Source organism: Lissotriton helveticus, chromosome 8 (assembly GCF_964261635.1).
Source record: "Lissotriton helveticus chromosome 8, aLisHel1.1, whole genome shotgun sequence".
In the NCBI taxonomy this organism is placed as follows: domain Eukaryota; kingdom Metazoa; phylum Chordata; class Amphibia; order Caudata; family Salamandridae; genus Lissotriton; species Lissotriton helveticus.
In genome coordinates this window covers 1,406,864,364-1,407,384,471 of record NC_136069.1, presented here as the reverse complement: position 1 = coordinate 1,407,384,471, position 520,108 = coordinate 1,406,864,364, and the positions used below count along the sequence as shown (strand labels likewise).

At 44.5% G+C, this 520,108-nt stretch overlaps 1 protein-coding gene across 4 annotated transcripts; it reads right to left on the bottom strand.

Moving 5' to 3' along the window:
* Window positions 1-54,418: 54,418 nt before the first annotated feature.
* On the bottom strand, window positions 54,419-408,707 carry CHODL (chondrolectin). Of its 4 annotated transcripts, none has more exons than XM_078656213.1 (8): window positions 408,352-408,707; window positions 240,907-241,219; window positions 240,078-240,235; window positions 190,294-190,341; window positions 189,843-189,926; window positions 141,320-141,422; window positions 140,974-141,053; window positions 54,419-54,917 (listed from the first exon to the last, which is right to left on the bottom strand). In XM_078656213.1, exons 1-7 carry the CDS (start codon window positions 408,581-408,583, stop codon window positions 141,005-141,007), a joined length of 987 nt encoding a protein of 328 aa, XP_078512339.1. In that variant the 5' UTR covers window positions 408,584-408,707; the 3' UTR covers window positions 54,419-54,917; window positions 140,974-141,004. The 4 variants fall into 4 exon arrangements, with proteins under 4 accessions (XP_078512339.1, XP_078512338.1, XP_078512341.1 ...); XM_078656214.1 differs by having other exon boundaries at window positions 54,848-54,917; window positions 140,990-141,053; XM_078656212.1 differs by lacking the exon at window positions 140,974-141,053.
* Between the last annotated feature and the right edge of the window lie 111,401 nt (window positions 408,708-520,108).

Here is a 520,108-nt window from a genome sequence, read left to right as displayed (position 1 = left end):
AAATACGAAAACAAAGAGAAATTTAAGCATTCCTCCTCGTGCGTCATTCTAACGCCTGCTCGTGCATGGTGTTAGTTTTTGGCACTGCCACAGATTTACACCTCTTTGTAAATCTGGGGCAGCATAAAAAAATCAGTGAGTATTGTGGTGGAATGCCTACAGCAACACTCCTGTGCCAAAGAGGAGTGTGGCAGAAAGAGACATATTTACAAGGTGGCATTAGGCCACACTTAGTGGCTTAGCCCCGCTTTGTAAATATTGAAAATGGCGCTACGCCACCAGAGCCCAAAATAAAAGTGATGCTCCGGTGGTGATAGGGGCTCGTAAATATGCCCCATTGTGTCTTCACTTGTATTCTACAATTTTTTGTCAAACAATTTAGGGTTTGAGTGCTGACCGTGCTGACTGCATTTTAGGAATACCAGTATTCAAGCTACAACATTCTGGATGATTTGAAGGTTGTTCTGACTAACATTGTTTCTGCCCAGGTAAAGGGAGTTGCCTTAGTCAAGGCAAGAAATAATTGATCCTTGAATCACTGTCTTTCAGACCTTCATACAGAGCCATTTCAGCGTCTTCCTTAAAGCTCTAAGAAGGCCCAAGCAGCTGGCTTTACTTGGGATGTCATGGAAATATGTTCATCCAGAGTAATCCCCAATGTCTTGACTTCCAACTTGGGGGAAATATGTTCCCCTAGGGATGGAGGCCAGTTGGTTTGGACCCAGAGTGTTGGATTGTTACCAACTACCATGGCCTCTGTTTTATACCTGTTTAACTTTAGGCAGCTGGCTGCTATCCAGTTGGACACCTTCTCTAGACAACTATTACTTATTAAAGAGGTAGATCCTATTTAGGTGATATAAAGACAAAAATATGTGCATGGTCTTCATGACATACCATCATAAAACCAAAATAAGCAGATGATATTAGATTGAGAGCTGCTGTACAGATTAAAACATTGTAGGGCTCAAAGAGGAGCCCTGTGGTACCCACTTTTCAGCTGTTGATTTACAGAGAAGAAGGGCCCCTCACTAACCTGAAAGCTCAGTTTCTCCAAAGGTGATGCAAGTCATTTTAGGGCACTGCCTGTAATGCCAACTTCCTCCAAATAGTAGGGCAGGATAGAAAACCATATCAAATGCTGCTCTTAGATCAAGAAGAATCAGTGCAGCTGACCCACACCGGTCTAACGCCTTTTCAAGATCTTCTGTGACCATTATGAGGGTTGTTTCTGTACAACAGCCTGAGCTTAATCCTGTTTGGGTAGGATGAAGGATATTATTAGCTTCCAAGTATTCTCCAAGATGCCTATTTATCATCTTCTCTAAAACTTTACTGACTCCGGTAAGTAACAATATAGGTCTATAGTTTTCTAGCACCTCAGGGTGCAATGTAGGTTTCTTGAGTAGAGGGTGTTTGATGGTATGTTTCCCTCTCCAACACATGCATCTGGAACACTACATGTGTTCAGAGAAAAATGATAAATCTCTGTCAATGCAGAGAGCATCACCTGTCCCACTTTCACCAAAATGTCAATATTTTGAGTTGTATCTGTATAGAAGGTCCCTGTGGCTCAACATCTAAAATCAAAACTGACAATGTTATTGTCTCTAACAAAATACCAATTATATTAATAAAAATTACATGAATATTGCCTGGTTTCTAACTTTTAGAACAGCAGTGAAGTAACGCAATAAATGTAAAATAAAATAACACTGCGCAAATGCTTCTTTCATCTATCTGTATGCAATTCAGGAGATGAGCCAAAGCTTGGTTGATGCAATGCTCCCTGTTGGTAAAAATCAGCATAAGCATTGTTAACTGTGTGCAGAGGGTGTTTTCTCAAAGGCACTGTTCTTGTTTCAAATAAAGGCATTTTTCACAAAAAGTGCTGATTTTGATGCAAGAGGAGTGAGGCAGAGGCAGTGCCATATCTGTTCCGAGGTGTGGAGAAGGGTTTATAAATGGGATAATGTTTTGATGTTCTCATTCCCTGAAGAAAAGTGCTTTGCAAAGGATGGAATTGGGAATAAAATCGTGCCATGCGTTCTCTGCATATGATGTATTGCAAAGGTGACTCCACTTAATGTGGTCCAATATCTGCAATACATTAATTAGAAATGGGAAGGATATCTGGGCAGTGCATCACTGATCATGTGTTCATATATGCCTACTGGTAATTTGCAGGTAAGTGGGACTGTACAAAACAGCCCTCGAGACAAACGCATGCAAAAACTAGGGGGCATATTATCAAGGGAGTTTATCTCTGCTTTTTTGGCTTTAAAAGCCAAGAAAGCGGCGATAAAATAATCTCCCTATTACCTAGCTGTCGCTAACACCAGTTAGCGACAGCTAGTAGGAGATAGGGACCTTCTTGGGCCCCACTTTGCATGTCAGTGATATTTATCACTAATGACATGCAAAGTGGGCGTGCCAAGATGTTAGCGACTGGAAACAGTCGCTAACATCGCTATCTCCTATTACCAACTTTTGGAGATATTCACGCTAAGCGCGAATATCTCCAAAAGCTAACACCTGCCCTGAGCAGTTCTTAGCCATGTTATCCAATGGGAGGTGGATAACATGGCTAAGAGCATTAGCTCGGTAATGCATGAATATCGCTGACTTTTCAGCGATATTCATGCATTGCGGCCGTTTTTTATCGCATTTGCGATAAACCTTGGTAATACCAAGGTTTATCTGCGGTAAAAATCGCCGCAGCTCAGCGGTAAAATTTTGTCTCTAACCAAGCAATAGCGATAATTATCGCTATTGCTTGGTAATATGCCCCTAGGTTCTGTACTTAAACACCAGTTTTTTGCTGCATTTTGCAGTGCAGCCATTTTCTGGCAGAGTTATGCTTTCCCTACTTGTAAGGGACACCAGCCCTATTTAAAATGAAGCAGGTAATCGTTTGTTAACCTTTTGACTTCTGTGGACCACCACTGAATAATTACTCGAATCCGGGGACTCCCACTGAGTCGTTACTGGAAGCCGGGGACCTGGTCCTAAGCAATTTTCACATTTTGACCCTGAGAACAATCTAGAAATATACAGAAGCTAGACACATCAAACAAACTATTCAATTATAAAATATTGTATTTACATTCGCAAATAACTATTGGAAAATCTAATCTTTATTTTAATGGGACAGTTGGAGCTTTTATAAATGTGGGTTTTAGTCCTAAAAGGCAAACCAACTTTCTACACTTAGTATGTCGCTCTATATTGCCCCTAATGTATGCTCATAGCGAGTAGATGCCTCCATTGGTTTTGTCAAATTTCAGTTTTGCCACGGTGCAATAAATCTTTCCATGTAAATGCTTCACCTCCTGTAGTACAATGTAATAAGAGACGAAGAGATATATTCCTGATGTTGTTTCAGATCTGAGCTCGTTTGTGTGGTTTTGTGGACATTATTATTTGGAACAGAAAGATGTTTAGGTGCATTTAAATGTATACAAATTTAGAGATGGACTATGGACTTGTGGAACATTATTGATATGGCCACCATCCCCCCCCCCAAAAAAAATGAAATTGTTGTTTGCTTTAACTCTGTATTTTTGCATATATGTATGCTGGAAAGTTAATATATTCTAAAGAAGACCTTTTCACCATAGAGTGAGATGTATGAATACATGAAAATCATTTAATTGTTGTATTGTAGTTAAGGTGAATTAGAATAATTAAAATACATTCTTTCTTTCTACTCGTGATTTTCTTTCTGGTAAGTATCAGCACAATAAACAGAGTAAGAACCACTTTGAACAGTCTACACACATGCTTGTGTGGCTAAATGTTCTAATGCATCCACTTCAGAAACTTTATGTGACAATATGGTCATAGGTTTGAATCCCGGCGTGTATGCTATAAAACCCCTATTATTCAGATGCCCCAAAGGGTGATCGTGTGCCAAGTTACTATACTCTACATTTTGTTTCCGTTATTGAATCATGTAAACATTTTACAAAAACGTTTCTGACTCGGTTTATTGAGGACACAAGGAGTTAGAGGCATATTCACCAGAATAGTGGTGCAAGGCAGTGCACAGGGAACGGGCAGAAAGCACTGTATGTATCCAGTACGGTGCATTCCTGTCCTTTGCCCCTTTGCTGGTGCCATTTTGGCAGCCTAGCGCCAATGCAGGCAACCTTTCAACATGATGCAAGGGTGCCTATGTTGTGGGCAGGATTGTTTTTGTGCAGGAAGGGATACCTTCCTGCACAAAACCAATCCATAGAGACATTTTCCTCTTTCTATGAGTGCTTCTGCAGCACTCATAGAAAGAGGAAAAAAGAAAGAGAAATTAGGCATATCTTTTTGATGTATTTCCAGGTTTGGAAAATTTGGGAATGCATCAAAAAACATGGGATTTATGTGGGAGCACCCACTGCAATGCCCATGGAACGCCTTCCTAGCACAGAGTAAGCCAACTCTGCGATTTGCACTGAGTTATCTTACTCCAGATTTATGAAGCCATTCAAAGCCACGCAATGTGACTTTGAGCGGCTTCATAAATCTGACTTAGAGGCCTGCGTTATGCTTATAAACCTTTGTGTGGTGCAAACATGATGAAAGCCTTTCATAAATATGCCCCTTAATTCCATTCAACAGTGGTGTGTTATATAGTGACCTATTTATACAAGAGATTGTTATACCCAACTGACCAATGTGGATGCCATTGATTCCAGTTCACATTTTTGAATGCGTATGCGATAGGACCAATGTTTAAACTGTGTTTTATTACCAGAGCTACATAGCTCCATGTGAGCAAACAAAACAAGCACATCTGTAGCTCTAAATGTTGCTTTAGATGTGTTTGTTTTGGAAATGGGGGCCACAACTTGTATTTTGCAGCAGTTTCAAAACATAGTGGATGAAAAGCTATACACTTGACTGAAAGTTCTGACAGGAATTCAGGAAATAAATACATATTTGCAGCCTAGCAAAGTACCCTGTTCCAAATATATGTGCATTTAAGAATGATAAACCCAATAGAGGTTGTGGATGTATAATATAAAAATATTTGTGCTGTGCCACAAGCAGTGTTTGTTAGGGTGTTTGGCATCCCACTGCTTACTAACTCGTTCACTTTTTCTCTTTGCCATATGCTGGACATGGCCCTTTTTGCAGGGTTATCCCCAAACTTTTTGCATCCTCCTCCTATTTTTTTCCTGACCTGTTGTTGTTGGCTATAGGACTCAGGGCACTTTACCACTGCTGATCAGCGCTAAAGTGCATATGCTCCCTATGTAAATTGATATTGTGATTGATTCTCGCTGATTGGCATATTTGTTTTACCAGTAGGTCCCTAGTAAAGTGATCTGAGTGTGCCAGAGCTGGTAAGTCAAATACTACTAGTGGGCTTGCAGCACTGATTGTGCCACCCACATGATTAGCCCTGAATTGATGTCTCAGGCTTGCGACCACGGTGCCTGCGCGCAGTTTGTTAACTACCATGTCGACTTGGAAAGTGCACCCACTTGCCAGGCCCTAACCTTCCCTTTTCATATATATAGGGCCCCTCTATGGCAGGCCCAAGGTACTCCCCTGGGCTTGGTGCAGTGTATGTGAAAGGTAGGACATGTACTGGTGTGTGTAACATGTCCTGATAGTGAAATTCTGCCAATTTCGTTTTTCATTGTTGAAAGGCTATCTTGCCCAATAGGACAGATTGGGGAATGCTTTGTAACATTTTTACAGGCAAATCTTCCCATGGAGATAAGATTAAAAACATAGAGTTTAGTATCACTGAACTAAGGATTTAATAACACATCTTTTAGTAAAGAAGGTTTTTAAATTGTGTGTTTGAAAATAGCACTTTTTAGAAAGTGGCTATTTTTGTGTTCTACCTTCCTGTGTGCCTCTTCCTGGTTGTGGATTGACTGTCTAGATTTGAAGGGACAGGGGTTGGGAGGTTCAATGGTTTCAGGAGTCTGGATGAGTCAGCACTGAATATTTATATATTTTTTTATTTTGTGCAATTTGTATAGCGCACAACAACCCGGAGGTGTCTCGGCGATGAAAAGACAGTAGAGCAAACTGTTTGAATGAGTAATTACTGGTTGAAAAGCCAAGTTTTTACTAGCTTCCTAAATGTAAGAAGGGAGGGACTAGCCCTGATGTGAAGAGGGAGGGTGTTCCATAATTTTGCAGTAGCAACTGTAAAGCGTTTGTCTCCCCATGATGATTTCTTCGTACGTGGGACAGTTGAGAGACGGGCTAAGGAGGAGTGCAAGGATCTGTTAGGAGTGTACAGCCATAATGATCTTCTTAGGAACTCAGGTCCAGTGTTGTTAGTTGCCCTGTATGCGATACAGAGTGCCTTGAATTTAATTTGGTTCCTGACCGGCAACCAATGAAGTTAGCGTATAGTACGAGAGATAGATTTAAACTTGGGCGTGCCAGACAATATTCTGGCTGCTGAGTTTTGAACTAGTTGCAGCTTGTTCAAAACTTTCTCCTGGGCATTTAAGAAGAGGCCATTGCAATAATCGTTCTTAGACAAGACCAAGGTGCACATGAGGGTTTTTCCTGCGCTCAAAGCGAGAAAAGGAAGAAGTTTCCTACTCATTTTGAGGGTGAAAAAGGGTGAGGACACCACAGAGTTTGCATGGTGTATGAACGAAAACTTATCATCAAGCATCACTCCCAAATTCCTAACCTTAGTGACTGGTTGAGGAGGAGGTCCCAAATAGGCCTGATCTGCATTTGGTGTGGTGGGAGGAGTAGCATCTGTACCTGAATAGGGCTGTGCCTGCCTTCCACAATGCTGGCTGCATCCCCCTGTGGGGTATCTAGAGCCAAGGCTCACACTGACAGTGGGTGTTGTTGTGTACTTGCAGAGTCCCCCAGAACTCATTTGAACAGGAGAACAAAGACATTTTGGGGTATAGGTATTTGCCCCAAAACCCTAGACTTTAGATCATTCCTAGAATTCAAGAGGAACCTTTGCCAAGGAGAACAGCTGGAGAGACTGTGGAGAAGTACTGCCCTTGCTGTGTGTCTGGGGTTGTCCTGCAGTTGCTGTTTCTGCCAAGGAAAGGAGAAGGACTTTGCTGTGTGCTGTGTCCCCTGCTTGAAGGAGATCTCCAAGGGCCTGAAGTGAGCTGTCCTCCTCTGCAGAAGTCTCGGGGACACAAAGACTTCACCTCCCAGCTCCCCTGAACTCTACTGCTGTGAGTTCTAGCCTGCCAAGAAGTGCCTGTACCAGTTTTGGAACTCTGTGGGCTGTTGCTGCTGTTTGGGAGCTGGAAGAAAGAAGAAAAGTGAAGACCAGTCGGGGCACCTGTCACTGCCGCAAGAATCGATGCATCGAGGGATCGCGGCTGAAGAGGACCGACGCAGTGGCACTCGACCCCGCTGCATCGATTGCCGATGCATCCCGGATTTCCACACATAGTACCTGTGTGGCACGCTTTCCAGAGGCATCTCCTGCAAACCGGAACCGTCACGAAGAATAGACACATGACTCCCCATACAAACCGGATTCGACGCAACTCGTCCTCTGCGTGTCGCAGAACTGTAGCATTGCCTCCCCACGGTCTCAGAAGTGTTGCATCTCTCTGTTTTCTGACTCTGCAGCTGTTTGGCTTTTGGAACGTTGACGCATCTACAGGTACTTTGGTGAAATGTCACAGATCCATAGTTTTCTATGGTACAAATTCTTGAAACATTTTGAAAGTCAGATTTTTAACAGTGTATCTTGGATTATTGTCATTTTGGTCTTGTTTAGTTCACTGGTGTGGTGTCCATTGTGGTGTTTTCACTGTGTTTCTGTGAGTTTTGGTACAAATACTTAACACATTGCCTTTGGGATAAGGCTGTCTGCTCGTGCCAAGCTTCTGAGGGGGTTAGGAGGAGTTATCTAAAAAGTGTATCCCCCTTACCCTGTCTAGATCACCGCTGGTCCGCGCATCGCCGACCCGGAGATCGTCGCAACTCCAAAGATCGTCGCATCGGGCCTTTTGCGAGAGCAAACTTCCTACGGAACCTCAAATGGGGTTGGGGTCGCACACTACTCACACACCGGCGGTGTCGCCCCTAAGGACTCTGGTCAATGTAGTAAAGTGTTCGCGATGCATCATCTTTCGATCTTCTGCTATCTTCGCTGTCTTCGCCATCCCTGGACACGTGTTTCGAGGTATCACCCCTCGTCAGCAGGGATAGGCCGTGTACTGGGGTTGCCGATGGCTGCCAATATCTGCCAGGTATAGTACCACTCAGGCGAGTAGGTGCGGGATCCCAGGCTCGTCAGCCCACTGCTCACGGGAGCTTTAAAGTTACAAATGGGGGTGGGGTCGCACACTACTCACACACCGGCGGTGTCGCCCCTAAGGACTCTGGTCAATGTAGTAAAGTGTTCGCGATGCATCATCTTTCGATCTTCTGCTATCTTCGCTGTGTTTGCCATCCCTGGACACGTGTTTCGGGGTATCACCCCTCGTCAGCAGGGATAGGCCGTGTACTGGGGTTGCCGATGGCTGCCAATATCTGCCAGGTATAGTACCACTCAGGCACGTAGGTGCAGGATCCCAGGCTCGTCAGCCCACTGCTCACGGGAGCTTTAAAGTTACAAATGGGGGTGGGGTAGCACACTACTCACACACCGGCGGTGTCGCCCCTAAGGACTCTGGTCAATGTAGTAAAGTGTTCCCGATGCATCATCTTTCGATCTTCTGCTATCTTCGCTGTCTTCGCCATCCCTGGACATGTGTTTCAGGGTATCACCCCTCGTCAGCAGGGATAGGCCGTGTACTGGGGTTGCCGATGGCTGCCAATGTCTGCCAGGTATAGTACCACTCAGGCGCGTAGGTGCGGGATCCCAGGCTCGTCAGCCCACTGCTCACGGGAGCTTTAAAGTTACAAATGGGGGTGGGGTCGCACACTACTCACACACCGGCGGTGTTGCCCCTAAGGACTCTGGTCAATGTAGTAAAGTGTTCGCGATGCATCATCTTTCGATCTTCTGCTTTCTTCGCTGTCTTCGCCATCCCTGGACTCGTGTTTCGGGGTATCACCCCTCGTCAGCAGGGATAGGCCGTGTACTGGGGTTGCCGATGGCTGCCAATATCTGCCAGGTATAGTTCCACTCAGGCGCGTAGGTGCGGGATCCCAGCCTCGTCAGCCCACTGCTCACGGGAGCTTTAAAGTTACAAATGGGGGTGGGGTCGCACACTACTCACACACCGGCGGTGTCGCCCCTAAGGACTCTGGTCAATGTAGTAAAATGTTTGCGATGCATCATCTTTCGATCTTCTGCTATCTTCGCTGTCTTCGCCATCCCTGGACACGTGTTTCGGGGTATCACCCCTCGTCAGCAGGGATAGGCCGTGTACTGGGGTTGCCGATGGCTGCCAAAATCTGCCAGGTATAGTACCACTCAGGCGCGTAGGTGTGGGATCCCAGGCTCATCAGCCCACTGCTCACGGGAGCTTTAAAGTTACAAATGGGGGTGGGGTCGCACACTACTCACACACCGGCGGTGTCGCCCCTAAGGACTCTGGTCAATGTAGTAAAGTGTTCGCGATGCATCATCTTTCGATCTTCTGCTATCTTCGCTGTCTTCGCCATCCCTGAACACGTGTTTCGGGGTATCACCCCTCGTCAGCAGGGATAGGCCGTGTACTGGGGTTGCCGATGGCTGCCAAAATCTGCCAGGTATAGTACCACTCAGGCGCGTAGGTGCGGGATCCCAGGCTCGTCAGCCCACTGCTCACGGGAGCTTTAAAGTTACAAATGGGGGTGGGGTCGCACACTACTCACACACCGGCGGTGTCGCCCCTAAGGACTCTGGTCAATGTAGTAAAGTGTTCGCGATGCATCATCTTTCGATCTTCTGCTATCTTCGCTGTCTTCGCCATCCCTGGACACGTGTTTCGGGCTATCACCCCTCGTCAGCAGGGATAGGCCGTGTACTGGGGTTGCCGATGGCTGCCAATATCTGCCAGGTATAGTACCACTCAGGCGCGTAGGTGCGGGATCCCAGCCTCGTCAGCCCACTGCTCACGGGAGCTTTAAAGTTACTAATGGGGGTGGGGTCGCACACTACTCACACACCGGCGGTGTCGCCCCTAAGGACTCAGGTCAATGTAGTAAAGTGTTCGCGATGCATCATCTTTCGATGTTCTGCTATCTTCGCTGTCTTCGCCTTCCCTGGACACGTGTTTCGGGGTATCACCCCTAGTCAGCAGGGATAGGCCGTGTACTGGGGTTGCCGATGGCTGCCAATATCTGCCAGGTATAGTACCACTCAGGCGCGTAGGTGCGGGATCCCAGGCTCGTCAGCCCACTGCTCACGGGAGCTTTAAAGTTACAAATGGGGGTGGGGTCGCACACTACTCACACACCGGCGGTGTCGCCCCTAAGGACTCTGGTCAATGTAGTAAAGTGTTCGCGATGCATCATCTTTCGATCTTCTGCTATCTTCGCTGTCTTTGCCATCCCTGGACACGTGTTTCGGGGTATCACCCCTCGTCAGCAGGGATAGGCCGTGTACTGGGGTTGCTGATGGCTGCCAATATCTGCCAGGTATAGTACCACTCAGGCGCGTAGGTGCGGGATCCCAGGCTCGTCAGCCCATTGCTCATGGGAGCTTTAAAGTTACAAATGGGGGTGGGGTCGCACACTACTCACACACCAGCGGTGTCGCCCCTAAGGACTCTGGTCAATGTAGTAAAGTGTTCGCGATGCATCATCTTTCGATCTTCTGCTATCTTCGCTGTCTTCGCCATCCCTGGACACGTGTTTCGGGGTATCACCCCTCGTCAGCAGGGATAGGCCGTGTACTGGGGTTGCCGCTGGCTGCCAATACCTGCCAGGTATAGTACCACTCAGGCGCGTAGGTGCGGGATCCCAGCCTCGTCAGCCCACTGCTCACGGGAGCTTTAAAGTTACAAATGAGGGTGGGGTCGCACACTACTCACACACCGGCGGTGTCGCCCCCAAGGACTCTGGTCAATGTAGTAAAGTGTTCGCGATGCATCATCTTTCGATCTTCTGCTATCTTCGCTGTCTTCGCCATCCCTGGACACGTGTTTCGGGGTATCACCCCTCATCAGCAGGGATAGGCCGTGTACTGGGGTTGCCGATGGCTGCCAATATCTGCCAGGTATAGTACCACTCAGGCGCATAGGTGCGGGATCCCAGGCTCGTCAGCCCACTGCTCACGGGAGCTTTAAAGTTACAAATGGGGGTGGGGTCGCACACTACTCACACACCGGCGGTGTCGCCCCTAAGGACTTTGGTCAATGTAGTAAAATGTTCGTGATGCATCATCTTTCGATCTTCTGCTATCTTTGCTGTCTTCGCCATCCCTGGACACGTGTTTGGGGGTATCACCCCTCGTCAGCAGGGATAGGCCGTGTACTGGGGTTGCCGATGGCTGCCAATATCTGCCAGGTATAGTACCATTCAGGCACATAGGTGCGGGATCCCAGGCTCGTCAGCCCACTGCTCACGGGAGCTTTAAAGTTACAAATGGGGGTGGGGTCGCACACTACTCACACACCAGCGGTGTCGCCCCTAAGGACTCTGGTCAATGTAGTAAAGTGTTCGCGATGCATCATCTTTCGATCTTCTGCTATCTTCGCTGTCTTCGCCATCCCTGGACACGTGTTTCGGGGTATCAACCCTAGTCAGCAGGGATAGGCCGTGTACTGGGGTTGCCGATGGCTGGCAATATCTGCCAGGTATAGTACCACTCAGGCGCGTAGGTGCGGGATCCCAGGCTCGTCAGCCCACTGCTCACGGGAGCTTTAAAGTTACAAATGGGGGTGGGGTCGCACACTACTCACACACCGGCGGTGTCGCCCCTAAGGACTCTGGTCAATGTAGTAAAGTGTTCGCGATGCATCATCTTTCGATCTTCTGCTATCTTCACTGTCTTCGCCATCCCTGGACACGTGTTTCGGGGTATCACCCCTCGTCAGCAGGGATAGGCCGTGTACTGGGGTTGCCGATGGCTGCCAATATCTGCCAGGTATAGTACCACTCAGGCGCGTAGGTGCGGGATCCCAGCCTCGTCAGCCCACTGCTCACGGGAGCTTTAAAGTTACAAATGGGGGTGGGGTCGCACACTACTCACACACCGGCGGTGTCGCCCCTAAGGACTCTGGTCAATGTAGTAAAATGTTTGCGATGCATCATCTTTCGATCTTCTGCTATCTTCGCTGTCTTCGCCATCCCTGGACACGTGTTTGGGGGTATCACCCCTCGTCAGCAGGGATAGGCCGTGTACTGGGGTTGCCGATGGCTGCCAATATCTGCCAGGTATAGTACCACTCAGGCGCGTAGGTGCGGGATCCCAGGCTCGTCAGCCCACTGCTCACGGGAGCTTTAAAGTTACAAATGGGGGTAGGGTCGCACACTACTCACACACCGGCGGTGTCGCCCCTAAGGACTCTGGTCAATGTAGTAAAGTGTTTGCGATGCATCATCTTTCGATCTTCTGCTATCTTCGCTGTCTTCGCCATTCCTGGACACGTGTTTCGGGGTATCACCCCTAGTCAGCAGGGATAGGCCGTGTACTGGGGTTGCCGATGGCTGGCAATATCTGCCAGGTATAGTACCACTCAGGCGCATAGGTGCGGGATCCCAGGCTCGTCAGCCCACTGCTCACGGGAGCTTTAAAGTTACAAATGGGGGTGGGGTCGCACACTACTCACACACCGGCGGTGTCGCCCCTAAGGACTCTGGTCAATGTAGTAAAGTGTTCGCGATGCATCATCTTTCGATCTTCTGCTATCTTCGCTGTCTTCACGGAACCTCCGCACCGGAATCCATACAAGTGGCCTTCCTCCCCATACAGACCGGATTCGTCGCAACACCCCGCTGCTGCAGCGGGGCTGTCACAAACGCCTCCCCAGGGTCTCAGGAGCAACGCATCGCTTGTTTTCCACCGCACCAGCTTCTGCTTTTGGAACTTTGTCGCAACTAAAAGGTACTGTGAGTAAATGTGACGCAACTGTGAACTTTTCACGCATCTGTGGATTATTTTGTCGCCTCAAGAACTCTTTTGAAACCATATTCTTGAACTGTGTATGTTGGATTTTTGTTGTTTTGGTCTTGTTTAGTTTAGATTAAATACCTTTATTTTTCTAAACTGTTGTGGAGTCAGTTTGTGGTGTTTTCACTGTATTACTGTGAGTGTTGGTACAAATACTTTACACATTGCCTCTGGTTAGCCTAGACTGCTCGTGCCAAGCTACCTAGAGGGTGAGCAGGGGTTATCTCAGAGGGTTTCCTCATTACCCTGACTAGAAGCAAGGGTCCCTATTTGGAAAAAGGTACCTACCTCTGCCAACTAGAGACCTCCATTTCTAACACCATAATATTTTGCCCTCCTGTATTTTGGTGATTTGGGCCACTCGGGTGATCTGAAATGTCTGGAGGGAAATCACAACAGGCTGGATCCAGAGAATGGACCTCATAAAAGGTCCCATGACACATTTTGTTAGAAAATGTCAGCTTTTTCAAAAACTCACAGAATAAGGAACCTGACTTAGACCAACAAACATTAGGCCAACAGATCCCAATCAAATATGGTCAAGGGCTGGGGAAATGTATCCCAATCCAAAATAGCCATAGAATAGTAATAACAGACTCAGAAGCCAAAGATAACAATGGAATAAATCATGAGCCCTTACACCACCACCCGATTGAAACACTCTGGAAGCTTACTACAAAGGTACCCAACTGCTAGCAAATTAGAATTTTTCAACACAAGAAATCAACAATTCCATGACAAGGGTGGGCATTACCCGCATTCATCAATAAATCAGAGAGATAGTTTGTTAAGTTTAGGTTTTTATTTTAACTCCTCATTATGGCATAAGTTTTATGTTCTACCCTTTATGAGGTAAGGAGACGTTCCTAAATTAAGTGATCACTTGCGAGTGTGAAGTACGTGGCACTGATTTATTGGAGCAGCAATGTGCTGACTGATGTCCCCCCTTTCTATTTCTTGTCTCCTGCATTGCTGTTTATTCCTCATCCCTAATTTCCCTGAAGGTGTTTCCCTTTTGCTTTGCACTTACAAATCAAGTTCTTCCCACACAGGGCCTGCTTTAGGGCTGGTGGCGCCCTGTACAACAATATTTGTTGGCACCCCCAAATGACCACCTCTGCTATGGATTCCCTCACTAACACCTTTAAATAGTGCCCTTCAAGTCTCCATAACCACGGTCTCTCAGATGCTTTTAGTAGCCACTCATATCAATGTAGAGTGTCAGAGCATTTTACATCACACACACATTACACAGAGACAATCAATTATACGTGTGTAAATCAGTATAGAAAATGTTAGTTAAGACAGAGGACTACAAGGTGTAGGAGTTACATGGCAAGCAGTATAGTTTAATAGTGCTTGGTCTGGAGAAGTAGTGTGGTGTAAAGTGCTCTGACACCCTACCCTGGTATGAGTGGAGCTAGAAAACTAATTAAATGAATCTGGGAGTTGGAGAATGGTTATGGAGACTAGAAGGGCACTGTTAAAGAGTGGTTGTGAGGGAATCTGTGGCAGAGGTGGTCATTGGGGGCGCCAACAACCATTGTCACACTTGGCGCCACCAGAGTGATAACTGGCCCTGCTTAGGTGTGACTGGATGGTACATCCCTGACAGGATGGTTGAGAGGAGCTTGGCCCAGCCCCACTTACACTTCAATAGGCTGTGCCCTGCATATTCCCTATAGCTAATCTGGAGTCAGGGTCAGGAAGACAGAGCATATGTGCACTTCAAAGGCATACCTGTGTATAAATACAGAACCTCAGACATCAACTCTTCAGTACACTCCTGGACCTCTGGATACTCTGCCAGGAAGAAGGACTGATGTGCTGCAACAAGGACTGCTGATCCAAAGGAACTGATGCTCTAGTGTGCTGACCTCCTCCTTCCTCCCCTTTTGCCTGGGGAAGGAGAAGTAGACCATCTTGAACGCAGGACCCAGAGTGGCTCCAATGACTCATCTTCTGGTCTTCTGATCTGAGCCTCAGGGACATAAAAGTCTCCCCAACACACTAGACCAGCCCCTGGATTCAGCTTCAGCAAGTTCCTGACCCCCAAGCGTTGCATCTCAGGTCCTGAAACCTTGGTGTGGCTCATGGGTGCTGGAATCAAGCCTTTTGCAACCAGAAATGGGCCTGTTTACACTGAGACCACATCGCTCGCTCCACAAATCAGCACAAAGCTCCAGCAGCCAGACTCTTCACACTGTAGCATTGACCCCCTCACGAGGACTGCCATTGAGACGCTCTATCGACACCTGCCTGCAATGCCTGATGGCACCTTGTTCCTCGCAGGCCTCCACCACATGAACTGGACTCTTGGCACAAACTTGAGAAAGTAAACCTTCAGTGGGACTAAATTTGGGCTGTGTATGACTTGCGCTCTATTGTGTTTGGTCTGAACCTATGACCCCGTCCAGTTTCGCCAGATACCTGCATTTGGCGCTGTTAGAAATGGGGGTCTCTAATTGGCAGATGGATGTACCTTTATTCAAGTAGGGACCCATGCTTCTAGTCATGGTAAGGGGGATATACACATTAGATGACCCCTGCTCATCCCCTTGGATAGCTTGGCACGAGCAGAAATGCTTATCCAAAAAGAAATGTGTATAGAATTAGCTCTCAAAATACACAGTAATACAGTGAAAACACCACAAATGGACTACACACCAGTTTTGGAAGAAAAATAAATCTTTATCTAAATGAAACAAGACCAAAATGACAAAAAATAAAAAATTAAAAGTATTAAAATGTGACTAAAAAACAGTTATCTCAAAAATAAAGCAAAAGAAAATAAATAGCTCCATCTGGGACTATTACAATGTTGTGACAGGCAATAATCCAAAGTACGGCGCTGAACACGAGGAGTCACACAGAACCCCCAACGTACAGGTCCTTGGAAAACAAAGTATATTACAATGCACGGCGTCTGGAAGGTGAGGCGTTGGTGCCGAGGTTGAGGCCAGCTCCCTGGCTGCCACGGGGTAGGCGAGGCATTGTGTCCGAGAGGATGTGACAAAGGGTCAAGACTGGTTTGCATACGGCTGGGTCTAAACTGGTGTGGCCTGGTGAGCATGAGAACAAAAGATTTAACCCAGATCTCTTGACTGGGGATGAATGTATGATTGATTCAGCTTTACATCCTTCATTTGTTTTCATAGTACTTTATAAAAGTGGCAGTTTCAAACACACCATTTAAAAACTATCTCCCTAAAAAGATGTGTTATTAGCCTAAACTCCATTTCCTTATCTTGTCCCAATGGAAAGTTATACATGTAAGATGCTTCAAAGTAATTCCCATGTTAGACTATGGGACAAATAGCCTTTCAAATCTGAAAAATGATATACACTGTTTTTCACTATTAGGACATGTCACACACTCCAGTACATGTCCTAACTTTCACATACACTGCACCCTGCCCTTGGGGGGTACCTTTGGCCTACCGGAGGGGTGGCTTACAAGTGAGAAAATGGAAGGTTAGGGCCTGATAAGTGGGTGCACATGTCAGGTCAACACGGTGGTTTAAAACTGTGTGCAGGGGGGAGGAGCCATGCGCTGGTCCAAAATGGCTGCGTCAGAGCTCGGCTCCGTGAACCCCTTCCTCCTGCAGATAGATCCTGCTACTAATCCTGATCCCTGAACGTCCCGACCAACGGAGGAGCTGAAGCGATGCTCCCTGTGGTGTTTCTGGACCGTATCAGATGCTGGAGCCCGGAGAATCACCGTCTGATATCTGGCGGCCTACATGCCTCCTGAGCCGGGGGCTAAAGTGTGAGCTGTACCCGGCTGCGGTGTAGTCAAAAGCATGGCCGGAAACCGGAAGTCGCCCGTCCGGCCCCGAAACTGCTCCATAAATGGCCAGTGACCAGCGAAACTGCGTGGGCTCTCCGAGAGGCCGACTCTGCCCCGAGTGCGGCGTGCGCTCCGCGGTAACAATGGAGTGGGATGAGCTGGAGTGGGTGACTGCGCCCTCCGGCGGGGGCAGATGTCCGGCGGGGGCGGACATCTGCGGTGACCTCGGAGGACCACGAGACGGTGGAGAAAGCCCCCAGAGGCCGAGGAGACTGGGCTGATTTGACCCATGGGAGGAGGTCAGAAGACTGGTGAGCTGCGAATGTCGTGCTGGCAGAGCACCGGGGGTCCTGTGATTAAGTGGTGGTTGCGGGCAGAAGAGTGGCGGACGTTGGTGGAGGCACCTGGCTGCCAAGCAGTGAGGTGCGCTATGAAGGGCGGAGGGGTTGAGTGAGGCAGTCTGTCCCGAGCACTGGATTCTGGCAGAGGAGGCAGGGTGGAGCGGCGAGATTCACTGATGGTGGTGGCTGCGGGAGAGAGCATATATTATAGACACAGCGGAGCCAGAGGTAAGGCTCCTAAGCCTTCACACATAGCGCCCCGGACCTGAACGCAAGAAGCCTTGGGCGATTTAGATTGAGGTGAAATAACTGTGAAGACTGCGGTGTGAGGGGCCCAGTGTGCCTTCGTCTTTTACCCCCCGCAGTGTGGACTGTAAGAAGCAGCACAGAAGTGCTCCTGTGACTGGGGTTGTGGGCCCACATTGGGACAGAAAGGCCTTCGCTTGGTTGTGAGACCTGCACGGCCGCTGGTGTCACCGGGGTAACGATCGATGCCCCGCTCACTGACTGTGGAGCACGAAAGTGGGCTGGCCTGGCACTTGAATCGCCGCAGGACAGTCAGTGACCCGAAATAGCAGGAAAACATACGGAAGGACCTGAGAAACCAGACCCCAAGGAAATTGTTGTGACCAGTAAAGTGAAGCCGGGAGAGGCAGGCGCCCTAATGGCGACAAAGCCAGATGCAGATAAGGTCTTGACAAGATCCGGGATTGAAGCATATCGAATCCAACAAACTGGACCGCTACATGATGACTAAGGGCTCCCCGACTGACTCAAAGAGCGCCCAATCGACAGGGGGGACTCGCATGGCTCCCCCGCTGAACCAACGCTCACGGATGTCATGGCGGCCATTAATGGGGTCCAATCTTCCCTGGGGGAAAAAATGGAATTCTTGGACAATAAATTGGACACTGTCACGATCGAGGTAAACCTGATACGGGCAGATCTTACAAAGGCAAGTGAAAAAGTTAAATTGCTTGCTATTAAAACTGCTAGTTTGATTGATGATATGGCGTTGCTGAAGCAGGAAGTGCGCGAACACAAGACCTCTTGTGAGGAGACGGACCAGAAGCTCGATGAATACGAGGGAAGAGCCAGTCATAACGACATATGCATCCTTGGAGTGCCCGAAAAATCAGAAGGCCCGGCGCCGGATTTGTTCGTGGAAGATGTTGTCCTTAATCATCTCAAGCCCAAGGGCCTGAGCAACTTCTTTACCATTGAGTGTGCCCATAGGGTGCCAGGGGTAAGGTCCAGGCCTGGGGCACACCCTCGCCCGATGATGGCGAGAGTTCTGAACTTCGAGATAGGGAGGCGATCCTACAGGCGGCCCAAACGGGAGCCCCCCTGCGATACGAAAATGCAACGCTCTCCTTCTTCCCGGATTTTACTCAGATGGTGCAGAAACAAAGGCAAAGTTTCCTCCCGGTGAAGAAGAAACTCAGGGAGAAGGGACTGAGGTATGCCATTATGTTCCCGGCTCGGCTGCGAGTGGAACCCGAAGGGAAGGCCTGGTTTTTTGACAACCCGGAGGTGGCATCGGACTGGATAGACAGTAGGCTGTGGACTGCCCCAGAGTTCAGGGTTGTGCTTAGGGAGGTTTTGGGGGGGTGGGTCATTTGTTTTCCTCCTCGTAACTACCTTTAGTTAGTTAGTAGGCTGGGTACTGGGCGACAAGCACACTGCGAGTTGGGGATGGGCGTTATGCAGGGGTGCAGGGAGGAGGGGTGGGGGGCAGACGGAGGTGTTTGGTTTAGAGGTTTTTTCAATGTTGTTTTCTTGCTTTTCCTTTCTTTTGCATCAGGTGACAACGCTATGATTGCATTGTACCCATACCAGTTAAATGTCAAATGTTAGTCGGGGATAAAAGTGCTAAGCTGGAATTTGAACGGCCTGGGAGACAGAATGGAGAGAGGGATGGTTACCCAGTTGATTGGAAGGCACTCCCCGGACGTAGAGCTAATACAGGAGACCCATCTTTTTGGCAATCGTTGCATGGCCCTTCACAAAGGGGGCTATAAGTTAGTAGCACATGCTGGGTTCACCAAAGGGTCTAGGGTGGCTGGGGTCTTGGTGAAGAACTCTTTTCCCCTAAACATTCAAGCTACATGGTCTGACCAGAGAGGCCGCTATATTGGAGTATCAGGGCAGTGGGAAGGGAAGACAGTCACTTTCGTGTCCATATATGTCCCGCCCGGCCTTCAATCTGATACTTTCCGGGACTTGGGCGCTATCTTCCTAACTTTTCCTTTGGGCCTCCTAGTGCTGGGGGGAGACTTTAATGCGGTGGTGGACAGGGAGATAGACAGACACCCGGCCAGAGCGCTGAGACCGGCACAGAAGTGGCTTCCCGACTTCCTAGAAATGACGGGGCTTGTGGATGGTTGGAGGATACGTAACCCAACAGGGCTACACTATACACACGTGTCTGCCGCGTACCATAGCCTGTCTAGAATGGATTATATACTGGTACAGGCGGCCTAGGCTGCTGCGGTTAGGGAGGCGCGACACCTGGGGAGGGGGATCTCCGACCACTCTCCCATTTGGCTTCAGCTGGAGATTGGCCAATTTTCAGTGGGTAGGGTGGCTCCTATTAACGCATGGTATCTGAAGGACCCAGACACCAAGAAAGAGATCGTCAAGATAATGGAGAGATATTTCCAAGACAATAGGGGCTCAGTAGACTCGTCGCAGACTCTGTAGGAAGCATATAAGACCGTGATTCGGGGGGAGGTACTGTCATTGGTAGCAGGGAAGAAAAAGAAGCATCAGGTGGAAAGGGAAAGTTCGGAGGCGGAAGTGAGATAGTTGGAAGAGGAGGTAGCTAGGGCAGCGACTCCAGAGAGTATGCACCTCTTAAAATTGCAACAAGATGACTATAGAGGCCTCGCAAGAGACAAGGTCATAGCTCACAATGACGATACTCAGAGCAGAATATACGAGCATGGGGACAAAGGCGGTAAATTGATAGCGTGGCTCGAGAAGGGAGAGTGGGCATCGAGGCTGATGCCAGAACTGCAGGTAATGGATTCCATGATAGTCACCGACCAACAAGCAGTTGCGGTTGAGTTCTCTGAATATTATGGCGGGGGGTACACAGAGGAAGACAATAGTGCAATGATTAGGGATATCCAGATGCCTATGCTTTCGGACAAAAATCGGGAATATTTAGATTCCTCCCTCATGGATGAAGAGGTGGCGCAGGCCATCAGAGGGGTGCACTCCGGGAAGGCTACTGGCCCGAACGGAATTCCCATAGATCTGTAGCTATACATAGGTGGGCACAAGCTGATACGACAGAAACAGAGGATTTAGTAAGGCAGTCTAACTCTGAGAACATTCCCAGGGCCAGCTCTTTCTCAGTGACTACTTTATCGTACCCAGCCCAGACTGTGAGAGCGATGGTGATACCAGGCCAAAATTCTTTCAATTTAGGACACGAAAAGAACATATGACATAAATCCGCGACAAATTCCTGACATTTTGGACAGTATGCTTTTGTGTTGTTTGAGCTGGTAGCCCATTGAGATATTCGCTCATAATAAAGCATAAGGATTAATTTGATTTGCTGGAGTTTCAGATTAACTGAGGATACTGCCCAGTCTATTGTTTACAGAGATTCATTAATCTCCTCCTTAGTAATATTACAGGTAAAAATCTGACTTAATTTAGCCCCTATCTGTGTGCCGTCACTAACCTCCCCAATTAGTTTCTGGTAGGTTTTGCCAATGGCCCCTCATCTGGCAGCCCCAAAAAAAGCAGACAGAACCTCAGAAAAAGATCCAGATAGCTTCAGCTCTAATATACCTAAGCCTCGGATAAAATAATCCCTGATTTGCACGTACTTGAAGAAGCATTTTTGTGGCAGGCTGAATTCCTCTCTCAGAGACTGAAAGGATCGAAAACCCTGTCTGTTGTAGAGATGACCCAGCCGAGTCACGCCCTTACATTGCCATTCTTTTCCAACACGATCGTGAAATATACTCGGCAGTAGAGGATTCCCCCATAATACACTTCATTTATACATACCTTCAGTAATGCAGACACTGGGCTTATGCTTCTTTGATATACAAGACTTTAGCAGCTGCCTGTAATCGGTAAAGGTGCGGTTTTTACATGTTGCTCCCTCTTGCATATTAGAATTCAAGCTAGAGACGGTCGCGCGATCGCGTGAGTCCAAGATGGCCGCCGCAAAGTGAGCTCCTTCACTTTTTCGCCCGTTTTTAATTAAAAATGACGAATTGAAGTCAGCAAATTGCCGCAAATGAGGTCGCTGGGCAAGTTTTGGATTTACCTGCTGCCTGTGGTTCCTGCTCCCAGCTCTCTCACGAGGTATTGCCTGAAGTGTCTGTCAGGGGGGCAGAGATAACACCAGGAAAGGGCCTGGCTTGGGCCTAACCACTCCCACAGCCCTATTTAGCTGCTGCACCTGTTTTTCTTGAAGAAGAACTTAGTACTATTTTACTTCATATTCTCAAAAATGGAAAATAAACTTTCTGCTAACAATAAAGGAGACAGCAGGTTTCACCTCCTCCTTTAAAATCTAAAGTGGTGGAATCATCTGAACCTTCTCTGTCTTTAATTTTAGAAGAAATTCAAGCTCTTCGTGCTAATACTGATACTATTGCGACAGAAATTAAAACTGTGCGAAAAGAAATGGGCAGTTTGTCCATGAAAGCATCTGATAATTCAATTAAAATACAAGATAATAAATCCAAAATTGATGCTTTTACCCCGCTGGTGGCGAAAATCTCTCCTATGGGTACACATCTTCTGGACATGGAAAATCGTAATCGACAATATAATCTTCGCATATTTAAATTACCAGAAGAAGTTGAGGGGTCTAATTGCCGATTATATTTGGAAAGCCTGATTCCTGGTCTTTTAAATATCAAATTTCCAGAAAAATTTGAGGTTGATAAAGAACATAGAATTCCCTCTCATCGCAATCCTCAACATGCCAAACCCAGACAAGTGATATTTAAAGTTTTTCGCCATCATATCTTGGTTTTGATCAGGAAAGCTGCAAGAGACATTCCTACACTAATGGTTAATGGCAATAAAATCTTCATTCATCAAGACTTTGCTAAGGAAACGGTTGCATTGCGTAAGGAATCCTCTGACCTTCGCCCTCAGTTACACAGTCTTGGATACAAATATGGCCTTTTTGACCCATCTACAATGCGCATATGGAAAGACACTTTTTCAAAATCTTTTCATCGACCAGGAGACCTCAGACATTATCTTGATCTTCAAATGCAACACTCAATGGATACTCACGACCCTACTACTTGAGAATGTTTTTGCTGACCTCGTCATAAGTCATACTTCAATTTTGGGCTCCAACGGTTTTAGGCCATGCTTGTAAGGCGCGTGCGCATCTCACTGTTCATATTTATGTTTTTTGTTTGTCTTTTTTCAACCTATCCTTCATATTTCATACTCTTTAGAGCTACTTGCACTCTTTTATATGTTCTCATCTCAATCATCCTCGTCTTCTCTTTTTCTTCTTCCATTCTTTCGTTATGGCTAACGTTAAAGTAATTTCGTTAAATGTAAAAGGTTTGCGACATCCAGTTAAGCGTACTAAGATTTTAGATTATTTAGGTTGTTCCAAAGCTGATTTTTGTTTTCTTCAGGAAACTCATGTTGATGATAAAATATTAGATTACATGAAAAAGAAATGGGTTGATTGTATAGTTTCTTCTCCTGCTCTTGGTAAAAAAAATGGTGTAGCAATATTAATTGCAAAAAAGTCTCATTGCCAGATATTGACCAAATTTACTGATGCAGAAGGGAGGTACTTAATTGTTAAAGCTAAAGTTCATGATACTATTATTTCCTTAATAAATGTTTATGGTCCTACTGCGGATGAACCTAAGTTTTGGTCTAATCTTGCTACTGAGGTTCTTAAACTTGGAACTGTTCCTTTAATTGTAGCAGGTGATTTAAATGTTATCTCCGATCCTTTATAAACTGTCTCAAACAAAATTTCATACCTCTAAAGTTTATTTTGCTTTTTTCTTCAAACTACAAAGTTAGTCGATATTTGGCGCCTCCATTTCCCTACAGATAAAAATGTTACTTTCTTTTCTACTCCACACAATTCACACTCTAGAATTGATTATATTTTAGTTTCGCGACAACTTATTGCTTCTATTTCAAACCCTGAGATTGGAAATAATGATGTCTCTGACCATGCCATGATTTCTTGCATTTTGAATCCCCAAACAACATCCCATACACAATCTAGATGGAGAATGAATTCCAGCATTGCTCTTAACGACCGTAATAAACCAAAACTTTTATCTGCTATTTCAGATTACTTTCAATTGAATCCTGAAGGTTCCACTTCTTTGATTACTTGTTGGGATGCTTTTAAGGCATATATTAGAGGGGCTACTATTTCTATTATTATGGCTCATGAAAATAAGACTTTTAATGCGAATATTACGCGTTTGAATAAGCAAATAGCAAAATATGAATGACTATTTATCACCTCCAATGATTTAAAATATAGAGATACCTTACAAAAGTTGCGTTATGAGTTTAATACTATTCTTAGTAAAAGAGCTGGGGTCCAACTCTCCAAAGCCAAAGCTAAATTCAGTTTTAATGCAAATAAATCTGGTAGACTCTTAGCGAATTACCTTCGTATTAAAAAAGACAAAACACAAATTACTTCCATTCGTAGTCCTACTGGTAAAATTGCCATCTCACACATGGATATTGTCAATGAATTTTTAGAGTTCTACTCTACCTTAGATAATAAACCTGATTTTAACGATGATTCCCTGGTGGACGCCTTCCTATCCTCCTGTGATTTACCAAAACTTTCTCAATCAGATAAACATGGATTAGATTTACCCATCACATCAAACGAAATTTTGTCTGCTATAAAATCCCTCAAACCAAATAAATCTCCAGGTCCTGATGGTTTACCAGCAGAGTTATATAAAGAATTTCAATCCCAACTTTCACCCTTTTTACTTCAGCTATTTACTTTATTTACGTCTTCAGGAAATATGTCTGGTTCTTTTTCGGAAGCTTTAATTATTGTTCTTCCTAAACCGGACAAAGACCCCACTCTTGTTTCTAATTATCGTCCTATTTCTTTAATAAATCAGGATTGTAAATTATATGCAAAAATCTTGGCCTCACGTTTATCCCCAATATTAGATTCTATCATTCATTCTGATCAATCGGGATTTATGAAAAATAGATACTCAGCTAATAATACAAGAACATTATTACATGTCATTGAACAAGCACAAACATTCACTAGTCCCTCGGGTGTTATGGCTTTAGATGCCGAAAAAGCCTTTGACAAGCTTCATTGGCAATTTTTATTTCGTACCTTAATTTCTTTCAATTTTGGTGATAATTATATCTGTATGATCTCCGCCTTATATTCTACCCCTACAGCTAGATTATTTATTAATGGCCAAGTATCCACTCAATTTTCCCTTTATAGAGGTACACGTCAGGGATGTCCCCTTTCCCCACTTTTGTTTTTACTAGGTATTGAACCCTTTCTTACTTCTGTCAGACAATGCGACTCCATTAAAGGAATTAAGGTTAAAGATGTTGTGGTTAAAACTTTGGCATATGCTGACGATGTACTTTTGTTTATTAATGATCCCATATCTTCGTTTCCTTCCTTAATAGATATAATCTCTAAATATTCATTGGTGTCTGGATATAAATTAAATTCTAATAAAACTGAATTTTTTCCCTTAAATGTTTATTGTACGCCTGATATGATTCCCATGCGTGAAATTATTTGGCAGAAGAAAAAGTTAAAATATCTGGGCACTTTATTTTCTTCTTCCATTAAATCTACAATGACTTTAAATAGTGATTTTGTTTTAAATTATATTAAAGATAAAACGTCTAAGTGGTCTGCATTGCATCTTTCATGGTGGGGACGTATGGAATGCATTAAAATGAATATTGCTCCCAACATTTTTTACACTCTAACTATGATCCCCATTCAATTCCCATTAAAATTTTATAAAGATATTGATAAACTTCTTTCTAAATTTCTTTGGAATAATAAAGCAAAACGCATTTGTTATAAAAAACTAAAGATGTTGAAAAGTAATGCTGGTTTTGGCATTCCAGATTTTCTTCTGTATCATAAAGCGTTTATTATGAAACAAAGTGCTATTTGGTTTAACCATACCTTTGTGCATAATCCTCCCACGTGGTTCCTTATTGAAAAATCCATTGTGAATCCCTTTCCACTTACCACTTTACTTACCATGTCAAATAAATCCTCTTGTCTTCACAAATCTTGTATCATTAAATCCACTAAACTAATTTTTAATGATCTTGATTCTATTTTTGAATATCCCATGTCTAATACTGTTGATGTATCGCTATGGTGTAGTAATGTATTAAATTAAATAGACACGTTAGTTTTTGGTCCTCATGGATTAAAGCTGGGATTTTTTATCTTAAGGATGTTTATTCTAATAATACTTTTATATCCTTTCAAATGTTACAAACTACATTCAGTTTAGCTAATTCAGATTTTATTAAATATGAATATTTAACTAATTCTATCTTGGATTCATTCTCACAGGCTATTCCCTCTATTACTCATACTGATCTATCCACGTATATTCAAACTGTATCATCTACTCCTCATTGTGTTTCTATTTTATATAAAAAATTGTCTAACAATTTAGGCTCGAATATTAATATGCTTGCAGAGTTTTGGAACAATGAATTATCACTTTCATTATCCATTGATTTGTGGGAATCTATATGGATCTCCAATATATCTGGTTGGTTACCTGTTTCTCTGTTTCAAACTAATTCTTATATTTTATTTAATGGCTTATGGACACCACTACGATTATTTAATGCTAAATTCCTTCAATCTGATACTTGTTGGCATTGTAATTTGCACTCTGGTTCATTGCAACATAAGCTTTTTACTTGTCCGTTAATAACTAAATTCTGGACAGAGGTATGGGTCATTGTTCAAAAGATTCTTAATATTCAAGAAGACTTATCTTATAGTCTGTTAATTTGTAAATCTGTACTCTTGTCGCAAGATTTAGATGCAATTGAATGCAAACTGTTTAATTTCCTAATTTCAGCTGCGTTAAAATCTATTACCTTTTGTTGGAAAGATGCTTCAAAATTATCAATTCATGCATGGTGGTCCTGGGTTATTTTTACAAGAAGAGGTGCACAATTATCTTTATCTGGGGTTTGTCAAAATTCTATTTCTTATCATTTATTTTGGACTCCTATTGATGTTTATTTATCGCATTAATTATAATACTTGCTTCTTTTTATGATGCCAGATTGTTACATATATTGTTATTGTATAAGTAGCTCGGCTCATTATCTATTAATTATATGATATTATTTGTTCCCTTCCCCTCCTTTTCCTTTCTTAAGTTATTATTGCATAAGGATTTCTTCATATTTTGAATTGCGAATTTCATATATTTTTCTGTATGTCTTGTATATTGTTTCTTTTGCTGAAAATTTCAATAAAATATTTTGAACTTAAAAAAAAAAGAATTCAAGCTAGAATTGCAGAAAAGTAGGACCTCAACCTTGGATTGCTTGGTGCATGTTGTAAATGCCCTTGAAAAGGATAGCAACATGATGCCCATTGAGAGCTCTACCTGCACCTGTTACACTAATGACAACTGAGCCCTGAAATCTGAAGTACCTGGAGCATTACAAACACACAAAAGCAGAGAAGCACTGATTACCACCTCGGGACACATTTAAGGCAGCAACCCAGCTTACAAATGTAAATATAATCTGGTACATCTCTTGACTCCAGCCTTAATCTCTATTACCATATATCCGCAAATTGCCCACAACTCATTTAAAAGATCACACCCTCTCCTACTTTGTAAGTCATACCCCTGCAACTTAACAATACTTAATCTGCTTCACCACACTCCCACTAACCATCAGCATGAACTCACATACCCTTCTTTGCACTAATGAACACATTAACTCCTAATAAATAATCAGCCAAAAAGAAACTGGATGAAATGCACGTACAAAACTAATACCAATAACAAGAATAACGAATAACTAGCAATAAACAATTTCACTAGAATATCCTTGGTTTGTGAATCAGCATGCTGCCCAGTGTAAAGTGCTTCAATGCTTAGTCAAGGGTTGTAAGCATTATAGAAATACAATTACTGTACAATACAGTATCGCACCATCCTTTTTGTGATCTGATTTGAATCATCAAGTAGGAGATGCAGAAGCAGCCGCAAATATACCTTTTGCCTTGCTGTTTGTGTCATCTTGCCCTGCACAGGAATTCTGTGTGAATAAATCAAGGAAATGTATCATGAGGGTCAACTACAGCAATTTTGTGCCTGTCTCTTTTAAATTGCATCTTAACAAGTGCTCCTAAAATGAATGAAAAAGATCTAACAGGCATATCTCTATAAGTATACTGAAATTTTAGTGGGCAGAATTGACTCAGCAGCTGTGCTGATCAATATGTAACGAATAATGAATAGTGAAGCATTGAAGTTATTAAGCTTTTGTTTTTGGTAACAGCTGCAGATACCATAACATGTGGAAGGAAAGGGAAAATAACTACCATTTTTGACGCAAACGCTTTTACATCTTCCTTCTGACCCATGCGCACCTCTCTCATCCTTTTAGGGCTAGCTACAGTTTAAACTTTCTAGAAGACCTATTTTAATTAAAACATGCTCTACAAAACACACTACACAACTTACAAACGTGCATATAGAATGGAAAATGGGTTTGAGCCAACTTTATTCAGTGCTATGCTTGTTTTTGCTATTCCCCTTCATGTATTGGCTTGCTCGTGGTACATCACAGCGCGAACGCCGCCCATGACCACAGCAAGCGCAGGGAGGCGCTTATAAGGATTACAGGGTTCCCGCGTTGCGGGACGCGCGCGGGCAGCACCCGGCGAAACCTGGCCCCGTCCTTGCCCGTCACTGACCGGAGGTGGCTGGGCTGGGCCATCCCTCTTGACTTGGATTTCCGGGATTAAGGTGATTATATAGGATGGCTACAGCAAATGTCCCCGCTCGCATCTTTGGGAAACTTGCATGTGTGGCAAAACGGCCCTGTCTACAGCCAAATAGTCCCTCACCAACTTTGCCCACAGCTACTGACTTCAGAAGGCGATTGGGGCAGTCAACTCAGAAATCAAACTTACTGAAAGACGATTATCCATTACCCCTGACTTTCCTCCCTTGGTATCACCTACTCTAGCAAATGCTCTGAATTCCCCCGAACCTACTGTACATGAAAGTGCCCCTTTACATGATTCTGCGCAAATTCCGGCACTTAGTATAAAAACCAGTAGAGAGGGTACTGCTGCTGTGACTAGGAAAGCAAGGAAAAGAAAGCAGGGGAACAGTAGGGGTCTCAAGGCAAAAAGGCAGCGGGTGAGAATGCGAAGGCATACCAAATACATCCAGCTTAGAAAATCCCTTGGGTAATAAACATGCTCCCTTGTTAGCTCAACCTTATCCATCTTGGGCCCAAACATTGTTATCAAATCTTCTTACCCAATGTCGAACCATCGTGAAGGAAGAGTTTGCTCCTATTCTTGACTACATTTAAAGTTAGCAGCTAGCGTGGGTAAAGCACAGGTAATTTCCCTCCCAACAGAATGCCATCCCTAGTACATCATCTAGATGTCAAAATATGAGGCCCCAGATTTACCAGAATCCACCTGAGACCCGGCTAATTCAATCAAATGCAGAAACCATCCTGCCTCTAGACCAAGCTATTTGTAATAAGGCAGTATGTAATACTAAAGCTGTAGAAAAGAGTACTTCTGTACTAGAAGGGCAAGTTCAATTAGAACACCAGGGTCTGACAGAACTTAATCCTTATTTAGGGAGGGAGGCCCAAATGCAAAACCAGCGCACAGGGGCAAACCCCATTAGTAATGCTGTAATGGGCAACAAACCCAAAGAAGGCAATGGAGGTGGTGGCCTCTTATCGAGAGAAACTCAAATATTGTCCCTTCCAACCGTAAACTTACCCCCAGCGGCGGTCCATATGTAATTACTTTGGCTGGAGTCCCCGAACTTAAGCACGATCAGAAGGAATCACAGCTAGATCTCAGAAATAAGATCTTGTTTTGGATGGCAACACACAAACAATTTCCTTATAATAGGGCTGGTGAGATTCTGATGGTTCGGAGGGTGGCTTGGGTGGGTCCTACAAAAAAAACAATACAAGGGGACTGTGTGATTGTTCATTTTAAGTACCCAGAAGCTGTACGTAGATTAGTAACCCAACCTTTTGCCCCCCTGGAACAACAAACGGCCATCAGAGTGTTTACTCTGGATTTTTTTTATACCTCCTCCCGTAGTGTGGATGAAGCCTATACCGCCTTGGATTGCGGCAGATGGCGAATGCATTCTCATAAAATCCCTTCAACTCATTCACACTACTCTTCCTCCTTTAATATTTCGGTCTCAAATAGATTTGGGTTCTTGGAGGATGTAGATTGACTGGGAGGGCCCGAAGTCACTAAACATGATAAACTTTGATCATGGGCCCCCGATGCATCCTCTCATTCAAGTCTGGTCTATCAACATCTCACAGTGAATAGCAGGGCGGGACTAGACCTACAAAATTGGGATATTCCTCTTTGTGAGAAGTCCAATGGACCACTCGAAATTGGTGGATCTCCCCTACCGGTTGTCGACAAATCTATAGGGTTACACACTGAGAATAAATCTACCAGTGTTTGTGGAGGAAATAGTACTATTCTTCCCGCTGGCCCAGTCCCTGTGCATTCTGTCCCACCGGGGGGGGGATTCTTCCGCGGAGAATAAGTTCTGTCCTGGAATGTGGCAGGCTTATCTAATAAATTAGCTTTCCCCGACTGGGGGCTTTTTATAGACCAGTTTGATGTCTGCCTACTCCAGGAGACATGGGCAAGGGAAGAGATTGTAATGTTGGGCTTTGCGTCATATAATAACATGGTCTCTATAGGAGAAAGGGGTAGACCTTACGGGGGATTATCCATATTGGTAGCCTCGCATTTGGGTTGTACGGTGACACAATTAAATACTCCAACTATAGATCTTCAATGTGTCACACTTAAGTTCCCCTCTAAACTAAGGGTGACTTTTATTAATGTCCATTCTCGCCCTGTTAGGTTGGGGAAATAATCCCCTACTTTGGCCCTGCTGGATACTTTTATCTCCACTATCTCTGGTGAGAGTAGACTGATTATTGCGGGAGATTTTAATTATCAATACGAGCCCTTACCTGGCATTGGAAATTCATTTACCGAAGAAGAATATGAGCAATGGTCTATTCCAGAGCTTCAGATCGCTCCTACTAAGGTCTGGTCACCACTTGCTCTCCAATTGAATTCTATAACTATGGCTCATTCTTTGAGAGCCTGTAATTGACGAGCCCATTCAGATTGGGAAAGGAATGCCACGTTTAATCGCTTTGGTCAGTCCTCCCAGTTAGACTATATCTTGGTAGAGACAAGGACATGGTCATGGGTCATTGATTTTGAGATTTTTTTACCCCATGATAGTGACCATAATGCTCGGGTCTTAAATTTAAGACTTCCTGAGATAGGCATTGCCCCCCGGGAAAAAAACTAGTAAGGAAAGTGCATTGCTTTCTCTAATGATAGAAGAAGGCTTAAATGGCCTATTATAAAAATCCCCAGATAAAATGAGTGCCTTATATTTAGTTGTCCATAAGTTCTTTGTGTAGATAAGTGGTTTCATTGAGCACGGACAGGAAGTGATGCTAAATAAAATCTATAAATCACACGTGGGGCTGGTGGCTGATCTGGCAGACTTACTTAACCCAATAGTGACTAAATCCAGCTTGAACCAGAAGACCCAATTGTGGTTTGATCATAAGTGTAAGAAGGCAAAGTCTCTATTAATTGAGTCAATTAAAACCCCTGACAGGAGACAAATAAAACTCAGGAGGTAGGAGTATAAGCAGGTTATTACAGAGGCTAAACGGCTCTGGGAAAATGGTAAATGAGACTGTATAAAAAGTGCACTGGGGAATAGGAATACACGGGAATTCTGGGCAATAGTGAGAACTGGCAATGGATATGGTCAAGTGGCAGACGAGCCGATTATTGTGCCTGAGAAGTGGATGGAACATTTTGGGGCACTGCATTCGACCGAAGTGTTTTTTTCCATTTCACAGACAATCTCCCAGAAAGAATATATTGACTCTTCATATAGTCTTGAAAATGCTCCCACATTGCCCAGAATAAAAACTGATATAGGTACAATGATAACATTGTTGGAGGTGGAAGGTGCGATCAAAAGACTCCCGGCAGGCAAAGCACCTGGGCTAGATAAAATCCCCGGGTATCTCTTCAGGGATCAAACAGCAGTATGGACTTCATACTTCTGCCTGATGTTTAATGCTATACTCCAGGGCTCCCCTATACCTGAAACCTGGCTGGGGGCTGAGATTGTACCAGTGTTTGAAAAGGGCTCTCCATTAAACCCTGCAAACTATCGTCCAATTAGTTTGATCGACGTTAGTCAAAAACTTTTTGCGCGGATTATCCTCAATCGGCTCCAGACCTGGATGGAGTAATATGAGATATTGAGCCCATATCAAGGCGGATTTAGGGAAAAAACATCCACCATAGACCAACTTCTTAGATTGCAATTTTTGTATTGGAAAACAGTGAAAGTAGAGGGTGGCAGCCTCTACTTAATTTTTGTTGACCTTAAGACGGCTTTTGATTTGGTACCTCGGGACATCCTGTGGGTGGTATTGGAGGACATGGGGATCCCCACCTACCTCCTTGATGTTATCAGGAGACTTCACTTAAAAAATGTTGCCCAAGTTAGGAGTGGCAAAAGGGATGTTTTGACACCTACGTTCTCGGTCAATAGAGGAGTGGACAGGGGTGTGTGTTGGCCCCCACCCTTTTCTGTCTTTTCGTCAATGCCTTAATTGCCCACCTCATGGGGGGTCAAAGACATCGATGCCCCAAAAATAAGAAATGAACAGGTAGTGGCATTAATGTTTGCTGACAACACCCTTCTATTGTTAAAATCACCAATGGGAATACAGCGTGCCCTAGACAGCTTTGCCAGCTTTTGCAAGAAAAGGGGGTTGGAGATCAACACACAAAAGACAAAGTATATGATCTGTAATCCACCAAAGACCACTAGTCCCAACCCTTCTTTAAATGGCATCACTCTGGAAAGGGTAACTGTATTTGAATACTTGGGTGTCACCCTCACAGATAACATGGAGTGGGGTCCCCAGATTGCCAAGGTCAAACCTAGGTTGGTAGAGACTACGGGAGGTATCTTAAAATTGCATAGGGAATCCACCTCTAAACCTCCATTCTGGAAATCTACAAAGCACAAGCTAGGGGAGCTATATTATATGGGGAGGACCTCTGGGGACACTGCTCCCTGAATATATTCTTAAAGCAGAAAATCATTTCTTGAGATCTTTATTGGCTCTCCCTGTTAGTACTCCCCTTACCCCTTTGAGAATGGATTTAGGAATTAGACCACTAGATGAAGAAATTGGCCTACGCCCTTTATTATACTGGCGCAGACTGTGGGTAACCCCAGAATTGAAGCATTTTAGATCTGAAGTTAAAGAACTCATGGGACTTCCTGGTACTGAAAAACTCCAGTGGTTTGCTTATATAAAAAGTGAGAGTAAGAGGCTAGGAAATCAGGATCTCTGGAGCAACCCTGAAGTTGCCTGTGCAGAGATGTCATGTGCTGACTTGGTGAAATCCTATCGTAATCAACAGATGGCGGATATCACCAGTAACTCTTCGTTGGGTCTTTTAACCACAGAGTTTCTTAGTATTAAAGAGGAGTATAAATTAGAGCCATTTTTGGACTATATCTTACCTAGTGGAGCGAGGAAACTCTATGTACAATTTAGACACGGTACACTACCACTTAGGGTTTTTTCCCCATAAATGGTCCCATTCTAAGCTGCTAGAATGTCCAGCGTGTGATGTAAAGGAGGAGGCAGAGCCCCATGTTTTTTCTTCTGCCCATGTTATAAGTCTCTTAGGCAGCGTTTGTTTATCCAACTGTGTAGAAACTTAGGGTACAAACAGTATCATCAGACATTTAGAATATTAATATGTGATACCTCTACGCCTGTTGTATTTTCAGTTTCCCGTTTCTTACATGGTATGTGGTGCAGGCACTGGTCATTTATTAATAATACTTCTCACTGACACTTTTTTGCCTAGTCCATCCTGAGGTGTGATACAAGTGTTCCGTTTGCTAATTACTTGTACTCTTGTATCCTTTTTAACTTTTTAACCATGTTCTTAGTTTTTATGATATTTAATTGAATATTTGTATTCTAATGTTGATGTATATAGTCATAAATGCTGTTTACATGGATTGTATGGCTGTATCTTTTAATGTCCATGACTGAAATAAAGATTATTTGAAGTGAAGTATAAGTATACTGAAATTTTAGTGGGCAGAATTGGCTCAGCAGCTGTGCTGATCAATATTTAACGAATAATGAATAGTGAAGCATTGGAGTTTTTAAGCTTTTGTGACCTGACCTCGGGTCAGGTGACCTGACCTCGGGTCACTCCCCACGCCGCACGGCTCCTCCTGGGTGCCCGTGTCTCCCCGCTGCTGCCGCTGACCGAGGGTTCGCCGCCCCTGGTGAGTGCCACTCTCACTGTGCCTTGCATTGTTTCTTTCCCCACACTGTAATTTTGTCCCTGCCTTCTTTGTACTCTGTACTCATTCCTATTGTGCCTTGCATTGTTTCTTTCCCCATACTGTGGTTTTGTCTTTGCCTTCTTTGTGCTTGTACTCATTCTTGTTGTCTGCTCCAGGTGCTCCTTTTTCGCGCCACTGCCCTCCGTGCCCCCCCACCCCCGCTTCCCGCCGCTGCTTCCCTGCAGCCCTGCCCCCTTTGACTCGTGTCCCTCGCCCATTGGCCCCCCCGCTCCCGCCTCCCAGCTGCTCCTCCCTCCCACTTTGCCTTAGCCCAGCAAGCTACCAACTAGAGAACCCAACCAACTCCGCTGCATCCTCCTCAAAACCCGCTCCGCTCGCAAGCACGCTATCGAACTTTGGGACCTCCTAGACCCCACCGCCCTCGACGTCGCCTTCCTGACGTAGACCTGGCTGAACACCACCTCAGCACCAGACATCGCCATAGCCATCACACAGGGCTACAAGATCTCCCGCAGAGACCGCACCAACGGAGTGGGAGGGGGAATCGCCATCATCCACAAGGACATCCTCAGAGTCTTGACCAACACCGACGACACCCTCACCACCGCCGAGCACATCCACTTCCAGATCCACACCGACCCCAACACCGCCCTCAGAGGAACACTCATCTACAGACCTCCCGGACCATGACCACAGTTCAGCGACACCATCGCCGACCTCGCCAGCACCCACGCCCTTGCCTCTACGGACTACATCCTCCTTGGGGACCTTAACATTCCACCTCAAGAACAACAACGACGCCAACTCCACCGCCCTGATCGCCAACCTCGCCAACCTCGGACTCAAACAGCTCGTGACGACACCCACCCACGCTGCCGGACACACGCTGGACCCCATCTTCTACACAAGCCCCTACGTCTCCTTCAACCACACCACCGAACCCCACTGGACCGACCACAGATGCGTCCACTTCACCTTCAGGAAGCCCACCACACACCACCGCGCCCAACAGCTACCACGCCGCTGCTGGGGCAAGGTCACCAAGGACCAACTGACTACCACCCTCGCCCTGAGACCACCTGCCGACCCCACCAACCCAGACAGCACTGCGACCAACCTCAAACAATGGAGCAACGACTGTGCCAACACCCTCGCCCCTCTCAAGACCCCCACAACCAACCACACCACCAAGGAAGGCCGCCTTGTTCACCGAAGACCTTCGGATCTCCAAGCGCACCTGTCGGAAGTTGGAGAAGACATGGCTCCACGACCGAACACCAGACAGCCACACAGCCCACAAGAGCACCACCCGCAGACACCACCAACTCATCAGAACCGCCAAGAGGACGGCCTTCAAGGACTGCCTAGACAACAACGCACACAACACCAAAGAGCTCTTCAGCATCGGGAAAGAACTCTCCAACCCCAGCTCCAACACCAACGACATCCCACCATCACAAGACCTGTGCGACTCCCTGGCCACCTTCTTCCACCGCAAGATCGCCGACATTCACAACAGCTTCAACACCGCCAGCCCCGCACCAGCCACCAAGTCCACCACCCCTGCGACCACCACCCGCACCAGCCGCCTGACCACCTGGTCCCACGTCAGCGACGAAGACACCGTCAAAACCATGAACTCCATCCACTCTGGATCCCCATCCGACCCCTGCCCTCACCACGTCTTCAACAAAGCCAGCACAACCATCGCACCCCACCTCCGGAAAACAATCAACAGCTCCTTCGAGACAGCAACCTTCCCGGAAAGCTGGAAGCACGCCGAGATCAACGCCCTTCTGAAGAAGCCCAAGGCGGACCCCAAGGACCTCAAGAACTTCCGGCCCATCTCCCTGCTCCCGTTCCCGGCAAAAGTGACAGAGGAGATCGTCAACAAACAGCTAACCCGCTACCTCGAAGACAACAACATCCTGGACCCCTCCCAATCCGGTTTTTGCAGCAACCACAGCACCGAGACCGCCCTCATCGCCGCCACCGACGACATCAGGATCCTGATGGACAAGGGAGAAACAGCCGCCTGGACCTATCAGCAGCCTTTGACACAGTCTGCCACCGAACACTATCAGCACACCTCCGTGACGCCGGAATTCAAGAGAAGGCCCTGGCCTGGACAACATCCTTCCTCTCGGGCAGAACCCAGAGCGTCCGCCTCCCACCCTTCCGCTCAAAGACCACCGAGATCATCTGGGGCGTCCCACAGGGATCCTCCCTCAGCCCGACCCTGTTCAATATCTACATGGCACCGCTCGCCCACGTCGCACGACAACATAACCTCAACATCATCTCCTACACAGACGACACCCAGCTGATCATATCCCTCACCGAAGACCCCCACACCGCCAAAGCCAACCTCCACAGAGGAATGAAGGCCGTAGCCGACTGGATGAAGGACAGCAGACGGAAGCTGAATTCAGACAAGACGGAGGTCCTCATTCTCGGACCCACCCCATCAGCCTGGGACAACTCTTGGTGGCCCACATCACTAGGCTCAGCCCCGGAACCCACAGACCACGTACGCAACCTGGGGGTCATCTTCGACTCCACCCTCTCCATGACCAGGCAAGTCAACGCTGTCTCCGCGTCCTGCTTCAACACCCTCTGAATGCTCTGCAGAATCTTCAAATGGATCCGCCCCGACACAAGAAAAACTGTCACCCAGGCCCTCGTCACCAGCAGACTCGACTACGAAAACGCCCTCTACTCAGGAACAACAACCAAGCTCCTTAAAAGATTACAACGAATCCAGAACGCCTCAGCATGCCTTGACGTCCCCCGACGCAGCCACATCACACCCCACCTGAGAGGCCTGCACTGGCTCCCCGTCAACAAGAAGATCACCTTTAAACTCCTCACCCAAGCAAACAAAGCGCTACACAACACCGGCCCTACATACCTCAACAACCGACTCAGCTTCCACACCCCCACCCGAAGCCTCCGCTCAGCCAACCTCGCCCTCGCCTCAGTTCCTCGTATCCGGCAAGCCACCGCCGGTGGAATATCCTTCTCCTACCTCGCCGCCAAGACCTGGAACGCTCTCTCTACCAGCCTATGACAGACTCAGGACCTGCTGGCCTTCAGAAGACTTCTCAAGACCTGGCTCTTCAATCAGTAGCGGCCCCCCTCCCCCCCAGCGTCTTGAGACCCTCACGGGTATGTAGCGCGCTTTAGAAGTGCAGTGATTGATTTATTGATTTGTTTTTGGTAACAGCTGCAGATACCATAACATGCGGAAGGAAAGGGAAAATAAATACCATTTTTGACGCAAACACTTTTACATCTTCCTTCTGACTCATGTGCACCTCTCTCATCCTTTTAGGGCTAGCTACAGTTTAAACTTTCTAGAAGACCCATTTTCACTAAAACATGCTCCACAAAACACACTACACAACTCACAAATGTACATATACAATGGAAAACGGGTTTGAGCCAACTTTCTTCAGTGCTATGCTTGTTTTTGCTAGCCCCCTTCATGCATTGGCTTGCTCGTGGTACATCACATTTTGTGGCCAGTCAATGACATTTCTCACATCCATAAATGCCAAAATGAGCATAGTTCAAGGGAATAGAACTCGCCTTCAGCAGATGCAGATGAGATGTATGGAGGAGGCAAGATGGCGGATCAACGCCGTCTCTGAGATCTCCTGAGGCTATTGATTCAGTCTGCCTACGAGAAACACTATGAAATGGAGGATTCAAAACTATCTCCCACTTAATTACTTATTTTCATTCCACTCATCAAACGCTACGGTTTGTTAAGCGGTCAGCGGCGATACGGAGATACTGCCGCTGCCCGCGTCTCCCACAGGGGGACATCAGCAGGGCAGCCCCCTTACTGCCCATTAGTCGGAGCCCCCCCTCCGTCAGTCACGTAGAGGGGGAGGCTCGGGCAGTTCACCTGGCCCTCCCCCAGCTGGGTGCACCAGTGACGTGCATCCGGGGGAGGGCGCGTTGGGGGTCAGGCCGGGTACTTAGGCTCTGCCACCCAGCATGCGACCTCTTTGCCGGTCGTCTGCCCTCCTGGCTGCTCCTGTCCGGCCCTGTACCGGTCGTCCTGCGCCTGCCTGCCTCGCTGCACCCACCCTATCCTCGTACCCAGCAGCTTGGCAGGTGGCATACTGATTTGGATGTTCTAATGTTTTCTTTTGTGTTGCAGGCGGAGTTACAGGGCGATCTGGAGGCAGACTGGTACAGTAAGGGTACCTCTGCGGCAGACGGGTACAGTAAGGGTACCTCTGCCTGGCACAGTAAGGGTGCCTGAGCCAAAGACCTGGAGCCGCAGGGAGGTTCCGGGAAAACCGCGACGGCGCCCCGTTAGTCCTTCGGGCGGTTGGGGGCCTTACCAACCGGGGGTGTGCCATACCACGCTCCGCCCTGAAAAGGGGGGGGCGGGAGTATACGACATGATCACGTGATCCGTAAGGGGATCAGCAAAGGCTGCACTGTCCGGGCGTCGACCCACCGTGCCGGCTGGCTCATAAGGCGGGCGGGGCAGCGAGGGGCTGCCTGCCCTGGATCGCCCGTAAGATAACCCACAAAAACGTCATACTTTTTGTTGTATGAAAATAAACCTGTAGCAGTTCTTTACCCAAAACAATGTGTCCTGCGTAATCATTGTATGGGCAAGTGTGTAAAATGCAGGGGGGAGCGGATGACGGTGTGGGCACTAAGCGTTATGGACTCACAGACTCACGGGCTGGGAGATTCACCGCACTGAATTTATCGCGCTCAATGCAGGCCATTGTGTAGATTGGCTGCAGGCGCTTGCTGTCCACGCATGTGGCTGTGTGTTTAGCGGCTGAGCGCTGTTCTTTGAGCCTTTGTTTTATATCCATCCTGTGGCCACAGCCATATTCGATTTCTGAAGCACCCCGGATCATGGCTCCACCAAAATCTACAGCCAGAAGTACTCGGGCAGCTGATCGTCTGCCGGTGAGTGCCGCAGGGACCTTGGGGGGCAATCTGGCTGTGGGAGGTACGGTGGTTCGGAGGGAGGATTCCTCTAGCCATGTTACAGGACTCGGGAAGCTTGGGAAGCCGGTATAACGCTTCCTACAGTCAAGAAAGTCAACAGAGCTATTCTCTTCAGAGGCTGTTACTGATGCAAGTACTGGCAACAAATAGGCTGAAATGGTGAGTCATGCCATTTGTGAGCAACAAAATAATACGGAGCTCGTTTCGCTTGGCTTTAGCACAATAAACAACTTGTAGGAGCTGAATCAGTTTCAGGCTTCGTCTTTGGAAATGGATAGATCTAATGGAAGTGGAAAATCTGTCAGGAGTCCGGAGGCCACTTTGAGGGAGGTTTCTAATAGTTCTGTGAGCCACGGAGAAAGCTTGGACACTTCTTTAAAGAACGTGAATCAATCTGCATGGTTTGCTGGATCTGAATCTGATGCTGCCAATAAAAGGAAAAATGAGGTGTTATTTTCAGGTGGTATGTCAGGGGGACTAGGCCTGAAGGAATCGTCAACGCCCATTACTACATTAACCGAATTAGCATCTAAGTCTGTTTTTCTTAAAAATGGCGCAATAGAATCGAGGCTAGTAGGGGGCAATGTGAATAATGCAGACCGTAGTACTTCAGAACAGAATAATGGGCTATCTGAATACAACCCTCTTATTGTCTCTGAGGAAAATACTACCCACATCAATGATTTAATACAGGGCATCCATACTATCTTGTCTTCTAATGTTAGGATGCCCTCCATGGATCAAGTGCAAAAAAATGCATAAAGCCCCTTAGTAAAGCAAAACCGAATGGGGACAATGGAAGAGCAAACTCCACGCCCAGTGGGTGGCAGAAAGAAAAATTTCAAACCTAAAATGAAGGACGTGAAAAAGGTACTTAGGAGGTCGGACCAGGTATTCGGCAATGGGAGATCGACGCAATTAAAAATATGCATCAGCGGATCATAACATACGGCGGTGGGTCCAAGCAAAAGGTGGGGTCAAAACTCTGATATCAGGCTGTCGGATGTCGGCTTAGCGGATGATGTCTGCGGGGCACTCAGGCTGTCAGTGGCCGGGGTAGACGACATGGAATCTGGTCTGGAGGGGGCTCCAGGAGTGACGCCTGAAGAAACATGTTCTCATCAAACATCTCATATGCCACGTGCAGAAGATCTTCAAAGCAAAGAGGCTCAAGGAGGTGAAGCTCTGATGCTCTCATTGATTCTTCAAACCCTTAAAGACCAAAGAGAGGAAACGCGAGAGTCAGGGCAGATAATTACGATATCCAGCAGTCTCCGATAGAAGTAACATAAAAAGTTGGGACTTTGACAAATGAGATAACGGAATTACAGCATAGAGTAGTCAGCAAGGAAGAAGTGACTTCTAAAGTAACTGGCACAGTTAAGCAGCATGATGACTTGCTAGTGGCAATGCATCTCAAAATTGAAGACTTAGAGAATTGACCAGGGACTGAGTTCCCTATGCCTCAAGAATTGGGGGGAAGTGAATGGGGCCTTTTGGGAGGGTGGGGTGCACGGTGTGGGGGTGAGGGGAGGGGAGCACATGAGCCGATCAATTTACCAAATCAGCATGTACATCTTCATTTGAATAGAGAAACATTCACTGTGTCGGAATCGGCAATGCTTAAAATCTTTTTGAATTACGAGAATTATGCTATCAGTTCAGTGGATATACAGCCACCCAATATTGAAAATGGATCGGGATAAATTACGTTTATGCACTATTAATATCTGTGGGCCTAACGATCGTAAAAAAATGAATTTATTCGCCTAAATAATTAAGCACATGCAAATAGAGGTGCTATGAGTACAAGAAACACATATTTCTTGGTGCAATCGGAACTGGCTTAGAGATACTGGTCTTGATTTATTAGCATGCACTCACCAAGGCACCACTACTAGAGGGGTAGTAATTCTAGTGAAACACGGAGCTATTGTTTGTAAACATAAGGAGTACCAACTGGGACGCTGGGTGATTCTAGAAGCAGACATCAGAGGTTCCTCTTTAACAATTTTTTCCTTATATGGCTCAAATTTAGACGATCCAGAAACGTTGAACTTTATTAATACTGAATTAGCCACCTGGCCATCCCCGCTGGTGCTATGCGGCGATTTTAACATTCATTTAGACCACAGCTTTACCCTAGCTGGTGACATACCATACTCTAGCTGGAAGAATAAGACCTTTAAGGCTCTTCCGTGGTTAGTCAGAGAACATGGCTTAGTGGACGTATGGCACAGACACAGACCTGGAGAGGCAGGGTTTACCTTCTTTTCTGCACCACACACAAAACTGGTACGGCTGGATTATTTCTTTTGCTCACACCAACTAGCTGAAAATGTTGACATCAAATCATATCAGAGAATTATTTCTGTCCATAATCCGCTAATTATGGGGATATCATTACTCAGGCTCCCTAGGAACTTAAAGACATGAACATTTGATAAAAAAAACTCTTATTAGATGAAGCTTATTCGAAACATATGGTCAAATGGATTTCGGAATTCTTTTATATTAATAAGGGCACTGCTCCAGAAACCATTGTGTGGGATTCATTTAAAGCTGCTTTACGCTGTGAGACACTTAGTTTTTCACTGTATCACCAAAAGAAGGTTAAGGCAATGATTAAGCCCTGGATTGATGAATTGATGACTGCAGAGGTAAGGCTCATAAGGAAAATAAGTACTGCTCAAAATATTGATGAATGTCTAGACTTATTATCTGTCATTAAATCTAAAATACATTTATATTATGCCGAAGAGCTTGCTGCAAAGTATATACAGCACAGGTCAGACATTTATGAGCTAGGGGGAAATACCGGCAAATTACTGGCTAAACGCATTAAACAAAGAGTAGTGGCGAATAGTATAGGCAGGATTAAAGATTTGCAGGGTCAAATATTAGACACTCCATCAGAAATACTTTTTTTATCGTCAATTATATACTGCAGAAGCAGAAGCTACCATTGGAAGCATTACAGAATTTTTAAATGAAGTCAATATGGTGGAAGTTACACCTGAACAGTTTGAGGTTCTCAATACCCCAATTACCTGTGTTGAAATTGAGATAGCAATTTGCTTTCTAGTCTCGGGTAAAGCAGTCAGACTAGACGGGATCCCCCTCGAGTTCTTTAGGACATTTCGGTACACGTTGAGCCCTATGTTAACGTCATTATTTCAGCTTGCTCAACCGGGACAGACTACTAAATCATGGCAAAGGACTACAATTATAGTGTTTAAAAAAAAAGGGCAAACCAGAACTCAACCCAGCATCCTATAGGCCGATGACATTTATTATAGTAGATAGCAAGATCTATTTTAAAATAATTGCCTCTAGGCTATGTACAGTTATAACCCCTTTGGAATTCCTCAGACAACACAGGTTTATCCCGGGGAGGGATACAACAGACCATGTCAAAAGAGCAATTGCTCTCTTTGACTGGGCACAGGATCCCCGCTTGGGATGATCCTGTTAGACGCTGAAAAAGCATTTGGCAGGGTCTCCTGGCAGTTCCTCTGGTCTGTTTTACAATGTAAGGGATTTACTCCTGAATTTATGCAACCTGTTCAAGCTCTTTATATAACACCAGAAGCCGCTATTCGAATAGCAGGGCAAACCTTACAAGTATTTAATATTAGCAGAGAAACAAGAAAGTGTTGTCCCTGCTCCCCATTACTATTCTAAATATATATTGATCTCTTCTTAGAAAAACTTGAAGGGGAAATTAACAATGAGCCTGTATTAGTCAATAATACCAGCTATAAAACATTGGCTTATGCCGATGATATTGTGATTTTTACCAGCAATCCAAGACTAGTCTTTCCTCCTGTGGGAATTTGTGTCAAACAGTTTGGTGCAATATCCGGTTATAAATTAAATGTGGACAAAACACAATGTCTACATTCAGATAACTACCATCCATCTGACATTACAAATATTCCAGAGGCTACCTATTTGGGGGTTAGAATAACACCTGCTGTAGAACGTATTCCGGAACTTAATATATTACCTATCATTCACACTGTTAGCAACTCCTTGGAGAGATTAGACCATTTGCACTTATCATTGCACGGCCGATGTAATGTCATTAAAATGTCAATTTTTCCTAAATTTTTATATTTTTTCCAAACAATCCCATTAATATTCCCTACTTTTTGTTATACTAAAATTGAGCGGGTCTGTTTCAGATTCTTATGGGGCTACCGGAGGCCCAGAAGAGCAATTAAGTGGATGACTCTCTCTAGACTAAGGGGGGGATGGGGCAAGCCAAACTTTTTATTATACAACTGGGCAGCTTTACTGCAGCAGATGGAAATACTTGTGACTGGAAAAACAGCCAGATCAGATACTACCAGCCCCTCAATTTACGAGATGCTCATAGGAGAGCATGCTCGACAAAAGCTAGCTAAAATTTTGGAGCCAAGCTGTTACATGAAGACCAAATTCAAAACTATACAATCTGCCTATTTTGTATGATTCGAAAAAGATTTAAAATACCAAATATCAATGCATATACTCCTTTTTCCACAAGGGGTCTTATTCCAACAATATTTCAGGACAGAATTACATTTAGATGGGCTGATGCAGGGATCAAGGTTCTTGGGGATTTAGGTCAAGAAGGGGAATTGACATCATTTATACTTTTACAGGAAAAATGTGGTCTCCCTAGGAGGGATTTTTTTAAATTCCTACAAACTCGTAGTTTTCTATGCTACAAATGGAAAGGGGAAACCTGGTCCAATAACTATAATAGAAATGATGCACAGGCAACCACGGATTGGGGCAATTTACTAGGCATTATTGGCAAGTGCTAGATGGGAAAGGAAGCTAGGGAGAGAGGATATACATCTGGTAAAAACGCTCAAACTGGATAACTCTGCAATTTTTTCTGGCACCTTGAAATCACAGCATTTTATGTTGGTTTTCGATCTATATTACTGTCCTGCCAAAACCTCAAAGTAGGCCCACTTCCTGGGGAGCTCATGTAATAGATGCGGATTACATGAAGCTGATTATTTACATATGTTTTTTGCTTGCCCTGGTTTGAGAATTTTTTTTCAGGGTTTTAATCATTTTCTAAACCTGATTTTAGCCACACCTGTTACATTTACTCCTGAGCTGCTAATCCTTGGGGCTGAAGGGGACGAAGCAGGAGAACTCCATGGGAGGGCCGAGATTAGTTTTCTTTTCATTGCTATGTCAGTCACAAGACTATGTATAATCTCCCAGTGGATCAGTACAGACGCTCTACGTTTATTAATTGGATATCCAGGATACTAGAGCTATATAATTTAGAGCTTTCTGTTTATAAAAGGTGGGGATCAAAGAAACAAACTTGGGGGCTAAAACTCTGGTCCCCGATTACCATTTGGCTAGAGAAAACTGTGTAGTTCTAGATAATAATCTTTGTCTTCTATCTTTTAAAAAATGTGTCACCTTTTTGTTTTCTTCTCTCTATCTATTTGCACACTATATCAAAAATGCATAATTAATTTTTCTGTTCTTCAGAATGCATTGCTGACATGTAATTGAAGCTGTACCTCCTGCATAACATATTGCTTGGAAAAGAAAATGAACAAAAAAAAAACAGAAGTAACTCGGGCAGTTAATCGTCTGCCGGTGAGTGCCGCCGGGACTTTGGGGGGCAATCTGGCTGTGGGAGGTAGGGAGGTTCAGAAGGTGGATTCCTCTAGCCATGCTACAGGACTCGGGAAGCTTGGGAAGCCGGTATTACACTTCCTGCAGTCGAGGAAGTGAGCAGAGCTATTCTCTTCAGAGGCTGTTACTGAAGCAAGTACTGGCAACAAATTAGCTGCTATGGTGAGTCATGCCATTTGTGAGCAACAAAGTAATACGGAGCTCGTTTCCCTCGGCTTTAGCAAAATAAACAACCTGCAGAGCCTCATCAGTTTCAGCCTCAGTCTTTGGAAACAAATAGATCTAATGGAAGTGGAAATTCTGTCAGGTCTCCGGTGTCGACTTTGACGGAGGTTTCTAATAGTTCTGTGAGCCACGGGGAAAGCTTGGATACTTCTTTAAACAACATAGATCAATCTGCAGTGTTTGCTGAATCTGAGTCTGATGCTGCCAATAAAGGGAAGAATGAGGTGGTATTTTCAGATGGTATGTCAGGGGGACTAGGCCTGAAGGAATCGTTGATGCCCACTACTACATTAACGGAATTAGCATCTACGCCTGTTTTTCTTGAAGATGGCGCAATAGAATCGATGCTAGTAGGGGGCAATGTCAATAGTACAGACTGTGGTACTTCCGAACAGAATAACGGGTTATCTGAATACAACCCTCTTATTATCTCTGAGGAAAGTACTACCCCACTAATGATTCAATACAGAGAATGGGGACAGTTTCATTCACTTTCCGCATACAACATACGGTGACTCTTTGAATGATATAATGTTCACGTTCGACCTAGAATTTGTCAGTAGTCTGTGTTCACCCATGGTTCACCCATGTTTCCCTTCTGCCCTAATTTCAATGCTCGTGGTACATTTTCTACCATAGATCTTATTTTGTCTTCTTGTAGATATTCTTCATCTATTAAAAATTGTAAGACACATCTTCCCTCTAGGTGTAGATAACAGAGCACTAGCGCTAGAACACTATCCATAGATAATGTTGACAATATTGCCATGAGTAGGCAAAATGGATATGCACTTAAATGGGCTATTGTAGACACCAAGGAACTTATTCCAAAAATTGTTTTTCATTGTAAAAACATGTTCCTGTCATGCTTGGATGAAAACACACCCAGTCAAGAAATTAGGTAAAACTTTTTGGCTATCTCAAATTATATAAAGCAATCACTTTTTGTTGAAACTAAATGGTAAGATACTAATAATCAAGGTTGGTTTGATACCGAATGTACAAAGGCATATGCCAATATTAAACATTGTATACATGCCACAGTAAAAAATATTGACCACATTAGGGAGGCAAGACGAAATTATAAAACTGTACTTAAAGCTAGAAAGACTATTCTAAAACAAGATACATGGCGGGCCCTACACGATGCTGCTGAAAGTCGTGATTTCTCTTCTTTTTGGAAAGCGGTGAATGACCCTTTTCTAGTTAACAAGGAGTTGGCCGCCATGGAGATTGCCATCTCCGAACCAGAATGGATAAAACATTATTCAAACTTGTATAATATTCCGACTTTAGATGTGCATGGTACTATAGTGAACACGGAGGCTACAGTACAAGAATTAAGAATTAATTTTACACTCAATGAGATTACTGCAGCAATTAATTCTAGTTTGGGTGGCAAGGCCTCAGGGCCAGATGGCATTCTTGTGGACCTTTTCAAATCTAACCTAGCACTATGGGGGCCGCTATTAACTCAGGTTTTAAACGCATGTAATAAAAGTGCCTTTTTACCAACTTGGTACGAATCCACGATTGTGCCAATTTTTAAAAAGGAAGATAGGATGAACCCAGCTTGCTATCACCCAATTTCATTGTTAGATTATACAACTAAGATCATTATGCAGGTTTTATTAGAAAGAATGCAGGCCTGGGCAGAAGAACAAGATGTTATCAGTGATTTACAATATGGGTTTTGCAAGGGTCTGGGTACAGTTGGGCAGGATCTAAACCTGCATATTTTATTGGACAAGTATACAAGGGCAAAAAAGGGCAGACTAGTCATGACATTTGTGGATTTAACAGCAGCTTTCGACTGCGACATCCACGATAAGCTGTGGTTGATTTTAGAAGGATTAGGCGTGGATCTCTTGATAATTGCATTTTGAAGGAAGCTTTACTCTGGGGCTAAGGCTAAGGTCAGATATGGGAGAGGTGGAGAATGCACGAGCCTCTTTAGAATTGGGAGCGGGGTGCACCAAGGCTGCGTCCTTGCCCCACTTCTCTTCACATTATATATAAACAATTTAGAATCCATTTTAGTTAGAGAGTGCAGGGATTTACCGATGGCGGCAAAGCGACCTTTCCCTACACTCTTGTATGCAGACAATGTTGTTTTAATAGCTCGTACACCAGTTGGACTCCAAAGGGTTGTCAACTCATTTTCTGGCTTTATGTCGAATCTGGGACTTACATAAAACTGTTCCAAAACATATACAATCAATTGTGGGGTTGGGACGAACAAGAGGGTTAAAACTATATACATAGATGGAAGACCGATAGTGTGCACAAAAATATTTTCATACTTAGGGATACTATTTGATAGGACAGGATTATGGTCTGAGGCGGTAAAAACAAGACGCCTGTTGTTTGTTAAGGCACTAATGGCCTTATCAAATTTTAGTCGTAAATTAGGAAAGCGCCTCCTGGCAGAACTTCTACATATTTGCAAGGCCAAATGTGTGTCCATAGCTACTTACGGATCTGGCATATGGGGCTATGCAGACACCAACACCCTTCACATTGCGGAAAATATTTTTCTTAATTTTCTTCTGGCCCTACCACAAAGCACATTATTATATTTGCCACCTGGAACTAGGCATTCCATATTTGAAAGATACTATTAAGACCCAGCCTGTCCTTCTTTGGCTTAGAATTTGGTTGTCAGATGAAACCGGTTTTAACCGCTATATATTGGCAGATGCATTGAAGTCTGATGGTGTCAAATATATGGGATGGTTGGAGTATGTGAAAATGTTCCTCACAAAAATGGGACATCCAGAATATTTCACAAAGCCTTCTTCGATGTGCAGTATATCTAGGAAAGACCTTAAAGCCACCTGTATGGGTCTTCTGGGCGGAATTAGAGCCACAAATGAAATGAGAAAGCCCATGGCACAAGCCCACTGCTTAACCCTGCTGACTCCAACAATCCAGCTATACATATTTTTAATAGATCGATACTTTGACCATTTTTTGTTGACTCGTTTTAGATTGAATATTTTATTAAGATCCCTAAGTTTTCCCGTAATGAACGACTGGTCTAGAAATCTGTGTAAGTGTCCGTGCGATGACGTCTCATCACAATCAACTATCCATAATCATGTTTTTCTGTAAATACTACGTTACATTAAGAAAGAAATAGATTGTACCTGTTTTAAAGAATTTTGGTCTGAAACGCTGCCGACCAGCATTTTTAGCATTACAATTTTTAGAAAATGAATTTGTTATTGCATCTATTACTGCATTTCTTAAAAATGTTTTTAGTTGTCGGAAATACATGATAATGTGATATGTAAATGCACTTTGCTGGCAATGAAATTATTTTTTAACAAGTCTTTTATTGTGCTTTTATGGTTATTGTTTACTGTACCCGAATAAAGATATTTTGATTCAATACAGAGCATCCATACTATCTCGTCTTCTAATTTTGGGAGGCCCACCATGGATCAAGTACAAAAAACGGGATAATGCCCCTTAGTATGGCAAAACCCAATGGAGACAAGGGGATAGCAAACTCCACGCCCAGTAGTGGGTGTCAGAAAGAAAAATGTCAAACCTAAAACAATGAAGGACGTGAAAAAGGTAGTTAGCAGGTCGGACCAGTTGTTAGGCAATGGGAGATCGACGCAATTAAAAAATGCATCAGCGAATAGTTTCATATCGCGTTGGGTCCAAGCAAAAGGTGGGGTCAAAACTCTGATATCCAGGCTTTCGGATGTCGGCTTAGCGGATGATATCTGCAGGGCACTCAGGCTGTCAGTGGTCGCGAAAGACGACATGGAAGCATGTTCTCATCAAACATCTCATATGCCATGTGCGGAAGAAGATCTTCAAAGCTAAGAAGCTTATGGAGATGAAGCTCCAATGCTCTCATAGATTCTTCAAACCCTTAAAGAACAAAGAGAGGAAACACCAGAGCTTTTCGCTCAAGTCAGGGCGGATAATTATGATATCCAGCAGTCTCCGAAATAAGTAACATCAAAAGGTGGGTCTTTGACAAATGAGATAACGGAATTACAGCAAAGAGTAGTCATCACGGAAGAAGCTACTTCTAAAGTAACTAGCACAGTTAAGCAGCATGATGACTTGCTAGTGGCACTGCAACACAATCTAAAACTTTTTGGTAAACCAGAAGGGCAAGTAGGGTCAGACCCCAGAGCCTTCATAGTACAGATATTTCAGAGGGCTTTCTCAGATCTTGAGGACTGGGATTGGGACTGCCAGATACAAAGGGTTGCTTGACTGCCATTGGTGCAACGTAGACAAAATACTCGCTACCCGCGGCCCTTCCTGATTTATTTTGGAAATTTTCTGTTGCGACAAGCTGTTTCTCTGAAGGCTAGTCCTAGATCACCTGTGGCTGTTGAATCTTTTTCTATTTTTTTTCGCTCTGACTTCTACAAAGCAACGATGGATAGGCGATGGCAGCTCAGACAATTGATTGATCCATTAAAAGCTACTGGGGAGCAAGGATATTTGCAAGAACCCGCACGCCTGAAGACAGTATTGGGGCAATCATATTTTTTCCTGTCTGAATCAGAAGCAAAGGAAGCATTCCATAGATGGCAGAAAAGGGGGGTGGCATAAAGGTTGAGGATCTGGGACTGATCTTATGCTGAGGGGAACAAGCGTAAGGGGAAAGCTATTTAGCTGGATCTTCCTCTTTTCTGGTCGTATCCTAGGTGTATATTAACTTCATTTTGTAGTTATGTCAAAATGCTTTTTTTCTTTACTGTTTCTTTCCGCTCTCTAATTTCATAATTGATGAGGAGTGGGTAAGCCTCGGGAGCGATCGTGGAGCCCGGGTCTCAGTTAGCTGCCAATCCAGCGGCAGCTGTGGGAAGAGGATGATTCCTCCTTCTAGATGCAGGGGAGTGGATAAACCTCCTGGGGATGCAAGGGGCGTTAGTGGTTATGGGAGGGGGCAAAAAAAAAGAAAAGAAAAGGTCAATGTGAGGGTAGGGTAAAAAGGAATAAAAGCGATAATAGGGTAGATGAAAGGGGAGACAGCCATTACAACGCAGGCTTTACACCGCGCTACCATTACGATGCAGTCATCACAACGCAAGTCGTTACAACGACTTGCGCTGGATGGCGCTATATACTAAGGAATAGTATGGCTTACTATTCCAACACCTTCCCTACTGTTACGTAGGCTGGAGTTGGAGTTGGAATAGTAAATCATACTATTCCTGAATCAAGCTCCTCCAGCGCAAGTCGTTGTAACGACTTGCGTTGTGGTGGCTAAGTCATAATGGTAGCGCGGTATATAGCCCTCGTTGTAATGACATACATCCAGATGAAAGCTGTATTAAGCTAATTAAGTTAGAAATTAAAGGTGGCAGAGTATTATTGTCGACATGGATTGGTTAACATGTTTAGCATGGAATGTGGCCGGTTTGAATAGCAGGATTAAGAGTCAACTAGTTGCAGAAGAGCTAAAAATGTATAATCCTCAGATAATTATGTTAATGGAGACGCATCTCTCTTATAAGGATCGTGAATTGTTAAAACAACTAGGTTTTGAAGTGATAGTGTGTTCAGCACTAAGTGCCTCTATATGGGGGGGTCGCTGTACTAAGCATAAATGGTTTATGGGGGTAGTCTGTAAGACAATGTCTGATAAAAGTGGGAGATGGGCCATAGCACAGCTGATGATGAAGGGGAAGAAATACATATTTTGCTCACTGTATGGTCCTAATATAGACGATCCTACTAATATTGACGTAATAAGGGAAACATCCTTTACAACGCAACTTTTACCACGCAGTGTCTTTACGACGCAACTATTACAACGCAAACCATTACAATGCATTGCACTGGGGGGCGCTCTAGGATAGGGAATAGATTTAATTTACTATCCAACACCTTCCCTACTATCCACGGGGACTGGAGTTGGAATAGTAAATTAAACTATTCACTATCCAGCACCCCTAAGCGCTATGCGTTGTAAAGGCATGCATTGTAAAAACTGCGTTGTAAAGGCATGCGTGGTAAAAGCATGCGTTGTAATGTCATACATCCACGTAATAAATATTGAAATGCTAAACTGGGAGGGGCAACGGGTGGTGATGGGGGATTTTAACTGTATTATGGATTATGGGGTTGACACAACAAGACAAGGTGCATTTCATAGGATGCGAATGACATGGGGTGCAATCGGGGAATTGGGTCGGTTACAGGCCAATAGGGATGTGTGGAGAATGCTATACTCAAATACACCGGGCTATACGTATTATTCTGCTCCACACAAATTATATTCCCGAATAGATATGGCTTGGGCATCAGATCAAATCCTATGGTCGGCTGATAAGCCAAATCCATATGTGAATCAAGAGCTCTCCAGACATTACTAGAGATATTAGGGGTAAGATGAGCCTCATCCACCGAGATGTGTGCACTTCTTAAAAAAGAGACCCATGCCCACCTGCTCCCCCACTTATAGCGATCACGGGTGTGAAGCTTCCAACAATGTGTCTGGTTAGTGGTTAGAGTGCACGCAAGCATTACTAATAATTGCAGTTGCTGAACAAATCCACAAATATGCTGAAGACATTTCTCGTGCCCACTCAGGTTTACTTCTTCCCCCTTCTCCTACTACATATGCTGAAAGGGGCCACTCACTGTGAGCCTCTTGATGGCGTTGCCTACTTTGTGTGGCCCGACCCAACAGTTTCAAGAAAGAGCGTTCCTAATCTTGTAAAGGTAAAGCTTTATTGAAAAGGAAGCACTCGCATAAAAAAGAGAACATATCTGTTGCACTGAGGCAATAAATGGGAATTGTGCAACTTCAAATAGAAACTGGATGTTGCGGGGTTTACCACAAACAATACAGTCGCCATAAAACCTATAGGTTCGCAGCACCCTGCAGTCCCCTAAGAGGAATTTAACCAGTTGCTTCCTATCTCACAACTCGTAGAGCAGAATGCGAGTAAATCGTGAAAAACACAAGCTCTCTCTGGCACGCGGTCCCCACAAAGAGGTTAAAGCTCTCAGTTAATTAACAATAACTATTTCGCAAACCTTGAGAAATTGCACTTTTCTGCAGGAAAGTACACTTCCCTGCTTAGACTGCCTTTGGATAAGTGTTTTCATTAATGCCCCCCTGTAAAGAACATCCAAACCGCATAATACAACATCTTAGTGACTTGACTGACGGCCTTTCTGAAAAGCCCATCTTTTAACAGCCCCGCACCAAAATATATGGCTTGTTTGCTATTCATTGATTTACGGTCATAAAGGAAACTCCAATTACGTTTCTTAAGAGAAATGCATCCACTCAGCCCCGCTGAGATAAGTGCAAATGCTTGTATCCACAATCCTACAGACATCAAAAAACAGTCCAAATCATGCATAGAAGCACTGGAAGTCAACTTTTCACTGCCAGCAAAGGGAACAAACATTGGCAAAGCTAATAGCTCGCACCTATGTGAGATGTATTGGTGTTGTCAATGTTTTTTAGACAAGTTGTGCAGCATTGACCACTTGATATCGCTTTTTTAAAGTCATGTTGCACATCAACCCTCGCTGTTATGCAATATGTTAAAAAAAAAAAGGTGCAGGTGGGGCAAGCCACATCAGGGAGGTGCGGATGAGAGAGGAGCAACAATGGACAGCAGTAGGCAGAAAGTAACATGATGGAGGTGTGGGGGAGGTTGGGAGCATCAACAACTGGGGAAAAGCAACACGAGGGAGGTGCAGGTAGCAGGAATAATGGACAGTGGAAGGAGGGGGGAGCAAAACAAGTAGGTGCAGGGAACAGGAAGGGTGCACCAGATGCAGCAGAAACACAGAGAAGGGGACAGTGGGACTGAAAAGAAGTACCACACACAAGAGGAAGGGGGTAGAAATAATAGTACCTCATAACAGCATGAGCAGCAGCTGGGCACTAATTAACTTGAATCAATCTGTGCTTGGTCCATGCTTCACAGGAAGAAAAGAAAGTGACGCTTGGAATGGCTGATCAATTAGGAGTCAGCAAATGACAGGAAACCAACTAATGGTAAGCAATGGGCAGACATCAGCCCTTAATTGTAAACAATATCTCTTGCAAACGAGAATGCATGCAGTGCATGCACTGTTACAGGCCCGATATAAAAATGCACTGAGAGCACTCTAGTGAAGTACCAATTTTCTCAAGAAAGATGCAGGCACTTACAGCCATGTATAGAGATTATATGCTGCCTTCACAAGTTCAAGTATTCAGTGTTAGTGTGAGTAGACATCCGGGAGTAACCCGGAGAGCCCTGGATTTTAAAGGATTGTCCCAGCATCTTGACATTCTTTGTTTCGAGAAATACAAGTCCAGATTTTTGTTAGAAGCTCTGATAAACATGTATATTGTTCACAGTGTTGTGCAGGCTCATATTTGTACTGTGTATCTCAATTCACAGGGACAGAAGCTCACTTTTTTAAAGTGTTTCCTGCTGAAGGGCAGGAATTATTCACAGGTGAATCAGCCTCTGCGAAGCCCATCACACATGGCCGGGACCACCAGCCTGCCCCTGAACTCATCAGTGCATAGGGTGTGGGGTAATTTTTACCCATCAGAGATGTTTATACACACAACATCGGATTCTCACAGTCTTACGGAGGTGTAGGTACTCACAATTCTGCAGAGAGGTGAAGAAGCATTCAGACCTGCAAAAGTTACAGAATAAACTGTCTATTAAGAAAGCACTCGAAGATGTGCAGATACTCACAGCTCTGCAATGAGGTATGGGGGCATATTTGCAGTCCTGCAAGGGGGTGCAGGTTCTTAAATTGAAGCACAAATGAGCAGGAGTTCTAGAGAAAGTAGTAGATAGAGAGGGATGCTGGTGTTCCTAGCCCTGCAGTGATGCGCAGGACCTCCATGTATTGGTGAGTTGGGTACTTGCAATTCTGCGGAGAGGCTGTGTAATTGAGTTCTGCAGAAAGTGAGAGGTACTCACAATCAAGCGAAGAGGTGAATGGAGTAAAAGTCCTGGAGAGAAGTAAAGGAACTCACAGTTCTGCAAAGAGGTGCAGGACCTCACAATCCTGCCTAAAGGTGGAGGTACTCATAAACGCATAGAAAGGAGCAGGTACTCATAGCTCCATAAAGAAGTGAAGGGACTCACACTTGTAGTGCGAGGTCCGTGCACTCACTGCCCTGTATAGAAGCAGGGCCGGCTTTACACCAGTGCCACTGGTACGGCTGCACTGGACACTGACCAGTGGAGGGAGCGCTGTGACCGCTGGGGGGTGTGCTGTGTTTAGCAATATCTTATGATATGAGAGATGAGGGACATTTTTGCAGGTGGCAGTGAGAGAATCAGAGGAGGCGGTCATGGGACAAGGGGGACCCAAAAGTGATTGTCGCATCGGGTGCCATCAGCTCTAAAGCCAACCCTGTATACCCTGTATAAAAGTGTAGGTACTCTGAGACACTCAGAGAAGAGCAGATACCCAGTCGTGCAAAGAAGTACTGCAGTTTACAGCCCTTCGCAGAGGTGCAGGTGCTCATTGTCAGGCTTGATGAAAGTCACAAGAATGTGATCCACAATAAACAATCTACGACATAAAATATTCATGAGTGGCAGGAAACTAATTATAATATTTCACATGCATAAATCTTCTTGAATAATGCATAATTTTCTAGAATCATCCGTTTTAATGAACCAGAACAATTCTGAAAATATCAAGTAACCCTCACACATTTGAAATAAGAAGTCACAAAACGGAAAAACAGGCCAAATATTGTTATCAAATATTTATTCAAAGATAAATTATTTGTGCATATATCCATACCAGTGTGATTCACTGTACATCTGTCAAGTACAATACATGAAAACTGAAAAAAGTCAAAACGTTTCTCTACTTTGAGACACGTTACCAAGTCTGTCACATAAATTGTCCTGTTTCTTGCAAAGGTTGCTCATTTCGCACAATACTAATTTTTAAAGAAGTTAATTGGCAAGGCATTTTTCTAGATTGAACCAAGGCTAAACATTATATATAAAAAAGTATTTCAGCATAGACCTCATAAGGCAGCATTCAGTTGTTCATCTTGCTGTTATGCAGAGGTTAAGCCATTCCAAGCTGATCTTCTGAGACGACAGAAACAGATCCCAAAAGATTTGTTCCATGTTCAGTCAATTTAGAAAAAGAATTAAACTTCCATGCTCGTAGATGTCCTTGGAGTCTTCGAGATCCATAGTGTAGACTGAGTTGGGCTAGTTTTCGTTCTTTCTTTGCTGCAAGGAAGGAAAGAATATACATCCATCACTTGCAAAGAAAGGTAATACATTTCCAAGACCCTCCTAGATGTCAGAAGGTTTACATTTTAATGTTAACATGTGGCTCATGGGAGGAAAGGTATTGTGAAGAACCTTTATAAGTACTGAAGTTAATGTGTGCATCAATTCTGCTTGCTTTGAATCCTTACATGCCACAGTGGAAACCAGTGCGTGTTAGCTAAATTAACAATGCTCCATACTCATAACCTGACTTACTCAGTATGATATAGATAGTGAGGAAATTTTAAAAGCAAATTTGAAATTTAGTAAAAATTGTGGTCTAAAAATACACCGGCTGTATGAAAAATGCACATTTCACTTCCTTCTGCAAACATTACCATGTAACGTATTGCAAACATGTGTACAGGCAGCAATGCCTTTGTACTTTTACGATAAGCAAAAAAGATGCAAGTTTTTTTTCTAAAAGCGTTGGTGCAAATGCATACTGGCATAATTTCATGCTGGAAAATACTGCATAGCTCCGCAGTTCATAAGTGTAGTCTTAAAAATGTTATAACAATTTCATTGTCAAACATGGTGGCATATTTACAAGGGCTTATCGCCAACATAACATCACGGTTTATGGCGTTCTGGTGGTGATAAGCCCTTCGCCATATTTGCAAGGTGGCGTTGACGCTTCCTTGTAAATAAGGCCCATTTAATGCAGCACTTGGCGTGAAAGGGGCCGGTAATGGGTGTTGCGTAGGGCGATCCGCCGCAACAACCATTGCTTTGATGCTGCCCTCTATTGACAAGCGTAGAGTAAATAAGGGGCAGCGCTAAAAATCAGACAAGAAAAAACCTGGCCTTAACCTGGTGAAACGAGGAGACATTATTGATTTCTCCTCGTTTATGCTGTTTCTATGTGTGCTGCATTATGCAGCACACACAGAAATAGCAAATCGCTATTAGTGATTGTTCATGTGCAGGAAGGTTTTCACATGAAGAGTTGCAACTTCTATGTGTGCTGCACAAACCAGAACACATAGAAGTTACAAATCGCCATTATGGATTGTTTTTGTGCAGGAATGGACACTTTCCCACACATGAACAAGCATTCCCCGCAACGCAGACACCCTTGCACTATGGAGCAAGGGTGCCTGTGTTGGCGCTAGGCAGCTAGATTTAGTGCCAGCGCTAGGGGAAACCCATGGGTGCTGTGCATTCTTGTGAAGAGGGCCAGGGTCCTCGGTAAAAACCTAACCTGGACTCTGCAATCTTGTACTATACGACTTCTCACACCCCTCAGAATCTGTACGACTAGAAACGGAGGAAGGTCCTTCTCTTTCTGTGCACCAGCTCTTTGGACCAAACTACCTTTATATTTACGCACCATCACTGACCACAACTGTTTTCGTAAGAGTCTAAAGACTTAGCAGTTCGATAACTAACTGATTCCTCTACCTGAGTCGACCCAGGAGTTTTGTCCTCAAGTGCCATGAGACCTTTGGGTGATTTGTGCGCTAAATAAATGCCCCTGATTTGATTTGAATACGCCACATCCCTACGTGTTTAAATTGACAGAGTGCAGCGGTAGCAATTTCGGACCTACAGCTCACTCAGCCAAGTTATTCTAAATATGCCTGATAGTTTTTCTAAATACCAGTTGCATTTCAAAGGCACTAAGGATTGCACAGCAGTCAGGTGACCAGGACACAACGATTTTTGTCTCCGTGCATTTTCTACAGCGAATCAGAAAACTAACCTGAGTCAGACTATGTGCCTATGCTTCATTTGCATGACATCTCCTTGGCCATTACTGGGGTACCTCTACTTTCCAAATGCAAAAATGGTGATTTGCAATTTTGTGTTCATGCACATTTCCCTCCTTTGTTAGTTAAGAATATGCAATAAAAAACTTTACATGAGGATAAATTACTTAAAAAATTTTCACGGTCTGGTGCATTTACTTTATAAGAAAAAGATGCTTTTTTTCTTCGAGTATATATATCATCGTTATTCAGCGGCTGAGTTTGAGACATATTGGGGCATATTATCAAGAAAGGGCCTTACATTATCGCCGCTTTTATCGGCAGGAAACTGCCGATAAAGCGGCGATAATGGGCTTGATAATATGCTCTATGAATTCCAATCGAAGCCCATGTTAGATGTGAAGACATCTAACATGGGCTTCGATTGGAATTCATAGAGCATATTATCAAGCCCATTATTGCCGCTTTATCGGCAGTTTCAAGGGCGTTACATTATCGCCGCTTTTATCGGCAGGAAACTGCCGATAAAGCGGCGATAATGGGCTTGATAATATGCTCTATGAATTCCAATCGAAGCCCATGTTAGATGTGAAGACATCTAACATGGGCTTCGATTGGAATTCATAGAGCATATTATCAAGCCCATTATCGCCGCTTTATCGGCAGTTTCCTGCCGGCGTTACATTATCGCCGCTTTATCGGCAGTTTCCTGCCGATAAAAGCGGCGATAATGTAACGCCCTTACTTGATAATATGCCCCATTGTGCGGCCAAAAAGAAGGGACACTGCACATTTAAGAGACCGGTGCAGGAAGACACATGCTCCAATAGGTGCTAAAACTTGTCGACTTAAGGACCCAAGCTGATGAGCCCTTCATGAGAAACCAGCATTGAGAAAGCAATCAGCCGAATCGCGTGTGTCAAAGTATTTCAAGGACTGCGCACATTCATCTTTGTACTTACGTTCCACGTGGTTCAATAAACTCGCTGGTTGTGTATCTGAGCTGTGATGGGGAGCCCATTCTTGAAGTAGAATGGGGTTTGGATAAAAAAAAAAAAAAAAATATATATATATATATATATATATATATATATATATATATATATATATATATTCACTGAAAAAACCATAGGTTATAGACCATATATAGTTAGGAATTAGCATTTACAAAACCTTGAAAATTCACTGAAAAAACCATAGGTTATAGACCATATATAGTTAGGAATTAGCATTTAAAAAACCTTATTTTACTCACACAAAACCATTGAAATTCCATATATAGTTAGTTGCACTAACTATATATCGCGCACCCGCAATCCACTGCTGATCATGTCACATATTACATCATTCATGACATGGTCAGTGACATCACTGATGACATCACTGATGACATCTCAAATGACATCACTGATGACATCACTGATGACATCATCCAGTGACTGTGTGTTTCTGTAAAGTTTAAATATGTTTTAGATATTGAAGAATGAGTAGATGTATAACTGTCTGGACGAAGGATTTAGTAGGTGCATGACTGAATGTATGAGTGAGTGATTAAATGTGTCTCACTGAGTGCATGGGTTAGTGACTAAACTGTCTTAATTTGTGCATCATTATGTCTGTTGTTCTGTAAACTACTGCATGTGTTGATCAGTAGCTATATGATTAACTATATGGGTTATTGATTGATTGTCCAAGTATTTGTATGGGAGACTGAGTGTGTGTGTGGCTGGCTGGGAGGTGTGTGACTCTGTGCAGATCAATGTGTACTTGTATCAATGATTGTATAAGAAAGTAAGTATGTGTTACTATATGTTTGAAAATGTAAGGTGCTCTATGTTTAACTGTATAGACAAGAAAATGGAAGTGTGATTGATTCTTTACAGGACTGACTAGGTGTGTGAGTAACTCCATGGATGAGTGGCAGAGTGTGAGTGTCTGTATAGGTGTATGAGTGCATATGATAGTGTTGTAAAGATGAGTGATTGTATGTATGAATGATTGTATGGGTGAATGAGTGAATGTGTGTGTAGACGTAGGAATCAGTGAGTACGTATGTAGTAACTAGTATTGGTGTGTCAATGGTTTCAAAAATTATACTCTGTATTTAACACTGGGTGAAACAGAGGTTATATTAAAATGTGAGGAGATGCATTGTATTGTCACATGAATGATATCATCAGTGATGTGGTCATTGATGTCAAATGAGATGTCATCAGTGATGTCATCAGTGATGTCATTTGAGATGTCATCAGTGATGTCATCAGTGATGTCACTGACCATGTCATGAATGATGTAATATGTGACATGATCAGCAGTGGATTGCGGGTGCGCGATATATAGTTAGTGCAACTAACTATATATGGAATTTCAATGGTTTTGTGTGAGTAAAATAAGGTTTTTTAAATGCTAATTCCTAACTATATATGGTCTATAACCTATGGTTTTTTCAGTGAATTTTCAAGGTTTTGTAAATGCTAATTCCTAACTATATATGGTCTATAACCTATGGTTTTTTCAGTGAATTTCAATGGTTTTTTAATAGCAAATATCATAAGCTGTCGAATGTCAAGTACGTGGTAAGTGAAAACATTTTCGTGTTTATGCACACTGATCTGCTTTGAATGGTGCCCCCCCCCCTCATTTCTATTAGGAGTACTCTCTCTTTGCAGATAGTGAAAGGTAGTTAACGCAGGCCTTTGCCCCCGTTGTAATCCGTCGTGCCTGCTTCTCTCTCCATTTGATTGATTGTTATCCAAGTATTTACTGTTTTAGAATTAGTTCTCTTTGGTTCATTCTCTATTTACAAACAAACACAGAGTCGCAATACTCTGTTTAGTCTTTGCAGATAACGAAAAATCGTGTAAAAAAAAAGAAAAGGAATCGAGCAAAATCAGTAGGCCACTAATGGGATCTCTTTTTGACCTCGCTAAAATAGAAACATTAGGAACAACCCCTCATGACAAATACAAAACTAGTGAGATGAACTGAACTCCACACAATGATGGCTGCAAAACAGCTCGGCTCCGCCACCCACCCCGCCCAAAATAACGATAAAGAGCGGCTGCCATGATTGGTTGCGGAATGGCCACAACGGAGCTACGAAATGGTGCTGCTCTCATGCTAACCACAGCTTCGGTCTGAAACATCCAGAAACACTGTAGACTACCAATTCGATCAGTTCCGGTAGCGCCCCAATGTAACCCGGTAGAGAAGAACTAGCCCTCCCCTCTTTGACTGATGGTTCTTGTTGCCTGTCCCTTCTGTTGTCATTTAACAGAACTATTTAGCCTGCTGAAAGGGGTTGTGTTTCGACCGCTGGTTGGTGGAGACATTTTGACTATATTCTGGACCTGCGTTGTCGCGTAATGCGTCATATGACGCGCCGCGTTAGCGCATCCGGAAGTCATCCGGGGCGCACAGCGCGTAACGTAAGCATAACAAGTCATGTGACTTGTTAATAAAACTTTTCATTGGTTCATTTTACTTTTCTTATTCTAATGATGAAAGCCTTGGTCATATCACCTAAAAATTATGCTTTTAATTACTTCCGAACATTATTTTCTCTTAAATATATGTTATAATGTTCCAGGCTAATGTACTTTCCCGGAAATTTTACAACTGTCCTGCAAGTAAAATATATTCTTTTTTCGAGAAAAAGAGCGTTTCTTCGTCCCATGACGGAGCCGTTGAGCAAAAGAGGGTCGACCTGCTGTCTTAGTCGCCGATACGCCTGAATATGAGATTCTTATCGATCACTTTATGTTGCAGGAATAGAAAACACAACAGCCCTTGACCATTTATCTTTACTGCGTTCCTTCGTATTATACCTTTTACCCTTCATGTAATTGGTCTGCTTTATTTCACTTGCCTTTTAATGATTCTAAAACAGTGACTATTATTAAAAACTTTACCAATGTATACACTACTACCATGTTTTCTTTTAAAAACCTTTATTGTGAAAATTTCATTATACAAATACGAGCCTATAACCACGTGGGCCTGCCACGGAGCAAACTGTAATCGTATATGATGAATAGACATTTACACTGTAGAGGAACGTAACGGGCGGGCCATTAGGTTGCAAAAACTAAGGTGTCTAACAGTTACGGAATCGGTGGACGTACATTTTATAATTAAAATACGACAGGGCCAGTTACAATAAAATTATCTAGATATACATTTGCGGGCAAGTACCATGGGTGACGTTAATTCGAATTTTCAACAGTACAGTAATCAATAACACATCAGAACTTAATATCAATAGGGATGTCGAAATATTCAATCAATTCTCGTCCCCGCCCGCCATATGCTTCAAAACTGCATACGTATCTCGTGATTTCAAGGTTCTGCAACCAGTACACAACAAGGAGTTACGAGTCCCATTTATTCCGGCGCCATTTTGGGCGAGGACGGGCAGGTCCAGGATATAGTCAAAATGTCTCTACCAACCATCGACTATGATGATGTTCATATGCTGTATTTATTAGAGTAACACTCATCTGCCCACATGAAATTAATTTACCACAATCTAAACATGTCATTTTAATCTTTCCAAAGTTCTTCTAAATATTTGGGACCGTTTCCCTTGCCTCTGAAGCTCTCAGTGCCACTTCTTTGATGAATGTACTAGCAGGTCAGGGGTTCTCCTCCAAATCTCTCTTTTATGCAGCACTATAATTAATTGGTGCCACCTCTCCATATGACGATGCATGGTATAGTTACCACAACTATATTTTTTTTCGGTTCCTCTGGAGAGTTCATCGTGGCAGATGAAGCGTGTAACATACCGGGCATTTACCTTTTTTTGCATGTACAGGAAAGGAAAAAAAAATCGAGCGTCCGAGTTCTAAGGTGTCCCAGGGCCATTTTAGTGGACCAGGCCCAAATCCAAAGAACAGGCCGCCATTTTGAGAGTCCTCTTGCAGCCGCCTGTCGCTGTAGCATCAAGAGCGGCCGAAACTCAGCTGAATGGCAACTGAAACGGTAAAGGGGCGCCCCACTACATTTCAGCATTGTAGGATGACCACACCAGTACAGCAACTTGCTAGACATCACCTCGGTGCCATCCGGATCTCGGCGCCCCACTGCAGATGAAGTGCCTCTCAACTATGAAACCACCACGGTGACATCCGGATCTTGGCGCGTTGTGCTGCCTTCGGCCTATTCGCACATCGGTCCGCTACTGACGCCATCTCACAGGCTAATGGGGTGACCCACGCCGAGTTTCAGCATTGTAGGATGACCACACCAACTTGCTAGACATCACCTCGGTGCCATCCGAATCTTGGCATCTCAACGCCTAGTGGTATCTTCCATACAGAAAATATTGTTACGCTGCCTTTGGCCCCATTCGCACATCAGTCCGCAACTTAGACATCACCTCGATGCCATCCGGATCTTGGCATCTCAGCGCCTTGTGGTGTCAGTCAGAAAATATTGTTGCGCTGCCTTTGGCCCCATTCGCACATCAGTCCGCTACTGACACCATCTCACAGGCCAATAGGGCGCCCCACGCCGACTTTTACCATTGTACGATGGCCACACCAGTGGCACAACTTGCTAGACATCACCTCGGTGCCATCCGAATCTTGGCATCTCAACGCCTAGTGGTATCTTCCATACAGAAAATCTTGTTACGCTACCTTTGGCCCCATTCGCACATCGGTCCGCAACTTAGACATCACCTCGGTGCCATCCGGATCTTGGCATCTCAGCGCCTTGTGGTGTATTCTCTTCAGAAAATATTGTTGAGCTGCCTTTGGCCCCATTCGCACATCGGTCCGCAACTTACACATCACCTCGGTGCCATCCGGATCTTGGCATCTCAGCGCCTTGTGGTGTCTTCTACTCCGAAAATATAGTAGAAAATATTGTTGCGCTGCCTTTGGCCCCATTCACACATCAGTCCGCTACTGACACCATCTCACAGGCCAACAGGGCGCCCCACGCCGACTTTTACCATTGTACGATGGCCACACCAGTGCCACAACTTGCTAGACACCACCTCGGTGCCATCCGGATCTTGGCATCTCAGCGCCTTGTGGTGTCTTCAAATCAGAAAATATTGTTGCGCTGCCTTTGGCCCCATTCGCACATCGGTCCGCTACTGACGCCATCTCACAGGCCAACGGGGCGCCCCACGCCGACTTTCAGCATTGTAGGATGGCCACACCAGTGCGGCAACTTACTAGACACCACCTCGGTGCCATCCGGATCTTGGCGCGTTGTGCTTTCTTCGGCCTATTCGCACATCGGTCCGCTACAGACGCAAACTCACAGGCCAACGGGGCGCCCCACGCCGACTTTCAGCATTGTTGGATGGCCACACCAGTGCGGCAACTTACTAGACACCACCTCGGTGCCATCCGGATCTTGGCGCGTTGTGCTGCCTTCGGCCTATTCGCACATCGGTCCGCTACTGACGCCGCCTCACGTGCCAACGTATTTTCTCCTAATTTTACACCCTATGCCGCATAACAGGTCATGTGACTTGTTTATAAAACTTTTCATTGGTTCATTTTACTTTTGGTTTCCTAATGATGGAAGGCTTGATCATGTGACCTAAAAACAACACTTTTCATAGGATGAAAACTTTTTTTTTTCCCCCAAACGATGAAAGCCCCACCTTGTTTCTGGATGTTTCAGACTGAAGCTGGCGTCAGCATGAAAGCACCACCATCTCGTAGCTCAGTCGTGGTCATTCCGCAAGCAATCATGGCAGCCGCTCCCCACCAGAAGCCTGCAGGAGTCGGGGGCCCCCAAAACTTTTGATGAATTCTCAAGGCGGAGGGGACGCTTTCGAGAATGAGGTCCAAGACCTAGCAGACAAGCGTCCGATTTCCAAGGTGTCCCAGGGCCATTTCAGTGGACCAGGCCCAAAAAGGAAACAGCCTGCCACCATTTTGAGAGTCCTGTGACAGCCGCCTATCGCTGCACCGCAAGAGTGGGCGCAACTCAGCTGAATTGCGGCTTTTGACACAGTGGACCAAAAACGGACGGAATGGCAACTGAAACGGTAAAGGGGCGCCCCACTACAACAGACGAGACTCCACCTGGAGAGGCCCGTTCACGCCGCCTCCCCCGGGGCGCTCCACGCCGTTATTCGGAGCAGCATTGTAGGATACCAAAACCAGTGCGGCAACTTACTGGACATCACCTTGGTGCCATCGTTCTGCTGCCTTGGAACTATTCGCGCAACAGTTTGCTACTGATGACCCACCCCCCGCGACGCCCCATGCCGTTATTTGCTGGGTGGCAACTTACTAGACATCACTTTCGTGTCATCTAGATTTCGGCGCGTTCTGCTGCCTTGGAACTATTCGCACAACAGTTTGCTACTGATGACCCACCCCCCGCGACGCCCCACGCCGGAAATCTGGACGTTGTGCTGCGTTGGGACTATTCGCACAGCCGACCGCTACTTCGTTGTTTTTCCCTAAAAATGTTTATATGTTATTACTATTTTTGTTTTCTTGTATATATTTATAAATTATTAAAGTTTTATAATCTTACTACTTTGTCGGAGTGCTATATATTTTTAATGTGACACATAATTGTAAAAACTTTGATGTACAAAGAGTCATCCCTGGAATCTTCCGCTTCAGGCTCGGTCCCCTCCCCAATCACAATACAGGATGGTTTTCAGATAATAGCAACGCTTCTGCTGTGACGGATCTCATCGAGTGTGGGCCTTGATCTACTATAACTCCTTTGAAGAGGGGTGATTCTTTACAGCTGTGGCCATAAACTACATCTGCAGGGCTAGCTGATACCCTAGGACCAGCCTGGACAATCGGACACAGAGGAAAAGGAGTGTCAGAGGGTGTGGTAGTGAATAGGGCGAAAGGGAGGTGTCGGGCGGGCACAGGGTGTGATTCTCAGGGAACAGCAGCGCAGATGGGGGAGGTTTATTACCCATGCATAAGACAGAGAGCGGGGGTGACCACTGCCTGGGGGAGATGCTTGCGAGGGTGGGGAGCCATGCTAAGGATCGACAGCGTGCACAGAGTGGGTCTGGTCAAGGCATCTAAAATGGCTGCCGTGCACGACAAAAGTGTGGCATTTGAAAAAAGACAAGATGGCGCAGACAATGTTTTTCAACACTTCCTGATTTCCTTCGAATCGAACGTTAACAGACGTTGGGGCATATTACCAAAGTTAAGCGATATTTATCCCTAACGATGCTTAGCAACGATTTTTTTACCGTCAGAAATTATCGCAGATAAACCTTGCTATTATCAAGGTTTATCGGAAATACGATAAAAAACGACCGCAATGCATTAATATCGCTGAAAACTCAGCGATATCCATGCATTACCGAGCTAATGCTCTTAGCCATGTTATCCACCTCCCATTGGATAACATGGCTAAGAACTGCTCAGGGCAGGTGGTAGCTTTTAGAGATATTCGCCCTTATCTCGAATATTTCCAAAAGTTGATAATAGGAGATAGCGATGTTAGCGACTGTTTCCAGTCGCTAACATCTTGGCATGCCCACTTTGCATGTCATTAGTGATAAATATCACTCACATGCAAAGTGGGGCCCAAGATGGTCGCTATCTTCTACTAGCCGTCGCTAACTGGTGTTAGCAACAGCTAGGTAATACACATATAATTTTATCTCCGCGAAGCGGAGCGCTGTTACAGATATATATCTTGTTTCTGAACGTTAATTTCTCAAAATGCACTGAAGCACATATATTGAGACCTAGCAAAGGCACATCGGGCTACCAGTCCCTACAATTTTGCCAAGTTTCGTGCAAATCCATTCAGCTGTTCGATCCTACCGAGAGACAAGATGGCGGCCGCTACGGACTGTTTGGAATGTTTACAGACACCGGAGAGCCAATCAGCTTCGCTTCGCAAAGCTCCGTAACGGGAAAAGTACGCGAAGCGGTGCGCTGTTACAGATATATACCTTTTTTTGAACGTTAATTTCTCAAAATCCACTGGAGCACATATATTGAGATCTAGCAAAGGCACATCGGGCTACCAGTCCCTACAATTTTGCCAAGTTTCGTGCAAATCCATTCAGCTGTTCGATTATTATTATTTTAATTTTTTTTTGCCCCGCGGGGCCCTTTTAAAACCTCCACATCAAACCTAGGGGGTGAGCGACAATGTACTATGCCCCCTTATGGTCATTTGCCCCTTCGCTTTGGCCTCCTCTTGTCTCTCGATCCTACCGAGAGACAAGATGGCGGCCGCTACGGACTGTTTGGAATGTTGACAGACGCCGGAGAACCAATCAGCTTCGCTTCACAAAGCTCCGTTGCGCGAAAAGTCCGCGAACCAGAGCGCTGCCCGGTCCGCTGTTACTGATATATATCTTTTTTTAAACGTTAATTTCTCAAAATCCACTGGAGCACATATATTGAGACCTACAAAAGGCACATCGGGCTACCAGTCCCTACAATTTTGCCAAGTTTCGTGCAAATCCATTCAGCCGTTCGGGCTAAAAGTGAGGCCAACCGCCCTATGGAAATTAACATGGGAAAAACGCGTTTTGGGACCCCCCTTTTTTCTCAGCCCCCCCTTGACGGACCCCCCCCAAATTTTCAAGGGCTGCTCAGAAACAGAATGTGCCATTTTCCTGAAAATTTCAGCCAATTCCGTCCACAAACGCCAAAGTTATTAGACATAGAATTTTCAAAAAACCCATAGAGAAAAAATCCTAACTATATATACCTACTGGCGACCGCCAGTAGGTAATATATATATATATATATATATATATATTCACTGAAAAAACCATAGGTTTCAGGGACATTATGGTTAGTTGGACATTTCACTTGTGCAAAACCAGAGAAATTCCGCCGTTATAATTAGTTCAGCTAACTATAACTTGCGCCCCTGCAATGCACTGCTGATGATGTTATATATTACATCATTCATGACATGGTCAGTGACATGACTGATGACATCACTGTTTTAAAAAAAATCCTTATTGGGTGAGGGGGGGTGTTTGGCCCCTCTCCGAGGCCACTTCTGGCCCTGGGGACACCATCCCGCGGGGCCTGGCCCCTCTGTTGGGGTGGGGGGAGCCCCAATGTCCCAACGGTCCCGCCGGCTTCCCACCTCCTGCAAGAGCTGGTATTGCTTTTGGGCAAAGGGAGCTGCAAACATGCAGCTCCCCTTGCCCAAAAGCAATCTGCTTTGCTTCACTGAAACGAGCGCAGGATTTCCTGCTCTTGCTTCAATGAAGCAAAGCAGAGTTTGCTATGACAGGGCGGGAGCCGTAAGGCTCTCGCCCTGCCATAGCAAACAACAATATCCCGGGTGTGGGCACCCCAGGACATTGCAGGAGCCTGCCCTAGGGGGTAACCGACCCCAGGGCCATCAAGGGCCTCTAGAGGGGGCCACGCGGCCCTCCTCCCTCAATTTACATAGCCCCGGGGAGGTGGTGGTCCCCGGGGCCTGGGGGTCCGCTACAGACCCCTGCATTGAAATAAGTCTGTGCCCCGGGGAGTGGGGAGCTCTTTCCTCCAACCCATTAAAAAAAACAAATAGAGCCCAGGGGAGTTGGCGGTCCCCAGGGCTGGCGGAGAGGCTGCATAAATGTAAATGTGGGATACTTGTAAAGCGCACTGTTACTCTACCAGAGTGTCCTGGCGTTGTAGACCGCTGGGGAACCCGTCCTGGTTTTCCCCGTGGGATGCTCCCTTTCTGGGTATCTCCAGGGTGAAACCAGGCATCCCCGGCGTCTGTGGGGGGCCGTTGTAGAGATGAGGCAAGCTTAATGCCCAGAGTTACCGAGTGTGTTTCCTGGTTAGAGTAGGCACTGAGGCGAGAATTATCGAGTCCGTTGACCCTGGTCCAAGACCCTGCTGCGCGTGTCTCCCGCATCCAATTAAAAAAGACCCGGGGAGGTGGGGGTCCCCGGGGCCCCCGCAATTTCATTCTAGCATTGCCCCCGGGACCTGGCCCACCAGGGGGCCTTATTAAAATGAAGCGCAGGAGGCGCTCTTCATTTAAAAAAAAAATGTAAGCAGGATTTGCGACCCCACGCGAATTCTGCAGTTTAAAAAAAAATGCTTTTCTTGGCCCTGGGGCCTTGTTGGATGCAGCTCAATGGTTTGGGCTTGCTGGCATCTGGTGGGAAGGAAGTAGCAGAGGTCCGGAGGGGGGTGAAAGTTCGGAGGCAGTGTCGGCAGAACTGGCTATGGGTGGAGTTTGTCATAGACAGCTGGCTGTTGTTGTTTCCTCGGGAGTTGAGTGCATGTGTGGGTGCTGAATCATAGCAGTGGTGGGTCAGAGGACTGGGGTCCCTGGTGCTGGTTACGGACGGGCACAGACGAGCTTGCCTTTGGGGCGTCTTTGGCGCTCCAGCAGCACGGCCGCGCAGCAGCCACCACTATGTAGGGGTCAGGAAAGGGAGCGCAGCTGGGAGGCTGGAGAGGGAAAAGGCAGAGGGAGAGGGGCTGCGGGGGTAGCATCGGTGGGAAGGGAGTGAAACAACAGCAAATGGGAAGAAGAGTGAAAAAAATGGCTCAAATGGACAAATAGACAAAATGGACAAAGAGGCAAAGAAGAGACCAAATAGACATAAGGGCACAAAGAGAACAAATTGCAAAAAGGGGCACATAGAAGGCAGAAACTGCACTAACGAGGCACAAAAAGGGCACAGACAGAAAAAAGGCAGAAAGACAAGGCACACAAAAGGCAAAAAGACAAAGCAGAAAACCACAGAAAGGCTGGCTATGCAGACCAGCAGTAGAGTAAGGCTCTCCCATTGGACCACCAGGGATGAGACGCAGGCCGGAGCCTGCGGGTGGAGGAGTGCCTTGAACACCTACCTGGATCCAGAGAGGTGCTGGGGCAGCGGCGCACTGACGGAGCTGTGCAAGGGGAGATCAGTTTCCCTGACCAGGAGCCAGAGGGGTGTCCCACTTGTGGGACACCCCCGTGCCGCACGGCCACCAGCTGCTGCGTGTGCCCCCTCGCTCTGCCTAGCTGCCTCGCCGACGGCCTCGCGGCCGCTCTGCCTCTCCCCGTGTGTTAGTTTGTCAGTTTCCTTTTGTTTTGACCGTCACTTGTGCTTGTTTTGAATTGTCAGGATTTCTGTTTTGCTGTTTTGACCGCCATTTGTGCTTGCTTTTTTGTTGAGGTTTTTGTGTCTCTCCGCCTCTTGTGATCGTTTCTGACCCTCGTTCCCTGCCTCCTTTCCCGCCTTCCTCGCCGCGCTCCCTCCCCGCTTCCCGCCACCGCCATCAGCCCCGCCCCTTTCTCTTCTGTACCCTCCCCGCTCCCGCCTCCCAGCTGCTCCGCCCACCCGCGCACTTCGCCTTAAATGGCGACCGTGCGAACGCGCAGCGGTCACGCGCAGCGGGCGCGCCGATTGTGCGCCGAAGGCGCGCCAAAGGTAAGCCCGTCTGCGCCCGTCCGCGACCGGATCGCGACCAGCGCCAGGACCCCTGGCCCACGAAGATCCCGACCGACCCGCCTGACGTACTCCGCCGCCACCCTCACCGCTCTCAACACCGGCAGACTCCCATATTGCCATCAAGCCACTCCACGACGCACCCACGGACCTTTCAGCTGCCACGCCTGCAAGTTCGCCTGCATCCGGACCTGCCTCACACCAGCACCCGCCAAGTCGAACACCAGCAGCACCCACCTCAAGTGCATCTTGCTCAACACCCGCTCCGTCCACAGACACGCCATCGAACTCTGGAACCTCCTAGACGCCACAGCCCCTGACGTTGCCTTCCTCACGGAGACCTGGATGAACGCCTCTTCAGCACCCGACATCGCCATCGCCATCCCAGAGGGCTACAAGATCATCCGGAGGGACCGCAACGCCAACCAGATGGGAGGAGGCATCGCCATCATCCACAGGAACACCATCCGTCTCACGACCAGCACCGACAACACCCTGACCAGCGCGGAACACCTGCATTTCCAGATCCACACCAACCCGAACACCACCCTCAGAGGCACCCTGATCTACCGACCCCCTGGACCACGCACACATTTCAGCGAGGACATCGCCGACTTCGTCAGCCCGCATGCCCTCCCCTCCGCTGACTACATCCTCCTGGGAGACCTCAACTTCCATCTGGAAAACAACAACGACCGCAACACCAGCACCCTGCTCGACAACCTCGCCAACCTGGGACTCAAGCAACTGGTGTCCACCCCCACCCACCGCGCCGGACACACACTCGACGCAGTCTTCTCCTCCAGCAAAGACGTCAGCTTCAGCCACGCCACAGAGCTTCAATGGACGGACCACAGCTGCGTCCACTTCACCTTCAAGAGAACGACGACCCACCACCACCAGCAACAGACCGCCCGCAGAAGCTGGAACAAGATCACAGCAGACCAGCTCGCCACCTCCCTGAGCCAGCACCCTCCTGCCAGCTCAGCAGACCCCAGCCAGGCCGCCGACAACCTCACGAAGTGGATCAGCATCTGCGCGGACGAGCTCGCCCCTCTGAGGACCCCGCCTAGCAGACCCGGCAGCAAGAAGGCCCCATGGTTCACCGACGAACTCAAGAGCTCCAAGAAGAACTGCCGAGCCCTTGAGAAAGTCTGGAAAAGGGAACCGACACCGGACAACAGGACCTCCTTCAAACTCGCCACCCGGAAACACCACCAGCTGGTCCGCGCCGCCAAGAAAACAGCATTCAAGGACCGGCTGGACAACAACGCACACAACTGCAAGGAACTCTTCAACATCGTGAAAGAGCTTTCCAACCCCAGCGCAGGAAACAACGACATCACCCCATCGCAAGACCTCTGCAACTCCCTCGCTTCATACTTCCACAACAAGATCGCGGACATACACAACAGCTTCAACAACCAACCAACGCACACCATGACCGAACAACCACCCCCCACCACCACCCTCCACGCCTGGACCCCGATCAGCACCGAAGACACCATCCGCACGATGAACTCCATCCACTCCGGATCACCAACCGACCCCTGCCCTCACCACGTCTTCAACAAGGCCGACGCTGTCATCGCACCCCACCTGCGAGACATCATCAACACATCCTTCGACACCGCCACCTTCCCTGAGAGCTGGAAGCACGCCGAACTCAGCGCTCTACTAAAGAAACCAACAGCGGACCCCACCGACCTCAAGAATTACCGCCCCATCTCGCTCCTCCCGTTTCCAGCCAAAGTCATTGAGAAGAACGTCAACAAGCAGATGGCCGCCTTCCTCGAGACGAACGGATCCCTCGACCCCTCACAGTCCGGCTTCCGAGCCAATCACAGCACCGAGACCGCCCTCATCGCCGCCACCGATGACATCCGAACCCTGATGGACAATGGAGAAACAGCGGCCCTCATCCTCCTAGACCTCTCCGTGGCCTTCGACACGGTCTGCCACCGCACCCTAGTGCAGCGCCTCGACAACGCCGGAATCCAGGGGAAGGCACTGGAATGGATCATCTCCTTCCTCGACGGAAGAACACAGAGAGTCCGCCTACCACCGTACAAGTCAGAGGCCACCGAAGTCATCTGCGGCGTCCCCCAAGGATCCTCTCTGAGCCCCACCCTCTTCAACGTCTACATGAGCCCCCTCGCGGCCATCGTACGCAAACACAACCTCAGCATAATCTCCTACGCCGACGACACCCAGCTGATCCTCTCCCTGACCAACAACCCCGCCGCCGCCAGAGCCAACCTGCACGAAGGGATGAAAGAGGTAGCCGAGTGGATGACGACCAGCCGCCTGAAACTGAACTCGGACAAGACGGAGGTCCTCATCCTGGGTTCCTCACCCTCCGCCTGGGACGACTCCTGGTGGCCTCCCGCCCTGGGCACCGCACCCAAACCGACAGACCATGCACGCAACCTGGGCGTCATCCTGGACTCCTCCCTCTCCATGACCAGGCAAGTCAACAACGTCTCCTCGGCGTGCTTCAACATCCTACGCATGCTACGGAAGATCTTCTGGTGGATCCCCACCGAGACCAGGAAGACCGTCACCCAGGCCCTCGTCACCAGCCGGCTGGACTACGGCAACGCCCTCTACGCCGGTACCACCGCCAAGCTCCAGAAGAGACTCCAGCGGATCCAGAACGCCTCAGCCAGACTCATCCTCGACATCCCACGAACCAGCCACATCTCCGGACATCTGAGAGACCTTCACTGGCTCCCCGTCAACAAAAGAATCACGTTCCGCCTCCTCACCCACGCACACAAAGCCCTACACGACCAAGGCCCGAGCTACCTCAACAGCCGAGTCAACTTCTACGCTCCCAAACGCCACCTCCGATCAGCCAACCACGCCCTCGCCGCCGTCCCCCGCATCCGAAGAGCGACATCAGGAGGAAGGTCCTTCTCCTACCTGGCCGCCAAGACCTGGAACTCCCTCCCGACCGACCTGCGCCTGACCCAAGACCACCTCTCCTTCAGGAAGAAGCTGAAGACCTGGCTGTTCGAGCAGTAGCGGCACCCCCCCCCCAGCGCCTTGAGACCCTTCGGGTATGTAGCGCGCTTTATAAGTGTCACTGATTGATTGATTGATTGATAGAGGTCGTGCTGCTTAATCCTGCAGCAGAGGTATCAGCTTGTGGGTGTATTGCTGGTAGGCGTTGCACATAGTAATGTGTACTTAAATGCATATACTGACAGTATCCTGTATAAATGCAGTTTGCTTATAAAAGCTGTGCCTTTATTGAAATCTTTATTAAAATTAAAAAAATAAAAATCCTGCTGCAGAGGAATGGGTTGAAAATTCGTCCACTCATTTCTATGGGTAACAAATTACCAACATTTGCTTTAGGGAACATTAGGTCATTTTTAAGCTGCCCAAAACAGTTATTTAAACGTACGAAGAAAGTAAATGTAATATACACATTATATATAAGTCACTGCCCAAACGCAACCTAAGCACAAAACCATAACTCGATGCTCATATTTCTTTACATGGTGACACAAGCATGCAGAGGTTTAAATAGTAACAAAAAATAAGATCCACTCATGTATTCCCTTGGTAAAAACAACATAAACCACGTTCTTGACTAGCTTGTTTTTTTTTACTGTAGTCTATTTAATATTTTATACAGCAAAAGGCATAGCCAGCATTCTGTAGAAACTGCAGTCAACACATGAAGCAGAGGGTGTCTTGCTAAGATAGCATTATACAATTATGTGCAATTCAGCTATTTGTTCCCATCCAGTCTTGATAAAATGACTGCCAATGTTTTTCCATGTCCTATAGTATAGTTATATCCATTTTTAAGGAATAGGCAATAAAACGTTTACCTCTCTTCACGCATTATGTTTCTATCGTTTCACAATTATACTTTTCAAGAGTTCCTTATGTTTAACGTCATATTTGCTGCACTTAGCAACAGAGATCGCCGAACTTTATAATTTTGCTAGAGTATCTCTTACTTCCGTTTATTGCGTTCCCTTTCCTCTTTTTCCAATTTTTTTGTTTTGTACTGTGTAATGTTTCTACAATTCGGCTCTAGTTATACTTCTGCTGCAACTTACTACTTGTTTTTTGCAACTGTCTTTCAACGATGTTCTGTTTTATCTCCTGTTGGTATTAAATGTGGGCACTAAAGTAAATACAAGGAATCTGTTCCTCAACAATTTAATATCCTACAATCCCAGGTTTCTATAAATGGAGGTTCTATTTACATTCCTAAAGGAGTAGAGTTTCTAAACGGAATTATTTCTTGCTGGATTATTATTTGTAATTTTAATTGTTACCATAAAGAAATTAACTTTAAATGTGAATCTAAAAAAATTCAGTATCCTGGGATTCCGAAAGATTAAAACACATGTTCTGGAGGGGGCGTGGCTTGAACACCACACAAGATGGCGGCTTGACGGCGGAGCTCCATCGTCAGAACTCCGAAACCGGCTTGATAACCCCGGATTCATCGGTGACAGGCTCTTTACGCCGCTGAATTTCTTTGTGGGAATATGAGGTGAGCAATATAAGCTGCTCTATGACCTCCCACATCACCTTTATGCCCTGAATTTTACCTTGATTCCGCCCGTTTTTATCGCGGCCGCCATTTTGTTTTTTACTCATTCACGCCCGTGCCGATTTTTGTGAACACAATGCCTCAAAAATGGTTTTATGGCTGTAATATTGCCATTATCTACTTATTTCACATGTGAGTCCTTACTTTTGATGTCGCCTGTTATTTTTCACAATCTTTCCCTCTCTTCATGGTTTTAAGTGCCGCCATTTTGTCACTGGAGGAGGGCAGAGCTCTCACATCTTATGAATTACTTTTTAAGGATTTTTGCTGCACATTCGATACTTTTGAGGCTACAATCCTTTTTCTTGGACTCCGAGAGTTTTTGAGAGGTTTGTTTCCTTTCACATTATCTTTCCTCATCCTCTATGGGGAAATTGCCCAACCTTAAACTCTCTGCCTCTGTTCAATCTTGTACCTGCTCAGACTCTGATTCAATTCCCCCAGACATGGATGAAAACGCGTCTCAGAAGCCTGACTTGACACCCGGGGCAATTCCAATAACGAAGTCTTCGAGTAAGCTTCCACAATCTGCGTCAACAAAACGGCTCAAGAAGGATCCTCCTTCCCCAGGTGCTTCCTCGAATTCTGCTTCCATGGACCTTATTCTAGAGGAAATTCGTGCGTTGAAACCATTTATGACGGAAACCACAAAAACGTTACAATTTTTGCACGATAAATGGTCCTCTTTAGAATCTCGTGTTCTTCTTGTGGAACAACCGACAGAATCTCTTCAGACTTCGTGCTCTCGGATTACAACTCTGGAAAAATACATTTCACTCCTCAAGAGGCAGGTGGAGGATTTGGAAAATCAAAATCGCAGGAATAATCTCCGAATTTATGGATTTCCTGAACACACAGAAGGTTCAAATCCAACCGAGTTTTTTCAATCTCTTTTGCCAAAAATCCTGGATCTTCCTGCTTCTTCCGTTTTTAACATTCAACGAGCACATAGACTGGGCCCCAAAATCTCTACCAAACCCCGAGGTGTCATCATGCTGTTCCTACAATATACTGACCTTCTTTAGATTTTATCTGCAGACAAATCTAAAAAGCAGATTGTTTGGGAAGGTCATAGCCTATATCTCTCCCAAGATGTAGCTAAAGTAACAGCAGACCGCCGCAAGCAGTTTTTGGATATGCGCCCACAACTTCGTGCTCTTAATGCCAGGTTTGGCTTACTTCATCCTTGCCTCTTCAAGGTCACCTATAAAGATAAGACCACGACTTTTGAAGACCCTTGCGCTTTGCAAGAATTTCTCCGACAGCAAGGAACTGATGTCATGGACACTTCAAGAGTTGTTTAATTGTCACACTTAAATTTTTCCTTACTTAACTTTTATTTGTTGTATTCCTCTCCTGATATGTTCACCTTTTATGTGCTTATATGCTTCTGTCTTCATCCTCGTATTGTTACATAACGGAAAAGTTTTGTTCTTTTGATGATTCAATATCTCCTTTCCTTTTCTTTACAGGTGTGCCCTTTTCCTCTTTATCACAATGTTGCCCATTAGTCACGTAGTATGCTGTTCTTTTTCAGATGTTCGATGATGTTTTGTTCTCGTTGTTGAGGTCATCGTCCTCTGGCGTCGTCACCCCCGTTCTTCATTTTGTATCTGTAGGTATGATTTTCATTGTCTCTTTTTGTTCTATACTGTCTACTGTTTCTCAACCTCTTACTTTCCTCTTTACTCTCTCTCTTTTATTCTCTCTCTTTCTTCCTTCGACTTTGCTCACCTTAACAATTTCTCTTTTTTCTATATCAATGCTCTTACCTTTTTCGCTCCTATTTCTTCTCAATACTTTTCTCTTTTTTTGTCTAATGGTTTTTCCTCATATTACTTCTCTGTTTCAAATTCCGAGTTGTCACATGGAACGTTAAAGGATTAAATAACCCTATTAAAAGGCAACGGGTTTTATCCCATTTAGCTAGGCTTAAGGCAGATGTGGCCCTTCTCCAGGAGTCCCACCTCTCAGAAAATGTAGCCTTGAAACTTAAACATTGCTGGGTGGGTCATGTTTTTTATTCACCTGCTATAGGTAAGAAAAATGGAGTTGTGATATTATGTCACAAAAAGTTAAATGTTTCTCTTGTTTCCCAAGAATGTGATGTTGAGGGTCGTTGGGTGCTTGTTAAGTTAAATATAGACAAGATTCCTGTGGTTATTTTCAATATTTACGCACCTACTGGTAGTGATAAATTGTTTTGGCCTGCCATATCAGAAAAATTGGTTACAATTCCTGATGAATACATTATTTTTGGTGGTGATTGCAATCAAATTTTAGATCCTATTTTAGACTGAAATTCCAAAGTTAAGTTCTCCACTTCCAAATGCATTCTCAGTTTACTGCTTCTATTCACAACAATGCTTTAGTTGAAATTTGGAGACTGTGTAACCCCGACCTTCGAGAATATAGTTTTTATTCTTCCTCCCACCACTCACAATCCCGCATAGATTACCTTTTTCTCAGTAAATCCCTAGCTCAACTTACCCTTCATTCGGATATTGGATCCATTTTAATTTCAGATCACGCACCTGTCTTTGTGGATATTGACCTCATCTCCTTTTCCCCTCATCCTGGACGATGGAGGTTTAATAATTCTCTACTCCCTGACCCTTCTTTTTGCACTAAATTTAATATTTTGCTACTGAATTTTTTTAAATAATCAAATCCCTGACTCCCCTTTTGTGATGGTGTGGGATTCTTTTAATGCGGCTGCTAGAGGTTTTATTATTCATTTTTTTTTCTCAAAAGAAAAAGCAGTTAGAAACTCAATCGACTCAACTATTGGATAAAATAAAAAAACTTGAATATATCTACTATCAATCCAATACTGAGTTCTCCCTTAAAGATCTCATTGACGCTAAATTTACTTTTAATAAATTTACCACGACCGCTGCTTCAAACGCTTTATTGAAATGCAATTCTCGTTATTATGGCGGTCAAAATAAAATGGGGAAACTATTAGCCAACTATCTTAAAATACGGAAAGAAAGAATGAAAATTGAGTCTATTCAAAGTCCTGCTGGTATATCCTTATTCAAAGATAAAGATATTTTAAACAAATTTGTTTCTTTCTATAAAACCCTATATACTCCTGAAACCTGTACTGAATCGACCGATCTTCTCTCCTATTTCCGGAATGTTCCCTCACCTCCTTCTGCTCACGTGGACTTTCACTCCCTGGATTCTGATGTCCCTCTTACAGAAATCTCACACGCTGTTTCGTTATTAAGACATGGTAAGGCTCCTGACCCCAACGGCTTTACCATCGTATTCTATAGTCATTTAGCTTCTCTTCTCCTTCCAAAATTACTCATGTTATTTCTATCCTTTTCTGATTCAGGCTCTTCTCGCGGGACCTTTCAAGAGGCTCTGATTTGTTTGATTCCTAAAGATGATAAAGATCATACTTTATGCAAGAAATATCGCCCTATTTCGTTAGTGAACACAGATTATAACATTTTTGCCAACATTTTAGCCCTTAGGATGGATCCTCTCTTACCTGATTTAATTGGTTCAGAGCAGTCAGGCTTTGTTAAAGGCCGTCTTTCGTCAGATAACTCATGTGTCTTTTTCAATATTTTGAGCAAGGCTCCTTCACTATCTCATCCTTTGGCTGCCATCTCCCTAGATGCTGAAAAGGCATTTGATAGGATAGGCTGGGATTTTATGTTTCAAGCTCTTAAGTGGGCAGGCTTTCCCCCCAAATTTATCTCTTTTATCTCTTTACTTTATTCGAATCCTCAAGCATCAATTTTTGCAAATGGTATGGTTTCGGATTATTTTCCATTACAAAGAGGTGTTAGACAAGGATGTCCCTTGTCCCCTTTATTGTTTGTTTTAGCTTTAGAACCCTTTCTCACTAAAATTAGACAAGATGTTAATATTTCAGGTTTTCAGTTTGGCTCTCAACAAGTTAAACTGTCGGTTTACGCCGATGACATTCTTTTGTATTGTTCTGACCCACAATCTTCTCTTCCTTTCTTTTTGCAACAGGTATCCTCCTTTTCCAAGGTTTCTGGCTATCGTCTTAATGTCGATAAATGTGAAATTTTACCCTTGAATTCTCTTTGTCAAAAACACCTTTTTGAACATTCTGGTTTCTCTTGGCAACCATCAAAAAGTAAATACTTAGGAATTTGGTTTGCCCCTCTTTTATCTGATACTCTTAAAATCAATTTTGAACATATTTCTAAAAAACTAAATACAGCTATTACACGTTGGAATCCTCTCTTTCTTTCTTGGTGGGGTCGTCTCGATTCTATTAAAATGATGTTAGCGCCACTCATATTATACACTATTTCTATGATCCCTATTCACATTCAGTCTCATTACTTTAAGGCAATTGATTCTATTCTACTTAAATTTCTATGGAAAGGTAAACGCTCTCGTATTGCTATCGCTACCTTGAAGAAGGATAAGCCTAATGGGGGAATTAAATTCCCTGACTTTAAGATTTATCATAGAGCATTCTCCATGAAACAAGCTACACTGTGGCTTTCATCTGATCTTCCTTTTTATCCTCCCCTCTGGCTTAAATTAGAATCCTCCTTCCTTACTCCTTTTGAATTTCGTGAAATTTTATCCTTTACATCAAATATGGCTTCCCTTCGTAACCCCGTCATCTCTCACTCTCGTAAGCTTATTATTCCTTATTTTCCCTCCTTTTAACCATCTATTCATTCCAAGCATTTACAACCTATTTGGCATAATAAGCATCTTAAGATTCGGAATCGTTCCGTTTTCTGGAAGACTTGGTACTCTCACGGTCTGAAATGGATTTCCCAACTCATTTCTTCTAATCAACCCCTTTCCTTCCCTGATCTTCAATCACGATTTTCCTTACGTTCCTCTTCTCGCTCACAATATAATTCTCTTTGTCCTGTTCTCGCACAGTATCTTCAATAACTACCTACTACCAATGATATTCCCAAACAACTTCATCCCATTTCTTCTGCGCTGGATAATTCTCCAATTGCCTCTTTTATCTATAAATCAATTCAGTATGCAGTAGATAGAGTTAAATCCAGAGTGGAGTTGGCTTGGGAAAAAGATTTTTTGCAGGATTGGTCTATTCCCTTATGGGATAAATTTGGTTGAAAATTCATAAGACCTCTAGAGCTGCCAACACCACTCAAACCCTATTTTTCATTTATCATCGTATTTTATTTACTCCACTTATTTCATCGACCTTTTCATCAGATACCCCTCCCACTTGTTGGTCTTGTTCAAACCCTTCTGCTGATTTAAAACATATGTTATTTGAATGCCAATTCATTTTCCAGTTTTGGAGACTGGTATGGACTCAACTCCAAAAGATTTTTAAATTTCAATCCTCCTTCTCCATTATCAATATTTTTCTAGGCTCCCTTTCTTCTATTTACCCTCAATCCGCACAACATTACACACTGTTAGACCTCTTGATAGCTATTGCTTTTCATATCATTACCTCCAATTGGAAACAAGCGACCGACATCACCTTTCGTGCTTGGTGGAATGCGGTTTGTTTTCATCATAGACTTGACACTAATTTTGTCACTCCGATTTCCCTAGCAATCAAACGAGATCTTGTATGGCTCCCTCTAACCAATTATTTGTCCCTTGTTGCTTCCTCACCACCTTCTTCCCAAATTGAAACTGATGAGGTTCAAAAACCACTGTGATCCTTCCCAATGCCTTTTAATGCTTCTATTGACTATTTATTTATTATTAGTTTCAACTATCATGCTTACAATGTTTTCTCTTTTTTGTATTAATTGACTGACTTTGCCCTGTGTTTTTTCTTGCTGCTTAATGATATTTTATTTTGATTCCATTTAAATGAGATGTTTCATACAATTGTAACTTTTGATTGTTTCTTCACTTTCTGTCTTTGCTTCTTTATCTTTCAATAAACTCAAATTATTTTTTTTAAAACACACGTTCTGAATGTGAAACATTTTAGAAAGATTCTAATATAACATAAGGGGTTGCTTGACCTTTGCTTCTACATTTGTATCCCTGATCGCTTTAATTGGAATGGGGTGTGGCTTAGTTCTGTGACTTCCAGTAGCGGCCCATGGTGGGAGTGCTGCCGAGCACTGATGTGGGGTGGAGGAGGGGCAGGGTCGCGGGTAGTAAACTACGGATTACAGCCGATTAGAAGTAAGTAAACACAAATTAATAAAACAAATTTTGTTATGAGCGCTGCATCGCATTTGGCGATGCAGCGCGCATAACGAGATTCGTTTTATTCATTTATATGCTTACCTACCTTTAATCGGCCGTAATCCATAGTTTACTACCCCCACCCTGCCCCGCCCAACGTCAGTGCCCGGCAGTACTCCCACCACGGGCCACTACTGGTGACTTCACCTTATCAGATAAGTACCACTCCATTTTTAACAACATTATTTGGAAACATGACATAACAAAGGTGTTGGAGCGACATAAAAGCATAGGAAGTCAAACTTACTCATTATTCATTTCAGCTTTTAAAAACAACATGCATTCATACATGACCCCATCCACAACCCAGCTACCTCTCCTATCACATGTTGACTTTATACTTGTCTTTGACCCTGTACAGTGCTCCACTGCCTTTTGGCTAGATTCACAGAATAGAAATGCCATATACATACATACGCGGAAATGCAAAGCAGAATCAGTTACCAGGCTCTCCTCAGGACGCTTCTGCTTGTGTGTTATCTTTAATAACAAGACACTGAGTGATGAGTAACTGATGACAGCATATCCACAAGCTTTCAACAGAGATCAAACTTGTAAACACTCCCGTAATGCCGGAGGGCATAACATACCATTTCAGGATGATAGCCATTCTCTTTCAGTTTGGACCAGCCGCGGCCGGTAGTGGGAATACCGGCCGGGCGGTGACATGGGGAGGGGGCGGGGCAGGGTGGGGGGTAGTAATGTATGGATTACGGACTTTAAAAGGTAAGTAAACATAAAAATTAATAAAACGAATTTTGTTGCACACACTGCATCACCAAATGCGATGCAGTGTGTGCAACAAAATTTGTTTTAGTTATTTTTATGTTTACTTACCTTTTAAAGTCCGTAATCCATAGATTACTACCCCCCATCCTGCCCCTCCCCCTCCCCACGTCACCGCCCAGCCGGTACTCCCACTACCGGCCGCGGCTGGTTTGGACATACAAATATGGAATATGCTCTCAACCATATATTGTCCCATGAACCTCTGCCCTCAACCATATATCGTCCAATGAACCTTCTTTTGTATCTCTGACTAAATTGGCGTTCCGAAGCTAAAATATAGCCTGCTTCCTATTAAGACGGGGTTTGTATCTGAGGATATTTACAGTTTCTAGAAGGCGTTATTCACTGAATTCAGTGAGAAATATTCCAGTTTTGGTTTTATTCCTACCACTGCCTTTTAGGTTGAATGGCTGATGGCCCCACCAAAGTCACTGTTTAATACCATAGCTGTTTTTCAGTGTTAAATTAAATGTAGCCATGCATCCTTTGAATTCAAATACCTCGTTGTTGATGATAGGTCTCCCAAGAGAAGTGGAGATTACCCAGAGTTGTCCCTGAGTTCCCCATCCACGATATTAAGGGAAAGTCAAGATCACCAATAAGAGGCAACATCAGAGAGGTGAAAAGAAAGCCTGTTATCTTTACAGGCTGTAGAAAATGAAGCAGTGTAATGCATGTCGGTTCTAGCAAAGATTGCATGCATGGTAATGTTTATGTACCGCATTTAACAGATGATACAAATTCACAGGTTCTAGGCGGAGGTTAAAGTCCATTCAGGAGCGCCTCTAGCTATAAAGCCAGTATATGTTTTCCTCTGAGGACACCCTAGGACATTTGGCCACATCCACATGTGCTAAGATATTTTATTGCATCATTTTCAACGTATAGATAGAGACAACTCTCATGTATTGCTCATTCTTTGCTTCATCTTCTTTACAGAAGTAAAATGTTCACTAATGTTATTTCTGCAGTCCTGGACATTGTCACATAGCCTAAAATGTCACTCATTTTTCCCTGACGACAATTCCTTTTTTCCTTCGCGAGGAAGGTAATATTTTACTTTTTAGGGCTATTTCATATAACACTTCATGATTTTGTTTTTAGAGGTCTCTAACTGTCTTCAAATCCATTTTGCTTCTTGTTGGAGGAAAGTTTAAAAAAAAAACGTTTATAACTATACCATTTATGTCCCTAAGAACCATGTATGTTAAAAGTCAGTGTGGAAGATCCAAAAAGGAAGACACTTAAGGAACTGATCTTTTTGTAAGAGTGTGAGCTCAACCAAAGGGAAAAATGCTCTAAACTCCTAAACTTCTAAAATTGTACTTTTCCAAGTCTCTTGAGACAAGATTTAACATGAAGACAGATAGATGCCTTAGGTCTTGAAAATTAAACGAAGCATGCATTTATTTATTCCATAAAAATATTATTATAAAGGAATAGTCACTAGCCACGGGAATGATTTCTGTGGTGGGATCACAGATTCTATACTAAATCTGAATAGTGTGACTAAAGTTAATGGAATACTATAAAGCTGCTGGCCTCTAATAAACTGATGCAGGAATGTAGAACAGACTTAGTCACAAATATCCAGGGAGAATGTTCCATAGCAGTAGTATCTCCAGACTGCCAGGACAAGTCTCTTATCTGCAAGCAAGATCTCCCATCGTGAATGAAGTGTGGTATCTCAGTGCACCCACTCTCTTTTTTTGTGCTGCAGATCAGTTTGGACTGATAGATGAGAATTTACTTTGCTAGTGAAATTGAGCAATGAGAACATGAAAATGTTCTGCTCTTCTGGCACTGCCTGGTAGTGAAGTCAGGGAAATGCAGAGTAAGAAATTAGATTAACCTGATTTATCCATAGCCGTTTGCTCAAAACAAGTCTACTTGTCAAATCCAGGTGGATGATGGTTGCATGGAAAACCTCCACGGCCATTGAAACCACAAGAAGAGAGTTTGTAACTGTAAAGCAATCAGATTTTAAAGTAAAGGATGCCAATGCACCCAGTGCTGAAGATAATTCTCTTTAGATGTTAAGTGCTAATGAATATCAAATAATGGGAACAAGGAGTGAGATATCCACCATTTATAACTATGCATCACAGATACAGTTGACCCAAAGCTCTGGTCGTCCTGGATTTGAACACTGCAATGGCAAAGTAAGAATATCCGTTAATTAACTTGGAGAGGTAGCCTTGTTAATTCCAATTAAAGGACTATGTCCACGAGACATACTCTAGGAGTTGCTAAAAGGCTGCCACTCCAAGTTATCGCATTAATATATTCATAAAGTAATTGCACCCCATTCGGTAAGCTCAGTGTGTCCAAATTGTATTAAAAAAGAGTAGGCAGTTTAATTAAAGTATTTTCATTTGGAGTGTATGTGTGGGCTGGCGGGCTTATTTTGTTTTCTAAACTCGTAATTCCTCAACCTTCCTCTACACGGAAGCAGGAGGAGTAAATGCTCATTATTTACAGTATTTTCAGTCTAAACAACTACATGATGCAGCGGTCAAAATCAAGTAAAGAAAACGGGTTATCAGAGAAGATGTTGTTGAAAGCCTAGCTATTCCACTGAAGCAATGTGTTCCAATTGATGTGCCCCTATACTTTTAAGTAGTGCTACAGTTTCCCGATTAGAAATGTGTTTTTGGGAGTTGGCATGATGACTGCAGGGCCCGGCCTGGCACATAGTGGCAATAGGTATCACTGAAGTAATTTGTGCAGCTCTGTACACAACTTTGTGCAAAAAAACAGTTATTGTGAATTTTGTTGTAGATTTGACAGGCAAGTGAAGTAGCTCCTCTAATAAAGTGAGACCAGTGTTAACATTTTATCATCTTTGACTAATGATATCTGTGTGCTTTGTAGTAGTTGAACATTTTGAATCACTTTCTTGATTGAACCAGGTGTGAGACTATACTGAAGTTGATATCCCTGTAAAACAAGACTTGCAGGAATATCAAATACAGTATATAAATTGCAACCATACGGTTAAGGTAAGTATATGTAGGTAAGCATAGATTTGCTTTTCATAACTCCACTTCTTTGTAACTAAAAAATATATATCATATGGGTAAATAGATGTGGCGGTATGAACCCGTTAGCTGGTGATTACGATGCAGTGCATAAAGGCTCTGACCGGCGGTCGGAGGCTTCAGGGCTTCATCATAATTGACTGCTCGGTTTACTTTCCGACCACCGCGTTATAATGCTGGTGGTCAGAAACTAAACCTACTGGTCATTCTGGCTGGCTGCCAACGGGCTCAAGGAGCCCATCTGCCAGTCGGAACCGGTTTGTAATCCCAAAGGTCAGGCCTTTCCGCCCTTGGGTTTACGATGCACGTTTTGCAGCATGGTATTCATGTCGGCCTGTGCAACATGGAAATCCTGTCAGAAAGCGTGTTTGGGGGCCACCAATAGACCCCCCTTTGGTTGTACGGCCTCTGGTTGGGGCCAATAGGTGCCCCCTTTTGATCCCTGCACCCAAAGTGCCTGCCAAGGGCTGCAGGGATGAGATGCACTTCCCATTTCCCTTTGGGAGCATGCGTTACGGCCAGTTTATGGCTGTAATGCATGATCCCATATGGAAATGTAGGAAAGCGACTGAACTGTGTTCGATCGCATCGTATTTAGGCTGGTGGGACCACTGACCAGAGGTCGTCAGTCCCTACATTTATGCCTACCTATACATACATATTGTGATGGTATAATGGGAGTCAATTTTCTAGAGTCAGTATTTTTGCAGAACAATGAACAGTCTTTATATTGTGGTGGAACGCCCAACCATGACAAAATCATTTAAAGCAGCGTTTCCCAAACTGGGATTCGCGGACCCCCAGGGGTCCGTGACACATTGCCATGGGCGAATGTAGGCAGCAGTTTTAAAAGCACAGCATAATTAGCAGCTTTTGAGGAACAATAAAAGTGTCAAGATAATGCTAGTGATTAATGTACCTGCTGGGGAGAGAGGAGAGTTTTGTTCAGGGGCCGCTTTGACTTTACTAATGTAGCAGAGAGGGTTAATGTGCCTACTGCAAAGAAAGTGTAACATCCATTTTAAAAAGCAGTATTTTATGTGCATAGGTTCGTGATTACTGCTTTTGTCACAGAGATTCTTTTGTTACTGTGCACTTTCATAAGTGACAATCGTAATCTAGCAGAGGGACCTATAAACAGTCATCAAAGAGCTGCTTGCAAACTGCATGGTACCAGTTAGTAACTTATGTTTTTTCCCAGTCATTCTTTATCCTGATGCTGCTAAAAAGACTTATTTGGGTGGAAATACATTTTGAATGTTAAAGTCAGTGCTATGTTCTGACCCGTGAGTTTGTGCTTTACCAGACCAAGCACTCTTTAAAAATACTTACCAGTATGAATGACATGTGAATACTGCACCTTGTAGTCCCCTTTATCTTATGTAACATTTTCTATACACTGATTTACATATATGATTCATTGTCTCTATATGTGTGTGATGTAAAGTGCTCTGACATCCTACAATGGTATGAGAGATGCTATAAAACAAATGAAATACATGTGACAGAGGGGCTATTCCTTCAATATAAAATACTAAGTGCCAGATGTACGACCCGTTTTTATATGTGCAAGCGGGTTCGCGAACCCGTTTGTGCATGCAAAAACCTATTGGGCCATGTACACAGCCTATTTCGCGAGTCGTAATTTTTTTGCGACTCTCTAAATAGGTTTTGCAACTTGCTATTTTTAAGGGGCATTCCCTTCCAAATATCAAGTCTCAAAACCATGTACAAATGTTTTGTGACTGCAATTGCAGTCGCAAAACACTCGCAATTAACACCTAATTCAAGTAGATAGTAATGCATTCGCAAATGGGAAGGGGTCCCTAGGGACCCCTTCCCCTTTGCAAATGCATGCAAAATTATTTTTGAAGGGCAGGCAGTGGTCCAAAGGACCACTGCCTGCCCTTAAAAAATGAAACGAAAACGTTTCATTTTCTTTTTTTTTTAAACGCATGGAAAACGGGCTGCATTTAAAAAAAAAAACTGTTTATTCAAAAGCAGTCCCAAACATGGTGGTCTGCTAAGCCCAGCAGGCCACCATCCCTGGGAGGGCTGGCATTTCCAATGGGCTCGCAAATTGCGAGAGGCTCATTAATATTAGGCGACCCCATTGGGAATCCCAAACAGTGTTAAACACATTTCATTTAGCGACTCGCAATTTTACACTCGCAATGGGTCGTAATTGTGAGGTGCTAAATGAAATGGTCGTACAAATGGCCCCAAAATCCTTAGTACTTTGAGTGTTTGTTTTGTGTGCAGATGTGTGTTTTTTTTCGAATTACTGTTTTAATATTTGAAATTGAACTCATACAAATTGCTTGGGGGTCCCCGGCTTCCAGTGGTGACTCAATGGGGGTCCTCAGGAGTCAAAAGTTTGGGAACCACTGATCTAAAGGAGTAAATGAGCAAATTTAATCTATATGATAAGTCAAGAAATAGCCCTTTTCTGTGGTGGCATGAAGTGTAGTCTTCTGCTTAAACAAGTACCATAAAACAAGTCCAGTAACTTTACGAAGCATTTATTTTTATTTATTTATTTATTTGTTGCCATTTATAAAGCGCGACAAATACCTGCAGGCGTCTCGGCGCTAAAATATTTGCGTAAATACTGCTCAGTGTAGCTTGTATCATCCGGGTAACTTTCCAGGGGAGCAACTATTGATTAAACAACCAGGTTTTTAATTTCTTGCGGAACTTCAAAAGTGAAGGACTTCGTCTGATGTCCTGCGTCACGGTGTTCCATAGTTTAGGTGCCGCTATCAGAAAGCGACGATCACCCCAGGACACTGTTTTGGACCGGGGGATCACTAGCTGGTTAAGGTTAGAGGACCGAAGCTGTCTAAGGGGGTGATATGGCACCAGCTGGTCCATTAGAAATTGGGGACCTTGACTGTTTAAAGATTTGTACACTATACATAGCGATTTGAATTTGATCCTATTCTGGATCGTCAGCCAGTGTAGTCGTTTTATAGTTTCGGATATGGCCGTAAATTTCGGGATTCCTGAGAGTAGACGTGCTGCGGCGTTTTGTATTGACTGCAGCTTTCTTAAGACCCTGAGCTGAGTGTTTAAAAATAAACCATTACAGTAATCAAAGGCCGAAAGAACCAAGGAGCTAACCAGAGTTTTAATGGCGGTTGCTGGTAGAAACGGACTTATCTTTCTGATCATACGTAATTTATAGTGAGCTGTAGTTGCAACTTTATTCGCATGATCCATAAAAGTAAGGCTCACGTCAAAGGTGACTCCGAGGTTTCTGACCTTGGCTGCTGGAGTTGGGGTTGCTCCAAATGTGGATGGCCACCAAAGTGAGGACCAAGTTGGTAAAAGTGGACCAAAGATAACTACCTCGGTTTTTTCCGAGTTAAGTTTCAGGCAATTTGTTGCCATCCACTCTCCTATTTTCAGCAGTCCATTTTGGAAGCGTTGGGCCACCTGTCCAAATGATGACCGCAGCTTCAGTTTGCTAAAAATTCTCATATAAAGTTTATCTTTGCCTTTTCTCTTTCTCCTGAGGACATGTAAATATCTCTTTAAATTGGGGTTTCATTGAGTGGTGTAAAAAGAGAGCATTTGTTGTATACATAAGTAGAGGAAAAGGCTGGTACATCAATGCATGCTTTTTCATACCTAAAAGTTAATTGGCAGAAATGTGGGGACTCTTCAGGGTAGGACCTGAATGAATAGCTTTCGTGAGGGCTGGCGGAGTGGCACAGAAGAATGGGCTTCCATTTTGGATGAATTGCGTGGTAGCATTGATGAATCAGTCTGGGTTATGGACAACCACCATGTTATGTTCGGGCACAGATTTTCCAACCAACTCCAAACAAATCCGTCTTGGATCAAGGTTGCCACCAATTCCATGGAACATCCCACACTGACCTTCCCTGGTAATACTTTCCAACCTCCTGTTTTACAAAGAGGCAGAGACAGAACAAGAAGAAGAAGACAATCAAACCAAAAGGTGCCTTGGAGCCCCCCCTCCTGCTCAACATTGAAGGTGGAGCCACACTAAAGAACAATACATGACAATCAGTCATGCAGTGACCTAGTAGTGAACCTCAGTGAGAGAACATTTACATTTGCAGAACTGTAACTGACAAATGGGAATATAGGCTCTGCATCCATCAATTTTGGTGATAAGTTCACCATTCAGCCAAAATTAGCATCATTATCTATAAAGATTCCCCTCAAAATATTTGGTGGTTCCATTCCAAAAGGACGGGCTATGGAGAAGGAAGGTTAAATAAAAAATCACAGTTCAATCCTAGTCCTCCAGTTATCACAGTGGCAGTCAATATCAGGCAGTTTGCAGAATTCTGATCAAACTGGGCAAAGTCAGATGGACTGCTTTTTTAACCTCTCAAACAATGAGATGGATATTATCAGAAATCTCTCTAATGATGATAAGATGGTCATAAAACCAGCGGATAAAGGAAGAGCAATAGCTCTATGACAAACAGATTATATAAATGAGTATTTTCAAAGTCTTTATTTCGGTAAAAAAGATTTAACCATAAAAGACATCACAGAATAAACACAATAAAATATTAAAACCAACATAATACATGAATTACATAATACATAACGCTTCGCAGGGTGTTCAATAGAAATAATAGTAGTAGGGTATCTAAATAACTAATACTGTTCATTTTGGCGATGCGGCAGAGCATAAGATGTTCTGGGGTAGAAGTCAGTAAGACTCCAAACAGATATGGGCCCATCTCCTAACTGTGGCTGTTGAGATTGAAGGTATGAGACGACATGTTTGTTTCTAAATTTAACGAGTACCAGATCGCCCGCGATGTGTTTTGGGAGAGATCCTAACCAGCCCACCCTTCTGATGCTAAGTATGGTACCATCAATGCTGGATAGGAGAGGTCTATTTTTAGATAGCCAAAACACTACCTTGTTTCTTAAATCCTGGTTGTGTTTGTATTTCCCCCTTGGGACTTCTGGTGCACCCGAGAGGACGCACACAATGGGCGCAGCCTCTGGTGGCAAATGTAGATGATTGTTTTTTTGTAGCAGATTGTCACAATTGACCGCTATTCCCGTTTGAGGTATCATTTCTTTGTTTGGCTCTTTTCTAGGCTGAGAACTCAGTGGCTGCCTTCGAGTGGTTTATGTTTTTGCTATGCGGGGCTACTGATTGATTGTGGGTTGTTTGACTTTGTATGGTAGTATTAGGGGATTTTGTGGGGGCTGGACACGGTGGATGAGCGGGCCCTGCCTTAGTTCTTAAAAGTAGAGAATTAGCCTTAATTGCTTCCTCGACCCCCGAAAGCCTATCCCCTAGACTGGTCATTTTGTCAATTAACGGAGAGATTATTGACTTTATCATGTTTTCAAGCGAGGCCAGTAAGGAGGCATTGGTAGATACTTTAGATGTTACAATGCTAGGAGTGTTAGGGAGTGGGGAATTTATAGTTAGCGTATGTTGCTTGACCTGCCTCCCTGTTTGTCTAACCCCATCCCTCTTCCTTTTAGTAGAGGAAACCTGGGTAGCGACAGTGAGATGTGAGTTTACTATTGGGCCTGTTGCATGTGGTGTATCCTGTGAGATTTGGGTGAGTTGAAGTGAGCAGCTGGTCCTAGGGCTAGGCATTGCTATAGGGGAAATGGGAGCTCTAGATTGAAAATCTCCTGATTCCACAGGAGCATATGTGGATCTACACATATTGTTTAGTTCCTCCAGAAATGAAATGGCTTGAGTTGGATCAGTAGTCTGTGGGGACAAACACACACTCAGGGAACTATCCATAACTGGTGACCGCTCTATTCTCTCTAATTCGCGGGCAATAGGGCAATAGGGAGGACAGAGCTCTTAATATAATAGTCCATTGTTCCCCTGAGCGACTCACTCTGATTGAAGGATTCTCTAATGCCCCCCTTACAGTTCATAGCAAAGTGGCTTTTGATGGTGGACACTGGAGCAATATCCCCTCCCCAATGAAAAGTTTGCCAGTCCCGTTACTATGACACTTGGGAGAAACCTATATGACAGTAGTACTAGTCAAAAGGATGTCTGTACCTTCTGTCCTTTCCCCTCTTTTCTTAAATCAGTTCCAAGGGGGATGCCCCGGCCTGGCCTCCTCTGGCCTACGATGGCCTTAGATGGTCCCGCCCTTGTCCCGGGCTTCTCCCGGCGATGCCCGCGCGCGTCCCGCGACGCGGGGGAAGAGGCAGATTAAGTAGCGCCTCCTGGCGCGTTTCTGTTGCTGCGGTTGGCGGCTTCCGGCCGCTATGCAGGCTGGGAACTGTAGTCCCAGCTAGCCCCGGTGTCATAAGCCCTCCCCCGCACTGTGACCGCAGATAGGTGGCAAAGTCTTGCGGCGGCGGGGGGAGGGTGAGGGAGCAGGCAGCAGGACTTGCTCCTCGGACAATGGAATCCCCACGGAAGGCACGGAAGGCTGGTGAGGTGTCAATCAAGCAACCGACGTTGCTAGCAGGGTCCCCCGCTCCACCGGGGAAGAGGCAGATTAAGTAGCGCCTCCTGGCGCGTTTCTGTTGCTGCGGTTGGCGGCTTCCGGCCGCTATGCAGGCTGGGAACTGTAGTCCCAGCTAGCCCCGGTGTCAGAAGCCCTCCCCCGCACTGCGACCGCAGATAGGTGGCAAAGTCTTGCGGCGGCGGGGGGAGGGTGAGGGAGCAGGCAGCAGGACTTGCTCCTCGGACAATGGAATCTCCGCGGAAGGCACGGAAGGCAGGTGAGGTGTCAATCAAGCAACCGACGTTGCTGGAGTAACTACACCAACTAAATGTTTCAAGTTATTACCAGATGGTTACCAAATAACCTACGCCCACACTATCAACATAGATCAAAGTCTTATTGGAGGACACAACACACAATGATTGGTTAACCAAAAAAGCAAGATGTTCTGCATAATCCAGATAAAAGATATATTTTATGTCCTCCCAAGGTTCACAAACGACAACAACCAACCCTAGTAAGAACCAGTGTTTCGAGGATAGGGACTTAACTAGAACCTTCCTCCCAGTTTGTTGATTGGTTCTTGAGACACCTGATCACACCTCTGCCCTCCTATTTGAAGGATACCAACATAGTACGGGATCTGTTCGAAGACACATTTTATGACCTGACTAGACACTTTATCATTACCTTAGATGTTGAATCATTATATACCTGCATTCCACAAGATTAGACATTACAAACTGTTGAAACCAGACCAATTCATCATTTCCTGTGCTAAACTAGCAATGAAAGAACATTTCCTCCAATCTGAGGAGAAACTTTTCCTAAAAATAATTGGAACTTCTATGGGCAGTACATTTGCCCCCAGTATGGCAAATCTCTACATGCACCACTTTGAAACATTCTATATATATCTTGCCACTAACATTTTTCACCCACAGATTTCTCTGTGGAAACAATCTATAGATTATGTATTGATAATCTGGGAGGGAGAGGAAGACATGATTCCCTTTTTTATAGAATGGAGAAATTCCTGTAACACCCATTTAAAATTCTCCAGCCACCTAGCTGCACAGAGCTTCCTCTCCTCCACCTCATGTTATATTCAGAAGGAGTGAGATTGAAGTGACAATTATGCAGGAAACCGACCAACACAAAGTCACTCTTCCTGTATACTAGCACTTTTCATAGCCAAAAATCCCAACTAAATGACCAACTACTACAAAGAGAATGCACATGTAGTTTAGAGGAGAAAGCCAAGAAACGCGCAAAACATTCTGCGGGTTACTGTTACTTGAAACACACTCCAAGACTGCATCAGATGTGCATCAGATGTGTCTTAAAACATTTTCAAGTTATTCTAATGACATCAAGAACTGACATCATTCAAATTTAGGGCGAATTACACGTGCTACAGAGCTCTTTCCTGCTTTCAAACAGTGCAAGAATCTCAAAGAACAAAGAGATGTGTCTCTTTAAATGCACAAACTCTGTTCTAGTGTTCTCCCTATATCATGGACCATTTCCTTGTGGTTTCAGTGGCATCTGTAAATTTACAAACCAGGCCAACCAAATGGACTTAGTATTTCCATCCCTATTGAAGCTGAGGGAACTCATAAACTGCACCATTGAAGGTGTTGCTTCCATTATTGCTACCTTTGAGGAATTTGCATGTGGGCATTACTTTCAGAAAAAACAAAACTTGTATATTTGGTGGGCATTTAGGGCCAGATGTAGGACACCAAATACCGGTCAGTAACGGCCGATTTCGGCCGTTACCGACCGGCATTTGGTGTTTGAGATGTAGGGGGCCTTATATTTACAGAATCGGTATATTTACTGATTCGGTAAATTTACCGATTCTGTAAAATACCGAATCAGTAAATTTACCGAATCGGTAAATCCAGATGTAGGTGGCACTTCAAACAGTGCCAAAGGCCATTACCGATTCGTTATTTACCATGTAATACTATTGCATGGTAAATAACTAATTCCTGTGTACATGCACATCTGTGCATGTACACCTGTGCCATGTGGCACACATACATGCCCTTGTGTCACATGGCACACAAGCCAAAATCAGGGGTGCAGCAGGGTGTCAAAGTGACACCCTGTTCCCCTTGACAATTCGGTATTTTTACCGAATCGGTATTTACCGATTCGGTAATTGACATTGATTCCTATGGGCCTCAAGGGCCATAGGAATCAAAGGCAATTACCGAATCGGTAAATACCGATTCGGTAATTACTGAAACCTACCGATTCAGTAAAAAATACTGAATTTTTAGCTACATCTCATTTACCGAATCTAGAATACCGAGTCAGTAAAATTCGGTATTTTAGAGTCGGTAAATGATGATTACCTACATCGGGCCCCTAGTGTGTATGGAGAGACACGCATGAGTTGCACCTTCGCCCCCCTTCTGTACAGGCTGGTTGGGGGAAGTACTCTGCTGCATCGGCAGCCTGGTGGCTAGTCCAAAGGCCACATACTAGTAGAGACCTGACTTTGGGACAGAGGGCATTACGGGGAAGCTTAAGATGGGCCACTGCGGTAGGTCAGTTGGGCTGGGGTTCATCCTGTGTTTTGGTGGGGCATTAGGCCCGAGGTGATATGTAAACCTTACTAGTGTTACTGTGGTGCACTGGTAATTTAGGATGTATGCTTAACTAGAGTGGTGGTTTCTGCTTGGATTAGGCACATGACCTAGCCATCCAGAAATCCCATTTCTAACATTGGTATTCAGTGGTGAGGATAGGACTTGCGTTTGCGCAGTACCACAGTGACACCTGGTTGCACTACAAACGCTACAGTTTAGACTAATCACATGTTTGGTGATTCTTTCTCCTGATTTTTATTTCTCCTGAAAGTCTCACTTTTAATTGTGTTTTTGTGCTCTTCTAAATTTTGGGTGATACCCCTTAAGTTTAAGTCATGTCTTACCTCGGTGATCCAGCAATTGTGACGGTAAGTGCATTTAATGTAAGGATGTTGCATAGGTAAACTGTGAAGGACCTAAAGAGGTTCAGTCAGGATCTTGGGTATCGAGTAAGTAGGTCAGCCAGGAAGGTAGAACTGCGGGAGGCCGTGTTGACCTGTTGCATATGCAGAAAACAGGTAAGGGAGGAGTCTGGGAAAGAGAACCCTGAGATCAATGAGGTCTCTGAGAGGGAGGGTCTCCGACCAGCACCACAAGGGGGCAGTGGCCCTGGAGAGTTTGAGAAGAGGGAGAAAATGACAGGGCAGGGATGCCAGTAGATAGTGAGGACCCCGTGGAGAGGGAGTCCCCTGCTGAGTCCAGTGCCGGGATCAGTACCCCATCCCTTCCCCTGTCCCCAGAGGAGTGAGTGGATAGGAGGGAAGAAAGTGAGCATCACCTGGCTTTCGATAGGCTCAGGTTGGAGCTAGTGTAGCTGGGTGTGGAGGAGAAAAAGCTAGAGACTGGAGGGACTTAGAGCAGGACAGGATGGCAGAGGCAGAGAGGGTCTTCACCAGAGAAAAGCTAGTTCTTGGGGATATGTCCCCTGACTGTAGTTTGAGTGGTCTGGATTCACCAGTGAGGGTAGGGTCCAGTGGTGGCAGCAATAGAGAGTCCAGTGTAGGAAGTCCCACGTCCAGATTCCACAGCATGGTACCTAGTTCCGAAGAAGAGGGTGTTACACTTGAAGGGTATAGGTTGAGATTCAGGCCCAGTAGGAAACTGTCTCACCAGTCTTGGGGGGAATTTGTGGATGAATGTTGTGATGCACTGAAAGGTTGGGTGATGGGTAGCACGGCAAACAATTTTGAAGGGCTGTTCAGTCTGATTGTCAGAGAGCACATGTTCCATTGTTGTTTTACAGGGTTACGCCAACACCTGTTGGAGTGTGAGTTCTATGATCCCAGGGAGCTTGCACAGGAGGCAGACCTCTGGGTGAGTGCCAGAGGGTCTGGAAAGGCATTTGGAAGTGACCTTAAGGGGAGTGGCTCAGGTGTTTCCCAACCAAGAGTGGTGGGAAATGTTCTTAGTAGCCAAGATAGGGCCCGGTGTAGTCGGAGGGCTGTAGGGACTCAGGTCCTGTCTCCATGGAGAAGGAGTGAGAATGGGATGCACCCAAGGTGCTCGAAACCCAGTCTCAGGGCCTGGAGGGTTCCCTAAGGGAACACCAGGTGGGGAGCCAAGGCTGTATTGGTAGGCCATCCCTTGAGGGGATCTCCTAGTGTCAGGAGAACATGGAGTGCCTGTAAGCAGAGCTCCATCAGTTCTGGTGTCTGGCGGTGCCACTCCTGAGTGGAGGGTGCAGAAGTCCAGATGGAGGGGTGAGTTCAGGATGTAGTCCCTAGTGGGAGAACCAGTGGATCAGTGGCCAGCCATAAGGGTTGAGCCTCCTAGGAGTGATCATGGTGACACCACTTTTGTCCTGGGGGGTCTTTGTGCACTGTCAGGTGGACAGGGTTTGGGAGATCAGCACCAGGCAGACTGATACACAACACATGAGTTATGTGTTATCCATGGGGGGCATGCATGCGGCTGAAGAAGTCCTGGTGTGCCAGATGGGTACTCAGCCTCAGGGTTTAGTCCCTGGGTTGGGAAGACAGGTTCAGGAGGTTATGCCTAACCTGGAGGGAAGGACATCAGTAAGCAGTGTCCCCGCCGTTTTATCTTCTGGGAGTACCACTCCAGGTGGGAGGGTGCAGGAATCTGGAAGAGGGTGCAGAGGTAGGGAGTCCTTGCTTCTGACCCCAGTTCAACCGGAGGGTTTGGCCCTTAGGTTGGGAGGCCAGTTGCAGGGTGAAGATCCTGAACTGGTGGGAGAATTGTGAGGGAGGGCCGATTCCAGCATCCTGACAGTTTTTGTTCTGAGGGTGCCTCTCTCAGGATGAGAGTGTTGAACCCCAGAAGGAGCCTCACCCTTGACTCCTGATCAGCCTGAGGGTGCAGACCCAGGGTTGAGGGATAAGTGGCAGTGTAGGACTGCACTGATGAGAGGTAGAGTGGAGAATGGATACTATGTACCTGGGGCTACCGCCCCCCACTCTGTGAAATGGCAAGGACCAGACACATCTGGATGACCTAGGGCCTGGTCCTGGTCATGGCCAGCTAGGGAGTCTCAGTGGGGTAGCTTAGTTGGTCCTGGGAGCTTAGACAGAGGGAACCACATGGGTTCAGATTGGCGTAGAACTGGAGTGCGCCCCTGCAGTTGAGGGCCCGCGTCTGTGTTCTATCAACCAAGTATGAAAGCCCATCAAGGTATTGATTGGTCTACCCTTGCTTTGGGCTGGAAGGGGGTTTTGTTGGACTTGGCCCTTTTTGCAGGGTCATCCCTGAACATTTTTCCTTCCTACTGGTATTTTTCCTGACCTGGTGTTGGTGTTTTTAGGACTCTGGGCACTTTATCACTGCTGTTCAGTGTTAAAGTGCATGCGCTCTCTATGGTAAACGTGGTAAGATTGGTCTACACCTGTTTGGCGTATTTAATTTACCTACCAGTCCCTTGTAAAATAGTATCTCATATATCCGGGGCCAGTTAATTAAATGCTACTGGTAGGCTTGTGCCACCCACCAAAGTAGCCTTTCAAACCTGAAAGGCTGAAAGGCCATTGCAGGGCCTGTGCGCGCAGTTTACTATCGCTTAGACATGGCAAATGCAGTGGGTGCCACGTCTGTGACTCCCCTTTTACTACATATCAGTTCCCCCTAAGGTAGGTCCTAGCCCGCCCTGTGGGCAGGGTGTGCTGTAGGTAAAAGGTAGGACATATGCCGTACCTGTGTGGCATGTCTTGGTAGTGAACAAACAGCCATTTTGGTTTCTCACCACTGTGAGGCTGCCCTCTCATAGGAATGCTTTGGGGATTCCCTGATATATGCTTCAGTGGTAATTCCTGACATGAGAGGAGTAGAGTTGTCAAGTTTGGTATGTTTGGAATAGTAGGAATACATGCTGCAAAATGGTGTCCACAGATTTATTATGACTATTTTAGAAATGCCACTTTTAGAAGTGAGCATTTCTGTGTGCTATGTGTTTTTGTGCCTGCCTGCTGTGTATTGCATGTCTGGCTCTGGATTGGGGCTGGGGTGGTACAGTGGCTCCAGAGGGGCTGGGTGAGTCAGCACTAGGCTGAATAGGCCAATCTGCATTTGGAGTAGTGGGAGGAGTAGCACCTGACCCTGAAGAGGACTGTGGCTGCCTTCCACAATGCTGGCTACACCCCCCTCTGGTATGTCTGGGGCCAGAGCCTACACTAACAAAGGAGGTTGTTGTGCACTGTAAATAAAATAGTAAGTGCCCCAGAACTGTTTTAGACTGCGCACTTAGCCCTGTGCCAGGGGGAAAATAAATAACATAGGGTGAATACATATTGGGGAGAGGCATCCCCTTATTATCACTCGACCCTATCAATAAATGGACACAGGGGGCCATTGATCTTAATGCCCTCTGTATGGAATTTGGCTTACGGGCAACTAATGGCAGATCCAAATCTGATCCCAATGGGGCACACACCTTTAATAGGGCCGGTCACACCTCTCGGATCGATTACATTCTCAACTACAAGCTTTGGTCCTACCTGCTCGACATGGAGGTTTTAGCAACGGTTGATAGTGACCACAACCTTCTAGCATTGTCACTATCTTCCCCTTGGAGGGGCTCGAAGCTAAACCCTTCCCCTCACTTATGGAAGTCAACTCATGAAGTGTGCCCTTCGAACTGTGGAAGGAGGCTCAAATGGAACAAAGTTGCTGCGGACGAAGGGAAAATGTCCTTAGCAAACTCAATAATGTCCAAAGTCAAAGCAGGGCTTGACGCCTCGTGCACTGGTAATGTGGATGCTTTATTACTTTTTGTTGAAACAACCAAAGCTCTGGGAGAACTGTTTATTATTGCCCCAGCAGATGGGAGACGGAAGGGAAAAAGTATTCCAAAAAGTGGAGCATCCTGGTTCACCCCTGCCTGTCGCTCTGCAAAATGTGAACTTATCAGAGCAGTGAAATCCAAGGATGCTAACCTCATAAAACTTGCCAGGAAAAGATACCAGAAGGCATTATCTACGGCTAGGGTTGAGCACGAAACACAATTCTGGATCGACCTAAAAGAGGCGAGTTCCAGGAAAGACTCAAAGGGCTTTTGGGATCTGGTGAGACTGAAGACCAAACCGGATGCCTCCCTCTTGACTTGTAACATTACTGGGGAGGTGTGGTTTGCTCATTTCTTCCAGCTTTATTCCCAAACTGGGGGTTTTATGTCTAACCCCATGATTCAACTGCCCGGCGTTCGCTCCCACTTCAACAGCACAGTTCACATCGAGGCTGATCTTTTTACTACCAAGGAAGTTGAGGGGGCAATTAAATGTCTGGTTCCGAATAAGGCTGCTGGGCCCGACGGAATCCCAGGCGATTTATTGAGGGTCAACACACGAGAATGGAGCAGTCTAATTGCCGCACTTCTGAATGCTGCTCTGATGGGTGGAACACTCCCGGACTCATGGAAGGGAGCGGAGGTCGTCCCTATTTTTAAAAAAGGGTCCCGGGACGACCCCGCAAACTATCGCCCAATCAGTTTGCTTGATTCCACGCAGAAGATAGCGGGTAAAGTAGTTCTAGGAAGGATTCAGCAGTGGATGGAGGATGAAAATATCCTTTCGGACTACCAGGCGGGGTTCAGATCAGGCACGGGCACCATAGAGCAAACATTTCGGCTCTTAATGATTTTTTGGAAAGTGGTCGTCCTGGGTAAAAGCAGCCTGTACCTTGCGTTTATAGATCTACGCACCGCGTTTGATTTAGTCCCACGAGACCAACTGTGGCGTGTACTGGACACAATGGGCATTCCCCAGTACTTATTACACATGCTCATTCAACTACATGAGGACAATTTTGCTCAGATCAGGTGGGGAGACCAGGGCCAGAAAACATCTCGCATCCCTGTGAATCGGGGAGTCCGCCAGGGTTGTGTGCTTGCCCCCACTCTATTTTCCTTATATGTTAATGGAGTGGTGGAGCATCTTCTTAAACATCCTGCTGACGCACCTTCCCTGGCTGGTAGGAAAATTCCTACTCTCCTCTTCGCAGACGACACCCTCCTGATCTCAAAAACACCAGCAGGTCTGCAACGCCTACTCACCGGTTTTAAGGACTTTTGTGACGCAAGGGGTCTATCTATAAATGTCAGCAAAACCAAGTTTCTGGTAATGAACGCCCGGAAGAAATCTGTTACTCCACCTTCTCTGGATTCTGTCCCACTTGAAAGGGTAAAGGAGTTTGACTATTTGGGCATTCGCCTTAGTGATTCAATGAGCTGGCAACCTCACCAACAAAAGGCGTCGCTGGCCCATAAGAAGGTGGTAGGGGCACTTATGAAAGAGCAACGGGCCTCAGTTCTCAAACCCATTGGTCCTGTTTTGGACATCTACAGGGCAAGGGGGGTGAGTGCAGTTCTTTACGGATCCGAACTATGGGGCTTTCAGAACACAGACCTTTTGACCAGAGTGGAAAATAAATTTCACAGAGACCTTATGGGCCTGCCGCATAGCATTCCTGCCCTCCCAATCCTTTTAGACGCAGGTACTCGCCCAATAGGAGACCAGGCGAGGTTGCGCCCCCTTCTCCTTTGGGCACGCATCTGGAGGGTACCCGAAATATCTAGCTATGCTGATGGCCTAAAGGAACTGCTCTTAACACCAGGTTGGTCCAAAATCCGCTGGCTTAAGGAAGTTAAGCGTCTTCTTATTGATTTGGGTCTTGAGGATGCGTGGGCTAATAGATCTGCCCCGCCTAAACAGACACTTAAGACGCTGTATTGGTCATGGGTGACGAATACCAGGAATTGTAATTCCACCCTTTGCAGAACCTCTGTTGAATTCCTTTTGCTCAAGGATGTCCCCTACTACGAACCATATCTAGACCAGATTAGCAAATCTTGGGATAGGGCCTCTTGCCAGTGGGTAGTCTGATTGCCAGCTGGAGGACATCATTGCATTCATCTTTATTTTGTCCTTTTTGCAACAGCAGGCAAGAGTCTGTGCCCCACCTTCTTTTTGAGTGCCCAGCTTATATTGCCCCGCGTCGCACCTGGCTAAAGCCTTTGTGTAGGAGTCTCGGAACCAGATCTCATCTTGAGGCTCTACGTATTTTAAGATCTGACCCTCGCCCCTTGTTTGCTTTCTGTCTAGCTAAATTCTTGGCTTGGGCTTGGCGGATCAGATCTCTTAAGCTAATAGCAGTACACCATTAGTAAGTTGCACATCCTGTTCTAATGTCCATATTGGTTGCATGGAATTTATGAAATGTAATGATTTTATACTGTATTTATCTTCTTTTTTTAACTTATATATGTCTGTTTGTAATGCTTTTCAAGATATGTGCAATATATCGAAATAAAGCTTGTTTCAGTTCATATTGGGGCTGTGAGCCCTTGTAGGGGTGCTGGAGAAACCTTTGGTTACCTGCTGGAGCCGAAGGACTGCTGGGTGAAGAGGAGCTGCTGTGGGTCCCAGCTGCTGTCTCCTGGGGGTCCCTATGCACTGGGAGGCCTGTGCCGTGGCTCTGCCCCTCTGAACTAGGGACCTAGCGCCTCATGAGCGCTGCATTCTTTTTTGTCCCTTGGAGCCCGAGAAGGGGGCTCTGACTTCGCAGCTGGTAGGTTGCTGTTGCACCGTGACAGAAAAGCCAGAGACCAGGAGGCCAGGCGGCTGTTGCCTGGTTGTGGGCCGAGCTCCTGTTGTGATGAGGAGAGCCCAGTGTGCTTTTTAGGAGCCTGAGGAGGGGGCTTCAACTTTGCCCAGGAAGAGTGTGCGACAAGCACTTTGTCATTCTCTTTTCCTGAGCCCGAGAACAGGGCTCCAGCTCCGTTTGTTCCGAGTGATAAGAACAGAAGTCAGGTGAAGAGAGGTTGACCTGGGGCATGGCCGGTGGCTGGAAAGCAGAGCGTGGAGACCGGGCGGAAGCTAGGCAAGAGCTGAGCCTGGTTGAAGACATGGTCTGCACACGAAGGAGAGACGCCGCTGAGCCTGAATCCAGGCGGGAGCCTATACTGACTTTGTGGGTGCAAAAGGAGAAGACGGAGCCTCATAGGCTCACCCGACGCCGAGGAGAGACCGGGGCCTCGCGGGCTCCCTAATGTAATCCTCGATTTCCCAGTTACCTAAGGAGAAGCCCCGGTGAGTGGGGCCTGTACAAGCGCACTGTGGTGCCAGGGGTATGCTTACAGCTACACCACCAGATCGTGGGTAGCTGCAAATGAGGAGGAGAAGCCCCTGTGAGGGGGGCTCACAAAGGCACACTGTTGGTGCTGGCTTGTTTCACAGCTGTGCCACCGGATTTCAGGCAGCTGCAACGTTGGGGACATTTAGTGTCCATGGAGATACACGAGTGAGTTGAACCCTCACCCTCACTTCAGTACAGGCCTGTTGATGGCAGTACTCTGCTGTTTTGGCAGCCTGGTGGCTGGTCCAAGGGCCACATGCTAGCAGATCCTTGACTTTGGGACAGAGGGCATTACGGGGAGGCCCAAGATAAGCCCCCGAGGAAGGCCAGTCGGCCTGGAGTTCATCCTACATTTTGGTGGGGTATAAGGTCCTGAGGTGATGTGTAAACCTTACTAGTGTTACTGTGGTGCAATGGTAATTTAGGATGTATGCCTGACTAGAGCGGTGGTTTCTGCCTGGCTCAGGCGCATGCCGAATCCCATTTCTAACAGAATGGTCCGGAGGAAAGTAATTGCACCTTCCCAAGAGGGCACAATTCAGGCAGAAATATGTTAGCCTATCTCATTCGGTCAATTTGAGCCTTGCCCATGGGCTCATGTATGACCCCTCTGCACTTTTGTTATACATCTCCTAGAATATTTATATAGGGATCCCCTTCTATATCATGCCCTATGATGAGGATGTTTGTATCTCAAACTATCATATTTTCTTGACAGAGACAGCGAGAGATACAGAGACTCAATGAATCAAATTTGAGACAAACTGAAAATGCTTTCTTCTTTAAAACAGCAAAGAGTCTATCAAGACGGGAAAATGGGGAGTGATGATTGTAAGAATCTCCTCAAAGAGTTTATCAGTTCACCTAGTATTGAGGTGATGACTATGAATATTACCTAACATCTTCCCATTTTTGTATCACCCTAGATGTCTGGTATATATTGTGTGGAATATTAGGTGAGATATTTGGGTCTGTTCAGATTTAGTTGTCTCACAGGATAACAAAGGTAACTATAGAAGATTACCAGTTGTGAAAATTATAAGATTGCCAGCAATGGGTACAGTAGGAATTATATTGCTCTTCCAAGGTAACAGAGACAAATGCTTAAGAAAGAATTGGAGAGACACTAACGAGTATCTGAATAATTCAGGGAAGCCACTATGCAGAGTGGTAAAATGTAGAAATCATAAAAGGCAAACTATGGAAGATCTTAGAGGGTCAACTAATGTTGGAAAGATAATTACATTTGTTGAGATAGTTGAGCTTCCTTATAACTAGTTTGAAGTAGTGTGTTATTACCTTGCCAATTCACAGGGGCTTTTAAATGGCGCTACTAACCGTGAGGGTCTCAAGGCGCGGGGTGCAGTTCCAGGTCATCGGAAAAGCCAGGTCTTGAGGCTCTTCCTTAAGGTGTGCAGGGTAGGGGAACATCTGATGTTGACTGGGAGCTCGTTCCAGGCCTTGGCTGCGATGTAGGAGAAGGCTCTTCCACCTGCTCTGATTCTATGGATGCGCGGGGTCTCTGGTAGGGTGAGGTCGGCGGAGCAAATCCTTCTATTGGGTGCCTGGAAAGAGATTCCTTGGTTGAGGTAGATGGTTCCGATGTTGTGTAGGGATTTGTAGAAGTGGGTGAGTGACTTGAAAGTTACTCTCTTCTTGACGGGTAGCCAGTGGAGGTCTTGTGCTCATGTCGTGGGGTGCAGAGGACGAGTCTGGTGGTGGTGTTGTGGATGGTCTGGAGTTTGTGAAGCAGGGATATGTTGATTCCTGCGTAGAGGGCGTTTCCGTAGTCCTGTCTGCTAGTGATGAGTGCGTGGGTGACAGTCTTTATGGGTTCAAAGGGGACCCCCTTGAAAGTATGCATGTGTTAGCTAAATGCCTCTGGTTTGTTTTCGTTCTTTAACACAAACTTTATTGCATTTTTGTTATGGTAAACAGTAGACATGACAGCAGAATTGTGCCCATCATGTGAGCATATACAGTATAGTGCAGTCTGTAACACATTTCACATACTGTAGATTTTGGCCTTCAGGTTGACTCATGTCAGAGAATATACAATAGGAAACCAAGGACAACATTTAAGAAATTAAAACACCCACCCCACCCAGATCCCAAACCAAAATAGAACCCCAACGTGTCACCTGAGAGCCATAACTATGAAAATGAAGGGGGAAGTGTCAATGAGGGTGTAGTGCAATATATTCATGGACTTTGAGAATGTTGGTGGAGATAGACCTTTTACACACTTAATCCAACTAGGTATAATAACTTCTGGACCAATAGATAAAATGTCATTGTGAGCTTGAAACCCCTCTGGGATCTGGATCTTGTGCTTTAAAGCTCTCCAATAGCATATTCCATTCCAAAGAAATTGGTGATTTGCGGAGTCCCCTATATTCCTCCCACCTCAGAAAGGTCCCAGCGATTAAGTTCCTCCCGCCAATATGTTAATCTTTGGGCCATACAGGACTTCAAGCATCTGGTGAGAAGGCGCTTCATCAGTAATAGTGCCAAGTTTGTGAATCGCACCCTTACTTTGGAACCTCTAGGACTCATGAGCAATCACAGTATACAGCGCTCCATGGTATCCCATCTGGCCTGGCCTGTGACCTCACCTAGCACTATCGCTACTCCTGCCCAGAATTCTGATAATTGTGGGCAGGCCCATTGCATGTGGAGCATGTCCGCTCCCTCCACCCAGCAATAGAGGCATACCGAGGACGCAGCAGGGTTTATCACGTTGATTTTATGGTGTGTTAAGTATGCTCTGAGTAGAATGGCAAATTGCATACATTTAAATCTCGAACTGCAAGACACATTTTTAGGGTATCCCAGCAGACTCACCCATTCCTTGCCAGAGAGTGCTCTGGCTAAGTTAGTCTCCCACCTCTCCATCAGTGTTGTAAGTGGTGTCATAAGATGGTCTTGGAGGTCTTTATATAGCCATCACACCAGGTGTTGACCATTCCCCATTGTGTGCACTGCCCCCAGTAGCTCATGAGTCAATGGATCATGATCATCACCTGCCCAATGATTATGCACGTATCGCAGTAGGGCGGATTGAGTTAGGTAGACGGTGTCCGGGAGGTTGTGTGTGTGTATGAAATCTTTGTGTGTCATAAAAAGCTTTCTGTAAACAGGCCACCCACTGTGGTGATCCCTTCTCATTCCCAGGGTGCAAGCCTCTTACTCGTTAAGGTGCCTCAGGTGCTAGAGAGGCCTTGTAGAGGTATTTTGGGTGCATCAGGTGCCCAACCCGAGGAATAACTCATCACTATCTTCCAGTATGTCTGCGCAGTGTGTAATAGTAACATATGTGTGGGCATCATCAGGATGCCTGGGCACTGCAGATGGTGCAGCTGGCCGTGCTCTAATTGTTGTCGGAAGAACTTGCAGGATTTACAATTGGTACATTCACGAAATGGTATAGAAGGCGTAGCAACATCACCATTTTAGCAAGTGCCAGCCGTCCAGCCATGGACAGGGGCAGCATAGTCCAAAAGTCCACCTTTCATTTGAGCACTGCAATTGTGCATAAAAGGTAGCCTTCTAAAAAGTTGGTGCTATATCTGTATATATGAATCATGATGTACCGAAAGGTGAAAGGGGCTACTGGGATCATGTATTCCTCAAAGTACAGGGTGGGCTCTTCTTACGTGCCGACAAAGGAGGAGGCACAAGATTTTTCCACATTGATGCGGAGGCCAGAAAGGGTCCCACAGGTAGACAACAACTGGGCAATTTCTATCTGCACTTCTTGGATATCTTTGAAAAACAAGATCATGCTGCCTGCATATAGTGAAACTGTATGGACTGTGTTACCCACTGGAATCTCTCTATGTCCCGCTTCCTGTCTAATTCTATGTGCTATGGGTTCAATCGCAAATATGAACAGAAGGGGGGAATGAGGGCAACTCTGCCTGGTGCCTCGCCATACTTGGTAAGATTGGGACGAATGGGGACCTGTTCTAGCCAGAGCCGTGGGAGTAATATAGAGTATCTTGACCCATCGGATGTAGGCCTGAGGCATCCAGAATCGGGTCAAGGTGGAGAGCATGAATTCCCAGTCTAATGTACCAAACGCCTGTCGGATGTCCAATGAGAGACAACCAACATGAGGATAAAGGTCTCGCCTGTCATCCATGATCTGGAACAACTGCCTGATATTTAATGAGGCATTTTGGCACGGCATAAACCCACACTGAACAGTGTGTACTAAATAAATTCCTGTGGGGGCTTTCTGGATTTCAGTAAGGATGTGACCAGAGATTCTTTGATGGAGGAGTGAAGGAGGCATGTGTCTAGGGATGCAGTGTACAATTTATTTTACTGTGGGATCAGTTGAGCAGAGTAGGTAGAGTAGGACTCCACCTGGAGTAAATTGGATACTGGCGTTTTCTTACTTGCCAATTCCTTTGGGCCCCTCTAATTTAATTTGCCATAATAGGAGCAGAAAGGTCCTCCCTATCTGCAGCTTGCACCCTAGGAAGGCGCACCCCTGAATGAACCCCATCAGCCCTGGAGGGTGAGGAGAGGGGTGTGCAGAGGATCATTATGTGTAGTAATCCCAAAATGCTGTATTAATCTCAAGTTGTGTGACCACTGTTCCCTGGGATGGGGTCTCAACTGCTAGGATCGGTGAGGGTGAGAGGTCTGGACGTATTATACGGTTCAAGGGCATGCCTGATCTGCTAAATGCCTTTGATAAGTCCATCAACTAGGACTAATAGCATCTCAAGTGAGTCTCGTAGAAATGCACTCATTATACCTCTGGCAAAAATTGAAGACACAGTATAAGTCAAATTGTGGGAATTTACATGCCTGGAGTTGCTGATAGGTACACAGAATAAAGTAAATCCACTCTTTTCTTACATTAAAAATTACGTTTCCGATTATGTGGTGAATGGAAGCAGGTACACAAGAATCAAAGGGATCCCAATTATACCAATGAGAAGACCAGGACTGCCTAATGCAAAGTAGATAGGAAAGAGTTTGTACTAACAGAATAGAAAAACGTTGCCTTCAGGCTGAGTGCTCTCTCAACAAGTCTTTAATATTATATGAAAGAACAACTTTGGTGAATGACAAGCAAAAATAACAGCATGCCTTTCCTGACACGTTTCAAACTCAATGTTCTTTCTCAAAAGCAGCATGCATAGCAGCAATGTTCATTCTGTCGATTCTCCGATTTAAATTTCCCAATTAAGTACATACTGCCCATGTGGGCCTCTCAAACTGCATCACGGGAATTGGAGTCCAAATTACACCATAGTTGGTCGGAAATTAATGAACATGCTCTATTTTTAAATTGCATGTTTTTCTCGTAGCTCTCCGATATTCAGAAAACCAGATATTGTTCCAAAAATAACACCCCAATGGTTGCTCCAAATGTGGCTGCCTTTCTTCTGCACGCCACAGACTTGATACATCATGCAATGGTGCGCCTCCACGACCTGGCCGGCCGTATTAATCTCTCCCAAAAAGTTGCCTTCAGGCGGAGTGCACTCTCAACAAGTCTTTAATAATAATGCATATATGTGTATATATATATATATATATATTCACTGAAAAAACCATAGGTTATAGGCCATATATAGTTAGGAATTAGCATTTACAAAACCTTGAAAATTCACTGAAAAAACCATAGGTTATAGACCATATATAGTTAGGAATTAGCATTTACAAAACCTTATTTTACTCACACAAAACCATTGAAATTCCATATATAGTTAGTTGCACTAACTATATATCGCGCACCCGCAATCCACTGCTGATGATGTCACATATTACATCATTCATGACATGGTCAGTGACATCACTGATGACATCACTGATGACATCTCAAATGACATCACTGATGACATCACTGATGACATCATCCATTGACTGTGTGTTTCTGTAAAGTTTAAATATGTTTTACATATTGAAAAATGAGTAGATGTAGAAGTGCCTAAATAAAAGATTTAGTAGGTGCGTGAATGACTTTATGAATGAGTAAGTGATTAAATGTGTCTCACTGAGTGCATGGGTTAGTGACTAAACTGTCTTAATTTGTGCATCATTATGTCTGTTGTTCTGTAAAGTGCTGCATGTGTTGATCAGTAGCTATATGAGTAACTATATGGGTTATTGATTGATTGTCCAAGTATTTGTATGGGAGACTGAGTGTGTGTGTGGCTGGCTGGGAGATGTCTGACTCTGTGCAGATCAATGTGTTCTTGTATCAATGATTGTATAAGAGAGTAAGTATGTGTTAGTATATGTTTGAAAATGTAAGGTACTCTATGTTTAACTGTATAGATTAGAAAATGGAAGTGTGATTGATTCTTTACAGGACTGACTAGGTTTGTGAGTAACTCCATGGATCAGTGGCAGAGTGTGAGTGTCTGTATAGGTGTATGAGTGCATATGATAGTGTTGTAAAGATGAGGGATTGTATGTATGAATGATTGTATGGGTGAATCAGTGAATGTGTGTGTAGACGTAGGAATCAGTGAGTGCGTATGTAGTAACTAGTATTGGTGTGTCAATGGTTTAAAAAGTTATATTCTGTATTTAACACTGGGTGTAACAGAGGTTATATTAAAGTGTGAGGAGATGCATTGTATTGTCACATGAATGATATCATCAGTGATGTGACCATTGATGTCAAATGAGATGTCATCAGTGATGTCATTTGAGATGTCATCAGTGATGTCATCAGGGATGTCATTTGAGATGTTATCAGTGATGTCATTTGAGATGTCATCAGTGATGTCATCAGTGATGTCATTTGAGATGTCATCAGTGATGTCATCAGTGATGTCACTGACCATGTCATGAATGATGTAATATGTGACATCATCAGCAGTGGATTGCGGGTGCGCGATATATAGTTAGTGCAACTAACTATATATGGAATTTCAATGGTTTTGTGTGAGTAAAATAAGGTTTTGTAAATGCTAATTCCTAACTATATATGGTCTATAACCTATGGTTTTTTCAGTGAATTTTCAAGGTTTTGTAAATGCTAATTCCTAACTATATATGGTCTATAACCTATGGTTTTTTCAGTGAATTTCATAGGTTTTTTAATAGCAAATTTTTATAGTTTTTAAAAATAATAAATTTTAAATCGAATTTTATATTGTATCATTTTTTTTTTTATTCTTTTTGGTGCGCTCCCGGGGCGCGGACCAGTGAACGCACGGGTAAGCGCAATTTTGCGACGCGCCCCGGGGCGCGTACTGATGAGCGTCCCGATAGCGCTATTGCCGCGAACGAAAACAACATCGTGACGTATTGCGTAGCCGCCACGCCTTGCGTCATAAGCGCGTATCGCGTAGCCGCGAGATGCATCTTATGACGCACCGCGTAAGCGCACCCGGAAGCGCATACGATCGCGCAACGTAAACGCCCTGATGCGCTTACGAAACACGCCTCGGGACGCGCCCCGGGGCGCGTAGCGTAAGCGCGTCAAACCATGTGACTTTAAAATAACACTTTTCATTGGTTCATAACTTTTTTTTTTCCAAATTGTGTGAAACCCACCCATTTCTCTCACTATTGCTTTGTACTTGGAGAGAGCAAGAGCTGTTCTGTGTACTTTGTTCATCTCCTACTTTTCTGATCTACAGCAATGGCTGCAAGAGAGTCATCCAGCAGTGATTCCGACGGATTTTTAGATGAGGACCCTCCTCAGCAGAAGAAAAAAAAACATTTCATCTGGAAATTTTATGACATCCCTGAAGGGCAAAAAAAAGTCAACGCTCCAAAAGTAACCTGCAAAATATGTGGTAGTACTTTATCCAGAGGCAATCCTCTGAAAAAATATAGTTTTGGAAATGCTAATTTAATCAGGCATGTGAAAAGAAGACACCCTAACAACTTTGCCAGGGAGAGTGTCAGAGAGCTGGCACGGAATTTACCCACAGATGGCGGCAGCACCTCCACTGGTGGAGCAACACCTTCGGGACCACCCCGTGGAAGAATGGTCCCTAACATTCAGCCGGTGTTTGCAGGCATCAAATTTCTGTGCACAGAGTGTAACGAACTGCTCTGCTATGGGGAGCAGAGTGTTGAACTCATTGCCATGAAGAAACAGCAACACTGCTGCCCTGCCAGTCCCTAAATTTTCACATTTTTTTGCTCCTGTTGAGCAGTTTTGGAATCCCTGTTTTTGTTTTTCCCCTGACAAAAATCCCAAAAAAATATAAAATCGTTTTAAAAAGTCTAAAAAAATATAAAACAACAAAAACGAAAAAAAAGTTCTTTACAGAACTACCTCCAATTTATAAAAAAATGCAATTTTTAAAAAAAAAATAGTGTCATTTTTTATCTCCATGGTACGCTCCCCCGTACGCTCCCCGGTGCGCGTACCGGGCGCTCCCCCCGCGAAAATCGAATTTTTTTGAATTTTATTTTTTTTTACCCGCGGGACCCTTTTATGGCCCCCACATCAAACCTAGGGGGTCAGGGGGGCTCTACCCTGCCCCCTTTTGGTCATTTCCCCCTTTGATTTTTGCCACCTCTTGTGTCTCAATCCTACCGAGACACAAGATGGCGGCCGCTGCGGACTGTTTCGAATGTTTACAGACACCTGAGAACCAATCAGCTTGCCGTGCGCAAGTCGCGTGGCGCGCCCGGAGCGCTCCCAGGTACGCGCACTGGGGCGCGGCTCTAGATATATATCTTTTTTCAAACCTAATTTACTCAAAATTCACAGGAGCACATATCTTGAGACCTAGCAAAGGCACATCGGGCAAACAATATCTACAATTTTGCCAAGTTTCGTGGAAATCCATTCAGCCGTTCGGGCTAAAAGTGAGGCCAACCGCCCTATGGAAATTAACATGGGAAAAACACGTTTTGGGACCCCCCTTTTTTCTCAGCCCCCCCTTGACAAATCCCCCCCAAATTTTCAGTTGCTGATCAGAAACAAAATGTTCCATTTTCCTGAAAATTTCAGCCAATTCCGTCCACAAACGCCAAAGTTATTAGACATAGAATTTTCAAAAATCCCATAGAGAAAAAATCCTAACTATATATACCTACTGGCGACCGCCAGTAGGTAATATATATATATATATATATATATATATATATATATATATATATATATATATATATATGAAACTTAAAAAATATTAACAAATCAACCACAAATAGATAAATAAAATACAAAAATAATTAAATTAAAAAATCTATAAAATCAAAAAAGAGATATTTACTAAAAATATTATAAAAAATATATAAACAAATGATATAAAATTAAACAAATAAACAAATTATTATGATGATATATTTTAACAATTTTAAGGAAAGTATCAAAATCTGAAAATAATAGATATACTATTCTCAGTCCAGTTTATGCAATAGTAGTGAAAGTGTAGGCTTTCAGATGGGTTACATGTACAATTTCCACATGAGTCTGTGCAACAGGAGGGAAGCATGGGTTAAATGTACAATTTCCACATCAGTCTGTGCAACAGGAGGGAAGCACTGGACTTCGGAAGGGTAAGATTTATTACTCCAACTCCAGTCTGTACAACAGATGGGAAAGCTTTGGACTTCGATAGTGTAAAATGAACTATTCCCACTCCAGTCTGTGCATAAGTAGGGCAAGCATTGCACTTCATAAGGGTACAATTTACTATACCCACTCCAGTCTGTGCAAAAGTACAGAAAGCATTGGACTTTGGAAGGGTTATTTTTACTATTTCCACTCCAGTCTATGCAATAGTAGGGAAATACTTCACTTCAAACACATACCATATTTGAATAACCCTATTAATTTACAACAAATATAATACCCTTATGTAAACATTATTAATTAACCCAAATAAATTATATATGTAAAAATAAAAAAACAATAAACAATGACATGATTATTAAACAATTTAATAATTATCAATTTAAAAAGCTATATTTATGTATTACTTAATTAACACTACACCCCCACAAACTTAGCGGCTCACACCTAAAATGTAACTAAAATAAATGAGTATGTCACAATTAACATAATTAAGATCAATTCAATAATGAATGCATTAATATTTACTTGTTAATTATTACTTAATTAACTTCCCACCCTATAGCCCTACAAACCCAGCAGCTCGTGCCTAACATATAACTAAGAAGTATTGCCACCAATGTCAATAGCTGTCCATACAGAGTAACCTCCAACACCACAGAACGTTCCTCTGAATCAATCTGAGAGTACAGCACTATGTAAGGAACTCCTGGTGTCACCCATATCATAACTCCTCTGGGATACCAAGAGGATGTGGTACCATATGTCCCTCTGCGTCAACACCTACTCGCTTTCAAGAGTTCCTCAGTTGTTAAATGAGTCTCCCAGAGACATGCTAAATTTTTGTGGAGCAATCTTAGGCATGTGTGAATCTTAGACCTTTTTGTGTGTGTCCCCATACCCCAGACATTCTATGTGATTATTCAATAAGCCTCTAAAGCCATAGTACAATTAGGTCTACTCATGTTCCCATTTTTATGTTCACGCTCAATTACTACAGCTCGGCATCCATGGTTCATCCACTATATCAGACTCAATGAGGCTTGTTGTGTCAGATCCATGCATTGTCATAAAATGGAAATAATCTCCTCACATGAAAAGAAAACAAAAACTGATAACCACAACACACCCAATTTACTCCCTGCCCCAGACCGGCACATTAGCTTGTCCTGGTCAATCATGACACACATTAATCTTGCTGATGTATTACGTTCATTCGAAGCTGTGCAGATGCCCAAAACATCAGGTAGTTTACATACTCGTTATAAGTGTCCCATAGGCCATTACCTCATTGAAAACCCCTCCTGATCAATCAGTTTCTGGTTCAAGCACAGTTGATTCCCCACATTCACAAAGCAAGATCAGCATCTTCTCTTAAATAAACATATCAAATGATATGATGCAGTCTAAGTTAGATCGGCCAATCAGTGGCCATCGGAGTGATCTGTGGACCACTCTGCAGTTTCTTTGGACCATCTTGCAACTTGCATTTCTGGTACTTCTGCGTCTGAGTCTTGGGCATCTGATCCTGAATTCCCATTCTTTTCTATCTCGCCTTCAACGAGAGCTCTTTCTTTTGCTGCTTGTTGCCTCCTGGAAGAGCGATGACTTATTCTCCTTGTTGACCAGCCCCCTACCATCTCTTCAAAGTCTGGAGGAGCTATCTCCCCCTTAGACTCCAGCCAAGCCCAAGCTTCTCTTGGTGAAAGAAAGAAGAGAGCGTTGTCCCATTTATCACATTGAGCTTTCCCGATAACAGCGATGTGCACTTGATTGTGAGTTGCCTGAGCCGCTGTTTCACTGAAGAGAAGGAATCCCGCTGCTTTTGTACATCTGTTGTGTTGTCTGGAAATATTGCAATTGTGCTATTATCTTCGCTCCACTGGCCCTTAGCTCTGGAAATTTGAAGGATATTGCCTCCATCCTGTAAGTTAAATAGTCACACCTCTACCTGCCTCAGAGGCGTTCCCAGGGATAGCAGCCTGGTGGAAATCTGAACCACTCTCCATTGAAATGAAAGTTGAAGATTTGCCCCCGATACTGTATCTGCCAACCAGCGATTCATGTACAAATCCATACTCGGGCCTTCAACATTTTCAGGTAAACAAAAAGTTCTAATATTGCTACACCGTGAAAGACCTTTGCATCATCCCCCGTACCTCTATAAGACGACCTCTCCCGTAATTCTTTATTTTGTGCCTGCAACAAATCAATTTGAGGATTAATTGACACCAGCAATTTATTGGTGCTCACCCTTTTTGTAAGTTTATTGTGATCTTCTCTCAAAATCCCTACATCAATCATCAATGTGTCTAATTTGGGCTCCAGAAAGGTTTTTAAACCTAGCACAGCCATCAAAAGCTTCACTCATAGTGTGCTTGTGTAATGTCTGTTCCATGGAACTCATTACTATTGTGATAGATTTTGCTCCTTGACCTGATTTACTCACTTTTGGTTTTACCATGTTGACGATCGGTATCCTGAAGTGACAGGTACTGCAGAATCAAAGCCTGATCCAATAGAAGAATCCGACACCCACTTCGCCATGCTGAGCTGTGCATCTGTCTTGCCTGTAAATCACAGCAGCGCGACCTACTAAGTGTTCCACTGAAGGGCCGACCATACCTTCCGGGTCAGTTCACAGCGCTGACTACTTTACTCTCAGAGCACCAGGGTAGTCTATCTTCATAGACCCAAACCCAGCTTTGGCTTTTGGCTGTTCAGTCATTGCCATGTGACTCTTGCACTGATGCCCATGGGCTCTGTATGACCACTCAAGTGGCCTGGGCCTCACCGCTCACCAGCCAATCAGTGGATCTGTTGGGTTATCAGTGCCCCTGACTGCATGTGACTATTAATGTTGCGGTGGTGGATGCTTGAGAGTTGTATTGAGGGCCCCATTGATCTAATCCTCAACTTTCAAACTGTCCAGAGACGGTGTCTTATGGGTATCTTCCCTGATCGTTTCTTCCGAGTCGGCGTAACCTTAAGGAGGTCCCCACAGCCACTATCCACTATGTCGGGGAGTGCTGCAGTCCATTGCAGTAAGCATTGCAGCAGGTATATGAAGTTGGTGTGGCCCAGTGAGAGCCAGCAGTCACCCGGCTCCTGTTACACCAAGGCCTCTGTGCCTCCACTCCTCATTCAAGTGCAGGCCTTGCAACCTGTTTCTTCTCCGGTGGGGTTCTCTGCGTTCATCGCCTGCCAATAAGTTCCACAGCAATGCCGCAACCCCCGGGCCGAACTCGCATACCGACGGCACTGTACCAATCCAGGGCAGAGTTACAAATCCATCGAGGGCTGCACTCAGAGCTCAGTTCCAGCCCAAAACCAAACTCCTGCCCTGTTATTTCTTGCAGCATTGATGGCCTCGATCCACCCTACGTGGAGCTGGTTTTCTCTTTGGGGTTTCAATTAGAAGTCTCTGCTTTCATTTGTACAAGGTCCCCTGCCACCAACCTCATGGAGGGATTATTTCTCTGTAATCAAAAACATTTTTGTTGGTATGATGATGGAGTTCCTGCTTATGCGGCTGTCCTGGTCCCCATCTTGAACACCATTTGCTTTCATGTGCCTTTAAGGATTGCCATTGCCTGGATGGGCTGTTCATAAAGGACATGACAATTTGTGGACTGTTGCATTTTCATATTTGTGTTCCCTTATGAATTGATGATGGAGCATCTAGGAGTTGCTTGTAATTGAGAGTATATGTGTTCTTTGATGCTATACGTTGCTGGACCAATAGATTTTATTTTTAGGTTTATGGCTGTTTTGTTTAGGAAATTGGAGCTCTATGAGTGTCTTTGCCTATAATAAAGACACCGTGGAGTTCACTAATCACCCTTCCAGATTCACTTATTTTACTTTGCCGTCTGATAACAGGTTGCAGAAGTTTTTTTTTTTGTTAACAAAGTAAAGAAGTGTGCGACCATAGGCTTTCTTAAAGAATAATGCTTTTTTTATGCATGCTCTACTGCTATTGCTTTTGACAAAGTAAAGAGATGCACACATTGGATTTTATAAAAATGTTTATGTTTGGTTGCGAGTGCCACATTGTAATTATGTATTGTGCACTCCTTGAGGTTATGAATAAATTGTGGCACTTGGCTGCAGTGTGTCTCATGTTTTCAAAACTGTGTTCACACATTGTTCCTCAGAAGCATATGCTGATGAGAAATGCAATTATTAATGTTGCCTCTAGTGCCAAATTCCTGAATAATTAATACAATGGACTGAATACTGCTAAAGTGTATTACATTTGTTATCTTTATCTGGTGTTAAACATCCCAGTCCCATTAACTAGCCCTCAAAAGGTTTTGATCCATTTCTTTTGTTATATGAAACCATTTTGGTTTATTGTAACCTTTTTGACAAAATAAAGAAAAATACTGGCTTTCTGTGTTTGTTCCACTTCCACAACATTGTTGTTATTTTGCGATATGAATTCCTTGAGAATGTGCATAAATTGTGGTTCTTAGCAGCAGAGCATTCCATGTATTTGGAAATGTGTCTCAGTCAGCCATCTTTATTTGCCAGCATCATCTAATTTTTTGTCTTCACTGCAGATTGTTCTGATTAATATGCAGAGGTAGTGAGTTTAATAGGCTCCTTATTTCTTCTAGCCCATGCTTACAAGTAACAATTGAAGATTACGAGACAGAGGCAAATGAATGAACCATCCTGTTTTCAATTTTATTGCAGCGTTGGTTTATGTATTTAGAAATGTTTCTAAGCCTTGCACCATTACCTGGAAGTATGTGCTGAAGCAAAATGCTTTCATTAATGTGGATTTCCAAAATATTAAGATGCAAAGGCAGTGGGCTGAAAATGGCTAACGTGCAGCTTTTTTCTCAAAACCACTTTTATTGATTTTATGAAGCATAGCGCATGACAAATGCGTTATGAATTGCACATTATCGCCCATACTGTAGTACACTCAAAATTGACAGTGCGGTCTGTAAGATTAACATTAATTAAGCAAGCATAACTCAATGGGGGCCTAGGGGCAGTCAACAATAAGTGGCAGAGTTGGGACGTAGGTTTTTCATGAGAGTAGTGAAACCTTGAATCAAGGGTACCACATTACTACAGCAGATATACGGGCAGTGGTAGGGGTAGCTTACAAGATGGAGGGAAGGGCCTGTTTATATCTCATTACAAAACCGTTTTGGCAGAAGCCCTTCAAGGTAGGAGATCATCATTAGAATCAATGTTTTATGGACACGTACCAAGGCATCCAATAAATCAGCAATGGTGATCTGGTGGAGGCCACGTTTCTCCTCTCTGTGGCGGGCAATGACCAATTAGCATTTGACTAGGGCTGAAGGTCCCTATGCTAGGAGACAGAGAGGAGAGTCATTTAGGGGCATATTTACAAGGGCCTTATCTCTGCTTTTTTTTACTTTAAAAGCCAAAAAAGCAAAGATAATATTAGCGCCCTATCTACAAGGGGATGCTAACATGCAGTAGCGCGTGTTAGCACCCTTTTTCCAGACGCCTCGCTTTGCATCTCAAATGAGATGCAAAGTGGGCGTCACTGGGCAGTACAACCTGTAAAATATTGCTGATGTGCACATCACGATATTTACAAGGTGACCCACGCATCTTAGCCGACGTTAGGTTTGGGCGAAAACCGCAGGTTTTTTAAACAAGATCTGCCCCATTACCAGCATCATTTATAGAAATAGCAGCCTGAACTCAAGCTAGGAGTATAGTATTGCACCAACTACTCTCCATGTGGACATGTACTACCAGGTTTCTGCATACTGCTAACTTATTGGCATTGTTTCATGTCTTAGCAGGATTTGATATATTAAAACACGAACCATTCCTGTGTATAGTTAGAGGGTAAAGTGGTGAAGTGGCTTACATCTCTCCTGTTAGCTTTAAATCAGTTTAGAGGGAATCATGCATTACCCCTTTCCAGCATGCAAGGTGCCACATAGATACATTTTCACCTGCTCTTTGAAAGATGTATTTGAGACATTCAGAAATTGCTCAGACACTCACAACTATGAGAGTGATTGAAGTTTGGGCAGAAGTAGAGCAATCTGCCAGGTATCGGCTTCCAGACTCACAGGCTCTGTCACCTATTTAGGAGGCAAGGGAACCACTTGGGGGCATATTATCAAGGGGGTTTATCTCTGCTTTTTTGGCTTTAAAAGCCAAGAAAGCGGAGATAAAATTATCTCCATATTACCTAGCTGTCGCTAACACCAGTTAGCGACAGCTAGTAGGAGATAGCGACCATCTTGGGCCCCGCTTTGCATGTCAGTGATATTTATCACTAATGACATGCAAAGTGGGCGTGCCAAACTGTTAGCGACTGGAAACAGTCGCTAACATCGCTATCTCCTATTACCAACTTTTGGAGATATTCGCGCTAAGCGCGAATATCTCCAAAAGCTAACACCTGCCCCTGAGCAGTTCTTAGCCATGTTATCCAATGGTAGGTGGATAACATGGCTAAGAGCATTAGCTCGGTAATGCATGAATATCGCTGACTTCTCAGCGATATTCATGCATTTCGGCCGATTTTTATCGCTTAGGAGATAAACCTTGATAATATCAAGGCTCCTAAGCGATAAAAATCGCCGCAGCTCAGCGATAAAAATATCGCCGCTAAACCAACATAGCGATAATTATCGCTAGTTGTTGGTAATATGCCCCTTGGTTTTTACCTTGTGGGATTCAGGGGCAGTAACTCTTTGGAGTTAGACGATCTGCCATGGAGCAAGAGGCACTAAGGTGTCAGAGTAGTCACTATGCTGTGGGAAGGCTTCAAGGCGCTGTATATTGCCCTGTTTACAACTGCTATAAAAGGAAGCTTGGTAGAGAACAGAAAAAATGAAAGCTGACCCTCCATAAACTGGGAGAAAAATAGTAGGGTGCTAGTTTTTTCATGGGGATTTGGGGGCTTACAGCTACAATTAAAGCCTATCAGGCCTCCATTACGTGGCTCGGTGACTGGTTCAACAGGCATACATTTTCAACAACTCAACGCAGAACTTTAAATATGTTGAGCTGGCCTCCACAGACAAACTCGTCTGCATATTCAACACCTATAAAAATAATGTCCTAGTCCATTCTTTGTGACCTATCTTGGTGGCACATCAGATCATCCAAACATAAGTGTTTGTGGCAATACATTTTGGAAAGTTGACTTTACCTGCAGACTCACGTGGAAAGAAGAAGGCTCCTTTAGCTTAATGTCAGTTGACCCTTATCTCACATATCAAGCTATTTCCGCCTGATATTATTTCATAGCATACAGTCAAAGCCTTTATGTTGTCCCGCAGTGATGGATGAAGTTACCTGCTGGTTAGAGAGTCTAAATGGGTGATCATGCCTCTTGAGTTAACTATCAGTTCTGATGCATGATTAATGATATATGAATACACATCTTATGATTCTTGCGTGTGGCTGTGGTCTTGAACTATTGTCTTAATCTCTGTATGGATTTAGCAGATATAGGAAAAACCTTGCCCAAACCACACCGTCAAATGCAATCTGAATCCCCCAACTTGATGCCCATCTTATGGCCATTTGAGGGCGCATACCGATGATTGCCACATAATAGGTCCGTGAGCTGCAATAAAGGAGATTGTAGTTGACCTCTTTCAACCAAGATCGAAAGAGAATTTCTGATGTCTGATTTCATGGCTAGGAATTCCCAAAAATCTCTTTTGTTTATAATGGCTTTTTTGCAAATCAAGCTGCTCTGTAGTAGCGTATTTGATGAGCTACCTCTTTTTCTTGATTCCATTCTGATTTCACAGAGACCTGCTTCTTTGAGACAAATGAGATGCGAAAAAGTCTACAGAATATATTTTCAAAGTAGGGCAAGGTGAAGATTCTGTGGAGGAACAGACTACCTAACAACGAAAAACAACACTTAGGCCCAGACAACGCATCAGCTTCAGTAGCATTTACTAAGCCACGGAAAGCCACCTTGCGTGGCCCTGCATGGCATGTTAAATTCAGAGTAACACAAGGCAGTGCAAATCTCTGCCTTGAATTACTCTGCATTGGGAAGGTGTTTCATGAGTGGAGCGTGGGTGGAGCGTGGGTGTTCCCAGGCATTCAGACATGGATTTTGGCACACTCCCAGATTTACTTAGAGTAGTAAACCTGAAATGTGTCAAAATGCTATCCCTTCTCAACAGAGGCGTAACAAGGAGAAATATGTTTATTTCTCCTCGTTCTTTCCTCTTTCTACCTGTGCTTCATTCGGTTTTTGTGATGGAAGGTAGCCCTTTCTGCATATTAACAATCTTGCCTGTAATGCAGGCACCTTTGCACAAGGTAGTAGATATGGCACATTCCTTCTCTTTACTTGCAAGTTGTCTTGTTGCATTGCTTGTGTGACTTTTTAGAAAATCTAGGACTTAGAATCCAGAACAGACTTTTCTGCCCAAGACTATTGGCTAAGCATTGCACTAATGAGGAGCAACTGGTAAGCAGAGCTATTTTAGACACCATGGAACCTTGACAATATTGCTTCACCAATATTAAGTTCCATAGGATGCATCTGAATAAAGGTCTCATCCTTTTGGCCTATCTCTACTCCATATCTAACTATATACTTTCACAGTTAACCAACTAGTGGACTTGATCTTTGTGCATGCCTCTGTACATGTACTGAACCATTTGCTTTACTTAACTATGGTCCTTCCTTAGCAGACATTATTTTACACAATCTTTAAATGCTCATGTTTATTGTATGTTTAGGCCATTTAGTAGTCAGACAATTATGTTATTTTGGGCTCATTTAATTTGTTATTTGTATGTTTCCCTTCTATTACTTTCAACTGTTGGTAATTGTCTTGATTACTTAATTTACATAAAGAGATGGGAAGGAACATACCTGCTACCCAAAAGAAAGTAAAACGGACCCGTAGAACCTATTGTTCCCCTTTTGTATATGACTATGACAGCATGATTTTGGGAAGAACTTTATTTCAATGGCAATCTGTGCTTTCGCCTAATTTCTCTTTTGGGGAAACAAATATTTGCATGGGGTTGGAGACTTAGGGCCAGATGTAGGTCGCCCAATACCGATCGGTAACGGCCGAAATTACCAAATTTTGGCCGTTACCGACCGGTATTGTGCTTTTTAGATGTAGGTGGAATTTTTTTAGGATTCGGTATTTTACCGAATCGGTAATTTAAGGATTTGGTAAAATACCGAATTCTTAATATACCAATTCGCTAAATTACCGAATCCAGGAAGTAGGGAGCACTCAAGTTGCTGCATTCCCCTTAAGGATTCGTTATTTACCACCAACTATAAGTTGGTGGTAAATAATGAAAACCTTTGAAAAAGCATTTTTTTTTTACTTTTTCCAACAGTGCGATGTGGCAGACATACATGCCCTTAGGGCATGTATACACAAATGAGGGGTGCAACAGGGTGTCAAAGTGACACCCTGCCACCCTTCAATGTTTTCCCCTTGCCGAAACTTACCGATTCGGTAATTGCCGAAACTTACAGATTCGGTAATTTTTATTAAAAAATTACCAACATTCCATTTACCTATTCTTAAATACCGAATCGGTATGATTCAGTATTTAAGAATAGGTAAATTGAGATTACCTACATCTGGCCCTAAGAGCTTTGCAGTAATTATTGCACCTCCCTAATGTTTCCCCAGGTGAAAGTGTACAGTATGCCCAACTCAGAATGTTACTGTCGACTTGGATAGGGAAGACTCTTGACAGATGATCACCTCCATAATAACTGATCCACAGTGCATTATTTTTATAAGGCCAATAAATAATGTATCCACCACCTGCCCATTCGAAATGAGGCTGCATGAATGCATGAATGAATGTATGTACTTTCTACATGTGTAGATTTTCTTGTACTGCATGTGGCTGGAGAGAATGCTAACGCTGTCCATATGGTATGCTATCTATGCACAGAGCATACATGTAATTGCAGTAACGGTGGTAAACAGCAACAACTCATGTTTATTTGAAAACAGGCAGAAGAAATACCGAAACTGGCATCTTAACTCACCACAGAGAATTATTATTATTGTTGTTGTTGTTATGCATGCAACCATTGAACTAAACCAAGAAATTGATAGAAATATATTTAAGTAGGAGGATTACAGAATTACCTGACTAGAGAAAAGGGCCAGGGAATGTCAGTACAAACACAGTGCACTTTTATTGGTACTAGATCCTGAGGCGATGATGCACAATTCATCAAACCTCACACAACTTTATATTTGTAGTAGCTCTTCAATCTTATCTCCCAAACAAGTACTAATTTGCAGTGTATATATTATATCACAGATGACAACAGAATATCATCATAAATGGCATCCCTGGTGGCATCAAATATGACATTACCAATGACAACATGGATGCCATCCCTGATAATATCACGAAATCTGGACGTATGTATGACAATACGTATGATTGCACATGGCATCCTGGTTAGTAAAAAAGACTTCTTAGTTGCAAATCTTCTTCTCATGTTGCATCATTCTAAGCAATTTTCATCAAAATGTGTTGAGGCCCTGGGCTAGATTTTTGACTCACTTACCCACCTTAGCCCCCCACTGACCCCCCCCTTATCCACCAACCCCCCCTCTTCTTCTTACTTGGCCCCCTTTTCTCACATACCCTCTATCTCACCCCATTTATGCCCCTTCCATCATTCCTACTCCCCCTACCTCTCCCACTGTTTCTTTCCTCCCACCCTCCCCTCTTCCCTCCCCACCACCGTACATGCAGACCTTCGGATCTTCCTTCCATTGAGGGAGACCCCAAATTCGTACCTCTACACACTGGGCGCACCACTGGCCTCCACACCCATCCCCATTCTTCCTCCCTACACCCATCCCTATTCTCGCTCCCTACACCCACTCCGCAACCTCTTCCCTCCCACCCACACCCAGTTTTGGCACTTTTCCCTATAGCATGGGACTTGCAGTCTACCCCACCTTGCAACACAGCCAACTATCTTCCCCCACATCAAGGCTTGCTCTCTTCTCCTCAGCACCTGCACAGTGCATAAACCCTGGGCATCTACCACCTACCACCTTCCCTTGCCCCTTTCCCCTACCTCCTGAGACGACATTTCAAAAGGGCCGCCGCACACTGCTGGTGCTGGGTAGGTGTTAATGCCCACTGTACACCACGATTGGCTGAAAGCTGGGGAAGGATTAATCTCACCATGTACTCAGTCATTTTAAAGGTAAGCAAAGGCATAGGTAATGATAAGTCATTGTATTATATGGATATCATTCACAGGCCGGACTGCGAACAAAAACCGGCCCTGGCAAAGTACTCGGCCGCCCCCCCCTCCCTCAGGGGGGGTTAGGGGTGTGACCGCGCTCTTACCCAGGGCCGGTTTTCGGCCGATTGTGTTACAGGGCCGTGCTGCAAAAACGGCCCCCACCCATGCAGCCCACCGTGGGATTGCCCGGTGCCCGAAACGGACAGTCCGGGCCTGATTCACGTAGTGTATATGTTTGCTCAAAGAAAAGATGTCTGTACCTTTTATTGACATACATGCTATTAGTCAATTAGGAAGGCAGTTACTAAACGTAAGATCTGGTCAAAAGTTCATAAGTTAATAAACAATACAATTCACATGACAACAGGTATCCTAGATCAAATAGATCATGATGAATTGGCGAAGAACTGAAAACATAGTGAATACACTAAAAAACACTCTCTGAATTGAAATAATAAATATTACTGCAAAATATTATAATGATATTATATGATATCCAATTTACAGCATGTTGCAGTTAGTTATTAAGGTATTTCTGTGTAAGTACAAAAGTCACAAACATTAAATCTACATTCATTGCCAGAAGCGTGTCATTGTTTCAGATCATGATATTAATTTGACCCAGAGCATTCCTTTATAAAAACAATTTATGATCCTGTTATTTCTTTAATTAATTCATTTCTGTATATAGAATTAGTATGCAGCCACTACATTTGTCAGGATTAACTCAGATGATATTCTTTATACACTGGCCCTAGAGATCGCATTTCTTTGCACTATGGGTCGCCAGACACTTAGAAATCTACTGCCACAGTTATTACATATGAAGACTCATTGCGATGACAAGGTTGCCTTCCCTGAATGCAGGATTCTGTTGGGCACAAGTGGGAGGCCCTCATCCATAATTATTCTAAACCTGTGTTCCAGAGGGATGTACGTTGTTGCAACGCATGCTTTTACCACGCATGCCGTTACAACGCAAGTTTTACAACGCAAGCCATTACAACACATTGCTTTGGGGGGTGCTGGATAGTGAATAGTTTAATTTACTATTCCAACTCCAGTCCCCGTGGATAGTAGGGAAGGTGTTGGATAGTAAATTAAACTATTACTTATCCTAGAGCGCCCCCCAGTGCAATGTGTTGTAATGGTTTTCGTTGTAAAACCTGCGTTGTAAAAGCACTGCATGGTAAAAGTTGCGTGGTAAAGGATTTTTCCCGCTCCGGAGATACCTATGCATTGTACAAATAAAAATTGAACTTTTTTACGTATAAGATGTTAACTTGAGGGAGGATCCCATGAGATAAATCCCAAGATTATTACATGGAGGACATGACTCTCAGGTCAGGTGCTAAAATCCAAATATTTTTATTTATTATATTTTCACCAAATAATATGTCCAGGTTTTCATGATCAAAGAGTGGTAATGTATGCAGGATCATTTACTGTGAGCATTCTCTAATCATATAGCGGGAACTCAAAACATGGCAAGCTGGCCTGAAGCCAGCGTCTGCTGGGCTGGCACAGATGGAGCCTCATGATCTGCAGCTTTGTGGCAGGCATGCAAAGGGCTAAATTGAGCCTGGAATACTATTTCCGCCACAGTGCCTCAACATTGGGCCCTACCCATAGGAGAAATCCATAAATCAAGAAACATATAGCATGTGGCTTTGACGTGCAGTGCATTGGGGCTATAGGAAACCCTTTCACCAAAAAAGAAGCCCTTCGATAATGCACTGTGTATAATACACATGAACTATGAAATGTATTTCTTTAAAAACTCTAAAAATTATTGATACGTGTTGTAAAATAAAACAATTTTTCTGCATGTGTAAAACAAGAAGATTAATTGAGGACAGAGAAGGTGTGACCTGGCGTGGAATCACATAAAAATATCTGTGTTTCCTTAAACCACAGAAGAAAAGAGACTGTTTGGGATGATTATGAATGTGTGCCTAGTATGTGAGCTTGGTTAAATGTGTAGGTGTGTGTGTTACTGGGTATCGCCTGTGTATTTTATGTAAACATTTGTGTTATTTACAATCGATTGAAGTGTTTTTTTATTACTATAAATGTACTGACTAATGAATTTACAATGAAACATATTTATTTCTTTGAAAAAAATTTTTAAAAACGTTTTGTGATATAAAAAAATGAATAAACTATTGAAAAGTTAATTGAAGTAAGTCTTTGTCATATCTTGAAGGACTTTCGTTCTTGAAAAATGAGAACTATGTCATAAATTGTAAAGTATTTAGGCCACGAGGGAAGTTTAGCTTGTTGTATTGTTGTTTCCTCTCTTTTCCCTGGCCAGAAGTATTGAAGAGGGGGTCCCCTATTTTTGCTAGTGTTTCAACATTGGGCCCTACCCATAGGAGAAATCCATAAATCAAGAAACATATAGCATGTGGCTTTGAAGTGCAGTGCATTGGGGCTATAGGAAACCCTTTCACCAAAAAAGAAGCCCTTCGATAAGGTGATGCACTGTGTATAATACACATGAACTATGAGATGTATTTCTTTGAAAGCTCTAAAAATTATTGATACGTTTTGTAAAATAAAACAATTTTTCTGCATGTCTAAGACAAGAAGACTAATCGAGGACAGAGAAGGTGTGTCATAATTATAGCTACTACACCTTATTAGGCAACCATTTAATCAATTATATCGGGGGAAATCCCCTCTTGTATACCACAAACGTTACAATGCCACTCTTATGATGTCAATCATATTATCGTCTCAACTTATACTGAGCAAATAGTACCTCTGTTGTCCCATACCATTTCAAAAATAACTGTCAAAGTATTGGTGGTTAGCAACAGAAAAGCAGGTCATTATAAACATTTCCCCAATCGATTATCTGTAGCTACCTAACAAGCATATTCCAACTAACGAAGACAACCACTATGCCACACACTAAAAAAATCACATACAAAGATGACATGAATTTCCAAGTACCAAAATAATAAAATTGTGGTCTGTGCATTTTAGTCAAAGCTGAATTTTCTCTAAGTTCTCGATTAATACAGGGGCATAACACAGGACCGTGCAGCCCCTGCGCCACAGGAGGGTTCCCAACATTCAGGCTCTTCACATTGCTCCAAAGGCCTATAAATATCTGTCAGATATAGGGAAGCAGATGCCTCTTCCAACATTCCTTGGGGAGGAGCATATAATTTCCTTTATGCCATTGTTTCCAAACATTAGAGCCTTCCATTTTTAGCAATTAATGAAGGACTTTGTCTGGTGACATGCATCAGAGCTTTGCATGTAGTTCCTCTGGTACTAACTGGAATGAAGACCGTTTCCGTAATCCTTCCTGTAACAGCAAAGTATGTAGGGTGTTCAAGATAACTCAGTATTTTCTGAATTGAAGAACTATTGAAATAAATATGAAAGAACACATAATTTTGATTGAAAGGAAACTGCAGCTCTGTGAGCGTTCAAGTCCAGAAAGAGATTTGAAAAATGCTCCCTGAGCAACGCCCAAGGCCTCGGTGTGGGGAGGTGTATTCTGTTCCTCCGGCAGGATGAGGATGATCATTTGACTGGGGTCCAAGAACTTAATTTACTTCAATGGGGCCTCCCCTGTCACAGGCAGATGTCATATGACCGCTAGATTGGCCCCTTCCTTTATTTCCCCAGTCAGGCATGCACCAATCCCAGAGGGAAGGGGGCTTCCCCCAGAACTGGTATGAAGTGATAACAGAGGAGGGCTTACCCAGTTTCTTGGACACACATCTGGGGTGGGCACTCAGGCTCTGCAGAAGTGGGGAAGGGTTCACAATCTTGGATTTAGGCTGAGCAGGGCACTGTGGTATTGTTTGCAGTAGAGCACACAGGAAAGGCTGCAAAATGGGTACAGTAGCCCTGGGAACTTTCGAAACGAATATTTTGGGAGCAAATAGGAGTTGCCACCACCTGCAAGCTAATTTCAGCCATAAATGTGGCATCTCCATTACCCTGTTCAGAACACTACTGCACCCGCGGGAGGTCCAAAGAGGACTGAATCTGTGGTCTGAAGCATGAGAAACTTGAGGAAAGCCCTGAAGGACTGGCCTGCTCTTTTGTTCCCAGGACAAAAAGATGGACTCCAAGGGTAATAAAGGTGACATCCTGTTCAATCTACGGGGATACAACAAGCAACAAGACATCTTTCTAGATTCCCAGCTGACCATTTCAAATTGCCCCAGAACTAGACCCCGCTGTTTGCCCCTGCCAGAATGAGTCCTGACCCCCAAGTGCTGTTACAGATGTCCTGAAACCCTTGACTGTGTCTGGATGGACGTCTGCTACATTCCTAAAATCCTGAGACTTATAAATGTTTTGCCTCCAAAGGCCTCTGGAGCACCTGGACAAACCGGCCAACCCGATCTGATCATTGTGTGTTGTGGCTGGGCTAAAGATTCTGGCTCCCACCACTCTGAGCTTTTCCGCACCAGCAAATCTAATTCAGCTTGACCTCACAGAGATGATACCTGGCCTTGTGGAACCACTACTGCTACATAAGACAGCAGCCTTGTCCCGTTGGAGAAAACTGAGCTCCAAAAAGTGACTAAGTGTAAATAAAGACATCTTGACCTGGTGAATGTACCAAAAGCATCTGACCGGTGAGAGACCTTTCCTGGACACAAAATTTCAATTTCCGCCACTGATATTTCATGGCAAAAATCAGTAGCTTCACCTAGACTGCGTTTGATAACTATTCTAACTTATCCAGCCCTCCTCAGGCACAATCTGCTGCATTGCCCTGCTGAAGATTTTTTACTTCCACTTTTGAGACCAAGTCCCAAGGTACATTTTCCAACCAGGTCAAACCTGGTATCCCCTATCCGACCTGCGACCCACTGCAGTCAGCCTCAAATCACTCCTAGGTCCTGGTTTACAGTGTCCAGCTGACCACTGCTGGTGCTTAATGCTTTTCGAAACTATTTTAATAAAAAAAATTACAAATTCGTATTTCTGGTTTCCCTTATTGGATTTCTATCATAGATGTCATTGTATTTATTGAAATGTACTCGTTTTTTAAATTGGTTTGGGATTTTTCTTGCTTTGTGTTTACTGTTGTGACACAACATAAATACTCTACACATTGGCTCTAATTTAACCCTGCATTCTCTGTAACATAGCTACCAGGGGGTCGAGAGCTCAGGTTAATTTAGCGACTTTAGTGGTTCATCTTTACAAGTACTGTAGTTGTTGCTTAAGGTACATACTTACCCCACTCAGCTAACAACCCAGTTTCCTACAATTACATATATAGTTGGCATAACTTGTAAATGTTGAAGTTCTCTCAAAACTCAGTCTTCAACATTAACACATCCCTTTTATACATACAAGCGTGAATTTCAACCACCCCGGTTTGGTGCCCTAAAATCATGTTAAAATCTTACAAAGAACTTACTATTCACATATCTTAGCTCTAGGTGGCTATTTCTGCCACTGCTTAATGCAAGAATATGTTTAAAAGAATGAAACCTCAAACTTACTTCAATAGGATTCCTACAATAGTAATGAGGGAACAATGTGTGTTCTTCTGTCATCTTCTTAATGGCCCAATAATGTATTTAATCCTAAGCTAATTGGCCTGCATTATTCCCAATGCATATGTTATCCCATTAACAGATCTGGACATATACAGCTTAGAGAGTGTTACAGATAATGAGTTCAGCAATTGTCAACCTCTTACCATTACTGCAGCTAAATGTGACATTTCATGTGTGTCTACTTTGCATATTGCACAAACAAGTACAGAACACAACTAGTTTGAAAGGTAACAACAAAGTTTAATTTTCAACCATTGGTGATGACAATGTAATTATGGATTATGGGAGAATAGGATGTCCTTTACATTTCAAGACCTTTAATAAATAATAGTTTAATTTATTTCCTATCGGTGGTGTAGGTTCTGTTTTTTCATTCAGATGACTTGTTTTTAATATTATTCCGCTCATACTTTGATTGATGGTATTATACAATGACTCATGCTCTTTCTTTTTGTCTTTTTGTTCTGGATTAGTAACACACTTATCTGTGACTCTAATGTATGCCCTAGCAATACTCTCCATTTCATAGCTGTGTTCTTAAAGTCTTTCACTGTACATTTGAAGTGGCTATTCAAGTAATGACAAGCAGTGAAATTGCTATGAAGCACCAGCATTCTCATATCAGTATATTTCTATTCTCATGATGTTGGCGAGAACTAATAGCCTGGGTTTCCGTATTAGAGGCTGTTGGGTTTCTATGCAATTTAGATTTCAACATACCAACCAATATCGAAGACCATACTAGATATGTTTTGGTGAACCTTATTTTGATTTAATTATGTTTTTCTAGTTAATGAGTTTTAATGTGATTTACATGATGAATTTGTGCTTTTACGATCTGTCTATACATAGATCGAATAAAGATTTATATTGAATTGGATTGATTTAATTATAACATAAAAGTATTGCCAGAGTCCGCGATTATGTTAATTTCTGATTAAGAGGATGTTATTGATGTACCTTAACAATAATACACCCTCATTTTATAGGGCCAGGTCAATGTTCCAAACCCACTCTCTTTCCAACCATTCCAATACAATATTGGCATATGAAGGAGCAAAATTCACATAATGCAGTGCCTTTTTCTTAACAACAAAACCTACACTTGAAGTTAACCATATTGAGATGTAAGCAGAAGTCCACCATTACGAACACATTATTGGGCCAAAATAAATGTGCTGTGTACATGAAATCTGTGCACTTAGCCGTGCAAACTATTCAGACTAGTAGGCTATCTCAGAGCTAACAAGAGTGAAATTGTACCAGATGCCTCAGCTGCAAAATTATGTGTTCTGGAATCTTCTCTGTAAGAATGAGTTCTGATCAACATTTTAATTACGCCAGAATAATTTGATTATTTTTGTGTTATTCTTTTGATGTGAAATCAATTAACATTATGTGATTATGCCTGTTGGCATAGTAATGAGTAATTTGGCTCAATAAACCTACCACAGGTGCACATGAGCAGCACACCTAGCGAGTGCAAGGGGCTGCTGTTGATTGTGTTCTGTTGTATTTTTGCATCCTCGGGTCCATTTTGGACCTGAGAGTGCATTTTGTGCTATGAAAATAACCGTAAATTATTGGTTAAACTCCTGGTATAATTCAAAATAACCTTGCATAATTTTGCCTTAATTTTACATAATTACCCTACAGCTAAGTATGCAAGTTATACCCACCTTTGTTAGGAAGCCAATCTCAGACATGACAGTTTGTCCTGAAGGTGCCTTGAAAGTTTTGTGAATGTGTCTGCTTTTATTGTTGGTGTGCAATCTTCTTTCTAGGGGTGTATTTTAATCTGAATGATTATCGTTGGTAGGATCTTTTAAAACATAGGGGCATATTACCAAGCAGTAGCGATAATTATCGCTATTGCTTGGTTAGCGCGAAAAATTTATCGCCGAGCTGCGACGATTTTTATCGCAGATAAACCTTGCTATTAGCAAGGTTTATCTCTGAAACGATAAAAATCGGCCGCAATGCATGAATATCGCTGTAAAGCCAGCGATATTCATGCATTACCGAGCGAATGCTCTTAGCCATGTTATCCACCTCCCATTGGATAACATGGCTAAGAACTGCTCAGGGCAGGTGTTAGCTTTTGGAGATATTCGCGCTTAGCGCGAATATCTCCAAAAGTTGGTAATAGGAGATAGCGATGTTAGCGACTGTTTCCAGTCGCTAACATCTTGACACGCCCACTTTGCATGTCATTAGTGATAAATTTCTCTGACATGCAAAGCGGGGCCCAAGATGGTCGCTATCTCCTACTAGCTGTCGCTAACTGGTGTTAGCGACAGCTAGGTAATAGGGAGATCATTTTATCTCCGCTTTCTTGGCTTTTAAAGCCAAAAAAGCGGAGATAAATCCCTTGATAATATGCCCCTCAATGCGTAATCTATCTGCACTATAATTTAACTAGAGGTATAATAAAGAATGTAGGTATTGTGCTCACACAATGGGAACCTTCTGGCTAACCTTCCGTCAGGCAAACATATTTATAACCTTGTGTTTTTTGGGACACAGTATTTAAAATGACTCTACGTCCTACCTAGCATAGCACAACCAGTGTCAAGAGATGAATGTGTTATTTTAATTTAGGGCCATTAAAATGCATCAAAAGTGATCACATCATGACCCCATCATAATGTAAAAAAAGGAAGGACGCCACTGGAAACATTCCTATATCTGCATTCCCTTGTAAGAAATAGAGACACATGTTAGGATTGAAGAAGGGAACATTTCCTTGGCAAAAACACTGGTAACATATTTTACTGAAGAAATGTGGTTTCTGACTGGGGCCAAGGGATCTCGCAGACTGCCTGTAAGCCACTAGAATTAAAGATCCTCTTTGTCTTTCGGATTGTAGCTTGGTACACCCCACAAAGTGGATCATATGTTGTAACACAGCACGTAAGAAGAATGAAGAAGGGGATTGATAGGAAGTGGAAACTCTTCCCTTCGTACCAAAGTCCTATTTTGCCAGTCATGGTTCAGAGCTGACACAAATATTGCAACCCATAAAGCACTCTCTTCTTTATATTCTCCCCAGGTCAGAGAGCATCCTATCTCATGTCAATATCGACTAACCTATGAATCCTAAATCCTCACAAAGAAATAGACAGTATATATGGGGAGCAAGCTAGCCACATTTTGATCACATATTAAGAGCAAAGAGAACATAGAAATTAAGTATTTTTAACAGCTTTTTTGCATACAGGTACTACTGCTTTCCATCAAATCACAATGTTGAAATGTTAGAAGAAATTTGTTTTTCCAAATGTCTTTTTGTATTTTATATTTTCCAGGATTTTCCTACAGCATTCTTAATGAGAATCAGCCATGTTGTGCCAAGTTAATTACTCTCATGGTCAGAGCTGGATGTTCAAAGCCTGCTCCTGAACAATAGGCAAACTTGTCCGAATTAGCCGCCTTCTGGTTGCGCAAAGGGTGGGGGTGTAGAAATGTGTATATGTTCGCTAGCTGCCTCTCCCTGGAAATTCTGTTCATGCTGCTCCCGCATAGAAAAGAAAGAGCAAATGTAGCTTTGGCACCGATCAATCCAGGGTTTCCCATTGAAATGTTGGATGGAAAAATAATTTTGGCTGGGTGGAGTCTGGTTCAGAGAAGTAGTATTTCCAAACATTTGTTGATTTTGTCATTTTGAAGGTTCCTTGAATGCTATGCAAGGTGTTGGCCAGCTTGTGGGATGTTCCAAGGAAACCTCAGGTGTGACAGTGTAATATCGGGATTGGGTAGGAATTCTCACTGTCTAGAATTCTCTATTTCTAGTTCTAATACCATGCACAAGGAAGAGACTTTGAGCAGAACGAAATGACAGAAAAGGAAAGACAACAGACCTTCTGTTTGAACCAAAGGGAAAGACATTGGACATGTATCCTTAAACTGTAGTAAACTCTGCCTCCAGAGTAGGTGGCACTAGCTTCCTCACTCAGTCTTGGGGACAACAGAAGTTGGAGTTGGTGGAGACCCAATAATTGCCCCTTTTAACTTTCATGGACTGGTCTGGTCCTGTGGTGGAAAAGTAGTCTGCTTTTGAGGACCATGGAAGCTGCGGCAGGAAAGCTCAAGGTCAGGAGGATAACAAGAGTAGGACCAGAACATTAAGTCCCACATTTCTTTGCAGTCCCCCACTGGGAGAATGGAAGAAGCATCCTCAGGAGCTGAGATAAATAATTGGGACTTTATCAAGAAACTCTATCCAAAAATATACATTTTTAACAACTAGTGGATGGAGAACACCACCAGGGGGCAAACAACACAACCCCTCTAGGAAATGGCCTTCCAGTGTCATGGATATTAAGATCCATTCTTGGCACTTGGGCCTAGTATTTTTTAACAATCTTCAGGTCCCCAGAGACTGCATGGGGCTACAGGGCTCAATGGATCCTTTCCACCATCAGTGATGTACATAGAAATCCTGCCTGTGGAACCCCTGCCTGCACTGAAGCACCATAATGCTGCTATCATTATCCCAAATTATAAGTGGTGGCCACAGTTTTTGCTGGAGGTAGCTCCCTGGCCTTTCTTTGTTAACGGAAGGTGGCTCCCAGGTTTACATGTGCTTGATTCCTTGCTTCCTGTACTATCAGTACCAGAGTGTGGGAACAGCAGGAGCATCATGAGAGGAGAAGGAGAGCTTGGCTGCAAGGGAGAGTCCAAAATGTGCATACTCTTTATGGTGTGGTAGTTGAGGGTGGCTGCCAGGACCAGTGCAGGCCCACCATGAGGGTCTCTCCGAAGTTTGATGACTTTGCCACCCTACGTCTTATAGGACCAAACAACAGTGACCTCTGGAGAGAATATCTATTGTTTCAAGAATTCCCAGAACTAGAGGTTTAGGGCCAGAGGGTCTTGAGTGAAGAGACCTTTGTTTCTGCATTCTCTGTGAGTGCTGGACCACCTTGTTGGCTTTAGAGATAAGTCCAGGACTGAAGTTTTCATTGCGTTGAGCTGTTTGTTGCTAAAATATGTAAATGTCTACAGAACTGCGCTATCACTTTTTGCTTTGGCAATTCTTGTTTTGTTCTGTCACTTTTTTGCTACATTTTCTTGTTAAGGAAGCTGAAGGTCTCTCATATATCTAAAGCAAAACCATTTGCTAACCACTAAAATATTATTGGGGACTCAAAAAAAGTGCAAACTACCATAGAGGTCCCTGGAACACAAGTGAACTACTTTGTGTGTGGATGTGCTCAAAATGAAGTCAGTCAGTGACGGAAGTGGGCTGACCCTTTGACCCAGGCTGTATGCTGTAGTGAGCTTAAGTAAAATGTGGAGAGCACATAACTTTGGTTAACTTAAAGGTCTTTGCTAACACCAGACAAAAAAATTGACACATTTCGATGTCAGGCTAAAATTGTGTAATGCCTAATGCACTCCTATGGATTGTAAGGAGATATCCTAGACAAATTCAGTATGCCTGACTATTCTGTAATGCATGCCACGTTTAATAATCACACATCGGGAATTGTGATTTTGGAGATCAGGGTGGCTGGTTTGTAAACTGTTAAAGATGCCCTCTGTACCTGGGATTTAGTCAGTATTTATTGGGCTATTAGTTGCTGATGTCCTTTCCTTGTTGTGCACCACTGCTGTACTTTGAGAGCCTCTATAGAAGATGTCCCTGTTGGTATTTTTACATATCATTTAAAAAATATTTGTAATTTTGTGGGTAGTATTTAGTTTTACGTGCAACAGCGTACTTAAAAGACCACATATTGACATCTTTTTTGTGTTGCTGAGTTCAGAGTTCCCAGTCTGCAGCACCTTGTACCTTTTTCTAGTTTATAGTCCACAACACCCTGTACTGCCTTACCTTATATTTCTCTGCTGCACTACACTGAGAGTCAAATGCTAAAAGGTATACTTATATAACATTTTGGGGACCCCGGAATGAGGCTCAAGGACACGAGAAGCAAAAGACCTCAGTTGTTAGAATTGTGGAACAATAACTTCTGATTGCCCTGGGACTTTCTGGTTTGTTTTTCTCAGAATATAGGATTGATATTTGTCATCAAAAGATGAGACCATTGTGACATCAATTACCTGACCTACATCTGGTGTAGCACGTTGGGATCCAAACCATAATGAAGGTCTGACATCCCTAGAGTCAAGAAATTAAGTGGAAAGCAAATGTAGGTGCTCCTTCTGTATGGGAATTTCAACCAAAGAGAAGTGGAAATAGACTGTAATATTTTCAGACCTATATACAAAAATTCGGAACGTGGTCTTCTTCTGTCAGAATCAGAATCAGAACGTAGCTTTATTCGGTTTCAGTTTCAGATATCCATAAAAGCGCATACAAAGTACAAATACATTGTTTCATCACTATCATAAAAAATTCATAAATACATGTTACAATTAATTTGTTAAGAACCGAAATAAAGCTATTTCCAGTACTAGGTAAAAACTTTAGTTCATTAATAATCTGGATCTTAACAGACATTTTAAAAACACTGAAACACTAAAAAGGGTAAACTCATCCTCCAACATTTGCAATCTTAGCAAGGCTGGTCTGCACTGTCTTATTCCCCACTTTCTGAGTAAGTTAAGTATGTATCTTCTCCTAATTGTGGATTAAAATTTGGTTGCAAAACATAATACAGTGTATGGTTGTTTGTTGGGACATATCATCACAGGGACAAAGGGACAACGGTTCTATCCATGTGTTCACCTCAGGAAAGGTCACAAGTCTGAAAAAGCTACCCCCCCTGAAGCGAGTAAGTAACATCCGGGTAAAACAGCTCAGGGTGAATGATAGATATTTCTGCAGACCCGGGCCATCTAACAGCAGGTGGTTATGCATAACTGATGGCTTCTTACCCTCCAGCTGCCACCTGGAGTCCTCCAGATGTATCAGGCATAGATCCTTCAGTTTCTTTCTGGTCACAGCTACCATAGTAAGTGGATTATCAAAGTATTCCTGGTGACCTATAGCTGTTAAGAAGCATCTCACGTATCTTAGCCACTCAATTTTCATACACCCTTGAAGGGCCAAACAGTCCCTTAAAATATCCCTGTTCAACCCTGTCTCTTGGGAGACCCAGACCCTGTGCCACAATAGGATTGGGCTCATTTTTATGAGGTCGGACACATAGACAATACCCAGCTCTTTATGACACACATGTGTGGAGTTTGACTTTGGTACTGCCAATAGATATCGTAAGAAGGCGTTTTCACACGCCTGAATCTTACTAGTATCCGTTATACCCCATATACCTGTCCCGTAAATTGCTGTGGACACACACTTTGCCTTATAGATATCTATAAGAATTTTAACTGGTCTGCCCTCTTGCTTAATGGCAAAATTACGCAAGGCACCAATTGCACAAGAAAATGCTAATTTCCTGGTGCTTGCGGCCGCAGCCCATTTCCTATTATTATCAAAAATTATGCCTAGATAGGAAAAGGTTTTAGTTGAAGCAATCTTTTTCCCTGACATAAAAATATTACAATTGACCTTGCTTTTTTTTGGACAGGACATACTAAAAGTTTTGCTGATGTTGATTTTTAGACCCCGTGCGCTCATAAATTCAGAGAAGGAGTTTAGTGATCTCTGAAGTCCCAATTGCGTGCACGCCATGATAACCGTGTCATCCGCGTATAACAGGATTGTGGCCGGTCTCCCTTTAATCTGTGGATAGTCTTGTCGAATTTCTGTCAGGTGAGATGCTACACTATCAACGTATAGATTGAATAAAAACGGAGCCAGTATGCATCCCTGGCGAACTCCCTTTTCAATTGGGAATTTCAAATTACATTCACCCTTTAAGCCAAAACAGACCTTCGCGCCAGCCCCCCGATACAGTTCCTTAATAAAGTTTATAATGGTGGAATCAATTTCTAAATGTGAGAGAGTTTCCCATAGTATTTCGTGGCTAACGCAGTCGAAGGCAGAGCTTAAGTCAACAAAAGTCAGGAAAAGCTCGTCCCCTTTTGCAACCACATATTTGCCGATGACAATGACAATGGCTAAGTTCAGACCTTGCTCGACTGTACCTAACCCTTCTTTGAAGCCATATTGGTATATAGAAGGTGCACCCGTATCCTCTGCCCACATCGCCCTGCCAGCCACTTTCATTAGCGAGTCTAGCAGTGATATGGGCCTATAACATTTTGGGTCTTGACGAGCACCCTTTTTAAAAATGGGGATCACTATGGCTTCCTGCCAGGTTGGTAAAAATCCTATTTTGTTGGAGCAGTTTAACACATTTGTCAGGAGGGGGGCCCATAACATATCATTAGATTTGTAAATGTCTACAGGTACCCCATCAGGCCCCAGGGCTTTCCCCCAAGAACTCTCAGCTATTGCCACTTCGATCTCTGAGAGTTCAAAATTCATATTCAGGGGAAACAGTCCTGGGGTGGTTTTATCAGCCACTCCCATCCTCTCATCGTCATAACCCCCGTTAACAAATGTCTTTCATAGAGGCCAGTGAAATGATTAACCCAGGTTGCCTCCTCTATTACTAGGTCAATGCAATCAACTTTCCTCTCCTGAAAAAAGGGAGCATTAACTGCCTTCCAGAAACTGGTGTTATCTTTCCGGAGGCTTGCTTTATGTAATGCGTCCCAGGCCTCTTGCTTTATAGCCTTTTTCCTTTCCTTTACCGCGGCATAATATACGTTTCTGGCAGTTCGTATATCTTCCGCATTTTTGGGTACTCTATTTAAAGCTGTTTTTAAAGTTGCATGGGCTTTAGAACATTCAGAATTAAACCAGCCCTTCGATTTGTTGTTTGATTTTTTCCTTTCTTCCCCCTCCAGAGAACGGCTAATGTCCTCACAGATTTTTGAGAAAGCCGACAACACGGCTTCTAGCTTACTAGTTTCTGTAAAACATGTTGTAAAGTCATCTGCTCTATTTCTTATTAGTTTCTGGAGGAATGGGGCGGGTTCAATTTTGCTCCATTTCAGGGCGTAGCCATTTCTTTTTGCAAGATTTAGCTTATGGGAGTAAAGATTGTTTATTTATCCCATACAATCATTCTTATGTTTAATTGATTTTAGTGAGAAACAAAGTGGATAGTGATCGCTGATTGCAATTTCGCCAGTTTTAAAATCTAGCACATTCTGTGTAAGACTGCTAGAAGCCATGACGAAATCTATTAGAGAATTGCAACCTCTACCATTGTAAGTAGGTTTAAAAATAACCTGTGGGTCGCACATTCATTACAAAAGCCCAGATCCATTTCGAACAACAAGTTGTTTAAAAGGTGGCCCGTTGATGTATGAATGAAATGAGTACAGGGTTCACCTTTATTCTTTAATAGTCCGCATATTTCAGTTTGGCTATAGGGACACAGCATACAATTAAAGTCTCCCATCCATATAACCCTGTTTCCTGAGGGGCCATCCCTATTTGAGTTCAGCATGGTCTGAGTAAGACCCTCAAACACAGTGGATAGATCACACAGTGGGATATTATTATAAAAATGTACAATAATAATTGTCTCATATCCCTCTATTGTGACCTCCAACATCTGGTAGTACTTGGATAAAGTGATACATTTTCCTACCTTTACGCAAGAAGAATTAGAGATTAAGCAACACACCCCCCCTTTGTTTTTGCCCCTGACTGATTGCTCGGCTGGGGTATGAAAGGTGCGATACCCGTTTATATATACTGCCTCCTTCTCCCATGTTTCCTGGAGACAAATTATACAGAAATCCCTTACATAATTCAGAAAATTGGGATCATTTAACTTATGTCACAGACCCGCGATGTTCCATAATAGAAAGGTTATGGGGTTCACCCTATCTCCTACCTCTTGCCCCACTTCTAGATGTGGTGAGTTACAAGTCCCGTCTCGTACTAAATACTGAGTAGTAGGGGATATAAAGGAATTTAGCTGAGGGGTATCATCTGCTATGCCCTCCCCTCCCCCCCCCCCTGCGCTATACCTGGTGGATTAGTGCAAAGATGGTCCCCAATTTCAGGTGCACAACCATTTAGATGGCAATACCTATAGATTGGAGTTGCTTGCTTCAACAAGATGGGGTATTGCTCCATTTCCCCTGTCCCCTGTAAATGGTTAGTGCGCGATGTGGGCTTGTTCAGTCAGTCTATCATTTCTAACGGGCTAAACCTATTCTGTAAAGGTAGATGGTTCTCTGGATATTGAGGGCCCTGCCTGTAGCCACCCGCCCTTCCCTGTCCATAACCCACATATGACCATGATTCTACGTTGTCCCGGTGGATGGGTGGAGGAAAAAAGAATGATAGTGGTCTAGTTTCTATCGTTGTCCCTTGGTTTAAGTTAAAATCATTTTGGTCCCAAGAGCAAATGTACTCCACCGTGAGGGGGTCTCTGAAGTTTACCAAGATGCAATCTCCATTGACTGTTTTTGGTGTGTATCCCACCCATGGTACCCTACGCACCATCATGATGTTACTACGCATGTGCGGGGGAAGTGGTCTGTTTGCATTGAGCCAATATGCTACTTTGTTTTTTAAACCGATGTATGACTCTTGGGTAGATTTATTAAATTCAGGTACTCCCGTAAGAACTATAACATACGGGCTTGATTGTGGGGGAAGAAGTACCGGTTTCACCCGCCTTGTCATTTCTTCAGTAGCAGCATTTCCAATGGTTATCGGGTGTAGGATAAGTGGTACGGCATCCTTGCCACCAGTACTGAGGTTGTGATGCTGGACTATAGCACCATTTGCAACCTAAGAATTAGGGGGATTTAAACTAGCTTGAGCCGCTGGTCTCTTGTGTTGCACGGTCAACTGAGCAGTGGGGGCTACAGAAGCTTTATCTTTACTCGTTAACTGGTTCTTAGGCTTCCCGCCGCCCTTATTATTCTTCACCTCAGTCTCTAGCTTGTGTAACTGTTTTTCTATCCCCGTGAGTCTTAGTTCTAGTGGAGCAAGTAGCGACTTTAAAAGGGATGCCAAATTATTTAAGAGGGAAGCCTCTTCTATACCAACGGGAAGTGTTCTGCTACGTGTGTTGGTGTTTAGGTTATTATCACCACTATTTCCTGGGATCGCATCCCGGCTTAGGGCAACAGGACAAACGCCGTCCACGCTGGGATGGTGAGAAGTACGTTTTGGCGACAGCTTTAAGTCAGACATTAAACAGTTTTCCCCCAGACCTTTAGTGGATTTATGTTTTTTGCTGTTAGCAGCAGCAGACACCGGCTGTTTCTTTTTTGGGATAGCACCTTCCTTTCTCCCTCTTAGCTGTCTCATGTTATATGACTTTTGAGAGCTATCCTCTCCTACCTCTACAACCTCCTTCAGCGCCTCTAGATCTCCTACCGTGTCTGCAAATGTGTGAACATTTGGCGCAGGAAGGGAGCAGAAGGAACCATGCGAACTGGGGGGACTATGTATAAGTACCTCTATGTCGGGGGTATTTGATCCATGGGTGGGTTCGGGTGTACGTGCATTAGCTAGGTACCCCATAGAGGACCTCTTTGCCAATGACAAGTCCTGCGACACCCGCCTTTCCATTAAAATGATCCCCTGATCAATCACTGTGTTAGTTCTGGTAATGAAATTGTCTAATGTTCCCAAAAGCAATGACCCCTCCACGGTCTTATTCCGTGTTTTGTGAGCAGGCATTGCTTGTCCAATGTTCAGCAGATACTCCCACTTACTTCCGTATCATTGAGCCGACGATTGTTCCAAGCCAAATGCCAGGAGTTAGAGGGAGGGCCCAGTCCAGTCTCACTCGGGCTACAACGGATTCGCCCAGGGCCCGCGCGCGAGCGTCCCGCTTGCACGACTATGGGGTGCTTAAGTGGGACGGAAGTAGAGGAGGCGGGAAGATGACCAGATGCGGCAGATCAAGAACCGCACGGCAGTCTGGTCCTCGCAGTCCCGCTAGCAGCAGCAAACAATAAGTCCAGCCCCAGAATCGGGCGAACGACTAGGTGAGTAGCCCAGCAAATCCGGGGAAATCCAAGAGTCAGGTTATGCAGTCTCCCGTTGCACCCTCCAGACACTCTGCACGAGCGGCACCAGCGGAGCGGGGGCCACGAGAAGTTATGGCTTGGCAGGGGGTGGAGGCGGGAAGAGGACCAGGTGTGGCGGATCGAGAACCGCACGGCAGTCTGGTCCTCGCAGTCCCGCTAGCAGCAGCAAACAATGAGTCCAGCCCCAGAATCGGGCGAACGACCAGGTGAGTAGCACAGCAAATCCGTGGAAATCCAAGAGTCAGGTTATGCAGTTTCCCAATGCACCCTCCAGACACTCTGTCAAATACCTTAAGAAACAACTTATGATTATGCCTGTCTCCCACTAATACTTTGTTTGTGGTGTGCAGAATTTGAAAATAGTTTTTTTTATTTTTTATTTTCCTAGAAGGAATAAATCAAGTGTATATCAGAATTTCAAAGAGAGTTTAATATGCTTATTGTGTGCAAAACTTTTCACAACATTAGTGAATGTCAAGTATTGCACTCTCAAATATGCAAGAAAAAAATATATGGTATACTCTTCCTTAAATGTATGTTGCTAGACAAGGGAGGCAGAAGAAAAATTGTCATGTTTGGTATTTTCCTAAAAATATTTCTTAAATGTTATGTTCTGTAGGTTTCTTGGGCCAGTCATTCTGCTGGAAGTGGTTTTCCGCCATGGAAATTAATTAGGGGTCAACAGAGGTACAACCCACACACCCCTGGTGTGTCCTTAGGTATCTCTGACACATGCCTTGCTATCCCTGTCCTTAAGGATCATCAAGGCAATGGAAAGAACCTTCAGCGTAGAACTTCCTTCTTACTTTATGTAGCGTATACTCTGTGTCTCATTTATGGTTTTTTTGCCATACGGCAGCGCAGAAGGCCTTGCTGCTCTGCTACCACACGGCAATAGAAAAAGGCAGGAATATCTATTATATACGGTGCATTCCTGTCATTTTCCCCTGCGCCGGCGCACAATGGGCTGCCGTGCTCCAACACAGGCACACTTGCAACATGGTGCTACGGTGCCTGTGTTGCGGGGAAAGGAAACCTTCCTGCACAAAAACAATCCCAGAATGCAGCACAATAGAACGAGGAAAAACAAGGAGAAATAAAGATATTTCTCCTCCTTGAGCCTCTCTTACACCTCCCTGGGGATACTTAGGTTTTTGGTGCTGGTTCAAACTTACAATTTCTCGCAAATCTGGAGCAGTGTCAAAAACCAATGGATGTTGCTGGGAACGCCCCCAGCAACACCCATGGAACACCTGTTCAAGCTGTTTTCTGCATTAAAGGGGCACATATTTATAAGGCCATGTAAAAACACGTAACGTGGCTTTAATTGGCCTTATATATATATATATATGACTTTCGCACATTGCGCCACCAAAAAATAAAAAAAAGTGACTTTCCGGCAGCGCAAGAGTGCCCATAGGGCCTATGAGGCCCTCCGTGTATATCCCCCAGCCGTTCAGCTGAAATTAGAAAGATGATGACTGACTAAAGGTTCGGCAAAAGGCCAACCTTATTGTGCCATTGGGTATATGATGTCACTTCCACTTCCACTGCCCCTGACATTTGTTTAATAAACTTGTGTGTCTGCCACCCACCAATAGATTGCAAGATCTGAAATTCTGTGGCTTTGCTGTTTCAATGTGCTTCTGAGATTAATCTCATACTACTTACATTACATAGTGGAGGCCCACATCCGCATATCTTCAACACCTTGCATGTGCTGCAACTCTTTTATTGCTGAAAGGGACTCAACAAAATAAAAAAAACTATAAAGTAGTGATCACTGCAGGGAGTTCATGCGTGGCTGTGCAAGAATGGGAAGCGATGTCATATTGTGGGATTATTATTCATTGGTCAAACTAAGCATGGAGAGTAGCAAAGCCAATTATTTCGATGCGGGGGTAATACAGTTAGCTCTATGTCAAATGGAGGCTCAGCTATGCTTGAACACAGAGTTGGTCTCCAAATTGGCCATTGTTTCATCTGGCTGAATCTGCGTTTGCTTATTCTCGACAAAGTTGCAAAAAGCACAGACAAATAGATCATAAAGCAACTTTGAAGTGAAGAAATGCTTGAACTGTTCAAGATATCTGACATCTCAAGGAAACTAAACCTGCTGATTAGAAGCATTCATTTTTTTTCCGTAAGATTCACCACAAGTTATTACAGCACCCTCTTTGTACACAGGATGCCTGAATTGCTCGAGCTCCCTGTCACTTGAGTCCGGGTGAATGCAAGGAGGGATGATCAAAAACATTCATGTTTCTGCAAAGGCGGCTATCAAGTACTTGGAAGGAAGTGCGCATCTACAAATAACAGTAATTGTGCAGTCTCATAACCAGGAGCATAATCAGCAGACAGTCCCTTCACGAAGCTGCTTTTTCTAAATTAAATGCAAAGAAATAAAAACCAGGTGCATATACCAAGGTGGAATGTAACCTTTCCGCAAGGAAGTCAGATGGTAATAGGGGTGGGGGTTTTCATGCAGTTGTAGCTTGCTTCGCTGCAAAAAAAGAGAAAATAAGGAACGCTTCTGAGCATGATTGAGAATAAATTTGCATTACATTTACCGAAACAGTATCCCTGGTTTTCGATCAGTAATTGTTGCAAATTAACAGGGACAACAGAAGTCATAAGAATAATGCAGCAGGAGAAAAGGAGAGAGCATTTAATTACTGTGTTATCAACTCTTTTCAAAAGCAATCAAAGGGATTCAGTGGAGCAGAAGTGATTTCACTGCCAAAATCGTGAGACGTTTTTGGTATTTACCTTTTGTGAAGCATCTGAAAACAGCAGGTCCCAAACGCTACTAATATCAGTAACAGTAATGGTATTGTTGGAATAATTACATAAATCAGATTTGGCATGATTCCTGGAAGAAAAAGAAAAAAATGTCACTGGACTATCTCTGTGTCCTCTTTCACAAGGTGAGTATTAACAACTTGAAGTTTGTTAAAAGATAAAGAACTTGGCTCACCGCATAATTACTTGTGGAACGAGTCCTTATTATTACAATACATATAACATTTGTGACGCTCAAAAGTATTAGGAAATGTAGTCTGAATTATGTCTCTGGCTTGAAAGCTTTCAACTAAAAATAAATGATGTAATGTCTTGTTTGAAAATTCAACTACATTGTGCAAATTCCACAGTGTTCTTCAATGCCAGCCCAGAAACCTAAATCACAACAGTGGAATAAATAAAAAAAAATGACAATTGTTACATAAACTGCATTTTTCGTGACCAAATAATGACCCCTCTCCCTCCACCTCAAAAAAAGTATTATTTTATTGAGGTATTCGGATTGCATTGATGTGCTATGCACATACTTCATGTATTTATTTATTGATTCCTCTATTTATGAATCCTTAATTAGAGATGAAAAAGATAAATTATCGCCAGACTTCATATAAAGGTGCAGCATAGAGCTATGCAATATTGTGATGGAACTTTTCATCTTATGTTACATTCAGTTGTGGTTAAGGGCCTCATTGTGAGGAAGTCACGCAGCGCAGAAAGTCACCTTGGTGTGCTGCACTATGCGACAGGGACGAAGCAGGAATGCACTGTAATTGAGGCACTATGGCGTATTCCTATCCTTTCCGTTGCACTGGCGCCATTTTGGCAGCAAGGTGCATGGCTGCCTTTTGTGCAGAATGAGGCACACATAAAAGGAGTGAGAAACAAGGAGAAATAGGGTTATTTCTCCTTGTTACACCGACCCTGGTAAGGTGTACATTTTTGGTGCATCCCATGGTTCACAAGTTCTTGTAAATCTGAGAATGAGTCAAAATCCATCATGGAAAGCCTACCGAGAGCAGAGTAACTCAACACATTGATTTGCGCTGCATTGCATTACTCCAGATTTATTATGACACTCAGAGCCACGTAAAGTGGCTTTGCTTGGCTTCAAATATCTGACTTTGAGGTTTGTGTCATGCATGCACCACATTGCATGGTGCAAACATTATACAACCCTCTCATAAATAAGGCCCGAAGTTCTACGGAAAACATTGCCAAAACGGAAACACAGAGCAAAACAAGTGACCCGTTCACCATCTGCTGCATTATGTAAGGTGGAGGGATGGAGAGAACATGTCTGGCTTTGGTCTTGGCCCATGGCAGTAGAGCAAATGAGAGTAAATCTGACATGTTTGGCTCCATGACAACTAAACTCATTGCTTCTCATCAGCTAGAACAAATCATATGTATATGAATAATAAACAGGTCTGGCTTTAATGTGCTATGGGATGCAAACACATTCGAATAAACTATGTGAGCTGAAGCTCAGTGCAACCAGTCATTTGTTGTACCTCTCATGTACATAGCCCATTTTTATTCCCAAAATGTGCAGAGCTGCAGGGCAGTAGAACCACAAGCCTGTATAATAGTACCATATCTCTGTACAATTTAAAACAGAGCAAAGACACAGGTGATACAGAGTTACAACACAAAGTCTGTGTCCATTTGTGAATGCAAGTTTTTGTATAGGTCAGGTCAAAGCCAGACATATTTGCTTTGTCAATACTTTTTGTCAATGTTTCTGAGATCTCTAGATTTTATAATTTATGTCTCTGGTTTAGTATGTGGAGGATGCTTCAAAGGAATGAAGAATAGGACTGACTAATCCAACATGACGGGATTAGAGTTTGTATGAGGGGGTCCTTTTTTATACAACAGCCGAAGGCAGATGTCCTAGGTCGTGTTGTAGGTGTGGAAGGTGTAATGTTGTCATATACATCATTGTCTGACAGGAATGTATTGAGGATGAGCATATGCGTGTTTTTTACTTTTTCTTAATACAGGTTGAAACAAAAACAAAGCGCTTATTGAGATAGCCACTTTGCAGTTAAAGAACTCCTTGTAGATACAAGTAAACCTCTAATGATTTGTTTCTGGTATACCAAATTAGAGGATGTTGTATCTTACTGGTTATTGGACGTAGCCCTTTTTGTAGGGTCACCAAATGTTTTACCTTCGCCCTCCTTTTTTCTGAACCCATTTTTGTTGGCTCTTAGTACTCTGTGCACTTTCCACTACTAATTACTGCTAAAGCGCCTTTGCTCTCTCCTTAAAACATGATAGAAATGGTTTATACCCAATTGCCATATTCAATGCATTTGTAAGCCTCTACTAAAGTGTCACTAGCTGTACCCAGGGCCTGTAAATTACATGCTATTAGTGGGCCTGCAGCACTGATTGTGCCACCCACTTAAGTAGTCCTTTAAACATGTCTGACATTGCAGCATGTATGTTCAGTTTTAAACTGCAATTTCGACCTTGCAAAAACAACCTGTTATTTCCTTACTTTTTAATACACATAAGTCACCCTTGAGATAAGCTGTGGACAACCCAGAGGGCAGGGTGCAATGTATTTAAAATGTTGGACATGTAGCTTTACATTTTACATGTCCTGGTAGTGAAAAATCTTTAAATTCATTTTTCACTACTACAAGGCCTACCTCTACCATAGGATAATATTTGAAATACCCCATTACTTTTAATAAGCTGTAACTTTCAAATGGGAACATGTAACCAGTTAATTTTTGGTGTCTATGGAACTGCAATGAAAAATCCTCTCCTATGGAGAAGTGGGATTTTTGTTTACAATTTTGAAAATGCCACTTTTGCAAAGTTAAAATTTTCCTGCCTTAGCCATTTAGAGCCCTGCAGCCCGTTATGTTATGTTAAAGGGATTTATTAAGTTCATAGCTGCCCCAAAAACAGGGCTTTTCAGTGCTAGCCCTTGCAGATTAATAAACTGTCACCATTTGCCTGACAGAAAGAGCAGCTATTGGAAGGAAACGAGCCATGTCTTCAGGGATTTCCTGAAATCCAATTGGTTTGCAATGTTTTTAATTGGGAGAGGTAATGAGTTCGACAGCACAGGGGACTTGACATGAATGGAGTGGCCTTCAGCTCTGGCTTTCCTAAAATGTGGAACAGTGGCCAGATTAAGATCAGCTGAGCGAAGGCGGCGGGAGTGTTGGTACCACAAAAGAAGACTGGACAAGATGCAACCCCAATGGGAATACAGAATATTAGGAGTAACACACAAAGCCTTAAAGTGGATGCGCTTTTCCACTGTTAGCCAATGCAGTTCAAGGAGGAGACCAAAGACAGGGCAAAGTATCTTGTGTTTGAGTCGCATGACTGGGTAAGCTGGCAGTTGGGCTTTATGTATTTCTCCTATACAGCAACACACAGTAGAGAGTTAGATGTGCCTTGATGGGCCATCACTGGCAGGAGTGAAGGGTGGAGCAGAGCACAGCCCAACGATCATTCGAATAGATTGTGTCCTGCCTCCACATGAAGGGCTGCATGCCCCTGTAGTTAGGCTGTAGCCAGGGCAGTGGAGGTAGGATGCCTGTGCACTTCAAAGGGAAACCTCTAGAAGCTTCTCCTACTTCTAAGAAGGCACCAAGTGTAAATATTGGACTGCAATCACCAACTTTTCAGTACACTTCTGTACCTGTGGAGACTCTGCTAGGAAGATGGATTGCTGTGCTCTTGAAAGGGCTGCCACTCTGCTGGACTACTGCCCTTCTGAAATACTGCCTAGATGGACTGCTGCTTTGCTGCACTTATGCCCTCCTGCCTGAGTCAGAGGGATTGGACCTGCACCTGAACCCACTACCAGAGTGAGTCCAGAGACTGGTCTTCAGGCCTCCTATTGAAAGCTATATGGACATAACAGGCTTCCAACAACCTGAATGAGCACCTAAATCTGGCTGGAGTAAGCCACTGACACCCATATGATGCCCCGTTTTTGGCTTCTTCATGAGTGCAAACAGGTCCATTGGTGCCAAAACCTTGTCAAACGCAAAGATCAATCAACCTGACCTTCCATGCTACAGCATTGCCCACTCGTCGGGACCGCCATCAAGAAGCTCTAGTCCTAATGCCCACTACAAGAACAGGATGTGTGCTACAGCAATGATTGTCTGAGATGACAAGCCTGCTCTCCACACTGCAATGCCCCCTCCACCATGAACGGGACTCTTTGCACTGGACTGAGGAGGTATTTTTTCAGCAGGATTATCCTGGTCTCTGTTTCAGACCCACGCTCCATCGTTGACGGCCGAACTTGTGACTTTCTCCTGGTCTCTCAAAACCAGATAACTTCGAGTGGCGCTTTCAGCTTTTTGGTGCTATAAAATTGAATATCTCAAGTTATACTGATTGGATTTATATTATTTTAGTATTGATTTATTTATCAGATTTTGCTCTATTCTAAATTGGTGTGGGATTTTTCTAGTGTTGTGTTTTTAATCTATTACTGTTTGAAGTGCTGCATAAATACTTTACAGATTTCCTTTTAGTTAATGCTGACTGCTCTGTGCCAAGCTACCAGAGGGTTGAGCACAGGTTAATTTGGGGTTGCCTGTGCCTCGCACTGTCAATGATTGTGGTTGCTGCTTGATTAGGGTTTCACCCTTCTCAACCAGTAATCCAATTTCTCACAGTGGTAGTGTACGATATAATAGTGCTGTGAAGCATAGGTTGAACTAGGATTCAGTTAATGCAATAGCATTAATGTCACAGTCTTGTATGAGGGATATAGAGGTTGAATTAGAGACTACTGGCCTGCAGTTCTGGAAAGCATCTATGATGTTTATTAGATAAGTGAATGAGTTGAGAGGAGGTAATTCCTCTAATGCTGCTTTAGCGGATATATTTTTAATTATGGTCATGACATCTAGCTCTGTAGATTGTGGTAACAAGTCAAATGGGATCCATGACCACAGAGTATTCAAATGTGTGGGATACAACAGTAATAATGTTCATGGAGTAATGCTTGATAAGATGTGTCTCTTATGCTCTTCAGGAGCAAATTTGTTGAGTGAGGTGTAATTTGCGACTCAAATTGCCATTGCCTGGGAAGAGACTGCTTCTGGGCTTTTAAGACTTTGGAGCATCTCATAAAGGTGACTCAAGCATATTAATTTGATAGGTGGACAATAGATTTGTGTGCAGATTAGTAAAATGTAACTATAATGAAGCATGAGCCTAATAGTCACACATCTCATATGAATCTTACCAATTTAGGGCACTAAATTTAAACATTTTCCGACTGCATCACACATTTTTAACTCCTTCCAGACTCCATAAAATTCACCTAGCAATGTACTAAGAGTAAGTGTGAGCGGTAAATCCGTTACGCCCACGGATTTTTCGGATTTTTGGGAAATCCGCAATCCGCGTATTTTACGGATTTCCCACAAAATCCGAAAAAAAAATCCGCGCGGACGTAACGGGTTCAAAAGTTGAACCCCCACAATTTACAATGGCGCCAGCAAGCTGCCAGCGCCATTGTAAAATAGTTACAAAGTTAGCTTGCACAGGAACCACTAGATAAAACGAAGCAGGTGCTGCTTTATTTTATCTAAGTGCTTCCTGTGCAAGCTAACTTTGTAACTATTTTACAATGGCGCTGGCAGCTTGCTGGCGCCATTGTAAATTACAGCAGCAGCTCACCCAAGGGACCCCTGCGCCCTTCGGGGCGATTGCATAGTAACACACACATGGTCGCTGTAGACAACTCTCTGGCACTTTAGGAAGCTGTAGTATAGTAAAAGCACTATACATTTACCCAACGAGGTAGCACTTACTGATTATCCAGTAGAAAGTACTCCAATTGAGTAGAGGTATGGCACAAAACGGTGGCGTCTTCTTGAATAAATATGAAGGGCAGGGTTCATTCTGGCACGATGGTCCTGGCACAAAAATTAAACCTCAACAGGAAGCACTTATAGATATCAATAAAGCATGTGCCCTAGTTGAAGCTTAAATTCAGTGACTCATTCATCAGCCCAAAAACAATCGTAAGCGTTGTCAAGGCTGGGCAGATGTGCCTTCTTCCCAAACCTACCGTCGAAAATCAGCTGTGATGCTGGATAGACTTTGCATCCTTGACTTTCACGAGCGCAATACCCAGGCACATTGTGTTCGCACGGGTTTCTGCACGTTCGCGAGCGTTTTATACAATAAAACCCTCGCGACTTGCAGAAACCCGTGCGAACACACCAAAAAAAAAAATACGCTAGGATCCGCGGATTTTGCGTATTTTCGAAATACGCAAATACGCAAATCCGCGGATTGCCAATACGCAAAATCCGCTCATGTAAGATACAGAATGGCCATGGTCACACAGGAATACATGATGTAGGCATATAGGAGAGTAGGAATTTCAGAAGTCACCTTTAATTACATTGGAATTGTTCTGAAAATAAAGATAGTTGCAATTTACATAGTATCTGAATTTTTGGAAAATAAGACAGTTGCAATTCACAAAATTAGTTGACCTAACAAACTAAAGGTTAGGTTAGCAAATGCCAACATTTAAGAGCACATCTTTACTCCAATGATGGGGTGAATTTATATTTAATTAAAGGTCTGTCCTTAAGGTTGAATTTTAACTATGCGCAAATTTGTTCACAGGACTGGGCTTGTGGGCTTTCCTGAGAGGGAGTGCAAATGTTGGTGAACACCCACAGACATGTTGACCTGCTGATATTCCTAAACATTTAGAAGATCATTTTCCACTCTGAAAACAGTTGGTGAATTAATCACATTTAGCGTATGAGTACACCAACTTTCCATGTTGGGAAGGAAAGACAAGACTCCCAAAATTAGTCGGGCTCTGGGGCAAATGGATTTTCCTTGGAGAAAACATTTCATCTGTATAGTGAGTGCAGTAATATAATTTGCACATGGAGTAATTGGAATTATGCTTGTGAATACGCCTGGAAAACTGCCAGTGTCCCATGTCTTCTGGACTTTTCCTGGAGTCCTGTGCCAGCTTGAGGAAAGTCAGGGAGTATCTTGTGGACTTACAAGCATGTTTAGGGAAAAGATGGAAAAATGGAATAGAGTAAGAGAACTTTCTATTAAGGAAATGTAAAAATCATGGTTGTATTAAAACTGCTCAAAAACATACAGGAAAATCCTGCACTCCCCAGAAAGGTGCTAACCCCATTTATTTTGGAAACTGTCAGGACATCATGCCAATTAATGTTCTTCATTAAAAAGTAAGGACAATCAATATGGTACAAAGACTTTCTTAACAGATCTGCATTATCCCACATGAACAAAAGCACTGGCAAAGCTAATAGGTTAGGATTATTCTAGGTGAACATGTTCTTTGTTGCATTATGTTGTATAGTTCTACTTTGTTGCGTCATACATTTAAAGACAGAAACAGATAACAAACATACCGATGCCAGTACATACCCCACAATAAATAGATGATACAAAGAGAGACACATACCCACTTATCACAAAAAAAATGCACATTCATGTACAAATGAATTCAGGTAAACACACAAATGGGCATTTAAAGATAGATGTGTATAGGCATAAATATTCGGTTGGGTGGCTTTTGTGCATATCACAATGGGTGCATAAGTAGTTGAATGCAACTATGGGTTTGGGTGATTAATACATGTTTGAGTGGTTGTGGATGGGTAAATGATTGGGTGTGGGAACCTGGATTAATAGTTCAGTGTAAGAGGGTATTATGCAGATTATGAATTAATGCATAAATATGACTGAATGCATATAATTGGGTTAGGATTGTATGATGGGTTCTTGCTGTTGATGGATGAAGTCACTGATGAAATGATGGAGTAAGCAGTTCACAAAGCTTTAAACTTCATTGAATGTACATGAACCTGATTTATGGAATAATGCAAGCATCACAGGTCTTCCCAGTGACCCGGTTTTTCATAAGAACTATGATCAGTGGTGCACATTCATATAATTTTGAATAACTAACACCTTAACATTTTATTCATGTGCTAGCTGTGCTCACCTTTTCTGACATACATCTAGGAACACGACTACCCAGCAATGTCACTATAACTATACAGCATACATCACTTAGACTTAAGTGAGCAATGGGCATATGTTTGACACATGTTTGTCTGTTCATACACTCTCACAAATGGAGTGTAATATACGCAAAGTTAGTTATATCTATTTCCATGACTAAATGTTTCTACATCAGGGAAATGCCTCAGAGGTCCTTTTAGACTGACACTAATTGGGAGTTTGTTTCAGAAAACCAAAAAACAATGGCACTAGTAGGGAGTTTTCTTCCTATGCATAAGGACCATTGTGTTTTTTCTTTGTTTGGGTTCGCCATGACTCGCATGAGGTCCTGGTTTGAGAAAATCAGGGATGTTGGTGTGACATAGAGCTTAGTAGAACACTCATGTTTAAAATGTGATGAGATCAGTCAATATTGTCAGAGAGAACACATTTAGGGGGAGCGACAGTTGGACTGTGTCATTGTTGGATGAGGTGTCAAAATTAAAGCCTGTCTTACCTCAAACATTTGTCACACTCTTCATTTCGAGGACATCACAAATTTGGCAACAATTGATGGGATCTGAAATCGTGAACTGAAGATACACCTCAACAACGCGACACATGTGACTGGCTACAGTTCCCGCTTTCATACAAAACTGTGTGGTGCAACGAGTGCTTGTTGGAGCAGGCATGACGCTCAGCCAAGTGAACAAACAGCCAAGTGGACAATTCTCAGTGTGCAGATACACTTCAGCCAGGTCAGACTGATGATAATGTAATGAGGCTGTGTTTTATGTTGTTTACGTTGTCACGCTGTATCTTCACTCAAGCCAGGGGAGGCCGTAGCCGTGCAGACTTAGCACGTGTAGATTGAGGGCCAGAACGTTACTGTCAGTCATACCAGGGCACGTTCCGTAATGTGTACTTTGATGATTTTAAGTATGTGAAGAGTTGTGGCTTTATTTCTCACGAGTTGCGGCTCAGCGTGTGGAGGGAAAGGCTCTGCTGTTAGGTGTTTCTTTGCAAGTCAACTCAGCACCCATCCTGCCCCAGAGGAGATTGAAGGAGGGCATGCATGTTTGTTACAAGTGGTCAGCCGTGGCCGGTAGTGGAAGTACCGGCCGGGCGGTGACATGGGGAGAGGGAGGGGCAGGGTGGGGGGTAGTATTGTATGGCTTACAGAGTTTAACAGGGAAGTAAACATATAAATAAATAAAACGAATTTCGTTGCGTGCACAGCATCACCAAATGCAATGCAGTGCGCGCAACTAAATTCATTTTATTATATTTATATATTTACTTACCAGTTAAACTCTGTAATCCAAACATTACTACCCCCCAACCCTGCCCCTTCCTCTCCCCACGTCACCGCCCGGCCGGTATTCCCACTACCGGCCACGGCTGCAAGTGGTGGCTGCTAATTGCTTCTTTTGTTTCGTCTACACAAACATTTGTGACAAGACCTACACTTCAGAATTTAACCAACTAAGTCACATCTTGAATTTTTGTTTGACGATTTCGTTTTTAAATAAGTGTGGACAAATACTTTTCTGTTATGGAACTCAATTTGAATACAATATCTTGACGTTTTTTTGTTTCAGTTGTACTTCGAGGTGGAATGTGCTTTTTCTTCACTTCATCTTCACATACATTGAATTTTATAAACAAAAGTAAAAGGGGCAGTGCAGACAAGATCCAAAATGTCACGCCTACTCTGTTTTTTTATTACCGTCTCCAGGAGATTCCTTAATTGGGTGGGCCAAGTGGAATAATGTCTTCAGCAGCTATGCACATGTATGTGGTACCAATTTGAGTGTGTTTAGGGGCAGAGGGACAGGATGTGTTAGAGAATTTATCATAATTTCTGCAAGCCGAAGCTCGTGATCTGAATGAATTTGAAATAGCTATAGCCAGATTGGGTCGTCATTACTTACCGCGAGTGAGTTCTATATTGGAGAGCCATAATTTTGGTTTGAGATGTCAAGGTCTGAATGAATCAGTGGAAGAGTTTGTCACAAATTTGAGGAAACTAGCTTTGAATTGTAAATTTGGTGGTGCAGTTGAAGAGAGGATTAGAGACCAGTTTGTCTTATGTTGCAACAGTGATAAGATAAGTTGAAAAATATGGATGAAGGACAAGCCTACTTGTTGCTAAACAGGTAGAAAACATGATGAAGCGTGTGGGAGAACGCAAGGCTGGAAATGAGGTGAAAGTTGCTGACAAAGAAAATGTGACAGAAGTAAGTGTGGGTAAGACACAAAGTGCCATGTGCCAACGTCGAAACGTCGACACTCTCCCCCAGTGGGCCTGTACCTGACGTCATCCCAGCCCTGTCTTTTCACAGATGATTAATCTCTATGTACCATCAGAAAATAATAAATACTTGTAAATACATGAGGGACAGGCCTATTTGTAAAACTGGTGCCACTGTGAAACACAACCAGTTTACTAAGAATATTAGAATGCAAAGCTGATTGCTTAGTTTATCTGTTGGATTCCCCTCCTATATATCTGTCCCACTTCACGAGCACTTTCCCTTTTCACACTCCCTTTGGAGCAACCTTTCTCTAATGAAACATTGAATATGGTGATCTGTGATCAAAAATAATTGAGAAATAAAACGGACACTATTTGAGCTATATTTTGTGCCTTTGTGTCATTTGAGGATATACATGCTTGAATTGTATAGGAATTGCTGGTACATTAATGATACAATGTGAATTCGATATGTACCTGATATATTTTTACTCAACGAATGCTTCTCACAACTAAAATGTAACCTTAAGTAGTCTAGGACCATTGTCTTGTATACCAAACGTTACCCAGTTCCTTGGACTTTTGTGGGTGGCCCCATTATATTATAATGGTTCCAATAATTTCTAGGCATACATATTTAGAGTTGTTTACAAAGATAAAAGAACTCAAAGCTATGGATATACAGCCTGGTGGCTATAGAGGAGCAAAGATTGACATGTTGGGGTATTTCAAAGCTGATATAAGTGTTAGTGGAAATAGCACATCTGGTAAGGTATATGTATCGTGTCAAGGTGATGATTTGTTCAGGTGGAAGCATCAGGAGGAGTTAGGGGTGAGTCTACATCCCAACAAGATACCTCAGGTTCAAATAGATGAAATTGATTGTGAGCAACACAAATTTATTAAGGAATTTAAAAATTTGTTTCAAAGCAAGTTAGGTAGATTAAGTGGTTATAAACACAAAATAAGATTGAAGATGAATGCGAGTCCAGTAGTGGCCAAAGTGAGAAGAATTCCCATATACATGCAATCACAAGTAGCGGAGTTGGAAAGATTAGTTGAGTATGGAATGATTGAAGCAGTAGAGACAACTGAATGGCTGGCTCCCATAGAAGTTGTTCGCAAAGGTAATGAAGATATTCGTCTGTGTGTGGATTTGATAACTCTGAACAGGGAAGTGGTGGTTGACAGGTTTCCATTACCCAACATAGAAGAAATGGTCATGACCTTTGCTGGTGCCAAAATCTTCACCACATTGGACCTAGTGATAGCTTATAATCAGGTTGAATTGGATAAAAACTCCCAATACTTTACAGCGTTTATAACTACCTTTGGAGTTTTTTGCTTTAAAAGGATGCCATTTTGGTTAATCTTGGTAGCAGCAGTTTTTTAAAGGATCATGATGAGGATTTTGAAAAGTTTACATGGCGTAAGATGCTATAAAGACAACATTCTTATATTTACTACTAGAATTGATGAACATGATCAACATGTGAGGAGAGTTCTGTTCAAGCTCCACGAAGAGGGCCTGCCTCTCAAGGCTGAAAAGTGCAGTCTGCCATTAGTAAAGTCAGCTACTTAAGAGACAGAATTGTGGAAAAAGGAATCAAAACGCACACTGAATTGTTTGTTATGGTCAAATCACTGGAGGAACCCAAATCCAAGCAAGAGTTGTCGTAATTTCTAGGCATGGTAGAATATTATAGTAGATTCATCAAAGACTTTGCCAGTAAGACATTCAGCATGACAAAGTTATTAAAAAAGAGGACAGACTTTGTGCGGGATACTGAGTGTAGTGATGAATTTGTCAAGGAAAAACAAGAATTGAATAATGCTCCTTCCCTCCAGGCTCATGACCCACTGTGTCATACCAAGGTGGTGTACTATGAGAGAAAAGAGTCTGGAGGCTCTTTTCATTCATATGAAAGAAGGTAAAGAGATATTGATACCATGTGTTTCAAGAACCCTCAGAGATGCAGAACACAACTAAACTGTTATAACGAGAGAGTCTCAAGTGGTATTTTGGTACATTAGGAGGTTCAGACAAGTCTTGTGGGGTATCAAATGTGGTGTTCAAATGGATCATAAGCCACTAGTGGAAGTATTTACAGGGAAGGGTCTTGATTCAATTTCATCATACATCAAAAGATGGGTAGTAGCTTTACAAGATTTTTGTTTTTCTGTGCAATATGTCCTTGGTGCCTGCAATCATTCTTCAGATTGTTTGTCGAGATTGGTGAATTTGGTTGAGTCAGATTCTGTTGGTAGTGATGACTTGGGTGAAGAAGATGTGGTAAGCTTATGTGAGGCAACAGATGGAACCATAAGCAAAGGTGAATGGTTGGAAGAGCTGCAGAATGAAGAAGAATTAAGACATGTCATGTGTATTGTGAGTTCAGGTAGGTCGAATGCAACTGAGCTTAGAAAGTACAAAGGGGGCTGGGAGAAAATGTTGGATGAATTTGAGGTAGCCAAAGGGTTCTTGTTGAGAGGAACAAGATTGATTCCAGCTAGAAAGTTGAGTTTGAAAATCTTACAATTAGCCCATGAGGGGCACATTGGAATTGTGAAAACTAGAGGGAGGCTCTGCAGAGATTTTTGGTGGCTAGGACTTGATCATGATGTTGAATGTTTGATAAGAGAGTGTATGGAGTGTGTAGTGTGTGATAAAGGTTTGAGGACAATTGAAATACCCATGGTTTGTAGGACCCTTCCCAAATACCATGGGAGAAAGTAGCAATAGATATTTCAGGTCCAGTGAGACGAGAGCACACCACCTCCTGGTGTTAATGGATTTATACTCTAGGTGGGTGGCGTTGTTCATGTGTTCAAGTATCTCCTCATCTGTTATTATGAAAATTATGACAAATATTTTCAAACAAGAAAGCTTTCCACGATATTTACTGACGGATATTGGTGTAGAGTTTTGTTCACAAGAGACAGAAACATTTTTGAAGGAGTGTGGTATTGAGCACAAGACATCTGCTTTGTATAACCCAGAGACCAAAAGGCCATTGAAAGAGTCATGAAAATGTTGAAGGAAGGTATACAGTTGGCTAAGGTTAATGGGTTGGATTGGAAGAAGGAGTTGCCCTGTAGGTTGCCTGGTTCCCACACACTACCACTGGAAAATCTCCATTTGAATTGTTCAAACGGAGGTTTCAATCACTAATCTGAGTCCTGGTTGGATGTATTGGAATAAAGGGTGTGTGGACCATACTGTAGGAGAATGGAGGAGAAAGGAAATTGCAGCTCAAAATAAGGGGCAAGAGATGTACAACAGTTGCAAAAGAGTAATAAACATGGCAGTCAAGGTTGGTGTTTTTGTGAACATAAGAGCACCCAAGCGGTGTCCAGAGTTGGAAGTGATTAAATGTTTTAAGAATGCCATAAAAACACGTGTTGCCCATATTTGGAACAAAAACAGAGTGGTGGTTGTTCCCAAACTGATTCTTTTTTCCTCCGATAAACCGGTCTCCGAACAAACCAAGAGAAACATGTACAGTTGTAGTGTGCAGAGGGAAAATGGCGAAGTGCCAGTGGTGCAGAGGAGAAGGAGTAGAGTAATCAGGAAACCTATGTACCTCAACGATTTGGTAGTGTGAGTTTCAGAGATCCATTATTGTCTATTGGCTAATTCCATGATGTTCACTAAATGCTTTGTTCTCATCATTATGTTTATTTTCTCTTGGTATTATTATCCTTTTACCTCTTTTTCTAGGACACTATGTTCTTTGTTCTATTTCATTTGTTCATAGCTGTTGAGGGGGTGGGTATGGGTTAGTGTTAAGAGTATTTTGCTTGTAATGGTGTTGGGGTGTTGTTGTTACAAGGGAGAAGTTTGACATAAAGCCTAGTAGAACACTCATGTTTAGAATGTGATAATATCAGACAAGATTGTCAGAGAGAGAAGATTAAGAGGGCGCGACAGTTGGACGGTGTGGTTGTTGGATGAGGTTTCAAGATTTAAAGCCTGTGTTACCTCAAACATTTGTGACACTCTTCATTTTGAGGACATGACAGTTAGCCATACCATAAATAATGTCGAACTGATGCCACTGTGCCCTGGTGGCACTATGGAGATAGGGTTGCCAGGTCAAGGGTTTTGCAGGCAGGTCAAGCAGATGTTTGTGGCCAGAAAGCCAGTTGCTCCCACAGCAAAAATGAAGTTGCTGAAACGTAAGCTTTATGTGAAGGATCTCCCCTGACAGACTTTCTGCGAGGTCATTAGCAATTTGAGTCCAATGTTGCATTCTGTCACTTTAATCAAAGATCATGTATTTGAGATCATCAACAGTTAAGGGTATTTGGTTAAGGTTAGTCTCTTTCTAATTAATTGTATTGCAAGTAAATGTGATAGATTCTTCAGGTCTTTCTCACCCTTAAAATGCCAAAACAAGACAATGTTTTTGTTTGCACTAAACCTTCAACCAACTAGTTCAAATTTTGGGTTGCTTTGATTTCCACTCTCACATTATTAGGTGTCATTTTACTGATAGATAAAACGCAGACATTTGAAAATATAGTTTTCCATCTCAGGGCGTGCTATAATACAGTATGTTACAGGAAGCTGACTTTGACTTCCTGGCAGTGGTTTCCAGTAAGTCAATTATACCAATTTAAAATCCTTACTATTGTGCTCAATACACTGCTTAGTGCCCTTCATTTATGGCCACAGGTGGATCTCAGTACTGTAGAGGATTAGCAGAGACGGAGGGTTTCTCACAGTGGTACCTTTAGAAAAAGGATGGGAACAGTTGTTCCCAAAGGAGCCGTAAAATGGACTATATTAGCTGCGGAAGTAGTAGCATTGTTCACAGACGAAGGGCACGGGGAGAAGTAGTTGTTGCAGTAGTAGTTAAAAATCACTGGAAAGCGTACATTTCACAAAATAAATAGAAAAAAGAACAGCTGCCTAAACATGGTGGTCCTATGCTCGCAATAAAAATCAGTCAAGGGCACTAAGAACAGCTATTGAAACCATCTGCAGTTTTAGTGCAATTCACATGAAAATATAATATTTACTGGTGCAAAGAAAAGGTACTATTAGCTTCGAATCTATGTAACCTAAAGGCATATTTTAAACCCACGGATTACTATAAAACAGAAATAAAAAAGATAAGGAATGAAAAAGTTTTTGCAAAAGTAAAGTATAAGTCCACCAGCCCTAGCATCTAATTACAGTTCTTTTTAGGTGGAAAAAAACTTGTAATCAGAAAAAAAATGTAATGTACGGTGCAAGAGTCAATGGCTTTTGGGCTAGCCCATGTTGTATTTTCTTATCAGCCAAAGTAAAATGTGAATGAGCATTGAACAAACCAGTAGAAGAAGAAGACAGACCCTAGGCATCTGCATATATGTATGCATGCTTTTGGTGTTTTATATTAAATGAGACTGGTGCGACAGCAAAATGTGTCTCCAAGACAGACCTAACAAGCATTTTCAATGCAATCGGTCTCGCCTTTGTGACCTTATAAGTATTTAGCGATGCAGCACATTATTGCACATTACTGCAACAAGGCTGGTTTTGTTTGTGCTTCCCAACTGCTAATAAGGACTATTAATGACTTGCAGTAGCTTGCAGCAGCGTTCCTCTGACCAGCGGAAGAAAAGACTTAGCCCGGGGTCCTCTGTGCTGTCTTAGGGCAAAAGTGTTTTTCATTGTCTTTAAGTTTTCGAGTGCAAAGTTAAGGGCCATGCACATTGTAAAACGTGATGCAATTTTTTAAAATAAATAAATGGGGAAAAAAATTACGAAAAGGAGAGCGGAATATATAATTTTTTTATTGTGGCATTAGCGAGGAAGGTTATGTGTGATTGTGGTGTGGGCAAGCACCAACTGTTGTCAGCGAGAGGCAAAATACCTACAGAACACGATATTCCTAGGCGGTTTGCCATCCAAGTATTAACCAGCTAACCTTCCGAAATCGGGAGCATTCAGGGTGGTATGCCCATAGGCATTGGTGGCTGCCATTTCAGGCCTCTTGTGCTGACAAAGCCTCAGTATCTGCAGCAAGCTACCCTCAAGCACATTTGCACACTTCCCTTTAACAACAGCCCTCCTTTTCAAACTTTCTGCAGATAACCAAGCACAGCCCTCACTTGCACTTGCTTATTGTACACTTACGCACAGACTGGGACCTCCCTTTCTTAGGGGCCAGCACCAGAAGCGGCATTTTTACCAAGTGCCTGGCCTTGCTTCGCACTGGCCTCTGAGGCACTCTGCTTGGGCCACTTCTCTATGTGCCAGGGGTTGCAGGGACTACAGTGCAGCAGCTGATGCTCACCCGCCCTCCTGTTCCCGCTGGAAGTCTGGGGAGGCAAGTTCTTTTACGAATCGGTGCTGAGAATGCAGCCCACCTGCTCAGCACTTAAATAGCGGGAAGACACGAGGCATGGCAGAGCTCCAAAGCTGCCACGACAGTCCGGCTTCAGCGGCTCTCCTGACTTGGTGTCCCCGCTCCACGCATCCCAGTGGGTGAGCAGGGCTATTGGGGGCACCTGTTATCTGTCCAGGGTGACAGAGTAGTTTGCAGGGTGCAGGCGGGCTTTCCTCATTAGAGCAGCTTGGTCCAACGAATACCTCCCATGTGTCGCTTGTAAGAGAAGGCACAAGTTAGCAGTGCACCACTCTTCTAAAATCATCATGCAGCACTCAGCTGCTGCACAATAAGGAAACGTGTAGAACTCAGTACATTCAAATTAGGTTTTCGACTACACCGGAGCCATTGGTCTTCCAGTTTCAAAGACGCGACTCAGACAAGGAAAAGTTACCTGTGGGGCTTTGGCATTCACAAAACAGTCTTCCTAAAAAAGGTGATTTGGGACTGCAGTCCCTGTAGCTAGCCGTACTGTTAGATTATCACAACTACCCTGTTTGGATAGTCGTCAGTATTGGTCTCTTATGTCTATTTGTGCACCCTGCTAGTGAAGCTGGAAGCTGCGTCCATGCAAAATGTGCACATTCTATACACATCACTCCAGCTTCAGACCCAGCAACCATCGCACACCATCAACACACTACGCTCGCTCTCACACTCACCTATAAGTACACACCGACAAGTCATCTGCTGCAACTGACGGGACATAAAATGACCGCCAACCCACTCTGATGTGAGCACTGAGTAGTTTGTGCCTCTGGCTTCCGTTAGTCAGTTTCATACACTGGTGCCCTTTATCCAAACGTGACTGCTCTTTCTCCTATAGTTTGCGCTGGTTTGTAACATGTTACACCGATGTTGGTACGTACATTTTTGTTCAAAGTGGTATTTATGTGAAATACATGATAGGAAGCATGAGAACGGTTTTGAAGAGTACAAAGATAAGTAATGAAGGATTCGGATCAAACGCCAGAGAGGCTATTACAACAAACGCGTGCACCAAAAGTGGGAGGGTTGAGGGGAGTGTGGCCGACAGCACACAAAGATTCTCCCTTGCGGGAGCAAGCCAGGGGCACAATGTGTTTGTAAGTTAATTACAAACATATGGTGTCAGGCTCGCTCCCACAAGGGAATCGGTAAACATGCATGCATTGCCATTGAAGGCAATCGAACACGCGCACGTTTTTGGGACAAAAACCGAAGCGATTGCTAAAGGTATTTTTCCTAAGCAGCGCACCTGCGCTGCGTAGGCGAGACCTAAAAAGATGTAGGTTATGACCAAGCTATATCTGCAATGTTCATAAATTACAAGAGCTGAGATTTAAACATTCTTCATTACTTCCTTAAAGAACCCATCTATCTGAGATTAGCTGGGTTATTCTTTTATAAGGCACACCAACAGATGAAATTAACTAGAGAATCCTTGCATTACTTAGCATCAGTTAAGCATTATATGGATGGAGCATTTACATTCCCATGCATCCATCGATGTATTTTGACACAAACCCAGGTTTACAAAGACTTGTAAAACTAGGTTAGTGACAAACTGGTTCACCTCTTACCATGTATGCTGTATTCTGCAGAACACAGAGAAAGAGGAATACACTTTTAAAAATTGTTTTGTGCAAGATTGTTCCAAAAAGGTTGTGCAAAAAGTGATAAGTAGAGATTAGAAATTCCATATCGTTGTAAATATGAAGCATTTCTGTTTTGTCGCTTTCATGCAACGCAGCGCAGCGCTGCAAGTTCCTTTGCTTCGCCACGTGAAAAAGTAGGAAATGTATCCCTCAAATAACACACCTATACTTAGGGACGAGAAAGGCTGATCGAAGTGTGTAAATTAGGTGTGAATTATTCACAACAAGACTCATATTATGTGGAGTTATAGGGAAGATGGCTCCTCGGTACTAGTCGCCCCATGCAGAAAAAAAATATATTTTTTAATTATTTTCATTTATACAGTTTTCTGTAGCGCTGAATGGACATCTAAGGCATTTTAGGAACATTTTAGGAACAGTTACCAAAGTAATTCAATCCTAAAAGCAGGAGCAAGAGTACGTATGCATAATGGTGCAAAACATAAAATAAGTCAGGCATTCAATTAATATGCATGTATGTAATAGCAGTAGATCAGGAGAAAGGCCATGATTTGCATACAACTGTGGAGGGGACGTGACCCACCAGAGAAAAGTATGCAACGCTTAGCAGATAATCTATTTTTGCATTCGAAGCTGACATTTGTGACTCTGTTGCAAAACTGATGGTTTTGGAGGATACGATCCCAGTTCCAATTCCAATTGTTATGTTATGTTATGTTATCCGTTTTTCTATAGCGCGCAGCTGCCCCAGCAAAGGGGCGTTCCGGCGCTGCAAGGATCGAAATAGCACACACAGCCGAAAAAATCGTAGCAGGCATCACAAAACCAATAGACGACTGTTGGACCTGGCCCTTTTTGGCAGGTTCACCCCGAAACTTTTTGCTTTTTCCTAGCCTGTTTCTGGAACCTGGGGTTGGTGATTTTAGGCCTCTGCGCACTTTTTCACTGTGGTACAGTGTAAAGTGCGTGAGCTCTCTGTGTATGTGTGGTGAGTGACCTGCCCTCCCATAGGAATGAATGGGGAATATGTATGCCCATGGTAGTTCCTGATGTGTGGGGAGTGCAGGGTCGAGTTTGGTATGTGCAAACTCGTTAGATTGAATGCTGCGCAATGGTATATGCGGCATGATTGTGTCTAGTGTAGAAGTGCCACTTTTAGAAGTTGGCATATTTGTGTAATCTGTGCCTGGCATGTGATTGGCTGGAGCCTGGCTCCAGGAGTGCCTGGGCCTGCTTGTGGATTGACTGTCTGGTTTGAGGGTGACAGGGGCTGCAGAGCCCCCAGGAGGTTGTCTGAGTCAGCCCGTGGATGAAAGGCTGCATCTGCTGCCAGGGAAGTGGGAGGAGATAGCACCTGGGAGTGAATAGGGCTGTGCCTGCCTGACCACAATGCTGGCTCCACCTCCCGCTGGGTGACTGTCACCTCTGTCCCTGATACTGAAAGGAGTTCCCTATAACCAGTTCTAGCTGGTTCTCACACTGCCTGCACCCTGCTAGACAAAGGATTTCTCTGTATAAAAAGGGGCTGTGTCCCCTTCCAAAATGTTCTTGTTTCTGACTTGAATCTACCAGGGGTGGGTGCTGCCCAGCCCCTGGATGCCTGGAGGACTTCTGGGGGACCCCTCTGCCTTGCCTGGGCTGATTGGGGGACTTTGCTTTTCCCTGGGATCCTTTGGACCTTCTTCCTATCCCCCCAGGACTTTGCTGGAACTTTACTTGGCTTCTGGCGCTTGGGAGGCGCTGTAGGAGCGCTTGAAGTTGTCTCTAGCGCTTGAGAGCCCTTTACTTTCACTTTCGTGGCTGCCCACGCCGCATGTTGCCCGTATTCTAATTAATAATTTAAATTCGGGTGCTACCCCGTGTATGGCGCCTTAGTGAGTCCCCACCTCGCTTCTATGTTTATTTTTAACTTCGAGGGTGTTCACCCCTCCTTATTGCCCCCGTTGGGTCACCGCCGCGGCCGGGCTACAGAGAGGTAGTCAGGCACTTGTGGTCGGGACGGGGACGGAGCCTGCGATCGAGCCGGAAGTCCCGCCCGCCGGCCAGAGAGGGAAGCCTTGGCTACGTTGCCGGTCTCCCATGCGATGGAGGGAGACCGGAGATTTGCCCGGGGTGTTGCGGCCTGTAGCGGGGCTCCCCTGTGCTGAGGGAGCCCCGGAGGAGCTGAGGAGTAGCGGAGGGGGCGCGGGGCACATTGCCGGTGCCTGCCCCCACCGCACGTCAGAGACCGGAAGAAGGAAACCGCCTGCCGTGTCCGCCCCGGGGCTCCTGAGTGAAGGGAGAGAGAGAAGTCCAGCCGCCCGAGCCGCGAGGCCTCCGTACTGCAAGGAGAGCCCCGCAGCAGGAGAGAGGAAGACCCAGCCGCCGCGAGCAGTCGGTGAGTCAGGGCTGGGCCGGGCAGAGTGGGGCATGTCTGTTTTCGCTCCCCATGGGAGCAGAAGAAGCCTAGGGGTGCCGGCGGGAGGCAGAATTAGTGCGGTCCCAGAAGGCAGTGGGCCGCCCCACCATTTTGATAGAGCCAGATGGCTCCAACGTCCAGGGGACATTGTGTCGCGAGCACAGAGAGGCTCGTGGGGCATTTCTCTGTTTAGAGCCCCAAGGCTCCCTGTCCACGTGGTTGTGGTAGAGCCCTGAGAAGGCTCTGGGGCCATTTTTAGTTAGAGGGGGTGCCGGGCACATTGCCGGTGCCCGCCCCCTCCTGCCTGCGAGTGTTATGTTTAGAGCCCAGTGAGGCTCTTGGGGGACACAAGTGTTTTAAGAGCCTGTGTGGCTCCAACGTTCCGCGCAATGTGACACGAGTGTTTTCAGAGCCTGTGTGGCCCCAACAGTTGGCGCAGTTCTGTTCTAGGGTCAGTGAGGACCCTGTCGCAGTTTTGACTCACAGCTGCCCAGCAATTAGTGGGCAGCTGCACCGTTTAGGCCCTTGTGATTGTTCCCAGGTGCCCATCAAGTAGTGGGCACCTGCAACGTTTAGGTGTTGCGCCAGTGGCGCACCCCTGACTGGCGCTGCATTGGCAGTGCGCCCTGACATTCTGGACTCAGGGCTCTTTAGTCCCTTTATTAGATGGGGGCTGGTATGTGATTTTATTTAGGCGCAATGTGATTATCCATGTGATGGTATTTGCCTACTGTGAGTTTTGCGCAATGTGATGTGGTGCTAGGAAATGTAATGCATTTAATATGATTACGCACCTTGATCTTACACCTCTGAATGTTTTTGGGCATCATGTGTTTTTGCGCTATTGAGTTATGTTCTGGCACCTCTGAATGTTTTTATGCATCATGTGTCTTCCTTGTCCTTGCACCTCTGAATGTGTTCTGATGCATCGTGTGCCTTATTCTCACACCGCTGAATGTATTTTTATGCATCATGTGTTTTCTTTCCTTACACCTCTGAATGTTTTAGGCATCATGTGATTTCCTTCCCTGCACCTCTGAATGTGTTTATGATGCATCTTGTGCCTTATTATTACACCGCTGAATGTGTTTTTATACATCATGTGTTTACCTTTTCCCTACACCTATGAATGTTTTGATGCATCATGTGTAATGTGTTCTTGCTGATACCCCTAAATGTATTTTATTCTTAGGTGGTTGTTCTTTCCAGTACAGGTGGTCCTAGGGAGGTCCTGGTCCCCTGCGTGATATTCTCCTAAGTTGGTTAGGGTTGCGTAGGTGGTACTTACCTGTTACCAGTAGTTGCTGGTTGTGATTTATAACTGTTATTTTGTGCTACAGTGATTTTATATCCTTTTATTCTAATTTCTGACAGTATTTCTATTTCTAAAAGTGTTGATTCTGACAGTGGCCCCTGTGGCCCTGTCTTGTACATAATCCCTTGTGAATATTGCCCGTGCCAGTTGGCACAATGTACATGTGTGATTTCTATCTGATGTGTTTTGACAATACAGAAGTTATTTTCATATAACCTTGTGTGGAGTTCCTTTTGTGGTGTGCCTTGGATGTTGTACCTGTTGTGTGCTGGCGCAAATGCTTTACACATTGCCTACGAGTTTAGCCTTAATGCTCGTGCCAAGCTACCAAGGGGGTGAGCAGGGGTTATCTTGGCGGGTGACTCCCTTGCCCTGACTAGAATGGTGGTTTCTGCCTGGCTTTGGCGTCAGCCTTAGCCTACCAGAAATAGCAAGTTCTAACAACTACACTGAGGGGAAGAGGAAAGTTTTAATGGCTTTCCTGAAAGCGAGCTGGCCGTCCATACCACAAATATGTACATGCAGCAAATTCCATAATTTGGCGGCCAGACAGCGAAACGAACGCCCTCCTGCCCGGCAACGTTTGATCCGAGGGACAATCACCAAGTGCTGCCCCAGTGAACGCAACTGTCGGGGGGGGACATATGGGATCAAAAGGTCTCAAAATGTTGCAATTCCTGCAAATAATTCAAATACATAGGAAGATTCTTGGCTAATCGCTCCGTCCCTTTTCCCTCAAATTGTAACTATGGTTAAAAAGTGAGTCTGCAGTGTAGTATTTGACAAACTACACTTTAGCGCAATTCAAGTGTGAGAAATTGCTGCTGCAATAAAAAATCGTCTATGTATGAGCAGCTATGCTCCTTTATTTTTTCTGTTCTTTAGCAGGAAACTCTAGCTGGACGAGGTGCTCAGTTTAGTGGAGGCTTGAAAGCTCATTTGTTTGATTAAAAATTGTTAGAAAAATACTTTAAATAATACTTTTGTTGGCTTTGGCATTTCCAGGAGGAGGAAATACCCTTTCACCTCATGCTATTGATTGCTAGGGGTATCAGTGTGCTTCCAGTGGAATGCTTGCATTGCAATGCATAAGGAGCTGTCATGTAACTCAGAAGTAAAATGAATGAACACACATTAAGTGGCAGATTTCTCAAACTCATGCAGCGCAGCCGGTAGCTACCACTACCATGTAATAGTGGTGGGGCGGGGAGGGGTTTAAAAAAAGAAAGAAAAAAACAGAAAAGGAAAAAGTGTTTAAACTTACCTGCCGGCAGTACCTTCTCCTCCTCCCCTAGCCAATCTTAATGCTGCTGATTACAGGATTGTGATTGGTCTGAGCACCTTGGTTTGGCGCTCAGACGGAAACTGGGATCCTAGGCATGTTCTCCACCCTGGCTGTGCAACACCGCCCTGTGGAGAACATGCCAAGTGCACATGGAAGTTTGGCCGGCCCAAGGCGGCTGTCCAAACCATCATGCGCACTTAGAGAGTGCTCTCCCCTCCTCGCCCCTAGTCTGTGGGCAGTCCAGCCCACCTCGCCTCTCCCATACAAAGGAGGACTGAAAGATAAAATGATAATAACATGTGGTTATTATAATTTTATTTTTCCTGTAGGGCGATGCTCCTCCACCTTAGCGGAGAGCTGCCCCTGAACACAGAGCAGCAAACCACCTTGCTGTGCTGCATGAAAGGGCAGGAATGTGCCATATTTAACAGTATACAGCACACTTCTGTCCTTTCCTTATGCTGGTGTGCAAACTACTTCCAAGCGACAACACAGGCACCTTTGAGCCATGGTGCAAGGGTGCCTGCGTTGCAAACAGGATTGTTTTTTTGCAGGAAGGGGCAACTTCCTGCATAAAAACAATCCTTTGAGGCATATTCCTCTTTCTATGTGTGCAACAAAACGCACCACACATAGAAAGAGGAAACTATTGGGAGAAATAAAGATATTTCTCCTTGTTACGCCTCACCTGGATACGCGTAGCATTTTGACACATTATCAGGTCTTCCATTGTTGGTAAATCTGTGAATTCCTCCAAATCCATGGGTGGATGCATGGGAACGCCTCCCAGGGGCAGAGTAACGCAATGCAGCAATTTACGCTGCTTTGCGTGAGTCTAGATTTATCAAGCCACTCAGGACCACGCTAGGTGGCTTTTCGTGGTTGTAGTAGTTGCGCCACCCTTGCACCCCACTGCGTGGCGCAAGGGCAACACAACTGAATGATAAATCTGCCCCTAAATTCTTTATTCCGTAGATGCATTGTATACACAAACAATGTTTTTATCACTGTAAAAGGCATTTCAGTGTTTTATTGAGGACTCAACATTTATGTAATGTCCGGCGGAACACTAGAATGTGTTCCGTAGGACATTACATAAATGTTGAAAGCTGTAACGCCAGCCACTCCCTCGAGGGCTGGACACACTGCACCCCCACACCCATCCATCACGGGGGTCACGAGTGACCTGGCCCCGCCAATAAAAGAGCCCAGGTGCACGTACTTGTGGATACTTATCTCACCATGTTACAGGCTGTTTGTGTCTGTCTCTTCCTGCCATGTGGGCTTGAGCCCCAACACTACAATTTAATACAGACCTACTGGCTTCGTCAATGCCTGCTTTGTTTTTGTTATTTTCTGTATTGGAAACAGGCATGCAGGTGTGGAACACATTATTCAGGCAGCCAGGTGTGACAGTTGTATGAGAAACCATTAAAGCCAAGGTTACTAATTGCATATCGCCATGCACTATCAGCAGGGGCAGCGTGTTCTGCCCCTACCTTCCATCCTGTTTTAAATAAATACTCTAGGAATTTGATTGGAGTAAAGACGGCAGCGTGGTACTCCAGAGCGCACTCATTGCTGTTTAAAGCCCGCAACTTACCTCGAAGGGGTCAATGGCTTTGCTAACCCCTCTGGACATCCCATCCTTTTAAATTACGAATTCATACTTTGTTAGCGAAATTAACGTCACTGGATCATAGGATTTATTATCTTCAATTTGGGTTACTTTTATGAATAAAGAGAATGCCTTTTAGAGTCAGTAATTCTGGGATGTTTTGTTTGGCTGGTAGAAGCCCGAAAAACTCATTTCGACAGTAAGCTGTGCAATTGCAGATATTTGCGTACAATATAGTATTTATAACAATAAGACTTAATGAGCTTATAGTGCACTGTTTTATGTCTGTGAATTGCCACACTATCAGCACGTATAATTGTTTCGTGCTGTAAAATCGCTGAGATATTTTTCTTAAAGGAGACGGTTGAGCTGGTCCAGAAAATGTCATGGGTGCAGCACAAGCACCATCTTGTGGCCAGGCTGTGAATTATTTATGTTCACTATGTACGACCTAAATAAAGGATTGTGCTGCCCTGCAGTCGCTTAGTTTACCTATATTGCACTCCTCCACAATAAAACACATATTACTTGCTTCGTGTCGGCTTCTGAAGCTTTGGTACTTCTCAAACTTTAGTGTCGATTCGGTGTATATGTACCCAAATCAAAGGTGAAAATGTAGCAATTGTAGTGTTTGTTAAGTTTAGTCTGAGGAACTAGTAAATCTGAGCGTTTCTTTTCCTTAGGATCAACTCTTTAGCATGTCTGGCTATCACATTCACACACTGTTCACCACAAGCCTGTATCTTATAACTCTTTTTTGAGCTCTCCAAACACAGATTCTACCTCTTTTCAGTTACTTGTTCTTGCTGCGGCCACACGTTACACCCATCTTCGCCTTCCAAACAGTCTCTCCTTTAATGATCATGGGGCGGCTCTAGGCTCATGGCGGCCCTGGGCAGGGAGCGTAGGTAGGGGCCCCCGGAAGAGGGGGTCCGGGTGGGGCGGAGCCCCCTCGAAGCTCAGGAAGGTGTTTTAATAGGGGCATGGCGGCCCCTGGGGTTTGGCGGCCCTGTGCAGGTGCACAGCTTGCCCATGCCTAAGGCCGCCCCTGAATGATCTCTCTTTGTATATACCAGCAGTGAACAGTATCGTTCAATAATATCTTGACCTCAGTGGCGTGACAAGGGTGGGTTGGGCCCCTTCCTGCAAGCAAGGAAACTTTTCCCCAACCACTCATTTGATAGTTAAAAACGTCTACTGATTGGAGAAAATTAGACCCCTCTCAACCACTGCACCTGCTGCACTATTATTGATAGATGCTGTCACGTGGTCCGTGCGGCCATTGATGTTTTCCTTATGTTAGCATGAGCCCATTGTCTTCTGCTTTGTGCACGTTACTACATGAAGTTATTTTGCTGCAATAGAACATGCTGTTGTTTTTTTGCATTCTATTCTTTCCAGGGATTTAGTCTGAACATTGTAGACAAGGTTAAACAACAATACCCCTTGTTATTCTGTTCTGGTCAGGCACTAGCAACTAGACAAAACATGCAGATGCAGCTGTTGCTTGGGAACATGTACTTTGGTCATATAGGTATACAAGGATAGGTCACACACACACTTGGAGAGGGGTCTATCAAGGGAGGGGAGCGTGACAGCACCTGTGATGTAGATCTTCCATCCATAGACTGAGGTATAGGGTCAGCTGCTCACAACCAGAGATGATCTAATATATAATAATTTTGCTTCTATAGAAGGAGAGGGAGGTTAGGCTACACTGCTGTATAATGACAGCTCTTTTTATGATTGACGGACTACTTGCTATGCTGACGTATTTGTGTTAGGCATTTTTCTACTTGTTGAGGCATGTATACTGCATACTAGAGCACGATAGTTATAATAAACATTTTTAACTTTTCTTGTGTCTCCGTCACATCTCATTGTGGACGAGTACAAGAGTGCGAGCGAAAGGGTGTGTACTGCAACCCGATTCCTGAGAGGGTCGGGAGTGTTATGTACTGGGGTGTTAGAATTTCTGCTTGGCTAAGGCTTGCACCAAAGCCAGGCAGAAACCACTACTCCAGTCAGGGCAAGGGAGTTACACACTGATGATAACCCCTGGTCACCTCCTTGGTAGCTTGGCACGAGCAGTCAGGCTTATCCCAGAGGCACTGTGTAAAGCGTTTGCGCAACACTCACACACACAGCAGCAACACACTAGGCACAATACAAAAGAAACTCCACACAAGGTTATATAAAAAATGGCCTTTGTATTATCATCAACACACTAGAAACATAATCACACATTTACACTGTGCCAACTGGCACTGCGCAATATTCACAGGGGATTGTATACAGGACAAGGCCAATCGGGCAACGGTCAGAACCATCAGACCAGGTAAGTAAATTTAAAAGGAAACCGTCTACCTTCACCCCGACTGACGGCATGGTCCCTCCAGAGGTCCTGACTTTCGAGCGAGCTGTCCTGTCGAGCCTCAAACAAAAACCACACATCAACCAATTCCACAACATGACGAACGCGGAAAGACAAGCCTCAGTCACCTTGGGCAACGATGGTGCAATCGTGATCAAGCAAGCAGATAAAGGGGGAGCCACAGTCTTACAGAATCACCATGACTATGACCTGGAATGCAGACGTCAACTCTCTAATACCACCCATTACAGGCCCCTCACAGTGGATCCGACCAAACGCTTGGCTACTTCCATTATGAGCCTAGTGATCGAGGGTGAGACCAATGAATGGATCACCAGGAAATAAGCTGACTTCCTTACAACTCCGGATCCGATCACCCCATACTTCTACACTCTTCCCAAGATCCACAAAGGCATCACCCCCGTCCCCGGCAGACCGATTGTCTCGGGCATTGGCTCTCTTTTGGAACCTCTGTCACAGTTCTGTGACGTTTTCCTTCAACCGGTTGTGAAGAAAATCCCCTCATATCTTCAAGACACCAGAGATGTCCTTCGCCTAATCAATGAGATGGATGGCAGCACAGATGTGGACTTACTACTGACCCTAGACGTGGAAGCCCTGTATACGAACATCCCCCAACAGGCAACTTTAGAGGCTGTAGAATCCACACTGAGACTGGAGGAATGGACATCCCCCACTCCCATCTTGTTCATCATGGAATTGGCCAACATAGCTTTGACGGAAAATTTCTTCAGGTATGACACACAACTGTATCACCAGATCCGGGGGACCTCTATGGGTTCGACCTTTGCGCCGAGCGTGGCGTGCATATACATGGCCACGTTCGAGAACTATTTCATCTACTCCCCTGAGCGCAACCCATTCCTTGAGAACTTAACCCTGTGGCGTCGCTACATTGACGATATTCTGATCTTTTGGAAAGGAGATCGAACGAGCTGTAATGCCTTCTGCACCTGGATTAACCAACAGGATCCCTTCCTAAAATTTACAGGGACCATCGCGGAGGACTCAATACCCTTCCTAGATCTGACAATCAAGTTAGATCCATCGGGCATTACCACCACCCTCTACAAGAAAGAGACCGATAGGAATAGCCTCTTGCTCTACAATAGCCACCACACCAAGGCATTGAGGGACAATTTGCCGTTTGGACAATTTCTCAGACTCCGGAGGAACTGCACCGCCACTTCCGACTATCAACGCGAGGCACAATCCCTACAACACAAACTCCAGGAGAGGGGCTACCCGACTAGACTATTGAAACAATCCAGGAAAAGAGCCCTGAATAATAACAGAGAATCCCTTCTGGAAACCCACATAAAAGAAAAAGAGGACATCATCACCTGCGTGACATCCTTCACGAAAAACTCTCCTTACATCAAGAAAACAGTGAATGCACACTGGGGCATTTTGAATTCTGTGTCTCTGGACATCCCTCGCCCCCGGTTCGCCTTCAGAAAAACTACCAGCCTGAAGGACCAACTAGTCCACACTCGACCAAAGAAGACTAGTATCCGTCCACAGAACACCCTTTGGGATCTGCCCCCTGTCACGGGACATTACCGATGTGGCAACTGCGTAGTTTGTCCCCAAACGACACAAACTAAAACAGTCCAGCTCTCTGAGACCTTCAAGTGGTGCTTGAACCGACACACCAACTGCAACAGCAGTAACTGTGTCTATATGCTGACCTGTCCCTGCGGACTGCAGTACATTGGGATGACGACACGCTCTGTGAAGGTACGCATCATGGAACATAACAGCAACATTCGCTGCAAAAAAACACATACCCGTCTATATGCACATTGCCAACAACAGGAGCATGTGGCTGAGGACATCAAATGGGTCGTGCTAGAATGGCATCCTTCATTAAACCTACAGGCCTTATTTAGGATGGAACAAAGATGGGTACACCGCTTACATTTAGACACTGAGGGACTCAACGACTCCGTCCCATGGAACACACTATCTAGGTAGATTGCCTTTGGTTGTACCCTCCTCCTTCCTAGCGCTAGATATGAATGCCCAGCACGTGAATACAATCATATCCCCCGCCAGTACATGCACACTCCTCGCGAACACTATACCATGATTGTGGAGCCAATTCCTTAGCCCCCCCGGTCGCACTATGAGCGGGCGCTACCCTTATGCCCATCACCCTGAATACCATCAACAGGTGACCACCAGTGACAGTGATTACTTTTACTTCTGTTCCTGGCTCATGATCCACTCAACCGAGTATTGACAGTATAGTGTTGTCCTGTGGCCATACCCTTCCTAGGACTTCCCCCTACCACCTCAGCCCGCAAAAGAGCTCTCACAGGGATTCCTTGACCCACTCCAAGATGGCGCTCCATCCTCGCCACTCAGCAACTGCAACCCAGCCACTCAGACTCTACCACCTGACACCAGGTCTCTATACCCACCCAACAACTCGTCGGATCACACATCCCACAACTACGATATGCTCCCTAGACATTACCCAGAACGGGCCTTTACCTTGTCTGGCCCCTTGTTGAAGCAACCCTTATTAATATGGGATGGCTATCTTGCGGTTTACCCGGATTACGGGTCTCTAGTATCCTTTCCAAGATGGCGATGGCCTTTTCCACCAGGGCGCAGTGACGTCATCCCGGCGCACCGGTACTCCCGAAGTGTTGCCTAACAACGGGACGTCAGACACGCCTCTGTATTGGGCTCGAATGTATATCACCAAGCGCCACAGCCAGACTCCCACGGCAGCTCTACGCGTCACACCGCGTCGGAGCGTGGGATTAGGTGCAGAGGCCAAACGTCCGCGCCTTTGGGGTAAGTTGACCGTCATGGGAGCGGGTTGATGCGGGCGCTGGGACCGACAGTAGCCTAGGCACCCCAGCAGGTGCCTCGGTGTTGTCGAGCCAGCCCTCAGGCACTCCAGGTTTCGGCCCCCTCCGAGGCCGTCTGCAGGGTGGGGGGACTGGTGGTGAGCTCGGAGCCCCGACCGCCATGGTGGCGGCAGAGCCGTGCGTCCGCGAGAGCGCTCGCCCCCTGCCCCACCCACGCGACCCACACACACCGTCCTGGCGGCACCGAACTGTAAACGGGGTGACTGTCTCGTGTGGGCCGGTGAGGGGCGTAGCTAAGCGGTACCTCCCCCATTGATTGCGCGGCTGCTGCCCCATTGAGTGCTAACGCGGTACCAGCGGGGCCCTGCAAATCGCTAACTTGGCCCCCACCCAGGCTGCGACCTCCTCGGGTGGTGTGATTATCCTGGGGCCATCGGGTGCTTGGCTGGACCTCCGCTGGACGTGCTGGGGTCGTTTATTCTGCTCCGGACGTCCTCCCCGGTGGCCCAAATCCAACCCACCACCCCTCCGGTCTAATTTCCTCATAATCTATCTGGACTTTCCTTGTGTACCCTCCAGACACCTGTCATATTACGCAGACCCCACGCTAGCAGCCTTAGGCCATCCCACGGGAGCAGCCTTGGGGCACCTTCGCCCACCAGCGAGGGTGAGTTCTTCAAATCCCTGTTCTTCCCCCATTAATAACGCCGGCTGGCGTTAGATCCTGTCAATGAATTTTCTAAGTAAACAACCATTCGGTTGAGACACCTTGTGTCTTCTGTAACATTAACATGTAGTGATGTGATAATTTATATATTTTTTTGCGTAGGCACTTTTTATAGTCTTTCCTCTCTCCTCACCTCATATTCCTGTATTTTTTAACAGAATGAAAGACGACTCCCCGCTTTGGTTTATTTAGGGAAATGAACCACCAGCCTAAGTTTATTTCTCTCCCCACAGGGTATCCCTACGACGCAGGAACCCCCCCTGGCTGGAGTCGGCAACCACACAGGTTGTATCCTTTACACGCCTCAGCCTTATGCGGGGCACATCACTAAGTTTATGAGCACACCCTAGGTCCTGACGAATTGCCAATAGGGCAAGAAACATGTTGACCTGTCCACAGATGAGGGTTGAACAGGACTAACTTTCTTGACTACTGTAATCCCATTGCCCCTCTTATTTTAAACAAGGTGGTGAACTACACGAATAAAGAAAAGGGAGTAGACTACACCAATCTTTTTTAACACACCTCATTCACGCTCACTACTTCACACTCTAGGGGCCCTCACACCCACTCATTCACCGGCAAGGAACAAAAGATCTCCACAAAAGTGTAGCACTTTGTGCTACCCGTCAGGCATTGCAGCGCCGGCCTGTCGTTGGAGCAGGGAGCCGATGATGACACGAGACGACTAACTGGTGACATGACAACAGCCATTAAACCAGTCTGTTGTGTGAGGCATCCCTAGTTCCGAAAAGGGATACCATTCCCTGTTTCACTTTGGTACATAAACCCTTTATACCCCACGAAGAGAGGTAGACAGTTCATTACACTACGCTATCACCCTTCCCCAGGGGAACTGTGTGCATCTTTTTGTTTTATAAGTAAATTTAAAACACACCCAGTAACTACTGGTACCATAATGACCTAAGCATTATCACATTACCATTAGACATCATCCTAAAATATCAATGGATGACATTAGGCAATAAATCACATTAGGCCCAAACCTCATTAGCATAAACACATTACACACTAGGCCTCACCAGCATAAACACAGTATGCAATCACCTCCTAAGCATAAATTACATTTAGGGGCATAAATCAGGGTGCATAGATCCCATTTGGCATATACCTCACATAAATCACATTATGCAATCACCATCTACAATGACCCTAGGCCAACTGGCCTTTTCTAGGGCTCAAATGCCCTATATCCACAACGTCAGGGCATTGCTACAATTGCAGTGAAGAAGAAATGCACTAAGCGCTGGGGCAGGTGTGTATCTCACTCCTTTACTTACTGAACCAAAAGGAAATGCCATCAAAGAAAAGAATGGCGCTGGCGCGACAGCACCTCCTGGGTCCCCACTGGGACTCTCCAATAAATTAGCCCAATGTTGTACCTGCCCGTGCTTGTGCGGTGCAGCTACGAAAGAGGCCTGGCACCACTGTGCCGCCTGACCCCCACTCCGGGACTCTTAGAACAAAAAATGCCCCCTTTTGTGCAGCTGCCTGCCACTGGGACTCTACAAAATGGCCCTGGCAGAACTGCCTCCACTGTGCCGCATGGGGAGCGACAACGGGATGGGTGGACACTGACAATGTGCCCCGACACCCCCCCCCCCCCACCGGACTCTCAACTCCGCCCCACTCACCGGGCTCCTTTGCTGGCTGCTTCGGTTTCCTTGAGGCAGGGAGAAAGGCACCGGTATTGTGCCTCAAGCGGCCGTGCTCCCCAGGACTCTCCCGACTTCATCCGGGCCCTCTCCTGGGACCTGGGGCTGGGATCTGAAGCCCATGAGGCTCCGGACTTCCCGCTTACTCCGGAATGCTCCTTCCTGCTTCTGGCCACAGCGAGGCCCTGCCCCCAACCAGGCAAGGCTGCCTGGCTTCTAGGTGGGGCAGCGGTGGAGAGCTTTGCGCAGATCTCGGTGGCCCCTTTCTCGGCAGTAAGGTGGTGTGGGCACCCGCACAGACCTCAAACGTGGCCTGGGCACCCACTCGTCCAATAACTCATCAGTGCGGGATGGGCACCCGCGAAAGACACCACAATGTGGGGTGGGCACCCGCAACAAACCTCAAACACGGGGTGGGCACCCGTTCGTCAAATGACTCAGCAATGCGGGGTGGGCACCCGGCTGAAATAAAAGGCATAAAGCGGAGTGGGCTCCTGCTCCTCTCAGCATCCAGGTGGGAGTATCCCCAAATCGGGATTCCCTCGAAGTCAGTGGCAGCTCCGTTCTGCAGAGCCCACGCACTCTTCTTTGACAATTTTTAGGTAGTGTTCACGAGGCGCTGGATGCAAATAATCCTTAGAGGGGAAGGGGGCAAAGCTGGGTCCAGGAAGGCCAGCACACAGGGCCCTCCATCAGGGAGGCAGTCCCTTGTGACGGTTCCTCCTGAGGCCCAGCAGCAGAAAGCCCCCCAAGCACAGGAACAAGAACTGCATGGGGTCACAGTCCCTATTTTTATAGTACATTTTCCTTTGTCTGCAGTACAGGGCTTCAGGGGAACCAGATGCAACTGGTTCAGGGGGGAATTGGAGCCCTTTGTTTACAAGGCTTCTCTTCCCCTTTGTCAGGTGGGGGCTTGTCATCAGGCACACCACAGGGGGCAGAGCCAGCATTGTACACGCTAGGCACAGACCTAATAAGGGACCAGGTACTACTCCTCTTACTGCTCCAAATGCAGATGTCCAATTCAGCCTAGTGCTGACTCGCCCTGCCCCTCCTGGAGCCACACACACTTCACCAGCCCTTGTCACTACAAAGACAGACATGCAATTCACATCAGGCAGGCAGACACATAGCACACAGAAATGCCAACTTCTAAAATTGGCATTTCTATAATAGTTATAATAAATCTGCGCACACCATTGCGCAGCGTTTGTTATCACTGTTCCAGATATACCAAACATGTCCACACAGCACCTCTCCTATCAGGAATTACCACTGAAACACTTATCAGGGAATCCCCAATTCATTCCTATGGGAGGGCAGCCCCACAGTAGTGAGAAACCAACATGGCTGTTTGTCACTACCAGGACATGTCACACACTTAAGGTACATGTCCTATCTTTTACCTACAATACACCCTGCCCAGAGGGCTAGCTAGAGCCTACCTTAGGGGTGACTGACATGCAGTAAAAGGGGGGTTACTAACATGGCACACACTTTAGGTGCCACGTCACAGCGGCAGTCACTGTGCGCACAAGCCCTGCAATGGGAGAGGCCTGAGATAGGTTTGAAAGGCTACTTTGGTGGGTGGTGCAATTAGCGCTGCGAGTCCACCAGCAGCATTTAATTCACCAGCCCTGGGTATCTGAGATACCACTTTACAAGAAACTGACAGGTAAATTAAATACGCCAAACAGGTGTAGACCAATCCTTACCATATTTATCACAAAGAGCACACACACTTTACATTGGACAGCAGTGCTAAAGTGCCCAGAGTCCTACAACCACCAACACCATATCAGAAAAAAGGCTAGGAGAAAGGCAAAAAGTTTAGGGATGACCCTGAAAAAAAGGCCAAGGCCAACAGACGGCAAGTGAGACACTATGGGCCCGATTCACAGAACTAACTTAAGACAAAATCTTAAACTTACTACCATTTTGATATTCACAGAGGTTAGGAGTCCTAACTTTAGGACTCCTAAATGCCTTCTGTGAATACCGAAAGTCTTAAAGTTAGGATTTTTCTCAATTTAGGAGTAGTATAGTTAGGACTCCTAACTTTAAGACTTTCGGTATTCACAGAAGGCATTTAGGAGTCCTAAAGTTAGGAGTCCTAACTTCTGTGAATACCGAAATGAGTAAGTGCCTTCTGTGAATACCAAAATGGTAGTAAGTTTAGGATTTTGTCTTAAGTTAGTTCTGTTAATCGGGCCCTATAGCTAGTCTGTCCCCGGGCTTATGGATACTACGGTGGCAGGATGACTCAGTCCCTGCCTCCTAAATTTCCTTGACCCCAAGAATAGTTCTGTGACTTCGCAGAATCCCTGCAACAATACGCCCCTAGTCCAGGCAACTTCTACAGAGCATTAGTAATTGTTGTTGACAGGGATGTCTCATATTTCTATTGTATTTATTTTATTCATTACATTCCCCTATAGTGTTAAAATGCTGCTCTGAAATCATGTTTACATTGTGAAACACTGGCAAAGCGTCAGAAGGAAAACTATCTTCTGTCATTACATGCATGTTTGGTGAGCAATCCTAAGGTGCACTTCAAATGATGGCACCAGGTTGTAGTTTTAGCATTTTAATAATTTTCTCACATTATTGCTTCTTCAATGGTGGTTGCCCCTGGTAGGTAAATCCATTATTTCAAAAGTGTATTTGATCAGAATGTGAAATTTTCGACTTTCTGCAGTGGCTGATATTTCAGCTAACAGTGATATTTACAAACAAGAATCAACAATAGATCTTTATAATAAGGCAACGTTTCTTGCTTAAATATTTGTCTGGAGGCCAGTAGTAATATAATTAACACCACATGTATGGCAGGATTACACCCTTTCCTGTAAGTTAGAGAATAAAATAGGGTTGTAGTTTACATAGACCTAAAACGTGTTTATGCTGTTATGCTTTTTTTAAGCACAAAAATATTCTCAAAAACATGGTTTACATCTACATACCTGAACTAGAAAATGTATGGTACACAACTCATATTCAAAGCAAAAAGCAGACAGGCTATTATTCCTTGTAAGTCTAAGTAAGATTGAGAAATTAAAGAATGTCACTTATTTAGATGAAACCTTTTCACCTACTTGATAATGGAAACACTTGCAGTAAGCACAATATGTGGAAATAGATTAATAAAATAACCCTTCAAGGCCTTTGTAGAAGGCATGAGAAACTAAAGGGGACCCTGTGCCCTTACTGTGCATGTCTGAGGAATGCTGGTTCACATTCTTAGCAAAGGTATCTACTGCAGCACCTAGGAGCAAACTACTACGTGCGTGCATGGCCATGTTTTATTTTTTTGTCAATGTGTGAAGGATTAGATGAGGGCTACTTAGAAGCTTATGCCACATCAGGTGTCTATTGTTTGAAATGACTATCTTTTATGAGGTACCATCACATATGTTTGCTTGCAACATTTGCCTGGCTCTAGAACGCTGTGCCTTTTACTCCTGTTAACCAGTGATAAAATGCCTGTGCTCCATTTTCAACATGATGAAATTGGCATGTTTAACTTACTATAGGTCCCTTACATATGGGACAAAGTGTACCCAGGGTTTGTATTTTAAATGTCGCAAGTGGACTGCAGCACCCATAGTGTCATTCACTACAGAGGCAGTGTACATAGCACTTCAGGTGTATTTTCTAGCCTGGCTGTGCAGTTTTAAAACTGCACACTCAATTTGTCAAAATAGCCTATTTTGGAAGGCCTGAGCCTTCCTTTTAGATATCAATAAGTCCCTCCTAAGCAGGTAGCATTGCTCATAATTCACGGTGCATTTTATTTGAAAGTTGGGTGTGTAAAGGTTTAATGTTAAACATGCCCTTATAGTGAAAAGACCCTAAAAGCAATTTTCACTATAGCAGGGTTGGCTGCTTCAGTGGAAAGCATTGGAATACAATTCTAAATGAAATAATGTTATTCCCGGCTATGAAAACACTTCAAATGTAACTCCTGGAAGTTTTGAAATATTTATTACTATAACAATTCACTGGTAAAGTCGGCTTTGTAATACATATTTTCAAAAAGGTACTTATTGAAAGTTACCTTTTCCCTAACTATAGGCTCTGAATGCTCATTTGTACCTGACAGATGAAAAACCCCTTGATGAGGTGTGAACTTGCTCCCAGGCCTGCGACACAGGCTTCAGTGTGGGGAGTTGTGCTATTCTTCTAGCACAATGACCATCTATGGTGTGTCAAGGAACTTGATTAACTTTAAAGAGGCCTACCAAGTCACGGACAAATGTTAGCTTATACGGAACAGGCTCCTCCTTTTTTTCCCTCATTGCCCAGCCATCACTCCCAGTGCTATAGGAGCTGTCCCAGAACTTGTTTAGCCGGACCACAGTGGAAGGGTTACTCATTTCCTTGATGTTGGATGTGGCCCTCCCTGCAGGGTCGCCCCAAACATTTTGCCTTCACCCCTCTTGATTTTTAAAATTTATTTTTGTTGGCATTAGGATTCTGTGCACTCCTAACCAGTGCTCTCTCCCTAAAACCTGTTACAATTGCCCTACACCTGATTGCCATGTTTAATTTACTTATTCTTCCCTGGTAATTTGCTACTAGTGCATCTGCAGCACTCATTGTGCCACCCACTAAAGTAGCATTTTATAACATGTCTCAAGCCTGATATTGCAGTCTGTAGTGCAGTTTTAAACTGTCAATTTGACCTGGCAAAATACACATTTTGCCAGGCCTAAACATCTGTTTTTCATACATAGAAGTCACACATAAGGTAGGCCCTAAACAGCCCATAAAACAGGGTGCATTGTATTTCAATGGTAGGACATTTGTTTTATGTTTTACATGTCTTGGTATTGAAAAACTGCCAAATTTGCTTTTCACTACTATGAGACCTACTTCTCCCATTGGATAACATTAGGCACCCTATTATATTTAATAAGCGCTAACTTTTCATTTGGGACAGGATGAAATGTCATGTTTGGTCATGAATAAATTGTAACTTAAAATCCTGTTAACCTTTTCCATGCTAATGACAAGGTGAACTCGTCATGAGGCACACTAGAGCTGTGCTCATGACAAGGTCAACTCGCCATGAAACAATGGAAAACATAAATCTGCAGCACAGGAGGGGAAAAGCCTTAGCAGCCAAGGTGTTAATACTAAATTCAGATTTTAAGTCACAATTCTGAAAATTACACTTGTAGAAAATTGGCATTTTCTTGTCCCAACCATTTGGTGTCTGCAGCCTGTGTCCTGGGTCACATGACTGTGACAGTGAGACAAAGGGGGCTAGATGTTGACAGAATGGGCCATCCTGCAAGGATGAATGGGGCGGAGCTATTCTCTGTGACACTTACATTCCAAAGGGCTATCTCCAGCACAGTCACAAATGAACTTGACACTAGTCTATTGTCACCCAAGACTATTTCGAGCCTTGGTAGGAAATAAGAAGAACTTACCAAAACCAAATGTGAGGGTAGCCAGCATGTCATCCCCACTTCAAAGACTGGCATCAGTTATAAATATTGAACCTCCTGAACCTCCTCTTCAGTAAACTTCTGGGCCTCCAGAGGATATCAGAAAGGCTGCCATACAACTGCCCTGTTGCTTGAGGCCTTACTTTTACCTCAGAGGACTTCCCTGATGCTACCTAGGGACAGCCCTGCTGCTTAAGACTTGCCCTGTACCCTTAGAGGCCTGTCTTGCTGCTTGAGACACACCTTGCTGCTTGAACCCATGACCATCAGAGTGACTCCAGGGGCTCGTTGGAAGGCCTCCTGTGGAGTACAGAGCCAGACCAAGCTCCAGAGACGGTGCACCCTGCACCTTGTCCATGTTGGAGCGAAACCAGACCCCCAGGTGGTGTCCCTCCAGTCCCGGACCATTGGTGATGGTGCTGAAGGAGCTGCTCCTGACTAAACCTAAAAGTTGGAACTTAAAAAATGTTTCAACAAAAAGGGACCTGAGAACCGACAGTAGACTGGGACCTACCTGCTCACCGATCCACCCAGAGGGCATCACCAGTCAGCCTGGACTTTGCCCCAGTCTCTAGCAACCAGATGCCCTTGATTGGTGCTTTTATCTTTTACGCGCTATTTTCACTTAAAAGTTGCATTCACAACTTAATTTCTACAAATTGTGTTTATTTTGTTTTGCTGTCATTGTATTTATAAAATGTTCTCTAATTTTCTCCCTTGGTGTGGGATATTTCTTGTGTTGTGTTTTCACTGTATTCGTGCTTGTCTGCTGCATAAATACATAATGCAGTCCCTCTAAGTTAAGCCTGACTGCTTTTGTGCCAAGCTACCAGAGGGTTATGCACAGGTTAATTTAGTGACTTTTGTAGTACACCCTAACAAGGAGTGTGAATGTAGTTTGAGTAGTGTTTTCAACTACTTAATCAAAAAAACTATTTCCTACACTTGGCCACACCTCTGGGATGGGCACAGTATCTCTGCATGTGGGACAAATGGTCCTGCCATCTTGGCTTTAGGAAGAGAAGGGCATTGTGGGATTGTTTGCACATAGTAAATACTGCAAAAGTGGGTAGAATTACCTCTAGGGATTTCTACTCTAGTAGCATTTTCTGCGACGCCCCAGCTGCCCACTTCCACCTGGAACTGCGCAGGCCATGCTGTCGGCCTCTTCCAGAGTGAGACTGGACCCCAAGTGTGGTCCCCAACCTACCAAACCTTCCAGGTGAAGGACAATTACAGTTCCTCTAGCTTGGAGATTTTTTGCAGCAGCAAATCTGATTAAGAGGGACCATGCAGAGAAAGTATCCCACCTAGTGGAGACCTTGCTTTAATAAAGCCTGCAGCCACGAATGCTGGAAACATACGTCCTAAAAAAAACGACTAAGTCTGAAAGTAGAAGTCTATATCAGGTGAAGGTGCCGAAAGTATCCGGCCAATGAGGGACCTTCTATGGAGGTGAAATTTAAATTTCTCCCTCTTGTAGATTTCCCACCAAAAGTCAATGGTTTCACTGAGACCTCATCTAGCAGCTATCCAACAACAAGGGGTCCTCTTCGGCCTCAGCCAGCTAACTTACCCTGCTGGAATTTTGGACTTTCTTTTCCAAGACTAAATCCAAGGGAGTAACTTCCAACTGGGTCCAAATTGGCTTCTGTATCCAACCTTACCTCCATCACGGATAGCCTTACCTTTTGCCTATTTACTAGTGTAGTGCAACCAGATAACCGTGGTTGGTTCTTAATGCTTTTTGCGAATATTTTCAGATTCAACCATTAGGAATTCAGAACTCCTGTCTCTCTAATTGGATTTTGTTCATTTTTGTGTTATTTTCATCATTGAAATGCACTCTAGTTTTCTGAATTGGTTTTGAATGTTTCTTGTGTTTTGTTTCAACTTTAAGACTGTTTTGATACTGAAAAAATGCTTTCTACATTGCTTCTAAGTTAAGCCTGTCTGCTCTGTGCCATACCTCCCAGGGTGTAAGCTCGACTTAATTATGTACCTTTTAGGGTTCATCCAGGCAAGGGTTTTGGTTATTATTTGAGGTGGGTACTCACTTCTCTCAACTAGCACCCTAATTTCTCACACCAATATTCCTTGATTTCATCTGGATAGATCTCAGATCCCTATGTGACTCCATAGGGTAATAGTCGGGCCTAAATCAGGTACTATACTTAAGCATTTACCTATGAGTGAATGAAAAGTGACAATTGTCAATTCTGACAGCCCAAGTGCATTTGCACTGGGCATTTGCTGCTTGATCACCTTCTTTGTTGAACTCACTCTTGCTAAGAGAGGAGACACGATTTAAAGTGAACCACAGAACCTGTATTGCCCTTATACTGAATGCCACCTTGCAGGGTCCATCTGTTAACTAGATGGAATTATCCTCCTCTTGGATAAGTGCCCTACGTCTGAATGTACATGTTTTATGGTGGAAACAGAACCCAGTCGAACAGTGTCTGCATAGGTGGCTGACTGAGAGGTGCCACACCAAACTCGATGGACTGTCCATGTTCTGTCAGCTGGATGATGAAATATCCTATGACGGTGGGGACCTTACACCAGTCCTTTATATAGTGGGCTTGTGAGAGGAAGTCCATCTTTTTGTTGTGGTCTCTCTAAATTATTTGCTTTGGAACCAATGGTTTACCTGATCTTTGCAGTAATGCCTACTGACCAGGCATCAGTATAATTACAAATCACATACACCTGGTTCAGTCAGAACTTGCCATACCTGCCACATGGCTAAACTATTTATGTTGGGTCTGACATCTTTGGCGTGGCTCCTCCCAACTTTTTGCCTTCATTCCTTCTGTTTTTGTTGAATCTTTTTGATGGCCTTAGGACGCTGTGCATTTTACCACTGCTAACCAGTGCTAATGTGCTTGTGCTCCCTCTTCTAAAACATGGTAAAATTGGCTTGTACCCAATTACCACATTCAATTTACAGTAAGACCCTAGTAAAGTGGTACTAAATATATCCTGGGCCTATACATTAAATGCTACTAGTGGTTCTGCAGCACTTATTGTGCCACTCACTTAAGTAGCTTTTTTAAACATGTCTCAGGTCCACCATTGCAGCCTGGGTGTGTAGTTTTAAACTGACATTTTGTCCTGACAAAATAAATCTTTTGCCAGGCCTAAACCCTCCTTTTATCATACATCTAAGTCACCCTCTAGGATAGACCCTCAGCAGCTCATAGGGCAAGCTGCAGAGTATTTCAAAAGCATGACGTACTTTTAACTGTTACATGTCCTGGTTGTGAAAAACTCTTAAATTAATTTTTCTCTATTACAAGGCCGGCCTCTCCCATATGATAACATCGGGTTACCTTATTACATTTATAAGTGATAACTTCCAATTGGGAGCAGGTATGAAAGTCAAGTTTGGTCTCTCCAGAATTGTAATTTAAAACACTTTTTAACGGTAAAGTTGAAATTTAAGTCACAATTCTGAAAATGCCACTTTGCTATAGCTAGCTTTTTCTTGTCCTAAACAATTGGTGTCTATAGCCCATATGAAAGGTCACATGACTGGGTGTAGCTGGCTAGTGGTCATTGTGCATTGCTTACTGACAGTGAGGCAAAGGGAAAATAGGTGTTGGTAGGATGGGCCATCTCTGTCAGAATGAGGGCAAGGAACTGTCACCTACTACACTTGCACATCACAAAGGCTCTGCCTCAGCACCCTCACAAAGGGTTTCACACTAGTTGTTTGAGAAGCTGGGTCTAGGGCACGGAGGAAGAAAATTCCAGACACCATTGTAGGGGAAGGGCTCTAGAAACGTATCCCACTCAAAGTGAGCACCAGGTACATTTAGTGGACCCTCAGACCTAACTCTTCAGTTCACTTCTGGACCTGAGGAAGACTCAGAAGAATAATTGCTGTGATGCTCTGCTGCAAGATGTATTTCTCTGCTAGCTGGCACCTAAGTGAGAAGGACTGGACAAGCACCTTGAACCCATGACCACCTGAGTGACTCCAAGGGCCAGTTGGCTGGCCTCCTGACCAGAACGTCTGGGACAGAAGAAGGTCTAACCATCATCAAATGTGCACCTGGACTCACCCTGTTGTAAGTCTTTACCCCTCAAGTGGTGCCTCTTCAGCCCTGACCCTTGGAAGTGGGGCTAAAGGTGCTCTGCCAGGTCAGCTGTGGTCTCATCAGAACTAAATCAGTGTGAAGCAAACACAGCTCAGCTCTTTGCAGCACCTCATTGGAACCAACATAGCCTCAACACAAGCATGCCTCTTTAACCCCTTCCATGCTCATGACGGAACGGTTCCGTCATGAGCATCGGTTGAGCTGTGCTCATGACGGAACCGTTCCGTCATGAGCCCATAGGCTCATTAGAACCTTCAGCACAGCGCGAAAATTCGCGCCGCGTTGAAGGGGTTAAAACTTCAGCTGCATGACGCATTCTCGCCACAGACCTCCCAACCCCCATCGGAACCAACACCACATGGCACAGCCTCAACACAAGCCGCATTGCTGCTCTTGCAGCTCATGGAAACCACTGCTGCATGTGAATCTTCGATTTGGATCTTGCATCACTTCTCAGGACTGCTCCTGTGTGGCGTAATGCTCCACAACTATAACTAAATGTACATTTCTCAGCTGAACTACCGTGTTCCCTGTATCAAGCCAGCACTCCATTGTAGTCGGCCTGAACTTGTGACTTTGTCCCGGTCCGACTTGGCCAGATAAACACAGTTGAAGCTTTTTGTTTTTCAGCACTATTTGTATCTATAACTTGAAAAGTCCATATTTCCAGCTTTACCAATTGGATTTTTGTCATTTTGGTGACAATTTATTAGATTTCACTCTATTTTTCCAAACTGGTGTGGGGTTATCTTGTGCTGTCACTTTATTACTCTTTGTGTGCTGCAAGAATACTTTCCACATTGCCTCTAAGCTAAGCCAGACTACTTTTGTACCACCCTACCAAAGGTTTAAGCACAGGTTAATTTGGGGTTGGCTTGTGTTTCACCCCGAAAAAACTTTTGGTTGCTGCTTGAGTAGGGTTCACCCCACATAACCAGCACTCAATTTCCTACGATCTGTATTTGTGCAAACATTTTTCAAATTTCAACATTGTGCAGATTTGATGTGATAGCGGTAGGAAACTGGTTACCACTTCAATCTAAAATGTAACATGTTGTTTTAAATGAGCATTGTTTCCCCACCATTGTAACTTCCACTATTTCCACTTCAATACCTGAATTACAAGTCAGATTTGGTATATATTTATTAAACAAATCCAATAAATAAAAAATGTACACCTATATAAAATATGTTAAATAAAAAGACTACTGGTCTAGCCAGATCTTTACTTCGGAAATTGCTTGGGAATTTAAGTATGTGTCCCTAAGAGGTCATCCCTAATCATTGACTCTGTTTGCTCTCTACAATTCTTCATCTACTTCTAGCAGAGAATTAACCGAGAAACAAAATCGTCAGACTTTTGCCCAAACCCAAATATTATTGCATTTCATTGCTGCAATAACTTGTGATTCTGACAAAAACAACAAATGGAATACTTCAATTAATGTATGCTATGGTTAACAACTCTGCGTTTCTTTCCAACCCATTGTGCTTTTCTCCTCACTATGCCAGCCACTAAAGAAGGAGACAACTATATGTAAATCAGTGTTCATACTGCCCCATAGGAACAGTCCACCCCACACTGCCACCTCACACCCCTTTGAAACGGAACACATTCAGAGTACAGATTAAGTCATATACCGCAAGTAAACTAAGGTATACATCCCCCTTCCTGTTTGTGGCATTAAACTTATTCAGAATCTTGCACTTATTAAAAAACCTATATTTATAATGCTGGCTAACCTGGATTGAAGCATTCATTTTATTTATTTTCTTAATTATATGATTTTCTTTTTGTTATTTGCGGCAGGCATACCGCACGGGTTTCTCTCAGGGAAAACCTTGCAGCTTCAGCTCATCTGCTAAGGACTCCAGGCATTGCTCACCTATTCATGTAATGAGCCAGGTTCTTTGTCACTCACGGGCCCTGAGCTGCGGCCCGCGCCAAGACAGAGATCACTCTTTCCAATACCGTAATGCAGTTTCTGACATCAATGAAGCCGCCAAGCTCAGCAACATTTCTTGAGAGCAATTTAATTTGACAAATAGTCACAGTGATCAGCAAAAGTCTACAGCAGGAAATAACATTTTCTTCCGTTTTAGAATGCATGTTAGACAAAAGTATTGCAACATTTAAACAGCTCAGATCAATTTACAAATACAGCACAATCTTTTTTTTTGAAACTATGGAATTCTTATTTGACGAATACATGGTGGTAGTAACTGTGGGGCATATTACCAAGGGCCTTATTGCCGCTTTAGCTAAAGTGGCGATAATTTTATCACCCTATTACCTAGCTGTCGCTAACAACAATTAGCGACAGCTAGTAGGAGATAGCATTCATCTTGGGGCTCACTTTGCATGTCAGCAATATTTATCGATAATGACATGCAAAGTGGGCGTGCCAAGATGTTAGCGACTGTAAACAGTCGCTAACATCGCTATCTCCTATTACCTACAAAGGCGTACTTTTGGAAATATTCGCGCTAAGTGCGAATATCTCCAAAAGCTAACGCCTGCCCAGAGCAGTTCTTAGCCATGTTATCCAATGGTAGGTGGATAACATGGCTAAGAGCATTAGCTCGGTAATGCATGAATATTGCTGACTTTTCAGCGATATTCATGCATTACGGCCGATTCTTATCGCTTTTGAGATAAACCTTGATAATAGCAAGGTTTATCTGCGATAAAAATCGGCAGAGCTCGGCGATAATAATATTGCCGCTAACCGTGTTAAGCGATAAATATCGCTTAATCTTGGTAATATGCCCCTGTATTCCATGCCAGTGTTATGGGATACAAGGTATCGACCTCCTACTACATTGTGGGTTAGTATATATAATCTCTATTCTAAACTCTGTTTATACCTACCTCAGAAATAAGTAGAGGTAGAATTAAAAATTGTTATTATATACTTATCTTCCAAAGTAGTGGTAGGTCAATGCAATAGATACAAATATAATGTATGCCAATATCACTGTCCTCGAAATGGTGACATACAACTTAAGTCATCAAATCAATCTTATTTAAAAAATTGTTGATTTTCCGCACCCGATCTGTTGATCTGGGAGTCAGTAATCGGCTTCAGTGTGGGTATGATAATAAGGCACGTGCTTTTTTCCAAGCACATGTCAAAAACTGCGGGATTTTATGAGTAACTTGCTCAGAAGTTCTAGTCTTTCTTCAAATGTACATCCCTTTGCAACTGAGATTGTGGAGGTATTCTTCAGCGTCGTGTAAAGAGGGCTAGCTAAAAAAGGTTAATCCCGGTTTCTGCTGAAGGGGGTGAGCACATACGTAAAAAATCTTCAAGCAAGCTGGATGGAAATCCTTTTTAGTAAAGATATTTAGGAAACTGTGCTCCAAATGAATTATTTGTTCACAATTAAGTCATGTACTGGGAGTAGAAGTGCCTCCAAATGTACCTGAACGGGATAGGGCTTGCTCATTGCGCTCCCTTCTTCGGTGCATCCTTGGTCCTCTGTTAACACCTTCGCTGCGGCGGCAATTCCGCCGCAGCGCTAGGGGGGAGGGGGGGCACGCGGCGCTCCCATGCTCGTGACGGAACCGCTCCGTCACGAGCCTCGACCGCACTGTGCTTGTGACGGAGGGGTTCCGTCACGGCCCCGCCCGCTCAATAGAACGCGCCCCACAGGTGCAAAATCAGCGCCGCACAGGCGCGCCGAGCGGGCTGTGATGGAACCGCTCCGTCACCAGCACAGCGCGACCGAGGCTGGTGACGGAGCGGTTCCGTCACCAGCATGCAAGGGGTTAAAGTAGTCCTTTGTGCTGAGTGTAGCTGCTAATCTATCCAGCAGTCGAAATGCTGGTAGGCATCAAGAGAAGATTCATAAATAACATGTTCCGTTGTCTCTAAAGCCCGTCCACTTTATGCACAGCATATAACATTGCTAACAGACGTTAGTTACCATAATCAATCATTAACGCTTCCCTTTCCTCTGACTGAGCCAGGTGCACATTTAAGTTAAACCATATGACCTGTAAGAAACTCCCTCTGTCCATGGTGAGCACCCACATATTTTGCTTTTAGATTTTGCACACACAAACACCTAGCAGTGGGAGGTATGAAATACCCTGTGCACTTTAAATTGTATTGAAACAGGGTCCCCTCTGTCTGGTAAGTGGTACACTTGCGTTTTGCGTCTGGCATTTTTGTGATTTTTTTCCTTTCCATTGTCCGGTACTCTTTCATATGCTGTTTGTTAAAGTATGTCTGACATTTTGAAAACTCCAGCAGGTATGTGTCCATTGAAAGGCCAGGGACCCTCATCTTGAGAAACAGAAAGCATGTTTGTTATCTAATTTTTAACTGCAGGGAGAAGACGTACGTTTGAAAGATACTTTAGATTTTGGAATAAAAAACAACTATCTTTAAGCAGAAACCTAATTTCAGAACATGGATGCAGAACTCCTCCATATTCGTGATGAAAGGTCACAGATAAGGAATTAGACTACCACCTGCTGGAAAGAATTCGTGTTCCTTTCATGGCAGGAGACTGAAAGCTCCTTTGTACAGGCACAGCATTGGGCCGCCCACCCAGAGGGTCAAAAACAACCCATGCTCAAGGGAATGCTCGTGTTAGGCTCAGACCTGGAAAGCCCCCTGGGTGTTAGTGTGGATGTTGGCACAGAGCAAAACACTAGAACATGTCCAGCCGGACACTACACTAGTGACTTCAGTACCATCAAACTGTTGCTTGAGGCCCACTTTCTAACCTTAAGGAATCTATTAGGTGACAGTTTTAAGAGAAGTCGGGGTCTGCATCTTACCGATGAGTGTGTGTGTTCCCTGATCTTGTGAGAGCTGGGGACACATAGTAAATATAACTATATCACTGTAAAGTGCTTCCATCAGCCAAGGTAAATAATTACTCCCTTGCACAGCTGAACTGTCTTTTAACACTCTGGGTGAGACCATTCAATGCATAGTCTCGAGTTGATGCTGAACTCTCGCTTTCATTTTTAGCACTAACTTACTTTTCCAATTCAATGGCAAAGTACATGGTAAAGGGATTTTTATCAGAAACAATCTATGTTTATTGTGTGTGTTGGTATTTTCGACAGGAAATAGGTTACATTTGTAGCTAAATAGGTTAAGGGATCATTATTCCTCTATATTTGCTTCACCTTCTATACCTTTCTTAATTTATTTCTGTTATATTTAGTTAATAGCTTTGCAATTGGTTAACATTTTTCAGTTATTTTTTTCATGACAGCAATGTTGTTTAAAGTGCTTTTACACAAGACCACTGATATACTCATGAATCTTTGTTCTTGCTCAAGATAACCGAAAGATAGCCAAGTAATACTCTAGGAGGAAAGAGCGGTTTATTCCTGTGGGTCTGCCTGGTGAGGTACTTTTGGAGCCATTGACCTCGTTAGCTTTAAATTCTGTACTAAATAAACCCAGTCGTCAAATCTATCTTTTCCATCATGCTATTAATATATTTTGAAATACTGCAACAGGATACGGATAAAAACAACGGGCCTCATGTGCAAAAAGATGCGTCAATTTAAAAGCACGGGTATGCATCGTATTAACAACAATACTATGCATCTGTGTGCTTTCCCCTGCACTGGCGCACATCTGGCTGCCATGTGCCAGTGCAGGCACCCTTGCGTCACAATACAAGGGGGCCTGCCTTGCATGGATGATTGTTTTTGTGCAGGAAGTACAGCCTTCCTGCACAAAAACAATATTTGATGGCATGCTATTCTTTCTGTATGTGCTGCAGAATGCAGCAATCATAGAAAGAGTAAAAAACGAGTGGAAATAAAAGTATTTCTCCCCGTTGCGCCTCCTAACGCCTCCCCAAGGGAGGCATAGGACTCTGACACATTCCTAGGTTTACAAAACGTTGTAAATCTGGGAATGTGTAAAGTTCCGCATAGGAACACCCACAGCAACACCCATGGAATGCCCCTTTTGTGCAGAGTAATGCGTAAAAGGGGCCAATATTTACAAGGTCATGAAAAGTCATGCAGGGTGACTTTACGTGGCCTTGTAAATACGGGCAGTTATACTGCACCGTTAGAGCGTCAAAAACAGTGACGCACCAGCAATGCAATGGCCTTTTAAATGAGGCCCAATTATGTGATTATACCGTACTCTATATGTTGAGAATGCCTTCTGTACGACCTCTTTTAGTATTGGATACACCTCCGGCACACGATGACTACTAGTCAGTCACTAAGAGTACACTCTTTCTAATGTCAATTAGCGCTGGATGAAAATTTGGGGCACATTTTGAAGCAAGTAAAATGTGATCTTTCTTTCCAACCACATAACAGAGTTAAGCCTGATTTTATTCTTTGTTGGTGGGGGAAAAAACAAAGCAAAAACCACAGTGTGTAGCTGGCCACTGAAATCCTAAAAAAGGTACTGGATGATTTTAGTTTGGAAACGTGTATAAAACACAAACCTGTTTCAGAAATCACTACATGGTAGGAATCCTCTGCTTTGGTTGAAGTTAATGGCTTTCCAACCGTTGTTGTAGGGAAAGTCTCTGAAAAAGATTAAAAGCATGCGATCAGACATGAACGTAAAGCGCCTACTCTGGAAAAACAGGTCTATTTTGCAGACACTGACACACTTCTGGTGATGGCAAGGTGTAAATAACTGGGGTGGTCTTACAGTTAAGTTGGTAGCACATCTGGAATGAACATCAGTAAACCACTCTACATACATTCTGTGATTAGTAGGAAATCCGTGCACATGAATGGTTTCCTTTGGGTCGCTCATTCACATATCTTACTGCAGAAAAGTAAACATTGGTTTAGCCTCTGACCTCATGCCTGTTAGTGGCGGTAATGATTCATGAAGTTATTGTGTCTCTTGCGTTGAAACTCAATCTGAAAGTTCATATTTCTTACCGTATTCTGGGGCTGCTCTGTCTCCTAGCTCTTTCTCTAGGACATTCTCTGTTGAATGAATTGTTTACAAGTGCAAGGACACGTTAGATCGAATAAGCAGATGTCTTTTAAAGTCTTAATGTACTTTTCAGAAACCAACTTGAAATGTAAGCAGAGAACATTCAATACAAAAAAAAGTCTTTCCTTGAAGCACATGATGAAGTACCATGCTCTTTTTGGCATCCTGTAACTCTAAATCTTTGCTTTATTGACACCATATTTCCTACAAACGTAAAAGCACCAGAGAGCATGGGAACGCGAAAAGGAGTACGTGTTTTTTTTGTATAAATGGAGATTAAACAAATTTAATACAGGTAAATGGTTGCATAATTTCTGAAATGCTGTCCCATAATCGGAACGATATTCATATATATATATATATATATATATATGTGTGTGTGTGTGTGTGTGTGTGTATGTGTGTGTGTGTGTGTGTGTGTGTGTGTGTGTGTGTGTGTGTGTGTGTGTGTGTGTGTGTGTGTGTGTGTGTGTGTGTGTGTGTGTGTGTGTGTGTGTGTGTGTGTGTGTGTGTGTGTGTGTGTGTGTGTGTGTGTGTGTGTGTGTGTGTGTGTGTGTGTGTGTGTGTGTGTGTGTGTGTGTGTGTGTGTGTGTGTGTGTGTGTGTGTGTGTGTGTGTGTGTGTGTGTGTGTGCGTGGCGAGTGTATATATATAATATATATTAACGTACAAAGAAATAGATACATCTTGTGATCTTTTATTTTTCACCGCCCCCAATTCATTAAACTGATTTCTGTTTCAGCTGTATGCTGATATTGCACATTATACACATTGGAGCACAGTATCTTAAAGCCAGCATGTTTACGAAATAAAAATGGGTCCAAGACTTAATCCCTGGCTCGCTTCTTGTCTGATCAAAGTGAAATATTGCACTTGTCACTCTCTCTGATGTAAGCGCTCTATCATCCACTTGGACAATAGCCAAGCTATGGAAAATATAATAATAAATTATATATAAGCGTTTTGGCAAAATGTTGCCACCCAATATGATGATCTTTTCTTTCGTTTCCGCATATCTCTCAAACCATCCCAGCTGGCATGAGTCTATATGTGTAAAGCTCTGGGTGCAGGGCAACCTATTCAGATAAACACCTTTCTGCAAGCCTGGACGGTGTGCACTGGGACGAAGAAGTGACTTACAACCATACCCTGAATTGAGCCCTTTTTGCTACTGAATCAGTTCCCAATGGCCAAAGGCAGTTCTGTGTATACAAACACTTTGCATCCAACCATAAAGTTCCTTTGGTGCAGAAAATGGAAGACACTACTTTTTGACCTCTTCGTTAAGTCTCCCTTCATTGACAGATTCGCATAAATATGATATAGCAAAACTAAGCCCAGCACACCAATTGACATTGACACGTTTTGAGTAGGTTTGACAAAAGACACAAAAATAATTTTATCGGAAATATTATTGGGCCTCCCTTTATTATTTGCTCCATCTTGAAAAATATGCAATCAGTTCACACACCAAAACAAATCGAAAATGGTTAAAGGGATTAGTGGATGCTTGAATTTCATCTATATTATGCACCAGGTATAGACACAGATTAAGTGCTTTTAAAAAAACGAATGGATTTAAAGCTAGTATACAAGGTCTAGTCTGCTCAATGCGTTGTAAATGCTTCAGTTTCACATGCTGTGCGCATTTAGGTATTGTAGGCTGGCGCCACAGATTGCCCATCAGGGCATGCTTCAATTATTGTCCCTTTAGAGAAATTATTCCACTACGCTGGTGCTCCTTGAACTCATATTTATTTCCATCCAATAATTAACTCAACTTAAAGCTGTGCACACATATGTTCTTTATCAATTCCATATGTATTTCGAATTGAGAAAAACTATTAGTTAGGGGGTAATCAAATAAATGCAAAATCTATGGAGCAAAGGAGGCAGGCAAAGATAAGGCATGTGCACTGTAACCAAATTCCATTCACATGTTATTCGAATATTATTAATACCATCATTAATTCCAACAACTGACCAAAGCCTCTCAAGCGAGAATGATGGCTGTACTTATTCTCTATATCTTTCTTAAATGATCCATTGTTACCATGAACTAGTCAAATGTGTAAATTATTCTCACCCCTACACACTTTCAACAGCACAGATGTAATTGTGCTATATTTATATATTCATGTGCTGTGTGTTCTGCATTGGTTGCCTTTCTATTACCTCTAACAGCCTCAACCTTTCTATAATTACTGTACTAAGTCATCTCAGGTAATATATGACCTGTGTGCTGGCTGGTTAAAAAAGTAGGCTAGTTCAAAGAGTCTTATTTTCCATTATCACCAGTGAGGAGTCTGCCTACTATGATTCTGCTGTATTGGGGAAAGACATCCCTCAAATGCCTTCCAGGTTAACCTTTTATTACTCAAAGTAAGCCTGACACATATGGAAACTTTGTTGCACAGCTACATAGTATTGTGTTCCTGGGAACAGTGTCTGCTTCCTCCTTCATGGGATGTTATGTTATGTTATGGGAATTTATCTAGCGCTCAGCTACCCCAGCGAAGGGGCGTCCCGGCGCTTGTAGCAGAAAGGAGATCAAGCTATGGAGGCCCAGTAAGACAGATATCTGGAGAAGAGGTGTTATTTTTTGGTAGGAAAAGAGGAGTCTTAACTGCCTTCCTGAAGGACAGTAGGTCATCCAGAGCTCTGATGTGGATCTGGAGTGAATTCCACAATTTGGCTGCCAGATAGCGGAAAGAACGACCCCCCGCTCTGCAGCGTTTAATGCGGGGCACCTTGACCAAGTGCTGTCCCATGGAGCACAAAGGGCGAGACGGTACGTAAGGAGTTAGCAGATTGTCAAGAGTTTTAGGAGTAGCTAACTTCAGAATTTTAAAGGACAGACATAACGTCTTAAATTTAATCCTTTGTGCCACCGGGAGCCAATGAAGCCTCCGGATGGTTTCGGTGGCAGAGCAGAACCTAGGGACTCTGACTAAGGCCCTTGTAGCTGCGTTCTGGATACGCTGCATCCGGATGATTTCGGATTGATTATCCCCCAAAAGTAGGGAGCTAGCGTAATCCAGACGAGATAGAATGGTGGACTGAATAATCAGCTGCCTAGTGGATGCGTCAAAGAATTTTAAAATCGGTTTAATGCCATGCAGAATGCCAAAGCACGTGGCCGCAACTTTTTTGGTATGGCCACAGAAACTGAGGGAGGTGTCTATCCATACTCCCAAGTTCTTAACCTCATTTTTGGGTATAGGGGTCTTACATGGCTGTTTGAAATGAACAAATCGCCCTTAAGAACCCTTGTTGCTCTAATATCTCTCTAACAGTCTGGAATTCGTTTTGCACTCCTGAGAACCTCTCTCGTTGTCCTCACTGGTGGACGTATCCTCAGGCGCGGTGGGTCGTTTGGGGCGTAGTCCCTCCGCCCGCAGCTCCCTCTGCGTCTCTGAACTTAAGTAAACTGACTCAGTTTACTTAAGTTCAAAGACGCAGAGGGAGAACCAACACTCATGTCAGTCAGCATGACGGTGGACCGCCCACCCCTTCAGAGTCTGAAGGGGGTGGGCGGTCTGGCATCATGTTGACTCACATGATTGTCAGACCAGGGGCAACAGGCAGCAGCACAACCCAAGTGCGCATGAGTGGCGACGGAGGGCGAATTTTTCGACCGTGCCCAATCATGCGCACTTGTGTTTGCACTTGTTTGCGCATACCCAGATTAACCGTGCCCTAAGCCAATCCTGCCGCTGCTAGCAGCGCCAGGATTGGCTGAGAGGGGTTGCCAGTCCACTCCAGTGCCGTTCATGAAGGCGCCAAAGGGAGCAGAGGTCTCCAGAGTCCATTACGTTTGCTACAAACATCCCCTTTAATCGTGATTATAATGGCTGCGAGTAACAGCCCTGCACTTTGTTAAATTTAATTTGTATTCGCATCTTGCTGTTTTTTTTGTTTGTTGAGTGGAAGAACACAAGGAGGACAGATATGCCTTGGAAAGTACGAACTTCCTTCGAACAGCTTCCTTTGATGGTGGAAAGAGTGTAGATGCCCGTGGAGGGTGTTGTCCCTTACTATGCCTAGTGTTGATGGTTTATAGAGGACACTGATAGAATATGCATAATTAGAAAAATATTAACTGTCTGCAGTGTTGCAAAGTCCAAGACCGTGCCACTTCATCCAAAACAAGGGGTTGTGCGCCCCAAAACACTCAAATACCATTATTCTGAGTGGTCAGTGAGTCTCATTTCCCCCTACCAGAAGTCAAGAGTGCAACAACTTGCAATGTGAAAAGATCGTCCGCTGACAAACTGAGGCTCTTGTGTGATTCCCCGCTGTCACTCGTATCAAGGGCTGCCTTGAGTGACAGCAGTAAAAACCCATTTTCCTGTACTATAATCAGTATTGCTGGAATTATGCGGCAGGACAGGGCCAAATTATGTTTCAGGGTTGATAAAAATTGTACGAGAAGGAAAGTCAAATAATGCAGCATAATACCGGGCTGCCTGTGGTACTAAGGGACGACCTCGCTGGGGCGAGTGGTTTGTTTGGAAGAAGTTTAAATGGTAATTAACTTTGATGTGCACCCAGCAGTCCTGCTTCTTTACGCTTTTAGTGGCACAATAGGTTCCTTATTCACCAATCGCCATGCTCCCTTGATTGGCTCTCAGGGGAGGACCCTGCATCTCAGCAGGAGACTGTGCAGTTAACACAAAACTCCTGAAAGGCCGCTGCGAGCAGACACGGGAAAAATCACTTATGGGGCACTCCACTGTAATTACTCCGGCTTCCTTTCAGACCAGCAGTGACAAATAATCAAAGCATACATCCGGGCACCGAGGCTGGTGTGAAATTCCGAGCAGTAGTCATCATGCACTTGAGCCAGAGCGTTCAGTAATACCATTCACATAGCGCTTAAGTCCACATAATTAACAGCATTGACCATGTTGCTAAGTACATAGGTTGTGTGATGGGAGGGCTTGCATTGCATTTGGAGTGAAAGAAGGCCGTCTTCCTTTTCCTATTCCTGTTCAGAAAATACTGTATATTTATTGGGTGACATGTGCCTAATTCGAGACTCCTTCCTTAGGTGGCTCACAGCAGCAGCAGCATCATGTCACAGTTGATGTGGTTGTAATTTGTGTGTGCCTCCGCCATGGTGTTGTGCTGCCGTTGTTGCTGGCCTCACTTATACTGCATCAAAATAGCCTTGTGTCCAGTGAAAGAAAGTTTACGCCGCACCACTTTCAAATGTCACCAGCCACCACTCTGTATCCTCAATTGTTGAATTGAGAGCCGGTCCATATTGTGTCTATCTAGTTCTTCTCTATTTGTCTCATTTCCCCCTTAACATCTACCTCAGAGACGTCCAGAATAAGTGACATCATTTAAGAGTCACTGGCAATTGCTATCAGAAAATGACATAATCTTCTAATACATAATTGGAGAAATGCACTTTCTACCATTCAATTTGTTTCTGCCCACATTTCAACCAGATTATTTCGCCTGAGCTCAGTCTGGCGCTACAAATAATTATTTTGACATTCTCACAGGCACGTGTACCCTCGGTGGCGGTCAACTGAAGAACCAAAAATTGAGTCCCTAATGTTTGCATCTATCCCTTCTCTATTTTTCTTACATTCTCCAGAGCTCCCACAATGGAGAACTTACAGAACCAGTGACATAATCTGTAAATCACTGATAGTTGCCATCTTGGAGTGGCTGAGCCTTCTGTTTAATGATGCATGAAGAGCGCTTTAAACTAAGCCAAAGCAACTCTGAATATTACTGATTTGTGTGCCATATGCCGTGCTCGTATTCCTGCATGAAATCTATTCTGTTTAATGTAGTTCTGATTATTTCCGTTTTGCTTCACCTACTATTTCCTATCATCTTGATGTTTATTTGGAAATCATATGTGTTTTGTGTTATCCATCCTCAGTCTTTGGCTCTATGTAAGGTTATTTTTGATGTTTTTTTAATGCTATAATTCAATTATTCTCTAGTTTCAAATATGTGGTGTGTCACTTGGATGTCCTTCTAGCTAAGAAGTGTAGAAATCCTTATCTATAATCACATTTTCTCCTCCTTTATCCACTATGCTGATTATTTTGGTAGAGTGGTGTTGGACCTGGCCCTTTTGGCAGGGTCATCCCTGAACTTTCGCCTTCCTCTTGTATTTTTTCTGACCTGTTGTTGGTGGTTTTATGACTCTGGGCACTTTACCACTGCTGATCAGTGCTAAAGTGCATATGGTCTCTTTTGTAAATTGTTGTAATGGATTAGTGACTCCATGATTGGCTTATTTGATTTACTTGTCAGACCCTAGTACAGTGCACCATGTGAACCCAGGGCCTGTAGATCAAATGCCGCTGGTGGGCTTGCACCACTGGTTGTGTCACCCACAGAATCCGCAATGTAAAATATGGTTCAGGTCTGCCCATGCAGAGCCTGTGTGCAGTATGGGACTGTCGACTTGGCATGTGCACCCACTTGCCAACCCTAAGCCTTCCTTTTTCTGCATATTAGTCACCCCTAAGGTAGGCCCAAGCTACCCCCATGGGCAGGGTGCATTTTATGGTAAAGGTAGAACATGCCCTGATGTGTGTGGCATGTCCTGATAGGGAATTACAGCCAATTTCGTTTTTCACTATTGCAACGCTACCTGTTCCCAAAAGGCCAGAATAGGCAGTTTAATTATAACATCTCATAATACTAACTGACCCAGGGAACCAGGTAGAAATTCGAGTTTAGTATGCCTGAACTCAGAATGTTAAAATACATCTTTTAGTAAGGGTGATTTTTGCATTCTGTGTTTAAAAATACAACTTTTAGAAAGTAGGTATTTTCTAGCCTAACCATCTAGTTGTCTCTGCTGGGTTTGTGTATTCCATTTCTCGTTTGTGAGTGACAGGGGGATGGTGAGGGCCTTGGCTCCAGCAGTCTGATGGGTCAGGGCTGGGCTGAATAGGACCTGCATTGAATAGGGAGTACGTGGAGGGGATATCCTTTCACTGCCCTGAGCCCTCATAGAATAGAGAGTAGGGGACGCAGATTTCCTTTCACTGACCTGAGCCCTCATAGAATAGAGAGTAGGGGCAGAGATTTCCTTTCAGCTACCTGGGACAGGTCTGCTCTCAAACAATGCTGTCTCCACCTCCTGCCAGGAAGCTGCATCCAGGAGGACAGAACTGGTTTTGACTAGGTACAGACACTCTCTCTGCCTTCAGAGAGTATTTTGCTGTATAAATATTGGGGCCCAGACCCCAGAACTTTAGATCACTTCTGGGAATCAAGATGAACCTTTGCCAAGGAGAAGAACTGGAGAAGCTGAAGAAAGATTACTGCCCTTGTGCTTTTTGCTGTTTGGGTTGGCCTGCAGTGGCTACTTTATTGCCAAGGAGAGGAGAAAAGGAACTTTGTGTGTCCTACAATCATCTTGAAGAAGACCTCCAAGGGCATGAAGTTGAGCCTGCCCCCTGTTTTTTTAGTCTCAGGGCCACAAAGCCTTCACATCCAGCTCCCCCTGTATTCCCTTGCTGGGAATTCCACCTGCAGTGAGGTGCCTGCTTTTGTTTGGGCCCTCTGAGAGACTGTGTGTCGCTGGGAGCTGGAAGTGCGATGCAACAAGGAGAAGTGTGTCGCCACCGCAGCAGTTGCCGTCGCATCGCTAAAGAAGCGTGCCCCAGCTGTTTGCAGTCGCATCGCAGATGAAGCGTGTCGCATCACCGGAGAAGCGTGCCACTGCCACAGAGGTCACTGTCGCATCACCGGTGAAGCATGTTGCAGGGCCTGTCACGGCTCCAAAGTTCATCGATTTCGCCGCACGGCCGTCGGGCGTGCACACATCACATCCATGTTGTCGCATCGCATCAAAGACGCAGTTTTGTTGCATCGCACTGAATCGTCGCTTCGAGGCACCATTTTGTCACATCGTAACCGGAACACAGTAAGAAACTGATGCATCACCTCCTCTCTGGTAAGGAACCAACGCCTCCTCTGCACTGCAGTAAGGAGCCGAACCATCACCTCCCCGAAGCAAGGAACCAACACATCGCCTTCCCTGTGTACTTTTGTTTGTTTTGCTTGACGCATCCAAGGTACTTTGAGAGTAAAGTGTCACATTTACCATCTACTTTGAACTACGCTATTTCTACCATTTTAAAGTCATATTCTTGATATTGTATTGAGGATTTTTGTTGTTTGGTCTTGCGTTAAGTCTAGTAAAGATTACTTATTTTTCTAAACTGATGTGGTGTCCATTTGTAGTGTTTTCACCGTATTATTGTATGTGTTCACAAATAATTTACTTTACAGACTGCCTCTGAGATAAGCTACCAAGGGGGTGAGCAGGGGCTATTTTAGAAGTGTAGCCCCTTACCGTGACTAGAAGCAAGGGTCTCTATTTGGACAATGGTTCAAACCAAACCATTGCCAACTAGAGACCCCCATTTCTAATAAGTGGTTATACAGTTTCAGTATTGCAGGTTGCTCATTGCTTTTTATATTTGTTTGACTTTTTAGATATACAATTCATTGCAGAAATATCCTTCATCACGAAATGCTCAAATGCACTCAACAGTTTGTGGCTGATATGGGCATACAGTTTGATTTTTTTGTAGAACTCCTCAGGAGAATCATCCTTAATTTTTACTGTGGGGTCCTTGGTAGCAAATTACATTTGCGGCTTAATTTTCTCGTTACATTTGTAGAAGCCAAAATCAATCTCTCATTTATTAGCACTGTACATGTGTACAAATAATATCCCTCTTTCCAATGCGCTCTTTTTTCAAAATGTGAGATGAAATGTTATTCACGAGGATCTCATTTTACGCCTTTGGAGTCATTTTTAAATGCTCCCTCCTGAGTAATTTGAATTGATTGTTTTTCTTAAAAATCTTGTGGTATCCTCTATTCAAAATTTGATGTCAGTGTCGTTTCTGTGTCTATGATTTCACTACTAAGTAAGTTAGTAGAGCCTTTTTCCTTGGGAGTGGCACACCCTCCTTTGTGGTTCTTAACGTTTTCCGATGTATGTGCTTTCCCTTTTGTAGTGGATACCATTTTTTAGGGTCCTTTAGGAAATGCTAGTATTAGATTCACTGGTATCTTCAGTTGAAGATGACTAATTCCGATCAGAGCTCCCCTTTTGGCATACCTCTCTGTCTACATGTACACCTTGTGGTTTACATGTACCTTGTCTACATTTATTGATTTTAGGATCTTAGATATCCTTTGTATTTATTCGGGATCTGTCAGCTCCATGTGGTATAACTTTGAGGAAGAATGTCCTTGCTGAAAGAGCCATCCTCTCTCAGAAAGTAAAGGGGTTACGCAGCTTTACTTGACTGCTGCCTTCATGACACATTCTAAAAGATTACAAATGGGTCTCCAGCTAGTAACATAAATCAGTTCTGGAAGAGAATTAATGCCAGAGACTAGCATGCCCATATGTATCTTAGGTTCCCGAGAAAAGGTACAATACGATTGTGTTTTAAGAATTAAAAGGTAGGAAAGTGACATATATGAAAAGTAATGTCATTCTGTAACTTTGCTTACAGAATAGAGAATGATCTAAACATAGATGGTGCAAATGGACTTGGTGTGCTTTTGAGAAAACTTAAAGTTGTAGAGAAGAAGATCTTGAGCAGAAATGTTTTTAGTGTTTTGGAATCAAGAAAAAAAGACAGCTGTTAGAGTGCAGTTGTAACAGTGAAAATTTGAGACTTCAAGAATTCTACCAATAATGAGTACTCATTTCTGAAGAAAGGGATGAAATGGAAAGATAATTTGAGATGGATGATGAAAACCAAATGAAGCAATTACCTTTGCTCAGGTATCGTTCAGAGAAAACCCAGAGGTTTAATTCAAGACCAGGGAACTCTGTTGGTTCTGCCAAAGGCCTGCACCTATATTTTGCCTGTTTTGCTTGTGTTTCTTCTGATAACTGGCAACATATCACAGTAATTCTTGAAAACTTTATTATTCCAAGATTTAGTCCCCACTGCCATTATCTCTTACTTACATGTGCTATTTTTGAAACGCATTATAAGAGCAGAGCAAGAGAGACATCCATATATCTCTTAGCAATAATCCCATTCCAATCTAGGGTTACCTCAGCAATGGAACACCTCTGTTTTGCCCCTTTTGACGCTTCCTTGATTGGTGCTTGTGTATATCATTACTCCCCTGTATAATCGGAACAGCCCCAGTATCGCTGGAAGGATTTACTCTGCTCTGATTGACTGTATGGGTATATTTTAGAGTTAGTCAGTGCCTCGGCTTAAAGATCATAGCCATCCACCTACAAAAAATAGGGTACGATACACCATCTTTGATTCAACATTTCTGCTTTCACACTAGCCTAGGACTATTTTTCTGTACTCTTATTGTCGTAAACGTTTCAGCTGCCCAAGCTAGCAATATACATGTTCTATTTCAATAGTGCTTGTGTGAGCTAAAGGAATACACCATGGGGCAGATTTATGTTAACTGGCGCATCCTCAGGGATGCGCCAGTTAATGTGCGCCACAGTGCGCCACTGCTCCGCCACCCATGGTGCGCCGCATTTACAATGCGGCGCACCATTGTGCAAGGCAGTGAAGATGCGTGACGCATCTCTCGGCGTACGGGCGGCGCATTGCAGGAGTCATGTCGCAAGTGCGACATGACTCCTGCAATGCACAGGGGCCACCTCTTCAATGCATGGTGCATCACCCTTACGCCTGCTTCAAGCAGGCGTAAGGAATTGACGTAGAAAGTGACTGAGTGAAATCTCATAGATTTCACTCAGCCACTTTTAGGAGGCATTCCTGCGCAGGAACGCCCACCCCCCTGCGCAGGAACGCCTCCTTATGGCGCAGGGCTTTCCAACGTGACGCATCTCCTAGATGCATCACGTTGTAAATAGGGCGCATTGTTTGCGCCGCCGTTGCGTCACATTAAGTGACGCAATTGCGGCGCAAGGAGGCGCAAGGGCCTCATAAATCTGCCCCCATGAGCTTAGAATATCATTACAATGGGCTGAGTTGGATATTGAAACTAAGGTAGGATTGATAGAGCCTGGGATTCTGTGTGTCTGGTAGATGTGCCAAGGCCCATCACATAAGGAGAAATTGAAGGCATTGCCCTGAGTACAACTCCTTCCATGTCGTGAGAAGTCCACAACAGCGTGAGTTCATTAGTGCCTGCTCTTTGAATCTCTGAAAAGTCTAGAGGAAGGCAAATACAAGCACTGTTCATGGTGTAACTAAGGGTAAACTCTTATGCCAGCTGCAATATGTTCATTGTCAACAGTGGTTTAACCATGGGCATTAAGATACCAGACGCTGGCCTTATAGGCTCCACTAGATGAAGTGATCCTGTTACGGTGTATTGCAGCATTCAATAAGGAAGAACTTTTTTTGCGCTGTATATAATTTTTTCATCCATCGTCTAGATGTTAAAGAGAATGGTCTCGAATTCACAACTCCAGCGTTTGGATGAGACATTCTTATTATATTTGAACTTTGAGACGGATCAAGTGCCATCCTGAAGCAACTTCAGCTTCTCACATTTTGATTTGAAAATCTCCACACTATTCTAGGTCGAAGAATTACTATGCTCTCAGATACCCTGACTAAGCAATTGCTGAGCTGCGACGATGACCGTGCACCTTTTCAAGTTCCTATATCTAATAACCTTTTTAACACATCGGCTAAAAACTGAATTAGACTTTGATCCAAGGCTCAACCTCTGCCATCTGCTGTCTAGTTATCTTGCCATCAGAGGAAAGTCTCGGCGACTTTTTAGTAATTTGGCATTTCTCGAAAATTCTTCCACTGTGTGTCGACTTTACCTGTCACATAAAACAAACTTTATTCCAACACGCTGACACCAAATTCCTGTTGTAAAATTTATTTTCATTATGGTGCTCTTGTTTTTTTGCACCAACTACTGTGTCTAATAATACGCATTCATTATTTGAAGAACTTGGAACTTACCTTTTCTGGACTAACCCCCAGATGCATCAAGAACCCATTTTACTATTCCTTAATAGCGTAAAATAACGATACGCTATTAAGGAAAAGCAAAATGCAATGCATGAAGAAATCACTAAAAATATAGCGATTTCTTAAAATTCCTTAATTGCGACTCGCCAAGGCCCATAGGAATGAATTGGAAGACATTCTCAATTTGCAAATCACAATTAGCGAATCGGAAATTGAGAATGCGATTTCAAGGGTGCAGGGGTGTCCAAAGGGCAACCTGTTGCACCCCTGAAATTGATCTGTGCACATATGTTGCGCACACACATGCCCTGTGCATTTTCAGTTTTTGCAAATTACCATGAAGTTCAACTTCATGGTAATTTGTGATCCCTATTAGCGAAATCGCTATTTTTTAAACTTCAATGCATTGCATTTAAGGAATCTCAATTTGAGATTCCTTAAATGCAAGTAATCGCAATTTTGCGATTTCTTAATTTGCGATTTTTGCATTTGGGATGATGCATCCCAAATGCAAAAATACCAGTCGCAAAGGGGCAGATTCTGAGAATCTGCCCCTTTGCGAGCGGATTTTACCTTGATGCATCTATGCCATTGTGTCGCCAACTAGGAAAACATATTGCGAATCTTTGTTAAAGGCAATCATCTGAATGCAAAATGCACAACATAATATGCAGTGCAGATGACGCTGTCTGCTACAGGCAATTACTAATATGTCAGGTGGTCAGATTTTACAAAGTCACAAGCCTGAGAAGAAATGGGAAAATATGTATTCCCATGTGCCATGTCCCAGTGAACACACAAAAAGACAGACATTTGAGAAAAATTGTCAATGCTTTCCACACACTCATTGAGCTTCTAATTGTATGCCTATTATAAGTATGAACAAATCTACAATGATTTTGAAAATATGCCTCATGCATCCACATTTCATATTTTTTTTGAGTCTGTTTATTAAAAAGTGATTCATCTTAGATGTACAAAAATAATATTTCCGAAGGTAAAATACCACCCCTGATTAACAGGAAAGGGGTAATGGTAGCATTATTACCGTTGCAATTGAGATTTCCCCATAAAAATGTTTAGGTTAAATTATGAAATATTAAATCTCATTTGACAGAGAAGAGAAAAACTTAAATAAGGCTAACATTATTTTACCAAAATTGCACGCCAGGATTGCTGCAGCTACAAGTCAGTAAAAAAACAAATATAACAAAGGGAATGAGATTACTCGTGCATCAGTAACAATATTTAGTTTTTATTGAAGGCTTTCCTCTCTAATAATCCCAAAAGACAATTGACCCAAACGAAGAAATGTCATCTGGAACTTCATTTTTAAAGATTTCTAAACAAGCTGAAAGTTATTTCCTGTCCTTTTGTATTCCTCTGCCTCACAGTCATGGCCTTGCAAAAAGCAATTTATCCCCTTCACTGAACTATATAGAAATATCAATATCTAATTGCAGAGATGCTGGTCTTACAGTAAACAGTGTTCTTTAAAAATAATCATCATCCTCGCCAGGTTGGATCTGGCACACAAGACTAACATCACTAGATCAATATGGAGGCCAAGCTGTAATGAAAAGGGAACAAAGCATGCCCAGGCCTGAGGCACGGTATTTACTGGTCGAATACGGAGGAAGGAAGGCACAACTGTGTCGGAATACTGATGTGTAGATAAAAGATACACCCAAGAGCTGCAGAGTATTCTAAAAAGCACAACGGGAAGCATACTATCACATTATTGTGAAAGAATTGTGCAATTCCATATTTCAGCTATTCCTGATATTGTAGATTATGAGATTATTAGACCATAAATAGGACTTGATGTGGACTGAGTTTGTAAGTGCCTTATAATTGAACCACAAAAATTTTTTTTGGGGGGGGGGGGCAGAGTTTTATATAGTGCGAACCCCGCCCCGAAGGTTTCAGAGCGCTTTACATGAGCACCAGCTGTGTTACAGATGGGCACATTCAATTTGTTAGGCAAGGCGAGATTAAGTGATTTGCCAAGAAACACAGGATGTTGAGTGTCGTTGCGGGGACTCGAACCCAGTTTCCCAGTTTTGAGGTCGGCCGCTCTAGCCTTAGGCCACATCCTCTCCCCAACATTGTTTTGTTGAGGAAAGTCTGTGTACTGTAATCGGGACGAAACAGCCACTACTGTGAGATAGAGTTAAGTACAGGAGGGTTTATATGAAGTAAGGTTCCCCTTCCTACACATAAACAATCTTTAGATGCTGTTTTGTAACTTCTATGTGTGCTTCTTAATGCATCACACTAATGCAGCACACTAAGAAGTTGCAAAATGGCATTTTTTAAATGATTGTTTATGTGCAGAAAGAACCTTTCTGCACATAAACAATCAATGGCGGTTTGATGTTTCTATGTGTGCTGCACAAAGCAGCACACATGTAAACAGCAAAAACTAGGAGAAATAACGCATTTCTCCTTGTTTTACCTGTTTAAGACCAGGTTTTCCTTAGTCTTAATTTTGGCACTGCCTCCTATTTACACCATCCTTGTAAATAGGAGGCAGCGTCAAAATCAATGTGTGAAGGGGTGGATCGCCCACCCCGACACCCATTGCCTGCCCCTTTCACGCTAAGTGTAGCTTGAAAGGTGGATTTATTTACAAGGCAGTGTTAAGCCACGTTATGTGGCTTAAGGCTGTCTTGTAAATAATGCAATGGTCCTATCGCCACCACAATGTCACTAAAAGTGACGCTGCACTGGCAATTGGGGCTTGTAAATATGCCTGCAGTATTTTGGAAGAGTTACTCGCCAAGGCAGACGTCACCTAGCATTAGGTTACTAGAGGAGACAAATCTTTTCAGTTCAGAGGGATTTTTTAACCAATCAAAATCTGAAAAGTAGCAGTTCTGTGCTATAATGAAGTGAAGCTTCACTGTGACTTTTTAACGAGTCAGGGATTTAAAAGTTCCAGTTTAGGTAAAGAAAGCCAGTTTTGTGCTGGATTCATTGCTCAAATTGTGGCAGTTCTAATTAACAGTGCAAGTCTTTCTGAGCTTATAATGCTGTAAAAATGTATGCTGTCGGGAACTAACATTGACAGCATCTTGTGAGTAGATACACATGGTTAATTTAGCAGTAATCTATGATTCTTTTTAAATGCAAAAATGAATCTTTGGGTTGACCTTCTTCTGGTTTAATGCACATAAAACAAGCATTAGAAATGCAATCGGGCTCGGATTTATTTGAGTTTGAGCTAATGGCATTGTAAATGGCAATGTATTGTTGCTATGTGTTATGGAGTGTGTTCATGTGGTGTGTAGTGCCAGTGATTTCATTGTGAGTGTGAGAATATTGCACCGTTACTGCCTGTGTTGTCCTTCTTGTGAGTGTGAGAAGCTTGCACCTCTGCTGCCTGTGGTATCCTTGTGAGTGTAAGAAGCTTGAACTGCTGCTGCCTGTGATGTCCTTCTTGTGAGTGTAAGAAGCTTGCACTGCTGCTGCCTGTGATGTCGTTGTTGTGAGTGGGAGAAGCTTGCACCTCTGCTGCCTGTGGTCTCCTTGTGAGTGTAAGAAGCTTGCACTGCTGCTGCCTGTGGTCTCCTTGTGAGTGTAACAAGCTTGCACTGCTGCTGCCTGTGATGTCGTTCTTGTGAGTGTGAGAAGCTTGCACAGCTGCTGCCTGTGAGTATGAGAAGATTGCATTGTGCATCTCTGTGCTGTGCCTGTTCTTTATAAGGGACTCTTGGTCTGTTGCTGCTACTGCCTTGGCACAGTACCTGCTGTGAGTGGTAGTGGAGAGTGGTAGTGGAGAGTGGTAGTGGAGAGTGGTAGTGGAGAGTGGTAGTGGAGAGTGGTAGTGGAGAGTGGTAGTGGAAAGTGGTAGTGGAAAGTGTTAGTGGAGAGTGTTAGTGGAGAGTGTTAGTAGAGTGTTAGTGGAGAGTGTCAGTGGAAAGTGTGAGTGTTAGTGGAGAGTGTTAGTGGAGAGTGTTAGTGGAGAGTGTTAGTGGAGAGTGTTAGTGGAGAGTGTTAGTAAAGAATGGAGAGTGGTAGTGGAGAGTGGTAGTGGAGAGTGGTAGTGGAGAGTGGTAGTGGAGAGTGGTAGTGGAGAGTGGTAATGGAGAGTGGAGAGTGGTAGTGGAGGGTGGTAGTGGAGAGTGGTAGTGGAGAGTGGTAGTGGAGAGTGTTAGTGGAGAGTGTTAGTGGAGAGTGGAGAGTGGAGAGTGGAGAGTGGAGAGCCTGTAGATATGCTCTGCCATCGCTAACCTGTATATATGCTTTGTCATCGCTAGCCTGTATATATGCACTGTCATCGCTAGCCTGTAGATAGTGTAGAGCGTGTAGAGTGTTAGTGGATAGTGTTAGTGGATAGTGTTAGTGGAGAGTGTTAGTGGAGAGTGTTAGTGGAGAGTGTTAGTATAGAGTGTTAGTGGAGAGTGGTAGTGGAGAGTGTTAGTGGAGAGTGGTAGTGAAGAGTGTTAGTGCAGAGTGGAGAGTGGTAGTAAAGAGTGGTAAGTGGTGGTGGAGGGTGGTAAGTGGTAGTGGAGAGTGGTAAGTGGTAGTGGAGACTGGTAGTGGAGAGTGTTAGTGGAGAGTGTTAGTGGAGAGTGTTAGTGGAGAGTGTTAGTGGAGAGTGTTAGTGGAGAGTGGTAGTGCAGAGTGGTAGTGCAGAGTGGTAGTGCAGAGTGGTAGTGCAGAGTGGTAGTGGAAAGTGTTGGTGGAGTATTAGTGGAGAGTGTTAGTGGAGAGTGTTAGTGGAGAGTGGTAGTGGAGAGTGGTAGTGGAGAGTGGTAGTGGAGAGTGGTAGTGGAGAGTGGTAGTGGAGAGTGGAGAGTGGTAGTGGAGAGTGGTAGTGAAGAGTGGTAGTGGAGAGTGGTAGTGGAGAGTGGTAGTGGAGAGTGGAGAGTGGTAGTGGAGAGTGGAGAGTGGTAGTGGGTGTTGTAGTGGAGAGTGGTAGTGGAGAGTGGTAGTGGAGAGTGGTAGTGGAAAGTGTTGGTGGAGTGGTAGTGGAGAGTGGTAGTGGAGAGTGGTAGTGGAGAGTGGAGAGTGGTAGTGGAGAGTGGAGAGTGGTAGTGGGTGTTGTAGTGGAGAGTGGTAGTGGAGAGTGGTAGTGGAGAGTGGTAGTGGAGAGTGTTAGTGGAGAGTGTTAGTGGAGAGTGTTAGTGGAGAGTGGAGAGTGGTAGTGGAGAGTGGTAGTGGAGAGTGGTAGTGGAGAGTGGTAGTGGAGAGTGGTAGTGAAGAGTGGTAGTGGAGAGTGGAGAGTGGTAGTGGAGAGTGGTAGTCTCCTTGTGATTGTGAGAAGCTAGCACTGCTGCTGTTTGTAATGTCGTTCTTGTGAGTGTAAGAAGCTTGCACAGCTGCTCCCTAAGATGTCAACTGCCTGTAGTCTCCTAGTGGATGTGCGAATTTTGCACTACTGCTGCCTGATCTATTCTGCAGTGCGCAGCCTTGCACCACTGCTGCTTGTGATGTCATTCTTGGGAGTGTGAGAAGCTTGCACATCTGCTGCCTGTGGTTTCTTTGTGAATGTGAGAAGCTTGCACTGCTGCTTCCAGTGGTCTTCTTGTGGCGCTGCAGTCGCGTGGGGCAAGTTGTCAGTGCAGCCTGATAGCTTCACTTCGCCGGGTGTGCAGACTGCACGAATATTGGCTGTTTTGCCAGAACACACTGAAGTGCCTCCTTTAATGTCCCGCGCTCCTCGTATAGCTCAGTGGCAGCGTGCGCCTGCTGCACTCGCGTGTGGCAAGTTGTAAGTGCAGCCTGATATCTTCACTTCACCCAATTTGAATAAAAGAGGGGACTGTCTCAGCATTTTATCCTTTTTATGTGGATAAAAGAAAAATAATTTTTTTATTGCGAAAATATCTGTTAAACTGTAACATATTGAAAGGAGGAGAAAACAGCAACACTGAACTACTGCAATGGGGCTGCACTACTGCACCCTGTAATGTCGTTCTTGTGAGTGTAAGAAGCTTGCACAGCTGCTGCCTAAGATGTCAACTGCCTGTAGTCTCCTAGTGGATGTGCGAATTTTGCACTACTGCTGCCTGATCTATTCTGCAGTGCACTGCCTTGCACCACTGCTGCTTGTGATGTCTTTCTTGGGAGTGTGAGAAGCTTGCACATCTGCTGCCTGTGAGTATGAGAATATAGCATTGTGCATCTCTGTGCTATTCCTGTTTTTCATTGTTGCAAATGTGGAAGTTTGCAGCTCTGCTGCCTGTAGTCTCCTTGTGATTGTGAGAAGCTAGCACTGCTGCTGTTTGTAATGTCGTTCTTGTGAGTGTAAGAAGCTTGCACAGCTGCTCCCTAAGATGTCAACTGCCTGTAGTCTCCTAGTGGATGTGCGAATTTTGCACTACTGCTGCCTGATCTATTCTGCAGTGCGCAGCCTTGCACCACTGCTGCTTGTGATGTCATTCTTGGGAGTGTGAGAAGCTTGCACATCTGCTGCCTGTGGTTTCTTTGTGAATGTGAGAAGCTTGCACTGCTGCTTCCAGTGGTCTTCTTGTGGCGCTGCAGTCGCGTGGGGCAAGTTGTCAGTGCAGCCTGATAGCTTCACTTCGCCGGGTGTGCAGACTGCACGAATATTGGCTGTTTTGCCAGAACACACTGAAGTGCCTCCTTTAATGTCCCGCGCTCCTCGTATAGCTCAGTGGCAGCGTGCGCCTGCTGCACTCGCGTGTGGCAAGTTGTAAGTGCAGCCTGATATCTTCACTTCACCCAATTTGAATAAAAGAGGGGACTGTCTCAGCATTTTATCCTTTTTATGTGGATAAAAGAAAAATAATTTTTTTATTGCGAAAATATCTGTTAAACTGTGACATATTGAAAGGAGGAGAAAACAGCAACACTGAACTACTGCAATGGGGCTGCACTACTGCACCCTGTAATGTCGTTCTTGTGAGTGTAAGAAGCTTGCACAGCTGCTGCCTAAGATGTCAACGGCCTGTAGTCTCCTAGTGGATGTGCGAATTTTGCACTACTGCTGCCTGATCTATTCTGCAGTGCACTGCCTTGCACCACTGCTGCTTGTGATGTCTTTCTTGGGAGTGTAAGAAGCTTGCACATCTGCTGCCTGTAGTTTCTTTGTGAATGTGAGAAGCTTGCACTGCTGCTTCCAGTGGTCTCCTTGTGGGTGTAAAAAATTGCACAGATGCTGGCTGTCATTTCCTTCTTGTGAGTGGGAGAAGCTTGCACCTCAACTGCCTGCGGTCTTTTTGTGAGTGTAAGAAACTTGCACAACTGCTACTTGTGATGTGCTTCTTGTGAGTGGGAGAAGATGGCATCAGAGCTGCCTGTGGTCTCCTAGTGGATGTGAGAATTTTGCACTGCTGCTGCCTGATCTATTCTGCAGTGCACTCCCTTGCACCACTACTGTTTTTTATATCTTTCTTGCGAGTGTGAGAAGCTTGCACATCTGCTGCCTGTGAGTATGAGAATATAGCATTGTGCATCTCTGTGCTATTCCTGTTTTTCATTGTTGCAAATGTGGAAGTTTGCACCTCTGCTGCCTGTAGTCTCCTTGTAATTGTGAGAAGCTAGCACTGCTGCTGTTTGTAATGTCGTTCTTGTGAGTGTGAGAAGCTTGCACAACTGCTACTTGTGATATTGTTCTTGTGAGTTGGAGAAGATAGTCTGAACTGCCTGTGGTCTCCTAGTGGATGTGAGAAGCTTGCACATCTGCTGCCTGTGAGTATGAGAATATAGCATTGTGCATCTCTGTGCTATTCCTGTTTTTCATTGTTGCAAATGTGGAAGTTTGCAGCTCTGCTGCCTGTAGTCTCCTTGTGATTGTGAGAAGCTAGCACTGCTGCTGTTTGTAATGTCGTTCTTGTGAGTGTAAGAAGCTTGCACAGCTGCTCCCTAAGATGTCAACTGCCTGTAGTCTCCTAGTGGATGTGCGAATTTTGCACTACTGCTGCCTGATCTATTCTGCAGTGCGCAGCCTTGCACCACTGCTGCTTGTGATGTCATTCTTGGGAGTGTGAGAAGCTTGCACTGCTGCTTCCAGTGGTCTTCTTGTGGCGCTGCAGTCGCGTGGGGCAAGTTGTCAGTGCAGCCTGATAGCTTCACTTCGCCGGGTGTGCAGACTGCACGAATATTGGCTGTTTTGCCAGAACACACTGAAGTGCCTCCTTTAATGTCCCGCGCTCCTCGTATAGCTCAGTGGCAGCGTGCGCCTGCTGCACTCGCGTGTGGCAAGTTGTAAGTGCAGCCTGATATCTTCACTTCACCCAATTTGAATAAAAGAGGGGACTGTCTCAGCATTTTATCCTTTTTATGTGGATAAAAGAAAAATAATTTTTTTATTGCGAAAATATCTGTTAAACTGTAACATATTGAAAGGAGGAGAAAACAGCAACACTGAACTACTGCAATGGGGCTGCACTACTGCACCCTGTAATGTCGTTCTTGTGAGTGTAAGAAGCTTGCACAGCTGCTGCCTAAGATGTCAACTGCCTGTAGTCTCCTAGTGGATGTGCGAATTTTGCACTACTGCTGCCTGATCTATTCTGCAGTGCACTGCCTTGCACCACTGCTGCTTGTGATGTCTTTCTTGGGAGTGTAAGAAGCTTGCACATCTGCTGCCTGTAGTTTCTTTGTGAATGTGAGAAGCTTGCACTGCTGCTTCCAGTGGTCTCCTTGTGGGTGTAAAAAATTGCACAGATGCTGGCTGTCATTTCCTTCTTGTGAGTGGGAGAAGCTTGCACCTCAACTGCCTGCGGTCTTTTTGTGAGTGTAAGAAACTTGCACAACTGCTACTTGTGATGTGCTTCTTGTGAGTGGGAGAAGATGGCATCAGAGCTGCCTGTGGTCTCCTAGTGGATGTGAGAATTTTGCACTGCTGCTGCCTGATCTATTCTGCAGTGCACTGCCTTGCACCACTGCTGCTTGTGATGTCTTTCTTGGGAGTGTGAGAAGCTTGCACATCTGCTGCCTGTAGTTTCTTTGTGAATGTGAGAAGCTTGCACTGCTGCTTCCAGTGGTCTCCTTGTGGGTGTAAAAAATTGCACAGATGCTGGCTGTCATTTCCTTCTTGTGAGTGGGAGAAGCTTGCACCTCAACTGCCTGCGGTCTTTTTGTGAGTGTAAGAAACTTGCACAACTGCTACTTGTGATGTGCTTCTTGTGAGTGGGAGAAGATGGCATCAGAGCTGCCTGTGGTCTCCTAGTGGATGTGAGAATTTTGCACTGCTGCTGCCTGATCTATTCTGCAGTGCACTCCCTTGCACCACTGCTGTTTTTTATATCTTTCTTGCGAGTGTGAGAAGCTTGCACATCTGCTGCCTGTGAGTATGAGAATATAGCATTGTGCATCTCTGTGCTATTCCTGTTTTTCATTGTTGCAAATGTGGAAGTTTGCACCTCTGCTGCCTGTAGTCTCCTTGTAATTGTGAGAAGCTAGCACTGCTGCTGTTTGTAATGTCGTTCTTGTGAGTGTGAGAAGCTTGCACAACTGCTACTTGTGATATTGTTCTTGTGAGTTGGAGAAGATGGCATCTGAACTGCCTGTGGTCTCCTAGTGGATGTGAGAAGCTTGCACATCTGCTGCCTGTGAGTATGAGAATATAGCATTGTGCATCTCTGTGCTATTCCTGTTTTTCATTGTTGCAAATGTGGAAGTTTGCAGCTCTGCTGCCTGTAGTCTCCTTGTGATTGTGAGAAGCTAGCACTGCTGCTGTTTGTAATGTCGTTCTTGTGAGTGTAAGAAGCTTGCACAGCTGCTCCCTAAGATGTCAACTGCCTGTAGTCTCCTAGTGGATGTGCGAATTTTGCACTACTGCTGCCTGATCTATTCTGCAGTGCGCAGCCTTGCACCACTGCTGCTTGTGATGTCATTCTTGGGAGTGTGAGAAGCTTGCACATCTGCTCGCCGGGTGTGCAGACTGCACGAATATTGGCTGTTTTGCCAGAACACACTGAAGTGCCTCCTTTAATGTCCCGCGCTCCTCGTATAGCTCAGTGGCAGCGTGCGCCTGCTGCACTCGCGTGTGGCAAGTTGTAAGTGCAGCCTGATATCTTCACTTCACCCAATTTGAATAAAAGAGGGGACTGTCTCAGCATTTTATCCTTTTTATGTGGATAAAAGAAAAATAATTTTTTTATTGCGAAAATATCTGTTAAACTGTAACATATTGAAAGGAGGAGAAAACAGCAACACTGAACTACTGCAATGGGGCTGCACTACTGCACCCTGTAATGTCGTTCTTGTGAGTGTAAGAAGCTTGCACAGCTGCTGCCTAAGATGTCAACTGCCTGTAGTCTCCTAGTGGATGTGCAAATTTTGCACTACTGCTGCCTGATCTATTCTGCAGTGCACTGCCTTGCACCACTGCTGCTTGTGATGTCTTTCTTGGGAGTGTAAGAAGCTTGCACATCTGCTGCCTGTAGTTTCTTTGTGAATGTGAGAAGATTGCACTGCTGCTTCCAGTGGTCTCCTTGTGGGTGTAAAAAATTGCACAGATGCTGGCTGTCATTTCCTTCTTGTGAGTGGGAGAAGCTTGCACCTCAACTGCCTGCGGTCTTTTTGTGAATGTAAGAAACTTGCACAACTGCTACTTGTGATGTGCTTCTTGTGAGTGGGAGAAGATGGCATCAGAGCTGCCTGTGGTCTCCTAGTGGATGTGAGAATTTTGCACTGCTGCTGCCTGATCTATTCTGCAGTGCACTCCCTTGCACCACTACTGTTTTTTATATCTTTCTTGCGAGTGTGAGAAGCTTGCACATCTGCTGCCTGTGAGTATGAGAATATAGCATTGTGCATCTCTGTGCTATTCCTGTTTTTCATTGTTGCAAATGTTGAAGTTTGCAGCTCTGCTGCCTGTAGTCTCCTTGTGATTGTGAGAAGCTAGCACTGCTGCTGTTTGTAATGTCGTTCTTGTGAGTGTGAGAAGCTTGCACAACTGCTACTTGTGATATTGTTCTTGTGAGTTGGAGAAGATGGCATCTGAACTGCCTGTGGTCTCCTAGTGGATGTGAGAAGTTTGCACTGCTGCTGCCTGATGTATTCTGCAGGGCTCCTCTGTCTCATCATCCTTCTTGACTATGCAAAGAACAGCTGCCTGGCACTGAAGCCTGATCTGTGCTAATGTAATATGCAGGGCTGCTCTGTGTCTTCATCCTTCTTGCGTCTGCAAGAAGCAGCTGCCTTGCACCACAGCTGCTTGTGATGTCTTTCGTGCAAGTGTGAGAAGCTTGCACGTCGGAGTTGGAGAAGATGGCATCTGAGCTGCCTGTGGTCTCCTAGTGGATGTGAGAAGTTTGCACTGCTGCTGCCTGATGTATTCTGCAGGGCTCCTCTGTCTCATCATCCTTTTGGACTTTCCTCTCGGTTAATAACGCATTAGGGTAACTGAAAGGGCAGCAGAAGGAGGCAGCATCTCTTGAAATAGGTCTCTGGGTGTCCTGTTGAGATAATAGATTATGGAGAATTCTATTACAGGGCGCCTGCTTTGCAAATCCCACCCTGGCCTCTTTCAGTGAGTTATCACTGTTTCCATCTGCAGAAGCAGCCCCCCACTCCCTTTTATCTCGGAGTCTGCCAGGCTTTTCAAGACCACCATAAACAGTGCAGCCTCAAACACGTGACTTCACTCTAGCCGTCTAGTTCACTTTGTGTGCCCATACCATGTCCGCCGCTCACCCTCCTCCACTGTCACACTCACGGCCATTGCCGTTCCTTGTTGCCTTGCCGGTCTTTCAGTTAATAGGCGCTTCCAACTTTTTCCCTCAGCGAACTAGCATCCACCTGGAAACTTTCCAGAGAGGCCATGGACTGTATGGGCTTGGAACCATTTGGCGGTTATACAGCAGCGAGGGAAACTGTGCCTGTTCTGTTATGTATTAGTGAAGTGGCTGCATCAGACAGGGTTCAGAAAGTTCAAAATGCCTAAACTTCATTAGAAATTACGGAAATCACTCTGCTCACCCTGCATACTCGCACTCTGCTCACCCTGCATACTCACACACTGCTGACCCTGCACACTGACACACTGCTGGCCCTGGACACCCGTATACTGATCACCCTGTATACTCGTATACTGATCACCCTGCATACTCAAACACTGCTCACCCTGCATACTCACACACTGCTGACCCTGCACACTGACACACTGCCGGCCCTGGACACCAACGTACTGCTCACCCTGCATGCTCACACACTGCTGACCCTGCACACTCACACACTCCTGGCCCTGGACACCCACATACTGATCACCCTGCATACTTACATACTGATCACCCTGCATACTCGCACTCTGCTCACCCTGCATACTCGCACTCTGCTCACCCTGCATACTCGCACTCAGCTCACCCTGCATACTCGCACTCTGCTCACCCTGCATACTCGCACTCTGCTCACCCTGCATACTCGCACTCTGCTCACCCTGCATACTCGCACTCTGCTCACCCTGCATACTCGCACTCTGCTCACCCTGCATACTCACACACTGCTGACCCTGCACACTGACACACTGCTGGCCCTGGACACCCGTATACTGATCACCCTGTATACTCGTATACTGATCACCCTGCATACTCAAACACTGCTCACCCTGCATACTCACACACTGCTGACCCTGCACACTGACACACTGCCGGCCCTGGACACCAACGTACTGCTCACCCTGCATGCTCACACACTGCTGACCCTGCACACTCACACACTCCTGGCCCTGGACACCCACATACTGATCACCCTGCATACTTACATACTGATCACCCTGCATACTCACACTCTGCTCACCCTGCAAACTCACACTCTGCTCACCCTGCATACTCGCACTCTGCTCACCCTGCATACTCGCACTCTGCTCACCCTGCATACTCGCACTCTGCTCACCCTGCATACTCGCACTCTGCTCACCCTGCATACTCGCACTCTGCTCACCCTGCATACTCGCACTCTGCTCACCCTGCATACTCGCACTCTGCTCACCCTGCATACTTACATACTGATCACCCTGCATACTCACACTCTGCTCACCCTGCATACTCACACTCTGCTCACCCTGCATACTCACACTCTGCTCACCCTGCATACTCGCACTCTGCTCACCCTGCATACTCGCACTCTGCTCACCCTGCATACTCACACACTGCTGACCCTGCACACTGACACACTGCCGGCCCTGGACACCAACGTACTGCTCACCCTGCATGCTCACACACTGCTGACCCTGCACACTCACACACTCCTGGCCCTGGACACCCACATACTGATCACCCTGCATACTTACATACTGATCACCCTGCATACTCACACTCTGCTCACCCTGCAAACTCACACTCTGCTCACCCTGCATACTCGCACTCTGCTCACCCTGCACACTCGCACTCTGCTCACCCTGCATACTCGCACTCTGCTCACCCTGCATACTCGCACTCTGCTCACCCTGCATACTCGCACTCTGCTCACCCTGCATACTCGCACTCTGCTCACCCTGCATACTCGCACTCTGCTCACCCTGCATACTCGCACTCTGCTCACCCTGCATACTCGCACTCTACTCACCCTGCATACTCGCACTCTGCTCACCCTGCATACTCGCACTCAGCTCACCCTGCATACTCGCACTCTGCTCACCCTGCATACTCGCACTCTGCTCACCCTGCATACTCGCACTCTGCTCACCCTGCATACTCGCACTCTGCTCACCCTGCATACTCACACACTGCTGACCCTGCACACTGACACACTGCTGGCCCTGGACACCCGTATACTGATCACCCTGTATACTCGTATACTGATCACCCTGCATACTCAAACACTGCTCACCCTGCATACTCACACACTGCTGACCCTGCACACTGACACACTGCCGGCCCTGGACACCCGTATACTGATCACCCTGTATACTCGTATACTGATCACCCTGCATACTCAAACACTGCTCACCCTGCATACTCACACACTGCTGACCCTGCACACTGACACACTCCTGGCCCTGGACACCCACATACTGATCACCCTGCATACTTACATACTGATCACCCTGCATACTCACACTCTGCTCACCCTGCAAACTCACACTCTGCTCACCCTGCAAAGTCGCACTCTGCTCACCCTGCATACTCGCACTCTGCTCACCCTGCATACTCGCACTCTGCTCACCCTGCATACTCGCACTCTGCTCACCCTGCATACTCGCACTCTGCTCACCCTGCATACTCGCACTCTGCTCACCCTGCATACTCGCACTCTGCTCACCCTGCATACTCGCACTCTGCTCACCCTGCATACTCGCACTCTGCTCACCCTGCATACTCGCACTCTGCTCACCCTGCATACTCGCAATCTGCTCACCCTGCATACTCGCACTCTGCTCACCCTGCATACTCGCACTCTGCTCACCCTGCATACTCGCACTCTGCTCACCCTGCATACTCGCACTCTGCTCACCCTGCATACTCGCACTCTGCTCACCCTGCATACTCGCACTCTGCTCACCCTGCATACTCGCACTCTGCTGACCCTGCACACTGACACACTGCTGGCCCTGGACACGCGTATACTGATCACCCTGTATACTCGTATACTGATCACCCTGCATACTCAAACACTGCTCACCCTGCATACTCACACACTGCTGACCCTGCACACTGACACACTGCCGGCCCTGGACACCAACGTACTGCTCACCCTGCATGCTCACACACTGCTGACACTGCACACTCACACACTCCTGGCCCTGGACACCCACATACTGATCACCCTGCATACTTACATACTGATCACCCTGCATACTCACACTCTGCTCACCCTGCAAACTCACACTCTGCTCACCCTGCATACTCGCACTCTGCTCACCCTGCATACTCGCACTCTGCTCACCCTGCATACTCGCACTCTGCTCACCCTGCATACTCGCACTCTGCTCACCCTGCATACTCGCACTCTGCTCACCCTGCATACTCGCACTCTGCTCACCCTGCATACTCACACACTGCTGACCCTGCACACTGACACACTGCCGGCCCTGGACACCAACGTACTGCTCACCCTGCATGCTCACACACTGCTGACCCTGCACACTCACACACTCCTGGCCCTGGACACCCACATACTGATCACCCTGCATACTTACATACTGCTCACCCTGCATACTCACACTCTGCTCACCCTGCAAACTCACACTCTGCTCACCCTGCATACTCGCACTCTGCTCACCTGCCCTCAGCGAACTAGCATCCACCTGGAAACTTTCCAGAGAGGCCATGGACTGTATGGGCTTGGAACCATTTGGCGGTTATACAGCAGCGAGGGAAACTGTGCCTGTTCTGTTATGTATTAGTGAAGTGGCTGCATCAGACAGGGTTCAGAAAGTTCAAAATGCCTAAACTTCATTAGAAATTACGGAAGTCTGGGAATGTGCATCAGTCTTGCAGTCAACAGCCTGTTCTAGAAACTGTGGGGCAGTGAAGTTTTTAAAAATCTGATTACGTAGACAACGTCTCTCTCCTCCGTGTTCTGGATCATTGAACTGAAACCTACACACATTCAAACAACGGACGGACACACTCCCCTTCCCAGACCCTAAAAATAAACAGTCAGCACACCATCGCTCATTATTCTTACAGACTGTCACGCAGAGGCAGAAAAAAGACACCCCGTAGCAACTTAAAACAAGAACTACAGCGTGGACGAGCATGTATGAGTCATCTTCTGTGAGCCTCGCCTGCTGCCTCTCGTCATTTAACATTGAACGCGCTTCCTTTTGAAGAACGCTAAAGCAACAACCTCACCTTGTGCTGCTGGTGGGATTGTCTCCTCGTTGCCACTGTTTGCCGCTGCGACTTGCCGGACCCGCTTCGCGGGTCCCGCTGCGCGGCCGACAGCCTTGCCACTGCTACTCTCACCTTCCAGGGGATTTGGGCGTTGTTACTGACCGGCAGGGCTGCGAGCTGTTAGCGGGAGACTCCGAGGTCCAGGAGTCCCCGCGCGCCCGTCACCACCTGGGCTGCTCTCCCTGCCGGCTCCACCCCCATCCTGCCTTGAAAATCGGCGGCTCAACCACGGACAAGCGGATTCCTTTTGAAGAACGCTAAAGCAACAACCTCACCTTGTGCTGCTGGTGGGATTGTCTCCTCGTTGCCACTGTTTGCCGCTGCGACTTGCCGGACCCGCTTCGCGGGTCCCGCTGCGCGGCCGACAGCCTTGCCACTGCTACTCTCACCTTCCAGGGGATTTGGGCGTTGTTACTGACCGGCAGGGCTGCGAGCTGTTAGCGGGAGACTCCGAGGTCCAGGAGTCCCCGCGCGCCCGTCACCACCTGGGCTGCTCTCCCTGCCGGCTCCACCCCCATCCTGCCTTGAAAATCGGCGGCTCAACCACGGACAAGCGGATTCCTTTTGAAGAACGCTAAAGCAACAACCTCACCTTGTGCTGCTGGTGGGATTGTCTCCTCGTTGCCACTGTTTGCCGCTGCGACTTGCCGGACCCGCTTCGCGGGTCCCGCTGCGCGGCCGACAGCCTTGCCACTGCTACTCTCACCTTCCAGGGGATTTGGGCGTTGTTACTGACCGGCAGGGCTGCGAGCTGTTAGCGGGAGACTCCGAGGTCCAGGAGTCCCCGCGCGCCCGTCACCACCTGGGCTGCTCTCCCTGCCGGCTCCACCCCCATCCTGCCTTGAAAATCGGCGGCTCAACCACGGACAAGCGGATTCCTTTTGAAGAACGCTAAAGCAACAACCTCACCTTGTGCTGCTGGTGGGATTGTCTCCTCGTTGCCACTGTTTGCCGCTGCGACTTGCCGGACCCGCTTCGCGGGTCCCGCTGCGCGGCCGACAGCCTTGCCACTGCTACTCTCACCTTCCAGGGGATTTGGGCGTTGTTACTGACCGGCAGGGCTGCGAGCTGTTAGCGGGAGACTCCGAGGTCCAGGAGTCCCCGCGCGCCCGTCACCACCTGGGCTGCTCTCCCTGCCGGCTCCACCCCCATCCTGCCTTGAAAATCGGCGGCTCAACCACGGACAAGCGGATTCCTTTTGAAGAACGCTAAAGCAACAACCTCACCTTGTGCTGCTGGTGGGATTGTCTCCTCGTTGCCACTGTTTGCCGCTGCGACTTGCCGGACCCGCTTCGCGGGTCCCGCTGCGCGGCCGACAGCCTTGCCACTGCTACTCTCACCTTCCAGGGGATTTGGGCGTTGTTACTGACCGGCAGGGCTGCGAGCTGTTAGCGGGAGACTCCGAGGTCCAGGAGTCCCCGCGCGCCCGTCACCACCTGGGCTGCTCTCCCTGCCGGCTCCACCCCCATCCTGCCTTGAAAATCGGCGGCTCAACCACGGACAAGCGGATTCCTTTTGAAGAACGCTAAAGCAACAACCTCACCTTGTGCTGCTGGTGGGATTGTCTCCTCGTTGCCACTGTTTGCCGCTGCGACTTGCCGGACCCGCTTCGCGGGTCCCGCTGCGCGGCCGACAGCCTTGCCACTGCTACTCTCACCTTCCAGGGGATTTGGGCGTTGTTACTGACCGGCAGGGCTGCGAGCTGTTAGCGGGAGACTCCGAGGTCCAGGAGTCCCCGCGCGCCCGTCACCACCTGGGCTGCTCTCCCTGCCGGCTCCACCCCCATCCTGCCTTGAAAATCGGCGGCTCAACCACGGACAAGCGGATTCCTTTTGAAGAACGCTAAAGCAACAACCTCACCTTGTGCTGCTGGTGGGATTGTCTCCTCGTTGCCACTGTTTGCCGCTGCGACTTGCCGGACCCGCTTCGCGGGTCCCGCTGCGCGGCCGACAGCCTTGCCACTGCTACTCTCACCTTCCAGGGGATTTGGGCGTTGTTACTGACCGGCAGGGCTGCGAGCTGTTAGCGGGAGACTCCGAGGTCCAGGAGTCCCCGCGCGCCCGTCACCACCTGGGCTGCTCTCCCTGCCGGCTCCACCCCCATCCTGCCTTGAAAATCGGCGGCTCAACCACGGACAAGCGGATTCCTTTTGAAGAACGCTAAAGCAACAACCTCACCTTGTGCTGCTGGTGGGATTGTCTCCTCGTTGCCACTGTTTGCCGCTGCGACTTGCCGGACCCGCTTCGCGGGTCCCGCTGCGCGGCCGACAGCCTTGCCACTGCTACTCTCACCTTCCAGGGGATTTGGGCGTTGTTACTGACCGGCAGGGCTGCGAGCTGTTAGCGGGAGACTCCGAGGTCCAGGAGTCCCCGCGCGCCCGTCACCACCTGGGCTGCTCTCCCTGCCGGCTCTACCCCCTTATCCACCAGTCTTACAGGCATAAAAGCACAGTATCGCCCCCGCACCGCGGGAGCGCGCGGGAGGGCGCCGGGAGAAGCCCGGGACAAGGGCGGGACCGTTTGAGGCCGTTCGAGGTCTGAGAGGACTGGACTGGGCCAGCCCTCTAAGCCCCCATAAACGGTCTCTTCCCTGTAATCACAAGGAACTATGTCATCTCGTGAGTATAAGGAAAGGGCGGCCAAATCCAAATTAAAAAATGGAACCCTAGATGACTTCATTACTAAAACACACTCTGCAATAGACAATGAGATCGTCAAAATGCAGCGTCGAGTTTCATCCGAACTGGACGCTGCAAGGAGGCTGTCACAGGAGATAGCTGCGGCAAAAAAATCCTCCCTAGGTGCTTTTGCCTTTGCCAAAACCCCTGACCGTTCTATTGCCCAACCTTTAAAATTAATTGAAACAACTGTAGACATCCATCATCAAACGGTGCCTATCACACACACCTCAAAAGAAACTTTACAATCACCCTCATTATTATCCGATGACCCTTTACAAACACCTAAACTTGGGGTAATGGAGGAGATAAATGAGTGTAACAGAGATGTGCCAGTATTGGGCTTAAAATCAATTTCTGTAAATCAGGTTGTGGGAGTTCCTAAAAATAAACAGCAGGGGACATACACCAAAAGGAAACGTGCTAATCAAACATCATACGCTAGGAAAAAAGTAAAGGTTGCAAAGTCACAACTATCTACCAAGTTGCCATCCCCGTCTCCAGCAATTAATACTCAACCTGCTGACCCCACAGCAGAGGCAGTTGTGGATTCGCTAGAGATAATCCAAGATAGGGATAGATTGACAATAGTGAAGGAGAATAATGAAGTACCACTATGTGTTATAAATGGGGGAGATGTTGAATTTCTTACCGTAGTTTGGGAAACTCTTAAAAAGCTTTTAAACCCCTTTGAGGACAGATTATTGCAGATAGTATCCCAACTCTCTAATATTGATAAAAAGTTTTCACATTCAGGGAAACACCCCGGTAAGGAAGACAAAAATTTATTGGTCGGTGTTGAGAAACTTATAAAAAATTTACTGAACCCCTTGATGGAGAAAACTCAAATAATAAATTCAAAATTAGATCAATTGGAGTTTTTAACATCTAAGAACACCACTTTACTGGAAAGTCTGGTAGGAAGTAAAAAACAACCCCCCACTACTGTTGGTAAGACTAGTGATAACACCAGTTCAGGGAAAAAGGGCTTTAAGCCTAACTTGATATCGCAACCTCTATCTAGCGGTACCACTTCCAGCACTACCCCCTCCTTAGTACCAACACCATTAATAAAAATCAAACAGGTGAATACAGCGGGCCAAAAGCCAAATAATCCTCTGGTGGTAACTACACCAGTCAATACATCTGCACCGGCCCAAATTAATAAGGAAGTGAAAGAAACACCGTCAAGTAAACCTCAGGCACCCAGTAAAACCCCATTACAGGGTAGGGAGATCTACATAAATATACCCCCAGAGTCCGCGCCTTACATGGCCATCCTGACAGGCGTTCAACCCATCCGAGAGAATAAATATGAGAAAAATGAGGACCTCCTAAATAAAACAAAATTTTGGCTAAACACAAATAGGCCATTGACCGAGGACACTGTCACAAAAATCCTCAGTGTTCGTAGGGTTCCCTGGGTTGGACCAAGCAAAAAAGACCTGGAGGGTGATTGCATTCTGATAAACTTTAGAGATAGTTGGGTTAAGGATATCATCTGTAGTAAGGCCAGGTTTGGGAGGATGGGGGATATCCAGTGTATTGGTCTCGAATACTTTTATCCCAAACTCTGTCAGTCTAACCCTGAGCAAAACCCTTTTCATCAAGGACAGCGTACAAAGGGTGGATACCAAACGGGTTGGACACGCAATTTAAATATGAATCAAGACCCGTTCCACCATTATACTCCTTGGCAAGAGACAGTTCCCTTTATGGGGCCGCCTATCATGGGTGATTTTACACAAGTTCCTTACAACCCACGACGATCTAGGTTTAGGGGCCCAGAATACCCTGGCTGGTTTCCAAATATTAACAACTATAACAACAACATCCCATTGAGGAATCGCTTTGACCCTTTTATGAACTTGGATGAGGTTGATTGACCACCACTTAGGATTAAAGGGACAATATCTACAATACCAGGTGGGGGAACGAAAGAAGATCAAGGTATATGCACTAATGATGTTGAGCCTGTGAAAGTAACATGTGAGGGTAATAACATGAGCGCTGGATACCTACAGATGGGCTCCGCTGCTATGCCAATGGTCACCTTAGATAATGGCCACGAACAGAATATGTCACCACTGCTCAACCCCAATACCACTGTCGTAACAGATGCTTTGGGAAATAGTCACGGACTGCAAGGGTCCTCATCATCATCATCATCAGCACTAATATCTCTATTATCCTGGAATATCTCTGGAATAGTGAACAAATTAGATGATGAGATATGGTTAGATTTTGTGGAAACCCATGGAATCTTGTGTCTTCAAGAGACTTGGTCTAGGACTACCTGCAATATAGAGGGCTTTCAATCATTTGCTGTCTCGGCTGTCCCATCTACATCGGGGAGGGCAAAAGGTGGTATGTTGACAGCATTGTCAACAACACTACAGAACCTGCGTACTATGACACTGGTAGAGACAAATTGGTACCAAGTATTGTTATTGGAACACCTATTCCCTGAAGCAGTGTTACTCATTAATTGGTACTACAATATCTTCAATGTATATGACACTTTGGTAATTGAAGACTTGGAGTATGCTCTAGGTAAAATCCGCTGCAGGCATCCTTCCTCGCCGATTATATGGGTTGGAGATTTCAATTGTACACTCTGCAGTCATGGGGGTTCAAATGTATGCGGTTTGGAGGATTTGAATGCCCAGCCCCTAAACCACTTTAGGCACACTCCGCAGGGGGATGCCTTGAATAATATCATCATAACCAATGATCTATGTGTGGTAGACCCCTGGTCCCCCCCAGATACCCCGCATATACCAAGTTTCCAGGGCTTGAGGGGAGAAATGAGTACAATTGATTTTGTTCTGGTATCAAGTACCTTTCTTAAGTATGTGGAAAAGCTGGAGGTGGTGGCAAATCCCACTAGTGACCACAACCCTTTATTATTATCTATATGGGTTCCTACACAAGAACCACCAAGGAAAAGGGAACAACCCATTGAGTACAACAAAAATAAGGGTGTAACCCTGAAATGGGGGAAGATAAATGTGCACAAGTTGGAAGAGGATATTGTTGTAAACTGTAAAAATGATATAGAATTGTGTTTAGCAGGTTCCGATTCACAAAATGTTATTGAAAGTTTTGAGAACTTGTGCTCCTATATAGGACAGTGCCTAAAAAAGCCTACAAGAAAGGGAGGCCAAAAGGCCTTTAGATGGTTTGATTCTGTATGTTCTGCCACACACCGATCACTGAAATTAGCATTGTGTGAAAAGCCTAGAAATAAAGAGCTTGTCAGGACCAGTAGGAAGGCGTATAGAGACGCCATTACAAAAAGAAAACAGGATTTGAAAACCAGGGCTTGGGATGACCTCGAAAAGGCAGCAGAACTGAAAGATAATAGGCTATTTTGGGAGGTAATTAATCGTCCCCTTTTTAAGAGCAATAATAATGAAGCTATAGCCATCCAGGTTACCGCTGAACAATGGGTCCAACATTTTAGTAAGATTTTTAATCCTAATTCGTATTCATTAATGTTAGACAATGAGGGGACAGGGGATGTGGTGTCTTCATCTCCCTCGGCCCTGACCCTCAGCTCTTCATTCACTTTGACTGAGATTGAGGAGGCCCTAGGGAAAGGAGCACCATTAAAAGCTCCAGGCCCAGATGCTGTCCCTCTGGATCTTTTTAAATCCAAGGTTAGTTTGTGGGCACCTATTCTATTGAATGTTTTTAATGCTGTAGTGGTTGGCCGTATCCCTGGCACATGGAAAGAGGCAACGGTAGTGCCAATTTTTAAGAAAGGCAACAGATCCGATCCTTGTTGTTACCGCCCGATTTCTTTAATAGATGCCGCATGTAAAATCCTAGGTAGAGTAATCTTGGCGAGATTGGAAAGTTGGGCAGATTCTGTTGGATTGATAGTTGACTCTCAATATGGATTCAGACACGGAAAGGGGACAAATGAGCAGTGTCTTAATTTGGCACTAATCATGGGAAAGTACGTGAAGGCCAAAAAATCTTCTATTCATCTGGCCTTCATGGACTTGACAAGCGCTTTCGATACTGTATGCAGGAACAAGTTGTGGAGGATGATGATTGACATGGGCTTTGAAGAACCTCTAGTGTCCTTGCTTCGCAGGTTGCATGAAGCAACCAATGTGTCCATCAGGTTTGGCACTGGGGGGGAAATAACGGAACCAATTCCTTCTACTGAAGGAGTGCGTCAAGGATGCATCTTGGCGCCTTTCCTCTTCTTAGTTTATACAAACGGACTTGAACAGTACCTACTAAATCAGGGCTGCGATTTCCCAAAAATTAATGGTAAAAGCGTCCCTATGCTTTCATATGCGGACGATACTGTCCTAATGACATTAACAGGAAACGGCATGCAAGTGTGTTTAGACGCATTTAATAAATTCATGCTTGATCTAGATCTAAAGGTAAACTTTGGAAAATCCTTTATAATGTCCTGTGGCCCCAAGGGGTCGTCTGTTAGGAAGTTCGTGGTAAACAACCGCACAATTGGGAAAGTGGATAATTTCAACTATCTTGGTAATCTGTTTGATAGTAAACTAAGATGGTCACCGGTAATAAAGGTTCGAGCCCAGAGTATGACAAGGGCGATAGAGGGCATTTTCCGCTTCTGTAGCAAACTGGGGCAGAAACACATAACGCATCTTAGAACTCTCTACACTTCAAAATGCCTATCTGTAGCTACCTACGGGGCAGGGGTGTGGGGGACTGAAATGCCTGCCGCAATACAGGTGGTGGAAAACAACTTTATAAAAAGAGTCTTGTCAGTCCCAAAAAGTACCTCAAACATTTTCTGTCATAATGAACTTGGTATGGTTAGTGTCTCTGATACAATCTGCTTGTCACCTTTACTGTTATGGGGCAAAATCTGGCAGTCAGAAGACCTGCAATTAACCAAAGAAATTATTACTGACTGCATGGCTTTAGATAACTCAAAGCAGATACCCTGGTTGTCCTATGTTTGTAACATGTTGAACAAAATCGATCTTGGTTCCTATTTTTATAGTCCCGGGAAAATCGAGGGAAATTACAAAATGGACATAAAGGCAAAGTATTTGATGTCTGTGAACCAGCTTTGCAGGGACAACATAATTGACAATGATACTATCCGTATCTGTAAACCCCAACCCCAGTATTATTTAATATTTACCCATAATGTGCAATGGCGATTCCTTTTAACAAGGTTTAGACTGGAGACCCTACACTACCAATTTGCCTTTCCTAAACAAGGGGGTTGGGGTGAGAGACTGCCCCCTTGTCCCTGTAATAATAGGGACAGACAAAGTACCTTACATTTGGTTCTTTTTTGTTCATTGTATAAAGAGCCAAGACTCCGGTTTATTAAACCAATTCTGAAGGGCAGGCAACCTTGCACCTATAGGGAAGGCTATGAATTTTTGTTATCACTAACTTCTGTGGAAATCTGTTGTGCAATGTTAAACTTCATCAGAATCTCACTAAAGATTAGGAAGATCTATGGGTAGCACAATCTGTATTGAAATTTTACAAAATTTGAGAATGTAGATGTTCTTGTTATAACTATTGTCATTTTTTAGGTCTTTTTCCTAAATTCTTGTGTAAGTCTTTGTTTTAATTTAGCTTTTAAAGGAAAGATGAATTACATGTATGTTAGTTCAATACTTTTATGATTCATTTTATGTTTCGAATAAAGTTTTTGAATACGAATACGAGTGCATCACACTTACCTGTAGTAAGCACAAATCATGAGGAGAAATGCCATGAGTGCTAGTAGTATCTGCAATTATATTCTGAATGTATAGCTAATGTAGAGATTTAAGTAGAAGTGGAACTAATACAGAAATGTGTGACACTATATGATTTTATTAGATGTGATTATTCCTGAATCCATGTCGTATAGCTGCTAAAATGTAAGATGGCATGTGGTTAAACGCAGAATGTGGTAGGCCTCAGGGCCAGAGCTAGAAGGGAAGGGGAAGGTGTTTCTTTTCACGACATAGATTGAAATAATGTTTTGGTCATTGCATTAATGGGCCATGATTTATAGATGTGTTTACTGAATAATAGAATAAGAGTATTAACATGCTTTAATTAATGAAGAAGTTGAATGCTATAATCATTATGAGAAATGCTGTAGGCCTGAAATGTTTTAACATTGATTTACACGTACATGTCTGGGCCGAGAAATGTTGCGAACCTTTTTGGAAGTCTATGAGAGTTGGGTTCTTGGCTGCAGATGTCTGTCTGCAAGAGAAAGGGAGGATCCGATTATAAATAATATGAATAGAGGTCTGTTCAGTAGACGGCCCAGACATGGAGGAGGGTTCTGGAATGTTTAAGGGGTATCAGCGGGCCGGAGAAGAGTCTGAGAAGCAAGGTCAACTCCAACGTATGAGGCCCAATACAAAGCAGCATGGAAAAAGCCAGAAGCTACACCACGTGAGAGGCGTCTCATGAGGGGCGTCTCAAATGTTGTTGACTGTTTTGTATTAGGGACAGCACCCCTGGGTGGAGTTAGAGCAGATACCTGAGGACCCTTTAGAGAGCGGATGGGTAGGCAGAGAGGGGTCATGACTGGAGAACTATAGGTTTTCACCAAGAGACTAAGAGTGAGTGACTTCCCTTGGGGGTCATTCACTGCTGACACCTTTGTTAGGTTGGGATTTGGTTAAGTAGGGATACCATCTAGAGCAGGGTAGGGACAGCCTAACCTGTGTGTTTTCCTCCAACTTAAATGAAGGAGAGATATGCGTCAATGCTGATAGCTTTATTATTCTTAGAACTTGTGTTAGTAATTTCCGTTGCTCGTCTGAGGGCTTTCAGAGAGCACATGTATGTAGTTGGACCTGTGTATCTCGTGAATCTCATTCTGAGATGCCTGTATTTGCAGCTTATCCTATCCTTACAATAAACTTTTGAAAGCTAGAAGTTGTTTGTGATCTTTTGGAGCGGGGTCCTTTATTGGGTGAACTAGCTTGGTAACAGAGGCACTTTCTTCCTTCAATGACAGGCAACAAAGGTTCAGTCGACCAGATCGGGGTTTAGATCAATAGTGATAAGGTATCGATCAAAATCTCGCCCTTCCAGTTGGTAGCTATAGAGGATGGTTGCCTTCTTGAGGACGGTGACCTAGGCCAGGTTAGCTTACCCCAAGGCCCCTAGAAATCGATGATCGGAAGAACCGCCCGCTGAAGAAGATCCGGATGACGTGAGACAGAAAAAGCAGCAGTATCGGTCGAGAGTGAGTATAAAGGGTCATGCGTGTTAGATTGCGGTGTTTTTGTATTGTATCTATGTTGTAATGTCTGGCGGAGTTGAATGTCTGTAGAGTGACTGTGGAACAGGTTGTGAGCGCGCGCAACCGGTGGAAATCTTAAGTTCAAGGAGAGCTTAAGTGGTTCGGGTGTATCGGACACCCAGAGTAATTGTCAAATAGTGTGAAGGGGGTCATGAGGTACCATTGATCACCCGAAAGACCGAGATAGGGGGAACGTAAGAGTGAGTGCGTGAGTAACGGACGCTGGTCGGAGGTTACTGTGTGTGTAAGCAACCTATCAGAGAGACGATAGACATTTCGTCAGTTGTGTTGACAATTACATATAGACTGTGGACGTACAGTCGAGGGAAGTGACCGCTTGGTCGGAAGTAGTCATTTTTCGGTGTATGAATGGGACGCATGCATGACCGGGAGACGAGTTGAGAAAGGAGGGGTGCTGCTGCGAAGCGGAGAAAAGAGACGTCAGAAAGTGTCGCGACGTGATTGGCCGACAGGAGAAAGACCGCGCTGTGATAGGCCAGCTAGCAAAGACGTCAGAAAGTGTCGCTCTGTGATTGGCCGACCGGAGAAAGACCGCGCTGCGATAGGCCAAGTTAGCAAAGCCGCGACAGGATTGGTGGATTGTCATCAGGAAGTAAACAGAGTAGCGAGGCTGGATATTGTGCGTATAATTATGAAGTGTTTTAAATGGCTGAGAGCGGTGTTTAAAAAAGAGAAGCGGGGATCGTATGAAGGGGAAGAAGCCCCGCCGGAGGGTACGCCGGCTCGTTACATGGCAGTGAATGTTGGGTTGCATACGATCCTTTGGATATCAGAGTGGAGTAAGATTACTGAAGGAAATGAGGAACTGACGTTCCCGAAGTACGGGACGTTCAGATTAGAGGTGTTACATCGATTAAAATCAGTCATGACCTCAATGAGACCCTTGCCTAGACCGACCCAGTTTGAAGCCCTTGATGCATGGATTAGGGCAGCGCATGAAAAGAATATGAACAGACGACAAGAAAGAGTGAAACGATCGGTAAGGGCAGTGCAGGATGCCAGGTGGGATGCGGATGCTAAAAGATGGAGAGTGCATAACATGGAAGTAAATAAACTGTACCCAGTGTTAGAGGTGCCTGGAAATAAAAGCCCCCTAGAAGAAGATGATGAGAGCGAAACAGAGGACAGCCTGATAAACAGATTATTGACAGACAGGCCACCCCCGTATAATAGAGCAGGGGGAGAGGTCGAGCATAGTGAAGGAGAAAAGGGGGGCAATGCAGGAGAGCATAGACCGCTTCCCAGTTCAGAGTGGGATCCTGAGGCAAAGAAAGAGCTGTCCCAGCCTAGTCAGGTGCAACAGGTAGTCGGGAGGTTTGTGGTACAAAGAGCGCCGGAAACGGAGTGCGCCACATCCTACGGATTACCAGATGCACTACAGGTACCTGTTACCATAGGTCCTATAATATCGATATATGACCAAGAGAGAGCAAGAGGGGAAGAACGGGTACGGAAGGACAGAGAAAGAGCAGGGACGGCAAGGAGGAACGATACGATTAATTCCCCAAGTCAGATGCCGATACCGAGAGAGTGGAGCACCCCGATGCACACAGCAGGGGATCCAGGAGGGGATCCTGGGGGCCCTAGATGGCCAGCGGATCTGAGGGGAACTGGACGAAAATCCTTTCAAGAGCTAAATGAGTACATGAAGAAGTGGGATGAGGCAGTGGAGGCTCACAAGAGCATCATAGCTGCAGAAGCTGAAAGGGAAAGTCAGGACAGCAGAGCTCGGACTCACTGCGGGGCTGGGGAGAGCAGCCCGGAGTGGGACTGGAGAGAGAGAGATAGTAGGGGAGTCACCCATTGGGCCCGGACTGGGAATAGAACAGACCTGGAAAACGGGGGCCCCGGGAGTGGAGGGGTGGCGTGCCCAATACTCAGTGAAGGGGAGAGGAGAGCGCAAGAGTACAGAAACAGCTTTAAGTGTCCACACTGTGTGCCCGGCACCAGAGAACTGAATGGGAGTTGTGAGAGGTCGCATCATAGTCCCTGTGATGACGGAAATGAGCGCAGCCTAGGGAATATGGGGAACCAGGAAGGATCGTATCGGATACTGAGCGATACTAGGCAAAGGGAGAGTAGCGACCAGAGGGAAAATAACAGAGAGGCGTACGGTGAAAGGAGAGAAGAAGAAGAGAGTGGGCAGAGCAAGAGTGGGGGTAACAGGCCCGTGTTCCATCACCTTCCAAGATCGGATGGCCGAGCATGGGACCTGGAGAGATGGGAGCAAGGGAGAGCACTCATTAACTCTCCCGAGCCCAAACGTAGAGCTCGGAGTTGGGATGGTAGGGAGACCAGTGAGCCCCCTTCGAAAGACATATTGCGAGCTGAGATAAAAGCTAAGAGACTCGATGTCGCCAGCTTAAGGTCAGACCTGGATGACATGATAGATGGTACCCTGCCTTTAGAAAGAATGGAAATGTATGAGCAGGATGAAATACTGTATATGGCAAAGGACATCACTCGAAAGGCGAGAGCAATCCATGAGAAGTTAGTCGAACTAGCAGGCAAATATATGGTGGACCTGTCAAGAACCAAAGCATTACAGGGTAACCACAGGCTACATTACACAGATCGAGACCTAGATGAGAGGAGAACGATTGGGCTGAAAACGCACATAAGGGAACTGATCACTGGAATAAGGACATGGAGGGCACTAGATAAGTGGGAAGAGAGGTGGTCCAAGAAAGGGACCGTCAGGAGAAGCACGCTTGGTATGACACCAGGAAGGCTGCAGGGAATAGAAGCATACCCTTTGCGTGAAGTCGCCAATGGGAACTATGTGCATGTCCCTTGGAGTAGGGGAGATTTAGCTGCTTTTACCACCTCCTTCCCCAAATTGCGGGAAAACCCAGTGGAGTGGTACAAGCAAGTCGAGAGATTTGTAAAAATCTCAAAGGTCCTATGGATAGATCTGAACACGCTGTTCGACATTGTAGTACCAGGAGATCTGTGGACAGCATGCAAGGTTAGCGCTGAGTGGCCCACAACGGAGCCGGAGAGAGATGCTAAGACTAATGGGCCGTCCGAGATTGTGATGGCAAAATTCGAGAGAGTGATGACTTGGCTGAAAGAGAAAGTGCCAATGCAAGACATAGATTGGGTCAGAATAGACCGAACCAGACAGGAACCCAAAGAGACCGTCCACGAATATTACGAGAGATTGCTGAAGGCGTTTAAACAGTATAGCGGCTTGGATGTAATGGATCCAAAAGACATAGGGCAATTCGTGTCCAAGTTCGTCCTGGGACTGAGACCGGATATTAGTTTAATGATTCAGCAACACTCGATTTGTTGGCAAAGTAAACCCCTAGACGAAATACTGAGGTATGCCAGGTACTGCTGTGATGAGATAGACTCCAAGGCTAAGAAACTAAAAGAAAAGTTGATGGTGGTACAGATGCAGGCAGCAGGGAAGGGGGGACAGCAGCAACAGCAGCAAGGAACAGGTACAGGAGGAAAGAAGCAGTACAGTCAGAACAAGGGCAATGAGGAGAGTTCCACCTTTAGACCCAGAATAGACATAGCTGCCTTGAAGAAAACGACTAGGTGCCACCAGTGTAACGAGGTGGGGCATTGGAAACGCGAGTGTCCCTACAATGTAGAGATAGGAGAACAAGAGGAACAGGAGGAAGAGGTCCAGAGAGTGCCTACGAGAGGGGTGACGCCATACCAGGGAAAGGTGCTAAAAGGGGGGGGGGCTCCTCCCCGAGCCCAGTTCCCGCAACCTCCTCGAGTAGGGACTATGGGTAAGACCTATAGACAGATGCCCCTGTTTGTAGAAGGAGAAGAATGCTATTATGTGGACCCATTAACCGGACAGAGAGTGGAAAGAGAAGACTGCACCCTCGGGGCAGCCTTGGAGGTGGACCAGAGGGGACCCTATGTCGAAGCAGAAGTAGCAGGGTGCCCCACGACATTTCTGGTGGACACAGGAGCCACTAGGTCCACGATCAGATCAGCTGCAGTTCCAGACCTGCCCATGTCTGGAGAGACCATACAAGTGGTGGGGGTCGCAAACAGGAGAATAACCAGCCAATTGACAGAACCAGTACAGGTGAAAATAGGGAAGTACAGCGATGAGCACCAGTTTGTGGTTTGCGATTCAAGTCCTGTGTGTCTGCTAGGCAGAGACCTGTTGTGTAAATTGAATTGTACAATATACTGTACACCTCAGGGAGTGGAGGTATTGACCAATGATGATGACGCAGACTTCAAAGTTGCAAACTCAAGAATATGCGTGGAGCTGTACCCTACTTTGACAGTAGATGAGCTCCCCTGGGACTTGAGAGAGACAGTGGCACCAGAAGTATGGGACTTCACTGGGGAAGGGATTGGATTGGTCAAAGGGGTGGACCCAGTGAAAATTGTAGTGAAACCGCATGCTGAGTTCCCAAGAACACCCCAATATAAATTGACTCCAGAAACGATTGCAGGCATAAAGCCCGTGATCGAGTCCATGATTAAACAGGGAATACTGAAAGAAATCGTGGGTAGTCCATGCAACTCCCCGATTATGGGTCTGCAGAAACCAAATGGGAAATTTCGGATAGTGCAGGACCTTCGAAAGATTAATAACATAGTCGTTTCGTGTTGTCCAGTGGTACCGAATCCATCAGTGATACTGTTTCAGATTCCATTCCAAGCTGAGTGGTTCACTGTGATTGATCTTTTTCAGGCTTTCTTTTCGATCCCTCTGGACGAAGAAAGCCATTTTCTTTTCGCATTTAAGCTGGAAGGTCGCGTTCTAACATGGTGTCGTATTCCTCAGGGGTATACAGAGAGCCCATCGATCTTTAACCAGCTTTTGAAGAAAAATCTTGAAAGTCTAGTGCTGCCCCAGAAGTCAGTTCTGGTCCAGTACATAGACGACCTCCTCGTGGCGTCAGAAACAGAAGAAGCTTGCAGGGAGGACTCCATTGCTTTGTTAAATCACCTAGCTGCCAATGGGCACAAGGTGTCCCCGGGAAAATTGCAGTACTGCCTGACAGAGGTGCAGTACTTGGGACACAGAATAGAGAAAGGCAAACGAAAGGTGTCACCAGACAGGATAGAGGCGATCATGAAAATGAATGCGCCTAAGACACAGAGAGAGGTCAGGATGTTCCTAGGGATGGTGGGTTATTGCCGACAGTGGATCGCGAACTTTTCACTGAAAGCAAAGCCCTTGCAAAAACTGACGCATAAGGAGGTGAGCGATCCGGTACCATGGGACAAAGACTGTTTGATGGCATTCCTACAGCTGCGAGAGGACCTGTGTCGTGCTCCGGCATTGGGAATGCCTGATTACAATAAACCATTTTTGCTTTACTGTTGTGAGAGAGAAGGTTGCGCGTTGTCTGTGTTAGTCCAAATCCATGGGAATGCCCGCAGACCAGTTGCTTATTTCTCGGCTACTTTAGACCCAGTAGCCGCAGCGTTGCCCGGATGTCTCAAATCCGTTGCTGCAACGGGTGTCAGCATTGAAAGATGTGAAAATATCGTCATGGGGCACCCGTTAGAGGTGTGCGTGCCCCATTCTGTTGAACTGTTGATGACCAGGACCAAAACACAGCATCTGACCAACAGCAGGCTCACGCGCTATGAGCAAGTTATTCTTGCTGCAGAGAATGTGACCCTCAGGAGATGCTCTGTTTTGAACCCTGCCACCTTGATGCCACTCCCAAATGATATCGAGGATGATGATGAATGTACAGACCATGACTGCCTCGATGTGACTGAACTATGCACCAAACCCAGACCCGACATCGTAGATGAGCCACTGACCGACCCAGACGAAATTTTCTTTGTCGATGGCTCATGTGTAAGAGACGAAGTTGGGCAGTTGAGAGCAGCTTATGCTGTTTGTACAATTACTGGAGTTGTAGAAGCTGGGTGCCTGGAAGGAGTACACTCCGCTCAGGTAGCCGAGATTATTGCCTTGACACGTGCTTGCTTGGCAAGCAATCAAATTCGAGTCACCATATACACCGACAGCCAATATGGTTATGGGGTGGTTCATGATTACGGGCAGTTATGGTCTCAAAGAGGGTTCATGACCTCTTCAGGCTCTCCCATTCGCAATGGAGAGTTTGTGCGTCTGTTGTTAGAGGCGTTGCAATGCCCAGCAGGTATCGCAGTTGTAAAGTGCACCGCACATACCAGAAATGAGGACTTCGTTTCGAAAGGCAATAGATATGCTGATGAAGTTGCGCGGTATTGCGCGGAACAAGGGTACTCTTTCACAGAGGTGGAAGTGGGTGGAATAAATGTAAGGACTGAATTAGCCATGATATTGGAAACTGTTGATACTTGGGACGAACTGGCAAACATGCAAGAAAATGCTCCTGATTTTGAAAAAGAAACATGGGAAAAGGCAGGATGTGTAATGGGGGAGTCCCATTTTTGGGTCTCAGCAGATGGCAGAGCAGTGTTGCCCAATGAGATGGTGAGTCCAATGGCCAGACTCATACATGGTCCCGTACACTTAGGGAGAGACGCTATGCTGAGAGTGTTTAGACAGACCTGGTACAATCCTAAGTTTAGAATAGCAGCAGAAGCAGTGTGCCAGCGTTGTGTGACCTGTCAGCAGCTGAACGTAGGGAAAAGAACACCAGTTGCACTGAGTCACATAGGAAGGTCTGGAGGTCCATTCAATCGAATGCAGATAGATTTCATTGAAATGCCGAGGTGCAACCGCCTCCGCTATGTCCTGGTGGTTGTTTGTGTGTTCTCCAGATGGGTTGAGGCATACCCTACACGTAGGTGCGACACCCTCACAGTGGCCAAGTTACTGCTTAGGGAACTCATTCCGCGCTTCGGGGTGCCGGCCTCTTTGGAATCAGATAGGGGAACGCATTTCAACAGCGAGCTTGTGAAGATGATTTGTGCAGCTCTGAATATCGATCAGAAGTTGCATTGTAGTTACCGACCAGAAGCCTCAGGAATTGTGGAGCAGATCAATGGCACGATCAAAGCCCGAATTGCAAAAGTGTGCTCCTCAACGACCCTGAGTTGGCCTGACGCCCTGCCATTGGTCCTCATGAGCCTTCGTAGTACCCCAGACAGAAGAACGGGGTTGTCACCACATGAGGTGTTAATGGGGAGAGCAATGAGGCTGCCATCTGTCCCAACTACTGCACTGTTAAATATCACAGATGATATGATCCTGGACTATTGTAAGGGGCTGTCTGACGCCATTCGTTCTGTGTCCCTTCAGGTGCAGGCTGCCGAGGTTCCATCGTGCCAGGGCCCGTGCCATGACCTGTATCCTGGGGACTGGGTCCTGGTGAAAAAACATGTGAGAAGAAGCTGCTTGGATGTTCGTTGGCGTGGGCCCTTCCAGATCATCCTGATCGCGAATACGGCTGTGAAGGTGGGAGGCCTGCCCAATTGGATCCACGCGTCACATACGCGAAGGGTTCCAGCACCTCGGGAAGAAACAGCTCCTCTCTCGGATAGACGTCCAGCGGAGGACCGAGAAGCCATAGAGGGGGCTAGTCAAGCTGAAGAGGTGCCAGCGGAAGCAGGGAACGAGTCTGACCAAGCTGAGGACGGTCAGTATAACAGCGAAACAGACGACGCTACAGAAGGAGAAAGTAGCTGGGAGTACGAGTCAGACACTGACAGGTCTGACAGAGAGCGAGAACAGACAAGAAGGAGAAGGAGTAGAAGGGCACGTGGAGAAGCTAATTGGCCGCAAAGAAGGAGCTCTAGCCTGAGGTCAACTCCAGAGGTAACCCTTCCTCCGATATCAGAAGACTCAGACCCGGAAGAAGGTGCTCAGGGCGCTGAAGCACCGGACCGAAGAAGGTCAAGAAGAGTGCGTGTGCCTAACAGAAGATACTCCACACCTGAGTGGACATATCTGGCGACAAATGTCTTTGAAACAGGAGACAGGGAGGATTCGAGCGGTGGTGGTGTCCAGTTCTGAGCCCATCGTCACCGTGGAAATACGACTGTTGGTACCCGGAGTCGAACAAGAAGGGTCACTAACATTCATGCTCCCCAGACCTCCCCGCCTCAGCAAGTTAAAACACATGTTTCTTTCAGAATTGCAATTCCCCGACTTTGGTACAACGATAACAGCCCATGAAGAGCACAATCTTCGTTTGGAAATACTGAACTTTGCTATCGAAGCTGCAGGTACAAACCTGATAGTAGATGCTTAAAGGACTTTGTAAATAAAGCGAGCAGAAACAAAGAAGATTACCTAGCGCCCAGGAAGCAGAGAATATTAGGGAACTTCCCTTGAGTTGATGGAGAAGGGCTAGGGTTGTCTTTATTGAACTGTTAAAGGACTTTTGCGAAGAAGGTTGTCAGCTTCCAGTTGTGTGGATTCTAAAGACAAAAGGATTAAAAAGAGACTGTAAAGGAACGAGAAGAAAAGAACTTTTTGCTAAGATAAGAGAGAGCCATATTGTCTGACGAAATGGAAGCCGGCACCCAGAACCGCAGAGCTAAATGTATAATAGGTACACTAATAGTAGGAGTGATAATATTAATAGCTTTAGTGGTAACAATTTCTTATGTAAAGGGACATGAGGAAGAGGCGAAGGTAACTGATGTGAAATCTGTAGAAACGCTTACACCCACTGTTGCTGGTGAGAAAAGGGAAAACACTCAAGAGAAAGCGTTATTAGCTGCAGAAGCCCGCAGGTTACACGTAGATGAGTCCCAAGGAGACTTTAGGTCAAATGCTTATGCTAAACTCTTATATGAATACGTGGATGCCATGGAGGTTAAGGACTGTTACGTCTGCATGCAGTTGCCGGCGTCTGTAGATGAAGGCATTAGATATCATCACCTCCCGCTGACATATGGCATTACATGTAGCTTATTGCTTAGTATATTTTATGAGAGAGATAGTTTTGAATACTATTTCTCCAACTATGATTCAGTGTTGCCAGAAGTCCCAAATTATAAGCAGATGAACAAATGGGACTACTGGAAGAGTGAAGACAGATTGGCTAAGTTCTTCATTCCTTGGATTACCTTAGATACTTCACATGCCCGTAGAAATAACCTGACATGCAAAGTGTCAGAAGTCGAGAAGAAGTTCATAGGGCAGGTGGATGATCGTTACAGGAGACAAAAGATTTTGAAAAAATCAGGACAATGGAAAACAGATTGGACCGAGGAAGAGAAGGCACACAAGAGAAAGGGTAGTAGTGGTCCAATAGCTTTAGATAAGACGCAGAGAGGAAAGCTATGTCTTCACCGAGCCAAAACGTATTATGAAAATGTATACGTGGGAGAAGTCGACTGTGAACATGCTTTCAATATAGAGTACTATACTAAGGATTTCCTGAAGGGAATGCAAGTGATTCCAAATGTGTATTTTGTATGTGGAAGAAATGCCTATGTGAGACTACCTGACAACTGGTATGGATCATGTTACCTAGCAATTGTCTTCCCCAAAATATATCATGCACAAGACTTAGTGATCATCGAGGGCAAGACATCATCGAGGGGAAGGAGAGATGTAGGAGATGCAGAAATGGTTGGAGATGTCTTTGGAGCTATGTTCCCTCTTTTGGGACTAATCCTTAATGATGTTAAAATTAGACGACTGGCAACAGTCGTCGACAGGTTGTCTGCCAGCACTGCTCAGTCCTTAATGCTGGTAGAAGGAGAGATGCAATCGATAAGGGCTATGGTTCTTCAGAACCGTCTTGCGTTAGATGTCCTACTAGCAAAAGAGGGCGGAGTCTGTAAGGCTTTGAAGGTCCAGGAATGTTGTACTTACATTCCAGACAATTCGAAGCCCCTTGAGAAAGTTATTAGGAACATAACTGATATTCACAAGGAGATCGAAGACTTGAGTAGAGAAAATGTCTGGGAAAAGGTGGGCCACGGAATGAGTGAAGTTGGAGGGTGGATCTCCACCTTAGGCAAAAGCTTTGTGTGGTATATACTAAAACCTATCATCATAATATTGATCTGTGGGATCATATTGTGGGGATTGGTGAGGGTATTCAAATGGTACAGAGCAAGAAGGTCAGAAAGGGCCCAAAGAGAGCAGCTGCAGAGATTGGCTGCCATACAAGATAATCAGTACAGGAGTCTGAGGGCTCTGGAAGCGCAGAGACAAGTTATGCTAGCAATAACTGCAGTTTAAATGTTAGTGATGACCCCGAGAGGTCATCAAAGGGGGGAACTGAGAGAGCGCAAACTGACCTAAATGTATGAGTGCATCACACTTACCTGTAGTAAGCACAAATCATGAGGAGAAATGCCATGAGTGCTAGTAGTATCTGCAATTATATTCTGAATGTATAGCTAATGTAGAGATTTAAGTAGAAGTGGAACTAATACAGAAATGTGTGACACTATATGATTTTATTAGATGTGATTATTCCTGAATCCATGTCGTATAGCTGCTAAAATGTAAGATGGCATGTGGTTAAACGCAGAATGTGGTAGGCCTCAGGGCCAGAGCTAGAAGGGAAGGGGAAGGTGTTTCTTTTCACGACATAGATTGAAATAATGTTTTGGTCATTGCATTAATGGGCCATGATTTATAGATGTGTTTACTGAATAATAGAATAAGAGTATTAACATGCTTTAATTAATGAAGAAGTTGAATGCTATAATCATTATGAGAAATGCTGTAGGCCTGAAATGTTTTAACATTGATTTACACGTACATGTCTGGGCCGAGAAATGTTGCGAACCTTTTTGGAAGTCTATGAGAGTTGGGTTCTTGGCTGCAGATGTCTGTCTGCAAGAGAAAGGGAGGATCCGATTATAAATAATATGAATAGAGGTCTGTTCAGTAGACGGCCCAGACATGGAGGAGGGTTCTGGAATGTTTAAGGGGTATCAGCGGGCCGGAGAAGAGTCTGAGAAGCAAGGTCAACTCCAACGTATGAGGCCCAATACAAAGCAGCATGGAAAAAGCCAGAAGCTACACCACGTGAGAGGCGTCTCATGAGGGGCGTCTCAAATGTTGTTGACTGTTTTGTATTAGGGACAGCACCCCTGGGTGGAGTTAGAGCAGATACCTGAGGACCCTTTAGAGAGCGGATGGGTAGGCAGAGAGGGGTCATGACTGGAGAACTATAGGTTTTCACCAAGAGACTAAGAGTGAGTGACTTCCCTTGGGGGTCATTCACTGCTGACACCTTTGTTAGGTTGGGATTTGGTTAAGTAGGGATACCATCTAGAGCAGGGTAGGGACAGCCTAACCTGTGTGTTTTCCTCCAACTTAAATGAAGGAGAGATATGCGTCAATGCTGATAGCTTTATTATTCTTAGAACTTGTGTTAGTAATTTCCGTTGCTCGTCTGAGGGCTTTCAGAGAGCACATGTATGTAGTTGGACCTGTGTATCTCGTGAATCTCATTCTGAGATGCCTGTATTTGCAGCTTATCCTATCCTTACAATAAACTTTTGAAAGCTAGAAGTTGTTTGTGATCTTTTGGAGCGGGGTCCTTTATTGGGTGAACTAGCTTGGTAACAGAGGCACTTTCTTCCTTCAATGACAGGCAACAAAGGTTCAGTCGACCAGATCGGGGTTTAGATCAATAGTGATAAGGTATCGATCAAAATCTCGCCCTTCCAATTACACGGGCACTCTGACAGCTCGTAATTAAGATTAATCACTCTGCCATGCTCGCTCTCGCAGACAAAATGCCACATCGGGCACGCGTACATTACTTACAGCCTATCACTTCAAGGCTACTACATACACAGCACAGGGAAGACGAATCACTGACCAGATGCCAGAAAAAGCAAAGGAATGTGTGGAATTCCTCTCACCAAGGCCCTTCTTCTTCTTCTTCTTTTTTTTCTCCTTTAACATTAGTTCTCTAACTCCTCCCCTTTCAGGGGAAGGAGTCCGAGCCCTAAAAACTACATTCAGCATACGCAATGGATAACTTATTGAATCTATGCTTTATGCATCTTCTATTATTGTATCCCCCAATGTCATCTCTTTACAAGATGAATCCCTGATCCGTGAGACTAAGCATCGTCCAATGTTATGAAGCTCAAAAGTGCCTCAAAAAAGCATTTCTCATGTACATCATCAATACATTGCTTTTCATTTTTGTTCCCACCTGGTATATACTTGCAGATGAAGTTGTGTTTCATATTACACCTGTCATCGTTCCACTGATAAAGGTAGGGGCCGCCAATGCCGGGGTTCGCAGTCGGTTGATGATACATTACAACGCAAGCTTCACTTCCGCATGAGGGTTCATCAATGTACCAGTTTCTAACACAGATAAATAGAAAGCATGGCTTAAACTTGATGGCAATTGGAAGAGTAGGAGACATTGTTCTACTCAACATGATGACATATTGCACTACAAAGGCTGCACTACTGAATGTCTATGCCAACAATCTTGTGGGACAAGAATATCATGGACAAAATATCGAAAGGTAAGTGAATATATGGAAGTATATATTTACTATTCTTAACTCCACATCTAGGTACTATAAAGATGTATGTGCCACACAGGTACATAGTCCTTGATATTATGTCCCACTGATATTCTTGGCTCTATATTTAGGGTGCACATTGCAAGTGACATGCCTGGGCCTGATTTGCAAAGATCGATGCATGAGTATATATGACTTACTCTCGTAGTACTCTTGGATTACCTGTGAATTACTTTTATAACTCATTGAATTTGTTTCACAGCACCTTTACTCTAATCTATAATTAAACTATTCATTGTTCCGTGACGCAATCACTGTCTCAAATATCAAACCCTTTATTTAATTTTTTTTAAAAAAAAGGAAATTATGGTACACGCATCATTTTGGCATATTTGTAGGTTTCTTGTAATCTTGACTTGCAGCAAATAGATAAAAAAAATATATGGAGAACCTTGCCACTCAGTTCGCACAAATGTATCCCTACAAGTCGTTGCGACCCTTTACCTGAAATTTGAACTGGTTCCATCAACCCATTCGTACATGTCGGAGCAGGAACTTGCTGAAGTCTGAGATCTTCCGTTTCTCCAGAGTCCAATCCAGAAATCGCCATCGGAAATTCCAGAGCCGGGTTTTGTGAGGTTTTGCAGTAAACCCTTGATCAGTGTCTGCTCTGCTTCGCTTTCAAGACTCAACAGAACTCCATCCCCGATTTCGCAGGCTTGTCGAGCCTCCTCAAACCCAAGGCGCCTTGAGATTTCATGGAAGTAGGCAATCTTGTAACAGGGCTCGTGGGCGTTCCCCAAGCACACCTTCTGACCTAAAATGGAGGTAAAAAAATATATGAGTAAAACTATTTCTTAACGATTGACGAAACACTGTAGCATCCCACAGTACGTGCAAAAGATATAAAGGCTGCACAAGACGTCGATTTGATTAAACCTTTGATATGCTGATAAGCTATAGTCAGCTATTGTAGCAAAGAAGAAACATAAGTGTATGGAATTTAGAATTTTATCATAAAAATAAAACTTATCAAAACATTTTATTTGCAAAACCAATTAAATTCTTCAGTATGAATCTGTGAGCTCAGAGAACCTGTAGGTGGCTGTTGCATGTGATTATGGGCACTAATTCGACATTAATGCGGTTGTAAGTCACATCAGAGTTACATGCTACATACTGCATGATATTGCACTTCCAAGAAGTGTGTGTGCTCGTTGGAAAATGCATAAATGATGATGCACAGCAAATAGTTGTCGGCCACCAATGCCGTTCACCACAAGTCAGATATCCAGATATTAGAAAACTGATCAGGATGACAATGCCATATGCTCGTTATCATGCGTGGGTAATCTGTTAATAAGGTGACATTCACAGTTGTATGTCACAATGTCAAGGTCAAAAATATTGACCTGCGCATGTATGGACTCCACAATATTGACTATATAGTCAACCACCATCTTATACGATCATTTATACTAACATATAGTCAACCGGCTACTCACACTACAAACATGTACTCAAAGTAATAGCTACAATTATTAAATGAATGAATAACAGGTGCAAAACACTCCATCCCTGCAATTGTTTTAGTGCTATATTGCTTTCACTACAGCCATAGCTGTCCACACCTCTTATGAACATTATTTTGCATACTGTATATTACTACATGAATCAAATGCCCCTATACACATAATCAGGGCGGGACTGGCTACCGGGCGTTTTGGCATACTGCCGAGCAGGGGGCTGATTTCGTTGATGGTGACCTGCGTGTGCTGAACGAAATTTGTTATGCTTTGATTATTTCGAAGCGCACGCAGGTCTCCATCATTGAAATTAGCTCCCACCGCAGTGACATCGGCCCCCAGCTCGGCAGCATGCCAAAACGACCGGTACCCAGTCCAGCCCTGCACATAATCATATTTCCTCCTGAATTACACAACAGCCAAAAACACTGTGCTAATAATCATGCTATGCACTGCTTATCCCATGCAATCACAGTACCCATGTGCGCATCATCATGCTACCCCAATAGCCCACTATATGCTATTACTTCAGTGCGCATCATTCTAAACTCTTCTCTGCAGCCTAGCAGATTTTTGATGCTTATCATGTACCTGAAAAGATCCTTGCAAGAGCAGCACAATGTATGTTACCCTGGGGCATATTATCAAGAAACGGCGTTAACATTATCGCCGCTTTAGCGGCAGAAAACTGCCGCTAAAGTGGTGATAATGGGCTTGATAATATGCCCTTGTGAATACCCATAGAAGCCCATGTTCTGGTGTGAACATGGGCTTCTATGGGAATTCTCTACGGCATATTATCAAGCCCATTATCGCAGCTTTATTGGCAGTTTTCTGACGCTGAGGCGGCGATAATGTTAACGCCATGCTTGATAATATGCCCCCTAGTTCCCACCCTCAACTGATCCCACTTGTAAACTGAGTGGTGTTGACCGTGTGGAATACAATGGTGAGGGTAAGTGAGGTAGTGGTGTATGGGGTAGTCATAGAAAATACTGGAAAGACAGAACTAGCCTGAAGATGTAGTGGTGCCTACATGGTTATTACTACCCATTGTGAGCCAACTCTAACTTCATTCCTAGTGTGAGTACTAAAAATCAGAGATCAATGTTCCCCTCTAAAGATTCAATTACAACTTAGAGTAACACATTAATTTCATTGTAATATTCCGTGCTCCATAGTCAGGTTTTGTTCCCAGAGACTAGAAGGAGTCCCTACAATTACACCGCGCCGTGTACAACAAAAATATTCTCCTGTTTAAGCAAAGGGTTGCACAGATATGATTATACTTGTGTTCCACACAGTCCCACAAAATAGAATTATTATTGGGGTCTGTGGCAAGAATATCGTTGTCCTGGAAAGCACAATACATGTCTTGCAGGCAAAGCATTCTACTGGACCATTCACAAGTTTGAAGAAACTTACTTCAGTCCCTTACACTCAGGACACACCCGCCAACGGCATCTCTTCAATATAGAGCAAAATTATACATAGCTATATGAGGACTGAGAGACATCACAAATTAAGGATTGCTGTCATGCTTTGTCACGAGGTCTGCAGCCACAAAGTTCACCAAGCAGTCAAAAATGTGGATGCAAGTGGTTCCACACTAGATGGATGCCAGGTATATTTTCTCCAATTAAAAAAAAATATGTATTTCAATATCCAGCCAGAGTTGCAATTACACCCACACTTTAATACTACGGTAAGAACATATAAATATCAAAGTACACAACAAAACACAAAATTCACAATAGAATAATAAATCAATGGAATAAAAGAGACCTGCAGTAAAAGCAGGTTTAACACTCTTATGTTTGAAAAACCCCTAGGATAAGCCAAGTAAAACAAACGTTAAATGATTAACAGTGTATGTGGAAAAATGTAAAAGAAAGGGCACAGTATGGCAAACCTCAATAAATGTGCTTAGTACCTCCAGTAATCTTTAATATTTCCTGGATTTATGTTCGACAGAGTATAATGTGCAAACTGTTGATATCACAATAGTTGGGGGAGCTAGATGCCCTTGGTTAGTGCTTCTGCAATAGGGAGAACCTTTAGACATGTTCCTTAGAGTCAAGAAATGGGGAACACTCTTTTTGCGTAAGGGATACCAGAAGCAGAATCCATGCAGAAGGAAGCTCCAGCTTGAATGTCTAAGTTCAGGCAGTTGAGCAAGTCCACCAGCCAATTAGGGTCAGTAGAACCTCCAAGTGTTGGAGCCCAGTCAAAAACGGTTGGGTTATATTTTCTCCCTTTAGAGAGGAGTCTGGGAACGTCCACTCCCTGTTTTAAAATCTGGGGTCTCTGGCAACATGCATATGGCCAAATGCAATCTTCCATAAACTGCTCTTGAAGAACCCTTGTGTATTCATTCAGATAGGCTGGAAATGTAAAAAACGCAGAGGAAAAAATTACTGTCTCCTGAAAAGTGGTTAATTACATACAGAAATCAGGATTAGCACGTCAAATTCCTATGGTTATTTCCCTCCACAACCACTACGCCCATTCCATCATTTCAGCTGGACATTTCAGGTTGCAGCAGGCACAGAATTCGGGTGAAACATTTTGAACCTGAGTGTTCCTGAAGGCAATTTAGAACTGATGGGGCTAGTAATAAGAGTCAGAATGTTAAATAATCTCAAATAAACAAAAAAACATGTAGTAGTCCTCAATTGCCTTTCCCGAAACCTCTGGAAATAATGTACACTGTTAAACCAGTACGCAGCTTCTCTGAGTGCAAATATGCACCTCTAAATGTACAATTATGCTTTCAGGAATTAGAGCTTGTGCAGAGTAGTCCCCTATGTGAATCCCTTTAGGACTACAGGTTGGGGAGACACAATTAGGGACTCACGTATCCAGGTAAACAGAAGGGGTGACCCTGAATAGCACTAAATTGTAGGTTGAAGAGTCATACAAATAATGACAAGGATAGGGTAGTTTTACAATTTGTTGGGTGTTTTTATTCTACCAATACAATCCCAGAGTTAGATCTCCTAAAGTACAACGGATCTTTTAGCTCAGTGTCCCATTTGTCACTGGTTTGTTAATGTTCTCAGGTAGCTTATGTTACCTAGTTCTGGTCTCTGTGGGGAAACATTCTAAGTTCTCGATGAATCAGATGAATTATTTGGCTTTCTAGTGCAGGGCCAAGAAGAAGCACCGTTCAGCAAAGGTCTGCTAGCAGCAGGATCCACTGTTGCCAAGCAGGGGGACTGCCAGGACTTTTACTTTTACAGTGTGGTGAACAAATTGCCCCAGATATTGCAGTGCACAAATTGGTATATGCACGCTGTGTATCTATCATGATGAGACTTGCTGACTTAAATTTGTTATGAATGACAAGGCAACTGAAAAAAACACATAGTAAACAAAATCCATATACTCAGTAGTACTATATCATGTAACATAATTGATATTTGAGAGGCAGTTGTGACCTGCTAGCACTGTGGTAGGCTAATGAGCATTCCAAAAGTAAAGGCCCCGAACATGGTCAAGAAGGTCCTCACATTGCTACATTGTTGTGTGCCATAACTCCCAGGGACCCACAGGCCTGAATGTACACAGGCCTGTGTGACATTGAAGGAATACATTTGAAAACATCATGTCACACAGAAGTAAACTACTATCTGCTGCCACTGTTGATTACACACACCATCTATAGCAGGCTTCCATTTCCATGGCCTGCTCTGTGTCCTGCATTTCAGTGGAATAACTACAAAGAAACATTACCATTGTGACTAACACTTAATACACCGGAGTTCAAGATAATGGTGGATGGTTCATATTACTAAAGATTTATTTAGAATACATTATTCAAGACATCCTATATGGCTTTTTTTCTTATCAAGATAGACCACTGCCAGACATCTGCCCTGCAGTTTCAGTGTCACAGCTGTCAGGTCCTCAGTGTGGAAGGCTCTGGCTGTCCTATAAAGTAAACAAAAGTACATGTTAAAAGAATAATTGTGCTATATTGGGTTTGGGACAGTTGTGAAATTCTTCAACCACGATTTTTAATATTTATTAAAAGCCCAATTCAATCATTGAGTTGCGTTTTTGATAAATATTTTGGAAAATAAGCTTTTGGAGAGTTAGATTTTCCCTGTCTGAACCTCTGAAGGATAATTTGAATTAGCTCTTGAGCAGACAGTGCTTAACCATAAAGAAGAGTGAAAACTTCTCCCAGAGCAGGAACAATGGCATGGGTGTGGGAAGGTATTTTACCCTTTCAAGAAGACTAGTTAGGGTGGACCCAGGCACTTTCTTAACTTGCAAATGACACTGGAAGAGGATAAGTCCCGAGGTAGGTAAGTTATAGTTAGGACCAGAGTTTCCATGGGAAAAGAGTTTTTTGTTTTGCGAATATCTTTGCCGCCACTTGACGAATTATCACATAATTTTCAAAACACTGCCCTTTTTGATTCAACTGTTGTGTTGAACATTTCAGGGTGATCCTTCAAGCGGAGGTGGGGATAAAAGGGGGAGTCCCAAAATGTGTTTTCCCCATGTTATGTCTATAGGGATTTTTCATGTTTTTAACACAACTACATACCAAACCGCTGAACGGATTTACACCAAATTTAAAAAAAAAAGCAAAATGTTGGTCCAGAAACAATGCTTTTTGTGATTTCCTGTATGTCCACTCAGTAGTTTCAAAGATGTTAAGTTTAAAAAATATAGATATCTGGGGACGCGAGTCCTTGCAGTGGATTAGTGGATCCTACTAAAATTGTATTGACTGACAACACTTCAACCAGGAAATGTTAGCAGCCAGCCTGTGACTCAGTCCTGAAGCCAAGTCCCACAAAACAAAAAAAGGGGGCAGGGTAGGAACACCCTGACCCCCCAAATATGGTTGGGGGGGTCACACAGGGACCCCACCGGTGGATGAAAGCATTTTGTTTTCATTTTGCTGCGATAGCGGGTGGCTCTGCGGACTTGAAAAACTGAGTGTCCTAGGTATGACCCGGGCATCCAGTACTGTGGCCAAGCCCCGGGATGGTGTCCCTGAGGCCAAAATCGGCCTTCGTAGGGGGCCACCGCCCCCTCTCATGTTTAAAAAAAATTAAAAATAAAGTGTAGATGACAGGCCCCGGGGATAGGGTCTTTGGCATTGTAATCAGCCCTGGGAGGGGGGCCCCCCTCCCCATTCTAAAAAAACCTGGCTTCAGGGAATGGGATCCCTGGTTACAAAATACGGTCTAGGGAAGGGGGCAAAATACAGCCAAGGGAAGGGGGCCACACGGCCCCATTTTTTTATAATGAATAAAATGCTACCAGCACAATGCCAGAGACCCACCCCATTTCTGCGGCACTCTGCGATCACACCTCCTGGCATGCTGTTGGTTGAGGGATGAAGTTCCCTTGGCTGCTGAGGGTCCTTAGGGGCCAACAAGACCTCCTCTTACCTCTAGTTAATCCGACACAGCTGGATTGCTAAGAGGTCTTTGGAGGCCACACCCCCTTCCTCAACCACTCTGCAAACAATTATCCTTGTATGCTACTAGTTTAGAAATGAAGTCCTCTCGAATGCTGAGCTACCCTGGGGTCCAAGAAGCCCTTCTGGTACTTTCTGTAAGTCCTACACAGCAGGATTCCTGAGAACTGGTCAGAGGCCCCACCCCCTTTCAATACCACTCAACCATAGGCATTCACTGTAAAAACCAAAGGTTGCAGGGACGTTATAGTTAGGAAATGGAATAAACCACCTAATCACTCACATATACAGTCAGTCACGCACCCACTGAAACATCCAAACAGGCACGGAAACACCCACTGATTCACCAATACACGTTGGTATTCATATTGAACAATCATAAACGTTTTTAAAACACTCACGGTCACTGGGTGATGTAGACAGTGATGTCATTTGAGATGTTAAATGGTGATGTCATGAGTGATGTCACTGACCATATCATGAGTGATGTAATATGTGTGGTCATAAGCAGTGCATTTTGGGGACATATGTTATAGTTAGCTAAGGTAACTATAGCTAATGAATTTCACTGGTTGTGTACGAGTGAAATCCGAGCATAACTGTAACGTCCTTGTAACCTTTGGTTTTTCCAGTGAATATAAATATAAATATATTCACTGAAAAAACCATAGGTTTCAGGGGCGTTATAGGTAGTTGGACATTTCACTCGTACAAAACCATAGAAATTCCACCGTTTTAGTTAGTTCAGCTAACTATAACTCACCCCCCCGCATTGCACTGCTGATGATGTCACATATTACATCACTCATGACATGGTCAGTGACATCACTCATGACATCACTGATGACACCTCAAATGACATCATTGATGCATCCAGTGAATGTGTGTTTTTGTGAAATTTAAATATGTTTTATATATGTATATGTCGAGGTCGATGGAAGAATAAGTGGGTATATAAGTGTCTACATAGATTATTTTGTTTGTGTGAAACTGATTGTATAACTGACTTGCTGGCACAAGTGTTTAATGCCTGTATTGCTGCCGGCCTTGTCTCGACATGGTATGAGTCCATTCTGGTACCAATATTTAAAAAAGGAGATAGGTCTGACCCGGCCTCTAATCGTCTGATATCTTTGTTGGACTCAACTGTGAACATTTTGGGCCGGGTCCTATTAAATAGACTCAAGGATTGGGTGGAGGACAGGTTTGTGATAAGTGATCTGCAGTTTGGCTTTCGCACGAAACTAGGCACTGTTGAGCAAGGTCTGAATTTAGATATTATACTGAATAAATACATTAAAGCAAAAAAAGAAGCCCTGTATTTGGCATTTGTCGACTTATCATCGGCTTTGGACTGCGTGAGGCACAATAAATTGTGGTTGATTCTAGAGGAGCTGGGTGTCGAAGCAGTTTTTATTTCTTTTTAAGAGAGTTATATTTAGGGGCAAAGGCTAGATTACGATTTGGGGTGGGCGGGGAATGCACAGGTCCTCTTAATGTGAGACGTGGTGTGCGGCGAGGTTGCGTCCTCACCCTGTTCCTCTTTACCTTATATATAAACAACCTTGAAAAGGTTTTGGTGAAAGAATTTAAAGACCTGCCTGTGGCTGGTAAACGCCCTATTCCCGCATTGTTATATGCTGAAGATGCGGACCTAATGGCCCGCACACCGCTAGGAATCCAAAGAGTGGTATCCAGCTTTGCAAAGTTTATGACAGAACGGGGTCTTACTATTAATTCAACCAAAACATTTATTATGAATTGTGGAGATGGATGTATTAAGACCAGATCAATTTTTATCGAGGAAAACCGGATCGTAAATACTAAGATATTCTCTTGTTTAGGGATTTTATTTGATTGTACGGGGTCATGGGTGCAAGCTGTAAAACCAAGGGGATTACTGTATATAAAAACTTTATCTGCACTCGCGAATTTTAAAAGGAAACTAGGTAGACACCCCACAGTGGAACTACTGAATATTTATAAGGCAAAAAGTGCTACTGTAGCTTCATATGGAGCGGGTATTTGGGGGTATGCAGATGTAAGCTCTCTGCAGGTAGCTGAAAATACGTTTTTGAGATTTTTATTAATAGTCCCTAATTGTACCTCTTCTTTCATATGCCACACAGAACTAGGTTTGCCATATTTGGAAGACATCTTAAAAATTCAGCCGGTTCTGTTGTGGCATAGGATATGGACAACAGAGGAAACAAAGTTTAATCGTGGGATCCTATCAGATTGTGCAGGCCTAGATGAAGTGGTGAATATTAGATGGCTGTCCTATGTTAAAATGCTTTTATACAATTTAGGCCATCGAGAATTTTATGATGATCCGCCTACTATGGCAAGGCACCCTAGGAAAGATCTTAAGAATGAATGCTTGTGCTGTCTGAGCGAACAGAGAGTAAATGCTGAATTGAGTAAGGTTACGGTACAAGCACACAACCTTACATTAACTACTTTTAAAATTCAGCCATACCTATGCCTTATAACCAACGACTACGATGGATTCTTATTGATGCGCTTTCGCATTGGGACTCTGTATAGATCTCTAAGTTTCCCAACTATTAATGACAAGTCAAAACAGCTATGTAAATGCCCATGTGACGACATTTCTGATCAGTCCACCATACATGTTCTATTTTTCTGTAAATTTTACTCCGTACAGAAAAAAGGTGGATTGTTCCAGTCTTAAAAACACTTGGTATGAGGTTGTGTCGCCCAGCTTTTGTGGCTCTCCAACAATTAGATACAGTATTTGTTGTAACTTCTGTTTCCACTTTAAAAAAAAATGTTTTTAGATATAGGAAAACGATTGTGATGTGAAAATTACGACAATGAAATTTATGCTCTGTATGAAGAACGGTGTTAATTGGTGTAAATACTGATATCTGCCCTGTATATTTTAACAATGTTTTTTATTGTGTGCTTTTATGGTTATTTACATGTAACCGAATAAAGTTTTATATTGATTGATTGAATGACTGATTAAGTGTATCTTAGTGAATACATGGGTTAGTGAGTAATCTTTAAATGTGTAAATATCTGTATCAGTCTCTCACTTTGTGTATGAAAGGCAGCATGGGTTGTTGAGTAGCTACATGAGTGTCTATATGGGTTATTAGTTGATTTATGAGTATCAGTGTGAGTGTGTGAGTGCCTGTGTGGTTCATTGGGGTATTACTTTGGGCATAGATGCATAAATTAGTGAGTCACTGTTTGTATGTGTTGAAGACAGCATGTGCGCAGGACTGTATGGGTAGATGAGTGTGTGTATGGGTATGTTGGTGAGTGAATGACTGTCTCAGTAGTGTCTTTAGGAGTAACTACATATGTTTTAAACTAGTATATGTGAGTATTGGTGTATGTAAGTGGGTATATGTGAGAGTGAGAGATTGGAAGAGTACCTGTATAAATGAGTATGTGTTTCTATAAGTGATTGTTTAAGAGAGTAAGTATGTGTTTGTTTCTGTAGAAGTAAGAGCGGTGGTGTGTGTAAAACTGTATAAGCATGTAAATGGATGTTTGATACTTTCTTTGCATGTGTGACTATGTGTGTGTGTGAGTAACTGTAAATGTATGTATAGGTGTGTGAGTACATATGATGAGTGAGTGCATGTCTAAGTGACTGTATAGGACTTTTGGTGAATGAGTGAATGTGTGTGTAGATCTTGGAATTAGTGAATGGGTATGTTGTAACTGGTATTAGTTTGTTCATTGTTTTGAAAATTGCATTTTATATTTTAGAGTGTGTGTATTAAAGGTTATATTAGGGTGATAGGAGGTCTGCCACTTTATCACAAGGATGATGTCATCAGTGATGTCATTTGTGATGTCAACAGTGATGTCATGAGTGATGTCACTGACCATGTCATGAGTGATGTAATATGTGACGTCATCAGCAGTGCATTGTGGTGGTGTGAGTTATAGTTAGCTGAACTAACTATAACGTGGAAATTTGTATGGTTTTGTATGACAGAAATGTCCAACTAACTATAACGCCCCTGAAACCTATGGCTTTTTCAGTCAATTTCTAAGGTTTTTTAAATTCTAGTTTCTAACTATGCCTACAGAGGTAGGACATGTGAAGAAAGAAGAAAAAACACACAGAAAGCAGCAAAAGAAATGCAGAAAGATGTAATAGAAGTCCACAAGGACGAAGAAAAGTGCAGGAAGAAACAAGACATGTGCAGAAAGAACCAACAGAGGAGCAGAAAGAGACCTTACTGCAAAATCATCCTGTGCCCACAACTTTTTCTGACGGGTACTGGTGGTAACTGACACTGACTAACCAGGCCTAGAGCCAGTGCTCTGCTAAAAGACACTTGGAATACACTAGGGAACACTATGCATTGGGGTACCACTGTGAATAGCATGACATCCTCTGTAAGCCCCTAGTACATAAGAGGGCAGGGGGATTAAAATTACCTCTAAGTCAGAGGAGCAGAAATATGCTACTTTAACGAGTAGTCGCTTTTGCAGAGTGGTGGAGAAAGGGTGCTGGGCGTCCAACCAATGATCAGGAATTCCGCTGCGTAGGACTTACAGGAGGTACCAGGAGGGATTCTTGGCCCCCAAATTCCCTCAGGACTAAATTGGACTTAATCCCCCATCCTGTAGTCTGACACGTGGCACGTTTGCAGAGTGGTAGAGAAAGTGTGCCATGGCCTCCGAAGACGTCTTAGCAAACCCACCCACTGTGTGGGACTTAGTGTAGGTAACAATAGGGGTAGTTGGCCCCCAAGGACATCCTTGGGGACAACTTCCCATACTATTACCTCCAGTCAACCCCACACAGCAGCATTCTTAAGTACTCGTACCAGGCCATGTCCACTTTGCCCACCACTCTACAAATGTACTCCCTGGCACGCTCTTGGATGGGGATTAAAGTCCCCTTCACTGCTGGGGGTCCTTTAGGGGCCAACTAGCCAACCTTTTACTTCCAGTAAGCCCCACGCAGTGGGATTGGTGAGAGGTAGACACCACTCTGCAGACATGCCCCCTGGTGCGTTGTAAATTGGGGGATTAAGTCCCCTTGAATCCTGAGGGCCCCTGGGGTACAACTAGCCCTCCAAGTACCTCCTGTAAGCACCACTGAGCTGCGTTGCAGGGAGGTGTAAAAAGGGACGTGGCCTGGGCCACCTCTCTGCAAAGCAGTCCTGTGGCGCTTACTAGAGGTACCTGGTGGGCTAGTTGGCCCCCAGGCCCCCCCAGGATTAAAGGGGAATTAATTCCCCAAGTTAAAACCCGCCACAGATGTGTTTGCACACGTCACCTCAGGCCCCAACCCCTCTCTTCACCCTTTTGTAAACACCCCCATGGCACGTTTTCAGTTGGGGGATTAAGTCCCCTTAAATCCTGAGGGTCCCTGGGGTCCAACTAGCCCACAAGGTACCTCCAGTAAGCGCCACAGAGCTGTGTTGCAGAGAGTTGTAAAAAGGGGCTTTGCCTGGACCACCTCTCTGCAACGCAGGTCTGTGGCACTTACTGGAGGTACCGGGTGGGCTAGTTGGCCCCCAGGGACCCCCAGTATTGAAGGGGAATTAATTCCCCAACTTAAAACATGCCACAGGGCGCGTTTGCAGAGTGTTGCTGGGAGAGGGTGGGGCCTCCGGCACCATCGCGTCTTTTTTTGTTTTTTTGTTTTTTAAGAAGGGGGGCTGCCTGGCCCCCCTTCCTTTTCTATTTTATGGGTCCTGGGGACCCCTAATTAAAAAAAAAAAATTAAAAATGGAAGGGCGCTGCGCGGCCCCCCTCCTGAGGCCATATTTGGCCCCGGGGCATGGTCAGTGTTTTTTTTAATATTTAGAGGAGGGCTGCATGGCCCCCCATCTTCAGGCCATTTATGGCCCGGGGATCCCATCCACCGGGGCTGACCTTTGCGTGTTTTAAAAAAAAATATATATATATATATTATGGGAAGGAGGGCCACGTGGCCCCCCTCCCTGGCCTCTTCTGGCCCTGGGGACCCCATCCCCTGGGGCCTGGTCTCTCGTTGGGGACCTTGGTGGAGCCCCGATTCCCCCACAGTTTCTGCCTGCTACCCGCGTCCTGCGTGAGTCGGCATTGCTTTTCCACATGGGGAGCTGCTAACATGCAGCTCCCCATGTGGAAAAGCTATGTGGTTTGTATTTTGGAAGAGAGAGCAGGTTTCGTGCCCTACCGTAGCACACAGCAGTGTCCCGGAGGTGGGCACCCTGGAACACTGCAGGAGCCGACCCTGGGGGGTGGCGGTCCCCAGGGCCATCACATGCTCCGAAGTGGGGCCGTGCGGCCCCCTTCCCACCGTTGGCAAAGCCCCAGGACATGGTGGTCCCTGGGGCTTGGGAGTCCTTCACAGACCCCCAGATTTGAATAATTGGTGCCCCGGGGAGGTGGCAGTCCCCAGGGCATGTGGGGGGCTCGAACCCCATCACACAGGTGTTTTTTTTTAAAGCCCTGGAGGTGGCAGTTCCTGGGGCAGCAGGGAGCCGTGTGCCCCAACAAATTAAACAATAAAAGCCCCGGGGGTTGTGGCCCTCGGGTCTTGGGGGGCCTTGGAGGCCCCCACCCATTCAAAAAGAAGCCCCGGGTGTGGCTGTCCCCGGAGCAGTGTGGGGGGATTGGGACCCCCCCAAACTTTTTTTTCTCTGCCCCGGACCTGGCCCACCCAGGGGCTAAATAATATTGGAGCGAGGGAGCCCGCGCTTCATTATTTTTTATTTTCACGGCAAGATCCTAGGGGGTCAGGGTGTTTCTACCCTGCCCCCTTTTCTTGTTTCCCTGTTTTCTTGTGCCTTGGTTACTGAGCCAGTCCTGCTGGATATGGGGCTATTGTTACTGGTCCTGGATGGATAAGGCCTGCTGTTAGTCTGTAGTTCGATAGTGTCCTGGTTTTGTGTGTGCCGATAACCACCAGAGATGGTAGGCTTGTCTGCAAAATAAGCTTGGTTGTTGCTTGAGATGGTGAGATAAAAAGAGTAAATGAATGCTTGCCAACATCTACTTATCGCCACAATATGTTGGTTGTCACATTTTTATTCAATATGTTGTAGTAATCAATCATCAGGCATAAAGCAGTCCTTCGTTAATGTTTTTTGTTTGTATTGTGCAAGTAGGCTTCTTTATTCTTTATTTCACTGTTTTCTTAATCGTACAGTAAGACTCTCTTTCACTCTCCATAGTGGTCCAGTATGCTTACAACACTGTTCTGCATTACTCCGCAAAGAGTCGCAATTACCAGTATTTATATTGCCTCCTTCCTACTTATGTCTGGAGCACAAAATCGCTAACAGTAAGGTGCAGTCCTAATCCAATTTGATGAAAAGATTTTTGAGCAATACATATAAGAAAATATAGTAATATATATATATATGTGAGACACGTCCTAAATGAGGAAAATGCTCCCACAAAATGCTATTTTATCCAAATGAAACAAGGCACAACCAAATATTGATTGATATTGGCACGTATAAGTTTTACAGAATCATATAATTTGCTAGGAAACCTATCACTGATGTGAAACATGTTTCTTTAGCATTCTTTGAACTATGCATATGACCTGGGCGTGTAGCCTGACTTCGGGGTTCCCATAGACCGCCTGTATAGTAATCACACCATACATATTTATCGCTGCAGAGTTGTTGAGTGATTACATATTCTTCAACATTAGTGATATGTTTCCTAGCAAATTCGTCGTTTTGATAAAACATGTGTGTTGAACTTGGCCCTTTTGGCAGGTTCACCCCTAAACTTTTTGCTTTTAAATGTCTTCAGGTTGTGACTCTGTGGCACCGCTCAAATGTATCACTTCTAAGCGCGACAAAGACGCTAAGCGTTGGTTCAGTAAAGAGCTTAAGGCCACCAAGTTAGCGGTACGGCGCGCCGAGCGGACCTGGAGGAGAAACTACAGCCCCACTTTACGTCTGGAGTATGTTACCATCTTGACCCAGTACAAAAAAGACATCCTGGAGGCCAAAACCACCTATTTCTCCTCCAAAATACTGGCTGCTGAAAATCAGTCTAAAGAAATATTTGCCATTGTTCACAACCTGGCGTTCTCGGACAGATCCACCCTTAAGCCTGCCCCGTCCGAGGAACTCTGTCGTTCCCTTAACAATTACTTTATTCATAAAATTGTGGCCATCAAGGCCAATATTCCCCCTCCTTCCCCCTCTTTTGTTGACCCCCAATGTCCCCTTCCCAAGGGCAAACTCACTTCTTTCCCCCTCATGACTAGGGAAACCTTGTCCGCCTTAGTTCCCTTGGTTAAGTCCGGCTCTCCACGGGATCCTTGTCCCGCCCATGTTCTCCGTCACATTTTCACCTCCTGCCCTGATCCTCCACTTCACCTCCTAAATAGTTCACTTGCTCAAGGTGTGGTACCTGACCCTTTGAAATCTGCGGTTATCGTGCCTATCTTGAAAAAACCTGGCTCGGACCCCTCTGTGCCTGCCAATTTCCGTCCCATCTCCCTCTTGCCATTTTTGGCAAAGGTGCTCGAGCGCCACGTCACCTGCGCTCTGAGCTCCTTTGTGGAGATGCATGGAGCCCTTGCCCCCCGTCAGGCCGGTTTTCGCCCCGCACACTCTACGGAGTCCGTTGTCATTTCGGTCTTGGACAGCCTCAGGGAGGGTATGGATACTAACCAACGCCAGACCCTGGTGCTCCTCGATCTCTCAGCCGCTTTTGACACGGTGGATCATACCATCTTACTCTCCCGTGTCAGGGCGGCGGGGATCGGGGGGACGGCCTTGGTCTGGCTTTCCTCCTTCCTGAGTGACCGCACCCAGGCTGTTCGCCTGGGTGACTTTACAGCGGACGTCCGGAAAGTTCAGTGCGGGGTCCCACAGGGCTCTTCCCTTTCCCCCCTTTTATTTAACCTTTATATTGCTCCCCTTATTTTTTCCCTGCAACAAATGGAGGTCGCCGTGTTTAATTACGCGGACGATCTCCAGCTGGTTTTTGATCTGTCTTCTTCTCCCTCCTCTGCTCTCAACTTTCAATCTATCATGCTTCATATCCGGGACTGGATGGGCCACAACCACCTTAAACTCAACCCTGACAAGACCGAGTTGGTGTTGACAGGTGGTTCATCCAGCCCCTGGACTCCTCTGTTCTGGCCCCCTTCTCTTGGTCCCTCTCCGACTCCTGCTACCTCAGTCAAAACCCTTGGCATAAAAATTAATTCCCAATTGTCCCTTCACTCCCAGGTTAGCTCTGTGGTTTCTGCTTCCTTTCTTGCACTGCGTACTATACGCAGGGTGTCCCGTTTTTTTTCCTTTTCTGCCCTCAAACTTATCATCCTGGCCATGGTGGTGTCCCGCCTGGATTACGGTAACGCCCTATATGCGGGCATCCCTGCATATAGTTTACGGCGTCTCCAACTCATACAGAACCAGGCGGCCCGCCTGGTCTTTAATCTCCCGAAGTTTCACCACTCCACCCCCCTCCTGAAGTCTCTACACTGGCTGCCTGTACGAGCCCGGGTCCAATTTAAGATCGCTTCTATCGCCTTCCTTGCTCGCCTAGGTTCAGCCCCAGCTTTCATCTCTTCTGAGATTACCCCTTATGTTCCGTGTAGAGAACTCCGTTCATCCTCCCAGGCCCTTCTCATGATTCCACGTTTCCGAAGAAAGAAGTGGGGAGGCTCTAAATTTGCCACTCTGGCCCCGTCCCTGTGGAATTCTCTTCCTCTGGAAATTCGATCCCTCACTTTGCACCCACAATTCCGGAAACAACTCAAGGCCCATTTATTCAAGAAGTCCTTTGAATAATCCCCCACGGCCCCCTGCCTCCTTTCTTCCTTGGTAGTTTGTTAGTTGTAGCGCCAAGAAACCGCTGGTGTACGAGCGCTTTTACAAATAATTTTAAACTCAAACTCAAACTCAAACCTGATACTAGTAGTTTTTGGCTTCTGCGCACTTTAGCACTGTGTCCCATTGTAAAGTGCGTGCGCAATCTGAGTGCGTGTGGTGAGATTGGTCTGCCCTCACATAGCAATGCATGGGGATATATGTGGCTATGGTAATTCCTGGTGTGAGAGGAGTGCAGGGGCGAGTTTGGTATGTGTGAACTCATGAGAATAAATGCTGCGCAATGGTGTGCGCAGATTTATTGTGTCTAGTGGAGAAGTGCCACTTTTAGAAGTTGGCATTTCTGTGTGCTGTGAGATCGGAATTGCCTGTCTGGCTTGTGAGTGACAGGGGCTAGCTGGTGTGGTTGGCTCCAGGAGCCAGGATGAGTCTGCCTGGTGGTGAATAGGGAGCTCTGCATGTAGATGGGAGGGAGGATTTGCACCTGGGACCTGAATAGGGCTGTGCCTTCCCTTCACAATGCTGGCTGTACCTCCTGTGGTGCGTCTGATGTCCCTGGCCTGTCCTGTGAATAGGGAGACGGGCTGAGCAAAATAAAGTGCTACAGAACCAGTTGCATCTGGTTTTCCCCTTGCCCTGCACCCTTGAGACAAAGAAAATCTGTGTATAAGAAGGGGCTCTGACCCCATGTAAAGTGTTCCCTGCTGTTCCTAACTGGAGGGGGGCCTGCTGCTGCTGCTGGGCACCAGGAGGTACCGCCACTGGGGACTGCCTCCCTGCTGGAGGGCCCTGTGAGCTGGCCCCTGGGCCCAGCCTTTGCCCCCCTATCATGCTGAAAGACCTTCTTTAGACTCTGCATTTAAGTGCCTGGGAAGTGCTATACCTAGATTCCTCAAGAAGCGCATTTATTTCCTGAGGAGCACCTCGTTGTGGGCTGCAGCGCAGAGCTGCAATCGATTTTGGAGGGAATCCCTACGTCGGATTCCCCCGCCTTGCCTGCCATTTTAAACCCCCCTAGCGGGTGCCCACCAGGGACTTTGCCGTGCTGGGATACCCCTATCGGGTGCCCACCCCACCAGGGATGTTGCGCTGTTTTTTTAATCCCCTAGCCGGTGTCCACCCCGCCTGTGACTTTGTATTGAAAAGGGAGCCTACCCCGTATTGTGCCGCATCACCGCCGCGACCCAGAAGTAGAAGAAACTCGCCCGTGTGCAGGAGGGGCCAGAAGAGATGAGGCCGGTGAACCCGCGGAGCTCCCCTGTGTGAGGGAGAGCCCCGCGACGTATGCCCAACGGAGCTCTGAGAATTCCTAGAGGCAGGGCTCCCGCAGCAGCGGTGCGAGCTCTGCATGTCCGGTTAGCGGGAGGAAGCAGCCGAGGAGACAGAGCCTGCAGCAGTCTACAGAAGCCCCGGTGAGGAGGGCTCCAACGAGCAGCACCCCCCCCCAGGAGCAGCGCTGGGGGGAGTCCCCCACAACAGTCCAGTGAGTGCAGTAGAGAGGGGGATGTGTCTTCTTCCTCCCTTGGGGTACTGTTGTCTTGACCAGAGGAAAAGGGGGGTTTCAGGGCACAGTGTTGGTGCCCTCCCCTCTGGTGTTGCCCTAAGGCGAAGAGGTGCCAGTGCTTCTGTTTTCTTCACAGCTGCACCACCGATGTGGGCAGCTGCAGCTTGGGGGCATTTCTTGGCACCCCCAGTTTAGTAGTGCCAGTGAAGGCACAGTGCCTGAGTGGTCCCACAGAAGGAGCGGGCCACTCCAACGATGGGGGCCATTGTGTTAATGAGAGCCAGTGGGGCCCGCGTTCATTTTTCCAGCTGCCCCACCTGACAGTGGGCAGCTGCAACGTTTGGCAGAAATTAATTCAGAGTCCCTGAGAGGGGCTCAGGAGGCACGCTGGTGCTGGGATTCATTTCACAGCTGCCCAGCAATTAGCCGGCAGCTGCCACGTTTAGGCCTAACACTCTTGCGCACTCTTCTTTTGCTGCAGGCGCAGCCAGCCCTGACTTTTGGGACAAAGGGCCTTTGAGCCCCATGGAAGGCAAGTTGGCCTGGGGTCAGTACCTAAAGGGATTCTGGCGCAAAGTGATTGCATCCTATGTTTCAGGTCTAATATGTTTTATGCCTATGGTGTAATGTATGTATGCACCCTGTTTTAGACCTCTAAATGTGTTTTATAATTTGGAGGTTGTTTTTCCTATTATGGTTTTTGCTAGTCAGTTTATGTTTCACTGCGTGACCTATGCCTAAGGTGGTTAGTGTGTTCCTACCTTTTACCATTGGTCACTGGTTGTGTTCTAGAATTATTATTTTGTGCTTCAGTTATTCTAGGTTCTACATCTACTATTTCTACTAAGTGCTAATTCTGACAATGGTCCATGTGACCCTGTCATGTGTATATAATCCCCTGTAAATACTGCCCAGTGCCAGTTGGCACAGTGTATATGTGTGATTATGATCTAATGTGTTTTGGGTAATACAAAGGCTATTTTTATATATAACCTTGTGTGGATTTCCTTTTTGTGGTGTGCCTAGTGTGTTGCTGCTGTGTGTGTGTGTTGCGCAAACGCTTTACACATTGCCTCCGGGATAAGCCTGACTGCTCGTGCCAAGCTACTAAGGGGGTGAGCAGGGGTTATCTTGGAGTGTAACTCCCTTGCCCTGACTTGAGTGGTGGTCTCTGCCTGGCATTGGCGCAAGCCTTAGCCAACCAGAGATCCCATTTCTAACAATATGCTTACCAATATCAATCAAGGAACAAACCACGTCAGTAGCTCTTTGGGTTATACATGGCAGAGGCCCTGCGGAAGTCTTTTTAAGACCAAACATGTGTTGACTGTTCTGGTTTGATCTGGGCAAAATTGTATTTGGTTGTGCTGGTACTGTTACCGATTATATCCTCCACACATTAGTAGGAAATTGTAGAAGTCACTGTTTCAGCAGTGCATTTGTTCGCCCCTTTTGGCAGCAGGGGGGCGGTCTATGACAGCACATTGTAATATTGTCTTTCTTACTAACCACATTTGTAGGGGGGTATTTGTGTGGGTTGTATCTTTTTCACTACTGCCACTTTTGTAATATCTAATCTATATTGCCACCATATGCTTCCATTAACAGGGTTCATGATGTAATTGTCTTCCCGACACCACTGCTTCCCTTTCCTTAGTTTCCAGAATTCCTCAGTAATATATCTGTGACTGTTTTCCTATCGGCAATGTTTCAGTCTACAGACCTCGTATATCTTAAAATACTTACCCTGCTTTTACTAATTTCACTGGCAAAAAAATCTAGAAACAATGACTGTTCCACGTTCTAGTACGTTTTTGTGGGGCGATATACACATTAATTAGAACATTGGAATGTGGAGAACTCCATAGAATACAATGGAGTGCTCCGTGCTTCTACGGGCCGGTAAAAGCCCGCAGATGTTGCAGAGAACAACAAATGTTGTTTAAACAAAGGCCTCTTGAGCCTGAGGGGATTTCAATCCCCTTGGGCTCGAGAGGCCTTTGTTTAATGTGTTAGAACATTCTGCCCTCCAGTGGCAGAATGTTCTAATAGCCTTATAGCCCTTCGTAACTGGGCTATAACGGCCATTAAAGTCCCACTCCCTTGTTAATTGCCCTCGCGGAGCGGACATTTAATGGCCGGTATATCCCGCTACGACGGGCTATAAGGCTATAGTAAAATGCATTTCACCATAAATTACAGAATCAAAGGAAATGGCATTTTTACTTTTAGCTCACCATTGTTGCATCTCGTTATATTAAAGCAATGGAATCTGTTATAACCTGCTGTTAGTAGTAATACATCCTCTCCATAGATTATCTATTCCCTGCTGCTCAGCCAGTGTGTTGATGAGTGCATGTAAGTGTGTTAGTTAGAGAGAGTGGGCTGAGAGGTGAGGCTGCTGTTCCTCGTGGGTTATTTACTATGTAACTTATAACCTGTAACCTAAGCTATAACTTTTTCAAGAAACCTACAACTTGCTATCCTACATGAACTGGCTTCCTGACTCCTGCTTACCATGAGAGAATCCATTAATTATAACACTGGCGACGATCTGGAAATGAACCTACGAGTAAGGAAACTCATGATATTAAGGAGTGAAGGCAAAGGAGAAGAAATGAGGCGCAGGAAGAGGAAAAGTAGATGAACTGAACCTCACCAGTGTCTTAACCCATCTGACAGTGTGCAAACTGAGAGTGTGGTCTACTTAACTGTTCACAGATAATCAAAGAAGGCAGCAAAGCTGGTGTTGAGTGAACCGGCAACGAGTGGAATCCGCCACTTGAAGTGCCAAAGTGCAGCTCCATTGTATGCACTGCGAGTAACGTTAAAAGTTGGGGGGTGAAGCATTTGGATATCGAGTGCTTATGTTTAAAGTAACCCATGAGCATTATAAAGCTACGGGAACTTGGAACCAAGTTATGCGTTGGGACTTTTTAATCTCTAGTGTCTGCTCCTGCCGTAATTAGTGCCTAACGTGCATGACTGTGCTGTAACTGTGTGAACACAAGTACATGGGAACCTCGTGTAGTGGCTTAAATGTAACCTTGTATAGAAAGATTCTTTTTCCCATTAGCAGGAGAAGCGCATTGCTTAGAGGAGTGCACCTTATCATCAGGCCCGTTGCCATGTGAAGTACGTGAGTGAATGCTTTGCCTGAGCAGGTTGCCAAGGGAGAAGAAAGCACGTGCAGCGCGGCCCGGTAGAAAAGGACTGTGATTGTCATCTGAGGCGCATGTTCGTATCGTATGAACATTAACTGTGCATGCCATTACAGCTGTGTGCCAAGTGACAGCTCTGCCGGGAAGGGAGCACGTGAGAACAGAGCACGTGAGAAGACACCGCGACTCCGTGGTCGGTCGGATTAAGGGGATCACGCTGGGATGCGAATCAGCTAACAATAAAAAACAAAAGTGAAAACAGTGAAAACAGAGAACGTTTGTCTGTGAATGGCCCAGTCAATGTTTATTAAGAAGAGGTGTCGGGGAGTTGAGCGCTCAGAATGGGGCAATGGAGTTTGGGACACAATGTAGAGCCTAAAACCAGGTAAACTCGATCAAAGGCATGATCCAGCCTGGAGTGACAAGTGTGACATATAATTAGGAGAGGGAACAAGTTTATCTTGTGTAGTACGGTTTTCCCTCCAACATGAAGTGCACTGAGTTGCTCTGCACCTAATTCTGTAAGACTAGTCCACAGCTTTCCAAACTTTTGATGTTGGGGACACACCTTTTAGACAATCTTCATCTTTTGACACGGCAATGGGAGTGAGCAAACTCCCCTGAGAACTTTTTAAAAAAATAGTGGGCAAATGGTGTATTTTCAAACAAATTTGAGAAAGCAGGAAGGTTAATAAAGTAATTGTGAATCTGTTCTAACAAAGATAGTGACTGGCAAAACTGGGAGTAAGCAAGGTTAGGTTTGTGCCTGAAACAAGAATATAATGATGCACACATTGACACATGCCCCAGTCTTTTACGGCACAAAAAGGGCCTGTGCACGCACTGCCAACCCTTTCAACCACGCACAAAGTCCGCCTGCTTGTTTTGAATTAGAATTCAGAATTAGTGTTGACGGAGGGTCCTAATTCTGGTCTGCAGCTATGATATTTGCAGTAAATCGGTGCACGCGCTGGAGTGTAAAGAACTCAAGTTGCACCCACGACCCCCATTAGCAGCTCTCGAGATGCTGTCCAGATAAACCCAGATATGAAGGTACAAAAGGCAGATTCTGAGGGCCAGCTGGCCTCACTGGCTCACACAGTCTCTCACAAATGCCTTTTTAGAGAAAAGGAGCTGATAGAGCGCAGCCTGCCCCTCCCTCCTCGAAGGGGTCACATGCACAGAACCTCTGAGCCTTGGCTGTTGCCTGAAGTCCGGAGAGACTTTCTGATGGAGCGCGGGCCATTGTGTATCTTTCCAGATGCACAATACTATGGCAAGGTTAGCCTTCAGAAACAATGTCCATTAAAAATAATAGGAGGGCCTTTTAATAATTTCTGTTTGATTTTTCATGCATTTCCTGTGCCAGAAGTATTTTTATCTGTTACCGTACATGGCGTGCCGCATTATTTCTCTGCGGGATATATTGTCAAGAAAGAACTACAGACCATATTTGCCCTGTCGCCAGTATTCATGTCAGATTTTAAGAGGTAAATACTTCTAAGAGTAGTTGCATTAAGAGTGCCCTCTGGTGGAGGAGAAGCGAGGTACCGACTTGAACATGTTGGTGTTTCACTAGCAAAATCCGGCAGGCTGCTAGAAGCAGCTGGAATCTTTTCAAACAGGGGAGGAAAATATATTATGAATTTTCATAGTAATGCCGATATTTTCACATGTTTTTCCCCAAAGACATAATTTCTCAGGCACTGGAGTTACCTGGAACCTGGCTGGCTAACAATTTCAGGGCGAGGAAATAACAGGAATTATTTAGGCGCGGTCGCAATGAGACTTTGAGTGGGGGTAATGATGGTACACAGAGGGCCCGTATGGTTAGGCACCAGTTAAATCTGTGCCAGACTACGTGGGAGTTTTTAAATGTCCAAATATAACTTACTGAGCGCCTGGGATGGGGGGCAGAGGCGGCTCTGTGGCCACTACATCGCAACAAGGCTGCGCGCTCAGAAGCTGGGAGGGCAGGGTCAGGGCAGAGCTGTGAGCAGCACCGCAGCACTGCACCGCACGCAGCGCACTCCCGTAGCGGAGTTAATACTCTCACTGGCCTCTTGCTCATTAAATCGAGGCCCGAGAAAGTCCGCCACTGTGCCTTGGACAATGCCCCTCTGAGCCTCGGTATTGCGGAATCCAGCTGCGAACCATGCAGCTCCGCTGCTCCACCTTGCACGCACGTCCTACCTCGTCCTTGTGATTACTCAAATTTAGGACGGTAGTTCGCATTCCCCTAATCTTGTCTCGGCCCGGCCCACAGACGTCATCGCGTCGCGTCACGCCGCGACACACCCACACATAGGAAATGACACAGTGCCATGTCGCGGCACACAGTTTGGAAAGCTGTGGACTAGTCACTAGATACCCAATCTGTGCAGGGAAAGCAGTCTGGAAGAAAAGATAGACGGCTGACCAAAGGATAATAGGTCGACTACAGTGAGAGGTAGAGCCCTAACCTTCTGCTGGAGGATTTCAATGGCATCCATTTAAATGTAAGGAAATGTTCAGCTAGATAGAGGAGTCTTGCATTGAAATAGATCACAGAAGTAACATTTGCCTACTTCACTGAGTTAAGGTGATTTCTGTTTGTCTCAACTGTGTGGGTTGACTCTGCGAGAAAGGTTCTATGAGGATGTTCAGCAATAAACAATATTGTGTTAATTAGTTTGCTGGTCCTACAAAGGTATGTGGTAGAGGTTGAGAGTGTGTAGTGTCCTTGGTCTTGCAAGAGTGGTAAGGTAAGGTAATATTTTTATTTGTGCATGATTAATTAAAATATTTACAAAGATATAAAATACCAGTAGCAATATAAAAAACCAAACTGTAATTAGGATAAAAAAGAATACTGCATTGCTGTGAGCAGATCAAAGATGTCCTCAGGTGCTAGTGAAGAACTTCAAACGATGTCAAGTCTTTTTTTTTAATGAGTCAAAGTACTTCACGACCTGGCAGTTAAATTTTGTGTTGCTAGAAGTAAAGCATAGTATAACTGCCTGCCTACAGGTCCGTACAGCATGTGACTTAAAAGATGGAAGAAGGAGATTGCGCCTCAGGTCCTTCAGTCTAGGGCATATACATATCACGTGGACAATATCCTCCGTGCCAGACTTGCACAGGCGACATTGTTGCAAAGCGGGTGGTCTCACCCAGGGGGGAAGGTGTGGCAATATTGGGATTACACCGAGGCGCAGTTTTAAGAACTCTTCTTTGACTTGTATTTTCATCCCGATGTTAAGGTATGCTTGTGACTGTGTTTTACCATAGCCACCCAGGGTTGTCCATCCGTGCGCTCTGTTTGCTAAGACTTTCTTGTCTTTAATCGCAGAGATGATGCGTGCTGATTTTTTAGCCAGTTTTTTAAAGGACTGGAGGTCTGTAGACGTTTCCCAGGTGTCAGAAAAACCTAGGACTTCAATTGATTCGAAAAGATAAACTCTATGCGGCGACGTGCGGCGCCGTAGTAGCTCAGACCATATGTTGGCGTTTAGGGAGTCGGCTTCTGCGTTGCGGATTTTGCGCCAGGTTGCTACGTACGCACTCCGCCTTTCTAGAGTTTGTTTGATGATGCCGAATTCCAAACTAATCTGGGCAGGGGAGACATATGTAGGAAGGTTGAAAATGGCCCTATAGGAGTTGGCTATGACCGTGTCCAGCAGTTCGGCATCCTTCCCATGAAGTGATTCACTCCCATACGTGAGAGTTGGTTGTAGTTTCGCACACAAGATTTCAAGAAGAGGTTTTAGTGTGAGATCAGGGAGTTTTGCCTTTAGAGATTTTAATGCCAGGTACGTCATTGTGGCTTTCCCTCAGATGGAGTGGAGTTGGGGTCTAGAGTTGTTGTTTGAATCCAAGAGGACACCCAGATATTTATATGAGGCTACCCTGTCAAGTTTGTCTCCATTCAGGTACCAGCAAGGATTCAGTTTTTTCCTATAATTGACCGTCATGGATTTTGACTTATGAAGATTTATTTGGAGGCCGTTCTTTGCTGAGAAGGCATAGGTTGCGTTCAGGAGGTGCTGTAGGCCTACTCGGGAGCGGCTTATCAACACAAGGTCGTAGGCGTACAACAGATTTGAGAGAGTGATGTTCCCTAACTTGGGTGCATGATAACGGCATTTCTCTAATTCTGCAGGCAGATCCGCTAAAAAGAGATTAAATAGGATGGGCGCTAGTAGGCAACCCTGTTTTAATCCCTTTGTCGTCCTGATCGGCTTCGAGACGTGTGTGCCAGCCCCAAGCTTGAGTTTAATCCAGGTATTGGAGTGGAGCAGTATTAGGACATCTAGAAGGCGCTTCGGAATGCCCCAGTTGTAAAGTTTCAGCCAAAGTTTGTTGAGATCGACGTGATTGAAAGCTGCAGAATAATCGATAAATGAGCTGCAGAATAATCGATCTTGCAATAGTGTGCGGTAGAGGGTAGGTGTATGAAATGCGACCTTGGTCCTATGAGGTGCGCAGTAGAAGGAACATTATAGTGCAGTTACCCATGGTCCTGCAAGGTATGCAGTAGAGGGTGAGGGTTGAGTTCCCTGGTCCTGCAATGGTATGCAGTAGGGGGAGAATGTGTAGTGCTAGTCCCTAAAATTGTAAGATTATGCAGTATAGGGTGCATGTTAGTGTCCCCTGGTCCTGCAAGTATGTTTGCCATAAGTGTCTGGAGAAGAGGGCATGTGTATTTCACATCACATGCCATGTATTTACTTGATCCAGCCAATATGTAAAAGTGTGAGATAGAAGGTGCGTTAACTTGATGTCGCTGGACCAGCGAGTGTGTACAGCAGGAGGGAGTGGTAGATGTCCTTGGTCCGCTGTGTGTGTATAGTGGGGGGCAAGCAGTGAAGGTTTTGGTGTTTGACCTGTCTGAATAATTTATAGGGGTTGAATAATTTATAGGACTTATCGATTGTATTTTTTTCTATCTTACGTTAAGTGTTGTATTTTTATAATTTTTCTAAGCGAAGGAGATGTGTCATAACCCTGCTGTTAGTAATAATGTATCCTCTGTCTGATGTCATGGAATATAGGTGACTGCCTTAAGAGAGTCAGTTATAGAGAGTGGGCTGAGCAGTGAGGATGCTGCTCATGGTGGGGTATTTACTATTTAACTTGTAAACCATAACCAAAGCTATTACTTCTTAAATAAACCTACAACTTGCTGTACTACATGAACTACCTACATGACTCCTGCTTACCAAGAGGGAATCCTTTAATTACAACAGAATCTAATATCTATATTAATATAAGATTGAAAAAATTGTATTTAGATCAAATATAATTCGTTATTTAAATATTTATGACTCCATTCTTCCAAGGGATACACAAAGCACTTTACAAAGAAGTCTGCACAAATACAATGAAGCGATAATTCAATAAAAGAAAACAGACCTGCCCAGAGGGAACCATTACACCGTTTATGCAACACCAGTAATTCACCGCATTACAATTCCCAGCATCACAAAGTGCGATAGCACGGGAATTGAGTGCAGCCAAGTCTAAGTAGGAGCTGCAACATCTGCAAAAGTTTCTAAATGCGGGTCTGTCTACCTCAAGTGTTAAAGTAGCATTTTCTGAAAGGAATTCTGAATTGTCATAGGAAACTAAGATTCAGATTGTAAAAATGTTAATCTTTAACACTGTTAATGCGTGGGATGTGACATTCAGTCTCTTTGTAATGCAGAGAACATGAACATCAGGTTGTATCTCTGGGCTACAAAGAAGCTTTCAGTGTTCGAACTGGAGCTTTCCTCCTTTCATGTTTCCACAGCAGGTTGAAAGGAAGCACTTCAGCATATGTCTCTCTTTTCTAACCATGACTTTTCTCAAAGGTTGCCTGCCTAGGAAGCATGGCCAGGATACGATCCAAGTTCCTTGTGCTGCAACCATCCACTAGGCATAGCATTTTTTGGGATGGGCAGCATCCCTGGCAGAGCTTCACTGATGTCCCAATTTTTATTTTTAATTTGACCTTTAAGGGGTTGATTAAGCCCCACCTCCTACCCTGGATTAGCCCCCTGGCAAGGGACAGGATAGCTTTGACACCAGGGAAAATGATGGATACGACTTCAATTAACTATGGTCCATAATCACCACCAGACACATTATTTGCAATTAGAAGCAGCCTGGAAAAGGGAGAGTCTCCCGTTCCAATGGTGTCCACGATCCTTGAGCGGAAATTCTTTACGAGGCCACCAGGGTTGGTTAAAATGTAAAGTACAGGGGAAAGTAAGAACGTTTATTAAACTCGGAAAACGTTTGTAACAATTTTTTTTATTTTAAATATTAATGCACATCACTTTTTTAATTGTAAAACTAAAGATAAAATGCTACAGCACTCTAACTAAATTTTGAAATAAATCTTTAACGTAAATGTAGTAAATTACATTTAATATTAATGTACGTTTTTTAAAATGTATTTTAAATGAAGAACTATAGAAAAAAATGCTGTCATTGGTTTGGAGCTAACAGTCATCTCTGAGACACCAAAGCAACATTCATCAAAAGAATTTACTGCCTGTGGGCAGGACCAATGGTGACTGATATGCTGCTATTTGCTCATAACTTTGAATAAGTGATAGATACTACGCTTTGAAGATTGCCACTTCCACAAATGTACGCGTCCCTGGGCCATTTCATGTAATTGGGCCATGGACTGCTGGTGGGCTTAGGGACTTGTACTTGCTAAACTGGTATAGAGACTGTGACACAATGCATGTAACTGCATTGCTTGCTGTCACTCCCTATGCTTCCTTATCTCCTTCTGATGCCTTCAGCAGTACCTAGGACCACACAACACTGGGTCCCAGTGCCACTGCACCACTGCATCGTTGATAGCTATGCCAGTATATTTTAACTGCACTGTGGCATCAGATGACTGACCGCTGTATACTGCAATAGACCTGAAGTCAGAAGTGCGGCGAACGAGCTGATGGCCTGCTCTAACCAGCTCTCCTAAGCTAGCCACCTCACTGTGATGGCACAGCCATGATTCACTCCCAGCCATCAACTTCTGCTACTCATCTTGCCTCACTGCAACATCATACAAAGTCAGGCAGGAGTTGGAAAGACTAGTAGTACTCCGGTGCGCCTCTCCCTGTCATAAGAGCTATGCTGTATGTCACCTCTGATAGACAGATGTGTGCTCTGCTCCCAGCCATGTCTCTTCTACTGCATCCTCCTCATAACAAGCTGGAGAGGAGAAGCTGAGAGTGCAGGGGTGACATGTGGCCCCACTGTGCCTGGAGTCAGAAATGGAGTCCTCAGCCATGTCTCACCAAACAGGTCAACACACGCCCCTTACAGGATGCCTGACTGTGGATCAGAAGAAAAACAACCACCGCACAGTCACGGTCCAGGGACTGCACAACGGTCGGTTTCTGTTCTGATCACTAATGCAAATGCTATGTCAATGAACGTAACCCTCCCTAAAATGCAAGGGATAATCTAAACCCTCATGGGCAGCCCATTCAGACAATATCTAAAGAGATTCACCCAAACAATCCAGTGGCTGGAATGTTATGGCCAAAATCAAATCTTGGTTTGTTCTCTTTTTTAGACGTTGTGTATTGGGTTGTGTTTGTGTGTTTTGTGATATCGAGAAGCAATAAGCAGACGCTCTCTGTAGCAAAACCTAAATAGAGGCAGTACAAATTGTTTGCCGTGGAATGCTTTCTTCCATCTCCAGGAACTGGCTGAAGGAAGATTGCAAGTTATATTTCCCAGTTAACCACTTCTGCCTAATGGAGGAGAAAGAAATTCAGTCTCCACATAAGATAATTGTTATCCTATCAGACTGATTGCTGGTACTACCACTGAGAACAAAAGGGTGAAGTAAAAATGTTCCAGTTATGACAGAATTGGTCTAAATCTCTGGCTGTTGTCACATTTTCCACTGAATAGAATGTATGGCAGTCTGCTTCACGCGTGTTAGAACGCCATGGCATGCTTGGACTAATTATATTGGACACAATTCCAACATCTGATAGGCAGTTCTTGCAATCGGATTTGCCAGCATTACCGCCTCATACCCAGGAAAATTCAAGGACTGCAGGAACCTATCAAGGGATGGAAAATTACACCCGCAGAGTGTTTCCAGTGTTCATCACTTTGGTCTGGGTGGTATAGGGTATTTTTCTTTCCAACTAGTTTCTGGCAGATTTATGAGATTATATTTTACGAAGGAACATGGGTGTTAAATCTTCGAGATTTTACGCTTCTATTGTCAGAAATATTAGGAATAACTTATTATATCAAGCTGCGAACTATGGGGCATATTATCAACAAATAGTGATATTTATTGCTAAGTAGGGTTAGCAGGAAATTTTTATTGCCGCGCATCGGAGATAATGTGCTATTAGCAACGTTTATCTCAAAAGCAATAAAATTCCCGGCGAAAGCGGCTAAATCCATGAATATCACTTAGAATACAGCAATATTCACGCATTATCGCTAACAGGGTCTTAGCCATTATATCCACCTCCCATTGGATATAATGGCTAAGAAATGGTCTGAGCAGGTGAATATTTCCATCGCTACGCCTGTGTTGGAAATAGGCGATAGCGATGTTGATGTTAGCGACTGCTTTCAGTCGCTAACAGGTTGGGTACGCCCACTTTGCACGAAAATTGCCTATCGCACCCCTTGATAATATACCCCTACATTTTGTACTCCAACTTGCATACATAGCACACAGATAAATAGCATTTGTCGGATGAGTAAATTAGCCTCTAAAAGTATTCTGCAAAATACATAAAACATAATCAAGCAGAGGAACTGAAAATTGAAAGACCTGGTGCTCCAATACGTCATGCATAGTAAAAGGTCAGCTACCTCAAATCTCATTCCTCAATAAGTGAATCACGTGGCAAAACACAAATCAGGTCCATGAGATTTCAGAGTCACGAGACTCAGGATACTCAGCATTCTGACCAGCGGACAGTGTCTAACCACCTGTTCCTTAGGAGCCAACTGAAATAGGAACATTTGTCTCAGAATCATCACTGAAAAAGGTAGCAAATGGGAAGTGATGTATGAGGACTTGCTACTCAAACCTAAACAATTAGCTTAATTTGTTACTTAGGAGGCAACCAGAGAACATATCGACCTCCACACACATCCCAATGCAATTAGCACCGTATGAGAAAACACTACAATGCTAAATATGAACATTTTGAAAAATAATGAATGTATTCATCCGGTGGAGAATGTGGTGCAGAGAACTGATATATGCTCCAAAAGAAGCAACGTTAGTAGACACCTTTCCTTTCCTTTTTTTTCCACTTTCATGTGTGGAACCGCTCTGGCTAGAGAGTCTCTGCTACATTGCCAAGGTTCAGTGTAATAAAAAAATATATCATGGAGTAAGTGAAATAGTGCTGAGATGTACCTCACTGCATAGAAATGACTATTTCAGTATGTGAATGCTTTGGCTCCAAATGTCATTTCTGGTTTGATAACATAGAAAGTGTGGTGATTTATCAGAGCGCATGTGCACTGTGTAGAATGTTCTTATGTAGGTGTTATAAGTGTTGACGGAATCTTGGAAATTTACACCAGGCAGGTAGTAGTCTCCTGGTCCTGTTCTGTGTACAAAGTGAATAAACTCTACTCCCTGTTGGCGTGTGTCGTGTGGTATATTTTGGTCCTACAATTTAGCGATGAGCAGTTCCACATCTACAGCGGGACCTGCATATTGCAAGAAATGATAAACCCTGTTGGTTTGAGAAGTATATGACCTTTAAGCTCAGCGGGTGAGCCACCTTGCTGAAATTTTACAGAGTGAAGGGTCTTTAATTATTTCGGGTTGGTGTATGATGAGACGCACTTGTAATCCGGTGCACATGATAACTGAACAATCATCAGAAAGGAGTTCAGGCTGCACAAAGTAAACGCACACCGCGTCGGTGATCCTTGGTTGGACACCATGTGCCCACGATCACAGGCACACATTACGAGGGTCTCAGGCTGCAACAAGCACACACACACAGCGCCGCTAAGACTCTCCTGGAAACATTTGTGTTGCTGAGTTTCTGCAACAGGGAGCCAGCTCACTTCGGGCCCTTGGGGATAAGTTACTTCAGGGCACAGCACACAGCAAAGTCCTTTGAAGCAGAGGGACACCGCACACAGCAAAGCCCCTTTAGCCTTTCCTTGGTTAAAACTATTGAGTTGTTTCTTCCTTGGCAAAGGTCCTCTTGACCACAAAGTAGCTCCAGTCTTGTTCATACTTGATAAAGTCATTCTCCAAAGTTCAGGGGCTTCAGCTCTCATAGGTATGCCCCTCAATGGCTCTGAAGTCTTTGTGTTTCAGGGGGCACTGACCCCTGTTCAAACCAGTTCTGGGTGCCTCCCTGCCAATGACACCTTCTTCCTTTAATTAGTTGGGGTCTGGATTCTCAATCACTCAGCAGGAGATGGGACAATTGTTTTATAGCAGCAACCCAGGCCTCTTCACCTCTAGGGGCTTCTCCTCCCCCCTATACTCCAGATGCAGGTCAGCCTGTTGCTGTCTCACCTCCTCCCTTTGGTCAAGACATTCCCCACATCCTATCGCTTTCAAATCCAGACAGTCAATCCACAGCCAAGCAGAGACACACAGAAATGTTAGAGCATAAAAACTCAGCCACTTCTAAAAGAGTGGCTTCTAAACACACAATGCAAAAACCACTTTCATAAAAAGATGTGTTATTACATTGTGAGTTCAGGCATACTAAACTTCACCTTTCCATCTTAAGCCTTTGGGAAGATAGGCTGGAAAATATATTACACAGCCTTCCCATTTTATCCTACAGGCAAGATGGCCTTTCCACAGTGAAAAACGAAATGGAAATTATTTCCCTGTCAGGACATGGCACACACTTTAGTAAACGTTCTACCGTTCACATACACTGACACTGCACCCTGCCCAGGGGGTACCCTGGACCTACTACAGGGGTGTCTGATGTGCATAGAAAGGGAAGGGTAAAGTCTGGCAAGTGAGTGCACTTGTCAGAACATGGCCGTTTAACAAACTGCGCGCAGGCCCTGCAAAATCGAGCCTGTGTTCTCTTTTATGAAGGCTACTTGTGTGGGTGGCACAATTAGTGCTACATGCCCACTAGTAGCATTTGCATTACCAGCCCTGGCACACATAGTGCACTTTACTAGTGAGGCAAACATACCAATCATGGACAACCAATTACCATTACAATTTATACAGGGAGCACGTGCACTTTTACACTGTTTAGCAGTGGCAAAGTGTCCAAAGCATCTAAGTTGGCAACACCATGTCAGAAAAAAAGGTCTAGAGGGAAAGCAGTTTAGTGACTTTAACCACAAAGGGCCAAGTCCTACACTCTCTTTTGTAAATTGTGTTATGGATTAGTGATTCCATGATTGGCATATTTGATTTACTTGTCAGACCCTATTACAGTGCACTATGTGTGCCCAAGGCCTGTAAATCAAATGCTGCTGGTGGGCTTGCAGCACTAATTGTGCCACCCATAGAAGCAGCTTGTAAAATTTGACTCAGTCATGCCATTGCAGAGCCCGTGTGCAGTCTGGGACTGCTATGTCGACTTGGCAAATGCACACACTTGCCTGTCCCTAAACCTTACCTTTTCTACATAATAGTCACCCCAAGGTAGGCCCAATGTACCCCCGTGGGCAGGATGCATTGTATGTGACATGTAGGACATGTCCTGATGTGTGTGGCATGTCCAGATAGTGAAATGCTGCTAATTTTGTTTTTCACTATTGCAAGGCTATTGGTTCCAATAGGCCAGAATGGGTAGTTTGTTTATAACCTCTTATAAACATAACTGACCCTTGGAATAAGATCGAAAAATAAAGTTTAGTATGCCTGAACTCAGAATGTTAAAAAATACATCTTTTAGTGAGGGTGATTTTTACATTCTGTGTTTGAAAATACCACTTTTAAAAAGTAGGTATTTTCTTGCCGAACCATCCAGTGTGTCTCTGCTAGATTTGTGAATTGCGGGTCTGGCTTTTGGATGACAGGGGCTGGAGAGGGTCAGCGGCTCCAGTAGTCTGAGAGTCAGGGCTGGGCTGAATAGGCCTGGTCTGTATTTGGAGTGGTGGGAGGAGTAGCACCTTTACCTGAATAGGGCTGTGCCTGCTTTCCACAATGACAGCTCCGCCCCCCTGTGATGTGTCTGGAGCCAGGGCTCACACTGACAATGGAGGTTGTTGTGCACTTGCAAAGTGCCCAACAGTACCGGTTTTGCCTGGGTACTGACACTCTCTGCCATCAGAGAACAAAGGATTTTGGTGTATAAAAAGAGGGGCCCAGACCCCAGACTTTTAAAACACTTCTGGGAAGTCAAGAGGAACCTTTGGCAAGGAGAAGAGCCAGATAAGCTGAGGAGGAATACTGCCCCTGTGCTGTTTGCTGTCTGGGGTTGGCCTGCAGTGGCTGCTTGCTGGAAAGGAAAGGAGAAAAAGGACTTTGATATTTACTTTGCCACCTGCTTGAAGAAAAGATCTCCAAGGGCTTGAAACTGAGCGTGCCTCCTGTTCTGAAGTCTCAGGGACAAAAATACTTCAACCCTTCTGTCTCTCTGCATCTGGAACTGCTGTTTCAGCTGCTACAGAGGGAAATTGAAACACCGACGCTGGCGAGCGACGCCGTAACCTGCACCAAAGCCGTGGGGACCGCTCGTGAAGAGCACGATGCACTGCCCCTACTTGCACCGTAGGCCCGATGCCTGCTGACGCTTTGCCACATCGACTCTGAAGCCGTCATCGAGGGCGCTGCCTGTACCGGAGCCGTGGTCTCAGCTCGGGATGGGCATGACGCACCAACCGGACGCGCACCACAGTCCCGACTTCATTGACGCCGGTGCTTCATCAACGCGAACCCGATTCTCGACGTGGGTGACTCCTGAATCCATCGACATCGCACAATCATAAGGAACAGACGCCTCACCCATTTGTGGTGTCACCTCCCTAACACAGTAAGGAACCGACGTCTCACCTCCCCTGCTCTGCAGTAAGGAACAGAGGCATCACCTCCTCTGGGGTCGTAAGGAACCAACGCCGCAGGTGCCAACAAAGCATCACCTCCCTGACGCTGTGCACTATCTTTGCTTTCATCAATTCCAGGTACTGTTCTGTGTGGGTCTGCTTGACTCCAGGCCCGACGCGTTCACCTCACGGTCGGCGCCGTACTTTGGGATTTCCATCTGTCACAACGTCGTAGTAACTCCAGGTGGAGCTATTTGTTGTTATGAACTTTATTTAAGTGAATAACCTATTTTTAAGTATAATTTTGATACTGTATTGTGGATTTTTGCCGTTTGGTCTTGTTTTGGTCTAGATAACGATTACTTATTTTTCTAAACTGGTGTGGTGTCCATTTGTAGTGTTTCCACTGAGTTACAGTATGTTTTAACAAATGCTTTACACTCTGCCTCTGAGATAAGGCTGTCTGCTGGTGCCAAGCTAACAAGGGGGTGAGCAAGGGTTATTTTGGGAGTGTATCCCCCTTACCCTGAATGGAAGCAAGGGTCCCTATTTGGACAAAGGTACCTACCTCTGCCAACTAGAGACCCCAATTTCTCACACCAATGTTAAGTGTAATCTTGCCATCTCCAGAATTGAATATTTGGGGCATGCATTTTCACTCAAGGGGGAATATTCACGCTCAGGTTTAGTAGAAGCCATTGTAAAAGACCCTGCACCCAGTAGTAAGGAACAGGCAGCATCATTTTTGGGGGTTTGCAAATGTTTTGCAAAGTTCATCAAAAATGTTTGCCTGTAAGACTGAGGTTGATAAATGTGCTAAAAAGAATACAGTTTTCAAGTGGGACAAGAGGTGTCACAAGGATTTTGTACAGTTGAAGGATGAGATACGTTCAGAGAAAATGTTGGCACCATATATCCTTCCAGTCCATGCCTTATCACTGTTGGTGCAATTAACAATGAAGTAGGGGCAACTCTTTTCCAATTAGTTGGGCAAGTTGAAAGAACGGTAGGCTTTGCTTCCAGGGCTCTCAGTGACAATGAGAAAAAAAATCTGTCATCGAAAAAGAATTGCTTGCCTGTTGTTGGGCCGTATAGCAATTCAAGTGTTTTGTTTGGGGTATAAAGTTTATGATATTGACAAACCGTAAGCCGCTGGTTGGTATTTTGAGTGAAGATGTTATCAGAGATTTGACACCCAAAACTGCCAGAGTGAGTGCAAAACTACTTCAATACAACTTTGGTATTGAGTATATCCTTGGTGGCAAAAATATAAGAGCAGACTACCTGTCAAGATCACCTGCTAGGTCTTTGGAAAGCGAGCCTGAGGATAAGGATCAAGAATATATTATTGCAGCTGTTGATGTGTGTTTTGAGCGTGCTATTGATGGAGAGGAATGGATGGAGTTTTTGGAGAAAGATGAAGTTCTAAAAAAGTCTGTGAATTTGCAGTTGGAGGATGGCCAAAAGAGAGCTAATTACCTTCAAATATCCAACCGTGCTTTAAAATTTCAGATGAGTTGACAGTAGAGGACTGTTGGACAGGCCACATGAAGGGCCGCTCTCCCCCGGCCCAACCAGGCCCGAACCAGCCACGCAAGTACCACACACCACCATTACACGTCCACCGTCCCCGCAGGGACCCCTACACTCGAACCTGTGGACCGCGTAGGCCGACCCACTACCGGCCTGCGCGCCCATCCTGGGCGCCATCTTGGACACTCCACCACGAGGCCGCCTGCCCCCGATCGACCTCAACCCTGGGCCCGGCCAGGCCTCAGACATTCCGGCACCAACATCCACCCAGGAGGTGAGCGGGCTACTTGGTCAGTCAATGGGAGCAAGAGGTGTCGATGGCTCCCCCCCGCCAAGTACCGCTCGCCCATCGCCTCCCCGGGCGCTGGCTCCACCCCCCTGCTGGGTGTCTGCACCCCCTCATCCCGGACCTCCCGACCTCCAAGTGCGAGGGTCCGGACATCAAAGCACACCAGCCCTATAACTGGGGCAGCTCCAGAGCCGGACGGGAGTTGTATCTTGGAGTCGAGAGACGCAAAGAAGAACTCATCCTTGACGGACTACTGGCGCTGCCGTAGCTCTGTCTTGTGCACCTTCGTCTTGCCTGCTGGCGCTGCCGCGGCTTTGGGAACCACCCTATCCTTCATAGTCGTCGGGACCTGCTGGCGTGGCCGCGGACCGTTTGTAACCACCACCTTCATCGGGACCTGCTGGCTCTGCCGCGGACCGTCGTCTTCCTTCATCCATCTCGGGCCCTGCTGGCTCCGCCGCGGCCCGTTCATCTACACCACCGAGCTCGAGGATTGAGAGCTATTTCCATCTCTTTGGTAACAAGACTGTCCCGCTACCCTTTTCCTAAACAGAGACCAGAATAGAGGGGACCCCTGAGTCCAGACCTCCTTGTACCATTCTACCGTACTTGAAGAATTACCTATAAAGTATCGTTGAACTTTATCATTGTGTGGTGTCCGTCTGTGGGGGGGGAGTTACTTGTCTGTACGATTCACTGGAGACGGCTCTCCCCGGAGACCTCTCCCCTTATCCTCGGCCGACCCTCCCGGTCCGTCTAACATTGGTGGCCAGCGACGGGATCCGAATCACCGCATAAACCGTACAGAGAGTAGCTCACCCCACGGCGAATCACGATGTCAACTAAAGACAGCGGATCAACGGAGAAATTCCAGATGGAGAAATTGGACGAGTACAACCATCGTGAACGATCGATTGATCGATAAAAGCGATTGGGGGGCCGGTCTGTGGGGGAGATTCCTCAATGAGGGCCGCGACGCCCTGCTGCAACTCCCGGACCACCAGATGACCTCCTATGACCATATGAAAGCTGCACTCCTCACCCGCTATGGCCTCACACCCGAGATGTACCGTCAGAGGTTCCGAGACTGCACCCGCATCCCAGGTACAACTTGGGTGGACTATGTCAATTACTTTAGCCGAGCCTTCGAGGGCTGGATCAAAGGAAGCAGGGTCACAACCTACGAACAACTGTTCAATCTTATGGTATGGGAGCATCTGTCGAACAATTGCTTCATTGAACTTCGTCAGCACCTCCTCGACAGCAAGTTAACGGATCCCCGGCAGCTCGCAGCTGAAGCAGACCGGTGGGAGATCACCAGAGTGAGTCGAAATGGGTCCTCCGAACAGAACCGGAACAACAATGGCCAGCACCGTCCCCGAGGAGGTGGAGGCCAAGGACGCGGAAGAAGCAACGCTCCGGTCACCCTCACTACCAGCCCCACCCCCCCGGCCAACCGGGGCAGCACCCCAGCGCGACCGGGACATCGAGACAATGTTACCTGCCATCGATGCCAACGAGTCGGACACTATGCAAACGACCCAAACTGCCCCCAGTACCAGAGCCCAAGACCCCGCCAAGTAGTCGCTGCTGCTCTGGGGGAGGAACAGATCTCAGAGGAACAAGAAGAATATGAACAGGACCACCAAGAATGGGAGCCAGCCGCCATGGCTCTCGCCTGCCTAGGGGGGAGAGACATGGTCCCGCGGGTCCCCCTACCCGCTAATACCCAGAAGTACAGCCAATGGGTGGGCATCAATGGACGCCGGGCTGAAGCCCTTCGTGACACTGGGGCCAGTATAACAGCCGTCCGCTGTCACCTGGTGACCCCCGAACAATACTTACCAAACATTCTCTGCCCTGTACGTTCAGCCGATAACTCAGAAAGCCTGTGTCGGATGGCCTGCGTCCCCTTCGAATGGGGAGGGGTCTCCGGCATGTTGAAGGTGACGGTCCGAGATGATGCCCCCGTAGACTGCCTCCTGGGTAATGACCTGGAAAGCTCTCCATGGGCAGCAGTCGAACGAAAAGAGCACCTGGGGATGCTGGGCGTCCCGGACTGGGCGTGCGTCACCACCCGGTCCATGACCGCCCGTGCCAACACCCGCCCAGAGGAACTCGAATGGCCGGCGCCACCGCCTCCGGTCGCCCCCGCCGAAACCACCGACCGTGACGTCCCCCCCGAACCAGCTCAACCTCCAGACCTCGCTAACCTCGACCAGTGGCCTCAAGAGGGGGGGCCCACGCAAGAACACTTTCGCCAAGAACAAAAGACCTGTCCCTCCCTCGAGGGACTCCGCCAGCAAGCGCTAGCCCAAAGCGCAGGGGATACCTCCGGAACTCACTGGGTCTACTGGGACAATGATCTGCTGTACAGTGAGCAAAGAATCGCGGAGCTGGGGGCCAGCCGAGTCCTAGTGGTACCCCTCCGTTTTAGAGACTTTCTGCTAAACCTGGCCCACGATGTCCCCCTGGCAGGACACTTGGGTCAAGACAAAACCTATAGCCGCCTGGTGACCCACTTCTTCTGGCCCAAAATGAGGGACAATGTACACCAGCATTGCCGATCTTGCCCCACGTGCCAAGCCAGTGGGAAGAGCGGCCGCAAACTGAAAGCCCCCCTGCAACCGTTTCCCGTGGTCACCACCCCGTTCGAGAGGGTCGGAATCGATATCGTAGGGCCCCTGGACCCGCGCACAAAACAAGGGCATCGATTCATCCTGGTGCTAGTGGACCACGCCACCCGCTACCCGGAGGCTGTTCCCCTGCGGACTGTGACAGCCCCGGTAGTCGGCCGGGCTCTGATGGGGATCTTCTCCCGGGTGGGCTTCCCCCGGGAGGTCGTCAGTGACAGGGGCACGAACTTTATTTCGAAATATATGAAATCTCTCTGGCAACAGTGCGGGGTTACCTACCGGTTCACGACCCCCTATCACCCTCAAGGAAACGGCCTCGTTGAGCGGTTCAACCGCACGCTCAAAGGGATGATCGGGGGGTTGGAAGAGCCCCTCCGTCGCCAGTGGGATGTGCTGCTGCCGTGCCTCCTCTTCGCATATCGAGAGGTTCCCCAGAAGTCCCTGGGCTTCAGCCCATTTGAACTGCTATATGGACACCCCGTGCGCGGGCCGCTCAGCCTAGTTAAGGAAGGCTGGGAGATGCCCCCTCTAAAGAACCCACCAGATGTTTTCCGCTACCTCCTAACACTCCGCAACCAGACCCGGCGATTCCGAGAACTAGCAAAAGCCAACCTAGAGGCCAGTCAAGAGGACATGAAAAGGTGGTATGACCGGAATGCCTCCTCCATCGAATTTGAACCTGGGCAACAGGTATGGGTGATGTCCCCCACCGAACCCTGCGCCCTACAAGACAAGTGGACCGGGCCCTTCAAAGTGGTTGAGCGCAAGGGTCCGGCTACCTATCTCATCGACTTGGAATCTTCCCGGAACCCCCTCCGGGTCCTCCACGCTAACAGACTGAAACCGCACTTTGTACGGACAGAACTCAGCCTCCTGATGGCCACAGACAATGGGGCTGAAGAGGACTCCGAGCCCCTCCCGGACCTCCTACGAACGCGGGAGAAAGATGGTTCCGTAGAGGGGGTCCGACTCTCAGAGGCCCCCACCCGAGAGCAACGCCAGGAGTGCCAAGTTCTCCTGTCACAATTCGCCAGCCTGTTCTCCCTCACCCCAGGTGTCACTTCCTGGTGTACGCACGATGTGGACACGGGGGACAGCCCCCCTATCCGCCACCGGGCCTACCGCGTGCCAGATCGGGTACGGGCCTGCATCCAGGAGGAAGTAGCCAAAATGCTCACGCTCGGGGTCATCGAGCCCTCAGACAGCCCCTGGGCCAGCCCTGTAGTACTGGTCCCCAAAGCAGCTGCCCCCGGCACCACACCAGAACTCCGGTTCTGCGTCGACTACCGGGGCTTGAATGCGGTCACCAGGACAGACGCACATCCCATCCCCCGGGCAGATGAACTAATCGACCGCATGGGAGCTGCCCGCTACCTCAGTATCTTCGACCTAACGGCGGGCTACTGGCAAATCGGCCTCACACCCCGGGCACAAGAACGTTCTGCCTTCTCCACTCCCGATGGCCATTTCCATTTCACAGTCATGCCCTTCGGCATGAAGAATGCCCCAGCAACATTCCAACGACTCGTCAATCAGGTCCTGGCGGGGCTCGAAGGATTCAGCGCCGCCTACCTAGACGACATCGCTGTATACAGCAACCAGTGGTCCGAGCACCTCCGCCACCTCCGAGCAGTGCTGCACGCCCTTCAGCAAGCTGGCCTCACGATCAAGGCCAGCAAATGTCAAATTGGGCAAGGGTCTGTAACCTACCTCGGGCACCAGGTGGGAAGCGGCCTGGTGGCCCCTCTGCAGCTAAAAATTGCCGCCATCCAGTCCTGGCAGCCCCCCATTACCCAGACCGAGGTACGGGCCTTCCTGGGCCTCACGGGCTATTACCGAAGGTTCGTGAAAGACTATGGTACTATCGTGAGGCCCCTCACAGAGCTCACGTCAAAAAATCAGCCCCAGAAAGTCAACTGGACCCCAGAGTGTCAAGCTGCATTTGAACAATTGAAAGCCGCCATGTGCTCCGCCCCTGTGCTCCAGGCCCCCGACTACAGCCGGGAGTTCATCGTCCAGACGGATGCCTCCGACCATGGCATTGGGGCAGTCCTGTCTCAAGTGAACACCGAAGGCCGTGATCAGCCGGTGGCCTTCATCAGCCGGCGACTCCTACCACGGGAACAACGCTGGAGCACCATAGAGAGGGAGGCCTTTGCAGTGGTATGGGCCCTCAAGAAGCTCCGGCCCTACCTTTTTGGCACACCCTTTCGGGTACAGACCGACCACCGACCCCTGCAGTGGCTGATGCAGATGCGGGGGGAAAACCCGAAGTTACTACGCTGGTCCATCTCCCTACAAGGGATGGACTTCACAGTTGAGCATCGGCCTGGGCCAGATCACGCCAACGCAGATGGCCTGTCCCGTTTCTTCCGCCTCGACGAAAAGAGTCCCCAAGAGAATGGGTAACTCTCCCCGCCTTCAGCTGGGGGGGACGCATGTTGGACAGGCCACATGAAGGGCCGCTCTCCCCCGGCCCAACCAGGCCCGAACCAGCCACGCAAGTACCACACACCACCATTACACGTCCACCGTCCCCGCAGGGACCCCTACACTCGAACCTGTGGACCGCGTAGGCCGACCCACTACCGGCCTGCGCGCCCATCCTGGGCGCCATCTTGGACACTCCACCACGAGGCCGCCTGGCCCCCGATCGACCTCAACCCTGGGCCCGGCCAGGCCTCAGACATTCCGGCACCAACATCCACCCAGGAGGTGAGCGGGCTACTTGGTCAGTCAATGGGAGCAAGAGGTGTCGATGGCTCCCCCCCGCCAAGTACCGCTCGCCCATCGCCTCCCCGGGCTCTGGCTCCACCCCCCTGCTGGGTGTCTGCACCCCCTCATCCCGGACCTCCCGACCTCCAAGTGCGAGGGTCCGGACATCAAAGCACACCAGCCCTATAACTGGGGCAGCTCCAGAGCCGGACGGGAGTTGTATCTTGGAGTCGAGAGACGCAAAGAAGAACTCATCCTTGACGGACTACTGGCGCTGCCGTAGCTCTGTCTTGTGCACCTTCGTCTTGCCTGCTGGCGCTGCCGCGGCTTTGGGAACCACCCTATCCTTCATAGTCGTCGGGACCTGCTGGCGTGGCCGCGGACCGTTTGTAACCACCACCTTCATCGGGACCTGCTGGCTCTGCCGCGGACCGTCGTCTTCCTTCATCCATCTCGGGCCCTGCTGGCTCCGCCGCGGCCCGTTCATCTACACCACCGAGCTCGAGGATTGAGAGCTATTTCCATCTCTTTGGTAACAAGACTGTCCCGCTACCCTTTTCCTAAACAGAGACCAGAATAGAGGGGACCCCTGAGTCCAGACCTCCTTGTACCATTCTACCGTACTTGAAGAATTACCTATAAAGTATCGTTGAACTTTATCATTGTGTGGTGTCCGTCTGTGGGGGGGGAGTTACTTGTCTGTACGATTCACTGGAGACGGCTCTCCCCGGAGACCTCTCCCCTTATCCTCGGCCGACCCTCCCGGTCCGTCTAACAAGGACGAAAATGTAATTATGAGAGGAGACAAGTTTATACAAAATGTTTCACTTAGAGGAAAGATCATTCATGCTGGTCATGAGGGTCATTTGGGGCAAACAGTCACTAAAAGAATACTTCCAGTGTATTGGATTGATGAGATTGTACCAATGGTCAGAGAATGTGTTATTTCTTATGTGTTATTTGCTCGACAAATGATAAGGTTGTGAAAACTGCTACACCACTTCCTCACCCTATTGAGCTCCCTGAAAGGCCTTGGTACAAATTTAGAGTTAATTTAATTGGACCGTTCAGTACTTTGCCACCAAGGTGTAGATACACCGTGGCTTTGGTTGATTATTATAGTAAGTGGTGGGAGGTGGAATTTGTCCCAGAACCAAAAAATACTGCTGTCATATTTTCCAGCAAACCTTTTATGAGAGAAGGTTTTCGAAAGGAGCTATTCTCCAATAATAGAGTACAATTTGTCTCAAGAGAAATTAGAGAGTTTTTGAAGAAATCTAGTATCAAACAAAAAAGGGTTGCACTGTATTATCCACAGACAAATAGTTCGGTGAAGAAAATAAACAGGACACTAGCAGAGTGTATCCAATGGTCTGTTACGAGCAGTATTGGTGTGCGTACAGCTGTGGATGACATGTTGTTTGCCCATCGCACCAGTCCCAATGTGGTCACAGGTAAGACACTGTTCGAGATTATGAGAGGTCGTTTACAAACTAGTAAAAGGTTTCCAGCATGACTGAAAGAGTGTCAGGCTGGTTCTTGTCATAAGAGGGATATAGATAAGTGTGTCCACCTTGACATGTGGTATAGTTTGGTGCTACAGAAAGTCAAAGTTTGAATGTCGGCATTGCAAAATCCAATTGTTATACTAGCACTTTCACCATTTATAATGCATGCTTAAGGTTAGTGGTGCAAAATAATTTATAATATTATGAAGAATGTTTTTGCTGACTCAGCTACTTCTTTGTAATTGGCGTCAGCTCAGAAAAGATTACTTTTTTGTCTAAATTAACAGCGTACGGTATCAAAAACTGAAAGATTCTAGTCATTTGTCCAGCAGCATCGAACACAGTGCAGTCTCATTGTGAGAGGTAAATTAGCAGTATGCTCCTCAATTAGACCTTGCCTTCCAGACAGTGCAGGCTGCATGGAAGTAAATGACCCACTAGGAAATTTGAGTGGGCGTACAGCCTGTTCATTGCTTACTATGTGTTAGCTTTATTTTAAATCTCATTGCTTGCTTCTTATTTTAAGGATTGCCTTCCTTTTCTTGTGCTTATCTCTCCCCTGGATCATAGCCTCTTAATCATCCTTTTGGTTAGCTGTTTTGTATCCATCTATTCCTCACTTTTAGTGAACTACTTTATTTTATTTTTGGTGAAGCTCCATGAGAGTGTAGGTGTTTCCAGCTCTCAGCTTTGTGTGCTTTCCCCCTCCAAATCCAACACCCACACTCCATATTTCTGTCACCCTCACATACTGCATGCTCTCTCTCAGGTGCTTCTCCCCACCAAACTCTGCCACGTCCAGTTTCCATGTTGGGCTCTTCATCATGTGCGTCACCCCAACGCCTGTTTTGCTCTCTCTTATTTGCTTCCTTAACCCTCCACTCCCTCAACTAATCCCCACACTCACATCTATTGCCCTTCAACCTCTGCAGTTCTTTTTTTTCAGTTTTATGTTGTGCTTTTGCACAATTTTTTCTACTGATGCTACTGGTGTCTACAATGAAGGATGCCCTCTGCATTCTGTAGGCACCTGTATGAGTTGTGATGGATGTACGTGCTCACAAAATGATTAAGTATTGGTGAATTTTGCAGATCTGCGGTCCGCGAATTCGCGCGAAATGGCAAAAAAATCCACGAGTTCGCGGAAAAATCCCCGAACTCAGGGATTTGCAGAAATATATCCTGGAGTACTTTCTACTGGCTAATAAGTAAGTGCTAGCTCGTTGGGTAAATGTATAGTGCTTTTCCTACACTGCAGCTGCGTAAAGGGCCAGAAGATTTGTCTCCAGTGACCATGTGTGCCTGTAACTTAACTTTGCAACTGCGCCAAAAGGCTCCGAGACAGTATGAATCCTCTGACCTTTGGAGATTATGCATACACTATTAAAAGTCTCATTCCTATGGCTGCCTTCGGTCAGGACACCACCAAGGTGCATTCGGAAACAGAAGCTCCCAGAGGCCCTTGTCCGGAGCACGCCAGGCGCTGTACAGAATCCACACATTTCCTTTGCTCACAGGCCAGCCAGCCTGGGACGGGTGCGGCGGGTGGGGGCACAGGGCACTTACCGGAGTCCAGAAGGTAGGGAGGCACGGCCCTGGCTGCCAGGCTCCACCAGACAGCGTGCAGCAGCCAGAGCCGGCCCCGGGGCCGCTCCTCCGTCATGGTCCCTCCAGCGGGGCTCTCATAAGACCAGGCCGGGGCCTGCGAGGGGGACTCTTCATTCGGGGGGCCTCTCTCTGGCCCTCTATGTCCTTCTCTGTGCTGAGAGAGCCCCGGATTCCAGCACAGGCTCCTGCCTCCCTCCCGTCCCCCAGCCCTCCCAGCCCCCTGTGTCTGGGTGACTCACAGCCGAGCACCGAGCAGGGGAACGGGAAACATTCAACTTTGCAAATAGCTGGCCCCCTGCTCCCAGGTCTCAGGCACTTTTCTACTCTTTTTTTTCTTTCTTGCATAGAAAACCTCACCCCTTCCTGTCATCCCCGCGGAGCCGGCCCTTTTCTCGTGGCCAGGCCCCCTCGCAGCGCAGACGTGCATCCACGAACCATCCCGCTCCTCGCAGTGCATTTTTCGGATGCCTCTCGCTACGCTCTGCCCTTAGGTCTGCGGGCGTGGGCGGGCACGGCCATTTCTACATTTCAGCAAATTTTTGACGGCAGATATGGGGATAAAGGACACTTGCCCAGCCTCGACCTTGCTCCCTAATTTTTAGGGCTGATTAATGTGCTACTGAATTTGAGCTTCAACTCAGGCACCTGCTTTATTTATATCTGTAAGTGCTTCCTGTTGAGGTTTAAGTTTTGTGACAGGAGCATCATGCCAGAATTAATCCTGCCCTGAATATTTTTCCACGAAGATGCCACAATTTTGTGCAATACCTCTACTCAACTGGAGTACTTTCTACTGGCTAATCAGTAAGTGCTACCTCGTTGGGTAACTGTATAGTGCTTTTCCTACACTGCAGCTGCGTAAAGGGCCAGAAGATTTGTCTCCAGTGACCATGTGTGCCTGTAACTTTGCCAAACTTTGCGGGGCTTCTAAAACAAATCCGCCGGCAAGCGGATTTGCGGATTTTTCGATAATTTCGCAAGATTCACAGTTTGTGAAATTGTCGAAAATCCACAAATTCCGTGAGCGGAACGGATTTTTCGCCCATCCTTAAAAATGATGCAACCAGCACCAGTTGCATCATTACACTTTTTTCCCGTTCCTTTTTGTATTTTTTTGTGAACGCTGTGCAGCATCATTTAAAAATGTTTTCCTTTTTGCTGATGGTGTGCAAACTGCATTGGCAAAGCAAATAGATCCAAAAGCTGAGTCATGTTGGCTTTGTTACAGATATTGATAGGTCTGGGAGCATACCTTTACATGGTTCTACACCAACTCTCTGGACAAAGCAGGACTTTCACAGTGGTCTTTCGGAATTAGTGCAGACAAGCCCTGAGCTGCGTTATCCCTGCAACTGGTCCTGCTGGTTACTTCAACGAGTATGTGCAGCACATTGACTTTTTAAGGTGCTCATGCCCCAAACTGGTCAATGTCATTTATGATAACCCACCAGTCCTGGCATGCTAGGGATTCGTGCAATGGTAGCTGGTGTGCATATGTTCAGCTCTGACTTAGACTAATCTGAGTGGACTGTGGCAGCAAAACAGGAATCAGAGCATGGGTCTCTTTCTCCCAGGAGACACATGTTATAAGCAGCAGTATTCCAAATCCCATCAGATCAGGCCAATGCTGAGGCCACTCCTACACCAAAAATAAAAAGACACGTTTACATAGAAAGGAGACTGTAGTCGAATAACCTGACTGTCAAAGCCAACACATGAGAGGTCAGCTTGCACCTTTGCTTGGGGAGTGAGTCCAGTTAAAAACCTGGCAGAGAGTCTCATTCTATTTAGAAGCCAGTGCAGTTTAACTACATTTAAATGAAAACATGAATGCATGTGTTGCAGTTGTATGCATGGCACATTTGAACAGTACATTTTCAGTGTGTAGTAAATAGTAATTGTATTTAGCCGAACAGTGAAAATATGTGTCTCCAACAGCCCAAAATAGGTATTTTGTTCATGCGTTACTTATTATGGATATTGTGTTTGGTGACTTATCAAGACAATAATTATCACAAGTGTCCATAAGCAAAATAATGAGATATTGAGAACAGTTCCAAGTTTGCACGATTGGTGATAATATTAAATGTGCACCATTAAGCATTCCATGCAGAATTATCACTGTTTGATATTTACATTTTTAGGTCTAGCTTTCTAGACCTCTTGAATATAATTTACTATATACTTCTTTTTGTGCTTAGAGCCAACCCACTGCTTTCATTTGCTTGTTTCAGTGTCCTTTAAAAATCCTTTCTTAATAGTGGTCAATCTTTCCTCTTTGTTCCTCCTTTTTGTCTTTCGTTTCTTCCCATGGAGCAGGGACCAAGTACTGTATTTTTACGCTTTGGTTGTGTATCTGTTTATTTTGGGGATTATGTTTCTATTTGTTTCTTGATCTTTTGAATATTTGCCTGTGTTCAGCTTTAGTGCCCATAGATTCTTTTTTTCTTTTGTTTCTTTACCATGGGAAGGCTCTCATTCGCACAGCTGCTCCCCCTGCCTTTAGAATTCCAGCATGATTGTAAACAAGCCTGCAAATCGTGTTTCTTTATTGTAATCAGGACTACATGACTCAGAATGCAAAGAAAAACTTGCACTAGACTAGCTACTTGCACATGGGCCGGGTAAACTTAAGAGCACTGCACTGAATGGCATTTCATTTGCATCAATGCCCTGCTACCTATCACAGTGTCCCTCAAACTAGGAGTACACTTATAACACCCCAGTGGATTACAGTACCAGCCCTGTTCACATTTGAGGTTCGGCGCTGCTGCACAGAGGAGTAATATAGTATGTCCTTTGTGTGGGGCCGCAAAAAAGAAGGCACAGACTTTGCACAGTAGGCCAGCCAGGCATCTCTCCTCTTGCTGCTGAAACTGGCAGTAAGTGGCACTGAGGAGCAGAGAGACTTGGGAGGAGCTGAGGATAAAATCCAGGATTGTCTCTGGTCATCACCTGAGCCGTGTACGCCAGCAGCACACTTACGGCAGCAGCAGCGGATGTCACCTCCATGCAGACTTTCCATCCAGAGCTTTACCCCAACTCCGTCCATGGCCTTGACTGTTGCACATGACAGGCACCACCCCACCTAGGGGCCTGGTGCCTTTAGTGGCATCAAATGGGCATGAACGCGAGAAGAATCCCTTCCAGGTCAAGTGACCCAGAAGAGGATGTGTGCCTCAAGCATAAGAGCCTCTCTCTCCCCCTTGCGTGCGGAAACGCATCACGCGGGCTGGTCCGCGGAAGCCATAATGGGCGGGGGGTTTAAAAAGTCGAAAGGGCAATAGCGTTGCCCTCTTTGTCCATTCGCCTGCATAGGAAGCAGATCAGAGCGTCGAAAGAAGTAACACGTGGGGGAGCCGCGTGGGAAGTAGCGTGTGCTTGAGCTTCCTGCAGGGGAGTGGGCCTCAGGATAGAGGGCAGCCACTCCTGGCACATAGCCCATTCATGTACGGATCCTCATCCATGGCGGTGGCCCCATCAGCAGGGATCACTTGGCATGTTCCAGTGGAGACCAAAGAAAAGATATTCAGGGGAAAGTATGTGGATGTCTTTGACCTAATAAACGCCAGGGTAGTACCGTGAAAAAGCAGGTTGGGGAAGAAGGGTGAGCTGAAACAAAAAAGAGTAAGGGTGGACTGGTCCATTAAGAATTGGGTCACAGGGTTCGCTATTTATGGGGCAATCATGGTAGAAAGGTATCCCACAGTGGCAGCCCAATTGATCAGTTATTTGTCCATGATCCATGGGGCAGCATCCGAATTCCCAGGGACAGGGTGGCTCCAGTATGACAACAAATTCCGGCAGATGAAAGCAGTTCATCCCGAGGTAGCTTGGGATCAGCGGGAAATAAACATATGGCATGCAGTATTCTATTCAACAGCGCCAGTGAATAAGATGAGCCAGCCCTTTCGGGGGGACAGAGGGTCAGGGGATAAAAACAGTCTTGCTGGCAATTCAATAAGAATGAGTGCAGTCGGGGCGCAGCATACAAGTTTAAACATTTGTGTTCCTACTGTGGCGTCCAAGGACATCCAGAGAGTAGCTGCTTCAAGAAGTTGGGACGACCAAAAGAGCAGCCCACACATGCCCAACCCCAGGGCAAGGGAAGCAACACTCAAGCACCCTAGAAAGTTACCCACTCCCATCCAGCTTCACGTCCTGACACATCTCCTTAGTAAATATGACAAGATACAAGAGGCTCAGTTTTTACACCTTGGTTTTAGTTTGGGCTTTCGCATCCATCTGTTGCCAACCCGCCCACGATTCCACCGCGCAACCAGCGCTCAGTACTACAAAACCCTGAGGTGGCTAGACAAAAGATTATGAAAGAAGTATCATTGGGGAGGGTGTTGGGCCCCTTCCACAAGTTGCCAAGGCCCGACTTAGTATGCTCACCATTGGGGTTAGTACCAAAGAAAGTGAAAGGGAAATTCCGTCTGATCCACAACCTGTCGAGCCCTCCAGGTTTGTCAGTAAATGACAAACTTGACCCAGAGCTGTGTACGGTGCATTTCACCACCTTTGATATGGCATTACAGAAGTTACAAAGACTAGGAGAGGGAGTGTTAATGGCAAAATCAGACATCGAAACAGCTTTTCGCCTCCTGCCAGTCCACCCGGACGACACAAGGTTGCTCGGTTTTTCCTTTGAGGGAGAGTACTTCATGGATCTCTGCATGCCAATGGGGTGCTCTATAGCTTGCGCAGTGTTTGAAACATTCAGCAGGTTTCTGGAGTGGGCAGTGCAACAATTCCTAACATCAGCTGAGGTGGTACAATATCTAGACAACTTTCTTTTCTGGGACCACAGGGATCCCCGGCATGCAGGAAGGCCCTGCTGGGCTTCCAGCATCTGGCAAGAGCACTGGGCGTACCCTTGGCCTCAGAAAAGACAGAAGGGCCAACGACACAGTTAACCTTCCTAGGCATCGAAATTGACACCAAGGAGGGGGGGTGCAGAATTCCCCAGGAAAAAGTAGCTGTCTTTGCGGCGGCCATAGAGGCCTGTTTATCAACACGCAAGGTGACGCTTCACCAATTACAAGTCTTGGTGGGGCAGCTGAATTTTGCACTGAGGGTAACACTGATGGGCAGGGCTTTCTCAAGAAGTATTGCAAGGGTAATGTTGGGCTTGCAGGCCAAGCATCACCACACCAGGCTTTCTGTGGAAGTCAGAAATGACTTAGCCACATGGTAAGAATTTCGGAAAGAGTTCAATGGAGCAGTAATATGGCAACAACCCAGTCAACCTAATGTGGAGTTGGAGTTGTATACAGACGCAGCAGGCAGCGTGGGCTTTGGGGCGGTGTTGGGCACCAGGTGGTGCATGCAGCACTGGCCGGAAGAGTGGGTGGTGTCAGGACTATTACCTTCTTAGAGCTTTTTCCAATTATTGTGGCACTGCATCTGTAGGGTGACATTTTGAAAAACAGGCACATTGTTTTTTGATCGGATAGCTTGTCAGTAGTGATGGCGAGAAACAACCAAAGGCCTAAATGCACCTGGGTTCTGCGCTTATTGAAAGAACTAGTGTTGGGATGCTTGCAGCGTAATGTATACTTTAGTACCAAACATGTGTCAGGGGTGGACAATACAGTAGCTGACGCCCTGTCCCGTTTTAAGTTGACAGAGTTTCACGCACGGTGGCCGCAAGCGGACAAACAGATGACGAACTTCCCGGAGGGTCTATGGAAGCTTGGTGCCCCACAGCCCCAGAGTTGATAACCGCATCATTGGCCCCCAAGACCAAGAGTATGTATGCGAGGTTGTGGCAGTCGTACCTGGCTATCACGGGGGGCTGAGGCTACAGAGAGGCTGTCGCCACAAAGCATCCTAGTATTCATAGTTCATCAGAGAGGAAGCGGCAAATTGCTGCCCATGGTTAGAAGACAGCTTTCGGCAATAGCTTTTTACGCGGGTCTACGGGGGGTGGTAGATCCCACGAAAGACCCAAGAGTTAAAAGAGCGCTGAGGGGATGGGAGCGCTTAGCACCAGGGGTCAAGGACAGTAGGAGGTCCATCGATGCTAGCAGACTTGAACAAATCTCAGAAGTATTGGCCCAAATCTGTTTCTCACCTTACGAAACACAGTTGTTGAGACTAGCATACTCGCTGGCCTTCTTCGGGGCCTTTAGAATTTCGGAGCTGCTACCAGTATCAAAGTCAGACAAGAAAGGGGGCATACGATTGGAAGCTATCATTTTGAGTAGCGAAACCCTGCTGGGCAGAGTACGGGAGTCTAAGACAGACCCGTTGGGTAAGGGGGCATGGAACCAGTTAGGGTCAGTTGCAGGGGCCACATTTTACCCAGTAAACATGGCCAAAAGTTTTTTCCAGATTAGGCCGGGGGGAGGGGACAGCAGAGTACTTTTGCATGCTGATGGCATACCTCTCACCAGATTTCAGTTCACCAGGATATACAAGTGTGCTCGAGAACGTTTAGGAGTTGAGACAGCACACTTAACATCTCATTCGTTCCGCATCGAGGCAGCCATGACAGCCGCAGCCTTGGTCCTTCCAGCAGAGACCATTAAGAGAGTAGGGCGATGGAAGTCAACCTGTTTTGAACGTTACGTATGCCCCCAATTAGCATGAGTCGCCAGTCAGTTTCTACCCTCCTTCCTCTTCACACCCGCTGATTGTATTCATTTCTAAATTTTATCTAGGTGGCCCAAGACGGAGAACGCACGTATGCTAGTGTGGCCAGTCATTCATACACAGAGCAGGGCACTTTTTCAACAAGGCTCGGGAGGATAGGATACAGAGTGCGACGGGAATTGAACACTATTGGGTAGTGGTAGGCGGACAGCGTTTAGCGGATGTGCTAAGCGCTCTGCGTGACGCGCTGGACTGAGGCATGCCCGTCCCCAAAGTACTGGTGATTCATTCAGGTAGCAACAATATGATTCCAGCAGTAAGGAGGGGGTAAAAGAAGCACTGTTTTCCACACTATCAGTGGTTAGGAACATGTTACCTTCCACAAAAATACTATGGTCAGAGGTGATTCCGCAACATGTATGGGCGAGTGGGGCGCCGGCGAAGGCAATGAACAAATCAGTAAGGAGACTGAACCAGTCTGTGGCAGAATTTTTTTTTTAAGTCTCGTATCCGCACAATCAGGCACAAGCTTATACAGGTGTCAAGGGCAGAGTTGTAAACGCCAGATGGGGTACATTTGTCCTATGCAGGATTGGAGCTGTTTATACAGACCATTTTGGGAGCCCTGGAGGTGGAGCTAGGATGCGCAGGGGGGGAGGGGGAGTCAGCCAGTGAGCACCTCACCCTGTGGCGGGGTCCTGGGCAAGAGAAATTACAGGGACTCCGTTTGGCGGCGGCTGCTTGGCCCCCACACAGGGCTGCAGCCAGTCTATTGGGGGCTCCGGGCTGGCGGGAGAGGGGGCTGACCTGCTGGTGGCCCTGGACTCTCCGTTCCTACCCAGGAAGCCGGTGCTTTTCACGAGCAGTGGAGAATTATCTACCTGCGGCTCTGTTGGCCGGGGGACAGTAGGCACAAGAGAGCAGGGTATCTTGGTTGTGGCCTGTTGGCACAACCCGAAGGAAAGGCGAAGGACCTGTGGAGAGACAAGCGTAAATACAATACAAATGTATAACCTTGATATCTTATTTGTGTGTTGTGGTGTTAAATAAAGTAATAATAAAGTTAGTCAAGAAAATAACAGTAGTGAGGCCCATGCTGAAATTGGCAGTATCTAAAACTAATAAGGACTACGCTGTGAAGACCAACTACCGTTTCAGGTGTCTCTCTGGGTCTTAACCCCTACCGGGAGGGGGGGAAGCTGGGAAGTGGAAGGTGAATTGCACTTTGTATGCCAACTATAAAGACTGACCTGCGTTTCCTAAGAGTTCCTAAGTATTCGTGTTCCACAGAAGCTTTTGGAAGCGTTTGTCAGTAGAAAAAACTTGTTAATGTGCGCTCAGTTGGGGATGAAAATCTCCATCCACACGTTTCTTTTGGATATTTTACAGTCCACTATTCAAAACAGAAGTTGAATTGATGACCCTAGTGTTTGTACGGGAGGGATGAGCGCATGTGCTACTGAATATCATGTTTTTTCTGTTTTCACTTTAGCAGGTACTTGGGATGAAATATTTCTGCTGCTACATGAAAATTACATTGATTTTTAATTTTCCTACAGAGCTGTGAAGGTTATTGGGAGTTTCTACTCCACATCGAGTTGTAATCACAAGCACCTGGAGACTGAGAGGAACTTTGAACCTTTAGACCCTTTCAATCCTCACCAGAGTTAAGCGACCTGCCCTGGTTGTGCTGCCCTGCCAAGTACCACGCATCAGGGGTGAGACTAACACATTTTAGAGTGGTGGTCTGCATCACCACACTAAAACACAAAGTCACACATTTATAGCACCTCTCTCACCACTGGTGCTGGTGTACAGACATAAGTGGGACGGAGCACCACCCAAGCACTTCATGATGATCAATCATGCACTGCTCTGGCAGATTGTGTGACTGGAGCACTAGTACTACGCACTGTGCAGAAAAGTATGTTTTCATTCGCCTACCTGGGGGCTCAGACAGCTACGCTGGTTGCAACATTATCACAGCTGCTGCAAGACTCAGCCCCAGCTGGCCGCTGCAGCATTCATGTGACATGGCGTAACATACTGCAACAAAGTGTATGTCCATTTGACAGACTGACACTCTCACTCTTTTAAGAGTGGGCCGTGGCAGTTATGTTTCTTTTCAGTTTGCCACTTCCTGCTGGGCCACAGTAAATGGTGCCTCAGCAATGGGAGCGCAACACCAGCATGCACAATCGTTGCCGGTGGGGGGTGGTCGCACAGTCTCATCACAGAGGCAGGATCATCATGTGAGATGTATATACAACTGGATCTGTCTGCCTCTGGTGGTACATCCTCAGGAATCTTGTAGCGGCCCTGGCTCACTTAGGTCTGTGTTGATCGCTGTGCTTTCTTGATTTTCATACCAATATGTTGATTATGAGGTTCTAACCAGCTGGCGTGAGGTGCTTATCTGTGCAGTGCCACTCTACAGATTGCACAGAGAAACACAGTCATTTTCAATCCAAGGGAAGCAAAGTAACATCCACAGCGCCATCTATTGACCACTGCCAAATCTAAATTTCCTATTACAGTGTGCTGAAATCTAAATAAACATCTCTGAGTAGAGAGCTCTTAATGGAAATAATATTTTAGTATACGGGGATGGGGGTGACTCAAGACATAGAGAATGCATTGCAACTGTTAATGAACTGTAGTTTGAACTCACAGGTATCGGGCGCTGCGGCGCACCGGACACCGAAGTGGTTGGTTACACAGCTGCTAATGATCATTTTCATGGGACATTGACTCATCTAAGTCTTTTTGAAATATTGGTGCTTTTCTGCAGTTTTCAGATCTTCTTAGAGTTTCTCGTTGCTTAAATGGGTGTAATTTCTGATATTTTTATGTGTCCCTCATCCTTATTACTTCATTTTGCTCCTGAGAAAGTGTGATTGATAGTAGTTGAAATGTCACTCATAATTACACTGAAATTACGAAAATCTCACATATAGCAATCTGAAACCTTGGCAGCTATGGTTGTGGCATCACAACTGAGTTGTGAAATGTATATGGTGCTTACTACCCCTATCTGTCCTGTTGTAAAGCGCTCTGATATCCATCGGGGTCTTGTTCGCGCTACATAAAACTTTATAAATAAATAAATGTGAGGCGCGGAATCTCTTGCATGGGTAGCATCCTGTGCTATGTAGGATGCGCGATTAGAAGTGTGTCGGCCTTATCTTATGTGGGAAGATTTTCCATGGCAGTCATTACAAATGCAGTTACTGTGTTATGGAATGCAGGGCTTAGTGGTGTGGTTAATTATGAGGTGTGAGAGTGTAGAATTTAATACTCAAACACAGCAATAAACTATTAAAAGTGACATGTCAACCTTTGGGAAGAGCTTGTCACTGTGCAGCAGCCCATGTTGCATTTGCGTGAGAAGCATTTTTTTGTAAAATCTGCGAATTATGCAGCAGCTGATAGATAATTTGGCAAGTGGAGCAAATCTATATTTATGCAAAAGGTACTGCAAAAATGCATAATTGCACCTGTCCTTTTCTCTCCTCACACACCTACTCTCCATTCACAATCTCGTTGTACATTATTTCTCCTGTCTTTCTGTCTGTAACCCCTGACCTTCTGCCTCTATTCTCTGCCCATCTCTCTTATCCTGTGCCCTTCCAGCTCCCTCCCTTGAGCTCAACACTCTCCTCCCACTTGCATTGGCTCCCTCTATATGTCTGCATTGCTCTTCTTATCTACCCTTATTTGACTTTTTCATTCTCTCTTTTTCCTCGCTTCCCTCTCTCTACCTCCTTCTTGCACTTTCTTATTCTCTTCACTACGCTCAGTCTTGCTCTTTACCTTCTATATTTTGCCTACATTGTCACCTTATATGCATGCCTTTTTCCAGGTAACAGCTGTATGCTTTCATTCTCTGCCCCATTTTAATGCATTACTATGTAGTTTTGGATGTTTGTTCAGTACCAAAATCTCCAGATAAGGCATTATTTTGGCCGGTCAGTCTCATCCAAAGGCCTTGCTCACTTAGTCCTTGCAGCAGGGATGTGATATCACCCCCTCCACTTAAGTCTGTGGCAAGCCCAGCTGCGAGTCTGGGCTGGCCCAATGATGTTCATGGACTTCTTTGGGCCTGAGCAGACTTTCACGGAAACGCGTACGTTGGTGTGGAAAAAAAGGCAGTGCCTCATTTTTTTAGGTCTTGACTAGACAAAAATGTCTTATTGGTTAAATATATAAGGAAACAAAAACGCTTATAACACTTTTTTATTATAACATTTAAACTTGCTGCACAGCACCCAAGCTTCCTTACAACACAGCTTAAAGATATTGGCAAAGCAATTAGCTCTGGTTAAACACTTATAAGGTCCCAAAAGCAAGGACCATTTGTTATGCCAATGCTTGTTGAATTGCTGCCACTGCAAAGATAAAAAACTATGATAATAACCATGAGCACCTTTACTTCATTTTTAACACAGAAGCAGTTCTAATTTGTAGCACTGTTATGGCTTTCGTCAATCAGCATTTATTATTTTGCAGCAATGATATTTAATGGTTATGAGCTGCTTGGAATGTTGACATACATTTAGTATACATCTGTCAAATATGAGGTCACCTTTTGCTGAAAAGCTGACACTATATTTTTCCACCATGATTCTACGCTAAATAAAATATTCACTGAACTACTGCATGCGGTAGAATTAATGTATATCATTGTATTTTAAGTGGTAGCTTATGCTTTTAGTGAGAACCAGATTTTAAATACTTTAGGATAGCCTGGCGAGTCCCATCGACCTGACAGTTTTATTTTTCCATTTCAGTAGAAAAATAGCTGATTCTTTGGCTTTGTTCTACTCCATTTATTTAATATTGATTCTGGAATTAAAAGTTAGAACATCATTTAGCTTTTCCGCTAATCACCCGTTTGCCATATGCATTGATCTCTTGGACCTTTGAGTGTAAATCAGTGACAACATTTTATATACGTCTCTTTCAAATCAACTTTTGATATTAACTATGTCATTACTGTGCTTTGCAAACAGCAGTATATGTGTATGCAACATAGAACGCTAGAATTGGTTTCACAAGGTAGTGGTCACTAATTTTAGCAGATCACTTCATGTCATCAGTAACACCAGGTTCCAGTTTCATCCAATTATTTACCAACACAATGCATTGTGGGATTTGATGCCCTGGGTGACCACAGTGGAACAATTTGGGCTACATTTCTGAAGCATAGCAATCTGTTGAAGGAAAATAGGCAACACTTTGTCCTCTCCCTAATTATATGGATTCATCTGCTGACTTTTGGCTCTGTAACAGAAGAACACTGAACCAGAAAGCGACTCTTTCTGAGAATATCAATTGGGGCAAAATATAATCTCTTACATCATGTGTTCATCAAAATACAGTTCTTTCTTTTTAATATCCCTCCATATTTAAAGAAAAGCTTTGGATATATGAACACAATCTCTGCTCACCTTTTGAATTGGTTGAGTTGGAATCACTTGGTTATATACAACTGGATTAGGAATTTGGCAGTGTACCTGCAGCCCTATGGCTTTCCAAATATTGCATAGCATTGTTTACTAGGGTGAGTAGCAGACATATAACATCAACGTAATTTATGGCTAAAAAATAAATTCAGATTTTATTTTTAATGATAATTTATGTAATATGAATTTTTATCTTTAGTAGAGGTAACTGGTAAAAATATAATTTTATTGTTAACTAAATCCTGCTGGAAAATATTCGAGTGCAATTAAGTCCGGCAAACTTGTTCACGTAACAACAATCTCTTTGTTGTATCTCCCTCCTTGTTATTAGTTACGTCACCCTGGAGAAGTGATGTTACTAATGGCTTTCATTATTAACTTACGTATTGGGACATGGGATTCTGTTAAATCCTGAGTAAGAGTCTAAGAATTAAGGTGCATATTTATCATACTTTCAATCAGCGCAACACAGCAGGCTACCTAGCTGTGCTACACTGCGCTGCGTGAAAGGGCATGAATGCGCCATATTTTTGTATGTTTCTTGTGCTGGGACACTTTTGGCTGACTAGCGCCAACATAGACACCCCTGCACTGTGCAAGGGCATCTGTTTTTCTAAGCAGGTTAGTTTTCCTGCAGGAAGGGACACCTTTATGCAAGAAAACAATTCTGAGACGCAGCACACAATGTAGCACTCATAGAGTGAGAAAAAAACGAAGGGAAATAAAGATATTTCTCCTCATTCTGCCTGCCCTGGTAAGGCACAGTATTTTGATGCATTCCCAGGTCTACCACTAACGGTAAATCTGGAGATGTGCCAAAGTCCATGGGAGACTGCTTGGGATAACCCACGCTCCATTCATGGAACACCTCCCTGGAGCATAGTTATGCAAAGCAGTGGTGATTTGCAATGCCTCGCGTTGCTCCAAATTTATCAAGCCATGCCGGGCCATGCATGTCGGTGTTGCGTAGATTGATAAATTTGACTTTTTATGTAGCATCGGCCTTGTGCCCACATGCGTGGAGCATGGGCCACACAACACGATGACAAATATGAGCCCAAATTTGTATGCTCGAGTTGGACTCACGTTTTTGCTACAGATTATCACAGTGTCTTCTGTGATTGCATACTCACTGGAACCCTTCACCTACCTGATTTTTTAAAACATGGGCTGCTCTGTGAAAATAATTTGGTGCCCTTCTTGAGGAGGCCCAGTAGTCAGGTTGAGTTGAGAGGAGGATAAAGACGGGCACTGCAGCGTCATCTTACGGAATATTGGGGCCTCGGGCAAGACATTTTTTGGGGCACCCTGTTCGGACCAACCTCGATTTGTATTAGTATTTTGTAATAAAAAAGACCACATGATGCCAAATAATAGCATATTTAAAGTTTCACACAAAAACAGCTGGACTACGTATTGCCCAGGTCCCAAAACTCATTAAAATGATACAGGGTAGTGAAAGACCAAATTATAGGTAGAGCTAGGAAGAGAGAGGTTCTGATGATGAATAAATAAAAGCGAGATGGAATGATAGAAACTGAGAATGACTGCTGTACAATGGAGCCCCTTAGAAGGTGGGACCCTGGGAAATTGCCCACTTTGCCCATGCCTTAAAACATCTCAGGCTGGAATTGAGTCTCCTAAGGCTGTTTTTCATATTAGTAAATTTGAGTTGGGTGCTGTAAAGTGCTTGTCCATGTCTGATGCTTTGGGCATTTGAGTATGGACCACTGTCCATTTGGCGTAAAGTTTGTTCTATCAGTAATCCTGGTGCAATCGCCAGCATGTAGAGATTAGGGCAGACAATGGAAGAAATCTTTCTTTGGAAAGGATTGCTTATAGAGGTGACGGAACCTGTTGTAAATCACTTGCTTTCTCGCTCATCATTCCTTTTGGAACGCCCTACAAAATGGATTGCTTTTTCTCGTGGCATCCTCTGCCCTTAGCTCTACCTTGCTTTTTTGGATCTAGAAAAATCCTCATGTTTAGGAGAGAAGATTGGATCCTTGAGGCGTTTGATTTTGGATTTGGCCCCTACCATATTTGTTTATTAAAAGAATCTTCTCAAAAGAAGAGGAGACAGGAGAAAGCAGGACAGAAGTATATAAATACAACAGTACTACTGTATCAAACTCACCAGGGGTTGAAACTACATATAATTAGATAATTAGATCTGATCCTATCAATAAACTAATTCAAAGATTAAGAAGTACATATATATATATTTATTTATATATATATATACACACACACACACACACACACACACACAAGGGCTGGATTGTAATATGTGATCTACTTGGGTAGTCACATGTTGGGTGTTGTTTATTAATTAGTACGTGCCCACGGGGGCAGAATTGCAACATTCCTGTCAAGAAAGCGATAGTATGAACATTAATATGTTGGGTAACGCCCACTTGGGCTGAATTTACAAATACCAGCATGAGCGCAGTGACAGAGAAATGACAATAATTAAATATGAGTTTATTCATGTGTTTTCAGTATATGTTGGTCATCAGTCTTATATTCCATGCTAATATATTGCATGAAATTACCCCTCCAAAATGGATGTCGTTTTTGCACACTATTTGAGGTGACAAAGTAGTCCTTTCTTTTTGTTTACACTTTGATTGCACTATATGTCTATGGTAGAAACAAATGTTTACTGACCCGTGAGAAAGGAGTGGGTGCTCCGAAACGCATCAGGGGTTGTTTGCCAAATGAAATAATAAACCACATTTGAAAAACGAATTTGGGCTCGGCACAATCTGGGGATTTTCACAAGGATTAGCGAATGCAGAACAAACCAGGAAGCCATGGATTGTCAGACAAATGTATGTATTGTCGGTATCCCAGACGGAGAATAGGAAGACTCAAAGGTTAGCACAATTACCAAGTACCTTTATTTTGACCTCTCAAGGCTTTATCAACAAGGGGAGACTTCTGTCCATCATTATGGACAAAGGGTTTGCTTAATTTTTATTTCCAGAATTAGCCAATAAAACAGCTGTGCATCAACAGGAAGTGAATGAGAGCAGTCACAGCAAAGTTCTGATCCCTTTCAATTCCAACCATGCTAGTTTCTGCATCCTCACTAAAAATTGACTTAGAAGGCCTTGTTTGGTCACTCAGACAGGACTCTTTGTTGCTCAACTTCACTAATTACTATCATTTGCTTGTTCCATACATGTTCCTACTTAATGATTCGATAGCATACGCTAAAATGGGCCCCAAGACCCACTCGTGGTGGCACACAGTGACGGAGCCTCCACCGTATTGTCTGGATGTACATTGATGAATCCAAGTTGGGAAAGACTCAGAAAGGCAAAAGTGTCAAGGAATTGGGGAGGGGAACAGTTGCTAGGGATAGTGGGGAACTATTCAGGGGCAGTAGAAGATAAAGAATGACAAGTGGAATTCTGGGATGGAGAAGGTTAGTTAGGATGGATGCGTGAAGGGCCTCACGAGGGCAGCCAACGGGGGGAGGGAGTTGAGGTGAAAGTGAGAGATGGGTACTACTCTGATTTCAGAAAAGTATTCAAAATTCTTCCTTTTTTTAAATGTATTCTTTATTTTTTTCTCCATTGTCTCAGGAACTTAAGTCAGTGTAGTTGATCATAACACCCATCATAGCTATTTTTAAATTCTTCCAATAAAAAACTAGCTTTTCCTATGCAGATTGCAATATACGCTCTTTTTTGTAAATTTGTTTACACTAAACTAATGTGTGAACTAAACAGTATAAATGGCCCCTTTATGCTAGTCAGTTAATTGTATTCTGAGCCCCACAAAAGACGCTGTAGTGATGGTGCCAATGATACCAGCATGTGGGCTCAGCAACGCAAGTCTTGACTACGAATATACCTTTACCATGCATGCCTTTACATCGAATTATGCATTGTTAAGGCATGCATAGTAAAGACATAACCATGGTTAAGACTTGACATATAAGTCTTAACCCCCTGACCCTGGCCCTGCCAGAGTCCTAAAACTACCCCCTTCTTCCTGAAAACCAACCCCCTCCGAGCCCTATAAACTTCCCTACCCACGAGTCCTAAAAACGACTCCGCCCTCCCTAAGCCCTAAAAACGACCCTGCTCCTAAGCCCTAAAAAGTATTACGATACTTGCCCCCCGCCCTAAGTCCTAAAATGGCCCATAACAATTAAAATTACACCCTCCCTCCTAAAAACAACCCCTTCACCCACCAGCCTTGAAAGCTACTCTCCCAGCCCGGAACACTACCCCAAACCCCCCAGCCCTGAAAGCGACCCCAAACCCCAGCCCAGAAAAAGACTCCAACCCTACTCAGCCCTGAAAACTACACCAAACCCCCATCCCACCCATGAAACCTACCCCCAGCCCTGAAAACTACCCCTACCCTCCATCCCTGAAAAGTAATCCAACCCCCCAAATTTACACCAACTACATCCCCTGAAACCCGGCCACAGGCCCATCTACCTCACCGCGTTGCGTCCTCTCCTGTTCCTTCCAGCTTCCACCAGCCAGCAGCTAGACCACGCACTATGATACCCAAGCATATGTCTGGCTATGGCATATCCATGCTTTAGGCAAGCGTGGAAGCGCTTGCGAAGTTGGAACATGCGTGGCTGATGCCGCAGTGTTCTGACTGTATAAAGCTTCAGGAACAAAATGAATCCAAAATGATCCATCCTCCCCTATGGTGAATGACTTTGAGGAAGATGGAGGCAAAGTATGAGATTGGTCTCTTGGGCTCCAATATAAATTTGGCCATAGGAACTCGCTCAAATCAAATTATGTCAGCACCAAATCTTCACCCCAGGCTACAAAAGAGAACTGTTTCTTTTTCAGGCAGCCCTGGCATGATGGATCCAGGTACAATGAGGATTAGATGACCGCTCCCATGCAGAAAGCCACTTCATGCAACTGCTGTGCATTTGTAGACGTTTAGAGGTATTTCTAGAATACAATTTTGGAAGGTAACTTTTAGTGCCTGATGTAATAATGAGATACAGGTACCAGTCTCTGGTCTATCCTGCAATTGGAATGAGCACTAGGAGAGTCAATAATTCTCCCTACCATGATGCAAAATCAGTTGGATTCTTCATGTATTCTTGTGTGCCAGCATCGTGTCCCTCCAATGTGTCCCTCCCATGTGGGTATGGTGAACCACTGGAATTTCCTGATGACTAATGAGGAGAACAGGAAGAAGGCCTAGTTTAAAAAAGGTATAAGAACAGATGAGCACTGAGGTTTTAACTCACTCCACAAATGTAACTCCTTCTATTCAGTTTTGCTGTATAATGACCATTCAGCAGCATTGTAGGTGGAGTCAAAGTACAACGAGATTTGTTTTTATGTATTCACTAACAGGAGTGGAGAACTCCTGCCTGCTCCTGCTGGTGTCATCCACTACCATAGCTTCACATACCACCCACCTGGCAGGCCACCAACTCCTCCCTCCCTGGTCTGATAAAGGATCATATGAGAAATATAGTTCGCCATGTTCAATGTACTAATGGAGAAGACAAGACATAATTAAAAACAGTAGTAACATTAGAGAGGAAGTTCCTTCCAGATAGTGCAAATGAGGGGAGAATGGAAAGAGACCAGGTTAAATAACCCATTAAATTGGAGAGAATAGGAACAATTATTTAAGATATCCCAGCATATCAAAAGAAAAGAGATAATGAATGGGCAGGGACTGCAGCTACTGCATTGTAGTAGGGAAGACTAGAAGCAAATAATAAACCATGAACAACGTTCAAAATCTGCTTGATCCCAACTGCACATTAAGAAAATGGTTAACATTCTAATTTACAGTTAAATCCTTAAAATAAATATAGTTGTGTTTTGTATAACTCAAATGTTTGATCTACGTGCAGTTTAAAATACTATATTGTGAAGATTGTGATGTGACCCAAAATTCATTTTGCCCCAGGTGAACAGCTCCCTGGCCCTAGCCCCCATAAGCATGTAGCCAGACTGAGGAGCCACAGAGCTGAGAAAGTAGAAAGCAGTCTCACCATTCCTATAGTGGGCTTAGTTCAAAAGGATGTATATATTTTATATGCAAGCTATTCCAAACCATCACGGGCCAACAAAACCCTTCCAGAATATGAATTTATTTACACACAAACATTTTATTTTAACTTTCTAGGGAGCAGAAATCACAGGTCTTTGGGTCATAAATGGTGGTCAGGGTTGATATTATCTACAAATGGAAGCCAAATGATATATATCCCAACGTTGTCTTACATTTTTATTTAGAACTCTTGCTCATATAATCAACTATACCCATCTGCATCCTGCCACACTCTCAGTCATGTGAACCCAGTGCAGCTACAGACAGGCAGCCCAGTTATTGAAGGAAAGACCCTTTCTCCCATTCAGAGAGTTTTCACCTGCCTCTGGAGTGCATGTCAGTGAAAGACAGAATTGTGGAACATGGCTCACTTTTTCATTTCTAGTGGAACTGGTCTTATTGTGAATAAGAGTTATGGATCCTCCTGCAGGTGGGCCCAGTGAGTGACTGCGCCCACCAACGGGGTGCTTGGGGGGGTTTCTGCGAACCACCATAACCTCCTTCCTAGGTACATTCTCAGGGGGTGCACCACCTCATTTGCGATGCTTAGTCAGTGTGCCTCCTGACTGCTTGTTTGACAATACACCCACATCTATATTATGGTGCACCTGCGTCTGGAGTGCATGTCAGTGAAAGACAAGTTGTGGGTCCTTCACTTGCACAGGGCCAAACTCCAAAGCATATGAGGGACCCGTTCTTTTGAATTTGTCAGCGCACATCTTGCACCAGGACTATACATATTATAGAAAGGCCACACAATTGTCTGCCGTCCCTTTAGTAATACTAAAGTACCCCAGAGTCACAAAAAGCAAGTGTACGTGATGTTCTGTTTCTGAGGAACAATGTGCAATACATGCTTTTGTTTCAGGGGTGGATCCTCCATGAGAGCAGAGAAGCTTTGCCACGCTAAACAAATACCCTAGAACAGCTGAAAAATGAAATGTATTTATTACCATTTTTTCAGCAATCGTTCCTGAACTGAGTATCAGGACTGGGTGGGGCAATTGCTGCTGAGTGGCAGCAGGGAGCTGTGCACTTATGTTTAAAGTGCAGATGTCCCTTTGGCCGGCCGTCCAGCCAGACATGCACATTTTAAACTTCTTTGACCTATCTGTTTTAGACAGCTGGATTAGAGAAAGCACAGGCCTACCACTCTCTTAAGTATGCTGAGAGAGGCCACTCCCTCCAATCCTGACGCTTCTCTCACAGCATGATAGCAGCGCAAGGATTTGCTAGTGCAGTTTCCTGGGACCGGAGCTTCCAGGAGCGGACACCCAAGCCAGGAGGACATTGTGCGGCAAGTCATTTAGAGAAGTGCCTTTTTAAAACATTATTTTAATGGCAAACATATTTTGCCTGCCCACCACACTAAATACATACCAGCCACCACTGCTTTGTTTGCAGAGTCAAGTAGCTTTCATCTTTGCACCCTACATCCTTCAGTACACAGAGGCTGACAAAGGAATATATAACAAATGGAAAGGATGGATTCTAAAGAAGTTTGACATTTTCGTAGCTGTGTTCCTTCCTGAGTTTATTTGTATATAGAGTAATTTAAAGTGTGTGAAAGAAAGGTTTGAAATAAAATTAATATACTATTGTCTCGAACTGGAATAAAAAGTAAGAGCCTTATGCTCTTCATATAGCACCTGGTGGAAGGGTCTGGAGCCCTTTTTGTATAGTTTCAATAATATTATTCTTCATGCATTGCATACAAATGGGGAAGGGGCCATAAGAACAAATGATTAATTCTGTTTGTGATCCATAATCACTCAAGCGCACGAGTAGTCAGAGCATCAGTGGTGGGCAATGATGAGAAACTATAGTAAGATAGACAAAAGTATGTTGGTAGAACATGTTAATCTTATACGTGTAAATGACTGCACACAAAGCTTGCCTTTGAATCTCTAGCAAGATGAACCTCAGGCAAACAGCATCTAACATTAGAATAGACAATGATTAACATTACACCTTGTGATGTGGGGATTATTGTTCATGAGTCTGTTTATTGTGATCTCCATATATTTCAAAACACAAAGCCTCAGAAGGTACTCTCCACAGAGCAAGAACAGTCCGTGACTACTGAAGAACTTAACGGTAGGCCTAAAGATTGCATCACGAAGACCTTAATAAAGAAGGAAGCACTAGAAGAAGGATAATACTATTGGTAAATGAAAAATGCATATATTATTAATAAGACTAGGCAAGTGCAATATGACCCAGGAAATTCACTTTTGATGCTTGACTCCCTTATAAGACACTCATTACTTAAGTTGAGGTTAAGTTTCCTTTCTGAGTCAGGTTTCTGCAGGGATGGAGAGTGAAACAGTTGTTGATTGCCCAGTGGTGATGGGAGGAGGTCAAAAGGAAGGCAGGGCCTAATTTATAAGATAGAGTCCCCATGCATATTACATCACCGCTGTCACTGACAATTAATAATGTCAAATAGGCATAATAAAGCAGGTGGTAACGAAGCAAACACTGTCCAGGACATAGAGTTTTTGCTGATTTAATCAAGTACATTGTTTGCAGAGATCACTGATGGCTCTGACCAAGGTAACCAAGCATGCGGACAATCCCGCTCATGGTCAAGCTGAGAAACCTTAGTGGTCTCTACCTGATGGAGACATGTCAGACAGGCCGGCTTATATTCTGCCAGGTGGAAATGGTTGCTCAGATGAATAGAAAACCCTTAAATGTACAGATTAGGAAAAGTCTTCTTTGATGAGTATAGACCATTTATAAAACCGCACCAGACTGGTTTGACCGTGATTGCTGGATAGCTAAGAAAAACCTCAGCAATGCATTATCAGACGTCCCCAGGGACTGGGGAAATCCGTGCTGCTTATAGAGCATCCATTAGGATTAGGGAGTGCACCATAAAAAAAGATACTTGGGATTGTCTGATGATAGCAATCCAACTTAATTATACAGATGTTTTTTTAGAAAATTATTATTAGGTCTGAGACACTGAAGCCCAGATCACAGGTCTGGGGTACAAAATCAGCACTGAGAATTGGGTTGCTCACTTTAAAACCATCTATTATTTTACGACCCCTGGTGACTCAAAGGCTGTGGATCACTCTTCTCTCTTCTTCCCCTTTTTATAACATTTTATATAACTGAAGTGGGAAAAGCAATCAATTAACGTCCATCTAGGGAGGCATGGACGGGTTCCAAATTGACTTTTTTTTAAGGAGAATGTGGAGCTCTGGGCCCCTGTAATCACTAATGTGTTTAATAATGCAACTATCCGCAGCTGTCCTAATTGGTGGAGTAGTGTCATGATCGTTCCAGTTTACAAATAAGAATCTAGGGACGACCCATGATGCTGTAGACCAATTTCACTCCTGGATTCAACTGTGAAGGTAATTGGGCGGTTGTCCTCAGTCAGATCTACAAGTGCTTGACTGGTAACCAAGTAATTTTGCTGCAAACAATGGATGCTGGATAGCCTTTGGCAAGGATGAGAAATGTCTTCATTTTCACCTAATTGTTAGCAAACATACCGTAGTTAAGGAGGTTCGCTGTTGAGTACCTTTATGGATCTAAGCAGTGCTTTTGATAGAGTAAATCACTCTAATTTCGGGGATATTCTTTCTGGATCTGGGCTAGAAGAGGACCTGGTTATTTTTCTTGGAGCATTGCATTGCAGGGTTAATGCTTCTGTTAGATTCGGCCCTGGAGGGGAATGCACAGACTCCTTTGAATTAACACGAGGAGTCCGTCAGGGCTGTGTCCTGGTCCCAATTTGATTCTTGCTATATATAAATGGCTTGAATACATATGTATCAAGTGCAGGGAAAGACGTGCCCATGTTTAAGGCTGTACCCATCCCCTCTCTACTCCACACAGACACCGCTGTTTTAATGTCCGGTAACCTTAATGGTCTGAGCACTCTAATCTGCAGTTTTGTTACCTTTATTGGTGGTTTAGATCTGGATATTGATATTGCTGAAACTAAGTATATGGGTTGTGGCCCAAGATCTAAAAAGGAAGTTTCTTTTCTCATTAGAGGCAGACACATTGAAAGGGTCTCAGACTTCTCCTATTCGGGATTTGTTTTTGATCAGAAATCCTCCTGGCTGCGTTGTTTAGCAAACCGGTGTCTCCAATTTAACCGAGCAGTGGGAGCTCTGTTTGCTTTGGCGCAGAGAATGGGCAATCAACCAGTCCAGCCTCTATTGGAGGTTTATCAATGAAAATGTCTTCTGATTTTACAATATGGTGTGGCTTTGTGGGGATATAAAGAGGCTACTTCCATTCAGGCTCAAGGAACAGCTTCTGCCGTTGGTTCCTTGGCCTTCCGCACATTTTGTCCTCCATGAGGAGTTAGGTATCACCTATGTCTATGATTTGATTAGGGTGGTCCCACTTGTCCTTTGCAGGAGTCTGTTTGGGACAATAAGTCTACCTTCATGAACAGAATGATCATACATAATTGCCTGGGATGCAATAAATGCCTTACCATCCCCTGGTTGAATTATGTAAAGCGTATTTCCCAGGCTATTGGGTGGGAGGGTGTCTCCTTCGTCTCTTACTAAAGCAGATATCCCCAAATTTAAACAGCTTTTTTAGCGACTTGCACAGTCTTTCAGGGAGCAGGAACAGTTAAGTAAACCCAGTCTGCGAGAGTATGCAAATATTCCAACAGTGACAAATCTCTAGCAGTACCTGGGCTGGGTGTTGAGCCCTCTGGAGAGATCACTCTTAGCCAGATTCTGACTAGGGGCCATAAGATCTCAACTCTGATTTTCTTTGGGTCAATACCTTACTGACTCCGTTTTAGTCTGTCCCTGTGATGAGTCTGCGGTGCACTCTCTTTAGAATTTTGTTTTTTTCGTAAATATTATCAGCAGTTTTCTGGTAAGCACTTAAAACCTATTTTAAATATGTATGAATTTCGACAACGCAAGCCAGCGTTGTTCTTTTTACAATTGTTACCTAACATTCCGATTTGCTTGAGCGTTGGCAGATTTTTAAAATCAGAAGTTTGTCAAATCTAAAATGTTATCTCTATGAATTATTATTACTAACCACGTTTTTTAGGTCTCGCCTGTCGATGCGCATGCGCATAGAGCAAGCGAGACTATAGGGGCTCATCGACTCTTTATCTAACTTGCAAGGAATCGTGGCGATTCCTTGCAGTGCCCGTGACTTTTAAGCTCAATGCGCATGTGCATTGAGCTTAAAAGCGCGTGCACAGCCGCCCGCATTCCTCCGACACCTTTGAAGTGAAGCTTAGCTTCACTTCAAAGGCCCGGCTTCTTCACACCCACATGCCGCTCTGCCCCGCTCCGCCCCCTCCCCTGAGTCATCCTGCCTGCCCAGACTTCTCCTCCCCCCTACTTACATCCCGCTTTCACTTGTTTTACTTACTCTTGTCCCATATACACATATTCCTTTGGATAAGCTATGTAGCGCCCGCCTCCAACAGCCCCACACGTTCTCGGGGGGAAGCTGACATTATCTCCGCTCTTTGTTTACACTGGGAATTCTTGTTCCCATGGTTATCATGACTCGCCACAGGCCCGTCAATCGGCATGCCGAACGTTCTTTGTAACACGCAGACCGACCAGCCGATTTGAATCGTGTATGACGGGGCACGTCGACGGGAGTCTCTCCTCGTTTTCACCATTGACATTTTACCCCATCACACGTTGCTTTCCATTACTCTTCCAATATAAAGAATCTCCCTACTGAGCCAATGGATGACACACCTCTCCAGAGGCGACACGCTCACACGCTTTGGGATCTGCTAACACTGCAGGACCCGGCGCCCACCAGCCCCCTCGCACCCCTTGTGAAGGGATATGTTGGGCATTGCTGCTGGTTCGTTCCAGCATTGACATGCCTTACTTTGCACTCATGCCCAAGTGCGCTTTTTTTTGTTTGTTATTTACCGGCCCCCGTTCACGCATGCACACCATTTGGTAACGTGCATTCCGCAATGTGTGCATTACTTTTGCATCATCTCCCATTGTCCCCATCTCCGGCCCACCCCATCATGCACACCACGAAGATCGGCTAATCCGTTTTAAATTGTACCACCTTTCTTCATACTTAGATCTCTATTATGTATATACCTTTCCCTGTTCACCCATGTATAACGTATTGAGGGCCTTTCTCGGCTAGGACTTTAGACCTACGGAGTTGCCGGCCGCTCTACACTCATTGTCCTCCACTTTTTGATGTCTCTGATATTCCATATGTATTATCATGCCTCTCTTACTATGCTTTAATACTATTCAGACCAATTTTGAGCGCATCTCCTTCTTTCTTCTGACATCATTTCAACACCCTTTTGAGACCTTCCCACATGCGCCACCTCTGTTAGCACCATGATTCGAGCTCCCATCTATGCTCTTTTTTGTTGCTCAAGAAGCTCTCTAGTACCATGCTTACACATCTTCCTTGTTCCACAACAGTTCCATGCATGAGGCCCTTATCAAGGCGGCCCTCCAGAACTATTGGATGCATCATTACTCACCGCTGCTAACCCAAGCATAACGGGTTCCGTCTAGAGATAGACCTACCACGTATGGTTCCTCACCACATTGGACATTTAGACACACACGGAAGATGGGATGCAGCGACCCTCAACCCCTCACTCACCCTCAACCCCTCACCCTCAACCCCTCATCCTCAACCCCTCATCCTCAACCCCTCACCCTCACCCTCACTCACCCTCACTCACCCTCAACCCCTCACCCTCACTCACCCTCACCCTCACTCACCCTCAACACCTCACCCTCACTCACCCTCAACCCCTCACCCTCAACCCCTCACTCACCCTCAACCCCTCACCCTCACTCACCCTCAACCCCTCACCCTCACTCACCCTCAACCCCTCACCCTCACTCACCCTCAACCCCTCACCCTCACTCACCCTCACTCACCCTCGACCCCTCCCCTTCGACCCCTCCCCCTCAACCCCTCACCCTCCCTCACTCACCCTCACTCACCCTCACCCCCTCACCCTCACTCACCCTCACCCTCACTCACCCTCACCCTCACTCACCCTCACCCTCACTCACCCTCAACCCCTCACCCTCACTCACCCTCACTCACCCTCAACCCCTCACCCTCACTCACCCTCACCCACCCTCAACCCCTCACCCTCACTCACCCTCAACCCCTCACCCTCACTCACCCTCACCCTCACTCACCCTCAACCCCTCACCCTCACTCACCCTCACTCACCCTCACTCACCCTCACTCACCCTCAACCCCTCACCCTCACTCACCCTCACCCACCCTCACCCTCACTCACCCTCACCCACCCTCACCCACCCTCAACCCCTCACCCTCACTCACCCTCAACCCCTCACCCTCACTCACCCTCAACCCCTCACCCTCACTCACCCTCGACCCCTCCCCCTCGACCCCTCCCCCTCAACCCCTCACCCTCCCTCACTCACCCTCACTCACCCTCACTCACCCTCACCCCCTCACCCTCACTCACCCTCACCCTCACTCACCCTCACCCTCACCCTCACTCACCCTCAACCCCTCACCCTCACTCACCCTCACTCACCCTCAACCCCTCACCCTCACTCACCCTCACCCACCCTCAACCCCTCACCCTCACTCACCCTCAACCCCTCACCCTCACTCACCCTCACCCTCACTCACCCTCACCCTCACTCACCCTCAACCCCTCACCCTCACTAACACTGAAACCCTCAATCACCCTCACTCTTACTCTCACTCACACTCTACACCTCAGCCTCACCCTCACTCACTCACCCTCAACACCTCACCCTCACCCCCTCAACCCCTCACCCCCTCACCCTCACTCGCCCTCACCCTCAACCCTTCACCCTCAACCCCTCACCCCCTCACCCTCAACTCCTCACCCTCAACACCTCACCCTCACTCACTCTCAACCCCTCAACCTCACTCACTCACCCTCAACACCTCACCCTCACTCACTCACACTCACTCACCCTCAACCCCTCACCCTCAACCCCTCACCCTCAACACCTCACCCTCAACCCCTCACCACCTCACCCTCAACACCTCACGCTCAACACCTCACCCTCAACACCTCACCCTCAACACCTCACCCTCAACACCTCACCCTCACTCACCCTCACTCACCCTCACTCACCCTCACTCACCCTCACTCACCCTCACTCACCCTCACTCACCCTCACTCACCCTCACTCACCCTCAACCCCTCACTCACCCTCACTCATCATCACTCACCCTCAACCCCTCACCCTCACCCTCACCCACCCTCAACACCTCACCCTAACTCACAATCACCCTCACTCACCCTCACCCTCACTCACTCTCACTCTCACTCACCCTCAACCCCTCACTCACCCTCAACCCCTCACCCTCACTCACCCTCGACCCCTCCCCCTCGACCCCTCCCCCTCAACCCCTCACCCTCCCTCACTCACCCTCACTCACCCTCACCCCCTCACCCTCACTCACCCTCACTCACCCTCACCCTCACTCACCCTCAACACCTCACCCTCACACAGTGCAATAGGTCTCAGAGGATTTTTAGTTAAAGCTTTTACAATTGTTTATGGCTTTTTTGATTTGTAATTCTTTAGCATTGGCTACAAGAAATAAAAATGCTAAAGATTTACAACAAAAAACCCATAAACAATTCTAAAAGCACTAACTCTAATGCTGCGAGACCTATTGCATTTCCAATGCTTGTTTATATTTCCGGTGGATTATTTAAATCTTGTGCTGCTTTTATGATTGTTTTTTGAATGATCGAATAAAGAATTTATGATGATGATGAATAGAAAAACACCACTGAGTAATGTGTCCCTCTTATATGGGCAGAGAAATATTATAATTTTTTGTAACGCCTCTCCACATAGATATTGCTACCCAGCAGACTGAACTACCACCGACAGAGATTGTCAATATAATATATACATTTTGAAGTGCACAGAGAGTCACTCTTTAAACTGTAACTATCAAGAAAAAGAGGGCAGTCACTGGAGAGAGAGCAAGCAGAAGCTGAGGGGAAGGTAGATTAGCCCCTTCATTTAATCTTTGAATATCTTAATAAAGACGAACCAACAATAAGTCAAACAATGCCTTTATAAAAAGCATTAAAACAACAAAATTAGTATTATTCCATATTAAACTTGACAGTTCACAGTAGTTTCTCACAAAAGAGGTAAGAAGGGATTAGACTGTTGTTCTAGTAAGCCTTTCCTGACCTCGATTCAGATTAATTGGTGGTCTACCTTTCTCCATTACACCTGCAGTTGAACACTTCTTTGTCAAAATACACTTAAGACAGCCCTCAAATGTGTACACACCCTACTTTCTCCCAAACAATTACCCTCGTTGCTGAATTTTTAACAGTATTTTTCTACTACTAAGACACTTGTACATCATTCCATGTCAAGGAAAGCTTCGGTAGACAGGTGGATAGTGTTGCATAGATGGATGGGCAGGCGGACAGAGAAAGGGACAGATAGATAGATAGATAGATAGATAGATAGATAGATAGATAGATAGATAGATAGATAGATAGATAGATAGATAGATAGATAGATAGGTAGATAGGTAGGTAGGTAGGTAGGTAGGTAGGTAGGTAGGTAGGTAGGTGGGTAGGTAGGTAGATAGATAGGTAGGTAGGTAGGTAGGTAGGTAGGTAGGTAGGTAGAGACTCAGCCTCAATTAGTGATATCATTGTTATATATCCATGACATACAAGAGCACTGAAAGCAAACTAGAATGTCATACAAGCAGGACATTCAGACTAAATTGATTTACGAGTATAACTGTAGTCCTCAAATAAAATACATACCAGGATGACATGCAGAAGTGCAGTTATAAATGTACTTCAACTACAGAAAAATAAAAAAGGAATACCTTTATAAAGATCAGTTTCAAATAGATATAATCTTGTATGTTGTGAAACAGCAGCAGTTCTAACACCAGACCTAAAAAATGACGAGTTATGCAAAGTAGACTTGAATTATTACAAAATAAATAATACAAGTTTAACAGAGGAGTTGGGACCAGTGAAAAGCAGTAGGAGTTATTTTAAGATTATTTGGCAGGTGACAGCAGGCCCAATAAGCTAACTTAAGAGGAGCTCAAATTTGGTACATGCAATAGAAGTCAGATTGATATAATGGAAGGCGTAATGGTGTACATGATAAACGATTGGCAAATGATTGCAGAATTAAATCGATCATTAAGTAAGAAATGGGTCAATGGCAAAAATATGAAAAATGCCATAGAAAAGGGACATTTGTAGAAGGAGGCTGATCACCAAACAAAGATATTTTCATGAATTTCGACATTACAAACATATGATATTAAAGTGTAAAAAATAAGATAGGAAATAGCATAGGCTAGCACAATACATTACCAGGGAGGCTACTTAAAGAAGGCTTGTTTTATCAAAAATTAAGAGGGATCAATACAAAAAATGAATTGTAGTTCAACGTCTCACTTTCAAAACTTCCACAAAGCCAAGAATTAAGTTTGATACATAACTCTGACACTGTAGTGGTGCAGGCCATTGCTTTTTCCATGGCCTAGAGGGAATCTCGTAAAGGGCTACTGTTCCTCCTCACACACCTCCACAGCAAAGGAACACATATCTGATTTTACCATATTCTCCAGAGCCCTATGCAGCACAAATATTGTAAAACAAGCATTGGCAAAGCCAATGGATCTCACCTGGTATAGTGCACACGTACAAGAGAAAACTTAGACTGGGGCACCCATATGTGTGCAAACGCACCAGTGATACATTCTTGCAGACATAAGGAGGCATAGTATAGGACATTAGCACTTTCGGCAGGGACAACAAGGATTTTTCTCATTTTCCTAGACCCTATATTTTTTATGGCTGTAGAACTCTGTACACTTAACCCCTGGTAACTAGTGATACAGTGCCTATGCTCCTCCTTTCAACAAGGTGAAATTGGCACACCCTTAAGGGAATATTTAATTTATCTGTAAGCCCCTAGTATGAGGTAGAAAGGATACAAAGGTCCCTTAAATTAAAATTCACTAGTGGTCAGCAGTACCCATTGTGCCATTCATCATGGTGACAGCAGATCTACCATTTATAGCCTGACTGTTGCAGTTTTAAAAGTAGAACATTTAGTAAATTTATATTAAAGATGTCCTTACAGTGAGGCTATTTTCACTGTAGGAAGGCTGACTATTCCAAAGAAATCATGGGGTTACATCATTACATTTAATAATGCAAATTTCGGTTAGGAAATGGCTTGAAAAGTATTTAAACAACCATTTTAACAGCTTTTAAAACCCCAATTCAATGCTTAAGTCAGATTTATAATAAATAGTAAGGAAATTGAACTTTTATAAGGTTACTTTTTCCCTGCCTAAAGTTCTTGGGGACTAAATTTGTATTTATTCACCTACTTCTGTGAGAATTAATTAGCATTTGAAGAGGTGTGAAAATTGCTCTCAGATCAGGAAGCAGAGCCCTGAATATGGAGAGGTGTTGTTGTTACCTTGACAGGAGGATAACTGAGATTGGGCCTCAGAACTAAATTAACTTTAAACAGGACACCCTGTTACAGGCAAATGTTAGTTGACACTTGGGCAGGGCCTTCCTTTGCCCCCAGCCATGCAGTCTCCAATAACAATGGGCCGCTTCTGAAAAAACAGTGCAAATCCCGCTCGACAGGTATGCTTAGGTTTACAAGTAACACCAGGGACACACTTTAAAGACAGGGAAGCAGGATGTCAAAACAATTCTTGTGTATCCACTGTATGACTGCTGGAAAACCTTGCCTTGATCTACCTTAATCTACCAGACTTCTGTCTCTGGTTTACTGGAAGTAGAGACTGCCCTAAACTGGATGAATTTAGTGTTAGATGAGAGAGGATGCAAGGATTACCATAGTGCACTTTCCACACACACTCCCATACATCAGAGCCCAAGCTGAGTGTGGCTGACAACTTTCGCTATCTTGAAAATACCCAAAGTATCTCAAGAACCTTTTTCCCATTGGTTTGGGCATGCCGAGGAGCTATTCCCACCCACTAGCTCATGATAGTTAGTGTATCCCAGGCACCTGTGGTGGCTTTAACTTAAAGGACTAAAGTCAGTAGACAAACTCTTTGACCAGAACAAAGGTGTATCCAACCCGTGCTTTATTGCTATCAGTCTCAAAATATACCTAGGTCCAGGTCTACCGTGACCTTTGACTATCAATGCGACTTTGTGCTTATTGGTGTTATTCCTGTTTTTAAAAAAATAATAATATCTTCAGTACTCATTATTAGAATGTTGTCATTTGGTGTCATTTTGTTTGTTACATATTGCTAATTTCCTTTACATTCAGTTTGGTATTTATATTGTGCTGCATTTTGACTCCATTACTGTTTGGTACGGCATAATACTTCACACATTGCCCTAGGATAAGTCTGTCTGCCCTGTGCGCTAGCTACCAGGGGGTTGAGCTCAGGCTAATGTGTAACTTCAAGGGTTCACTCTGGCAAGGGTTGTGATTATTTCTTGAGGTAGGTAGTCACCCACACCAAGGGTTCACATTGGCAAGGTAGGAAGTCACCCACATCAGTTATGAATTCCATTTTCTATACATAGCAAATACTTATAGGTATTTATACACACACAGAATAAACAAACTGGAACCCATGCACATAGACCAACAGATGTGCAGGCACCCATAAGCACAAAAAACATCCCTTCAATCTTTCATGCAAACATACCATCCAACTAGCTCAATTCCTCAGACAAACAAACACCCATTTACATGAAAGAAATGCAGTGAGAAACAAATAAATAGAGACCACATGCACGTTGACACATATCTGAGGACAGCCGATATGTGTACAAACAAAAACATGTGCACAGGTGAGTGTGTAAAGCATGAATGTAATGATCTATAGATGCATAGGTAAAGCATGAATGTAATGATGCATGAATCATAAAGTTTACATTAATGACTTGATGAATCCATGAGTGATGGATAAATGAGTACTTACATAGCAGGTGTAGGGATACATATTAATGGAAGGAGTAGGCTTAAATAGCTAGGAATAAGTATAAGTATCTTGGCGTAAGTGTAAGAGTTAGTAGCAGTAAAAGTAGGCGTAAATAAGATTAACAACATGTCTAAGTAGGAGCAAGAATTAGTGTATGAGCAGGTCCTGTTAAGAAGGGGTAAAAGTTTGTAGGAGTAAAAGTAGGTGTAAGCAGGACTACATGGAAGTAGAATAAGAGTTAGTAGAAGTTAGAAAAAAGAGGAGTAAGACAAAACTAAAATATGACTAAACAGGAGTAAACAGGAGTGTGTGTAAGAGGATGCAGTTATAACTAAGGCTCGCTGTTTTCCGTTTTTACAGATTTTTACAGATAAATACAGACAGAAAACAATGTGCTTTCTGTCTGCATTTATTTTTAAAAGTGTATAAATACAGAAAATTGTGTTTCTCATAAGTGCCTCTTCCTGCTGTCTTTCATGAATTGTAGTCAAACTGCTGAGCAGATGGACAACATGGGAAATTAAAAAACAGGATGAAATTTAATTAATGGCATATGTCAACATACATTTGTGTTATAATGCTAATATTTAATGGAAGTATTGTTGCGTAATATTTGGCCGCTTAAATAGCTAAATAAATATGGAAATGTACAGTTTTACAACATCATTTATAAACAAAACATAAAATAAATATGGATAAATACAGATAAAATGGCCCAAAAATAAATATGGATAAATACAGACGGAAATGTTAAAAAACTAAATACCATAAAACCGGGAGCCCTAGTTATAACTCAAAGGAAGAGCTGCAGTAAGTAAAGAAAGTAGGTAGGAGTAAGTAAAACAACATAGGAGTAATAGTCCAAGTAAGCAGGATAAATACGCACGAATAAGTAGAAATAAGAGTAGGAGTAAATGTAGGCAGAAATAAAGCTATGAGTGCACGGGACTAAGGACGTAAAAGATGTGCGGTGGGTGAAAGAAAAGGTGGGATAAAAGAAGGAGGAGAATAAGGGAAGAATACAGAAAGAGTGGTCTTACTTCAGGAGACAGATGAGACAGCGCACACTGCCCTCTCTGGAGGTACTCTCCCAAGTGAAGCCCTTAATTCCCTGGGCCCCATTGCCATAGAACTCACTGCACAAATGTTAGCTAACCCCTGCTCCATAATCCTATCTATGAGAAAGAAGGCACTTGTTTGATCTATCCCAGTCCTATTGTAAATTTCTGAGAGAAACCCTAGACTGCAAAACATACAAAAGTATACCATTATCTGTTGACCTGACCAAGCCGAAACATATTGATGTACATAAACATAAACAAACAATTCATTCAATGAATACGAATTGACACATATAAAAAACCAATATTATATTCCAGGTTCTTCCAAAAACATATAATGGCAGACATATGGATATATGCTGAAAAATCATGCTCATCAAAATAGACCAGAGAAACTCCAGTGAGGCATAGGAAAAACACATACAGTGTCACCCTGCACATTAACAAAGAAATGATTGTCCATCTTTCAGACCTGCCAGCCGTCCCACTTTAAAAGGTGTGAGGGGCTCATACATAAACATTTAGACAAACCATCTGGCACATGACGAGAGTAAATTGTGTTCAATCAGGTTTTGCATACACATCAGCGTTTCCCTCATGGTAAGACTTACACAGACACCAATTAAAAAGTAGACATTAACATAGATAAAAGAGTGAAAATAATGGTGTCATTACCCATTGTGGATTTGTTAAATGTATGCTTCTACGCACTATAAGACCAATCAAAGAAAGAGGAAGGGTTGAGTTGGCCTTGCAGGGAATTACAGTTAAGATTCTAATGTCACACTTAGGGGCCGATTCCGATTCAGGTTGGAAGGGCTCTGAACTATGTTCGGAACCCTTCCGACCGAATCGGTCAGTGCCGGCTGGATTCCATTCCGACTGAGCCATTCAAATGGGCTCGGTCGGAATGGAATCCGACTCTGCTTTCCGGATGGCCTACGATGGGCTCGGAGAGCCCGTCTGCCATCCGGAAATCCTTCAGGACTGGTCCCCTCTTTATGACCGAGGGAGTACGATGGCAGTTTTTCTGTTCGGCACGAAAATGCAGTCGGAAACTGTCTTTGGGGGCCCCCAGCAGCTGACTGGCAGCCTGGGGGCACCTATGGTGCCCCTCTGTGGATCCCTGCACCCGGGGGCAGGCACCTTCAGGTGCCGGCCACAGGGTGCAGGGATGAACTGCAACCCTGCTTTTCTCAATGCAGGCATGCATTCCGCTTGGAATGCGTGCCTGCATTGTGAAGTATACGAGTGCGACCGAACCCTGTTCGGTCGCATCATTTTAGCAGGGCCGTAACCCACGACAGGAGGTCAGTGGGTTACTGCTCCTGACCGATGTCGAGCAGCCCTGAGCCCGTCCTACTTCGGAATCGGCCCCATAATTGTTCAAATCATCCAACACTATCCACAATATTGAAGGGTGTTTCTGATCACCACATGACAAATGTAAATGTACATGTATTTATATAGCACAAATCACCGACATGGTATCTAAGCACTTGCTTAGGGAACCCGTCCTGGTATTCCCCTGTGAGATACCCCGGCAGGGTATCCACAAGGTGAAAGCCAGGCATCCCGCCGCGAGGGGCCGTAGTGGAGATTAAGCAAGCTATTCGAACCCTGGTCCACGGCCGATCTCAGCTTCCGGGTCTGCCGCCTCTAACCACTGAGCCACACTTCTCCACAACCATCATCAATTCAGTGTCTCTTGTATACATGTTAAAAATATGCCCGAAAAATTTGCCTTAAATGTCGCCTCAATAGCGCATAATTTATTGGCAAATCTCTGGTTTCGAGATCTCTGGTAATCACTCATCTCGTTCCATGATCGCTACATAGCTGCCAAGGTTTCAGATTGTTGTGTGTGACATTTTCAAAATTTCTGTGTAATTATGAGTGACATTTCAATGACTCTGAATGGCACTCTCTCAAGATCAAAATCAAGCAATGAAGACGAGGTAACATATAAATATCAGAAATTACACCCATTTGAGCAATGAGAAACTCTAAGAAGATTAAAACTTCTGAAAAGCACTAATATTCCAAAAAGACTTAACTGAGTCAGAGTTCTATCAAAATGATCATTAATAGCAGAGTGAGCAACCACCTTGGGGCCTGGTGTGCCGTGGCGCTAGCTACCTGCGGTTCACACTTCAGTTCAGTTCAATAACAGTTGCAATGAACTACCGTGGCTTTACGTCTCGAGTCACCCCCAACCTCATGTAATACCCATTATTTTGTAGCACAAAAACAATAAAAAGAAGTAAAAAATATTATTTCCTTTAAGATCGCTCTACTGATAGATGTTTATTTACATTCAGCACACTGTAATAGGAAATTGAGATTTGGTAAAAAAGTCAATAGGTGGCCCTGTGGATGTAACTTTGCTACCATTGGATTGAAACAGATGTGAATGTGTTTCTCTGTGCAATCTGTAGAGCGGCCATGCACGGATAAGCCACTTGCGCCGGCTGCTTAGCACCTCATAATCAACATATTAGAATTGAAATCAGAAAAGCACAGCGATCTACACAGACCTGAGTGAGCTGGAGCGAGATTCCTGAGGATGCACGACCGGAGGCAGTCAGATCCAGTTGTATATTCATGTCACATGACGATTCTGCCTCTGCGATGACACTGTGAACTCGTTCACCGGCCAATGATTGTGAATGCCGGCGTCGTGCTCCGCACGCTGAGGAACCAAATACTGTGGCACAGCAGGAAGCAGAAAACTGAAAAGAAACATAACTGCTGCGACCTGCTCTCAAAAGGGAGGGAGAGTGTCAGTCTGGCAAACGGACATACACTTTGTTGCAGTATGTGACCCCGTGTCACCTGAATGCTGCAGTGGCCAGCCGGGATTGAGTTGTTCGCAGCAGCAATAATGTTAAAGCCAGCACAGCTGGCTGACCCTCCCAGGCCGGCGCATAAAAACTATGGTGCAGATTTACAAGCCCCTTGCGCCTCTTTTACACCTCCGTTGCGTCACTTTTGTGACGCAGCGGCGGCGCAAATCCTGCGCCATGGTGCGGGGTATTTATAACGTGACGCATCTGGGAGATGCGTCGCGTTGTAAAGCCCTGCGCCATAAGAAGGCGTTCCTGCGCAGGGGGGCGTTCCTGCGCAGGAACGCCTCCTAAAAGTGGCTGAGTGAAATCTACAAGATTTCACTCTGTCACTTTTAGGCCAATGCTGCGTCAAAACCCTGCGCCTGCTTGAAGCAGGTGTAAGGCTTGACACAGCATTGGAAGAATAGGCCCCACCAGAGCATTGCTGGACGCAACTCCAGCAATGCGCTGCTTTTACGGCACAGATGCGTGACGCATCTGTGCCGTTTTTGCCCCTTGGTGCGCCGCGTGGCGGAGCTGCGGCCAGGGCCGGCGCTAGGCATGGGCAGTGTGTGCAGCGGCCCAGGGCCTCGCGCAAGACAGGGGGCCCCCACCGCTTCACTGTGAAAGGCCACACTTTCACAGATTGCCCATCTGCTCCTGCTGGGCCCCCTCCCTGCACAATCACAATACAATACACATGCAAGGCTGGAGTCGACCTTGTTGATCACGGCGTGCTGGCATTCCTGGGGGTGCAGGGGTGGGGGAAAGGCAGAGCAGCTGGCCAGCATCACAGTGTCAGGGGTGGGGGAGCACCTGTGTTAAGTACCGGCCATTCCCTTTCTGCATTTTGTTGCCAGGTGACAGAAGGCCCCTTTGTTTCCAGGACCAGCCGGACACAGGTAAGGGAGGTGGGTGAGGGGAGGAGGGAGCAGCCAGATCAACTGGCTTTTGTTAACTTAATGTATGTAGAACTGCCAGTGCTAGTGCAGTGCTTTACGAAATGACTCACTGCTTCAAAGGCCATGGGGAGGGGGCCCCCTTTCCCTGGGCCTCTAAGCACTATAGAAAGCGGCAAGGTCCAGGTGTTGGGGCCCCTTTCCCTGGGCCTTGTAGCCAGTACTCCTTTATTTGTTCTCCAGTGAAATGAATCCAAAAAATGAAAACTGTTGCTGGAAAGGTCGTCTTTTTTCTGACATTTTTCACTTCCAAACTGTAGCATTGGGATGGAGAGAAATAAAAGGTTCTAAATGTAAAAAATAACTAAAGCAAGACCGAGTTGGTCGAAAAGGGGCCAGATTGATTTTATTCACACCCAAAACACATTAGTGCCACTTTACAGAGTTTGCCAGTGAAGCACTACTTTTGTTTTCTTGTCTTTCTCTGAACAGCATTGTTTTCCCTGGGTTTAGTAATGCACCATTCCTGGATGTTCTGCAATACCTGCTTGATGGGCGGATTGGAAAACAAAATGCATGCTGAGGCTCTGTATTCACGAATGTGGTCTTTTTGAACTATATTGCTTACGTTTTGTAAGGATATAAACAATGGACATTGAAACTGGCCCCTTCCGGCCCTGTAGTCATGGCCTTAACTTTTCATGCAAAAGCACTCATTGATTTCTGAATAATAAGTGCAAAAGGGTTAAGATAACCATGTTGTTCCTGCTTACATTTCACATGCTTTTAATGAATCTTACATTCTTTATGAGTGTTTGCTGTTTCCAGGATGTTGTCACTTTTTTTTCCGGCAGCATATTGCTCTTGTCTAGTGCCTAATCTAAATTGGGTCGCCTCCAGGTGTAGCGGGGCGCAATTGGATTTGTAGTTGAAGGCAGTGCGAGTTTCTCCCAGTGGGGCAGTATGGTGTTCAGTGAGGGAGAGGATGCGGCACTGTGGTCAGAGCTGCCAAATCTGGAACTGGAGAACCAGGTTCAGCCTTCATGACCAGTCCACCAGACCACTCTCATAAGAGAGCACATTTAGTAGGCCCCGAAAGACCTTAGAAGAATGGTGTCTGAGCACCAGCCGGTGGACCATAGCGGTGGCAAGTGTGGGTTAAACTTGAAGGCCTGTCCATTACAACCCTTATTGAAGCTCAACTTGAGTCTTTTGGGCAGGCCTTCGAAGCAGCACACCCTAGTGACTCTGTCATTGAGGTCATAGGACCCTTGAGCAGGAAGGCTCTAGGGCGGTTTGACCTATGAGATCGCACTGAGTGCTGACTTGGGGTGGGGGCGTCATGTTTGTGAGTATATTATGTTTCTAAAAGCACTTGTTGCCTCCTTCCTGGCCTCCAACAATTTTGGCCACAATAAAAATGTCATGAATACTCCGATGATTAATGTTCTTCCTACAGAGAGATGGAGTTTTGACTTCTTTAAAATGTAGCGCAGAGGGTTAATGTGCCTGCTGCAAAGAACATGTACCATGCAGATCACTAAATCCACATAATTTAAATAGGCCAATGGGTTACTGCTTTTGTCAGAGAGATGCTATTGTTACTTGCAGTTTATAAGTCAAAATCCTAACATTGAACAATGAGCTATTAACTGCCATCTAAGAGCTGCATGCAAACTGCAAGGTATAAATTACAGCGTTATGGTTTTTTCCCCAGTCTTTGATTATCCCAATGTTGCAAAAAGGGTTAATTTGGACATAAATCAATTCTAGTTATTAAATAGAACCCTGAACTATGGTATTACATTCTAAATTCAGAGTTTGTGTTTTTCCAGATCAATCACTAATACACCATACTGCCTACTAGTATGATTGTAATGTGACTACTAGTCCTTTGTCTTATGTAACATTACCTATTGTGATTTACACACGTAGGAGTGATTGTCTCCATGTAATGTGTGATATAAAGTTCTCTGACACCCTACACTGGTATCAGTGGTGCTGTAAATCAAATTATATGCATCTGAGCGAGAATGTGGTTATGGAGACTTGAGTCGCACTGTTAAAGGGTAGTAGTGAGGGAATCCGTGCCAGAGCGAGTCATTGAGGGGACCAACATTGTCGCACAGGGCTCCACCAGCGCTAAAGACGGCCACTTCTACTGCCTACAGTTCTACCACCAAATCAAAAACATTGATTTGAAAACCCCTTGAATCTGAAGTTTACCTTCAAGTCAATGTATGATTTAGCAGTGGTCTTGGTTGTTTCAAGTCTTTTTTTATTTATCTACAATCTTTATTTGTTTGCAATGGTGTCTTGTAATTTTGTACTATGCGTTGTGTTTTTGCATTTAACATAATTTTGGCGAGTAAAGAGCCCACACACAAAAAAGATTGTCCTACATCTCTTAGCATGTGTATGCGTGATACCGGTGAGAGGATTTATGTTATAACAAATTACAAAGTATTAATGTCATCCTAAGGTAGCACAATAATGGCACAGAAAGATAAGGGAGCCTTTTCAAATTTGCAATTATTTCCATGGTGTGAGAGATTTTCTCTTGTGTCATTTTATATTTTGAATGATCCCGCCCCTCATTACCTCAACAGGATCTCCCCCCTTCAAGAGGCAGAACTGGAAATTGAATCTTGCACTCATCTGGAAACAATCAGTTAACGAGGAGTAAATAATATACATTTTTGTGAGAACTGCACCTAGCTTTTCCATCCAATGTGACAAATGTAATCCATGTAATACAGTTTTAAAATATATGGACGTATTTTATATGTATATTTATCTTTTTGTCCATGTTACTGAAATCCACGTTAGGTCTCTTCGGGATGCCAAATAAGATCAATTATGCTGGGATGTCAGTTTCTGTGATGTCACTTCTTGTGATGTTACCAAGGGCGGCTCCTCCACTAGGGCGGAGGAGCGTCGCCCTACTGCTTTCTTACAGTGCGAGAAGCAGAAACACAAAATTCTAAAATTCCCATTTTATGTTCCTGCTTGTCGCACTGCAAGAAAGCAGAAGTGTTTGGTTGGGGGTGGGCGGGTCTGCTTTAGGGCAGGGGAGGAGTCCCTTGCCCACTGCTAAGGGCGCTGACTGTTTGGTCGGCCCTCCGGGGCCGATCAAACCAGTCATGGGCACTGCACCCTATATGGAGAAAAAGGCCTCCCCATAGGCGCCTGGCTGGTCGGCGTACCGACCAATCACAATGCTGCCATTGCAGCCTTGTGATTGGCTTAGGGAAAGGAGGCTGTCTGCTTCCTGTTCCTGCCAGAGGCAGGAAAGCAGGAGAGCAGGTCAGGAGCTGAGGTGAAACGAGACCTGGGAAGGTAAGTTTTTTTTTTTTTTTAATTACCCTCGGCGCCGAACCCCCACGAGACCCCCCACCCGTGCATCATGCGACTGGATGTTACATGGAAATTAGGGGGGCCTCACATCTTCCCTTTCGCCCGGGGCCCCAGAAGTTCTAGGACCGGCCCTGGCTGCGGCGCACAATTACTGGCGCATCCCTGCTAATTTGCAGGGATGCGCCAGTAATTGTAAATCTGCCCCCTCGTTTCTGCACAGTATGCAGTACTAGTGCTGCAGTCACATACTCTGCCAGAGCACTGCGTGGTTTATCACCATGAAGTGCTTGTGCGGCAGTCCGTCCAGCTATTCTCTGCCCATCAGTGCCGGTGGCGTGCAGTGCCGTTAATGTCCTCACATCTCACGAGGATTACACCATCTTTCAGACATCACGTTGTCATGGCAGCGATTATCTCACCATTCTACTTTATAGCACCATCCTATCATTGTACCTTCCTTTGACTCCTACTCTGGCATTCCATAGAATGCGTTTTAGAGAGAAAAATTAAAGAAGCAATCTAGTAAGGATGATGGCTGCATGCCTTTCAGACCATATTGATTTCTTCTTCTGCTGACCACATACTGCGGCATGTGTTCAACTGACTAATCTCATTATCAAGTGGTGTCCACTGTAGGTTCAGGAAGGCTGGATGCACACAACATTTTTACTTAACCAGAAACAGTAATTCTATTTAGAGTAAAAGTATATATATTTATTTTATATGGTTTTCTTGAAAATCAAGTTTTGTTTTTTTTAACCACTAGGGCATTCTTGCTGCTTTGGAGCCCCTTTGATTTGAATGCTGCACCTGAAACATGCAGTGAACTGCAGAATACAAGTTGAATCCCACCAAATCGGCTCAGTCTTGCTTCTTTCACAGTTTGATAGACTGAAAACACATTTGTTATTTTATCGAAACAGCCTATATGATTCCATCATTTACAAGCCATCGAAACTTTACCAGGATGCTCTAAAAGGGATACTATCCTCTCAGCCACTACACAGACATCCTTGTCGCTCTTTTCGAAGCACAGCCAACATTTCAACATGCCACAGCCTTTTACAACAACCTTCGCAGCAACCAATGGCCTTTCGAGTTTATGAGTGAGCAGTGTGGTCAAGCTCTGATATTGTCACGTGTTAAGTGCCAGTATATTGTGGTACTTGCTTTCCTGCTCTTTTCATTGAGTTACTAAACAGGGACTGCTATGGTGGGAGGCGGGCAACAATGTGTATTAAAAACTCCATGGTTGTGGTAAACGGACATTACAAATCTAAAATAGATAAATTGTAGCAACTGTTATCCCATTATAACCTCCAAAGGAAAAAGAGTGTAAACTAGTTAATGAGCCTGTCCTATATCCCTGACCTCGTTCTCCCCGAAGTAAAAGAGGCCCCTGATTGGACATGCATGTCCTACTGCTGAGAAGAAGTGGGGCTTGGATACATGCTGTGACATCTGATGCAGAAGGGGCAGGCTAACCACCACACTGATGTGAGGCTGTGTGCTCTGTACATACATCCTCCCTCCCATATTGCTCGCAGACCGCGACGAGGTACCGACGAGGTACCGACGCATAGAGCAGGGCCTCATATGCCGAGCAATTGCCGGGCGAGGTGAGGCTTACCCCCACAAAAAGCTGGGGATGAAGAAATAACTTTGGAACCATACACATATGAGATATATGTCTGGTAGGGTGGTAAAAAACCACTGATCCATTTTCTTTGTACTAATATATTATTTTTGTTCTCACATGAATTGATATATTTGCAGTAGCACACACCATCTCTTAGGTCCTGAAGAAAGCCGGGTCATTAACCCTCTCGGCTGAAACATGTTGACCTCACTCCTAGCCAAATGATAGTAAGAAATTTTCCCATGCTATCAGGCGGTTTTTATTACATGGCATTAGGACAATCCCTAATAAACATATTTTTTGTCCTTCTAGTCATTTTTATCACACTTGCACTTATCACTTGCACTGCACTCCACCGGTCCTTACGCCTTGGACAAACATAGAGGCTGAGTCATCCAGAGAGTAGGAGGTCTAGTACCGTTGTACATGTAGCCTGTATACTATCTGGGCTATATGTGACCCTCCTCTCTAGTCATTTTTATCACACTTGCACTTATCACTTGCACTGCACTTCACCGGTCCTTACACCTTGGACAAACATAGAGGCTGAGTCATCCAGAGAGTAGGAGGTCTAGTAGCGTTGTACATGTAGCCTGAATACTATCTGGGCTATATGTGACCCTCCTCTCTTGGTTCTCCAGATGACGAAGTTCCGCCAAATGGGTGGGCTGATGGAAACCATACTCTAGCCTGGGATGGGACAAGTTATGTATAACTGGTGAACTGCATGTGCTCCAACATAGGTACCTTCTGTCACCCTCTTCAGACCGTTGTTTTTCCTTTAGTCGGTTAGGTTTGCTCTGTACATACTCCTTCTCCCAATGCACCAAATATACCAATGCAAATGTTCTTGCAATATTCTACACATCAAAGACTCAAGGCCTGGCTGTTTGAATGAACAGATCACCACGAAGCTAGCAGCAACCCCAGCACCGTGAGACCCTCGCAGGTGGTCTGCTGGGCTCTACAAATCTTTGATTGATTGATCTAGGTTTGTAATCATGTTTCATTACTTTCTGAGCCTGGCCTTTAGAGAAACCAATTTTCATAAGACAAGGTCCCTTATGAAAAAGGGCATGTGGCCCTGGCTGCAAAATCTACAGCCACACCACTGCCTTCATTCTGTAACACCCATGCTGTCACTGCAGTAGGTCCCCTCCTGAACATCCCTTGAGCAGGCTTCCCAATGCAACTCCAATTCTCCATAAGGGAACTCCTGCTATTCCAGTTCACATTTGTTGTAGAAGTCTCTGTACTCAGTATATGTTCAGCCTGCATAAATTAAGTGGTAGCATCAGCCATTCTGACTTGGTTCCAAAAACATATTCTCCTGCTTCAGAGAGCAAAGCGCTAACTACCCACTGTGCTAATAAGGAGTGTGGCAATTGGTAGAGTGTGTGGAACCGAACAGAAGAGCAGGACCACTGGGATGCTGGGATACTCAATACAAAAGAAGGGAGACCAAACTCTGTCCAGTTCATTTAGTATTTAATGTCCCAGCAGCCTCTGCTTTCTATCTGATTCCACTGATTTCCACCGAGGAAAAAGCATGGGCTGCAGGTGTGATGAATCATATGAACACACAGCAGACATAGCAAGGTGTACATTTGAATACTGATAGAGCGCTCGTTGCTCTTACATTTTGTAGGGGTGCATTGTACTCATGGATGAACTCCACTCACATATAATCTGTAGTTTTGCTGTAATTTGTGTTATTAGAATGAAGCTTATATCATTATATTAAGACAGTAGAATGAAATTTGTAATGTTATATACAGGAATGATTAGGATTTCGCACGTGTTTAGAGAAATCATGTAACCACGCATGTGCATTATGAATGTTATGCAAAATAAATGTATCCACTGTTTTATAATTGATTCACATAGAGACTTGTGTAACGCGTGTGATTTAAAGAACGTTCTTAGGTAAGCCAATCTTATAGGCCTACCTTTCGTTTTTCTAAAGTTTAGTTTCTCCTTGTTTGCTCTCAAGTTAAAAGTTAATTCGAATTCATGTGTGTGTAGACAGTTTCCTTTCGCCCCTACTGCAGGAATTCATCTCATTATTTTAAATTTAAGAAGATACATGGGAGGAGAGTAATGTCTTCAAAGAACTTGAACAGAGAAAAGGGAGGACACCTTTCGTGCCTAGTGAAATCTGGAAACCTAGGTCGTCGGAGAGAGTTCGATTTAATTGGAGTTTGTGGAATGTTACTCAAAGAAGGTGTTCACAGAAAAACTTACCATGTGACCTGTTAGGAGTGTAACTTTGTCTTTTTGTATTAGGCACAGGGACAGATTAGGAGGACTTCTGCTTTGGACTGAGGAAAGGGAGCATCTTAGAACGAGCACCACAGTTTTACGCTACTTGACCCATTTAACATGAGTTTACTTCTTAGGCTGACACCTTTTGAGGGGAATTCAACTGAGAAGCTAGGTAGGGATGTCACTCTAGCAGTAGTGTAGGGACAAATTACTTTTTCTTTTTTGAAATACAAATGAAAAGGGATTTGGACACAGCGTTTCTATACTCAGTTGTGTTCTGATGTTGGAATTCATTGTTTTGTGCCTATTGTGATGAATGAACTATATTTGTAGGCTTGGCTCTGTATTAGTATTCTTGTATTTTTATACTCTTATATTAAGGTGTGTCTATGTTCTGCGATGTTTGGCCTTATAATAAATTGGCAAAAATTAAATTAAGAGTCTTTAGTTCTTTGGTCGTAAGAAGAAGGGAAATGTATTAATAGTGAGTTATTTTCTCACCTCCACACTTTCTTAGCAGGCAATAAAGAACATCAGCCAGAGGCCCCCAAGTAAATCTAGAAAGTGGAATCTGGCCTCATCAATTGGTAGCCGAAATGGATGGTTGCCTCTAGAAGTCAGGGGAGAACCCAGGAAAACCTAGAACAGAATTAGATAAGACCCATTGAGCCCAAAATCGAGCCCTGTGATTGAGAGCAGAGGACGGCAGGCGTTGACGGAGGTCGGCGGAAATTGATGGTGCGGCGGAGACAGCAGTAGCGTGAGTATGCATATTGATGTGTGTTTTAGATTGCGGTGAATAGATTGTGTGATGGTTTGCGGAGTTGGAATGATAGTTGAGTTTATCGGTTTACTGGTCCGAACACGTGCAGACCAGGAGGTTTTTGGAAAGCGAACTCAAGAGAAGTCCAAGATCGCGGAATAGCCTTATGCTGTAATTGTCTGATCATTGATGTGGGTGTCGTGGAGCGCTATTGATGGCTTTCTTGGGATAGGGAACTTTGTGTGAGTGTATTTAATAGAGTCCAGTGTGGAAAACCTTGAGTGCCAGGGATAGACTATGGCGATTCGAGTGACCGACGCAGGTCTTAGGTCATGGAGTATGAATGTTCTTAAGAGAGTGTGTATTATCAATCTTTTAGACAACAGACAATTACTTGGTTTTCTGTAACTGTAAGTTACTGTGACTGCCGGAGAGGCGGTTCCTTGGTTTAGTAACTTTAAGGTAAACAGTTAACTGTAACTGTAAGTTGCTGTGGCTGCTTGATAGGTGGTTACGTGGTTTAGCAGCTTTTGGAAACAGTTAAATGGTCATACGAATGTGAGAGCGAATGCACTTGGGGAGATTGTGAAGAAGGGTGAGCCACATCTAAGAGGGAAAGATGACCGTCAGAGTGCGCCGCGCTGTGATAGGCCTGTCGGTGTAACGCTGTGCTGAAATTGGAAGGTTTTCGGCGGAAGCGAGAAAAAAAAATTGTGTCTTGTAAGAATCAAATCTAAAAACGAGATGTTTTAATGTATTATGAGATTTATGTTGAGGAGATTCAGGGGTGGTGACTCGGGTAGGGGAAGAGGCCCTGCCAGAGGATACCCTGGTGCATTACATGGCAAAAAATGTAGGACTTCATACAATAGTGTGGCTCCAAAATTGGCATAAAATTACAGAAAAAGTGGGAGAATTGGCTTTTCCACGTTATGGGTCATTTCGATTGGATGTGTTCTATCAATTAAGGGGAGTAATGTCTTCATTAAAACTCCCGCCCAGACCCACACATTTTGAGGCATTAGATGCATCTAATAACCCTCAGTCTGAGAAAGGGGGCGAGAACTGGCAGAAGGAAACCCAGAAGGAGCGGGATCGGCTCCGGTAGGCCCTAATGCAGGAGTAGTGGGAAAGATCTCAGTGGGATCAGAAGGGTTGGGATGGTCAGTAGGTGGGAATCCTGAGATGAGGGGAGCCGACTGCGACATAAGGCTACCAGAGGCCCTCACGGTGCGGGTTACCATTGGACCTGTGGATATATAATCCGAGCACGGGGCAATGCATGGGGTCATCAGCAGGCAGGAATGGGAGCAGAAACTATCTCTGAAGGAAGCATAACCATGAGACAGATGGGTGCACCTTTGACGCCTGTGGAAGCTAGTACTCCACTGCCAGAAATGGCAGACCCTTCAAGGGTGTGCATTGATTCGGAAACAAGATAAACAGATACACTGGCAAATTCTAGGTCAGAAATAAGAATGTGGGGCCCACCAGTGAGAGAGACCACAAGAAGGTCAGACGAGATAGGAATGAGACAAGAGGCATCTAGAACACAATTTCGTTCCCTGAATGCAGGGTCAGAGGATCAATGGAGAAGCCAAAGTTGTGACAGAGAAGGACAGAGTAATGGAACAAATCAAGGAATGCTTAAGGTTGCAATGAAGGTAAAATTCTTAGATGTACTGAAATCGAAGGCAGAAGTAGATGAGGTGATCGATGGGAACCTGCCGTTGGAAAGAATAGATCTATATGGTCAAGATGAGCTGTTATCTGTGGCTAAGGATGTCACCAGGAAGGCAAAGCGAGCTCATGAGACGTTATTTCAGTTGGCACAGAAGTACGATGTGGATTTTACAAAAATTAAACATTTGCAGGGATATCACAGGTTAAATTACACTGATCAGGAATTGGAAGAAAAGAGAATAGTAGGGTTGAGCGCCCATATTCGAGAACTAGTCATAGGAATACGAACATGGAAAGAGTTGGATAGGTGGGTAGAGAGGTGGTCCAAGAAAAAGGGTGCCAAGAAAGTGATAGGAGACACTCTGTCTCCCTGAGGAGGGACGGAGAAGGTAGGGAATTACCCATTGCGAGAGGTGTCGAATGGAGGTTATGTGCATATGCCTTGGAGCAAGGGTGATTTGGTATCATTCACAAATGATTTCCCTTGGCTGACGGAAAAGACTGCAGAATGGTATAAGCAAGTAGATTGGTTTGTGAAGATTTCAAAGGTATTGTGGATAGATTTGAACACTCTGTTTGACATTCTCGTCCCAGGAGATTTATGGGCGGCGTGCAAAATTGCAATTGAGTGGCCCACTGAAGAACCTGAAAGGTATCCTGTAACGCATAGCCCTTCGCCTGAGGTCATTGAAAAATACGAGCTGGCGATTACATGGCTCCATTCTAAAGTTGCCCCTCGAAGCATTGATTGCCTCAAGATTGATCATACAACCCAAGAGCCCAAGGAGTCAGTACATGAGTATTACGAGAGACTCCTGCTAGCCTTTAAACAGCATAGTGGGTTAGATGCCCTGGAACAGAAAGACATGGGAAAGTTCGTCTTGAAATTTGTGGTGGGATTAAGGTCTGAGATTAGTTTGATGATTCAGCAACATTTGATCTGTTGGCAGAACAAGTCAGTGGACGAGATTCTGCATTATACCAAGTATTGTACTGATGAGGTGGAGTTCAAACATAGGAAAATGAAGGATGAACTGATGATGGTGCAGTTGAGGAATGCAGAGAGACCAGATCTATGGCAGGGGAATGGAGGTACAATGAGTCGGAGACAAGGGAGTAGTCGAGGAGCAAGCCAAAATATGGCAGCTCCTCCAGGACAGGGGAGAGGAAGAGCAATGGACCCTGGGACAGGAGTGGAGTGAGCTAACCCGAGGAGAAACAATGCCTGTCATTATTATCATAAGATCGGGCATTGGAAGCGTGATTGTCACCTAAATCCAGCAAATCAAATGCAATATGAGGAAAATGTCCACGTATCTGGTGTGTTGAACACAGTGGCTAGACCTAGGTCCATGTATGGGGGAGGTACAGACCAGCAAGTACAGGTGCCTCAACCTCAGAGAATATCCTCAGGCAACCATGTGTATCAACAGATGAATTTCATCGAAATATCAGACAGTTCTGATCCAGACCCATTACAAAGACGGTGTCTGAGGGGGGAGGAATACTTTACCCTTGGGGCAGCATGTGATGTAGACCAGAGAGGACCGTTTGTGAAGGCAGATTTTAATGGTCATCCCATTACATTCTTGATTTATACTTGTGCTGCCTGTTCTACAGCAAGGTCAGCAGTGGTTCCCAACCTGCCCCTTTTTGGACAATCGATCCTTGTGGTAGGAGCTACTCATCAGGAAATGACCAATCTACTGACAGATGAGTTACCTGTGAGAATAGGAACATTTCAAGATTGCCACCAATTCGTGGTGTGTGACTCGAGCCCAGTTTGCCTATTAGGACGTGATCTTTTGTTCAAGTTAAATTGTACCATCTATTGTACTCCAAAGGGAGTAGAGTTACAGACTTGTGACAATGATGCTGCCTTCAAGATGGAAGCCAGAACTTGTGTGTGTGGAGATGTGCATTGTCCTGACCAAGGAAGAGTTGCCATTTAATTTGAGGGACTCTGTCTCTCCTGTGGTATGGGATTTTACTGGTGAAGAGATAGGTTTGATTTGAGGAGTTGAACCAATAAACTACGCAGGGATGTCACTCTAGAAGTAGAGTAGGGACAGATTGTGCTTTATTTCTTGAAATACAAATAAAATGGGATTTGGAAACAGTGTCTATACTCAGTTGTGTTCTGATATTGGTTTTGTGCCTATTGTGCCAAAAGAACTATATCCGTCGGCTTGGCTCTGTATTAGTTTTCAGGTATCTGTATACTCTTATTTTAAGGTGAGTCTATGTTCTGCTATTTTTGGCCTTAAAATAAATTTGCAAAAATTGAATTAATAATCTGTAGTCCTTTAGTTGTAAGAGGAAGAGAAATGTATTATTAGTGAATTGTTTTCTCCCATCCACTCTTTCTTAGCAGGCAATAAAGACCATCGGCCAGGGGCCCCTAAGTAAATCTACAAAGTGGAATCTGGCCTCATAAATACTAAGAGAATGCTGCCACTTCCTGCTCCTGTTGCTAACATGAGTTATTCTTGTCTCCAACTGTGACTTTAATTGTTCAGTCATTGGCTAGATTTAGCCAATTAACTATGTTGTAATGCAAGTTGAAATGTAGTAGTACACAGACAATACCAGTAGATTAGGAGAGGATTTATTGTAAATTATATGGATACATAAATGATCCAACCAGGAACAGATGTAGGATTAGATGCTCAGCCCCAGTCTGCCTGGCTTATCCACCCTCCCGGGAACCCCTATAACCTTGACATTCCCTGGCATCATTGGGTAACCTGAAAAACAGGATACCACACGTCTACCTCAATTTGAAACAAAAAGTAAATGCCTCCCAGCTTAAACACAGACCACAAAAACACCAACTAATGCAACATTTGATAACATCATCAAATAATGCATGTAAAAAGGACATCATAAAAACATGCCGTATTTATGACCACCACCAAACTACTCCAGTTGTCCAGACTAGCCTAAATCAGTGGTAGAAGACAAAATACTGAAAATAAAATATTATAGTACAACAACAAACATTGAGACAACCATTCACACTACCAAAGAAACAACAAAAACTTGGAAGTGAGTATCTTTCAATATTCACACAATGTTCACTTGCAATGGATATATTTTAACCCACACACTCATCCCATGTAAGGGCACCTTGATTTTTAGCAAAGGGGATCTTTCACCCCACATACTCATTTCCTGTAAGGTAATCTTGTGTTTTACCAATGTTTTTGTTTTACTCCATACACTCATGCCTGTAAGGGAATGTTGTGTTTTAGCAATTGGAATCTTCATAGCACAAATGCAAGGTGTGTTATTTAAGAAATTTGAGTTGCAAGTAGAAAAGAAAGCTGATTTTTTTGGCTACAAAAAACATCATTCAAATTAAAACATGAAACTTTAAATCAAAAACTGCATAGGATAAGCAAACATGAAAATTTAGATGAAAATACTTCTAGATTAAGAGACGCAGTATGTCAATACATATACTCATTGCATTTTATCAACAGTGTGCAAAAAAAGAATATTGTTAAGTTAAAGACTTCAACGTATTACTGGACACCTAAACCTAACAATAATTCATACACAGCCACATGTAGCATAAAAAGTGTAATCAAATATTATCCAGTTCAAGTTTGCAGACCTATCTACGGTACTGAGATATTGTATTTAACCTTTGCAAGAGAGTTCAGTGTTCAGTGCTACATATGAGCAGGCAATGTAATTCGTAATTTAAATAAAGAATACCAACCCTGAACTTTAACCCAGCTTCTCCTCCCTCCCACCTCCCCATATATGCCGGCCGCTGCGGGGTAAAGAGAGCGACTCTTGACCCTACCAGGTCAACAGCACCGCCTCTGTCTCCCTGCCCCAACTGCGGCTGCCGCTGCTGAGGAAGCTCGAAGCCCTCCACCGCCCCCTGGCTACCACCTGCGCCTCATCCCTGGTGGCCAGTGGTAGGCCGTAGGTAGGTTTGTTCATCCTCCACTTTATTGCTTTTATTGTATTGCCTGTATTTTTATTGTTGTGTCTGTGACTGCTGTTGTCTGTCTTCCCCCGCCCTGTATGTGGTCCGTGCCCCTTTTTCTTCCCTCTGTTCTCCTCACTGTCCCCGTGCTCTCTCTGCCCGGTATTTCCTTCTGTACCCCTCGCTGTCCCCGTGTCACTGCCCAGTTTTCCCTTCTGTTCCTCCACTGCCCCCATTGCCTCTCTGCCCACTCTGCCTTCTGTTCGTAGCTGCCCCTGTATTTCTGTATTCTGTATTTTGCCCCTGTGCCACTTGCTTTTCCGGTATTTCTGTGCCCTTCTGCCCTCTGTGCCACTCGTTTTTCCCTCGTTTTTTGTGCCCTTCTGTCCCACTTGTTTCTTGTGCCCTTCTGCCCTCTCTTCCAGTCCTTTTTTGTGCCCTTTTGCCCTCTGTGCCCCTCATTTTCCCCTCGTTTCTGTGCCTCTTTTTCCTTCTGTTACCTGCGTTGTCCCTCACCGCCCTCGCCGCTGCATCCCCTGCGGCCCGCCACCCTGACTGCCGATTGCCCATTCGCTGCCCCCGCCTGCCGCCTGCTCCTCCCTCCCACCTCTCCATATATGCCGGCCGCAGCGTGGCCGCGCCGATAGCCCGCCAAAGGTGAGCCTAAGGCAAGCCCGTCTGCACCCGTCTGCGCCTGGACCGTGCCCAGCACCAGAACCCCTGGCCCCCGCACCCACCACGACGACCACCGCCACTACGATGTCAGCACTCTGCACGCTCTCAACTCCGGACGGAGCCACATCTGCTTCAAGGCCACCCCAAAATGCACACACGGCTCCTTCACCTCCAGGAACTACAGCTACACCAGCCTCAGAGCCGACGAACCACCCGCCAAGAAAGACCCTAACCACCTCCGATGCATACTACTGAACACCCACTCCGCACGCAAGCATGCCATCGAACTCTGGGACCTGCTCGACACAACATTCCTGGACATCGCCTTCCTGATAGAGACCTGGTTTAACGTCTCCTCCGCACTCGACATCACCATAGCCATCCCAGAAGGCTACAAGATCACCCATAGAGACAGCACCAACGGAGTCAAAGGAGGAATCGCCATCGTCCATAAGAACAGCATCAGGGTCTCGACTAGCACCGACGAAGCGCTCAGCACCGCCAAACACATGCATTTCCAGATCCACACAGACCCTAACTCCACCCTCAGAGGCACCCTCATCTACCGACCCCCCGGACCCTGCCCCCAGTTCAGCGACTCCATCACCGACTTGATCAGCACGCACGCCATGACCTCCACCGACTACATCCTCCATGGAGACCTGAACTTTCACCTTCAGAACAACAATAACAACAACTCCACAACCCTGTTCGATAACCTCACCAACCTCGGACTGAAGCAATTCTTCACAATGCCCACCTACTCCGCAGGCCACAAGCTCGACCCCGTCTTCTCCTCAAGCCTGCACGTCTCTGTCAGCAACACCACCAAACTCCTCTGGACCGACCACCGCAGCATCCACTTCACCTTCCAGAAACCAGCACACACCACAACTCCCAACAGATCACCTGCCGCTGCTGGAGAAAAATCACCGAAGATCAACTACACCCAAACCTTGCTCTCAGCCCACCCACCGAACCCTCCAACACCGACAACGCTGCCCACAGCCTCAGACGCTGGATCGAGGACTGCGCCAACACCCCCGCCCCGCTGAAGAAACCCCCCCGCAGAGACACCATCAAGAGGGCCAGCTGGTTCACCCCAGAACTCCTAGCCTCCAAGCAAGCCTGCTGGAAATTAGAGAAGAAGTGGCACAGTGTACAAACTCCAGACAGCCACACAGCACACAAGGACGCCATCCGCTACCACCACCACTTCATCATCAGGACAGCCAAGAGGACCTCCTTCAAAGACCGCCTCGACAACAACGCACACAATAGCAAGGAGCTCTTCAACATCGTGAAGGAACTCTCCAACCCCAGCTCCAACACCAACGACATCCCGCTGTCGCAAGCCCTGTGCGACTCCCTTGCCACCTTCTTCCACCGCAAGATAGAAAGACATCCACAACAGCTTCAACACCCAGACAGCCCCAACAGAGAGCAACACAACAGACCTTCCGCACACCATCGACCACGACCCCCTGCTAGCCTGGGCCAGTGTGAGCATCGATGACACCATCAAGACCATGCGCACAATCCACTCCGGCTCTCTGTCAGATCCATTCCCGCACCACATCTTCAACAGAGCAAGCAGCTTCATCGCACCCCACTTGCGCAAGGTCATCAATCTCTCCCTCGAGACCGCGCCCTTCCCAGAGATCTGGAAACACGCCGAGATCAACGCCCTACTCAAACAACCTAAGGCAGACCCAAGAGACCTCAAGAACTTCCGGCCCATCTCTCTGCTCCCCTTCCCGGCCAAGGTCATCGTGAAAACCGTCAACAGACAGCTAACCCGATACCTCGAAGAAAACAGAATCCTGGACCCTTCCCAGTCAGGGTTCCGCAGCAACCACAGCACCAAGACTGCCCTCATCGCCGCCACCGATGACATCAGGACCCTGCTGGACAACGGCGAGACTCTCTGACGCCTTCAACACCGTCTGCCTTCGCACACTACGCGCACACCTCCAAGCCGCAGGGATCTGAGACAAGGCTCTGTAATGGACTCCTCCTTCCTCTCCGGCAGAACCCAGAGCGTCCGCCCTTCCCCCATTCCATTCCAAAGCCTCCAAGATCATCTGCGGCGTACCCCAGGGATCCTCCCTCAGCCTGTCGCTGTTCAACATTTACATGGCCCCGCTCGCACACGTAGCCCGACAGCATGACCTCAACATAATCTCCTACGCCGACGACCCTCAGCTGATCCTCTCCCTCACCAAGGACCCCATCACTGTCAAAGCCAACATCCATGAAGGAAGGAAGGCCGTTGCCGACTGGATGAAGACGAGCCGTCTGAAGCTGAACTCAGACAAGACGGAGGTCCTAATCCTCGGCTCCAACCCTTCAGCCTAAGACGACTCCTGGTGTCCGACGGCACTGGAGGCACCCCTGACAACCGCCGACCACGCACGCAACCTGGGAATCATCCTCGACTCAACGCTCTCAATGACCAAGCAAGTCAACGCCGTCTCCTCCTCCTGCTTCAACACCCTCCGCATGCTCCGCAAGATCTACAGATGGATCCCGACAGATACAAGAAAGACAGTCACCCAGGCCCTTGTCAGCATCAGACTCGACTATGGAAAAGCCCTCTATGCTTGAGCCCCAACCAAGCTCATCAAATGACTACAACACATCTAAAACGCCTCGGCATGACTGATCCTCAACGTACCACGCCACGGCCACATCACCCCCCACCTGAGAAACCTGCACTGGGTCCCCGTCAACAAGAGGAAATCCTTCAAGCTCCTTACCCACGCACACAACACACTCCACAAGACTGGCCCAGCCAACCTCAACCGAAGGCTCTCCTTCTACATCCCCAACCACGAGCTATGCTCCGCCGACCTCTCACTCGCCACCGTCCCACGCATCCGAAGAACAACCACCGGTGGGAGATCCTTCTCTCACCGCGCCACCAAGACATGGAACACCCTCCCACTGAGCCTACGACAGACCCAAGACCTGCTGACCTTCAGCAGGATACTCAAGACCTGGCTGTTCGATTAGTAGCGCCCCCCCACCAGCGCCTTGAGACCCTCGCGGGTATGTAGAGTGCTTTACAAATGATTGATTGATTGATAGTTTACTTCCTACTGTTTGGATGTGCTGCACAAATTAACCCAAGGACAGCTCAGGTGGGAAATATAGGATGGACAATTCCAAAATTGATTACTGCAGAGAAATAAGGTTGAGCACATTGGGTGAAATGGGACACATTACAAACCATTGACTCTTGTATGTGTGGTAAAGGCCACTTTATTGAAACAGGTGTGCATCATATAAAAATTCCTATGCCTAAACCCTTACAAAACTCAAACCGCTCTATACATTCAATCATCTAACTACCCTACCTCCCTACCCTAACCCCTCCCCCAATAAACATACCCTTCAAATGTTTACATCATGACCTACCATACTTTTCTGCTCATTTGCTTTTAAACTTCCCCCTGCCTAAAGTGAACTAATGAACCTTTGCTCAACTTGCTACTTCTGTGATGTAACATTTTAATTCCAGGACTACTGGTGTGAGTTTGTTGAGACCCTCCCTTTCTTCATGCTTAGCCTAAGTTACCCAAAATAACCTTAAGTAAAGGCCTGCAAACTTGTGGGCCTACCACCTCCAGAAAAAGGCACCTACTGACATGTTATGCCCCCCCCCGGAACTGTTCAGTCCTGCCTCCCCAAAGGTCAAACCAAAAACTCCCTCAACTACTAACATACCTGCGTTGCATAATCTGAAAGGTGCACTCTGGTATCCCCGGAAAACTCTACCTCCTCCTAACACAAGTCCACAGGCTGCAATCTTCCCATCTTCCCAAACTCTCATCCTTACAAAAACGTCTCATTTCCCTATCTACCTTTCACCTGTCCTTATCTATGGCTGATGGCTTGACATGCTACACCAACACCTCATGGAAATAAACTCTGTCATTCTACAAAACAACCTGACCATTGCGGTTTTCCCTATTGTTCTCCCCTAAATAGATCATTAGAATGTCAGGTCAGATGTTCCTTGCCATCACCTGGACAGCAACTTCCTCCATTTCATGCCCCTCTTTCGAAACCCCTCTAGTCACAACAAGCTGTTGTTAAAACCCAAATTCCTACACCATGCACTCTTCCCTGCTGCCTGATCTGCCCACTTTATGAAGAAATGTTTGACAATCCACATCGACTCAGCCAGCAGACATAGGACCAGGTACCAACCCTGAAAAAGAAAAAAGTGTAAGTACATCGTATTTCTAAAGCTTCAGCACCCTTACCCTACCCTTCTCCTAACATACCTCTGGTAACAATCCGACAACCACCTTGCTAGTCCCATTATTTGATCCCTAGACCCCCCTCTCCTACCTGCCTCCGCGGCTACCCTGATTCTAAATGAATGGGTACCGAAGTCTCAGCCACCAACAGCTCAGATTCCCAAAAGACCCCAAAAAACATCCACACCATTAATGTGTAAAATAAAACAGTTTCAACCTGTGAATACCAAATCTCGGGGCAACTATATATGACTCTACAAAAAACCTGCCAAGAGAGAGGCTTACTACTGCATTTTGCTCTACCCTGTTCTCTAGCCCAACCCTCTAACATATTCTCCCCCGCTGATAGGGCATAACCCACTGTAGTTTCCCCATGAAGGCTATGCCTGCCAACTTCCCTCAGATCGTCACTATGAATAGACCTTTCTCCGTCAGTCTCAATACAAACTGCACTATGCCCTCTACCCTTTACTATTCTCTCCATCATTGATGAGCTCCTGAGCTCAAGAATTTGCCCCAGGGCTGGTAATATGCCTTATGCAAGGTGGCCACCAAGAACCCCACTACCAGTTGACACAACCTCTGTCTCCCACCGTCTCTAACTCCAGCGGCATCCAAGTCCTTCCCCTGTCCACCTCCGTGTTCAGTCAATTGAACCTCTCCCACTGTGAATGAGACAAATCATCCACAATGTCATTGTCCACTCCAGGTATATGCTTGGACATCCAGATGCAATCAGCAACTTAAGGACCTGCACGTCTCTTGCTGACTGTCTTTTCACCACCTGAACTACAGCCATATTATCTATTCTAAGGAGTACTTGCTTATGCTGCAACCAAGTGCCCCACAGTGTTACTGCAACAATTATTGGGAGAAATTCAAGGAAGGCAATGGTTCATCCTCCATTCTTCCAACCTTAATCCACTCCTCTGCAAACCAGCATCCCTGCCAGTACAAACCAAAACCTATGCTGCCTGATGCGTCTGAAAACACATGCACATCTAGTCAATTTCCTGAAGAGTCTGCATTGGAATGTTATTGAATGAGTCCAAAAAGCTTTTCCTCATATGCAGGTCAGCTTTCACCCCTGCAGACAACCTTACACAGTGGTGGGGAAGGGGCCAAACTCGACAGTGCTAGACCTATTCTCCTGCAAAATATCATACTGGCCCGTAAACACCTGGCATGCAAAATTTTGATTCCCCAAAAGTACTTGAACCTCCCTGACCGTGACCTTTTCTTTTGCCAACATCATGTCCAATAGCGCCTGCATTCCAACATCCTTGTCCTGCCGAAGGCATGCTATCATTGTCACTGAATCCAATGTAATGTCAAGGAATTAAATGATGGCCCCCGGTCCCACCGTTTTCTCTCCTGAAAACTAACCACCAAATACTGGCAGTCCACAGAACCGGAGTCGGTGACCATGAAAAAGTCATCGAGATAGTGTGTGACTTTCTCATGACCCGTTCCTTGTACAAAAATCCATTGCAGGAAAGTGCTGAATCACTTGAATGAAGCACATGAAATCGATCATCCCATAAGCAGACCTTTATCCATTTACCAAGGACCTTCAAATTAAAAATCAAGTAGTGTGAAATCATCAGGGTGTACCAGTAGTAACAGAAATGCAGATTTCATGTCACATTTGGCCTTGAAAGCTCCTGACCCTGCTTGTTGCACCACGGCCATTACCACATCTACTGACGAGTAGGACACGGATGCCAAATCTTCCCCAATGAAGTCATTCACAGAGTGGCCCTCCGGCAAATGCTGTATACGCAGGAAATTCCCCACATCCCTCTTAGGCACTACCCCTATCGGGGAAACCATCAAATTCTCTAGTGGCCATGTTTTTAAGAGACTTGCCATCCTCCCTTTGATCACTTCCTTCATCAGCTTGTCTTGCACTACTTGTGAATGAATTTTAACAGATGTTAAATTCTCAGCCCACCACCTTATTCTGGGCCCTGTGTACCCCAACTTAAACTCATATGTGAATCCTTCCTACGAGGTACGGGTGTCCTCCCCATTTGGGTAAGATCCCAAGAAAAACGTGAGCCTGTCTTACTTAAGCAGCATACAAGCATTTTCCTTGACGTCCTTGTGCCCCCCCCCCTCCGAAACTCCCTGCACTGGACGTGCCCTCACCCCTTAAAATCTGCTGCCAGTATGAACCGTGGCTCTGCTGATATCCTGCTGCACCCCCAGAGTTCCCGCAACAATTGACAATGGGATGTCTTCCCGGACATTTTGAGCATTCATGCTTAAATCTACAACAATCACATTTGCAAAGGACATTGTTAAAGTCCTAGCATGCCCCTTGTGTCTCTCCTTGGTTCTTGATGGAAGCACCCACCCCAGTGGGACAGGCTTGAAAACGGTGGTAAACAATAGGCAAACCACTGGCTGTGTATATCGTCTTCCCAAAATAGGCCTGGCCTATGGTTTGCTGCCATAAATCTGTACCCAACTCCTCCATCTCGCCTCAGGTCTTATGCCATGCGCGCTTTAAACTCCGAATTGTATTGAGCCCAGGCATTACCCCCAAAAGAGATATGTGTCCTAGCGGATAACATCCATATACTTGAAAAGCGCAACACTCCTCTCTGGATACTTCTCGCAGTAAATGCTGGCCATGGGAACTCACGGACGGTTGGCCAGCTCATACTCCTCCTTTTTTGAGCCCTCCTTTGCCCTGAGTTCTCTATGTAGGAGTTTAAAAATCTCTACATACTCACATATCTAAATTTTATCTTTAGTGAACAATATCAAGTGAGCCCATTGTGGCTTAGTGACCCCCAGGTAAGGTAGTTTGCTTATTTTAAGCTCTTTACTCTCCTTGCCGTCTGTGTCCTCGGCCTTCCTTTTCTCCCCTTGCTTATCTTCGCCACCCACATCTGTAGCTGCGTCCGTACCCTTTGCTTGGTGTAATCTCCTTATCTGTAGGACCTCTCTTACCTTCATTCCCTGCCTTTGTGTCCTCTGTTCCTACCCCAGTATCTTTGACATACTTACCCTTGCTCAGCCTTGCCTTTCTCTCCCACTCGCACCCTCCATCCACCCTCATAGACACCATCATTGGACCCAGCGCCCCATTACTACTCTCACTTGACCGTAAGATTTGAAGCCTGCCACCTTGCCAGTGGACTCATCTTCCTCATTTTGTGTGTGTCTGTAGCGCTTCGTCATTCCCAAATGCGCACCTGATAAATGGCACTAGACATAGGATTAGCAAAACCCACATCCCACGTGGCAACTCGTTGCCTTGTCCCTCAAGAGACACAATTTATCCCTCTTCAAAGACTATCATCTCCATAATACAATACCTCCTCTTGCCATGCAAGTCTGTCAACACATGGGATGACCACAGCTTGTGGCTCTTGCTGCCCCGACCTAGATGCATCCTCCATTCATCCCTGAGGGGCCGTACCAAACGTGAGAAGGAGGCACAATGTTAAAATTGGTTTGCTGAAATGATTTCCATGCAAATGCTAATCCATTCTGTCTCTACAGCTTATTCTCAGTATTAAGTTCACTATTATGGAACATCCCAAAGTGCTTTTGTTTTTTACACAGCATTTAAAAGTACAAAATATGTTTTTCATGGGCAAGCAACTATCTGCATCAAGTGTCTTCAGACATGCTTGTGATCTTGGGCACACTAGGTCTTATCGCCAACTGCTCCATCAAACCATTGCCAACATGACAATTTGGCAGTAACAAAGCCTCCATGATATTGAGGAAATAGTCCATAGTGCCAGGTGCTGCATATTTAGCCATTTGTCTTAAATAGGGCTGATTTCATCTTTCTACAGAGATGCAAGATGGAATGGCACTGGTGCAGTCAAACGACTCTTACCAACAAAAACCAAGTAGAACAGTTCTGCTTTACACCACTAGGTCCTTTGAAGATTGTTGTGATGCAAGTTGGTATGTAGAAGTACGCAGGCAACACCAGTAGATTAGGAGAGGGTTTATTGTAAGTTATATGGATACATAAGTGACCCCACCAGGAGCAGATGTAGGATTATTTGCTTAGCCTCAGTCTGTTTGACTCAACTGCCCTCCGGGGAACCCTCATAACCCTGACATTCGCTAACATCATTGGGGAATTCGACAAGCAGGATACCACACCATGATTGTGCTGAGACACACGAGCTTGGGAACAGAAGTTGACCCAGGAACGGGTTAAAGCAGAGCAGCAGTGGTGTTGAGTCACATCCTGAGCAATGGAGTGTGTCTTCTGCTGCAGTTGGTGATCTGTTACGTTGTTAGTGCAAAATGTGTGAATCTTGTCAACTATGTACCTCCGGCTGGAAAAGTTTCAGCACCCGATTCTGACAATACTGATATAATGAAAATCAATGTGTGTGTGTGATGCTCCCACTATTGTTTCCACAGATATCTATGGGAGTTATATGGAAGTGTGTGTGCGTCAACAGCTTTGATAAAATACATGAACTACTATCAGCAAGGTAAATCAAAAAGGTAAGCATTTGTGATATGCGTAAGCATTTGTGATATGCCATGTGCAGAACCAAAACTTGATGAACAGCCTGTTAAACACTAATTCCTGTAAGGGGCTCAATCTAACAAGCCAATTACTGACAAGGGTTCACCCAATGCTCCTTTCTGTAATTTATGCGTTTTGGGTTGTATCTGTTGGGTTGTATCTGTTGTGTTGTGCATTGTATCTGTTGTATGCTGACATGAGGTATTGTCAGACAGCTAAAACTGCCTTGAGTTATATGTAAGAACACCACAATGGTATAATCACCATGGTATCAGGGCAAAGAGCATCCTTACAAAACACTGGCCTTCATTTAAGTGGTCTAACTGTACATCAATGAAATTATGATACAAGTATTATACCAGCAAACCAGGGATTAAGCATGCAAATCATGATAATTTCTCCTCTGCTCCTCTGCTGTATTGATTAGCCCCTTTTAACATTTCAAACCCTCCACTTGGATCAGAGAAAGGTTAAAGACCCAGACAAGCAGGAAGTAAGCATTACAAGATCGTCCCCGCAAACACTGCATTGACCCCAAAACACAAGACCAGTCTGTCTGAAGAAAGGTCTAAATAACGACCCAACTTGTGAATATAAAACAGGAAATCCTAACCAACGCCTTCATTTACACTGAAACACCTACAACCTCCGACCTCCCCCGGCCATCAATGCACTGTTGGAAAATGCTTGGCTAACACACAATATTACACACCATAAATGCAAACATACCTATTCCCCTCACCACTTTATGAGCACTCACCAAATCCCAAATGTGTGTGCTAATTAGAGTGCATCCTCTGCCATGTATCGGCAAAGGATGCACTATTAAAATATGTACACAACCATGGGGTGCACATGATGAGTTCTAGCAGCACCACATCAAACAAATAAACAGAACAGAACTGCGAACAACACTTGGATCGGTTTCCAGCTCCACTGAATCAATGAGTAGTTTTATTGCGTTCAGTTGAGCTTCTCATGCACGTGTCATTCATTTGCTCAGTGCTCACACTTTTAAGAAACTATTTAAGACCAATGTTTGTAGCTCTCTCAAGTACAACAATCTCTGATGCAATTACATTTGTGCATGGTTGGACAAAATACGTGTATTTATTTGGGTGTTGTAAAGTATGTCATTGTGAAATACTGGAATTGCATATATAAAAACCTAGTCACTGTTAACTGGCTATTGTTTTGGGGAGCTTCACATTCAATCAAAACTAAATACCAAATCAATAAAATTGAACAGAACCCACTAGCATCCACTGACCCAACCACCAGTGGATCTGCTGACATTTCTAAAAGCATAGGAGAAGCAGGAAGGGATCCAAACCAGAGACGTAGAAACAGGACTTCTGGCTGTGTCTGACACACCCAGTGATTTGAAGAACACAGAAGCAACATCAAACCTACAAACCCTGTTACAAGCCTTAATGCCCACAAACTGCAACCAAAGAAAAAGTGTAAGTTGGTTAAATGTCTGTCACACCAAGGAAAAAAGCTCATCTTCCAGTTTAAATATGGACACATTTGAAGCTCTCCACCTAATATCTAAACCATCCCAAGTTATACTGTTCTTTTAAATCATAAACCACCCTCTGTGAAGCAGTAACAGGCAACACTCAAGGAGCTATGCAGGATAACACTTCCACTATCCATTTTGGGGTATTTTAGCGTATCTGTTTTGATCACTGTCAATTTCAGTACAGGGGGTAGTTGCAGATTTCCGACTGCCCATTTCGTGAATAGTGTAGGCAACAGCAAAGGCTGTATGCGATCCTCTAAAATTGGAAGTATAATTAGAGCGGAATATTTGTCAGAATGATATAGCAATACAGAAGGGGTATACCTAAACCACCCTCCTATACCTGAGTATGGACCACAATCACATGAAAGAAAAAATAAGCACAGAGGAATTAATATCTCATTTTATTTTATCATAGGGAACACTCAATTACCCTATCATCAGTCTACAGTCCTACAAAAATATATTCTCCAATTTATTTAGACACACATATGCATTGGGACCGATCTTTGAACAAAAAACATTGTAACATTCAAAAACAAAGGCACATACCAAAATGCACATATAAAAAACTCAACAAATAATTACAACTATGAGTTGCCAACACCCAAAAATATATACATTACTATTGTTCACACATTTATTCTGGGTGATCCACTCAGAGGTAGTCTATTTTGGCACACAGGAAAAGGTACCTCTTTTCCTCACACTCTATTGTGCCACAGATAGTTTTAATCACAATTTTGTTTTTATAGGGACTACTCAAAAGATTGTCGATGTGGATGCGTTTCAGCCTTAAAATTCTTCTCGGCCTCCTCAGGACAAGACCAATGGAACCATACTAAATAAATCCATAAAACATATGTATGTTTTAAACTATTTTCCATTCTAATTTTGGTTGCTAGTCCAGTCATGTCCAGAACAGCCTTTTTCTGTGATTGCAGCTTTGCTCAATTAGACTTACTTACATATGTGCTGATGGAAGAAATACATGCTCCTTTTCCTTGTATTATGCCCAATCCAAATGTTTCCTGCTAGTTTTGCCAGCACAAAACTGCAAATGTGATTTGTAGCCTTGCGGCCTCCTCTGTCACTTTTTCTGAGCTAGGTTTGCACTAAGATACCACAACATATATAAATATATAGACTATAGATATGCATACATTCTTACATGAAGGACGTTTAACAGACCACTATTAATTCTGCACAATAGAGCTTTTCATGTAGCTTTACAGTAATATTTTACAGCTGAAAAGGAAGATGTGGTTTGGGGAAAATGTTAGATACTGGGTCTAGATGTAGCAAGACATTTTGCATTCACAAACCATACGATTTGCAAAATCACAGTGTCATGCAACTGCAAAATTATGTTTTGCCATCTACCCATCCCATTTTGATATTCTTCAAAGCCTTTCCAAATTGAAAAAATGGTTTATTCACTCATTCGTAAGTGGAAATGGAAGGGGGCATGAAAAGAGTGCCCTCTCCTGTTTGCAATTCGGCTACAGAGGGAGCAGGCAGAGGTCCATGGGACCACTGCCTTGTTCCTGCCCGCTTCACTGATGTCTTCTCAAAGAGAATATTTTATTAAAGCTTCATCACTTCCTATAAGGAACAAAGGCTTTTATAATAAATGCTTTCCATTTGGGGAATGCACCATGTGTATGGAGGTCTACATGTCCCTACAGGCCGTCACCCTTTTGTTTGTAGTCAATCACAAGGGATGACAAACAAATACAAGCCCAATTAATAATCACTAGGCAGGCCGTTCTGCGGCTCCCTGAAACTGGAGATTGTGTGATGTGATGTGTAGCGCACAGTATGTAAACACTACAGGAGCAGCCCATTTAATCACCTAGAAGCCAGTCCATGCATATTTAAACACAACCAGACATAAAGTGGTAACATTTTAAAGAAAGTAATGGTTCAGAATGTGAGATCAAAAAATATTTTCTGAACAGAGAGAATCTCCTGCTGTCAGCACCTTATGCCTGTTAATACATAGGTCGCATTAGAAAATGTAAGCCTGGACACAAGAAGGTGGCCCTCAGTTTGTCATCACGTTTTGTGACTTGTCTGGTCATACATCGAGCCCTGGGTGATCAGTACTGACACAGCTGATGGAGGTAAATGCATGTCAAGTAATTGAGTGATAGAACTATGGAGATTATCTAGAGTTTGCTGCAAGTGGTGTATTTGTCAAAAATTGGTGGATCTCCTGTCTGCCCTCTTATGAGTGTATAGCAAGGCATACATTCTAAGTAGGGCAGACAGGACACCCACCTTCTTTGGGCGGATGTCCACATCCACCAAACTCTAGCTTATCCCCTTTGACTTTCAGTAGAATTATTTAACAATCAAGAAGAGCTAAAATAATCAATAATAAGATTTGAAAAGAGTGTATCTTAGATTTCATAGCCATGTTAGGCAAAATGAATTCGGAAAAAGTGAATTTACAAATTATGAGATTTATTTATTCACTTTTTGAACTTCCCGTCTGAAAAGCCAAGGTGACTCATCTACTGGAAAGTGTAGCAATTGAACATTCAAACATGACGCATCTATTTTGGTTCTTAATTATGATTGGGCGTGCTAGCAAGTAGAACAACTACAATGGATGCTACTGGGGTTCTTGTATTGCACCAAGCAGAGTGTTTTGCTTGTATTTAATTTCTAGACTCCGGAATATAATACGTGTAAAGCATGGACGGGTATAAAAAAGGCTCTCGTTGTGTTTCTTTATGAACTGCTCTTTACTAGATTTCAATAAAATGTTACTTGTGATATGCATATTTGTTTTTGGGAAATTCTAGCACGACGGGTTAAATCTTCATGGAATCAGCGAACAGAATACAGTTGAATATAGTAAAAAAAACTCACTGCAGTAAAGCACCAGCAGCTGAAAGGCCGCCGTTGTTATGATTAATTTCCAGTCTGTTAAATAGTGAGTAACTCGTCCAGCTTGCTGCTTTCATGCCCAATTGATACTTACCGTAATTGCATCCTTACAAATTGCTTAATCATCAGTTCTTGCTCCTCGTGATGTCATGGGGCAGCAATGCAGGCTCAGCAGCAGCACTGGCAGTCTGGCAAGGCCCTTGTGCAGCTAATCTTTTATTCACATATCAAAGCCTCAAAAAGGAGCAGACACGAGTGGATCGCTTTGTTACACTCTGTTCCAAGCCTTATGCATTGCTTTGGTTAACCCTTTAAAATCAAATGTGTATTGGTATTCTAGGCTCTGAAAGACAAAGGTGCACAATAGGGAGCCCATCCATTATTACCAGCGTGGCCCTTAGTAGCATTTCTTTGGAAAAACCAGAAACAAGCTCAGCGTTCACACCAAATACCTGTGAGAGAGCGTAAATCTGGAAAAAAATGTATAAGTGCACCATATTTACAAGCACGTAGTTAGTTTAAATATACTTTGCACAAGAGTGTTGTATATCCAGAAGTGAAATATACAGAGTGTTTACTTAACAATAATCATAGCAATGGGTAGACTAATGTAGAAATGTTAGAATAAATATGAAAACCTCACGTTCTCATGTTAAGTGATCATGTAAGAGAGAAGTGAAACCTTGCAAACCAGTTAGACTGTGTAGGCCACATGGCGATTCACAGTGAATATAGAAGTGCTGCTAAAATAACGTGAGGTGGGGTTAACATTGTTATTAGTGAAGTTAGTACTGAAATATAGGTTTTATAGATGTGTTACATTATAGAAACGTGTGTTAATTAAGAATATTGTTTAATACAAGTTAAATGTTTTCAGAATGCAGGGACCCGCTTCATGTAAATCAAGTAGGCCTGAACAGATAAAGTTGTTTCTTTGATCTGCAATGTGCTCGTTAAGAGAGGAGTCGAGAGGCACCAAGTACAGAGCTCTATAGGTGTTTTATGGTCCAAGATATGGTGGAGGTTGGAATTTGAGGCCCACAGTACATGTGTCTGTTGCAGGTGCGAGGAGCCCTAATCAGTACCGTGATGAACAGTCCCTTTGTTCAAGAGAGCCAGGCGCAGGCCTGGAGGAGTCTTCAGGAATTTTAGGGGGTACTGTCTCACTGAAGAAGAAGCCTGGGAAGCAAGGTCAACTTTAACGAGGGTCCCGAAGAGTATCATCATGGAGTTTTGCCGCTGAAATCGATACCACGTGAGGGGCGTCCCGAGGGGCGTTCCTATCGGAAATGTGATTTTGTATTAGGGAAAGCGACCCGGGGGAGAGACAGAGCAGATGATTTTGGGAGCCTAAGAGAGCGGTTGGGTAGGCAGATAGGCTGATCACCGTAGACCGATCTACAGAAGAGACTAAGAGAAGTGTGTGATCTTCTTAGGAAGTCACCACGGCTGACACCTTTTGGGTAAAGATCTTGTTAAGTAGGGATGTCACTTAGTCTAGTGTAGGGACAGACTAACCTGAATTTTCTTTTCTGTAATGACTCTTAAGTTACAGCTTGTATCTATTCTTGCAACTCTAATGATCTTTGAACTAGTGCTCATTATTCTGTTTTGTAGACTCAGAGCATTCAAAGAATATATGTTTGTAGTGATACCAGTGTACCTTTTAAATCTTATCTTGAGAAGTTTGTATCTTCAATTATGTTTGACTTTATATTAAATCTTTAAACTTTATCACTGGTCAGTGGTTATTTAGAGTGGTGTAAGTTCTTAACTGATTGACCTAGTAGTAGATTGCCTTTTATTCAATGACAGGTACCAACGATCCAGTCAACTTGGTTTGGGATCTGGTAAGGTAATTATAGACCAGAAACCCCGCGTTAACAGTTGGTAGCAGAGGATGGTTATCTTCTTGAGGAAGGTAATCTAGGTAGGTTAGTTTACCCCAAGGCCCCTAGACATCGAGAGAGGAGCAGCGGAAGAATCGTGCGCCGAAGGGCTGACGGTGCGAGAGAAGCAGCAGTATCGGAGGAGTGAGTATAACAAGGGTCATGCGTGAACAGATTGCGGTGTTTTGTATTGTATTTGTATTGTAATGTCTTGCGGAGTTGAATGCCTGTAGAGTGAGTGAGAGAAGGTTGTGAGCGCGCGCAACCTGGTGAACTGGTAAACCTGGTAAACGGGTAAACTGGTGGGAAATCTTAAGTTCAGGCCAGAGCTTAAGTGGTTTTGGGTGTTTTGAACATCCAGAGTAGTTGTCGACCAAGGTACGGAGGTCACGAGGTACCATTGACCGCCGTGGGACCGAGATAGGGGGAGTGTAAGAGTGAGAGTGTGGGTAACTGACGCTGGTCGAAAAGTTACCGTGTGTAAGTAACCTATCAAAGAAGGCGATTGTCTGGAAGTAAACAGAAAGACATTTCGTCAAGTTAAGGTGACAACTACAGAGAGACTGTGGGCGTACAGTCAAGAAAAGTGATCGCTTGGACGGAAGTAATCATTTTTCAGAGTATGAATGGGATGTATGCATGATCGAGGAGACGAGCTGAAAAATGAGGGGAACTGCTGCAAAGGGGGACGGGTGACGTTGGTTAGAGCCGCACTGTGATTGAGCGGTTGGTGTGACGTTAGCTAGAGCCGCGCTCTGGTTGGGCGGCTAGAGTGACGTCGGAGAAAAGCCACGCGCGGATAGGCCAGTTAGCGAGAACAGCGCTGAGATTGGTGGATTGTCATCAGGAAGTAAACAAACGCGGAGAAAAGAGAAATCATGAAGTGCTTTAAGTGTTTGAAAGGGATTTTTAAAAGAAAGAGAAGCGAATACTATTACGGGGAAGAGGCACCGCCAGAGGGCACACCAGCTCATTATATGGCAGCGAATGTTGGGCTGCATACCATATTGTGGATTGGGGCTTGGAATAAGCTTACGGAAGGAAACGAGGAAATGCAGTTCCCAAAGTATGGGACGTTTAAATTAGAAGTGTTACATCGGCTAAAAGCAACCATGTCCTCATTGAAAACCCCACCTAGACCAACCCAGTTTGAGGCCCTTAATGCATGGATTAGGGCGGCGCATGACAGAAATTTTAACAGGCGCCAACAAAGACTGACGCGATCGGTAAGAGCAGTGCGAGATTCTAAATGGGACGAGGATGCAAAGAGATGGAGGGTACAGGCTATTGAGGTGGATACATTGTATCCAATGAGGGAGGTGGTAGGAGAAAGGAACCTCATGGAAGAGGATGAGGAGAGCGATTCGGAAGACAACTTGATAAACAGATTGCTGATAGATAGACCACCTCCGAGAGTTGGGGAGATTGAAGATAGAGGACTCGCAAGGGAAGATGGGGCTGCCATAGAGGGGTTTACACCACTCCCTATATCGGAATGGACACCTATCAAAGGCGAGGAGACATCTCAAAACAACACTATACAGAGTGTAGTGGGAAGGTTGGGGGTACAAAAGACGCCAACCACCGAAAAGGTTGAGTCTTTTGGATTACCGGATGCTCTTCAAGTACCTGTTACCATAGGACCTATAGTGTCGATTTACAACCCAGATCATGGGAGAGGGGAAGAGCAGGCACGGTTAGATAGAGAAAGGATTGAGATGGAAAGGAGGAATAACATGACAAATGCATGGAAGCAATTGCCAGGATCGGTAACGTGGAACACCCCATTCGATACAACTGTGGGTCCCAACACAGGACAGGGAGGTCAGAGAGGACCGATGGACCTGAGGGGACCACGGCCGAAATCCTATACAGAATTAAGAGCAGATTTGAGAGAATGGGATGGGTCCGAAGTAACCCCGAGTAATAGGTCAAGAACAGAACCCGAGTGGGAAAACCGAGGTAACGGGACTGTATCTCATTGCGGGGCTAGCGAAAGCAGTCAGGGGCGAGAGGGACAAAGTCAGGAGAATAGAGGAGTTACACGCCCTATAGATCGGAGGGAACAGCAGGGGCAGAATGGTAGGGGTATGGAGTGTGGAGCGATGCCTCGCCTCATGCAAAACGAGGGAGACACAAGAACACAAGAGTACAGAGATAGGTTTAGGTGCACTCATCACACACCTGGGGAAAATGTACAACACTGGCAAAGAGGGAACAGTGAAAGATCACGTCATACATCAAGTGATCGGAGGTCACAGATGCATGAGGAAGAAAGAGGGAGTAACGGAATGCCTTACCATGCATCCCGAGAACCTAGACAGGATGGGGAATGCGGGGCTATGAGGCGCGAAGGAGTGTTTCACCATCCACCCCGAGAAGACGGAAAAGCATGGGATCTAGAGAGGTGGGAGCATGGGAGGACTCCGCATAACTCACCGGAGCCTAGACGTAGAACTCGGAGCTGGGATGGGAGAGATGCGGAAGGAGCACCTAGAGCCGAAGTACTAAAAGCAGCGATAAAGGTTAAAAGGCTTGATGTCTCCAGCTTAAAATCCGATTTAGACGAGATTATAGAAGGGACGGTGCCTTTAGAAAGGATTGATTTGTACGAACAAGATGAACTGCTATTCATAGCAAAGGATATCACTAGAAAGGCCAGAGCAATTCATGAGAAACTGTCTAACTTGGCAGACAGGTACGTGGTAGATTTGTCCAGAACCAAGACGTTACAGAGTAACCATAGGTTGCAGTACTCAGATCAAGACCTAGACGAGAAGAGAACTACAGGATTGAAAACACACATAAGAGAGTTGATATCGGGAATAAGGGTGTGGAGAGATCTGGACAAATGGGAAGAGAGATGGTCCAAAAGGGGTACCGTTAGACGGAGTACAAGTGTGATGTCTCCAGAGGGAAGGGTAATGCAGATGGAGGCGTTCCCTTTGCGAGAAATATCGAACGGAAATTATAAACATGTGCTCTGGAGTAGAGGAGATTTAGCTGCATTTACCAACTCATTTCCGAAGTTAAGGGAGAATCCAGTTGAGTGGTATAAGCAGGTAGAAAGGTTTGTAAAGATCTCTAAGGTATTGTGGATTGACTTGAACACCTTGTTTGACATTGTGGTTCCAGGGGATTTGTGGGTAACCTGCAAGATTAGTGTCCAGTGGCCAAATGTAGAACCTGAGAGGAATGCTAGAACTAATGGACCGTCGGACAGTGTCATGGAGAAATATGAAAGAGTAATAGCCTGGTTAAAGGATAAAGTGCCTCCACAAGATATAGATTGGGTAAAAATAGACCGAGCAAGACAGGAACCCAAGGAGACAGTTCATGAGTTTTATGAGAGATTGCTGAAAATATTCAAACAGTACAGTGGACTCGATGTAATGGATCCCAAAGACATAGGACAGTTTGTGTCAAAGTTTGTTTTGGGGTTGAGACCTGATATTTGTTTGATGATTCAGCAACATTTAATTTGTTGGCAAAACAAACCACTAGATGAAATTTTAAGGTATGCCAGATACTGTAGCGATGAGATAGATTCCAAGACAAAGAAAATGAAGGAGAAGCTGATGGTGGTGCAAATGCAGTCAGCCGGAAAGGGCGGACAGCAGAAACAGGGAACGGGGACAATGGGACGGAAGTCGAATGGTCAGAACAAGGATGGTGAAGAAAGCCAGAGACCTAGAATAGATTTTGCCACTTTAAAGAAAACAACGAAGTGCCACCAGTGTCACCAGGTGGGACTTTGGAGACGCGAGTGTCCCTTTAACCCTGAAAATGGAGAGCTAGAATTAGAAGAGCAAGTTCAAGAGGTTCCAGCTCAAAAGGCGACAGTCCCAGGAAGCAAGGTGGTCAAAGGGGGGACTTCGGCTCCAAGAGCTCAGTTTCCACAGCCACCGAAAATCGCGACAGGGGGAAAGGTCTTTAAACAAATGCCTCTTTTTATTGAGGAAGAAAAGTGTTATTATATTGATCCATTGATAGGACAGCGTGTGAGTAGGGAAGAGGACTGTACCCTCGGGGCAGTCCTAGAGGTGGATCAAAGGGGGCCGTTTGTTGAGGCTGAAGTGGCAGGGTGTCCTACAACATTCTTGGTGGATACTGGAGCTACTCGATCAACTCTGAGATCCGCAGTAGTTCCAGACTTACCGATGTCAGGAGAAACAATTCAAGTGGTGGGAGTCGCAAATAAAAGGATGACTAGTCCCTTGACTGAACCAGTATCCGTGAAAATAGTAAACCATATGAATGAACATCAGTTTGTAGTATGTGATTCGAGTCCTGTATGTCTGTTAGGAAGGGATTTGTTGTGCAAATTGAATTGCACAATATACTGCACGCCGCAAGGAGTGGAGGTACAGACTACAGACGATGATGCTACCTTCAAAGTAGCCAATTCAAAATCTTGCATAGAACTATATCCTACTCTGACTGTAGAAGATCTTCCCCAGGACCTACGAGATGCTGTGGCGTCTGAGGTATGGGATTTCACAGGCGAGGAAATAGGATTGATCAAGGGGGTAGAACCAGTGAAAATAATGGTAAAGCCAAATGCCGAGTATCCAAGAACGCCTCAATACAAATTGTCCCAGGAAACGATTGCAGGAATAAAACCTGTGATCGAGTCAATGATTCAACAGGGAATACTAAAAGAAATCGTGGGAAGTCCTTGTAACTCCCCGATTATGGGTTTGCAGAAACCTGGTGGGAAATTCAGAATAGTTCAGGACCTTCGAAAAATTAACAATATAGTTGTTTCATGTTGTCCAGTGGTACCGAATCCATCAGTGATACTGTTTCAGATACCATGCCAAGCAGAATGGTTCACAGTGATAGATCTTTGCCAGGATTTCTTTTCAATACCATTGGACGAAGAAAGCAGGTATCTTTTCGCTTTTAAAATGGAAAATCGCGTCTTAACATGGTGTCGAATCCCACAAGGATTCACAGACAGCCCATCCATCTTCAACCAGTTGTTGAAGAAGAATCTCGAAAATTTAGTACTGCCGCAGAATTCGGTTCTGGTCCAGTACATAGATGACCTACTTGTTGCGTCAGAGACCGAGGAAGCATGTAAAACAGATTCCATTGCCTTATTGAACCATTTAGCTGAAAATGGACATAAGGTATCTCCGAGCAAGTTACAGTACTGTCTGACCGAAGTGCAGTATTTGGGACACCGGTTAGAAAAGGGAAAACGTAAGGTGTCTCCAGATAGGATTGAGGCGATAATGAAGATGAATGCGCCTACGACACAGAGAGAAGTTAGGATGTTCCTAGGAATGGTTGGTTATTGTCGACAGTGGATAGTTAACTTTTCACTGAAAGCAAAGCCCTTACAGAAACTGACGCACAAGGAGGTGAGTGATCCGGTACCATGGGACGATGAATGCCTAGTGGCATTCCTGCAGCTGAGAGACGACTTGTGTCGTGCTCCGGCTCTGGGGATGCCCGACTACGAGAAGTCTTTTTCACTTTATTGCTGTGAGAGAGAGGGATGTGCCTTGTCAGTCCAGGCACAAGCCCATGGAAGTGCCCGTTGCCTACTTTTCGGCTACATTAGATCCGGTAGCCGCAGCGTTGCCCGGACGTCTCAAATCCGTTGCTGCAACGGGTGTCAGCATTGAAAGGTGTGAGAGTATTGTCATGGGACACCAGTTAGTGGTGTATGTACCACATTCTGTAGAATTGTTAATGACCAGGACAAAGACGCAGCATCTGACCAATAGTAGGCTCACGCGCTACGAGCAAGTTATCCTTGCTGCGGAGAACGTGACCCTTAAGAGATGCTCCGTTTTGAATCCTGCTACTCTGATGCCACTACCAAGTGTAATAGAAGGCGAAGAATGTGAAGACCACGATTGCCTTGATGTGACTGAACTATGCACGAAGCCCAGACCAGATATTGTGGATGAGCCGTTGACTGACCCTGATGAAATATATATTGTCGATGGCTCATGTTTAAGAGATGATACTGATCGGTTGAGAGCAGCCTATGCTGTTTGCACCATTACTGGAGTTGTGGAAGCCGCTTGCCTGGAAGGAGTACATTCCGCACAGGTAGCAGAAATCATTGCATTAACTCGTGCCTGTATAGCAGGTAACGGAAAGAGAGTCACCATATACACTGACAGCCAATATGGTTTCGGTGTGGTTCATGGTTTCGGGCAACTGTGGTCTCAGAGAGGTTACATGACCTCTTCTGGTTCGCCCATTCGAAATGGAGAATTTGTGCGACTGTTGTTGGAAGCATTACAAGGTCCAGCTGCCATTGCTATTGTAAAGTGTGTAGCTCACACTAAGAATACAGATTTTGTGTCACAAGGTAACCGTTATGCAGACGAGGTCGCCCGCTATTGTGCGGAGCAGGACTATTCCTTCACAAAAATAGAAATAGATGGGGCGGAAGAGAAGACAGAATTGAGCATGATGTTGGAAACAGTAGACACTTGGGAAGATTTAAGAGTGATGCAGGAGAACGCACCTGAAGCAGAGAAAAAGGCATGGGAGATAGCAGGTTGCGTGAGAAGCTAAATGGATTTTTGGATTTCAGCAGATGGGAGGGCAGTGTTACCTGAGGAACTAGCGAATCCAATGGCAAGACAAATACATGGTCCAGTACACCTAGGAAGAGATGCTATGCTGAGAGTGTTTAGGCAGACTTGGTATTGCCCTAAATTTAGGATAGCAGCAGAATCAGTATGTAAGCGATGTGTTACCTGCCAACAATTAAACATAGGGAAAAGAACACCAGTTACACTGAGTCACATTGGGAGGTCTGGGGGGCCTTTCAATAGAATGCAATTAGATTTCATTGAAATGCCAAAATTCAACCGCCTTAGGTATGTTTTGGTGGTTGTATGCATATTTTCCAGATGGGTTGAAGCATACCCTACACGCAGGTGCGATACACTCACAGTAGCCAAACTGTTGCTTAGGGAGTTGATACCACGCTTCGGGGTGCCTGCCTCTCTGGAATCGGACAGAGGAACACATTTTAACAGCGAAATCGTGAAGATGCTGTGTTCTGCATTAAAGATCGATCAGAAACTGCATTGTAGTTATAGACCAGAGGCCTCAGGGATTGTGGAGCAAATAAATGGCACTCTGAAGAGTCGACTAGCTAAAGTCTGTTCCTCCACATCTTTGAGTTGGCCAGATGCTCTTCCTTTAGTGCTTATGAGCATGCGGAGCACACCTGACAGGAGGACAGGTCTCTCCCCGCATGAGGTGTTGATGGGGAGGGCTATGAGGCTTCCTACAGTCCCAACTGCTGCCCTATTGAACATTACAGATGATCTGATCCTGGATTATTGTAAGGGACTGTCTGACGCCATCCATTCTGTGTCCCTTCAGGTGCAGGCGGCTGAAGTTCCATCATCAAGGAACCTGTGTCACGATCTGTGCTCAGGGGACTGGGTGCTGATCAAGAAGCACGTCCGGAAGAACTGCCTAGATGTACGTCGGCGTGGGCCCTTTCAGGTAATCCTGATCACGAATACCGCGGTGAAGTGCGGAGGGCTGCCAAATTGGATCCATGCATCCCATACTCGAAGAGTTCCAGCACCTCTAGAAGAAACAGCTCCTCTCCCAGACGAAAGTCCAGTCGTGGAAGAAGAATCCCAAGGGGGGACCAGACAAGCTGTGGGGGTGTCGGAAGAAGTTGGGAGCGCATCTGATCCAGAAGAAGAAGGAAGGCAGGACGGCAGTGAAACTGAAGTTGCAACTGAAGGAGAGAGCTGCAGTGAATACGACTCAGACACAGATCAGTACCAGAGCGATCAAGAACCGAGTGTGAGGACGAGAAATAGGAGAACTAGGCGTGAGGCAACCACTTGGCCGGAAAGAAGGAGGAGGCTAAGCTTGAGGTCGGCTCGGGAAGAAACGCTTGCTCCTATATCCGAAGACTCGGACCCGGAAGAAGATTCCCAGGATCAAGTTCAGGAAGGTCCAAGAAGATCAAGGAGGGTGCGAGTGCCTAGCAGAAGATACTCTACTCCCGATTGGACCTACCTCATTGCAGATGTCCGTGGGACACAGAACCGGGAGGGTGAGGGAAGTGAAACTCACCAGAATTGAACCAATCATCACAGTGGAAATACGGTTCCTGCTACCAGGAGCGGAGGCCGAAAGACTGCTGACACTCAACATCGTCTATCCTCCTCTCCTGAGCGGAATCAGAAAATTGATTTTAGAGACAGTTGACTTTCCAGTTTGTTGTTCACAATATCCAATATTAGAGGGAACTCTCCTTCGCTTGGAAATGCTTGAGCGAGTAGTGGAAGTTCTTGGAATGCTCATCGTCTTGGATTAATACCTTGTTGCGGATGTCTTCAAAGGGGCGCAGAACTGGGAGGGTGAAGAAAGTGACCCTGATCAGAACGGACCCCTTTATAACTGTGGATGTAGAGTTGGTAGTACCAGGAGTGGAGATCGAAAAACTATTAACTCTTAATTTTGTTTGTCCTCTTGTCCTGAGCGAAATAAGAAGAACAATCCTAGAGACAGTCGAATTCCCATGCTGTTGCACGAAGTGTCCAATAATTGAGGGAATCCTTCTTCGTATGGACATATATGAGGACGTGGTGGGGCTTCTTGGAACACGCATAGTTTCAGATTGATAAAAGACTGTTGAAAAGAACTTTGTAAATATTTTGTGCAAAATAACCTAGCACCGAGTGGAAGAAGAAGGAATGATAGGGACTTCCCTTGTAGAGGACGGAGAAGGGCTAGGGTTATCTATTTCTACAGGACTCTAAGACTGTTTTGCGGAGAAAATCTGTCAGCTTCGAGGGGTGTTCAAAGGAAAGAGCGACATTGTTTGAAAGAGAGACTTTGTTCAAAGAAAAGGAGGCGTTGGCACGGAAGAACATCCAAGACTACACTGTTTGAGATCATGGAGGCTGTCAACCCGAACCGCAGGGCAAAATGTATAGTTGGCACACTTTTAGTGGTAGTGATTTCTCTTATAGTTTTAGTAGTTACTATTTCATATATAGTGGGACATGAGAACGAAACAAAGGCAAGATCAGAAACAAAGAAAGCATCAACACAAAAGCCTACCACTGTTGCTGGGGTAAAAGGAGAAAACACTGTGAAAGAAAAGGCTTTGCTAGATGCTGAGATCAAAAGATTACATGTCGACGAATCTCAAGGGAACTTTAGGTCAAATGCTTATGCCAAATTACTTTACGAATACATTGATGTCATGGAAGCGAAGAATTGCTACGTTTGTATGCAATTACCAGCCTCTGTGGATGAGGGTACCAGATACCATCATCTTCCATTGACGTATGGAATCACATGTAGTTTGTTGTTGAGCATATTTTATGGACGAGATGGGTTCGAGTAATATTTCTCGAATTTTGACTCGACATTACCAGAGGTCCCAAATTATAAGCATCTGAATAAGTGGGACTATTACAAGAGCGAAGACAGGTTACAGAAATTTTTCATTCCATGGAAAACATTAGATACTTTACATGCCCGAAGAAACAATTTGACTTGTCATGTGTCAGAAATTGAGAAAAAGTTTATAGGACAGGTGGATACTCGATACAGAAGGCAAAAGATCCAAAAAGCCTCAGGACAATGGGAAACAGATTGGACCAAGGAGGAAAAGGAACATCAAAGGAAGGGTAGCAAGGGTCCAATTGCTTTAGATAAAGAGAAAAAGGGGAAACTATGTATTCATAGAAGTTACTCCTATTATGAGAATTTGTTTGTAGGGGAAGTCAGTTGTGAACATGCTTTCCAATTGGAGTACTACTCCAAGGATTTTTTGAAAGAGATGCAAGCAATACCAAATGTATATTTTGTATGTTGAAGAAATGCTTATGTGAAGTTACCAGATAATTGGTACGGATCATGCTACTTAGCAATTGTCTTCCCCAAAATATATCATGTCGAGGATTTAGAGACAACCAAGAGAAGAACACAAGCTAGAGGGAGAAGAGATCTAGGAGCTGAAGAGGTGGTTGGGGATGTATTTGGTGCTGTATTTCCCTTTTTGGGATTGATACTGAATGACATCAAGCTTAGGAGATTGGCTACAGTCGTAGATAGGTTATCTGTCAGTACTGCTAGATCATTAATGCTGGTGGAGGGGGAGATGCAATCGATAAGGGCAATGGTTCTTCAGAATCGACTTGCTTTAGACGTTCTGTTAGCCAAAGAGGGAGGAGTTTGCAAGGCTTTGAAGGTCCAGGAATGCTGCACTTACATTCCGGACAATTCAAAACCTCTAGAGAAGTACATACGAAACATTACTGCCATTCACCACGAAATTGAGGATCTGACAAAAGTAAATGTGTGGGAAAAGATAGGTCATGGAATGGGTAAAGTTGGAGGTTGGTTTGCCAACCTAGGAAAGGGTATCGTTTGGTACATACTGAAACCCATCATCATAATTGTGATTTGTGTAATCACTTTGTGGGGATTGGTGCGTCTGTATCAATGGTATAGAGCAAACAGGTTGCAGAGATCTATGAGAGAACAGGAGAGAAGACTGACTGCAATGCAAGATACACAATATAAGAGTTTGAAGGCATTGGAGGCAATGAAAAGAGGTGGTACTGCAATGACTTCACTTTGAAGGATCCTACATTTTTGAATTGGTGTTTTGATGGTGATGACTCCTGAAAGTCATCAAAGGGGGGACTGAGAGAGCGTAAATCTGGAAAAAAATGTATAAGTGCACCATATTTACAAGCACGTAGTTAGTTTAAATATACTTTGCACAAGAGTGTCGTATATCCAGAAGTGAAATATACAGAGTGTTTAAGTAGAGTAACAATAATCATAGCAATGTGTAGACTAATGTAGAAATGTTAGAATAAATATGAAAACCTCACGTTCTCATGTTAAGTGATCATGTAAGAGAGAAGTGAAACCTTGCAAACCAGTTAGACTGTGTAGGCCACATGGTGATTCACAGTGAATATAGAAGTGCTGCTAAAATAACGTGAGGTGGGGTTAACATTGTTATTAGTGAAATTAGTACTGAAATATAGGTTTTATAGATGTGTTACATTATAGAAACGTGTGTTAATTAAGAATATTGTTTAATACAAGTTAAATGTTTTCAGAATGCAGGGACCCGCTTCATGTAAATCAAGTAGGCCTGAACAGATAAAGTTGTTTCTTTGATCTGCAATGTGCTCGTTAAGAGAGGAGTCGAGAGGCACCAAGTACAGAGCTCTATACATGTTTTATGGTCCAAGATATGGTGGAGGTTGAAATTTGAGGCCCACAGTACATGTGTCTGTTGCAGGTGAGAGGAGCCCTAATCAGTACCGTGATGAACAGTCCCTTTGTTCAAGAGAGCCAGGCGCAGGCCTGGAGGAGTCTTCAGGAATTTTAGGGGGTACTGTCTCGCTGAAGAAGAAGCCTGGGAAGCAAGGTCAACTTTAACGAGGGTCCCGAAGAGTATCATCATGGAGTTTTGCCGCTGAAATCGATACCACGTGAGGGGCGTCCCGAGGGGCGTTCCTATCGGAAATGTGATTTTGTATTAGGGAAAGCGATCCGGGGGAGAGACAGAGCAGATGATTTTGGGAGCCTAAGAGAGCGGTTGGGTAGGCAGATAGGCTGATCACCGGAGACCGATCTACAGAAGAGACTAAGAGAAGTGTGTGATCTTCTTAGGAAGTCACCACGGCTGACACCTTTTGGGTAAAGATCTTGTTAAGTAGGGATGTCACTTAGTCTAGTGTAGGGACAGACTAACCTGAATTTTCTTTTCTGTAATGACTCTTAAGTTGCAGCTTGTATCTATTCTTGCAACTCTAATGATCTTTGAACTAGTGCTCATTATTCTGTTTTGTAGACTCGGAGCATTCAAAGAATATATGTTTGTAGTGATACCAGTGTACCTTTTAAATCTTATCTTGAGAAGTTTGTATCTTCAATTATGTTTGACTTTATATTAAATCTTTAAACTTTATCACTGGTCAGTGGTTATTTAGAGTGGTGTAAGTTCTTAACTGATTGACCTAGTAGTAGATTGCCTTTTATTCAATGACAGGTACCAACGATCCAGTCGACTTGGTTTGGGATCTGGTAAGGTAACTATAGACCAGAAACCCCGCGTTAACACCTGTATTCCACATTGTGCAGAATTACCTCACATAAGAGATGTTTCCTAAAGCTGCAGGCGCCAGGTACAACTAGGAGAAAGTTTCACAAGGGCAGGGCCAGCTCGTCCGCAATTGCGGAGGAGTGTCGCCCCACTGGCTCATAATATAATATTTAATTATAGTTTTATTTTTATGCAGCTGCCTTAGCCAGCGCTTGCAGAGAGGAGAGGGCCGGGGCCGGGGCATGGGAGGGGGGAGGAGTAGTGCTATGTGCACTCTCTAAGTGCCCATGTGTGTTTGGTCGGCCGTCTCAGGTTGACCAAACACAAATGCACACTTACATTTCTCTAACCTAGCTGTATTGAACAGCCGGGCTGGAGAAACCCCACAGAATACCTGAGCGGAGCGTCTTTTCAGCCCACTCAGGCTAATCCCTGCACTGCACAGAACAGGGAGTCTGTGACATAGTCCCGGTGTCTGTTGGGACAAGGAAGAACCAACATGGAGGTGTGAAGCGGGAGGCAGCCGGCAGCAGGTAGGTTTAACTTTTTAAAATGTTGTATTATCATTAAACTCCCTCCCCCAGGCTCTGCCCCACGCCCTCTTTTCCTGCCTCACCACTTTTTCTATGTGGCTGCTGCCACTTCAGAAGTGAAGTTCATTTTAAAGAAAATGCCGTAATCGGGTGTGTGAATTCAAGTTCTGCCTGTTTGCCTCATAGTGAGCTCAGTATTTTTAGAATTGGGTGTTAATTTTGACCTATAGTCATGCTGAAAAGTGTAGTATCAGAAATTCTCCTGTCACCCTGATTTTGATTGCTTCCTATTCATCAGCTTCCATGGGCTTTATTTCCTCTGATATATTATTGTACCCTTCGACTACTTGCTTTTACAGGCACCTGTATTTTCATTTTCAGGTCAACCATAGCCAGTGCGCATACACTGTCTACAAGATCTGTTGTATGCAACAAAACCACTTTATTCCCACCTGCTACTTACAATTGGTTCACTTCTGCGTCACACTTTTTTTGCTAGCCACTAAGTCGTTCACTCAGCTGCTACGTCACTTCCAGTCAAAACTAAGGAGCACCGGCCGGGTACAGTCTCCTTACTCTAACATTCAATATCTGTGTTTTAGCTAACTTTTTTTAAATAGTAGCTTTACGCCCATCGCTGCTTCTGGTTTTCCACCAACCTCCAACACAAATGCAGCACTTAAACATCGCGGGGTGTTTCCTGTTGTATCTCATAGCTGCTTAATACTGTCATTTACATGTGGGTGAACATGCTCAGTTCAATATGTTTTTTCCAAGCTTGAGTGTTACGCACATTGTGATCACATGTGGCAGCTGGCTCCTCGGCTCCTTATATTGTCAGTTTGCTGCCTGGCAAGTGAGCGCTTTACATGAACTGTGGCAGAGGCACTGGTCTTTGTTTTGTGTTTGGGGAAGGGAGAGCCCATGTTGCTGTGCTTCTGTCCCCGCTCTCATGTTGCTTCAACCCTTACTGACTTGGGTGCAGAGCAGGAATACCGATTGGGAAATATCGTGGAACAAAAATATCGCTGCAGAAATATCATTTGGAAGAAATATCGACCACAAAAATATAGATGACAAGAATATCGACTGACAGGTTAAGTAATATTGAATACAAAAATATCGGTGTATTAAATATCGTTAACAACAATATAGTTTACTAAAATATCGATTTTTTAATAATGTTATGTATTTTAGTGTTTTTAATAAGAATTGTTTGTCATTTTATTATATGTTTTAGAATTGTTCTACTTATTAATTTATTTTAAGTTTAATTTTGCGTTTTTAGTTCCGTAGCGGGTTGTGGGTTTATAGGGGAATAGGGTGGGAAGTAATTTAATTATGTAACATTAATTTATTAATTAATGTGTTCATTTATTAATTATTTATAGTTTAATAATTAGTTCCTAATTGTGTTTATATATGTAAATGGTGTGAAGGGTGGTAAGTAATTAATTTTTTATTGATTAATCCTTAAATAGTTTAAAATTAATTTCTATGAATTATTTAGTAATTATTAATTGTGATTGTGTAATTAATTTTAGCTGTGTGTTGTGGTGTAAATATGTGTAAATGGTGTGAAAGCTGGTAAGTAATTTATTGTTTAATTAATAAATAATGAAAAATTTATTTTAAATAGTTAATTAGTAAATATTAATTCTAATTGTGTAATTAATTTTAGGTGTGTGTTGCGGTGTTTATATGTGTAAATGGTGTGAAAGCTGGTAAGTAATTAATTGTTTAATTAATAAATAACAAATTAATATTCATTAAATAATTAGCAAATATTAAATGTATTTGTGTAATTATTTTAAGTATTTGTTGTGGATTTTATAGTGCTAAATATTTTTTTATCTGTATTAATAATAATATATTTATATTTATATATTAATTATGTTAAAATTAGAAATTACATTTATTGAAAATGTTGATATTTTTATTTTTTATTGTTTTGGGATCCTGTGCTTTCCCTACTGTTGCACTCATTGGAGTAGGAATAGTAATTTTTACCCCTACGCTATCCAGCGTTTTACCTACTGTTGCACTCACTGGAGTGGGAATAATAAATGTTACCCCTACGCTATCCAGCGCTTTCCTTACTGTTGCACTCACTGGAGTGGGAATAGTCATTTTTTACCCCTACGCTATCCAGTGCATTCCCTACTGTTGCACTCTCTGCAGTGGTAATAGTAATTTTTACCCCTACGCTATCCAGCGCTTTTCCTACTGTTGCACTCTCTAAAGTGGGTATAGAAATGTTTACCCCTACGCTATCCAGCGCTTTCTCTACTGTTGCACTCACTGGAGTTGGAATAGTAATTTTTACCCCTAAGCTATCCAGCGCTTTACCTACTGTTGCACTCTCTGGAGTGGGAATAGTAATTTTTACTCCTACGCTATCCAGTGCTTTCCCTACTGTTGCACTCACTGGAGTGGGAATAGTAATTTTTACCCCTACGCTATCCAGTGCTTTCCCTACTGTTGGACTCTCTGGAGTGGGAATAGTAAATGTTACCCCTACGCTCTCCAGCGCTTTCCCTACTGTTGCACTCACTGGAGTGGGAATAGTAATTTTTACCCCTATGCTATCCAGCGTTTTCCCTACTGTTGCACTCATTGAAGTAGGAATAGTAATGTTTACCCTCCCGCTATCTAATGTTTTAACTATTAATGTTTTTATTTTGTTATTAAATGTATGTATTCTTTTTTTATAGTTTAATGTGTTAATTAAATATAGAATATATTAAATATTTGTAATTATTTTTAATTATTTATATATGTTTTTATTTTGTTTTTATATAATTAATAAAGTTTATAAATTAAATAAAGATAATAGTAAAAAAAATGTATTTAAGTAAATTTATGTATATGTATTTTTTTGTTTATATTAATTACATTTAGTTTATTTGTTATAATTAGTTAAAATATATTAAAATTAATTTAATTTGTTAATAATAATAATAATATTTAATTAATATAATTTAAGTTATGTTAGTTTTTAAAGTCGATAATTTTTACATCTATAATTTTTTACATTGATATTATTGAGTCGATATTACTGCACTGACCTTTTTAAGTATAGGGAGGCGATATCTTTGTTAACGATATTTTTACATCGATACTTTTTTTCATCGATATTTTTTATATCGATATTTTAACATGGATCCCTGACTTGGCCCTCCCTGCGCACACACAAAGCATCATCTACTGCCCGTTGCTGCTTCACACAGGCAACATCCTGTAATTATGATAAAAAATGTATATACCACGCATTCATGCTAAGGGTCTCTTGCATTGCCGCAAAAATATAAATAAGTTGGTAGATTTATATAAGGGGAACATCAAAGATGGCGCCTCCTCTGTTCACTATAGCAGGAGGCTTGTGTAAGTCCTTTCGACATTGAGCACCATCCAATGGTCTCCATCATCAGTTTAGGCTTTAGGGCTTCTCTGCAGCGTTCCTTTTCCCTCTGTTTTTGAGTTTCACTAGAGGAACATATGTGCCTTTAGAACCCCAGGCATATGCTACCTTGTCACGCTTCACGTTTTTGTTATGCTTGGCTTATGTTTAATGTTGTAATTACTATTTGGAAGCACTGTCGCAACAATTTCTTTTTATTGCCATAGGGTCTCGCTTTGAATTCACCATTGGTACAGCAGGTGATGAGTCCAGAATAAAAGCCGGCTACCTTTGCTCCTTTCCCTGTAAGTACAGATTGCAACAGCTGCCTGAAACTACCCCAAAAGTTTGACTGCACTGGCATCGGTCTCGCAGCTGTTTCTTCTCTCTAGGGCACAGTTGCTCACCGTGGCTCAGAACTAGGCTGGTGAGGCACTCAAGCAGAAAGGGTGCACACACCGGGTGCTGCCTCAAAACCCCTTTTTTCCCAGCCCACAGAAGTAGAACATGTGAAAATCTGGGTTCCCAAATAAGAGTACACAATGCCCTGGATTGCTGCTACGTTTTTGGGTCCTCCCCACCTCCTCCCAGACACTCCTGGTTTCCCTCATGGGTAATGCTGTTATAGGTGCTTTATCTCGGTCCATTCTTTTGATCCATGGCAATTTCCATAATGAGAACACCTGCCATTATGTGGTCTATATGACAACATTGCTTCTCTGATTCCGCTTTTCACCAGTCTGCCATATATCTAAGTTGTGAAGCTTACAGTGGGTCAAAAGATCCGGTACTCCCACCCCAGCAGAATAGGATGTTGGAAAATTTAAAATAGGCCACCCTAAGCTTTTTCCCTCTTCCAGTGAAAGTCATGCATGTTTTTTATAGTTTTTCAGTGCTGCCATAAAAAGGTACCCTAGGCAAAAGTGTCTTATTCACTGAAGCTATAAATCCACGGCATGATGTTTATAGGGTGTGCCACCTAGTAAGTTCTTTCTCGTAATATTACTAAGCCGAAATAGTTCCCTGCTGATTTTAGGCGTATTGTTAATTTAACAGTATCTGGTCCTTGTCACATTCCATTGATAATGAGGTTATTACATTTTCTTTAAGCCTGGGGTTTCAATCCCAGCGAACACAGTAGGGGGGGGAGAGAGGTGGAAACCCTGCCTCTAACTCCTCTATATATTAACTACTAGGGCCACATGTCCATTAATCCTCATTCAGGCTATACGGCCTGTACAACATGTCCATATCATCTCTATGTGTCTAGGGCAAAACCCAAATGCTTTCATTGTCCCATGCAGAAACCCCCACTCTAGTTGATGAAGTGCCTTTTGACATTGAGTCAGAGAAGCACCACTTTGCCCCTAAGTCTAGGAGTGGCGTTAATGGGATAGACTACTTGTTTGGTGTTATTGTTTATTGTATGACCTGCAATATTGCCTAAATTGTCTGGGTGCACCAGCTTCTGTCATGCCTTTTTTGGCTGCAAAGGAATTAAAATAGGGCTCCAAAATGAACATCATAAATTTAGACCAAAACGCTTGTAAAATTAGACTATGAACCCATCAGGACCCAGGGACTTGACCTTTCATATTTTAGTTGCAGCTTTAAAGCTGCATCTCCCTTTGCCTTTCCATTGCCAGTTACACGTAACTGCAGTCTGCGAGTCTCGAAGAAACCACGTTAGTCCTGCTTACATTTCACCTGCTTTACTTGATCCTGTATTCTATATAAGTGTTTGACTGTTTGATTTTTCCAGAATGTTGTTACTTTTTTTCAGCCAACATATTACTCTTATCTCACTTCCCTCATAACCTATTTCCCATTGACTCCTTCTCTAGCACCGCAAGGTCATACCAATGGCAATAGCGCTATGATAATATAATCACAGACTGCAAATAAAAAAGGGAAAAGTAAAAAACATTGTCATTTTCAACGCCAACGGCTCTAACTTTAACAAATGCGAGACCTATTGCATTGTAAATGCTTGTTTTTTAAGCACCCTACAGGAGTCTGTGTATTTTCCAGATGTCTCCTTCATGTACTTCTCCCCCTCCATGCTCCTAACAATTCCCCTCCTGCCAAATCTCTGTTGTCCATGAGTTTACCTCACCTCCGTTGTGTGGGTTCTGCTCTCCCCAACTTCTTCCACCCACCCTCCTTTGTCCATGTGCTTGTCCGTTCACCTCCCTGGTACCTCCTGCCTGCCATCCATTGTCCTTGCCCCAGCTCCTCATGCCCACCCACTTTTGTCCATGTGCTCAGCCAAGCCCATCGCATCCATCCTCCATTGCCTGTATGCTTGCTTCAGACCCTCCCACACGTCCTGCATTGTTTGTATTCATGCCCCAGCCCCTGCCACCCACCTTCCATTGTCCATGTGCTGGTTGCCGCCCCTTTCGCCCACCCTTATTGTATGTGTGCTTGCCTCGCCCCTACCATCCACCCTCATTGTCCGTCTACTTGTCCCAGTCCTTCCTGCCCACTCTTCTTTGACCATGTGCTCCCCATCCCCTCTGATCTTCATACTCTCACCCACATCCTTCTTCCACACCCTCCATGTTGCCTCACCCACCAAACACACTCCCCCATTTGGTTTTCTTCTCCTATAAATGGGGGAGTGGGGTAGTCCATCTCGCCTGTAACAGTCATAGAAATCTCATTCTCATGGTTAAGAGCAAGAACTTCAGACCTGGTAAGGGAATATATTGAGTCAACTGAAATTTCTACCATCTGCTCTGAAGTCTCACGCGCTGGATCCATCTCACTTTACTTAAGTATGGTGGTCTGAACTTCATCTGAAATTATTGGGCTCACTGCCATTCCAGTCTCCTTTCTTATCTGAAAACTATGATTTGCCCATGCATCTGTAGATTGCGCAGATTTGCTTGCGCAGTGTGTTTTTTGGCTCAGAGGACCAGCGTTGGAGCAGAGTCCAAATTTCTTGCAAAATTCCCTGTTTTAAGGTGACTTCTCATATTTATAGCATGCTGCACACAGTCACAGAAGAAAGATGCTGACCACTGATTAAAGAGGAAGACCCACACGGACACAGTACAACATCAACTCAGGATATCCTGGGGGTCATATATGGAGAAACCTTCCCAGCGACGCTCATCTGGGTAAAGTGCAAGTGCCCCATACAAAAAAACATAGACCACTTACCCATGGTGAGAAACCTGGCGGTTCACCCAGCAGGCCCCTCCTTACGGCATAATTCTGTCAGGCCTATGCCAGGCCTAAACCACCCAATTGCATACATATGTCACCCCTTGGGCAGATCCTAAACAGCCCAGAGGATAATGTGCAGTGTATTTAAAAAGTTGGACATGTAGTTTTAAGCTTTAAATGTCCTGGTAGTGAAAAAACTCACAATTTAGTTTTTTCAGTGTTGTGAGGCCTACCTCTCCCGTGGGATAACATTGGGTTACCCTATTACATTTAACAAACGATAACCTGTGTTTGGGAGAAAATAGGTAAGTCATGTTTGTGTCTGAGAATTTGTAATTTAAAACCCTCTTTAATGGGAAAGTTGGATTTTAATTCACAATGATGAAGATGGCATTTTTAGAAAATTGGCCTTCTCTTTGTGTTAATTATTTGGTACCTCAGCCTGTTCCTGGGTCACATGACTATGTGAAGTTGGCAGTTTTGATTTTGTGCTTTCCCCCAAGACAGCCACACAATAGAGGTTTTAGTTGCTGACAGGATGAGCCACCCTATCTTGATGAGGGAGCAAAGCTGTCACCTATCACACTTGCAATTCAAAGACACTGCCTCAGCTTACACACAACATACTTCACACTAGCCTAATCTGCCTGCAGACAGATCAGGACAATGTGGCAGGAAATTCCAGGTACTTCTGAAGGAGGGAGACTTCAGAATTCTTTTCCACCTCAAAGTGGGTGCCAGGTATAAAAAGAGGATCCTCAATCCTACTCTTCAGTACACTACTGGACCAGTGGATACAATAGGAGAAGGACTGCCCTCATGCCAGAGAACTACTCTACTGATTTAGGCCTTCCCTGCTGTCTCAGAAACAAGACTGGACCTATACCCTGCATCCCATGCTGCTGTGACTTTAAGGGTCAGCTGACTGCCTGTTTTGAGTAACAAGGGCCCTGCTACAACTGATCAGCTGACCTGCTGTAATTGGACCTGCATTGACCTGTAACTGTACCTGCCGGAGCCCTGGTGGGCTATGCTGGAGCGAGTTCTTGATCTCTAAGAGGTGCTTGCAGGTGCAGGACCCTTGGTGTGGCATCAGTAGAGCTCTTCCTTGAAGAAAAGGAGACGTCCTGAAGTTTTGGACCATTTGTGACCGTGAACAGAACTGTTTGTACCAAGATCTTGTCACCTGCGCTGAATCCCAAAGCAAAGCTCAGGTGAACCTGACTCTTCTCACAATCGGCAACATGAGATCTGCACTTCACCCTACAGCATCAACAGCCTGCGGTGACTGCCAATGCCAAACTCCAGCAATGATCGTCTGCGGTGCCCAACAGGATGTACACACTACAGCGACGAGCATCCACAGCACCTGGCCTGATCTTCGTGCTACAGTGACAACCATCAGCGACACTCTCCCTACTCCCAGCACTTTACTTTACTGCACAAGTAAAGAGTAAGAGTAAGAGTGTTAAGCAGAGGCTAATTTAGTGTCTTTTTGTGGTTCAACCTGACAAGCAATATGACTGTTGCTTGAGTAGGGCTCCACCCCCCAACCAACAAGCCAATTTCTCACTGTGAACATCAGTGGATCAGTGTTTCAGTCCCCTGTCTGCAACTCACACACTCACACAATGTTATGTGAATTTCATCTGTGTACATAAATGTTGCAAGTAGTACATTCAATACAGGAATTTTGTGTCCAACAGTTTTATACCATTAGTGATGACCGATTTTCTCCACAAGGCAATACACAGACACCAAAAAGTTATTTGTTAAGACTGGTTTTATAACATTTCTCCCTCCTGTGATGCTCTCTCTCTCTTTAGCTACTTTATACTTTCATTTACTATGGAGCTGCAGGCTCTTAAAAGTGTAGTGAAATTCCCCAAACCTTAAAGTGTCACCGGATTCTTGGTTGGATTTGGAGATATAAATAAAAATGTTATTGACCAGGGCGCATGTGTCAATGCTGTATATTGAATATGTTTTCTTCAGGTGCACAGCCATGTTTCAAAATAAAGTTTTATAAAGTTCTTAACAAATTGAACAACCAAATATTTTAGGTGCTCCACGGGTGGCGTCTTCCGACCAGTGACGTGTTTAATGACATGAAACGTGCTTCTAATGATTCATTAGTCGCATCCCCATGGGCACACAGAAGTATCTCCTCTATTTGGAAAAATGAGGAATCCACTCAATTTTGACTTTGATTAATACTTCCTTTTATTCATTCAATTTTTGAATTTCTTTCATTCAATAGTTCATTCTAATCAATGCTGTATATACCATAAAATGATTGTGATTACCATAAAGGAACGGGTAATCAATTGCACAAAAAGGTTAAAAAAAACTGCACATATGCCAATTTGATGCATGTGCTTTGGACACTCCCCACTCTCATTTAACCCCATGTTGATGCAAATTGGGATGAAAAAAGGAAAAAAAGAAGCAGGACAGCTGTGCAATATGCATAAAGGAAAGGTCCTTGAGCATTTCCACTTAGGCAGATCATTCATAAGGGCAGGAAAGAGATACACAAAAAAGAAGGGCCTTCGCACCTACCCCAGCCAAGTCATACCAATATTTAAATAAGAAAACCTCTCTTGCATTGCTGAGCAGCCTAGGAGGAAGGACTAGACTTGCCCCCTTTCATAACCCATCACAACTTTGCAGAGGAAATGAACATGTGATCTGCTCCTATCCTTCTGTGCAGCTCAGGAGAAGATGGGGACAGTTTTCTTTACAATGGGAGAACTGTCAGATGTCCCCATATCAAATCGCCCTCCCATCCTTACTTAAAGGCTGTTCATTCTTTACATTTTAGTTATTAGTAATTTTAATGCAATTATTTTAAAAAAAGTACATATTGCTTTCATTTTTAAAAGTATTTATAAAACACAGCGGTGGTCGCCACTGTGTAGTTTTAGTTAGGACCTAGTTGCCATGGAAAGAGAATTTTTGGGTTTGCAAGTAGCATTGGCACCGTTAGATGAACTTTCACGAAATGTTCTAAAAAAGTTCATCCAACTCAGCTCCTTCCTGGAAAGTTTTGGGGTGATCTGTCAAGCGGGGCCAATGAAACAGAAAGGCCCCAAAATGCTATTTCCATAGAGATTTTTGAACAGTGCTATAGTCCGAATGGTTGAATGGAATTTACCAATTTTGGCAGAAAGTTAGATCTTGATGCACAAGGCATGTTTATTGTGATTTCAAGTAAATCTGTTCCGTAGTTTTTGAGAAATTAAGGTTCAAAATATTTGTAGTCTCACGAGAATCCTGCAATCACACACCTTCAAATAATAGAGTGATTTGATTGGCTGAAAGGTAATCTTTTCTCGTTTGCCATCACTCTCCAAAGGGAGCAAAAAGCTCAAGCAGGTCCTGGCGAGAGGTTGCACTCTGATTATCTGGCAGCAACATGAAGAGAAAGATTGCGGCTGCCATTTTAGGACTCAGTCCTTATGTTCTGAAATTTGTTTTTCAAAAAGGTATATCGGGGCATGATAGCAGTACCTTCACTCCCTTGACCTTGTGAAAGGGTCCCAGAGGGACTTCCCCAGAGGCCAAATTTAAAAACATTTTGGAGGAGCGTAAAGCCCACAGGACTCTTACAAGTGTCAGTGAGACTCTTGTGAGAGTCTCTTAGGAGCGCAGTGGGCCACACTAGCACCTCCAGAGTCTTGTGAGATTGGAAAACCATTTTAAAAAAGGGTAGACTTGAGTGTCTATGATGGCCGCATGCAGGTGGTTGGCCCCATAGCTAACTGATACTGCTCAGAGCTGAACGCCATGCGCAGTGGGGGGTTGAATGCCCTTGTGGTTTGGGCGGCCATGCCGTGATACCCACCCCCTCACTGTGCATGGCCAAAGGACGTGCATGGAGGGGCTTGGTTACCGTCTGGGCGTTGGGCCTGACTACAGGTGAGGTCCTGTGGCCAGCCCCTCACTGCAGTGACCAAAGGCTCTGCGTGGCTGGTGATGTTTTCTGCCAGCACTATATTGGGTGCAGATTGTTGCTGCAGGCCACAACATATCACTAGCTCCATGCCACCATGGCCAAGCTCATCCGCAGTGGGGCTTGGCTGCCCCCGGGTGGTTGGAGGCAGGGCCTGGCCATAGGCAAGGCCCTGTGGCCAAACCCATGCTGGGGGCAGTGGGGGTATAAAGTGATGTTACAGTTAGGTCTGCTAATAATATTTTACTTTGCATTAAAAATCGTTCAGACATTCACTAAAAAGAACAAAGGTTAAAGTGGGGTTATAGTTAGGTGAAAATATCAGTAAGAAATTGAGCATTTATAGTTATTTAGTGTAACCATAACTCACGCTCTCATCATGCAATGTTAATGACCTCACATATTCCAACACTTATGATATGTTCTACGACATCATTGATAACATCACTGATAACTGAACATACATAATTAATGACAACACTGTGATTGATGGGGCATGAGTTATATTTACTTGGAAATATTTTACCTATCTAAAGCTGTAATACTGTGCCTGGAGTGGTACACGGATTTGGCCCTTTTACAGCTCAGCAAGGATAGCACTGTGTTTATCCTCTGCTTAAAGACTTTGCTGTTGAAATGGTAAAAGACTTTGTCCCTTTCTATCTCGGCATGGATGGCACTGTGCTAATCCTACGCTTTAAGACTTTGATAGAAAAGCAGACATTTAAGGTGAGAAAATTTAGAGTGTCACTGGTGCTGAGAGTGCTCAATATTGGAGCTGCTTTCCACCTAAACTTGAGAACTACCCAGAGTTCTCAGGTTCTTTATTTGCATAATTCATGTGTCACTCTAGGCCTGAAAGGGTTTTCTTTTTACTTATACTGGGTGCTCCCTTGTTTCTGGACAAAGCTATACCTCTCTGAAGAGCTCTAATAAGAATGAAACACGTGTCAGGGGTTGCTTGTATTCATTTGAGGTTGGCTTTGATGGTATTTTACCAATCTAAAGCTGTAATACTGTGCCTGGAGTGGTAAAAGGCTTTTGGCCATTTTACAGCTCGGCAAGGATAGCACTGTGCTAACCCTATGCTTAAAGAATTTACTCTGGAAATGGTAAAAGTCTTTGTCCCTTTATATCTCGGCGTAGATGGCACTGTGCTAATCCTACACTTTAAGACTTTGCTGTGGAAATGATAAAAGACTTTGTCCCTTTCTATCTCGGTGTGGATAGCACTGTGCTAATCCTACGTGTTAAGACTTTGATAGAAAAGCAGACATTTGAGGTGAGCAAATTTAGAGTGTCGCTGGTGTTGAGAGTGCTCTGTATTGGAGCTGCTTTCCACCTAAACTTGAGACCTACCCAGAGTTCTCTGCTTCTTTATTTGCCTAATTTATGCGTCACTCTATGCCTGAAAGGGGGTTCTTTTGACATATACTAGGTGCTCCCTTGTGTCTGGACAAAGCTATACCTCTCTGAAGAGGTCTAATAAGAGCGAAACACATGTCAGGGGTTGTTTTTATTCATTTCAGGTTGGCTTGGATGGTATTTTACCAATCTAAAGCTGTGATACTGTGCCGGAGTGGTAAAAGGCTTTGGCCATTGTACAGCTCGGCAAGGATAGCTCTGTGCTAATCCTATGCTTAAAGACTTTGCTGTGGAAATAGTAAAAGACTTTGTCCCTTTCTATTCCGGCATGGATGGCACTGTGCTAATACTACGCTTTAAGACTTTGATAGAAAAGAAGACATTTGAGGTGAGCAAATTTAGAGTGTCGCTGGTGTTGAGAGTGCTCTGTATTGGAGCTGCTTTCCACCTAAACTTGAGACCTACCCAGAGTTCTCTGCTTCTCTATTCGCATATTGTATGTGTCACTCTATGCTTGAAAGGGTTTTGTTATTACTTGGAAATAACTATAATTGTTTCATTTCAGTGTTTTTGTTTTAGTTTAAAACTTTATATTTAAAATAAAAACAATCATGCTACCACAAAGCTAAAATATGCAAAGTACTTTCATAAACCCATATTCAAGGAGCCAACTGAAAGTATCATAGCAACGCATGAGCACACCAACAAATCAGCACATCATTAATGTCACATGCTTTCTCAAAGTATCAATGCCTTACCACACACAGATTTAACACAATTCCACATCATCCTTTCAAGTCAGTGCCAATCTAGCTACTTTATTAAGGATCATATGAATTCCTAATGAACATTATGTATGCACATCTACACTGAATGAAAACTAAACGCCACTGGTGAGGTGATTTCTGATTGAATTGAATTAAATTTAATTGATTTCTGATTTCCGCAACAGTGATCTCATTGATGTTATTTCTGATGTCATCATTGACAAGTCTAAGGTAATAAGAAGTGCACTGGGATGAGTTATAGCTGCATTTCTCACCACTACATATGAATTTTATTGTTTTTAAGTTTTAAATGGTAACTGTAATGCCACTTGAAGTAAAGTTTATTTAAAGGAATTATTAAGTAGTTTTAGTTTTTCAACGAATGTTGAAGAATTTTTCCTTGTACACCTTATCCCTTTTTAAAGTAATAAATAACATGAGCTTTGGTCATGGGCAGCAGCGGTTGCATATATCTCATGTCAACATAATCCACAGTGCATTGCATTCAGCTGTGGGCAACACATTTTGGGACAGGGTCTGATAAGTTTCAGGCACTAATTTTAGCACTGATGGGAACTTAACCAGCACACATAGTCATTGGCATTAAAGTGCTCCTGACTCCACATATGCTACAGTGACAAGCCTTGCCTAGCAGGAGTTGAGCATAACATTTCTCCTAGGGCCAGCTCTTGAGCCCAGACCCATCTTACTTAAACCAGTTGCAAATGCCACTCAGCCGTAGTCAGCAGCATGAGCAACAGTCCCTTGGTACTGAGCCTAGGCCATGAACAAGATCTGCACACAGCTCTTATTCCACCGACACATACTGCTTATGATCTTTGGTCAGCAATGTTTAGGAAAGCATTTGGACTCTTTACTCTACCCAGCCCTTGACCCACACAAACTATGTATTGCCTTTGGTTGTGCGATGTGGTCTCCCCATTCAACTCAATTCAGCTGCACATAGCCTTTGGCCAAGTGCACTGGTCTTCAGATAAGACCCCTTGTTTCACCCTAAGTAGCTGAGCGGGGCAACCAAAAACTTAAAGGGGAGAGTTAGAAACATGTTTGTTAGACCTGTTATCCGTAGGGTGGTCTTCCCCCCAACATTTCCTGTGTATCTAAAAGGTTGTGCATGTGCACTTAAATTTTACATGTCCTGGAAATAGCAAGCAGCTTCATTCCTTTTTTCCTACTGTGAGGCCTACTCCTCTCATAGGCTAGCATTGGGAATCCTTCAAACACGTTTAAGCTGTAATTCCTGATTAGAAAGGAGTAGCTGCATTATGTTTCATATATTTTAAATGGTAATGATAAATCATTTTACTGGTAAAATTGGATTTGACATTACTGTTTTAGATATACCACCTTGAAAAGTAGACATTTTGCTGCTCTTGCTGCTCTGTGTGCCTTGTAGCCTGTCCCCAATACATGTCTGGGATGGAGATACCTCCTCTGCATTCATCTACATTCTTACAGCTCTTCCTGGGCAGGAGCTGGGAGGGGGAGCTGACAATACATATGAACAGGCAGTGTCCTGTGTCCCACAAAAAGGGATGATTACCACCCATAGATATCCTGGCAGACAGGGCTGGGATGAAAGGGGACCTGTGCACTTCAAGGGCCTGCTTCGAAGTCACCCCCACTTCAAAGGCACCTTTCGATATAAGTACTAGGGCTCTGACCCTTCCCACAAAATACACTACAGGACCTATGAAGAACTCTGCTAGGAGTAAAGACTGATATGCTACAGAGATTGCCATTTTGCCTGACTGCTTCTGTGTAGGAACTGCGTTCTGCTTTGCTGAGCGGCCCTGCCGTCTGCTGATCTCTGCCCTGCTGAGGACAAGGACTGAACCCATCTCACTTGAACTCAGAGTGACCCCAAGGGATTGCTGGCTTGCCCCCTGTTCAGAAGTCTCAGGGTCATCAAAGACTTCCTTCAGCTCTCCAGCAACACTTGAACCCTGCCTTCTGTGAGTCCTGCCCTGCCAAGTTGTGCCAATCTGGTCCTGGACCATTGAAAGGTGATTTATGCTCTCCAGAGACATAATAATTGATGCAGTGCGGACTATCAGAACTAGTGCAGTGCCCTTCGAACAAAAAACACAGGAGCCAATCTATGACATCGCCTTAACGAACGGCACGGCTGGACAACAACATACTTCGCAGCTAAATGCAATGCAGAGCCTCCATCGTAAAGGGGTTCGATGTCAAAGCCTTCTTCGACTGTGCAGATCAGCACCGACGCTTCTCCTCCATCCACAGGATCGACGACCATGCAGCACATCCTCAACTCCTCGCATCAAGTCTTCAACTTCCACACTTGCTCTAACCAAAGTACATTTTCAGTGGGGTTGTCTGCGTCCTTTAGCTAGCCAAATGTCCCAGGACAGAGCCCCTGCCTGAAGACCCACTATACAACTCATGGACATCCACCATCAACCATTGCAATCTCACTGCCACCATTATCACACTCCACCGACAAACACCCACTATCATGACATCCACTAATCCCATCAGGTCCAGCAAACGCCCAGCTAACAAACTCCGCAAGGCTGATCTGGAGCCAGACAGATCTGACACAAACTGCAGTCTCTCCACCACTGAACCTGCTATAACCACTCACCTCAGCTCTACCCTCGCAAACTACCCCCAACTCCAACACTGACCCTACTCCATCTGCCCAAACCATCCCCAGGTCCAACGTTACTGACAATACCTCGTGCACTGACCTCCCTCATATCACTGTTCTCTCTCCTTCCTCCGACCCAAGACCACATGCCCAAACCATCTCCACCACCAATCTCACTGCCATTCCCTCGGACACTGACCTCCCTAATATAACGGGTCACTCTCCTTCCTCTGACCCAAGACCACATACCCAAACCATCCCCACCACCAATCTCACTGCCAATCCCCTGGACAATAACCCCCTCCTTAACTTTGCTTACTCTCCTCCCTTTGACCTAAGACCCACAACACCTCCTCCTTACCTCAAGACTGGAAGCATCATTGACCCAACCCTTCACGTTCAATCTATACCCAAGCCTAAACCCAATGATACCGTTCAATCCCAGAACCCAGAACTCTGTCCCGCTACAGACCCCAGTCATACACTGCTCCTTCCAAAGGCTAGAATTTCTTCTGACTCACTCAACAACTGACCAGAATGGAGCAGAAAATCAACGCCCTCGTTTCCGACATCCTACACCTGCAACTAGCCGTCCCAACCTATTTAAGCCACCTTGCTCATATTCTCCGGGGAGTTACACACCTTCTCCCCACACAGCCTCTTCTATGGCCCCACCCGACCCCCCATGGCCCTCCATTCCTTTGGGGAGGCAGGCTCATCGACCTAACCGAGCTCTCCGCCCCATTTCAGTAATAGAAGCAGAGGAGATCAGCAACTCTCACCTCGCTATGATCCAGAATACAACTCCCATCGCAATCCCAGTCATAATTGGCACAAATATAATCCCTAGAACAGTCCACTCAGCCAGACCATCGACGCTATACACTTCTATCCATACAGTACACACCGACATTAAAACTTCCTGCCCTCTATCGTGCATGCTCCTCAATTGTAGATCAGCAGTACAAAACGCCACAGACATTGCTGAAGTTACACTCGAGGAAGAAATAGACATAGCATTCCTCACAGAATCCTGGCTAAATGACCACTCTACCCCCATTCTAGACCTTTTCGCCCCGCCAGGTTACAACATCATTAGACAGGTCAGACCGCTCAAAACAGTGGGTGGGCTAGACATCGTCTATAAAGAAGGTATACAGATTACCACCTTAACATCAGCAGAATACCTGACTATGGAATACCTTGGTGTCGAACTTGCAGTCAAAGGCACCACGCACATCAAATTTCACACCATCTACCATCGCCCTGGGGAGCGTGCCCTCTTTGCCGAAGAACTAACCGACCTAATAAAACGTTTCTCCCTAACAGACATGAAAGATGTGTTCCTGGGTGACTTCCATATCCACTGGAACAACACAAAAGACACCACTGCCCAGAACCTCTCTAACCTGCTTGAAATAACCAACCTCATGCAAATCTGCAATGAACCAACACACATCAAAGGAGCAACTCTGGATGCGATCATCACTAAAAATAAACTGGTCTCTCTGACATCGATCTCTCCCATTGACTGGTCTGACCACCTCCTCATATTGTTTATTATCGACTCACCTGTCAGATCCCAGCCAATATGATCTGACAAACCCAAGCACTGGATCAGGAACATCAATGAAGTCCCTATCTCCGAAGATGAATCCAAGATTGAGATGACCACACAGCTCAGTGTAACTCAACAATGATGGAGGTGTTAGACAAAGTAGTGCCACTCAAACTCAAATAATTGAGATCCATTAAATCTAAATCATGGTTCAATGTGGATCTCAATACTGAAAGACGACAACTTAGACTTATGGAAAGGACTTGAAAACAAAACCCATCGACAAGACATCTTGCACTACTTAGGTATGCACGGTCGGAATATAAAAAGCACATCTTTAGAGAAAAGGCCTCATTCTTCCGCAGACAACTTGACCAGGCCAAGAAAAGACCTAGAGAACGCTTCAACATTGTCAAAAGGCAAACGAACAGCGCATCTCCTCACGAAATAAAAGCGACCAAGGATCAATGCGAAGAAATTGCCAGCTTTTGCACAGCCAAAGTCACAAGAATTAAGCAATCCTTCATCCAAACCCCCAATACACCTCCAATCCTAACCTGACCCCTATACTCACCCTCGACCAAGCAGATCTTATTCATACCAAGGACAACCAGATCAGCTGCCAACTGAAAAACAAGGCAAATTGGTTGGATTCCGAACTTGTATCAGAAAATTAGGTCTTCAATATAATTGCGAGCTTAAAGCCTACCTCCTACACTATGGGCCCTCTCCCAGCCACAATAGTACAAACACTCAACCACATCATTACCCCTTTCTGGACTAAAATCATCAACTCCTCTCTCACATCAGACTGTGTCCCAGACTCCCTTCAATTGGGACAAATCACACCCATACTCAAAAAACTAGGGGCCGACCCTAACGATCTCAACAACCTCAGACCTATTTCCAACTTCCCGTTCCTAGCCAAAACCTTGGAGAAGTGCGTTTTCCAACAACTTAACATACATATTGATGATTTCAACCTCCTCGACACCTTCCAATCGGGATTCAGGAAAGGGTGTAGAAACGAAACAGCCATGCTCAAAATCTCAGATGATATCCACAGAACCTTAGATGATGGAGAAGCCTGTCTTCTCATCCTTATTGATCTATCTGCGGCTTTTGACACAGTAAATCATCCAGCTTTACTTGAGACTATGAAGGGCCTTTCTGGCATAAATGACATAGCACTAAAACGGTTTGCTTCCTACCTTCAGCTACGTTCGCAACAAATTAAAATCAACTCCTGTCTCTCTTAACCAACACGAGTCCTACTTGGGGGTCCCTCAAGGCTCGATCCTCTCCCCAACCCTCTTCAATCTCTTCATGGAACCCCTTACAATCATTCTGAAACAAGCAGGAGTTAAATATCACCTATATGCAGATGGCACTGCTATAAAAAAAAATCTCCCAGTGACATCCGACACCTCAATCTCACACTAACCAACATCCAATCCTGGTTTAATGCAAACCACTTAAAACTGAACCCGCTACTAAAAGTAACCACCTTCCTATCCAAGACTGGCTCAAGAACCTGGATGCCCTAAACTGCTCTCTCACCCTATCCGACTTGGTTAAGTCACTAGGCATTACCCTGACAAGGACTTATCGATGAAGCACCACATCAAAAACTCTACAAGAAATGCGGTTTACACACTAAAAGACCGGAAGAAAATGAAACCTTTCATTCCCCAAGATGATTTCAAGACTATTGTCCAATCCCTAGTCCTCTTCAAACTAGACTACGGGAATGCCATCCCAACAGGGACGCCAAAAGCTCACCTAACCCCACTGAGGTCAGTCCGTAACATGGCAGCTCATCTCATAACTGGGGTAAAAAGGTTTAACCACATCACCCCAACCCTCCACTCCCTCAATTGGCTGCCCATTGAAGGTAGATGTATCTACAAATTGGCCTGATTCTCACGCACAGCCCTTCACTCACATTCCCCGAACTACCTAAACAGCAAACTGGGTAAAGCTGGAAGATCCCGATCCCTGAGAAGCTCCAACTCACTTCTTCTCACCCTCCGAAATTGAAAAGGAAAACTACTTAGTCCTGATCCTTTTCTGGTAACGTATCCAGGTTATGGAACTCACTCCTGATTGACCTCAGATGCAACCCCTCCTTCCCCTACTTAAAAAGGGACCTGAACCTCCCGCTACTCAAAAAATACTTCACCGGCCAAGTCAACGAACCTAAACTTCAGTAACCTAGCTGACTCCAAGCTCACTTGTCCATCAAGGATAGATGGTTACGGTACTGTTTTCAATCTCTTGAGCTTCCTCCCTACCCTTCACTGTATGCCCAATCATAATGTGTTACTCTATCCCCTTACTCCCTTGTGTCCTGCTATGTAAAGTATGCCTAATTATTATGTTTAGCTTATATCTTTATGCATCCCAATGTCCTGCAATGTAATGCAACTTGCGTTCCCCTGTGTATGGAAAGCGCTCTGATAACTCCGGGTCTAGCTAGCACTACATAAAACGTATAAATAAATAAATAAATAAATAGCCTGCCTTCCATCGTGGTCGGCCCCAATTTTGGATTCACCCCGGTTTGGCATGACCTCAAGTAACCTATTAGAGCTATTGACTTGTAAACATTATTCTTGGTTTATTCTTTAAAAATGCATAACTCTGGTTCTACTTATTGGATTTTTGTAGTTTGTTTTGTTTTACTCATACACTTATTCTCTAGTTTTCTAAACCTTAGTGAAGTATTTGGTGGCGTTTAATTATGTTACTGTGTGCGTGTGTGTGTGTATCTGTGTGTTTCACCAACACATCACACATTGCCTCTTTAGATAAGCCTGACTGCTCTGTGCCAAGCTCCCAGAGAGTGAGCACAGGTTATCTTTTAGTGAATATATAGGTTATCCTGAATAGGAGTGTGGTCCCTACTAGGACAGTCTCCATACCTCTACCAACTTGAGATCCAATTTCTAACAATGTTCAATAGGCTATACTTTTGTCACCATTTGACAGTTAGCAGAAAACTAAAATAACAGTAGTAGGCTTGCATGCTAATGGTCTGCCAAATGTGGTGCATATTTGTGTAATCGACTACCAAGAATAACATACACATACAAATTGCCTGCCTTATTTCCTGCATTTTCATCATTTGAAGCTAAAGTTACAAACAAATCAAAGAGCACCTTTCAGTGGAAGCTGTACCTTACCCAAATTCTGCCCATATTTACATTTGAAACAAAGGCATAATATTGTTTTTGTTTTCTCACAAAAAAAGGTGTTTTCCATGCCTTTATCAGGCTAGTTTTGAAGTGTTTATCATTTGGTTAGTTGATGGTTAGATGTACCTGAAAACTAATTGGCTGGTCCTAGATGAACATTTTTCCATTTGTACCTTGTTTTTGCTTTCACAACATGTCCATAAACTAACTTAATGTCTGTAGAAATTGTTCTGAAAAAAATATTCCTGAAGTTATAGAGAAGATGCAGGTTGGATACTCTCTCAATCGAATGGAAGACTCGGGAGATCGCAAAAAGGAAGGAAAATGCTCTTTTCATTGAAAAGTGCTACATTTAGACATTAAGAGGTCAAAAATGGCTGCAATTTTTATGTGATTGATTCATGTAAAATTTCACCCGAAAAACTAGGTATATCTAGTAACTATGGGTCACATGCATCAAGCTATTTTGTGATCGCAAAAAGTGCGATTAAAAAAAATTGGCCGTTTGCAAATGCAAAATGGCCTTTCCCTATGTAGGAAAGGCTTTGGCATTCGCAATTTAGGTAATCACAATTTTTAGCGATTACGTAAATTGCGAATGCAAATAGGGAATCGCAATTTGCGAATCCCTATTGCACATGTAAGAAGCCTTTCCTAAATATGAACTGTGCATTTTCGAAACGCTATTATCATCAACTTCAAGTTGATGGTAACCATGTACAAACTTTGATAAATGCACAAAACTGCCTTTTTCAAAGTGCCACGTGGCGAACCCATGTCCCTAGGGCATGTGCCTGCCTTACCTGTGCAGCTTTTTTTTTAGGGGTGCCTCAGAGGGGCCTTAGGTCCCCAGGCACCCTTGCCTTTCCATTACCTAATTTGCAAATACCAATCAGGTAATCGTAATTTAGGTAATGCAAGACCATTCTCAACTATGGGCCTTGAGGCCCATGGGACCGAATAGAGTCGCAAATACAAATAGCAATTCCCTAATTGCGTTTGTGATTCTTAAGTAATCTCAATTAGAGAATCGCTATTCCATGTACCTTTTCTTAGATTGCATTTTGCGATTACCAAACAGCATTTCTAAAAAATTGCTAATTAATAATCGCAAAATTATGCTTTCATGCATGTGGCCCTATATCTTCTAGGTAAACAGTGTTAAATGTTTGTTCTTTTAACGCTTGTAATGTCTGATATCACATAGTGTTTAGAAGGGTATTGGTTAACTAATATTCTTTTTATGTTTGTGTATAATGGCATACCACACTGATATTGTGCACAGGTGGGAAAGGGAAAGAGTTTAGGGTAGCTGGGTGATGGCAAGATTTGGATACTATGCATCTTTCTTTGCGTTTCAACATGATTGGTTGTTCCGATTTTAGTTTCTGTCTTGTAGTCAACTGATAGGACAAAGTGGTGAAGATAGGTTTTACAGAAGACACCGGTGTGCTTGGTTTTAAGATGCATTATTTAAGAGGGCAGATGATTTCATCAAGAAAACTGTGTAGGACATTGAGGCTGCTGGGATTGAAATAACCAGTACCTATTGCAGTCAATGAGTAAACTTTGAGTTTTAAATATCAACCAGAAAGGCGCTAACCAAACATGTTTTGACATATTCTAGTAATGTTCACAGTGAGCAATTTTTTCTATATGAAATACAAATTCCTCAAGAAAAGAGTTCAAATATATGAATGAGGTGAATGGGAAGGTAATTTGCCCTGGTGCACAATAAAATGGGAAGGGTAATATTATTTATCATACGTTTCAGGTCGAAATCAGTGGAAAGGGAGGCTTGCATTGAGAACTGTTAGGTAATAAACTACTACAAACAAGGACAGGAATCTTTCTATGTGACAATTGTCCATTCAAACATGATACATACTTCCATCAGTGTTGTCATGACATCCCTTGATCTCCAATTTATTTTCAGTGTCTGCTATACCCACGTTCAGGAAGAACATCAAGGAACACTCAAAACGACTTGATGATCATCATCTCAGCATCTTGGATCATTGAGGTGGCCACGAGATCTTAGCATTCACTGAGCGACAGTGGACTACAAGGTGCTGTTTGTCTGTCTCATTTACCAACCATACTATCAAACTGATTAGATTTACCCACTTAAGAAAATACTGACGTGAACCTAGTGCTTCCTATGAGATGACATGCTATATATACACCATATATGATAGAGATACGTATACGTTTACTACCAGCTGTCCAGGAGGCAGGAATTTAGGCCACGTTATGAATAGCCCACAAGGGTGAGGCAATGTTGCCTTAGTTTCTTGTCTCCTGGTTGCACTGGCATTTAGTCTACTGAGTGGTATTTGAAACAGCCAAGGCTATCAATGAGGCAGAAGAAAAGAAAGAAGGATTGTGATGCCCTGTTGCCCCTTTGGGTTCCATTGATAGTCCGAACCCACGCCATTTAAATAGACAGTAAAAAGGCTGTGTGAGAAGGATAGGAAGAAAGCTCTAAATAGGTTGGGATGAAGGTGTAGTACACGTCTATCCGCTCTGCTCCTAGTAAGCACTTTGGTATTCTGTGCCACCAGTTTCATTTTCCAAATTACAATATACTTTCTACTTACATTTAACTAACATAGGTTTAAAAATACAGGTTTTAATACCTTTGGTTCATTTCTAAAACAAAATGGTAAATATAAACCAATAAGCTTAAGTACTACGCTTATGTGAGTTTTTTGGGGAATTCAGAAAAACGTTCTAGGAGTTCGCCAGGAAACGTCATCAGTTTTTCAGGATTACATACAGGAATATGTAAGTAAGTACGTATAAATGTAGCAGATATGTATTTATTGAAAAGTAATACTTAGAAATAGTGCAGGTATTTGTTAAAATAAAAATAAAAATTCAGCAGCAAAAATATGTGTTCGCTTATAAAAATATAGTTCACCTCAGCTCCCCAATTTTGGGATGATATCTCTCTATTCCCCCCTAGCTAAGGACTTACTCTTGTTCTTGGCAGAAGTAAATCTCTGTTCATACCCTGGTGTGAGAATGTGCCTAACAAAGGTTTCCTAATATCTCCGAACTTGCAATTGTGGGTTCCTCCAACATTTTGAGTCATTTCAGTAAGGAATGGTACCTCCCCTCCTTGCACAGTTTTTATACAGTACCGGTGTACTTTTACATGTGAGTAAATCCGTTATTCATGCACATTCACATTTTGCAAATTCATTTACAGAGGTACATAAGTTGAAAGTAAATTCCCAAATTTATTTCAGAATTAAATCCTAAATGTTGAAGTCTACAAAGTGATAGTATCCATACAATCAAATGTAAAATGGTAATAAGAGGCAACTGAATTGATCTGTGCATGGGCAAAATTCGGAAAACCAAGCATGAAAATGATATCAGAATGCGGGTTTATTGGACAGACCACCTTGGGAGGTATGCTCCCGATGCAGGTTGCGTAGGCGGTACAGACCAGAGAGCTGAGGAGCAGGATTGGACAGGGAAACTAAGGGATTTCACATGAGCTAGGTGCTGGTCTCCAGTCACCATTTTCTTGGAGGTGAGCAGGTTACAATACTGGCTACAATGGTGCAACAAGTAAGATGTAGAGAACAAATTGGTATCCGGTTTTCAAGTGAGTATTTCATTGGATTACAAGGGGAAGCGGATAAGGAGGTGGGCAGAAAGTTTGAAATCTGTGAATCGATACCCTCAGGTAGTACGTGAAAAATTGATGAAATAAGTGTGCGGAAGGAGGAGGACAGGCCCCTGTGATGTGTGCCCTATGGACAATTTTAGTATCACCAATAGGAGTGGTACTCAAAAAAGAAAAGGGACAGTTTAGACTGATTCAAAATCTGTCATGGCTACATTCCAGAAGATTTGACATTAGTAGCATATGCTGAAATTGTCACAGGCAGGCAGGTGGGCTATAAGAGAATACATAGCAAAGAGTGATAAATCAATCAGCCTTTCGCTTGCTATCAGGGCACCTATCAGTATGTGTGCTGTTTGGCATTCTCTTTGATGGACAGTGGATAAGGCGCTGTTCTATTTCCTGCACCCTGTTTGAGGAGTTTAGCACTTTTCTTCAATGGCTCTTTACTTTTGTGATAAGAACTAGACCAGTGATGCATTATGTGACCTAATTTTTCTTTGTGGGACCCAACGGCTCTATGGATCAGAACCGGCTCAAGGCTCCTATTGCATGGACAAGAACTGGCATAGCGCCTCTGCTGTATGGATGGGCCTCAAAGGATCTCCTTAAGAACGACCACTGTGCAATGCTCTTCTCGGCACAAGGTCTTCGCATCACCATTGACTGCATCCTCGATGCATCGCATCTCTTCACTCATCGGACCCTACGCATCGCACTGCTGCGCGGATCAAGACCAGTGCATCACCAACACTGTGTGAACAGACACCGACGCATCACTTTGCTGCACCTAGCATCTTCGTAGTCAACGCATCCAGGATTAAGGTACTTTTGTTCAGTTGACCTCACTGAGTCCCTGACTCCCTGTAACTGGCCTGCGCACCATTGCGGTCAGCCTGAAATTTTTACTTTGTTCTGGTCCGGCACGACCAGATGTCCCAATGCTTATTGCTTCTAAGTATTTTATAGTTTATTCTTTAAAAATCAATATCTCACTTTATACTGATTGGATATTTGTCATTTTGGGCTTGTTTTATTTATTAAAATACTCTCTATTTCTCTAACCTGCTTTAAGATCTTTTTGAGCGATGCCTCATTGTTTTTACTGTTTGAAGTGTTGCACAAATACTTTACACATTGCGTTCAAGTTAAGCCTGACTGCTCTGTGCCAAGCTACCAGAGGGTGACCCCAAGTTAATTTGTGGATTTCTGGAGCCTTACCCTGACTTGAATTGTGGTTACAGCTTGGCCAGAGATCACAACCCAGTAAACCACAAACTTTAATTTCTAACAGTGCTGAAGTCGCTATAGGTGTCTTTACTGATTAACATTGTGTTCAGAGTGCAGCATGTACCAGTTATTGACAATGATATTGCAGATGCAGTGTCTCGACAGTGGAGGAGATTTTGTGTGCATGCCATAGACATGGACGAAGAGAAGACAGTGATGCTAGCAGAACTGGTGGCAACAGGAGTGGTACAGTTACATGCTGATTCATTAGCACAGTCCACTAAGAAGGCCTTTGCTTTAGCATGGTGGGAATTTTAGTTGTCCAGGATAGTTCGGAAGGCCCAGAGGGATAGTGGGGCAAGGAGAGAAGATGTAGTCCAGATCATTTTGGACATAATAAAAAAAGGTTGTTTCCAGGTGACTATAGCAGGTAAGTTTGCAGGGATAGTTTTTGCAGGAAATTGATGTGGGGGTACGCCCCATCAGCAGGGAAACTGGCCAGCGGAATTGTGTAAGGAGGGGTGAGGGAAAGAGGTAATGGGGGCAGATTACGGAAGCCCTTGATGTGATGTGGCCCATCAGGCAATGGCTCAATAATGGCCTTCGGGTGACATGTTGATGTTCAGGTGAGTCCGAGGTGATTTTGTTTTTGACGCTCAAGTTGTGGATGTTTTTGGAGCCTTTTGAGTGTCAGAGCTGTAGGGGGAAGAGCTGTAAGGGCTGGCTATGGGAGATGTGGATAGGGTAACAGATGGGGTGTAGATACAACTGAATAGGACAAAAACATACTGAAGGCAAAGGAAAAGAAGGTGTTGCTTTGAGCACACCCGGTTAGGCGTTTGTGTCAGGTATTTTGGTGGGATAGATACAGAGGCAGTTGCAGGGGTACAATGGCCCAATTCTTTGGGCATCAAGATGGGTCAACAGTGGCAGCTTTCTAGTTGCTGGCAGATATGAGGAGAACTTATGATCAGCTGGGATTGACATTCCTTCCATATAGGGGCAGTAACGTAGGTGCTTAGACAAGGATGGCCTGGGAGGGAGTACATGCAGCTAGGGCATCACAATTCTACAAAAGATACATTAGGACCAGGGATGATGCTGAAGCTTCAAATTGTTAAGTTTGTTGCTGGTTCATTGGTATTATTTGTTGTTGGTTTATTTCAGGGGCTGTTACAGGCCTGGAGAGGGAGAATCTGATGGTCTGGATAGTGGTACATTCTTTTTTAAAATGGACCTAGAGACAAGCGGCAGACAGGAGGTATTGCACTCAGCTTGGTTTTCATGCAACAAAAGTCCTAGTGAGGTGATTTGGCGAAGGGGGGATACAGTGGAGGAATTTATTGTCAATGCTGCGTTCAATGTTGGATAAGGAGGGTTGCCTGGACTTATTGGTTGTTCATGTTGGAGACAATGATCTGGTCAGAAGGAAGGGGCTGGCTCGACTTAAGGCAATAAAGGAGGATTTGAAGGAGGTAAAGTAGAGATGATCTGACACTTATGTAGTATGAACAGAGCTGATGCCTAGGAGCATATGGTGAGGGGCAGATAGTTAAATGGTAATTGACAAGGGCAGGAGAAACATTAACGGGGAGATGAGAAACTTTTGAAGGGAAATAGCAATTGGAAGTATATGCCATACGGATATCAAATACGAGGAAGTGCAGTTCTTTTGAGAGAATGGTCTTCGATGGTCAACCAATGGGCATGGATTTATACTTGCTGCAGTTGAGAGAATGTTTGCAAAAAGAGTCAGGATTGCAGTCTCGGATGAAGTAGTGCCGGATAGGGGTGGGGGGATCTGAAAAACTCCCTTATTGAGTTTTTCTGAGCAGCAAAGTTCCAGGACACTTTCAGGGTTAAATACAGTTAGATCGACAATTGAGGTAGGCAAACAGTTGGAAGCCGGGGTGTGGTGTGGGGCATGTTGATGTTTTGTGACAGCAGGATGTTGGGGGTAGAAGGTTAAAATATTTGAAGTTTTTGACTTAATTAATGTATACAGTGATAGCCACCCGAGTTATTGATTATATTGGTAGTACTTAGGGAGGGGGTAAAGTAGATGAATAAGATGTTTAGTGAGGCATTATAGTTTGTACGGCATGTTTGCCTAGGCATATGTTTATATTTTAACGTGCACCTGCCTCAATAAAGTGGGCTTTTTCACATCATACTGGTTGTCAGTGGTCTGTGATGTCCATTCTTGCCCAATATGGGCAGACAACATTGGGAAGTATGAGTTGAGCATGTGGTAGAGCCCAGAAGGCTGAAGAGCAGGATAGGACAGGGGAAGGAAGGGCGGGCCAATGGGGGCACCTTAGGAGCTAGGTGTGTGTCCCCAGCCACCATTTTATTGGAGATGACACAATGGCTGGGTGTATAAGCAGGACACGAAATAGAAGAATGTAACATGAGATGGGGCGTGCATTGGTGTGAGATAGCTATTTGGGATAGGTGCACAAGAAAAAGTGAGAAATGTGTGTATGGTTGTCGCGGATGGTGCAGGTGCAGGGCGAGGCAGAGTTTTAGTTAATTTTAGGGTTGAATACAGTTTGATTGACAGTTCGGGTAGGTAAACATTTGGAAGGTTGTGGGTGGGGGCAAGTTGATATTTTGTGCAGACAGGAAGTTGGGATAGAAGGTTAAAATATTTGAAGTTTTGGACTTAAAGAATGGGTCCAGTGACGGCCACTTGAGTTCAGGAGGTATTGGTGATACTTAGGGGTGGGGTAAAGTAGATAAATAAAATGTTTAGGCAGGCGTTATAGTTTGTATAGAAATGTTGCCAAGGGATATGCATGAACTGTAATGTGCACCTGCTACATTAAAGCAGCCGTTTTCACATCATATTGGTTATCAGCAATCTGTGCTGTGCTTGGTTGCCCAACAAAAGCAGGGGTGAAAGTATAGATGCCTTGGGTATAGAGGTAGTCAGAATGAATCAAAATATCGGAATTCATTCTTTAGAAAAGGACGTAAAGTTGATGAGTGTTATTTGTCATCAATAACATCACAGGAAAAATCAAAGTAATAATTTTTTGCAATACCAATCAGATCAGTATTAAAATATTGGTACAATTTGTACTGTCAACAGACTTTTATCTCACGTTTGTCTTCAGCACTGTGAAAGTCATCCTTGATCTGTCTTAGACTAATAGGTAATGTCATACCAGAACAAAAAAAAACAACAACAAAAAACGTTCATGGGAGACAGATGTTCTTGTTAGAAGTATCAAACTTTAATTTTGCCTATGTGCCCGAAATGAGAATAAAAGGGAAGGAAAAAACTCTCCAAGTTAAAAAGACAAACAGTGATGATGCATTCAAACAGTTTCATGTTGTTAGAAGCAATTTAAAAGATGTGCAGATTACTTTTTGGATCATTAAGAATATCCGAGGATAAAGAAAACATATAATTAGCAGTAGCAAAATCCAAAATAATTGGGTCCCCGTTAACAGCATGTTGGGAGAACTCAAGATTCCTGACAACCAAAGCATAACTTCTTCATCATAGTTTGCAACCCCTAAAAACACCCCAGTCTGAAGCGAGCTTAGCTCCAGGTTTCTTTTACTGTCTTCAACCATCAATGTCAATGGAGTGCGATCTGCTATTAATGCCTGCTGTCTAGTGGTGGGCCTCCTGAGCACCCTAAGGATGTGAGGTGCCCTGCATCGCAGCGGCCATAGCGTGTATGAGGTCTGTCATTAATCTGAGAAGTACATGCACCATACATGTCTGCTGTCCTGGGAGTAGGGTATACCGGTGGAGCCATTAATGATCTCCCTCTGTATCACAAAAGTTGCACGGCTTTGTTTGACTCCCTTATGTTTCTGAAAAGTTGTGTCTTAAAGGCAATAACTAGGCGAGAGCATGAATATAATGTAACACCCTTTCACACTATATTGACGTATACTCTCTTCAGCTCATTTTTCTATTTTATTTTCTTTTTAAGCTTGAAATCTATTGTTTCATTTTCTTTACCTGTAAATCTTGCAGTCGTACAGACACAAAAAAAAGAGATTTACAAGTGAGTGCTAATGAAAATCTCAAATCACCATAACTCAAACAGAATATGAAGCAACCCCATCACAACAAATCTTCTTCCTCGTCATGTTCAAGAGCAGCACCATAAATTGCTGTGCATCCGTGCGAAAAAAGAAGTGTGCTAAATTGCAAAAAGTAGAAAAAGCTGAATTTGTGCCAGTTGCAGCAAACTGGAATACAAATGAACAAGATAGGCGTAAAAGAGCAACAGATGGAAAAAAAGTTCCTTGCAATTGATTCACAGGATGGCAGCATAGAAATCGTTGTTTGAGGTCAACAGAGCAGTTTAGGAAGCAGCATGGATACATTACATTATCAAGCTGGCTCACATGCACTTCAAATGTTATTTTATAATTCTACAGCTTTATTCCTGCTGCTATATAGGGATAAAACACACTCTATTTAAATTGTACAATCTTTGTTCTTGTTCAAGGATGCAATAACGATATCACAGTGCAATAGTGTATATATTTTAGAGGTGGAGAACCATAAACACGGATAAAGCCAATATATTTTTTTTCCTATAAAGTACACTTTTTCATCAGAGCTATTCGAGCCTGTAAATGTGAGATTGCTGAATGCAAAAATGAAGGTTTAATACTAGAGTGCAGTAAGGGTAAATGAGTGGTAGAGTTCACAGATGGACTGCCGGATTAATGGGTGAATGGATGTGTGAGTGCATGAATGGATGTATGAGTAATAAATGAGTGAGCAGATGGAAGGATTAACAGGTTGCCCCTAAAAAATGTCGTTAAGTAGTAGAAGAAAATTTGGTCGAAATATACCCAGTTTTAAGTGTGTCAACAATTATTACAACCCATAAAAGTTAGAGCATACCAAATTGCAGCCATGCAGCAAAAGTGACTGACTAAAACTAGAATAACCATTAGAGCAATGTATTACCATGTGGATTTTATCAATCATATTGTTTGGACATCAGGGCCTTTTGCTTTACAGAACAGTGTGATTTCAAACTTCAACTACCGAGGTCTCAAAACTCCCCACTGATTTTCAGAGTCATCGAGAAGGTGCACAATGAACATGGGATTCACGATGCTTTTAAGAACACAAGGAAGAATAGTGCTGCAGTATAGAAGTCAAGCCCTGTGTAGGTGAACTACTTAAAGCAAAAGAAACAAGCAGACCTTCCAACTCATAAGTTGCCACTGTGTGTCGCATGATATTGGCTCCCATCACACGCTCACTCTACGAGGAGCTGATCTCACTTGGCCGATATCACATGGTGTGCACACAATTAGCTGGAAAACCCTGCAGAGAGCAGGTTTTCAGTAAATTGTTTGGTGGTTCTGCTCAGCCGATGTCCTTTACAAGTTGTGAAACCTCGCCAGGATATCGCCGCCAGCCTCAAAAGCTTTGTTTTTTTTGGTGTTGGTAGTGGGGAGGGGCGATCGGTGGTGGGATGGGGAGGCTTAGAGGTACTGAATTTAAAAGTGTCTTGGGCTGTGCTCTGCCCCTTTAATGGGCCTGCCTCCAACTCACACGGTGAAAAGGTTTCACAAGTTGGCAAGTCTGACCATGCCATTTGGAATCACAATTGTTTTAGCATTTGAGTAATGAAAAACTCTTCTAAAGTTTCTGTAACTCAGAGTAGAAGCGTCTCTTGTGCACACAAGCTCACTCCCTATAACAACACTAGGAATCTCCGCTCCTCATCAAAAAACCTCCTCACCACTTCCCGATTTAAAAAAACTCGATCTGGTGGAAAAACTTTCCAAGTTTGCACAGCTGCCCTCTGGAACAAGCTTCCAAACTCTATCCGGATGATCCAGGAAGAAATACCCTTTCGGAAGGCTTTAAAAACTTACCTTTTCTGTTAACCACCCCCTCTTTAAATATACTTCTATTTCAGCATAAGATCGCACAGCTATAACAAAACACACTAAATAAGTAGACCCCACTTGGGCAATAGTAATACAACCACCCCAACCAAAAAAAACAGGACCACATATGCATACCTGCCAACTCTCACGGTGCGACTGTGTGACATGCGATATTGGTTCCCATCACATAGTCTCCAGGTGGGGAGCCAATATTGCACGGTGGCAGGGAAAACAAGCTGAAAACAATTGTAAATATTGGTTTTCTAACTCGTTTTACGGGCTTTGAACTGCTGACGTCCATTAAGGGGTGTTTACATCGGTACCAGCCTCAGCAAGCTTTTTTGTTTCTTTGGGAGGAGGGGGCTTGGGGGCAAGGTGGGGTTCAAAAGTTCCTTGTAGGTACTTCTTGGCACAAGGCCTCGCCCCCTCCTCACAGTGAGATTGTTATTCAAGATGGCAGGTATGCATATGGATTGGAAATGCAAGCTTCCCTCCCTAACAGATCAGGTGTTGCAGGGCTTTACACATGGGTCCAGGCGAGCAGGGTTAATATATTGGACATTGAAAATATCCACTGATTAAGTAAACAAGGCATGTTTGTATCAACTGTATACAAAAATACTTTAAAAAATATATTCTGAAATTCTTGCATAGATCTAACCCTATTGAAACTATGTTTGACCACTAAGGTACAACAGGTGGCCCCAACAATATAAGGTTCCTTCCCTTAAAAGAAGCAATAGTCATGAAAGCTTCCAACATTCACATGATGATTGGTATTCTTCAGGAGTGTTCATAGTACTTAATTTGTGCAGCAGTTGCAAGTTGTAGGTGCTGGTCCTTATTTTTGGGAACCATGACTTATTTTTCATCATCATACATTGAGCAAGAAGGAGAAAGGTAGAAAAGTGAAAAATAAAAAGGACCGAGAAATATATGTAAACAGTAAAAAGGGAGAAAGCAGGTCGGAGGAAGAAAAAGAACTTGCAAGTGTGAGATAAAGAGACAGGAAGTTTAGGGTGTTGGAAGAAACAGGCAGGAGATTGGATCAAGTCTAGGCAGCCTTCTAATTTGTCAACTGCGGTATTCATAAGGGCTGGCGAAGGTCCCCTAAGAAAAATAATGAGCCTTTTTTATTTTGTTTGTGGCAAATTAAGCTATGACTCTGCTAGAGCAATGTAGTATCTTAGAAGTAGATAGCAATACAGTGTCCACGTGGAAAGGGATCCTAGAACAGAATATGGTTGAGAGAGCAGTGCAGGATCCAAGGGCCACATGCATCAAGCTTTTTTGCATTCGCAAACGGTGCGAATCGCAAAATTCGGCCATTTGCGAATGCAAAAACCTTTTTCGGGATGCATCATTTTTTTTTCATTTTTCGCAATTTAAGAAATTGCAATTTTTTGCGATTTCTTAAAGTGCGATAGCATTTAAGAAATCGCAAATTTTGCGATTTCTTAAATGCTATGCATGTTTTTTTTAAATTGCGAATTCGCAATTAGGAAGGGGAAAATTACCATGAAGTAAACCTTCATGGTAATTTGCGAAAAGTTTCAAAAATGCACAAAAGTGCATTTTTGAAACTTATATTTTACACACACACATGCCCTTGGGACATGTGTGTGAGTAAAATTTACTTACGTGACATTTCAGTGGTGCAGAGGGTGGTCCTTTGGACCCCCCCTGCACCCTTGAAATTGCATTCTCATATTGCGATTCCTTAATTGCGAATTCGCAAAATGAGAATGCCTTCCCAATGATTCCTATGGGCCTCGAGGCCCATAGGAATCAATGTAAAGCGATTCCTTAATTGCGATTCGCAATTAAGGAATCGCAAATAAGGAAAATTAAGAAATCGCAAAAACTTTTGCGATTTCTTGATGCATAGGAATTTGCGATTCCTAAATTGCGATTCCTTAATTTTCGCAATTTAGGAATCGCAAATTCCTAAAATGATGCATGTGGCCCCAAGAGTATACCGCACAAGACCATGGTAGGAGAAGAGCAATGCCTAGGAAGTGAGAGTAGAGCAGCAACTGGGGTGAGGCAATGCAGGGTCCCAGGGGAACAGCATGTTGTACAGGGGAGCAGCAAAGAGCCTGGGTCCAAGGGGAAAGCAGCATAGGATCCCAGTAGGGAGTGGCACATGGTCAAAGGGAGTACAGTGTAGAATGCATCAAACTATGGAAGCACAGCACGATTAAAGGGCAAACAGCAACCAAAAGATGTACAGTGTGGGCCTACCAATACAATTTTATTTATTTATTTATTTAATGAGTTTTATATAGCGCTGGCTAGACCTGAAGGTATCATAGCGCTTTACAAGAGGTTCCACAAAGTTACAAAATTACATCAGTTAACAGGTTACATCAGTTACTAGTAAAACATTTAAAGAGCATAGAAGATGAGATAAATGGAGCGTAGAAGTGTAGGGGGAAGGGTAAAGGGGTAGGGGGGAGATACAAAGGAAAGTCTGCCTAAAGTCCAGCTTGGTAGGTGACGGCCGAGGGGGAAGTCCACAACCCATCTCCTCTTTAGCTAACAGGTTGTCATCTTTCACACAGAACAGGTAGAGTAATGCAAGCTTCCAACGCTTGCACCACACTTGGCCCTCTGGGGTGATGCTAGAACAGTGTAGGTTCCAAGGAAAAGGAAGAAGTTCAGTGTCCAAGTGGAAAAGATTATCCAAGCAGTACCAGGTGAAGTGTGTATTGAATGATCCAAGGTGGGCGGCACAGTGTGGAAGGGGGCGAGAGGAGCAGTGTCCCGGGCTAGGGCACTTCAGGGCACAGAGGGAGCAGTGTAGGTTTCAGGAGAGACAGTGCCATGTCTTTGAATGCTGAGCAGTGTCTGTTGGACCTGGACATTGAGGGAGCAATTTATGATCGATGGAGGGATTAGCACAGTGAGTAAGGGAGGACAGCAGGGTCAAAGGAAGTAAGGCCACCGCTGCATGCAAAACCTAGGGAATAGCACAATGAGTTGGAGGTGGGGAGCAACCTGGGATTTTGGGGGGCCACCTAGGTGGTGGGTGTAGCAGCAGATAATCCATGGTGGATTGAGCAGTGAAAGGGCCATGTGAAATGGTGGACATGGGTGGCTTTGGGAGAGTAGTGAAGGGTATATGGATTGAGGGAAATCAGGGATAGCTGAAGTACATGGTCTTGGGAGAGCAGGCCAGGGTCAAGTTGAGAGAGAAGCACAGCATCCAGCAGGGAGCAGTTCACGGCCCGTCGGAAAAGGAACTCAAAATCTTGGAATGGAGAACTATCCAAAGGGAAAGCAGTGTAGTGTCTTGTGAAGCAATACAATGCCCAGCCCCGAACAACTCTAGGTCCCTGGGAGAACATAGACCAGAGGGCGGTGCTGGGTCAAGGGATGGAGGAGCAAACATTAATGAGAGCCTGTTTACTATGCCCTCACAAAACATAACTGCAGTAAAAGCTTCCTCACAAAACAATCACATCTCAGCAGCAGCAGCAGGGCACGATTTGGTAGAAGAGCAGCCATGCCTTGAATTTGGTGTTTCTCCTGGGTGCTGACTGAGGCTCAGGCTACCCAACCTGCAAAACTTACTGGCCATGTGCACCTGTCTTCAGAGGTGTGTGCGTGTTTGTGTGTGCGTGATTGTGAGAGTGTGTGTGTGTGTGTGTGTGAAGGTGGTTGAGTCAATGTCCAAGCAAAATACAGGGCAAGGATAGATACAAGGAACCAACAGACAGAAAGGGACATGGGTCATAATGGGAAACAGGCAAAGATGATGAGAGATTTACAAGTGTGATGGAAATACATGTTGTATTACAATCAACTTATGACACTAAACTCAGTGATGCGCACGTGATAAATACTCACTGAAACCCCCTCAGTAGCTCCTGTTTAGGCCCTATTTAGTTTTACAAATTGCACGTTGTTGGAAATTTAGTGGCCAATTCAATAGGAAATTTGGTTTGTAAATGAAATTTCGCTACCACACCATGCTTTAGTAACATATTTGCAGCAATGTGCTCCAAAAATTCGCCACATGCTACATTCCAAACCAATTCTGCTCACCTGTTTATGGCTCGTTTGCTACACTGGTGTTTTTGTGTGACACGTGCATTTTCCACAATCCCCTTAACTTCAGTGATGTAAAACTGATGGCAGCATCCCCACTCTGCAACCTGATCCCACAACACTGGGGGTGCGTCAATATTTCTTAAAGGGACAAAGGAACTACTGTGATCATTTCTGGATGTTCTCATTCATTTGGTTGCAGCCCAACGCGAAGATGGGGTTCTCCCATTTGCATGGTCCATGTTCCCTTTCAAATGATAGAATAGCTTTTCTGTGTACATGTTACATATTACCGAGGCAGATGCATGGGCAGAAGGCCCTCTGGGATATGGCAACTGTGCACCATTCAGAAGCTGATGTACAGTTAATGAAAAGCAGGGCTCATGGGGAGTCCGAGAGCCCAACTATGTGGAGGTCATTCAAAGACTGCATGTGATTGTGGAGAGGGCCCCTGCCCCCTCCTGAGACAGGACATTATGGACCTGCAGAGACACTGACCTCCCTCTTAACAGGACCGGATATGCTATGGCATGCCATTCCAATCATGCTTTTCTGCCTGATAAACCCTTCTGTGAGCTCCCAGCAAAGGGAGCATTCCCGCCTGGAGGACTAGACACCGAGAAATCCAAGGACTCCAAACTGTGTGAGTCTGTGGAGCAGCTGATTTAAAGTATGCAGCTGTATGCTCTCAGCAAACAATTGCTTGCTCTTCAGAGAGAATATAGGGCTGTCTGTCATGAGAAGAAACATTTCTAAATATCATTACACCATAAGGTATGCATTATTTACATATTCAAATGTGCATGATTACTGAATAAGTTTGCCATCGATTAGAACGCATCAGCATATAAAACACACACTGACAGACGTAAGAAAAACCAGACACTGCTGCAGTGAAACAAACAGCAGTCATTAGAGCAGAATACCTCTGATTAATATGGAGGCTGCTAAATGACTAGTAATGTGATTACCTTGCTTCGCTGGTGCCCAAAGGGTACTTAAAGTAATTGCATTTTTACAAACTGCACTCTCATCACTTCATGCTTTTCATGATGTCATCGGACAGCACTGAGAGCTTAGTAGCACTCAGCAGTTTTCGCCCAGCCTGCTAACAGGAATTTTCATTTCACGGTTCCAGTTGTACAACACTGACATAGGTCTTACAGTTTAAGTCATCTTTTAAACTCCTCAAAAAAGAAATATGGAATCTAACTAATTTGCTGCTTGCTATCTTTGACTGGAAGCCTGGTGACAATGATATTTTAATATATATATTTTACATTTTTAGTGCCCAACAATTGCTTTCGAGCCACATTTAAGGTCCTGTTTAGCTTATGTCAAATTCATGAGTGGGAAATAACAGTTGAAATTCCCTAAATCTTAATTTAAACTCGTAAATCGATCTGCTCGTGATAATATACAGGCGTGTTGTCTATGTACCTACACTCAGGGGCAATGAGCAGACATTCCAGGCCGGGAAAGCCCTTCAAAATAGGTGAAATTCCAAAAACGCCCTTTTTTTTTGTATATTCACCAAGATTTGTTACGCGCATTCCCACCCTGGATACCATCAGAGATTTACTCCTGTCAACAGCAAGCTTAAATCTGTCTCCAGAGAGAAATGGTGAAAGAATACCCACAAAAACGTTAGTATGCACAAACACACTTTTGTTAAGTATTTACACACATGTAATTATTCACTATAAGTAGTACTGGAATTTTTCAACTCTCAATGCTTCCCAGGAGTATCTGTGGTATTTTTGGAGATGTCCAAATAATATGTGCATCAACTTCTAGCGACCTGTAGAATGGCAATGTGCTTTGAAAACTGGGTTATTAGTTTACTGCATGTTGTATGCATAAAAAGGGTTTTGTTGTGTAAACTAGCATGGTCACAATCATCTGAACAAGATAAACATTTTCCTTCCAAAAATGTTCGTAGAGAATCGGATCTTTTTTTTTAGTTTAAAAAGCTTTATTAAAGAAGATAAACCAAGTAAAATATCATTACATAAAGAAATGTCAGGGGTATATTATCAAGGGGTTTATCTCCGCTTTTTTGGCTTTAAAAGCCAAGAAAGCGGAGATAAAATTATCTCCCTATTACCAAGCTGTCGCTAACACCAGTTAGTGACAGCTAATAGGAGATAGCGACCATCTTGGGCCCCGCTTTGCATGTCAGTGATATTTATCACTAATGACATGCAAAGTGGGCGTGCCAAGATGTTAGCGACTGGAAACAGTCGCTAACATCGCTATCTCCTATTACCAACTTTTGGAGATATTCGCGCTAAGCGCGAATATCTCCAAAAGCTAACACCTGCCCTGAGCAGTTCTTAGCCATGTTATCCAATGGGAGGTGGATAACATGGCTAAGAGCATTTTCTCGATAATGCATGAATATCGCTGACTTTTCAGCGATATTCATGCATTGCGGCCGTTTTTTATCGCATTTGCGATAAACCTTGCTAATAGCAAGGTTTATCTGCGATAAAAATTGCAGATGTGCGGCGATAATTTTTGTCTCTAAACAAGTTAGAGACAAAAATTATCGCTAGTTGTTGGTAATATACCCCTCAATGAAGATAGATAGAGGTATAATACAATATAACAATATGCCAAGAGGGCTATAGAACTATACTAAAGAACAAAGCTTTTAAAGGCATTTTATTTTGTGGGAAGGAGAAAGAAAGAAAAAGGACAGAGAGAGAGAGAGCAAAGAAGGGGAAGAAAAAGAGGGCAACTAATAAACAAGTTCAATATCTTAAAATACTATAGGAAAGTGAAAGTGAAATGCAAATAAAAAATATCGGTGAGGAAGCGAAGGAATAACAGGGAACAATTCAAGTAACATGTCTAGAGAGGAAATCAGTTAAAGGCAACCATAAAAAAATCCTTTTTGATTAATAAAGGTATAGTGGTAGCAAAAGCACGATCAAGCCTATGGTGATGACATAACAAATTCCACCAAGCATTATATGAAATCTTCGAATCGGATCATTTTTGAGATACGTGGAAACGCTTTGGTGTCCTTGTTGCACACATGGGCCCACATAATGAACGTCCCCCGGTGGTTTGGGGCACCTCCTACATAGAAAGCAAAAGGGAAAAAGCATGTATCAAAGATGAGGCAGGGTGGAGATGCTTGTTTGCACTGGGGGACCGTTTCTCGGGTGGAGTAAGGTGCAAGGTTACATTGGACACACTGCTCAGGGTTGTCTCGGCACAGATTAGGAGCAGTAACTCTAAAAGCTGTAAACATTCAGGGGACTGGTTCACAATAGATTTTGTGATCACAAATCAAGTTTCAGTTACACAGGTTTGGATTTAGGTCCAGGATTTCCAAATATGCAATATGTACACCAACATGCCTAATTTGTAAAAATAAATAAATAAATAAGCTCAGGGGCTCTTCTCCTACGAACCTCCAGCTGTTTAATGCCAGGGCTGTCAAATACAAGGTTACCATGTCTTGGTTCTTTCACTACCCTATTCTTCCTACCTTTTGGTTTCACTCCTCTAGTATTTCTTTCCTCATTGTTTCTCCATTTGTCACTGTTTTCCTATCTCCCTTTTTGGCTTTCTTTAATTTATTGTGGGTCAAAGTCTTATGGTAAAAGACAAATCATCTACAAGGACACCATCCGCTACACAACATCTCCAGACGACCCAATCCTAATAATAGAACAGCTCATCTTCTAACTCCGCACAGACGGAAAAAGCACCATCAGAGGCACCCTTGTCTACAGACCGCCCGGACCACACCCCAGAATATGTGACACCATTCATGACCTCATCGCCCTATTCGTAATTGACTACATCTCCCTAGGAGACCTCAACTTCCACATCCGCGACCGCAGCGATGCCACACCATTGACGTCCTGGAGAGTATGAGCAACATCAGCCTCAAGCAGCTCGTCACAGACCCTACACATTTTGCATCACACACCAGACCCCATCTTCACCTCCAGCAACAGTGTCAGGTACAAGCATGCCAACAATTCACCTGGCCCGACCACTGCAGAATCCACTTCACTATCTCAGGACTCACCTACTCCGGCACCACACCCCTCAGATCTACACACAGAGACTGGGAAAAGGTATCAGAAGACCAGTGGCTCCCACCTCCCAGACCCTACACATGACCCAGAAAAGGCACAAAAAAAAATTCCAGTGGATCACAGAATTCACCAACCCCATCGCCCCTGCCAAGACAGACAAAGCCATAGAACCAATCAAAAGAGCAGGCTGATTCACCGAGAAACTGCAATCCACCAAAAGGAACTGCAGGAAACTAGAAAGGAAGTGGCACATCAGCAAAAAGACACAAGGACGCACCGCATTCAGGCCCGCTCTCAACCAGTACCACCACCTCCTGAAAGACAGCAAAAAGAACACCCGAACAGACCACATCGAACCTAGCACAAACTACAGCAAGAAACCCTTTGCCATTGTGAAGGTATTCTCCAATCCTGCAGCCAACAAGAACGACAATACACCTTCTCAGTAACTGCGTGACAACCTTGCTGGCTTTTTCCACTACAAGATCTGTCATCTTCTAAAACTTCAAATGCCAACCCTCCACCACCAACTGTATCAACCAACTTACGTCCATGAACACAAACCCCAAATTCCTGCTCACCCACAGGGACCTCCTCACCATGAAAGACACCATCGCTATTATGAACTCAGTGCACCCTGGAGCCCCCATAGATCCTCACCCCCACCATGTCTTCAACCGCAGGTGCAAGACAGTTGGCAACGGGCTCAAGAAGGTCCTAAACACTTCCATCATTAAGGCCTAATTCCTGGGAGACTAGAAACACGCAGAAGTGAGGCCCCTTCTCAAAAAAACATCCGCCAACCCAGCCGAAAGGAAGAACTACCGGTCCATCTCCCTGCTTCCCTATACAGCTAAAGTCCTCAAGATAGTGATAAACCAGTAACTCACTCAGCACCTAGAAGTCCACAGCCTTTTTGACCCCTCCCAATCCAGATTTTGTGCTAAGCACAGCACCGAGACATGCCTTATCGCAGCCATTGACGACATCTGAGCCCTCCCGGACTGCAGAGAAACGGCAGCCCTCATTCTCCTGGATATGTCCGCCGCGTTTGACACCATCTCCCATCACATCCTGAACAACAGACTCCACCACATTGGGATCCAGAGAGACGGCCTCAAATGGTTTACCTCGTACCTCACCGGCAGAACCCAATGATCCTTCTCCCACCGTTCACCTCAGAGCCCAAGAAGATCATCTGCAGAGTCCCCTAAGGATTGTCCCTCAGGCCCACCCTCTTCAACACCTACATGACCCCCCCGGCTGACACCATCACATCTCACAGACTCAACATCATCTCTTATGCCGACGACACCCAGCTCATCCTCTGACTGTCTGAAGACCGCTCCACCACCAAAGCCAACTTCCACAGATGCATGATGAACATCATAGACTGGATGAAGGACAGCTGTCTCAAACTCAACATGGACAAGACAGAAGTCCTCATCTATGGTAACAACTCCTCACCATAGAAAGACTCGTGGTGGCCAGCGGAACTCGGGCAACCCCCCAGCTCCAAAAGACCATGCTCACAACCTCGACATCATCCTGAACAGCAAGCTATCCATTAAGAAACAAGTCAGCACAATCTCATCCGCCTGCTTCCGCACCCTTCACATGCTCTGCAAGATCTTCAGGTGGCTAGCAGTCAACACCAGAAGGACCGTCATGCAGGCACTCATCACCAGCAGACTAGACCACAGACACATACTCTATGTAGGAATCCCTGCACTCCTCCTGCAGAGACTCCATACAACACAAAACTCAGTGGCAAGACTCATCCTTGACCACCCCAGAAGGACCCACATTACACCCCATCTCAAGAAACTACACTGGCTCCCAAATCAGAAGAGATGCCAGTTCAAGATGCTAACCCATGCCTAAAAGGCACTGCACAGCGAAGAACAAGCATACCACAACAGGCACCTGACTTGCCACTAACCAACCAGATACCTTCAATCCTCCTCCCTCTCCCTTGCAGACACCCCACAGATCCACCAAACATACAGTAGAAGACGCTTCTTTATGCACCTGGCAGCCAAGTCATGGAACAACCTCTCCCTGCACCTCAGGACCACACCGTCACTCCTGCAATTAGGGAAAGAACTAAAGACGAGGCTGTTTGAATGATCCAACCACCAGCAGGCAACATCTCCAGTGCCTTGAGACCCTCACGGATGATTTGCCGCGCTCTATAAATGTGTGATTGATTGGATGACAAATCCCAGACTGTAATAATATATGACAGTGCCCAGCCACTGGCAAAAATCACGTAATGTGCACACTCCCAAACTAGGGGTCATGGACAGTCATTAGAAACGTGGGAATATATACAAACAAATTCACGCAAAAACGATCAAAACGTTGGTATTCACTAATGTCCTAATAGATTTCTCACAGTCAACTTGTCCCTTAACTTTAGGAGCAAAAAATGCTGGATTAAGAATCAAATTGAAAGATAAAGCACCACAAACGCGATACTATTTGCAGGGTATGTATGAGATAGAGAAAATCTGAAGTTTTCCCCATTTAGATGAATCAAGTCCTTAATCCTTATTTGAACTCGATGTGGCAGTATCCATTTCATAGCATCTCCATCAGATGGCTTCAAATGAGTTATAGCACTTCACTGATCACTGCATTATCTAAGAACAGGCACAAATTACACATGGATGCCACACGCATTTGTTAGCCATTGCAAAGTGCCAGTTGATGTTAGCGCATTGGACCAGCAGATACCTCACTTAAACAGACTCAATCAAGTGACCACTTCACAATACAGTTATCTTTTGTTTTGGTGAGTTTCTAAATAAAGAAAAGTGTTTTATGTGACGGGGAAATAAAATACAAGAGCCAGATGTGTATTGAATATAGTCTTAAGTGTTATCCGCACTGCTCACATGAGCAGCTGTGTTTCTGAAAAGACAGTGATTGTAGTGCTCACACATGGTGTGGTAGAAAGTGCATAAACACTGTAAAATATATGAGGCCCATACGAAGAATTCAATGAAGACATTGGATTTCACCAAATCTTGATGAGATACTGCATAGACCGCAATTCATGTTCACACCTGGGTTCGGTGCGTCACATAAATAGGTAGCTATTACCTCACATCAGTTTGAATACGAAGATTACACTTTAGTCACGTGACAGTCAGTCCTGTTCAGTTCAATAACCTTTATTTGTACTTTCGAACAGTGACACTGTAAATTAAAATATAGAAAATCAGAAGGAAATATTAAAGAAATTCAAAAAACAAATATAGATATCAAGTTGGCTCTGGTGCACAGAGTACTAGAAACACTTTGGGAAAGGTATAGGGATGAGGAAGGGAGAAAATTGATTGGAGGGCAGCAGAAATAATTCCCATTTTCTGCATTTCAAAGTATCATTGAATATGTTCCTGTCCAAACTCGAAAACTGTTAAGGCGATCTCAGATTGTGGCTGGCAACTATTGTACTGTTGGCTAGCGGTCTGAGACTTCAAATTCTCTTCTCGAAACCACCAGACTTTTCCAAGGAAGTACCCCATTTATGATATAGTTGAACCACAAATGCCAGTCAATGTATGTGGCGCTTCTATAGCGCAAACCAAGCGTAATGGCAGCGGAGCACTGTACAGGGTCAAAATCCAGCATAAAGTCAAGAGATGGGAGAGGTAGTTGGTTTGTTGACTGTTAATGCTTTGTGCTGTAGTCACATTATCACGACAGCAGGTTCCTACTAGAGATAACCTAGGGGAAACAAATCACAAAGTCTTAATAAAGGGTGCCTCCTTCATGTCATGCTGGATCTCAAATCCACAAATATGTTCTGCCTTGTTTGATAATATTGGCATCTAAGTTGATGCAGAGTTTCCAATACAGGGTATTTGTGACCCTTGTTTGGGTGGTTTCATTGTAATCTCCCATTGGTTCTAAGGAACCGACATACTTCATGTTTACTGAAAGCACAGAAAGCCCTGCTACAAATGAGATTTGCTTGTTTTATAAAGTCAGCTAAATTAATTACGTGTATAGCATGTACTTTGCATAGTGTGAAACAGATACACCTTTCACACAATTCCCTTCAGTTCGGCATCATAACTAAACTGAAAAGCAGATGGTTCAGTGTTACATTTCAACCAAGTAACAGACTATTTATTTGCATTGTGTAAGCTGGGCTGTGTGTAAGACTGTCTATTGAAGGCGCAGTTGTGTGCTAGTAAGGTGTGAATGTTCAGTGACAGTTCTGGCCACAGTTCAATACTCTAATGCGCACTCTAGCCGAGTCCTTAATTAAACGAAATGTAAATGTACAGTAGTATGTCTCCCCTGAGGGCACCCCCTCCTGGCTACTAAATGCCACATTAATGAAAATGTATCGTTTGCCCATCTTTGGTTAGACCGGGCTTATTTGAGGGAACAACCTTTACATAGCAAATCTTTAGCTCTTTAGCAACTTTGGCAAGGAAGGAAATTGAACGATTGGTTATAGTGGGAAATCAAAACTTTCTTAAATGTGGAGTAACCTCGTCTCCAGACTGTAACTTGCACTACGAATGCTATCATTTTTAATCTTTCCATTTGCTGGTACTGGAGAAGCAATTACAGAAAGTGCACTGGCTCTGTAACAGCTGTGTTAGTGCTTGTGGAAAAAGCCAGACTTCGGAGATGGTGTTTTTTTGTTTGGCTGAACTTCAGGTTTTGTTATCAATTTGTATTTTCTTTTTTTTATTTCACAAGAATTGTATTGCGATTTTTATAAGAAATACAGACATCATAAAGACAATGCAGGTTTTCCCCAGTGGTTCTCTGTTACACAATGGCTTTTTGTTCTCGCTTGTTGTTGGAACATTTTCTCTTTTAATCGTTAGGTTACCCTGCATTGTCTTACAGAAAGGTAAGTAAGAAAGAGGTAAGCGGATTATTGACACTTCATGGACACGTACAAGTCTTTCTGTGACTCGAAATTGTGTATCACAGATAATACTAAAAACAGGGCAACTTAAGTACTATTTGGTTCCTAATCACATTGCGGTCTCTATGAGACTGTAATGACCACAGTCATTGGATGGTGTCCACTTCCTACAAAGATCTATGGTCAGAGCTGGTGGAGTTATAAGATTATGTGGCCACAGAGTATTCCACATAATTATGATTGCCACATAATGTGCCACCTGCTGTATGAAGTGCAGATTGCAAGCTTTTCTAGCTCAAAAGGATCGACACTTATTTAAAAAAAACTCGCCAGATGAAGTCCACTATAGCACTGTCACTTGCAGTACTTTGTAAAAGTCAACTGATTGAGTTTTACCCATTGAAGGGTGCATTATGACATTACAAAGGGGAGCTTTCTTCCCAGATGGTGGCTTTATTCCTAGGTGATGGACTGGGGAAAGGGTTTTTGTCTGAAACAGAAAAACGACCCCCCACCCCTTTTTCAAACGCAAGACAGTGCACAGAGAATGATTCGTTCTGGGATATAAACTGTTTTGTTTGACTTCTCATTGACTTTCCATTCTCGAAGCAGCGATATTTCCCACGTTATGCCGCTACCTCAACATCAGTCGTTTGAAATATTAAAACGCCCAGTAGTTACACACTTTCTTAACATGAATAACTAAAAATAAATTACATTGATCTGTTGGAAAACTATGTGTATATATGTTATACTGAAAATATAGAGTGCCACATAACTCTAGTGGGCCAGGTTACCCGCCCCTTCCTAGTACTTCCTAGTCACAATGTCTCTTAGTATCTCACAACCTCTTCACATGGTGTGCCTGCTACTGTCATGTACATAAATAAAATATGCCGAAACAAAAAATTACATACAATTAATCATATACACCGGCTGTACAGCAATGAGCCAACAGGCTGGCAATGGTTCAGTATCTCAAGTGTGTGTGACTGACTATAACTCCAGTTTTAGCTATAGATTTCTAGTTTCTTTCAAAATCGAAAAATTCCAGTAAATTGGGAAGGAGGTAATGAAAAAAAAGTTAATCAAGAAGCATGTTTGCTATGCAATATAAGCACATATTTTCAGGCTGGGTGAGCCAGCTTTGCAACTGCAGAAGTTTCCCTTTACCTGAAAAAGCTTTCTTCATCAAATTGCAATCTGCCATCCAGTTATAGAACTTCACAAAAAAGGGTTTGAAACTGTTATGACTTTATATGTCACCCTCTTGATAATTACTTTTTTTCCCCAGAGAGATATTTTACCTAAGTGCTTGTACATGTGTACGTCGCCATGTAACAAAGCATAACTTTCCAGCCTCAGCATAGCCAGTGAAGAGATACATGCATTTTAGCCGACTCCGTTTTAGGAGACGCTGCCCATCCCACGGACGTACAATGATAATATTCTTTGTTACGGGCACACCACGTCCCGTAAATTGCTGCCAGTACTCACCGCTGACAATATGCTGGGCATGGCCGTTCTGCCAGCAGAGGATGGCACCCAGCAGCGCGGGGAGCATTCTGGGAATCATTCCGAGGAACCAATGTCTCGCGCAGTCACAGCCAAGAAGGCGCTCGCGCACCTTCACGCGAAATGAAAGTTTCCAAAAGCCCGTGGGGGGGGTGCTTCCTGAGAGCGACGGCTGCAGCTCCAATTTAAACACCAACTCCTGCTTCTTCTTCATAAAAGAACACCTCTGCTTTTGTTTTGGTCTCCCTCGTGCGCAGCCACTACTTCAGCCGCTGTCTTACGCTGTGAAAAACAGCAGCTCGGCTGGTGCACGAAGTCCAGCCTCCCCCGTCTTTCTTTCTGGCTCTCTTCCCCGCTCTGTCTTACGCACACACACTTTGCAAGCTGCTTCTCATTATATAGACAGCTTGAGGCATTCAGCTATAATAACCAGCCCCTTACTATTGATTTTTTACTAACTGGCTGGAGTATAAAACAACCGGTTGGAGCAGCTTCAGCATTAGGTGGAAAGCTGCTGTGAGAACGGGTCACTGCGAAATGCGCATTCGACGCACTTGCTGTAATATTTACCAATTAATTGAGAAAAAAGATTTTACTTTTCAAACACGTCAGTTCGGAATAGAAATATTTGGACTGTTGCATTTTTGCGCCTTTCATGCCGAAACAAGATGACGATTATCAGAGGTTAAGAATAGGCCATTAAAGTAAAACTGGCAATTTTGTTGCTGATCTAAAATGAATGGAGCCCCCTTTAACTTGCAGAGCATATGGAAATCATTATTTACGCTCTATAAACGCTTAGCTCGTAGTCACAGACAATGCTCCTATGAAACCGTCTCCATCTGTTGCTTGTCTATGCTCATCATTTCCAAATTTCCCGGTTTAAATCATTATCCAATGGTACATTAACATCGTTTAGGAAAACACTAGTTATCACGCTAAAACATGTCACACTTGCATTGCCATTGGACACTGAAGCAAACTGTTCAATCAATCAATCAATCAAGCATTTATATAGCGCACTACTCACCCGGAGGGTCTCAAGGCGCTGGGGGGAGGGGGTCCGCTACTGCTCGAACAGCCAGGTCTTGAGCTGCTTCCTGAAGGCGAGGTGGTCTTGGGTCAGGCGGAGGTGGGTCGGGAGGGAGTTCCAAGTCTTGGCGGCCAGGTAGGAGAAGGACCTTCCTCCTGTGGTGGCTCTTCGGATTCGGGGGACGGCGGCGAGGGCGTGGCTGGTCGATCGAAGCTGGCGTTTGGGAGCGTAGAAGTTGAGGCGGCTGTTGAGGTATCCTGGGCCTTGGTTGTGTAGGGCTTTGTGTGCGTGGGTGAGGAGCCGGAAGGTGATTCTCTTGTTGACCGGGAGCCAGTGCAGGTCTCTCAGGTGTCCGGAGATGTGGCTGCGGCGGGGGATGTCCAGGATGAGTCGTGCTGAGGTGTTCTGGATCCGCTGGAGTCTCTTCTGGAGTTTGGCGGTTGTTCCGGCGTAGAGGGAGTTGCCGTAGTCCAGACGGCTGGTGACGAGGGCCTGGGTGACCGTCTTCCTGGTCTCGGTGGGGATCCATCGGAAGATCTTACGTAGCATGCGCAGGGTGTTGAAGCATGACGAGGAGACGGCGTTGACGTGTCTGGTCATGGAGAGGGATGAGTCCAGGATGAAGCCCAGGTTGCGTGCATGGTCTGTGGGTTTGGGTGCGCTGCCCAGGGCGGGGGGCCACCAGGAGTCGTCCCAGGCGGAGGGTGAAGATCCCAGGATGAGGACTTCCGTCTTGTCCGAGTTCAGTTTCAGGCGACTGTTCGTCATCCACTTGGCAACGTCTGTCATCCCTTCGTGTAGGTTGGCTCTGGCGGTGGCGGGGTCGTTGGTGAGGGAGAGGATCAGCTGGGTGTCGTCGGCTTGTTGACCAAATCAGCGAATTTAAACTATGGCTGCAGTATCAATTGTTTCCGTGAACTTGCAAGTAAACACTTTTCTTATTGGCTCATTTGCATAAGTTCATTTGTACAGTCCTCAGCGGAAGGTGTGCTGGTATAAGGAGCTAACCCCCAGATGCATCAAGCCCAGATTCTGCAAATTCTAATGTGCGAAAAATACCGAATCCCAAATTAGAATTCGCAGAATGGGATGCATCAATAAAAGCCAACCAAAAAAGCGATTCGCAGTCGGCCGCAGTCTCCGATTGCGAATTCCGCTAAATCCTACAAAAATCGCAGAATCGCCGGTTTCCCATGTTGAAATTGCGATTTCGCATTTACCGAAAGCGCAAATTGCGATCTCGCTAACTGCGAGATCGCAAAAACGGGGAAGTTGCATTTCGAGCACAATGATGACATCACAACCAGGAAGTAGGCAGTTCCCTCACTCATTCTGAATACAGAGCTTGAGAGTGGAAGAAGCTCAGCACAGAGCTCCATCAGACGCACCCTGCAGCCCCACAACAGGACACACATCCAGAACCAGAATGTCCCAGGAAGCAGCAGGAAGCAGTGCACCTGGCAGAAAAATAAAAATAAAATTTTCTGATCAGGAGCTGGAGTTCCTCATTGGGGGTGTAAGCAGGGACCATGATAGGCTCTTTGGAAAGCAATCCCGGAAGGTCCCTGAAGCAGACAAGAGGCGCATTTGGCAGCGCATCAGGGCTAAGGTCAACTCTGTCGGAGTGATCCAGCGCTCTATTGATGAGCTAAAGAAGAGGTGGTACGACCTCAGAGGCCGTGCCAAAGAGCGCATTGCAGAGAGGCTGGGGGAGCAACATGCGACGGGAGGAGGAGACCTCACAGTTGCGCCCAACAAACCACTTGAAGACCTGGTGAGGGAGATCATCAACCCTGCAGCCTGCGTGGGGGTCACCCAGCTGGACACCTCCCGACCCACCCAACAATCCAAAGGTAAGAGCCATGCAACTGCGACCCCGTCCCCTAACAATGCCATGCCCCCAGAGCTAGCCATCTGATAACCCCAGTAATGCAGGTCATGCACATCAGAAACTCCATATTGCATTGTGGGACCTGTAGTGTGATAATAGTTTCCTGATAGCCACACATAGCCAGACCTGTCAAGTGAAACATGTCCCTAAAGCCAGTCAGTGAATGCAAGCCTGCATGCGTGTCGCAATATCCCATGTGCAAGATTCATATAATTAATCATGCACCCATTTATATCACAGGTGCTGCTGAACCACAGAGCACAGACAGCGAGGCACTCCAAATTGAGGAGAACACAGAGGACACCGAGGGAGAGAGCCATCCTGCCCCACGACCTGGACCTTCAGACACACCTGCAACAGTACCACCACCTCCCCATGCAAACAGGGCCACCCCTGCAGCCACAGGAGGAGAACAACCACCCCATGCGTCACACATGGCAGTGGAACCGGCCACACCACCACCCAGGAGGCAGACACGGCGCGCAGCCACTGTGCGGTCGCAGTCAAGTGGCCAGATGAGGCAGCAGGGCAACGTGGCAACACGGGCTGACCGGGGTCAACTTGATCAGGAACAAGGGCTTGGCATCGAACGCCGGATGCTAGCTGTCCACCAAAAGCAGGCAAGGCACAATGCAGCCATGCAGCTGCAGCTTTACCAGACAGCGCGCAACGTGAGCCAGCTCACCGAAAGCGTGCAGGTGTTAATGGCTGCAGTGAGGGAGAACAGCCAGATCATGGTGTCACAGCAGGACATCAGCCGCCACCGCCAGCTGCTGACCCGCATATCGGCATACAGCAGGTCAAACCACCTGATCGGGAATGCTACTTCCCAACTATCACGCCGGTCCCTGGCAATGCAATGCCAGATGGTGCAATGCTGCCAGGATGTTGCTAGGGCATTCGAACAGGTCACAACCGCTGTCCGGAACCAGCAGGTATTTGGCCGTGCCCATGCAAGGGGGGGATTATACCAATGAGGGCACCTCCAGTCTGAGCAGCCTGTCCCTGCCGGTGGCACAAGAAATACGCCGCAGTACCAGGCCCACTGCAGCATCAAGGCCCGATACTGGCGAGGTGGATGTGGAGAGGCGACAGGGCGCGTCCGGCCGGAGGCGCTAGTGATTTACTGACTATTAGCAGCAGTGCCATGCTGAAGTACAAAGCAGGCCTGCTTCCCAATCATGTTGCTGTATGACTTAATACAGTTTTCATGTTTTGTGAACCAAAAAATGTAAAAGAAAGATCCTGTTTACATTATAATAAGAATGTATTTCAAACGCAAATCCTACTCATAAGATTATTTCATTTGGCATGCATGAGTGCAGTGTTGTGTGAGGGGTATGGGAGCACTAAAAATAATTCAGTGTGATGTTGTTGCGGCACCTATGTCCTTCAGCAGGATTCTCCCCGCGTGCATGACGCACATGTGCAGGTGGGCGGTTGTCCTCCTCCGACTCACTGCCAGAGATCTCCACAGGTATCCTCCGCTTGATAGCAATATTGTGGAGTATGGCACACACGGCCACGATGCGGCAGCACACCTCAGGCTGGTATTTGAGGGCCCCACCAGTCTTATGTAGGATGCGGAATCGGCTCTTTAACATCCCAAATGTCAGTTCAATGACATTCCTGGTGCAAATGTGCCCTGCATTGTAACGCCGTTCCTGTGGTGAGGCAGGGTTGAGGTATGGGGTGAGGAGGTACTCACGGAGGCCATAGGCGCTGTCACCTGAAGGAAAGGAGCAGAGGGTCAGTGCCTGTCATGCGCAGCTACATTGGCTTGACGTACTGTATGTGGGCATGTGTACTTACCTAGGAGGTGTCCTTCGCCAAAGTCCCCCCTGGCCAAGCGGGTGTGTATGCCACTGTGCCTGAATATGAAAGAATCATGCGTGCTCCCCGGGTATTGGGCCACTATGTCGGTAATGATTGTCTTTGCATTGCAGACCATCTGGATGTTGAGTGAGTGGTAGGACTTGCGGTTCCGGTACATGTATTCTGTCTCAGCGGGTGGGCAGGTGTGGATGTGGGTACAGTCAATGCATCCAATTACATGGGGGAATTGCACAATGTTGTAGAATTGAAGCTTTGTTTGATTTAAGTCCTGTTAGTTGGTTGGGAAGGCTATGTAATGGTGTATCCGGGTCAGCATGGCGTCCAGGAAACTCTGTAGGCAGCGGGACAGTGTGCTCTGGGAGATCCCCCCTGCAACTGTAACTATCCCCTGGAAGCTTCCGGAGGCCAGGAGGTGCAAGCAGCACAGGACCTGGACATGGGTGGGCACCGCATTGGTCCTCCTTGTTGGGTGCAGCATCAGGGGGTCAAGGTCTCGGATGAGCTTGGTGATCATTGCCCCATTCAGCTTGTATTTTGAGTAGATCTCCTCTTCAGTGTGGCCCAGGAGTGTGATCCGCAGCCGGAAGATGCGCTCCTGGATCCTGCGTCGGTTCTGGGCTGCAGCCTGGAGCCTTCGCCGCCTTACCACGATGTAGAGTCCTGGCATTGTGAATGTCCTCATGCTCCTACTGTGTCTCCTTAAGTGGGTCTGTTTTGCCCCGCACCTGTATCTTGCTAGGAATTATAAAAAAAAAATTCCAATTGAACTTTATGGTTACTACCTGGTTTGAGTTCTCCTTAAATTGTGCCTCGCTAATAGCGATTTTGTTTTTTTCGCAAATTGCGATTATTGATGAATTTGCTTTGCGATTATTTTGCGACTTCGCAAATGATTTCGCAGAATCAGTGGGACATCGCTATTACAGAATCGCAAAGGGGGTTCCAGGTTGATTCTGCGAGTTTTTACTATCATGAATTGTGGTAACAGAAATTGCGATCGCAATAGCTGTTTCGCAACTATTCCGATCGCAATTGGGGTTGATGAATCTATGCATATGCCACTAACGTTCGTTTATCTTACCTTCAGCCACATCATTGTGCCGTGCTATCTGAATACAAGGCCCTTTTCTGATAAGTCAACGGTCACTGTCCCCATTAAAACCATTATAAGGATTTTATGATTGTAACTAAAGCACAAATAGGACCGTGGTTTAATAGCAGATGGCTGCATCTCTGGAGCATACCCCATCATTTTGGCCTTCCAGGCAGCCAAGAGTGGCCAACATTATTGGATTAGGACTGTCAGCAAATACTAGGCCAGGGAGTCCCTTTGGGAGAAGTCCTTTCCATCTCAAGTACCAATAACGAAGATGCAAGTCTCATCTTCATCATGTTTACTGTGAGCCTTCACCCCTTGTTCTGTCCTGCTTGATGTACACATCTGGCACCTACTTCTTGGTTTACCTAATGGTGGTGCAGTCATGAATGATTCTCTGGGATACCAGAGAGGCAGGTTGCAGTTCAAAGCACAGTGGCGGCTACAGTTGCGGCCCTTGCAGGTAAATTTCCTAAATAATTAATTTTCCCTCGTCATCGTCTGTCCAAATACCCCACCACCCCACTGCGCTTACCTGAACAGGCCACGGCTGGGCAGCTGTTGCATACAAACTGTGGTGGGGCAGTGGGAAGGGGTACGGGGGCATTGGAGTGGGCGCTGGGGAGTGGGGCGACGAGGGGCTATAATAATAATAAAAAAATAAAAATGGTTACACTTACCTGCTGCCAACCACCTCCAGCGTCGCGCCTCAGTGCTGGGTCTTCCATGTCCAAACAGACACTATGACTATGTCACTGACTCCCTGTCCAATCCCCACGCTGACTGAGCGGGCTGGAAAGATGCTCCGCTCGGGCCAGGGAGTCTGTGGGGTTTCTCTAACCCAGCTGTACAATACAGCCGTGTCAGAGAAACGTAAGTGCGCATATGTGTTTTGGTCGGCCTGAGGCTGCCAGCCAAACACATATGCCGACTTAGGGAGAGCACATAGCACTCCTCCTCCCCCTCCCATGCCCTATGACTCACTGCACACATTGGCTGAGCCAGCGGTTGAGAAATAAAACAATAATGAAATATCGTTTTATTTTTTGGCTGCTGGCTCTTAGCCGGTGGGGCAACGCTCCTGCTAAAGCACAATGACTGACAGCCAAATTAAAACCAGTCTGAGTGAGGAGTAAGCTCAGAACATGTAGAGGCAACCATTTTGGAAACAGGCAGCAAGAGTGCTCAGTGGACAGACTAACTTCAGCTCTTAGAACGTCTATTGGCTTTGCAGGTTTAATAACCCTGGCCTCTAACAATTAGACCTCACAGCGATATATAGAATAGCCTGTACTCCTGCTGGACTCTAGTTGGTACGGGTCTGGACCCTGTCCATGTAGGGATCCCCATTCTAGTCAGTGTAAGTCAGTTCCACAAACTAAAATAACCTGTGCTCACCCTCTGGTAGCTTGGCACAGAGCAGTTAGACTTAACATAAGAGGCAATGTGTAAGGTATTTGTGCACACTTTAATTACAGTACCTCAATGGAAACAGCACAAAAAGACTCCACAACAGTTTAGGAAAATAGAGAATTGTTATCTGATTAAAACAAGAACGGAACTACAAAAATCCAATAAGTAGAAGCTGAGATATGAATTATTAAAGATTAGCGTGAAAACAGTGTTTAGAAGCTGTCGATCTGTGGATGGAGGCATGGGTCGGCACCGATCCGCGCCATCAATGGAAGCTTACCACTATTTAAAGCAGGCGCTGCGTCAATGCCAAGTTGCACTTTCGTCGTCGAGCGGCTTCGGCAATCGGATCGTTGTCATTGTCAATGCTGAAAATGTAGTCGACCGGCTGCTGCGTCGATGTCAAAGGGCAATGCGTTGGCACTGTGTGGCGAAAGTTGCTGCTGTATTGACGTTGAAAGATAAAACAGCTGGAAAACCCACTTCTGAGGCCAGACCCGGGGGGGGCACCTCAGGTAAGGGTGATACTCACAGATGGCAGAGTCCAGCAGCACCAGGTGAGTTGCAAGCAGTATTTTGTGTCTCTGAGACTTCAGAAGAACAGGAGGCAAGTCAGCAAGCTGTTGAAGACTCCTGGGTTCAAGAATGTAGTGACCATGTTCTGCCCCTCTCTCTCCCAGGCAAGAAGCAGCAGGCAGCACGCCAATACAGCAGAGCAAGTTACAAAGTGTCAGTCCCTCCTACAGCAAAGCTATCAGCAGGCCAACACAGCAGAGCAAGTAGCAAAGTGACAGTCCCTCCTATAGCACATCAGCTCTTCTTCCAGGCAGAATGTCGATGGCGCCAGTAGAGTTCTCATTTGGTGGTGTCAGGGGTCAAGCACTTATATCCAAATGTGCCTTTGAAGTGGGGGGGACATCAAAGAGGCCTTTGAAAATCACAAGGTCCCTGCCTTTCCTGCATGGCTCCAGGGAAATTACACTAAAATATGTTTTCAGGCAATACTCATGTTAACCTATGGGAGAGATAGGGCTTACAGTAGTGAAAACAAATGTATCTGTTTGTTACTGCTAGGACATGTAATACTCACATGTACATGTCCTACCTTCTAAATACACTGCACCCTGCTCATAGCGCTACCTAGGGCCTACCTTAGAGGTGACTAACATGCAAGAAAAAGAAAGCTTTGGGCCTGGCAAGTAGATTCACTTGCCAGGGAGAAATGGCAGTTTAAAACTGCACACAAAGGCTCTGCAATGGCAGGCCTGAGCCATGTTTAAAGTGCTACTGAGTAGGTGGCACAATCAGTGTTGCAGGTCCACTAGTAGCATTTAATTTACAGGTCATGAGCATATATATTGGACTTTACTAGGCACTTATAAGTGAATTAAATATATCAACTGTGGATAAGCCAATATTACCATGTTTAAAGTACAGAGTATGTGCATAACTCAGCAACACAGAAGGCAAAAGTATGAGGAAACCACACCAAGGATGCCAGGTCCTACAACTCCCACATTCTTCCCCATTTGCTGGTGGAACTGGAATCTTCGAAAAAGAAACATTGTGTATGTTCTTGAATACAGTAAAGGACAAACACTGGCAATACCTATGGCCAAACCAGGACATGAAACAAAAGAGCTAACAAATCCACCGTGGTTCTGGAACACATTTGAGTCTAGTGGTGCTGGGCACTAGTTTCCCCTTCATAAAATCATTGGTTCATTTAAAATCCTAGGGCTATTTAATAAGCACATGTATCAAATGCCCCAAACATTTTCCGCTGTAGATTGTGGTAGGGAGTGGATATCTGCATTTCTTGATGTCCCCCCCAGGCCAACCCTTGCTGATGGCCCGAATCACCCAACATAAGTCACAAATATTATTAGCATGATATTTCCTGAGACAAATACCAAGGTCATATGGACAGCAAGAACAGTGACAGTGAAGAGGATTTGTCAATAGGCAAAGTCTGTGTGACTAGGTATTCAGGTGCCAATGAATTTCTGCATATTCAGGTGCTCATGTGTGACCCAGTAAACTAAAGTCACTAAATCTGCACCGGCTGCTTTATATAATTTTCACATTATGGCCCGGTTGGCCCCCTGATGCCTCATTACAGTGGAATGTCATTGAGATCCTGCCTGGCTTCTTCCAATTTCACAATAATGTTTGCTACTTATGATTTTCAAAGCTTAACATGCAAGCAATGATTTCCACAGGTCATTATTCAAGAAACAAACAGCTTCACATGATCTTGACTCTTGTACCCATGGGTTCTGGCTGCCAGAGTATTTAGGTTTCTTGCAAGTTGACATACTATTGTGAGGAAAGGATGTGGACGTGTGCATGTTTCAATAATTTATTTTCAATAGAGCTGACAGACCAGTGATCTATAGGTCTGCTCATGTTTATAGTCAACCCTTTGTTATCAGAAGACACGATGCATAGTTTTTACAAATCCAGCATTCATCAGATGAGAAAAGGAAGGGGAGGAAGCAAACACCAACTCTGTTACTCAAGAGTAGTGAGCCATTACTGTTTTACTCAAATTATCCAATGACTGAAGGGTACCTATGAGTTGTTTATATATTATATGTAGCAGCAATGTGGATCTAGAGAAACACCAATAGGAAAGTAAAATGCGTTTTATTGAACGAGGATACAGTGCTAAAATCATAGTTATAGCTATCAGGAAGTCCAGGTTAATGGTAAGGGAAGATTTGTTACAGGACAGGGAGCTGTCGCATAACATTCAAAAGAAAAACTTGTCAGTCCCTGGAGAGTCTCCTAGACTGATTTAACCTTTAGTAGACAGCAAAAGGAATTGTGCAAGATTATTCAATGCAATTGGAACATAGTCAAAGACGATCCCATTATAGGCAGTTCGCTCCCAGAATTCCCATTGATAACATACAGGAAATCCACATCCATGGCCAATGTACTGGTTAAAAGTAGTTCAGAGTACAAGGAAGAAGCCGGGTGGCTTACGGCCAAGAAGGGATTTTTCAAATGTTCAAACTGTAAGGCTTGTAATTATGGGTGCAACAAAACTTCTTTCCTGACAGCTTTTAGTGTAAAACCTCAACTCGGTACAAAACAGCTGAACGGGCTAAATTTTAGTGAGGACCTTTATACATACTTAGAATAATAAGACAATCTCTGTTCCCTACCCAGATAGCTAATGTGTATATAATGCACTGTAATGAGAAGAGTTCAATTGTCTAAATCCTGTTAATCATCAGTATAAATGTGAATACGTAATACAAAATAACTAAGGTTCACAACTACTTTTGCACTTTGAGAATCATGAATTACTAAATGAAATATTTTATTGACTATGAATATTTTTAGTATTGTTGGTTTTTATAGAAAGTTTTTTTAATGATAAATGAATTATATTTATGTGGCTTTTTATCATATGTATTTATTTATTTATTAATTACTTATGTTTGATTTTAAAAGGATCATATTTACAATTTTGGGAATCATTTATCTATTTCCATTTTTCTGGTTGAAACCTCCGATTTAGGAAACTAAGAGGCAATTTGCACATGCAGTTTTTTTGTACATACTATTGCACATAATCACGCTATAGTGGCAAGACTTTTAGTCAAAGACCATTAAATTAAAACAGGAGTGGAATAAGTACAGTACATTTTCAATAGGGACAGTAGCACTTTGAAATTTGTAAATTTGCACATCTGAAGTAAAGCAAGGGAGCTATACTTTGAACACATTTTGCACTTTAAATTATGGTATTATAGGGGTTCTACCCTATCACTTTCGATTATTCCTATAGGCATGGATAAGAACAATACAGGTAAGTGAAGAGCAATCATGCATTTGTGCTAAAATTGTTCAAATCAATCGGCTTACAAATAATCGATAAACACATTTTGTGGAAATTAACAATACCATAGAGTATCATGTTAGGATTTTTCCTTCCTTAAAAAATGTATTTATACGTATCATTTGAATTCTATGGTGCAAAAAGAAAAAGAAAAAAAGAATTTGAGCCCTTACACAGTATGTTTTCCATGTCTATTTATGCATTGTCACTTTAAATATGGAGGTGGTACACATCAATGTTGTCATGTGATCAAGGCAGGGATCTGCCGAAATGCGTCGTGGTGGCGGCTGGTGGTGTTTTTGGATAAATTAAAAATAGCACCAAACTTGGGTCTACGCTCATCTTTTTGCAGTTCGGAAGTAGCTGTGCGAGGTGTGAGGTTCGTGGCATATTACAAGGTATGTTAATAGCAAGTACGATGGGACCCCCTCAACAAACTAAATATGGCCAAGGAACAGAGGGGAAGGGAAAAACATTACTGTGAGAAATTGTTCCAACATAGGCCATTGATCTTTAAATACTGGTATACATCCCATACTTAATTTAACAAGAGGTGACAGATACATGACAATTTTTTTATTTTTATTTTCTTCAATGATATGAAGTTTTCTTTATTTTCAATTTTTCAATCTTTTTATATTCTTCATTATATCTAAGTTCATAAAAAACATTTCATCACAAGTGCAATCTATAAATTTATACATACAAAGAAAAAGAAAAATATGATACAACAATAATTAAATACAAAATTTATCACAATATACCTAAAATAAATAAGCCCCTGGTAACATACACTCAATCAAAAAATACTACCACAATGATATCCATACTTCATTCAAAACCACAACAAAAAGAGAAACTGAATTTTAATTGGCAGAATCGTCACGCCAATTAATAGGTCTCAAAACACAGTATGAGACCCTGCACTAGGTCGACGAGCGTTTCGGCGGCTCACGGCCACCTTCTTCAGGACCTCTTCCAAGCAATCTAATCCAAGAATCCAGGGGACGATTAAAAGCAGATTCCTGTTCCCAATTTTTGATCCATAATGTTAAAAGAAAGGGAGGAAATATCAAGTAACTGAGTGGTTTGAGTTGTTGTGTTTTTAAAGATTCCAAAACAATAGAGGAAGTGTAGAGGTATTGACAGAATCACCCTCCAATTCGATATGCATAAACAAAGAGATTCTATCAATGTGTGGTGGTTTAAATTTTTATTTTTGTTTTAACATGTGGGTGGTGAAAAAGATAAACTCTCTCTTCGGGTGGTAAAGATGAGAGCACAATGTGCTTGTTAAAATACCCCTCACACACTAAAAAAATCCTTTAGTGTCATGCTTCATCATTGGGGTCTTCCCGTCCCTCTACGGGGCGGGGCGTGCTACGACCTGACGAACTACGCGGGAGCACTTTTAAGGTGACCAAGGCTATGTGACAGTGCAAGGTGAGTGGTGTCAGTAAAGTGTAGGGACCTATTAATGTGTGGGAAATAAAAAGCTAAAAATCCTCTGGCTAGTGGAAAAAAACAATTTATTCACTTCCCTAGCTGGGGACGTTAAGAAGGGGGTTTTGAGGTAGAGCAATTAGCTAACTACCTGGTCTACATGTTTCGTAAGCAGTCCCCTACTGCTTACTCATCAGGACCTTCTAATGGTCCCTACTAGAAAATGCTCGGTTTCTAAGTATGATATGCCTACAGTCCTAAAAACTAGCAGTAAAAATCCACTGGTAGTTTTAGCTTCAGGGCATGAGCTGGCCCAAGGGAAGCAAGATAAAATGTATCAAAAAAGTTGACCTAAATGTGGTCTTGCTGTGGCGCATGTTGTATGCCCCATGAGCTGACAGATGGTAGGTGTTCACCGCGGTAATAATGTCCGCATAAGTACAATGCCTTACTCCTACCCGTACTGCCGCTCTGAAGGTTTTTAAAGAACCACAATTAAAGATGACGCAAAGGGGGGTCTTTAATGCTGTGTCGGTAAATCGTGAAGGGCGAGTCTACTATTCAGCGAGGAACTATGCCAGAGAATAATAAACTTTTCAATAAGTGGGTCCTGCTCCATATACTTAGTCGGAAAAATGCTCAATAGTATTCAGACGGTAATGGCAAAATGCTTGCCTCTATCCAAGGTGACTGAGACAAAAAGAGGATACAGATCCTGTAGTTGGCGTCATAAAACACATCATGATTGAACAGGTCTCATGATTGCAAACAGGGCTTGAGTTAGCCTTCGAACGGCACGGGAGCATGACATTTACAAAGTTCGGCAGTAGGGTATTAGGGAAGAAATTTCTTCATGTAAAATAGTTTTGCTTCCTTTTTGAATGTTGAGATGTATGGAATTCTTCTTATGTCCGGGGGGAGGGTGTTCCAAATTCTCGGTGGTGCCCCTGAGAATGCTCGGTCATAGGTTTTTTTCTTATGGAAACGTGCCGGTTTCAGTAGAATGTCCTCTTTGCTCCTGGATGCGCGAGACCCTCCCGACAGAGTGAGTTTCTGGGCAAGATAGACTGGGGATTTGTTATGCACTGCTTTATGAGTGATGCATGCTAGTTTGAACTGGATTCGTGCTTCGAATGGAAGCCAGTTGAGAGCTTTCAGATGCAGAGAGATATGGTCGAAATGTTTTGATCCCGCTATCAGTCTTGTGGCTGCATTAAGGCATGCTTTCAATTGAGCTGTTGAGATTTTAGGGACCCCTGCTAAAGTAGTGCAACCATATTCAATCCTTGAGATGACCAGTGCCTGAACTGCTGTTTTAAGGTCAGCTTTATTTAGAACAGGTTTTAGCTTTCGTAAGTAGCTTAAGTGAACCTAGCGTTTTTGCCATTGTGTTGACATGCACTGACATGTTAAGATTTTTGTCCAGAATGATACCCAGAGATTTGGTTGACTCCACAATCTTCGGAGTGCAATTTAGAACAGTGATGAGGTTGGCCCAGTCTGCAATCATTACTTTACTTTTCTGTGGAGTAATCAGTAGGAATTCAGTTTTCTGAGGGTTTAGCTTTAGGTGGTTCTTGGATAACCATAGTAGGGTTCTCTTTAAGGCTAGATTCATTGACTTTATGTCATCCGCTTGAGCGATCTTGATGTACAGCTGAGTGTCATCAGCATACATATGGAAAGCAATGTTGTCTTTTTGTAGAATTTCTGTGAGAGGTTCTACATAAAGATTGAAAAGAGCCGGAGATAGCGCTGAGCCTTGCGGGACTCCTATATTATTGTTGGTTGGGCTTGAAAAGGTTTGGTTGATAATGACTTTTTGTGATCTATTTTCCAGAAAGGAGCTAAACCAGGTTAGTACCGTATCTTCAAAACCCATCCTGTTTTTCAGACGATCGAGTATATAGGCATGATTAACCGTGTCGAAGGCAGACGACAGATCCAGCAGTATTAAGGGACATGTTTCATTCTGGTCAAGAGCCAGTAAGGCGTCATCAACTATGTGTAGCATCGCAGTTTCCGTGCTGTGGTTTGGGCGGAAGCCGGATTGGCAGTCGTTTAGCAGGTTGAAGTCCGATATGTGTATGCTAAGTTGTTGTTGATTTTGGAAAAGGGGGTGGTGATGGACAGAGCTTCTGAATGATGCAGAAAACTCTTACCAAGTCAAGAGATCATGGTTTTAATCCATCACCGTTTTTTAGCTCACTGTACCATCCCAGCTCAGAACCTGGCTATATGCAAATTAGTCTGTTCCTGTCCCAGTGCATGATGGGAACAGGGCAAACCAAACTACCAAGCCAATTCTTATACTGGTAAGGAAACAAGCTTCCGGGGACCGGTTTCTTGCATCACAGCCTTTTTTCGGCCCGGCTTGCTTGAATCCTGAAGGTGCAATGAGCAAGGGACTCACGTCTGAGTATACCCTCCCACACATAGTGTGGATAAAACCGATTTTGGAAAAAGGGGGGTGGTGATGGACAGAGCTTCTGAATGATGCAGAAAACTCTTACCAAGTCAAGAGATCATGGTTTTAATCCATCACCGTTTTTTAGCTCACTGCACCATCCCAGCTCAGAACCTGGCTATATGCAAATTAGTCTGTTCCTGTCCCAGTGCATGGTGGGAACAGGGCAAACCAAACTACCAAGCCAATTCTTATACTGGTAAGGAAACAAGCTTCTGGGGACCGGTTTCTGGCATCACAGCCTTCTTCGGCCCGGCTTGCTTGAATCCTGAAGGTGCAATGAGCAAGGGACTCACGTCTGAGTATACCCTCCCACACATAGTGTGGATAAAACCGATTTTGGAAAAGGGGGGTGGTGATGGACAGAGCTTCTGATAGATGCAGAAAACTCTTACCAAGTCAAGAGATCATGGTTTTAATCCATCACCGTTTTTTAGCTCACTGCACCATCCCAGCTCAGAACCTGGCTATATGCAAATTAGTCTGTTCCTGTCCCAGTGCATGATGGGAACAGGGCAAACCAAACTACCAAGCCAATTCTTATACTGGTAAGGAAACAAGCTTCCGGGGACCGGTTTCTGGCATCACAGCCTTCTTCGGCCCGGCTTGCTTGAATCCTGAAGGTGCAATGAGCAAGGGACTCACGTCTGAGTATACCCTCCCACACATAGTGTGGATAAAACCGATTTTGGAAAAGGGGGGTGGTGATGGACAGAGCTTCTGAATGATGCAGAAAACTCTTACCAAGTCAAGAGATCATGGTTTTAATCCATCACCGTTTTTTAGCTCACTGCACCATCCCAGCTCAGAACCTGGCTATATGCAAATTAGTCTGTTCCTGTCCCAGTGCATGATGGGAACAGGGCAAACCAAACTACCAAGCCAATTCTTATACTGGTAAGGAAACAAGCTTCCGGGGACCGGTTTCTGGCATCACAGCCTTCTTCGGCCCGGCTTGCTTGAATCCTGAAGGTGCAATGAGCAAGGGACTCACGTCTGAGTATACCCTCCCACACATAGTGTGGATAAAACCGATTTTGGAAAAGGGGGGTGGTGATGGACAGAGCTCCTGAATGATGCAGAAAACTCTTACCAAGTCAAGAGATCATGGTTTTAATCCATCACCGTTTTTTAGCTCACTGCACCATCCCAGCTCAGAACCTGGCTATATGCAAATTAGTCTGTTCCTGTCCCAGTGCATGATGGGAACAGGGCAAACCAAACTACCAAGCCAATTCTTATACTGGTAAGGAAACAAGCTTCCGGGGACCGGTTTCTGGCATCACAGCCTTCTTCGGCCCGGCTTGCTTGAATCCTGAAGGTGCAATGAGCAAGGGACTCACGTCTGAGTATACCCTCCCACACATAGTGTGGATAAAACCGATTTTGGAAAAGGGGGGTGGTGATGGACAGAGCTTCTGAATGATGCAGAAAACTCTTACCAAGTCAAGAGATCATGGTTTTAATCCATCACCGTTTTTTAGCTCACTGCACCATCCCAGCTCAGAACCTGGCTATATGCAAATTAGTCTGTTCCTGTCCCAGTGCATGATGGGAACAGGGCAAACCAAACTACCAAGCCAATTCTTATACTGGTAAGGAAACAAGCTTCCGGGGACCGGTTTCTGGCATCACAGCCTTCTTCGGCCCGGCTTGCTTGAATCCTGAAGGTGCAATGAGCAAGGGACTCACGTCTGAGTATACCCTCCCACACATAGTGTGGATAAAACCGATTTTGGAAAAGGGGGGTGGTGATGGACAGAGCTTCTGAATGATGCAGAAAACTCTTACCAAGTCAAGAGATCATGCTTTTAATCCATCACCGTTTTTTAGCTCACTGCACCATCCCAGCTCAGAACCTGGCTATATGCAAATTAGTCTGTTCCTGTCCCAGTGCATGATGGGAACAGGGCAAACCAAACTACCAAGCCAATTCTTATACTGGTAAGGAAACAAGCTTCCGGGGACTGGTTTCTGGCATCACAGCCTTCTTCGGCCCGACTTGCTTGAATCCTGAAGGTGCAATGAGCAAGGGACTCACGTCTGAGTATACCCTCCCACACATAGTGTGGATAAAACCGATTTTGGAAAAGGGGGGTGGTGATGGACAGAGCTTCTGAATGATGCAGAAAACTCTTACCAAGTCAAGAGATCATGGTTTTAATCCATCACCGTTTTTTAGCTCACTGCACCATCCCAGCTCAGAACCTGGCTATATGCAAATTAGTCTGTTCCTGTCCCAGTGCATGATGGGAACAGGGCAAACCAAACTACCAAGCCAATTCTTATACTGGTAAGAAAACAAGCTTCCGGGGACCGGTTTCTGGCATCACAGCCTTCTTCGGCCCGGCTTACTTGAATCCTGAAGGTGCAATGAGCAAGGGACTCACGTCTGAGTATACCCTCCCACACATAGTGTGGATAAAACCGATTTGGAAAAGGGGGGTGGTGATGGACAGAGCTTCTGAATGATGCAGAAAACTCTTACCAAGTCAAGAGATCATGGTTTTAATCCATCACCGTTTTTTAGCTCACTGCACCATCCCAGCTCAGAACCTGGCTATATGCAAATTAGTCTGTTCCTGTCCCAGTGCATGATGGGAACAGGGCAAACCAAACTACCAAGCCAATTCTTATACTGGTAAGGAAACAAGCTTCCGGGGACCGGTTTCTGGCATCACAGCCTTCTTCGGCCCGGCTTGCTTGAATCCTGAAGGTGCAATGAGCAAGGGACTCACGTCTGAGTATACCCTCCCACACATAGTGTGGATAAAACCGATTTTGGAAAAGGGGGGTGGTGATGGACAGAGCTTCTGATAGATGCAGAAAACTCTTACCAAGTCAAGAGATCATGGTTTTAATCCATCACCGTTTTTTAGCTCACTGCACCATCCCAGCTCAGAACCTGGCTATATGCAAATTAGTCTGTTCCTGTCCCAGTGCATGATGGGAACAGGGCAAACCAAACTACCAAGCCAATTCTTATACTGGTAAGGAAACAAGCTTCCGGGGACCGGTTTCTGGCATCACAGCCTTCTTCGGCCCGGCTTGCTTGAATCCTGAAGGTGCAATGAGCAAGGGACTCACGTCTGAGTATACCCTCCCACACATAGTGTGGATAAAACCGATTTTGGAAAAGGGGGGTGGTGATGGACAGAGCTTCTGAATGATGCAGAAAACTCTTACCAAGTCAAGAGATCATGGTTTTAATCCATCACCGTTTTTTAGCTCACTGCACCATCCCAGCTCAGAACCTGGCTATATGCAAATTAGTCTGTTCCTGTCCCAGTGCATGATGGGAACAGGGCAAACCAAACTACCAAGCCAATTCTTATACTGGTAAGGAAACAAGCTTCCGGGGACCGGTTTCTGGCATCACAGCCTTCTTCGGCCCGGCTTGCTTGAATCCTGAAGGTGCAATGAGCAAGGGACTCACGTCTGAGTATACCCTCCCACACATAGTGTGGATAAAACCGATTTTGGAAAAGGGGGGTGGTGATGGACAGAGCTTCTGAATGATGCAGAAAACTCTTACCAAGTCAAGAGATCATGGTTTTAATCCATCACCGTTTTTTAGCTCACTGCACCATCCCAGCTCAGAACCTGGCTATATGCAAATCAGTCTGTTCCTGTCCCAGTGCATGATGGGAACAGGGCAAACCAAACTACCAAGCCAATTCTTATACTGGTAAGGAAACAAGCTTCCGGGGACCGGTTTCTGGCATCACAGCCTTCTTCGGCCCGGCTTGCTTGAATCCTGAAGGTGCAATGAGCAAGGGACTCACGTCTGAGTATACCCTCCCACACATAGTGTGGATAAAACCGATTTTGGAAAAGGGGGGTGGTTATGGACAGAGCTTCTGAATGATGCAGAAAACTCTTACCAAGTCAAGAGATCATGGTTTTAATCCATCACCGTTTTTTAGCTCACTGCACCATCCCAGCTCAGAACCTGGCTATATGCAAATTAGTCTGTTCCTGTCCCAGTGCATGATGGGAACAGGGCAAACCAAACTACCAAGCCAATTCTTATACTGGTAAGGAAACAAGCTTCCGGGGACCGGTTTCTGGCATCACAGCCTTCTTCGGCCCGGCTTGCTTGAATCCTGAAGGTGCAATGAGCAAGGGACTCACGTCTGAGTATACCCTCCCACACATAGTGTGGATAAAACCGATTTTGGAAAAGGGGGGTGGTGATGGACAGAGCTCCTGAATGATGCAGAAAACTCTTACCAAGTCAAGAGATCATGGTTTTAATCCATCACCGTTTTTTAGCTCACTGCACCATCCCAGCTCAGAACCTGGCTATATGCAAATTAGTCTGTTCCTGTCCCAGTGCATGATGGGAACAGGGCAAACCAAACTACCAAGCTAATTCTTATACTGGTAAGGAAACAAGCTTCCGGGGACCGGTTTCTGGCATCACAGCCTTCTTCGGCCCGGCTTGCTTGAATCCTGAAGGTGCAATGAGCAAGGGACTCACGTCTGAGTATACCCTCCCACACATAGTGTGTATAAAACCGATTTTGGAAAAGGGGGGTGGTGATGGACAGAGCTTCTGAATGATGCAGAAAACTCTTACCAAGTCAAGAGATCATGGTTTTAATCCATCACCGTTTTTTAGCTCACTGCACCATCCCAGCTCAGAACCTGGCTATATGCAAATTAGTCTGTTCCTGTCCCAGTGCATGATGGGAACAGGGCAAACCAAACTACCAAGCCAATTCTTATACTGGTAAGGAAACAAGCTTCCGGGGACCGGTTTCTGGCATCAAAGCCTTCTTCGGCCCGGCTTGCTTGAATCCTGAAGGTGCAATGAGCAAGGGACTCACGTCTGAGTATACCCTCCCACACATAGTGTGGATAAAACCGATTTTGGAAAAGGGGGGTGGTGATGGACAGAGCTTCTGAATGATGCAGAAAACTCTTACCAAGTCAAGAGATCATGGTTTTAATCCATCACCGTTTTTTAGCTCACTGCACCATCCCAGCTCAGAACCTGGCTATATGCAAATTAGTCTGTTCCTGTCCCAGTGCATGATGGGAACAGGGCAAACCAAACTACCAAGCCAATTCTTATACTGGTAAGGAAACAAGCTTCCGGGGACCGGTTTCTGGCATCACAGCCTTCTTCGGCCCGGCTTGCTTGAATCCTGAAGGTGCAATGAGCAAGGGACTCACGTCTGAGTATACCATCCCACACATAGTGTGGATAAAACCGATTTTGGAAAAGGGGGGTGGTGATGGACAGAGCTTCTGAATGATGCAGAAAACTCTTACCAAGTCAAGAGATCATGGTTTTAATCCATCACCGTTTTTTAGCTCACTGCACCATCCCAGCTCAGAACCTGGCTACATGCAAATTAGTCTGTTCCTGTCCCAGTGCAAGATGGGAACAGGGCAAACCAAACTACCAAGCCAATTCTTATACTGGTAAGGAAACAAGCTTCCGGGGACCGGTTTCTGGCATCACAGCCTTCTTCGGCCCGGCTTGCTTGAATCCTGAAGGTGCAATGAGCAAGGGACTCACGTCTGAGTATACCCTCCCGCACATAGTGTGGATAAAACCGATTTTGGAAAAGGGGGGTGGTGATGGACAGAGCTTCTGAATGATGCAGAAAACTCTTACCAAGTCAAGAGATCATGGTTTTAATCCATCACGTTTTTAGCTCACTGCACCATCCCAGCTCAGAACCTGGCTATATGCAAATTAGTCTGTTCCTGTCCCAGTGCATGATGGGAACAGGGCAAACCAAACTACCAAGCCAATTCTTATACTGGTAAGGAAACAAGCTTCCGGGGACCGGTTTCTGGCATCACAGCCTTCTTCGGCCCGGCTTGCTTGAATCCTGAAGGTGCAATGAGCAAGGGACTCACGTCTGAGTATACCCTCCCACACATAGTGTGGATAAAACCGATTTTGGAAAAGGGGGGTGGTGATGGACAGAGCTTCTGAATGATGCAGAAAACTCTTACCAAGTCAAGAGATCATGGTTTTAATCCATCACCGTTTTTTAGCTCACTGCACCATCCCAGCTCAGAACCTGGCTATATGCAAATTAGTCTGTTCCTGTCCCAGTGCATGATGGGAACAGGGCAAACCAAACTACCAAGCCAATTCTTATACTGGTAAGGAAACAAGCTTCCGGGGACCGGTTTCTGGCATCACAGCCTTCTTCGGCCCGGCTTGCTTGAATCCTGAAGGTGCAATGAGCAAGGGACTCACGTCTGAGTATACCCTCCCACACATAGTGTGGATAAAACCGATTTTGGAAAAGGGGGGCGGTGATGGACAGAGCTTCTGAATGATGCAGAAAACTCTTACCAAGTCAAGAGATTTCCAAAATTGCTCAGTTGTTGTTGTACACATTTTTCCAGAATTTTGGCCAACATGGGGATGTTGGTTACCGGTCTGTAATTGTTCGGATCTAAGGGGTTCTCAGTCGTTTTTTTTAGGAGAGGGGCTACTTGGCCTGGTTTTAGGCAGGCAGGTATTTGACCTTGTGATAGAGAGGCATTGATGATCTTAGACCAAGTTGGGATTAGCAGGTGATTTATGGAGGACCAGCATTTCGCCGGTAGGGGATCATTATAGTGATTATTTGGTTTCGAGGAGGCCATGATCTTTGAAATGTCCAGTTCACTGACCTGTCTAAAGACTGACCACCTGGCATTGTTTTTAGGTTTGGCTGTTGCTCTGGTACCACATCTCCCAGGCTCTTTTCCATTTCAATTTCCTCTGCTGCTTTTTTGAGTTCCTTCTCCGATGAGTTAGCTTTGTCTGAAAAGAAGACTGAGAAGTCTTTGCTATTTAGGTTAGTTTTGGAGATGACTGGAGCCATTTTGGCCACCTTGTTTGATTGTTCTTTGAGAATATCGAAGAGTTTCCTAGGTCTATTTATTGCGCTATCCAATTCTTTCCTAAAGAATTCTTTTTTAGATTTAATGATGCTTTTGTTATACGATTTCCTGGATTGTCTCAGTAAGGATAGATGTGGTGAAGACGGGTTTTGTCGCCATTTCCGCTCTGCTAGTCTCAGTGACCTTCTTTCTTCATTAAGGGCTCCATTGAACCAAGGATTTTTGTCTTTCTCCGAGAGCCTTTTCAGTTTTAGTGGGGCTATGTCCTCCATAATGCAGGACATCGTTTTGTTATAGTGCAGCGTGAGGTCGTTGACGTCAAACATGCTCTTGGGTGGCTGCAGATCAGTTTCGCAACGTGCGGCTAAGTATTCCATATTAATTCCTCTAGTGTCCCTAGTCCACTTTTTGGGTTTAGTAGCTTGTGTGGACGATTTATATTTACTCTCACTTATACTGAAGTCAACCCTGAGTGTAAGTTACACTCAGTCTGAAGATGTGTTTGCCTTGGGTGAGACATCTACCTGTTGGCAATGGGTCAAGTTAAGTGAAACTATACCTTAGGCAGACCTGGGAATGGTGTTCTTTTTCTCAGAGGACAATTGTTCCCAGGCGGTGCCTCAGTTTGTGAACATACATTTTCACTTTACCCACCTCTAGAGAGTACTTGTGTGTGCCATAGCCTGGGAGTTGGTACCAACTCATTGACTCAATGTAACATTTAGAGTTTCATACAGAGGGGAGGGTTCACCAAACTTTAAAAGGAAAATATGTTTAGGTTACCCGGGTATGTTAACATGATGAATAGTCCTAATTCATCAGTGTATCTATCAGACTGTAATGAACTGGGATACTTGTTGAGGGAGGTGAAACTCTTCTCAAGAAGCAACCACAATTCTTCTTAGGGTGAAGTGAAAAGCAAACCGTGCTCAACAGAGCAGTCAGGCTTAACTCACAGGCAATGTGTAAAGTATTTGTGAAACACATGAAACAGTAACACATGGAAACACTGCAATCAGGCTTTGAACTGCCAATATTCGTTTGTTTTGAGTTCAGGTGGGAGCAGAGGGTAATGGCCTGGCAGTATGTCAGAGGCAGAAGATTCTTGAATTGATGGTCCTGGACACCACTGAATACCAGTGAAGGGCAAATGACGCCACAGACTGAGGACAAGTAGGGACAGCCATTTTGAAAGAATCTGGTCCAACTCTAGCGACTGAGAAAATTAAATGCCAGCACAACACAATGAATGTGCTGAAAGCAGAACACATTGTAGGCTCTTGTGCAACAGTTGTAACTGATTGAAACATGTGGCCAACACTGCCTGGAAATGAGCCTAAACCGAAAACTCCTGATCAAAATAAAAACTCTAATTCGTAACAAAAGACAGTTAGACTTCTAGAGGGCACTGGCACCATGCCAAAGATGTGATGTTTCCCCAAAATTCAGAACCTCCAGTTTATCCGGGTTTTGTTTCAGGAAGTTTCGCATCATACAATCTTGAATAGTTTCCAAATAAGGAAGGATGTATGTATGGAGTTGTAGGAGTGCTGGGCGAATCTGATGATCAGTTGTGTGCCAACACCGTTTTAGAGCAATTTAAAGTTATATAATCTAATAAACTCTCACAAGACTTGTGGATGTATACTGAAAAACCGTAATGAATTGGAATCCCATATGCATATGGTAAGGAGGCCGCTATATGGGTTCTCTCACCCACAAATGAAGTGAACCAGTGAAGAACATTCCCCTGTTTTCCACCTCTGCAAGAAGGGCTATTGAGCTAGTGTGATCATCTGCATCAAAGGGAGTTAAACGGTCACACAAAAGCAGCCTGGGACAGTGCCCACTGTCTCCAATCAAACGCAGTGCTTCTGCCAAAATGCCCTGTGTCCCATGCAACAGAAGTTAAGTTTCTCTGGCACCAGCCCAGTTTTTACTGTTTCATCAGTGCATTGACACTAAAATGTACTCATATATTTTGAGAAAGTATTAATCTTTTGCGTCTCAACAGAAACCTAGCTTTACAGTCACATCTTTATTTTATTTGTGATAACTGTATCATGCTCAATTTCAAGCTGAAGACAACGTTTATTTCAGACTACTTGATCCCTACTTGCATCTTAAAATAAAATGGAAGCTCAATAAAACATATCAAGTAAAAAAATCATATAATATAACTATACAAAAAATGTGTAACAATGTATATGACATCATGCTTAAATAAAGTTATATTCTTGTAAGACATCTTCTATACAAGCTGTCCATGTATAAAATCAAATTCCAGTGATAAAGAACATTAGCAAAATTCTGTGACACAATTCCCCTGTGTAGTTGTTTGAAATTTCGAAACCAAACTGATTGTGATAAAGTAATCAATCATGTAGAACCCAATATAAATAAGCACAATCCCGGGGACTTGAACATGTATAAACAAACTGAAAGCAAAGAACCCCAAAATCTCTCCATGTCTTGTAAGTAAACATAATTTATACATAGAGAGACTTATTATCTCCATGTTACCAAAATCAGATATTCATGTGGCTAATTCAATGTGCTCTGGCTGGACCACACCAAATATAAAACAATCTCGACAGGCCAAGATTACTGATTCTGAAATCTTCAATTTACAAAGTGTAAGTGCGAATTGCAAATTCTTAAAACCCAAATTTCTCAACTTTTACTGCAGCCAAGTCCTATGTGGCTATAGGTACAAGGGACAGAAATATAAAACGTGTGATTCAGACTTTTCTATGTTCCACCAATGTAACAACGTTTTGATTGAGAGGAAGAAGAGCACAGTGAGTAAGTAAATGTGCTAAAAGTAAAGTTAGTGTGCCAATCCAAAATGTACTATGTAACACCTTGGCCAGATGGGGATTATTAACCTCAAAATAATGATCAAATTAGGACACACATTTAAATAGTATTTTTTCAAATGGTTGCATTTCTTAAAGACTTCATTTCATCCCAATTCCTGTAAGCCAACTTGATGCAGAGGGTTGGACCTCTATTAACCAATTCTTCGGAAGACAAGTGATGAATGAAATGTATGGTGACCAAAGATTGAATGAAAGTCAGCTTTTGGAAGTACCACTCCCGATAGAAAGCACGGTTCACTTTTTTGTGTTATAAATTTAGTTATACAAGGCTTCAAATCACTTTTCACATTTAAAGGTGGACTATTTGATGTCAAAAGTAGACATTTAATCATGTCAACAATGTTTCCCTTTGACATGCTTGCTGCTTCTTCGCTTGCAGGAGCTCAGTGATGCACCGACATACTTGAATTTAAGCCTTAAAACCACTTATGTGGTTGTTGTAGATCTCCAAATATGAATTTCTGCCACATGTGCATTTCTCACAAAAAAATACTGCAGCTTTTCCTAAAAGTTAAACATGCCAATTGGGGTTACACAATCTTTCACCATGCATATAGCACTGAATACAAATGTTTAGCAGCTTCCCAATGCACCGATTCAAAATATACCAGTAAAGACCGTTTCATAAAAGTGAAAAATCTTTGGAGACCATGCGATAAGTAAGTCTACCTACAACAGCTTGTAAATTACCACGACTCAGGATAGCACAATTGTTTACAACACAGCAACGACCTCTTATTATCTCTGCTAATGTGCAAAACTATTTTGAAGGGCTTGGGGAAGATGGATGATAAGGTTAAGAAATTATTCTTTGGCATTTTTAAATTTCAGCTCATTAGTAGAAGAAGATATGCAGATGACTGTTTTTCAAATTCAAAATGTTAGGCAAAATTATTATAAAATATTAATTGTTATCGGAACTATCAAAAATGCATTTCCGGGTCATTTAGATCAGAGTCAGCATAAAAAGCACCACCCGTGCCGTGTCAAAATTATCCATGAGGCCACGGGCACGTTGAAGCAGGGAGGCCGAATCTATTGAGACAGGTAAGTGAACTAATATCGCGGTGTAACTAAACCTCTGTTAGAGATAATTGAGATCTGATGTAATCGAACCCTAGACATAGATGGTGCCCCGTTTTTGGCTTCTTATTTCAGTTTAAATCTGTATCCCATACCATGGGGGACTAGATTATGGACATAATTAATCCACTACCATAACAACATTAAGTCAGGATCTGGAAAGGGGTATATGAACCGAGGAGCTTTCCCCCTTTTAAACTGAGAGAATAAATTCAACATGGTATAAGTAACATGTTTATCGTACCTAGCAGGCTCAGTGTATATATTTATTACACCCACAGGCTCACGACAAAAGGAGCAAAATACCCCTTGTGGACCGGAAGCACAAGAATTATAATCACCACTCAAGCACAAACGGGATTTAGAGCCGGTGAGTAGGCTCAAAATAGACAAACTTCTGGTAGGACGGTATTTATACAGAGACCGACATTCCAATGCCCTTTATTTTACTTTTTTCAGTGATTCCAAATTGAAGAAGGAATCTGCAATTTTCATAGAAAAGCACCAGATAATTTAATACGGGGGCTCCTTCGTGCCCATTTTAAGCACCGATATTTCCATCAAGGTAATACAAACATGAGAGAGTTTTTTAGTGATTTTAATAATGAGATCAAACCGCATATATTAAACTCAGTGTTCTCTCTTTTTACACATAAGGCCCGTCATATCACAAGACGAAAATGCAGTAGTGAAACCTGAGCGGTACTTCTTATAAAATTGAATTACACGGTCCGCTGAAACAAATCTTCTGTTTAAGGTATCTACCTACACGGATTGGGCAATACTTAGGCCTCTGAACCATAAAATAATTAACACCCAGATATCTTATTTTGAAAGGTTGTTTAGTTTCTTTATAAAGATGCGAATTTAGCGGGGGAATAAAAGGTTTTTGTAAGAATAAAATTGTGTGCACAGGAGAAACGAAAATAGCAAATAATGTAATGTATGTGTCACTGCAACAAAGAATAGGTATCTAAAACATTGTTTTCTAATTTCTAGATTGCAACTTAATAATGTCAATGTCCTGATGAAGGTGACACCATTTTAACAACACCGAAACGGCGCGTCCGAACCGCCGCGTCGACTGTTTTTTTGACTGTTTTTAATATTTGATTAAGTACACCATAAAATGATTCTTTTTATTCATTTTAGAATGTAACCCTACAGGGAGGTATCTAATAAATTGCAGAAAAACTTTTTAAATCTTTGTTGCATATGTCTAATACTTACTGTTCAGTATATAGTGACACAACTTCATGATATTATTATATCTAGAGAGACTAGCTTACCTGTGGGACCCTTTGCAGGTCCTTTCCCCCATACACTTGTCTAAAAGTTAGTAATTGGAATTAATTCTTGGAAGATCACAGGGTCTGATTTTCTGTACTATCTACTCCCCTCCCTGTGAAAGCTACATGGGGATCCTTCCACAAACCTTTTTGTTTACCTAACACAGAGGAAGAACAAGGGAGTTTTATTTTTCACACCCCTACCTAAATCACTTTTCCATTATTTGGTCTCAAAATCATCAAAGTGTATTCATTATTGTGAGAATAAGAAGAAAGAATCCAAAGTCAATGAAGCAACATGGCAGTTTCTGGTATAGTTATATGGTAATAAAGAAGAGAGAATTCTTCCCTGTTAGAAGTGGGGGTCTGTAGTAGGAAGAGGTATGCATCTTTGTCCAAATTGGGACCCTTCCTTCTAGTCAGGATGAGTCAAGTACACACCTAAATTTGCATGTGCTTACCCTTTGGTAGCTTGGCACAGAGCAGTCAGGCAAAACTACAGAGGCAATGTGTAAAACAGTTGTAAATAACCAACAGTAATACAGTGTTAACACCATAAATGGATAACACACCAGTTTAGTAAAATAATGTATCTTTATCTAAAGCAAACAAGGCCAGAACAACATAAATCCAACATACAGAGATCAAAATATGACTTTTAGAAGGTAGAAACTGCTTTGTCCATAGGAAACTATGGATACAACACTTTCAGCACAAAGTACCTGGGATGATTCAAAATAACAAGCAAAAAAACAGCCACAGGGAAGGTGAAGCGTTGGTTCCTTACACACAGGGTAGGTGATGTATCAGTTCCTTGCTCCAGTGGAGATGATGCATTGGTTCCATACTGCCATGCCGGGAAGGTGACGCTTCGGTTCCGTACTGGAGAGGTGGTGATGCGTCGGTTTCTTACTGTGTAGAGAGGTTATGTGTCAGTTTCTTACTGCAGCCCCAGGGTTGTTGTAGATTTGGCACTCAGCTGCAATGCGTTGAAAACCCAGACAAGCTTGAGGCGATGCATCAACAGCGAGTGAGTTGCTGTGTCGCTTTCTTCAGCCTCCGACCGGTGATTCATCGATTCTTCTTGCAGCTCAGCAGGGCCTTCATCGGAGTCAGTGTGGTGATCTTCAGCATTAGAGATTGGTGCATGGGACTCGCGGTATGTCAGTTTCTTGGGCCACCGGCAGGTGGTGCATTGATTTTTGAGCCGCACAGGAATGTGTGTCGGGAATTCTCCCACACGGCTGTGCTGCGTCAGAAAATTCAGACAAAAGGATAGCAAAGCATTGATATCATTCAGAATGTTAGCTATTGGTAGTTTCCTGTAGCAGGAACAACCTCCGGAGGCCTAGGACTGGAATAGGAACATCCTGGCAGGTCAGAGCTCCCCAGAGTGGAGTTCAAGGAAGCTGTGAGTGAAGTCTTTGTGTCCCTGAGACTTCAGAACAGGAGGCAAGCACACTCATGCCCATGAAGATTCTTCTCAGGCAGGTTCACAGCAAATTCCAGCCTTTGTCCTCTCCATGGCAGAAGCAGCAACTGCAGGCCAACCCAGCAAAGCAACACACAGCAAAGGGGCAGTCTCCTCATCAAGGGTCTTCAGCTCTTCTCCTTGGCAAAAAAAGGGGCCAGGTCCAGCAATCCAACATAGAAGCTCAGGTTTTATATTTTTCATCCAATACAGAGTTCAACAATCCACCACTGTTAGACCTGTCAGCCTTAGTGTGGTCTTACCCCCAACCTTTTGCCTTACTCCGCCATTGTTCTGATGTCGTTTTTGCTTGCCTTAGGACTCTGCACATTTTATCACTGCTAACTAGTGCTAAAGTGCACGTGCTCTCCCCTCTAAATATGAAACTATTGGCGTATTCCCAATTGGCATATTTAATGTACTCATTACTCCTTAGTAAGGTGATACCACATGTACTCAGGGCCCGTAAATTAACTACTACTGGTGGGCCTGCAGCACTGATTGTGCTTCCCAAACCAGTAGCCTTTTAACCATGTCTCAGGTCTGCCACTGCACAGCCTGTGTGCGCAGTATTAAACTGCATTTCAAACTGGAAAAGTATACATTTTTCCAGGCACAATCCTTCCATTTTAATACATACAAGTCACCCCTAAGGTGGGTCCCCAATAGTCCAAAAGTCAGGGTGCAATGTATCTAAAAATGAGGACATGTACTCTTAAGTGTTTCATGTCCTGGTAGCTGCAAGGCCTACATCTCTTATAGGATAACATTGGAGTTGCCTTATTATATGTTAGAAGTATAATTTCCAAATGGCTAGAGATAGCTGGTTCATGCTTGGTGTCTCTGGAATCACAATTTAAACTCCAAACTTATGGTAAAGCTGGATTTCAAATTGTAATTTTGAAAATACACTTTTAGAAAGTTGCCATTTTCCTGCCTTATCTATTTAATGCCTGTACCCTGTCTCTGGTCACATGACTGGGTGTAGATGACACGCTTTGTGTATTCCTTCTAGACAGCCACATACAATAGAGAGCATGGGTGGGCCTGGATGGGCCATCACTTGCAGGACGGGAGGGAGGAGCTGGGCACGGCCCCACTTACACCTGGATAGGCTGTGTCCTACCGCCACACAAAGGGCTGCATACCCCGTATAGTTAGCCTGGTGCTAGGGCAGGGAAGGCAAGATGCCTGTGGACCTCAAAGGGAAACCTCCAGAAGCTTCTCCTCCACTTCGAAGTCGCAACGTCTTATAAATACTGGACCTCAGACTCCACCACTTCAGTACACCTCTGAACCGCTGGCTACTCTGCCATGAGAAAGGACTGCTGTGCTGAAGGACTGCCACTCTACTGGATTGCACCCTGCTGGACTTCTACTTTGCTGACCTACTGCCTGCTACCCTCCTGCGTGTGAGAGACCTGCATCTCTTGAACTCAGAACCCAGAATGACTCCAAGTCCTAATTGCCTGGCCTACTGATCAGAAGCCTCAGGGACATAATTTGCTTCCAACAACCTTGTATCTGGACTCTGCCATCTGCGAGTCTACACTGCTTAGTGGTGCTATCCCGGTCCTGGACCTTTGGAAGTGGGCTTAAGATGCTTTGCCAGCCTCTGTGGATCAAGCGGAACCAAAGCATCTCCTCTCCTGCGGAACACAACCTCAAGTATGAACTAAAGTCCTGCGCACTCAAAACAGAAAAAACAACAATGTGTAAGTAAAAAGTTCTGAAGATGAAGAAACAATCCAACGTCAGTAGTATAATCTGGAGTAAATGTTCTCCCTTTTTAATAGGTCATCAGGTATAGGTTTATATACAGCCAGCAAAACCGATGCATCTCAGCAGGTGCGTGGATTGGACTTGTCACAAAGACTCGCACAGCCACTGTGGCCTGTATCCCCTTCTGTGGATACCTCTGTTCCAATGCATCTTGTCTGCTGTGTGGTGCTACACGGAGCTGAACCGCAGCTTTGCAGTTTGTAGCCTCATCGAACCACCACTAGGTGAAACCTCCTCAGCGCAAACCTTTGCATCCCTCATTTATGGTAGACTGATGGACGGTGCCAGACTCCTCATTGCAACCTAGCAGCTCCTCGTAATTGATGCATTGGTCCGACTGAACGACGCACCCTTGAAGCCGGACTTCACATCACAAGCCCTATCAATGGGACCCTTGGCATTTTTGCAGGCCCTCACATTGCAGCCTCCCCATATCTTTGAAGCTACGCATCACTTTAGCTGCACAAGGTGTGTTCGACGAAGACCCTTGCAACGCTTCGTAAACCAGGGTTTAAGATACTCTGTTCAGCGGGCCTAACTGGGTCCCTGCAGTAGGCCCTTGCTCCATCTAGGTCAGCATGAGCTTGTAACTTTGCCCCAGTCTGGCACAACCAGATATCCACAAATGGCGCTTTTTGCTTTTTGGTGCTATTTTCACTGAAATCTTCAAAATTGGATATGTCCTTTTCTACTAACTGTTTTTTTATTGTTTTAGTCTTGTTTTATTTATTAAAAATGACTCTATATATCTAACCTGGTGTGGTATCCTTTTTGTGTGGTGTTTTTTACTTTATTACTGTTTGAATCGTTGCACAAATACTTAACACATTGCTTCTGAATTAAGCCTGACTGCCCTGTGCCAAGCTACCAGAGGGTGCACAAAGGTTAATTAAGGGTTGGCTGTGCTTCACACTGATAAGTATTGTGATTGCTGCTTGACCAGGTATCACACCCCAGTCAACCAGTAACCCCATTTCTCACACATACTATTTGCCTCCTCACTGTGTATGGAAGGGTTGTTCCATACACAAGGCATGATTCACAAAGGCAAACTTACACTTTTGAGTAAGTTTACTACTTTATTATTTACAATATACATGGGTTGTTTTATGACTACACACTCCCTCTACTAATGTGTGCAGTGTTCCTTGCTACTGGAGATTCTGCAATCCGTGCTGAGAATTTCTCACACATAAGTATAGGATTGCCGAGTCATAAACTCAGCATGTTGTTTGTCAGTACCTAAAAGTGGTAGTGTAAGTTTACCTTTGTGCATCAGGCCCAAAGTGTTTGACTTCCCTACAGCATCAGTTTGTGAACATTTTGTTGGTCTATGCCTTTGTTCTTTTACAGTATCTATCTGTTTGTGGAGGGAGAAATGGTGTTGGAGTCAGGTATAATAATGTAGCCAAGCAGGACATCTATTCCCCTTGACCCTGCACTGTGGTAGTAATCACTGTTCTAGGTGGCTACTCTTTGTCAGTGTACAGAGTTGTCTAACAGCCCTAACACCGCGCTCATACACAACCCACGTTTTTTTTATTTTTTTTACAGAGTTTTATACAGGGCAAACTTGACCCGAAGGCATCGGGTATCAGAATGCTTTACATAGCACCAGTTGCGTTACATGGGGACACATTCATTTTTGTTGGGCACGGGGAGATTAAGTGATTTGCCCAGAATCACAGGATGTTCAGCGTCATTGCCGAGACTTGAACCTGGTTCCCTAGATTCGAGGTCGATCGCTCTAGCCGTTAGGCCAACTCCTCTTGCTTTACAATACCCCACTGAGTCCCTTTCCACCCCCACCACACCACCTAACCCCATATACAGGCTTACACCCAACCCCCTGCATAAAATCACAGGTTAACTTACCCATCATTTAGTCAACAGGTGCATTAATAGAATCCAACCCAATTGGAGTTGTCAATGCTTTTTCTCAATAGATCTTAATATTGAGTTGGAGCAAAGTTTTTGGTTTTCCTTTTCTTTCCAGCACTGAAAATGAATCGTTGATTGTAAAGTAGAGGCAATGTGTTCAAAGTAAACGACTGGCACGAGTACCAGAGTGAAAGAATGCTCCCCCATCACCAATTAATAACTGATATTTTTGTTTATTGCGATGGTCCTCTCAGACGGATCCATCCAGCAGCTGCAGAACTCCATGCTGATGTCATGAGTCACATCTGCAGCAGGTGGGATGAAGCGGTCGAGCCTTGCTGTAAGCAACATAACAGGATATTTCATACAAGAGCAGTTTAATGCAAAGTGGAACATTTTGCAGTAACGTGTGAGTGATAATTGACCGTGGAAAGAACAAATTGCACTGTATGACATTTTCACATCTGTCGGCTAGCAAAGGCCGAAGCTTTTTCTGCCATCCATGAACATAATGCATCAGATGGTGACTCAGTGCAAAAAGTATTTCTGAATCTATAATTTGAAGCGTTCAGAAGCTGAGGATTTCACACTAATAATGATAATAACAAATGGTTAGATAACAAAGGTTAAAGCATCCGACATTTTGTGTGTGCAATAGAAATTTAAATTATTACACGAGGGCGCAATAACGACCGGATTGTAACCTGATGCACCCTGGATGTAAGGCCATGTTTTCCTTGGGGGAGTGTTGAACGCTCCTGTTAAATTGAAGCGAGGGAGTGTTTAACTCCATGTGACGGACTTGAGATTGACTTGTTTGTTTAGGAAGAAAGGGAAACACGTGGTGTAGCTGCCAGGGACAGACACGTAGCAGCATTTCGTTCAAGACTTTTCTGGATTACTTTCCTTATTTCAACATCAGTCATTTTATCGTTGACAATTTACTTCAAATATTTGCTTTATTAGGTTTTATAGATAATGAATTCCAGAGAAACTCAGAGATATGCTATGACTTTTCATCAGACAAGGAGCCGAAAACGAATTGCCTGTTTTGAGCACCAAGACATTTAGTCGACCCGTTAGAACATAGCTTCTCCGTGAGTGTCAAGGGCTGATTCCAAGCCATTCACTTTAACCAGTCATAGCTTTGTCCCACAAAGAACAGTCCACATGGAACTGTCAAGCGTGAGCCCCAGAAATAGGGGCAAATGGAATCCCAGACTGGTTTCTGCTTTGTTAGGCCTCATCAGGGAGATGCAGAATGACTGATTTAAAAAGGCAAACTTACACTTTTGTGTAAGTTTAACCTTGTTTTGGAATTCACAAACCTGCATTTTAATAGTAAGTTTACCAGCCGCGGTCGGTAGGGGAGTACCAGCCGGGGCGGTGACGTGGGGAGGGGGAGGGGCAGGTTGGGGGTTAGTAATGTATGGATAATGGAGGTTTGCAGGTAAGTAAACATATAAATAAATCAAACAAATTTTGTTGCGTGCACTGCATCCCCAAATGCAATGCAGTGTGCACAACGAAATTCGTTCGATTTATTTAAATGTTTATTTACCTGCAAACCTCCATTATCCATACATTACTAACCCCCACCCTGCCCCTCCCCACGTCACTGCCTCGGCAGGTACTCCCCTACCGATGTTGCGCTGAAGTTTACAAGTACGAATACTCCGCAGTCTGAGCGGAAGAATCCGCACATAAAAAGATAGGCATGTTGTATCTTTGTATGTTGTGGAGTTCTATTCCCTGCTCCCCTCTCATCCCCCCACCCAACTGCGGAGTCTCCGCACTCGGAAACTTACTATTAAAATGTGGTTTTGTAAATTCCACAACAAATGTAAACTTACACAAAAGTGCCTATTTACCTTTGTTAATCAGGCCCTATATCTCCCTCTTACTTAAGGAGGCACTCACTTTAGCACACAAACTGATGGGTGGGATACTTGAATTACTGTCAGCCACTGATTATCTGGGTAACATTGCCGTTCATAATTTATTGCTACTTGTGGCTATTTGAAGGCAAAGGTCAAGGACTATGATATACTTCTTTGCTGAGGATGTGCTTTATGTGAGAACACTATAGAAAAAATTGCGTAGCTAACAACATGCCTAGGCCGATGCGCAAGTAAAATTGCATGATTGGACAATATTCATCTTGTTGACTCTAGGAAACAACGTAAATAGCCTTACAACATTTTAGACCCACATGTCTGTAACACAAGTCAAATGGTAGAACAGTGGGGTTCAACTGGAATTTGTTTATCTCTCAAGATGTTTGGATATTTCAAGAATTTGTGTTCAAGGACAAGTGTGCATCCAGAACACACATAATAATCAACTCAAGCAGACACATGGAAATCAAAGTGTCACGTGTGACACGGATTTTGCATGACGGCAATACATGTTAATTGCAAGAATGTCCTGTTTGCACATAAAAGTGACATAATTTCATATTAGAAAATATGTTTTGCAACACTTAGCATCCTTGGTGTGGAATTCCCTAGAATTTACTATTTCACTCCCCTGTTTTGCTGAACTTATTCTCATTTGCATTACTACTCTGTGCACTTTACCCCTGCAAACCAAATGTAAAGTGCGTGTCTTCTCTTCTTAAAGCATGGTAAAATTGGCCTACACCTAATTGGCACAATTTATTTACTTACAAGTACCAAGTAAATGGTACTTCATGTACCCAGGGCCTGTAAATTAAATGACTTTAGTGGGCTACCACAATCATTGGCCACCCACTATAGTAGTCTTTTTAAAACCTTTCCAAGGCCTGACTATATTTGTGGGCACCCATAAAGTAGCATCCATCAATCAAAAACTGAACCCAGTCATGTATCCCCTACAGCATCAAGCCCTGAGGAAGACCTTAATTGATGTGACAGGCCAATCCGGAAGGTCGAAACATGATCTGAGGGTCCTCACTATTCATATAATGTGAAAAAAAACACGCAACAGAATGAGAAGATTAATCTCTCCACTTTATAACTGTTCAAATAATTTTTTGTGCCCCGATCCCACAGGGCCACTTGGTATCTGAAGGACTATACAGCGGAGGGTGATAATATACACGCCTGGGATACAAAATAATTAGTGTGACAGTAAATTCCAATCTATAGGGAATACTATAGGTTTATCGTTCGGCTATTAAGAAAACAGCACTTTATATGTTGAACACTTATGTAGGTTGTTTTTGTTGGATAAACTAAAAACAAGAATTAATGTATGTACAGATAAGTTGTGACATTTATGTGAGACTTCATATTTTATTGTGTGGTCTTAAGTTACCATTTATGTAATTTGCTGTCTTGTACTTGTGTATTAATATAATTATGGGTACAGACAAGTACATAGGAAAAAGTTTTTCTGTGTTCCAGATGTAATTTTTTTTGTCTCCTCTTCCTTTCGTTTCCAATGTGAGCATTCAATTTCATTTAGAATTTTGATATGTATTGGTCAGCAAGTCAAGTGTACTAGTAAGAGGATATCTATATAAAAATAAGAAGTGGAATAAAATTTCCAACAAGTGTTGTTATTGAGAGGTACTGAACAATTACCTAGCCTTCTTACAAATTATTGATACATCTATGGTGTGAGGTGTCCCTTTTGCATTTCTTACACTGAATGATCATTCCCTTCTCTACCCCAACAAGATCTCTCCCCTTTTTGATATATACTTTTCGAAAGTTGGTAGTTTTCTGCCTAAGCGAAACAAGACGTTCTGCCAGTGTCTACAGTCACATGGCTGTGAATTGTTCTACTGTGATGTTCTGTGTAGTCCTAGCAGACATAAGTCCTGGACCCATAGCTAGCATCAGTGGGTATTCCTGAAGAAAAGGTGAAGATACTGATAGAGCGCGCGAGGTCACCCAACCAGTAATTTCGCCGCTTCCGGCCCATATATTTCAATTCACCATATACATTGACCGGGTGACTTCACGGGCTGCTACCAATTTGTGTGAATTCCCTACTGTTATTACTCAGCGTACCCGACTTACCATCCACCGACACGGGTACCTATGACCACAATGGATCAGGGAGCTAGCTGTAAAAGGAAAGGCAGCAAAATACAACTCAAAATGACATTAAATACCTTTGTAAAATGACCACGGACAACTGGAAGTTTAAAGTCTTTATCTAAAGTTCGTTTTCAGTAAGCATTAGATTTACAAGGATAAGACAATCGATAATCAAGATAATGAAAAGTACATAACTATAGAGAAATAAAGTCAGGGTAATCATTGAAATGCAAATATGAAATACAACGGGAAATGCTATGCATTTAGGGTAAAAGTTCTTTAGACAGTTTAAGTAAGGACGTTCTAGACCATATTAGAAAATGACAAACTGCAATGCAAAATATAATTTCTAACAGATAGGGTAACATGAGAACACGTTATGAATATATGCACATGACTTTACGATTCAATAGTTGCGGCAAAAGCATGGAAAAGTCAACATATGCAAAGGTGTGTCTTTATTAAAGCAAAAGACAGAAAAATAGAAAGGTGCAAGGTCAAAGAATTTAGAGCAATATTTACCTAGACTGGTGTGGAAACCAAACCCTGGCCACGGGTCAGTTAAGGACAGGAAACCCTCAAGGAAGGATACCCCTCAAAGGACAGCAGGTGCAGAATGGACACCCAGGACAGGACAGGAAACCCTCAGATTAGGAATCAGGACAGGACCTCAGGACAGGACAGGAAACCCTCAGGACAGGACCAGCACCCGCAGTTCGGAAGCAACGCCTGCGCTCCACCCTCTCTGCAGCTATCGATCAAGACCCCGATTGGGTCAGCGAACTCCCAGCAAAGTGCTTCGCCAGCACTTTAAGGTTCAGTAGAAACCTTAGTCTATGGTCAATTTCGGACAGAGTACTCCGCAGTGCTCTGTATCTTCAGTCACCTATTGAGTGCGATGGGTCAGTGACAGGTCAGCTAAACCAGACAAGTCGGACAATTTCCCTAGGTGAACCCAGGGTAGATATACAGTTTGGGGACGGTGTATCACCCCCCAATGTTGCAAAGTGTCAGAATCCCTCAATTTGGATTGGTCCTAAGGTAGGCTTTGGGTAACACACCAATCAGAACAGACTATTTGGAGGCCTTATTTACATCTCTGGGCACCGCCTAGCAAGATTGGGGTTCCCATGAGAGAATCGCGCAGAATACATTGAAAGAATACATTTTAGCAACATAATGGAACAATATCGTGATGCTGCGGGGCGAAGGTACAGCTTCCCAGGGTGGCTTCTGGTATCAACCTTCTTTGGCAGCAATTCAATGCCATAATGGCTCCTGGCGAGTCTGCGCACAAGTACCCTCCAAGATGGACTCCCCAGCCCAGCACCCCTCCGAGTCGAGGATACATGAAAAGTAAGCGAAAACAAATTAATACATAGAAACAACGATATGAAAACACATCATTGGGTTTGTACTTTCAACTTATCACTAAAATTTATACTTATGCAGTCTAAATGTTAGCTACATATACACGGGCACAAGAGCAATGGCACGAGCAGTACCACGTTATTGCCAAAGCTATGTATTACGCATGCGCAACTATTTCCCTCCAAACCTGCAAACACGTCAGGACACGTGAGTGTGACTGACGCATGCGCAGGAGCTATTTCAAAGCAGCGGCCATTTTAAAGACATTTATTAGTTGTATTAGAAATACACGTATGCAAGCTTCATTGATTTCGTTTCAACATGAAATAAACGTTAGTAAGACGTACAAATTATTACTTGGTTATACATGGACGAGGTTCATGACAAAAGCAAGTCGCAAATGCGAAGCTTTGCTTCATCAATCCCCTCTTTGATGATATTTACTATCATCACAAATTAAATGGAACCAGATGCCAACTTTTTCACACCTTATACAGCTCTATCTCTTCCAGCAAGCTATTCAGCTTTTCTCTCTCATTTTTGGTAGGGTGAGAATTCTTCACCCTTTTGTATATCTGATCATTCATTTCCTCTAATTCAAGTTCATCCACACTTCGTTTCACTCCTCTCGCATTCACTTGATGCTTTCCGGTGTGCTTGCGACATTTGCAACAGACAAATATGAAGAATAGGTTAAGACCTATAATTCCAATTGGCATCAGTATCTTAAACAATAAGCCTTTACCTAAGCTAGCAAACCAATGACCTACATTTGAGAGACCATCTACCAGTCTCTTCCAGGCACTGTCAACCTCAAGTGGTTTGAGTTCCCTTTCCAAATTAGTAATGTTTTCCACATATCTTTTGAGCTGTACACTTTTGTCCGGAATATAAGTGCAACAATGTTGCGCCTTCAACATCCGGCAGACTCCGCCCTCTTTTGCTAATAAGGTATCAAGAGCAAGTCTGTTCTGCAAAACCATTGATCTGATCGCAACCATTTCGGTATTGACCAGCAGAAATCCATGAGCTGTGTCAGTAGACAACACGTCCACTATGGTGGACAATTTGCAAATTCTGTGAGTGTTCAGAACCACTCCCACTCCAGGTATCAGTGCACTGAAAATACTACCCATTATTTCACCTATGCTTTCTCTTTTACTACGCACTAAGCCATTAGTATTTTCACTGCTTCCAGCAACTTTGTTCACATGGTATATTTTCGGGAAGACAATGCCAAAATAGCAACTTCCATACCAGTGATCCGGCAATTTGAAATAAGCCTTGTCTCCACATATATAATAAATTCCAGGAAACACAGGTTCTGACCCATTTTTAAAACCCCATCCTCCAATTACCTTGTAATTATGTTCACATTCACTGGAACCAATGAAAATGTTATTATAATAGCTAGTCTTCTCGCGGTGAAGACATAGCTTGCCTTTCTTTTCAAAATCCAGCAACAGAGCAGGACCCGCTCCACCATTTGAGGTGCCTTCCATGTTCTCAGCCCATTTTGGCCTTTTCTGTCTTTCGTCATCTGCCTTTCTTTTTATTTTTATTCTCCTCTTCTCTGCCATGTTCAGGAACATCTTTTCCTGCTCACGCAAAGAACAGGTCAAGTTATCTCTGTGTGCGTCACCTATGTCTATATTACCTATAGTCAGAAAGTATTCGCCCATATAGCGAGTAACGTCACTTTTAGTATGTACAGGATTCAAGTTCCCACGTATAGGGAGTTCAGAAAAGATCACGTCATTGTTAGAGTAATAGTACTGTAACGGTCCTCTTTTGTAAAATAAGCTAGCTAAAATGCTACAGGAAATTCCATAGGTCAAGGGCAGGTGATGGTATGTCACGCCTTCAGCTACAGAGGTAGGTAGCTTCATGCAGATATAGCAATCTTCAATTTCCATAGTCTCTACATAGTGTATTAACAGGTTTGCGAAGACATTTAAATGTGTCTTATTCTTAACTCCATGATAATGTAGTCCTCCCTCATCTGATGCTTCTAAGTCTCGATTTGTTTGTTTAAGTGCTCTCTCATGTCTTGCTACACTCTGTGTTGTCAGCTCCTCACTGTCAGTATTTACAATTTCAGTAGGGACAATATTAGTATTTTTGCTCACCGCAAAAGGAATGAAAACTGTTAGTCCTATCCGGAGTAATATCACTATAACTATACTACATACACATACCTTGCAGCATGTTTTGCAACGACTGCAACTAGGTCTACCATTCACGTTTGAATCAGACATTTTGGCTCAGAAGAAGTTTCTCGACCCCTCTTTGTGTCTTTACACCAGTAGCTTACTTTGTGCAAATTCACGGTGGCTCGTCTTCTTCTTCGGCAGAGTACTCAGGGACGGGTTCTCCGTCGCTTTCGTCAGTTAGATCAAGATCTTCAAATTCCTCCAAAACGAGCATCCATTCAGGAGACTTGTACTTTTTGTTTTGTCTTTTTATTCGATCACTCCTTCTCTTGGAAGTATCTTCTGGTTGTTCTGCTATGCGAGCACTTCTTCTTTCTTCTGCACGTTTTTCTTCTACTGTTTTTATTCTCAGTCTCAATTTCTTTATGTATCCAGGCTCAATGTGCTTTCTTTTCTTAAGTCTTTTAGTGGGTACTGAGACTTCGTTCTCCTCTCTTGCCCTTTTATTTTCATTAGTTTGTGGCAATTCTGTTTCAGTTTCTTCCCCTTCTATCTGGCTAGTTCCAGGGCTAGCATCTATTTTTTCTGCCTTGTTACTAATCTGGCCTTGTTCAGGACAGTTTTGCGTTTGTTTTTCAAAAGTCTCTGTTTCTGTTTCCTGAACACGTTCTTCTAATCCTATCTGATCCTGTTCAAGCACTTCGATCTCTTGATTTTCTTCTGCTCGAACTATTACGCTATGTCTAGTCTGTCCCTTTTCGACATCAGGAGTCAGTGGAGGAGTATCAATCACTTGTTCTGACCCTGTCTGACCTTCTCCTTCCTCAGTTTTGATGTGAATCTCAAGATCCTGAGGTTCTTCGCCTGTGCCTTGCTTTTCCTCTCTAGTCCACTCCTTACCTTCACAAAGTCGCTCTCTTGTTCGAATGGGGTCTTCGGTGAGATCAATCAAGGGTATCCACTCCTCTGGCCATATGCTCGGCAGCTCGTCTTCAGCTACTTCTGGCTCAGTTTCTTGGACCCCTTCAGCAGGCTGGACTCTTGGTAGTTCGTTATCAACTATTCCTGGGCCAACGTCTGCTGATCCCGCAGCTTGACTGGTACCGGGCTGTACGTCGTCAGCTACTTCTGGTCTGGCTCCCGCAGAGTCCTCTGCTGGACGCCCTTCTTCTGCAGGCTTTTCGTCTGGTAATACCTTCTGGGTGTGGCTGGCGTGTATCCAATGTGGAACCCCTGCACACTTTACTGCTGTGGTTGTTACCAGGATCACCTGACGCTTCTCTCCCCACCTTGGCTCCAGGCAGCTCTTCCGAGTATGCTTCTTTATCTTGACCCAGTCCCCCGGGACCAGTTTGTGGAGAGGGGTCGTTGGATTGAGGATGGCGTCTTCTCCGATCTGGCGAGAGATAGAACGCACTTGGTCACCTAATCTCTTGCAGTATTCAAGCACCAAATCATCAGTAATACTCAACAGTTTGCTTCCTCGTACCCATGCTTGTCTCATCACTCTTCCCATCAGGATTTCATGGGGACTTAGGCCTGTCTTGCGGTCAGGAACACTTCGGAGTCCCATCAGGACCAAGGGCAGGGCCTTCACCCAAGTCATGCCAGAAGCATCACACCGTTTTGCTAATCTGTTTTTGATAGTTCCGTTTACTTGTTCCACTATTCCAGAAGCCTCTGGACGGTACGCACAGTGAAGCTTTTGTGTGATTCCAAAGGCCTTACAGAGTTCGTCGATTACCTCATTCTGAAAATGTCGGCCTCTATCTGATTCAATAGTGACTGGAACCCCGAACCTAGGTATCAGTTCTTTAAGTAAACACTTAGCTACTGTCATTGCGTCATTTTGGGGCGTAGGGAAAGCTTCCACCCACTTCGAAAATAGGCAGACCATGACAAGGACATATCGTTTCCCTTCACAACGTGGCATGGTGATGAAATCAACTTGTATTCTCACAAAGGGACCCCCTGACCTCCCAATTTTCCCCAGTTCCACCGAAGTTCTTTTGCCAGCGTTCATCCTTTGACATGGCAGGCACCTCTGGCAGAGGGACTCTGCTACTTTCCTGAACTTTTTACTGTACCAAGTCTGTTGGAACACTAGAATCATGGCGTCCCTACCAATGTGTGATCCTTCATGTATCAATCTCGCCATTGTGCTAAGTAAGTGTCTAGGTAACACAGGCATACCAGTTGGGCCCAAGATGACACCATCCACACGTCTTGGTCTACACCCATCTTCCTTCCACTTCTCTCTCTCTTGCCAAGGTGCCGCCTGCTGCCACTCTTTCACTTCATCCCATGTAGGCACTTCTTCAAACACTTGAAGTTGGCAGCTGGTTCCGGGCCCCCCTCGTTTTGGATTTATGATATACCGATCTCTGGCGCACCATTGGGCCACTCGATCAGCAAAATCATTTCCCAGTGATACAGTGTCCATGCTCTTCTTATGAGCGACACACTTTACCACTGCCAGTTCCTGTGGTAACTGGATTGCCTCTAAAAGGTCTTGAACCACTTTTCCATTTCGAATAGGGGTACCTGATGAAGTCAGGAACTCCCTTTGTAGCCACAACTGGCCAAAGTCATGCACAACCCCATAACAGTACTGACTGTCAGTATACACTGTTATGCGTAGGTTTTTCCCAATTTTGCAAGCTTTTATCTAGCTATCAATTCGGCTACTTGTGCAGACTTTACGTCAAATAGATAACCTGCTTCTTCAATTTTGGTTAAGGAGACTACCGCATAGGCGGCACTCAGGCCTCCTTGCTCATGCCTTAGACATGAACCATCCACAAATAATTCCTTGTCATGCACAGGCAATGGTGTTTCTTTAATGTCTGGGCGGGGCTTGGTGTTGAATTCTGTTAAATCAATGCAATCATGCTCATCATCCACCCCACCTTCCATATCTATCGGGTCGGGGAGCAAAGTGGCGGGGTTCAGAATACTGCACCTAACAATGTTTACATTTGCAGCACCCACAAGAATCCTCTCGTATTTAGTCAGCCGACTAGGGGTGAGATACTGAGTCTTCGTCCTGGTCAGTAAAATTACCACTCCATGTGGAACATACACAGTTACAGGATGTCCCATGACAATGGACTCACTCTGCTCTAAACTTGCGCAGGTAGCAGCTACTGCTTTCAGGCATCCCGGTAATCCAGCAGCTACTGGATCCAGGGTGGCAGAGAAATATGCCACAGGCCTTCTGGTTGTGCCATGTTCTTGTGTTAGGACTGACAATGCGCAACTATCGCGAGTGTCACAGAATAGGGCAAACTCCTTGGAATAGTCTGGCATTCCCAACGCAGGGGCTGTACACAGACAATCTCGCAATTTTGTGAAGGCTGTTAAGCTTTCATCATCCCATTGTACAATATCCGGTGTTCCTCTCTTGGTCATTTTTATCAAGGGCCTAGCTAGGACTGCAAATCCCAGAATCCATTGCCTGCAGTATCCTATCACTCCCAGGAACATTCTGATCTCTTTCTGAGTACGGGGTAACTGCATCCTTTGAATTATTCTCACCCTTTCTGATGTTACTTTCCTGACACCTTTCTCTATCTGGTGCCCCAGATATTTCACTGATTTTGCACAGAACTGTAATTTGTCAGGGGCCACTTTATGTCCCTTCTCACTCAGGTGATTCAGTAGGGCAATGGTGTCAATCACACAATCCCTATGACTTTTAGACGCCACCAAGAGGTCGTCGATGTATTGCACTAGGACAGAATTTCCAGGTAAGACCAAAGTTTCCAAACATTTTTTCAAGATCTGATTAAAGATAGAGGGGCTCTCTGTGTACCCTTGGGGGACCCTGTTCCAGACATACACGTGACCATTGAAGGCAAATGAGAAAATAAATTTGCTATCTGGATGCAAGGGAATGGAAAAGAATGCATGACATAGGTCTATCACAGTGAACCACTCAGCATCCCAGGGAATCTGATACAGAATCACTGCTGGGTTCGGGACAATAGGGCAGCAGGGGACCACTATCTTGTTGACTTTCCGTAGGTCCTGCACTACTCTGTACTTGCCACTAGGCTTCTTTATACCCATAATCGGGGAGTTTCATGGGCTACCCATTACTTCCTGTATGATGTTTCCTTCTAGCAATTTCTGTATTTCCAGAGTGACACCTGCTCTCACTTCTGCATTCATCCTGTAGGGTTTAGTATTGGGGTATACTGCATTGTCCTTGATTGCTATCTGTATGGGGTCCACGTTTTTCATTAACCCTACATCTTTCCCAGTAAAGTCCCATACTTCTGGCTTCACTGCTTCTTGGAGTTCTTTGGGCAAATCCTGCATAGTCATTCGTTTAATTTCTGAGTCAGGTCTGATTAACATTAATTTATAAATGCCATCTTCATCTGGGGTCTGAATCTCAACTCCTTTTGGTGTGCAAAAGATGGTACAGTTCATTTTGCACAGCAAATCACGTCCCAGTAAGTTCACTGGACTGGTGTCACAAACGACAAATCTATGCATTTCCTTAAAGTTTCCAATTGATATTTCCATTGGTTTGGTAACAGGAGTACTAATCAATTGATTAGATACACCCACTACTTGGATGGCTTCTCCCGAGAGGGGTAGGTTTGGAACGTCCACTGTTCTCACAGTAGAACGGGTAGCGCCAGTGTCCAACAGAAAAGTGACATCATTTCCGTCAACCTTTCCTTCAATGTATGGTCCGGACTGGTCTACCGGCAAGGAGGCACCAAGTACGCACTCCTCGTCCTCCCCTCTCAGGCCCCGTCAGTACTGGTCATCACAAAGGAAGGTATCGTTTAACAAATACTGCGAAGTTGCTGCATTTCTGTTCTCATTGCTTTCCCAGACTTCTATCTCATCACCCTCTGTGACTTTTCCCCTATGTGCCTGCTTTGGAGCTCGGGGCACCTGAATCGTTTTTACCTGTGGTTGAGTCTTTCTTGGTCTTTCTTTCTGCGTCTGTGGAGTTAAATCAGGTATTTTGGTGTTATCGTCAGGCAAATAATGACACTCGTTTCGCCAGTGTCCAATTTCTCCGCACTGGTGACAGGGAAATTTCTTCATAGCCTCCTCTCTGCTCATTTTGGGCCAGGGCTTACCTCCTCCCCCACCCCCAGGACCTTGGTTCTGAGTGTTTTTGGTCATGTTATTCAATTGTTTTTCCTGCTGTTCTGCGAGCTTCACTTGAGCCCACATGACCTTCTCTTTGAGAGCCTTTTTCTTTTCTGCCATCTCGTCCTCGCAGTACTTTGCGTACCGCAGGACCTCATCTACCTTTTTGGTATGCCAACAGATTTTATTATCCGTTATCCACTGACAAATTTCGGGTCTTAAACCGTTTACAAACCTGTAAATAAAATGCGTCATATCCTTCATCTCGATGTTATCTATACCACTGTATGTTTTAAACACCTGCAACAGCCTTTCATAATAGGAGTGCGCTGTCTCATCTCTTTCCTGCGTTGTTCTATCTATCCTGGTCCAATCAGTTTCTTTTGCGGGCACCTTATTTTTCAAATGCTGAATTACTTGTTCATATTTTTTCATTACTTCAATCGATGGTTCCCCTGTGTTAGAGTCCCTCGGGTACTCCTCACTAGGCCAGGCTATGGCTATTTTACACTCGTCCATAGATCTACCGGGACCACGATATCGAAAAATCCATCTAGGTCTTTCCACAGGCATTTTTGCACCTTCACGAACCTTTCCACCTGCCGGTACCAGTCAACTGGTTTTTCGCGCAATTTCGGGAAATCGTTAGTAAAGGACACAATATCCTGTCTGGACCATGGAACGTGCACATACCTCCCACCTGGAACTTCACGCATGGGGCATAATGTTTCAGGCTTGTCTACTTCTCTCACAGCGAACTCAGGGGTCGCTTGTCTGGATCGAGCCTCATCTTTCTTTCGTGCCCACCTGCTTTTCCATTTTTCCACATCTCCCCATTTCTGCAAAATTGCCAACAACTCTTTAATCTGTAACTTTTTCCCTGACACATTCAGGTTCTCTATATCTTTGTCTGAGAATTCAGCTCGGTATGGTTTCTGCAAGGGCTTGGATCTGGAAATATCTATCCCCATACTAGCTGCAGTGTCCGTCAGCTTTTCATGGAGCACTCTGGTACTTCTGGTAAGGCTTTTACACATAAACAGCAATTCTTCTTCAGAGTAGGTATTTAATCTGTCTAATCCCACATTTCCTGCCATTAATTCCTCTATTTCTACCCTCAGTTTGTAGAGGTCTAAAGGTTTCGTTTGCGGAGTCTGTTTTTCTAACTCACGACTCCAATTTTCAATTTCTTCCGGAGTTACCAGAGAGACACTCCTAGTACCTGACGCTGATTCTAATTTAATTTCTTTCGCATTAAAAGGAGTATGCCTCTTCTGCATTCCCTTCCCGGTCTGTTTGTTGGGCAGGTCTGATCGTCTATCAGTAGGGGCTCCTGCCTTGGTGGGGCCATGATTGGATTAATAACTGGAGGGTTTGGGCTTCCCTGATTATTCCCATACAATGGAACCACTGGTCCAATTGTTACCGGAATAGTCAAAGCCTCAGGACTGGTATTTAACTGGGAGATTTTCTGAATTATTTCTGTTCTCTGTCTAGCTAGGGCCTCTTGCTCCCTTTCATCTAGTACTCTTCCTAATGTCCGGTCAGGTATCATCTGTGGGGTCAGGTGAGGGGTAAAACTCGGGGCAGTAGGATGCGTTTCACTTGGTCCTCCACCATAATTTGGTTTTGGGAACAAAGTTCCTGCCCCAAATGACCTGCGCTCTTCCCCATATGGAGGTTGTAAAAAGGGCATTCCTGAACTTATTGGTTTTTCTTCGTTTTCATAAAGAGGTCTGGGGAAAAAGACTCTCTCACTGGAATATTTTTCCTCCGGGCTCACGGGCACTCTAGGATATATATCTCGTACCTCCGCGGGTCCGGGATTCTCAAAATAGGGCAGTACCTGACCACCTCCCCCCCTACTTAGGGATCTGTCCTCCTCCTTAATAGATGGACGCTGGGGATTTTCTCCTGTACTGGAAGGTCGGGCTCCCTCATTATAAGGGGGCGGACTCCGTGTAAAGATGTCATCTAACAATTCATCGTCTGACTCCCCCAGGGCCCCCCAATGCTTACTCTTTTCTGTCCTTGTCTCTCCCGCAGGAGGGGTACATGCTGGCATCATAGGAAACAGACCCTCAACAATCATGCTCTGTCTCCACTGTTTCATCTTTTTATCCCTGGTCTCTTGTTTCAGCCTTGGGTACCACTTGGTCAGACCTTTGTCCATTCGGGGCTTCTCTCTTTCGAAAGCCTCAATTTCCCATTCCTCTAATGCCTCATACTGCGTTAGTCTCGGTCTGGGATGCAATTCATTCATTCGGGTTCTCAAATTAAATAAAATCCTACCATTGAAGGTACCGTCTAACGGAAAAGCCAATATTCCGTCACCTTTTGTGTACTTCACCCAATTTTCCAACCACACACAGGTATTGTACCCTCGATCAAACATCATGAAAGAGGCGGGCGTATTGGGTGGTGGGACAATAACGCCCTCTCTGGATTTAATCGGTTTGTCCGTTTTGAAGTAATTCTTTACCTTATTTACAAGAGACATTTTTCTCTTAGTTCCGTACATAATATCGTATCTGTTGGCTTTCCACTGATCCCTTTCAAACCCTTGGCTTCTTGGATCGGGTCTAGTCTCTGGACAATACGAATGCCACATACGATTTCTACGCTTAACTTTGTTTACAAAGTTACCTCCAATCAGAACGCGTCTTGCAATTCCGCGCGACCAATGGGGTGCACGCGTTCAAAATAGTTTCGACCAATGGGTGCGCGGCCCCTTCGCGAGACAGTTCTCACTCTTCGGCGCTCACCCCTCCTTCACAATTCCAGCCCCGCTACCCGCCCGCTGTTTCTGCCAATCCCAGCGCGGCACGGAGTGACGTCAGAGACGCTTCGCGGCTGACTCCCTCCCTTCACAAGGTAACGGAAACTTTCTTTCTTTCTAAAGTGCTAGTGCTTGGTTATTTTACAACGAATACACATTCGCCACAGTGCTCAAGTGTCTAGACAGAGAAAGAGTTATTTTACTGCAAGTAAACTACTTCCATTTACTTTTCACACGCTGCGGGTAAATCTCTTCCGCCTACCCTTCACTCTAGCATCGGTGAACCTGTTATTCCCCTAAACTCATCCACTTCTCCGGGATATATCTGAGTCTAAGGTTTCCCAGCGGACCCCTTCTGCTTTCACCCAAGCTCCGATGAACCTGCTACTCTTCCGATGTGACCCTTACTAGGTTACGCCACTATGGGAATTTTGCCAATGAACCTCGTTACTGACATTTATTCATACACGTATTCAGAAAAACCCTAGTTAGTGCTTCCCGGTTGTACCTAACCTGCACCTAACTTTCCTCGAGCCTGCGACCTCAAGGCAAATGGATTCTATTCACCACTTTGCCATTCAATTCCCCGGGGAGTTTGGACAACACTGAACGAGACGGTTTACAAATGCATGGATTAATACATATAACAATATAAGAACAAGAATAACAATGATAAAACAATTCATACATTTCAAAGCAGCGTATTCTCAAGAGAATGATCAGGTCCCTCGGAACGGCCACTCTTATAGCAGCATCAATATACTAGCAGCTACCGACTTGACTAGACTAACTAGTCCTTACCTAACCTTTAACTAGTCCCTAACCATACCTCTGCTACCAGAAAAACTGATAGAGCGCGCGAGGTCACCCAACCAGTAATTTCGCCGCTTCCGGCTTCGGGCCCATATATTTCAATTCACCATATACATTGATCGGGTGACTTCACGGGCTGCTACCAATTTGTGTGAATTCCCTACTGTTATTACTCAGCGTACCCGACTTACCATCCACCGACACGGGTACCTATGACCACAATGGATCAGGGAGCTAGCTGTAAAAGGAAAGGCAGCAAAATACAACTCGAAATGACATTAAATACCTTTGTAAAATGACCACGGACAACTGGAAGTTTAAAGTCTTTATCTAAAGTTCATTTTCAGTAAGCATTAGATTTACAAGGATAAGACAATCGATAATCAAGATAATGAAAAGTACATAACTATAGAGAAATAAAGTCAGGGTAATCATTGAAATGCAAATATGAAATACAACGGGAAATGCTATGCATTTAGGGTAAAAGTTCTTTAGACAGTTTAAGTAAGGACGTTCTAGACCATATTAGAAAATGACAAACTGCAATGCAAAATATAATTTCTAACAGATAGGGTAACATGAGAACACGTTATGAATATATGCACATGACTTTACGATTCAATAGTTGCGGCAAAAGCATGGAAAAGTCAACATATGCAAAGGTGTGTCTTTATTAAAGCAAAAGACAGAAAAATAGAAAGGTGCAAGGTCAAAGAATTTAGAGCAATATTTACCTAGACTGGTGTGGAAACCAAACCCTGGCCACGGGTCAGTTAAGGACAGGAAACCCTCAAGGAAGGATACCCCTCTAAGGACAGCAGGTGCAGAATGGACACCCAGGACAGGACAGGAAACCCTCAGATTAGGAATCAGGACAGGACCTCAGGACAGGACAGGAAACCCTCAGGACAGGACCAGCACCCGCAGTTCGGAAGCAACGCCTGCGCTCCACCCTCTCTGCAGCTATCGATCAAGACCCCGATTGGGTCAGCGAACTCCCAGCAAAGTGCTTCGCCAGCACTTTAAGGTTCAGTAGAAACCTTAGTCTATGGTCAATTTCGGACAGAGTACTCCGCAGTGCTCTGTATCTTCAGTCACCTATTGAGTGCGATGGGTCAGTGACAGGTCAGCTAAACCAGACAAGTCGGACAATTTCCCTAGGTGAACCCAGGGTAGATATACAGTTTGGGGACGGTGTACCACCCCCCAATGTTGCAAAGTGTCAGAATCCCTCAATTTGGATTGGTACTAAGGTAGGCTTTGGGTAACACACCAATCAGAACAGACTATTTGGAGGCCTTATTTACATCTCTGGGCACCGCCTAGCAAGATTGGGGTTCCCATGAGAGAATCGCGCAGAATACATTGAAAGAATACATTTTAGCAACATAATGGAACAATATCGTGATGCTGCGGGGCGAAGGTACAGCTTCCCAGGGTGGCTTCTTGTATCAACCTTCTTTGGCAGCAATTCAATGCCATGATGGCTCCTGGCGAGTCTGCGCACAAGTACCCTCCAAGATGGACTCCCCAGCCCAGCACCCCTCCGAGTCGAGGATACATGAAAAGTAAGCGAAAACAAATTAATACATAGAAACAACGATATGAAAACACATCATTGGGTTTGTACTTTCAACTTATCACTAAAATGTATACTTATGCAGTCTAAATGTTAGCTACATATACACGGGCACAAGAGCAATGGCACGAGCAGTACCACGTTATTGCCAAAGCTATGTATTACGCATGCGCAACTATTTCCCTCCAAACCTGCAAACACGTCAGGACACGTGAGTGTGACTGACGCATGCGCAGGAGCTATTTCAAAGCAGCGGCCATTTTAAAGACATTTATTAGTTGTATTAGAAATACACGTATGCAAGCTTCATTGATTTCGTTTCAACATGAAATACACGTTAGTAAGACGTACAAATTATTACTTGGTTATACATGGACGAGGTTCATGACAAAAGCAAGTCGCAAATGCGAAGCTTTGCTTCATCAATACCAAATGTTGAGCTCCTCGGGACAGTAAAGTGACATCTTTATGCAGAGAATCCACTGCCCCTGATGACTGCCAACACAAAGCACTAGCAGAACCTGCTCTACATGTTGACAGCAACCATCCACAAAAAATTGCAAACTTGAAGCTCCAGTGAGACCTGCTCTTCACAGCGATAGCCCACGTTGACCGCCAACTGGAATGCACCGCAACAACTGGCTCTTCATGTTACAGCAGCAACTGATCATTATACCGTACCTGTTTCTCAAGCCAACAGCCTTCACAAAGTGAACGACACTCTTAGTGCCAGAGTTGAGAAGGTATCTCCTAAACTCGACTAATCTAGGCCCTGTATTCAACCCACACTCCATCATGCTCAACCTGAACTTATGACTGTCCTCCAGACTGGGTCATTATTATTATCTATTTATTTGTCTTATAAAGCACACTGTCGCCTTGCAGGCATCCTGGCGCTGGTAGCTCAAGAGGGGTGGAAGGGAATGTCAGGTCAGGCCGGCCAGCAATTACTTGGGAAACAGCCAAGTTTTAACACTTTTTCTGAAAGGAAGAAGCTCCTTGATTTGCCTGATCTCCCATGGGAGTCAGTTCCGTAATTTGGCTGCTGCCACATTATTGACAAGAATTGCAGTCAGGTTCAAAAGGCCAACAAGTTTTCTACAAAAATCATGTGATGACCGATAACCAACATAACCCAATCACAAGGCCTCAAGCAAGTAATGGCAGCAGGGCCACAAATGCCTGGGCAAAAAAGGAAGAAGCCATTGCCAAACTCCTCTCTGGCTCAATACAGACAAGAAGATTGCCGGACAACCTATCAATTGGACCACAAGGCACACATAGGGTATACAGACAATAGAATGTCTTATGGCGGGAAATTACTTCAAGTAATTTTTGACTCTTTAATCTGAATACTACCTTCATCAGGTCCAACAGTGGAATCCCTCTTAACTATGCTCTTGTTTAACCAAGTCCCTAGGTCCTCGAATTAAAAACATACAATCTTCCACAGTGTTCAATGCACTTGCTGGGAAATACAAAAAGCTTGTATTATGTTTGTATTAGACTTTTCTTGACTATCTATACTCCAAAGTCACTGCTAAGTACCTGGAAACGGAAACTACCCAGACAATACTCTAAACAGTAATTAGCAGATCTACTATGCAACCATGATAGGAGCCTTCATAATCCCGCTTGAATTTCAGCAACTTCAAAGTTCTCCATGACTAGCATTGGTCTGCACTGGTCCACAGAGAAACTGTTTAGAGTGAAACTACTCCTTCAATTTCCTCTATACTGGAGGTGTCAAAATGAGGCAGGAGACATGATCCACGTTCTATGGTTAGCCCAATATTACAACCGTTTTGGGTCTCTGTATGGTCTGAAATACAAGCTGCCAGTGATTTGCAGCTTACACCATTTCCAGAACTGTCTCTCTTACATGATACAGATCTCCTAGAGGAACTCACGAACCACATAAAATGCTTGCTCAATTTAGCTTTAGCAGTGGCTAACGTGTGCCTTCTAATGTTATGTTATGTTATCGTATAAGGGTTAGTATACTGCGACATATCACCGGAAGAGTATCCACGTGCTCGAGCTGGCGTGTAGGTCATCTGCTGGGGTTAACTGAAGAGCCAGGTATTCAGCCTTTTGCGGAATTCAAGAAGCGAGGAGGAGGCCCTGATGTGTGGATGCAGGTTGTTCCATGTTTTGGGTGTGATATAGGACGCTAGGCCGCCCATTACGCTTTTGCAGATACGGGCTGTATGCAAGGGGGAGTGAGGCTGAGCATAGGAGTCTGGTGGCTTTGTGGAAGTTAAGGCGCAGTTAAAGTACGCTGGTCCTAAGTTGTGCAGTACCTTGTATCCATTCAGAGGTGTTTGAATTGTCAGATTTTGTATATCAGCAGCCAGTGGAGATCTCTGAGGTGTGGTGTGACGTTTGTGCCACATGGCAGATCTAGGATGAGTCTAGCTGTGGTGTAGGTGGAAGAGGTGACTGGAGATTCTGGCAGTGAGTGCTTTGCCGTAGTCTAGTCTGCTATGACTAGGGCTTGAGTGACTGTATGCTGGGTGCTCATAGGGATCCATTTCAAGATTTCCTGAGGAGGCATATTATGTGGAAGCAGGAGGAGCTGACTGCATTCACCTGTGAGGCCATGTTGAATTTGTCACCTAGGATTATTACCAAGTTTTTTGCGTGGGTAGAGGGTATAGGTGTTGGACCAAGTTCTGATGACCACCAGGTGGTGGCACATGGGGAGTTTTGGTTCTTGAAAATCAGAACTTCCATCTTGTTGAAGTTGAGTTTCAGGCAGTTGTTTTTTATCCATTCTACCATGCAGATCATGCATTTGGTGAAGTTGGATCTGGTCATGTAGGACGTGTCCTACATTGAGGGGATGAACTGGGTATCATCATCATAGTAAATGATGTAGATTCTGTGAGATCCGATGACACTTCTAGGTTGTGCCATGGAAATGTTGAATAGAATGGGGCTGAGAGATGATCTTTGAGGGACTCCATAGACCACATCCTTGGGTTTTGATGTGTAGGGTGGAAGCCTGACTCTCTGTGTCCTCCATGTGAGGAAGGAACATCCATTTTGGAGCTGGAACATGGATGCCTGTTGCGTGAAGTCTTTTGATAAGGCAGGACTGTGATACGTGCCAAAAGCAGAGGAGAGATCCAGAAATACAAGGGTGGCTGTTTCTCCTTGGTTCAGTAAGGGGCAGATCTCATCTGTGGAAGCTATGAGTGCTATTTCCATACTATGGTTGCTTTAAAAGCTGGATGGGGTGTGGTCCCAAAGATGGTGAAGTTCCAGGTGGTTGGTGAGTTGATGGTTAACTGACTTATCTGGAGAAGCGTGGCTCAATGGTTAAAGCGGCAGACCCTGATGCAGAGGTCTGGCCAGGGACCAGGGTTCAATTCCAACCTCGGCGGCTCTTGGACTCAATCTCCCCGGACCTGATAATTCTCGCCTCGGTGCCTAGTCTAATCATGGGTCCCACTCTGTGACTCTGGGCAATAGCTTGCTTAATCTCCACAATGGCCCCAGCAGCGCTTGGATGCCTGGCTTCACCTTGGGGGTGCCCAGGAGTGGAGGTTTCACAGGAAAGCCAGGATGGGTTCCACAGCGGTATGAATACAGCGCTACGAGACCTCTGGGTAGAAGTGTGCTATATAAATACAAATACATTTACATTTATCTCTAACTTTGGCTGGGTACAGTAGTAGGGAGATGGGGCAGAAATTGCTCATCTCTTTGGGGTCGGCCCATTGTTTCTTGAGGAGGGCCGAGACTGCTGCATGCTGCCAGGGAGGGTTTCAGAAATGATGGAGGAGTTCATGATGTGAGTGAGGAATTTGTTGATCAGAGGTCATCACAGGTTGCAGATATAATATTGACAGCGGTCTGTGGCGGCCTGGAGTACACATTGTTCATGATTGAAGCTGTATCTTCCTTGGTGAGTGTCTCCAGTTGGTTAGGTGTATCTATTAAGGAGGTGGGCTGGTTGCTGATCATGTCATTGGGGTTTGGTTGTTTGTCAAACTTATTGTAGATCTTTTTGATTTTGCTGTGGAAAAGTAGGAGAGGTTGTAACAGAGTGCCTGGGAGGGGGTGATGCAGTTGGATAAGGCTTCCAGGCTATAGGACTCCTTGATAATGGCAAAGATCCCTTTGCTATTGTTGGAGCTGGCTTTGATCTGGTCAGTGAGGTATCTCCTCTTGGTGTCTCTCAGAAGGAGGTGGTAGTACCTGGGTGCAGCTTTGTATGTTGATCAGGTGGCGGTGTTGTGGTTGGCTCTCCATTTCCTTTCCCACTATTTGCAGTACTTTTGGAGACCTAGAGCTCTTCTGTGTACAAGAAGGCCTGCTTGTTGGCTTTGCAGTGTTTGTGAGTCTTGAGGAATGCAAGAGCATCAGCAAAGATGGAAATCTACTGGTTAAAGTTGGTGATGTCCTGAACAAGGTTGTTGGTGTGGGATGGTCTGTTTCGAGTGCTCTGCGCAGGTAAGTTCCCATTATCTGTTTCATTTCCAGCTGGTGCCTATGGAGGTTTTGACTAGTGGAGTGGAGATTTTGAAATGGATGATGGAGTGGTCAGTCCATTTGAGTGGGGAGGCAGAGTGGTAGCTGATGTTGTTGCCGGAGGAGAAGATAGCCTCTAGAATGCGTCCTGATCTATGTGTTGGGTCCCTGATGAGATTAGAAAGTCCAGTGTTGTGCAGGCTCTTGAGGAGAGTAGTGGAGCAGTGGTCAGAGGGGTCTTTCACATGGAACTCGAAATTGCCAAGAAGTAGGAAGTTCTTGGAGTTGATGTTGAAGGGTGCGATGAAGTCAGCGATGAGGTTGCTGAAGTTGCTTTGTGGTCCAGGTTGTCTGTATGCTAGGGTGCCCTTAAGGGTGGACCTGTCGCTGTCCACCCTTTAGGGTCATTCTAAGACACTGGAAATCCTCTATAATTCCAACCTACACAGAATGGACTGAAGTCATGTTACAAATGGCTCTCCATTAACACCTGATATACAAATTACACAAACAGATGTCAGTCTTTGTAGACATAAATGGGGTTTATTCCTTAAAAAATTATACTGAATAACAGTAAATCGTTACTTAGACAGACAAAATTAAAAGCGCATAAGTAAAAGGATATTTTTGAGATATGTAGAGTGTCACACTAAGGCATACTATGCTAAACGTTTATTTGTTTGCATGTTCTTTAATTTCCTTCACTTTAACAGATGCAGGAGTCGGAATAGACTTACCCCTAATGTTTATAATGTTATTAATTATAATGTAACATTCTTACTGAAGGTTTTTGAAGTTAATGATGTGATAGAACAGTATGCCTGTGATAAACAGGGATCATGCCCTATGTATACAGAGTTCCATTTGGCTTTATTTCAGTATATTTAATTTCTTATCAGTTAACACTTCTATAAAAATTATTTTAAAAGACACTACTTAACATATTACAACATAACATATTCACATTAAGAAAGTGCTAAATTACATAAAGCAGCATAATATAAGACAGTATATTATAGCATAAAAGATCATGATAGAGCATGAAATGTGCAGCTTAACATAGCACCACATAGAAAATATTACACAGGAAATTGCAACATAAGAACAGAACAAAGGATAACAGTGAATACTTTGGCATAACATATCACAATGTAAAATAGCATTTGCAGCAAAAACTCAATTTGCAACACGTAAATGTGACTGGATAATCTTTTAATATAAGGCTTCAGTACCCTTTTAGTTGTAGCCATGAAGTGAACTCCTAAAACACTGGCACAATACTGTTTTCATTGTATGTGTACATAGCAGATGTACATGAGTTTGGCCCACTGATGTTGACAAGATCAGAAATAACATAGCAATGTAATGTGAAAACCTTAGAATGACACACTCAAGCTCGCCCCTTGTCATCAGCTCTCATTGGCATAATGTGCTGTGAACTATTTTTTTTAAATATTGGGAAATATTTTGAGAATTAAGCCCCTCCTTGTAAAGCATAATAAAGTGAATGTCAACAATGAATAACATGAACAGACAACAGGCGCAAAATAGTAGAAAATTAAAGGCTTAATTTATAGTTTCATTTTATAATCCCTAAGGTGTGAGCATGGTCAGACCACTTTATCTTCCATTTGTTTAGATGCATGGTGCAGGAACCCAAGCAGTTGCAAAGGAAGCCCATCAGCATCCACACATGAGCACACACCCAGGCTTCTAGGAAAAGAAAACCCAAAAAGATTGCCTTTTCATGGTCGGACCACCGGTTCTTAAAAAAGCAGGTACCTAGGGGCAGATTTACAAGTCCCTTGCGACATCTTTATGACACTGTTGCGTCACTTCTGTGATGCAGCGTTGTCGTAAACAATGCGCCACGGTGCGACATATTTACAACGTGACACATCTAGGGAGATGCGTCACGTTGTAAAGCTCTGCACTACATTATACCTGACGCAGGTATAATATATGCAGGGTGGGCGTTCCGTCGCAAGGAAGCCTTGCATAAGTAATGCAGTGAAATCTACAAGATTTCACGGAGTCACTTTTACGATGCCACTGCGTGAAAACCTAACGCCTGCTTGAAGCAGGCATAAGGAGTGACACAGCATGTTAGGAATAGGCATTCCTATCCATTGCTGGAGTTGCATTGTTCTTGAGACACGACTCCAGCAATGCGCTGACCTTATGCCAACAAGATGCATCACGCATCTGTCTATCCTTGCGCCACGGTGCGCCGCTTTGTACATTTGTAAAATTTAGAAAGTGGAGCATCAATGGTGGCGCAAGGCTATTTTTGCATCACTCAAAATAACTGGCGCATACCTGCTAATATGCAGGGATGCGCAAGTTATTGTAAATCTGCACCCTAGATGCTAATCCGTTTAAGATGCAGGAATGTGGAAGTCTACTCATCCATTCATTCATTTCTTTGTTGATTCGTTTATTCGTTCATATACTGTTGACATCTGCCAGAGGAACTGATGTGAATTACGTAGATTAAAGGATGGTCCCCCACCAGAAGTGCTCCAACCATGTGCAAGTTGAATGAACATACTTCAATTATGCCGATCAGGAGGCCCCTCTCTAAAACAAAGCATCCCCATGGAATCATTCTATTGATTTTATAAGTGATATAATTATTTTTATAGTAACTTCTATGGTATAATGGTATGCTAATTTAGTTTCCGGAAAAAAATATAAACGAAAGGTCGGTTAAGGACCTATTATTAGCTGTAGCACAGCCCAGTGTATTTTATTGTCCTAGTAGGCCATTCTATTTCCCTATAAGAACCTACATATTTCTACAAGACTCTCTTATAACACCTTCAATAAAGGATTTTCTGACAGATCACGAAGGCAATTAATATGAAAACTTATAGGAGTACACTAGGAGTCTGCAGCATGCATCTTAGGCAACACATTGTAAAATGCACATTTGTAATATGCTTAGTGTGCATTTGAACTTCAACTCTTATACATATATACATGTTTATTCTTCATGAATTAAATCAGTCGCTAGCTTAAAGAATGTTAAAACACCCATGTTTTCAGACACCCTCTGTTTTGCTATCCCATTTATTTAAGAAAACTGTTCTCAAATTATCTTCCCACTAGAGTTGGCATATCTTACTGAATGAGATCCATTGTGTACATTCTTTCCAATAACTCTCCACTTCCTTTCAGAAATTAGGTCTAATTGATTCTTACTTGAAACACCAAATGCATTTCAGCTTCCTAAGGGAAATTAACACTGCACTCTGCTCTGTTTGCCTTTGGTTTCACCTTTCTTTTCATTTCAGTGTTTTGCAGTAAGTGCTCGTTTGATAGCCGAAAATGGATTGTTTGAAAGTAAACTCAGGAGATTGACACGTAGGAAAATATTAGTCTACAAAATAATGTAGTACAAACCTTCCATCTTTGCTGCAGAGAACATGATAAGCAGATTGATAAGCACATTCGCTTGTGTACTTGTTAGAAAGAGTCTGGTTAGTGACTATCCCAATGTTTGCACATGTTTTCTGATGGGGCAGCTTTGATTTGTTTGGAATATAAATGCAATCTTCGTCATCAATGAGGCACAGCACATTTCAAGGGCAGCGTCTACAGCTGTAATACATCTAGCATACAGTTGTGCAGTGGCCTTACAGCAGCTAAGATGTAACCACAGAACAGCTGTTTATTGTTAATGCCCCTTATAATATGGTGAGAGAGAAATCTGCCATCTGTGTGACAGAGAACCCTGTCCACCAAAATCTAATTAACTTCCTAAATATTTGGACATTCTTTCAGTTACTTTCAATTATCGAAAATAATAGTGAGCCAATAGCAAATATCAAATCCCTTCTGAGACAGAGATGAGATTTAGAAACCTAGTGAAGTTGGAGAGGGAAGGAGTGAATGATCAAACCTATAAGGAATTGATTTCTGAATGTCTTCTGTTAATTATAGTATCAAAACATTGATTCAAGATGGTGCTAGCCACTTCAAACATATCCACTTTCTTTTTGCAGCATCTGCACGTGCGCAGAATGAAGAAGAACCTGAGTCCCATGTTGGACACATAAAGAATGAAGTGGAACCTGAATCCTAAGTAGATTTGTTTACACTGGAAGAGTCTCTGCTCGACAAATCCAGTGAAATCATTGAATCTCTTAATATCTCATACTGCACTGATTAGCTAACAGACCTGTTAATGGACCCTGCTAAAGATGAAACTGGAAGCACACTATTACTTACAATGAAGGTCTCACACCTTATCACAAATGTTTGATAGGCTATCCCCCTTCCAAGATAGTTGCCAGTAATTGTTACAATCCCTACATACTCAAGGGACTAACTCTGTCGGTCACCTGCACATATCATTAAATGTAAGCAATAGCACCCTGATTACATACTGATACTCCATTTCTCTTAGTCCTATCCATCAGTGTGCCAGTCATTCCTTATGAGTAAAACTACTTTGAGACAGAAAAACTGCTTCAAAATGTTGTGAATGCAAATTTCATCTCCAACTGAGCCCCATAAACAGATTAGGATTCGTAGCATCCTTCTAATGTACCAAATTCAAGATGAAGGCCTCACAGTCAAGGGAAAACAAGATGGGTGGCTTGCAATGACCAGGACATGGGTAGATGGGACTGAGAGTCATTCATCCTTGTTACAGTCAATACGTTTGAGCAATATCCAAGCAAAATTGGACTTCTGTTTATGAAAATGAAGAATAATTCTTGAGTACTTAGCTGCCATGCATCACTCAATTAGTTTAATGAATTTCCAAATTATGAAGGACATGATAGAACTTAGTACTCCCACACTAAAGTTTCATCCACCACTGGTAATCCCCTTCAGTCTGTAAAGGTTGACAAAGGTTGAAGGAGAGGCTAATGATGGAACACTCCTAATATCTGCCCAGGGTGCAGCTAGTCATTTCATGAACCTACCCTGTTCCCAGCTGCAGGAGGGATCTTAAAGAAAGAATAGTTTGAGGCTTTTGTATAACATATCCACTGTTTAATTATCATGGTTGAAGCTTTTTTACCCTGGCCTGGAGGTTCAAAGGTTAAAGAACATGGGTAAACTTACTTCATGAACTTAATGTGATGCTATGGGAATGTTGGGAAGGAAATTCAACTTGAGTCAAAGAATCACCTTATACTCCATGACAAAAAAATATTTTTACAAAAGAAGCACCTAATACCCCCATTCCATGAAGTGAAGTGGGGCTCACCAAAAAAGACTTTTTTAATTAGAAATGTGATATCACGGGCATCTCCTCAAAACTTGAGGATGAGAGTTGGTTAAAGTATGCAAAGACCTTCGATTTTATCAGTATCCAGGAAACATGGGCGAGGGAGAATATTGAGTTGGATGGTTATTATTCCCTTAATGTGCATGCTATCGCCTCGCCTGCCGGAAGAGCAAAAGGAGGCCTGGCGACTTTGATCTCTCTAAAGTATGGGTCTATTAATGTCAAATCTGTAGTTAATTCACCATGGTACGAATTGATCTTGATCTCATATCTGTTACAGGTAAAAATTCATTAATCAACTGGTACTATAATATCTTTGATTCAAATAGATGTGACGTCATTGTAAATCTCAAAGAGGAAATTGAGAAAACTGTGGGGATGTGGCAACCCTCGTGCATCTATTGGGTCCGGGATTTTAACTGCACCTTGTGCAGGCACAGTTCAGAAAAAGTATTCGGGCTAACAGATACTGATGGTCAACCCTTAACCCATTTTACATACACCACAGGGAGAGGCCTTAAATGATATTATTGTTACAAATGATTTGTGTTTTATGGATACACTGGTTAGCAGTTCCGAAACTCCCTTTCCCACGTGTATGGGTAGAGGAAAGGGAAGTGTTATTGATTTTATGTTAATATCTAAAAACTCTGCCTCCTTGGTAGATGGTTTTGAGGTGGTGCCAAATAACGCTAGCGACCACAATCCGCCCACTGCCTCATTATATGTAGTTACTCAAGAAAAGGAAGGTGATGGTCGCCCCCTTCACGATAGCTCAAATCAAGGCGTGAGAGTAAAATGGAATAAGACAAATTCCATTAAATTTGAGGAGAAAACGGTTAGGGCAAATTTACACAAGATCTTGGTATGCCTAGTTCATGACTCCCCCCCCCCCCCGAAACGGTTGTGCACAGATTCCAGGAAATTTGTAGAGACGTAGCAAATAACTTGACGAGCTCGTTGGCATCAAGGGAACCAAAGGGCATCAAATGGTTTGATGCCAAGTGTACAAGGGCCAAGAAGGACCTAAAGAAGGCTCTACATACCTGCCCACGAGAGCAAGCTCTTATTAGGAATGCAAGGCAGTCCTATAAGCTTATAGTTACACAGAGGAAACAGGATTTAAGGAAAAGGGCTTGGGAGGACCTAGAGAGAGCAGGTGCGCTAAGGGACTCTAACAGCTTCTGGGAGATAGTAAATCGGCCCTTGTTCTCCGAGGACTCAAGGGCCATGGACACTTTAATACCAGGCGATATTTGGGAATCCCATTATACAAAAATATTTAATCCGCACGGCATTACTAACTTGGTCAAGGTGTTAGGGAGGGTGATATTAGCGCGCCTTGAGACGTGGGCAGATTCCGAAGGTATGATATCCCAAACCCAATATGGCTTCCGAAGAGGCATGGGGACAAATGAACAGTCCCTAAATCTAGCACTGATCATGGACAAGTACATGAAGGCAAGGAAGGGGTCCCTACACCTTGCCTTCATGGACTTGTCCAGCGCCTTTGATACGGTCAATAGGGGTAAACTTTGGGACATGATGGGGGTCATGGGTTTTGAGGAACCCCTGGTCACTTTATTACGTAGGCTGTACGCATCCACCACAGTGTCCATATGATATGGTCCAGGGGGTGAAAGAACGGGCCCATTATCTCTATGGAGGGAGTACGTCAGGGGTGTATATTGGCCCCCTTCCTCTTCCTCTTGTACACTAACAGCCTTGAATCTGCCCTGAAAAGCGAGGAGTTAGATCTGCCAAGAATAGGAGAGAAAGTAATTCTGTTGTTGTCATATGCGGATGACACGGTTTTAATGGCCTTAACCGCTAACAGCCTACAGAAGTCATTGAATGTTTTTAATAAATCTATGTCAGCCTTGGATTTAAAGGTACATTTCAATAAATCTTATATTATGGTCTGTGGTCCTAGTCAGACCAAATCAAGAACGTTTATGGTAAATTACAAGAAAATTGACAAGGTTTCAAATTTTACCAAGTTGGGGAATGTTTTTAATGAGGAATTGAATTGGGAACAGCGTATTACATCCAGGGTCCAGAACACTAGCCGTGCAGTGGAGGGTCTCTTCCGCTTTGCGAGTAAATTGGGCCATAAGCCGGTAGTGGAACTGATAACTTTATATATATCAAAATATTTGTCTATTGCCACTTATGGGGCGGGAGTATGGGGATACTATCAAAGCACAAAACTCCAGATATTGGAGAACAAGGGCTAGATGTAGGTAAATAGATTTTACCGATTCTAAAATACCGAATTTTACCAATTCGGTATTTTAGAATCGGTAAATCCTATGTAGGTAATTAATCGGTAAAAAATACGGAATCGTTAAGATTCGGTATTTACCGAATCGGTAATTACCGATTCGATATTTGCCATTCATTCCTATGGGCCTGGAGGCCCATAGGAATGAATGTCAATTACCGAATCGGTAATTACCGATTCGGTAAAATTGGGAAAAATTCAAGGGTGGCAGGGTGTCACTTTGACACCCTGTTGCACCCCTGATTAGTGCTGGTGTGCACATGTGGTATACATACATGCCCTAAGGGCATGTATGTCTGTCACATGGCACAGGTGTAAATGCACATTTATGCACTTACATAGGAATTCCTTATTTACCACCGACTAATAGTTGGTGGTAAATAACGAATTCTTAAAGCCCAGAAGCACTGTTTACAGTGCTTCCTACATCTCATTTACCGATTCGGTAAATACCGAATCGGTAAATACCGATTCGTTATTTACCGAATCGGTAAAATAACCTCCTAAATAGGAAAAGGCTTTTACCGGTCGGTAACGGCCGATTTCGGCCGTTACCGACCTGTAAAAGCCTACCTACATCTGACCCTAAGTTCCTAAAGAGACTACTGATGATTCCCCAAAGTGCCCCTTCAGCATTTTGTCATACTGAGCTAGGGGTTGATTTTATTGCGGATAGGATTAATATTGCCCCATTAATCCTCTGGCCGAAAGTTTGGCTGTCAGAAGACTTAACTCTAACAAAAGAGATTGCTGGGGAATGCATGATGATGGACAATGCCAAGGCCATTCCATGGCTCAGTTATATAAAGGGAAAGTTCAAAGAAATAGGCCTTGGGCATTATTATGACAACTCGGACAGCATAGACTCAAACGCGAAACAAACCATTAATAATTTCGCAACGAGCATGATAAACCCAGGAGGATAGTTGGGCTGCAACCATACATTAACCAGCGCTTTTTGCATCCCCAATTTTACTTGTCTTTTACCACTAACACACATTTTAGATTTTACTTGACTAGATTTCGGCTCTGCACTTTACACTTTTTATTGGCCTTCCCCAAACAGGCCGATTGGTGCAATAACCTCTCTCCTTGTCCGTGCGATAATTCAACAAAACAAAGCACCTTGCACCCTATTCTATTCTGTGCACTTTATAGGAATCCAAGGGCCCGGTTCCATATTCCTTTTTTAAAAAAAGCTTGTCCTTGTAACTACCAGGAGGGTTTTAATCTTTTATTATCCTTATCGAAAGAAGCAATTTGCACTGTAGTCATACATTTTATCAAGAATGCTTTCATAATAAGGAAACGGTATGAATCATAAACAAAACTGACGTCTCCCATATATATATGTAGAATTTTAGAGTTCTACATTCTAATAATTTTATGAGAAATTGTGGTTTATTTGAGTCAAATAACATTTTATTGTATTAACTTGACATTAAATATTTGTATATATTGTGTACGAATGTCTTACTTTTATGGTTTATTTAAACCGAATAAAGTTATTTGACTGACTGAATTAGAAATGCAACATGAAGAGATTCTTTTAACTCAAAAGATATTTTACAGAGCATACACAACTATGGGCAAATTCTAAGGAAGTGATAAAGTCCAAACAGCAAGAGTTGTTAAAGAAAACAGTTTTTGAATACTGGTTGTTAGAATCTCTTAAATTGTGTCATTGTTACCTGAAAGCTCAAATAGCTGGTCAGTGAGCTCCAATGGCTGACATAAAATGATTCATAAAAAAGCCACCTCAATGAAACTGCAGAATTTTGGATACTCACAATTTAAAGCAGAAATGGAATGTGACCCTCACCAATTTTGAAATGCCCTCAACAATCAGCACAATATTTTATCATTGAAGGTCTACAGGATTTTTGAATGATCTTCACTCAGTGGGAGGGGAGACCTGCATTCTGCAACCCTGTCCTCACAATTTGACAACCAACAGGGGCAGTCTTCTTCAAAATGGAGAGGACATGAGGTGCAGAGATACTAGTAGATATTGCACAGGGAATCACAATGGACTGTGAGATAGGAAACCGTGATCTCCGAGGTGAAAAGGGAACCCTCACAAGCACATCTCAATCCTCCTCCCTGTTCTGAGTTGGTAGCTTGTGAATCAAAGAAATGGGAAGAAAAACATGAAAGACTTTCTCAAAGTCCTTAATCGTTAGACTGTTCACCCCTCAATACTCCTCTGTTGGAAAGCAAGAGCAAATTTAGATAATCTGACCACTGTCCTGTGATGTAATTTGGTCCATAAATAGAGACTCGAATGTCCAGCAATGATTTGAAAAAATGTATGAGGACATGGTTAATGGAAATACTGTCCTAAAGGTAACATTATCTACCCCCTTTGATGTATGTAGACTTCAACAACACAAAGTAATCTTCCATAAACTCAAGTTAGCTGCTGCCAAGCCAGAAAAGCTGGTTCTGGTCCTTCCTTACCGATAGACATAGGCTACACTCATGATATTATCTGTTTGAACAGGAACATGTTTCCTTCTAATGTTTCAGAGCCTCGAACACTGCAATAAGTTCCCTCCAGTTGAAAAATTTACTTTCTAACATGAACGAGTTATTCCTGATTTGATGATTCCTCCATCATAGGTTCCCAACCAATAGATGCTTGGATTTATTGTTGCTATGACCAGATTCCTTGGAAGAAGAGCATCGTTTTGGCCACATTTGCTCCTATCAACCACCTTTAATTGCTTCCACCGACATAATGCTGGAATCAATGCCTCTCAATGCTGGGAGTCTAGAATAAACTGCATATGAGATGGAGTAGAGGAGGATGGACCGATCAATGATCCCTTGGTGCCATGAAAATAAAGGATGCCATTAAACCTTGAATCTTCAACAACAGATGGTTACAGAGAGAATTGTATCTTGGATAAAACCAGTTGGCAAATGTTTACAGCTTGAGGTTTGGGATGGAAAACCATGTCCAGATCATTCTTGAACCTAGATCCTTTGCACACTAAATCTTGAGATAGAGGAAGTTAAAACGTGCTCCTGTGGTGTATAAAAATGTGTTGGTTTAGACATGATCAAATTGGATTCAGGCCTTCCTATGTTTGGAATTCTGAAGAAGAAGTCAATCATTCAGATATGGATTTTCATGCCAGCCCTGTAGATGAATTAGCATAACTAACATGGCCAACAAGGAGCTGACTCAAGGATGATTGGTTAGACCTGAAACTGAAAATGACTATGTGGGGCCAATATCTCAATTTGTTTTATTGTGATGAAGTCAGAGTAGCATGAAAGTACACATCCATGAGATCTGCTGTCACCATGAATCTCTCTGAGAAAAGCAGAGAATGTGTCCTTTGAATTGTCTTTTGAACAAAATTGATTCCACCCATTGATTCATAGCTTTCAGATCTATAACCATTGTATAGCTTCTTGATGTCAAGCATACTAGGAATATTATATGGTAGCAGGATCACTGCCTCTTGTCTTGGTTTGAGTTTGAGTTTAAGTTTTATTTTAAACAATTGCTTGGTTACTTATAACCCTTGCAATAAATATACAGGATATATATTTACACAGTGAGTTGAAATTATTAATAAAATATTCCGATTCAGTTTTTCAAATATAACAGTTTAAAAAATTGAAGATGCTGGTACAAGGAAACATTTCAATTCATATATAAGTCAATAGATGAGGATTCGCCCACTTCGGCTTACCAATTAGTGTTATCATTTGATAATCACTTATATATACATAATAAAACCTGGGATTCATGAGGAGGCAAAATTTGAATATAAAATCTATAGTATCAAAATATTTCTACTGGTAGGAGGCAAGCGTAGGTCGTGAATTAGGCAAATAGAACATTCAAGGAAAGTATTCTAGTTCATTAGTTGTCCTTAGGGGGATTCAATTAGACTCTATGGTTCAGCCCCTATTAATATTATGGGGGCCCTATTTTGATTCTAAAGGTTTAGTATTACAGTTAAATTGCTTCTTATGTCAAAAACACTAGATGATTTTCGTGTTCTTTAAGTCTTTGCTACACTTTTAGTAGAAACTTGCCTGTCTTCCTCTTCGGTTAAAGGCCTTCATTAACAGTTGTTTTCTTTCTTCTTACAGTATTACAGGAGCAAACCAAATGCAAAAGATCCTCTTTGCAGCTCCCTCAAACGTGACAAGTGATGGGTAGATTATTGCGTTGCCAGGGAGCTATCTGTTCTTTGTTTGGTAGTAACCCCAGCCAGTATCTTAAGAACTGCTGCTTAATAAAATGTGGATAACCGGTGGCAAAGTAATCTTGTGGTGAGATGGACTATAATTGTTTAGTGTCATCCACCCATGTGCCCTTTGAGCTAGTGTAGCTTTATCTTCTGTATCTGATTGGATTTTAAGAGACTTCTTTACTAAACGTTTAAAGGCCTGTAGGTTGTATGGAATTATGTTGCTGTTAGAAGACCATGATGTCAACTCCTCCAGGACAAATCCGGCGAAGTACTTGGCCTCAACATCCATCAATGTTATAAGCCGATAACTCCCGGGAGCGATCTATTCCCCCCTTTGAATATGGGAGATATAATCGAACCCTTCCAGCACTTAGGAATAATTTGTATGCTCTTAACCTCAATAAATACTGGTGCCAAAATTTCAGCCCAAAGGTGTTGCTTGTATTTGAAGACCGCAGGAGATATGCAACTTGGGCCCGGGGCCCCCTCTTTCTGTCTTTTCATTATATGTTTTTTGATAATTTCTATGTTTGACTCCAACAAGCCCTTGTACTGCATGTTTGATGGAATTACCGGAAGATTCAGTAAATATTCTTCTGATGGATCGTTGAAATAGGTTCTTAAATATTGGACCCACGTAGCCTCTGTAATATGAGAATTAATTCCTATGTTGTCTGGATTGAGGAGTTGATTTACTGTGGACCAGAATCTAGTGCTATTTTTACATTTTATATCGAAAAGCAATTTGGCCCATAGTTTGTTGTCTTTGTCTCTTTGAATTCTCCATTTTAGCTTTTTGATTTGTTCTTTATTTGACTTCTGTGCTACAAAGGCAATTAAGTCACCCGGCTTACTCCTAAGCATTCTCAATGCTTTGTTAAATCTAGATTTATATTTCTGAAATCTTATTTCATGGTTTGCAGTAGCAGCTTCTTTGTATATTTTGTTGTTACCTTTGGGTTTTACTACTTTAGAATGCCTTTCTTGAAGTCTACATATGAGTCGTTTCCACATGTTTACTGCTGTACTTTAATTTCTTGAGATTTCCTGGAGATTTCCTGGAGCTTATCCATTACAGTTTCGTGCAATTGGTCAAGCCCAACCATTGAGCTCTTAATACGTCTACAGTTTATTAGAAATGTTTGTCTGTTATCTCCCTTATATGCATTGAATGAGTAATGTGTGGGGAAAATATAACTTCTTGTGGGAGATGGTCACTACCAGTTCTGTCCTTTGTTTGAAATGAGCAAATATGTTGAAATAGTCCAAACACATACTAGTATTGCTAGAATGTTATAAAGCATTAGGCAGGTAATCTGTTTGGAACCTTCCATTTAAGGCCCTAAGAGATAGATGTTCAAGATCATCCAGAAGTTGGCGACCTGTTTTTGACAATTTCCCCAGTGTGTTACTGCCCTGATCCGGTATTCCCAAAACGCAGATTGGGAGATTAATAGATCACTTGCCGAAGAGCCCATTAATTATAGGTTGAAATCCCCAGATACTATGAAGTGGGTTGTAATCTCCGTCTCCAGCAAGTTCACACACTAACTTTTTATACCGTCAACTTTGTTTTTAGGGTGGATGTAAGTGTTGACCAAAATTACTTCTGTCACAACTTTTTGGATGTCCATAGTATATTTGGTCATGTTCATTCCTGTTTCCTTTTTGTCTAAAGTTGTTCCTAGGATTCCAATAGCTATCATAATAAAAGTGGCCAGCCCACTTGAAGAATGTCCATGTTTTGCATGTTTTATAGCAGGTGTGAAAAAGCCCACTTATCCTTGTCTAAAGATGGGTTCCACTAACGAAGTTTCCTGGAGGAAAATAATATCGAAGGACGCTAAATAAGTATGCAACTCTGGATCAACTAATTTGGAATTTAGGCCATTTATATTCCAGGAGCACATACGTAGTGGTCTGGAGTTGAGCCTTTTTTTATTCATTTCGCCTGAATTTTGTCATGGTGAAATACGAGTGAGTGTTACTATACTTACTATATCTCTAATGCCGTCTTGCGGCTTTAACTGGGCAGCCCGTTCTAAAACTTCATGGGATTTGTTTGCAAAACACACTGTGTCTGTGGAGCCCTTTGCTCCCTTTAGTACAGAGGTGGTTTGTTCCTTCCTCGTGTCTACTAGCCCTTTTTGTCCTTGTGGTAGCAGAGGGAGTGGGGAGCAAGAGTGAATGCTGTCCATTTTTCACAGGACAAAGTGATAATGGAGACCCTTGGAGAGACTGTATGGAGAAAAGAGAACTCAATTTAATACCTAACTTGAACTAACTGAAACAACCAAGGGCGTATTACAGATGGTGCCCCCCTGGCGCAACGGGCGTTTGCGCCCGATTTGCGCGCCCGGGGCACTTTTGTATTATAGGAGGGGATGCAGACGCTTGTGCTTCCCCTTCTATAACACTGATAGCATGGGCGCACTTAAAGTGCCAGCGCTATCAACAGAGGGTTTTCACTCATTTGCATAGGGGCATCCCTATGCAAATGAGGGAATTCCTTTGACTCTGCGCCTGCACCATATTACAGACGTGGGTGCAGAGTCAAAGAAGCTGCCAGGAGGCGCACTGACGTTGTGCAATTTAAAAGGTGGCGCACTGTTAGTACGCCTCCTGCCAATAGCCCTCTTCAGGGGGTAATGAGACCCCCCAGACATCCCCTTGCAGGCGGGTGTAGTCACTGTCCGCACCCGCCTGCAAGGGGATCTCTAAACCTCTTTGAAAGTGTAGGCGGGTGCCACCTGCACCATGAAAACATGGAGCAGCTGCTCTGTGACTTCACATGAATGTGCTGCACCATAATGGAGCGCATTATCACTGTTTGTGCCTGGCACACCTTTTGAAAGGTCCCACTGAAGAAATCTGGGCCCCATTTTAGAGACTAAGGGCCTTATTATGACTTTAGCAGTGTAGTAGCAGGCTGCCATGCCAGTGTCACGCTGCCACACCGCCCAAGCTATAAAGAGACCACCTGCCAGATACCTACTGGAATCCAGGTCAGGCGGTTATGCGGCAGCTGGTCCACAGCAGTGCAGTTCTAATCCCATTAGATGTTCCTGCAGGGCATGAACTGTCAAGTCCCTGCTCTGCAGGACCTGGGGGTGCATGTGGACCGGGGATGCATGCAGACATGGCAGTGCAGACACCTTGTTGCAGCAGCATGAAAACTGTGGTGGTGAGGAAACTAGTAGCATTATTTTCAGTTCCACAGCGACACCGCCAGCATATTATCACATTCACACTGCTGTAAGACTGCCAGGGATTGCAGATCTCTGGTGGCAGCAGTGGTTGTGTGGTGGTCCAACTGCCCTATTCGAAATATGGTGGGTGGACAGCCACCATGAAGGCCCTAAGTCCAAGGTAGAAATCCTAACCATGCAAAGGTACAAAAAACATCTGACTGCCAGACGAGAGCCCATAAAGTAAAATTTTACTTTTCCCATTCAGAGCTTTTCCTGCCAAAATCAATAGCGTCGACAGGACCTTTCTCAACACCTATCAGGTTTCAGTGAGATCTTCCTGGATACAACCTGCTGTCTTTTCCCGCTGATAGATTCTGACTTCCATTTTGTTGACTAAGTCCAAAGGTAAAATCTTTGACTGGACCATTCCAGTTGGTGTATCCAACCACGGGGTCCATCGATGTCACTTTCAAAGGGAGCCTCGGTGCCGGTCTACCGCGATCACATACTATCATTGACACTTATCGTTTTTTGGTGCTTTTTCCATAAAAAATGTAAAAACTCATGAATCTGGTTCCCCTTATTAATGTTTTGTCATCTGTTTGTCATTTTGTTACTTAAACTTCTCTCTATGTTTCTAACTCAGTTTGGGATTTTTATTGTTTGCTTTTCTGGTTTTATTACTGTTTAGGTACTGTATAAATATATTGCCCTAAGTTAAGTAAGCTAAACCTGTCTTTTTTGTGTAATAGCTACCAGTGGGATGAGCTCAGGTAAATTTTGAGACTTTTGGCATTCACCCTGACAAGAAAGTATTATTATTCCTTGAGGTGGGCAACATCATTTCCCAAATAATACCTCAATTTCCTATTTTCCCCATCCCTCCAGATTGTCGGGAATATAAAGCATGTCTACACATGTACTCGTAGAAGAGGTAAATGTATTCACATTCCTAACTCACACATCTCTCTAACTCAAAAGAAAATAACAGAAGTAATCCAGAGTATTTAATTAAAATAAACTTTGTGCCATTTGGCTAGTATTTCATATTGCAATTTTATATTGATATTCCCTTAATGAGTTCAAAGGTGTATTTCTTCTAACTTCACTATCAGGGTGCTACCTGGAGAACAAAGAACAATAAGACTTAAAACCCATATGAGCCTCTTGTATGGGAAAAAGACAGAAGCCCCCTGGCATCACACATATATTTCTTATAGGGGGTTCCTATCTCATAGGAATCACCAGCAAGCAAGTCAAAGGAAACAAAGAACTTTCTGTGATTTTCTCTAACTCATGCAAATTGTTTGGTGACACCAGTATGTGTGAACCAAAACTATGTTGTGATACCTGAATTTTGTATGCCTGCTTTTTATTGAAATCATGTAAACTAAGTATGTGTTTGGCCTGTGTGGAATGTTTCAATATCATGGGGACCTTATATCGATGTCATAATATTACGGCTAGCAAAATATTAAGGAAGGGAATATTGAGGGACAGTATATATTTTTGGGGATTAATAAAAAAGTTTTCACTATTGTTTACCTAAAAATTGAGGTATTTTTGGAATAATGGCCATGGGAAAGGATTTTTGAAGGCTCTCTACTACAACTAAACAAGCATGTACATTTTTATCTAATAATTTTTTTTAGGGTAGATTTTGTGATTCAGTTAGATAATAAATGTTATCTTGTTTCCATTTTGATTTATTTGTGTTTGAGCTATTATTTTAATGTTTAATATTTGCAATTATCTGTATCATGGTTTGGGGAGGAGGAGTCTAACATTTATATAACCTCTTCGCTGCTAGGACATTTCTCCCCCTGCGCAAAGCCTTTATTTGGCTATTTGGGGTAATTCACACTCAGATCCCCATAAGTGTTTGTCCACATAAGGTAGCAATGCCAAATGTGTGTCCTTTTTTTATGACGTCCTGAAGATTTAAAAGGTTGCTAGGGTTTGTTGATTTCCCTGGTGGGAACTCAGAAATTTGTCAAAATATACGTACATTTTGTTTTTTTGGGAGAAATAGGAAAAAGTGCTGCAGAAGAAATCGTCTTGTTTTTCCCCTGCAAATGGTATCAACGTTTTCTGGCTAAAATCACTATCTTCCCAGCTTTTAGGAACTAACAGACTTATGTCAGAAAACCAAAATTTTCTACACAAGTTTGGCATTTTACTAGAACATAGACTAATTTTCCTATTTTTTGTGCTTTCAACCTCCTTCCAGTTAATGGTAGAAATGGGTCTGAAACCAATAATGGAGACTGGAAAACTACCAGGAGGCGATTCGTATCTTGGATAAAGCTTAGGTAATTATAATAGGCGATGTAGCTATATCTTTTACCCAACATTTAGCTATAAGTATCTAATACAATCTTCGATCTCCCCTTGTAGATTTGTGTATTTTAATCATATCGCTATCTGTGCAATCACATCAGTTGCCACGCAGCATTAGGTAATTCGAAAGAAATTACAATAAGTTTACATTACCTTACTATTTCTGTAAAACTTGAAAAAGATTGAGTAAGGAGTAAAATGGGCTTTGCTTGTTTGTTTTAGCCTTATGCTCCAGTGTTTTTAGACAGGAACCGTTGAAGCACAGACGTGAGCGCCACCATTATTGGCAAAGCTCCGGTATTTGAAATTAAAGGTAACGTCCTCATTGGTATGGTTTAACATGTGGTTTTCGAACCTTTATCTAGCCCGGATAATCACAAAATCCCTTTTCTGTGATTTCTTCTCACATTTTAGTCATCGTGACGACGCTTCATTAAGCACAAAGATCTGTTTTTGCTGAATGTATCGTCTTCCGCAGTTAACAACAAAAAAGTCCGATATCTATGAAATTGGAATATTCTGGAATCGAACCAATAAATTTCAAGTGTCTGCTGATTGTAAGTTCTTGAATTTTAAAAAAAGTTAGTACAGCGTGTTTCTTTAACGGAACATGCCATGCATGTAGGATCTTAAATTATGGCACATCAATGTTATCTTTTAAAGTTATTCTTCTTTGATCAAAAGACTGCGGGCCCCTTTGCTGTTCCAAGCCATATATTCAGCGGTTTAGTAAGTATGGACTAATATTATTGAGATATATGAGAATTAGGACCAATATCCACTTAGAAGTCCATTTTTGTTAAAAATATCAAAGGTGTTATTAGATAGGTATCCAATAAATATGGTGTCAATCAACACGTCCCTTATTCTATATATTCTCCAATATAACCTTACTGTCCTTTTATTAAAATACAGTATTCATAAATGAAATGAGCAATGAAATAAATTTATCATTTTGACTGTTATGAAACATCATGAATCATTATTAGTTTGTATATACTTGTCATATAATGAGAGGTTAGTTTGAAATTTTATGAAGTATTACGCCATTATGTTTATGTTTAAGTTTAAGTAAGAACTTGGATGTATTATTATTATTATTTTTATTGATCTGTTAAATGGTATCTGTTATATATTATTTTTCTCTTTAGGTAATACGTGGCTACTCCAGAAGAAGGCGCTGGTCGCCGAAATGCGCATCGAGATATATTTGTGCCACTTTCAAACTTTTAGCTAATTTGTTTTCATATAATTTTGTAGTGCTGAATTGATCATTACTGATGTAATTTGATAGATTGTACTTGAGAATCAATTTTTTTATGTAAACATGTATTTTCTAAATGAATATGTGAATAAACAGTAGAATTCATATTATGATTAGTTTCTTTCCTCTCTGTTATTATATATGACAAGTTAAATTTAATTGCCTAGGTTGTTATGTTTCACAGACTGGAAAACTATACATTTCTGAAAGGTAGCCACAATTTTTAATTTAACAAGTGGTCATTCATGTAGATCCTTCAAGGTTTTCCTATAGAAAGTAACAGTTGAAATAAAAAACAAATTAAATTGAGTTGAAAAAAACAGGCAGTTGTTTCTAAGTTTTCAATTGTAACTTCTAACTATGGCAGATTTTTGAAAATAATATGCTGTTACATCAACTGGACCCTCCTGTTTGTAGGGATATATAGGGTTTGTAGGTTCACCAAGATCCCAAGGTACGCAGAGCCAATAACTGAGCTGCACCTTGCAATGGTTTTTCTTTGTGAACCGGATATACAGCAATTCATTTGGTGAAAATTAAAGAGTGAAAAATAGATATCAAGGAAATCTTTGTTTTTCCGAAATGGGAACAAGATAAGGAGTTTAGAAGCAGTGGTCATTTGCACATTTATGGGTACCCATATTAGCATGTGAATTAGAGGGCAATGTTCGAAATGACTTTTTTTTACACGCTGTCATTTGGAAGGCAGAAATGCATAGAAAGACTATTGGTACATCAAATTTGATATTGTTTTAGCAAAATATGAGGTTTACAGGGGATTCTGGGTAAGAAAATGTTGGGGGATTAACACAAGCCACACCACCCTGGACTTGCCTGGGTGTCTAGTTTTCAGAAATGTCTAGGTTTGGTAGGTTTCCCTAGATAGCAGCCGGACCCGGGACCAAACGCAGGAGCCCTCTTTGCAGAAACAGGTTGTTTTGAGAAAGATAGGGAGACACCTGCGTTTTTGTTCCTGGGCTTGGCAGCCATCTATCGAAACCTACTAAACCTAGACATTTCTGAAAACTAGACACCCTAGGGAGTCTAGGGAGGTGTGGCTTGTGTGGATTCCCCAAACATTTTCTTATTCAGAAGCCCCTGCAAACCTCAAATTTAAATAATGAAATCAAATGTTTCTCACATTTCTTTGTGGAATCAGTGTAAGGAACAAAATTTTCCTACCACTGTGCTCCCGTTAAAACTGATGCCTCACTTGTGCGGTTGGGCCAAATGCCTGCAACAGGGTAGGCACCAAAACTTGACCATAAGGGCAGTTTTTATTTATACGTTTTTAGGCTCACCCTTACTTGGGCACCCACACAAGTGAGGTATCATTTTTGTCAGGAAGATCGAGGGTAACACTGGATTGTAGGAAATTTGTGCCGGCACAGGGATCCTTAGACTTTCACACACAGATGTGAGGAAAATTTATCTTTTAAGCTAAACGTGAGGTTTGCGGAGGATTCTGGGTAGGAACGCACAGGGGATCAATGCAAGCCACAGTGGCAGCTAAGCTACAATCCACACACAATGCCAGTCAAGTGCCAGTTTATGCAAACAGCCAGAAAAACACCATCCACGCACACTGCCAGCCAAGCACAATCCAATGCAAAATGCCAGCCAAGAGCCATCCACGCATGCCACCAGCCAAGTAACAGTCCACGCACACTGCCAGCCAAGTGCCAGACCACGGACACTGCCAGGCAAGCTCCAGTCTACACACACCACCAAGAGGTAGTCCAAACATATCGCCAGCCAAGAGCAAGTCCACACACACCACCAGCAAAATGCCAGTGCACACACAGCCAGCCAAACGCCAGTACATGCAGACCGTCAGCCGAACTTCATTTCACACACAAACATAGACACTTTCCTTGGTATCTAGTGTTTTTCTGCCCTCCCTGAGAGCAGATGAACCTACAAATATCACAGATCTGCTGGCAAGGGGGGCATAAATGGCTAAAATGTGTGCTTAAAGAAAAGGGAGGAGGCAGAAAGACTGTGCCCATTTTTCTTCTGGGGTGGGGTGTTGGCATGCCCATTCTCGGCAGCCCCCAACCCTACACAAAGTAAAACTAGTCCCTGGTGTCTAGTGAGCTTTCTGTCCCCCCAGGAGGGGGCAAATCAGGGGCTGTTGCCCATATCTGCCATGCAGGGGGACAGAAAGACGGTGCTCATTTTTGGGGGTTGGTGGGGGGGTCAGTATGCCCCTTCATGGTAGCCCCCACCGTTGCACAAAGAAAAAATTGGTTCCTGTGCCTAGTGGGCTTTCCACCCTGTGGGGGGCAGATTGGGGGGGTAATACCCTGATATGCCCCCCCACGGGGGCAGAAACACTGTGCCGATTCTTTGGGCAGGTGTAGGCATTGGCATGCTCATTCTGTGAATGCCCCCACCCCAACACTAAGAAAATAAATCCTTGGTGCCCAGTAGGCTTTCTGCCCTGGCAGGGGGGCAGATAGGGGGCTATTGCCTCACCGGCTCCCTAGGGGAGTGTGGTAGGGCGGTAGGAGGTACAGAGACTTTGCTTGTTGTGAACAGATGCTTTATTGGGCGAATGACACGCTTTTTATAGGGAATGGGTCTGTAATAGGGTAAAGGGGGTAAGCATGGGCGTAAAATCCGCTCCGCTCGCGGATTTTTCGGATTTTCGGCAAATTCGCAATCCGCGAACGCTCGCGAATTTGTCGAAAATCCGTGAATCCGCTCGCGGCGGATTTTTTGCTTGGTTGCGGCGCGCGGCGTGGTGCACGGCGTTCACTTTCCGTCATTTAGCGTTTGCCGAGTTGTTTTTCTTTGCGAGTGACGCGCCATTTTAGATCTTGCTGCGTGTTCCCGCGGGAGTTTGGCGCCCGCGAATACGTAATCGCGGCTTGCCACCTTGCACAGCACACCTCGCGAGAGTTCGCAATTGCGAACACGTAGTTGCGGCGGAAAGGAACAATGTCGCACTTGCGAAATAGAGATTTTGCAATTTCGCACAAGAAAATCACCAGCAAACAGGATAAACCTTCAGAAAATTATGATTTTTATCAGAATCACTCCTCAGGTTGACATTTGCATGGCCTTTTTTTTTGCAAGGAGTCCATTTGGGGGGGGGGAGGAAGGAAGTGCCCCACAGTCTCCAACTTCCTGTTCCTGTCCAGCAGGCTCCTCCCAGTGCTTTGTCCATCTCCTGGTCACTTTCATTTGGATCTGGAGCTGGAAGGATTACTTTTTGTGGGTGCTGCTGGATATTTGGATTTGAGGCCTTTTTGACTGTCTTTGGATCACTTTTGGATTAGAAATCAACTTTCACAAGTAAGTTTGTTTGGGGCATTACAGTTGCTGCAAGTAACATTTTGGAACTTTTTCAGAACATTAAATAAATTATATTGTGGGTAGCCACAGTATCCAGTAGGACCAGGGTTGGTTAGGGGTGCATGATACAACTGTTTTGTTGAATTTAAACACCATTGAGGCCATGGATGGGCTGGGATTGTGCTGATTTTTGTCCTTTTTTTGGGCCTGCTGGTGGGGCCCTTTGCCCAGGGGTGGTGAGTGTTGCATGGGCCTAGTCTTTCTGTGGGGTGTCTTCTTGAATTTAAACATAATTGAGGCCATGGATGGGCTGGGATTGTGCTTATTTTATTGTTTTTTGTCGTTTTTGGGGGGCTGCTGGTGTGGCCTTTTGCCCAGGGGTGGTGGTGCATGGACTGAGTGTGCCTGTGGTGTGGTCTCACTCTCTGTAATGTAAACATCATGGATGGCATTGGATTGTGGTGATTTCTGGCTGTTTTTCTTTTTTTTGGGGGTGTACTGTTGATGTGGACTGGCCATGTGGGTGGTGGTGGTGGCCATCTTGAGTGCTGGCTGGTACAGGCAACATGTGCTTGGGGTGTAAGGGGCCATTTTGAGGAGAGGCAGTGTCTGAGGCCTGCACTTATTTTGCCTACTTTTCATCCATTATGCCCAGGGGTAGTGAGTGTTGCATGGGCCTAGTGTTTCTGAGGGGTGTCTTCTTGAATTTAAACACCATTGAGGCCATGGATGGGCTGGGATTGTGCTGATTTTATTGTTTTTTGTCCTTTTTTTGGGCCTGCTGGTGGGGCCCTTTGCCCAGGGGTGGTGAGTGTTGCATGGGCCTAGTCTTTCTGTGGGGTGTCTTCTTGAATTTAAACATAATTGAGGCCATGGATGGCCTGGGATTGTGCTTATTTTATTGTTTTTTGTCGTTTTTCGTTTTGGGGGGCTGCTGGTGTGGCCTTTTGCCCAGGGGTGGTGGTGCATGGACTGAGTGTGCCTGTGGTGTGGTGTCACTCTCTGTAATGTAAACATCATGGATGGCATTGGATTGTGGTGATTTCTGGCTGTTTTTCTGTTTTTTGGGGGTGTACTGTTGATGTGGACTGGCCATGTGGGTGGTGGTGGTGGCCATCTTGAGTGCTTGATGGTACAGCAACATGTGCTTGGGGTGTAAGGGGCCATTTTGAGGAGAGGCAGTGTCTGAGGCCTGCACTTATTTTGCCTACTTTTCATCCATTATGCCCAGGGGTAGTGAGTGTTGCATGGGCCTAGTGTTTCTGAGGGGTGTCTTCTTGAATTTAAACACCATTGAGGCCATGGATGGGCTGGGATTGTGCTGATTTTATTGTTTTTTGTCGTTTTTTTGGGCCTGCTGGTGGGGCCCTTTGCCCAGGGGTGGTGAGTGTTGCATGGGCCTAGTCTTTCTGTGGGGTGTCTTCTTGAATTTAAACATAATTGAGGCCATGGATGGGCTGGGATTGTGCTTATTTTATTGTTTTTTGTCGTTTTTGGGGGGCTGCTGGTGTGGCCTTTTGCCCAGGGGTGGTGGTGCATGGACTGAGTGTGACTGTGGTGTGGTCTCACTCTCTGTAATGTAAACATCATGGATGGCATTGGATTGTGGTGATTTCTGGCTGTTTTTCTGTTTTTTGGGGGTCTACTGTTGATGTGGACTGGCCATGTGGGTGGTGGTGGTGGCCATCTTGAGTGCTGGCTGGTACAGGCAACATGTGCTTGGGGTGTAAGGGGCCATTTTGAGGAGAGGCAGTGTCTGAGGCCTGCACTTATTTTGCCTACTTTTCATCCATTATGCCAGGGGTAGTGAGTGTTGCATGGGCCTAGTGTTTCTGAGGGGTGTCTTCTTGAATTTAAACACCATTGAGGCCATGGATGGGCTGGGATTGTGCTGATTTTATTGTTTTTTGTCGTTTTTGGGGGGCTGCTGGTGTGGCCTTTTGCCCAGGGGTGGTGGTGCATGGACTGAGTGTGCCTGTGGTGTGGTCTCACTCTCTTTAATGTAAACATCATGGATGGCATTGGATTGTGGTGATTTCTGGCTGTTTTTCTGTTTTTTGGGGGTGTACTGTTGATGTGGACTGGCCATGTGGGTGGTGGTGGTGGCCATCTTGAGTGCTGGCTGGTACAGGCAACATGTGCTTGGGGTGTAAGGGGCCATTTTGAAGAGAGGCAGTGTCTGAGGCATGCACTTATTTTGACTACTTTTCATCCATTATGCCCAGGGGTAGTGAGTGTTGCATACTTGCATGTCCCTAGTCTTTCTGTGGGGTGTCTTCAATGTAAACATCATGGATGGCATGGGATTGTGCTCATTTTTCTGTGTTTTGTCGATTTTTTGGGGTGTTTAACTGAACTGATGTTCCTCTGTCTTCCATTGCTTTTAGGTGCACAAGAAGACTCAAGAGAACCACCAGTGCCAGGAAGAAGTCCTGCAGCGGTGTGTGTGTGCAGCCTAACGTCACGCGACGTCACGTCTGGACACAGAACCCTCTGCAACTCGTGCAACTGCTGCCTGCTGACCTGCTCTGAAGAAGATGGCCCCAAAAAAAGTAACCCGTAGCTCCTCTAGCAAGAAAGGTGCCAGTAAGGAGCAGAAGAAGCAAGTTACCAAGGACACTGGTGTGCCGCCCGCCCCTTTTTTTGGGAGTAAAAAAAAAAGTATGCCTGCAGCAGCAGCAGCGGGATCTGCTGGGGACCAAGCTGGCAGCAGCACCCCCGCTCCATTGGGCTCAGTGCCACCACCACCACCACGCCAACTTAAGTCCAAGCCCTTGAGTGCTGCAGAGGCAGCCAGTATAGTTCTTCAATCACCATCGACCAGTGATGTTGGCTCATCACAAGAAAGCAGCAGCAATGTCCCTCAATCAACACAGGTTGTTGTAGCTCATCTGACGAGTGTTGAACAACCACAGCCGCAACAACAATCACATGTGCAAGTACAAGCCCAAGTACATGTGGAAGGAGAGGCAGCGCAAGGAGATGCGCAAGCAGAGGTGCATGGAGGGTCACAAGTGCCCACAATAGTTGTTCCTCCCGAAGTAGGGGCACATCAGGAAATCGACAATCAAGGCGAGGTATCATTTGAGGAAGCCACTCCTCCTGATGATCCTTCATTGTCTTCCACACCCCTAGCAAGGAAGAGATCAAGGGTGGTGTCTACATCCTCTTCAAGCACACCTCCTTCTGATGATACGGATCAAACTTGGGAACCAGCACCACAGCCGTCTGAGAGTGAGGCACACCATGATCCAACAAAGGTAGTTAAGCGTAAAAGGAAGCTCGTCCAAAGTCTCAGAGTTATGGAGTGTGATGAGGCTCAACAAGAAGTGGCGGATACTGCTGCTGATGAAGACTCTGCCAACGACGACCCAGTCATCATAAAGGTCACTGCAGCCCCAGCGGGCATGCAGCAAACAGACATTTTGACCCTAGCCCGAAGAGCTGCTGAGCGTGATGATGATGATGATGATGTTGTCGATGAGGGGGCAGTGGAAACACCACCATCATTGGAGTTAAGTAGTACACCAACTCGTCCCGCTTCCATATGTCTTTCGGGCAAGAAGAGACCTCCGTCAACCTCGACCTTAATTAGTGGCGGTGAAAGTGCAAAACGTACAAAAGTTGGGCAATCCAGATCCTCCACTTCATCTGGCATTAGCTTCATGACCACCACCACCAGTATCGCCGCCTCCTCCAGGTCCCACAGACACTTCAAGTCCCCAGTTTGGGACTTCTTTACTGTTTGTCCCAAAAATCCAAAGTTTGCCATTTGTACCCTTTGTAAGCTTGCAGTTAGTCGTGGTAAGTCAGGTACCAACTATGGTACCGGCGGCCAGAGAGGTCATCTTGAGAGAAAGCACACTGTCAAATGGTTTGGGCACCTAGATGCGATCAAGAAAGGCCAAATTCAAGGAAACGTTGATGTTTCATCTGATGATGACGAGCAGGAAGAAGACGTGTCAAACACTTCCCTTACACCCAGTACCCCTGTCAGCAGCACACCCAATGTGAGGCACACTAAGAGTGTTGGAGCGAGTGAGACACCAACGCACAAAAGTTCACCAGCGAGCAAAATTGGGTCAACGAAGTCATTATCAGCCCGTAAATGCTTGGTCCAGGGCAACATTAGAACAATGCTTACTTCAGACGTGCCATATGAACGCAACCACCCACTGACGCGTCTGTATAACACTACGCTGGCTAAAATGCTAGCTGTGGACCTTCTACCTTTTTCTTTTGTAGAAGCGGTAGGTTTTCTTGAATTAGTGGCAACGCTCTGCCCTAAATGGAAGGTTCCGAGCCGGTTCTATTTTGCCAGAGTTGCGGTTCCAGCACTACATGAAGATGTGCTGGAGGCGATTGGGGCAGCTTTGCAGAAGAGTGCTGTTCACACAATACATCTGACAACAGACATGTGGACCAGTGGCGCAGGCGCTGATTACATGTGCATCACTGCACACTGGGTCTCTTTTTCAGGTGTTAAAGCAAAGCTAAACGCAGGTGTTGACCCGGACAAAGTTTTCAAAGCTGCTCGGAAACATGCAACACTAGCCATGTTTGGCTTGGAGAAAAGTCACACAGCAGAAAACCTTTTGGAAGAGTTTAACAAAAAGGTCTTGAAAATGCTATCCCCCCTAAAACGCAAGATTGGTTATGTTTCCACGGATAATGGCGCCAATGTAGTTAAGGCCATGTTGAAGGGTGACCATGTTAGAGTGCCGTGTTTGGCGCACTGTATCAACCTGGTAGTTCAAAAATTCTTGAGTGATAAACAGAGTCCAGCGTTCGAGGTAATGGCCACCTGCCGCAAAATGTGCAACCATTTCAGCCATTCTTTTAAGGCCCGGAAGCATCTGCGGAGACTGCTACTTCAACGTGGAATGCCAGTGAAAGCACTCATCCAGGAGGTGGCAACACGTTGGAACTCAACCTTCTACATGCTTGAGCGTCTGTATGAGCAGTATACGGTACTCGATCACTATTTCTTCACAGAGGGTACATCTCAGAACGAGGACCTGCGGATGAGTGCGGCGCAATGGGACATAGTTAAAAGCCTGACAGACATGCTTCGTCCTTTTGAGTTCTTCACGCGTGCAGTCAGCCAGGAGGACTGTAATTTGGGAAAAGCTATCCCTTTGTTGTGCATGCTGGAGCACCAACTGATGGCGGTGTCTTCTGAGTTTGAAAAAGATGTACAAAAAAAAGACCATTTTATTTTGTCTGAGAAATTATTAGAGCGCCCACGTGGTGATGAACGTCTTCAAAAGATCAAGTCAGATCAGCATTACATTTGTGCTACTATTCTGGATCCACGCTACAAAAAGGCGCTGGCAGGCGAAGCATTCTTTCCTTTTGCTGATGCAGATGTTCAAAAGTACAAACATTGGTTAGCCTGGTCAGCCAAGAGGTTTGAAAAAGAACGGCAGGTTATTGAAGGAGAAGACAGTACATCAGCATCAGCAGGCCATCCCCAGTCACAAGAATCCACTTCTGCACCTGTGGCTGGGGCACAAGTGACCTCTCAGCCGTTAAAGACACCGGCAACTGGATCATCTGCACCACACACAATGACAACACTAACAGTGGCTGCGGAGGAGGATTGGCTAAGTTTGATGGGGTATGGTTCTCGAAAAAATGTCACAGGCACAGCAAAAAGTAAGCAAAGTGGAGGAACAGTTGATGACCTTGAGTCGATGGTGCAGGACTATCTGAATGACTCAACAGAGGTCTTTCTTAATGATGAGCCATTGCAGTATTGGCATGGCAAAAAACAATTGTGGCCACAGCTCTTCAACCTGGCTATAAACTATTTGTCTTGCCCACTCGCAAGTGTGTCTTCTGAACGTATTTTCAGTGCTGCTGGTGGCATTGTAACTCCCAAACGGAGCCGCCTCTCACCCAAAAATGTGGAGCGGCTGACAATGATCAAGATGAATCAGCACCTCATACCACCAGATTACAAAGTACGAGAAAGCACGCCGCATGAAGACGAGGAGGACGGCAACGTAGATGAGGGGATTTGTTCTCTGTTCGGTGGCACTGACCTCATCCAGCCTGAATTCGCAGAGTATGATGACGAAATCTTGTTCTTATTCCCTGACACCGAGCCCTGAAAATGAGACAATCAATCAAGAACTTTCTTTTTCGTCCTTATTCACTTTTATTCCTGTGTGCTTTGTGTCTCTCTTTCCTTGTTTTGCACAGTTAATTTAATTCAAACTTTAATCACCTAATCCCAAAAACAAGACCATCATCAGAACTGTCTTCACTTGTTTGCTTATTGATTTGAAGGTGCCGCAGTCTACATTCCTCAGGTTCACAAGTTCTGAAGAACATGCTCCTCTATCCTCCTCCTCCAGACTGCGATTTCCCTCAAAGCAGAGTGCTGGATTACGCCCAATGAAGAAAGACTCAGCACTTGTGGGGGTGTTGTACTTCTTTGCGGGTGAGTTGACGGATTTGGGCCCATTGCTGTGAAGCTCTAATAATGGACAAAAGTGTTTTGGACCAAATATGAGGTGGAAATTTCTTGCCGTTTTTGCTGACTTGCTTGCCTTTGAGGTGCTCTTTGGCGGGGTTCCGGGTGTTTGTGGGTAATTTTTGGTGTCTGGGAGCACTGCTGCGACAGTCTAATCTTGATTGCATTTGCTTTTCAGGAAATCCGTGGTGGAAAACAGGAGTTATGATGATTGATGATGATGATGAGTGACCTAGCTGCACAGCGCCGCGTTTGGACCGAAGGCCGAGAGATATTGTAAGTATGAGATTTAGCTTTTTCGCTGTTTGGGGGTGTTGTCGGGTGGTTTTTTCCGGGTGGGTTGGCGGGTCTTGCCTGGGGCATTCCTGGGAAGGTCTAATACCGGATAGAAGTGTTTTGGACAAAATCCTGAAGGAACAGCCTTTTTTTTGCTATTTCTTCTGTCATCTTGCTCAATGTAGCGTTTTGGGGGGCTTCCTGCTGTTCGTGGGTGGGTTGCGGCCGGGGTCTCTGTCGAAGCACTGCTGCGACAATCTAATCTTGATTGCATTTGCTTTTCAGGAAATCCGTGGTGGAAAACAGGAGTTATGATGATTGATGATGATGATGATGACCTAGCTGCACAGCGCCGCGGTTGGACCGAAGGCCGAGAGATATTGTAAGTATGAGATTTAGCTTTTTCGCTGTTTGGGGGTGTTGTCGGGTGGTTTTTTCCGGGTGGGTTGGCGGGTCTTGCCTGGGGCATTCCTGGGAAGGTCTAATACCGGATAGAAGTGTTTTGGACAAAATCCTGAAGGAAACACCAGTTTTGGCACTTTTTGTAAGTTAGGGTTCGTTAGGGTTAGCCCTACCAGCAGGATTGCATGTGTTTCGGGGGGTTCTATTGCAACGCAGTTCTGGTGTTGTAGAGCACTGTTGGAGCGATGCTGGCTATGGATACTTTTGCTTGCTTGCAAGTGGTTTGAATACAATCCACGGTCTGTATTTGGGCCTACTGTTACTTTCAAAGTACGTTTTGTAACCATTTTTCTGCTAGGCATCGTTTTTGGAGATCTGATTGGGGTTCTTCTACATTTTTGCGACTGGCTTTAGTAAGGGTCTTGGTGGGAGCATTGCTGGGAAGGTCAAATTTTGTTCTAAAACACAGTTTACAGTACACCTACCTTGAGGGGAAAGATCCGCTATAATATTTTGGCCATACTTATTTATCCTTAAAAAGGTGACTCAGACAGAGCACGCAATTTCAAAAATATTGTACTGTCTATTAGGGAAATCAAAGTGTCACATTTTGAACCACACAGCGTACATACCTTTTATTTATTTATCAGTGGTATTGTAATAGCACTTCCTGTTTTCCGTTCAATAATTACAGGCCGGGTTTCAGTCAACATCCGCCAGGCAGGCAGTGGACAGGGTGTCTTCTGTCAGTGGTCACCAACATTGATGGACGAAGCGTCAGCTGGAATGGAGGAGTGCCGCCAATAAGAGGAATTGTTTGCTGCATGCAACTTACTTACCAAATTCAAGGACAACTCCAACAACATACGCAATACAGATACAGTATCCATTGTATTATTCTATGAGTGTGACTGCATCTGCTTAGCTTTAGTTTGTAACCAAAGATTGTCTTTATCTTCAATTATTGTTTGTCCATGCTATGCTTTTTTTTTCTTCTCTCAACAAAACCTACCCAAAAAGAAACCCCCATTCCCATCCATTTTACAAACCCTAACCCTCTTCCCCCGGGCTGTGTTGTTTTGCTTGATGTCTGACTAAAATGACATCAATAATTCCACACACTTGCTGGGGAGGATAAGGTCATAGCAACAGGCTGGTGAAGGAATACAAGGATATCTTCTAGACTTACTCAGCTTCAGTACTATATCTTCTAGTAGTAGTAGCCAATGTCAAATAAATTCAACGCAAGTACTAGTTATACTTGCAAGCAAATACTTTACCATTTGTTAGGCTACATTATGGCACTGTTCTGTCTGTCACCTGCTATATTCTCGATCGTACCGTAACCGTTGTAATGCTACAGTAAGGACAAACAAGGTTTCGTTTTCTTTTTTTCCATAGGCATGCAACTGCCACTGTGTCACACCACTAGTACCACCGCAATGAGGAAATGTCACCCGCCCAGGATTGACAACGTTAATCCCCATTTCACGTGGAGCCAGCCCTGGGCCTAGCCCTAATTTCTAACACAAATTACAGGTAAGATAAGCGTTTGGTGGGAGGTAGTATAATGGAGTATTATTTCGGAGTAGACAAGAGATTGACGGTTGTACTACTAAAGTCCTACGACTGTTCAGGAAAACAAAGTTACTGTTACACCCCCGCCCCCCACCCACCAGACTGAAAAGCAGTAAAAAACAGGTATGGTCAGATAAAGTTTAAAAATATATTTATGTAGCCCTAACAAAATAATCTCCCTCACCCACCCTAACCCCAACGATTGTCTTTGAAACGTCCCAAAACGATCCCAACTCCCAAATCCCACCCCCCAAAAGTCTATAAAAAAAGGGCAAGGGACACTCCACTACTGGAGGGTGCTGGTGCTGGTGCATTTTGCGGCATGGGCATCATACTCCTTGCGGAGGGTGGCAAGCTCGGAGCGGAGGCCCTTAACCAAGTTCTTATACTTCAGGACCTCCTGCTCCAGGTTGGACATTCGGACTCGTAGGCGGCGTTGGCGTTCCTTGCAGCTCCTGTGGGGGGCAGCTGGTATTTCTGTTGCTTGGCGGTGGCGGTTGTCTTTGTTAGCCCGGCTCGGTCCCGCTGGCTTAGTCACGGAGGAGGATGCAGTGGTCACAGTCGAGGATGTTGTTGTTGCCCCGCTCGACTGCGTGTCCTCCTCCTCCTCCAGGGCCACCAGCCGCCGATATTCGGTGACAGTGGCCTCCAGCCTCCGTTGCCGGGCCATTCTAGCCTGCTCCCTCCGTGTTGTTGATTTGGAAGGAGCAACTATATGAAGAAAGAAAGACATAGTCTGTAACCCATGCTCCTTAGCATTAATAACACAAAGTGATTGAGCCGAAAGTTGGGTCACAGTACAAGTAGCAAATTGAAAGCACAGTACATAACTATTGAGGACAGTATCTATGTAACCTCCCACTTCTGCATCCTTGCTCTAACATTAGTGGTAGTTTAATGAAAAAATTCTACGACCACTATGGACTTCCATTACAGTCGACTATGACAGTACACCAGTCTTATTCTTCTTCTTCTCTCTTGTTTAGGGAAATTGGTACGTTATCCGCAAGCCGGCAGAATGACATGGACAGCGCAGTGAACTTGCACCCGAGAAAAAAAGTTGCACACCATGATGAGTGAGACAGACTTGCGTTACTGTACCGGTCCAGTACATGCAGGTGGTGAAGCTATTACTTTTCTATTACGGGTGGCACTGAGAATACTCTGTTACAAGGGCTACTGCTTAATTAATTTACCTTTCACCCTACAGTGCAAATGAGTACTAGAAAAGGAAAATGAAGAAGCTAACTAATTTGTTTATCTATCACTTCACATGGGACGTATTTGATGACATATGGGATGACTTTAGGTGCTTTGCTTAATATTGAGTGAACAGTGATACACCCACACATGAATGACGTACTACAAGTAAACTAAAGTTATTAAGAGAGGTACGGAGTGTCCACCGTAATAACCAGATATATGCTGTGATTGCAGACGCAATACAAAGTACTGCTACTATTCATGGTAGTATTGGACACATTTACAATTTCTTTTCCTTGCCTTCCCTGCACTGGAACGGACGTGCGGGTGCGGTGGTACATGCTCTTCAAGGTAACACTTACTTCATCTGGCGACCATCTACTCTCTCTAGATACACATGTGCTATCTAAGAGTCAGAGAATACCATGCTCCAGGCATCCATTCAGTCAAAGTATACGCACACATACAGTTTCTGTTTCACCCACCCAGGCTGCTGTCCTTCCACCCATCCTTGCTTCATCATTGACCCAGCCATGCACCATACCATATTCTTTCCTTCCCAGCCACCTCGGGGGCCAAGCAAACACATATCGTTCTTCTTTGCCAGCCATCATACAAGTTCGCGTCCCACTTACTTACACCCTTCTTTCGCTTTTCGTTCATCCCATCCATCACGTTCGTCTAAGAACTTATTGGGATTCTTCTCACCAAAAACTTCACAGCTAAGTCGAAGTACATTTCGAGGAGGCTACTACCTGGTTGATTTGTAATGCACCCGTGCAGAAAGCACACTATGCAGTCTTCAATCTCAATAAGTAAGGAATATATAGCTTACCTGTTTCCGCCACCACCGTTTGAACCCCCACAGGACCGTCCGCCGGCTCTTGCACCGCCTCCTCCCCAGAGTCCGCCGAGTCCTCGCCCAACACAGCCACCTCCGCGCTGGCCCCGTCACCAGATGTTACACCTACAAAGTACATTTAAGAATGTTAGAATACACCACTCACTACTATATAATATTTGGTCTAGGAGAAATGTTAAAAAAACTGAATACAATGTAATAATTTGTGACTGTCTACTCCAAAGTAAAAATGTCCCATTTTCCAGGGAAGGCTGTTGTCTTGCTACACTTTTATGCACAACTGATGAATGCTTGCTTTTGATTTTTAACACGCACCACTTTTTCTCCTAACAGACAGAAGCTTGACTCCTAAGAACACGACCAGGATCAAGTTCAAACCAGGTGAGAGCTCGGCTCGACCACAAGAAATGTGTCCAATTAATCGTCAGCACTAACCACTTTTCCGTTTTCAGTTAAATAGTTTTATGACAAAGTAGATTTTAATAAATGTGTTTACTTTTAATAAAGCTTTTAAACTTAAATAGACTCTGTGGTTTTTGTTCCTCCAGACTAGAGTGGATGAGCTAAAGGTTTTGGAATTTTTGCAAGCATGAGTGCCTCTGACACTTCTTGACTGTGCTGTGACTCCGTACTCTCTTGTCCTGCGTACGATAATCTAGAGATCATTGGGGATCAATAATCGGTGACTTCGGGAGCTGAATGACTCTGCCACACTATCTAGTCAGTAAGGAGACAGTGCATAGAGCTATTGCTGAATAGAATGGGAGTCCAATGGAATTGCCAAATGTCCAATCTTAGTTAGCTACACAGACAGACTAATAAGAATAGTCTAGTAATACCACAGGGAGTCATATTCGAGGCAGGATAAGAATTTATATCCAGTCTACAAGAAGATCAAAGACGATTTAGAAAAAATCGAATGAGGAACGCTAGGAAAAAATAGGTACTCTTTATTAAAATGTAAACTTACTGGGGCCAGCAAAGGAGCCCTCGCCTGCCCGATCCTGGCCTGCATCCTCAGCACCCTCCTCCTGTGTCCTCTTGCCCTTGGGGGGAGCTGATGTACAACATGAAAGAAAGAAAAACCAGAAAACATGGATGAGATTTTTCAACCAAATCAAACATTTCAAAAGAACAATAACAACATATTTTGGAGAAATAGCAAATAGATAGACAACTATTCCACGGGATCTATCTCATGTGGTATACTACGTTATTCGTATTGCCTGATTTGCGGAACGTTGACTTAGAAAGTTCCTATGTAACTCAATAAACAGACTACTAAAGAGGTTTGCCTAGGCCTGGCACTGCAGGCAGCAGTCCGCAGCACGCGAAGTGACAGACAAAGTCCATCCTGCTTGCAGATCAGTGAATACTCAAACTATCAATCCACCCACCACCGCCACTATTTCTTCTTATAGCCATGTGTCTAAAGGAAGGACTGGACTTCAGTCTGTTGGGGCTGATTTAGAAGTCCCTTGCGGCTCATTTTCCTCCATTGTTGCGTGCCTTTTGTGACGCAGCGGCAGAACAAAAGACTCGCCATGGTGTTGGTGCGGCGTATATATTAAAAAAAAACACATATGGGCATATGGGCGATGCATCACGTTGTAAAGCCCTGCGCCATTAGGGGGCGTTCCGGCGCAAGGGAGGGCGTACCTGCGCAGGAACGAATCCTAAAAGTGGCTGAGGGAAATCTACAAGATGTCAATAAGTCACTTTTAGGACAATGATGCATGACTCAAACCCTGCGCGCTTGAAGCCGACGTACGGCTTGATGCAGCATTGGGGAGATAGGGTACCCCAGAGCATTGCTGGAGCTGCGCCATCGTTGGCACGCAACTCCAGCAATGCGCTGCCTTTACGGCACAGATGCGTAAGGCTTCTGTGATGTTTTGGGCCAATGGGTGGTGGTGGCATGGCACACAATTACTGCCGCATCCCTGCTACTTTGCAGGGATGCGCCGGTAATTGAAAATATGACCCTTAGTGTCTAGCATTACGCAGTTCTTATCTTTACACTACACTCATACATAATTTCTCAGGCCAATGAAATGAACACAATGTACAAAACAAATAAGCATAGTAGCAAGCAAGGCTACTGAGAAGGAGAGCAGTGCACCTGAAATGCATTGAAGATTTTGAAATATAATTTACCTCAATGTAATCGGCAGCATTATTGCTCTTGGTAAAGAACAAAGATTTGCAAATAACAGAGCCGGATAAAACAGAGTAGTAAATGAATAGCTACTACTACTCACCAAGCCCGGGGACCTCTACGCCGAGCGCGTCCAGCAAGTCCCGTTCCCGGTCCATGACATCGGTCCAGCGGTGGGTGGCCTGGTTATATGTGCGCCGGACCCCAGAGAGCTTATACATGGCCCGGCACACCTTCTCCCACCGCTTGCGGCGCTCCCGGATGCCATAGCCAGTCGCGATCTTGCCGCCTCCCAGGATCGTCTTGGGGAGGCGGCGCTGGACGTGGAAGATGAGTGCCGCCACTTCCTCCGCGCTGAAGATCTCCCGCGGGACCACTTGCTCCCCCCTCAAACGCCCGCACGGGAGCCAGGCACGGGGTGCGGGACCCTTCCCCTTCTCAGGGTGCTTCCCGGCTCCCTTTACCATGGTCTGGGCAGAAATACAGTTAAATGATAAACAAGAAATAGAATAGTGAAGAAGAAAAGAAAAGAGTTTAAAAAAGTAGTTTAAAAGTAACTAAAAGCAGCAGAAAACACAAAAATATAGAGCTAGAAAAATAGAGGGATAGATAATAAGTAAAATTAGATCAAATAAACTTCAAACAAGCAAAGGATGGCAGAGATTGAGAGAGGATAGAGAAAGCATGCCCAGAACCATAGCAATGAATGAGAAACAAGATGGCCGCGCCCGTTCACGACCGCGTGGGTAAGTTCGCGCAAGATTTTCCTTGCGAGCACGCGCGAAATTGTACTAGCGAGCAGCACACTTTGCGAGATTACACATAGCGGCCGGAAACGGAATTACGTCACGCAAACAAGATGGCCGCGCCCGTGTACGACCGATAGGGTAACTTGGCAAACGTATAGCTAGAAGCGCCTCGCGAACACGCGCAAGATCACGCGAACATACACGTCGCACAAAAAACAATTTTGTATTCGCACGTATTCGCGGCTTCCGAAATCGATCTCGCACGGATTCGAGCCCCAAAAAACGCGCGAAATTGCAGAAAAAACGATTTTAGCTAAACTGAAAGCAATGAGCAGGTGCAAAAGTTCAAACTTAACATTAGTAACATTCAAGGTAGTGCTTCCTGAGGGGCCCCTCCAGAGTTTGCAACTATTCTATGACCCTGCTATGACCCAAACAGCAGGCTCATAGAATAGCTACAAGTAGACCATAAAGGTCCTGTGAAAAAAAATTTCACTGCAACAAAAAGCAAATTACAGATAAGGAAGGAAGCAGGTGCCAGCCAGACTGGAAGTTTCAAAATTACTGACACATTAATGACCCACAAATGAATTGATGGCAGTTGAAGAAGGGCAGGTGTGCTTGCTTTTTTCAACCACCATAATCTACAGTGATAAATAAACCTAATGGGTGGCAGTGAGGATGTACCAGAGGGTGGCATGGGTGTCCCAGAGGGTGGCAGTGGTGAAACAGAGGGTGCTGTGAACCTGTGATGATAAACCAGACGTAGAAACAACATAGTCGCGGCCGTTGCGAGCCGAAAAGTAAGTTCGCAATTGCGAACTTGTCCCAAAATCGGCGCGAACGCGCGCCAACACAAAAAACGGGAAAATCCGCAAATCCGCTAGAGTTCGCGTATCTTCGCGGATTGCGAATCCGTAAATCCGCAATTTCGCGTACGCGAGATCCGCTAGATCCGCCCATGCTTAAAAGGGGGCTCATAAGCCTTCTCAGCAGGGTTCCTGTCCCGTAGCGGGGTCCGTCCTCTCCTTTTGCACTCCAGTGCAGTGCCGTCAGGTCGAGGATCCAGGTAGGGGAGGCGTGTAAAAAAAACAAAAAACAAAGGACCTCGTATGAGAACAGTGTTCAAACGCTGAAGCAGTGTTGAGGGAAGGGCAGTGCAGGGACACTCGTGCACATCAACTCTAGCTAAGTGAGGGAATGTGCTCGGGGTGGGGTTACCGGGAGGTTAGGTACAGGTTTGTTAACTCGGGGGTCTTCCCCTTCGGCCCGCCCAGCCCGTGAAGCGCTTGCGTACCTGGGTAAGCCACGCTCTTCCTCCTAGAGCGTGGCTGGGCGACTCGTAGGGACGTTGGCCTCCTGGCTCCGGCGCGTCCTCAGACTCCTTTACTCCTTCGTATTCTGGATCTGTCCGTCTGCTTCTCGCGTTCTCCCCGACTCCATCTCCTCCGGTGGACTCACACACCGCACTCAGCTGACTTCCTGGATTTGAGGACCCAGTTCCTTCGACGTCATCAGATAGGGCGGGGCTTGTGGACAGCTCTCCCCAGTTAAAGAAACAGTGCCCTTTATCGCTGTCCTCGGAAATGAGCGTTAATCCTGGGTCATTCCACTCATCCTGAGTGAGAGGAGAGGGTGAGAAGGAGTTTTTAGGAAATTCAGTACTATAGTCTCGTTTTCCTTCTGTGATCAGGTCACTCTTGTCACAGGGAGGCAGAAAGACTTCGGTCCCCATTCATGTGTGGTAAGGGGTGAGCAGCCCCACCCCTATTTTCTATAAAACATCCCTGTTGTCGGTGCACTTCTCCCCAAGGGCAGATGGGGTAATAAGCCTCAGAGGCCTCCCAGGTGGGCAGAAAGACTGTCACATTTGTTTTTATGTGTGGGGGCATTGGCATGCCCATTTTCAGCACCCCCCACCCCTATAAATCATCCCTGGTGCTTAGTGGGCTTTCATCCCTCCGGAGGGGCAACTCAGGTGCTGGTGCCCCATTTTCCCCCGGGAGCTGGCAGAAAGACTTTAGTTCCAAATTAATTTGGATGGGGGCATGGTCTTGCCCATTGTGTGTAGCCCCCACCCCTCTTTTATATAAAACAAATCTGAGGTAATAACCCAATAACCCCCCCAGAGAGGGTAGAACAACTTTCTCTTTTGTGTTTGGTGGAGTGGGGGCATTGGCAATTGCCCCCATCTGCCCCCAATGGCTGTATATGCCCAAAAATATTTGGGAGGAGCAAAGGCCTTTGCCCAAAGAGCCGCTCCCCCCCCCTCGGAGTCTAGTGGTGGTGGATCCCTGCTTGGGGATCCCCCTCCTGCAGCGATCCGCAAACAGAGATCCATTAGGAAAGGGTACCATAGGAAAGGGGAGGATTCTTCCCTTTCCAATGATACCTCTCTTGTCTGCCTAGGTGCTCAGGGGGCTGAGATAGCCCTCAAAGCACATATGCAGTGAAAGTGAAATGAGCTGTTTGACTCATTTCACTTTCACTTTCAATGTAATGACTTCAGCGTGCCATGCGCGGCAATCATCATTACACTAAAAAAAAATGCCTTGGGCGGCCAGGAAAGGTCTTCCCCAGCAATCAGAGCTTGAAAAATAAAAAAATAAATCAGTCTATTGTACACAGCAGAGGGATTTCCTGGCCATGTACAGAGGACGGAAAGGGTCCATCCTCAGCACATGACCACAGTGGCTAAGGATGGAACTGCGCCGTCCTCATCATGAAATGGGTTAATACAGTAAACTATTTATGTACTGTAAGTATTAAAAACTACATTGTTTGGCTTGGAAGATGGTACATTTTGGAATGTTTTGGATACTGTTATTTTAGAGTAGGATTTTAAGTAGAGTGTAGGCTATTGAGTTCAAATACTCTATAGCTTCTAGCAGTAGCAGTCGGCAGTAGGTGTTTCTGCAGGGCGGTGACGTGGGCAGGGGGAGGGGCAGGGTGGGGGGTGGTAATGTATGGATTACGGAGTTTTACAGGTAAGTAAACATTTAAATAAATAAAACAAATTTCGTTGCGCACACTGCATCACATTTGGTAATGCAGTGCGCGCAACGAAATTCGTTTTCTTTATTTAAATGTTTACTTACCTGTAAAACTCCGTAATACATACATTACTACCCCCCACCCTGCCCACGTCACCGCCCTGCAGAAACACCTACTGCCGACCGCTACTGGCTTTTAGTTATTTGTATAGTTCTACTTTTTCACTTAATACATTGTTCATCTTTTGGATAGTTTGGGTTTTCGCATTTGCACTAGGAATTGCTTAATATTTAGATCTGACTTCCTTTTGTAGTGTTTCATTCAATGGGTAGAGTATAGGATGTTGAGTATAAGATGGTGTCTTACTATGCTTCTTTATTTAAGCCACTGTAAAGATTCCATGATTGTATGTGTAACTGACTTGATGTCTGTGTACTAAAAGTGTTTCCTGAGGGAAGGAGTGCAGTAATAATCAATAAGTGGGGTTAGTTACTCCTCATGTCCACAGTTAGTAGTTGGGTAGTTTGTTCTGCTTTATTGTGTTGAAAAGTTCACTTTAAGTAATCTTCTGTTTATGTAGTAGTAGTATGAAAATAAGGGGAGTGCTGTTGTTTTGGTTTTGTCCATGGATGGTTTATAATTAATAAAATGGTGTTAGGAAGGCTTTAAAAGTTAACGAAAGTAAGAGAAGAGAACAACAAAGTTGACAACTAAAATAAAATCCTCTTTTGTATGCGCACGCTTTAGGTATTGAAGGATGTCTATTTCCTCAATCATGTATTTTTTCCTGCAGAATGTGCTATTTGGGTTAGGTATACAGGGTAGGTGGGCTATAAGTTGGATTGGCATCTTATGGACAGCCCTTTTAGTATAGTGCCACTTAGAGCAGTGGAACTTGTAGAGACCTCTTTCAAGTCTTGCATTACGCTGTGGAATTCAGTCTCTGTCATATTTGGTGTGTGTCTGTTCTCAGTTATATTTTTATTTTGAGTGTTTACAGTGACGACTCTTCAATAACAACCATTAAAGTAGTATTTAGTATGCTTGCAATTTAATCAATAAATCAAAGTTGGTAAAACTCAACTACTCACCCGTGAGGGTCTCAAGGCGCTGGGGGTGGCTCCGTTGAGTGGTGGGGTCATCTGAAGAGCTAGGTCTTGAGGTCCTTTCTGAACTGGGGCAATATGGAAGCTCGCCATAGGTGGAGAGGGAGGTCATTCAAGGCTTTGGCTGTGAGGTAGGAGAATGACTTTAATCCTGTTCTGGTTTTGTAGATATGTGGGACAGTGGCCAGAGATAGAACGGTCGATCGGAGGTGTCTTTTTGGTACACGGAAGGGGGGAGGGGTTGTTCAGGTATGTAGGTCCAGTGTTGTGAAGGGCTTTGTATGCGTGGGTGAGGAGTTTGAAGGTTATTCTTCATTCAACTGGGAGCCAGTGGAGATTGTGGAGGTGTTTAGTGATGTGACTGCTACGGGGGATGTCGAAGATCAGTCTGGCTGAGGTTTTCTTGACGGTCTGGAGCTTGCAACGAAGTTTCTTGTTGATTCCGGCATAGAGAGCATTGGCCCGAAGAAGTGTGGGAGTGTCACATCTGGAGGCACATACTCTCTGCAGGCAGGCAAGGTGAGAATAATAGTAGATCACATCAAATACTGGAAGATTGTGGTGGGCATCTTGGATTAGAAAGAAGTGTCTATTCTGATCACCATGGCCATCGTGATATGGGAAGGTTGGGATGATAATGCATGTCCACTAATTGTGCATTATGTTTACTTTTAATGTAGCAAAAGGTGGAAGGTAGATTATTTTTTAAGTGCACCCACATGAAAAGTTGTTTCACTGTATGTTGATGAAAACATTTTAAAGTAGAGGCATACATTTCTTAGATCTCTTAAATCTCTTTTCTAGTGTTCTGGAGAATAGATACTATGCTATCCATTTGAACAGAAAAATGAAAAAGAGGAATTTTAGAGATTTGCTGTGCTCTTGCATTTTTGCTTGCTGGCAGCTTGAACAAAACATGATGAAAAGTACCCTGGAAGAAATGTTACTTAAAGTGAATTTCAAGGAGGAGGAAGGTGGGGTTCTGAGACTGAAATATGCATCTAAAACCTCCTCATACTCTGAAATAGCAGTGGTATTAGTAGTGATGATACGAGTGGAACTGAGGACTGTAGTATCAGTTGCAGTACTTAGTAAGAGTGGTAGTGAATATTAATATGGATTTTAGAAGATGCGAATGGCCATTGCTAAGGCATGAGCACCACTACAACTTAGTTATCCTATATGATAAGACATCCTTTTAAAATATTTATCCTTTAAAAATGGTGCCTTTGATATTTTGTTGTACAGTACTCTGCGGGGTTGGAATTATTCAGCACAGTGCCACAAACCTCCTTCAACAAACACCTATAGTGCAATTTTCCTTCTAGTCTTCCTCTAACGGAGGTCATCCTTAACAACGCTATAGTGTATATGATTTGGAAATAAAAAGATGTCCTTAAATTTACTTTCTCTAATTCAATTTATTTCATTTTACTTTGAACCTTTATAAACTGCAAAACTCTGAGTTTTGTCAGGGAGAACGTAGCATGTTGTGCTCTCCTGATAGCGCATGTGGGGGAGTTCTGATTGATTTTTCAATTTAAAAAATCGAAATGAAATTAAATAAATTGTTGGACGTACTACCCCTGCATACCGCCAACAAGAGAGTTTTCCAGTGTGTCATGGCAAATTCAACATTATACATGCCCCACATAATTCTTTTGTCTCTCTGAATCATCAGCAAGGAATTTGAACACAAGAGTGAGTGAAGGAGACAGACACTTAGCATAATATGTACTGACTGGCTGATTTCTTGACACAGAGAGCAGCAAATAATCAAGCATGATAGGGACTTAGAGGCTGAATTTGACTTTGATGGAGAAGGGTCTCCATTAGAATGGTGACAGAGTATCCTGTTATGTTATGTTATGTTATGTTAATTTTTCTTTTATAGCGTGCGGCTACTCCGTAGAGTGTCCCGGCGCTTTTATTGACAGCTCGTAGCAGAAAAACACAACACAGTAAAATAAACAAACCCAGCAAAAAGACAGAAGAGCGCACTAAAGGGCAAAAAGCCAAGTTTTAAGGCCATTCCTAAAAGTCAGCAGATTAGAGGTGCTGCGTAATGCCAAAGGCAGAGCATTCCAAAGCTGTGGTGCCATCAGCCTAAAAGAGCGACCTCCAATGCGGGCCTTTTTTACTCGAGGGACCACAGCAAGGAACAATGATTCAGATCTCAGAGATCGGGCCGGATGGTAAAAGGCGAGCCTCCTTTGGAGATATTTTGCTCCCGAGGCGTGGAGAGCCTTGTGGGCCAAGGTCAAGGCCTTAAAAACTATCCGCTTCCGGATAGGCAGCCAATGAAGTGACTGCAAAAGGCCGGAGACTCTGGCTCGCCTATGGAGGCCAAAGATGGCCCGCGCGGCCGAGTTCTGGACCACCTGCAGCCGTTGCTGTAGATACTCCGGCAGGCCAAGGTATAGGACGTTGGAGTAGTCCAGTCTTGAACCGATTAAGGCCTGCACCGTAGTCTTCCTATGATCTTCTGAGAGCAAAGGAAGAAACCTACGGAGCATTTTAAGGAGGCCAAAGCATGTTCCAGTGAGACCAAGGATCTGAGATCTTAGCGTCAGACCGTTATCGATCTTGATCCCCATCAAACTCTTGCTCAGTCCGCCAGATTTAGGGCTGAGTAGACCAACAGTATCTTGACAATGGAGCCTTGTCGGTAAGTGGGTTACTAGTACTGGTAAATATAAATCTACCACTGGCAATAAGGCCACTAACACAATATAGGGCTCAGTACAGGTCTTGGAAAATGATTCCCATGCTCATCGATTGATAGCTGGCTGCGAGAAGGCAGGCTTCCCTTTAATGACAGGTATGTAAAGCATTTAAAAACACCAGGGCCCAGATGTACGACCTGCAAAATAGCGCCTCGTAAATTGCAAGGCGCTAATTGGCATGTACAACAGTGTGGTTAACACTGTTTACGATTCACAATGAGATTGAAAATTGCGAGGCTCATGAATATTAATGAGCCTCTCACAATTTGCGAGCCTATTGGGAATGACAGGCCCTCCCAGGAATGGTGGCCAGCTGGGCTCAGCAGACCACCATGTCTGGGACTACTTTTAAATAAAGTCGTTTATATTTTTTGTTAAATGCAGCCCGTTTTCCGTAAAGGAAAACCGTCTTGCATTTTTTTTTTTTTAAATGAAACGTTTTCATTTAATTTTTAAAGGGCAGGTGGTAGTCCCTGGGACCACTGCCTGCCCTTAAAAAATATTTTTAGAGACAGTCACAAAGTGGAAGGGGACCCCTTCCAAATTGCGGTCGCAAAACATTCATGCATTGCTTTTGCATTGCTTTGCGGACGCAATTAGGAAGGGAACGCCCCTTCCTAATTGCGACTTGCAATTCCTAAATAGGGAGTCGCAAATAAATTGCAACTCGCTATTAAGGAATTGTGCATGGCCCTGGGCCAGTTTGCATGCGCAAATGGGTCGCAAACCCGTTTGCGCATGCAAATTAGGGTTGTACATCTGGCCCCAGGTCAGTAAATAAATAAGACCAATCACACAATAAAAATCCAACACCAATTTATAAAGATAGAAGGAAATATTTATATCTTTAAAATGAGTGCAAAAAGAAAAAAATGCAATGTAGGAAACCGGAGATATGAATTTTGATAGATTTAGCACTATATAGCACATAGATAGCTTCTATTGAGACATCTGACCGCGCTAGAACAAGTCCAAACCAAAGTTTCAGGCAGATCACGATGTACGACTACCCCTCACAGTAGGCATCTGTCAAAGATTTTACCTTATGACTTAGAAACGTTTCGGTAGCTTTTCTTCCCGGCGTCCCTCAAAGCTCTCAGCCAGCCTGGATTCGGTGAGGGTTCACCGGCTTGCCTAGCGACGAGCTCCTGGTCAAACTTGAGGAAGTCCGACTCTGGAGCTTTCCAGGGGGATGAACCAGGGATCCAGGCTGGCTCGCAGTTGAAGGTGGGCAACTTGGCTGTAGCCGTTGGTCCCAGTCACCTTTTCTACATTCAGACTTAGAAACGTTTATGGAGCTTTTACTTGTGGGGTACCTTGATGCTCTTCGTTAGGCAAGGATCAGTAAGGGTTCGCCGGCTTGGGTTCTAGACTATACCCCATCAAACATTGGAAAATCAAACCTCTGGAGCTTTTCAGCTGGCCAAACCTAGATTGCAGGCCGGCTTGCGGTTGAGGGTTGCTGGCTTGGCTGGCCAGGTTGAGTCAGTCCACTTATGGAGCATTTTTCCAAAGTTGCTCCAAACTTCTCCAAACCTCTGGAATATCTTCCAGAAGTTCGCCAAAGGACCCCAAAGCTTCCAAAACTTACTTCAAGGGTCTGGAAGCTCCAAAATGGTCTGTGAAAGTTTGGGACTTCAGTTCCCACAATCCACTTGGAGAAAACCCTTACAATTCCACTGGTAGTACTCCAGGCTGAGGATTCTTGGAGGTGATGCTCCAGGTGAGCTCTGTTAACCTGTAGCTTGCTGGGAGTCTACCCTTTAGTCCTCTTGAAGCAAGGTAATCCACAGGGCTTTAGTTCTTGATTGTGCAGTGGGCGCAGTTGTCAGAGAGCAGGGTCTGGTTGGTGAAAATCAAACTTCTCAGCATTGATCCTACTTCTTTATTGAGTTTCAAGTAGCAGATCTGAGAAGCTTTGCCCCTCTCAGATCCTTATTACAAGTTCTCTCGATCAAGCAGGAGGGCACTGCTTTCCAATGAGATGAAAGGCAACACTCCAGGATAGGACCACATTCTTCAAAGTGTGGCACTATTCTCTCCCGGAGAGCACCATAATAATAATAATAATAATAATAACAAGGCATTTATTAAGCGCACAGCTGCCCCAACGGGGTGTCCCGGGGCTAGACAGAAGCAGGAGCAGAGACTAGTCCTGGCGGCTGAATAGCCAGGTTTTGAGAGACTTGCGAAACTCGAGTTATGACTGAATCAGGCGCAAGTGAAGGGGTAGTTTGTTCCAATGTTGAGTGGCACCCACCTCAAATGATTTACCTTCTGATCTGGCTTTTTGGAACCTGGGGGTGGCAAGCAGATGTTGAGTGTTGGACCGTACGGATCTGGAATGACAATATGGACGAAGTCTCCTCCTGAGGTAGCCCTTTGCCTGCCCGAAAAGCTAGTGTCAGAGCCTTAAATTCAATTCGCTTGGCAATAGGTAGCCAGTGTAGTTGTCGTAGATAGGGGGAGATATGTTGTCTGAGCGGAATGCTGCAGACTAAACGGGCTGCAGCGTTTTGTACCGTCCAAAGTCTGCGGAGCAAGCCTAAAGAGAGACCCAGGTATAATCCATTCGCGTAGTCCAGATCTGAAGTTATCAGAGCATGGACCACGGTTTTTCGATGAGCATTGGGCAGGTAGTTAATGATTTTTCTAATAGTTTTGATTTTGCCAAAACAGGCGGAAGAGACTGTTTGAACGTGCACGGCAAGGGATAGATGTTTGTCCCATCTAACGCCCAAATTCTTAACCAAGTCCTTGAGAAGTGGGGCCATGCCTAGTTCCTCAGGCCACCACAGATTAGAGGAGAGGGTTGGTTAAAAAATAAGATATCGGTCTTATCTGCATTGAGTTTCAAGAAATTGCGGTCCATCCAGGCCGCAATATTCTTAAGACACACTTTAAGGGGATCAAAAGTGGCGGCAGATACAGCATTAAAGGTGAAAAGTAGCTGGGTATCATCAGCATATGATGTAATTATGATCCCGGTTTTAGAGATCATCTCAGCCAGCGGGGTTAAGTAAACCTTAAAAAGAAGCAGGCTCAGGGCTGAGCCCTGCAGCACACCCCATTTAAGAGGTTTAACAGGAGACATAAAAGGGTGGATCCAGACCTGTTGTTTGCGGTCGGAGAGAAAAGATGTTAACAGGTCAATACTGTGCCCTGAACTTCTATGGACTTTAGTCCGTTCAGGAGGATGGGATGGGAGACGGTGTCAAATGCTGAAGACAAGTCTAACAGCAGTAACACCGCCTTTGAACCTCCATCTACCGCCCAACGTATCAAGTCTGCCATTTCAATTAAGGCTGATTCCGTACTGGAGCCAGAACGAAAACCGGTTTGAGAGTCTTGGAGAAGGTCATTTGACTCAATGAAGCTGGCCAGTTGCTGATAGACTGGCTTCTCTAAGACCTTCGCAGGAGCGGGTGATAGAGAGATGGGAGCTTCTGAATCTGCGTTGACTTTTTTTAGGATGGGCAGGAGAAAGGCATGTTTCCAGGCTGCCGGGTAAATCCCCAGTCTGAGCGATAGATTCCAAATGGGGTTAAGTTAAGGGTTGAGGAATCCCGCAAGGGCGTTATATTGTTTAGCTGGCCAAGGGTCACTCGGGAAACCAGATTTGCACTTCTGCAGCTCATGGAGTGAAGCTTCCTCCGATATTTCCACAAACTCCGAGAGCCCCGAACTGGGAGCCTGCACCAGATCTTGGTCCTCGGAAGTCTGGGGATCTTCCCATGGCTCAGGAAAGGAGGCATAAATCAAAGCAATTTTGTCCTCAAAGAACTGAGGGGCATATTATCAACACAGGCGATAAAATTATCGCTGCTTTTATCGGCAGAAAAGCAGTTTTCTGCCGCAAAAGCGGCTTTAGCGGCAGTTTTCTGCCGATAAAAGCAGCGATAATTTTATCGCCTGTGTTGATAATATGCCCCTGAGAGTTTGTTGCATAAGCTCTGTGAGGGGGGGTGGGTGTGAGTAAGAGCCAGTGGGTCGGTGAAAGATTTAAAAATTTAAAAAATCTCCCTGGATGAGTTTTTAGCATTATCAATTCTGTCAGCTAAAAAATCTTTTATTTTTAGTGAGCAGTCTGCGATATTCTTTAAGAGCTGCATGATAACCTGACTTACTTTCCACAGAATACGTCAGTCTCCAGCTATGTTCAAGTATTTTGCGTTCTGACTTCTTTAGTCTAAGCTCCTCCAAATACCACGGGGCAGAAGGGGAGGATCTAGGCAATTTTACTACTTTCAAAGGAGCCAGGGAATCAAGCGCGCTGCCGATCTACTTATTCAGGTTCGAGATGCTAACCTCAAGATCATTGGAGGGGCAGGCTTGGAGTCCTTCATATGTTGCTGTGACGGGGCGGGATGCCCCTGCGAGGAAGACTGGGAGGAACATACAATGTCCCGTGACTGGTGGTCAGCTGTTCCCTTGTCGTGCCTTTCTCTTCCCATCCAGCAGCCATCAGGGCGGCCACTCCTTCCCCGTCTTCGGAGGAGTGGCCGCCTGCTAACGCTGACTTCGAGCACCATTGGGGATACGAGGAAGAAAAAGGACGCTGCCCCTTTAACCCTGCCTTGGGCGACGACGAGACTCCGCCCATCCAAAGCGTCACCGAGCCAAAAGGAGGAGGATCCCGGAAAACAGGCGTTGGGGATTGGAGACGGAGTACGGAAAGTAGAAGCTACGCGGAAGACGACGCCTCGAATAGCCCAGCTGAGACCTGCAAGCCAGGAGGCCAACGTTCCTGCGAAGCGCCCCGCCACGCTCCCGCGGGAGGAGCGTGGCTTACAAAGTTACGGGGCAAAGTGGCGGGTTGGGCGGGTTGGAGTAGCCAGCCGACTGTTTAAGCAACCCGTGTACACCCGAGTCCCTGTACCCTTACCTCACGAGCACTACCGGCTACTGCGGTATCTTGTATATACACTTTGCACGTGGTTTTCCCTCACTCCCGGCCCTTGCATAAAAAGCTCCGGACGTCCCAGTGATTGCTCTCTCTCTCTCTTTCCTTCCTGTTGGTATCGGCGTACCCGCTGAACATCGTGTGGAGGACATTTGTGAAGTTACCATTCTGGCTTCAACACCTCCCTTGCATCGCCGCAACACCCTGGCACTCCCTGCTTTCCCGAAGGGCGTCAGAACGGAGCCTGACGAGTTCGCCCAGATAAGTCTCCCAAGCAGGAGAAAGAAAGCGTATCTGAAAATAAAGCCCTCTTTGAAAGCATTATTTCAGACTTCTGACTCAGTTCCTTCCCCTCCAGACCCTACCCCGGTACAAGTGGTGTCAGAAGAGGGATTTCCATCCCAGTCCATCTGTGATCCCGAGATGGACGCCCTAATTCAGCATCTTATCAAGGGGCAAGAGAAACTGGAGTGGGCAGTAGAAAGACAATTGACAGCGGCTCAGGCAGATCGGGACTTATTTAAAAATACCATCACTGCTCAACTAGAATGCATGAACAAAAACGTACCGCCTCCGACTGGCCTACCTCCTGTAGAGAATAGAATACATGTGCCCAACCCCTCAGGGATTGCCCTGCAAAAGTACGTACATGGTGAAGACCCTGATGCCTTCCTTATGAATTTTGAGCGAGCAGCGAGAGCACTGGGTTGGCCTGAAGAGAAGTGGCCCTTCTTCCTGGCGCCATTATTAACCGGAGAGGCGCAGTTTGCATACCAGGTGGCTAATCCCGTAGGTAATGCCCCCTACCACCTTATTAAGAACGTGATCCTGGACCACTTGGGGTTAGACCCCGAAGCATACAGAGTCCGGTTCCGAAAGGAGAAGGGTTCACCTGGCGAGAATCCTAAGACCCTGTTTTTCAGACTCAAAATGATGGCTGACAAGTGGCTGAAGCCCGAGTCCAGTACCAAAGAGGATGTCCTGGGTAAAATCTACCTGGAGCAATTCATGGAGGCTCTTCCATATGGGTCTCAGAGATGGCTGAGACAACATTCAGGTGTCACGGTGGAGCAAGCCATAGAAATGGCCGCCAATTATGCCCGGGCACAACCTCGTGGGTCGGGCTGGGAACAAGAGAGACATTCCAAGCACATGATACCCGCCAAGCCCGAGAAGAAAACAAAAATGATAATGGAACAGATAAGAACAAGACCTTTGAGAATGGAATCCCCTATGTCACGTGGGCCCCAGTGTTTCGAGTGCGGCGAATGGGGCCACATCGCCCGCTTGTGTCCTAGGAAACAGCAGACAGAGGAACCAATGGAAGTGGGTTATCTACCAAAAACTGTTCTATACTCCGCCGAGATGGGAACCTCGTTCTATGTGAGTATGATGATAAATGACCATGTAGTGAAATCCCTTTTAGACTCCGGGTGTAGACAGTCCGTGGTCCAAGAACGACTTGTACACACCAGCCAGTACGTTCCCGACACCCTGGTTCATATTTGATGCGTCCATGGGGACGTCAAGCCCTATCCTTTAGCGCAAGTTACCATACGTCCAAAAGACAAACCAGCTTGTCTAGTGAGAGTGGGTGTAGTGGACTCTCTTCCAGAGGACATGATATTAGGGGTAGACAATTCCGAATTCCTCGCCTTGTTCCAAAAGACTCTCTTAGAACGTTCCCCGATGATTGAGGGTCCCCAATCTGCTCTTTTAACCCCTGACCCTTGGATCGCAACTTCAAATTTGCCCAAGCAGAGGACAGAACATTATATAATGCATGGGAGGCTGCTCATGCTACACAAGACTCACCAAACACACGGTTCCCCAGGTTTGTTATACAAATGATCTCCTATATAGGGAGGCTGTTGGGGGAAGCACTCTTCAACTCCTGGTCCCCTCCTCCTTCAGGGATCAAGTCCTATTCTTTGCTCACGCTCATCTGACAGCCGGTCACGCAGGCAAGGAAAAAACCACTGAGAGCATTGTACGGCATTTCTATTGGCCAGGAATATACAAGGATGTGCAGGAGTACTGCAAGAAATGTGAAATCTGCCAGAGAAAGAACACCCACAGACCCCCATCTGCACCATTACATCCCTTGCCCATTATTGGTGTACCCTTTGAGAGGGTAGGAATGGACTTAATCGGGCCCCTCCCGAAGTCATCTAGGGGTCATCAATACGCTCTTGTCATTGTGGACTATGCAACAAGATTCATAGCGGCGTTTCCCTTACGGGCTCCTACCACCGCAAACGCCGCAGAAAAGTTTGTGGAGCTGTTCGCCCGTGTAGGATTCCCTAAAGAGGTCTTAACAGACCAAGGGACACCCTTCACGTCCCACATGATGAGGGAGGTGTGCAAATCCTTGAACATCCGACATCTGAAGACATCGGTCTACCATCCACAGACCGATGGTCTGGTGGAGAGATACAACCAGACGTTGAAATCCACCTTGAAGAAAATGCTATCAACAGAAGGGCCGGCATGGGACCGCTTGCTTCCCTTAGCGTTGTATGTGCTTAGAGCTAAAAAAACTGAGTAGTCTTGGATGTTCAGCCTTTGAGCTTCTATATGGACGCCTCCCAAGGTCATTGTTGGAAATGACTAAAGACACTTGGGAAACCCAGGAGGCTCACGAACAGAAGACGCTCCTGGATTATACAACACAGTTAAGAGCGAAACTGGGAAAACTGAGAAACCTCGCAGACACCAATCTGGAACAACAAAGACAAAAACAAAAAAAATATTACGATCGAGGGACCAGACTGCGAAGGCTCAAAATCTGGGAATGGGCGCTGGTGCTTCTACCATCTCTCTCCAACAAAAACGAATGGACGGGACTCTATGAAGTGGTGGAGACCATAGGGGATGTCACCTATAGACTCTGGCTCTCCCCAACGAAAACCCAAAGCTACCACATTAATTTATTAAAGAAGTGGATAGGACCAGTTCCACGTGGCAATAACCTGGTGCTCCCTATGATGACAGAAAAAGCCTCTACAATACAACACCTCGTTATCAACCCGGAGCTAACCGACCAGATGAGGAAGAGCCTCTTTGACATCTTACGCCCCTTGGTCACCATCTTTTCAGACTTACCAGGGAAGACTACTTTGGTAGAACACTGTATTGAGACGGCCCCAGGAAAAATAGTGAAACAACGACCGTATAGAATCCCTGTGTCCAGACGAGAAGCCGTGAGAAAGGAGGTCCTGGATATGCTGAACCTAGGTGTGATCCGGCCGTCGAAAAGTAATTGGGCCTCACCGATTGTGATGGTTCCTAAACCCAATGGATCCAAAAGATTTTGTATGGATTTCAGAGCTCTAAATGCCATCTCTACGTTTGATGCATATCCCATACCTCGTGTCGACGAGCTGGTAGAAAAACTAGGGGACGCTGTCTTCATCACCACCCTTGACCTCACCAAAGGTTATTGGCAGGTGCCCCTCCATGAAGAAGACCGAAAGAAGACCGCCTTCATCACAGATGACGGACTTTATGAGTTTACGGTTCTTCCTTTTGGATTACACAGTGCACCTGCCACTTTTCAGCGACTTATGAATCGTGTGTTGAAACCCTATACGTCGTTTAGTTTGGCCTACTTGGACGACATCGTGATTTACAGCACAACGTGGGAGGAGCACCTGAAGCACATAAGTACCATTCTATCAGCGCTACGACAAGCCGGACTACACGTCAACTCAAAAAAGTCCCGTGCAGCCTTCACCAGGGTCAACTACTTGGGATATGTCCTGGGAGAAGGTACCATCGCACCACAAGCGGAGAAGGTGAAGGCCATTCAGAACACCTGCTTTCCAAGCAACAAAAGAGATCTAAGAGCCTTTCTCGGATTGGTTGGCTATTATAGACGGTTCATCCCTAAATTTGCTGAAGTCGCTACACCCCTCACGGGCCTCCTATGTAAAGACGTCAGACCTAGGGAAATACAGTATCCGTCCCAGGAATCCCAAGACGCCTTTGAACGTCTGAAACACATCATAACCACCGCCCCAGTCTTGGAGTCCCCCAATTTTGAGAGAACCTTTATCCTTGCCACTGACGCTTCAGACGTAGGATTAGGGGCCGTGCTGTCACAGGTGGGCGACGATGGTGTAGAACATCCCATTCTGTATACCAGTTGTAAATTGTTCCCAAGGGAGTGTAGATATTCCACTGTAGAACGTGAGTGCCTGGCCATCAAATGGGCCATCGAAAAACTACAATACTACCTGGAAGGGAAGACATTCATCCTACAAACTGATCATGCTCCATTAAAGTGGATGTATCAGAACCGAACATTGAATCCCAGGGTACTCAGATGGTTCCTATCCCTCCAACCCTACTCCTTTTCCATTCAACATAAAAAGGGCACGGAAAACGGCAATGCAGACTTTCTCTCTCGGGACTTTCCTCTCCCCGATCGGGAGATTTCAGGGGGGGAGGTGTGTGACGGGGCGGGATGTCCCTGCGAGGAAGACTGGGAGGAACATACAATGTCCCGTGACTGGTGGTCAGCTGTTCCCTTGTCGCCCCTTTCTCTTCCCATCCAGCAGCCTACTTCCCCGTCTTCGGAGGAGTGGCCGCCCGCTAACGCTGACTCCGAGCACCATTGGGGATACGAGGAAGAAAAAGGACGCTGCCCCTTTAACCCTGCCTTGGGCGATGACGAGACTCCGCCCATCCAAAGCGTCACCGAGCCAAAAGGAGGAGGATCCCGGAAAACAGCGGACGGCGAATTCCCGGAGGAAGAAGGCGTTGGGGATTGGAGATGGAGTATGGAAAGTAGAAGCTACGCGGAAGACGACGCCTCGACTAGCCCAGCTGAGACCTGCAAGCCAGGAGGCCAACGTTCCTGCGAAGCGCCCCGCGGGAGGAGCGTGGCTTACAAAGGTACGGGGCAAAGTGGCGGGTTGGGCAGGTTGGAGTGGCCAGCCGACTGTTTAAGCAACCCGTGTACACCCGAGTCCCTGTACCCCTACCTCACGAGCACTACCGGCACTGCGGTATCTTGTAAATACACTTTGCACGTGGTTTTCCCTCACTCCCGGCCCTTGCATAAAAAGCTCCGGACGTCCCAGTGATTGCTCTCTCTCTCTCTTTCCTTCCTGTTGGTATCGGCGTACCCGCTGAACATCGTGTGGAGGACATTTGTGAAGTTACCATTCTGGCTGCAACACCTCCCTTACATCGCCGCAACACCCTGGCACTCCCTGCTTTGCCGAAGGGTGTCAGAACGGAGCCTGACGAGTTCGCCCGGATAAGACTCTCAAGCAGGAGAAAGAAAGCGTATCTGAAAATAAAGCCCTCTTTGAAAGCATTATTTCAGACTTCTGACTCAGTTCCTTCCCCTCCAGACCCTACCCCGGTACAGTTGCGTTACTGAATCCGAAGTGATTTTAGTCAAATTCCTTCTAAATTCTTTAGGAATAGAAGTAGCTTTATCTGAGCTTGTCAGCTGAAATTGAAAAGGGATCAGGAAGTGATCTGACCATGTTACTGGCAGGGGTGCATGAACTGTGATATTGGGGAGGTTGGAGCAGATCAGGTCCAAAGTGTGGCCTGCCTTGTGGGTTGGAAAGGAGACATATTGTGTAAGGTTGCATCCTGCTAAGGTGGCAATAAAGGTAGAGCTGTGCGAACATGAGATATCATCCACATGTAGATTCAAGTCACCTAACATTGTGAAATTAATCATCATGGATGATTTTCTAGCAGGGAGAGAAGAGCTGGCTAAACACACCTCCAGGATGGTGAATCTCCATAGTCTCTCCCTCTTGCATCCACTCATTCCTTCCTTAATCCTCTACTATCTGACTCAGTTCAAAGAGTAGAGTTGTAAATGAAACTGGTTTCTTCTGCCTGTCTCCTCCTTCCATTGAAGGATATTGTTCATGACCCCCACTGCTCTGGCATTCCTAAGTAGGAGAACCCTGCCTTCCCAGAAGAGCTGGCTATCCCCAGGGGCTATTGATCACCTCATTAAAGGAGCCTGGCTAATCCACCTAACTCTAACCAATCAGGGCAGTACACTAGAAGACTGAATTTTGGCTTACAAACAAGAAAGTCTTATATCTTCTGGTCTGTACACTTCAGGAGAAATTCAATTATGATTCTCTTTGCGGGAATTATTAGTTAATAACTTCTTGCCATGCTAACCTATGTGGCAGGGAATTTGCAATAGGAAAAACAACTTGGTAATTTTTCCAACACCAGGGCTTATAAAAACATCTTTTATAAGAACCCTGCTTATTTTTAACAGGACCACCCGCCCCTGGACTTTAGGTGTCTGGATATTGTAGATCCTCACTCCACAATGCTCCTAGCACAAACTTCGATTTTGTGAAGCACTTTATCACAGTGTGGGAAGTGAAATGTGCAATTTCACCTAACCCAGGGCATATAAAACTCATTTTATAAGGGCCCTCCTTATGAGTACCCCTCCCCCTACCTCTGGGACGCCTAGGAGAGACCCTGGAGGTACCTAATATTCCCACACAATGTAATTTATCAATTTATAAGTGCCTCAATCACCAAAGTAGACTTTGGGCACAATTTGCATTTTAAAAGCAGTCCTGCACCCCAGGGCTGCCTTTAAACTGACCTCAGGAGTCAGCAGTGCACACATGCAAGAGTAGAAAGGGCTGCTGGCCTCTAAACTGCCATGCCCTATTATTCACTAGGGACTTGAAGGTAGTTTCAATCACCTGCCCTATTTTGAACCAGGCCTAGAGTACCTTAGTGTATGTAGGTGTTTTCACTGTGTTCTAAATGTCTCTTTTAGCATACCACTGGCCCTGGACCTGGTTAGACGGAGCGCAGGGTCAGTCAGAGTCAGTTACCACCAGTTCCAATCAGAAAAAATGTGGGGGGTGTCCAGGGCACAGGATGACTTTGCAACAAGTTTACTATGTTTTCATCACTGATATACCATAGTACATGCTATTGGAAATAAGCCATCTGACAATCCACTCAATTCAGAGTGGGCAGTCGAATGGCTATTTTTTGCTGTCCTTCACCAGCAGAGAAGTGAGGGACAGAAAAAATGAACAAAATGACCCCCACACCAAAGCTCCCATAGTGTGTGGGACATTAGTTTTACATGTTTCAAAAACGAATCAACACCATGGGAGCTTATTTAAGAAATATGTAACATTTTGGAAATGTTGACATCTTTTGTCCATCAAACCTTTCCAGCATTGACAGGAACCTCCATGAGGCCAGCTCTGTCAATGTAGAGCGATGTCTGTGGTGCAGGTGAACATCTTTCAGCTTGATGGATGGAGTAAAGGCAGGGTAGCAGATGTAACATCCTCCATCAACCTGTCTGCCTATTCTCCATCTGATGAACCATAAATCATGCCCATAATCTGGCACCTGTGCTTTGTTGTCCTGGTGACTCACTGCTTGAGCAGAGGAAATAGTGGATGCAAGAAAGGCTCAGTGGAAGTAGTGTCTCCTATTTACGTAAATAAGACAGCAATGAAATGTTATTCCACCGTTGTGACTGAGCACAACAGTGCACAACTTCTTTCATTGTGCAACGTTGTGAGGTGACAGTGTTACATAATTACTTTTATATTGCATAGTAGCTTTCTTTATTTGTAGAGCATCCTGTAAAGATTAATAATGTGATGGCTCTGAATGTCTGCATCCGAGGATTTCAATTCTTTATGCTAATACAAAACATTGTGATTGAGCTAATCACATAACTATTGTTTCACACAGGGCTTTAAGTAGGGAGAGTCTATTTGGGTCTCAGACCAGGCTGTAATTAAAAACGGACATTGAAATGGGTCCCTCACTGGCGACTGGTGAACTTTGAAGAGAGTGGGGCGTAAAATCAAACACTAAATTTGCTTCCATGAGGGACCCCGGCTGCCCAATGCATGAGTAGCTTATCGAGACCAGATATTTGCTTAGCATTATGGGACTTGTAGTCCCAATTGTATAATGGCCTAACTTATAAGACTACAAGTTCAAGAATGCAAGTAAAAAACCTGAACTGGATGAGCTGCTCAGGCATGCGCCTTGGAAACTTGGGGCAATAGAAATGCAGTCCTGCAGCTCCCACTAACACAGCAGTGTGGTGCACAGTCATGGGACACTGTATTGTGCATACCCCTAAACTGCATCAGGGAGGAAAATGTGAGATGGAATGTCAACCACTTCTACCCATTCCAGCTGAGCAACAAACTGAATACTGCAAGGGCATGTGGTGACAACACCAGGTTCACCAATGCCGGCTTTAGCACTGGTGGTGCCCGATGTGACATTTTTGGCTCTCCCACTGCCGTGGCCTTCTACTGCATGGATTTGACTCACTGTCACCCTCCAACAGTTCCCACCCTCGATCCATAGGCCCTCTCTCATATGCATTTCATTTGTTTTATAGTGCTCCTCATGCCAGTTTAAGGTGTCATAGTACTTTACATCAAACACATTATATAGAGGCAAAGAACCATACGGCTGTAAATAAGTCTATAGAAAATGTTACATAAAACAATGATGACTCCAAGGTGTAGGAGTCACATGACATCCATACTAGTAGGCATTATATTTGAAGAGTGTTTGGTATGGAGAACCACAAACTCAGGATTTAAAACATATCACCGTGATCGGGGTTGGCTTTACTAATAAGGAAGTATTTCTACCCAAACAAACCCCTTTTTTGCAGCATTAGTATAATGAAAGACTTTGGAAAAACATAACATTCTAACCTATACCATGCAGTTCGCATGCAGCTTTTTTATGGCAATTTGTGAGTCACTGTACTAGATATGGGTTTATAATCTATGCAAAGCAAGTGAGAAACGGATCTCTGTGACACAAGCAGTAACCCACTGAGCTATCAAAATAAAATACCGTTCTTTCATCTTCATGGTACAGGTTGTTTGCAGCAGGCACATTAACCCTCTGTGCTACTTTATGATGAGTCAAAACTGCCACTATATGAAACTCTATCTCCCTCCAGCAGGATCATTATTCATCAGTTTTATCATGACATTTTATTGTTGCTTGAAAATGGCTGGTCATGTAAGGAACTATGCAGTGGGTGCTTTTAACCCATAAGTTATTTCTAAGCACAGCACCAGAGCTCAACGCCATTTGTGGTAAAGTCAGCCCTGATGTATACTCACCATAAAGTTCAATCATTTAAAAAATGGTTTACAGACATGAACACAGAACATTTGTCCAATGTGATAATTTCTCTGTAACATTTTCAAAATCATTTAACTTTATGGTGAGTGAACAAGGCACAGCAAGGCATCCAAGAAGAGCAGACATCACACAACACAAGAATGCTCCAAACTCCACAAGTCTCCAACTGGTGCCCGTTAGGGACCCGTGTCAAGGTCCACATGTTTTCGTTTGTCTTAAACATTAACTTGCCCGCTCATCCCCTACCTACCTCGCTTTCATGGATCTTTCATCCGCTTTCGATCTTGTAAATAGATCGAAGTTGTGGTCAATTCTTGTCTCTAATGGCCTTGATGATACTCTCGTTAGATTTCTAGCCTATCTCCATACTGACCTGAAAGCACGGGTACGTATTGGGATGGGTGGAGAGGTCTTGGGAGCCATCATGATAGGAAGGGGGGTGAGACAGGGGTGCGTTTTAGCACCCCTGTTGTTCATCATTTACATTAATGGCTTATCCAATTGCCTGAAAAAAACTACACCAGATGTTCCAATGATTTTAGGAAATCCTTTGCCCGTGCTTTTATACGCAGACGATGCGGTGCTTATGGCTAGGACTCCAAATGCCCTTCGTCTGCTGGTTCACTGTTTTGTAAAATTCATGGAGGGTCTGGACTTAAAGGTAAATTAAAAAAAATCTTTTATTATG

Bases quoted from the DNA above. Each gene is read 5' to 3' on its own strand.
- CHODL (XM_078656212.1), bottom strand. From the start codon at position 408,583: ATGAAGAAGAAGCAGGAGTTGGTGTTTAAATTGGAGCTGCAGCCGTCG. The intron at 190,342-240,077 runs GTGGGAACAAAA...TTCATTCAACAG, and splicing joins CATCTGCAAGTATATACCAG to AGAATGTCCTAGAGAAAGAG. The intron at 189,927-190,293 runs GTAAGAAATATG...AATCTTTTTCAG, and splicing joins CAGAGCAGCCCCAGAATACG to AGACTTTCCCTACAACAACG.